This window comes from Spermophilus citellus, assembly GCF_964194105.1.
Source record: "Spermophilus citellus genome assembly, chromosome: 7".
In the NCBI taxonomy this organism is placed as follows: Eukaryota; Metazoa; Chordata; class Mammalia; order Rodentia; family Sciuridae; genus Spermophilus; species Spermophilus citellus.
The window spans coordinates 151,379,837-151,956,552 of NC_138188.1; the positions used below are offsets into that span (position 1 = coordinate 151,379,837).

The following is a 576,716-nucleotide window of genomic DNA, read 5'->3' on the forward strand; positions in this document are numbered from 1 at the left end:
GCAGATGGTGGCTTCTGGGAGATTTGAAGATGATTTTCTTTGGAGCTTCAAACAGAAGAGTTAGGTGTAGTGTGTTTATTTGTGCACTTACCAGCTGGTGGCCTCAGGGGTCCTTCCTGGAAGCTGTGGGAGGAGCCGCCAATTTTGAGGGGTAGGTGCTCTGATTACCTAGTCCATACACTCACTCCAGTCTTTGATGCAGCTAATGTTCACGGTGCCACCCCTTTGTCCTCAGAGGAAGTGAAGATTTTCCTTAAGTGGATTGCTTCCTGGCTTGCTCTGTGCTCCTATCCCCATGCCAGGGCTCCCTCTCCATTTCTTCCTCTTTCAGATGCTCTTAATCTATTCACTGTTAGCTGCCATTGTTTTGTGAGACTCCAGGAAAAGACCCTATGTAGATTGCAATGTCTGGTCCTAAGGTGTTTCCAAAACCTCATTAGCATCCCAGTAAAAGTTAAAAAAAAAAAAAAACCAGCAACCAAACAAAATAAATCCAAACACATCTGTCCACAATCCTTTTAACCTGTCCAGTTATCTGTTTAATACCCCTTTATAAATAAGTGAGTCAACAGATGTCCACAGATAAAAGAAGCCTGCCTACTTTTCAGGCAGGAGTTTGGTAGATTGTAAAATAAATAAAATCAAATAGTCTTAATAATCTTCTGGAACAAATTGATTTTCTTTCCCCTTGGCAAGCGGCTACGTGTACAGCTGACTACATACGGAACAGCATCACGGCGGGTCACTGGCTGCAGGGCCCAGTGTCATTGTCTCTGCCAACCTCTTTCTTGAACTGACATATAAGAAGGAAAATGTAATAGAAGCTTCAAAGCTAGTTTAATGAAGGTGACCTAGTTGGGAAAAGAACTAAAGTATCTCCAGTGTAAAACCTTTTTAATTCTCACCAACGATAAGACGAGTCATTTGGAGTTCTGAATACTTCCAATTAGCTAGTGAGACACTCTGATTAAAAAATCAGGCCCACTGCATAGCAGAGTGTGCTTTGGCTTTTTATTTTGATAAGTGGTTTTAAGTATTTATTATAATAATCCACAGTCTATGGCTTAATGGGCCGCAGTATGTCTTTAACTGTGATAAAGTCTTGAGAAAATGAGACCTGTTGTCAGCACTTGCAGTTAACTGTTGCCTGGGAAGGAAAATGAGGCCACTATTTTTGAGCACAGTGATCGTGTTTTCTGATTAATGGAGTGAAAAATAGATCATTTTACTATGTAGAAATTACAATACCCTGTACATAATACTATGCATAAAAGACATTAATTGCTATTAATGGCCTTGATGTCTATCCTGAAGCAACACATTAATTGCTTTCTTCAGTTGCCTTATTCCATTATTTGGATATTTCTTTCATTATGGGAGAACAGCTCTCTGGATTTTATGGCTTGGTTTTGTAACGTCAGAACTGGAGTTCAGTTTCCAGTGCTGTGGCTTCTGCTGTCTGGTTGTGTGATGCTGCAAACTCATCTGCTATTTACTTCTTTTAGTTTTTTTTTTCTATTTTTGCATAACTCATCACTGGCTGAATACTGAGGGTATTGGAACAACCTGCTGGTGTGTTCATGGTTTTGCCCCATCATGATGGTTTCAGCCAGATTGATTTAATCCATCATCTTGACATTGATTCAGCACAGCTTCTGAATGAAGATGCTCCTGCGACAGGGGTTGAAGAACTCCTCAGTGAATGGCAACCATCTGCTATTGACCTTCCTAATATGTAGACCAAACAGAACAACCACAAAGGCAAATCTCTTGGCCTTGATATGTCTGCTTGAACTGTACAAGAGCCTTTGCAATTGAGATTATTAGTTCCTTGAAATTTCTCTGCCTCTCGGAAGCTCATCTTCAACTGTATGAGGCCCTTCTGGATCCAACAGTTTTTTCAATGACATTCTGCTATTTTTCTTAGCTATCAAAATCCTTACCAGAATATTCTGAGTTCTGGTAAATTCTTATGGGCTCTGCAAGCTCTGGAGGGCTGGTTTTATTAATGGACTTCTGTGGAGCATTGCTGGGAATAGCGATGTAGTCTTTAGGCAAAGCTGAGGCTTTGAATATAGTCAGCCTCGTTGCCTTTTGGTCCCCAATATTCTGCATGTTTTTCTTGATTTGGGGGGGCCTTCTTTGATCTGCCATGCTCAACTTTCAGGTTTTTATAGTCCTTTAATCTTTGAAGACCCCACCAAAGATAATGCAGTCCCCTGTGATTTCCTAAGAGATGAGCAGTATCTTTGTGATAGTGTTAATGGCAAGAAATAAACTTAAACCACTTGCCTTTGCTTGTCCTCTGCATCTTATACTGCAGCTATTCTGGGGTTCTAGAGAAATCTGATGGGAGAGATGGTATTTGTTGCTGGCTAAGACTTCTCCCCCCAAATCCTTCTCATGTTATCCCTGGAACTAAGGACTTTCTAATCTGAAAATCCAGCCCACCTACATTCTAAAGCCCCAGGGAAAGACCTAAGAATGCCTTTTGTTCTTTAAGCCCTGCATCTGTGCATTTTCCTCTGGTTATTTTATTCTTTAGTGACCAAAGGTGCAGTTTCATGATTTAAGTTATATTTGGTATAGGCATGAAAATGTTTCACATAAATGTCCAAATAGACTTTCTAACTTCCCTTTAGTGGGTCTTATGATTTGATGTGTTCTTTTTCCTGTCACGTACACGGTGCACTTTTGGAAGCTTCCACCTGCTTGTGGAATTCGCTGTCTGCCTTTAGAACTTGGCTAAGCAGAAATCAGAGTGCCACTCCTGATCAGGGGACAATCCTACCTTGGCTTCATCAGAATGGGACTCTAGCCAGTTAAGCCCACCAGTCACAGAACATATACAAATACAATATACACAAATATCTATATAAAGTTTTGGTTTTTAAATATATGATTCTAATGTGTGTGCAGGTGGTAGAATTTGCAAAGAACTCAAAGAGAAAAGGGAACACACGTGATGATTAGCAAAACCAACATTTTAACGTTTTTTTTTTCATTATGTATTTGCCGATGACATATAATTTTCCTATCTGGAATAGAATTGTAAACCTCTGGGTAGGAAAGAACTGTCAATTTTCATTTTCCTTCTACTCTACATAAATAAGGGAATCTAAAACTGTGCTTTTCTCAGTTCACATGCCAGTGGTCAGCAAGGATAGAACCCTTATGGGTCTGGAGTTTGCATTCACAGTAGCTGTTGCAGGACATGAGGGTTTTTTTTTTTTTTTTTTTTTTAAGTTCAGTGGGCCAGAATCTCCTCACCATTACCAACCCTTCTCTTCCAAGGCTCATGTCTTGAGAGTAATATATCATCTGCCTTGAAATATTGCAAAAGGATTTATTTCAATAATAAGACACTTCAGATCTCTTTCCTGTTCCTTTCAGGAGCTCCGGAGAAAGCTTAAAACATTCCATCTGGACTTGTGAGAATAAGTTCAAATTTATGCATTATAATCTGGATGTTTTTCCATTGGTTTTCATGGTAATATTAACATTGGTGGTCTAAAGTTCCCTTTTTACTTTTTAAATTTCTGGTAAAATTGTAATTAGCAGGTGCTTGACTTGTTTTTGGTAGAGTTTTAACTCTATTATCATGGGACTCTGTTTTTCAAATAAAGGCACAAACAAAAATGCTATAATAGTGTTCCTTAGCTCTAGATCCTGTCCCCCTCCCACCAATAACGAATAGCTGGAAACCACCCCCACATCTCGTTCAATGATAATCTTTTCTTATTTTAATTTTCTGTTACAAGACAAGCTAATAAGCAATTTACTTTTGTTTACAAAAATAATTCAGTTGCCCAACATGAGATTCTTCTATAGTTTTGGTGATTAACAGGCAGGATGGATACAGCTTAGAACATTATTCAACGCCTAAACGAAGGTCACATTCCCAGTGCTAGTTTAAGTGTGCATACAAATTACTGCAGTCGCCTTGGTCTTTCACTTTCACACAGAAAAAGGCTTTGTTAAATATGATAATTAGTCAGCTGTAAGTTTTTTTTTTTAAATAATACCAGAATATTTTAAGTACATACCATTAAGGAAAGAGTACATTATCACTTGTTCCATCAAATGGTATTTACAGACAAAATAAAAAGGATCATAAAATGGATATAAATGGAATCCAGCTTGAAATTCTTGATTATTAATAGTAACAATGAAGGACCCACTCACAGAATTCCCTAATTTACCCGCCCCCCCAAAAAAATTTTGAGGTTTCAACAACAAAATAAAAAGAGTTAAACCATTAGATTTAGGACATCGTGTTTGTCTCTGTGAAAGAATGTTTTAACCACAGTGAACCATGAGGTGGGGGAGAAGTGGCTGGAATTTTGACAATCTGCATGTCTGCTTTATTCAATCACAGTGATGAATTTCTCCCTTTGTCAACATACGGCTAGTCATCCTCAAGTTATCTGAATGGAATTGAGCAGAGTGTGCAATTGTTCTGTGCTTGAAAAGTAAAAACAGTTTAACAATCAGACTGATTTGGTCTTCAATGCCAATAGTGACAGTTGGAATAATTCTGTAGCAGAAAACTGAATAGTTTTGCATTGTGTAAAAGGCTGAAAAAATATATTGTGCTATGGCCCCTATGAGTTATATTTAAGACATTGAACAAAGTGAGTTGTATTTAAGTTAATCCTCTGAGGTGCATTCCTATTAGTTGTCTATTAAAATATGGAAACTTCTGGAAGAGGGTTATTTGTTTTCTATTTATGCACTAACAAGAGTGATGTAAAATTTTAACAATACCTTAGACCTTCCCTGACAAGCCAGTACATAAACATCTCAGGACAACTAACCAGAGGCCAACAAACCAAAATGAAGTCCCAAATATCTCACAGACCCATTGCTTTTTAAAATTATTTTTAAGGAGTCAAACAGCTGAATTTACGTGTTAAATCCCCACATGAAATTGGCATCAGGCCGTTGGCAAATTGTGGGCAGAATGGTTTACCTGTCTCACAGTTGCAGAGCTAAGTAGAGTTGAATTGAAGGAATATACAAGAATGATTTCATGATTGCACAAGTGCAGTCATTCTGGTAGGGGGCAGAAAGATGGGAGTGGTGGGAACGTGAGGTTAAAGAAATAATACTATAAAATGGCCCCACATTTATGACCCCTAGTGTTCTCTTTTCCAAGAAGCAATTTACCTGCAGCCCTGCCCGGCTTAAGAGGACAGGATATGTTATGTTCTTTAGCAATCCACCTGTTATCTGCAGGAGAAATTCGGGCCTGAAATAATGTCATTAAGAAGAACACAAGTTACTCTGGAGGGGGTGACTTTTTGACCCTTCCACAGACCAGATCCTATATTCAGGGAGATAAGGATAATCCCGCCTAACCATAAAATCTGTAAGAACAGGTTCTAATTAGAACTAGTGAGCATGGGCCCAGGTGACCTAGAGTTATCATGGCAGTGGGGACTTGAAAGTCTGATGCCATCCTGCTGTCGGTCAGAAGTCAAAAAGTGGACCTGGTAGGGACTCTCTGGAAACTTCCCTGGGACCCCCAACTTTTACCAACCTTTACTGATTGAATTCCCTGAGGATTCTTTTTTGAGCTTTATTCTCCTCTTACTTCATAGGCTTCCCTCAAGGTCTCGTTCACTCCCTCGCTAATGACACCTATAACCTGTCTCAGCCCAGATTTCTCTCTGAACTCCCATGTGAGAATATCTCATTGTCTACTTAACGTCTCTATTTGCAATGTTTCTAGGCAGCTCAGATTTAACCTGTTCTAAACTTGATTCATTATCTTCCTTTCTTCTTACCATCTTCAAAAAATGTTCTTTTTCTTTAGTTATTCTTGTCTCAGTGAATGGTAGTCACTGTTCTTCACCTTGTCAGAGTCAAGGGTCAGCTCTGACCCTTCCCTCTTCTTCGTTCCACAGGCAAACACTACTGGCTGGTTGACTGTTTTCTAGTTGCCTTTTCCACCACAATACTTGCCTTTGTCCCCACTGCCACAATTCTAAGCCACACTACTATGGCCTCTCCCTAGATAATTTGCAATGACCTCATAATTAGACTTACGTGGTAAACTTTTCTTTTCTTTCTTTCTTCTTCTTCTTCTTTTTTTTTTTTTAAATCTCTTTCCTTTGTAAAGAAGGCTATGCAGAAGTAGAGTTTTTTTTTTCTTTTCCAAAAACAAAATCTGATCATACCACCTATTGATTACACAACTCTGTTCCTTGGGCCTGCACTGAATATTCTCCATGGTAGTCAATGGTGAGGGACACCAAGAAGCTCTGAGCCTGCCATATTTTCCACCTTCAGTAAATGCTTTTCTTTTCTTTATTTCTCTGTGCTAAAGGCATCAAGTCTTTGTTGAGTTTCCTGAACATGCTATATTGTTCTGCTGGAACATAGCTGTCCACATTTATCACCTAGTTTCTAGTCATCCTTCACATTTTAAAGTTGATTTTTCTTGTGGGACTTGTCTAAACCCCCTTTGTTTACTCCTTGTAGTGCCCTATATTTCCCTACTTGATAATCATTATTGCAATTATTGGTTTAACATAGTCTCCATCAAGGAAAGACAAGACCATTGATATCCTTAGAACTTAAAATCAGGTCACACACACAGAAACACCTCAGTAAATTTGTGAAATAAATGAAAGAGTAAATGAATATATAAATGGAAAAGAGTTGGGGGTTTGGAGGAAAGGCAGTGGAATATTCTGCCTAACATAAGGCCACCTCTATAACAATATATTTCTTCTTTTATGGATGTCAAAACAGTGACTTCCATTCTAGGGCCCCAAATTATTGAAAGTCAGTAAAGCTCTAGTGGAATGAATGTTTGTCTAATTGTCAGAAAACCTAGATCCCATTGCAACTAACTAGCTGTCTTCTAGTTCAAGCCACAAAAGTGTGTTTTTTTTTTCCCCCCTGCACTTTGATGTCCCAAGTCCAGAATGGAAATAAAATAGGTACCACCTTACTATGAAATAAATATCATCTTTGTTTGAAATAAAATTATTATTATGACAGTATCTTAAAAATGTAAATGTATTACATTAATAAATGTCTTAGAGCAGGCCTGTCTCAATCCGCAGTGTCTCAACTTGCTTTTAAGCCAGTGCTTTTCAAAACTGGCTTGAGGACTTGCCTCTTTGTTTCTATGTGTGATAAATAACTTGTTGGACATTCTCCTGAAAATGTTTTGAAATTAAAATCCCATCCGTGTGTCCAAATGAAATCTCTATCATCTTTCTCTTCATCTATCACCTTCGGTATACAAGCTTCTAAGTAATTCTTAGGCATATACTCGATTTTGAGAATCCTTATTTGCCTCTCTGCACACTTACCTCCTTGGGAAGTCCTCTTTGACCCCTAAACATCCAAAATGTCCTCATCTTTCTAGGTTCATCTTATCACTCACTTCTCAAAGCTTTTGCTGATTACTCCAGGAGACTCACTGAACTTCCTCTAGATGATATTTTAAGGCACCGAAAGTTCACCAAATTTAGCACTTAACTATACGTACTGGTATATTTTGAGAGCTAATTGTTCCTGTGCTAGTCTTACTTCTTCAAATAGATTTCGAGTTCCCTGAAGTGCAGAAATCTGGCTTATTTTATTTCCATATGCCCCCAGTATCTAGCAAATGTCGAACTCAGAGTAGATGCACAAAAATTGAAAAGTCTGGAAGGGATCAACCTTTCAGGAGATGAATAATCTCTAAAACTCTTGTCCATTCTCCTCCTGGAAGTTGTCCATTGGTATTTATTTCATTAGACATTAATAATACATTTAAAACTCTCCACTTAGCTCTTTTAAATCTAACAAAACAATTAACAGCACACAAACAGTTCCTAGTGGAGGGTTTGTAAATGCAGATTTACAGCACGTAGGAAGTTTTCCAGGAGCTTTAGCAGAAGGTAACCACATGTCGGGCATTAGTTTTGGAGACTGATTACAAAAGGCATTTTCTAGTTGTGTTCTATTTTCTTACTTTGTGGAGAACTTTGCAAAGTCATTTCTAACAGGCTGGTCAAAGTGTAATAGTCACACCGTGATGTCATTCTTCCTCAGGGAGGATTTATGTTTTGTTGGCTTTGATTTTTTTTTCTAAAAATCATAAAGAAAGGAAAAGTAAAATGAGATTTGTTCTAGCTAGAGAAACAGATAAAAGAATATCTTCAAAAATCTATTCAGAAGGAATCATAAGAAGTCAAAAGTCGTCCCTTTTCTTGTTGCACAGATACTAAAATCTACCCAAGAATTCTGTTTAGTTCTGCTTGGTGAAACAGATGAGGACACAGTGACGCTTGTCAAGTGTGCAGATGTCTGTGTCTGCCTGTTGACCATGTTTTAAGGGAACAGAGACAGGGATGGGGAAGATTGAGAATCACCAGAATCCAGCTATCAGAGACATTTGTTTTTTGACTGTTGAGAAACCTCCAAGCTGTTATAAGCTGGTTATTAAAATTTTAATTAGAAATTTTCTGTGCACCTGAGGGCCAGGTCACAGAGTTTGGCACCCAACTATGTAGTTCCCATATAAATTACTTGAATTAAAAGTAATAATGATTATCTTTATTTCTGAGACTTTGATTGTGTTTTTCCTTTCCTGATTTCACTTTGATTTTGGTCCTCATAACCAGCCCATGAAGCAAGGAAGCAAGACTTGCTATCTTAGGAACCATCATCTAGTCTACCTTTCTAATTTTTTTTCCCAAGGCTGATTCATTTCATCGTGTATCTTATCACCATCTCCTCTTTTCTATGCCTTTCTAGAAATATCAAGAACATGCATAATGTTATACATCTTTGTTACAATGCTGGATTATATGTAAGAGTCTACTTAATATTAACATATATTTTACACACATAAGTGCAGCTTGAGATCTCTCTTACTAGTCTGGGCAGCAAATGAAGTGCTCCAGTGTGACCTGACACCCCTAGAAGACTCAGAAGATCCCCTTCAGATTGACTCTAGGTGACTTTGACCCTGTCCATGAAAGAGCTGTCAGAACTGCTTTTGCTAAGGAAAGAAAGAAGAAGAACCTTACATAGGGTACACGATTATATCAATAGGGTGAATGTGGACCTTATTTCAACAATGAGAATTCCTAGGGAACCCTTCATTGCTTCCTCACTCACTCCTACCCAGAAATGTCAGGGTGTGGATGCTTTACAGAGCAGTCTTCCTGTTACCATAGGGTACTGTGAATGTCACCTTAGGTTGTCCTCCAGTTACACTTGGAACATCTGCTCATGGATACATTTCCCCTGCTCTTGGATGCTATGTACTCCACTTTCTGGATGCAGGAGCAAACCATCTCTAAGGACCTGCTGTGCTGCTGGCACTGCCCACCAGGGTTCTGGGTGTTTGTGCTGTGAGATGAGAGAGCTGTAGAAGCCACAGGCAGAGACTACATCAGTGGCTGAATTCCCTTTCACTCCAAATTCTCCTCTCCTTACTCTTTCCCTGGGCTGTGCAGAGGCTCATATCTAGACTCTTTTCTCCTCTCAAACCCTTTCTGCCCACTTAGACTTCCACTGACCTCATATCATCGTATTCCTGTATCCTGACTCTCACCTCACGGTTGGAGAAGAAACCAGACTTAGAGGGAGTAACATGCTAAATTATGGAAATGGACTTTGCTTAGTTCTATCTAAAGCTAAAACGTGTGATTTTTATATCATAGGCACGAAAGACTATTTATCTTTTAAGAAGATTATCTTATGGGAAAGGGAGTGATAGCCAGGGGATGAACTCAGCAGAAGGAGAGGATGCTGTTGTTTGGCTTTTCGAGATTAGAAGGATGTTTTTGCTCCAGAGTAGCCTGAGAAGGGAGGCTTGATATCAATTAGAATGCTGAGCGAAAGGGTCTGGAAAGACCTGTAATCCTGACCTGGGGCATTCAGACTAAGCTAGAAGGACTGTGGATATTGCACTTCTCAACTTATGGATAGATTATTTTGCTTGATGGACAGAGTGGAGTGAATTAGGTTACAAAGTGAGTGGTAAAGTAAAAATCAAATAATTTTAAGCATAATCATATGTTGTCTAATTAGTCCTGATGAGAGTAGCAGGAAGAACCCTAAGAAATACAATATTTAATTTTAAGCTCCATAAACAGAATAGGTTCCAAGACAAAGACACGAGGTGAATTCTGAGGTTGGGAATTCTGGAGGGGGATGAAGACTGTATTCATTTCCTAAAACTCCAACAAATTGCCAAACTTGAAGGCTTAAAACAACGAAGATGTGTTATTTCATGGTTCTTGAGGCCTTTATCACTCCAATCTCTCTCCCTCCTGTGCCTTAAACCTGTCTCTCCTTTATCTTATAAAGACATCCATTCATTGGATTTAAAATTCACTCTAAATCCAGGATGGTTTTATTCTAAACTCTATACTATGCAAAGATCTGTGAAAGACCTATTTCCAAATAAGGTCACATTCATTGGTACTAAAGGTTAGGACTTGGGTACATCTTTTTAGGGGATACTATACATCCCTTTTTAAAGGCAAAGATATTTGGGAACAAAAGGAAGAAGGAAATAGGACCGTGCAAGGGATGGATGACATATGCACCCACCCTTTCCAGAGTGTGGTAGAGCCAATTATCAAACCTAAGAAGACAAGAGGTGCAGCCAGAAGCTTAAGGACTTTTTGTGAATCTGAACATTAGCAGAGCAACCTCCTTGGCTCAAGCAGAAAACATGACTGACATATCATCTTCCATACATTTGATTCAAGTGGGTTATGAACTCCCTTTTTTTTTTACCCCAAATACAAGTTGCAGAATCACATGAGCTTTGTAATGTTTTGAACAACCAATAAAAAAAAAAAAACAATTACAAAAAAAAAAAAAAAAAAAGCCTAATGGGGAAGGGGTAGGCTACTGCCTGCGTTCCTGCATGGGATCATGCAGACTTGAACGAAGTCTTGAAGGAGACCACTAAGAACCTATTTCTTAAGGCTCTTCTGGAATCTTCTAGACTGTTGGTGAAAGGACTTAGAATCAGATTCAATATGGTACAGAAGAAATAAAATTGAACTTTAAAAAAAAAAAAGAAAACATGACTGAGCCTATCACCCTAGTATCAGAGAGGTAGTCTGGGATTTTAGGTGAGACATGGGCCTCAAGTTGTAGTGGGAAGACCCACCACCCATGTTCTCTCAGAAGACCTAAAAGTCATGGAACAAGAGCTCACTAAGGTGCCTTGTTCAGTACAGGCAGTGGATGGCATGCAACAAGGCTGAAATAGAAGTTCAAGAGTAGATTTCTTCTCTGCTGCTATGTGAGCCAATCCTACTAAGGGGGCTTTGAGGGGTTCCCTTTGATGCTGCCATTAAGCAAGTGTGAGCTAAGAACTTTAGCTTAATAAAGCCACATCTGTCCTCTCCCACTGCAAAAGGCTGGGAAGAATGCATTGACTTGCAGCTTGCCACTAGTGAGAAGCTTCCCTTTGCCTCATTTGCAAAACCAGGAGGAAACAGCCTCTGGAGACGGTGTGGAGAGATGGCTCAAGCATAAATGTCAGGAGCTCGGGAAGAATTTGGTTGGTAGGAAAATTTGAGGGATTGATTATGGAAAGAAAAAAGAAAACAGTGAAAAAAAGAAAAATAGAAAATAATTTTTAGAAATAACATCCTGTGGTCTAAAAGAAGCACAGTTCCTGCCAATCAATATGCTAACGAATTACCAGGGGACCTGGGAAGGAAACACTGGGGGCAGTCTGTGCTTCTTGGACTGGTCCTCAGGGGGAAAAGGGGATAGAGTCAGAGAGGCAGTCTGTGGTTAACCTGGAAGCTTGATGTCTGTAAGGCTTTTGCCTGTGATGGGGGAGGGGGCAATGACAGAGGGAAAACCTTTTGCCTTGGGGACTCATTCCCCTGTGGACTGCTAGTGCTGAGTTTAGTGTCTCACTCCTCCAACCCTGCAGACAAACCTGTGCTCTTGTTGTATTTCTGAATTCTTTCTTCAAACCAAAAAGAGACAAAAGAAGTAATTGGCTTGTTCAGTTGAAAAACTAGAAAACACTAGCACAGCATTCTTTTATTTTTATCCTGCTGTCACTTTTTAGAAGAGATGAACAAAAGGTCAGTGGGCCCTAAGAGAGAGTGCTACTGGCGTTCAGAAAAATGTTTTCCTGTGGGGACTCCTGAAATGGGCTTGTGGCTTGTCAAAAACCCCTTGCTCATACCGGAGGCAAAGAGGTCAGCAAGCAGCGTGTAGCCATGGTTGGCTCCTCGAGCCACATGGGGCCCCTGCAGATACAGTCTCTGCTTCCCTCCTGTGGCAGTTGGTTGGGTTCAGAAATTGCTTTTTAAATGGTGGAGGAAGAGGACTTACTAGGTCCCAGAATGCATTCCTGGGAATAAATGAGACCCATGGGCCCTGCAGGGGGCAGCAGAGAGCAAGCAGCAGGCAGTACTCCCTGGGTGGGTCTGGGCCATTACATTCCCTTTCCTGCTCCAGATGGAGGGAGACTGCCCACCCTCCCAAGCAGTGGAGCAGAAAGAGCAGAAGGGTCATTATAGCCAAGGAAGTGTGCATAGACCTGTAACGCCTCTGTCTATCATTGTAGCTGCTTCTGCTGCCTTCGGGAGGCTCTGGAGTGGAGGTGCCTGGAATGCATCCTCAAAATTATCCCACAAATTGTTTTCTTGGTGATTTATAGCAGGAAGTTGGCTTCACCTGAGGATGAGCCAAACAAGGGCAGGACTGTATTCTTTAGCTTTGTGTCTCCAGCCCCACACACGATTCCAGGCACATTGTACTAAAAAAACTATTTGTAAAATGAAAAATGGGTGGATGAATTGGCAGCCCATTTTAGTCTCCAAGATATTTCATTCATAATCAAAAATTCTTTTAAATATCCATGGGTAAGTTAATAAAAATGACCACATCCCAATGTCCTGAGAAAGGGGTGTGTTGCATTTGAATCTTCCAGTGCCTTGTCACAGCTGGACAGCTGGGCAATGATCTTGATAACACTGCAGAGCGGGGTCGGTTTTAGTAAATGGGGAGAAAAGGGGAGAAAAGTACAAACATGATATACGCCATAAAGGGTCATCTGTGAAGCTGCCCATCCCATTTTCCTATGGAGAGTAGAAGATGCAGTCATGGTGGAAGGGATGAGATTGACCCATTATTGATTTTAACATATGATGAAAGATTACAGGCAAAGATGATGAAAGATTCTTTTGCAAGAAGGCTGGAAGATTAATATAGGGAAGGGTTTTTTAAAAGGATAAAATTAAAAGAAAAAAATCCCATTTTGCAGATCTTAATTGGCTTTAATTGGAATTCTAGACTTGGGCTGGTAGTTTAGACCAAAAATAGTCCAGAAGGCTCCACCCACCAACAAGGGCTAGTTAGATTTATGGTTAGAGGAAAGGAAGTGACATAATAAAAGTAAAGTGAGGTAGAGATGGCCCAATTGGTTACAACTTGTGTCTGTCTTATTTGAAGGTGGTTTGAACAATTGATTGCTTTTGATTGGCTGAGACTTGGCTACTTGTCACAAGAATCTGTTGCAGTCTATTTACACCTGAGGCTAGGTTATAGTTCACTGTGTTCAGAGAAAGCTTTAGGCCATACAGAATATGTATGAGGGCAGCTTTAAGCCAGGCTTAACTCTGGGGAAGGGCAATGAGAAATCAGCTGTGCCCTGGGCTGAAATTCATGTTTCTTTCAGCAGTTGCAAAACAACTGGATTTACTTTTGGTTCAATCCTATGCAGGACCAACACTGGCTGTGCATGCTGAGAAGAGAAATGGGAGCAGGTGGCTTCAAGTACTCTGTGTGTCCAGAATAACATGAACTTGGCATCCTATCATTTCCACACAATCCACTTTTTATTTTCATTTTGCCATTAATATTTTCCCTTTCAAAATAAGTTCTTTAGTTCTGTACTGTGCATAAAAATGTGTCTCATTGTTTTAAATTTTTCTTATGTTTTTACTATAGTTTCCTACACTGAAAAGATTTTGTTGGCACAAAAATATTTTCTGTTACACTTGTCATCTCCAGTCACCCTCCTGCATGTATGTGCCTCATTAACTCCACATTTCTTTTGAGGACTCATCCTGAGAGTATCTTTTTCCTTTTTCTCTAATACTAGTTCATTTTTCTCTGATCACTATTATTATTTTTTTAACCTACAGTCATATTTTTAGTCATATTTTGTAGGGGAGATGCTACAGCAGATAAAGCATGCAATACCACCAGATAATTAACTCTTTAGGTGATTGGGTTAAAATAGAGATTCCCTTGACTGAATGTGCACGGTGTGGAAAAATAATGGGTATGTTACACAATGCAGCCATTTTTATTAAGTAATGGGTGAAAGTAAAATTAGACATAATGTTCTTGGGCATTCCCCAAGATGTTGACGCGTCTTGCTTTTGGGCTTTCTTCATTAGTCATGTACAATGTCTATTTATATAGAGCCTTTTTTTTGCTCTGTAGTCCAACAAGCAGAACCACTAAAGAGTTTGCTCGTCAGGACACCAGCTGGGTCTCTTTTCTACTATAAATGGGCATAGTGTTCTGGGAGATAAGGCATCTAGCATGGGAATGTGCCCTCTCTGTTTGTGGAAACTGTCTAAATCTGAAAATAACTTTTTTTTTTTCAAGTAGCAATTTGTCATAGCAGGGGCCAAGGCTCAACATCACTGATGAAGGGTAGGGAGTAGGGAAAAGTTTGGGGTGTTATTTTCTGAAGAGATCAGAAGATGGAAAAACCTTTCCAAAGATTGGCCGAGCTCTTTCTTTCCTTTTCAAAAGAAAAAGGCAATTTCATTAAGTGGTTAAAAGATTGTAATGGTGTCACTCTTAAGCCCTGGGTATGTTCCACACCACCTCCATGGGACTTTTCAGCAGTCACTTCTCACATTTTGCACCTTCAGAGGACTACTTTTCTCTGTCATTGGTAGGGTTGTCCACTTCAATAGCAAATCCAAACCGATAACATTTCACTTGTGAAACAGAATGATAGAACAAGAGAATCATAAAATTCACAGACAGCTCAAAGGCCACATAAGTCTTCAGCTATCCCCTGCAGAAACAGTAGCTAATGATTATAGCTAATGATTAAGGAAAAGCCAATGCCATAGTGGAGTGCACAAGGAAGAAGGGGTATCATTTAAAAATGGTTTAGACAGAGAATTACCCTTTTAGGGTTGCAGTTGCTAGTAATTCTAGATTTTAGAGATTAAAACCTACAACCCAGGGGTTCTAATGCCTTCCATGAAGGAACACGTTAGATGGGAGACTACCGACCAGTACCTATGATGTTTGGAGAAAACCTGGAGATTTCTCCTTGTCACCACCCAAATTCTGCTGTTTGCTCTTGTAAACAGAGTATTTTTATATGGTCTATGTTGTAAGGGAGACTTTTAATATTGTCATTAACTTATTTAGTTGTTGCTTCCCACATGGGAATATGGATGATTCAACAACCTACATTTTCTTTTGTGGGAACTCAAAAACTAAGTTGTGGTACTAAAAATAAAGAAGCATATTTCATGAGTGGTTGGATGAAGGGGCCAAGACTGAACTATTCTCTGTTAAGGGGGTGATACACAGGGGATTTCTGAGACTGACTTTCTGACCCTTTCCTGTTCTGAAGAGCTAAGAGAGAGAAGTATGTCTGAGCATGGAGAAAAATCAGTGGGGAGGATTTGGTTCTGGGCTCAATATGTGGTGATGCTTGAACTTGATGTGACCTACCCCAGAGTGAAAAGGTATTGACTATGGAAGAAACTAGGTGACTCAGGGTATGTGTGACATATGTGTGTGTATGTGTGTGTGTGTGTGTGTGTGTATGTGTGTATGTGCATGAGTGTGTGTATATATGCATGTGTATATGCATGTATGTATGTAAATATATGCATGTGTATATACATATGCATGTATGCATTTGTATGTATATGCATGCATGTATATAAGTGTATGTGTATATGCAAGTAAATTTATGTGTGTGGTATGTATGTATGTATGCATGCACATATGTAACTGGGTGTGTGCAGGTGTGTGTGTGTTTGGAGGGGGATTTATGGGTCAACCTGGGAAAGTGATCACACTTTCTGACAATATTAACTCAAATGGTTTGTTGGATTAGGCCAGCCAACATGAGTGTTTTTTGGAAATGTCTGGAAAGGAGCAACTTTCCAAATTTCACAGAAAGGTAATTTGGGATCAGAATTCACTGATGTCTGGGGCTGAGGGTATAAGCAGTTTGCATGATTGTGTTTCATGTAAGAGTAGGAATTAAAAAAAAAAAATTGTAGATGGTTTTGGCTCCAAAAGCAAACTGGAATGAGATTGGAATGGCAGACTCTCACAACCGGTGGGCTCTAATCCCTGGCAGGTAGAGTGCACTTGGCAAAATTTGAGGGATGTCATACAAGTTCTATTTGTTTATTTTTCACCTCTTATTTCATTTTTTATTTTCCACCGCCCATAATTCAGTCAGATCTTTGGCTCTGGGCTTACTGGCTAAAGGGAGAGGAGAAGTAAGTATTTTAAAAGTCTAATACCTTGGGGGAAATTCAGAGGATTTGAGGCAAAGATAAAGTGTTATTTAAAACATTACCAGTTAGTTGCGTGACAAACTGCTCCAAAATTTCAAGGTAGTACAAATGCATTTACTGTTTCCATAATTCTGCTGATCCGAACAGCCTCAGCTGATTGTGGCTGGGCCTGCTTTTTAGTCTGCAATCAACTTATATGGGGAATGCACAGCCTCCCTCCCCATCTAGTAATTTGCTGGTCAGCAGGGAAGACAGGGGATCTCCACTGTCGTGCAGGCTGACCTTGGCTGCTTCCTGTGGTAGCAGCAGGGTTTCTTCCTACTGCCTCCTCAGGCCTGCTTCATGACATGACGTTACCTGCATAACATCAATTCCACCACATCCTGTTGACTAAAGAAAGTCACTATGACAGCCCAGATTTAAGGAGTGGAAAGAAGGCTTCTGATGGGAGGATCCATGGGGACACATTGCAGAGGTGCTGCCCACAGACAAGGAAGGAGAATTTCAGCCATCTGTTCAGTCTGGGAAAAAATCATGAAGGACTAGGGTGCTCTGAAATTGAGAGTAGGACCAAACCCTCCTCTGCAGCTGCCCACACGGGTGAAATACTGGTCTCACTTTCCTCATTCTGGGAAAAGAAGCCAAAGGTTAAGTGACAATGAGAGTATTTGGAGCAATGCTTTTGGAGCAAAGTTCAAAAACTCTGCAAAATTCCGTATGAGTTTGTTGGTCCAGAAAGAGAGAGAGGTGCCTTCAGGAAAAGAATATCCTTTAGAAGGGTGGGCTGAAATGTGCGGCTAGGCAGGTGGGCCACAGATAGCCTGGTGGCAGAGATCCTTAGTTCCCAGCCAGTCACAGAAAACAGTGAAGAGTCTGTGTCACTGAAACTGAACAAGGGCACATGGACAGGCAGGAAAGCCACATGGCCTTATTTGAATGACTAATAGGAGCAGGGACCTCCTCTACCCTTGTTACCCGGACACTTGAGCACCAAGTACGCCATACGAACATAAGCATATCCACAGGTGTGGGAGGGAAAGGAGAAAAGATATTCTGAGATTACATTTTTTGCCACCTCAACAAAGAAGTTCCAAAAAAGATTACATAAGAAATTTTCAAAAGCATGTGTTTTTTTTTGTTTTTTTTTTTGTCATTGAATTTGGTGTTTGAGAGTCAACTCATCTCCTATAGAGGTGGCAGGAGAATATATATGCAAATTCCTAAGAGTTTCTATGACTCTAGTATTCCCATTAAAATATTAGGAAAGGTAAGACATGGAAAGCCTCTTAGTGTTACCGCTGTTGACCGGTGACGAGTCCTTGCTTCCCCGATGTTGAAGAATAACACCAAAGAAGCACGCCGAGGCAAGGTCAGAGTAGAAATTAGAAGTTTATTAAAGGACAGCAGAAAAGACTTCTCCCGGAGGAAGAAGGGGACCCAATAGGTGGAATCCGTGGAAGTGCGGTTGTTTCCCCTTCTTATACTTTTGGTGATGAAATGTAGGTGGGAGGGGTTGGGACACAGGTGGGCCAAAGAAGTAATCTGGGCAGGAAGGACTTCATTATCATTTCTTTGGGATGGACTTTGGCCTAGGGCCTTTTCGGGACTTCATTAACATTCCATTGTCCTGTGTTTTCCCTGAGTCATTCTCAGCTTGGCCTCCATTTTAGATTTCACTCGGTATTAGACCTGATTTACCTAACTACACTGACTACCTAACTTTAAATCTGGCTTCATTAGCAGGAGTTCTAAGGCAAGTAGGAGTGGACATTCTGAGGTGACCAGCTTTCTTGGACCTGAAGTCTGATCATTCTTTCGTATGTCAATATATTGTGAATAACTCCACGGAAGGATGCTCATCCTATAGTAGAAATAATGAGATAGCCAACACTGCGAGTGTTATTCCAGCCTTAGAAAGAGGTCTTTGAACCCTGGCTGAGGCTGACTGGCCCTAGAGTAGGAGTAACAGGTACTAAAATAAGAAGTGGAGGAGGCTGTGATAAAGAGTCTCAGAAGTGTCCTGCTGAAGTGATTTGTACTCTCAAGATGAACAGCGCTTCTAACATTGAGGCCAAGTATTTACAGAACGTGGAACTGCCATTGGGAGTGTCAGGAATTCCTTGCTATATTTCATTAGGTAGGAGCCAAAGTGTCTGTGTTTGTGATAAGGCTAAAGACATTGTTACAAAAAATGGGAGAAAATGGAACTGTAAGAATCATTGACCAGATGCTCCTAGAACAGGTGAAAGGTGGAGGAAAAATGCTTTGGATAGAGCCCAAGAATTTGTAGATTCTTCCAGTTATTAGACCGGTGGCTTGAATCAAAGAGAAGGAGCCATGGGCTGAAAGCAAATTTTTTCATCCTTAGTAAAAATTAAGAGCATGGAGAACGATGGAAGTACTTAACACAGCCCCACAGGAATTGACAAGAGCCAGATGCGGGGACAGAGGGGCTGAGTGAGAAAAGGGCAAAAGAAGCATTCTTACAGATGTGGGGCAAACGAGCACACAGGTAGGAGATGTAGACATAACTGAAACTCAGCTTAATGTTCTGTGGCTGTCAATTCCTTTACCTCTTTTGTTCTAATTTCCATTATCCATAAACTGGAGATAATAATACTCAACTTCCCAGCATCTTGGGTTTACATCAGGCTCTTGACATGGCACTAAGATATCTATTGACAGATATCTCTTGTTATTATTGATAGCCATACTGAATGATGTCAGAATGATATCAGAAAATAATCACTGCCTCAGTTGAAAAATCTCTTACTAGAGTCAGTCCCCAGTCCCCAGGACTAATAAGTCTTGGTGGAAGGAAAGCAGTGGAAAGGATCTGGCAATCCGTGGTGCTAGACAGAGGACTCTGCTCCCCATCTTCAAAATGGCAGAGATTGGAGCAGGCTCCTTTGTCTGGAAAGTCGGTTCTTATTCTGTGATTGGGAGGCTGGGCTCTTGCAAGGCCCATGAGGTCCTGAGAGAAGGAGGCAACAGTAAAAGCTCAACTTGTTAAAGTAAGTGATGTGTGGCATGCATTGTTTTGATTTGCACTTAGAGTGGCCACAGGGAGGTGAGCAAGGCACTTGCTTCATATCCAAGATGAAAGGAGGTGCCAAACTCAGTGTTCAAGGAAAATGCTTTTTTTGATGCAATAGTTTAAAAACAAAAATTAATCCCCCTCCTCCAAAAAAATCTTATAATAAACAAAATACCAAAATTTTAAGTATAGGGTCTTTAAAAGATAGGGTCTTTAAAAGTGCCATACTGAGCTGTGTTGGAGCCTGATGTAAAAGGAAAAAAAATCAGTACCACTGATTCTGTCTTCATTTAAAATCTTGATTATTTGATCACTGTTTTTCTTTCTTTCTTCTTTTTTTTTTTTTTGCAGTAATTGTGACTTTAAAAAAAACAGTGTGCTCAAATATTATTTATTTTGGTTCCTGAGTTTTTGGCATCTACATTAGTCAGCCTAGCCAAAATACTTGACAAGAACAACTTGGTGGAGGAAGAATTTATTTTGGGCTCAGAGTTTCAGAACTTCTATTCATGGTCAGCCAGTTCTATTGCTGTGGGCCTGAGGTGAGGGAGAATATCATGTCAGGAGGGCATAGTTGAGAAAAGCTGTTCAGCTCACAGCAGCCAGGAAGCAGAGAACAGGTACCAAGACAAAATACAACCCCCAGAAGCAAGCTCCCAGTGACCCATTTCCTCCAGCCACATCCTACCTGCCCACAGTTACCACCCCATAATCCATTCAAATTATTAAACCATCAAGCAGATGAATTCACTAATTAAGTTATCACTCTTATAATAATCATCTCTGAAAAGTCCTGAATTCACACAGGAGCTTTTGGGGAGCATCTCATATCCAAACCATAATAGCATCTGCTTAAATTTTATGTCTCAGGGAGCACCTCACTTGCCTCTCCCTTCTTCTTACGTAAACACCTTGATTTCACCCCTCTCAAACCCACCCACCGTTATAGGTCCTTTTTTGTATGAAAAAACTGAGACATAGGGAAAGTATGTATCAGTTTCTTATGGCCACTATCACAGATTAACATAAACAGTGGCTGAGAACAACACACACTTTTCCTCTTACAGTTCTGAAGGTTGGAAACCCCAAATCAGTTTTATTGAGCTGAAATCAGGGAGCTGACCAGGTCATGTTCTCTGCAGAGCTTCCTAGGGGAGAATCCTTCTTTTTGCTTCTTTGGCTTCTAGAGTGGAATTCTTTGCATTCCTTGGCTTGTGGTTCCTTCATTCAACTTCACAGAAAGGGGCCAAGCTTCTTGTCTTAATTGCCATATTGTCTTCTTCTGCCTTTCTTTTATAAGGACATTTGTGATTACATTTACAATTCAACCAGCTAATCCAGGATTATGTCCCAATCTCAAAATTTGGTAATTCCCCTTATTTTTTTTACATTTATTCTAATTTGTTATATATGGCAGCAGAATGCATTTCAATTCATATTACACATATAGAGTACAATTTTTCATATCTCTGGTTGTACACAGTGTAGAGTCGCACCATTCGTGTCTTCATACATTTACTTAGAGTAATGATGTCCATCTCACTCCACATGTCCCCTTAATTTTATCTGTAAAATTCCTTTTACCCTGGAGTATAACACTCACAGATTTTGGGTGATTAGGACATGGATCTCTTTGAGGCCATTAATGAGCCTGGATAGTTAAGTTGCAATGTTCAGGTCAGATAAAGGCAGCTTGGCTTCTGCACCTGCTGCTGTGAGAAAGACTGATTTATTTGCTGTTGGATCTAAGATGTATAGTGAGGATGACTTTTCTGTTCTGTCTTTATAAGTTATGCAAGGACATTTGAGGACCGTGCAATTTAAGGGAAGATACAGTCTATAAAGGGTGAGGTGTTTCATGCTTGGCAGGCCATACAGTCTCTGTTGAAGATAATCAGCATTGTTGTTGTCTTACACAAGAGCTGTAAACAATTTGTCAAGATATACGGATGGCTATGTTCCAATAAAACTTTATATATGGACTCTGAACTTTGCATTGCATATATTTTTATATCTGTCATGAAATATTCTTTTGATATTTTCAACCATTTATAAAGCGTAAACTATAAAATGTATCAACCATTCTTTTTCCCTAGGCAATGCATAAACAAATGGTGGGCTGTAGTTTACTGGTCCTTGACCTGGTAATCCTCAAATTTGGTAGCTTATTCCTATATCGTATCTTAAAGACAAAGTGCCATAGTGGGCATGACATTATCCTACTTGGAGGCCCCAACTTTGTCTAGCCTTCTATCCTAAAACATTTCCAGGAGTCTAGCATAAATAACTGAGACTAGATGTTCAACAGTTCTTCTGCCATCTACTTGATTCTTCTGCCTCCAGATCCTGGGTACAGTCTCTGACATCCCCTGATCTCAGACTCCTCCCTCCTCCTTTTCCTTTTATTTTCATGTACCTTAATTATTTGCATACATTTCTGCCTCTTCTATCTTCTCCATCAGAATGTAAGTTCCTTATAGGGTGAAAACAGGGATGTATTCATCTAGGCCACTCTGGGGCAGATCTCACAGTGGTAGTTGGAGCTTTGTAAATATTTATTACACATGAATTCTCTTCCAAAATGCCATGTTGAAATTGAATTCTATCCTAAAAGAAAACAACAAAAAACTAGGAGTATGTCCTCTGTTGTATTTCCTTGTGTCACACACTTGGCACAATTAATAACAGCAAGCGGCAGTGGAAGATCCTGCTTTTGGAAATGGGTCTTCTCTCCTCCATCATGCTGGTCTGTTTTCCTAATCAGAGAGTAGAAAGCAAAACAAAACTCCTCAGTCTGGAGACAAACCAGGGAATGAAAGAACATGGTGAGATGGCCAAGGAGGGCTGAAATTGCTCAGGCTGATTCATGTGCTACTAAATTAATAACACTACATACAACCTTTGATTGCACAGCTCCACTTCCAAAGAAGCTGCTCTTGATGAAATATCCCCAGTCCACTGAGGGAAAAAAAAAGTCTCAGACTATTTAAAATGACCTCTCCATTATGTGAAAATATTTTCCTGGGATGCTGAGTCCTAGCATCAGCAAATAAAGAATTCACTCAGAGGTTATGAAAGGATTTAGATTTTCTCCAACATTCCCTTTTATTCTCTTTAAGACGTGGGCCATATCTTTGAAGAATTGCTGTCTACTGGTTGTCATGGGGAGGTTAACAGAATGTAAGAGCAGTTGCTACAGTATTAAGGGACTCAGATGTCATCGAAATTTGGTTTGGATGGATGTGGCAGTGGAACATGTACACAAAATATTGCATTGATGTTAGGCCAGAGATATCAATGAACAATTTAAAAATTCGGCTTCTGTGTTAAGGGCAGTCACCCTGCCGTGTGAGCAGTAGTGCATGAGGACCAGGAAATTAAAAGGCTTAACCACATGTCCAAAGCCATCCAAGCTACTTTGTTGTTCAAGCAAAGTGAAATACAAACACAAATAGCCAGGAGGGTGAAATTTAAATTAAACTTCAAAATCATTTTGTGTTTTAACCATCTATAGTGTTCAGAGTCCTGCAAATAAGGCTAGTTTCTTTGGAAGTCTAGAAAAATAACCCAATACTAACAACTCCCTTGGCTCTCCAGTCTTCCTTTACATGCTCTGCACATGTTCACTTTGCAACAAAAGTTTGACCAAGATCACCGGGCACGTGATGAGACAATCTATGAGTTTCTAAGTCCTGAGAATTGCTAATGGCCTTTCCAAGATGATTATCTGTTTTGCAGCAGGATTTCAGGCCAGGATTTCTCTGCCTCTCTTTGTTAGGTGGCTGCATTTAGAAATGTCTTGCAAAAGAGTCATTTGCAAGGGATTCCTAATGGTTCATTAGGAGTCCTCTTCCCTGCTCTCTGGCTTTGTGTGTTGAATAAACATTTCTATAGACTATTTCTTCCTTGGCACAGTTGTGCTACTGCTCTCTTGTCAAGAGATGGATGTGACCTAGTAGGACATTTCTCTGAACAGTGGGGATTTTATTCTTTGAATCACCGACCTCCTGCAGAAATTCTTTAGGGAGGGATGTTGGAACCCACACTGGAGCCATGCGAGAGGCACACTGGATTCGTAATTAAGTGCTTGCTCTGAGGCCAAGAATCCTCCCCTCTTTTGAAAGGTTTAGGTCATTATGAAAAAAAAAAGCCAATTTCTAAGAGCCTGAAATTATGGTGGTAAGTTAAATGTAAAATCTTGGGTAGAATACATTAAAAATCAAAATTCTGCATGGGGGAAATAACAAGGTCACTCACTAAGTTCATAGGCTGTGAAGTAAAGGTCTCAAGTTGTCTGTCCCCTTTAATTCACGTAGAAATAGAACTTTTTTTTTCTTTTTTTGCAAAGACATCTATTAGGTTTGATACATAGATATTGTTTCTTTGGGAGGATTTAAGAAATATGTTTATACAAATTCTGTACACAGAGTTCGAAGTAGGAGAAAAAACAGGAAAAAGGAGAAAAGGAAGTCTAGATAGTTGTTGTTAAGGACAGATATACCTTTGGGCAAATCTGGAGAAAGAGCCCTCTTGGGGCGGGCTGGGGCCTCCAGGTTGCCAGAACCCCATCAGGCAGCAGTGCTGTCACTCAAATAAAGCTTCTCCTCAGGCCAAGAGGAGTTTTTGTGCTTGAGCCTAGACTTTGCATATTTGCCTTGAAAGAAGAATTCTTCCTGCTTATTTGTCTTGACTTAAAAGTGCTTTCTCCTTAGGCTGAGGTAAAAAAATAAAATTCTTATCAGTAGTCAGGAAAGACAGGAAGAACTTTCCCTGTGACTCGGTGGCTGAATGTTAGTCACCATCTGTGATGGTTTTAAAATCTACCTATAATTGCTTTGATATTCATTCCATTATGGGATGGAGTTTATGTCCCAACCCCCAGAGCAGGAGTAGCCTTTGTGGTTGGCTGAATGGATAGAACGAAACCTATTTAAGCTGTGTGACTTCCAAGCCTTGGGTAGATAATTCCATAAGGCTGCAGAGCTCAGGGAGTCTTTGGCCACCATATTTGAACTCTGGCTATTCTTAGACCATGTGCAGAAGCATTGTGCTAGACATTGGGTCTAGGTTGTTAAAATTTTGTTCATGCAAAAGAAAAACTTGGATTTTGTTTAGCTCCTGGTAAGCAACCTCGAAGCCCTTGAAACCTCTCATTGAGTATGTCTTCAATTTACCTAAAGCCTAGGGCCATGCCAGATAGCTAATGCTAATAACATGGATTATAATAGCTGTCCTTGGGCTGTGGTATCAGTGTGATCTCTGGAGGGCCTGGAGAACTGATCTCAGACACAAGGGTGGTCAGCCATAAGGTTTTACTGGTCAGCCAGTAAAACCACCAGACATCAAAGTTTGGGTGAGCTTCGCTCATTGGCAATACTTTGTGCATATTGCCAAACGTTGTTGCTGGGAGAATTAAATGCTATGCGACTCCATTGGGGGAGAACAACTGGAAGACTATGCTTGTTGCATCCTGGCCTCTTTGCTATACACCTTTCTCCATTGCTGATTAAAATCTGTATCCTGTTGCTGTCATATGCCATTCCCGTGAGTATAATAGCTTTGCTCACTTCTGTGAGAACTTCTAGCTGATCATTGAACCTCAGAACTGGAGAGAGTGTGAGATGATCTCCAGTTCCTCTGGCCCCCTGCTGTCTGATGTCCCCAGTACTAACCCAGACATACTAGGAAGAAGCCCCCCAGATGAGCCCAGCCTCTGCCACTGTCTGATTTCAACCACATGAGGAATTCTGAGAAAGAGAGCTGCCTCACTGAGCCCATTCAATCTCCACTTGAAGAAGTAAATGATTGTTATTAGTTTTGATGATGTTTTGGCCTAATTTGTAACTTGACAAGGGATAGTCAGAAAAGGTTTTAAAGCCAGGAATGGAATGCTGTAACCACATCCATGAAGAGACTCTGAGCAGAAGTGTGGTAAAACTGGAAGAAACTTTTGGTGATGGCTTAAAACACATGGAGAAAAATGTTGGTGGAAACTGGAAGAAAGGAGATACCTACTGTATAGTGGTGGGAAGTTTATAAATTCATTTTCCTAATGTGTCCAACGAACCAATGGATTTAACTAAGTGGGTTTCCAGGTGGGATATTGAAAGTGCCAACTTGTTCCTTTTGACTGAGTGATGATGATGCTAAAATGGAATGATTTATAAGTGGAGATGTTAAAATTTCAGCAAAATTTGGAAGACAAATAAAAGGGCCAGGATTTTCAGATTTGAAAATCAAACTCACCAAGTGGCTAAGGATTCTAAAATTAAGACACAATCACAGAACAGAGATTATTTTCAGGATGGGACTTTTAATTTCTTCTAAGATAGTGTATCAGAGAATCTTTCAGGCTGACAAAAGGCTCCTAAAGATCTTAAGACTGTGCTTATTAGATCTTCCTTTATCAAAAAACAGGGCTTCAAGGAATCTTAATGGCATTGTTTCACTATAGGGTCTTTGGAAACTCAAAATGGAAGGGCAAGTCTCAAGATGTGTGTTGGTTTTATCTAATGAAACGAATGGTAGAAAGATCACTGGAAATCCATAGGATTTTAAAAGAGAATTTTAACATTAAACCGAAGAGGACAGAAACGGTACAAAATATAAAGAGGACTTGGCACTTCCAAATTGCTCCTGGAAGTTTCTCAATTGGAAATGTCAAAAATTTCTTTTGGGAAAGGAAAGATGATGCAGCCCAAAGGAACAAGAGTAAAGATGGGCAGAGGATCATTCCAGGGCAAGAAGACCAAATTCTGGCTAAGAATTGGCGATGGGTCCCCAGCCTAATTTCAGAATTGCTGTGGGGCAGCGTTCACTGAGTACATCCCACTTTCCCTATTTGAATGTGCCTGTTGGCATCCCAGGCAGGCAGCATCACTGCTATTTAAGATGGGGTGAGGAAGTTAGGAATTGTCTCTGAAGTTCCCAGATGTTCATAGTGGGGAAAAAAAGCATTCAGTGTGCTGATCCTGAGGACAGAGACTTGAGGTAACTCACCTGCAGCTGGACTTGACTAGGATAATGGGATCCTGGACCTTGCTAGAACCTGATGCCATCACAGGGGAGACTTCTGAGATTTCCTTAGAGATCTTAGGAGGAGGTGAGTGTATTTAATTATGTATGATGAGGATAAAGACAAATGAGTTACAATTGGAGATGTTTGATGTTTGATTTTTTCAATCATAATTTAGAGGATATTTAAGACTCTAAATTCGGGACTCATGAATTTGAGAGTAAAACTTTTTTTTTTTTTTTTTTAATCTTGATTGAAAAAAAAATCAAACTAAGACAACTTCAGGTCAAAGATTTTTCTCTATACCCCCTGCGTGGTGCTCATTATTTTCAAATTGGAAGTGTAGGGGAGTTACTGTCCTAGAAGGGAGACTTTTGGCCATCAAGGGGTCATTGGATAAATTATTCCTTTCTTGACCATAACCAAGGACAGTCCTGAGAGACAAATGCTTTTTTTGTCTTCCCAGGTACAATTCCAGCAAAGTTTGCAGCCAGCACTGTTACACTTAGTGACAGCCAGCTCAGTCACACAACTCCTATTGACATTTCTATTTTTTAAGTTGACAAATAAAAATTGCATATATTTCTGGTGTGGAACAAGATGCTTTGATTTTGTGTACATTGTATGATGGCTTGATTGAGCTCACTAACACGTGAATTGCCTCACATACTTGTACTTTGTACATTGTTGTTGGCAACACTCAGCATTTTGTACAAGAGATCTCTGAGCTTATTCCTCTTACCTAGCTAACTTTGTGGCCTTTGGCCAGCACCTCATCACCCTGGCATTCCTTTTGCCCCCCCTCTCCTCACTCCCATTCTCTGAGACTGGATACCACTGTAGCACCTAGGCTTTGTGCTTCAAACTTTGTTTCCTGATGACCCTGACTAAAAAAGAGAGCATTTATACATATCTGGAAGTGAAGGTGAAGTTTGTTTCACTCTACAATGCCCCCACCACTCCTCATGCTCGGATCTACAAATACCTGTGGGTCTGCTCCAAGGTACTAACTAGACAGTTGGTCAAAGGCTACAAAGTTAGGTAAGAGGAATAAGCTCAGAGATCTCTTGTACAAAATGGTGAGTTTAGCCAACAATGTATTGCAATTTTCAAAACATTGTTTCATACCAGAAATATATACAATTACTTGAATGTAAGTTGGAGCAGAGCCTGAAGCCATCCTCTTTAGCAGAGTTCCAAATCAGGGTATGGAAGAGTACAGGAGCTTCCTGTAGAGGGAGCTTTAAAGAGTGCATGAAAATTTCTTGCTGGAAAAGTCAGTCTTTGGGTTCTGAATGTAGCTCAGTAGTAGAGTGCTTGCCTAATGTGCAAGGGACTCTGGGTTTGATTCCCAGCACTTGGAAAAAAAATAGGAAAATTGTCAATGTTTGACATATGCTTACAAGTGGACATTTCACCTGATGAGAACAGCTCAGCCCCTGTCAAAAAAGACCTTTATCCCCTTAGCTGTGTTCTGCCTGCCTCTCCCTTCTGCATCCTACTCAGCCTCCAGGAGCAGCATGGTGAACAGGGAAAGAACAGGAGACAAAGCTATGTCCCTGGAAAGTGCTTTGCAGAATGTGAAGCCTGATCGGGGGAAAGGAACCACTAACTGGGTGAGAGAGAAGTGGTGCTTAGGTTGAACTGGGTGTAGACATGAGTTGTTCTAATACCCAGAAATCACCCTGACCACTTGGGGACCTGCCTATGTTATCATCATGGAGCAGAAATAGGTGGCTCATAGCACTTTTCCATTTAGGAGCAAGAAAGAATAGAGTTAGCTACTGTTTCTGCTGTATTGAATTTAGTACAAATCAAAACAAGGTTATGTTTATATTAGTGAACTAAATCCTCGCACAACTCTTTGGGCTCATGGCAATTATTCTCCTCTCCTAGATGAACGAGCTGCCTTTGGGAGCCTTTGAAATGGCCACTTTTGATGTGTTTCTTCACATGGCCAACCAAGATGTAGGAGCTGGATTGCAGATGAGAGAACTGAACCTCAGAGCTCAAGAGACTTGTTCAGGTCCCATAGTTAGTAAATGTGAGAGGAAGAATTTCACTTCCAAACATTGTCCTTTCCTTCATGGTTGGCTTCTTTCTACAGGTTGTGAAGTTTGGCTTTAGACTCTGAAATTATTCAGTCCAATCATCTCCCCGAGTACTGAAGCAAGGCCAGTAATCCATTTGGCAGGTGAGGGAAGTGAGACTTGAAGAGATTAGGTGACGCTTTCAAATGTGTATGACTCACTGTCCTCTCAGAGGATCAAATTGAAACCTTTCCAGAAAATTCAGCACCACACTGTACTGAGAGAGCCTTCATGAAGTTTGTAATTGCATCTGACACTGCTGAAGTGGTGAACATTGAAGTCAAATATGTTCTCATATTTCAAGTTTTCAGTACTGCTTGAGTCCATATTCCCCCTATTTTGTGGTTCTGTGATGTCAGCGAGTATAACAGCAAAACATTTTCATATTTGTCCTTCCCTGATGGTCAGGCATGAGATCTTACTCGTTCATTCATTTGTTTATTTATTCATTTCATTTTGTTCCAAAATACATTGCAAATATTTCTTAAAAGCTACAAAGGACTCTGTGTGTCCCATTCTGGTCACTGCGGCCACTCTTTCTGTTTATGCTTCTCTCTCTGCTGCTGACCCATCAAAGGTATTGTCCCTCAAGGGGATGACAGATGTATTTGATAGTTCTTGGAGAGCCGTTTTGTCTCCATAAGGAGCAATTCATATTTTATGTTAGAGGTTTAGAACTACCTTGGTAGGAAGGGTCTCTGTCGGGATTGGGAAGGGCTTGCTGTTGGAGGGATAAATGCACAATGAGACTTCATGAGCAGACAATTCTCCTCCACTTCTCTTTTCCTTTTCTAAAAAATACAAAGCCTCCCACATAAATTAGGAATATAATCAGAATGGCATGCTCAACTCAACTGGGACAGGTTTAATTGGGAAATCCGCTTAATCAGGACATCTCCCAGGGAACTGATTTAAGCCCGATGATACATAATGGTGATGATTGCTGCTTTAAAGGGGGTGGTAATTCTCCATAATTGAGCATTTTCAGGTAATTTGATGCTGCTTGAGACTAGGTGTGTATACGTGTGTATGTGCTTGTGCCTCTAGGATTTGGTTTGTTTTCTTCTACAGTATGGTGTGCAGGACAGTTAGCACAACAGCCTGGATCAACTCAGTGCTGCTCCTGGCACCCATCTGCTTTCACAAGACAAAGGGGCTTAGGCTCCTTGGCAAAGAATTGCCATCTTCCTTTCAGTAGCTTGGGTACTTCAACTGATTTCAAGGTGCAACTGGGGCTCCTTGGTATTTCCTTTGTAACATGTTTCAAGGGACTTCGTGCAGGCAGCAGAAGAGATCTCCCGTCCACGTTTTAATTCTTGCTTCTCCTTGAGTCCTGAGTGGTCTTCCTGCAGGGACTTTTACAAAATTCTGTAGGTTGACCTGTGGGACTGAGCAGTGTGTGAGAAGAACCAATTGTAGGACAATGGTAAATGTACCAAATTCTGATTTCGAAGGATACATTTGGATAAGAGATGGAGAATCAAAGTGAGGAAGCAGGATGGTTGTTTTTAACGATGATCATATTTTTCTTTAGTCTCTCTCATTATTTTAGGAGTTGGGCATGCAATCTATCATAGTCGTGTCTCATGTCATACTGCACTAAGGTCTATATATGCTATTCTCTAGATTCATAGATTTACTCCTCCAGTCAGTCACATATTAGTGCCTTTTTTTCCCATACTGACTCTCCTTCTCCTCTTCTTTCTCCTTCTGCAAGTCAACATTATCACATGTTTATTGCATAATCTTTCATTGTGTGTCTTCCTAAAAATTGTAAATTGTTTCTGTCCAAGTAATTTGAAAAACAAGATAGTTTATAGTTTATTTTTCTTTCATATAAAAGAAGTTCAAATGTGGCCCAATGACACCATAATGTCATTAAGAGCTCACCATCAGGACGTGCCTGCTGTCTATCAGCTCCTGTCCTGCATTTCTATTCTCAAAGTCCAAGAGCTCAAAATCCAAGTTTCACATTTAAATTCTAAGCAACATGAAAGGGAAATGAGAGAACAAGGTAATATAAATATATTATTTTATATATTTTATTATTTTATATTATTTTACATATAAATATATATATTAGATATAAATATTTAAACTAACACAAATAGCATTTTTTTTCTCACTAAGCACTAGTTATTTAAGACCCATTCATGTTGCCATATACAGTCATGTATTACTTGACAGTGGAGATATATTCTGAAAAATGCATCACTGGGACATTTCATATCTATGCAAACATGAAATGTCCTTACAGAAACTGAAACAGCTAAAACATCACTAGGTGATATGATATTATGGGACCACCTTTGTAGATGCAGTCTGTCATTGACTGAAATATGATATGGTGCATGACTGCATATATTTAATTCATTACTTTCAATTGCTTCATAATACTCCATGGTGTATCTACTGCATTTTACCTATTATATTAGTTGAAATAACACTGCACATGTAATTAGCAGATTGAAATTGCAATCTTATATTTCGGGGGTTAACAAAACATCAGATGGTTTAATTAAGTTGAAACTAAATCTATAGTTCAGTCAAGTAATTCTCTTCCAAGGGGTAACTCAGAGACCCGGGATCTTTCCACCTCGTGGCTCCTCAGTCTTCAACATATGGAACCCAAGCCTGCTCTAGCATTATCTCTCTTTAAGACAGCTGGCAGAGGGAAGAAACAGGGAGGTTTGCACCAGAGAAGATTTTACCACCAATCCTGTGAGCCATCTCCTCTATAACAGCCAAGCATTCCTTTTTCTTGAATTCAGCCATGGATTTATACCTAACCTCAAAGGAATGTTGAGAAATGTCCTGTTTATGTAGCCTGGAGGAAAAGGAAGACAGATTGATGATAAGCTAGCAGTTTCTTTTTCTCTTTTAAAAAAATTGAGTTGATTTTTTTTAAAAAATAAATGACACCAGAGAGCATTACAATTCTTATTACACATATAGCACACTTTTTCATATCTCTGGTTGTATATAAAGTATTTGACACCAATTCGTGTCTTCATACATGTACTTTGGATAATGATGTCCATCACATTCCACCATCCTTGCTAACCCCCTGCCCCCTCTCTTTCCCCTCCCACCTCTCTGCCCTATCTAGAGTTCCTCTATTCCTCCTATGCTCCCTGTCCTCCACTATGAATCAGCCTCCTTATATCACAGAAAAACATTCAGCATTTACAACAATAAGTGTTGGTGAGGATGTGGAGGAAAAGGCACACTCATACACTGCTGGTGGGACTGCAAATTGGTGCAGCCAATATAGAAAGCAGTATGGAGATTCCTTGTAAAATTGGGAATGGAACCACCATTTGACCCAGCTATCCCTCTCCTCAGTCTATACCCAAAGGACTTAAAAACAGCATACGACAGGGACACAGCCATCAATGTTTATAGCAGCACATACTACAGGGACACAGTCACATCAGTGTTTATAACAGCACAATTCACAATAGCTAAACCATAAAACCAACCTAGATGCCCTTCAATAGATGAATGGATAAAAAAATGTGGCACATACACAATGGAATATTACTCAGCAATAAAAGAGAATAAAATCATGGCATTTGCAGGTAAGCTAGCAGTTTCTTCCATAAGTAGGTCCTGCCTTAGGGACTGACAGCTAAGCTGCCTTTACTTGCCTCCACCAACAACAGTGGTTGACAAATAATGATGTCTTTAGCTTGCAAACCCAGACATAGATTTTCTTAGTTACAGACTGGCACAGACTCATTTTGGGCAATAGTGTTAGATTTTCACCAGGGACCAGAACCATCAGTCTTCTCTTACCACATCTCTGTCAGTAATACATGTTTCAGCTTTATTTTTTTTGATAGACTAATATGTATAAAGAAATATAACATTGTTTTAATTTACATTTTCCAATGTCTATTGATTTTGAAAATATCTTTATATCCCTGGTAGCCTTTGGGTTTTCACTTCTATAAATTTCTTATTCACTTTTCTTTTCTCAAAAATTTTTTTTGTATGTGTGCATGTATATGAAACTAAGTATTGAACCTAGGGGTGCTCTACAAATGAGCACCATCTCCAGACTTCTTTATGTTTTTTTTGAAACGAAATTTCACTAAGTTGTTGAGCCCAGCCTTGAACTTGTGATCTTCCTGACTTACTCTCCCAAGTAGCTAGCTAGGATGACAGCATGTACCACCATTCCCAGCTTTTCTATTACAATGGTTTTTCTTATCCTTTCTTTGATTTGAATAATATTGCTGAAATTGAATATGTCTATTTATATTCTTTTTTAATGATTATTAAGAAGTCCTTCCTGCTCCTAGATCTGACCTTTTTACCAAGTCCACTCTTGAAGTATTGGATAGGGATTCACTTTCATTTTCTTCATACAATGAATCATTTTTTACAGCATCATCTATTTAGTTTTGTGGGTTTTGTTTTCAATTTTAATTGACAGATAAAATTACATGTATTTATTGTGTACAAATTAATGTTTTGAAATAATTATATGTAGTTATCTTACTCTGGTTTTATGTTGCTGTAACAAAATATCAGAGGCTAGATAATTTATAAAGAGGTCTATTTAAATCATGGTTCTGGAAGCTCCAACATATGCTTGGCTTCTGGGTACAGCTTCATGTAGTATTGGTTCATGGTGGAAAGCAGAAGGCAAGTGGATATGTGTAAAGACAGAGCATGTGTATAAGACATGAAACAAATGACATTTAACAATCCCCTCTTGTTGTAACTAATCCTCTCTCTTGAGACCAAGCTTCAACATGAGTTTTGACAAAAGCAAACTACACTCAGACAAATGTGGAATGGCTAAATCTAGATAATCAACATATGCATTGCCTCACAAAGTTATCATTTTTGTGGTAAGAACACTTATGACCATATTGAGTATCGAGCAATCTGCCCTTTATCCATATATTAACTTCCCATATTTGTGCATCTGAGTGCTATTCTACCTTTTCGTGCAATTTGTCTTTTTTTATATCAATACCATCCTGATTTTTCTTACTGTGGTTCTGAAGTACGTCTGTGTCAGGTGTATTAGGTTTCTTCTTTCCTCCTCTTTTTGAAGTCTGTCTTAGCTATATGTGGTCTTTTATTCTTCTACATAGACATTGTAGTAGGTTGATCCAGTACTTCAAAGAAATCCCACTATAATTTTGATTGGGTTGCTATTAGATTTGTAGAGTAATGTGAAGACTATGATATCTTTATACTAGTTATTGCTAGTGTAGAACAATGCTGCTGATTTCTATAGTTGGCAGCACATGGGGCCGCCATGATGAACCCTCATTAATTTTAATGGTCTGTTGAGGTTGTTGGTTTTGTAGGTACATGTTCACAGTATCCACATATAATAGAATTTTCTCTCTGTAATCCTTAAGCACACACTCTTGTTTGTTTTCTAATAATTTCTGCTCTCTTTGAATAGTTGGTCTATTAATGAATATTCTTCTCTTTCTTTCAGGAAATACACCTAAAGTACCTCATTATGCATAATGTTTGGTTCCTTTAGACTTCAGTGTTCAATCTTAATTATGCTAGGAGCATTTCCTTCTATTTTTCTCATATAAGAGGCTTTAAAAATATCCTATAGAAATGGAATTTTATTCAGTGCTTTAACTTTTCTTGAGATAGCAACACCCCCACAGGTGCATGTGCATGTGTGAACGTGGCTGTACACTGGTCTAGTTTACATCTGAAGATTCCTCCCATTCCCGAGATATATTATGACCCTCACAGATGATACAAGCTTTGTGTTTTATCTTACTTTCTCCATTCAAAGTTATACTTTTCTTTTTAAACTGTTGTCCTTTGAAACTCCATGACTCTATTTTTAAAAATTACTTTTCCATTCTCTTTCACTCTGTCTTTTGTTGTGGTACTGGGAATTGAAACCAGGAAATCTCTATCTCTCCACTATATTCCAAAACAGATCTTTTTTTGTTGTTGTTGTTGTTTTCTTGAGATAGGGTATTGCTGAGTTGCCGAGACTGTCCTCAAACTTGCCATCCTCCAGACTTGGCTTCTAAAAATGCTGGAATTATAGGCATGCGCCACCGTGTCTGGCTTCCATTCTTGAACATTGGAAATTTTGGAAGACTAAATGAAGGAGAAAGAGAAAAATTAAGTTGCACTAGTGTTATAGACAATTCTTGCTCACATTTTAACTCAAGTAGTAAGAGCCATGAGATGCTTTTTCAGAGGAACTACACTCAGATCACAGGTGGACTGAAGAGAGGAAACCATTGGGGTCCAGTATTGGGTTGCACCAATGGACTCTCTACCATCAGCACTGCTGGGAAGGGACTGCCTGCTGAAGCCCTGCAAATATCATGGCTGTTACTTTGGTGTCTGTGGCATGATGTAAGCAGTGAGCAGCCCTGCCAGTTGTGGTGCCCAGTGTCCAGCAGGGGTTTGGTCTCAGCTTCAAGTCATATGTCTCTCAATATTTCAGTAGGAAGTAAAAGAGACATGGAGTAGCTGGTGAGGCCTGGAGGAGTTCCTGCTCTGGAAGGACCACTGAAGCCAGGCCCAGAGTTTTTGAAATGTCTACTAAAGAGGGAGAGGGTTATGAAGTCCTTTCTTCTATTTGTCCCAGTGGTTTAACCAGCTCTATTAAAACACGTTGGGCATCTTTCACTCCTTGATATTTTCTGAAGAATGGGCAGTGACTCTCTGGGTCTGAATGTGGTCTAATATCTTTTTCTTTCAAACAATTTTGCAATGTACTTAGTTTTATTTATTATTATTATTAAAGATTACTTATTGGTTACTTAATTTTACAGAGTAGTGGGTCTCACTGTGGCATATTTGTACACACATATAGTGTAATTTGGTCAATGTTACTCCCTCTCCATTTCCCTTCCCTGCCTCCCTTCCTTAACTCTAGTAGTTATCTTTTTACTGTTACAACATCACTTCTTTTCTCTCTAGCTTCCACCTATGAGAGAAAATAGACAATATTCATCTTTCCATGTCTTGCTTTTCACTTAACGTGATGCTCTCCAGTTCTATGCATGTTCCTAGAAATGATATTTTAATTCTTCTTTATGGTTGAATAAAATTCCATTGTGTATATATATCACAATTTCTTTACCTGATCCTTTGTTGATGAACATCGAGGCTGATTCTATAAGTTGGCCATTGTGACCTGTGCTTCGATAAACATGGGTATGCATGTGTCCCTATAGTACGCTAATTTTCTTTTGAATAAATACTGAGAAGTGATAGAGCTGGATCATATGCTAATTCAATTTTTAGTTAGTTTTTTTTGAAAACCCCATATTTATTTCCATAGTGGTTTTACTAATTTACATTTCTATCAATAGTGTATAAGAGTTTTTTTTTCCCCCTACATTCTTACCAGCATTTATTGTTTGTATTTTTGATGAGGGCCATTCTGACTGGAGTGAGATGGAATCTCTGTAGTTTTGATTTGATTTTGCACACAGGTATTTTTCTTGTTATTTCTCACAATCCCTGCAGTTCTATTCTATGCACCTTCCTGCTCAGCTGTGCATGAAAGAAGGAGGCCGACTTCTCAGATGAACCACTCACTCAGGCTCTCTGGCCCCGAGGCTTCTATTTGGGTTTGTCCAATGTGAGAATTTGTTGCATAATATTCCACAGTGCCTCCACTTCCTCACTTATGATGACATCTGTAGAGGCTACAACCACAGCTCCCATTGGGTGCTTTCTCTTCTATGGTTAAAACTCTCACTAGCTTCTGGAATCATCACTAATTCCTACTGCTCCTTCTGGCTAGTGGGTGATAATCCAGTCCTGATTGGTTTTCCTTAGTCTTGCCCTCATTGGTTTTCCTCAGTAACCCCTCAATAAATACTCTTTAATTCTCTGGATGTGCCATCTGTTTCATGCCAGACCCTAGCTGAGAAATTTGCTTAGAGGACTGTGGGGGATACTAGAACTTAGAATAAGTCCCATCTGCTTTTGGAGCCAGATTACAGTTTCTTTGGCTTTGGCTTGTCCCAGAAAGGAGTGTTGCAATTTACAGATGGCCATGATGATAATGACCATGAAGGGTCCCTATGAGCATTTGGCTCTGGAGGTGCAAAGGTTGTTTGGCCACTGAATACTTAAGCTGAACTTTGAACCACACTTGGGAATCTTATGGATACCCATTGTGTTTCTCTAGGGTTTTGTTCTGAAATTAGGTGCAGACTCCCTAGAAGGGTTTCTTGCTCTCCATCTTAACTTCAGACTTAAAAATGGCAACAGTAATATAACAATAAAATGAGAAGACTTTGTTTCAGGCATGGCATGTAGACTGTTAATAGTCTCACTGATGATATTAAGCAGAGATTCACTCCTAGTTCTATCTCACTGCAGCTCTTGAGCCATGAACATAGATAGTTCTTTCTCTTTCAATTCTAGATTTCCCTGTATTGATTTTACTTCACTCTTTTTCTCGCTCCCAGAAGCAACTTATAACATCAGGGACGCTGCATGAGTTAAAGTAGTTTTCAGAAGATATATTGGATTTTACTTTCATAATATTCTAGCTTTGAATGATACTTATTACATATTGATCCACATAAATCCTAATATAGAAGGAAATATTACGTGAGATATTTTGTTTGCAACTCCACATATATTTTCTACTTTGTACTAAGAGAGTGACCTTTAGAGTAAGGATCTCTGGACTCCCTGACTAGTGGCCCAAATATGAGCTGTGGTTAGGTTGAGCCAATGCGAGGCATGAGCAGAGATGGGAAAAGGGTGAAAGCCACGGTTCCACTGATTCCATCTCACCTGGGCCTCATGATTGCAGTGAGTGCATTTCCCACTTAAAGCTGCAGCTCCCCTGGAGCTCTCCTTTTCAGAGAGTCTGCAGATTCTGGTAGCTGTCCTTTCCCTGTTCCTTCAAGTTTAGGAATGAGAACAGCTCATGAGAACTGCCTTTCTTATTTAATTTAACCATGATAACAGGCTCCTGTCATCATCCTCAGGTGAGAAAATTTTATTTTTTGCTTAAAGCAGAAAAAATGATTAAATGCAAGAATAAAATCCAGATTGAAGAATCACCTGACTTCTGAAAGATTGAAGAGGTCAAGCCAAACTTAAAGCATTCTTTTGGGAGGAAAAAAGGCAAAAACCCTAGCTTGGGACCAGTGGCCTTTCTGTGGTGCCCCCGCAGGCTTCTGAGCATCTGCTGTCCAGTTTCTCTAAAAGACTCAGGCAACTGCCAAGTGAGCTCAGCTGATGATCTTGGACTTCTGTTAGATAGTCAGCTGTAAAGGTGACACTAAACCATACCCAGAGAAAAACACAGTCTTAAAACAATTTTGATGATAAATCAATTCTCCTTGTTTCTCACTGAAACTCTCCTATGTTCTAATGATACTGTCAGTAAAAGAAAGGATCTATTTATCTTTGACTCGGCAAAATTACCACCATTTTATGATTCACAGCTGCATAAATAATTTTTAACTACAAAAGCAATGTGATTTGGGTTGAAGATTCTAGGGCAGAGTGGCAAAATCTGTTGTTTTAAGGCCACACAGACCCTGGAACAAATGCAAAGTTGAAAATGCTAATGTGACTTCTATTGATGCTTGATTAAAGGTGATAATGAGTCTTTTGAAAGATCTGAAGTGGAGAATAATGTTGTTGTAAAAAAAAAAAAAAACGGTAGTTGGAAGAATATACTCATGATGAGCTCCTCTAGCTCTTCCTTCTGATTAAGCTGTTCATCCTGCACAGATAACAAAACTTCTCGGCTACATTCCATATTAAAGAGTGGCAGATTCAAGTCCATTCCCCTGTAGTGTTACCCTTCTCCTGATTAGGTGGGCATGGGATCATCTCAGCTAGTCTCATGCAGAAGTATCTGACAGGAGAGTGGAAGGCCAGTCAATCTTGCTTGAAGACTTCCTACTGTCTCAGATGGTTTTGGGTAGGGGCTTCATCATAGCATTCATGAAGGTGGTGGAGAGAACATCTTTCCCTTCTGCATTTAGGAGAGGTGACACTCTTCAACCTGTGGCCACCCTAAAGAACCTACCATGCTTTGTCCTTGGTAGACCTCTGCTTTCTTGGGTAGTGGCAGGAGAGGGCAACAAGCAGACCTGTACCAATCAATGGAAAACCTGAAAAGTGTATATGGCCATGTGTTTTGTGGCATTTTGAAAGAAATTTGGGTCCCTGAGACTTCCTCATTCTCAGTTTTCGACAGAGTTCCAAATTCAGACGCAGAAGGAGCAATTGCATTTGATACAATTTTAAATGGCTTTGTATGCCAATTAGAGCAATGAAACTAGGTGGTGTTTGGTAGATCTCACAGATTATCTTTCTAGTTTAAAGAAGCACAATACATAAATCACCTCAGACAAGTTGGAACCCTGGCAATATTTTCAAAGGGCCAGTTTAATGTCCTTTGATAGTTGATGTCATCATTGTGGTTCTCATCAGTTCCCTGCTCAGTGAGAGCTACCTCCTTTAGGTGACAGCAGATTCCCTTTTCAATGGAAGAATAAACCACCTATCTCTATATCTCCAGCTATCACTCTTACAGATGTGAAGGTGGCTGCTTTGCAAAGGATCCCAGGAACCCACTTTTCTTCCTTCCTTTCCTGTCTCCTTCTCTCCATCTCTTCCTCCTTCCCTCCCTCCTTCCTTTTATTTTATTGAAGATTTATAACTCTTGAATCTTTGAGCAAATGCATTTTAGGAATCTAAGTTTTGTCCAGGAGAGTTATGGAATGGAAGAGATGAGTGATGTTTTATACTTTAGGGGACAACTTAATGGTCTGGGTTGGATTAATTTGAACATTCAACAGGTATAATATCCTGCAGTGTGTGAGTCAGTCCTTGGGAGTAATGGTGGAGAGGCAGATTTAGCATTTGCCAAAATGCTCACACAGGTTACCAATAAGAACCAAGAAAACTCCAAGAAACTGTTTAAGGGCAGACAAAGAGAGATGGGGAGAAATCAAGGAAAGCTCTGTATCAGCAGTGGCATTTGACTTTAAGTCTTTATGTCAGGTTCAGATCTGCAGAGAGGGAAGTGGAGACAGAGAGAAGGAAAGAAATAGCTTCTCCCTAAGTGAGAAAATCTGAGCATAAGCCAAATACATTTGTAGATGTTGGTTGGTTTGGGCTTGATGAGATTAACCTGGTGCATGGCCCCTAATAGTGTTATTTTTAGGAAGAAGTCAGAAAGGAAATCATCCAGGAAATCTGTATGATGAGATCATTAAACATTTCAGCGAAAGATATCCTTGCAATTAATTTCGTTTGCAACATGCATGCTTATGAATCGCTATATTTGTTGGGAAGTTGTGGAAAGGTCAAAACTAATTATATATTTGTTATGATGAGCTTAAAATTCTTGCTGTCATTTGTTATTTTGGTTCCCTGGAGACAATGTAGACTAAATTCTATCCCTACACTGGAGTTTTGAGTGTCATTTTTAAAAGCTTTAATGAAAATGTTTCTTTCATTGCTGTAATTTGGTTTATTATGCTTAATGTCACAAAATTGCTTTGAAATCTTGGTATGGCTTTATTAAAAATGGTCTCATTTCAATTTTGCTGCTCTAGGTACAGAATTCATCATGAAAACAAGGAAAAGCAGCCTTGCTCTACAGAGATGATCTGGAAATGGCTTCATGCCAGAGAGATAAGTCCTAAAGATATTATGCACACATTTAAAATTTTCTCTGATGTTGGTTACTTGAAAATATTTATCTTGTATATATCCGTGTTTGCTTTTCCTGCATTGCTATGCTCTTCTGGTCTCTTACTGAAGAATTTACCAGTATGTGTTTATCGTGGGCATGTGGAGATGCAGATTTGAGAAAATCTCGATGGAACTTATGATTATGGTCTCTAAAAGCCGAGTGTCTCCATTAGAATGGACTAGGCCAAATTTCGAAAACTTCACCTTTGAAACTTCACCTATTCAATTCCAATATTCCCCAAGGCAAGGACTCTCATCTTCTTCAAAACTGGTGGCAGGTGTCTGTGTGGCATCTGCTCCAGAGATGGTCCATTCATCATCCTGTCTTTGTTTATTATCCACTGTATGCAAATAGATGAGCAACTTACAGAGAGTGATGAAAATTAAAAAAAAAAAAAAAGTGTTCAGATTCCTCCAGCTAAGCATTTATAACCAGCTCCCAGTGAGTTCATGATAGCATGTTGTCTTGTGAGATTGCTGGGGGCAGGATGAGGCTCGAGACACAGGAATGGTCACAGAATGCCGTTCACATGTCTCAAGTAGGAACTGATGGACTTGCCTTAGGAAGGAGACGTGTTCAGGCTAATTTGAGATCAGTACTATAAGTAGTCTGAAGGTAGAGTCATTGTATTAAATACTAAGGGTTAGAAATGACCTTTTACTGTTTAAGTGCCTTGGCAATGCATTGGTATGTTTAAATATTGCTTCCAGGCAACATTCATAGCTATCAGTCCATATATTCTAGTAAGAGGTAGTGAGAGAGTGCTACTTATAGTTCTTTAAAAATCGAATCTGTTTGCATTGAAACAAAAGGATCAGATTTTTGTAGTGCCTTGTTGAAAGCCCAGGCTATAGTTTGGTAACCAATGGTCTGGCCTTGAAAGCTACTTCACCTCTTTTCCTGTGGTTTGCTTTTCTGGAATGCAGATGATAATGTGAAGTGCTGACCTTGTGGGTTAAAACTAAGTGGGCACTTGAGATCCTGCACGCCTGGAGCTGAGCCAAGGTTCAGTGGATGGTGCTTGGTATCCAAGGGTTAGGAGGGAGCAGGATGGGGTTCTGATGATCTGGGTGGGGTTTTTGCACCATTTGTCACTTCATAGTTAAATGGCCCTGGGTGAGCTATCTAGCCCCTCTGAACTGCAGTCTTTACATGTAAATAGCAATACTTACCTTAGGATTGCTGTATTCTATGAATAAATGTGAATGACACAAAAGCACCTGGATTTAGCACATACTTGTTATGTGATAGCTGACATGACAATTGTTAATATTATCTGATGATGTGACCTTTTTAAGATACGGGGAACATAGCCGAGATGTGTCTAAGGCAATGAGATATACACACATATATGTGTGTGTATATATTTATATTTACACCATATGTATTTTTTTGTCATACGTTCAAATGAAATGTCAAAGTCCAGTTCTTCCTGGGTCATTCCAGATACTTTCATGGAGTGTGTGTGTGTGTGTGTGTGTGTGTGGTGTGTGGAATCCTTTGCCTTCCACTGGAATTCAGGTAAGCTTCCTATTTTATTTATCATCAATAGAGGTTTCAACTTCCTTAGTAGAACTCTATGGTTGCCAAGAAGATGAAGTGGAAGGTTCCATGAGAAAAATATCCCGATTTATTGTCCATATCAGAACACTGGTAAGGACAAGGGGACACTTAATCATGATTTCCGGTTGAGTTCAGAACTGTTCTTGGCCAACTAGACTCCCTGGTCACTCTGCCAATGCAGAAAGAAAGGATGGGAAATGAGCAGGAAAAGGAAGGAGGGAGGATTGGGTGGAAAACCAACTGGCAAACCAGGCGATACCCGCTCACAGATCCATTTTGGAGTCTCAGTTGACGGAGCAGCCTGTCTAAAAATGAAGAACATCCTCTGATTGGACATTCTGTAGGAAAATCTTCAAAGCAAGTCCCTCTGATGCCCCTGTGGCATGATGGTGAGGGCACTCACCTGCAAAGCCAGTTGGAGTGTCTGTGGATTTATAGATGTTTACCTGTCAGGATGGTTTAATGTTGGTCATTTCATGCCTAAGGCTTATGGGACTTTGAGTTACTGCTTGTAAATATAGGATGTATGTCTCCACTCTGCTGATTTACTGTTCCTATTTTGTCCCGCTTCTTTCCTCCACACTACCATTTTATATATATATCTGAAAAGAGTTTCCCTTCATATGCGGGACTAGGCCTGGGACTTGAGTGTGCCTCTTTGAAGTCCCAGGCTCTCCGTTTGTTACCTCTTCTCTGTCCCAACAAGTCCCTATTCCAAGTGCTCTGTTACCTTGTTGATGGAAGGGCTTGTTCTCTCTAGCCTGGGACAGTTTTGATATTCCTTACCTTTGGTTGTCTTTGACCACTTAATTTCTGTTCCCCTCTCACTGCTGTAGGCTGGAGGAATCAGTTACTAGGTGATTTGCTTAAGTAGATTATAACCTGAACTTATTTTTGTCAATGTTCCATTTCGGTATCCCATCTTTGACCCCTGTGATGTTGGGGAGAATCTGATGGACCCTATGTTTTGGCACTAGTAGATTTCCCATTTATTTAAAAATCACACTATATGGACAGCAGCCGGGCATACCTTCTCTGAACATTATTTTGACTTTGAAACAGAAGCATAGGTATCTCTTGACCAAGAATTCATTTAGTCTTTTGGGTGAGACAAAGAGTTCAATTAAAGCTATAGTTGCTGAGGTAAAGAAAAAAGAAAAAAAAATGTTGGTCAGATCCACTTTGCCTCCCTCTAACTTCTTTAACTGCTTCTTCCTTCTTTCTGTCCCCCTTCAGCTTTTTTTCAGGCTAAGAGTGAAAAATTCTGGGCCCTAGATATATCTCTAACCTCATGGGGTCAAGGTAAGTTGTGAATCATCTCTCTTTCCTCCTCTTCTACAATAAACACAAGGCCAAGATCTGAGACTTAAAAGGAAAATAAATCTTAACTGTGAATATCACCTTTCAATCAACACTGACCTCCTTTTCTCATCCCACATATCTTACCTGAGCAATCTTTTTCTTTTAGCCTCAAGAACTTGCTGAAGAAAGAAACGCTGAATCTAGTTTCCAATTAACTTTGCCATTGATTTCTACATAACTCTGTGTGAGTCACTGTTCTTCAGTGAATGGGATGAAAATCTCAGAGATCAATGCTTGTTCCCAGAGATTCCATTGGCTCAGTTTCCAGATTTTCTCTCACTTCTTCTTCTCTCCTCTGAACTCATGAGCTTACCCTGATTTTCACCCCCAAATAGACAGACACATAGGTACATGCATATGCACCAAATGAAAATATCAGGGAGAAAGGGGACTGTGCACTAAATTTAATAGTTGACATAAAAAGGTCCTCTTCTGCAATTTTGCCTCCTTCAATATATTTTCTAATGAAGTTGCTCATAGCAAGCATTATATACCTGCAAAGAAAACTCAGTTATGGAGCACAGAAGAAGAGGGTTATTGGGCTTTAAAATGCTATAAACCAGATTGACCCACAATATATTTTAGATATTAGAAGTTGATATACTTATTTTCTCACAAATAACTCTAATAATATGTGAAAAGTTAGGGTAATTTTTTTTCAAAAATAAGAGGGAAAATTTAAAAATCAGAAGAAAATATGACAAAGTACAAAACAGAATGCCTTAGGTATACTTTTTAGTGAAGCGAATAAACTTTGCATTTCCCACTCTCCCATGATATATTATCATTCTAGACCACATTTAGTTAATTGGATTCATGGTTTTTATCCATGAATTTTTAATGCTAGCATCCTAAGGTGTTCTTTAGGAGCCATTTTCTTCTACTTGTTGTCAGTATAAATTCTTATTGATTTAAAAACTAAGTGTTGATTATCATTAAGTGAAATATCTGTCTCGTATCTTTTATTTCCAATTTTTGTTGTTTTTTCATTCCTGCAAGTATTTTCATACTTAAATTTTAAATATAGTGCACAGTCCCCTTTGTCCCTGATATTTGCATTTGGTGCATATTCCAAGATTAAAAATTCTTGCAATCAGTAGAGTATCTTAAAGAAACCATTGGGATTTGATTTTATGAAATATTGAATCAATTCCTATCCTTTCCCATTGTTTCCTGGTACAAAGTCACCCCCAAATGCTTCACTAAGCCCTCGCTCGTCCCCTGCATCTTGCAGTTTTCCTTGGTCTTATTCTTCCTTCCTTCGTGGCCACTTTCTGAATCCCTGACTGTCTGCATTGTGCTTCAAAATCACCTCCATCATCCTGTGGTCTCTTTGCCACTGCTCTGGCTCAAGGGGTGTCTGAAGGAGATTTCTGATGGATCTGCATCTTCCTTCCAGTCTTCTTTCCTTCTTTCTTTTCCCTCTATCCTCAGCCAGAGTAATTGCTACCTGTCTAGCCCATTGCACCTCCGTGTATTTTAGCTGCACCAAACTCCTTTCCCCTTTAACATTGTGGCCCTATTCTCTCTTATTTCAATGCCTTGAAGTTGCTGTTTGCTTAGATTGTGACACTTGCCTTCCCTATTTTATGTTCCTACTTTACCCATTTATGCCCAATCATCCCACAGACCTTAACCTTGCTGTTCCCTTCTGCAGGAATCCTTTCTAGCTAACGTCCATCCCATGAGCATTCTCCCGCATGTTCTTGCAACTTCTGTCTTCCACCAAGGAATTTCCAATGTTGTTTTGAGTAATAAGCCTTTACTTCTCTGTTTTAGAAATAAACTTTGTGAAGCCAGGGACCATGTCAGTCTTTGCTCACCATCGTGTGCCCAGAACACAGACTAGTTCCCTGGAATGTGGCAGATGCTTTTACTTTTGGAATGTATTTTTATTTTAAATATCCTTTTACAGTATACTCACTAATGTTCTGAATGCCATTGAAACCATATTAATGCAGATTTTAGAACACAAGGATAATGGTTTCTCTTTACTAAATGTAATAACTATGGACTTTGTAGAAACCAAAAGTGATTATCTTTAAACTCAGCCGAGAATGACTGTGCATCTTAACAGGGAACAAATTCTTCAAAATTCAACAACCAACCACACAATCAAACACTGTGAATGGAGCAAGTAATTGGGAAGGAATCATGGCTCAAACTTGTTCTGAAAAAAAAGAAAGAAAACTTGTTTTATTATTGTTTAGAAAGCACACACAGCAATTTATTGGAGCAAAAGAGAAAATGCAAAATAAGTGCGCATACAAATTCATTTCAAAAGAACTGGTGTTACTTCCAGAGTACCTATGGGAGTTTTTAAAATTATGCATTTCTTATATCTATATCCATAATCAGTTATGGATTATGTCTGTCTCATTTTATCCATTGTCAGAATTATGGATATAGATATAGGGAAACACATCTCACACTCAGCAGAAATCCTCGAAAATCTGCAGCAAGCATATCCTTTTCCTCCCAGGAAAGTCCTTAAAGTATTTTCTTGGATCACGCCACAGTCTCTTTTCTCTGAGTTCGTCTCTGATGACAAGTAAGGATACTTGTGAAAGAGGATTTCCCCTTAGTTCTTGACTTTTTCTTTAGTTTTTTCTGATTCTTGAGTGAGATTCCCAGTTCTTCCATGATGGCATTGAAAGAGAGACACTAGAGAACATGAAATAAAATAAAGTATCAGTTGAATGGCGCTCTCTTCCATGCTGTGTCCACCTGTCTCTTGCCTATGGTTTCATGAACACAAGATACTGGTCTTAAGGCAACCCAGTCACAACTGGCCCATCCCCTCACCTCCTCCTCCACCCACCGGCCACCCACCTTTTCTACTTAAGGAAACTGAGGCAGCAAGTTAGCTGGGCAAACTTTACAGCTCCTTTCACAAATGCAGCAGAACTACCCAGTTAGAGAAAACTCAAGGCTCTCAACTTACCTTTGCTGAGACACCAAAATAGAGTTAAATTAAGGCATTTCCCCCATTGAGATGATCCAAACATGATAGGTTTATCAAGGCATACGGACACTTCAGTAATGCTATAGAAAATGAACAAACCTTCTCTACACCAAGGCTTTGTTTTTTTCTCCCATGAAACCTTACTTTGTTCCTAAAATAAAATCTAAGTCTTGATGACTTTCCTTTCTGATAAAAAAAAGAAAAAAAACAATTTTAAATTGTATATTTTCTCCAAAAAAATATAAAAAAACAGAGATTCTGGCAGTAGCAATGATGCAGCTGTGGTTGAAATGGAAAATAATGTGGTTTGAACTGCACAGCAAAAATGATGACATAATACAAAAGATAATGGGATTATGATTATAAAATGTTGTACATATGCAGATGATATATATCTACATCAAGATATGTATCTCCATTGCAATTACATTATATATATGCACATGCACAGTACATAAGTGGCCCAATAAAGCATAATTTGCTGTCATTTCTTCTAGCCAAGATAAGATTTTTGACTGATAAATTCCTGCTTATAGAGATTTCTATAAAGCAGTTTTCTTTTTGATGAGGTTGCTCTTAAAACATCCTCTAGCAAGATAAGTCTGCACAGAAGGACAACGACGGCATGGTTCCACTTATACAATGTTTTTAAAATAGTTGAACTCAAGGAAACAGAAAGTAGAATCATGGTGGCCAGGGGTTGGATGAGAGGGAAATGGAGCCAGTCACTATTCAATGGGGATATAGTTTCAGCTATGCAAAATGAGGAAGTTCCAGATATCTGCTGAACAACTTGTGCCTGTAGATAACAACACTCTGTTGTACACTCAGAATTTGTTAAGAGGGTATAGCTCAAGTTATAAAAAGAGAATCTAAAAATCAAAGCTTTTGACAGAGAAGATGGTGGAAGGGCAAACATCACTCCTTTGCTACTAGCTTGCAACATGAAATTTGGTGACAGTCAGATGACAATATGCTAGTGGATAATTTCTCTAGCCTGCAAGTGCCTTATTGGAAGAAACTGGTGTCCCATTTGCAAAGTTCTGAATGTCTAATGTGGTCCTCGAATATCAACATGCAACATGAGTTTTGAACATTTATACTCAATTTTGTCTTAAAAAGAACTTTCTGGAGCTAAGTAGTAGTTTTTACATTTTTCGACTCTATTTAAAAATGAGATTATAAATATAGGTTTTAGGCATATACTTCCTAAAAACTAGCTGTTTGTATAAGTCTTTTTTGTCTCTTTTAAGCATGTGTGCATAGGATTTGAACTTCATTTTCATTTTCCTATGAGAAATGAAAATTCAGGTTGTGCATGCTAATTTTCTTTCAAATGGTAAATTATGACTTTAGGAAATTGAGAGATGTGTCACCTCACACAAGGAAAAAAATCAGCAGAATGTTTTCTATTAATTATACTTTAGGAATGGTATAGCAGACATATAAAAAATGAAATATATTGACTTTTTAATATTATGCCATGTAAAATTTTGTGTTTAAGATCAAATGTGTATTTTAAAGTGTCCTTGTGATAGTGTTATATTAGGGTTTTGCAAACTTTGCTAAGAAATTTATTTTAATGAAAGGATTTTTTTCTGGGTGAGGTGTAGGATATTTCTGTTTTTAGAAAGATCATCACAATGAGAGAAAGGATGAAGAAAAGAAAAATTACCAGGGAATTTATAAACATTATTATACTTATACCACACAATGACCTTATAAAGGAGTTATAAGGGGACAGATATATATATATATATATATATATATATATATATATATATATATATATATATACACACACACACACACACACATTTTATAAGTTAGAGATATTTAGCATCTTACCAAAGATAAAAAGTCTGCATTTGAACTCAGTCCATTTGGACTGCCCCAAACCAATGACTTTCACTGCTAATCATCTACAGATTGATTCTTAAATCTTCTTATTCTTATTATTAAATCGCCCTAGATAACTTTTGTAAATTCTTTTCCCATAAAACATATATTAAGAAATTGCAATCTTTCTGTTTTATTTCATCTCTCAGGTGTTTGAATTTAGACATTTCATTTTATTTGACATCAAAACAACCAAAATGAACCTCTATATGTGGCTTGCTCTTCAGGCATGATGAGGAAAGGATTGATTGAGAACTCTCCTCCCTATTTTAGGAGAGAGATGATCATAGACCTTATTCTAATCATATGTTTCAGTTAAGTTAAAAAGAAAATCTTCCCCCATATTTGAGATTGTCTTAAAACACAATAAACATCTTTATTCTTTTGATTAGAGTATTTATTTCTTTCTTCTATTGTGAGAATGGATAGAATTATAGTTTTATAGGTGGTCTGGTTTCTCTGACTTAGGTCAAAAACAATGATTTCTCTTTGATTCTTACTTTGTCTCAAACTGTCAAAAAGAAAATGGCATGATGTTGGGGCTGACCTTTCTGCTTCCAAGCTTTTGCTGTAGTCACAAGGAAAGATGACCTTTAAGGTCCCTGCCAGCCTGAGCTCAAATAAACCACTCATTCTGGTATCTAAGGAAATGAAATGGTGAAGGTCATCTCTCAGCCCAGAGTGGCATCTCTCAAGGTGACATGGAAGGGGCTCATGTTCATTAATTACTCTGCCTTTTATAATCTCAGAATTAGAGATATGTATAGCATATAAAGATTGAGTTTCTGCATCAGAATCAAAATTACTGTAGCTTTCTAGAGCTTCTATTTTGGGGCTTGGGTTTTTATAAACTTCCTCATACTCACAGAGTCATAGAAACATTATTTTTAAATATGATGGCTTAAATTTCTAGAATCTAATTTTATCAGAAATCATCAAACATAAGGACATTCAGTTAGCTGCCTTACTCTAGAATTAGCGTGATTGGATGTCGAATATCCTAGTAGTATCCTTTGAGGCTTTGTAGCCTGGAAATGTCCCCAGTTTCCTGGTCCTCGGTCCCTTCTATTTGTCTCTTGAGGATGGTACACACATTTTTAATGGATCTATATGTGGACATTAATAAAAGCTTGTAATTGGTCCTTGGCATCAGAATGCCAGAGTTTAAAGTTTAGCTATACTAATACTAGCTGGGTTTTACTAGATAAGGTGTTTATTTTCTCTTTGACTCAGTTTCCTTATATATAAAACGGGACAATAGTAGAATCCTTTTCATAGAGCTATTATGAAAATTCAACACATTGATGTATGTGAAATGTTGTCCAATACCTGGCACATCAGAAGTTTTTAAAATAAAATTTTTGCTTTAAAATAAAAATTTTGTTACCACATTGAAAATATTTTAACTCTAGGGCACTCACAGATGTTTTTTTGGTGGTGGGGAAACAATAAACAGGTTGATGCTTCTTTAATTGGAGCCATTTTATGCCTTTCTATTCAACTGTTCCTTTGAGTTGTTTGTATCAGGGTTTTAGTTAAAACAGATCCTATACACACTTAGAATATAACTTTTCAATGTTTATTCTTACCTTCCCCTCCAATTCATAGCATGTTTCAGTAGTTATGTAGGAAATGTCATTATGACATGAGACGGGGGTGAAAACCAACTACAGTCCCTTGCCATTTAAAACACTCACATGCATATGTGTGAACACAGTCATAGAAAATGTCTAGGATGAGAAATCTGAAAGGAGAATCCATTTGCAAATTAATTTATAGTAATGTAATATGACACTGCCATTTTTGTTGCTCCCGACAGTATTCAAAGATAAATTATGTGTGTGTGTGTGTGTGGGGGGGGTGTTGTGAGAAAGAGAAAGGGGGAGAGGTGAAGAAACTTCTCTCTTAGAGGAAAGGAAACCAAGAAACAGAAATTAGTCTAGCTGAGACTGCCACAGAAACTTCCTCTAGAACAGCAACTTTCCTGGTTTTGAAAGAAGAAAGATTTGCTTGTGTTTTCTGGTTTTGTGGATGTCATTCCTTTTCTCTGCTTCCTGGGTGCCTGGATTGTCCCTCATGAGTCCCTTTCCTTCTCTTCTCCTGTCTTTTGATTTCCTTACCTTCCCTGTTTCATAACTGCTGACTTCATCAAAGCTCCTTTGGATTAACCCACAGTATTTGGTTTCTTGGTGCTAGTGTGAGCCTGAAAATAAACTATACAATTTCCTTCTTTTTTCAAATGTTTCCTGGAAGGGGTAGGAGGTACCAACAAAGCTGTTTTTATTATTTTGCTCCTAAAATACACTGCCTCAGAAGGAAACGGTCCAGGTTAAGGGAACTTTTTTTTTTTTTTAAGTGATAGGAATTGTTCTGTATTAGAATTGATTCGCGTTTTGCTGCATTCAAGGAATTAGACCATTTGAGTTTGGCTTTATACTGGTTGAACTGGCATTAGATTGTGTATGTCAGGCTGATTTTTTATTGTAAACTTAGTATCTGTACATTTATTGGTACATATTCATGAACACTTAGAAGAACCAACATTTTGTTCCAGCAATTTTTTTTGAGTTCTGTCTTAGCCAATATTGTATAGTTTTTCACTTAAATTATTAGGCTCCTTATATTCAAAGACATGTGAAATACTCTGTGACTTATTTAAAAAGTTTTACACTATACATGGAAGAAAAGGATGTTGGTGTTATTGTCATTTTATAGATATAAAATCTGTCATTGTATGTGTAGACTTGCTACAGCTTAAAAGCAAACTGAGACTTAAAGTCATTTTGTAAAGACAATTTTCAGTAAAATATGAAATATCAAGGTGATGGATTTCTGAGAAATAATGGAACTATTATTATTATTACTTTGGCTTGGTTAAACTACTGTCAAAGTTCTGTGGAGGCAATGTTGATAATTTTTTTTAATAAGAAGGACTATGCGTTTACATTCATATATATATATATATATATATATATATATATATATATATATATATATATATATATATTATCCTCAGGCAGAAAACATTTTAAGGAACAGGGTCAGAAGAATCCTAGTTATGTGTTTGTTGCCTTGAGGCTTTGGAAAGTTGGTTACCTATCTGTACAATTTCTATTCTTTGCAGGATGCTTGATGATCTGAAAGCAGGGTCCACTCTTCTGTCACCATTAATAATTATGTGAATGTGGTAGAGGAAGATTTCTTGGAATTATTGTATATGCACTATCTGTGAGTGATGTTTTTGCATTCTAGAACTGAGGATTTGGGCTGCTTTTGTTCTGGTTTTGTCCATTTTCTGAGTTCATTTGAATGCACAGACCATCTTTCATGTAGCCATCCTTGGAATTTTTGAAAAGCAGATCAGAAAGGTTGAATGTTGATCACTGTATTAGTTTCTAGAATAGTGGTTGTTGATCTGTGCCTGAAAATGAGGAAAACTATTCTCATCTCCTGGGTCTACACTGAGAATTTTAGCTTGGAACAAATCTAGATACTGTAATGTAACTGCATAATGTGATCACCAATGCTTATGCTGACTTGTGGCCCTGAGTCCCTCTTTGTCCAGCCAAGTTCCCTGCACTGTTGATGCTTTAAATTGGCTTCTGAAAGCCCTAGTCTTCCCATTCTTTGACTGTATCCCATAGACTCCACTAGCTCAGTTTTTCTCCTTAGCCCCTTTAACATCATATTTCACCACCTATATGTCCTTTCTTCTCCCTTATTTCATCTTTGTTCACAGCCATGGAAACTAATGCCAATACCCTAACCTTCTCAGATCCTTCAATAAAGTCTCTCTCTCTGCAGGAATGCATTGCCTAAAATTTCTGTTCTTCTATCTGAGCTCTCAAACCACAAAAATTTACCTCTGGGATCTAGAGGTAACCTGATGACATGGGATTCACAAAGATCTTCTTTCTGGCTTATCTTTACTTAAAGGTTGCATTTAGAAAACTTATACTCCTATTAAAATAGATTTTGTGGAATGGCATGCATAATTCACATTAATTTTATTTTTATTTTTTAAAAGAATTTTAAATAAATTTTGTACATAAGATGAATGCCCAGGGCTCTGAACTGATCTTTCTTTTGGATAAGGCTATGTAAGTTCATTCTCTTCTAACACTGGGAATAATTTCATGGAAGCCTTTGAGAAGAGGGATTAACACTGAGGCAATGTAACATTTTGATATTAATTAATGTGCTTATGAATCTTAATCTTTTTTTCCCACTTTTAAAATTATAGCAAGAGCTTTTATATACATTGTCCTTAGGGTAATGATGCTATAGAAAGAAAAGAGTCAAACTGGCAGCTTTGAGCTCTTAAGTAGACTTCTATGGATCTACAGAAGACAGTGAAGTCTTTGAACCTATTAATTACAATAGCCAGGTGTGTGAAGATGCTTTGAATTATAAAAAAAATGATATTAAATATTCAATTTAAGGCCTTTAGGGTTGAAGATGGTGTGTGAAGATAAAAATTGTTTTGTGTCTGCTCTCAAGGAGAAAAGTGCGACCAACTGATGGAAGAATTTTGCCCTAGCTGCTGGGAATACCAGAGAAGAGCCCCTCACCTGCCATTTGGAGCCTGCAGGGTCAAACTTCCATAGAACAGAAGGTGTGGGCACCTGAGAACACAGAAAAATTGTGCCCCCTTTATGTCATATGCTTTGAACACAGGCAGTCACTCAAGCGGGAATGTCATTAGGATCTGTCACCAGGCAGGCCAAAGTCTCCCATGGCTTCTGAAGGGCACTCAAGAGCAGCTGAAACTTTTCCTAGGATCTTGCTAATTAGAGATAAGCTTTTTGAATCAGAACAAATGATTTATTCCATGAAATATCTGGATCCTGCCATTGAAAGCTATGTTTTTCAAGTTTTTTGTTTGTGCTACAAATTTGCAAAGATAACTGAACTCAAGAGCTAAAAGCTTGACTCATCTCTAAGTTGAAAGCAGTTTATATAAAAACTCTGGTGTCTGATCATGGGGAGAAAGTGGTGGTGGTGGGGGCGGGGGGCAAAACAATGGAAATAAATGCAGGCTGCTATTTTCCTTGGGTCTATAGTAGAAACTCAGATTTATTTTTCAGAATACAGACTTACTGTGTGCCTAGTTCCACGTATTTCTCCTTCATGGATTGTATATAATGAGTTCTACAGCTTAAGATAGTTCCCTATGAACATGTCTCATTTTTGGTGTTGTGTTTTAGACTAATCTATAGGTTTATTGAGATACAAAACAGATCCACTTCTGCAGCCATCACTGTTTGTAATGATTTGCTCATGACAGATGGGATAGGAACCCATCATCCCTCAATGCTGTGTTGGCCAGTTGGGACAGTTTTCTATCTAACATGTTGTCCTCCTACCTTGAAGAGCAGGCAATGCAAAGTAATTCTGCTCATCACAATAAGAATTTAGTGAACAAGGGTAATACACAATCATATCAAAATATACAAACAAAAAAACTTTTTTATTTTTTGCTGCTTCTGTAATTTTATTTCCTTCCCATTTTCTACTAGATTTCAAAAATGTTATGATTGGAAGACAACTTCACGTGTAACCTCTTCATTCTGTCCCTGAGGAAACCAAGATTGAAGGGAGTAAAATGATTTGTTCAAAGACATAAAGCCCAGCAGCAGTGTAGGGAGCTGAATTTTCTTGGCTTTTAATTTCCAAGTCACCTATCTATTGGACTACACACATTTTCAAGAGTCTGTTTTATCAAAACACTGTCAATTTAAATGTTGGAAAAGTTATTTCTAAATGGATGGCAAGTGCTTCTTGGCTTGTCTGATAATTAATAAATGTTTGGGTTTGTAGGCAAAGGAAAATCCTTTTTGCACAATTACAAAAATAACCTAGACTTCTGCTCATCACTAAAGAAGTTGATCGGACTACAGAAGAAACGCAGCTGAAGACATAAATAGCTGAAAATGTGCCAAATTTGGGTTGGTTACTTCTGAACAGCCCTCTCTTAGTTCTTGTGGCTGGTAAAGACAGAGTGATCAGAGAAGCCTCTTTTTAGAAGCTGAAAATCTGACTATTTGAATATTTTAAATCTGAGAATGATATTCAGTTGAAAAATTGGGCAGAAAGACAATTCTAGTTAAGTTACATTAAGATTTTTTTAATCATTAGGGGGAAACAGTAACTTCGTTCTATCACTCAGGTCTTATTATTTTTGTGTTTAGCTATAGGTACACATTGTGACAAGGATGTACATTGCTGTGTAGTTTGGTCCATTTAACCGTGTTTGGGCTGACAACATCAAAATCTGCATTTTGTGGGGTGGTGGAAACCATCCAGTGAATTACTTATTTTTGCAAATAGAAATTCTTTGAAAATTTAAGAATCTCATTCTCTGTAATATCAGTCTCCGTGGAGAGAATTTTGAAAGTAAAAAAAAAATATTTTAATATGCTTGTGCATCTGGACATAAAATTCCATAACTGTAAGAAGCATAATGAGATGGCTCCTAAAGGCAAGTTAAAATTGCAGCATTGAGCCAGAATTTCTCATTATCTATAACAGTTAATTAATAATGCCATTTGGCACAGTTAGATATGCAGATTATAGTACAGAAAGAATGCTTTGCATTGCTTTTGCTTTTAAAGGTTGTTCATGCTCCCCAGAAAACAGACCTTGTACTATAAGGATCACGTGCTTGGACATTAATTGGGATTCATTGTAGTACTGCTTAGCCACAGATGGCTCATATGGATATGATATAATGCTAGCCAAATACAATGAGGTATTTGGAAATCAGCTTCCTTGGATAGTTGCATAATCATACGATCCAGCTAATTTTCTTAAAGGCAAGATCCCTAGCCACTGAAATGTTTCTTAGGTAGTTCCAATTTTGCTAGAAAAACTTTAAAATAATTCAGTTTATAATGCTAATGTAAAACAAATAACACATAAAGCTGTATTTTCCCCTTTTACCAGATTAGGTTAGAGACAGATTATTAGGAAATGAATTAAGCAAGATCATGTGATTCATTGTTATAGATGCATTTGTTCAATCTTATAATACCTCTCTGCTCTCTTCCTGACCTCAAACAATAAACTTCTATTTAACAAAACCTTACCATGACCAGCTAATTTGAAGTAAAATTGCCATATTCAAGATAGCTTTAAAGAAAACTAATGTCTGGTAGTATTTTTAAAAATTTTATTTTAATACAGAAGATTGAAGCTGGGATGCTTTATCACAATAAAATAAATGCTTTTATTTTTTGATACAGGGTCTTGTTACATTGTTGAGGCTGGCCTGAAACTTGTGATCCTCTTGCCTCAGTTTCCCAAGTTGCTGGGATTATAGGCATGGGCCACTGCACTGGGATTACTGTTGCATTTAGGTAAAGCAACTCTACTTAGAATTCTTGGGAAAAAACTCAGGTTTGAAAAGCTACTTTAAAACTCCTAGTATTAAAATACTTGTTTTTTCTTTTTTTCTTTCTTTTTTTTTTTTTTTTTTTGTATAGGAAATTGAACCCAGGGGCTCTTCACCACTGACCCACACCCCCAGAACTTTTCCATATTTTGTTTAGAGACAGGATCTTGCTGAGTTGTTTAGAGCCTTGCTAAGTTGCTGAGGCTGGCTTTGAACTAGAGATCCTCCTGACCCAGCCTCCCAAGCTCCTGGTAGTACAGGCATGCGCCACTGAGCCCGGCTAAAAATAATTTTAAGAAAGACTTAATATATATAAAGACCTAATTTTGGAAGAAATTGCTATACTTAAGCCAGTTTTCATGAAAATAATGTATACAATTGATTTTACTAATTACTAATTTTATGCCTTTCGGGCTTTATTTAAAGATTGTAGACACCTGGCCTACACATATTGAAGAGAAACGTCTGGAGCTAGAACCTATAAACTCTAAATTGTTTCCCTGAATGTTTCTGATTTATGCTTAAACATGAGAATTAATGATGCAACACAGAGTTTGAAAGTTTTTGTTCTAAATTTCACTTGAAATACAATGAATCCTGCAGGGGTCATTGTGGTCTGACTAGTCATTCACATGATAGTATAAACTAGTTGTCTGAGAGGAATGATAAAAGGAGAAAGAAGAAAGTGTAAAGAACCTAAGAAAATATAGAGAGAGCAATTATTGATCTACTTGATAATGTTGAGTAGAGCCAGCTCTATGTTTAATAACTAAATGTGGAGATTATCAAATTGAATATTATGAAATTTTTATCTCAAAAATATGCAATTTCTTCCTGAATTATGCATGTAAAGGATCCATTGAATTTTGAATGCTAAATATGTGTTAAATATATTAGTTGGAGTTAGTGCTTCTACCTTTGGAATCAATACATTAATAAAGGGATGGGGATGTGGCTCAAGCCGTAGCACGCTGGGTTCGATCCTCAGCACCACATACAAATAAAATAAAGATGTTGTGTCCACAAAAACTGAAAAATAAATATTAAAAAATATTCTCTCTCTCTCTTTTTTAAAAAATACATTAATAAACAGCAGTGATTTATTGAGTTTATTAATCAATTTATTTATTGATTATTGAGCATGCACAAGTTTGTACTCAAATGATTTGTCTGCAACCCTCCTGCATGTTAAAATCAACTGGACATCTAAAAAACTACTATTATCCTGCCTCAACTCCCAGACTAATTAAATCAGTTTCTAGAAATGAGGTCAAGTGCTTCCACTACAGATTCTCATGTCCATCAATTTGGGTCCCTTTCTTGTGTGTAATGGCCTTACCATTGATTTTTAATACCTACATAGGGAAATTCATCTTTTTTGGTAGTGGGGATTGAATCTAGGGGCGCTTTACCATTGATCTGCATCTCAAGAACTTTTTACTTTTTATTTTGAGACAGAGTTTTGCTAAGTTGATGAGGGCTTCACTAAGTCGCTGAGGCTGGCCTTGAATTTGAAATTCTCCTGCCTCAGTCTCCCATGTTGCTGGGATCACAGGTGTGTGCCATGTACCCATCAGGGAAAGTAGGCTTAGAGAGCTTGGATCTGTACATTAGTAAATATGTTTTCTAAATCTGGCTCTGTTTTAAGATTCTTGATACATTTCCCTTCTTGCTCATGTGACCAAAGATAAATACCTAATATTTTAAGTAGGAACCCACATTTATTAACCAATATTTATTAGCAGTACTTTTATAAGCGGTTGCGTTTTCTCTGTCATGATATCATTTCATTTAATTCTCATGGTAAATGTGTAAAGCCAATAACATTGCCTTAAGTTTAGGAATTTGAGAAGTTAAACCCTTACTCCAAATAATTGTTATATTGAGTGATTATGATGTGCTACATGCCATGCAAGAGGTTTTACATATAACCACAGAGTGAGATCCATATTATCATACCCAAGTTCCCTAGTGGATCATCTCTAAAACACTGGTCTATCAAGATGCTCTGGGGAAAGATATTCTATGATCTAATAGAAAAGATATTCTGTGATCTATTAGGCTAAGTCAATGCTGAATAGTTTTCTACCTTTCTGGAAATTCATGATCCATGACGGCATATTAAACTTGCTGAGATATGCAGTAAAGAAATGTTTAGTGGGATGCTCTATGGGTCACTTAACCATGAACATCTCATTTGAGAAACACTTGACATTGAAAAAAAAAACCCTTTAAAACAACCTTATGTTCTAGAAATGATGTTTCAGTGTTGCATATTAGGAAAATAAGATTCTAAGAAGTTCAGTAACTTACCTACGGTCAATCCACATGTGATCATACTTGAACCTAAGTATGAATAGTTTAAAACATTCTCTCCTGATTCTAATATCTATGGCTCTAGGTCAAGGACTCCAATATCTTTTTTTTTTTCATTTTCATTTAAACTTTGGCTTATAGAGAAATATTTCCTTCTTTTTTTTTTTAAATATTTATTTATTTATTTATTTTGGTTTTTTTTGGCGGACACAACATCTTTGTTGGTATATGGTGCTGAGGATCGAACCCGGGCCGCACGCATGCCAGGCGAGCGCGCTACCACTTGAGCCACATCCCCAGCCCCTCCAATATCTTTTAATAAAGCTGAATTAAAATTGTTGAAAGGATCAAATGTAATGCTCAATTTAAAAACATTTGAAAACCATAGAAGAGTATTATATATCAGAATCAGGCAGTAAACAGTTAAAACTATTATGCAAATATTAATTTTTGAAAGAGATTATTTCGTTATCCAAATCTCTGAATCAAACTTTTAAATGGGGTCTCTGTAGAAAGGCAAGCACTGTTACTCATCATTATCTGTTTCATCAATCACTTATAAACTTTTTGGCAGTGTTTTTGGTACATTAAATAGTTCTTGGAGAAATACTTCAGTGGTTAGAACAGTGTTATGTTTATCCCCACATTTGATTCTGTTGATTATGAAAATGTGAATTTTGACCTGAGACAAATGGTTAAGTTACTTGTATTTCAATAGTGGCAAGTAAACTGTAGTGGGCTGTATAGACACTTTCTTAAAAGTACATTTATTTCAAGGAAGAGGAAATGCTGAGGAACAATCAGGGCAAGAATCAACTTTTCTGAACGTGCTTTGCTGGAGAAATATAGGATTGATTGGAGAGAGATGTGATTCAAAAATTGGAGCCACTTGAACAGAGCAGGAAAAAGACAATGCAATGATACGGCACAGGTGGTGTCTCTGCCTCTGAGGAATATATTTTAGAGGATCACTGGATGTGTCAAGAGGTAACTCCCCTAAGGACAACAAAGACCAACCGATCCCATATTGAGGGAAGATGAAAGGCATCTTCAATTCCCCTCCTCACTGTGAAGGAGAAACAAGCCCAGAGGGACCAGCAGACATTCTCTGTCACAACAAATTAAGTATGCAATTGGCTTTCTGTGTCACCAACGTGAGTTAGTGTGGGAATTATTTACAGCACTTTGAATACAGGTGGAAAATAAATCTACGGAGATCTGTAACTAATGTGTATGGAAATTCTTTCCTCTATTTATTTTCACCTCTTTGCCCTTCTCTCCAATATGCTTTGAATGAATTAATAATGGTGATGGATCCAAAACAATGAGTGTGAAGTGGCAATGCTCAGAAAAGATTGCTCCAGGTACAACTGTTCTGTCCTGGGTGAATGTGGAGAACGTGTACAGCATCTCATGCAAAGATGTTCATCAGTGAGGGTGAGTGAGCAGCAGATACGAGAGGTATGAATTAGTTTCCAGCTCAGGACTTGATTTAGATCTTCAAAGAAATGATATATGGGTCTTAAAGACTCTAAAGCTACAGAAGATTGCTAAACATTACAAGAAAATGCTAAGAGCATGGTGTTACTGCATTTCTGCCAAGGGATTGTTCTTGACCATCTGCTAGTGATCAACATAGGCAATGCTCTTCCGCATTGACACCAGAGGTTCATGTTCAACCATGATTCTCTGGGTCAAGGATTTTTTTAAGAAAATGTTTTCATTAGTACATTATAGTTACACATCATAGTGGGGTTTGTTTTGACGCATTCATACATGCTAGAAATGTAATCTGCTCCATTTCAATCCCCAGTACTTCCACTTTCCTTCCCCTCCACTCTCCCCCTGCTTCTCTTCCTCCACTCTATTTATTTATTATTTTTTTTTCCTGATTGGTGCTTTATAGATATACATAAGGGTGAGACTCACTGTGGCATAGTCATATATGTGCATAGTATAATTTGGTCAATTTCATTCTGCAGTTCCTTCTCTTTTCTATCCCTCCTCCCTCCCACTCAATCTTCCTCCTCTCCTCTACCAAGGTCCCTTCTATTTTCCTGGGATATCCGTCCCCCCCCCCCCATCCATTTTTAATTCTTTGGTTCTCTCTAGCTTCCACATATGAGAGAAAACATTTGACCTTTGCCTTTCCCATATAGTCATCTGCTGCTCGACAAAGGTGCCAAAAACATACATTGAAGAAAAGATAAATTTTCAAACAACTGGTCCTGGGAAAACTACCCATATGTAGAAGAATGAAACTAGAACCCAATCTCTTACCCTGCACAAAAGTCAACTCAGAGTGGATCAAAGACCAGAAAATAGGTCAGAAAATTTACAACTGCTAGAAGAAAACAGATTCAACACGCTAACCTATTGGTATGTGTACCATCTTGCTTAACGAGACCCCTAAAGCTCAAGACATAAAACCAAAAATCAATAACTGGGATGGCATCAAATTAAAACCCTTCTGTACTGCAAAGGAAGTAATTAAGAGTGTGAAGAGAGAACCTACAAAATTGGAGAAGATCTTTGTCGGCTACTCTTCTGACAGGGCATTAATATTCAGAATCTGGAAAGAACCCCCAAACACACAAAACCCCCAAATAACGCAGTCAATAGATTATTATAATTTTTGAATCTTTAAAATCTAAGATTCATATAAGTCTCTTGTAAATAACACATTTTAAATAGTGGAATCGATTTGAATAAAAAATTAACATTGTTATGGAATTACATGTGTACTTATTGAAAAGACAAGGGTTTCTAGAAATGTGAAATATGTGATTCTAAAGAACATGGGGGACAGGGAGAGGGAAAGAGGAGGGAAAAAGAGTTCACCAAGATGAAAAGGAGTCTGCAGAATCAGCATTTAGTGTTCATGCTTTTCCCTGTTGAAAGTCTGAATCTTCTTTTTCATGAGAAAAGAGTCATTTATTTTTGATGCATGAGATAGAGCAAAGATGATTGTTTTGCATGAAGTAGATTCCTGTATATGCACTTATGTAGGAGTCTGTACAGTCCTGATGTGGCCCCGCCTCTACATACAGTGCACATATGCATTGAAATCAACAGAGTCCTGTCCACATGTATGCTGCTAACATGGGGATAGGGAGTTAGGGTTATTCATGCTTGGTTAGACACAGACAAAAATCAACAACAATTAGGAGTCATGGTTTCTACTGGGCACACCTTTTTTTTTTTTTTTTTTAAACCGATTACACAGTATGAATTGAGGACTGTGTCCGAATCCCTTTTTCCTCTCGAATTAATTTGCCACATTCTAAATCCGTAGATAAAGTAGTTCCAGAAGTGGAGTTGGTAGGATGGGTTTGCTTACACTGCAGTCCATAAAAGAAACAAAAAGCCTTGCATGAAAAGAAATGAGAAAAAAAAATATAAAAAATGAATAAATCAAAAGCAAAAATGAATGTTTAAATGAAAATTAAAATCAAATGAAGCTGGCAATTATGAGAAGCACATTAAAGCATAATATATACAAGCTTTTGTTTTTTAAATTAGTTGCATAAAACAAGACACCTCAAGAGCAAATTGAAAGTTAAAACAAAGCAGATCAGTCCATTTTCCCTTTTTAATTAAAGACAGTTTTCCATAATGTGGTCCAGGAAAGGGGTACTCAATATTTTCATCATTTCTTTGCAATTCTGGGGAAGATTTTCTCGACCAGACCTGTTATAATGAATCATCTCCAGTTCCTGGTGCTTAAGGAGAGCTTCCACTTAAGGAAGTGGGTCTAGTATCAGATTATTCATCAGAACCAGCTATATAATTTTCAGGGCCAGTGAAAATGAAAATGTGTGACTCCTTGTTAAAAAAATGATTAAGAATTTCAAGATAGATATGGCGGAGCATTAAACTGGCTCTCTTATTAAAAGTTCATACTCTTGAAATTCGAACAACATCTTTAAATTAATTAGGTGGCCTAATACACTATAGTGGCTGTGAGTTTTGCATTTCATTTTTTTTTCTAATATGCTTATGAAGGAATAATGAAACCACAAGCATCTTTTCTGTAGGGTCTAAGTTTATGATTTGAGTTCCTTTAAAAAATAAAATAGGCAAAAATAGTTCATCATTGAAATCATCCTGTAATCCTAAATGCAATTTGGAAAAATAAAGCTTCAAATATACTTAACTGTCATTTTGTGTTGTTGATCATATTACTGGCAAAAAATTGAATTATCCTGTTATAAATCATACCTTGATGGAAGTAAAAGCTCAGTTTCAAAATACTACCTTTATGTTGTCACGTAAATTGTTTTGCATGAGTACAAGTGCTCAGAATCTCCACTGAAGGGCTGGTAACACTTCTCTCAAGTATCTTTTCCCATTTTAGATTTACTCTTTCCTTACCCTACCTGTAGTTTCTATCTTAAGAGCACAAAACTATTCAAGAAATTAACTGACTTTGGAATTTCTGCACTGTCATTGGCAATAGTGCTAATTTGAGTTAGTGTAGAGGCCCTTCCTTACTTCCTTTCTTCTTCTTCTTTTTTTTTTTTTTTGTTAATAAATGATGAAGTTAAGGTGCCAGCAGCACCTGGCAGGTATTCAACATCTCTCTGCTCTAACTCAAAAATGGCTCTTCTGGGCATCTAATGCAATAGACTGTTACAAAAAGGGCAAGCCTCCTTGAAACTTCAAACTTCAGACAGATAATTCCAACTAAAAACCATCCGGTTTTAGAAAGAGATGACTCACCTGTTCAATATCATTGTTCTTGCGTGATTTGTATATAAATTCTCCAATGGCTACAAATACAGAAAGGACCAGACCAGCAGCCAGGACAATGAAGATGCCCCCAATATTTTCTACTCCCAGAGCACTGGCCTCTTTGCTGTCTTCTTCAGGGCACCCATTTCCCCGCCACCATTTCTCTTTCATCATATGCAGCTTGCCCTCTTCTTGTAGTTGAAGAATAGCTATCGTGATTTTATCCCGGTAAGGAGACCCTGAAAGTGAAATCATTGGGATACTGGTCACCAAAAGGCTGAAGAAGAGGTTTTTACGAACTTAGTGGTAAATAGATCATGGCTGTTGTAAAAGCCGAATCCACAAATCAGCTAGGCAAGGCAGGAAAGTGCAATCCCCTATTTTGGAGGTCCTAAAGAATGGGAAAGGGGAAAGCTGACATGTTGAGATTGACTCTGACCTGGACTGTTTGCTCCTTCTAAGTAAAGAAAAGCTAAGCTAGGACTTCTGACAGACTTCTGCTTCTGGGGAGTTCTTCCTGAGTCTTATCATGTGTCAAGGGCTTTCATTGCCTAGATTCTTTCTACCTTTTCTAGGTTCTTGGTTCTCCTATATTGTGACTGAATCTGTTCATTTCCTCTTCTTCCTAGCTAGATATGTTATTTTTTTTTTTAAAGAGAGAGCAAGAGAGATAGAGCGATAGAGAGAGAGAGAGAGAGAGAGAGAGAAGAGAGAGAGATAATTTTTTTTTAATATTTATTTTTTAGTTCTCGGCGGACACAACATCTTTGTTGGTATGTGGTGCTGAGGATCGAACCTGGGCCGCACACATGCCAGGCGAGCGCGCTACCGCTTGAGCCACATCCCCAGCCCTCTAGATATGTTATATAGCTAGATATTTCCCAGCCTCCTTCAAGGTCATTGTGGCCATGTGACTGATTTTTAGCCAATGGGAGCTAACCTGATTTATGGATATTTCTAATCCAACATCATATGTCTTCCCAACATTCTCTTCTGTGCTCTCTCTCTCCCGCCCCAAATACACGGCAGGAAGCAAAAGATTTCAAGTCACCCACCCGGCATGGTGTAACTGCCAAATAGAAGGAACTTGGGTCCTAGGATGCCTGCATAAAGCAAAGCCTCTTTCTCAATTTGCATTAAATAGCCACAAAGGTCAAGGAATATCCACTCACTGTGTAATACAGTCACAGAATATTGGTTATATTGGTTATAGCTGTTCATCCATACTGACTAATTTTTCTAGTAAGATAAACTTAAGAATAAATTTTAAATACTTTAAAGGTCCTACTAAATTCAATTAACTTTCAAAAATTTGCACAGACTTTTTTCATAATATTTATGCTCTGTCTTTGAGTAATAATATTCTTAATGTTTAATTATGTAAGGGTTAGAAAGTACCAACATCTTCATCTTCCCAATACTGGATTCATATGTTAATGCAAAGAAAGAGACACACAGCAAGAGTCTTTTACTCAATTTTTCCTTGGATGGTAAGAATTTTTGTTTGCATTTCTCTTACTCAGTAGGAAAGTAGTACACACTGGCTTTCTCTGCTTACAGATTTTAAAGTCACTCTTGGTAGAAATCTTGAATCTGGAAGTATGAGTGAAACTAATAGTTACTGGCAGAGCCAAGAATCAAATTCAATTCTCCTTACTTCTTACTTCTTGGTGCTGTTTTCATCAAAGTGCTCCCACATCACTCCCCCACCCCCAAATATGCTTTTCCTCCTGTGGCATGGTTAAGTTTGAAAAGTGCTAACATTTGTAGCATTTGTCATTTCTTTTCTCCTAAGATTTTTAAAAGTAATGGTTAGCACTCAAAATTGAGTTTAAAAGAAGAGCAAAATGCTTCAGAGGGAGATTATGTCTTGTCAATTAAGAGTATGGATTTTTGGTGAGAAAATGGGTCTTGAAAGCCACATTAAAATATGTTGGCTGTTTGCTTAAACACCCCCAGAATAATGACCGATGTCAAAATTAGCACCATTAACATACCCACAGCATGTGAGCAATTAGGTGAACCAGGAGCACTTTGCTTCAAGGTACAGGAAAGTGCTTTGAAGGGTTCAAGAGTGATTCGTACAGTGGTAGCTGCCACAGTGATCATAGCAGTATACACAGTGGGCACTCAATAAATGCTGACTGTCGCTCTCCTCTGCCTCCAGGCTGCACAGTACCCAAAACATTTCAGACAGATGGAGATACAGTTTCTGTTTAAAGTTGGTCTCTAAGGAAGGCAATTTCCAGGCTCCTGGTAACCTGTTCAAACCTTAACTGTTCTCATTCTCCTGAAGTTTTATTTTAAATCCTTCAGGAGGCACATTTCCAGAGCTTCTGTCCTGAGAATCTTTAAGAAGTAAAGTTTTCAATTCTGTGTTGCAACTGGTACATCTTTGCCAGTCTCTCATTATTGGAGAGAGTGGAGCCTCAAGGGCTCAGTCAGGATTAGGCCACAGGGTTTGGAGAGGTTTTGATATCTGTATGTGTTTTAGTGTCAGTCTTTGATATCATTGCTTATATGGATTGAGTGACATTAGAAGTGACTTATTACAAGTCACTAAAAAAATGTATATGTATACACACAGATCTTTCTGAATAGCAACTGATCTTTCTTAAAGAGTCAATTCATCATAGAAGGAACGTCTCAAAAATTTATCCAACAGCTGCATTCCCAATGGATGTATTCTCTCTGAGGTCTGCCATCTGTTCCAATTATTCCTTCATTGTTCTTGGTTTAAAAGCATGACAGGTTTATAGCCGCTATGAAAAATTCCTGAAGTATATTTCTTTTCATCTTGGGAGGGAGGAAGCCTCTTTTAACTTTGGAATTTGTTATGGGTGAGGTTGGCAAAAAAGAGACTGATAGGTACCTTCAAATCTCTCCATAATTTATAAATGTATATGTTATATATAAATATTATATCTCTATCTATCTATCTATCTATCTATCTATCTATCTATCTATGAGTCAACCTCATTCATATGAAGGCACCCAGAGGTTTTCAATAGCATCTATTTAACTTTCCCTAAAATTAGGTAGCAAAGCTTGATTAGGGAGATAGGATATTGTTTTTAAAATAAAAAAGGTGCACAGAATCCTTTTAGTTTGTGGTTTACCATCCCCCCCAGAGTCCCATGAAAAACAGGTTGCTAAATTATAGCAGTTTTCCTCTTGGGGGAAAAAAAGCTACACTTCACTAGCAATACTGGTATTTTATCAAGAAAAGTTACTGGAAATTAAAGGCTAAAAAGGTAATGACAGATCCCCTAACCCAATTTGTTCTGCAGATTTTTTTGTAGAAGACATACATAAAGTTATTTCCCCCATACCATATATTTCTAACACCAGGTAGATATAAGGGAGTCAAATTGACTGTATATTCATAGTAAATGTTGAAGACAGCTGACCTTTACTTAGTTAATTCAACTAGTATTAATATAGTCTATACAGTTGAATAATAAGTTAAATGTAGGATACACCAAGCCTTTTAAAAAATTAATTAGGTGCCAAATTAAAACTTTAAAAAGATTTCACTGAAAATCTGGATTTGTTTTGTGTGGATAAATGAATTACATCTGACAAACTTTCTCTCAAATTCCCACATGTCTATGGCTGGCTGTCCAGAAGCCTCCTTCAGATAAGTTCTTTGTCTGTAATAGACTAGGGCTGCCAGGATTCCCTCCTATTTCTGCAAGCAAACAAGCTTTCCTCATTTAGGGAGCGACTTGGACTCAATAAGCATTTTAGTTGTGATCCCTGTCTAATGTTGAGGGTCCAACTGGATGATACCTTTCAAACAATAACAAAATAATACAAACTAGCAAATCAAATCTACCTTAGGCTCTCAATTATCTGGCTTGACTGCAATTAGGATTTCTTCTCATTGGATGAGCCCTGACTCCTTTCCATTAGAATGCTTATGAACAAAGTAACAGGACTCACTTGAGAGCAGTAGATTACCTACCTATTCTACCACACCAGAATCTTTTACAATGCAGTTTTTCTATAGAGAGGGAAACAGTAGAAAAATATTCTGTTCATGTCTATGACTGTCACCCAGGAAGATGTTATATGGGTACATATTCTTACCAACTTATACTTTCCCTAGGGAAAATGGCGCTACAGAGTCAAACAACTGGAACATTTGGAGATTTTAGATAGTTATCATTGAATCTAGTTTATGCCTGAGCAAATTATAATTATAATGTAATATTTATACTTTTTATTTTGGTAGATATAGCATTGATTTTTCATCTATTGACATGAAATACTAGTCCTCTATGTGCAGTATAAATCTTCATCTATATGCAGAATTAATTTTCTCAGATTCCAATATAATTTAAAGCAGAGAAACTATATAGAATATGTTAACATCAAAGGAAATATTGTGAAGAGGAGTAATTGGGAAAATATCCTCTTAAGATAATAAGACCTATATACTTTTAAATGCTTATACTATGGTAGAACTTGAAAGAAATTGTAGTAGAAGGTTTATTAGGTTGACTCTCTGGGAATCTTAAATTCAGACCATGTGTCTGATTGATATGGATCTTTCTCTTAATTATAGTCTGCTAAGGTCTGGCAGGCTTTCCCATGGAGCACTTGCAATCCAGATGGCCCATCTCCATCCTGGTTAATGCCTAGCCCAGCTTACCAATAGGCGTTCCCACGCCGTAACCTTTGGAGTCAATGAGGCCCCCAATCTGAGTGAGGTTGCAGTTTCTCTGAGTCACATACTCAATGCTGGTGGACTCCATCAGCAGGGCATAGTCGGTGGTGAGCACTCTTTGGATCCCCTCATCACTGTTTTTAACCAGGGCAGTCTGCTGCCTGCTGCTCATGAAAGCCCACATCTTCTCATAGGTGGATATCCTTGATTTCTGCAGGGAGAAAAAACACACCCACCAGCAGAAGAGTGCTGGAAAAAATAGGGTTGGAAGCTACTCAACATCCCAGAGGTTCAAATAATATGGGAGAAACTTTTTTTTCCCTCAGGTAGGGAATGGAGATGGATGGTCCTGGGACTTTGGTTTGGTAGCTGAAATGAACCCAATTCACTACAAAAAAGCACTTGGAGGCACTGAGACTGCTGTGGAGAAAAAGAAGATTCGACAGAGTGATGGACTCCAGGTCGTCTGGTTGGTTTTGGTTAAGGAAGAATGAACATTGGCGTCAATGACAGTGCTTGACAGATGAACAGTGTGAACAAAACATCATGTCCCATCAGGTCCAGGGCTTTGTCTTACATTTTTCAAGTATGCAACTCTCAATCCCTCATCAGTATTCCTTTGAGAGAATAGCCCTGGAATAATGCATTTGCCTTCTTTACTTTGTTTGTGAAAGAACTGCCATTCATTCTTATCTTTTCTACAAAATCTAGAATGTAAAGGCTCTTTCCAATTTAATATTCAGATCAGAAAACTCTTCATACTTTTTGTATACAATTTTTCACTGCAATCGTATTATAGATAATGAGGACTGCATATCTCATTTCAAAGTGTTCTATGATTTTGTCTTTTATTCTTCAGCTTTTTTGATAGATGCAACAATCTACTATATATGATATAAAATATATGCATCTATAAATACCCACCATTATCTCATTATCTTCTTTTTTCTTTGATAAAATATACTGCCTAAATTTCCACATTGCTTACATATGAATTTTGCATTCTCTTGAATAGCTATCTGTGATTAGGCATTTTGCATTTCACTCTGTAATTTTCATATTGTTCCAAGTTTTCCCCCTGAATTTGTCTTCATTTGCATCAGTACTGCCCTCCATTTATTTCAAAGATGAAAGTCATCATGGGAGTTACTGACATTTTCAAGTTAACCCCGTCATGAGCATTCACTCTCTCTCTCCTCTCTCTCTCTCTCTCTCTCTCTCTCTCTCTCTCTCTCTCTCTCTCTCTCTCTCTCTCTCTCTCTCTCTCTAATACACACACACACACACTTGAAGCATTAGGAAGACTCCTTGGAAAGCATAGGCTGTACCATTCTAGGAGTGCAAAGAGACTTAAAACATGATTTAGGGCTGTAGGCAATAAATGGAACACTTGTGGAATCAATTCTGTGCTTATTCCTGCTCAAGCATTTCTAGGAGCTCACTCAATTCCTAACTCTATATAAGACCTGGGTTAAACTGTAGGCTTCATGAGTTAGGGGAGGACAGATGGCTTTTTTTTTTTTTGGTATTGTTAGGCATTTAAAGAGCCCCTTGAAAAAGATCTTGTAAGACAAATAACAATTCAATAAACAGCACCTTATAGATATTGGTATTTTATAGAACTCATTTTGTCAGAATTAGGCCCCTGAGAGTTATTTCTCAACCCTAGAGACACCTGCAAATTGGAGCTCATGTTTCCACAACAAAGTCATGTTTGGAGGTTGGGGGTCAATGCTTCATTTGCTGTGTGAATCCAGCCTCGAAGAGACTGTAAAATGCTGAACGTATCATAAAGCACTACTTGTACAACTGCAGGGAGGTCAGTCTGTCTTAGGGCAGTGGATGTGCAGCTAGGAAAATGATTGCTTCATAAGGAAATTACCTTAAGGGAAAATAATTTTCTTTGAAGTATGAAATTTTAAAGTTGTTAGAGACTTTAGATAGAGATTGGCTCATTCAAACTGCTACTTTTATAGGTGAGGAATTTTGGTACAGAAGGTTTGGAGACTTCAAAAAGTCACAAGGCAAGTTAATATCAGAGCAAATTTGGGACCTCAGGACCCCCAATATATAGTTCAATGCTCTTCCACTCTTTCATGCTGATCTGGGGAGGTGGATGTCTACATTGCCACAATTCTTTTGAGAAAAATCTTATTTGATCTACAGGTGAAAATTATCTTTAATTCATGGACTGATATTATTTATCAAGGCACCTCACTAGTTGTTTCATGTTAATACAAAATAAGAATCAGCCTCAGGGGCTGGGGTTGGGGCTCAGCGGTAGAGCGCTTGCCTAGCATGTGCGAGGCCCTGGGTTCGATCTCAGCATCACATAAGCATACATAAATAAAATAAAGGTATTGTGTCCAACTACAAATAAAAAAAAGTTAGAGAAAAGAATCAGCCTCCATATAAAACGTTCCATGAAACATTTTCCATCATATTAAAATAAATGCCGAGGCTGAGGTTGTGGCTCAGGGGTAGAGCGTTCACCTCGCACGTGAGAAGCCCTGGGTTCAATCCTCAGCACCACATAAATAAATAAAATAGAGATATTGTGTTCAAATACAACTTAAAAAATAAATTTAAAAAATGAATGTCATAAATGGTTAGAAAACTGGATTTTTGATCTGTGGAAGTTGGGGACAAAAGATCAGACAAAAGCAAATGGTTATTTTTAGATATGGTAAGTGGATAAAGTGTGGAGAGTTTGATAAGGCATCCAAGGAATTGAAGGACATGTAAAAGGGACGCACAAACCCTATATAGTTGTTATTGGGTCCCTGTCAGGTGCGAGTCTCAAATTTCCTGTGGCAAAAGACTTCATTACTTTCTAAATTCACAGAGGACTTAGCTAGCCGTGGTCTTATGGCACTTGCTTAGTATGTGGTTCATTCTGCTTTAAGTGCTCCCTAGAGCTCAAAATGATCTAAGCTCAAGAAGAAGAGAGATCATGCACTGCTGCCCCAATATTCAATAGTTGCAAGATTTCTAAATTACTTTTTTCCCTCTTATCATGATTTGGACAGAAAATGCATCCTGAGCCAGTGTATTCTTCACCCTGTAGTTGGAGTTATACAGTATATTTAAACAATGAAAGCCATGATTGTCTTTCATTTCAACAGATATGTCAAAAGTTAATTAGAATATTTGTAATGCCCTCCAAGCTTCTTAATAAGATGCTATAACTGAAAATGCCTCATTTGTTAAATCTGAAATCATTTAGGATTTTTTTTAAAGACATGAGGTTTAGATCAGTTCATTTTTGTCTGTTTTAACCTGATTATGTGGCTATCCTGATGCTGTTGAAACATTGTTGGCAAAGAATAAGCACTTTCATGGAGAATCTGCTAAAAGAGAGTGCTACTGAATCAATGTTGATGACCATTATTTATTTCTCTCTTTTTTACTTCTGGAATGCATGCAAGTTAAACATTTCCTGTAAAGTGATTTACAATATATATATAACTGAAAATTAAAGACAGTAATAAAAGCTCAGTGTTCACTGGGTACCAAGCACTATTTTGAGCATTTTGTATACATTAAGTCACTAAATCTTCACAACAATCATATGAGAGAGACCATTATAATATCTGTTTTACAGATTTGGAAGTAGAATACTATATGAAGAAATGATAAAACCAAACTTTGATCTCAGCAGTCTTGTTCCCGAGTTGTGTTTTTAACCAATGGAGAATCAACTACCTGTTTTAATACACAGAGCATCCAACTCATGGCTTGTTGAATGTTTCAGCAGAACCAACAAATTTTCCAAGGAGATAATTACGAGTAAGTAGTTGCGGCATCTTTCTATTATAGCAAGAGCTATTGCAACACTTGTACTTTTAGCACATAATGTATGGGAACTATTTGCATGACTTTTAACAGCTTACATTTATTTAAGACAAAATTTAGACAATGTTTCAGGATGTGTGACAGTTGGAATCTGGAAGAAAATGTGGTTACATTTTCTCTTCCTTTAACAATATTTTGACTTCCATATAATTTCACTGTTTCCAGTTGCAAGGTTTCTGCAATATGATGTAAAATAAGTGCATTTTCTGGGGTGTGGTTTACTTTTAAGATGGACAAAACCTCCATTTTATAGAAATCTCTTTCTATTTTTTCATTTTTACTAAGATAAGTGTATCTTATCACACTGTTTCTCCAGCCGGGTTACTGGCCTTCTACAGTGATGATGTATAATCCCATTATGCAGTAAATCGATAACTAGGCATTTCTCCTTCAGACCAGGGTGTCTAAAGATTTCATACTTTCATCTATTTTTACATATGTTTACTTTTACCTGTGTCCATAAATCTATACTCATATGTATACACTGGGAATAAACAATTGCTATTTGATTCTTGTTTTCTTAGTAAAAATGAATGTGATATATATATATATATATATATATATATATATATATATATATATATATATATATATATCAAACAAATGAAATATCAACACAATTACATTTTAAAATCTCCAATTTACTTTTACTTTAGGTAAGTTCTGATATAAGAAAAACCTTAAAAATCAGCCAAAGGCATAGCAAACCAAACTTGTAAAACATTTACATTGGAGGTAAATAGTTGCCTTAGAGACCACTATTTTATCTAACAGAATATTAAATATAGTTTTCATTAAATAATAAATATTCATGTATCTATATATATGATTCAATGCATAACAATTACTTTGAAGAAAGCATTTATGATCTAGAGGGGTCTCTGTCTTTTAAATGTATATGTGATCATTGCAGCTAATTATGCTTTTATCTGGAATTGATAGAAAGTTGTGACATTGGAAAACTCTCCAAGATTTCAAAAATTTATGGGTTCCCTTTAGAAAATTCTCTCAGTGGGATTTAAGCATCTTTGCTAAAATATTTTTCATGTTTTTCTCCTGTCCAGATTGGTTTATTACTGGCAATATACCAGTCATTAGAAAAGGTTAACTTAAATTGACCCCAAATTTCCTCCCAAACAAATACATTTTAAATCAATGGAGACCAAATGTTTTTGACACTCATGATAAAATTAGTTGGATTTTTCTAGTCTGGGCTAATAGCATTTATATGAAGAGTACCTTCCTATGCAGAGACGTTGGAGTAATTTCTTTCATCTTTTGCTTCCCTAAATGATTATTTCTGTCTGAAATCTGTTGCTCATAATAGCTCATTGCTTCAGTCCCACTGGTGCAGAACTCAGGACTTCCTTGAAATGTCTTTTGGGCTGCTGACAGAACCTAACCACTCACTGGAAGGAGATTAGAAAGGTTAGAGAGTCCCTTATTCCCACAGCTGGTCCAAAGTCCCTAGACCATGAAAGCCAGAAATGACAAGTCTGTTATGATTTCTTTAAACCTATTTTATCCAAGTCATTTTAGACTGAATCACGATCTAATCTATGTAATCCTCTGGCTTGAGTCTGGGAGGATAGTGATTTGTTACAAGGCAAGACTCCCCCCAGAAGTATTTCTGACAGGAGTAATTCATAGCCAATTTGGCTCACAAGGAATTCTTCAGGTGTCCACCCTGCTTCCTGTCCATACAATCCATCCTTAGCCACAGGTTGTACAGTATTGAACAGGTCTGCATGCATCTTGCTTCTTATTGCTATTCAGATCCTCAAGCCTCCTGGAAGATTTTATCCCTTTCCCCTCCCATCCCATCCATGTAGTGCCAATTGCAGTCATGCCATGTTGGAGATCCTGGAAAATATATAAATTGCACTGAATTAAATTGAACTGCCTTACTCTACTCCTCAGCTCAATGTTAAGGGCAACCTCACCATCTGTTGCCTACCTGCCATCTGGAAAGTGTTCTTCTGCAAAAGCCACAGAAAGGCTTAGGAAAGGCTCCCAAGGATTAGAGTCCCTGTTGATCAGGCCTCTGGATACCTTTGAAATCTTGGGCCCTGGAACTCTCTCTGGATTTTTCTGTCCATTAGCAGAAGTCACACATTCCAGAGATTATTGACAGTAAATAAGCTGGGTGAAGGTCAAACTAGAGTATATTTAAATCCAGAAGAATGGAAAAACTAGGACTTATAGCAAAGATGAGGGTTTGATAATGATGGTGATGATATTATTGGTGGTAGTTATATAACTTTAAAAATTGCTTATAGTTTGCCAAGCACCAAGCATATCACTTCTATCAATTTTTTTTAGTCTTTAAAATAATCTTATGAGCTATGATAATAGTCTCAATTTACAGATAGGAAACCCATAGTTCAGAGTTGAAGTAACTTGCTACAGCCACTGAGCAGTAGACTGAGATACTGAGATTTGATCCCAGGCTCTCTGGCTCCAGACTCTGCAATGGGAAACATTCACTTATATCCCAGCACTGGATGTTAGTCATATGTCCTGAGAAGACTGTCTGGTATTCCTAATCTCCAAACCACAGGCCAGAACCGTCATCCTCCCTGGATGATTATTCACAAAGGGCACTGAGAAATTTTTTGTTTCAGGTTATTAGACTTTTTTTTAAAGTTATAATAATCATTCTTTTAACATGGGGAAAATATGACTTGTTATATTGCCACTGTGAAACCAAAATTTGGACAATTTCATTATTCCATAAGGGTATTAATAGAATTACAACAGAGAGAAAATGGAATTTTTGTATATTTCCTATTTTCTATGAGAAAGGGAGAGAGAGAGGGAGAGAAAACCAGGAACGTCTCAGTGCCGCATTTATAAAGGGAAGTTGTAGCCAGATGTCATTGCTTTCAGTTTTCTTGGGTACAAAATGAGAAATGGGTCATGGAGACCTTAGGGAACTTTATCCACCTAAGGTTCACAGAGCTCGACCACAGATGGACTGTTCTTTGTCTCTACCTCTTAAGATTCTTGTGCTGGTCCCAGGGATTCAGGAGGGCTGGAAAAACCTTTACTTTTTGAACAAAAGGGCAAAACAATTCACCAGCAAACAAATAATCCACTGAATATTATATCATTAATTAGTTTTATGCCAGTAGTAATACAAGAGTTTGTTTCAAAATTTTCTTAAAGTCTATTGAAGTTCTGAATTATGAATATTTTTGACTTTTAAGCATGGTCTATTAACGAACTGAAGTCTTGATAAAGGGGAAAAAAGATCCCCTGATACCAATGCCCTGAGCACAGTTTCCTGAAACATCTCCAACAGTCTCTGGATGGTTGAGGAAGTGCTCTGCCTTCTCTCGTCTTGTCTTGCTGCTTGTCCTCATGGTGACTGACACCCTTTGATCAAAGAGGCTATTATATTATTCACAGTGCTTAAGACTTAAGATCTGAGCACTGGTGAACTTCGGAAAATGTAGTGCTTCATAAGTAGCATTAGCTAAGTGACCTTGGCCACAGAACATAGGGTTGTGTTCTTTTCTTAATGTGCAATGTGGTTAGAATTTTAGGAGGTCCATTTAAAACTTTGGGAAACTTTGTGGTGTTTAATTTATGGTTCAGTCCTTGTTTTTAAATCATCTTTGATGATCAATTTCGTTGTTCTACATACAAATGACTCAATGAAGGAAAACTGCAACTGCCTCCCCCTTCTCAGACATGCATAACTTGACTGAGTACTTACTTAAAAACTGTCCGCCTATCTCCTCTGCCTTACCTGATTCAGAGGGTACAGAGTGGAACCTCACTTGAGCTGTTTATAAAAGACTAAATTTGGTGGGGGTTTCCATGTTAAAAATTGAACACCAGTATTCTAAAATCTATGGTGTTGTGCTATTTATAAAAAAATAATAGCCTAGGGGAAAATGTCAGTGGATTTTAATTGAAACTTTAGTGAGAGACTTCTGGCCACTCCTTTCAAGGAGATACTTCACTGAAAACATCCCTTGTTTGTGACCTGGAGATAAAATGTGAGGGATTAGTGTATTTTGTTTGGTCATAGAGTTTGTGATTATAGCCCCCCATACAGCAGCCTATTCTTTAGTTGCAAGATGATTTAAAAATCAACGCAAAAGCAAAGGGACAGTTTTCTACATCGGGGCGCTGCCAGAGGGATGTTTTTGTTCTGGGAACAAAAACACTCATTACGCTGTGTGTGATGAGAAAATATTTCTTATTAGAAATTTCTTTATGATTGAATCCAGATAGAAACCATCCGAACAAATGGCTTTTGCTCCAACAACTGAACAGAAGATGCTAACTTGGACAAGGCACTTGCTTTCCTAATTTAGTCGATAGCCCAAGAGACGTTATTGTTTTTACTTAAGAGAGGGAGGGTGGGAGGAGGCCAGGATGGACCAGCAAAGATTGAAATGGGAGAGTGCAGCCAGGTCAGGATTGTGTCCTTGTGCCTGAAACTGCTGTCACTCAGTGACTTAATTCTCAGGGTGAAACGACCCTAGGAACTAAAAGGCTGGAACATTTCTTTCCCTTCTGGAATAATCCAGCTTAAGAACCCTGAGTGTGTAACCCTGTGAAGCTTTCTGACAGTTTGCCTCCCTCAAGGGGAAAACCAAATCGGATTTAGTCCTTGTTCTCTTTTTGCAAATAAATTTCTTCTTGGTAAATAGAGTTGCAGGACCACAAGCTAACTTGTAAAAGGAGGAACCTGGCAGCAGTGTCTCTTCCTGTGTGGGTCTCTGTGTATCCATATACCTCTCTCTGCTTCTCTCTCTCTCTCTCTCCTTCTCTGATAGAACTTTTTTTTTCTCTAAGAGAACTTATGTGAGCATTTATATACATATTATGTGCCAGGTACTGTTTTAAGCTCTGGTGATATAATAGCAAATAAAGCAGATCAGGACACTATCCTGAAGAGTGAGCTTTCTAGAACTCTCTAACGTTCGAACCTTGACTCTTCTCCATTGCTAACTTTGTAACTTCGGGGCAAGCTACTCGGTCTCTCTGTGCCTTATCAAATATCAGTACTTACCTCAGTTACCCTTTAAAGGAATCAAATGAGAGAACCCATGTAAAGCATTTAGAAACAGCATGTGAGACTCAGGTGAGCACACCGTGCCTGCAGCTATTTCCACTAATGCTGTTTGCAATTTCAGCACTTTCTTTCTCCCTAAGGTGCTCATTGCCTCATCATTTGCCTGGTGCCCTGAGAGACCACTTTCCTTTGTTCCTCATTTTCAGGAACAGGGATCAGCCCAGGGAGCAGCAGTTAAGAGCAGCACATGCCTGTGTTCTAGAAGTGCATTATTAAAGCACACCTTCATGCTGTCAACCCAGGGTTCTGCCAGGAAAAAGGGGATCCAGCACCCTGCACATTCACAGAAGCACATGAGAAAAAAAAACAAATCAAAATGAACGCAAAGGATGCTTTGTAAAGACATAGATCTTTGCACAGTGGAAAAGTCAGGTCTATCGCTTTGCAAAGGGCAGACCAGCCTCTTCCTAATGTCAAATTGAAGGACGTAGAATCTCTTCTGTGTTAGTAGTTCATTTCCTGGAACTTTAAAACTCTTTGATATTAATGGATGAGGTAAAACATTTCAGATATTTTTTCAGACATACCATGTTCTACTTTGGTACCATCCATTTGTACTGTGTACCTATAAAGTGACTTTCCTAGTTTCTGACAAGACCCACAATTAATCACTAGCTTGGGGTAACTTGTGTCTCTTTATGCCATTGATTCTAGGAAAATACTTTCAGAAGCCTGGAAAGCCATATATTTATTATAATTTGTCCTTAAGATACTAGTGTTCAGGGATGAAACAATCACCAAGATTTATACATTTATTAAATCAATGACATCATTTTAAAATGAAAAAGTGTTTAAAATATTTTTCTTAACATACAGGAAAAATAAAAATAATCCTACCTTTTACATTACTCTACTTTTTGATAAAACCTTAGGTATAGTTTATTCTTTTTTTTTGGCAACGGGAATTGAACTCGGGGACACTCAGCCACTGAGCCACATCCCGAGCCCTATTTTGTATTTCATTTAGAGGCAGGGTCTCTCTAAGTTGCTTAGCACTTTGCTTTTGCTGAAGTTAGCTTTGAACTCATAATTCTCCTGCCTTAGCCTCCCAAGCTTCTGGGATTACAGGTGTGTGCCACTGTGCTTGCTAGTTTATTCTTAATACAAACCTGCCTTCTGATTTATTACTCTTGTAAGAGTTTATTTTAGCTCTGATAGTTGTTTTCCTTTTTCTCACAAGCACATCCATCTCTGCCAGTGTTTCTTAAAAGAAAATCCCAACCCCTTCTCTGATATGAACCATGTATGTGATTGTAAGCGGATCACTGAGGTTCCAAAGGTCTTGTTCTCTTCACACATAAAATGAAGGGCTAAACTTCATGATCTTCATAAACCTGGCAGATCTATTCAAATTCATACTTTCCATGTGGGAATTATAGTATCTGAGATTTGATAATAAAATTAGTAAGGCTTACTCCATAAGCAAGTGCAAAAAACCAATTTCGTTATTCTGCGTAAGTAATTTAAAATACCTGAATGAGGAAATGTACTTGACTTTAAAACTAAACCCTCTGTAATTTAACTCTGCTTTGGTACCTCATAAGCGGGCTGCTGGAAAACATCAGGCATGGCTGGGGACATTGTATTGTAGATGCAGTATTATACCACAGTCCCTTGGCATTTTTGCTGTTGTTGTTATGGTTTTAAATTCTCCATCTAAATGCCAACATCGACACCTATTTTTGTCATCTGCTTCTATCTCATTAAGTATAGAACAAAAAGAACAAAACAATGATATTCAAGGAGTCTTGTTCTGAGAATTTCAGATTAAGGAGTCTTTCTTTTGTAGGTTCAATAAATGAGTGATTATTTAACAGGTGGCTAGATTGTATTCAGAAAGCATCTTTTGTTTTTTATGGTGTAAATACCAGAAGGACATTGAAGACAGATCTGTGGATCTGAGAGTACCAAGTTGATGACTAAAGAAATCACTCTATGCTGACTGCTAAAGGTGCAGGGACTCCTGGTAGTGGGGCTGTGTCACTATATATTTTATTTTATTAAGAAATTTCCCATTTTGAATTGAATGGACTCTTATTTTTCCCTCCTTCTCTCCAGGATGAGAACGTAGTCAGCTTCTTACCTTGAAGAAGGTCATTGTTGATCCATCTCTGACCGCCCCATATTCTATCTTGGTTTGCTTTGCCAGATCGTCTGCTGAATCTATGGGGGATTCCATTCTCTCTACTGTCAAAAAGGCAGCCAGGTTGGCAGTGTAGGACGAAATGATGATTAGGGTGAAAAACCACCAAATTCCTCCAACTATTCTGGTCGATAGAGCTTTGGGCATCAGCTCTGATCCTGTGGTGTTATCATCAGAGTAAAAGTGTTAAATAGAGGGAGAAGAAAAGGGAAGACTAACAGTTGGACTCTATTCTAGGGTGATAAGCCATTCAAGGACTCTCTATCATGTATGTAGACAAAATAAATGCTTTTTTAAAGAAATGGAGCAAAATATAAATGATCTTTTTAAAAAATCAGTAGTCATCACTTTTGCTGAAAATATCATTTATCAACAGCTGATGGTATTAATATGGCTCTAATCCTGAGATGGTCCTTGTCTAAAATTTAGTTTAGCTGCTTAAAATTTAAACATTAATCCTAAGACTTCTGTCCCTTTATTCTTGTCTAAAATACATCCTATAGTGTGAATTAAAATGTTCTAGGACTTTTTATAACTATGAAAAAAAATTAAAAGGCTAACATGATTATTTAAGGTTAAAGAATATAAAAAACTTTCAAAAATTAACATATTATGTCATTTATCACATGTCATTTACAATGAAATTTTTCAATAAAATGAATTAAGATGCAGTCACATGATGGTGAATGAATTATTTTACTAGTTTTATGTTATTTTTAAAGTCACAATTATGTTTTTCTAATATAGAGTCATATGTTTGGTAAAAAAGAATATATTCCTTGAAAAATCTAATTCTGTCCTTTAAAAAGTGCTATTTCTTAAGGGCAATTTAAAAACTGGCTGTTTCTCAGTTGGAGAGAGGCCCTTCTTAGAAAGAATATACATTTTGGGTATCATTCAGATGATTATTTATTTTTGAGGGGTACCAGGGATTGAACTCAGGGGCACTCAACCACTGAGCTACATCTCCAGCCCTAGTTTTTATTTTATTTAGAGACAGGGTCTCGGTGAGTTGCTTAGCACCTTGCTATTGTTGAGGCTGGGTTTGAACTCGAGATTCTCCAGTCTCAGCCTCCAGAGCCACTGGGATTACAGACATGTGCCACAGAGCTTGGCTCAGATGATTACATTTTAAAGATAGCATAGAAGAACTTATTATGTTTACCAAGAAAACTTTCTTTTCTGAAAGAAAAGATATCGGCTAAGTTTACATAAAAGGCAGACATGTTAGACATGGTCTGGTTCAATTTTGACCTAACTGAATGGTGGATGTCTACAAACGCAGCAGCAGAATCAGAAGGGCCCAGAGGTACAATTTGAGTTCAAGTTGTACTGATTCATGAATGCATTTTGTCTAGTCCATTTGCCTGGAATTGACCCTTGGTCCTGTACTTAGCATTTCCTCTGGGAATCTGAGAACACGAGAGTTTGTGTCAACAGTCAAAAACCCTCTGAGTGGGAAACCCTAGAGGACAAAGTAGAGTAGGTCCAATATCTTGTTTAAAGGATCCTTTCTCTATCTATACCGATTTGGTGTCTTGAAATTTTGTTGTTAATAATGGCTTAAAATAGAAGCGGAAATTGGAGTCTTCCAATCTACAAATAAATGATTTTATGCTCAGGTTTAATCTATAAACAGACACACACATTGCTCATGAAGTCAAAGCCAGCTCAAGGCTGGCGATAAGCAGATGAAGGTTGGCAGAGATTCTGGGCTTTGAATAAACAGATCTATTCTCCTAATGCTATTAGGGATCTTTGTGCTTTACTCCCTCTTAATGAGAAAAGTGGTTGGACTGCAGTTTGCATTTCCTTCTCTTGTTTGTTTAAATTTGGGTGCATAATATTACATAAATTTATAATAGTTTCCATTAAATTGCCTCCAAGGATTTAGTGAAATAATTTGTTGTTGTTGTTTTAATCTTGTGGTTAAATGGGATTTATATGCCTATGGGTGTATGGGTTTAAAGCCCAAGGTTATTTCATATCTTTGTACTTAATTAATCTAGCAGCCTTTTAGCAATGTGATATTATTTTAGATCTTTAGTTGGTTATCATTAAAGTACCATTTACTTCATAAAATAGCCACAGGAAATAAATAACACAGCTAATATATGTATTTTTCTTAGTGTATAGGTGCAGATTTTCTGCTGTTAATTTATCTGTATGTTATTTGGTTACATTCATGAAAAGATTAGCTTTTAACACATTTGCACGTTTGTATATTGTACGACAGTAAAACTGGACAGATTAATAACCAACTGTTAACATGTAAAATATAAATTCACATTACACACTTTAAAATAAATATATGTTTTTGGATGGAATTCTTTTAAAATTTAAAAAAAATACATATTATAGAATTCTACTGAAATTACATTTTAAACTCTCAGTAGATGGTATCAACTCAATTCCTCAATATTTTTTGGGTTTTTTAAAAAATTCACATATTTTGTGAATTTCGTGACTCTCAGTGTTAACTGGCATATTTAGAAATGGCTTCCCTGAAGAAGAGATGATTTATGTGAATTCAGAACTCTACAGGATGAAGTTATGAAAACAATAAAAGTAGAGCAAAACACCATTGGCAAACATTCGGGATGAGAGACAATACTTGCTGAGGTCTCTTTAGTGCCATTTACGGCAGACATGACAGCCAATCCTGATCCAGACTTTGCTCACGCTCTGTAGAAAAGAGAAAGTCTGATCATCACATTCAGAAAGAAATTAAACAAAATGGTTTCCAATCGAGTACAGTGACAAAGCTTCTGCGAACAAGAGAGAGCACCACAGAGCAGAGCTACCTGGTCCAACGCCACATGCCAAGGACAGATACACTAACAGTCACGAGTACCCCGAGTTTGAGCATGGAAACAGTTTGTTGCACCTGAGAAAGGTTGGTAAACTTCTGAAAGACAAGCAGAGTCTGGTTGGGGCTGACTGTCATGTACCCAAGGTAGTGGTAACTAGCAGACACTGCATCCCACAGTTTGCTGTGGATGATGGTAAACTCCAAACAGGTAGAATGTGAAAGAGAAGTTCTGGGGGTGGGCACACTCACAGGAAAGAACGCGGTCACTGCCATATGTCTGCACAGCCTGCTGCATGCTCTGTGAAACCTAAGTGCATTTTTTTTTCTATTCTAATGGCTGAAGAAGGTAAACTTTAGGGGAGGGGAGGAGGTCTCCTTCACTTTGAAAGTAATTGCTTACAAGATAAATACCCTAAAAAATTAAATGCACTGGTAAAACAAGATATAGCTTCTAATGGGGTTTTTTGCAGGATTTATAGCTCTGTGCTGTGCTCTAAATTCATGCCAGTGGTTTCTAGTAAATCAGGTAGTGTCGGTACCTATTTAGCAGTGCCCACGTAAACTATGCATAATTGCATAAAGAGAGGATCTACCTGTTTTTTTTTTCAGTTATTTTGTATTTCTGAATAATTACCATTGGCTCTTAAGCTCTGTCTCTGTCTCATTTGGAGATACAGAATATAAGCATTTCAGGTGGTAAGATAACAACTCCCTAATGAGAAACCTTAGGTTCACTTTCAAATAACAAACACAATTTAATGGTATATCCCAGTTGGATTTTCCTTTGCCAATTTATTTTGTAGCTTATTGTCAAATGAACAGATATTCCAAACACAATAATATCTGTGACTTATGATTTTCTTAAATTGATGTATTTAATCTTTGAAGTATTTTCTAGACCCGATGCATGGAATCAAAGTTGAAGAAAACCCACAAGAGATGGATTTCTTCCAAAGGTTAATACAACTCACCCCTCCCCCTGCAACAAAGCCAAAAAATCCTAAATCATAGAAAATGGATAAAATGCACTACATTTCTCTAGTTTGATTTTTATTTCTTCAACCCCTACAGTTTACTGTTGCTAAGGTTACCAGTGAGGGAGATTGTGACAAGTTCCTGGGAGGCTAAGATGAATCTCAGTAGGGTTTGTCAGAGTGGTAATTAGGTGAAAGTTCTAGATATGGAGAGCAATTGGAGGAATCTAAGTGAACTTAATCTTCAAACCATTTAAATTTCATTCCTTTCAAACCTCTGACTTGTGGAGTTATGGCTGAAAAGGAAAAGATTGACACCTCCATCTATGCAAATTTGTATACAATTTCTAAGGTACTTTATCCTTTGCTACCCACAGGAAAATGAGTATTCATCACCTGATAGAAGTCTTATTTTAGATATATAGCAAGGGAGTTCCATTAAGGTCATATTTTTGCCGTTTTCTTTGCCTTCAGAACTAGTTAGAATGTCAGTGGCTATTATTTGAAATTCCTGAGATGACGCTTCAGCCTACCCTCTAGCTTCATGGTGGAGTTTACCAGCACGAAAGCCTGTCAGCAGACTGTGGGATGCGAGTGACAGAGAAGGGCAACCGGTGTACCTTGCTGCATGAGAGCTCCAACTCCAAACCAGAAACTATTTAGTAAAGTAAAATTGTTTTCCACCACGTCTGAGTCGGGGTTGCAGGGGTGGGGGTTGTACCACTCGTAGGGTGTAAACCTGTGGTGTCAACAGAAACAGTCTGTCAATATCAGATAGATACATGGGGTACCCGCACAACCTGCTGAGCAATGCAGAAAACCCAACAGTTAATGATAAAAGAACAAGCCAGAAGACCAAAGGCCACGTTCAAAAACTTACTGCTTTGATGAGCAAAGTGCGAGAGCCTTGGGTTAGTGTTTACCAGCCTTCTTATTCCTAAGTAAATCCCACCGGTCAGCGGGAATCACACTCTTCAGATCTAGGTCTACTGAATTCTTCTGAGTTTTCATTAAATTTCCATTTTACTGAAAGACTAGGTCAACTGTAAAGAAAACTTCCCTCATCCCAAGTATTTACCCCACCAAGGAGTGATGACTGTGACACACACTTGTGGCATAGCAACTACACTGTCAAGATCCTGTGTTGCTAGGTCCTATGGGAGACAAAAAAGAAGGGTGACATGCCTTTGAGGGACTTCTATGGACAGGTGCTTAGAAGGAGTCTGAGTTGTCTAGTGATTTTGCAAAGCATCAAAGAGGTAACATGTCTGAAAAAAAAATTCCTGAATAAAAATGGGGGATTGGATTTGGGACCTATTAGATATTTTTAGTATAATATATGGAAAACATTAGGATCCTTCAATGAATAGGCAAGGTTAACTTTGAAAGTTATCAAAGTCCAGGCATAGAGGTACATTAGTATTAACTCCATAGTGTGGGTTGTTGGAGAATTTTAAGTTCATAATTTCCTCTTGGTTCATTTTTAATTTGATTGTTTTTAAAACTATGTCCTACGGTCAGTTAATCACCAACCCTAGTTAGGTAAGAAGTTTCTATAGCATAGTCATAGCTGTGCCTGCAGAGCCACAAGCAACACAGGTTCCTGGAAAAACAACTATAGTGTAGGGAGTCAACCCGAGCAAATTAACTCAAGCAGTTTGACTCTAGTCTCTTTATTAGTAAAGAGGAGGGAATCCAGATATCTCTGAGGATGTATTTCAAGTAAAAAATTGGAGATATGTCAGTTGCAGGAAAATGGATGGAATTTGAAACCATTATGTTAAGCACAATTGGCCAAATTCAGGAGGTCAAGGATTGTATTTTCTCTCATGGGAAACTAGAGATGACAAAGGAAAAGTATGTAAGTGTTGGAGGGATCTCATGCAAATTGAAGGGAAGTCTGTAGAATAGAGGAAAGGGATTTGGGGGAGGGCGGAGTGGAAGGAAAGGGAGAAACCTGGGAATGATATTGGCCAAATTACATATATTGGTATATTGTGTGCATGTATGAATATGTAATGACAAATCTCACCACTATGTGCAACTATAATGCATGGATTAAAAAATGTGGGAAAACTCTGGGGAATTGCATCCATTTTGTTTCCTTTTCTACATGTCTATCTGACCTCTATAACTCAGAAGAGGTGTTCCCTCTGTGGTTATTTTTCAGGGCTACTTTGCTAAAAGGTGCTTATTTTTCCAAAGAGATATCACCAGATGCTCAGCAAAGTGATCTGGGAATGATTTAAAAATGCAATAATTCTTAGCACTGGAAGCTTTGCCATTTGCCATTGGGTTTTTTAATGCAAGCAAGAGTATCAGAGTAATGTTAAAGCACCATAAAGCCGATGAGAACATACGGAATTCTCTCCAGCCATAAGGTTTCAGCAGTAAACAGTATCAGGCTGCTGACACATTGGGGAGAACAGGGCGTAAGGTGAATATATAATCTACAGTGCAAAGCAGAGCACACTGTGAATCATGCACAAGGAACTGGGTGGATAGTTTCTCTTAATGAAAAACCATTATCTAACCCCCTGGAACCTTCTAGAAGGTATACAGTGACTCTTCATCAAGTCTTGGGGGACAGGGATAGCAGCCTGGTAGTTTATCCCACCATAATGGTATCCAACTCATCCTGCAGCTTTTCCACAGCTGCAGGGTGCACCGTGCAGATTCCCATGAAGCTTATGAATATTGCTGTAATTGACAATGCCATGCCAATACATTTTAATTACTGTTTCAACAATATAATTAAGTTTCGAATTTATACACTCTTATAACCATAGTAGTTTGCTGAGCTGAAGGAATGAATACCAATATTAATGAACCTCCTAATTGAAACAGCATGCAGAATAAAGATGCTGTTACTTAAACAATATCATTGTCACTTGTACAATAATTTAAAAATATTAATTGAAATGAATTAGGAGGCTTATACTTTCAAGAGAAGGGGTTTTTCAAATAGACCATAGAATGTGGCAACTGCCAGCCCCCTGATATTCTAGCATTTTTCCTCCCAGAACTGCTATGATCCATGAGCTTATCTCTTGGAATGCTGCTCCGAATTTGCTCTTATTTCAGTATTTCATACTTTGCACTTATAAGTGAGGAACTAATTAAGTTTTTTTTTTTTTGGCCAAAAGGAGAGACCATCTAAATAGCAATGTGATTCTACCTGCACTGCAGAGATATTGTAGGTTCTTTCTGGGATTCTGAGTGACTTGGGGAGTATGTGGACTGAGGATTGTTAAATGATAACATGAAGCTCTGCTGTAAGACAGCATTGTTTTGTTTTTTGTTTTTTTTTAATAATGCAGTACATCTACCTATGTCTGGATGTAGATATCTCAGTTTGGAATTCCTAATGCCTGCTTAACTATAGCTAGTGTGACATCATGCCAGTGGCAGAAGCTCTGGGGTAAGAACTAATATATGACCTGCACCAATGATAATCTGAAACTGCTATTCCCAAATGACTTTCAAAAAATCAGCAATGATGTTCTCTAAAAGGACAGAGAAAGGGATAAATATGCTTAGAATCAGTGTGAAAACTGGCATGTAGAAAAGAAGTCTGATGTTGAAATGTGAAAGTACACTTCAGGTTTATGTTTATATATGTAAAGCTTATATTTGAATGGAAGACATAAAATAACCCTCATCATGAAGTTTTCTAACTAAACGACTATCTCTTTATGGCTGAGAATGGACTTTGGGCTGCATTGAAAAGAGGGAGATCCATTCATCATTTAAAGAAAAAAGCTCTATTTGAAGTTGTAACATAAATGTTAGGGATATAGTGTAACCTTAGAATTTACTTTCAAGGGTTTCCCTTTCTTCAATTATCTTTAATTTTTTACCAAATGTAAACTTTAAAGAAGTTAATTTTTATGAAGGCAATCATAAGTCATAAAATAAAAGCAGACATTTTATCTGGACTTGGGTCTATTTAAATTGTGTTTTCACTAGAGGTTTAATTGCTTGGGGTTAAATATTTTTTGAAAAGTAAAAAGAAAAAAAATGTCAACCACAAAACAAAAACATGAGATTTGCTTTTGTTATAAATGATAGTAATTGAAATTGTTACATTTACCCCCTTAGTTTTTTCCATTGATGTCTGCAATTATATTAACTCAGCTCAGCAAATGAATTTTAAGCATCTATCCAATGAAGGATTGGTTTAAATGCAGTGATGGGCTTTCTGTGTCCCCTTTAAAAGAATATAAAAGGATATACTTCACAACAAAAATTCAAAAAGCTCTCAAGGGCTGAAGATGATTATGAGATGAACTCCTTTTCATTTCCACTTCACTGACATTGAATGCAAACCATTAAAATGCTGACCAAAATCATTTTACTTCTTAGCTTTTCAGAGCAGAGTGACTGAGTTCATGGTCTTGTACTATAAGGCTGGCAGGTAATGGTAAATTGGCACACCTCCTATTCAACTGGATTCTGTTTGGAGAATCTCCTGTGAAATGTATTTAGTGGTTGTATAAAGTAGGAGCAGGGATAGACTTAAAAGTTTAGGGCAGATGGAGTTGAAAGGATAGTTTCCATGACAATTCACTTGTGCACAGCAGGGAATTATTTTCTTTATTTTTATATCTCACCACTGTTCTATTTGAAGTTTGCATGTGATACATAAGAGCTTCACTTCCTCAAGAACCAGAGCAAGAGAAAGGGGAGACCAGGAAAATAAGCGAAAAGAGAAAGGGCTGGTGTAGACATGGTACTGTCAACAAGTAGGAATATTTTTTTTTTTTTTTTTTTAGCGAGAGAGAGAGAGAGAGAGAGAGAGAGAGAGAGAGAGAGAGAGAGAGAGAGAGAATTTTTTAATATTTATTATTTTTTAGTTTTTGGCGGACACAACATCTTTGTTGGTATGTGGTGCTGAGGATCGAACCCGGGCCGCACGCATGCCAGGCGAGCGCGCTACCGCTTGAGCCACATCCCCAGCCCCACAAGTAGGAATATTAAGTGGATGGCACTGATAGGATCTGGAGGCTGCTATCATAATAGAAATAGGATGTTTGGGGGCTGGGCTTGTGGCTCAGTGGTAGAGTGCTTGCCTAGCATGTGTGAGGCACTGGGTCCAATTCTCAGAACCCTAGATAAATAAATAAAATAAAAGATCCATTGACAACTATAAAACCTTTCCCAGTTGAGAACCCCAGATGTAGAGTACTAAAGTATCAAAGGATACTATCCCTATAAATAGTGTTTACTATGTTATTAGAGGCAAGGTGTATGGTGAAAGAGCTTTGGTTCTTTTAAAAGTACAACATCTGAGATTTGCTAATGGTACACACATTTTAAGGTATAGAAAGCTTCGAATCTTTTCATTTCATGTCGAATGCATAAATGTCTACGTGAAACACACATTTATTCAGTGTCACTATGTCGGCCTTGTAGATCTTTCAGACTTTTCCAGGCTGGGTTATTTTTCCAAGCTTTCTCTATAATTGCACCAGGAAAAGAATTACCTGGCATTAATCAAAACCAGACAGTGAACAATGACAAAGGGCTAGTATGAAGAAATATTTCTCTTAGAAATTCCTGGAGGGAAAACAAAAATTGATTAGGGACAAAGTTCACTGCATTTTGTTGAAAGGTGAAGAAGATTGAAAACAAGCAGATGATCCACAAGAGCAACTTTTTTTTTAAACCTGACTTATCCAGGAATATCCAATATTGAAGCCAACCGAAAGATAAAATAGATGTTTCAAATTGAACATCAAAGGTATGTATAAAATATGTGATATACTGAGAGGTAAAAAATCCTTTGAAGAATTGTGTAGAGCAGAATGGTTAAAGATAGAGTTAAATATCAAAAATAAAACCCAACCAAAGCATCCTAGGGTAACAAAAATTCCATGCCTCCTAACCTTACCTGGAAGTGATATTTCTTGTGGTGTAATTTCTAGAATTCTCTTCTTCTCTCTTGAATGTTTTAAAAATTAATTTCCACAGAATGTTCAAAACATTTTTTCTTTATTCCGAAGGATTTTGCAATCTTTCATTCTAGAGCTTCTTAGTTTCTATAATTCTAGCTTTTTCCGTTTTCCTTATTTATGTATTCTAAACGTCTTGATATTACTTTTTATTATTCTTATTGAAACGTTTTAGATATTTTAGTTGAGATTTTGCTCTTATTACACTAAGGCTCAGGGAAAATGGATAAATAATCATTTTATATGGCTTCAAATACTAAAAAAATATTAAGTATATGAAATGTCTTTTTACTATCTTTTGAAAATATCTTTATGAATAATTATACATTATTCATTTAAGCATGGCTTTTATCCTGAGACCTTGAGAGAATAGAACACTAAGCAAAACTAAAAGTACTCATAAAGAATTTAAAATTTTTGTCTACCTCTAAAGCATACAGGTAAATCTGAGACTGACCTAATCCTGTTATTGTGAATTCAGTCTTCTCAAACCTACCTTGCAATTACAAAGAGTACACAACTGACTCCCAAGCAGGCTAAGAGCACATACATCCAAATATCTGGAGACAGAGGATTGAGAAAGGAGAAGACGCCCGGATTGGTCCCATTGGGCTTCCGGTACAGAATGCTGATGCCCAGGGTCATGAAGGGCTTAGAGAAGTCAATGACTTTCTCTCGCACATAAGTGATGGTCAGAGGAGCCACTGCCAGGTCAGCCTTCTGCAAAAAGCAAGTGCAAAACTTGTCAGCTTAATTGTCTCACTTCTCTGCAAATGTCTATTCTTTTTTTCTGGGTATTCCTGATCCCTATTCTCAATTCCAAATGCTTCTCATGCAAGAAATTTCTGTGATGGGACAACTGGCTTCAATATAAAAGCAGACAATTTATGCAGTTATATTTATGAAATATGATTTATGAGCAAAGAGAAACCAGAAGGAATAAAGCACCCACACAAACAAATGGACATTGTTCTTGAACTAAATGGAGGAAAACATGTGAGAACAGGAAGAAATGGGCAGCTTGCTCATAATATTAGTTGACAAGATGAAATTTTGCTCTGAGCCTAAATCTTCGAATTCTTTATCTAGCTTAAGAATCACTCAAGCTTATTTGGTATGAAGGATGGACTCATAAGTTTTGATCTTCAATTTTTATCCTTACTTGCCCTTCCAAGTAAGCAAGGCTTGCTATCAAGATTGTTTCTCCTACCTTTTAAAAAATCATTTTCATAATTTAAACAAAGAAAACATTTCTTCTGACTCAACCATTTTTTTCTTGTACTTTCTCCTAGAGTGTGTTTTCTGAAACATGTGAGATATATTTTTGCTTACGTGATCTATGAGTTCTTTAACCATCCCATTCCACTCTCCTTTGTCATTTTGGGCTCCGTATTTGCCATCGGCAACTAGTTTAACATCGTAAAGGAAACCCAGGATGTTTGACAATTCTTTCAACAGATCCAGGCAATATCCTTCAAATCTGTCATTTCCATACAGGGGTTTGTCAGATTTCTTGTACATCACATAGGGCTCTTCCTAAAGGAAACAAACCAAATATAAAACCTCCATTATCACAAAAGGAAGAATTGCTTCATAAGCATCCTGAAGATATGCAATGTTTGAAGATGATTTTTTCCCTTGTTTTAGAAAAACTTTATTGAGATATAAGATATACCATAAAATATATCCCTTTGAAGTATAGAGATTGGCAGTTTTGGGTACATTTGTATAGTCATACAAATATCATCATTATCTAATTTCAGAACATTTCATTAGCACCCCGACAAATCCATATCCATTAACAATTGCCACCATTCTCATTCCTTCCTCTCTGCAGTCCTTGGAGACCACTATGAAGATGATTTTTAAGAGTTAAACGCACTGACATCAGTCACTTACTTTCCTGTATTTGCTAAATTTGTTCTCCCTATGCCCTCTGCAAATATAGAACACTTCGTAATTTTCTTTTTCTCCTGCCTCTTTGGATAGGAACTTTTTCTTCCAGTGGTGAGGCAGTTATTGTGAGTTGGTGTGACAGAGACACAGTTGTACTTAAATTTGGACTCTGGAAAATGGAAAAGCTCAGAGGGGATGGGGAGCCCAGATGCCTCTGATGTGTCACATCCAGGCTTTTTGGCATGACCTCCTCCCCTTGACTTTGACCCAAGAGGCTCATCTACTTATGATCGAGAAATCAAAATCACCAAATACATCCTCTCATTTTTTAAATTTCTTGTCTGTTAAATATTCTTGTTTTCTCTTCTAGATATCATCTCAACTTCACTATTACTTACTTTTTACATATTTTGGTTGGCTCTTTCCGTGTCTTCTTTTATCATCAGTTCCATAGTCTTGTTTGAAAGCAACTCAGATCTCAGATTTGGTAATTCTTTGCTCATATGCTCACTTAGAACTCCCCTGTCCTATGAATAATGGACATTTCCTTCCTACTATGCATCTACAAACTTATTAATTCTTCTTTGACTAAATGACAGTTCATTTTGTTCTAAAAATTATACTATCAATAAACCTGTAGGTCATGCAAATATAACAGAAAGCCTTATGTTTCTACAGGCCCGTTGCAAGGACATTAGTGATCAGAAGAGTAAAACCTTGGATGAACTTTGGATGAATCTTTATTACAAGTTACCTATTACAAAAATAAATAGCTCCAATCTCATGGGCTAAATGAAATAAGGCAGGCATACCAGTAAGTGATGAGTTCAGAGAGGGCTACTCATGCCCAACCCCTTGAAAAGGAAAAGGAGGTGAAGAAATAACCAGCAGGGGCATGGTGGACTGAATGGGGGTACTGGCAGTGTTCCAACAGACTGCAGGACATGGAAGAACACTGACGAAGGGGCTGTTTACAGAGGTGTTAACAGAGAAAGGGAACCAAGGCAGGTAGGGGTCAGACTGGGGGCATTCTCCACTGTACCAGGAAACCAGTAAGGGACAGAACTGAGACAAGGAGAAGGGGAAGAGTGCTCCTGGAGCCTACAGCCAGGAGAGCTGGAGTCTGGATGCAGGGTCATTGACAGACTGTACAGGAGCTATGGCTATGGAAGGAAAGACTTTGACAAAACCACTGGTTGACTGTAGGAAGGGATCAGGGGAGGAAATTCCTCCACCTTTCTCCTCCCACTTCCTTGGTCTCTTAGTAGAGTCTCCTCTTGTTTGAAACCAGTGAACCAATCAGTAGCCAGAGAGCAAAAAGGACCAGTTAGGTGGCATTGACAGGGAGGCAGAGCAGGGCTCAGAACAAATTGAGGTGAAGGCTCTTCAGATAGATGTTGGAGCTTCTAGTTCAGTCTAACTACATACAAGCACGTGCTTTTAGTGCCCCAGATGGAAAACAGACAGGTGCACACAGAATTTCTGGCGTGAAAATGATAGCTGAGGGCTGGGGCAGTAGCTCAGTGGCAGAACACTTGTGAGGCACACTGGGTTTGATCTTTAGCACCACATAAAAATGAAACAAATAAAACAAAGACATTCTGTCCTACTACTACTACAAACAAACAAATAAACAAATAAACAAATAAATCAAAAAATGATAGCTGAAAACTCTGTCAAGATCTAGGGTAGGAGTTGAGATTAGATGTCCCAAATTTCACAGAGATGACTTACCAGAATGGTGGTGACAATGAGGGTTCGGTTGGCCAGTGAATCCGTGATATTGTTGGACCTGTCTTTGTTGCCATCTGTCATGTTGAGCCCACTGTTGGAGTTCCAAATCCCAATCTACACAAGACACAGCACATCAGAGGCTGCCAGCTCTCCAAGTCAGCATTTACACTGAGAGGCCCCTTCTATACCAGGAATGGGCACAAAAACTTACAGTCGGGGACACCAGGCATCACAGTGGAAGCTACTCAAGGTGGGAAAACGAAACAATGGAAGAGTGAGGGTGTAGACAGAATGGGAGGGATCTGTGCTATTAGGGACAGAATTGGGAGAGGTCTTCTTGTTGTGGTTGTTTGTTTTTAATTTATTAAGCTGATTGTTCTTTAAAAAAATCTAATAATTCTTCAATAACTCTCAGATTTTTCTTTCAACATACATTTGTTGAGCACCTACCTCTGTGTCAACTAGCCATTGGAAGATAGAGATATAAGAACCGACAACAAGTTCTGCCCTTCTGGAGATGATGTTCTATTGATAAAACCATTATGCTGCCAAAATTGTATCATCAATTCCTTTAAAATTCATAAAGAATGGGGTAGAGGGAGCAGGGTGAATTGTGGGGAGACAGGGCACCAGAATAGAAAAGATAAATGGGAGAAAACATGTGGGTGAGAAGTCAACCAAGTTTTGGGCCTATCACTAAGGAGCCAGTGCTAGGCAGGAGGCATTTTGTGTACACCCCAGTAGGACTCTGCTCACACCTGTAATAACATCTAAGTCTTCTCTTATTATCCATTTGCTTATCTTCTATGCTTACTTGTCCATGAACTCCTGAAGTGAGGATATGCACTTTTATTGCTCATTGATCTTTCAATCATAGAACCAACCACAGCCACTAGCATTCTGTGAAGCCCATTGCTTTTAAAATATAATGATTTCTGATTTTCTCCAGTGGCCTAGTCACTCCTGAGTTATTATGTCCTATAGAAACACAGGTTGAGCACCCCTAGTCCAAAATCTAAAATGTTCTTAAAAGACAAACTCATGGAGCTCTGACATGATAAAATTTCCACCCAGTGGAGAATTCCATACCTGACCTCATGTGATGTGGCTCACTTAGTCCAAGCATGTGCACTAAAACTATTGCAGATGCTTACCTTCAGGCCATGTATAAGGTGTATGTCAAACAAACACGTTTTGTTTTTAGTCTTGGGTCTCATTCCAAGATACTCATTATATGTATGTAAATGTTTCAAAATAAAAATCCATAACCCCAAAACATTTTTTTTGTCCCAAGCATTGCAGATGAGGGATACTAAACCTGTATACTGATTTGCTTAGCTTTTGAGGAAACCTAGAATATGAGCCTTAGGGAATTGAGCTACTTGTCTTGAGTTCTGTAGGCATTTACTGGGAGACTTTTGAGATGAAATACAAGGGTGTTTGAGTGTCAGGCAGAAACAGGCAGTTGCTATGTGACCTTGGACCTGATGCTAACCCTTCTGAGCTTTGTATTTTTTATTATAAATAGCAAGAAGATCAAATGAGATGATATATGAGGAAGTGTTGGTGTGTGCATAGAGCTGCACAAATATTAATAATAAAGGACATTGAAATGACTGTCCCAGGAATTTCTTTAAGCTTGCCTTATAAAAGAATAGGGAATTTATAGTGATTTTTTTAAAATTTAGAATATGATAAAGTAAAGAAGCTATGACAAATAGAGCCAGTTATAGGAAAACTAACATTTGAACATACTCTGGTAGGGTGGGTCTATGCTTGAATTCCACAATAAAAAGACACTGGGCTAGCTTAATAGAGTGAGCTTTGCAAACAGACTTTTGTCCCAATCCTAGCTTTGAAACTAACCCCATGTGACCTTGGAGAAAGTTACTTAACCCTTCTGTGCCTCAATTTCCTTACCAGCAGAATATTGATAATAGGGACTTTCTGATGATTAAACAACATATCACATGTGAAAATGTTAGGCACCTTCCATCTTTGCTTTTTTCTAACTTTACTTTGATTCACTGGCCAAATTTTATTACTGCCTAAATTCATTTGCTTGGCAAGTATCCTTTTTAGAGACAGAAATGTTTTAGGAAAGCTTCAAATCTATCAAACATTCACATTTTCGTGTACACTATTTCAAATTCACTGTTTTCCCTCCTTCTGTATTTAACTAGGATTATTTCATTGGAGAAATAAATAAATAGGTAGAAGTAAATGCAGACTTGGAAGCAGATTTTGCATGAAAATATTGTGACACTATCTAAAGAGGATGTGTTAGAGGTAGAATTGGATGTAGGCCAGCATCATTAGTAACCATTCAGTATTCCTGGGGCCTCTGGTGATGCTTGGTGTGGATTAATTCAACATTGCATAAGTGCCTGGAGTCTCCAGGAATGTGCACATGCCTCTGTTGATTAAAAAGTTTTCAGTTTTCCATAGCTAGCCTTAAACCCAGGAAATAGGACATTTTCTTCTCACCCTTTTCCCTTTCTCCTACTTTTTTTGAAGCAGAGACACTTGCTTCTAGGAAGCAACTCAGGCTAAATACATTTGTCTGTTGGCTTTTGTTCAAAGCTTTGTTCTAGGTTGTTAGCAATGAACTTGTAACTCCATGAAGACTGTATGCAAATTGTGTCCTAGGTAGAATTTTGATTAAACCTTGACTTGGGCCCTGATTTTTAATTAAGTAACCATTGAAGGATAGAAACCATGTTTTTAAACACTTAGCTAAGTGTTAGAGTATGTTCTCTTTAACTCTTATTTTCATTAATGTTGCATGTGTGTGTGTTTAAAGGAAGTATTTTTGAAATATTTAAAAATGGTGACTTTAGGGGTTTTTTGGTCTCATTCCATTCTAAAATAAAACTTGAAATTGTAGACAAATATATGTCACAGCTTAACATCTGGCTTTTTCTGTTTTTACCATCTCCAGTAAAAGTGTAGAAGGTAAGAGATTATTGCTGCTGCCTTTTCAATCAACTAAGTCCCAGAGTCCCAATAGTGCAAATTTTCCATAAAATGAGAGAAAGGAGAAACTATTTTTTTTTTCCTAGTAGCTGTATAACAGAAGAGCTTTTAAATGTAAATGAAAAGAGTTGCAAAATATAGTAAAGGTCAGGCTATTCTGGGGAAGTAAACAATATTCATATGCAATTTGCATTACCTCAGCCTTCTGTTTTAAAATCCTTCAATCAGCAAAACCCGAGAGCATGGGTGTGTTTGTCTCTGTGTGTGCACACGTGTATGCAGGCATGCTTGTGTCATTTAAACTTAAGTTGTCAACTGACTTTGCCTGCTAATTGAAATGAACAGGTGGTCAGTGAGTGAATGTCTCTGAAGATGTGAGATCCCGTGATGCGCGGGTGTGGGGAGTATGGTTACCCAGATGCCTAGATACTGGCATCTAGGTCTTGTGCTATGACCTTGGAGGAGGGCCTCCAGGAAGCGGAATCTCAATTTTCAAACTGTATAACCAAAGCAAACAGCAGTAATGTACCAGTGAGAATCAGTGGAGGGTGGATCAATTATGGCTAAATTGTGGGGAGGCACATTCAAAGGCTAAATTGTCTGGCTTGCCTTCTCTCTGCCTTCTCTCTGTACAAGCTCGCAAGAGGCCCCAGCCATTTGTTATCCTGGAAGCTTTGAAAAGGAATGCTCTGAGGACACTTAGCAAACTCTAAAAAAAAGTGGCATGACCAAAGGGCATTCAGAATCACTAGTATCTATATTTTCTACACCTAGGAGGGATTTGCATAAATGACAAATCCAAAATTTCTGAGTGAAATGATCAAGTATTTACCAATGACAAACATGAAATGCATCTGCTTTTTTTTTTTTTTTTGGTGCAATACTGAGGTGGGGGCTCTACCAATGAGATGGGGCTCTACCATCTACCACTGAGCTACACCTAAGTTTCCCTTATTTTCGTTTTTGAGATAGGGTCTCCTCAAGTTGCCCAAGCTGGTCTTGAACTTGTGATCCTTTCTCTTCTGCCTCTTGAGTGGCTAGGATCATAGGCTTGTGCCACTGTGCCCAGCTATTCCACATTCCTCCTTTGGAAAGAATTTCAGGTGAACTATTCCAAGATGGGAGTGCCAGAATAGCTTTTGGAATTTAAATATGATGGCGGCAAATCCTTGTCTTTTCAGATAGAGTCTTCTTGGCAGAATGCAGAATGTCTGAAAGAGTCCCTCTGCTAGAGTCCTGGATATTGTGAATTGCTGAAAAACAGTCGTAACACAAAACAGCACACCACAGCATAGACAGCTGATGGGGTGGGCAATGAGGGGGCATTGGGAAGGATGAAGACTACTATGGGTGTGGATGAGCAAGGTCAAGAGGTTACATCCCTGGGATGTGGCATGGATATTGCAGTTTAGTGGCAAAAAGAGGACATTCCCCATCCCCAGTGTACAATTGCAGAGCTTGGATTCCATTCCCTAGGGTACTTGGTGTGGATTAATTCAACACTGCATAAGTGCCTGGAGTCTCCAGCTGGATTAGTGTAATCAGTTGCTTTCTGGGTGTAAGTTAGGGTCATCTGTTCACTAGCAAGGAGGAAACTAGTTCAACTTCTCTATGCCTTTAGTAGTCTGGTTCATTGAAGATTAGAGCAAGGTCATTAAATGCATGCTTTTTAAAACTTAAAAGGGGGAAACTTTCAAGCTGAATACTATCTGCTGAATACTAACAGGAGAGAGAAAAGTTTTTGGCTACAGGGAGAAACTGCTTATGCTTTCTGTGACTCAGCTGATAATTTGAAAGATGAAAGTGAACCTGACAAACTGTTTAAGTTGAATAACTTGAAGTCATTTAAGATCCATCTATCAGTCAACATATTAGTTTTCAGCAAGTAGTTTTAAGGAAACAGGTGGAAGGGAGGAGAAAGAAGAAAAGACAGTGCAGTGCTTGCATAGCCCCGGGATGTTTTTCCATTCTGAATGTTTTTAATGGCTAACATTTGCTTATATAAATCTAAGCACATTCACTGGCAGCATGATACTGTACCATAAACTATGAAGTAGTAGGTATTATTATTTATAAGATAATCTCATTTCCTTTCCAAAGTTTATAATGCTTTTGTCCTCTGGAAACTAGTTCTAAAATAAATTGCAAGACAATATGCCATGACATAGATATCTTGCAAAACAAAGCTCGTTCTATGAATGAGGAATTTCTGAAAATGGCTCATATTTTGTGGTGGTGACATTCAAGGTGATGTCCCAGCCTTCTGAGGATGGAGCCTATCTAACCAGTCAGATGGATCTAATCTATTGTTGTTTTTATTCCCTTTAGGGGAAATATTTAGTGATATGAGAAGGAGAATATAAATGGGCCAATGTTTGCTTCAGTTGAAGCTACCTGTTTTCTATCCTAACAGCTGCAAATCCTGCCTGGGAGGAACAGAAATAATCTAGGGAAAGTTATTTAGCCCTTCATTATTTAATCCATCACAAGTCAGTCTTAACTTATGAATAATGTTGGACAAGAATATATTCCATCACCCCCTTCTCCCTTTATATAGAATATCACCTCTAAACTGCAATGGAAAGCTACTAGTCTGGCACAAGTGGAAGGGTGCAGGTTTTTCCATGGGTGTTCCCCACCCCACCCCAGGTTTCCTGCAGTTTTTATCAGAGTACAAACCTTCTTCCACACTTTAAACAAGTGCTTAGACACTTCGCCAGCAGCCTTGGTTTATAGAGGAAAAAAATAAAAATAGCACTGAATTAAAATGGAGCATAGAACCCAAAAGGAACTTGGCGTACAAATGTTAAGTGTTCACATTCTCCACCTGTCGTTTGGAATTTTGCATCTTAATTCAATATTAAGCCTGATAATGGGTACAGTAATGAGAGGAATCAAAACTTGGGTTTTCCAGAAGTTACTGTGTGATAAGACTCAATTTTTACTTTTCCTTTCACATGCAAAAAAAAAAAAAGACAACTTAAAGCACTTTTAAAAATATACACAGTTATCTATGCTGCAGCATTAAAGTATCTCCCTTGTTTAAAAAAGATTTGCTGAAGGTATTTGTAATTAAATTAGTGGGTCACACATGTATACACACACACACACACACACACACACACACACACTATTCCTAAGCTACACAAGAGAGCATACTTTGAGATTTATTCTTTGGCTATGGGTTTCCAGACAGCAGAAACTTGAGTATAAGTGAGAAATGGGCTTTTTCTAATAATTTTCCTTGTGGACCCTGAGAGAGGCTGACATGGAAAGATTGGGCATGTCCTCCCCCAGCTCCTGAGAGAGATGTGTTGGCTTCCCCCATTGCTTTAAAGCCCAATCAGACTTTGCAGGAATTGAGCCCATGTCACCTGAAGAAAGAAAAGTTATTGCAAACAATGATGAGATAAGAAACAAACAGAAACACTTTCATCTAATTCCATTTTGCCTGTGATGGAAAAACACCAATAAAATGTGCATAATATTGCAGAGTCTAGATAGCTGCGAAGGCATAACAATAGCTCCATCTACTTCATCACCCAGCTGAGCCCAAAAGATGTTTCCTGAACAGCTTTTCTTCCTCCCTTAGTGCTGAACATTTAGAAGAAAGAAGGGGAAAAAGGGGACATGCCTAGAGAAGCAGACATTTTCTTTAAAAAAAAATTATAGGTTTTTAGATCAAAGTGAGTATTCCTTTCTTTTGCTTCCTCCAGCCTAAATCCCACACGTAGTCGTGGAGGCTGGGTGGATGCCCCATGCTATTAAACCAGCAGAGAAGCAGATTAGCATGAAGCAGAAGCCAGAAAGAGGGAGATGGCAGCATTTTTGACATGGGAAATGTGCATGTAGATGAGTACACTCAAAACTGGAAACTAATTATTTTCCTCAAATACTTCAACATCAGTGGTAAGCTTCTACTGCATTTAACTGAATTAATGCTAGTTGTAGTAGGGAAGGGTTGTTAGGACCTGCAAAAAATAAAGTTAAAAAAAGTATCTCAGTTAACAACAGCAATAAAGTAGAAATGAAAACACCTCAATAAAAAAAATTAACCCAACTATTTAAAACTAAGTAAGCAATCTTTTGCTTTCAAGGACATTCTTATACTAAGCACACCATCTTGTTCATGACCATAAAAATGTTATAGAATTTTGATGCTCAGATGATTTTTGTGGGGTTCAAAATTTTTTTCCTTATGATCCTAAAGGGAAAAATCTTCAAAATTTACATGTTAATTTCAATTTGTAGTCATTGATACATGCAATATGAATAAGTTGATATAATAAAATATACTGTGTAGCCAAATTATTCCCCCCCCCCCAAGATATAAGATCTCACTTGATTAGGCTGATCTAAAACTTGAGGTCCTCCTGCCTAACATTCTGAGTAGCTGGGATTACAGGTGTGTGTGTGTGTGTGTGTGTGTGTGTGTGTGTGTGTGTGTGTGTTGTGGGGTGGTGGGGGGGAAGGGGGCAATGATTACTAGCTGGAATTCTTTTATCATTATAAACTAAATAGTTTACATTTTTGTTACTCTACATACTAAATACAATAAAGCTTTAAACTTTGGGATTTAGAGTTACAACTAAAATAACCTTAAGGTAAGACTGCAACATTAAAATTAATTTTTTTTAGCATTTGTCCTAAAATTAAGAATGCAAAGTTAATTTTCATCAGTAAGTATCTTCTATTTTATTCCAACCCTCTGTCACCAATCTTAAAATAGAATGCAGTTAAAATAAATGTCTGAGAAACCCTTGGATGCCATTCCATAGATAAGTCATTGACAGCTTCTGACTTCTAAGTCTAGAAACAATCTCTTAAAACCTTTAAGAAATGGGCCAAGTCACTCCTACCCATAGAGTTATATAGATAGTAAGTATGCATACTTGCTATATAAACCAAGCACTGATAAGCATTAACTAGCATTGCTATTAATAGCACATGTATGATGCATAAGTATATCAATGTCTATCTGCAGATCAGGGAGAATGATCTAGAATACCGGCTGTGAATGAACATATTCAGAGAAGCACCTTTCATTCCCCCTCTAATCTGCACAATGTAGCAAAAATGCTTGTGCAGTGCTCGTTAGTCATTAATTTATTTAATTCATCAATTTATTTATTTGTTAATGGAGAAGATTACCTTTTCAGTTCCTTCCTCTTTTAGACTAATGATGTCCAGATCAAAATCCTTCCGTAGGCCATCGGTCTTATTGAAAGTGATTCGTCCAGTCAATCCATCCCACCGAGCCTGTAGACAAAAGGCAAGTGGCATTACCACTTAACATAGTGTGCTCTTAGGACCATCCAAACTGCAAAGCCTCAAGTTCACTGCAGCATCCAGTCATTCATCTTCGTCACATTGTTGCAAGTTACGGCATTGGCCCAGTGACAAAAACCAGAAAGTGTCACCATTTTATTGGCATCCACTTATTTTGTCAGTCCTAACACCCTAACAGCAGTCAAACCTGTAAGGGTGGCAACTTAAATGAGCAGCATGAAAAAAAAAATTACTGCATCACAGTCTGCAGGTGGAATAAGAAACGACTTGGAAAGTCATGATATTTTATTTTCCAAGGTCAATTCAAACCCCCTTCCAGCTACTGCCAAGAGAAAGTGCCTCCTCCTGTTTCTCTGTGAAAAAGATATAGACCAACATGCATTATTGTACGTGCAGGGTGTTTGTGATCTAAATGGCTGTCTAATGTGATTTGGGCATTGTAGTTTCCTGTGCGACAGATTTTCACAGACTTGGTGGATTAAAACCACAGAAATTTATTCTCCCGCAGTTCTTGGTGAAATCTGTGTCATCAGAGCCCTCCGTGGCCTCTCTGGAGTCTCTATGGGATACTGGTCCTTGTCTTTTCCTGCCTTTGGTGGCTGCCAGCCCTGCCTTGTAGTCACATTACTCCAAGTTCCGTCTCTGTGAATTCATGGCCTCCCACTCTTCTGTTTGTATGAAACCCCCCTCTGCTTCTCTAAGGACACCTGTGATTGCATTTAGAGCCCGCGGAAATAATCCAAGATAATCCACTCATCTCAAATCCTTAATTTAATCATATATGCAAAATCTTTTTGTGGGTAAGGGAACACAGGGATCAAGACTTGGGTATCTTTTAAGGGAGACCAACTGCATGCATCGACATCATGTTAGGGATTAAAAATCACAGTTGTCTACCCTTCATAGAACTCACGTTGTAAATTTTTGGTGGTTTCATTCAATAAAAAATAGTGGTTCTTTGAGCTCATTTGGTCATTTTTGGGATCCTAGTTATTTGAGTTTTGCTTATAAATGGGGATAAAGTAAATATACATTTGTTTTTCTCCCTTTTAACTTTATGAAATTCATCAGACAGTTGTAAAATGTAGAGGTCCTAAAGAATTATACTTATATTTTCAGTTGTTTACATCATATGCACTTACTGAATGTATTTACTCATTCGGCCAAGAGAGGTAGGTGGTATGTGGAAAGAACACAAGAACTATGAGTTTGAATCTAGGGAACATGACTCCAGTTAAGTCACTTAACCTGAATCCAATTTATCTTGGACTTCAATGTTCAATCCAGGCAAAGATTTTGTGAGAATTAAATGGAACTTAATACAACAAACAATACAATTAAAACATTTAAAATTTTAAGAATTATTATTTTTTACCACTAACTTGCTTCTCTATACTTTCTTAAACTCTAGAGTTTGGATATTACCTACGTGTGAAGACTCATATATCTGCTCTATATTGGTCTCTACTGTATTTTATTATGCAAATCACTGTCAGATTCATTGTCCCAGAATACAATTTTCTTATTCATGCCAACTTCCCCAGCATATAAACTATATTATGGATTCATGACACCTGCAAGTGAACCTTGACTTTCCATTGGAGGTTGTGATGATTAATTTTATGGGAACTTAACAGGGTCACAGGATCCCTAGATATTTAGTTAAATATTATTTCGTGGTGTGTCTGTGAGGGTATTTGTAGAAGAGATTAGTGTTTGAATTGGTAGACTGAATAAAGCATATTTCCCCCAATGTGGGTGGGCACCACCCAATGCAGTGAGGTCCTAGGTAGAACAAGACAACAGAAGAATCATCCTCTGCCTGGCTGTTGGAGCTAGAACATCAGTCTGCTTTCAAACTGGAATTCATCTTACTGGGTTCCTGGTTCTCCAGCTTTCAGCCTTGAACTGAAACTACATCACCAGTTCTCCTGTGTCTCCAGCTTGCCCATGGCCGATTCTCGGACTTCTCAGCCTCCATGATTGTATGAGCCAAATTCTTTTAACAGATCTTTTTATATGTATTTATATATTCTAGTGATTTGTTTCTCTGAAGAATTTCATATAAGATAGAGGTCTTTCAAAACTTGCCTAACTTACCTCTCCAGCATTTTCCACCACTGCCCCCTGTGCACAGTTCTAACTGTAGATGGGTTGGTCTCTCCAGCCCTTGTACATTTGCTCATCATGTCACACACCCTCCCTCAGTGTGCCCAACCCCTAGCCATCCTTGTATTATTGTACAATCTTGGTTCAGAGTCACAATTCTCCCTTCAAAGCACAGCGCCGCAGTTTACACCACACTGACCAGTATTATTTTGTGATTTCACTTATAGTTTTGTACTTAGTACTACTTGCTCTTACATGTCTGAGTTTGGAATTCCTTGTTTCTTCAAATGGTTTGGAACCTTGAAACAAAACACAGTTTTCTTACTAAATTATATTCTCCCTAGCATCTAGCAAAATGACATAGCTCTTAGGTGATTATTTTTTTTGCTCTAATTTGTTTCAAAAAAAATTATACCAATTAGCAAATTTTATTTTTCTGTTTTCTTTGATCGCACTCTCTCTCTCTCTCTCTCTCTCTCTCTCAACTTACAATTTCTTGATTTATAATTCCATCTAAAAATGGTGCAAATGCCCGTGACTTGGAATCACGAAACCAAGTTTAGTCTTAAAGCCATGATGAGGTTGTGTCACCTTGACTGAGCTGTTTTTCTCTTCTTCAGGCCACAGAGGAATGTTATATTAAGTGAATAAGATGGTAATTCCAAAAAAGCAAAGCAATTCCCACAAAGATATTTAATGTAAAATTGGCAATCCTTTGTTGAGCACCTATGATCTGCATTGCCATCCTCATATTCTCAGGTAAAACATACCGCTCTCTGGTTGGGGAAAAAAGAGTTAGATTGATTTTTCTCTCCCATCACTATTAATTCATTTGGAAGACATTTATGTATTAAGCATCTTCTCTGTGTGAGGGGCTTTGCTGAGAATACAGCAACTAGCAGTTTACCAGTTAGTAAGAACAAGAACATTAACAAATTACAACAGAAGGCCAAGAGTGTGAGGAAGAAGACTTGCAAAGAGTATTGAAGAAAGGAACAAGAAGAAAAAGCATTTATTCCAGCTATAGGAAAAGAAAAAAAAAACCAGCAAAAGATTTCTGAGGTCAAGGATACCTGGGCTCTCAAAGGATGTGATGTTGGCCAAACAAAGATTCCTAGCCTGGGTAAAAGTATAAAATGAAGACTAAATTTTAAGTTTGCCTGGGTCTACAATGTAGGGTAAGGTATGTTGAGAAATGAGCCTGGGAGGGATTCATAACATAAAGGTGTGATGAATCATTCTCGTTTGCTTGGACATTGCTCTATAGACATGTGGGAATCACTGGAGTGTTTTAAGCATAGAAGTGTCATGCTCAGATGTGCATTATAGGGAGAACACTTTAGCAGAATTAGGGAGGATACATTGGAGATGGTCAAGAGGATAATCAGGGTGTTAGCAGGTGGTTCTCATAGAATAAAATTTATAGAACCAAATTCATACGCCCACATATGAACAGAGGAACAGGCACAGCTCTTCATCTCCCTGTTCCACTATCTTGCAGTAGAATCATTCTGCAGCGGAATGGGCAGAGTTTAGAATTGAAGAAGTCAACCTGAATGTCAAGAACCAACAATATTTACTAGTACATTTTCTGGTTATCATTTGGATACAGTGTATATCACAACATAAATACAATCCTGGAAGTTAAATTAATGTCAGGAAATGAGACATAGACAAGAAAATGCTATAATATTCTCATCCAAGCAGTCTAGATAGTGAATTTAATAGGAGCTGTTCAAGTGCCATAGCACACAGAGAGATTTGCCTTTTTGGATCTTAGGACTTAGTCCCTAGAGTTCATTTCCAAGGGGAGCCTATCACATTGAACACTAGCATTAGCTTTAGAAATGAGATAACGTGTTTTTATGGTCAGCGGTAGCACCTGTGATTACACTGGCTGAGAAAAGGGAAGCAAATCTCTGTGGTAGGATAAAAACCATCAGAGGCACACATGGAAGCAGGGAGTGTCCTCTTGTGCATATTTAGGAGCCTCCCTGTATCTTTTCCCACCCCATCAAATCCCAATTTTTGTCTTTGGACTCTGGTTACCCCCTTCTTATTTTTGTAAGCCAAAGCCGCTTTGTGGATTGATGGGTTAAATCAAAGCTGCACAAATAAGCTGCTATATTAGGATTATAGCAAGTGCCTGATTGCCAAGAGAAATTTGTCTGTCTTTGGATCAGTAGAAATCTCTACCACATTAGGGGTCTTGATGAAATCATTTTCTGGCACTTTCTTCACACTTGTGAGCAATGTGCAGCTTTAACACTCATCCTGATCTGTTTGGAAAGAGACAGTTAGCTTCATTAAGTTCTACAAGATTTTTAGAAAGCTTTTTCCTAAAAGCAACTTCTCTTTTACGGAGGTCAATTTTGTACATTGTCCAGAATTTATGAGGCTCTCTGAAAATGTACAGAATTGGAAGCTTTTTTGTCTTGATGTAGCAGATAGCTCATAGCAGGGTTTTTAAACACAGTTCTGAAATCCAATTTCATTTCCATGAAGTGTATCTATTGTGCTCCTTTGTTTGGATTTTGTTGTATTGGTTTTATTCTCGAACTTGGTGCTCTAATCCCCGGTGCAGAATAATTCCTACTTCTCGCTTTCCTTCCTGCTCATCCAAGTGGCAAAAATATTCCCTTTTCATGCTCTGACAATACTTTCTTCCCTGCCTCAAATATCTACAAAGACACCCTGCCTGATTCTTTGTTGAACTGTACTGTTTGATCTTCAAAGTCAAGTTTCCTTATTGCTACAACTACCCGTATTTTCTTGCCACCACCTGTCCCTAAACAAGTTCCATTTCTATATACATTCTTTGTTTATTTGCAAAGTAATTGTTGATAACTATTTCCCAATTACCATCCAAACTATTGATTACAATGACTAATTCCTAGACATGATAAATAAGATCCATAAGGATTCCATTTTCTGGGACAAGGCTGAAACATATACAATTTATATAATGATATATAATTATATTATTCATAATTACAATTTGTTTGCCTCGTGTAGAAACATTTGCAGAGCGGACAATTATAGTACACTGAACTCAAAACAATACTTAAACAGTTGTCCCTATTTTAGGAAATAGCTTTACTATCTACCCTGTTTGGCTTCTTGACAGTAATTGCTTAATAGCAACTAAATTAAATGGTATGACTTTTTTCTTTTCTCTTATCGGATACACTGTTTAATGGACAAAAAACTGGAATCAAGAGGTGGAAGAAGACACATGCTTTCTTCATATTTCTCTTTGAGTCACATCTATAACTGCTTCAAATTTGTACTTTGTTTTAGAGATTGTCCTACCAAAGTTTCCAAATACACTCACACACTGAGCCAACTTTGTGCATCATTTAAACTTAGAAACGTTTTTCTTCCCTCTGGTGCTGCAGTAAACCTGGGTGATGGAATTCATTTGTTCTGAATCTCTGTTTCTTTTCTCTTTTCCCTTCTCTCTCTCTTTTCCTTTTCCTCCCCTTCTCTACTTTTTTCTTTTCTTCTGATTATGTTTCAGTTATGATTTTTGGTCTGCCAGTTCAACAGTGACTTGCCAAACTCATGGCTTTAGTCACTTCTGCTCCATGCCTGGGTGCAGGAGTCTGTGCCTGCTCCCAGATCACTGGCCATCTCCACTGCCTGGTCTGGAGAGCTCTGTGTGTCTCTGAAGCCCTGGTTTGGGCCACAACCAAGTGTACAGACAAGTGGGTATTTGAATGCTAGGCCAGTCTCAAGAGCATGGTCCGAAGGCCCCTCTGTATGAAAGTCTGGCCTGTACACGGCTCATAAGTCTTTTTCCGCTGGGGGCTGTGATGATGGGCTGAGGTTGAAGAACTAAGCTGCAATACTCAGTGACTCTGCCACATCTGGAAATGGAAAACAGCCTTTTCACCCCATTGTGTGAGCATGCAATATACTCCTACCTCAGAAGCTATTAATACAGCAGACAGTAAAACCTAACAAATTAAAGATCTACTGTTTTTACAGTTGACATATTTGATTGCTTATATCAATATTTCCAGGATTCACATGATATAGAGAAATTGAAGTTTTAATACATTATTTGTTATACTTGAAAGAAAAATTGCTATCTCAGAAGAAATTGTTATCTGAGAAGCATTTTTGGGTGAAAACACAAGTTCATGCAACCCAAGTACATTTTTTTACCTACATTTAATTGATTTTTAAACATTACCTTAAAAACCCATTATCTGCCTTTCCCCTAATTTTATCAGTGTGAATTGTTTCAAGTACACATTTGTTTACATATTTGCTTTTTGTTTCCTGATTAAAGAGGCCAGTGAATCTAAATTTCCTAAATTTATTGTGCTGATTTGCTGATTAGATAAGCTAGCATTGCCACATAAGGTTTAAAATGAAGATATAAAATTTTGTATGTAATTATATTAAATTAGAATCCTAATTTTTTACATCAAAAGAAATTATGCTTTGTGATATATCAATTTAAACTTAGTTTCCAATTAAGTTTAAGGAAACTATCACTAAATCAAGTTATTTTATAGATAATCTTTGGATATTTAGAAAGTTTCTTCATAAGAGATAATGTTGATATATTGCTTATCATATGTGTGTTTATCTTTATATATGCATTCAATAATCAAATATATCATTACTTTTTCAGATAAACTATAGTCTTGGGTCATGGTAATGAACATGTTTATTTTTGTTGCTAGGAAAAGTGTTCAAAAGAATATGTTCTTGGATGGAGTTCTATCGTGTGCTATGTGTTAAAGGTAATGAGCTATACTTATGTTTACAAGGTGAAAAAATGTTCTTAATTATGAAAAAGTATAGGTAATGGAAAAACACTAGTGTGCCTAATATATAACATTTGGGGAAACTGAATTTCATTTGCCTTAGAGTGTGAGATCAGTACATGAGCAAAGACTGTATTGAAATTTTGGGAAAGAGTACTTAGATTTGATGGAATTACTAATAAGATACATATTTTGTGAATCCTTTCAAAGTACCAATTAATGCAAAACTAGAGTTTTGTTTTTTTCTCTTTTAAAATGATAACTTCTAGAGTACTTAGTCTACTCTTAACAAGAACACTTAGAATTTTATAGTTTACCTTCTATGTAACCTGCTCAGACAGACTTTCCATTCCCGTGTACATTTGTCTGAGGATTTTTAGCCTGATATTTGTCTGAGGATTTTTCTATAAGCTACAGTCTGGAAACTGAACCTTTGTCAAAGTGTGGCAGTCTCACCGCCTCATAGAAAGATGGTACCATGTGCCCTTACCAGTTGGTACTTTAGGAGTCATTGGCATAGACTTTGGAGCTTAAGGTAACATCATTCAGACAACTGATACTACAAAATCTATAGTATATATGCTATGTACTCTACTGACTATTCTGACTGATATACCAGTATTGTTATATTTGAGAACAAATTTCATTTTTTGAGTACAGCAGACATACCATTAAAAAAACATTCAAATGTGGAATTAAGGTACAGAAGTCTCAGGAAACAGCTTTTTAAAAAATTTGTTCTATGGTTTATAAGATAGAGATATTTACAGGTGATAAGCATAGTTCTTTCCTGAAAAGTCAGGAAATCTACCAGATATTGGCACTTCTGCAAGAGTTAAACTCACCAAAATATAGATACTGTAAAATACCAGGCAGATGAATTTCTCTTCCCTTTCCTTCCCTTCTCTTCTCTCTTCTCCTCTCCTCTCCTTTCTGTCTTTCTTTTCCTGGGTACTAGGGACTGAACCCAAAGACCCCTGAGCTACTTCCCCAGCCCTTTTTATTTTATTTTGTGGCAGGGTTTTGATAAGTTGCCCAGGCTGGCCTTGAACTAGCTATCCTCTTGCCTCAGTCTCCTGACTTCAGGATTATAGGCGTGCACCACTGCGCCTAGCTTGTATTTCCTGAACATAGTTTCTTAGCTATTGTGTTAGGGTGAATGACACCTTTCCCACTCCCAATGTCCATGTGTTCATCACTGAACCTAGGATGTGGCAAAAAGGACTATGCAGGTGTGATCAGGTTCAGGAATTATGGGGGAGGCAATGTCATCACAGGGGCCCAGGAGGCATGAGATAGAGAGAAGGTGAGATGAGGACAGAAGCAGAGGACAGAGGGGAGAACTGGAAGATGCTACCTGGCTGCTTTGGAGAGAGAGGAAAGGGTCTATGGGCAAGGATCACGGAAGGCCTCCAAGATCTGAGAATAGCAGAGGAAGTGACTTTTCCTTAGAACCTCCAGAAGGAATTGGCTCTGCCAGCACCTTGTCTTCATCCCCATGATGTCTGTATTAGAGTTCTGACCTCCAGAACTGTCAGAGATTTGTGTTGTATTACACTTGTGTAGTATTGCACCACAGAGTTTGTGGTATTTTATTTAAGTAGTAATAGGAAATTAATACAACTTGGAATAAAAAACCACTAAGAACATCCAAAACACATCTGGAAAAAAAGAGGCTTTTAAGAATACAACCCAGAAAGTCTTTTCAAAATTTCCAGTAAGTTAATTTTCTGGCCTTAGTAGTGGCTTAAAACAGTACCTCTGATTTGCCTTCCAAAGAGGCTTATGTAGTTAATTAACATCTTTTACTGCCCCCATGTAAATTAATCACGTCCAAACACACAGACAATAGGCTCCTTATAATATGAATAATCTTTCCAGAATATTTATGATACAACAGGGGACTGCAGAAAAAATTATATAAAACTTGGAAATAAAATAAAAGAATGACTGTATGTTCTTTAAAGTCATATGGGATCATAGTCTAAGAGGCCCATCTGGGAATGATTTAATTCTCTAGGGGATTGTGCTTTTATTTGTTTCACTATTTTCTACTGTTTAGGGTCAAGACTCTGAAATTGCATATTAACTTATAGACTTTTGTCCAACAGAGATTCAAGTAATTCATTTCTACTACAAAAGATGACCTCAGAGGTTATGGCTTTATTGCCCTGTAGGGCTATAATCAGTTTTGTCTCTAATTCAGCATCTGTATTTTAGCTACTATATAACTATTGTTCCTTTAATTCTTTGAACCAGTTTTAGTGTCCAGAAGTTTCAGTCATTATGGCGTTAAGGGCATTTTGGGGACATTCTTACTTTTAATTTGCATGATAGTCATGTTGACAACTTCATGAAATTATATATTGGCAAATGCAAAGCAAAGGCATGTATTATTGCGTTGATCCTTAGAACAACCAGATAAGGTGAGAATGGAGACTCTACAGTTAGTAAAATACCCCAGAGGGAATCAGATCCAGATGCTCCTCACAATCTTCCTCCTTCACCATGTTCCATTCCCATGGATGGATAAGGTCACACCAAAGAAACAAGTGTGGGTTAATGTTTCCTATTTTACATCTTAACTGTGGATTGCACATGGATCTTGAGAACATTTTCAAGCCAAAAATAAAAGAGAAAATCAATGAAAAAATTTGAATCATTACTGAGATCCAGACAGTTCATCAGCCTGACTTGCTCAAATTGACCTGTCTTAGATCTGCAGGGTTTCATCAGAGAGACAGAACTCCTTCACTCTGGCTTCCACATTCCATTTATCAATTTCCTTGCTTTATCTGGCACAGAGCAGCCTGTCCTGAAAATCAAAGTCACCCTGGATTATCTGGGTGGTCCCAGGGTATCACAGGGCTGGAGAATGCTGATAGCAGGAGTAGAGACAAAGGAAGCTCTTCTGGGCAGCCCCCTCCATTAGGAGAACTGGAATTAAGGCACAATATCCTAGCTGTCATGAGAATTCTGGGTAAAGGACTTTCTGGTGAAAGTGTCTAAGTGCTTGACTTCATGCTAGTTTGGTTGAAATATCTCTAATTTTCTTTCTAGAAAACTGCCTTTCAAAGCCCTTCATAACCTCATTCTGTTTGCCATCCACTGGATTAAATGGGTCCTAGGATGGTCATACTTTCTGCGATTTCTGTTTTGAATTACCTGTGTATTCCTGCTCTAAAACTTTTTACCATGAACATTGGTGACTTATGCTAACTTAAAATTTAATTGTAAGACTACAAATCGTGTGTTAAAGTCCTTTATCTCCAGTCACACAAGTCTCCTTCCATTGAAACTTCTTTATTTCCCCAATTCTCTATTTTCCTTTCATTTTAACAAACCAGTTCAAAATAACTTATTTTCTGTTCTGAGATATTAATAATGCCTTTTTCTAAGGCAGGTTGCATAGCAATATATGACAGAATCATTGTGTGGTTTAAAAAACTATATGGAAAATATAAAACTTTCAGTTAAAACAGGAAGATTTAGTAAAATAGTAAATTGATGTGTTTCTATTGATCCAACTAAAAAAAATTACATTGCCTTCAAAAGTTAAAAAAATACTAATAGGTAATCCTTTGATTTTCATACACTGTTTACAAATAAATTTTAGTCATAAGCCAGACATTGTAAATGAGATATATATAATTCAATATAATGATAGCTAATTCTAATCATTATCAAGTTTTCAATGCCGAACATGGTGTCTCAGGAGAATTGGCTTTGAGATCAAGTGATGTGAGTTCAAATTTTGTCTCTACCTTTGATTATCTTGGCGTGGAAAGAAGTCTGGGCCCTATTCTGTGTTACTCCATGATATAAACAACAACCGTCTGATTGGTGCAACCATAAGGCAGAAACCAATAAGTAACTTACATGTGCCAACTTACCAAACTAAATCAAGGAGTACTTGGATACTTTGATATCCCAAATCATACCAGACATGGGAGCTTATTAAACTTACCAGCTGCAACCTCCTCATTGGAAACCCATTAAAGAAAGAGACCCTCAATAATGGACTTGGGGTAACCTGCCCCCATTACCCAGTCACATGTGATGAGCCTTGCCCAGAAAAATTGCCACAGTAATGAATCTCCTAATCTCTGTCCTTGGGCTTGGGCAAAGTGTGATTTCTCCTACCATAGATGACCACACAAGGCCTTCTCCAAGATGATACTGTGAAACTGCCCTCTGTCCAGCCCCTGGCCTGAAATGAGTTCCTTCTTATGCTTTGAGAGCTCTGGGCCCTGAATAAGTTCTTTGGCTGGTTCCTGATCTTAGCTGACCTTCTACTGTGACTCTTTGCATTCACATCTACTCTCTACCTTTGCTCTCAGTTCAGCCACCTGAACCCCAGTGGCTGCTTTGACCCTTACTTAGGCTTTCCACAACACACACACAGACACACACACACACACTTGTGTGAAATTATAATGTGTGACTTGAGACTTGAGTGTTATTTATACTAGACATTAAGTTTGGAATAAAAGAACTTATGCCTACCAGGTAATGCACAAATATTCAGTGAACTGCCACCAAAGTGGTGCGGCCTGTGAATTTGTTACACAATTAATTCTGACATTGCAGATAGACACAAATATGTTTGGTCTATGTTAATGACAGCTCATTTAGGACACTTGGTGACTCTGGGCAAGTTACTCAACTTCTTCAATCTCTACTTGCAAAATGAATATTGCTTTGCCTAGATGTTATAAAGGTAAAAAGATTTAATTCATCACAGCATCTAATAGAGTATTTCTAGAGTGGAAGCTCAGAAAAATCCAGTTCCCTTATTTTCATGCCCTACTGAAGATTTCCTTAACTCTCCACACAGATGCATGGTTACTCATAGACCAGGTTGCAATGAACTTTGCTCTGTCTCAGTGCCTTTTCTCATGCTGCTTGCTGGTGAAAAACCAGTGGCCCTTCTACATCATCAATTATATTAATGAAGGGACCCTCATGTTTTAAAGGAACATAAAACCTTTGAGATATTTGAGGTGGAAGCTAAGGATTTCCAGTTTTTACAAGCTCTTTTGTTCACTTTGGTGAAGAAAGTCCTTATACCATGCTAAGGGTCATTGAATTAGTGCTCAAAACTTTCCAACTCCACAGAGCTTATATTTATTGCCTGGGTTTGCAGGATAACCCCAAGATAGGAATTTGGGGATACAAAAAAAGAAAGATATACTGAGTTCAGAAGAGAAACTCCTATCAGCCCTTGGAATTTAGGAAATGTCCATGTACCTTTGAAATGCAAAATAAACACTGTGAGGAACCTAGTTCATGTCCTTACCTAAAAAAAGTAACAGGTTGGGGACCGTAGGCAAACACAGGGAAAATTATATAACTCTACCCTGAGTCAACCTCTAATCCAGCCCCTAGCTTCTGTTCTATAAACATTAACCCCTGAGACTAAGGGATTGCTGTTTCTCACTCTTGAGGGGGCCTACATTTTCCCTTGAATGTGTATCTGCTTTCCTTATGTAAGCCTGTCTGTATCTCTGACTGTCACATGTTGCAATTCTTTTCTGTTACATACGCCAAGAACCCCACTTGAACTGAGTCAAGGTCACTTTCTCCCGAGACTCCTTAGGAAAAAAAATCCCACCAAACACTTACCTAGCAACCATTACATCTGATTTCAGCTACGAATGAGTTCACATTCTGATAATTCTGGAATTCTTTATTAATCCATCTTTATTTATCTATCATCTACCTATTAAATCTATCATTATCAATCTAATCCATCATTTTTCCATTATTACATCTGTAATTATTGATCATCTCTTTAATCTATCACCTATGAAATCATCATCTCTACCTAATCTATCATTCACCTATTAAATCTATCATTATCTGTCTAATCTTTCATCTGTCCATCTATTAAGTCTATTGTTATCTATCTGTTTGCAGGGAACATTCAGTTGAGCAGTCAATGGTAGCACTGATAAAGGTTTTACAGAACTGCAAATGTAGCTGTGGCTGGGATGGCTAGACATTTTTAGAAGAAGAGATTGAACTACCTAGTAAAGATAAGCAGGATTTGAAAAACTTTAAGATTCTTGCTGTGTTACTGAAGCAGTGAACTATTGTCATCATGTTGTTGGGCATTGGATGGATCCCTCACTCCTATAATCTAAGAGAGTCTTAGAAGTAATATAAAACCACTCTGGGACAATAGTTTTTATAGGCAAGGGGTATATATTGCCTCATTTTACAGACTCTGGGTGCCCTGAAAACATAGGTTTGCCTACAGATCCTTGTGTCATAATTATTCCTGTGATCACTATGTTCTCACAGGTTCTCCTCTGGGCATCTGGGTACCAGTCACGTGTATGGTCTCAAACCAATATTTTTCCCAGTATTATCTCAATGGAGCACTAGCCAAGGACCCCACTTGTCCTGATAGTCTAGTTTCTATGACCTGGCCATAACAGTCCAAAGCTTATAAATTAGTGTGGAGACTTAGAAACATCAAGGTTCATGCCCATTGTCCAAGGACCCCAGTTTCAGCAGTCCTGGGCACATTTTCATTAATCTCAGGAATTTTGTAGCACTGATCATAAGCCCCTATGTTTCAGACTCTTCATGAGAATACTTCCAGTAAATCATATTTTCGGTTGCCTAGAGAATCAAAACTTGCCTCTAGGGCTGGGGATGTGGCTCAAGGGGTAACACACTCGCCTGGCGTGCACGGGGCGCTGGGTTCAATACTCAGCACCACATAAAAATGAAATAAAAAGATGTTGTGTCCACCGAAAACAGAAAAATAAATATTAAAAAATCCCCTCTCTCTCTTTCTTAAAAAAAAAAACACCTTGCCTCTATAATATTATTTTATATGGTAATCCCCTGTTCTCCTTTCCTTTCCCATCTATTGCCATGTTCTATCCCAATGGCTACTGTTTTAGTTAGCTTTTGTGTTGTCGTGACCAAAATACCTGACAAGAATAACATGAAAGAGGAAAAATTTATTTTGGCTTATGGTTTCAGAGTTTCAGCCCATGGTGAGCTGAATCCATATTTCTGGGGGTGAGGTGAGGCAGAACATCATGGCAGAGGGTGTGGTGGAGGAAAGATGCTCACTTCATGTCAGCCAGGAAACAAAGATAGCTCTGTTCACCAGGGACAAAATATAAATCCCAAAGGCATATCCCCAGTGACCTATTTCCTTCAACCAACCCCTATCTTTAGAGTTTTCACCCAGTTAATCCATATCAGTGGATTAATCCATTTATTAGATTACAGAACTCATAATCTAATCCTTTTACCTCTGAGCATTCTTGCATTATCTCACACACGTGCTTTTGGAGGAAATCTCATATCTCAAAGATAACAGCTACTATTCATGAACTTTGTGTTACAACCTTGTGACACCTCGCAAGATGCTCTTCATTTTCATAATTCATGAATTTGCTCCTTTCCCTGAAATTTCTTCTAACACCTATTGAGAATTCTTACTTATTAATAAACTACAACCTTTACAAGGGCAGGGGTGGGTATCTGTTTTGCACACTGATATATCTCAACCAACAAGGATAGAGCTTGGTGCCTAGAAGATACTCACTAAATACCTGTTGAATTAACATATGAATCAAACAAGGTCAATTTGTAGGTCACCTCTTCTCTAAAACTGTTCTGAATCATTCCATTCAGAAAGTATAGTTTTTCATTCTAGGTTTTAATAGTATTTTACTAATATCTGATTATAGAGCACATCATAGCAGTCTTGTATTACAAATAATTGTGCATATTTTCTTCTGCATTGTGGTTTCCTTAAAAGATAGGTTGTGTGCATTCATCATTTCTCTTTATGGCTTACCACTTCTCTTGCAAAGTTGCTGCATTCATGGACTATAGTAGCTGTGCTTAGTAATGCTAATTAAATTGAATTTTTGAGTAAGATATTCCAATAAAAGACATTTAATTCTAAAAATTTGAAAGATGCAAAAATGATGCACTTTCATCAGAAGTTATTCTAAAACAAAATGAGCCTTTGTCTGCTAAACCTTCCGATGTCAGAGGCTTTTGTGATTCTACTTGGACCATAGTATGACAGCTTTATGCCCAGCCCTGGTCCCTTGTAACTTTGGATTTCCTGCAACTATCAAGACATCTATATGTAGTGGATAGTCACTTTGCCCACAGGGCTTCCATGTCTTCTATCACATGAAGAGGTTGAACAGGAGAACCTTTGAGAGTTCACCATGCTATTCCTTGCTCTATTTAGTTTGGGAATTTGTTTCAATTCCCAGATTCACGTAAGCATCTGCTGATTCAGAGCCCAACAATCTTAGGACTATATCTTCAACCTCATTGAAAGTTAGCCTTGAGCCTTTGAAAAATGGCTCATCTGGGGAGGAATGCCCGTTTCTCTAATGAATCAATAACACATGACACTTGGAACCCTTAAAACATGGAACAAAGTTTCCCCTTCTTGCCTCTGTAGTAGCTCTGCTACTTTCAAGTTCAGAAAGATCCTCTGAACCCATTTCTTGAGAGACATAGCATATAAATTCAGTTTCTTAAAATATTATATATATATACATATTTATGTGTGTGTATATATATGTGTGTATACACACACACACACATATGTATTTAGCTCTAGGGATCTTTTGCCAAATTGTGACAGGTTCTTATGGTTTGAATCTCAAGAGCATATGCCCATGAAACTTCTTAATTAACCCTTTGCCACTGTGCCTATCCAAGCAAAGAGGAGGGAATGGGACTTGTTTAAAGCAATCTCGTGATATTTTGGCAGAACTGCTGAGCAGGCCCTTCAATTATGTTCTTCAAACATTACATTAAGCAATAATTTCAACCCAAATACTTTTCAGCATTTATTTCCCCAAGATGAGGATTCTGAAATTCACTTGGTATCTGAAAAACTCTCGGTCAACTGAATAAAAGAGTCAAATGCCATGGCATTTCACAAAACACCACAAATACTAGATTAGACTATGGTTATTTGACTTAATGATGTTTTAAAACAATATTCACATATTGTGGGCAAGGAAAAAAAATCACTCGATGCTATACATACTTCAAAGACATTGCTTTCAAAATTGCTTTAAGCAGGAAAGCAGCATACATTCCTCTGTCTGCTGTAGAATAATTAAGCTGGAATGCCAAAAGCCAATTATTTCCATACCATTATAGTTCAATTGGATAGTGTTGTGTTTTGGATGTGAGGCGTCCCCCTAAAGCCCATCTGACGATGCAAGAAGGTTCAGAGGAGAAATGATTGGGATGTGAGAGTCTTAACCTAATCAGTGAATTGATTCCTGATGGGATTAACTGAAGGTTAACTGGAGGCAGGTGGGGTATGGCTGGAGGAGGTGGTTAATTGGGAGCATGGCTATGGGGTATATATTTTGTATCTGGAGAGTGAAGTCTCTCTCTCTCTCTGCTTCTGGATCACCATGATATGAGCTGCTTCCTTCTGCCATCCTCTCCTGCCAGGATGTTCAGCTTCACCTGGAGCCCTGAGGAATGGAGCTGGCCTTCTATGGACTAAGACCTCTGAAACTGTGAGCCCTCAAATAAACAAACTTGTCCTCCTTACAATTGTTCTGGTCAGATCCTTTCGTCACAGCATCGAAAAAGTTGACTAAAACAGAATGTTCCTTAGAAAGGGTTGGGCTTTTCCTCATTTACGTCTAACTATGTTTCATTCTCTTCCATTTGGTATAGAGCAAAATTTACTGTTGGCTATCATTGAATGAAAGTATTCAAAATTAGCAAAAAAAAGTATAAAAGATAGGCTTCTCAGATCTCTTATTAGCAAACTACTTTGACAGTGTATTAATGAAAGTATTTTTTCTAAGTGGCAGCTCCATTTTTAGTGTTAAGCCCCATCTGTCAATGACAATACAATTAGGGAAAGTCAGTTTCTTGGTCCTGTCCCATGGCCATCCCAGTATTGGTCCCTTTTAAGTTCTTGCAAAGATGGTTGCCTTCAGGCAAGTTTACAAATGTAACATTGAATCTGAATGATTTTGAAAGTGGTATATAGTAGGAACTATGCAAAAAAAAATAATTAAAGATACTCTTGAAAGATGCACGTACTACTGTTCTCTCTTCTGATCTGACAAGACTTCCATTCATCCATCCTTTGCCCATCTCATAGGTAACTGGGACCACAGCCTCACAAGTGCTCCTAGACAAGGCTGTTGAACGCCTAAGACAGGCAGCATAGTTTCATTGAATGGAAAATTCACTGGATGTAGGGAATAAAAGATTATCTGATGTCTGCCATCAATATTTTGCTTAGTATTAAAGAAATTCCATATTGACAAAGGCCTGAAGCATGGCATGGGCTTCAAATACTTTCCCCAGCATCTTTAATGTGTTTCAGGTCAATGTGCACAAAGAGGAGCCTTTGGGGCTGGAATTGTATACCCTAGTGTCTGAGAATTTACAGCAGCTTATTTGTTTTAGAATATGTTTATTCAAAGTCTGTTTATTCTTTATTGCTTCATGCTCATTTGCATTTTCTTTTCATTGTACTCTGGCATTTGGTTTGATTCCACGTATAATCATTAACCTCTCAGTTCGTTTATTATCACATCTGGAAGGCTTGGGGTAAACTAGTGTCACTTCACTAATCTCTAATTGCCCTTCAGATTTCATCTCTGATGTTTCTGCAAGAAGCCTTAGCTAACCTCAGAGACGGAAGGGGTTAGGTACTCTTTCTAGAGTTCCTATACTGCACTACAATTATCCCTATTAATGTCTCTAGGACTCTGTATGGGATTGATTATTTGCCTGCCTCTCCTATTTAACTGATTCACTGAGGGCAGGATATTAGTGCCTCACAAAACTCACTGTTCTTACTGTGCTACTGGCTGGGTTTTCAGTTCAACAAAATGAACAGAAATTTCTTTAATGAAGGCAGGATGGTAAGACGAAAGCAGCATGGATTTTTATTTCTCACATCTCGGATTTAAATCCTTCCTGCACCTTTAGCAGGAAAAATGGATATAATCAAATCATTACCACTTTTTGAGTGGAAATACCAAGAGTTACCTTGTGGAATGTTGTGAGGATGAGAGCTATACTATTCTTCAAATCTAGGCATCAATGAATGACCAAAGATAGTTGTGGTTCTCCTTACTCTTCAGAGGTTTCCATTAAACGCAGTGATTGGACTCAGTGTCTATCCTTAGAGATGCTGTGTTATGTGGAGACCTTCTTAGATAGATAAGCATGTAGAAAGCTGTGTGAGGCATTTGATGTTAAGAAGTTACTTGCCAATTAATTAGGATGGGTCCATCTGGGTGTGTTCCAGTTGGGACGTTGATATGGCATTTGTAGTCCAGCAGGTAAAACAAGCATGAGCTCTGTCATTTTGAAATGTTGGTAGAAATGGAGACATATCAGGTATTCTGTTCAGAGTGAGCTTTCTCTTGCAGCAAATCATGAGGTGATTTCATGCAAGGTTTACAGCACTTTTAATGGGACCAGGTCAACACATGTGAAAGTGTTACAAGACAGGAGTGAAATAATAATTGGAACCCAATCAAGCAATTTGTTGAAAGGAATGTCTTGTTTCCACCATGGCCCTCTTTAAAAGCCCTTAAAATAGAGGACATGCTTTGCCCTTGAGGTCAAGCATTCATTAGACTTGCTTCCAGAGAGATCACCACCCGTTTTCCTTCTCTCAGGGATCACTTGCCTTTTCTGAACCTAAATCTCAATTGTGCTTTCCTCTGAGGCTGAAGGACAGAGACTGGCCTTTGATTTAAAAAAAAAAAAAAAAAGAAGAAGAAGAATATGTGAAATAAGAACCTCATGGCATAGTCTGGCACTAGGTTTGTCCAGAATTTGGCAGTGTTCTGAGGAAAGACACTGAGGCTGATATAAAATGGGTGCATGTTATATCCCCCCTTCCAGCATTTCTCTAGCAAATCATTTAAAATCCCAAGTATTCTTTCTTGGCACCATAGGACTTTAAGCTTCAGGGTACATTGACTAAATCCAATTTTAAATTAATTTAGCTAACAAAGTGCCTTCTCAAAGTTTGAGAAGTAGAATGCCAGCTTTCAAATTAAGGGAAAGTGGAATCCTAGTCTTCCAGGCCACAGAAACAGGAACTAACAACACAAAATTAGAAAATCACTTTCAAAACAAGATAAAGCTTACTCAGATACCTGTGGAGAGGAGCCAGGGATGACTCATAGAAACTGGCAGTGATTTTCAATTTCTTCTCAAGAACAATTCAGTGTGACACCTGATGGAAATCCTGCCCTGCAACTAGGAACTTTATATAAAAACAGCTTTCCAAGAATTGGGCATGGAAAGGGGAGGGATTGGCAAAAAAGGATCTGAAACGTATTAGTCTTTGTTTCATTCTCAATTCAAAATGCAGAGGGACAGATTTTGTATCTGTATAATCTAAAACTGAAGAACTAAGTCCATGAATTTCTTAACTAATAGGTACAGGGAACTTTCGATAAATTCTGCCAAGGGTGATCAACTAGTCCTGATTTGCCCTTGATTTTAACCCTGAAAATTCCATGCCCAAGAAAAATCTTCAGTCTCAGGCAAACTAGGAGAGTTATCCACTCAAATACCAGGGTAATTCCAGTATTAAGTGGTCCTTTTTATCAGTAAGGAGCCTTTAATCAAGGTATCCTAATTTCTGAATCAACAAAACAGAACAACACGTATTATATAGTTGTAACATTCTCTCTGTGCTCTGTGGGTTTCCAGGATCATAGTGCTGGAAAAGATTTCAGAGATGATCTAAATTCTAAAATTTGCTGGAAAATGAATTATTTGTAAATCAAATTCAATGTGAGATGTTCTAAGAATACTTTGGGTCCTAAGAATCATATAGTAAACCTTTCTTAAAAGTGAATAATGGTTCTTGCACTTAGTTTTGAAAAAACTAAATTCTTACATTGGTCTGGTTTAAATTGGGAGCATGCTACATTGGAGTATTTACATTAGAGTAAAATCTGTGTGGTCAAAATTAGTTTTCCCCTTCTACCTGAAGCAGCTACTGCTGTTGCCTTCCCAATATTCCTTCCCTGGCCTGGTACACTCATGCCCCAGCTACAGGAGTGTTAGTGTTGGCTGCCAGCTCTGTAATGCTAGAGACAGTGTGTCTCTAACTCCTGGGGGTCACTGGTATAGCCAATAAATAACACATGGATGTGTTAGCCTCCCAAGGTGGTCATGAGTGTTTGGATGAAAGTTCATGTTCTCCTGGTTCCTCTAGTGGGATAAGAATGAGGTTAGATCTCTCCAAGTTTCCTCCTCTGCCCTACCCAATTGTTGGTTTCTTCTGAGATCACACATTTATCAATCACTTGCACAGATTTTTTTTTCCTTAGGCTCCTTTTCTAGTGTATTATACACAAATCTTAAATTTATTAAGTTTTTCCAAGACCAGTATATTTGCTACTATTTACTTGGCCATTCTTGTTAATAATTATGGTATCTTCAAAACAACATCAAAACTTTCCATGAGGTCATAGAGGAGAAAGAATGTGGGATCTGACATATTGATTGCCTATTGGGGTATATGTCCTCTCATCTAGTCTGGATACACAGCCTACAAGGTGGATACACAGCCTACAAGGAAGGTAACTTTTATCTCCTTTTTCTGTTTTATTGATCAGAAACTGAGTCTCAGGCGAAGAGAGCATCATTAGCTACTGGGGAATAAAGATTAACTTTGTTTTTCTCATTCTAAAGACTTTTTTAAATTTGTGTTTACTTGTTTTTATTTTGAACATCTGTTTTTCTTCACTCCCCCTTCCTTTCATTTTCTATTCTTCAAGGTATGATCTCAGTCCAAAATTATGAAAATACCCTTGTTTTACCAATAACCAATAACATCAAAAGAAAAATTGTTGAACTTGTTTCATAAATTCTTAAGCTGTAATTCATTTTGAAAGCTCACACCTGAAGTAATTAAAATAGAATGAATAACAAGCACTTGTATAATTTAGTTGGTAACTTTGACCCTATAAGAGTAAACACGCTGTGTACTAAAGTAAGTGTATGAATTCTTTCAAGCTAAACATATGCAGAATAATTGTCTAATGCTGAGGCAAACATTCCCAGGGAGAATTTTATTTATTGACTTTATTTCTGAGATGTTTTGTTGGCAAATCGTGTTGATAAAGTGCGAGGGCTGTGTGGGTAATTGCATTCTTTTATTGGATATGGTTTGTTTGTGTAATGATGCTCTGACTCCATTTTTAATAATAGTAAGAGGAAAAGAAAATGTGTAACTTGTTGGAACAAACTTAGTAAAGGTTCAAAATCAGGTCAACAGTTTGTCATATATACAAATCTTTATTATTTCTTTAAAACTAACTACTTTGTAATTACTGGCACTGCCTTTTAAAATATTTACTAACAACTATACTCATCATGTATATTCACTCAGAAGAGTGTTTTTCAGTTCCTCACACAGAATTTTAACCACAAATACTGTCATTCCTTGATTAGATCATTTTGGGGGGGTGTTAAAAATAATGACTAGATTATTTAAATGTGAATTATTTGGGTAGTTAGATAATGTTAGTACCAATCTGTTTTCCTTTGATTTGGAATATTTGTGAGTGAAAAAGAGGTTCCCTTCAAAGGCACTGCCTTATTCTTTTTATCATGCCACATCAACTTAAGCTGTAATTACCAGGAAATGAATGAAAGAATGAGTAGAAAATCTCTAATATTTATACCCAGAAGTTCAGCTCAATTCATGTGAAGCTTGCATTTCCAAGGCAAACATTAGGATCATCTATCTACATAAAAGCCAACAATAGATATTTTCATTTATTTCTCTGAGTGATCCTTCTTATGCTGCACATAAGAGGAGTCAGTATTTAAATATTATTTTGAGTGGTAATTAGCTTAAAGTTCATATCTCTGGTTTGTAATTTCTTCAACACAGACAGCTAAAATCCAGGCTTTGGGCTGAATTTGGCCCATGCAGAACCAAGAAGGAAAGGTGGAAGAAAGGTGAAGAGGTCTTGCCCTCCTTTTCAAAGAATAGTTTGGTGTAAGCCTTTCTTCTTCCCTCCCTGCTACTTCCTGTTTCTCAGTATGAGTTCAGCCTCTTTGTGCTGCTGTTAGATCTTCCTTGAGCTGGGCATTTTGAGGGGAAGAGACCATGCTTACTTTGTTTAAGTCTATTGACAACCTGAGTATCTTCTATATTGTGGATCCTTGTGAAACTTTGCTTGTGAATTATAAGACATTCCAATGCGACAGTCTACTTGACATCATTGGTGAGTGATAAATTACACAGGGAATAGAGCCTGGGCAACTTCATATTGATTCCTAAAATGTGACTTTCTCAAACTTGGCATAAGAATTATCTAAGTCTTGGGGTTGAACATGAGAGGTCATGGATTTTTGCCGGATGGTTTTCATGTACGCTAAATTGTGAGAATATCTGGCCTATAGAATTGCGCCAGATCCTTACCTCAGCATGACAGGCCCTTGGTAATCTGATTTTTCTGTCACTTGCCATTTTGTATTCTACTATAATTCATTTAGCCAACAAGCATCTTTCAAGAATGGAGTGCCCTTCCCCACTTACTGCCTGCTACTCTTCATCCTGCTCTTCAAGGCGTACACCAATCTTCCTGTCCTTTGAGAAGGTTTTTAATGCAAGCTGGGTGGAAAAACACTATTATCCAGTTGACCACCCACTCCCCAACAGATACCTTTAAGATACTTGTTTGTTGTTGTGCCTCTCTACATGTTGGACTTGGCACTTCTTGAAGCCAAGGATTGTGTCTAACTATCTTAGAGAACAATTTCTGTAAAAATTTTGGGTGCATAGTATATCTTGCTCCCTGTTGATTGTAGAGTTGATGTTTCGGAGCCATTTTGATAAATGGTATGTAGATATATTTGTCACTTCATTAAATGGTACCACACTGGAAGAGTTTTTGAATAGAGGTGATGTTATGAGGTAATTAAGGTTAAATTTGGTCCTAAAGTGGGGCCCCCATCCAATAGGACTGAGTTCTTTGGAAGAAGAAGAGATACCAGAGATGCTTGCACTGAATCCAGGCCATGTGAGAACACAGCAAGAAGATGGCCAAGGAGAGAGGCCTCAGGAAAAGCTAACCCTGCTGGTCCTATGATTCTGGACTTCTGGCCTCTACAACTGTGAGAAACAAATGTCTTTTTAGGCTTCTCATTCTGTGATATTTTGCTTTTTCAACCCAAGCCAACTAACACAGGTGATGTGGTTGATACTCATTCTCCCAGTTTTGCTTGCTATACTGTCTCCTGTCTCTGTTCATCTTCACTGCCAGCTGATGATCTTGGGCTCTATCTTACAGAGAAAGCAGGAACCAGTTTCCACCAGCACATCCATGAACTAATTACCATCCCTCTTGCATTCTCTAGCTTCTCTCCTGTTGGGTGGAATGAACTATGCATGTACCCATCAAAAATTGGATCAGGCTCCCATCCTCCCATAAACAGTGCTCCAGCAATTTCTTTCTCTTTCATTATCAGCTTGTCCTTCTCTGACAGGATCATTCCAAGCAGCATACAGATTTGATCAATATAACTCATTGTTGGAAAACGCTCTCTCAATCCCTGTCAAATATACTGGACAGTTTCATCAAATCTATTTCTTTTCCATCTCATAACTGTATGAAGCGGAATCATTTGCCTTGTCCTGTGAGGTGAGAGGGTGAGGTACTTAAACTCTATGGAGAACAAGGCATGCATTACTATTCATGTTCTCTGACTTCAAAGACAGTGCTCAGTGGAGGTGACTAGGTACACTAGAATAACATCCAAAGAACATGATCCATGCATGAGAATCCAGAAAGTTCTCTCTCATCTATTTAAAGATTCCCAGAGACTGCTTTGTCTACTTCTTGATCTGACTGCAACATTTGGGAATTGAAAAATTTGCCACATTCCTATTTAACTTAATTTGCCACATTTCTATTAAAGTTTAACCCTCTATCATTCTGTGATGCTATTTAAGGAGAAAAAAGGAACACTGTCCAACCAGTGAAGCAGTTGAGCAACTGAATATCAGAAAAGTCATGGGTTGCTATATTTTCAGTGTAAAGCTCTTAAATTCTTCTAATATTCTGTAACTGAAAATGAGAATGATAGGGCGTTTAGTGGACAGAGTTATATTTTGCATCCAAGAAGTCTGAAAACTCACTTGTGGGAAGACCCCCAGATACAGGAAAATCCTTGGCCACATCATTCTTTAGTGCAGAGCAAACTCTGGGCCATAGGCTTCTGTGCCCCTTCAGACTATCATGGGTACCAGAGAGGACTTTGAATAAATATTCTGAATATTTTCGATGACACCAAGGTACTTTTATTTATTTTAAAATAAAAACATATGTAAGTAATAAGTGTAGATGTTGTGGGGCATGATAATTACCACTGGGAAGATATTAAAGTTCCATTTAATCATCCCAAAATTTTGGAAGCTAAGATTAGAGAGACAATCATGGAAAGATGCTGAAAGCGCTAGCTTCCTGGCATGAGAGTTGCAGCTGGAACATGTCTTATCTTATTTCGTGTCTGTTACTCAAACTGTCTAAGCCTCAGTTTCCTCATGTAAAATGGAGATGAGATTCATAGGGCTACAGAAAGGTTAAGTAAGCCAATGTACATAAAGCTTTTGTTATAGAGGCTCAAATGCATGTGTTGAAGCCTTAACCCTTAGGATATGATTACATATGAAGGGAGAGTCTTCATGGAGGTCATTAAGACAAGGTCATTATGGTGTGGACTAATTTAATATGACTGGTGTCCTTATAAACAAGGAGACATTTGAAGACAAAATGCACAAACACAATGCCCTGTGAAGAGGAAGGCAGAGATTGGGGCTGAGCTTCTACAAACCAAGGAATGCCAAAGACTACCAGAAAACAACCATTTGTTTGTCAGCTTTCCACTACTATAACAAACACATGAGATAATCAACCTAAAAGAAGAAAAGGTTTATATAGTTATCAGTTTGGGAGTTTCTGTCCATGTCTAGGTCTCTGATCATGGACATTTCGTCAAGGTGGGAGTGCCAGATATAGCAAAAAGCATATATAGATTTGTTGGGAAATGAAAGAGAGAAAGAGAGCCAGGTATAGTGGTCTATGCCTGTAATTCCAGAGGCTTGGGAGGCTGAGGCAGGAGGATACCAAGTTCAAAGCCAGCCTCAGCAACTGCAAGGTGCTAAGCAACTCAGTGAGACCCTGTCTCTAAATAAAATACAAAACAGGACCAGGAATGTGGATCAATGGTTGAGTGCCCCTGAGTTCAATCCCTGGAACCTCCTACCCCCTCCCTGCAACAAAAGAGAGGAAGGGGCTAGTGTTCTAATATCCCTTCCAAGAGCACACCCCTAAATGACCTGAAGATCTCCCAGTAGGCTCCACCTCTTAAAAGTTTCACAACCTCCCCCAAATGCCAAGCTGGGGACTAAGCTTTAACACATTGACATTTGGAAGAACATTCCTGTCCCAAACTTATAGCATACCAGCAGCTAGGAAAGAGGACTGGAAAAGATTCTTCCTCACAGGCCTCAGGAAAAAAAAAATAGTCTTGCTAACATTTTAATCTCATATTTCCAGTCTCTAAATCATGACACTAAAAATCAGTGTAAGCATCCATTTTATGGAATGTGGTTACGGCAGCTCTAGGAAACAAATATAGCCCTTAAAAATATTGTAAGCTCCTAATTATTCTTGACCAATAATCATTATTTCTCTGTTAATCTTCTTAATGCTCTCAAACACTTGTCTTCACAGTAACTCAAAAAGCTGAGCTCCTTTACTCAGCCCTGAGCTTGGGCACAGGGCTCCATTTGTGACCAGTACATAGAGAAGTCAGACTTGGGTACCTGAAGGCTGTTCTTTTTTTTTTTTTTTAAATTGGTTGTTCAAAACATTACATAGTTCTTGATGAAGGCTGTTCTTATATCCTACCTGCCCTTTAGGCAGGCTGTTAAGTGACAAGGATTCTTTGCTGGTGGATATCACAAAGACTCCTGTCATGTCTACATCCATCTTCCAGTCACCACTGATGTAAGGTAGGACGGGGATCTTGGATCCTGCCTCTTCTTCCTCCTCATATTTCCTTTCAACTGCATGTCTGTGGTGTTTGTTGCTCCTGATAGCTTCAATTTAAAAGGCTGGGAGCTAACAAAGCCTCCCAATGGGATTACCTTCACTTGCTCAAAGATATCATAGACCATGCTGAACTTTTCCAGGTAGTAGTCCTTCTGGTCTGTGATCCTTGCAGGAGCCACAAGTATCCTCTCATCCCCCACAAGTCAAGCTCATGAAACTACTCTCTTAATAGAGAAAATTTGTATATTTTTGTAATGCAAACTGAGGAATTAGGGACGTTCTTATAACTGTGCAGGTGAGTAAGTGAGGCATGAGCTTATTTCTCTATATGATGTTCCTGGGGTATCAAGTGGGAGGCACAAAGAAAGGAACCTAGGTATTCAGTGAATTTTTATGGTGGAAGAATATAGATCAGTCTTCCTTTCACTTTTTAGAACATTTCCTATAATAAGATCACAGAGTCATAGATCCCACTGAGAGCTGATATGAAAAAGAACTTATGTGACTTGCCCACCATAGTGGTGGCACCAAGATGAGATTGGGTGATTGTTTTCATCCTTAAGACTCAATTGGAGGACTGTGTATGTAAATATGCGTGTGTACATGTACATGTGTGAGAGGCACAATTCCTCAACAAATATAAGTCATTTATGAGAAACTGTTATACATCTGCACTAGCACACTATTGAGCTTTCCTTGAAATGGGCTTGTCTGTCCCTGCATCCTGCAAGACACAATTGACTTGCTGTCTGAACACGTAAATCTAACAAAATGAAATAGTGCTCCTGGTTTCTGGTTATGTGTTAAAAAAAAAATCTGGATTAAAGTTTAATTGTCAGAACCTTCTAACATTGAACCATGGTAGCTTTCAACTAATTGCTAAGTAGTAGGTATCAATACTCAGCAGGTCTGAATACAGTTGGAAAGCATCACCTCTTCTCCTATCTGTATTTCAAATAGGAGTTTTATTGGTAGGATAGTGCTTGACAATTCTCTCTCTTGTTTTTTCTAATTGATTCATATACTCTGGTCATAATTTTATTGACTGATGCAAGTGTTTAGCACCATCAATTTCGTTGTGCATTTGTAAGCACACTACTTCTAGTCTGGAAATTCAGTAGAAAAATCAGTTATAGTAAATGAATCACCCAGCACCTTTTCAATGTGTTCCTGTAACAAGAGTCTTTGTTTTTAAGCCCTGAGTGATTGAAGAATGGGTTCCTTCAACAATGAGGTATTTAAAAACAAATGCTGCATATTGAAATGGCCATTAAATCACATTTTTAGAAGTTTCACAGCCATTAAAGGGTTTTAAAGGAGAAATTAAAAGGAAGGAAAAAAAAGCTAGAGTTAGGTGATACAAATATGTTAAGAGAAGAAAATATAGTTTAAAAAGATCCCCTATGTCCTTGCAAGGTGCTACTTTCTATAATACTTCTTACTTATTATGTTAAACATATTAACTGCTTTCCTAACAATTGATATTCTACTTATTTTGTGTTCAGGTATAATAAATATGTATTAAGTTAGCTGTTCCTGTTAGCAGTTTCTCCCCCAATTGTTAGCTAATTCCTAGATGACAAAGAATGTTTTCTTTATCTTAGAATTCTATTACCTGCATTTGATGGGCATCCAGAATACTTGTGTAAGGTATGATTGGATATAGTAGTGTTTGGAAAGTTGTGTCCTTTTAGGTAGTGAGAAGAAAGTAGAGGGAAAGTACCCAGACCTAGGATTTAGGAACTGCTTCCTAGTGGCCAACAAACCCCAAAGGCCATAAGATTACAAGGAAGGAGAAGAATGTGTCTACATCCTACCTTGTTCACACAGCCCCTTTCCTCCTGGGAAGATTCAAATAAGCACACTACAACCAGCTGTTGAAAGAGGTGAAATTCTGTGTTTCCTTGCCCCCCACCCCCCCAAGGCCACAGTGCCATGGCGATAGGATTGGAGAAGCTGTCAAACTTGGTTCAACTGCATCCCCAAATCAACTCTCAGATCTCAGTTCAGCTCCAAAGGAAATTTAAAAGATTTTCCAAGTTTAGGAATGCTCTATTGGACCATGAAAGTACATTACAGGAGTGATTCCTTTAATCACTTATTTATTCACTTAACAAATTTTTATTTTGCTAACATTTTAATATAGGATTACTGGGAATAAGATCGAGAGACCAAGGAACATATACAGAGAACCGAAAATATGTAACACATTTTATGGATTTCAGAAATTTGTCTACACTTGGCCTGGACTCCTGAATAGAAGACTTAACAGGTGCAATTCATCATGGTGTTATTTAATTTGTTTTTAATTAAAGGAAATGCATACTGCATCTATTATATAAACATAGCCCTGATGGACTAACTGAACAATTAGTGTCTTTCTCAGATCCCTAGAGTAAAATACCACGACATGTATCTGAAATTCACCCTCTGTGTGAGCAATGCAATCTATGTCCAGTCACCTACAATTTTATGTTAGTTCTCAGAAAAGCCATTTAAAAACAAATCTGAAGTATACATAATAATGGCAATGAAAATAAACATTAAGCAAAGGAAGAAATGATAAACATAACCTTTAGACCACATAACTTCCTAGGATGTCAGCTATTTCCGGAACTGAAATGATGCATTTATCATATTCTCATCTGTTCAATATATAATTATTTTAACTATTATGTGTGTTGTTTATAACCCATTATCTTGCAATAACAGCTTGCATGGATCACTGCATAATTTAAAAATATAATGGCTTTTCTTGCCAATATTTGATTTCCAACTCTAAATCTGCTGACTTTAACTATATCTATGCCATACACTCTGAGTAAATTAGTTTTATTTCCTAAGGACTTATCTTAGAATATGCACCTGTTTTTTTTTTTTTTTTAACATAAACTAGTTTCCTTCAGTTCTGGCTCATGTGGTCACTTACCTTCTAAAATGGAATAAACTGACTTTTGTATAGGAAAATCAATTAACTCAGCAGGGGCACAAATCTGAGACAGTACATGGGTGGTGTGGGTAGGAATAAGACACTGTCTCGTTATCTAGATATGATCGAAACCCAGAAATCAGGTCATCCTATCTTGAATTACTAAAATAGTTTGACCATATCTATCAGATAACTGCCTTTGTGGTATAGATGATTATCATTCCAGCTAATCAATGTCATTTATATATGAAGATAAACATGGATCTCACATGGGTTGAATTTACATCTTGCCCTGGTTAACCTGAGTGAGATATCATGTTCAAAGAAACATTCATATTTATTTAGATACTAAGATTTTTTGAGCACGTACTGTATGTAGAAAGAGAGCTAGACACTTTGTTAATATGTATGATAAATCTTCTTTCCCAAAAAGGAGATAGATGTATGTATTCATAATATAATGATATAAAAGCAATGGTACATAAAAAGAAATGAAATTATGGCATTTCCCAGTAAATGAATGGAACTGGAGACTATCATGCAAAGTGAAATAAGCCAATTCCCAAACACTAAAGGCCAAATGTTCTCTCTGATATGCAGATGCTAACTCACAGAAAGTGGGCAGGACAGGGAAGAATAGATGATCTTTGGATTAGCCAAAGGGGAATGAAAGGAAGGGAAGAGGACTAGGGAGAGGTAAGATAGTAGAATGAATTGGTCATTACTTTCTTATCTTCCTCTTATCTTCATATATGAACACGTGACCAATGTAATTCATTCACATCATATACAACCAGAATGATGGGAAGTTGTTCTCCACATATGTATAACATGTCAAAATACATTCTCCTGCCGTGTATAACTAAAAAGAACAAATAAAAAAAACAAAGGCAATGTACAGGTTTAGGCAGAGTATTTGTGGAGAAATGAGAAAAAGAGAAATGTGTGTGTATGGGTAGGCAGGGGTATTGCTTTAAAAGATCTTCTGGAAAATGTGTTACCTGTACTGAGCTGTTTGTTCCAATGTAGTCAGAAGGCAAGTGAGTGACAGAAAAGACATTCTGGGTAGAGAGTACAAGAGGGAGAGCAACCCAGGTAAACACTGAGGAGAAGGCCTAGTACTTCACCCTCTGATTTTGGAGAAAGGGAATGAATGTGACAAGAGTTTGTCAATAGTTTTTTTTTTTTTGAAATTAAAGTTATTCACACTCGCTGCATTCAGTTTTCTTAAATAAGTTGGAGATAAACTGATAATAAGGGTAGCAGATGCCGAATTGTGGCTTTGTGGACTTAACAATGATGTGAGATAATTGTGAAGGAGGATGGAAGAAATAAATGGACATTGACAAGTGAAAGAATTGAGAGGTGTCCCCGAGAGACTCCCTATGGCTGGACACCATGGGTTTGCCCTGGGGCCAAGCTGCAAGGATATATGATTTTCTTTTTTTTAGCTTCAACCTTGCCACCTGGCCTAGGGGGAGGGGAGGTAGATTATAGTATTGGTCTAGCATTGGGATTTTCTTAGGTAGGTGTAGCACAAAAGTGGGTGAAAGAAATAAAGATATTGATAAAAGATTAATTAGGATGGATCAACAATGTGGTCTAAATGGTTTTGGAAAGTAAAAGAATCTGAAAGGAGGTGGATAGAATAGGCTGGCTATAAACAGGGGGACTATGAAGTTGGGTCTTTATACAGCAAAGGCATAGAATGGATAGGGAGGTGAGCAAGCTGGAGGGCTTGCAAGGCTGTAGAGCTACTTTGTTGAGTAAGTTGGCAATATCTGGTTGTGGCTGACAGAGTTTTAAAATGAGCCCTAGTGAAGCATGTCCTGATGATACTGTTCCCTCAAGCTTGAGTGAGACCTGAGGCTATGATGCATGTCTTTCTATATTGATTAGGTCATGTTAAATGGCAAAGGTGATGCAATTAGTGTAGCTGTCAATGGGACTTTTTAATCAGTCGAATTTTCTTAATAAAAAGTGTGTGACCCTAACTTGTGATCAAGAGAACCCTTAAATGGAGGTTGAGAAGACAGAGACTTGGTCTCTTCTGATCATAAAGAAGCTAGCTGCCATGAGGCCAGAGCTGCCAGAAGTCAATTCTTCTAACAACCATGTGGGCCTAGAAGAGGACCTTGGGTCTTAGCTGAGACGGCAACAATCCAAAGCAGCAACTTTTTCAGCCTTCTGAGATCCTGAGAAGAGGACCCAGGTAAGGCTTGCCAGACTTCTGATCTATAGGAAGTGTGAAACAATAAGTGGATGTTGTTTTAAGCCTCTTAGTTTGTGGGTATTCTGTGTAGTGATAATAAACTATTCTAATGGTAAAGCAGAAAATGAATCTAGGCGTATAGTCCAGAACTGAGCTGTTGTTATGGATTAAACATTTGTGTCTCCCCCAAATTCATGCCTTGCAGTGCTAATTATCAATGTATTAGCAAATGAGGCTTTGGGGTGGTAGTTAGGTTTAGATGAGATCATGAAGATGAAGCCCCTATGATGGGATTGGCACTGTATAAAAAGAAAAAGAGACACCAGACCCACCTCTCTCAATGAAGTGAGGATGCAGTGAGAACACAATCAGAGGCAAGTCAGATTTAAGATGTCATCAGAACTTGACCCTGATGGCAACTTGATCTTGGACTTCTTAGCCTCCAGAACTGTGAGCAATATGTATCAGTTGTTTAATCCACCTCTTCTACAGTATTTTGTCATATCAACCCAAGTTGATTACGATAATTACCCAATATTGTGGCTAGGGGTGACATGTGGCTGTTGAGTACTTGAGCTGTGGTTAGACAAAGCTGAGAGATGGTTTAAGTTTAAAATAAATCCTATAAATAAATTGAAGGAAGACCAAGAGAATAGAAGAAGGAGAACAAAGGGAGGGATGAGGGGAGGAAAAGAGGAAATATGGAGACTAAAATAGAGCAAATTATATTCTACACACACACATGATTATTTCAGAATGAACCCCAATATTATGTACCTATAATGCTCTAAAAAACATAAAAAAGATACTCAATTTAAAGACTTAACTACAGTAAAATAACTCATAATGATTTTTACATTAATTTCATGACAAAATGATAATATTTTTGGATTACTAGTTTGAGTAAAATATATACTTTAAATTATCTTCATCTATTTTTTACTTTTTAAAAGTGAGTACTTGCTTTGGCCCAGGGCTGGGGAACCTGCGGGGACTGCATGCTGAAGCCAGCTCCAAGTGGAACATGCGCTGAGGGGCGGCTGGGCTCTGACTCCCGGAACAGTTTTGGCCCGGGGCTGGGGAGCCCACGGGGACTGTGTCTTTAACCCTGCTCCTAGCGGAGCATGCACCGAGCTGGGAGAGCTGGGAGAGTTTGGAACGGCCAGGCTCGGGCTCCCGGGGCTGCTTTGGCCTGGGGCTGGGGAACCCGCAGCGGTTGCTCTGTGGAGCCTGCTCCTAGCAGAGCATGGCTGGGATCGGAGAGGCCGGGTTCTGGCTCCCGAAGCTGCTTTGGCCCAGGGCTGGGGAACCTGCGGGGACTACTTCTCGGTCCGGTTCCTGCTGGGTGCTGTGGGGGCCTGGGGGGCAGAGTGGAGCTGCCACCTGCGCCCAGAGCAGGCCAAGTGACCTGCCGGCGTGGTATCACGACACCCCAACTGCAGCTGGGGCCGAGGAGAGTAGCCGCCCACGCCTGGAACAGGACCAGCGACCCGACAGCGCGGTAACCAAGTCACCCCATTTGGAGTGGGGGCTGTGAAGAGCCGCCGTCTGAGCCTGCAAGGTAGGCAGACCTGCGACCCATTGGCAGGACAGGCTCGGCAGCCTGCCAGTCTGGTGGACAAGTAGCATCAAGGCAGTCACGTCACACTGGTTGGAGTGGGGGTTGAGCAGAGCCGCCGCCAGTGTCCGGAAAAGGCCCAGCGACTCGTTGGAGAGGCAGTTAGGTACCCCCACTGGGAGTGGGGGCTGAGCAGAACTGCCGCCCAAGCCCGCAAGCTAGGCAGATCTGAGACCCACCGGCGGAACAGGCTTAGAGGCAGACCAGCGTGGTAGACACGTCACACCAAGTGGAGTAGGGGCGGAGCAGAGCTGCCGCCCACATCCGGATCAGGACCAATGACCCGAGGGCGGGGTAGTTACGTCACCACAATTGGAGTGGGGGCAGAGCAGAGCTGCCACCCGCGCCCGCAGGGTGGGCAGACCTGCGACCGACCAGCGTGGTAGACAGATCACCCTAATTAGAGGAGGAGCACAGCCACTACCCGCCCTGCAAGAGAGATCTCCCAACTATACAAGAGCAATATAAATAAATAGGGGGAAAATTTCAAAAACACAACAGTTTCACCAAGCAGAAAGAAATGCGAGCAGTATTAAAAGACAAGGAAAGAAAGGACCACAAGCAATGCAGGTCAACTCAACTTTAGAAGAGGTAATAGCTGCAACAGATGGAATGTCAGATAAAGAGTTCAGGATATACATGCTTCAGATGATCTGGAGTCTCAAGGAAGACATGAGACAGCAAAATCAGACAATGAAAGATCACTTTGACAAGGAACTACATAAACAAATCCAGGAAGTAAAAGATCAATTTCACAGGGAGATAGAGGTAATAAAAAACAAATAGAAATCCTAGAAATGCATGAAGCAATAAACCAACTTAAAACCTCAATTGACAATACTACCAGCAGAGTAGATCACTTAGAAGATAGAACATCAGACAATGAAGACAAAGTATTTCAACTTGAAAAGAACATAGACAGCTCAGCAACTCTGCTAAGAATCCATGAACAGAACATCCAAGAAATATGGGATAACATTAAAAGACCAAACTTAAGAGTCATTGGGATACAGGAAGGCACAGAGTTCCAAACCAAAGGAATAAACAATCTATTCAATGAAATAATACGAGAAAACTTCCCAGACTTGAAGAATGAAACAGAATCCCATATCCTAGAAGCCTACAGGACGCCTAAAGTGCAAAATCATAAGAGATCCACACCTAGACACATTATAATGAAGATGCCCAACATACAGAATAAGGAGAGAATTTTAAAAGCTACAAGAGAAAGAAAGCAGATTACATTTAGGGGTAAACCAATCAGGATAACAGCTGATCTCTCAACACAGACTCTGAAAGCTAGAAGATTCTGGAATAACATATTTCAAACACTGAAAGAAAATGGGTTCCAACCAAGAATCGTGTATCCGGCGAAATTAAGCTTCAGGATGGAAGATGAAATTAAAACCTTCCACGATAAACAAAAGTTAAAAGAATTCGCAGCTAGGAAACCATCTCTTCAAAAAATCCTTGGCAAAACATTACAGGAAGAGGAAATGGAAAATAACATTGAAAACCAACAGTGGGAGGTAGGACAGTAAAGGGGGGAAAGTAATCAAAGAGGAAAACAAATCAGGTTTAGTAACATTAATAAACAAATATGGCTGGAAGAACAAACCATATCTCAATAATAACCCTAAATGTTAATGGCTTAAACTCACCAATTAAGAGACACAGGCTAGTTGAATGGATCACAAAACAAGACCCAACAATATGCTGCCTACAGGAGACGCATTTGATAGGAAAAGATATACATAGACTGAAGGTGAAAGGCTGGGAAAAATCATTCCACTCATATGGACTGCGGAAACAAGCAGGAGTGTCCATACTCATATCAAATAAAATAGATTTCAAGTCAAAGTTAATCAAAAGGGATAAAGAGGGACACAGCATACTGCTCAAGGGAACCATACACCAACAAGACATAACAATCATAAATATATATGCGCCAAACAATGGTGCAGCTATGTTCATCAAGCAAACTCTTCTCAAGTTCAAGAGTCTAATAGACCACCATACAATAATCATGGGAGACTTCAACACACCTCTCTCAGCACTGGACAGATCTTCCAAACAAAAGTTAAATAAGGAAACTATAGAACTCAATAACACAATTAACAACCTAGACTTAATTGACATATATAGAATATACCACCCAACATCAAGTAGTTACACTTTTTTCTCAACAGCACATGGATCCTTCTCAAAAATAGATCATATATTATGTCACAGGGCAACTCTTAGACAATATAAAGGAGTAGAGATAATACCATGCATCTTATCTGATCATAATGGATTGAAACTGAAAATCAACGATAAAAGAAGGAAGGAAAAATCATGCATCACTTGGAGAATGAACAATAGGTTACTGAATGATCAATGGGTTATAGAAGACATTAAGGAGGAAATTAAAAACTTCTTAGAGTTAAATGAAAACACAGACACAACATATCGGAATCTATGGGACACATTGAAAGCAGTTCTAAGAGGAAAATTCATTGCTTGGAGCTCATTCCTTAAAAAAAGAAAAAACCAACAAATAAATGATCTCATACTTCATCTCAAAATCCTAGAAAAAGAAGAGCAAAAGAACGGCAAAAGAAGTAGAAGGCAAGAAATAATTAAAATCAGAGCTGAAATTAATGAAATCAAAACAAAAGAAACAATTGAAAAAATTGATAAAACTAAAAGTTGGTTCTTTGAAAACATAAATAAAATCGACAGACCCTTAGCCATGCTAACGAAGAGAAGAGAGAGAACCCAAATTACTAGCATACGGGATGAAAAAGGCAATATCACAACAGACACTTCAGAAATACAGAAGATAATCAGAAATTATTTTAAATCCTTATACTCCAATAAAATAGAAGATAGTGAAGGCATCGATAAATTTCTTAAGTCATATGATCTGCCCAGATTGAGTCAGGAAGATATAGACAACCTAAACAGACCAATAACAATAGAGGAAACAGAAGAAACCATCAAAAGACTACCAACTAAGAAAAGCCCAGGACCGGATGGGTATACAGCAGAGTTTTACAAAACCTTTAAAGAGGAACTAACACCAATACTTTTCAAGCTATTTCAGGAAACAGAAAAAGAGGGAGAACTTCCAAATACATTCTACGAGGCCAACATCACCCTGATGCCTAAACCAGACAGAGACACTTCAAAGAAAGAAAACTACAGACCAATATCTCTAATGAACCTAGATGCAAAAATCCTCAATAAAATCCTGGCGAATCGGATTCAAAAACATATCAAAAAAATTATACACCATGATCAAGTAGGATTCATCCCTGGGATGCAAGGCTGGTTCAATATACGGAAATCAATAAATGTTATTCACCACATCAATAGACTTAAAAATAAGAACCATATGATCATCTCGATAGATGCAGAAAAAGCATTCGACAAAGTACAGCATCCCTTTATGTTCAAAACTCTAGAAAAATTAGGGATAACAGGATCATACCTCAACATTGTAAAAGCAATCTATGATAAGCCACAGGCCACCATCATTCTGAATGGAGAAAAATTGAAGGCATTCCCTCTAAGATCTGGTACAAGACAGGGATGCCCTCTCTCACCACTTCTGTTCAACATAGTCCTGGAAACACTGGCCAGAGCAATTAGACAGTTGAAAGAAATTAAAGGCATAAAAATAGGAAAAGAAGAACTTAAATTATCACTATTTGCAGATGATATGATTCTATACCTAACAGACCCAAAAGGGTCTACAAAGAAACTATTAGAGCTAATAAATGAATTCAGCAAAGTGGCGGGATATAAAATCAACACGCATAAATCAAATGCATTCCGGTATATCAGCGACAAATCCTCTGAAACGGAAATGAGGACTACTACTCCATTCACAATATCCCCCCAAAAAATAAAATACTTGGGAATCAACCTAACAAAAGAGGTGAAAGACCTATACAATGAAAACTACAGAACCCTAAAGAGAGATATAGAAGAAGACCTCAGAAGATGGAAAAATATACCCTGTTCTTGGATAGGCAGAACTAACATCATCAAAATGGTGATATTACCAAAAGTTCTCTATAAGTTCAATGCTATGCCAATCAAAATCCCAACAGCATTTCTTGTAGAAATAGATAAAACAATCATGAAATTCATATGGAATAATAAAAGACCCAGAATAGCAAAAACAATGCTAAGCAGGAAATGTGAATCAGGCGGTATAGCGATACCAGACTTCAAACTATACTACAGAGCAATAGTAACAAAAACAGCATTGTACTGGTACCAAAACAGGCGGGTGGACCAATGGTACAGAATAGAGGACACAGTAACCAACCCACAAAACTACAACTATCTTATATTTGATAAAGGGGCTAAAAGCATGCAATGGAGGAAGGATAGCATCTTCAACAAATGGTGCTGGGAAAACTGGAAATCCATTTGCATCAAAATGAAACTGAATCCCTTTCTCTTGCCATGCACAAAAGTTAACTCAAAATGGATCAAGGAGCTTGATATTAAATCAGAGACACGGCGTCTGATAGAAGAAAAAGTTGGCTATGATCTACATACTGTGGGGTCGGGCTCCAAATTCCTCAATAGGACACCCATAGCTCAAGAGTTAACAACTAGAATCAACAAATGGGACTTACTCAAACTAAAAAGTTTTTTCTCAGCAAAAGAAACAATAAGAGAGATAAACAGGGAGCCTACATCCTGGGAACAAATCTTTACTCCACACACTTCAGATAGAGCCCTAATATCCAGAGTATACAAAGAACTCAAAAAATTAGACAATAAGATAACAAATAACCCAATCAACAAATGGGCCAAGGACCTGAACAGACACTTCTCAGAGGAGGACATACAATCAATCAACAAGTACATGAAAAAATGCTCACCATCGCTAGCAGTCAGAGAAATGCAAATCAAAACCACCCTAAGATACCATCTCACTCCAGTAAGATTGGCAGCCATTATGAAGTCCAACAACAACAAGTGCTGGCGAGGATGCGGGGAAAAGGGTACACTTGTTCATTGTTGGTGGGACTGCAAATTGGTGCAGCCAATTTGGAAAGCAGTATGGAGATTTCTTGGAAAGCTGGGAATGGAACCACCATTTGACCCAGCTATTCCCCTTCTCGGTCTATTCCCTAAAGACCTAATAAAAGCATGCTACAGGGACCCTGCTACATCAATGTTCATAGCAGCACAATTCACGATAGCAAGATTATGGAACCAACCTAGATGCCCTTCAATAGATGAATGGATAAAAAAAATGTGGCATCTATACACAATGGAGTATTATGCAGCACTAAGAAATGACAAAATCATAGAATTTGGAGGGAAATGGATGGCATTAGAGCAGATTATGCTAAGCGAAGCTAGCCAATCCTTAAAAAACAAATGCCAAATGACTTCTTTGATATAAGGGGAGTAACCAAGGACAGGGTAGGAACAAAGAGCTTGAGAAGAAGATTAACATTAAACAGGGATGATAGGTGGGAGGGAAAGGGAGAGAGAAGGGAAATTGCATGGAAATGGAAGGTGATCCTCAGGGTTATACATAATTACATATAAGAGGAAAGGAGGGGTAAGAGAAAAATAATACAAGTGGAAGAAATGATTTACACTAGAGAGGGTAGAGAGAGAAAAGGGGAGGGGAGGGGAGGGTAGGGGAAGGGGGATAGTAGAGAATAGGATAGACAGCAGAATACATCAGTCACTAGAATGGCAATATGTAAATCAATGGAAGTGTAACTGATGTGATACAGCAATCGGTATACGGGGTAAAAATGGGAGTTCATAACTCACTTGAATCAAACTGTGAAATATGATATATTAAGAACTATGTAATGTTTTGAATGACCAATAGTAAAAAAAAAAAAGAAAAAAAGAGTGAGTACTAGAAAATATAGTATATATGTAACCCATGTTACATTTTTAATGGACAGTGCTGGCCTAGAGCTGATCTAGCTTTTGAGCATAAATTTAGATGTTCACCACAGCATTGTTCGGATGTGAAAAAAAAAATGGGTAGCCAAAATATCCACTCATAGGGCAATGGACAAGTACTTTGGAACATGTTCAATGCCCAATATTCTCACTCTGTGACTCTTTTACCCTCCTATTGTGCAAGCCTAGCTCTTTCTTTTCCTTCAGGGATTTATGTACTTAAATTTAACTCTTCTGGAAGCTGTTTTCTAACCACATTGTATAATATAGAAATTCCCACTTCTTTCTTGAAGAAGTTCTACCTTCTTCTGAGCCTTTTTTAAAAAAATGATTTTTATCATCACCTGAAGTACTATATTCCCTTTTATGTATGTCTGATTCCCTTAGGTAGAGTATAAGTTCCATGAGAGTGAGGACTTTGCTCATTATTCAGTTCTCTTGTCTAGAATGGTGTCTGATATCTATGGTATTCAATAAGTACTTATAGAATCCTGTATTTCAATGGAAATGAATAAGATAAATAAGTGTGCATCAATGCAGGTATATCTCAAATTGTTGGTTAGAATACTGCTCAGCGAAAAATCTATAGACACAAGTACATGTACATATATACATTCAACACAGGTATATACATATATATCCCCATACAAAATATACATTCACATTCCTCCATTAATATGATGCATATGTGCATATATATGTATATGTACATGTACTAATTTAGTTAATTAAACATGTTTACATGTGGACATACCCATACATGAAGGAAATTATTTAAAAATGTGGTACAGAATGAGACATTAGTAGCTGAATAGAAGAAGGAAGCTAATTTACACAAAACCCTGATGTTATCTTATAAATACAAATGATATTTAGAATCATATAAATTAGGAAGTATTTGGTCAAATCTTCTGCCTTGTTAATACCTCCTTTTGACATTTCTGGCAGGTGATCATTCACTTGGCCACTGATGGGCTATTTCGGGTTCAAGTGTCTTAGTGCCTTATTATTGCTATGGTTTGACTATTTATGGCCCTTCCAAAACTCATGTTAAAATTTCATTCCCATTGCAACAGTATTAAGAGGCTTTGGCTTTCAAGAGATAATGAGCGTCCTTAAGAAAGGACTGGAGGGAATTAGCTAGGCCCCTTTTGCCCTTCTAACTTCTGCCATGTGCAGATGCAGCAAGAATGTCGTTATCAGATGCCAAATGCAAAGGCCTTGATTTTGGACTTCTTGGCCTCCAGAACTGTAAGAAATAAATTTCTTTTCTTTATAAATTACTCAGTCTCAGATATTTTTATAGTATTACCTATGAACTAAGAGTTATATGTAAGACAATGTATGTAACTGTTAAGAACTATAAACTCCCAAAGTTTAGAAACTCATCTCTTTTCTTGGTCCAGAGTTGAATAGGGAATTTAGGAAAAGACCTAAAAAGTCCTTTGGGTCTAAGTGTCCTAAAAGTGGGAGGGTGCTGGGGAAATGTTTTCCTTTAACCCAGGGCAGACTAGGTAGATAGGTTGAAAAATAAGGAGCCAGAGTGCAGGAAATTTTTAAGACGTACAGAACGAGAAAAAAAAAATGGAAATTTTCCAAAGAGAAAAAATTTATCTGAGTTTTCTGGCCACATCCAATGTCATCTAAGCAATCATGGGACAACTTGTCCTAGCAAACAAAATAAAATAGCATGCAATAATGAGAAGTATTCCTCAGTGGAGTCACAGTAGGATTAAAATATGTCAGAGCTTATGTTTCTCCAGGATTTAACCTTTTTTTTTTCAACAGTGCCATTTTTTTATCTAGTTTGTTAAACCACTCAATACAGACCTGCTAAAGAAAATTCCAGATAAATATTAAGGTATATATTGGTGCCTCAGTAAAGAATTTGATCTTTTACTATTTGAATTTTAAAGCTAGAATTTAAATATTCAGTTTATATATTCAAGTTTATTATCTTAATCCCATCAAAATTGAACCAATAAATTATATTTTCATAGCAAAACAGTGGCAGAAAGCTGCCCATATTTTTTTACAGCTCTCAGTGACCTTCCATACACATTGACATTTGGAAACAATTCTTCATTCCTATGCAGTAAATTTATTTTAGAATAGATCAATGAGGAACTATTGATATAGTTTAAAAATAAGTATTAGTTCAGCAAAAATTTTTTACGTGCTAGATTTTAACTTCCTGGGTTCAGTTCAACAAGCATCTTTTAAATGCCTGCTGTTTTTAGGCATGGTGCTATGAGGACACAAAAATTAATTGACTTTTTCCCTGCCTCAGAGAACGATTTTATAGTACCTGAATGAAGCATGTTAAGTGCTAACAGGGAGATGTGTAGGAGCTATGGGATCTAATGGACGACTATCCTTAAATAGAAGTTGAGGAGACACTTGCTAGAGAAAATGAGTTCTGAGTAAGAGTTAGCTTGAGAGAAAATGGAAGGCAGACTTTCTGGTCTGAAAAGAATATGATAATAGGAATGTTATTTGGTGAGTTTTAGTCAGGAAAAGAAAAGTCATCAGCATCTGCTGTATGTGGAACAGGATGGTAGACATAGAAAACCACAAACAGATTTGTATTTCTAGGAGACTATCCACAGTGTACTTATATTTATGTGCATGTCTTTGTATATATGTGGGCAATAGTTATAAAAGGGTCAAGACTCAAAATGGAGAGCCAAGTTAGAGGCTATTTTAATATTCAGGGAAAGAAAGAACAAGGGAGTCAGCAGGGAATGGTGTTAAAGAATATTTAGGGCAGAAAGTTGGCAAGACTTAAACTACAATATGATTAGAGGCACTCCCAAAATTGTCAGGGAGTGGGTGCATGAGTGTCCAGATTTGTATCCATAGCACCTCAGTGGGAATGTCCTGGGTTAGAATAAATAGGACTGTCTGGAGGGGTTAGGAGACTTTAGCTGAAAGATCCCAGGGTATGCCACTGGATGTTAAAGGGCTGAGGAAGGCATGCAAGCTTCCAGTGAATAAGGATCCATTGGTTTGTGTCAAAGAAAGATCAAGAGAGATGGCCCAACAGGAACTCATGGAGTCAAAGGAAGTAATTCAAGAAAGAGTTAGCTTCAAAACTCTCCCAGTCCATAGAGACATGAATTTAAACTAGTCACCAAGCTCCATGGCAGAAGTCAACCTATCCAAATACTAACTGTCCTATGTCTTTTGGGGGCTAGTGGGAGGTACAGTAGCCAAAGAAGTAAGAGAAAGAAGAAGAAAGAGAAGATAGTCTACCTACTCTCACTATTTTGATAGAGTCATCCAGCAAGCTTAAGCACAGAGGGGGGAGAAATTTGATGTTAAATCAAGTTGGACTACTGTTTCATATCTTTGACTTGGATTTTGTAGTCACTAAGCTGAGGCTATGCTTCAATACTAAGGGACTCTAAGACTGTCATTGCCTTAAGGATATTAAAAAGTCATGAAATGTCCCCAGATTTTCACTGAATAATTTTAAATGTGAGGTGGGATCTCTATTCACCTCACAGATTGATTCTTTTGCTGAGAAGAAATTTTTTAGTTTGAGTCCATCCCATTTATTGATTCTTGATTTTAAGTCTTGCACCACAGGAGTCTTGTTAAGGAAGTTGGGGCCTAATTTTGCATGATGGAGATTAGGGCCTACTTTTTCTTTCATTAGACTCTGGGTCTCTGGTTGTATTCCTAAGTCCTTGATCCATTTTGAGTTGAGTTTTGTGCATGGTGAGAGATAGGGGTTTAATCTCATTTTGTTGCATAAGGATTTCCAGTTTTCCCAGCACCATGTGTTGAAGAGGTTATCTTTTCTCCAATTCATGTTCTTGGACATTTGTCTAATATAGGATAATTGTAATTTTTTCGGTTAGTCTCTGTATCCTCTATTCTGTACCATTAGTATTGGGAGTAAATCTTTACCCCTCACACATCAGATAGAGCACTAATCTCTAGGGTACGTAAAGAACTCAAAAAGCTAAACACCAAAAAACCCCAAATAACCCAATTAATAAATAGGCCAATGACCTGAAGAGACACTTCTCAGAAGATGATGTACAATCAGTCAACAAATACATGAAAAAATGTTAATAATCACTAGCAATTAGAAAAATGCAAATAAAAACCACTCTAAGATTTGATCTTACTCCAGTCAGAATGGCAGCTATTATGGAGACAAAAAACAGTAAGTGTTGGCAAGGATGTGGGGAAAAATGTAGACTCATACATTGCTGTTGGGACTGCAAATTTGTGCAGCCAATATGGAAAGCAGTATGGAGATTCCTTAGGAAACTGGGAATGGAACCAACATTTGACCCAGCTACCCCTTTCTTCGGTCTATACTCAAGGACTTAAAAACAGCATACTACAGGGACACAGCCATATCAATGTTTATAGCTGCACAATTCACAATAGCTAAACTGTGGAACCAACCTAGATGTCCTTCAATAGATGAATGGATTTTTAAAAATGTGGCATATATACACAATGGAATATTACACAGCAGTAAAAGAGAATAAGATCATGGCATTTGCAGGTAAATGGATGGAGTTAGAGAAGATAATGCTAATTGAAATTAGCCAATCCCCAAAAACCAAATGCTGAATGTTTTCTTTTATATAAGGAGGCTTATTTATAGTGGGGTAGGGAGAGAGAGAATGGGAGGAATAGATGAATTCCAGATAGGGTAGAGGGGTTGGAGGGGAAGGGAGGAGGCATGAGGTTATTAATGATGGTGGAATATGATGATCATTATTATCCAAAGTTCATATATAAAGACACAAATTGGTGTGAATATACTACGTATACAACCAGAGATATGAAAAATTGTGCTCATATATGTCATAAGAATTATAATGTGTTCCACTGTCATATAGAAATAAAAAATTAAAAAATAAAATAAAAGGAGAAAATTTTTTCAAAATGTGAGATTGGAGCAAAAAATAAGTAAGTGGTTTTTGCTGTCTTGGTAGTTATGTTTGATGTGCCAGTTGCATGGTTCCTAATTGGGGGAGAGTACATTTCAATAATAATAAATTTAATAGGAAATGTACTTTGTTGGGTCATTTTGTTTTTGTGTGGGAGTGTCAAGAGGACATCCAAGGAGAAATTTCCAGAAAGGAAGGGACTGGGTGAATTTAAACCTAAGGGAGAAGTTAGGGTTATATCAAAGAAATATCTCTTGAATGAATCAATTTTCCTTCTAGCTTTTGTGAATGATGATAACTTCTGAACCAAGATGTCTACAATACCTTTCTCAATAATCTTTGTGAGTTTATCTTTTTCAATTAAGCCTACCCACAGCTGCCAAAATAAACTATCTGAAACATCATTATTGTGTCTGCCTCAAGAACAGTAGCTTCCTGTCAATCATCAATCAAATTTGAGTTTCTCAGATCAGAAAGCAATTTCCAATTGTTTTTCCATATTTACTTCAATTTATTTCTCACCACTTCTTCATGGATCACTCCATCCAGGCCCAACAGAACTCCTATGCTTCATTTATACTTCTGCTTTCCTGGAATCCAACTGAAGTCTATTTAAAAACTTCACACAAGCATGTTTAATGTGGGATTCAGGGAACTCCTGAGATTGCAGAGGAATTTGTGTGCATTTTATGGGGACAATGGATTGGTGCATCCATCAATTTTGATGGAGGTTCTGAGACCCAGAAAATAATTAAGAACCACTGATTTAACCTAAAATCTCTGGTTGTCTGTTTTGGGCCTCATTCATTGCTATTGTCGGCACCCATGATGAGAGAGCTTTCGAGAATCCTCCAGTGTTCGCCTCCACCAAAACTGCTTCATGGGTTACCCAACAGCCAGCTTATATGGCACTCGCTTATGGTATTTTGTTACAGCAGCCTGAAAAGACTTAGGCACTCAACCTGGCTGATTGTTGCCTGGTGTCCTTTCACCCACCCCTGAAAAATCATGTGTGTAGTCTATGATCCAAAGTTCCCTCATTCCCTGATATGATTGCCATTCACCTCCTGTATGCTGCATGCCCGTCTTCAGGGAACCCCTGATTTCCTACTGTCCTTCTTTTTGCAAAACACTAGTATATCATCCTAAACTCCAGTCAAAATAACAATGACATGACACCAGAAATACTAACTGCAAACATGCAGTGCTTACAATATGCTTGGCGATATACTTAATGTTTTCCATTCACTGCTTCATTTCTCCTGTAGAATTTATATTAGTGAATGGCAGAGTTCATATCTGCCATTTTTGGGAAGGACTAGCCCGTGTGATGACAAGTTACCACCTTCCATGGTACACACTTTTAACAGAACCTTCTATTTGATGGTAGCTACTCTTTTCTGAGCAACAACTGCATGAGAGACATTTTGCTAGGTTTTACATAGTATCCACACAAGCATGTGCAGTGTATTACATGTAATCCACACAAGCATGTGCAGTGGATATTTTTATTCCCATGTTATAGAAGCAGGAATTGAGTAACAAAGAAGGTAAATAACTTAAGTTCACACTGATATACACTGCCATTGAATCTCAGGTCCTGGGTTGCCAGTGCTAAGCTAAATGGGTTGATGTATTCCTAAGACCCCTGCCTCACTGTCCCATTGGAATTCATGCCTGGGACAGGACTGGTCCAACCCTTTTCTCTGCCTTCTTGAATTGTTTCTGGATGTGATATTCATGCACTGAGTATGTCCTAGAGCAATTACATTCACATACAGGCTATAAGCACGTGTTCTTAAGTTTCTTTGTTCAATCATTAATTTGATAATAAATTCATATGTTATTGGGCACTTACTCTTCATCCATTATTATGAAAATCTAGGAAATTGAGACTGGAATAGCATAGCTTGAAAACAGCCATTCCCCTCAAAAAAAATGACAGTGTAATAACAGCTGGAGTGGAGGTAAGGAACCCACATTTGTCAGTCAGGGCCAGCAGATAGGAACTAGTGCTTGCATTGAGACATAAAGTATTATGTAGTGGAAGATGGAATTTTCAATCAGAGGGAAGAAAATTTAACAGGATTATATGGCAAGTTCAGGGAGCCCATCAGGTTTAGCAAGTGTTGGAGACTGGGAAGGAGATGAGAGAGATGGCATGGGGGATCAGAGGCAAGATCTCTAGAGACCTCACATAACCTGATCAAGGGTATAGGATTTACCCAGTAGTATAGGAAAGCTTCAATAAAATCTATCATTTCTTAACAATGTAGAATTTATATTAGTGAATGGCAGAGTTCACATCTGCTATTTTTGGAGAAGGACTAGCCTGTGTGATGACAAGTTACAAGAACATACATAGAGGGTTGAGAGTATAAGCATTTGCTTAGCATGTGTGAGGCTCTAGATTCAATCCTCAGCACCACAGCGTGTGTGTGTGTGTGTGTGTGTGTGTGTGTGTGTGTTTGTGTGTGTGTGTGTGTGTTTCAGAGTGTAAGTTATACATATAATTTACATAATGGACTCCCAGTAATTCTTGTTAAATGGGAATTTATCATTTCTTAAAACATGCTTGTTTTGCAAATGCCCAGCAACCTAATCTAACACTATATCATACTCACTCGTGCTTCAAATGTTCTTTTTCTCTCCCCTGTCTCCACTCAGCTTCAAACACTGAATGATAGGCAACTTGAGATACACATCTGAAAGGCTTCCTGATTCTGAACAATGTGCATTTTTCAGGGATCAGTACATGTGCAACCACCTCTGCTCGGGAAGTTTACCTCCTGTGACAAATTTGATCTTCACCCCATAAATTCAATCCGCCAACTTGCTCTTTTACATTCTTTCTAATTGTAGTTTTGGAAAGTGAAACTCCTAAAAGAAAGGACTAGGGGAAGTTTTAGGACTAAGTGCCTTATTTCATGTTTCCTAATAAAACTCTGCACTTGCAAAGTTTTGTTGAGTCGTGTGTTCATCTAAAGAAACACCTGCGTTTTCTCTTCTGCATGTTTTAGTTCGTCTCAGAATTTCCTCTGTGCCAGTCTTCCAACAGGCTGGGGCATTGCTCCTGGTTACCTACTCCCATAACCCATCTTCTCGGCAGGTACCTATATCCCTCCAAAGGTAGCAGATGGCTCTGTATCTCACGAGACAAAAGAGAGGATGTGAACAAAGGTGATGAGGATTGCTGATGCATTCTCCCCCACATCCTTCCTTTCACCTCCAACTGTGGAGCCCGAGAATGGGGAATTTGCTCTTTGGAGTGAATGAATATAAAATGCTTTCTTGCTTTCAATATGGTCTCTCATGCTGGAGCTCATTATTTCTTTAAACATGCCTAAATGGAGCTTGGTAATTTCACCTTCTTATGCAACTTAAGTACAAGCAAAAAGGTGCTTGGGGTGCTCTGAGTGTTTGATCTCAAGCTTTTATGTAGCTTTTGCCTCTCCTTGCACTGGTACGAGATAAAAGGGAACCAGCTGTTCTCGTGTTAAAGATCAAGGTAATCAGGATGGCAATTGAGGACATAACCATGATCACTGTGGGGAGAAGAGGAGGCCATGTGATGTTTTTCTATTAGGCACAGTGTGTCAGATTTATGTAGCTGTCAGAAAGGGAATTTCATTTCATGCCTATTTGTTATTTCTTTGCTGTTGTTGTTGTTGTTTGCCAGTTTTAAATTCCTAAAACCATTCTCTCAGTCAACTGAATGAGGCTGTTGCTAGTGGTTTGTTCCCATGCCAAGGGAATAGCTAATACCTCAAATTCTTATTGGGCTTCTACACTGTTCTTCATGAGCAGTAGTCTTCCTCTTTAAGGATACAATAATGCTGAGAGGTAGATAGTTGTGTTCCCACATAGGTTAAATAACCTGCCCAGACTCTATTGCTCATGAGAGTTGGTGGAGCTGGGATATAAATGGAGGTAGTCACTGTTGGGACTAGGATGAAGAGAGGCACAGTGTTTAAAGAAGTCCTTCTCAGTCTTGTGCAAGTGCAGGGGTTACTCCTAAAAGTGAGGGCTTCCTTCATTCATACCCCAGTCCCAGTCTTGAAAGCAACCTTGTTTTGGAGGCTGGGGACTTACTCCTTACACATCCTGCCAGTTTGGTCCTCCCCTTTATGAATTTGAGTCAGCCTTTAATGGGAAGTAGATTGAACAGCTTGAAAGAGGGTCTGGAGGTGCTGAAGAGACCAGAAGAGATTGAGCCCAAAGCAGGCATCTTTCCTTAGGATAATGCATTGGTTTTTCTCTTGTACTATCTCCCCACCCAATTCTTCTCACCTAGGGGTTTGACTTACTCCATCTTCCTCTAGTATGGAGATCAAAGATGGTCTTTACTTGAGAGGCAAATCTCTGTATCCCACAGAGAAAAGACCAAAGCCTGTCATGAAATATGGTGCATGGTTAGTCAGGCCTGGCTGTTCCCAAGAGTCTTATTTTATGTTGCAAAGCCCATAAAGACCCTAAGGTGCAAGTTGGAGACAAATTTAATCCAAGACACTGTACATATAGAGTCTTGTGTTCACAGAAGAGTGTCTTTGGAAGCAAAGTTACACTGCTATAAAGAATAGGACATTGTGGGGAATGGTATGGGATCCCAGGACACTAGCCAAGAACTCCCCTTGCCCTGTTGTGCTGAATAAGCTCAGTTAGGACTAAAGTCTTCTCATTGGTTAAGAAATTATAAAATAATCACAGTACTATTAAGATAAAGAGGTAGCTTTATGGGACCTGATAGCCCAAGTTTTAGGAGCCACAGGAATCATGCCTGATAATGTAGAACCTTTCTTTTTCTGTTACCCTTCAGCAATGAACAAACCCTCCTCTTGACTTACTACACTGGGAACAAGCTCCCATGAGGGCTGCAGTAGCTGGCATCATGGCTGAAATGCAAGAGAGGAAATTATGACTTGAAAGCTTCTTTGAACTTCTCAGCATCACATTAGAAAATTCGTAGCAGTTTTCTAGGCAAATCTTTGACACTGAGACCTGAGAGGACTGGCTGACAATGGCTTCCCCTCTCCTGTAAGCATCATGCCAACAGAAGCATCTGGGAAAGAGCAGTGCTGAGCTGAGGGGCTGTCTGGGCTGCAAGAGACCACCACTTGCCTCTTTGATCAGGTTCATAAATCTGGGTCCAAGGCGCCATGGCTTGTGTCGGTGGCACTGTAGGGAGCTGACAGTCAGCTGCGAGGCCCGGTGGGAGGCAATGGCCACCATGTACACGGCATCATACATCAGAGCTGCCTCAGTCTGTGGAGGAAAACACACATGAGATTTTCAGTTCCACCTCTCTTACCTTCCTTTACCTCTGTGTCCTGCTTCTTCAATTTTATGTATCTGCTCTCAAAAACAGCTTATTATTCAGCTGTACAGTTTTCCTTCTCTGATAGCTCTTTTTGTCTCCAAAATAATACTTTGCACTCCAGAACAAATTGGAGTCACATCTGTTTTGTTTGGAGTTCTTTTTTTTTTTTTTTTTTTAAAGAGAGCAACTCAGATTAGCCACAAAAGACTTGATTCAGGAAACAAATATTTTTAAGCATCTTCCATGTTAAGCATGGTGTTAAGATCAACTTCCCTGAGCTAGAAGTTACAGAAGCTCACAATTTCACAACTATATTTTGTCTCTCAGAATTTATCTACACTTATTTATGTATTTACTTGTTTATATTTGGTAGAAAGAAACTCCTGTAAGTAAAACTAATAGGTGATTTCTAGATAAGGATGCCTATGTCACTTCTGTTTACCAGGGTTGAGAAAGCTGAAGTCAGAGAATTGAGTTCAAGAGCAAGTTTGGGAAGACCTTCTGAGGAATAGCCATGTGAATTAGAATATGCTGGCTCAGGCCAGCAGGTATTTCCCTGACAGAGATTGAAAGTAGTCATTCTTCCTTGGAGCTGGGCATTTTCTTCCATTCCTCATGAAATTCTTCTCATTTGCAAAGTTTTATATGATGCTTACAGAATTTTATAAGATATACTGCTCTGTGGTTTTCTTTGGGGATAAAATATTAAAATACCTTCAAATTTTACTGGAGGGGTTTCATTGCAACTTTAAATACATTATTAACTCATTTGAAATTCTCAACTCTCCAAAATAAGCAGTACAGATAGATAAAGCTATTTATTATGTGAAAAAAATGACCTCTAGGCAGGATATTGATTTGTGGAGGGCCATAAGTATATAGTGAATAATTGTCAGAGTTAAGCCTAGAATCCATTTTTTTGCAATTAGTTGATTCATTCACCACTTGCTATGCATTGATTATGTCTTTATGGAGGTGAAAGAGAGAATAGGGATTAATATATATTTTGTCTTGTCAATCTTTGAAGCCTGATACCCCTATTTTTAATACTTATTTTTCTGTGCATCCTCAGTCCATTTTGTTTTTATTCTGATACAGGATCTTGCTAAGTTGTTTAGGGTCTTGCTGAGCTCCTAAGGGGGCCCTTGAACTTGCCTCCTGCCTCCGCCTCCTGAGTCACTGGGATTAAAAGCATGCACCACTGCATACAACTCCTAGAACAGTTCTTGGTACATAAAACCAATTTAATAAATTTTCACTGAAGGCATTAATGTTACTTAATACTATCAGATAAAATAAGGTGCATAATCCCCAAATAATAAAATAAGGTGGAAAATTCTAAAGTTTTAAGATTAATCATTTCATTCATACCTATATAACATGCAAATATCATATAGAGGTGGTGGCGATTGCTAAAGCTTAAAAATGCTTTATAATTTCAATTCAAGATTGACATAATTCATCTTGTAGATGAGAAAACTGAGGCTCATAGAAATTAAGTGGAAAAGTCTACTCTGCTAATCAGTTGCATGGCCAGGCTTTAAATTCATGGCTACTTCATTCTAGCACCCATCGTTTTTCACCACTCTGCCATTTCAAATTGGGTTTGTTGGGAGAAAGCAAGCTACTGGCAGATTGAGATCTTTAAAAATGCAATCAAGAGCATTTATTGAGAACTTATTGTATTTCAAGTCCTGTTATGAGTCCTTTAAAAACACTAAATATTCACCATCACTTTTACTCCATTATAGAAAAGAAATGAAGAGGTTAAGTGGTGGGAAAACTAAACTAGTGGAGGGAAAACCAATACTGAAGCCCCAGAATTTGGTAACAGAGTGTGTGCTCTTATTCATGAAGGTGTGTTACTTTTTAACCAAGTTACTTGTCCAATGATTTAATCATTACAGTAAAAGCACAATAATAGCTAATATTCATTGACATTTTTCTACATTCCAGGTACCATAAGCATTTTAAGTATGTTAGAACCTTTAATTGCTAAAAATCAAACTTTTGAAATGGGCATTGTTTCCATTTACAGACAGTGAAATTGAATCTTTGCTTCAAGTTGTATAGCTGGTAAGAAAAGGAGTAAGAATTCCAACTCAGAATGCAAACTCAGATTTTAGAACTCACACTCATAGCTGCTACACTGTGGCAATCTGGACTTTTTATCAGCAGAATACACTCTTTTACAAATTTGAATGTGAAAACTCTTCCCTTAGTATCCATGGGTCATTCCTTTCAGGACCCTTCTTGGATAGCAAAAATCTGAAGATACCCAAGTCCCTCACATAATGGTGCAGTATTGGCTTGTAACTTACACACATTCTCCTTATATACTTTGAATAATCTCTAGATTATTATAACACTTAGTACAATGTAAATGCTATGTAAATAACTGTTACACTGTGTTGTTTAAAGAATAGTAAGTAAAATTCTCAGACGCTCAGATACATATCTCTCCCTTTCTTTCTTTGTGTGTGTGTGTGAGAGAGAGTGTGTGTGTGCACGCGCACAATACTAGAGATTGGACCCAGATGGGCTTAATCACTGAGCTACATCTCTAGCTCTTTAATTTTTATTTTGAAACATTGTCTTGCTAAGTTTCTCAGGCTGACCTCTAACTTATGATCCTTCTGCCTCAGCCTCCCGAGTAGCTGCGGTTATAGGGGTGTGCCACTGTGCCCAATTCTCTTGGATGTTTTTTGATTCACTGTTGGCAGAATCACCAGAGGTGGAACCTATGGATATGGGGAGCCAACTGTATTCATTAAATGACTGAGCGACTGATTTGATAGAGAAATGTAAACAGTGAAGTTCTAATGGTCTGAATTTTCCATAAACTTAGTTTAGAATGAAATTTGACTTTCCTTTTCAAGCTGCCTCCAGACTGGTATGGACAATAAAATGATTCAAAATTATAGATCTGATCAGTGCTTTTCAAATCCAAAGAAAACCATTAATTCTAAAAGCATGCTACTCCTTGACATAAAATGTGTTTTAGATGGGGGAATATTTATACTATAGAGCACTAATAAACCACTGTGGCATGTCCTCCTCTTTTCTGTTTAGTGCTGGAGGGATGCATACTGAACAGAAACTTTCAAGTCATTTTTGGTAATAGGTAATGTAATAGACATTGGCTAGGTTTAAAATTTTCTTCTTCCAAATGTGTTTATGCTCACATTTTATATATGTGAAATATATAAAATATATAAAATGTGGGTGAAATCACATTGCTCAGTGCTCCTAAGAAAACCTTTTTACCACTACCTGGATCATGAAATAAGAATACACAATGTTTAGTTATTGCAATTTGTAGGAAAGCATTAGCTCAGCAGGCTTGGGGGTACCCAAGGCCTGCACGATCCAAAGAAAGGACAGCCCTTGACTGGCTCCTGGGAGATGACTTTTAAGCCTTTGGAAAATCTTATCTGATAAGAGAGTTTCTGGATTGCTGGGGTCTTGGGTCATCCAGACAATGTACACTAACGTGATTATGGTATGTGCCTAGGACTCTGAACCATGCTATATCAATTTTATCTCTTGAAGTTTTGGAGACTGAGGTTATCTATGTGGGTGCTCTATGCTTATGTGAATGGCCTCCAATTATGACACTGGACACCAAAGTTTGGGTGAGTGTCCCTGGTTAGTAGTACACCATGCACATTGTCACACATCATTGCTGAGAACTGAATGCTTTCTAAGTGAGTTCACTAGGAAAAACCACATGGAAGCTTATGCCTGGTTTCTCTTGAACTCAACCATTTGTGACTTTTTCCTGTGGTGATTTTACTCTGTAACTTTTTATTGTATAAATTGTGAGTATAAGTTCTATGAATCTTTTGAGCAAACCATCAAACCAAGGATGGCTGTGGGGACTCCTAACACAAACCAATGAATGTCATCTCACCTTTGGGACAGGATTATATGGCCTTATAGTATCCCCATGCTTTGCTGCCTACCTGGGATATAAGTGCTAGTGGGAAAAGCTGGAAGAGATTGGAATTCTGGAGAGAGATCTACTCTTTGGAGAGCAAATGGGCAAGAAGCTAGGTTTCCCATTTTCTGTCCCAATTTGGAAACATTTGCAAACCTGATATGAATGGACAAGGCAATTTTCTAGTAGAGAAGTGCTTCCAAATAACATCCTTTCTTTCTAATTTCCTGACTTGTCTCTTTGGCTTGATGTTAATAAGTTCCTCTATTAAAATCCAAATTATCTAACCCATGGTAGCTTTAACAGGAATTTCCCACTTAACACAGTTGGCTAGATTTCCTCTTTTCTGAGACTTGTCTCATTGAAGTGATGAGGATCTGGATACTGGTGGAGGACTAGTACTTTGCAGGAGCCCTGCTGTGGAGCACATGCCTGTGAAGTGGATGCTGCTGAGGAAGCCAAAATGGCAGAGGAGGAGGCATTGCTCATCCTGAACCCCAGGAGGTAGGGACGAGTCATCCACAAGTAAGCAGGATTTGGAAATGGGTTTGAGAAGGTGGTGAAGAGATCAACACATATTCACAATCAAGATATTCAGTAATTAGGACAGCAACTCCAGCAGGTTTAGTGAGGTTTGGCAAGAGAGGTTGGCATAATTTAAATCTCAGTGAACATTTACTGACTTTTGAGAGAGACTAAGCAATAGGTGAAAGAGGACTGTATGTAGAGGTGGAGAAAATAGCTGAGTCATTGCACAGGCATACAAGGTCATGTAGGTCTCAGGTAAGGGTCCATCATGGGTTACTGGTACAACACAAGGGGTGGGTCTCCTACAAGTAAATAGACTCTTTCTTGAATAAGGCAGAATAGGATTCCGCCTTGGCATTTCAGAATGTCTTGTTCTTTTGTTGACTACTGGCAAAACAGCTAGTATTATAAAATAAATTCTATGTTCTAGAAGGTTTGTGTATGTTCTCTGATTTAAGTGGTGGAATGATACGAGAAAGTATTATTATACAGATTTATAAGCCTACAGACAGACTCAGAGAGGCTAAATAACTTGCTCAGATCACCTAGTTGTATTCAGGAGATACAGCCAAGTCCTAAACCTAAGCTTTCCTCACCTGAAAGATCTTCATTTTTCTACTAATCCAGCCTCCTATTGTCTTTCATTACAGGAGTAGCAGTGGGGACTCAAGGTGTTTTTTCTGAAGATATCTTCCCTGTGGACCACAATATGGGAAATGGTACATGGCAGAGATCAGGGTAAAGCTGCTGACTCAACTTCACCCTGTGAGTGCATTTGAGCAACTGAGAAGGCAGATGGCAAATCAGTGTTTTGTGGCTTCTGTGCAGAATTGAGTTATTCACAGCTTTGGTCCCCCATCAGAAGAGAATCCATGTGAGTGGAATGGGCCACTCCATTATGCTACCTATACCCAAAGCCAACAGGTAGGAACAAATTAAACATAGTGAAAGGAATGAAGTAGATTTAAAAAAGAAAAGTACACCAAACTTCCCAAATGTTAGCACTTTAATTGATAAAACGTCCTTTTTAAATCTCAAGATGTTTTTTAATAGTGAGTTCTACTGTTTTCTAACTCTATTCACTCAGTAACAGTTTTCTTAATTAACTAATTTTAACTGTATTTTTAAAGTCAATATGTTTCTCTTTAATTAAATCTATTTTTAGGTCTATAGTCAAGAGTTTTTGAACTTGGGTATGACTGACATCTCTATTTTCAGACTTGAATGTGTTTTGACATATGTGAGAATATTCTTTGAGTTTTTTTTTTAGTGTGTGAATTTCTAAGACTTTTTAAATAAAGGGCTTAAGGGAAAATAGGAAAGTCTTAGGATAGAAGTCAAAACATATGGGCTTTTCTAATATTATTTCCTAATTTCTATATTATATATTTATATAAACATCTCTAAATGTATGTGACACCTGGAAAAGTATGACTATAAAAGGCTACCAGGAAATTTACCTTGCATAATAATAGGAAAATAAGTAGGATTTTAGAGAATATAGTTCTCTTATAGTAATGGCAGTACTCACAATTACTTATGGTAATGACATTAAGGCTGGTTAGTTTATGAGAAGTTTTAAAAATAATCATATTAATTTAAAGTAACCTCTATCTATGTTACTCATGCATATTTCTTTCTTCCTCCTCCTCCTCCCCTCCTCCTCCTCCTCCTCCTCCTCCTCCTCCTCCTCCTCCTCCTTCTTCTTCTTCTTTACTGGGGATTGAACTCAGAGGCACTTGATCATGGAGCCACATGCCCAGCCCTATTTTGTATTTTATTTAGAGACAAGGTCTCACTGAGTTGCTTAGCACCTTGCTTTTTGCTGAGGCTGGCTTTGAACTTGGGATTCTCCTGCCTCAGCCTCCTGGGCCGCTGGGATTACAGGCATATGCCAACATGCCTGGCTATATTTCTTATTTTAGGGACTTTCTTTAGACTTTTGTAGAAATATTTCACAGGTACTTGACTATTTTTTATTAACATAGTATATCTTAATGGAAGGTTAATTCATATTCATTTAGTTCAGTAATGCCTTTGTTAATTTTACATTTACTTTGTGATAGACCTTTCTAGAGCTGGGGACAGAGTGGAGTACCAAAAGAACAATGTATCTGTCCTCGTGAAATTTATAGTCCTGTAGGGGAAGGCGCGGAACCAACAAACCAAAACATAAGGTATGAAGCCATAAGGGTTATGAAGAAAAGGCAAGGTGGACAGAACAACAGAGAAGAGCTACCACTACATGCAGCTATGTTCATAAGTCTCCCTTGGAGAGGCAGCATTTGAGCAGCCTGGATAGTGGGGGGCTCTGGGCAGGGGGAGCAACAAGCACTTGACATGCAAGAATGGACGAGTGCAGGGTCTCATATGGAGACCTAATGAAACTGCAACCCAAGGGCTTGACATTTTTAAGCTAGAAAAGAAAAGAGTTTTAGTAGAGGCAACTGAAGATTTGTTAGCCTTGGGCCTGAACTTGGGGACATGAGGTGTGCCCCCTTGGCCCAGTTCAGTGATTGGTCCATTGCATGTCCCCAGATGTGTGCCTTTCATGCTCCATGACTCAGTTTCCATTTCTCTAAAGTAGCCACATTCAGGAAAAACAGGAGAAGAAGGTACAGGGCAAGGCAAAAAAAAAAAAAAAAAGGATAAATAATGAGCAATACTCTGTGTCACATTGTCAGTTTCAAAGTTATACCTGCACAACTGTGGGTTCAGATTGTTAGTGGATGCTACATCCTATTACCTCCTTTTGTTATTCTTTGACTAGTATTACTCTGATCTGGTATTGTTATTCTACCCATTTTGCAGCACTGTGGTGAACCTCCTTCTTCTGGTCTAGTAAGTCCCTACTTTCCTTTTTATAGTTCCTAATATTAACAAAAAGAACTCAGCCTTGAAACGCCTCTCTAGGTGGGATGACAGCAATAAACCCTAAGTAGATTAGGGTGTCTCCTGTCCTTTGGGAATCAGCTCTGCTATGCTTGCTGCGTGTAAGCTTGCCATTAACCCAGGCCCCTGGAAGCATCACCTTAGCGATTCCATATAAATTGCAAAGCTCTGTCTCCCTCGTTCTCTGATCTTCCTCATCTCGACAGATATGTATGAACTAGTCTGTCAGCTCAGTATAATTGAACACACAGCTACTTTTTTTGGGTAAATTAAGCCATACTTGTGATGAATATTTAATGTTTGGCATGAATCCATAATCTCTGTTAAAACAGCTTCAAACGTTAACTCCTTAGTTATATATACCAAGCACAGGTAAAAATGATTGGAAAGCTCACCCTATGATAGAAATCTTGTTGGAAGGCCTGGAGGTGGGTAGAGGATTTTGAATCATATTTGAATTCACTAGAATTACAAATACAAGAGAAACAACAGAAAAGCTGACAGTTCCTCTCTCTACTGTTTTCTCCCTCTCTGATATTCTCTACTTATTCTTATTCAAAGCAAGGTTTTAAATCTCCTCAAGGCTAATTTGTACCAAAATGCTTCCCATCATTATATCTCAGATTGCTGTGTGTTTTATGAGTTATTTCAGGTTTGAAAAACAGTCAGGAACTCTGAACATGGAATTATCCAGAACCACTAAATTCATTCATTTATTTCTTCTTTTCATTTGTTCCTCATAGGAAAAAAAAAATCCCAAGTTTATTTCTCTGTGAGATGGTACCTTTTAGTTATCAGTAAATTGCATCTTAAAAGCAAGAGTGCTTCTCTCTATGATTGGGAACAGAGAATGAAATACTATGCCAATTTAAAATGCTATTACCTGCTCACATTCACAATATCTTTCCCCTTAGATGCCACTGCTCCTACATGGAAAGTATTTTTTTAAAAAAATTATTTTTTTCATCACCCAGGGAGCTTCGTTAGAGAAATGAAGTGAGGGTAGGTACATTTGACAACAAGAGACAAATGATGTTAGTGAGGGTCTCTCTTGATGAGGCAGTTTGCAGTTTTCCTGTTCAGTAGAGTACCTCTGACTTCTAAGGAGACAGGCTTGGCATCTGCTTCAAGAGCAACATATGGCTGGTGTTAAGCACTGTCAGTGTCTGCAGAGATGTGCCTATATGTATCCAGGGCAGGGAGAAAGTGAACGCACAGTCTGTATGCAAATCTGGCATTTTTCCACATCTGCTTCCACGTGCTGAGATGTGGCAGAAATAAGGAAGGCGAACCCCTTCTGCCTAACTTTCATAGACAGGTTGTTCCTCCCCCCCACTTCCCATGGCCACATTCCCAAGGGCAAATCTCTCTTCAAGCGCCCTTGATTTGGTTCCTGCTTTCTCTTCATTTGGTTGATGGCCGTGGCTACTCTTGTCAACTCTTTTATCTGAGGCCAGTTGAATTGAGAAGCTTTAAATAGCAGATTTTTTTGATACTAGCCAGGCATAGCCTTTCAAAATACACAAAAAGCCTACTTCTTTTTCTCTCATACATGTGAGAACATACACTATAATATCATTTTCTCACAGTCTAGAAGGAATACAAGATTCTTAGCCTGGTCCCTTGAGGAATTCAAACATTGTCTCAAATGATTTTATTTTAAAACTACTTACTGTCATCATTCCATCCAAAAGACCAGTCTCTGGCCTTGGGGGAGCCTGCAAGCGCTCCATGGACCACTTCTCGATGATGGATGACACATGAGGATTGTCAATGTTGAGTAACCGGAACCCAGTCATATTGACGCCACTGTACCTATAGAGCTCCAGATCTAAAGCAAATAAGTCCTGTGCAGTATTAAAAATGATAAAAATGAAATGAATTAACATCATCTTCTTCTTAAGTTATTGCCGAAGCAACAAATAGATTAAAACAAATTGGCAGCCATTATCACACATTTCTCATTGTTTCTCATTCACATGCTGCCTGAGAAACTCTAAGACAGTAAGCAGTTTTCATTTTTATTCATTTTTCTGCATTACCGTTAGCACTTAGATACAGCAAGAAGAGGAATTTGGCTGTCATTATAGGTATACCCTTGGGCATAGAATGTGACATTCTGCGAATCTTAGAATTATCTTCCTAAGATGTAGTGTTTGGGGATCTGGAAGGGGTCTTTGTGTCCATTTGGTTCAATGTGTTTATTTGATAAGTGAAGAGACTGAGGTTCTTTGTGGTGACATGACAAAGTTAAGAATGATCCACTGGTCAGTTGTAGTATCACCTTTCTCCATCATTTGCTGTTTCAGGCTGTTCCAGGACTTCCCATGGAGGTGAAATTTGGAAATTACATATTTATTTGATAAGAAGATCGCTCCTGGCCGGAAGAAATACCTTATCTCTAGCTCGCTGAAGATCCCTCATATTCCATACAATGAGGACATAAAGAGTGCTACTGAATATGTGCTTAGAATAGAATCAAAGGGTTCTATATACTAGAGTACATGGGCATGTGGTCAGAAGAATATCTTTGACACTGGAACTCATTCCCTTTTGTACAATGCTTCATGGAAAGGATTTAACCCACCAGCTGGGTATAAACCAGAACTGTGTAGACTGACTCACATTTATAACAGACTAACATAATCATTTCAAACCGTTTTCTTATATCCTGTACCCCACTTCTCCACCCCAGCCTCAGTAGCACCAATGATTTTACAACTATCCGAAAGCATTATTTTCATGAGATCCTTTGCACCCCTGGATACTCTCAGGGTTACTTGAATCAGCAAGTACTACTTCCAAGAAGAAGGTTGAGTAGGAAAGTTCCTTGGTCTTTGTTCCAATTTTTTTTTTTGATTCCCCTACTCAACAGCTTAACTTCTCAATTTTATTTGCAAAAACAGTACTTTTACTGAATGCCCCAGGATACAAATAGATTTTGTTTAATATACCCTTACGTATTAGAAAAAGACCCTGATTCTATGTTTCCTTTCATGTAAGAAAGTATAGAGTGTGCCATGAGGGGTCTTGTGGGAAGTAGTTGGTGTTCATGTGATTGATTTCAGAAATTGATTGAATTAAAGTCATCACATCATTTTGTTATATTAAATGCCCTAAATTATTTTCTGAGAACTGACAATGTCTCAAAATTTAAGGCAACTCATTTCTTTTTTTTTAACTTCTAAAGTTTAGAGCCATAATTTTTCTTAATGATGCAAAATGTTCAATGTGCAGAGAATTTCCCAAATTCCTCTTCTTGATGGTTTTCCAAGTACTTGGCAGGTGACTCTGGTTAAGCCTGCTGTCTCCTGGACACAGGCTGGGAAGCTACATCAGGTCAAAAAATGCCAAGACACACTTCAGTGCACTTTCTAATGTTTATAGAAATTGCAAATAATGCTTCTGTATGAAGAGTTTGCACTTTGTTAGTTTCTGTGTAGTGGAATTCATCCCTTTCCAAATGCACAATGGATTGATTCTAGTTAAAAGAGAGGTGGAAAGGATTCAGGATTCATTCCTGAATTTAGAAGATTCTTAGGAAAGTAAAGCAAATCTACTTGACAACATCCTGCCTTTGACACCAGAGGGGTTGACTTTAAAGTACTGTGTGGAGGGCTTTCCTATCATGTAGAATATACTTCTACCAGATGTGCTTACCAGGGTTGTGAAAAAGTAGTGATAGTACTCGGTCATCATGCCCATGAACAAAATCTGCAAGAGAGAAATAGGGAAGGAATCAGAAACACAATTATAACGAGAAATAGATCATTAGTAAGGTAGCTGTGAAAGCCTTGGAACATAGAACTGGAAGGGGCTTTAGAATGCCACAGATACTGCAGATCATAAACCCAAGGCCAATTAGTGACTAGCGTGGAGCAAGGCCACTGACCTCCATCCCACTTACGTCCATTATGCTAGCATCGAAGTAATAGGTCTGGTGATGGAATTTAAAACTAGCTCGTGCTCAACAAGTTTTATATTCGGAGTTGTCCAGAGTGGCACAGGGTTTTGTCTTTCCTATTGACTAAGTTTCTGAGTAATTCTCTGCTTAGAAATATAATTTATTGTTTCTTAGTCTTGGTGCTAGCATGACGTGTGCTTTGGAGTAGGACGCAACAAATGTTGAAATGGTACTGCTGGCATGTAGATGTACCTAAATCAGGATTTGTAGATGAGTCCACCTGTGAAAGCTCTCTTGACCCCTCTCCCATATTGTCCCAGAAAAATGAGATGGGAAGAGAGGATGCGTTTGCAGATTGGAGGATAGGAATTGTCCTGAAATCATTTTCACACTGTCTTTAAATTCCGAACCTTAGTAGCCTACTTGGAATATTGACGGTTTCAGAAAATCTGTGAAAGTGCAGATTATTTTTTTACTTGGAAAAGGAGAAAAAGGAAGTGACTAGAAAGCACAAGGGTACCAGTCTGGTAGGCTGTGATCTTATTTTTGGATGCCTGAAAATAGTGTTAATGCAGAAGAAAAAAATTGAAAATGTTTTCCACATCTTTTAATTAAGGAGCAGGTTATCCAAAGGACTATATGGGCACTATATTTTAGCCTTTCTAGAGGGATGAATGAAGAAGATGTACACATCAAATTTCTATTACCAATTTTCCCACAACTCTGGTCAATTCTGGATATAAGTGAGAATCTGTTCTGGAAGCTTTGAAATTAGAAATTCTTAGGCTCCACCCTGAGACTTCCTGAACTGGAATTTCGGAGAGTGGAGCCTGTAGTGCTTGAGAATAACTGCTTTATAGTAAGCATGTACCTTTCCATTAAAGAACAAAGATTTTTGGAAATTTGATTGATGAGATGGATTGAAAATGGCTTGAGAAAGGCAACACAAGTTATCAGAATTCGTGGAAAATACCCAGAATGTTTAAACTGGAATGATTTTTCATGAAAGGGAATGAGGAACGAAGAAGATATTCAGTGACAGTACATAACATAGCATGAACACTAATCAGATACTTAACATCATCTCTGCTAACATGTGAACCTGAGGCGTATTTCGGGAAATTGTAATGTCCCGAAGGTAAGACAAACGGTAGGAAACTCTTGCTGTGAATCAGAAGCCAACGGCATGTAAGTCACTCCGATGGTGATAACAAGACCAGGCGCACAGAGGGATTTTTAAAAGGTGGACTTGCTTTAGGGCCATCAATAACATTTAGAGCCATGCATGGTGAGGTCTTGTTAGCTGGTCTCTTATATCATTCCAGCATAAAGAGCTGGCCTGCCAGGGTCAGTCAGGAATCCAATTTTTCTCTTTGGTCATTAGACAGTGTAATTGCAGCCAAGACCACCTTCTGAAAGGAATTTGGAGAAGTTTTATGTTGAGTGTAGAACTGGATGCTAAAGTTGAAATATTGTTTCTGGAATTAAAAATGAAATACAAGGGTACCTGGGTTTACTGCTTTCACTTGGGCAGAATTTTCTTTTTAAACTTCATTATAGAGGCTTTTGATCCCCTATTGAGGGCATAAGTACTTTTCTTTTTCTTTTTTTTAAAGCAGTCATTTAACTCATTATTTTTATTATTGTTTTTATCATTCCTAGAGGCAAATACTCATTTGATATGCCACTAATTCAGCATTAGAAATGAGACGTGAAATTCGGTGAATAAGCAGCCTATAGGCCTGCTTTTATTGCAAAAAGAACCCTTGGGTCCTCTAGGTACACTTTTTATTTGCTGTATCAGAAAAATCCCTGTTGTCTTTCTGGGTAATTGCTGGGGTCAGTACTTGCTGGTTCTTCCCTTGAATTTCTAGAAATAGAAATTAGAGAACAAGTGCATGAACTTCATTGGCCACAACTTTGTGGACTATTTAGAACTAAATGAATGAAAACTTTTGAGAAAGAACCACAAGTATAGTGGCACGGAAAATGATGTTTTTAAAACAATTGTCCTCAATTGTTTGAGTGGTCTGTAGACCGTTTGGAACCAGCAGCCCATTCTTCTAATAGTAGCATATTTCATAAATAAGAGCATTGCCTTCACATTATGAATTTCTCTTTGTGTGTTGGTATTTCAACTAAAAGTCATTAAGGGATTAAGAAAATGTCACATCAGGATAAATGTCAGTTTTAAAAATAAAAGGTACAATCATAATATGGAGAATTTCCTAATAGCTCTTTGTAAAAATGACTTTTTCTTCACACGATTAGTTTTGAATTCTGATACTGTGTTTTTCTGCCGAACTGATGAGGAAGCATGTATACTTCACCAAGGTAGTGTTGTTATAAACTCATTCTGGCACTCTTTTGATTATTTTAATATGCATGTCACATATACTGCAACATAATAAATGTGGCTATCAATACAGTTCATATTGACAGCATAACCCATAAAAAGCTTCCATTAATATGTTCTATAATGCTTGCTTACTAAATGAATCATTATTATTAAATATTTTTATATTACATCATTGAATTAGACTGATAAATAGTAAAAACCTAGCCCTTTTGATAACATTAAGCATCGAGGATGGGGTGGTATTGAGTATCTACTATTGATTCTAGAAGATACCCAGTGTGCACATCATTGGTATTGTTTGTCACTTTTCAAACTCAAGGGCACATGACAGGATTGTATTTCCTGGATCCTTGTGCTTATGTGTTCTGGTCCTAGCCTATAAGGTGGGAAAGTTATTGCTATTTGCTACCTCATGGTCCCTGGCATCTGAATGGCAGGGTTATTAGCACCAGAACAACGTGTTCTTTCAAATAGGTACATTTTTTTTTTCTGTTAAATAAATACCATGAGTCATGTAAGTGATTTTGTTTATAACTCTTTATTGCTAGAAAGGTTAGGGTCCAAATTATGGGTCTTCATTAGCAACTATTCAGGGATAATATTGTGGGTTAACATTCTCCAGCTTTTTGCTTTTTACTCAGCTTTCCCTTTGGTGCCAATGCTTTACTCGTCTCACAAATACTTATCACTATTTTTTGGCATATGTCTTCCTAGGGTGCTCCAATTCTTTATCCTATACTGTTGGGATTTTATACTATTCTCTACTATGAGTAAATAATCAAGGTTGGAACAAGTTGAAAAATTTTTTTTCCTATAAAAAGAAGTGAACTGTGTAGCTGGGTTGGGTTAGTGTAACAACAACAACAACAACAACAAAAGGCTTCCAATCCAATAGTTCTCCCCTCCACTCCAGTGATCACCATTCATAATTCATCAAACTCTATATTATTATGGAATCAATTTAAGATCTCAGAAGAAACCAATACCAAAAGATGAGAAGTCCTGTGCATTATGACATTCCATTCTACCTATGTAGCATAACCCTTCAACTAACAAGGGAAGGATAGCCTGTGCCTATTTTAAGTTTTTCTCTGTTTTCTGCTAGTGAGCTGGGACATGTCACACAAATTTATTTCAGTGGCAAGACAATAATTATTGCTTTTTAAAAAATTTTGTAGTTAGAATGGATCTGCAGGAGGCAAAATTAAAACTCAAGTTTACTTGGTCCTTGAAAAGGCAATCTAATGACTCTATTGATATCAGTATACCTGGAACACACTTACTGATTACTAACAGTGGTGATCTCACATTGGTACCACTGCTTACTGAAGTTTTTGCAACCCTAATGAACCCTGTTTCTTAGCAGTATTGGCCCTCCTTGGTCTAGCCCTGAACCCTCATGACCTTGTTCACAGGAGCATTGACTCTCCTTGGTCTAGCCCTGAACTCTCATGACCTCATTCATGGGAGCATTGGCTCTCCTTGGTCTAGCCCTGTTTTTCCTGAGAAAGACACCTCTTGGATTTTAATAGATGGTTATCAAACACAGCCTGAGCAACACAAAGGTCATATTTTAGTTTGTTTCACAATTCATCACTGAAGTTTAGGTAAAGATGAACAGGATGGAGTTTATACAGTATAAATGGTGACTACAGGTCATCCTATGAGATAGCCAGAAAGTTGTTGGAATAGTCTTTCAATAACATATCCAAGTCTCTTAAGAAGCCTGTAGCATATTTCAAGTTGATCATTTCCCAGAAGGCAATGCAATGCTTTGGAGTCACGAACAAAAATTATCATGAAAAAAATTATTCTCCACAGATTCCCAGTATTCATCATCAAGGGCAAACCACATGTCAGAAATAATTGGCATTGTGCTGCTATCATAGCAGCAAAATCTTAAAATGGAACCTGGAGTTTCCCTAGGCAATTTAGGGTACTCTTGTGATATTTATAGGGTTTTTATTACTGCTTCTTTCCATTGAAAAATAGGTGTCTTGAAAGTTTCTATTGACTAAACTGAAGTATATGGTTCCTTTTATAGCCTTCTCAATATGAGGATAAATTCTAGCCCATCAGACATGGTTTCTAGTCAATAATTTCAGGTGAATAACTTCCAAATGTGTAACATGCAATGTAGCTAAAATAATGGTTTTACCTCAAGATAGAAATAAGTTCTTTCAGCATAAGAAACTTCAGGAAACCAGTTGAATAATATCAAATCTCAGAGCAGCAATTTTAAGATGAAATTTTGAGCTTTTTATCATTTGCTCACTGTGATACTTCCTTCGGCTGCACACTCACTGTCCTCTGAATAGGATGCTCCTTTAGCCACACATGTGTAAGGTTAATCATCAGCAAAAACAAGCTAGGTATAAATCGGTATTGTTGTTTAACACTTATTCCACATTGGATGAACTTACGTCTCCAAAGGAACAGGGGATTGAATAGAAAATGCATTGGACCTCAGAAAACCCCTGAGATATAGAAAAATATTCATTTCCTTATGAAGTATACTGAGCAGAGGTTTCCTGAAGATATCCATACCCTAATTTCAGTACATATTAATATTACTTTACATGGCAAAGGAGAATTTGTGTTTGTGAGTGAATGATGGATTCTGAGATGGGGAGATTGCCCTGAATTTTCTGACGGTGGTCCAATGTGATCACAAGGGTCGTATAAGATGGAAGCTGACGGGTCAAAATTGAGAGAACCTGGTGAGCGAATGGAAGTAGAGGGAAAGTGGCCATGGGGTGTGGCATCCAAGCCAAGAAGTAAGCACAGCCTCAAGAAACTCAGCAAGGCAAGGAACTGGACACCATCCAACTCCAGGAGTCTTCAGAAGGAGAGGAGCCCACAGACATCTTCATTTTAGGTTTCTGACCTCCAAAACTGTACGAGAATAAGTCGATTTTGTTTTAGGCCACTAAATTTGTGAACATTTCTTTTCAGTAGCAGTTGAAAACCAGAATACCTCATTTTCACATCTGTCCATGATTATGGTACATGAAGATGCACAACTTTGCCATATCAACACCTAATGCATGCATCAGGAGGAAAAATAACTTCTTTTTGTTTGAGGTTAGCAAATTTCTAATTTCCTCTGCCTACTCTTTCACACACACACACACACACACACACACACACACACACATATATATTAATTGCACATGTGTACAAAGGTATAAACTAACTACAAAATGAGTCTAGGGTTTTCTCTTCCATTTGAAGACAGCGTTCTATCACAAGCCAGCCACGTTTTCTACTGCCTCCCTGTTAAACCACCAAACAGCACAGGGTATTCCAACAGAGCTGATGAATGGAATCACTGTCCTGTTCGGGAGTCTCCCAGTCGTAACTTCTTCATAAGCTTCTCTCTCTAGAGGTATGGTCAGAGGAGAGAGGAAGCAAATACTAATCGATATTAACAAATGGAGAGGAAACCCGCAGAGTTATTTTAGCTTCAGAAAATGATCCCACTAGAGGAGGCAGATTGCACCATCCAGGTGCATAACAGATGAGGTGCTATTTAAGGAGTGCAGACTGTTGAGAACAGAGCAGGAAAAAGATTTCCTGTGCAGAATGAAATAGGTAATCTGGCAATAGGAGAGATTGGAGTTTGGGGAGGATTACAAGAACCAAAGAAATTAGCACTCTACAACATCCAGCAGAAGTTGGTGGACAGGTGATGGATAAAGAAGGACACAGGGAAAATTTTAGCAGCAAAGTATTGAACAAAGTTCCAAAACCTGGAACATCAGTAGTGAATATGTTGCATATAGTCTAATCTTTTCTCAATAGGCTTCTTTCATAATGGCAGCAATAAAAAATATACCTCAAAATTACTGGAAGGTAATTTTTCTAAGAAGGGAGAGGGGCACTGCCATTAAAATGGTGGTCTTGCTGGTTTATCTTCATATCTACAGTCCAGTAAAATACTCATGAGTCTGGAACTTGATTTTTGCTTGAACTTGAACTTTGCTTTCTGGGTGACCTACTTTGTTAATGTTCTGAAATCTATGAGGCTTAGAAGATAACTATTTATATCAATGTTTCTCTGTGTATGAGAGTCAATAAGGAACTTTAAAACATTACCAATGTCTGAGTCCGATCTCTAAATATTCTGAGTTATGGGCAGCTTATGGGTGTTTGTTGAGAGTGTAACTAGAACAACAGGAGTTGGATATGACTATCAAACCAAGTGAGCTTGATATGTTGCCCATCTTCTTTGGAGAAATTCTTGGGTGCAGATAGCTGGACACAGCTAAGAAAGGTTCTCCTTGTACTGTGAGGTCTCTTACTCTCTGTCCTCCTTTGGTAGGAATTCAGACCTACATTGATTTCTGTTAAGACACCTCTTTAAATGTTAGAATTAATTTGATCTGGCTTCTCTTGTGATTTTGAATTCCTTCAATGATATTTGGGAAGAATTTTAATCTCCTTAATGGGTTAACCTTTTAAAAAGATAGTTAGGGGCTGGGAATGTAGCTTAGTGGTTTTAAAGTGCTTGGTTAGCATGCACAAGGTCCTGGGTTTGACTCCAAGCACCGCATACACACACACACACACACACACACACACACACACACACACCAGTTTGTAAAAATGTATAACAGATTTTCTTCTTCAGGTAAAATTATATAATAGACTAGATTAGTGGCTATTTTTGTGCACTATGTGTAATTATGGTGGTGGTACAAGGTAATGAGGGCTTTGCATAGAAAACTAAACAGTGTGTCCTTTATTCTTTTTCTTGTTAGTCTGTTCTTATTAATTATACATGGCAGTAGAATGTATTTTGAGATATTATACCTATATGGCGTATAACTTCCCATTCTTCTGGTTGTACCTGATGCAGAATTACATTGGTTGTGTATTAATATATGCACATAGGAAAGTAATGTCCAATTTATTCTACTATCTTTCCTATTCCCATTCCCTTTCCCTTTCCTTCATTCTCCTTTGTCTAATCTAAAGTACTTCTATTCTTCCCTACCCAATAAGGAGTCCTCTTATTGTGAGTTAGCATCCACATATCAGAGAGAACATTCAGCCTTTGGTATTTCTGGTGGGACTGCAAACTGGTGCAGCCACTTTGGAAAGCAGTAAGGAGATTGCTCAGAAAACTTGGAGTGGAACTACCATTTGACCCAGTTATCCCACTCCTGGGTTTATACCCAAAAGGCTTAAAAAGAGCCTACTACAGTTACATGGCCACACTGATATTTATAGTAGCTCAATTCATAATAGCTAAACTATGAAACCAGCCTATGTGTCCTTCAACAGATGAATGGATAAATAAAATGTGGTGTGCACAATGGAATTTACTTAGCCATAAAGAGAAATGAAATTATGGCATTTCCCAGTAAGTGGATGGAACTGTAGACTATCATGCTAAAAATCCTTTATTCTTAATACATTGCATGGGGTGTGAAAAGCAGCACTCAGAAATTTCAAACATAGGGAGGATAAAGTCAGATATTTTACTTAGAATGAGCAGTTTTCCAGACACGGAAGCTGGGTGGGGAAGGGAGAAGGAGGGGACTTGTGGCAGCAAGATCAATTGACTGTGATGAAAGGAAGATGGTAGGAGTTGGAGATACAGGGATTGAGTATGAAGTGTATTTGGAGGATAGAAGCTCCAACAGTGGGTAACTAATAAATGGGAAAGGTAAGAGAGAGCCAAGTGGGTTTCTTGGCTTTTGTCTTGAGTAATTGGATGATCTTTCCAGTTGCCATAAAAGAGGAAAGTGGAGAAGAAACTGGGCAATTGTGGATAGGTGAAGAAGATCCATGCCTGATATGGAGATTTAACCTTAGCCAGAATGACTGTCATTAGACATGAAGATTTGGCACATCAGGCTGAGAAGAGGTGTGGGAACCACTGTTGTGACAGTGAGAGAGGGGCTGCATTGGTGCAGAGCTAGGATCAGGAAACACTGGCCCAGTCTGGTAGCTTTGCTGGACCTGTCACCCTCAGCATGAGGATTAGCCTATTACACATGCAATGTTTGTGCATCAGAACTGGGCCGGGTGCTGCATACACAGTGTCACATTTTCCATTTTTCAAAATGATGTGAGGTGTGTACCATCTCATTGGTTCCACTCCAAGTTTTCTGAGGAATCTCCCTACTGCTTTCCAAAGTGGCTGCACCAGTTTGCAGTCCCACCAGCAATACCAAAGGCTGAATGTTCTCTCTGATATGTGGATGCTAACTCACAATAAGAGGACCCCTTATTGGGTAGGGAAATATCAAACTGCTTGGTCTTATACTTAAGGATGACCTCATCCAAAACACTGGAGTTTTTTTATGGCATCATATTCTCCTTTTACCTCAACCAAGTCTTGGGCACGTAGAAAACACCCAAAAAGTTCAGTTGAATAAATGGTGGAATTTACATGTTGCAGGATAACCCTTAGGACGGACAGCATTTGACTAACAGTCAAAGGGCCAACTGAGGAGGAAGGATCCTTTTGGTAAAGTCTTATGTCTATGAAAATTGAAGAAGCAGATGTGGTTAACCTAGGAAAATGATATTTTACCTTCTTTCATCTGGAGGATTCTTTAGAAGTCTGATAGATGCTATGGACTCTTTAAAAATGGCGTTCTCAGGGGTGTGCACACTTACACAATTTTAAATCAAGCTAGAGTTCACTGTCAATCCTACAGGCACATGATGGGCCCAATATACACAACTCCAAATGCTTTTCATGATACTTTCTGGAGAATTATACTTCTGTTGTCAGGATAAATTTTGATTATCTTCTATTAAAGCTAAATTTTGATGAGGCAGGAATTAAACATTAGAGCATTTCTGAGGCATAATATATACATATGTTTTTTATTGCTTCCCAATTCAAATTGAGACATATTTTAGTCCTTTTCTAAATTTGCTTTTTGGAGATTTTTGAGAATCCTCAAATGGGTGTTAAGTACACTAAGAATATGGACAAATTGCACACATTTTCAGTAAATTGTTGGTTGTCTAATACATAATTCTTATACATGTTTAAATAACACATTCATATATATGAGCAGCTCCTTGTAACTTTGACTACATGCTCAGGGACTGTAAATAGATTTTAATATCAGCCTAAGAGAAACATAATTAGGATGAGAATGTGCTGCCAAAATAATTGTATAATATACTACAAATTTTCATCTAGTTAGTACAAATTGAGATGCATCATTATAACTTTGTCAGGATTTATACAAAGTAATGAACTTATCAATTAGCTCACTCAAAGACTATCAAAGGAGTTGAAGAACTTTAAAAAAGATTGTACTGCTTAATTAATTTCCTATTTCATTGGCAGCCTACTAAGTACAAGGCAATATGCAAATTCTTTATGTCTACATACTAGTAAAAGGATTCCTGATTATGTGAATGCATGGACGTTCAGAAATGAAGGAATTCTTACCAAGGCTTGAATTCAATAATTCTATCTATAGAAGAGGAAGCTGAGTTGAAGAGGAATCAACAGACCTGCTTGAAGAAGCATATTTACAGAATATGAGCATCCTGTGTGCTAAGAGTGTCCAGCACTGCCATTGAGTCTGTGACTTGGAGTCTCATTTTTCTCACATGTGATGTGGGATATTTCAAGAGGATAAAATGAAATCATTTCAGTTAAATGCATAGCATATTCCGGCATACAGTAAGTATGAAATAAATGGCAGTTATTTTATTCTATTAGTGAAAGAGCAGAATTTGCAACTGCATCTCTCAACTTGCAGTCTGAGATTCTGCTCACACTCCCTTAATATCTTTGAAAGTCACTCCATAATTGCAGGACAGTTTGTAGTCATGGGATAGCTATATTCTTGTGACATTCATTTGCAGAGTTTCTCTCTCTCTGCCTTAAGGGGGAAGAGATTTAGGATTTTGTTATTTTCACCATTTTCTCTCTATTACCTTCAGTTGATGCTCAGCAAATAAGCTGAATGAAGAATAAATTCTCTACTGTTTCCCCACCACAATCCCTACTCAGCCATGGGACTTTTGACATAAACAGCATTTCTTCAGGCCTTATATACAACCAGAAACAGTTGAGTGATTGAGAATAAAATGAAATGACTGCACACAAGGAGTACAAAGCTTAAATGAAATGTGTTCTAGATTCCGATACTATGAGAACCAGTTGGTATGTTATTGCACCTAACAGTGGCAGAACAAGATATTTACTTTTCCTATTAAATTATGAATCAGACATAACGTACCTGTGTTTACATTTGAATACATGACCAATGTAACTCCACATCATATTCAACCACATGAATGGGATTCTAATTAGAATAAGTTATACTCCATGCATGCATATGTCAAAATGTACTCCACTGTCATGTATAACTAAAAAGAACAATTTTTAAAAATTCTGAGATGAATTTAAAAATACCATCCCTGATATATATTGGCTGTGATCTTGGGCAAGTTATAAGATCTTTCTGAGCTTTGTGGGTTTCTTGTGTAGAGGGTTTCCCCATAATAATTAAATGAGTAATGCATAACCTGTTTAGCACAGAGTCTGCCATACTATACATATTGGTGAAAGTAGCCCTTATGTACTTGGCATACTTTACGTGTTTATCATCAGAACTGATGGATTTAAACATCCGATTTAGTGGACACAGCTTTGCAACCTCTTAGCATAGTGTGACTGTGTTTCACTTGATAATGTTTCCATCCCGAGAGATGAAGACTGATGTTTTTCTCTGTCTTGTGAAAACATGGAGTGAAACTTATCTAATTACCTCTGTTTGTCCTCATCACAGCCAGTGGGCACAACATATATAAGGAGAGAATCGATGCACACAATTATTTGATTAATCAGCATTACATCGTACTTCCTAGCTGAAGGAAACCAACCATTAAAAACTACATTTTCTCCCTGGCCCTGTATTTATGTTAATTGAAAGAGAACAAATGGAAAGAAAAAAAAAGCAAAATTTAAAAATGTGGGTAGGAGAAAATGCAATATAATTTTACAAAATGTTTTCATACAAAATGTTTTATGGTAACTAATGATTCGTTTCTAGCTTAATGCTGTTTGTCACAAATGTTGTGGGGGAAAAGAACCTCCTCAGGTACATTTGTTCTTGTAAATGATGAATCAGATTCCCTGAGTTGGAAACTGTGTCCATGTTCACCCACTGGCCACCTTCCAGCTCAGGAAATTGGCGGAGGCCCAAAGCAGCCTCCTGCTGGACAGAACACCATGGTGGCCCCTAGCTCTGCACCAGAGAACTATTAGCATGCCACTGTGCCCAAAATAGTTACTTGTTTGCTCAATACTACTATAGGACTTAAAAGCAACTATGTGGTTTTCCAAAGAGCTCAATTTATTTTTAGGTTTGGAGTCCTAAGCTCAAATTCATTAGAGTTTCTTGATACTCTAGAATTTTAGGGGTGGATGAAGCCTTTCTTTAGGGGAAACTGAGGTGCTTGGCAGAGTTGAGGAGTGGTGTGGAGGGAAGGCAGGAGATTTTGTAAATGACTTATTGAAAGCCTCCAGGACAGTTCTTGGCTCATTTCATTTATTCATTCAACAGAGTTACACTGAACAATCATTATGTGCCACATACTGCAATAGGTGCTGGGACTTGGGGTGGGAGTGGACAAAGAAGGCTCTGTCCTCTTGGAGATTACTGTCTAGTAAGGACTAAGGACAACATGTCTTAATTAATTATATATTTTTATTGTACTTACAGAGCAGACTCGGCAAAGTGTAGGGACCTAGGGAATGCAAAAATCCTTTTATCATTTAAGAAATATTCATGAAGATTTAGATAAGGCCAACTTTGAGGTAGAATGAATATCCTAGTCTTTGGCAACCGTAAATGCAGAAGCTGTGATGTGTTAAAAGGAGGGTATATGACAAGATGAAGCAGGACACCCCTGAGGTGGAGCACAGGAAGCTGGAGGCTGGCCAGAAGGCTAGAGAGTGGTAGGATCAGGTCTTGAGGTGTTCTGTGTTATGAGCATGCTCAGTACATAGTAGATAAAATTATTATGATTTCTGAACTTCAAGTTGTACTTGCCAAAGAGAAAACAACATCAGCTATGTCAATGGTTATTGCATTGGTTCAATGAGACAGTTGCTTGGCACTCAACCCCAAGCTAGACATGAGTTCTGAGTTTCTTGTGTAGAACCTTCCTATTTTTCCTCCATTCTTTAAGCTCATTTCCAATCCGCCAGTGGATTTGGACTCACTGTAAAAGAGTGTATATATAATGAGCAGTGAAGTGTCCATAGGAAGAAAGTGGGGCCTGGGGAAATTAGAAGTGAGGCGTTTTCATGTGGACGCTGGTTCAGGATAGCTCAGGACCCTGCTTGGAGGTGATGAGGGAAGAAGAAGGAAAGAGGAGACCAGATGACCTACTGCTACGATTGCATACCATCATAGCGTAAGATGCCAGGTTGTGTACCCTCTGACTCCAGAAATTTACATGACATACAAAAGCTCTGCTCCTCTGGCACCTAATCAAGTCTTGACATTTGAATTTCGAATGAATTTTGGGGAAATAACTTTTCAGATTCTCATCATATAGTACTTGTTCAATATGAATAGAAATAATTGCTTTGCCAGAGTGATTAGCATGCACAAGAATAACTATAGACTTTTCTCTATTTTTTTACTTTTAGATAAATGTCAAATATCTTCTCTAAAGTGCATTTAATCTATTATTTTTTTTTCCTTAAGGATCATTAAAAAGTGGAAAAATGTGATGAAGGTGCAGGGAGTGCAGGGCAGTGATGGGAGACTCACAGGAGGAGAAAGCCAAGTTGAGCCGGCAAAGAAAATGCTCTCAGCAGTGAGAGCTCAAGGACAATAGAAGCTATTAATACCAACCTCTTCTAAAGGATGCCTCATATAAAGTTTGTGGTCCCCCCGCCCCAGATATTTCTGGCAGCTTACTTCAGAACGGTTGTCCATTCTGATCAAGAGCCCTTTGTGTCGAAGAGAACGTACAGGCTCTGAGATCAGGCTGCCTGGAGACGGTACGGCAGCCCGGCTCCTCCGAGATTGATCTTGGATGAACCACTGAGTTCATCAGTTTTTTGTTGCAGTGACCAAAACACCTGACAGGAACAACTTAAAGAAAGAAAACTTTTTTTTTTTTTTTTTTTTTTGGCTCAGGGTTTCAGAGGTCTCAGTCCATGGTTGGCCAACTCCATTACATTCTGGCCAATGTAATCGCTGCAGGCTGCCAGCTCATGGCATCTGGGAAGCAAAGGATAAGAGAGAAACCAGGGACAAGATAAAGTCCCCAAGGCCACCCTACAGTGACCCACCTCTTCAACCACACAGTGCTATCACACAGTTGTCACTCACTAGTTCAGTCAAATTATTAATCCATCAAATGGCTTAATCCACTGTTGAGGTTACAGCTCTATTAATCTGATCTCTTTACCTCTGCCTATGGCTGAGTTACATGTGAGCTTTATGGGAAAAGAAATCACATCCAAACCTTAACAACCACTTAACATATTTGAGCTGGTCCCCTTAGTGCTGCAGTGGGCATACGGAACATTCTCAGTGGGTCATTTAAGATTGCATGGTGTACGATGCCAGACACCGTTATTGCCAGAGCCTGGGAAGTTACTCAGTAAAAGAGTAACTTTACTTCCTTCCTCTTCTTTCCTTAGGTAGAAAGATTGATAGAGCAGTGCCAGAATCAGGACCCAGAACTCCTGAGGCTTCAGGCTCCTGAGAGAATCAATTAGATGTCAGCTACAGAAAGGTCTCTGACTTTATTTCTACAGGTTATTGCCCTGGGCTAATGGAGCAAGTTAAATTGCATCACACAGAGTGCTTGGGGCTCATTTTTACCAGAATAGAAAGTCTGGAGGTGTTCAATATTATTTTGCAAGCACAACAGCTTCTGGAGTTTCAAATGAAGCTCTGTTAAGCCAACCTAGGTCTTCTCAGTTATTTATTTCAAAAGTAGCAATTGCATTTTCACATGCAATACAGAGGAACAATACATAATGGAACATTTTGCAAAGTCTCTTCCATCAAAATTATTTGCAGGTCACTAATCTAAAACAAAAACTGGATGAGCAGTCTGTTTTATCCCATCCATGAAACCTCATGGACAGTCTTGCTGCTAATATAATTAGGGAAAGTAAAAACAGGATAAAACACAAGACATTGGATGGACACAAAAGTGTTCCTGTCAATGGCTCCTGCAAAGCTGAACTGATCCTAATACCTCCACAAGACAGTTCTTGAGGGTACTTCTGTTAGAGGTTTTGCTTTTGTTTTTATTTTAATTGTCCTTTGAACAATACAATTCATAGAGCTACTTCTATCAGAGGGACTTCATGTTCCTGCTTATGAAAAACACAGGGGAAAGGCAAGCCGCCCTTCTCCAAGCCCACCCTGCACTTCGCTGTCCTATTCCAGGCCTCCTTTTGGGAAAGATGTGGTCTCTTATGTGAGCCAAATGGGTGCCTAACAGAAAGAATTGTCATTAGTAAACCATTCTCTCTAATGCAACAGAAGTCCCCAGTTTCTGTTAAAAAGGGCTCCTGGGAAGGAATGTTTGTTTGCATTTTGAGGGCTACATGTAAAATCTGGGTGTTTTTCTCATTCTGATCCACACACCATTACACACTTTAATGATTTATATTAAAATTTCAAAATGAAGCTGTAAGATAAAGGATTGTTGATTGTATTTATTTACCTTCAAAGTTTTTTTAGTTATTGACATCTTTGCAACATAGTTGATTCCTTTTCTGAGAGATAATTATAATATTAAAGATTTGTTAATGCAATTATAATCTAGAAGTAAGTAACAGGTATTCTTTTGCCTTATTGGAGGGATAAGAGTTTATGGGGGGGGGGAGTTACTGGATGTGTGACTCTGGAGAAGTCTTTTTGCTTCTTGCAAAGTATGAGGACTAGCTACAGCAACGTTTGTCATGGGATGGTATTCAAGTATAATTTAAAATATGTTCTATGACCCTGGATTAGTCTACTTTCTGTTGCTATTAAAATACCTGAGGCTATCTTAAAAGAGAAGAGATTTATTCAGCACATAGTTTTGGAGGCTGAAAGTGTGACATTAGTTAGCCTCATTCGTTTTGGCCTCAGAGGAGGATCTAATGGCAGGTGGCATCACAATGCTGGGTGTGCATGGGCAGATCACTGGGTGAGACAGGAAACCAGGGAGACTCAGGAGCCAGAGTGCTCTCATGAGAACTAGCCAGGGTGCCATGAAAAGTACATTAATCCCTCTGAGGGGGGAAGCCCAATGGCCTACCCACCTTCCACTAGAACCTACATCTTAAAGTTTCCACCACCTCAACATCACTGTACTGAGCACTAAACTTACACACTTGGAACTTTGACACTGCAAACATTATCCAAACTATAGCAGATTCTTAGTGGAATTTTTTTGTGTAATCATCCAGTGGATACTAGAAACATCTGGTTGACTTTCTTGATTGTGTATTTTCAGTGGAATAAAAACCTTGATTCTGAACTCAATGGTTACAGAAACGTGCTCTGCAAGTATGAGATAGAGCACTACAGAGTCAGAACAGATGACCATCCAAAGAGGGCTCTTCCTAGTGATTCAGGAATCCACAGTTCTGTATTTGCATGAAGGAGCCGGTCTACCTATGAAATCACTGTTCTTTACCAATTGACCTTATAGCAACCTCAGACCTTTCAAACCGAGAAACATAATAACTTGTATTATTTTAGATGACTGCTTTGGATTATGTGACCATAACCATTTAAATATAAATAGATACCTAGGAGACCACATGAATAGTATCTAGTTATTTTTTCTGACTTTCTCCAAGTTTTATCCCCTGATTTTTTTATTGCTGCTTCTATTTTAAAATTTGACTAACCTTTTCAGATGTACAAGTTGTTTAGCAGTATCCCCAGCCACTACCAACTAGTTGTCAGTACAGTGCCCCAATCCCAAATATGATAATCACAAATGTCTCCAGACATTGCTGCTTGCCCTTGAGGAACAAAATCACTTTGGAGTGAGACTTGGTAGAAGTCTATGCTTTACCTTTTTCTAGTTCTGAATTTTTATTCTTGACTTTATGACTAAGTGCTTAGAAATTATTACTCTTATTGTCATTATTATGCTACTGAACATCACTACTATCTTTCATCTATACAGGATAGCACAATGTACTAAACATTTCCACCCACATTATCTGTGGAAATTAAGGGATAGCAATTATTGTCTATAACAAATTAGAAAAGAGAAGTATCTTTTCTGTGATTGTCCCTGCCCCCTTTCTTATTGTGTTTGTAATCCAGCACATTGAACACAGAGATCTTGCCATAAGGAATACATGTAGGATGAGTTGGACATCATGTAAATGATAGCTGGCCCAGTCTTTTCAAGACACATAAAGAAAAGAGATGTTTCTTGAAATGCCACCCTCTCTTCCCCTCCTTGACTGGCAGGATTCACATACCACGTAATATACACAGGGGAATACACATCTACAATGAAAACCTACAGGTGGCTTTGTTGAACTTCCGGAGCCCCTTGGCTCTTTAAAGCCTTCTTAAAATTGCAATCTTTAGCCTCTACTGGACAGTCACAGGGTTATCACGCGAAAACCAGATGGCACTCTTTTTTTTTTTTTTAAAGAGAGAGAGTGAGAGAGGGGAGAGAGAGAGAGAGAGAGAGAGAGAGAGAGAGAGAGAGAGAGAGAGAGAACTTTCAGTATTCACTTTTTAGTTCTCGGCGGACACAACATCTTTGTTGGCATGTGGTGCTGAGGATCGAACCCGGGCCGCACGCATGCCAGGCGAGCGCGCTACCGCCTGAGCCACATCCCCAGCCCCCAGATGGCACTCTTGAGAAAGAGAAAATAACATTTCTCCCACACTTCCCACCTCCTCCCTAGTGTTCTTACCTGCTTAAGAATTTCAGCAGCTGTTTCATGTGAACAATCAAATATTACATAGAACTCCTTGCCCTTCTTCATCTCCTTGAGTAAAGGCTTGGCATCCTTATTCCCAGAGGGCAGCTGGCGGATTTTGATTTTAATGTTGTATCTGGAGGGAGCTTTGATGAGCTCTTGCAGACGAATTAGACCTGGAAAATGACATCCAATCATGCAACTGAGACTGCTCCGTATTGTTTATTGCCATTTACAGTCAAATGCATATCATTCCCAAAATGCATCAAGCGGCCACCTACCTAAAGGTTACACTATTGACTTTCTATTTGTCATTCCTCTTTCAGTGGTAGATTATACTGATATTTTCCCTTTGTGGGTATGTGTGGCTCGGAAGCATAATTTTCCCAAGTGCACTTTGAATTTATTTAGAATGCAATTGTCCTTTCCAGTTTTAAGCCAATACTGCAGGTCTTTAACAAATCAAGTCTGTGAAACTTTTGCAAACAAAAAAGTTGCTTGAAGTTTCCAAAGGTGCTCAGTGAAATAGATAACACCTGCTTTCTTAAAAAGCCAAAATAATTCACCAGGCACAGTGGCACATGCCTGTATTCCCAGCGGCCCAGGAGGCTGAGGCAGGAGGATCACAAGTTCAAAGCCAGCCTTAGTTAGCAAAAGTGAGGCGCTAAGCAACTCAGTGAGACCCCTGTCTCTAAATAAAAGACAAAATAGCACTGGGGATGAGGCTTAGTGGTTGTGTGCCCCTGAGTTCATTCCCCGGTATCGGCACCCGCCCCCCGCCCCCCAAAAAAATAATCCAAAATAATTCAAGGGTTTCTTTGGGGTTGCTAACTTTTTTAAGTTTGTCATCAAGTATTTACATACAATGTATTGTTTACCAGCTACTTTGGCTGTTGCAAACAATCTGTCAGTGATGACTATATAACCTAAATGACTCTATTTCTTGCTAAAACATTTGAATGTTGAATTGGATAATTTTTACTTGATTAAAAATACTACAGAATATTCTTAGATATTATAAGAATAAAAGCAGAAAAAAATTTAAATTGACCATTGGGAGTTGTATACAGCTAATTTGAAAGAGAATGTTCTCTTCATCCAGGTGTGGATCTACTGAGCTGCACCATTCCCTAGGAGATGTCCACCATGAGGTCAAGACAGGCAGCCTTATGAAACCTGCATCTTGTTTCCCGTAATGTTAGCTGGTGTTTGCTACACTGCATGATGTTGTCTCTCACTCAAGGACTCCCATCACATAGGAAAATTGACTTTCTTTTAAATAAGTAGTTCAGTGCCTTCAGTATTTGTCAGCATCAAGTAATCAATAGGGAATATTAAGCTTTACAGGTATTCAGATGGAAATTGTCAAATGCACTGTGCAAGATAGCACATGGATTCCAGCTACTTCCAGACTTGATGCACATATTTCTTCTTATTATTTTATTTATCTTATTATTTTTTTTTCCTCAGAAGTCACATTTATTGAAGCTTGAATGGGAAAGGTTTCTCTAGTACTGGAGTTAGGTCTAGTTCTGAAAAACAGTAAATGACAATGATCTGCTTTTCAGAGTCAGATGGAGCAATGGAGGTGGGGAAGGTTGTTGTAGAGCCATATCAAGATTTAGTGTACTATGTTTTTCTTCACAAAAAATAAAATTTAAAGAATAACAGCCTTATTGGGCTTTGCTCCTTTTCAAATCAATTATGTGGTTGAAGATTCTCAAATACCCAAAATGAGCCACTCATCTTCTTATTTCTGGATTCTTTTGTCCAGAACCACTGACGAGTACTTATAAAGGGGAAAAATCAAGCACATGGACCTATATATTTTTTTATTTGTTACATTCTTTAATCCTTCAAGTAATCCTATGAAGCAACCCTTATTATCTTTATTATTCAAATGCAGAAACTAAGGCCCAGAGTAACTACTCAGGGTTGCAAAGATAGTTAGGAGGAACAAATAGATTAAAATTGTTATTTGTGAGTTTAATGCTTAATCTTTCCACTTCACTGTCCTGCCTCATATATACAAGCTATTGGTGCTGTGGGAACAGAAACAGTTTAGGATTATTTGATGAGATGGGAAATAAACAGAATCAGGGACCCATTTTCCTTTCTTCTTTTCCCCAGGCTTCCTGCTTTGCAATCATGTTTTTTTTTTTCTTTTTTCTTTTTTTCTTTTTTTTAACTTGAGCATGACCATAAAGGAAAGCTCAATGTGGCCTTTAAATAAAATGGGGAAACATTTTAAAAGTGCATTTCATATGCTGCAAGGAACTGCTCTTTTGTTCTTTGTTGAATGGAATGTCAATCCTGAAGTGTGTCTTCCCATCCTTGTGATTTACATACTCTCTCCTGGCATTTAAGTTGACACACACATTTCACTTTATTCATTCATTTTTCAGGGGAAAATGTTTTCTGGATACTCAGTGGATCTTGATTCCTATGTTAAATCCTGCAAGGCAAACAACATCCTGCTTCAAGGTCCTAGAGTCCATTGAACTTTTTTATACCATGAACTCTCACAATGTGGATAAGGCATCAAGTACCACCTAAATTTGTAGGTCATAAGCCTAGATGGCTATAGGCTGGAATAACTTGCTCAAGGTCACATAGATAATAATGGCAGATTAAGTTTTGAAGCCATATCTACCTTCTGAGAGCAAACTAGGGCTCTTTATAATAAATCAATAGATCTGCCTGACTTTTGAATTTCATATCAACTTGATTGACTATGTAAATAAATACCTGGAAAAAAAAACAGAAAGAAAACTTAGAAACAGCATAAAACATTAAACTTCTATTTGGCACATGAGGGCATTCAGAAACATAATCTCTCACACCAACAAATGGAATCATCTATTTTCACAACTGTTTCATAAAATAAAGCATATTTTGATACCAAGATAGGGGGAAAAAAGGTAACACCTCAACAAAGACGATCAGTTTCTAAATGGAAGTGATATGTTCTACAGGAAAACACCTCTGTTCTCCAACTTTTCTCATTTTGTCAGTATGCATGCAAATGGACCATAGGAATGGGGAGGATCCACACATTTAAAGATTACAGACCCAAGTTGTGAGCAGAACAATGAGCCAGGAACACTGATTTTACATTTCTCTTCCTGAAGCCATTGTTTGCTTAAGAAAACCCTTTCTGGGCTGGAGATGTGGCTCAAGCGGTAGCACGCTCCCCCTGGCATGCTTGCAGCCCAGGTTCGATCCTCAGAACCACATACAAACAAAGATGTTGTGTCCGCCGAATACTAAAAAATAAATATTAAAAAAAAATTCTCTCTCTCTCTCTCTTTAAAAAAAAACAACCCTTTTTGCCTTCATTAACAAGTGATGTAGAATTTACAATTCAAAGGCCTTTTGCATTCACAGAAGACAAAATTTAGAGAAAGCTTTCTCTTGTATTTGCATTTTTTTTGCAGCAGTCCTTCAATCCTGTACATTTAACTGTAATGAATAGCTAAAAATCATTTGCTAAACAAATAATTACCTCAGGGAGGGGAAATCAATGTAGGGACAACACCTGGCTTTGCTAATCATCCTCCTGGGTCTGAATGCCACCCTGATGAAGTCACCCAGCCCTGCCAAGTCTCCAGTTGTAGAGAATAGTAATGGTGCATGCAAAACTGGTACTGGGGTGTTTTTCTAGCCCACTGAGGTGAAGGGACTTTAAAATGAAATGCAGATAAGGGGAAAACCAGACAGACCCAAGCGAGTGACATTATACAATAAAACTGATCACATCTTGACTCTTCAAAAATGTCAGTGTCATGAAAGGAAGGCTGAACTGTTCTGGACCAAAGGAGACTGAAGAAAACTGACAAGTAAATGCATGAGTGATCCTGGGACAATTAAAGAAAATGAATTTATGACATGTATAATTTGATATATACTTAGATGATAGTATTGTGTCATTATTAAGTTTCCTGTACTTAGAAATTATAGGGTAGTTATAACAAAGAAGATCCTTGTTCTTAGGAAATATACTCTATGGTATGTATGGGTAAAAAGGTCTCAATACCCACAATTTACTTTCAAATGACTCAAGGGTACTACTACTTACTATTATTGTCATTGCTGTTTAGTTGTTTTGATATGAGAAAATATTAGAGCATTAAAGCAGATGTGATCAAATAATAGCAACTCCTGAATCTAGAAGAAGGTGCACAGAAGTTTACATTATCACACACTTTTCTCTAAGTCCTAATCTTTCTAAATAAAAAGACAAAATGTGCAAATATAAAAAGAATAACATTAGCTCCTCCTTCTACCACCCCTCCCCTCAGGAGGGAAACTGGAAATGTACCTTTGGTTTGAAAGTGCTTTGGAAAAAACATTAATTATTTCACTTGAGTTTGAGCTGGGCTCTGTGTATAGAGATAACTTTAAAAAATGTCCAAACTTCCAATTCTTAAACACTTGCTTTGGCCGCCTGTCTTTGTGTGCTCACATAAGACAGAAAATGGTAATTTGTATGCATGTTGACTGATTTGGGCAACAAGTGGAGCATATGGAAGAGGCGTTTAAAATTTCCTGTGCCTTCTCCTGAAATAATAATAAACCTTGCTATTTACATTGCTTCTTTCTATGAATTATGCTACATGCCCTATAAATAGCTCAATAAGCCTGGAATATACCACAGAGATGGATGTGTGTCAGTGTTGTTTTAAAGGGAGGAAAGTGAGGCATGGTGAGGTTAATTGTTTGGATCGGCCTGAAAATGAGTCATAGATGCCAGGAATTGAAAGCAACCTCAAAGGTCAGACCCCTACTTGATGCACAAATCCCCTCCACACAGCTGCTGCTAAACACCTCTTGGTTTGAGAAATTCTCAACTGTACGTTGCAGTCCAATTCATTTCTGGATTGCTTTAGATGTATTTAATGAGTCTCAGTTTAAAAGAAAAGTACCTATGTTTTCTTGATTCTTAATTCAATTTCCTGTTCATTAAACCACACAAGTGGGTTTGATGCTGTAAAAATATAATTAACCATGGGGACCCAAAGATCAGATCCTGTTTTAAATGTGAATTTCTTTTTCATTTGTACTTAGAAACATGCAAAATGGCATTTCACCAATTTGTTGGTATACTAATACATCCAAACCTAATAAGATTCTTAGGGGGATCTCTACATAAAGTGTGAATCCTTCAGAGGAGAGGAAAAAAACCAGAACTGAGAAATAGAAATGGGTGAGGGAATGAATATCTGGGAGGACAGCACTTTTAAATGCAGATCTTCATAGCTGTGATTTTTCAAAAGTGCAAAAAAAGGCTAGTTGGAGACATCCAAAAGGAAAGTTGTGTCCCTTGATCACACTGAATAGTATAGCCCAAATATTTGAGATTAACTGTACTGCAGTTAGTTTCACCAGTATATTTTGGTCCTGAATTCTTGATAATATCAATGGTAGCTAAAATAATACACCTGGAACACAATATCTAAAGACTCTTGCACAAAATTCTGAAAATTTGAATATGGTTCTGGTCAAAGGACAGGGTTAGGGGACATGAAAGGTAGAAAAGAGGGAGAAGAAAAAAAGGAACTATAATTCTTTACAAAAATGCTAGATGTATCAAGATACCTGATTTCAAATTCTACTATAGGGCTACAGTAGCAAAAACAGCATGTTATGGACATAAAAACAGACACATAGACCAATGGAATAAAATAGAAGACAGAAGACACAGAGACAAACACAGTTGCAGTCATCTGATTTTTTTTTTTCTTTTTGGTAGTAAGGATTGAACCCAGGTGCACTTCTTCACTGAGCCACATCCCCAGCCCTTTTTATATTTTAACTAAGTTGGTCAGAGCCTCACTAAGTTGCTGGTGCTAGTCTTGAACTTGTGATCTTCCTGCCTCAGTCTCCTGGTGTGTACCACCATGTCCAGCCAGTTATCTGATTTTTGAAAAAAGAGCCCAAAAAGGTATGTTGGAGAAAAGATCGCTTCTTTAACAAATGGTGCTGAGAAAACTAGGTAAGCATAAATAGAAGAATAAAATTAGATCCCTATGTCTCACCTTCACAAAAAAGTCAACTTGAATTGGATCAAAGGTCTAGGAAAAGTACTAGAGACTTGACAAGTGCTAAAAGAAAACACTCCAATGTATAGTCCCCAATAGGACTCCTTTCACTCAAAATTTAAAACCAAGAATGAAAAAAAAAAAGGGATGGAATCAAATTAAAAAGCTTCTTCATATCAAAGGAAATAACAGTGTGAAGAGAGAGCCTATAGAACAAGAATAGTCTTTGCCAGTTACTCTTCCAACAGAAGATTAGTATCCAGAATATATAAAGAATGGCCCCCTCAAAAAAAAAAAAAACTCATCACAAACAAAACAAATCCATTCATAAATTGACAAATTAACTAAACGGACATTTTTAAAAAGAAAAATACAAATGGCTAATGATTACATGAAAAAAACGTTCAACATTTTTAGCCATCAGAGTAATGCAAATCCATGCTACACTGAGATTCCTTCTCAAGTGAAAATGGTAATCATCCAAAACACAAATAGCAAATGCTGGCAAGAATTTGGTGGAAAAGGAAGGTTTATCCACCACTGGCAAAAAAAGTAAATTAGTATACACACTATGGAGATCAGCATGTGATTTTCTCAAAAATACTAAAATCAAAACTGTAATATGATCCTGCTATACCACTCCTTGATATTTATCCCAAATAATTAAAGTCAGCATACTTGAAAGATACATGCATTCTTGTGGTTATTACAGTACACTTCACATTAGTCAAGTTATGAAACTAGCCTCGGTGTCCACCAACAGATGAATAAATAAAGAAAATGCAGTATATGTACACAATGGAGTTTCACTCAGTCATAAAGAAAAATGAAATTATGTCATTTGAAGGAAAATGGGTGAAACTGGAGATCATCATGTTAAGCAAAATAAGCCATATTCAGAAAGGCAAATGTCAACTGTACTATGTGGAAGCTAGGCAGAAAAAAGGAAGGAAAGGGGATCTCATGAAAACAGAAGGTAGACCATTTAGGTAGAGGAATGGATCAGGAGGAGGGTGAAGGGGAGAACAAAGGGAGGTAGTGTGGTGTGAAATCAATTAAATCACGTTATGCACATCTATGAATATGCCATAACGAAACCTGCTATTCTGAATAATTAATGTGTATCAATAAAAATAATAGACAAAATGAATAAATTAATTAAAAATCCCCCAAAGGACTATAATTTATTGCCTTATTAGTATTGAGTAACAACTTTTTCATGCTTAGCTGTTTCAGGGGGAATCATGGGAAGGCACACAGCAGACAAGTTTTAGCTCATGCAAGTGGTTATCATAGCAGAATGGAGCAAGCTGTGATTGCTGAAAGTGAAAAAATCACTTATTCTTTTATTCAGCGTTGGTCATATAAATCATATCTTTCATTTTGGCCAGGTCACCCATGTCAAAGTGCTACTTTTCTTTAATTACAAATTTTATACCTCTGTCAAGATTCTTGTTTAATAATGTATTTCTTTTTTCTTTGGGAAGATAGAAGGAAATATATTAGACCTAAAAAAATCCAGACTAACTCACTGTTTAATAGTGCCGTAAGTGCAGCTCTTTTATTTATTCATAGAATGATTGAGCACATTATCTTTAGGATTTAGAACAGTCCATCACACATAAGCAGCACTTAAGAAAAAGTTATCGCTACTTCCAAGGTTGTCATTTCTCTCATGGTTTCTCCCAGAATTTCTTTCTTTCAAACAGTGACATTTTGGGGGTTGGGATGTGGGGCGCACTAGCCTATCAGGCATGAAATGCCAGGTTTGATCCCCAGCGTTTCAAAAGTAAATAAATAAGTAAATAATAAAATGAATTTTAAAGAGAGGAAGTATGGGAGTCAATCACAGACATTCTTTCATATGTTAATTTCATTTCAAATTAATCCACATTGTAAAGCATTTATAGAGGTTTGGTATAGATAAGAAAATAAAATATGAACCTTTCAAGGGTCACATGTCATGAATCCAGGACTAGAGACATCTTTCTGGAACTCATTTACCTTTTGGACTTACTTAGTCCCATCTGAGGACTCTCACATTGGCATCTATAGCCCAGAATACTCTCCCTGAATTTCAGACTCATGTATTAAATGCCTACTGTGACTCCATTTGGGTGTCCATCGGTGTTTGAAACTCAAATTTAGCCTATTCATGACTGAATTTCTGAGATCATCCTTATTCCCTCAAATTAGTTTCAGCTAATATCTTCTGCATCTCAAGTGATGGCTACTCCATTCTTTGGCTGAAGCCAAAATGTCTAGAGTCTTCTGAGACTCCACCCTGCCTCTTAAAACCTTCAACCTTATTATTGGTTATGTTTTCATTTTTAAACTCACAGGCATGAAATAAGTCATAAGTCTCACTGCCACATTAATATTTTCTAAGACTGAATCCAAGTCTCCCTGCTCTTACTGACCACTTAAAAATAAACATAACATATGGGATTTGTCTCATGGCAAAGGAACGCAATGCTTTTTCTTGACATATGACTCAATTGGAACACTGAGCAAAACTTCACTATTTCAGAGGAGTTGGAGGGAATGTGCTCCCTGTCTTCCCTGTTAAGCAGGTTAATCACTTGAGGCAAATTTCTGCAATGTGAGATGTCCCAAGTTTCTCAGATAATTGAGTTCCTTAATTCAAAATCTATGTCATACACACCCTAAAGAAGAGATGGGTACTAAAAAAGACATCTTAAAATGTAGTCAAACAAAAAGAGAAAGTGCGTGCATGTTGAGAACATCCATGATGCTATTTATGCAGTTTTGCACAGACCCTACATGGCTTCACTCGTTTTTCAGACTCATGCCAATGTCAAATGGAAGCAAAAGAAAGAGAATGATGGATGGACACACAGTAAAACCTTGCAAGTGGGGAACATGTTCAACACCGTTCAGGTATTAGGCCAGCCCTTCGTTCCAGGTGTTTCCAGTCCTTGAGAGTTTCCCTCTCCTCTATCACCTCCACTAGCTGCCTTAGATTTTGTAGGAATTGCCAAGAGATTGCCATATTTCAACCTTTGCCTCCCTAAATTGTCTATCAGTACAACAACCAGAGTGATCCACTGCAAATAAGAATCTGATCCCGCTCAAAGCTCTCTCCAGTGGCTTTCTATTTCAGGCAGAGGAGAAGTTTTTCAGGTGATCTACAAAGCCCTTTGGACTCACAACACCCTCCCTCAGACCTCCTCTCCTAAATCCCTTCCCTTGTTACTCTGTTCCAAACACACTGGCCTACCTGCTGTCTCTCTGATGTACCAGGTACACTCTAATCTTAAACATTAGCTGTCATCTTTGCCTGGAACCTTCTTACAGGTACCACATGGCTTACCTCCTCAGGCTGCTTTAAGTCTTTACTCAAACGTCATCTTTACAATGTGACATGATCTCAAATTCTGGGGACTCCATGTCTAGCTTTCAGATTCTCCTCACCAACATTCTACTTTTTCTTTCTTCCATATATTATTGTTGTGTTTAAAAAGTATAATTCACTTTACATAAGGTGAACAAATTGTTTATTCTTTAGGTTCCCATAGAACCTAAGCTCTTTGAGGTTAGGATTTTCTGTTTTCTTCACTACTGTACTCCAAGTTCCTAGGACAATGGCTGGCACATGGTAAATGCTCAATAAGTGTTTGCAGGATGACAAATGTGGCAGCATTACTGAGAATAAATAAATATATGCTCTAAGAGGATAGCATCAAGATGGCCAAGTGCAATGGGAGTTGATCTTATAAACAGCAATTTATTTAGAGTTGGAAAAAAAATTGAGGTTTCATCCAGTGAACCTCTAAGGTGTTGCAGGAATCCCAGTCAGGATCAAACTGTGTCAGAGGGTCCCACTGTATGTTCAGACTTTTCCAAGGCCAGGAAACTAAGTACTTTGGAAAGAAATATGCGCTATCCCCTGAGACCCCCACAGCTTAGAACTTCATCCTTTTGGTGATGCCAAAATTGCTTCTCTGAATCCTCCACCCACTATTGTCCAGTTTAGTTAAGATCAAGTTCAACACAGGAGGGAGGAGGAACAGGGGAAGTTTTACTGTGGGTTGAGCCATAGCTTCTTTAATTCCATGGCCCTGCAGATATTTTTTGACTGTATCCAGTTCCCTTCTAAATTTTTATTTTTTTTTCTTTGCAGCTTGAACATTTTGGTTATTTCATCCTTATATATATCCCCTATATAGGAACATGCTTAGTGTCCGCACATGTATAATAAATTAAGAAGTGGGTGGTTGTGAATTTGAGGAGGTAGGCCTAGTCACAAGGTAAGTTGTGAAATAGGAAAATTCTCTATTTGAAACTTCCTTAATTTGTGTGTGTATGTATGTATGTATATATATTGCCTACATAGTTAGCTTAAAGTGGTCTACAATAATGATTCAAGGGCTGGGGATATAGCTCAGTTGGTAGAGTGCTTGCCTTGCATGCACAAGGCCCTAGGTTCAATCCCCAGCACCACCACCAACCCCCCCCCCAAAAAAAAAAATTTCAATAAACTTGGAATTGGAGGGAATTTTCTCAAGATAATGAAAGGGATTTACAAAAAGAAAATAAATATTCAAGACATTTTATTTATATTATATGTATATTTTATGTTTGTGTCTTAAGATATGGAGGATTTTCAATGATGGAGGTGGGTTCAGTGCAGGGATAGTTTGTCTCAGGGGTTTGCACTGGCTGTTCATACTGTGCAAAATCTTGAATGTTCTCTTCCAACGCATCACATAGCGTTTTCCTCTTTAATGTTTTACTCAAAAATATAATTTTCTCTTGAGGACTTTCCTGTTAGGGTCTGTAAACAAGTCAGGATGATGCCTGGCATTTTGCAGAGGGAGTGGTTTGTGAAGTAACACCAGCGAGCCATTAAGTGTGGAGATTCCTTATTGGTTGACTGCTGTATCTAGTTTATGTTAATTAAGATAAGCTGTGTGGAATGTATATATACCCCTCTGGTCCTACAATAAACGGCTCCCACTCCTGCTGTATCAATGTATACAAGTTGCTCGTCACCCCCTGGTTATTTTGCTGCAGCTGGACTGCAGCACTTTCCTGGTATCCTTACTTAAAATTGCAAACTTCATCCTCATTCCCCAATCTCCCAAAAGCCATTTGCTGCCTTATTTTTCTTCATAACACTTACTACCATTTATCATACTAACATTTACTTACATATTTTATCGATTAAATATATTTTATTCCTTAGAATGTGAGATCCCTGAGGTCAGAGATATTTCTGTGTGTTTTTTAGAATAGTGGTTAAAACGTGTCTGGTAGTAAATGTTTACTAAACCAGGGAATCTGTTTATCTGTTTGCCTGCCTATTGAATGTGGAAGAGCATACACCGAAACTCTAATAGGTTTTCCTGGATATATTAGGTCTTTAGCTATTTCTTTAATTTTAGCATTATCCAAAGGAAGCAGTCTTATTTTTATAAATGTTGAAAAATAAACTTTAAAAATAAACTGGGAAGGAAGCCATTTATTTAGATCTTAGGAAAGGGCAACCATGGCAAACAGTGCCATGCATGTTTGAGCCATCGTGGTTGTTCTCCCCAGTGTCTCACAAATTACCACCTGACCCAACTGTGTGTGAACACGAGTACTGGGACAAGTCAAGAAAATACGGAAAAGGAACCAGCAAAACTTGACCATGGGTTTTCTTAGTTCACAAAATAAAAGCTAGGCAGAAGTGCATTTATTTTTTCATGTTTTGCCAATGCAATTGGGATGAGCATTTGCTATGTGGACCTAGGTCTCTCTGCTGGTTGTGCAGGTAGTTGCCTAGCCTAGTGTAAGATAATACTTTGAAATCCCAAAGGAAGAGACATGCTAAATCATTCTTCCCCATTAACAGCACTGGGGCTCAGAGCACGAGACCTCAAAGTATTTTGAACTGAAGGAGCCTGGAAGGGTCTAGAAGCAAGGTCCTTCTGACCTTCTCCTGCTCTCCTGTCTCCTATTTCTTTCCGTCTCCCCACTAGAAGTCATGGAAACTTGGTCTTCTTTCCCCCAAAGGATGCCACACCACCTTGGAAGGTCACTGTCACTTCTCCCTTGAAAATCCTCATTCCAGAGGCTCTGCTCAGTACCCCCATCAGACTGTTTTCATTAACTCATTCCTTTTCGTCCATTACATTTCTACTCAGCTATACATTTTTTTTTCATAAAATTTAAGCATAAAAATATGCAGTTTCAGTGGTAGAGCATTGCCTAGCATGTGCAAGCCCCGAGTTCCATTCCCAGCACTGCAAAAAGCAAACAAAAAAAAGTTTTACCTCCGTCTTTGGGTCTTCATTTTGGGAGGCTCCTGATTAAACTCAGATTAAATTAATTTGTTGTGCTTTTCTATTGGTAACCTGCCTCTTGTTATAGGGTTATTAATCATGACCCTTAATGATGAATAAAGAAAGTTTTACACCCTTCCACCCCTCCAATACCTCTCTGAAAATTTGCCAGTCAATGAACCAGAATGTCACCTGGGACAATGAGGCAAAAGACTACCAAGGTTGATGGAGAAGTCAGGAAGAGCAATTGATGGGGAGGGGAAGAGTGTGGGGACTCAGCAAAATGAAGGAAAACCCGTGAACGGAAACTGAACCTACTCACTAGTGTGCTGAAGCCCTGGCTTTTACAAAATTACGAATCTGAGCTTTTAGCTGTTTTCTTTTTCCTTTTTTTTTTTTTTTTTTTTTTTTTGAGGGGTAAACTAGAGCCCTGGGGCTAAGTGTAGCCCAGCACACATTTTTGTAAATGAAGTTTTATTGCCACACTGTGTCCATCATTTGCATATTCTCTATGGCTGTTTTCTGGCTACCTTGTCAGAGCTGCAGTAGTTGTGAACAAGACCATGTGACCTCAGAGCTTAAGCTGTATACTATTTGGTTCTTGATAGAGAAAAGTTTGCTGGCCTGGGTCCTACACCAATGTCTGTGGCTCATTTTGCTGAGATTGGCCCTGAGAATGCAGAAACTGCTGAATGGGCTCTGAACTCATTTGATGCTCTGCTTCTCAGCTCGTTTGGATGCGTGTGAGGGGATAGTAGCCAGGCTTCCACCAGGGGTCTAATGAAGCCAGAAGGGATGTCCAGTGGGCAGCAATTTCTCATTGCGTAGGGTCACCTCTGATGATGACAATCAGAAACATGTCGGTGAGTTAAGGGACGAACACCCAGGGAAGGGAGAGAGAAGCGATGAGATGAGACAGGACTTTACTCCTCCCAAGAGTTCTCTAGAGCCTTTCTGCATTTAACTTCTAGAGAACAGAATGCTGCCTGCCTGAATTTAGTGAACTGAATTTTGTCCTTAGAGACAAGCACACTGCTCCTGATAACTCCCACCACATCTGTGCTGGCTTCAGGCTATTTAACAAACTCCTAAGCAAATCCCAATAAAGTGCTCTTTAATGGATTCTTAATTCTGCTGTGGGGGTGGGTGCTGAGCACACCTAAGTCCTAACTTTTCCTTCAGGTTTACTTAGTCTCCTCCTTTTTTATGACTTGCTAATTACTGCAACCAAGAGCCCTGAGTCAAGAAGTATTAAATCCACTCAAAGTCATAAGATGTCTGCTTTTATTGATCTCAGTTGATCTGTTTACGTACTCTCTGGGTTCCAAATTAATAGCTCAATTGATTATTCATTTACATTTTTAATGTTGTTATGGGCAAAATCACTTTAACATAAATCATCTCTAACTTCATGGGTGACATACAAAATCGTTCTGGATTTTTAATTTCAACAAGTATTTATTGAGCATCTGAGCTCAGGTGAACTTAACCCATATGAAAAAGGTCATTTCAGACTCTAGTGAAAGATGATAGAAATGATTTTTTTTTTTATTTTTCTGCTGCACAAGGTGGCCATTACTTATGAGTAGTTAATCTGAAGTCAGGACATTAACTTTTGTGTCATTCTCTTGCTAACTATATTTTGCCTAAATACAATTTAAAAATCTATCATGATTACACATTTGTTTGAACTCTTTCTTAAATTAAACACAGAAATTTCAATTATTTGTTTTCCTTTTGAATGGTTTTTGCTTTTCTGGAGACGGAGAAATAGTGAGAGATTACACTACGGAGAGCTCACCATAATGAGATTAATATGGTTGTATTAGTTCACAAAATACTCTTTTAACAACAGTAGGTAACACGGAAGATCTAACTACACGTGTGTTTACAATAAAATATTCTACCTGAAGGCTCTTTAAATATGTTGTGGAGTTTATTTGATAATATGTTTTCTTTCTTCACAGGAAGCAGGTAAAGCTCTAAAAAAAATGACTGCCTGTGGCATATCCCTCCCAATAAGACTGCTTTGAATATAATATTTATGAATTATATATCCAATCACCTACCACCTTCACTTCTTCCTAAAATGAGATGAGTCATAAGAAAATACATAAACGCATATCTCCAACCATAATAGTCACTTTTATCTGACAGCATAAAATGGAAGCAGAGTTTAACGCCAAATGGAGGAGGCTCACTATTCATCCTCTGGGGGAGAATAAGTGCTAATGCTTTTTGCAAAGGGTATTGAAAAATGAAATAGTATTAAAGTCTAAAAGTGCTTCCCTTTACTAATTTTCACTGCTAATTTTATTAGTCTTTTTGCCCAATGTGTAGATTACAGAAAGGAGCTAATTTCAATTCTTGGAGGAAAAAAAAAAATTCAGACAGTTAATAGTGTTATTTTTCTGAACATAATTACTAAACTCTTTTCTTCAAGTATGTGATAGGAAGCAGATAATAAATATAGATAAGATACAATTTTTATTTCAGGATCTTCTAGTCCCATAGATATGTAATAGATCATTGAAATAGAATGTGAGAGACAATGATTCTATTTCCAAAACACTGCTGAACTCTCGGGTGTTCCCAGAGAGCCTCGTGGAAGAGGGAATATTTATATGTGGTCATGGAGAAAGAAGGTGTTCACCAGCATTCGAGTCGCTCACAGTGGCTCCATAGTGAGGGGCCAGCCTTGGAAAGCAGAAGTTGGGGAGAAATGAAAGACTTCTCATCACAGCTGGTGTGAGAATATAGGCCACGGAGGGAAGCTAGTGCCTTGATTTATAAAAACTAACTTGGCTTAATGTGAAATTGGCCAAATTATTATATGCCACAATAAACTCCACCATTCTGTTTAATTAATATGCACCAATAAAAAAATAAGCACAATAGTCCAATGGTGAAAAACTTTGAGTTAGAGGGGCTTAGATTTTATTATGTGGACAAAGGAGGGTCCTTGGCTGACTGTAAACGAAACAAGTGGGAGTCTTATCTCTGACAGACCCTGAACTGTAAGCAGAAGACAGGGAGAAAAACACAGAACACTACAGATGGAGTTAGAGAAAATCTAATGAGGGCCAGAATGAAAGCTTAGTTCTAAGACTCATCACCTGGGCTCAGAGGCTCTTTCCCAGGAAATAGTACACTTGAATAGTATAATCTGTACCTGAATTCTTGTTTGCTAACCTACTTTGGGAACTTTTCCAGACATTTGCATAGCCACTTATCAAGTTCAAATCTTATTATCTGGTCACTTTCATTGTGGTCATAGTTGCATAAATGAAATTACATCTTTGATATGTAATTATAATATAACATATCAATAGGGTGATAGTTCTTTTAAAAAATCCAGTAAATTTGATGAAAAAAAATATCAGAAAGAATCAAAAAACAAGAGACATTCAAGCTAGCTACACTTGATGTTCCTAAATTATTTTGGAATACACAGTCGGCTTTATTTAAAGACATTTTCATGCACTCCACCTGAAAAGTTTATGCCTGTAGGAAACTTTAATTCCCTTTGCTCAGGCCAAACATGGCCAGGTGTGGTCTCGTGGGAGTCCCATACCTGTGCTGTCTTCATACACCACAGTCACTGTTTTCCAGTTGTAATAGAGGACCAGATCCAGGACTGCTCTGCTGATAGCTGCATAATCTGGATAGAGGTTGATGTAAAACAAATCTTTGTTGTCCACTGAGGGGTGTTTCCAGCGGGTCTGTATGTGTGGAACTTCGAGAGCGTTGCAAATAGACTGCACAGCACTGACGGAGGAACTATGGGAAGGGCCAAAGAGGGCAGCCACACCAAGAGCCAACTGGTCACATGCTGAGGATGTCCAAAGACAAGTAGGGGTGGGAAAAGAGATGGAGAATAGGGAAAGGGGGAGAGAAAGAGAGTCCTGTGAGTTTTATATTTCCTTCTGAGGATTCTTATTTTTAACTTAACTATTGGAAAATCTCCCCATCTGTATGTAGAGGAAATGTGCTCCTTTCAACTTCCAATTTTCTTGAGATGATAAGATACTGATAGATGTAAATGTAGAACCGATTAGCAATACATCACAGGACCAACTCCCTGCAAATAAAAATGAGTTACGGGTCTCACTTCATTACCTTTAATCAGATGGAGTCTAAATCCCTCACTTAATGTGGCTGTTACTGGGGAGCCCTCCAGGAGCCAACCAGCAAGTCATTTGTCAAATGAATGTTGTATGAATTAAGTCCTGTCATATGGCAGGATGGCAATGAAGGTATTAGCGTGGTCACAGAATTCAGAGGAAAAACCTGTGAGTGACTACAAATTGCTTTAGCTTCTGTCTTTCCCAAATTCAGTTCCAGTTTATTGAGATTCTGCAAAGGATTGTTCCTTTTGCAGAATACTGATTCTCGATACCTAATTAATTACAGAACAATGGAATAGCATAGCTTAAAGGGAATCTTAGGAGTCTCACTTCAAGACTATGGGCTGAGTTTTGACCACTAACAGTGGCGGAGCTAAATCAGAGCTCAGGACCCCAGCTCAAGGTCAGGTCCTTTTCTGTCTCAGTATCAGCCAACATATACCTTAACAGAATGAAGTCATATTTAAAAATGTATTTATAACATAAATTAATTTTCTCACTATAGATGCTAATTAAGAGAATTTAGAATATTTAAAATGTATGGAAAACCAGCAGGCTGTACTTAATCCATCATCTTGGGAGAATATCTACTTATATTTCAGACAGTTGGGATCATTATACAAATGCAGTTTGATCCATTGAATATAATAGCACACTTCTTTGTCAAGTAATTATAAATTCTTCAAAAGGACACTTTCAGTATCTGTAGAATATACCGTTCCACGGAAATTTAATCACTTATTTTAACCATTTTTATAATTTTAAACATTGAAGCTCCTCCCACTTCTTGACCATAAGAAATTTTATACAACTTCTATTTTTCTCTGTATCTTAGGATACTTCCTTAGAGTAGATTTCCAAGGGTTGAGTTTCCAAGGGTTAACTAAATTAAAGGGTTTTGACATTTTTGTTATTTGATACATATTATCCAAATTTCCCTCCAGAAAGGTTAGAGCAGTTTAACCTCTACAACCATGTAAATAGAGCCTATTAATCTTATGCTGGCAGGTGTTAAATATAAATTTAGCTGCATTTTCAAATTTATATTGTAATTCTATTTTGAAGTAATTTAGAACTACCAAGATATAGTAATTGAATATAAGACTTAAATAATAGCTCAATTTGTAAGTGCAATAGTGTTGACTTTTATAATAATATCATTTGGCAAATAAAAATAAGTGGAACATTTGTATGACTCTAAAATTACCTGACTCGATTTAGAGAGAATAATATGATAACTATTGTAGATATCTAAGGGGCTGTGTATGTTGACAGTCATTTACAAGGAAAACTTTATGATACTGTGCTGTTCAGTACTGAATTACTACGTCAGCTATAGATATGTATACTTTTCAGCATTAAGTGCTGTAGGTATAAATTGTCGTTGTCCTTAGAATCTTATTTCTGGATGTATTTTCATTAGTTAACCAGAAAAAAAAATAAGAGCACAAGAGTTTGTGAACTGCCATGTGATCCAGCCTGTGCAATGGATTGAGATTTTTGCTAATATGTAGCTCTAGGATTCTAATAGTACTTGACAGAAAATCAATCCTTTTGAATTTTGTTTGCCATCAAATTACCAGTTTTAAGAAGCTTTGGGGTGTTTAATTTACAAGTATGGCAGGTACTTCAGATCATAAGAAATCTCAGTTCTTATGTGGGTTGAAGTACCGATGCTAAATGTAGTTGGCTGGCTTTCTATGGAGTGTGTGTGTGTGTGTGTGTGTGTGTGTGTGTGTGTGTGTGTGAGAGAGAGAGAGAGAGAGAGAGAGAGAGAGAGAGAGAGAGAGAGAGATCCAACCCAAACAGATAATGCATATGGAGATGACTTGTAAATTTCAAAGTGCTGTATAAGCAAAGCTTTACTATATGTTCATAGACAATCCTGACCTATATGACATTTTTAACTCCATCCATCTTGAAAAAGAAAGAATTCTTATACTAAGTGGCATGCCATAGGTAGACAGAGATCATTGCACTATATTGTTTTCACCTGTACTCCTAAGAAAAGTTTCATATTTTATTTGGAAAGAGTACTAAAAGTCTTGCAAAAGTTCACTAAGTGAACACATCCTATGATCTAACTAGGTTAATTCAGTTAACAACCAGTATTCAGCAACTTGGAAACCAGCGGGACTGTGGAGTTCACTGTGTTTTATTTGTTTGTCTGTAATGGTGAGGCATTCTCTGTGAGGCAAAGAGACCCTTCTGTTCTGGGGTGCTCAACAGCCTTTGTTGCCACACAAACTCCTTTATCTGTTGACTAGACTGTGCCCTCATTAGAGGCCAAGCTTCAAGTGTATCAAATGTGATCTTACTTCAAAGAATCATCCTAGAAGTGCCAGCAGGATGTCTAAACCACCCTTCAGTTCCACATGAATCATTCCATGGGAGAAAGCTTGTAGTCTATAAATTGGATTACATTTTAGGCACTTGTCTTCTGTTCAGAAGCAAAAGAAAATTAAATGCTGACATTGTTCTCTCACAGATTTAATCTTTGTATTTCTATGATTTTGTTGAAAGGAGAAAAAAAAATTGTTGTGAAGATGCTAGGTAAACCCCATAGTTTACAACCTGTTAAAATTCAGGGTGTGAGTTATGTATGTCCTGGGCATTTCCACAGCTCCATGGATGTGACCTTCTGCAAAGTTTTATTTGACTGCACTGTACAATTTCATGGTGGTATCTCAGCTTCAGGAAGGAAAAACAGATCAAGCTTGACATTTTCCATTCACAGCTGAACCAGTTAATCATAGAGTGGAGGGCACTGAAGGGTAAGCTAATCAGAAAGGCCCAGAAAACAGGGTGAGGCAGCATCCATTAGGTTAGCACAGATTGCATTGATCAGTGACACCCAGGCCTGAGATTTCCTACGACCCATGTGCACTAAGATGTCTGTTTTGAAAAAGGGCAGATTGCAAAAAGGTGACCCATGGAGCAGACGGATCACCCAAAGAAGCTTTTAAAAGTGGGAAAAGAGTTACCTCTCCGCGAGGCTTCGAAACTATCAAAAAGATTAATTCTCTGGATGTCATAGGTTAATGTGGTGTTCGGCATCAGGGTTCGGTTTCTGTTAATGCTGGTGACTGCAAACTTGAAAGCTAGTTCTTCCACATTAACAGGTTCGTTTTCCACAGTTTCAAAAATCCCTCCTGCAAAAGCAAAAGAGATGGACGAGAAGCATTAGTCACATGATTCATCCATAACTTTTTTTTTTAAGAAGACAAATGGTAACCACAAGTGAAAGACCTAATGTGATAAATGGTCTAAGCAGACCCCAAATCCAGGGCTAAAATAAGTTTATGAGCATGTATCATAGGCAGACAAATAGGTCTAATGGCATATGATCCTGAAGGTTTAAATTCAATGGTGGCATGTATAGTACCTCTCAGACAGTGAATATATTCCAGATATTTTGTAGCATGAAAATGTAACTGATAATAAAGCAGAGAGCAATTTTCCACTGTTTGGACAAGAATGGCATTGGTCCTTGACCTGAAGATAATTTGAGCTCTATCCTGTTAGGACCACCCTTCCTTACAATGAAGCTCTTTCTGTTCAGAAGCAGACATTCTAGATTCCAAAGAGATCACACAGAGAGATGAGTGGGCTCAAAAAGGGACACACATACTCTTTCAAATGAAAGCATCATTTCTACACTTCATGGGTCAGAATTCTGAGCCATGTATTCTAGCAATGTATTCTAGTACTTTCTGAAGTGCATGGGCAGATTCAAAGAACTCTTTTTTTCTTTTCATTTTCTTTCTTTCTTTCTTTTTGAAATTTTGTTTGGTTGTTCTCAAAAGCAAACCTGTATACCATCTCTGAAGAAATATGTGCCTTTGCTGAGCTCGGATATCTTAAACATGAAGATTTCACTAGAAGAAATAATATGAAATATTAGTGCTTTAAGCCTCATCAGAGAATTCAGCTCTGGCTTTTTTTGAGGCTTTGATGTTGGATAGAGACATGTAAGTACTGGTAACTATGCATTCTTATTGTATTTTAAGTGCTGTTCTGGGATTATTGAAAGACACGGAGTGTTGACATTCAGTAGAAGTCCTCTTAAATGACCTCCACTTAACTTACTCCTTGATTGACCCAAACTCATTTCCTTTAAGAATGCATATGAACTGATGTCCCTGGAATTCTGAATACTTGAGACTCTCAAGCTGCTGTTTATCTGCTCTTGCCATTCTGTAATTCCTTACCAAAGTTAGTTGTAGGTTTTCCCTAAACTTGCCTGTGCTAGATCTATTTGTAAATGCTTTAATAATGCTTTGTACTCAAGGAAAAAAATGTACCAAAAAATCTGAAATTAATATCATGAATTGGGAGTTTGATAAATGAGCATTTTTTTTTTGAGAACGCCAAATGATAGATGCTAATTGAAAGTGATTACTTTCATCCTACTTTGAAAGAATAGTAAATAAATGCACATCTATAATTTTCTGATAAACTGACATTCTCTATTAAATAGCTACTACAGTGTCAGATTGAAAGCTAAGAAGATTTATACAGAACAAATTTGGCTCCTTTTGGACATATTTCTGGCATTTACAGACCAATGTTCACATATTGATCATTTCCCTGTTCTTAGAGAAACCATAACTGAAAACTATGTGATGATATTGGGTGATCATTTTAAACTTCATCTAAAGACCTGCATGGAACATTCACTCAGAAATGAGTGTTGGGAATAAATTTACTTTTCCAGTGAATTTTTGGTTTTCTTTTGCTGGGTAATTACAAACAGGGATTTGGAGCTGGATTTCCAGTTCCTCAGAATTTTTGATGAATGTTTGAGAGGAAAGTGATAAAATTTGGAAAATAGACACTTGGTCACCAAAAGAAGATGGCTGTGAGGTAAGTTCACCCTCACTGTCAAGCTGTCGCACACAGCAGATCCAGTCATTATTAGCAATTATTTGTTTACTCATTATTCCCTCCCATACCCACTGAGCCCTCACACAGTGTGTTTAACTCAGAACCACTATTCCTATGGAAATCAAGTCATCTAAAGATTTTCAGGCTGCAACTATTTAGGAAAAAAGTTAATCACAGGCTGAGGTGTGAGCACCATTAATCTGTGTATGGTAGGTAGGTAGGTAGGTAGGTAGGAACAAACACTGTAACAGGAAACAGAAGTTCTGAATCCTGGACATTGGTTTACCTGATTCCCCTTCTAGGAGGAAGGGGATGAAAGTCACCGTGAAATAGCTCTTTTATGTATATTTCATTTAAACTTTATAACATTCAGGGAAGCAGATACTTTCCTGTCTTTCTAAATAGTGAACAGGGAAATTATTTTACCCAGCTTATTTGAGGTTGCAAATCTGTGACAAACTCAGATGTCTGACTGTCCAACCAGTGAGTGCCATCAACTTCATCAAGCTCTTTCTATTGCTCGTCTCCAGCCTGGGCTGAAGCTGCTGCCTTGTGTCCCTTGTCTGTGAAGCAGTTGATATAAGACAAAATCCTTGGAAAGCTCAGCTGCTCCCCAGGGAAAGGCTGGTATTGTTCGCCTCCTGCTCACCTCAGAGCTATTCCTTTGGGATACGGTTTCCTTTTCCACACATCTGAGTGTTCCTGGGTTTAAGAAAATTATGTGTTTTGATACGTGTTTAGGTGGTGTGTAGGTGAATTCTGTTTTGTCATTTTGAGAACAATTTCTTTTATTCCTTTGCCAAATGAGAATTACACATTGTGTCATTAGCTCAGCACCCTATCGCTTTCTCCTTTTCTCTGAGAAAAGGGCATCTGATAAATACCAAAAACCTACAGTGATGTGAGGTATACAGAGTGCTGGAAAAGTACCAAGAAAGTGAAATATGATAAAAACAGGAGAAAGTTATTAATAGGAGCCAGACTAATACTTCACAGGGGGGCAGACTGTTTAAGGATCCACTGCTTCCTCCCTCCTCTGCCTCCCCCTAGCTTCAGGTTTAAGATGCAGAGTGTTTGATAAGAGGAATGGAGAGGGACACACACCTAGGAATATTTGCATGGCCCTCCCTCCCTCCCTTCCTTTCTTTCTTCTAGATGGGTGTGGGCTACTAATAAGATTTTTAAAGCCTTTTGTGGGGTCTGTGCATAGTGAACTTCGGGGCTCCAGCCATTTGGAAGCCAGGAGTACCATGGGCTAGGAGAGGAATCCCTACCTCGTTCATTCTACACTTCCTCTTCCTCCTCTGCTCTTGTACCTGCCTGATTCCCTCATCCATCATTCTCTCTTTTAAGGTCACTGTCTCTTTTGCTTTCCCTTATTTGGACTGAACCGAGTATGACTTTTACACCTAAACATTTATTAGGCCAAGGAAGGATTAGGAAATGTGAAACTAAGAGACTAGCTCAGGCTCACGGGAGAGAGGGAAAGCAGCCCGCCTGGTTTATTTTTTCTCCACTTCCCAAACCAGGTCAGTGGGTGAGGAAAGGAGGGCAAACTCTGAGAGTTCAGGATGAAGAGGAAGCCTTTCCTTTCTGCTGCACGTCTTGAGAAGTGGAGCGAGGCAGTGCTGGCTGGGAGAAGCAGAACCTGCAGGTTGGATTTCCCACACTCTCTTCCATTACCTGCACCTCCTGTGAACCTGAGCCATGCAAAGTATGTTTGTGACTACAAAGACAAAAGTCTTCAGGATGGCATGGACCAGGTTGAGTGAGTGCAGATCACACACCAGTCCTTGGGGAATCGAGGTCTTCTCTGCCTCATCACCAATAAGTACGACCAGGGTCTAAGGGCATCATTAACGTGCACCCCAGCCTCTTTCTCAACCTTCCCCCAGAACCATTTGTGGCTTGATGTCTCAGGATAATTTGGATACACTGTCCAACCTAAGGGTTACAAATTAGAAGAGACTGACTTTTTGAGCTTTCATGTGAATATTTGTGCTATTTGAAATGGCAGGGAAGGGTAAAAATTGTATTTCTTGTAAGTTCCAAAATAAATATGAATTCTGAAAACTGAACATTTTTATGTTCTTAATAAATATGTATATTTAGGCTTTATTGTAGAAAGCCGGTGGTTTTCTTATCTTGATTTTCCCTGTTGTCCTTGCTGGGAAGAATAGACATTGGAACAAATAAGGCTAATGCTAAAAGGTTCTGTCCTTTGTTCTCTATGTTCCTTTACTTCAGCCAAAGGTACCACATGGTCACTCAACAAAGGAATGAAAAATAAGGAGTGTTCCCATATTTTGGAGTAGTTTTGATGCTGTAAAACTTTTTTGAATGTCATTATCATGGGCTGACTTATGCTTCCCGAAACTCATTTGTTGAAGCCCCTAATGCTAAAACTAGTCCTTCAGAATGTGGCTACATGGGAAATGCGTTTTCAAAAAGGTGATTAGATTAAAATGAGCCAGGTAAGATGAGACCTGATCCATTCTGTCCTTACAAGAAAAGGAAATTTGGATGCACAGACATACATTCAACGTGAGCAGAGGAAGTCCACGTGAGGACGGGAGGAAGAAAGGAGACCTCAGGAGAAACCAGGCCTCTGAACCCTGGTCTTGCACTCCCAGCCTCCAGAACTACGAGAAAACAAACTGTCATTTAAGTCACCCACTTTCTGAAATTTTGTTGTGATAGCTAATATATTCATTTTCTTATATATTCATTTTCTCTTTTTACCCTGAGGACTTTACAATTGAAACATGGACAATTTTAATGGAAATCACATCTGTGTAAGTCACATTTTCTTCTAACAAGATTCAGAATTTATCACAAAAATAATTTAAGATGAACAGAGAGGAACTCACTAGAAATCATTTAGGCAACAGAGTTCTATTATCATGGCAGTGGTTCTGTCTCTGTTGGGTAGACTCCTACACCAAGGAAGCTAGATCATGGGCAGTTGTGTTTTGAGACCACCCAGATAAGGACAGAGGCTAGGGTGACATCCTGCGTGTGGAATAGGTTGCCTTCAAGAGACCATGGTGGGTGGGATGAAGGGTGGTCAGGGAGGGCTTGTTGTTTGTACCACATCCCTCCATCTAGACTTAAAAAGAGAATCGTGCACAATCATACATTGGACTCTTGGGTTAATGACTTGATCATTGTAGGCAAAGGGCAGCACTGAGAGAAGATGAGGACAGGAAGCTGTGCTTTTTATGAATACTCTTAAGTTGAGCCCAAAGCAATGGCAGATTTGTTGGCTTTCTCTATCACTATAATGAAGTACCTGAAATAATTTATAATTAGAAAAGATTTATCTTGGCTCTTTGGGAGATTTCTGTCCATGATGGATTGACCCTAAAGCTTTGGATCTGTGGTGAGGAGAAAATTGCTCATCTCATGAGCAGAAACAAAGGTGAAGGGAAGAAGATCAGGGTCAAGGGCATAATGAGATGACCTAAGGAGCTCCCATGCGGCCCTACCTCTTAAGATCCATAGTGCCTTCCAATAGGTCATCCTGGAAACCACATGGACCTTGAGTGGAACACAGTTTCCAGCAAATGGTTTCCAAACTTTCCTAACTCTTATGCCTAACTACAGAGTCATACTGCCCAGGGATGTGGCCCAGCCAGCTCTAGGTAAAAGAGACCCAGACTGGCTCAAGATTTTATTAATTAAATTTTCTAGGTTCCAAGAGTAGTTGATAGCCTGTTTCTTAACCTGCTTCCCAGTCACTGTTTCCACGAAGCAGGAAAACTATAACATGGTAGAAATTGAGGCCCTTCCTATGGTACATAACTTCAAAAGAAGCAATTCTACTCTTATCAGCTCCCTGTAGATGGCACCTCTGCTGGAAGATAAGTGGGAAATATAAAAATTACTTCCCTCCTCCCCAATATTAAAAAAACAAAAAAGAAAAAAAAAAAAAAAGAAACCAATGTTCCATTGTGCCAAGGAATTTGCCTCATTTCCTGATGAGCAAAAACAGAAAAGTAATGATATCCAACCTTGTTCCTGTAAAAGAAATATTGTTCTGACTCAATTTATCATGTCATGGTGAACATATTCCAATAATAACCATTGTAGAAGTATAAGATTACATGCCACGTTCTATTTTTTTTTACTTTGATTCATGTTTAGGTATATGATGTCCATGATTCTATTGATGATCTCATACATTTATTCACTCAATGACTCATTCATTCATTTATATATAAAATCTTGCCTACTACAAACCAGATACTGTTCGAGGCATTGAGAATACACCAGGAAAGAAAACAGACAAAAATCTGACGTTCGGAGCTTTCACTCTAGAAAAGGAACTGATCAAAGACAGGAACAATAACAGGCTGTGGGTTTTATTCTGAGTGACATGGAAGCCAGTGGTGTGCTTTCAGCAGAGCAGTAAAATGATGTATTTCAAAAGAATGACCCTGGCTTCTGTATTAAATCTGGAAGTTGCACATTTTTGTGTACATCTGGTAATCCCAGCTACTTGGAAGGCTGAGACAGGAGGATTGCAAGATCAAGGTCGACCTAGGCAACTTAGCAAGACCCCTTCTCAAAATAAAATAAAAAGGACTGAGAATATAGAACTGCCATAAAGCACCTGAGGTTTCATACTGGTACTGGGGAGAAAAAAGTAAGAAAAAAATAAAAGAAAAAGAATGAACTGAAGGGAGGAGAGGAGCAAAAACAAGAAAGACATAGGGAGATCTGCTCTTGAACCTGTTGCAATATCACATTATTACAATATTGTAACAATATCACATTATTGAGACATTGTTATAATATTACATTATTATAATATTGTAACAATGGATTATTACAATAAGAGGCTAGTAACGTAACACAGGTGAAAGATGATGGATTGATTCAGATTTGTGATGTTGGGGTGAGGCAAAACTTGGCTGGATTCTGGGTAAAATCTAAAGGCAAACCATACAGGATTTGCTGACAAACCATGCATGAGAAGAGTGTCGAGGAAGACTTGAGTTTTGGGGCCTGAAGTTGCTATGGACCATGATGAGGAACAGTGCAACAGGCACTCGACTGAAGACATGATTATTCCATGCTGTCTATTAAAAATCCAGCAATGGGAGGAAGTGGGATGCTGCCAGTGTCCTGATTTTGGACTTGTGACCCTTGGAAACACAAGAGAATAAATTTCTGTTGTTTTAAGCAACCAAGTTTGTGGTAATTTGTTATGGCAGCAGAAACTAATACATAATCAGATAAACTTAAGAAAGATTTAATATTGACTGCTTTTAAAACCTCTCATTCTATTTTTATTTGAAACATAAGAAATGTACATATTTCTGGAGAACAGTGATAATATACATACATACATATATAGTCTGTAGGGATCAAATCCATAATTAGTGTGCTATTTATCATTTCTTTATGATGAGAACGTTCAAAATTTTCTCCTCTATTTTGAAATATACAATCAATTATTAACTGTAGTCACCACAGTAGGCCTTTAATGTCAGAACTTGTATATATAACCCTTCCTTTCTACCTATCAACCATTCTCTGCCAGTATTTGCTGTTTTTAATTATTCTATTTCTTTTCTCATTGCAACGTATTATTTTATCCAGTACTTCTAATAAGCAATATCTAGCTCTCTAACTTGATTTTGCAAATATAGCTGTTAACTATCACACAACACATCAGTGGTTTTTGCTTATTATATTTTTATACCTTATTTTGAGTCTGACAGGGTCAGTCAGAATATGTAAATATAAAGAGGTTTATTGAAATATATATATGTATATATAAATTCCAATAAACCTCTTTCGCTCCTATAACTAGCTGCTTGTGCCCATTGTGACAAATTGTGAGTTCCCTCGGGAAGAAAGGGTGAACCATTAGCTAACAATCCAGAAATGGAAAGCTTAAGTAGTGTTGACTCCTGATTTGCATTCATGTAGAATAATAGCCTTTCCAGAAGCTATCAACAAAAACAAGATGGCAATTTGATCTATTCCTTCGCTGATAGCTGCTCCTTAAATATACAATATTATATTGCCTCCCTTTATTGCCATGTCCATAATTCTAGTTTATTACATCATAAGCAATTTACTCTAGGCTTGTATTTACTGCACCTTTAATTTCAAGGTTACACATTTAATTCCTAAGATTCCCTTAGATCAATCTTTCTTCCTCAATCAGCTTCCCTCTTCCTGCTTTGCTTTTGGAAACCAGCAGTCTTGTTAAAGATCTCATGCTAGATGAATTTGGATGTGAAGAAGGTGTTCCCTGACCTAATGGAGAACAAATAAGAGATTTCTACCTTTCAGGAAGTCCTGAGTAAGGACAGATGTGTGGGTAAGGACAAAGATAGCTTCACTGATCTGGTAGCTTAGGACCAAACCTGTTACAAGGGTCTTCATGTATTATTGTCCTTTGAAGAAGTAGAATTAGATTGATGTCACGTCTAGAAGGTAACAACATTTGAACCATCTCTTTGTTTTGTTTTTTTTTTAAAGAGAGAGTGAGAGAGAGAGAGAGAGAGAGAGAGAGAGAGAGAGAGAGAGAGAGAGAGAGAGAGAATTTTCAATATTTATTTCTAGTTCTCGGCAGACACAACATCTTTGTTGGTATGTGGTGCTGAGGATCGAACCCGGGCCGCACGCATGCCAGGCGAGCACGCTACCGCTTGAGCCACATCCCCAGCCCTGAACCATCTCTTTGATACCTTCAAAAAGATCTGTATGAATACAGGAGGAATGGCCTTCTAGGAGGAGGAAAATATATCTACAGAGCAAGAATCACTGAGAAGCCTCAGAGGGTAGCCAGTAAAGTAAAGGTTATGGGTTATGGATCATTCTGCAGATAGCACCAGAAATTTTTCTCAATAAATTTTTTAATGAAAATTTGAAAACAAAAACACCTCTTCAAAGCCAAGATTACTCTTATTTCAGTATTATCCATATTCACTTTAATTCATGGAACACTGAGCATGTGTTCATGTTTAGGTCTATGTTAGCAGCAGTAGAAGATCCAAATATGAAAGGCCCTTGGTTCTTATTCCCAGGAGAGTTTCCAGCTCGTTGGAATAGATCACATTACTGGTGGGAGATTGTTGAAAAGGAAGCTCTGGACGACAGTCAGATCTTTCATCAACAAAGCAAGAAGTTCATTCTTCATAACCTGTTATGTGGAATTCTTTCTGATTCCTCTAGTCAGAGATAAACTCTTGTCTTTGGATAAAATAAAATATACTGAATATTAGGGGGAAATAGGCATTACGGAAAACAGTGTTGATGCTCCTCAAGAAACTAAATACCAACTACCATATGATCCAGCTATCCCACTGGTAGGGAATGAATTGAACATGTGGAACAGACACTTCTACTCCCATGTTTATTGCAACATTATTCACAATAGCCAGGATAAGGAATTAGCTTAAATGTCTCTCCTTAGATGAATGCATAAAAATGTGGTATTATATACACAATAGAATACTATTTAGACAAAGAGAACATAAAACCCTATTATTTTTGGCTATATGGATGGACCTGGAGGATATCAAGTTAAATGAAATAGGTCAGGCATAAAAAGACAACATCACATGGTCTCATTTATAAATGGAATATTGAAAGTTGATCTCACAGAGAAGTTGAGAGTACAGTAATGGTTATCATAGACTAGGGACAGTAGTGGGGTGGAAGGTGAGGGAAAAGCAGGCCAATGGGTATGATGTTATGGTTAGACAGGAGGAGCAATAAGCTCTGGTGTTCTGGGGCCCAGCATGGGGATCTAATCAACAATAATGCATTATATATCTCAAATCAGCAGAGAATCTTGAATGTACTTACCAAAAAGAAATGGTACTAGTTTAAGCTGATGGTCATGAGGACTATTTTGAGCATGCCACTACCCAATAGATACATGAATCAAAAATCCCATTGTATGTTGTTAATATGTACAAATATTATGTGTCAATTAAAAATTATCTTCAGCCCAGAGCCTGCTTTTTTCTTGATGTTAGGGACAATGCTAATTGAAATCTGTCCTCTGCCAGGGCTTAATGCAGTGATTTGGACACAGCATATTTTGGTCCCAGTAAATGATCATGCAGTCAAATTGATTCTCTTCCATGTGCCTTAGTACTGTGCCTTCTAAAGCAATTTGTTCTGCCAAGATAAGGAAGCCTGCTCGAGAAGTGGGTGAGAAGGAGGTTGGCTGTTGAGGTATGTAGCGAGACTGCCTGGCCTTCGCCTTCCGCCTTCCTTCCTGTTAGCAATGATTGCTTTCTCCCTCCCAACCATTATGTCCCATTGTCCCCAGGCACTTTTAAGGCTGTGATCCTCTCTAAATGCTCACTTTTCATCAGGCTGCCAGTGCCTTCATATCATGGAGGAATGGCTCATCTCCGATTGCAGCAGATTTCTGGCAAGAACCAGGAATATTGCCAAGGAATTCATGCCAAACTCTTATTCTTATGAAACTCTGAGATTGCTTTAATGTCTCTTGAGAGCAGTAACATTTTCAGCTGTTAACATCTCATTTAAATGACACATATTTACGCTCACGATTCCATTTATCTGCTTATTAATGAAATGAATGAGGTATGCCAAGTTCACAGCCTGTCGTAGTCCAAGGAAACGAGGTTTATGTGTTTCATCCCAATTTTCTAGTTTACTTCCCCTCTGCTTCTGCTATTCCTCAAGCTGAATTTTCTTCTTGCTGAGAAGGAAATATTGCTGTTAAAGATAGGGACTGACATCTGAATCCGGAACAAATGGAAACTCATAGCTCCAGCAGAGCAGCATTCACCCCTGCATGTACACAGCAAGGGAGTCTAGTGGCCAAACATGTTCAGGAAGCACTGTTGAGGTTCACTCTCCTTAGAAATTCACACTAGAAAATAATATACAAGTCGCTGAGAAGTCATGCAATTAAAAAAAGACAAAAATTCAACTATTTAGCTCCTTATGTTCCTCGAATTCATTTGATTAGAGGACAGCTTTCCTTGTAACTGTGGCATGCTGTGGAACTGATTGATAATCACCTTTTGAAAAGTTTAATCCAGAGATCTGTTTTCAATGGGACCGGCTCAAATAATTTGTAATGTTAAGTATTATTTTCATACCATTTTAATGAGAAGTTAGGTGCTTGATCAGAAACAAACCCTTGAATTATGATATTGCTTCTTAAGAAATTAATATTAGATATATGCAATCAATTTTTACCTCCTTGTTCCACAAAAATAACCTACACATTTAGATGGTCTGTCTGTCTATGAAAGAAAGCATCTTTTTGTCAATCATATCTCAAAGATATGCTGCAGGCAGGACGCAAGTCCTTGACATTTAATGTAAACATTTGAAATTGCAAAGTCCTTCACTGTAGTCTCTTCTTATTTTCCTTGGTCAATATTTTCTATTTGACTTTAAAAAATATCTCTGCATATTTCTAAGTGTTCCAGTTTATAAATTAACAAAGAACATTTTAATAAAACATTTTATTCACTGATATTAAAAACTGTACAAAATGGTATTCTAGGCAACAGTAGTGTTTTGGAACATCTAAGAAGATCACAGAATCTTGGATGCATACACATATTTACCACAAGCACTTTCCTTTGACGTCTCCAATTGAAACTATTTATGATTGTTCATCATGTTTTCCAGACTCTGGTAGGTGTGCCTACTGAACATGATTTTCCTAGATTGCTCAGTTACACCCTAAGATCCAATGCCATAAACTGAAATGAGAGTTTGCATTGACATGAATAATGAAGAAGCTGAGAGAGGTTGTTTCTCAGAGAAAAATCTCTTTGTGAAATAGTGAGGTCCCAGAGGAAGATATGCCAGACTAATACAGCCATCCAGGAAAGCTACAAGTTGATTAACAATAAAGCAGTTACATGGCGTGTCACAAAAGGATCTGTGTTTGGATTACAGCAAATAGGTACTTCTGGAAAAACAAACCATTATTTTTAAAGTACTAAAATCTGAAAGGCCACTTAATGCTTCTTACCTATGTGAAAATGTGTTGCGCTGTGAACTCCTACAATGGACACTGATGTCCAATGTGAGCACAGACACTTTCTATTTGAAATAAGTTTATTTTAAAAACATCTAAATTGAGTAAACAATTGAAAGAAAAAATTAATAACAAGATACAACTATATCACTATAAAACTATCACTATAGAAAAGTTTGGTGTATTTCTTTCCTTCTTTTCCCATGCATACCTGAATTTTCTTTGAACTGAAATAGTGAAGAAGATACTCTCCTATTTTTACCTGTCATTTCCACAAAACACTTTACCACAATCATCTCTCCTTGAAAACAACCCAGCTTTATAATGAATGTCTAATATTACATTGCCTGGTTATGTCAGGCTTTATTCAAAGCACCCCATATTTTTTTTTTTTGAGTAAGTTGCTAACTTTTTCAATGTTGTAAATCATATTGTGATGGACATAGGATACTTTCCTAGATTTCATTAGGAGAAAGAAAGGAGCTTGAAATGTAATTATTAGATCATGAGGCATAAACAGTGCTGGTTTATGTTATATAATTAATGCTAAACAGGCTTATAGAAGCAAAAGCTGAACAACCTACACTGTCTCCATAGTGTAGAAATGCCCAGGTGAATTGCACACCCTGGCTCAGAATCTGTATGGTTTTAAGTGAGTTAGTGTCAGAGAATATTTAGTATTACTTTAATCTGCATGCCTTTGAACACCGGTGAATTTAATTTTAAAGTTTTATTTACTACCTATTTCCATGTCTGTAACTTTAAATTATTTATACCTGTACTTTGCCTGTTTTAATATCTTGAGCTAACATTGTTTATTATTGGTAGGTGACTTTCTTACCCAGAAGGACATAAAATCTTTGCTATCTTATTATTGCCAATGTTCTCTCAGTATATTATTTAGCTCTTCGTGCTGATTAGATTTTTTTAGGCAGATCAATGTTTACATTTTTATAATGTCAAATATATTGATTTTCTTCCTATGAACATGAAGTATGTGTAAGAGTTACCAATATTCCTGGTTCTTTTCCTTTTGGATGTAAGGGTGGCTGTGCCTAACTTGGTGCCAGATGAGCTGAGTAACTAGCTCTGTTCAATGACTTGTGAGGAGAAGTCACCTTTGTCACTTACTGGAAAGAAGACCTAATGCCAGTGAGAGAATCCACAGAGCTGATTTCTGTTTCCCTCTGTCCAGTGGCTGGTCCAGTGCACAAGTAACAGCTGCTCCATCAGCTCGGGGGCCCCAAGAGACAACTTGTGTGGCAGAGTCTGCAACAGACTTCCCACAGCCATTTCAGCAAGAGCACTGTTTTGGATTTTAAGCCTTTTTGGGGGGCTATGACTCATCAGAGTAACTGAATCTAGCCTATGTGGGAATGTTGGAATATTTACAAAATTAAAAATCTCTCCTTTATCAGTGTAACTGATGAATATTCATTTATGTAATTGCTATTAGGAGTTTTATGACTTATTGGTAGTTTAGTAATCCATTTGAAATTTCTCCTGAAGAATGGTTTAAGGATATAATCTTTTATGCTGTATATAATTATAAACATAGATACTATTTGTAATTCTATATATGTGCATATATGTATGTAATTTCCTAATGATATGTTATAACCCTTTTCCCATAATTGTTATATAATTTAATTTCTGGACTCTTTTGTCTTGACTATTCTGCCTATGTGTATGGAGCATCATGTCATATTAATTCTGGCTTTCCTATCTCATGGGTAAATGACTCTCCCTATAGGTTTCACTTATTCTTTATATGTAATATTTTTTGAAAACATTTGCCTGTTTATTAATTGCAATTATCAGTTGAGAATACTTTAAACTAATATTTTTTTTTAAAACATTGAAAAGTATTCTAAGATTGTGGGACATTTATATCAAGACATTTATATTTATTGATCTTTATAGTTTTCAGAAACAAATCACACATTAATATTTTAGAAGGGTTTTCATAGTTGAGTTTGGTCTTTTATAATATTTCCCTTCTGTCAATATTGATTTTAATTGTCTCTCTGTGTATATATTTATATGTACTTGCCTTTATACACTATTAATAAATATATTAATTCCTTTGACTCATAATGTAATCATTTTCAAATATCCGTCATTTCTGTTTTGCTCAATACATTGACTAGAAATTTTAGAGGAAGAAAATCAGGGTGAATCTTATTTTGTTCATAATTGAAATTGAAATGTTTCTACTATTAAACCATTACCTATGGTTTGGAAGTTGGATTGAAATAGATATTATATTATTAATTTAATATAGAACATGAAATGCAAGTTAAAATAAATATAATTTATATTCATAACTCAAACAAAATGTCTTGGATTTTATTAAACGTTTTCCAGAGTTCAATTTGCCCTTCTAATGAGATATTTTGTATGAATACATTTCTTTATATTAATTCTTTCTTGCAATTCTGGAATAAATTATACTTGATCACCAAGAGTTTTTCTTTCAATATGCTGCTAAATTTGATTTGTTGACTTTTTTATAGTGTTTTGCATCTTTATTAATAAATGAGAGTGACATACATGTTTTCTTTCTTTGTGTGTATTAACTGTCAATTTTGTAATTAGAGTTTTCTAAAGTTAATAAAATGTAAAGAATGGCTTTCTAATGATTTCTATTTCTTGGAAAAATATAGAAATTTCTTTAAGCATAAAATAACTCATTAATAAAATTATATAGCTTTGAATATGTCTATAAATTGTCTTTTGATGAATTTTTAAACTTTTTCTTTATGTATTGGTATTCTTGAATATATCTCAATAATTTATTTTAGGCTGTTTCAATAAGAAATATTTAATCTCTTCAATATCTCATCTATTTCAATAAGATTTTAATAATCATTCTTATAACCATTTATTATTATTATTTAATCATTGTTATTGAGGTTGAAATTGTTATGTTGCCATTTTTATATTTCTCTCGTTTAAACTCTTGTATTTTTTATTTTTTTTTTATTATTATTATTGTTGTTTTTTATTATTATTGGGTACTGGGGATTGATTCCAGGGCCCCTTTACCACTGAGTTTCATCCTGCAACCTTTAAATTTTTTTTATTTTGAAACAAGCCTGAGATAAATTGCTGAGGCTGGACTTAGATCCTCCTGCTTTAGCCTCTCAATTGCTGGGATTACAGGTGTATAACACCACTCCTGGCAACTTTAATTTGGGGGTGGGGTCCCGGGGATTGTGTGCAGGGGTACTCAACCACTAAGTCACATCCCTACCCCTATTTTGTATTTTATTTAGAGACAAGGTCTCACTGAGTTACTTAATGCCTCACTGTTGCTGAGGCTGGCTTTGAACTCGAGCTCCTTCAGCCTCAGTCTCTCGAGCCACTGGGATTACAGGTATGCACTACCGCGCCCAGCTACATTAATACTTTTTAATCAAAATAATCGTTGCACATATTTCTGAGGTGTGGTGTGATAATTTGATACACATATACAATGTTTAATGAGATAACTATCCTTTTCATCTTCATAAAGAGTTATCATTTCCTTGTGCTGGGAAGCTTCAAATTCCTGTATTCCTGTTCTTAATCAAATGTATAATAAATTGTTGTGAACTATAGTAATCCTACTGTGCTGTAGAGCATAAGAACATGTTTCTATGTTCCTGTATTTTTGTACCCATTTTCCATCATCCCTTTTTCCCTCCTCCTTCTATTTTTCCTAGATTATAGTAACCTTTTTTCTACTCTCTTCTTCTATGAAATCAACTTTTTAGCATCCACATATGAGTGAGACATGTGGTCTTTATTTTTCTGTGCCTGACTTATTTTAATTTCACACAAAATGCCTTTCATCTCCATCCATGTTTCTGCAAATGATGAGATTTCATTCTTTTTATAACAGTAGAGTAATCCATTGTGTGTACATATCACATTTTCTTTATCCATTCACTCATCAATCGACACTTGGGTGGTTCCATATCTTGCCTATTATGAATAGTGCTGCAATAAACATGAGAGCGCAGATGTCAATTCAACATATTGATATCATTTCCTTTGGCTATATACATAATAGTGGGATAATATGTTAGTTTTATTTTTAGCTACTTAAATTTTTTTAATTGGTGTATGGTAATTATATAAAGTAGTGGGATCCATTATGACATATTTGTATGAAAACTGATCAGTCTCAACACCCATTCCTTCCAGTTCCTTTCCTTCCTCCCTCTCTTTGATTCTCTTGCTCTACTCCAATTATTGATCTCCCTTCTATTATTATTTTTTAAATTAATGCATAATAGTTATATAGGTGGGATTCATTGTTGTATATTTGTATATGGACATAACATAATTTGGTAGATTTTGTTCCCCAATACTTCCCCATGGCCTGCCCTTCGCCCTCCCTCTCCATTTCCTTCCTCCAAGCTATTAGTCTCCCTTCTATTTTCATTAGATTCCCCCCATCCTCTTTTTAAATTTCTATATTTTTAGGAACTTCCAAACTGTTTTCCAAAAGTTCGTACTAATTTACATTCTCAACAATAGAGTATATGAATTATGAATTCCCTTTCTCCTTATCCTTGCTAGTTTTTTTCCTTTTTTTTTTTTTTTGGTTATAGCCATTCTAACTGGGGTGAGATGATATCTCATTGTAGTTTTGACTTTTTGATATTTGCTTTTATGAAATCAACTTTTTTGGAATCCACATATGAGTGAGACATTTGGTTTCACTCATGATTTCTTTCCTGATGATTAGTGAAGTTAAACATTTTTTTTGGGGGGGTTCATTTTTGTGTGTGTATGTTGTTTTTTTTTTTTTTTAGTAATCTCTATTCAGATTATTTGCCTATTTTTAAAGCAAATTATTTGTTGGTTGCTGTTTAGTATTTTGTATATTGTCAATATTAACCTCATGTTGAATGAATAGTCTGCAAATGTTTTCTCCCATTCTCTTCACTATGTTGATTGTTTCCTTAGTTGTAAGGAAGCGTCTTGGTCTCATGTAATCTCATTTGGTTATTTTCAGGTATTTTTTGCCTGCACATTCGGAGTCCTGTCCAAAATTCATTACCTATACTAATGTCTTGAAGGGTTTCTCATATGATTTTTTTTTTTTCCGGAGCTTTATAGTTTTAGGTCATATGTTTAGTTCTTGGATCCATTTTTTTTTTTTTTTTTTGCTACCAGGGATTGAACCGGGTGTACTTAACTCCCCAGCCCTTTATATTTTTTATTTAAGACAAAATCTTACTGAATTGCTTAGGGCCTCACTAAATTACTGAGACTGGCTTTGAACTTGTGATCCTCTTGCCTCAGCCTCCCAAGGCCCTGAGATTACAGATGTGTACCACCGCACCCAGCTTGAGTTGATTTATTTTCATTTGTTTTTTTTTTTTAGATATACATGACAGTAGAATGTATTTTGACATGCTGTACATACATGGAATATCAGTTATTTTAATTAGGATACTATTCTTGTGATTGTACATGATGTGGAGTTTTACTGGTTACATATTTATATATGAAGTCATGTTTGATTCATTCTACTGTCTTTCTGATCTGATTCCCCTTCTCTTTCCTTCATTACCCTTTGTCTAATCCAATGAACTTCTATTCTCTTATTTGACTCTTATTTGAGTCCATTGGTTCTGTGTCAGTGTGGTCCTCCTTCTTGCCTTTTCTCCTTCCCTCCATTCTTCTTTCTTCCTTCCTGCTAGCAATGTTTTTTACTTTAAAGAAAAATCCATTCTTGGATTGATACTTACTAAACCTTCTTTTTAATTAAGTTATTTTGTTTCATCCTTGTTATGGGCTTCTCCTTATCTGCATTTAATACTTCTTGGAATAATTCTAACTGTGAACTGGATGCTTAAGCTATGATAGGATTTCTTCAGTGTTCATTTGAGCTCAGAAATCCTTTAAACATGAGGTGGGATATCAAGCATATTAATTTTCATATTATTTTGTCAGGCAAAAACAACACATCTCTAGTGTAAGGAATCAGGAGCCCTTTTCCTCTCAATAAATGCTCAGGAATCAGTTTGTCTTTTTGAGAAATTGTCAGAAAATATTATCAGAGTGCTTTTAGCGGATCTCTCCTTAACACCTATTCTGTTCTTTCTGCCATTTTAGCTGTTGAAATTTATAAATGTGTCTGTATTTTTAAAATATATTTTTTATTTGTTGTTGATGAAATTTATTTTATTTTATTTATTTGTATGTGGTGCTGAGAATTGAACCCAGTGCCCTGCATATGCTAGGCAACTACTCTACCACTGAGTCACTATCCTGGTTCTGTATTTTTTAAATTTATTGAAGCACTTGGTTTGCATATTTGCTTCTTTTTATAGCTTTGGCTGTATTTCAGATATTTAGACATGTGTATTTGCATTTTTATTATTTTATATAGATTTCATTTGCATACATTATTTTATCAATGTCTTAGAAAGTTAGAAATATTTTTAAATTTCAAAAGTTTGAAAAGCCACTAAATAGATCTTTATCTTAATTTTAAAAAGTCACTCGAGTACACTATTGAAAGTTTTAAAAATAAAGAAAAAGGAAGAAAAATATCATTTAAATTACTACACATATGCTTAAAACATCAAGATTTAGATATTTTTCATAGTCTTTTTTCATCTATAGATATATTTTGGATTCATATTGCATATAAAATGTATTTTTGTACTTTTTCTTAATGGAATTTTCAGTGTTACTTAATTGTTACTAAAATACATTTTAGTTATATATAATATTCCATTTCAAAAAACAGAAAATTTGTTTAGATATCTCTATTGTTAGGGCACTAAATTTCTAATTCATGGCTATAGAAATAATGCTGCAATAAATATAACTATGTGAATAAAATAGTATTAGTATGTCTCTCCTTTTCCTCCTCTATATGAAATTTGAAGTCAGAGAATACATTCGATTTTAAAGAGCTTGATGCATATTACCTAATTGTCTTCAAGAAAAATTGTATCATAAGTATACAAAAGTGTCCATCTCTAAATTTCAAAGTATTGTAAATAAAATAATCAATTCCCTAGGCAAACCTCACAATTAATGGCTACTCAAATACACATTTTGTTGCTTATTAATGAACCTAATCATTTCCCTACAATGATCTATTGTATTTCATTGTGTTTCTTCTTTTGCTAGTTTTGTTTCTTGTTATTTTGAGCTGGATGTTTGTAGTTGTGTTATGCACTTACACATTAAGCAAAGAAAGCATTTTCCTACTATAGTTTCAGATACTCTTCTAGTTCTTTTAAACCTTTTAATTTCACTTGACCTTTTAATTCTGACCACAGAGGTTTTATACTTTTATATAATTCAGTCTGTTTTTGTATAGGAATATATCCACTCTACGTTAGAAAACTGTTTCCCACTCATTCTTTTTTTTATAGATTTTTTTCATTTGTTTTAATTAGTTATACATGACAGTAGAATGCATTTATTCACTTTGCTATATCACACATAGATGGGATATAATTTCTCATTTTCTGAGTGTATATGTTGCAGAATCATATTTATCATGTAGTCACATATATACATACCACAATACAATAATACTGGGTGACTTTAACACACCTCTATCACTACTAGACAGATTTTCCAAACAAAAACTAAATAAGGAAACTATAGAACTAAATAATACAATCAATAATTTATACTTAACAGATATATAGAACATTTCATCTATCAACAAGCAAATATAATTCCTTCTCAGCAGCACATGGCTCCTTCTCTAAAATAGACCATATCTTATGCCACAAAGTATCTCTTAGTAAATACAAAACAAACAAACAAAAAAACAAAACAAAAAAAAAACAAAAAACAAACAGAGGTAATACCCTGAGTTCTATCAGACCACAATGGAAGGAAATTAGAAATCAAGGATAAAATAAAAAATAGAAGCTACTGTAACAAATGGAGACTAAATAATACACAATTGAATGATGAATGGATAGTAGAAGAAATCAAGGATGAAATTAAAAAAATTCTTAGAGGTAAATGTGAACACTGATACAATGTATCAAAATTTCTGGCCCACTCATTCTTTAAAACATTGCTGTGGTTGAGGCACTGTGGCTGTGTTATGCTATTGTGACAGCTGAGGGTTTCAACATGTGCTGCTGTCTTTTACTGGGCTTTTGAACCAGGACCAAAAAACTCTAGCCATCTCTCTTCAGGTACCCGAGACACAGTGGAAAGCCCTGCTGCTTATAGTTAACTGCCTTTTGCCACAGTCCTGAGGGAGTCAGAGAGAGCTGTGTTCAACCGTGAGAATGAAGGTAAAACAGAAAGAAGAGCTGAAGTCTGAAAAAAAAATCTTCAGGGGGTTCAGATATACTTCTGGCTGTTTTGTAGTGCAGCCACACTCTTGTCTTTGCATCTCAATGTCCATGCAATAAATTCCTTGTTTAGCTTAAACTAGTTTGATTTGAATTTCTGGTGAATGGAACCATAGTTCTAAGTACCATTTTATTTCTGGGATTTTCTTCATTGCTTTAATGCTTATAAAATTATTCTTCATTCTAAGATTAGACAAATAAAGCCTAGTTTGTTTTCCCAAGATTTTAAGTGCTTAGTGCTGCAATTTATTTAGAATTTATTTTGACATATAACATAAAGTAAACATATATTTAGAAATAAGTGGCTAACCATAAATGGTTAATAAATATGCTATAATAAAATAAATTGCAATTGTGGAAGTTTTGACAAATGAATAGTAAATCTTGGTTGGAGGTTAAGATGAACTTCCAAAAGTTTTTAAGCTTGATTTTGAAGGATGTGTGTGGAATTCTGAGATGTGCAAAAATGATGTATGTTTTAGCAGAGTATAAGAAAAGAGCTTAAGATTTGAAACATACTGGCGAATTCAGGACAAATATTCCTGGAAGTACAGTTAAAATTCTCCCCCCCCCCTTCTTTTTTTTCTGGCTCCAGATGTATAGCCCGCATAGCACCTCTTAATCTGTATTACACCAATTTATTTTTATTAGTCTCCCATCTTGAACTAGAAGCCTGAACTATCTTTGTCTTCATAATCTTGACAACTGCTCAATGCATTGCACATAAGAAATGGTCAATCAGTATTCATGAAATGGATCAATAAATTAGTATAAGTTTTAACTGGCAAGAGGCACTGGGGACATAGCATAAACACTCAGTATTAACATGATCTAATGTGTTTAAAGCAGATTGTTCTATAGCTACCTCTCCATAAGATATATTTAGAGTAGCCTCTTGCTCTATTGTTTTCTGTGATGGTTTTCAGATAAGTGAAGCACAATTTCTGTTTACACGCTTATTCCCATGGTTATCATTGGTACATCAAAGGCCCATCTGTTATAAATTCAAAGTATTAACTAAGAGCAATGATGGCCTTAATACCAAATGCTTCAACAAGTATAATTTCTCTGAATAGCTAAAAGAATAAGTTAACCACGAAGAATGATAAAGAAAGAAAATCAGTACACATCTGTAATGAGGAGGACATTGCTTATTAGCAAGTCAGGCAACCAACTCAATTTGACTATGGGGCTTCTTGAGATGTGGGACTTTCAGTACTAAAACCAAGAGAGTTGGTTCCCCTGAAATGTGATCAATATACAGAACTTTGGCTTTAGAGCAAGTAGGTGAATATCTGTGGTCAGGACTGGCTAGTGACAATCAAGCAATTGGAAAGAACTATGGTAATTTTATTCTTCTTAAAATAAGAATAAAGACCTTGCACTTTAAGCAAGGTCATTCTCAGTCCTGGGAAAAGGACTAAAAATCTCATCGGTAAAAGTTACCTGTAGATGCAAACTCATTCTGTAGCCTTGATTCTGATTTTCCCTGGGATTCTGTATAAATAAATTGATCTCTTTGTCCCTCAATTTTTTTGACTTATCAAATGTGGAGAACGCTAAATAACGGCAATCAGAGTTATGATAACAGTAAATGACAAAGCATTTTGTAAGCCTTGTGCCAGTTTGCTTCCAATGCCTAATCTTGGGGGATGACATTTAGTTTGATGGTTCATTATTTTCATTAGAATGGAGAATCCAGTGCCTCATATATAAGGGGCAGCAAATTGTAACTTGATGTGGCATGAATTCCTAAATATTCTGGGGCACTGAGGGACACTTGCCACCTTTGCTCTCATAAATGTCCCACAGGGCTGAGTAGGGATGCTATGTAAATCAATTCAGGGATGTTTAGGAACGTGTGCAGGTAGATACATTGGATTACACCAAATGCCATAGTTGCTCTCAATTTCAAAACGCAGACTTGCTAATGACTGCTGCCAGTGGTCTGAGACTCTCATCATCACCAACGAAAGCCATCTCGAGGTGGAAAGGGACTCACACCATTCTAAATAGGCAGACATGAAAATGAGGGCATAGAACTCAGAAGCTAGGGCTGAGATCAACATGAGGCAAGAGAGGCATTCACCTTGGATGGACAATTTTGGGTTATGCCTCAAACATCAACAATCAAGTAATATTTTAAAGTAATGTCAAAGGTCAAACACACAATGAACAAAATATCGAAATGATGAATGAAGTCAAGATCCAACACTTCACTTGCATGACTCATCTCACCTGCATCTCCTGTACCAGACCCTGCGCAGGACTTGACATAGGGAACTATAAACCAGCCATATCAGAGTAGCCTTCTAAACAATGTATGAAATGGATTTAATCATCTGGAATGCAGGGTTTCTACACTGAAGGAGAAGTTAACAGAATTTCCCAATACACCTCTTTCTACTGAAGAGTAGCTCAGGCACTAAGAATATATATATATTTAAATATAAATTGGAGTACTTGCCAAGTCTTAAGAACAATGCTAACTAAGGCCTTTACATATGTTATTCTCTTATAATAATCTCTTCAGTTTTTAAATTATGAGATAGATGCTATCATCCCTATTTTCTAGAAGAGCAAACTAAGACGTGGAGACACTTTTCTGTTTTTAAATATTAAAATATTAAAATTTGGATTGGAATTGGGCCAGTAGGGTTACAAAACCCTGACTTCCATCTCTTTCAGACAGTGACACCCTTTCTTCAAAAGGGCTAAATTAAATGAAGTAAACTAAAAGCCTTCAAACAAGTGCCCACAGGTGTCTAAAACACAAGTAGAAAATAACCTCACAAACACACACAAACATGGATTCCTGGGAACATGTGTTCCCACAAAGGCAGGACCCTGGATTGCTATTGCCTATTACCATTGTTAGTAAGCAAGAGTAAGGAACAGTGACAGGGGCTCCAAGTCAACTCTAGGTTTAAGCACTGATTCAAAGTGATGCCAGAGACATTGCATTCTACAAAATATTTCTATAAAAACACACTTTTATAGAGCACGAACCACAGATTGTAAAGTGGCAGGTGCTCAGCAGCACTTGACAATGGCAAAGCACAACTACCTGTGTTTATTGCTGCTCCATGGAATGAGTGGGGATGACCTGTCAGTCTGTTTTGAGTCTAAGTAACAGTCAACGCGTGTGATCAGAGATATCTGTTACTGAGCATTCTACCACTTGGCACTCCTGTACCCCTTAACTCTACTCCTGTCTCTCAAAGACAACCTTGAAATTTTTCGAAGCAGAAAGTTGTGAAGCCCATTTTCCTACAAGTTGTAACATACAAAACCACAGTGACCCCTCTGCCCTATCTAGAATTCATCTATTCCTCCTATGTTTTTACCCTAAGTACATGTATGAAGACATGAATTGGTGTGAATATACTTTGTATACAACCAGAGACATGAAAATTGTGCTCCATATGTGTAATAAGAATTGGAATGCATTCCGCTGTTATATATCTATATATCTATACATAGAGGTATATAGATCTCTCTCTATATCTATCTATATATCTATATCTCACAGTGAGTGTTTTTCCATTGCATTTGCACTAACTTCTGAATTCAGTTAACTTTGGAAATGAAGACATGGATGCCCCTGGTAAGTAGTCCAAACAGCAGGGCACACAAACGCTCTTATTTTATCTGGATGAAATGCTTTTTCACTAAGGACAGGGTATTTTGCAGAGCCTTTAAACATGAATCAACATACACTCACGACTGGAGGAATTGGTCCTATTGTCCATTGTCTGAGTCAACTGATAAAACAAGATCCTGAAACTTCTAGGATTTTCCATCAGTTTGGTAAGTAAGTTTTCAGCTTTAGAATGCAGAGTTTGTATCTTTGCCCGCCTTGGTTTTTATTTTATCAGTTTTATTTATTTGTTAGAAATGTAGCTATAAAATTAGGAGGGTGTTCCTTCAGCAGAACCTAAAATATATAGGTTTCAAATATGCAACTCAGCCTCAAAAAGAAAGGAATGTAGGTCCATCGAGGAATTTTCTCCTCTAGCCAGTACAGCCCTCATTCCCTGTCTGAATTCTTAGGTTTAAAAGCTCAGCCATGCTTTGACAACAACTCCTGTATAATACAAAAATTCCATTATGTGTATTAAAGAGCGAGATTCACTACTTCCCAAGGGAATCAACTTGAATTACACTTTCTAATCGGGAGAGATTTCCCAAAGGACCAATTGGCATAATTCATATTGTAAGACTTCTAAGCAATTTGCCCCCCCTCCCCTTTATTAAAAAAAGATTATTTATCTTGATTCACTTACATAAGATATTACACAGAGCAGAACCTACTTCAGAAATACAGGTTAAAAGATAATAATCAAAAGTCATCTCCAAATTTTCTCCTCTTCAATTTTTAAAATACTAATTTTATATTTTTCCTTTTTTATTTATGTATGATAGCAGAATGTGTTACAATTCTTATTACACATATACAACACAATTTTTCATATCTCTGGTTGTATACAAAGTATAGTCACATCAATTCGTGTCTTCATACATGTATTTTGGATAATAATGTCCATCACATCCCACCATCATTTCTAACCCCATGCCCCCTCCTTTATCCTCCCACCTTCTGCCCTATCTAGAGTTTGACTATTCCTCCCACACTCCCCCTCCCTACCCGACTATGAATCAGCCTTCTTATATCAGAGAAAACATTCGGCGTTTGGGTTTTTGGGATTGGCTAACTTCACTTAACATTATCTTCTCTAACTCCATTCATTTACCTGCAAATGCCATGATTTTATTCTCTTTTATTGCTGAGTAATATTCCATTGTGTATATATGCCACATTTTTTTTTATCCATTCATCGATTGAAGGGCATCTAGTTTGGTTCCGCAGTTTAGCTATTGTGAATTATGCTGCTATAAATATTGATGTGGCTGTGTCCCTGTAGTATGTTGTTTTTAAGTCTTTTGAGTATAGATCGAGGAAAGGGATAGCTCAGTCAAGTGGTGGTTCCATTCCAGTTTTCCAAGAAATCTCCATACTACTTTTCATATTGGCTGCACCAATTTGCAGCCCACCAGCAATATATGAGTGTACCTTTTCCCCCACATCCTCACCAGCACTTATTGTTGTTTGTCTTCATGATAATGCCATTCTAAATGGAATAAGATGAAATCTTAGTTTTGGTTTGCATTTCTCTAATTGCTAGCGATGATGAAAATTTTTTTATATATTGATTGATTGATTGTATATCATCTTCTGAGAAGTGTCTGTTCAGTTCCTTGACCCATTTGTTGATTGGGTTATTATTATTATTATTATTATTATTATTATTATTATTGGTGCTTAGCTTTTTGAGTTCTTTATATACACCAAAGATTAGTGCTCTATCTGATGTGTGAGGGTTGAAGATTTGATCCCAAGATGTAAGCTCTCTATTTACCTCACAATTATTTCTTTTGCTGAGAAGAAATGTTTTAGTTTGAGTCCATCCCATTTATTGATTTTTGATTTTAATTCTTGTGCCAAAGGAGTCTTATTAAGGAAGTTGGGGCCTAATCCCACATGATGGAGATTAGGGCCTACTTTTTCTTCTATTAGATGCAGGGTCTCTGGTTGTATTCCTAAGTCCTTGATCCTTTGAGTTGAGTTTTTTACATGGTGAGAGATAGAGGTTTAATCTCATTTTGTTGCATATGGATTTCCAGTTTTCCCAGCACTATTTGTTGAAGAGGTTATCTTTTCTCCAATACATGTTTTTGGCATCTTTGTCTAATATAGGATAATTTTAATTTTAAATAGGAAAGAGACCCACGGGGCTCAAGACTTCATGAAAATGATGCTTTGATTTCTAGTTAGTTTTCTTGTGATCATGTCCCTACATCATAAGAGAAGAAAAATTACTTATCCAGAAAACAAATATAGCTTGCTCTCTAATCCACAAGCTATATTAGACACTATTGTTGTACCAGAAATGCAAATATAGTTTGTATTTTCAAAAGTGTGTGTATATTTCTCAGGTTATTATTTTGCTTCCACATAAAACATGACTGATTTTACTCTGAGCTGTTTGGATTCTTTGGATATATTTTCTTATTTACAAAATAAAGTCGGCTTTAGCATATCAGCCTATCTCTGATTCAGAGAAATCCTGCTACTGCTTAGTGCCTATGCTAGCTTCTATATCCTGGCATACTCTTCTCACCAGGCACTAGATTTGACCTGTTCATTTGAAGTTGAAAAAGCAGAACTTAAAATATAGAGGTTCCCCAGAGGCAAAGTGGGTAAAGAATGGCATGTGGAGCTCAACCTACTGAGAATAGAGTTAAATTCCCAAGAGACCATGGGGATAGCAGCAGGTTCTTGCAACTGAATTCAGTTTAGCTCATCTGCAAGTGGAACCCCAGACAGTAGATGCATCTACTCCTTCTTCTGGAATATTCTTATTTGGCTCAGAAGCACATGAACAAATGATCCCCGAATGCTTCCTAAACATACTCACAAGCCTCTCAGAACTACTGTTAGAAGAAGGCTAACAAGTTCCCATCATGGTACCTAAGCTACTTGCCTTTATAAGTCAATATGACTGATAGATTTGAGAAAATGTAATTTGGAAATATGTGCATTGACAGATCTGCCAAAAGGAAGGCTGTTGTCATGAATCCCCCCCCTAGGAATCTTATCAACTGGGGAAGATCAAATTCACATTACAAGAGAGGAGACTTAGAGGTTGACGGTGCATCCAAACAAACTGGGTCACAAGCTATCACCTGTCCTTCTGAGGGCCCATTCATCTTTCCCCCCAATCATTTACTCTCCCCTAAGTTGCCTACATCCCTACTCCCCTAGGACAGAGGTACATGAGCTTCTAGGTTTCACCAGGTTGTTGAGTATTCACTTTTTATTCCTGCAATGCCTCAGAGCCTGTAACAAAATTGCTTGCCTTTTCTCCTGTTAATCTGCCTGTTGCCAGTGTAGTTCATAGACTTGATTATGAAACTCTCAGAGGGCAGGGAAAACTCTTTCCTTCCCTACACGACAAAGACATTTGCTAGACAGCTTACTTGATGAAAGTCAAGACTTTGTCCCCAAAGTCTTATTGATGTAAAAGGTGGAGAAAGCAGAGAGGGACCTACCATTATTTCTTAAGATGTTCACAGTAGGCTTCATAGAAAGCAGAAAAGTGGCAGGTATTATGCTTCTCCAATGACAACATGCAAACTTGTAAAATCTCTGACTGTAATAAGAAAGAACTCTACTTTTTCAGCTCAAGAAAACGGAGATATTCAAGTCTTCCATCTACCTCGCACAGTCTCTCCTACACCTCGTTCCCTCCAAGTGCCCATGTGTTCTTCCTATTTGCTCGATTTCAAGGAATGCAACATACAAACTTGGTCAGGCCACATACCATTCGTGGGTAGAAGGTATTTAAAGGGAGACTTTTTTCCATGATAAATTTTAGAGATATCTTTTTTGCATGAATGATACTAGAAAGTTCTGAACAACGGGGGGTTCTCAACTGTTGATAATTAGATTTTATAAAAATAAATATCTAACCATAGAAGAACTTGGGGGTACTTTAATCTCTTATGCAAGAATAGGCTCTGGGAGCTTCTCTTCCTATAGTTTTCATGGATAATAAATGTTCAAAATAGGAGAAAAACATTGCTCAAGGAAGAGATGACTACTAACAACTTTGAGGCTGTTCTCATGCAAATGACAGACTTGTGGCTGAGTATTATAAGAAAAAACTAAGTAAAATAAAGAAACCTAAAAGCATAATTGAGACAGATCCATTTAAATTCTTTTTAAACCATTGTTAACTGAGGTTTGATGGTAGTTGAACAAAGATTTAAATAATGAAAATGCATGCTTTTACACATAGTATAAAGCTTTTATGAAGGAGAGCTATACAACAAAAATAGTACTATTTGCCTTTAATTTCCTACCAACCTATTTGACCATTTGGCAACATATGTTTTTATATTCTCTAATCACATGAGAAGAAAAAAAAACAGGTTGAATTTAGATCAATTAAGAAATAAGTTAAAAATCAAGATTCTATGACTAAAATTTTCTAGAAATATATTCAATGAATAGTTAGTAGTTCATTTTGGAAAATTGGATTATGGATGATTTCAATAGACTCTTGTTATATATCTGAATTTTAAATTTTCTTCATGTAACAACAATTGCTTGATAATACATATTTTAAAATATTTACCTGCTAAAATGTACAATTTGAAAATCTTCTCCTTTTAAAGAAATCAGTACATTCTACTCATTTCTTTAACTAATTTTGAAATTCAAGAATACAAAGATTTTCTTCATCAAATTAATTGAAATATTAGCTAATGGAATTTTATCTTCATTAAAAAGCAATCTAGCATTGAATCTTGGATGTTAAATTTGGTCAAACTATCTTTAAAAACAAATTTTTATCATTCAATTTTTCATTACATTTTATATTTGGTAAGCTATTGGAATATATTTACCTTCACAATAGTTTTAGAATACATATTCTCAAAATTCTCTAATGACAAGAATCATGAGGTGTGAGGAAATAGGAGGTATTTCAAAAGAAACAGACAAAGAGTTTCCAGGATCTCCCAATAAAGGACCCCGAAATTTGCTTTTTCCTGGTTTGTTTTCATATACTCTCCAATTAATTTTTATCAGAGAAGTTAAAAAACCCACTTAAGAGTGCAAATTTCCTAACACTAGATAATTCTGGAAGTATATTCCATACCAAATGCATATGAAACAATGGGATTGCCTTTATAAATATTTCTGGTGTTACGTAGAGGAAATATTGTATTTCTGATATTTTTGTTCTTTTCTTTTTTCCTAACCCCAATATTGTTTTTAGTGTCTACATTTTCTAAAACTGATGCACAGAATTCTAAGCAAAGAATTAGCTCTTTTATTTATTTATTTTTATTTTTTTAGCATTACAAAACTAATTTCACCAGTATGTAAATTCAAGTAGACATCAGAAATACACAGTTTGATTCATTGGTCTTAATCCTTCCCTTTCCACTCATGACCAACATAATCAATAATAATAACTGCCCAGAAATATTATGCCTAATTGGTTTGAAATGCTGTGTCCTCTTTTAGATATGTACATAAGTAATTTCCATGCAATTCATTTGGGCTATATAAATGGCAGAAGATAACTTTAATAGGAAAATAACCTTAACTACAAAATCCATGGTTATGGTCAAGCAATTAACTGAATAATTCTTTTAGCATGAAGTCAGTCAAAATTATTATTTAAATATTCAAAATTTTGGTATTGATTCATTTTTATGATGTGGTGATTATAATGCAAACATTTCCATTAGGGAAAAAAAGCCTATGTCACCTTTGCTTCTTATGTTTCAGAAGAAGGTAGGTCAGGTATCAGATTTTATTCTTGTTGAGCAATTATCAAACTGGCAGACATTCATTTCTTCATCCACAGAGGGCGGTTAATACAGTTGGAACTCCACATTCTTGTCTTCATTAGTGAATTCTAAAGCATTACATGAAAACAGCCTGCAAAACCCCCATTTACAGCTTTATGGAAGTGTTAAAATATGCAAGAACTGGGAGTCCTAAAGAAGGAAGCCAAATAGATTCTACAACCAAATGTGGGAGAGATTTTTTATGATACTGTTGACTTCATTTTAAAGAATGCATTATATTTTTAAGAATGCTGTATTTTCACAGTACTGATTTAAAAATACTTAGCTCACATTGATGAAATAAATACTTTCCCAGTGGTGTGGAACAATTTGATAGAAGACCATATGGGCTCTAATTCCTATGCATAATAGGGACTGAATTAAGGGGCTACAGGAGCACTATGTAAATGCTGCTTCTCACATTCTTGCTTTGTGGGAACACATAGTGTTCTCTTAATGTATTCCCCCTCCTCTTGATTGGAGTTTCTTCCTTTTTCTTGAAAGTATTTATTTAAAGTGGAAATTTGATACTCACTACTTAATTCCATTTTTGTATTTTATGTGACCTTTATTTACTTCAGTGGTTTACAAAGCTATTGAAGCCTTGGCCACTGTGTCACCTATAAAAGCCTCTACTACCTTGTGGGATGTTTAAAATTATTAATTATACCTTATCTGAGAGTCTGCCAGCTAACACTCTAGCTGGTAAAATGTGTTCTCATTGAAAGCTCAACCGCAGGAAGTTGCCAATAAGGTCACCATCTCCAAAAACCTTTGAGTAAGAAATAAGAAACTAAAAACATAGTAAATATCAAAAGTATTCTGGAAAGGGTTGCTTGGCATGTGCTGATGGCTCATCCTAATATGTAAACATCAAAGAAAAAGCAACAACATGTCAACCTGTTCTTCCAGAGAAAAGGACAAATGACTCCTTGTCTTCTATGTTTTGAAAATTTCAGGGGTCTTCCTTGGTGAAATCACCAGGGTGATTTTTCTCTTTGATGGTTTTGTGGCTCGGTGAGGCAAAAAGCATATAAGTTATTTAAATACAAATGGATTGATAAATCTACATGTCCTGCTGGCGCTCAGTGTGAGGCAAGCAGCTGAGGTTTTAAATCCCACCTTCCTCTTCTCTGTAGTTCATAATAGAAAAACGGAGAGATTACACTCCACCAGGTGTAGCCATAATGTAGCGCTATTACAGCCATAGCTTCATTGTCGGAAACTTCATTTAAATGTCCATAAAACCATTCTGATACAAAGAATGAACTGTAATAGCTTATAATTACGATAGTGCATAAAGTATGCTTCACAACCTATTACAAAGCCATAATTTTAGCATAAAAACCATAAACCAAGAGAACAAAACTTGAGAACTTCAAAATAAAATTACAGCTTTTGTAACAGCCCAACAGAGCATACCTTTTTTTTCTCCACAATAAATGATTGTCTCGTCTGCCTCCCACATGCAAAACAAGAGTGGATTTCTGATTTTTCAGACTTTACGCTATAGTGCTTCTGCGAAGGCATCTTACAACTGGAGCATTAATACGTTTTCAAAAGGGATTTAAATACCCATTAGAATGAGATCTGGTTCGGGGTGAAAGGATGCTTATTATTCACTCATGTCAAAATGGGGAAATTAGAAGGAAAGGCTTTTGTGCGTGGTGTGCTTAAAAAGCCCCCTCCTGGAGGAGGAAGAGGAAATGCCTGTTTTGATCATCAAACCAGAGCAGTTATGACTGAATGAGATTTATCATTCTTCCTGAGAACAGAAGAAAGTGAACATTTAAGAATTGTGTTTTATGAAAATAAGCTTAGACTCTGTGCCAGAAGATTTAACTGCTTTCCAGCTTTCTTGATCCATTTTTATGGTTTCTTCAATACACCTTGTTTTTTTCTCAGAGATGATATACAATCTACTTCACATTAATAATCTAGGGACCCAGTGACCTTTGTACCTAATTATAACACACACACACACACACACACACACACACACACCACCTTGACTATAATAGAAACTCAAATGATCTGTGCTTCAAAATGCATATGTAAATTTTGCCATTTGTTTTGATTATTGAAATAATACTCTACATAAAGAATAAAATTAAAACCACCTATAGTACCATCACCAAGAGATTACTCTGCTGAATTTCAAAATATTGTTAAATTCTAAGTATGATTTTAAATAATTTACTTTTTGGAACAATGAATAATCATTTTTCTTATCATTAAAAATCTTCTAACCACTCAATAGCTGAATAAAATCCCAGTGTATGAGTCAATTACAATTTGTTTATTCCTTCATATAGGTAAATTTAGATGGTTTACAATGATCTGATATTAGAAGTCATGCTTTACCTACATACACATGTATACACATATCTACATAACTATGTGCACAGAAACTTGAATTTGTCTATTCAAGTTTGGGATCAATTTTCAGAAATGGTGTAAAAGATAAGAATATACTTTTAGGTATTCATATAAAGAGATCAATTAAAATAAAAAATGGACACATTTTATTTATGGCATTGGTCTTTTGAAGACATTGCTTCAAACACTAGGAAAGTCAGAATTTTCACCAAATATACAACTAGGTATAATAGTACTATAAGTTGACAATTACTTGAATATTGTCTTCATTCTGTGTTGTATGGTGTGGAACTTCTGTCCTTGATCTGGTCTTGTGAAACCCAATCATAGAGGAGAGTCAGTTAGCCAGTCTCTGGGGGGACAGACAGACCGTGGTGGGAATGTAGAAAAGGCCTAAGAATATGGATGTGGGGAGAACATTAGTTTGTCTGTGGGGGCCAGTGAAACTTAAGGAAATTCATCTCAATGTTTTCTATTTCCTCTTAGGCATGTGAGATTAGGAGGACAGAGATACATCAGTGACACACTGTAATAGTCAGAAACTAATCAATATAAATAGCTAATATCAATCAGATATAAATAGATATATAGAAAGAGGTTTATTAAGAGGGATTGGCTCATATGTTTATGGAGGCTGAGGAGTTCCATGATTTACTTTCTATAAGCTGGAGTCCCAGAAAAGCTGGTGTTATAGTTCTAGTCTGAACCTGAAAGCCCAAGAATCAGTGGTACCAGTGCCCAAGGGCAGGAGAAGATGGATGTCTCAACTCAAGCACAGAGCAAATTTGGGATGACACCCCCCTACACTGGTGAAGTCAATCTTCATAACTCAGCCCACTGATTCAAATATTAATCCATAACTGATACTCTCACAGACATGCCCAGAAAAAAAGACTTGGATTAATCATTATATAAACCCTGCCATGCAGTATTGAGGTTCAAGCTGCAGTTCAAAATCCTAGCAATGTCATAGCATCCATGTAATCATATTTTCTCTTGTGATTGGCTACTCCTGAATAGAATGGATTCTGTGAGGCAGGTTTGGAAAACTGCAGGGAATTGTGATAGAAGGTCAAGATCATAAGCGTTAGTATACTGCTGTGAGGAAATTTGCCATGAATGAAGGTAGGGGCTATATTGAATAAGAAGTATGCAATGGACTGTTAGCCTGGAGATGGAAAAGAGATATGGGATGTGTTCTGCTGGATGAGATCCATGAGTAAGTACTGTGACAGTGAGGAAGAGTTAATCTTGTCGATAATAGATCATCACAGCACAGTGTGGATGCAGAATTGTATCACAAAAACTTATAAGTGGAGAATGCCTGGTGTCAATTAGATTATTCACTCCTTACGTCAAGAAGAAATTACTGAACATTCATCATTGCCAGGTTCTTTTCTAGGTTCTGGGTATGTAGGGGTGAACAAAACAGATAAATTCCCTGCTTTAATGGAGCTATCACCTAGTGGAACAAGGACAGAAAAACAATAAAGAGTACAAGGGCATGAAGTATGCATCTGACATAAAGCATGGCAGATGGTGATAAGGAGGTAGGGGTGGAGACTGGGGAGTATGATACAAGTCAATTTGCAATTTTAAATAGAATGGTCAGGAAACAATAGGAAAACTTGATCAGAAGGATTCAAAGTTAAAGGCAGACTCCACCTTACAAATGGGGTGAATAAGTGGCTTTCCAATGTGTTATGTGGGTTTGGATTAGTTTGAACTTGGAATTGCCTTTCCCAAGGAAATAACTTTAATTGTGATTGGGGATTAAGGTGATCCTCATTGTCCCTCACCTCTTCTTTCTTTCCATAGCTCACTGCCACCCAAGGGATTTTCAGTTAGGAAGAATATAAGGCAGATAACCAATCATGCTCTCTTTTATTTTATTTTTTATCCAGTATAGTCTATACAATAAATAATTGCTGAGAACGTATGGGCATCTCTTTAGATTATCAGTAAACAACAGATAAGATCCCTTCCTTGTGAGCTTATATGCAAATAAGGTAGATAGGGAGGTAATAATCAATGAAATTATGGGTAAATTACATAGCACTTCGAGAATTGGGGACTAGGTATGGATAAGACAGTACAAGCCCAAAGCCTCATTTATGGAAGAGGAGACCTGGGCTTCTTCAGTTCTAACTATGCGGAAACTGGAAACATTTTTGTTTGTTTTTTTGCTTAATTATCTATTACTGTAGTAAAAAGATGCAATTATTGGAAGCATTACTAGTATGTAACACATTGATTCTCTGTAACTTGGGTTGTGTTTTTCATTATGGGCTTAAAAAGTGGTCTTGAGCCTAAGAATTTTGGAGAGCAATTTTGGCTGTCTCTAAGTGCTTGTGGATGTCAATGAAAATAATTAGGATATTTTACTAACCCATTTTCAATCCTTAATCACCTCCTGAGATAAGAGGCAAAGGTAAATGCCAAGATGTATAGCATTGAAATGATTATTATGAACACATATGATAATAGCTCCATTTTGTCAATGGCTTTATTACTTTAAATATGGTCTTTTTTTCCAAGAAAGCAAAATTTGTAAGAATTATGGCAGTACACTCAGTAATTCATAAACATTATCTGAATCCCTAGTTAGCCAGTCTGTATACGAAGGAGCTGTTCAATTCTACAAGTACATGATTGGAGTATAAATATATTTTCCCACTTTCCATCATCCACATAAACCACTTATGATAATTATTGTATTTTTTTTCACAACTACTTCAAATGAAACTTTATCACATTTGATTCTTTCAGAGATGTGGAGATTTTAAAATATGTCTATCTCAAGAGTCACCTAAAAGTATCACAGGAATGACTAAGGGTTTTTTTTTTTCTTTAAAACAAATGTATTTCTGAGAATCAATACTCTAAAAAATATTTTCCAATGCAAATTGAATTTTTTCAAATTAAAATTTCTTATTAACTGTTTATAAGATTTTTAACAGCTAATTATATCAACCCAAGAGGCATTTCATCAGCTCATGGTTTCACCTTTGAATTGCTATTTGCAAGAAAGAACTTATCTGAACTCATGCACATGCCTTCCCTGGCTGCCTTCTTACCTTTCTAACTTCTAGTTCATTTTATTAGCTTCTTGTCTTCAGGAGTATTGGGATTTTCTAGGTTTGTTTATTTTCTTATTTATTCATTTATACTATTCTTTCCAGTTCACAATTCTTGGGTGTTGTCATTTACTTTCTTTTTTTTAATTGATTTTTTAAAAATGACAGTGGAATGCATTACCATTCTTATTAGACATATACAGCACAATTTTTCATATCTCTGGTTGTATATAAAGTATGTTGACACCAATTCATGTTTTCATACCTGTACTTTTGATAATGACGTCCATCACATTCCACCATCATTGCTAACCCCCTGCCCCCTCCCTTCCCCTCCCACCTCTCTGTCCTATCTAGAGTTTGTCCATTCCTCCTGTGCTCTTCCTCCCTACCTCACTATGAATCAGCCTCCTTATTTCAGAGAAAACACTCATACTTGTTTTTTGGGGATTGGCTAACTTCACTCAGCATTATCTTCTCCAGTGCCATGCATTTACCTGCAAATGCCATGATTTTAATCTCTTTTATTGCTGAGTAAAATTCCATTGTGAATATATGCCACATTTTTTTATCCATTCATCTACTGAAGGGCATCTAGGTTGGCTCCACAGTTTAGCTATTATGAATTGTGCTGCTATAAACATTGGTGTGGCTGTGTCCCTGTGATTTTAAATCCTTTGGATATTGACCAAGGAGAGGGATAGCTGTGCCAAATGGTAGTTTCATTCCCAGATTTTCAAGGAATCTCCATACTGCTAGTCACTGTCTCTCACCTTTCTCCTGTGTGATCTGTACCTCAAAAGTGCATTTGTGGTGTGGTGGAGTAACCAACTGCCCCAGTTGACCCGAAATTGTCATAGTTTTAACTCCTAAAGTTCTCAGATATGAAGAATACAGGTTTTGGGGGTTGGGCATGGACCTTTGGGGAAAAGGTATAAAATCTGTACAGCAATTCTCAGAGACTGAAAACAACACTGTTTTTTGGATTGAATGGACATGACATAGATTATTAGCTTTCCATTGCTCCTGATGCCATTTTCCCCCAAACACTGGAGTTGGTAACTGCAATCTTTGGTTCATAATAATAATAATAATAATATAATGGGTCATTAACTGGTGCTTCTCTTCAAGTGATAAATTCTAGGTGGACAACTTAAATGGGCTGCAACCATGAATATTAACAATTTGTCTTTGACTTTAGACAGTGGATTAGCTGTGGTGTCTATATTAAGGCAGAAAAGCTTTCATTTGGTAAATGTTAAATATCTGAAACATCACCTTTAGAAGGATATACCATTGGCTGGGTGTGGCACATGCCTGTAATCCTAGTGGTTTGGGAAACTGAGACAGGAGGATCCCGAGTTCAAAGTCAACCTCAGCAAAAGCGAGGCACTAAGTAACTCAGTGAGCCCCTGTCTCTAAATAAAATACAAAATAGGGCTGGGAATGTGGCTCTGTGATTGAGTGCCCCAGAGTTTAATCCCTGGTAACCACCTCTCCCCCCCAAAAAAAAGAAGGATATACCACTGATTTTATTTCATGAAATCAAGAGTACATTTAAATAAGAAGAAAGTTATCTGGGGATTGGTAGGTATGACTTTACATTTGGAAAAGACTGTGGGAGTGTCCACAGTGCAACAAGGCTAATGCAACATAAAATGTGTTCTGGTCTGCTACGGGTTAATAAATTAATAAATTCTCTTAAGTATGTCCTGGGTCTGTGTGACTGAAGACGAAAAGGACAATTTAATAGGCAATATCTGTGGTTGATTTTCTTAGTGGATAAGACAAGTGTGAAAATATGCCATAGATGATGGTGTGATATTTAATGGTTTAGGTTGAGGAGCATCCCAATTTAAACAGTATGTGGTACTGATCCTGATTTATGCAGATGAATGAAGTTGTGTTCTTTTCCCATAGCAAGTGACTTTTCACAGAGGACCATGTTTCCTCAGTGCTGTTTCTTGAGTGGTTGCTTCTACTAAGTGAACATTTGCCCCACATTTTGAGATTTTTCTGAATTTTGACTTACCATGTATAGTCAGCACATAAAATTTTCAAACTCTACATACTAACGGAGGTGGATATTATGAAGAGATGTGCTAGTAAATATTTAATAATCAACTCTCAAAAATGTATGCATGCATCTATTTTAAAAGTTATACCTTTTTCTGATATTAGAATGTGTAGCAAACATTTTCATGTAATGATGAAATATATACTATTTATTATAAATTCCTTATAGATGAGTAATTTTTGCTAAACTCTTGTATCTTTGCATAATCTATTATTGAAATTTAAGCTCAGTTTTACCAATGGAGTTGCATCCTAATCTATTATTTTTTCCCTCAAAAAATTGTAATAAAATTTGTGATCTCTTCAAAGTATTTCTCACTCTTATGAAATTAAATTCATTGTACTGAAATTCCTTCAGCATTAGCACTGAACATGGCACACTTTTAGATTAAATATGAATTACCAATGTTTTCACCCTCACTTTCCTAAGTTTAAACAACCAACAAAACAACACATCAACCTCAGTGTTTACAGTTGCAGATTACTTTAGATGTAGAAGACTCCCACCATGGCCAATTTTAATGTATCAACATGACTTGACTCAAAACAGATTTAATAAATACAAAATAGCATACTGTTATATGGTATTTGCACCAAATGGAAACCATTATAATATGATATTCATTTCATAGGAAGGCATGTAAAAAAATCTCAAGGAACAGGTGATAGTAAATTATAATGAAATAACTAGAGTTTTACCATTTACTATGCATTTTATTGCCTTTGTTTTTAGTATAGTATATTTTAACATAAGTTTATTTTATTTATAATAGGCTTGCAATATTCCAGAAGGTTTAACAACTGGTTTTTGTGGGCCAGGGCAGAACAGCCCCAGGACACCATCAGCCTAATCTGAAGAGTCTTAATTAGATGGAAAGAAGGTGAAATATTCCACTTCTGAGCACCTCCCTCACCGTCACTCCCTCCAGGTTTCTGACATTCCTTCCCAGGACCACCACTATCTGTCCTTCTAGCATCCCTTTGCCTTACCAGTTCATTGCTCACAACACAGTCAGAGCGATCCTTTCAGTGGCCATGTTAGATCACAACTCTCCAGTTTTTAAAGTTTTTCGATGGCTTTGCCACTTAGAATTGAACTCAATTTTCTTATCACCATTGTTTGTGATATAACCCCATGTTTCTGACATTCTGTTTCCTACCCACTCCTGTCTCATTGGTTTTCCTGCAGTTCTTTCTACATGGCAGAGCTCCTGCCTTATTGCCCTTGCACACTGAATACTTGGTGTGGAATGCAGGGACCTCCAACAGGCACTATTCCAGTTTGGAGATATGGCAACCTCCCAAAGCTCATTTATGAGACAATGCAAGAACATTCAGAGGTGCAAGGATTAGATTATGAGAGTTATAACCTGGTTAGTGGATTAATCAATTTTTTTGGATTAACTTGATGGTGTCTGTAGGCAGGTAGAGTGTGACTGAAGGAGGTAGGTCACTGGGGGCATGCCTTTAGTGTTTACATTTTGTCCCTGGTGAACAGGGATTTCTGCTTTTTTTTGCCATGTCCTGAGCTGCTTTTCTCTGCCATTCCCTTCTGACATCATGTTCTGCCTGATCTTGGGAGGCAAGCTATGGAGTTCACCATCTATGGACTGAGACCACTGAAATTGTAAGGCAAAATAAACCTTTCCTCCTCTATGGTTCTTGTCAAATGTTTTGGTCACAATGATGAAAAAGCTGACGAAAATAGGCACACTTCCGAAATTGCCTGGTCTCCAACACCATGTTAGTTTCTAAGAGACTTCCCTGACTGGGTAATAACATACTCCAGTGTCTTAGACATTGGAGACCATTGTCTTCTCTCCCTTCTACCTCATTGCTCTTCATACCATCATCTGAACCTTCCATATTATACTCATGTGTTTATTTTTTCATCTCCCCAGCAAGAACATGCATTTCATGAAAGAAAGGGCTTCACTTTACATACTATTGTATCCCCCAAACTTTAAAAACTATCTGAAACATGGTAAACCCTGATAAATATTCATAGAATGCATACATGTATGGTAGTTGTAATTTACTTTGTAATTTGCTCATTTGTGGGAAAGTCCATTACTGTTTTTCTGAACATTAGGTTGTTCCCTGGGCTCATGGCACAAGAAATTACCGAGTTCCACTGAGAGAGGTATGTCCACTCAGAGAGAGACCTGTTTTATAATTCTCACAAAAATAACTTATGCTCTGGTGAAGCCTGATTTCATCTCATTGACAAATTATAATTATCTGTCCTCAATACATTTTAAAAATTATTTTATGATTGGAAATGGGTTCTTTCCTCATTGCACTCAAAATCTTCTAATGGCATGGGGAATATATCTTCCTCTTCTCTGTTGGAGCAAAGGATACATGGATATGACCAAGCAACTAAAATATTACACATTTATTGAGAGTGAATCTGTGGATAATTAAAAATTGGAAACATCACAAAAAAATTAGAAACATCAAGGAGTTTGATACTTTGCCAGTACTTAAGAAATGGAAAAAAAAAAGAAAGGAGTTAAAGAAGATCATAATTACTTACAATATTTTATTAATGTAATGAAAAGAAATCAAACCAGTTTTTTCTTTACTATGACCCGGAAGTGAAATTAAGTCTAAGAACATAGAAATTAATCAAAATTCATTGTGGCAATTCCACTCATAATATTTGTAAACTGCCCAAACCAATATTTATAGTTTATGATACAAATTATATCACAAGGTAAGATTATTGTCAACAGGCTCTCAATTTTTTAATATGACCTTCCTTTACCTATGTCCAGGACATAAAATGGAAAGATAAGAGGAAGAAAAGAGCAATTTCATTCCAATTTACTTATATACTAGCACAATTCAAAGTTTACCTGAAGTTCTTTTACTGATTATAAATGTTTTCTTCATACTTTGGTATCTTTATCTGTGAATTGGGCATTATGGTATTTATCTTCTCAGAAAAAGTTAAAAAAAAATCAGATACTATCTCAAAACTGGTATTATTAGCCTTAGAATATGTATAATAAATTGGTTGAAATATTTATTAAATTGGCACTTTTATGGAGGGTAAAGTTTTCTTAAAGTTTTAAGGATGCTCGCTTAGGTCTCAAAATATTCATTATCATTCACTTAAGAAACATGAGATCTTTAAAAAATGTGTATTCCTACATTCAGATGTATTTGCATATGAATAATGTTTTATCCAAAATTATATAAAAGTCATCTGTGTTTAACAGTTTCAAAGATCATTTGGATCTTTCCAAGAAGTCTTACATGTGATCTGTAAGACCCAGCCCAGGTGGCTTATGTGACAGTCTTGGCAAGTCCCCGTCTTGGTCAGTAATTCTGGCTCCAACATTTCTGCCCGAAGCACAAAGAAACTGAAGGCTCATTTCCCAGAGGATGAGGAACGTTGCAGCTCTAACTGTTTAAAATTGGATTTTATTGGGCGATGCTTCAAAGTGCTCACTTTGCATTTCTGCTCACAAAGCTGAACACTAGGCCAAAATATTGGAAAGGAAATAGTCAGGCGGAGTGAAACGGCAGAGGAGACTCAGAAAGTGGGGGAGTTAAGCCAAGAAAGGCAAAATAAAAGGGGCTTATTAAGAAGGAGAAGGGAAAGAGAAAAGAGTTCTTAGCCTATCAGTTAGAGCCTTCTTGTCCCACAGCCATATCCTACTCTTGAAAATAACGATCGCTTTAGTGGTTTTGATTTTTTTCTCTCATATAATCACTTAAAATTGTATGTTAATACATTAAAGAAGACTTTGCTAGTCTTTCTGAGGTGTGCTCAGTCTTTCATACAAATGGGCTCTTATGTTTCATGGCAGTGCTGAGGACAGGAGTCATCACATGAAGGTTTTTGCCCCCAACTCTGGAAACCTGATATAAAATTACTTTAGTGTTCAAACAATGAACAAAGTAAATATTTTGAACAAATATTCCTGTTGGATGCAATCATGATGTGAAACACAAGTCTGGGAAGTATTTTAAGTTCCACAACATGACTTTGAGGGTGAACATATTTATCTATCTCCTACTGGGTTTATCTCCTACTAGGACAACTTTATTTATACTATATTGATTTTGTGGAAAACTCTTAGGCTCCTTGAAAAACTCAGTTTATTTGATTATGGGAGGCCAGTCGTCCCAAGCTGCTTGAGGGGATTATATGGAAAGGCTGAGGGTGATCCTAGAGACAGCCTGGGGAAGTCAGGCCACAAAGGCAGATCAGAAGGTGGGTCAGAACTGAGCAGATGTTGGTTGCCCTAGGCTTGGCTGAACTGATTTCAGAGGGGTTCCCCACACTGCTAATTCTGTGAAAAATGATTTATTTGTGTTTCTAATTCCACCCACCCCAAGTATTTGTGTGTATGTGTGATTGTGTGTTTGTGGCGTGTGTGTAAGTGTGCTCAGTATCACTGATGTACGGATATAGAAGTGTTTCTCTTGTGCCAATTCAAGCCACCTTTCCACCTTTGATAAATTTGCAAACTACACATTTGAGAGTTAGGGACCCCCATGAAAAACAAGATACTTAAGGTTAAGGAAGTGAAAACTGTGAGAAGGGAGAGAATGTTACCACCTACCACCCGCAGTAAAAAATAGGGCAAATGTGGCTCTGGGAACTTAACTCAGCCTGTCATCAACTAAAAGTATGGTATGTGCTATTTCTTGCTCATGAACCTATAACTCATAGCCCGTTACTGGTTAAAAAGTGTACAGGTGTTCTTATTACGCCCTCACTCTCAAAAAATCTTATTCATCTCAAAAACCAGGTGCAACAAGTCACAACGGCCAAATTATGGAATCAACCTAGGTGTCCATCAACAGATAAGTGGAGAAAGAAAATGTGATATACACACACACAAGGGAATTTTGTTCAGCCATAAAGAAAAATGAAATTTTGACATTTGCAGGAACCTGGATGGAACTGAAGTGAAATAAACCAAACCTAGAAGGTCAAGGGTCGTTTGTCTTATAGGTAGAAGCTAAAGAGGAAAAAGGAAAAGAAAGGTGGCTGGGGAGATCTCATGAAAATCAAAGGGAGATCAGTTGAGGAAAGGAACCAGAGAGTGGGAGAAGGGGACATGGGGAAAATGCTGGGGAGTTATATTTTCCAAATCATATTATTATATTGTGTGCATGTATAAATATGTAGTAATAAATCTCATCATTCCGTACAATAACACACCAATCAAAAATGTGAAAAGAGAAAAAAAGTAAAATTACGTGAAAAATTAATATGCTAAATGTAAAATTTGTTTAAATTTAAGGTATATCAATGTTTTTTAAATCCTTAGTTCTTTATAAGAAAGATGCTATCTGGATATTAGGAATAAATCAATATAATTGAATATTAAACAAACACCAAAACAAACAAACAAAAAATCACATGTGGGGGGGCCGAGATTGTGGCTTAATGATAGAGCGTTTGTCTAGCATGCATGAGGCACTGGGTTTGATCCTTGGCACCATGTAAACAAATAAAATAAAGATACTGTGTCCATCTACAACTTAATATATATATGTGTGTGTATGTGTGTGTGTGTATATACATATATATCTCATATATATCACATGTTGGTCATTAAAGCTCAGGTGGCTTCATTTTAATGTTCCCAAGGATAAAATAAAGAAGAAAATGCTGGGGGATTGATGCAAAATGCTAAAGACACACTCCTGGGCCCCTAAACCTGCTGTGCTCATGATTCATGTTTTCTTCCATCTCTTCCCCCACCTATATATTCTACTAATAGCTGCAACCTGTCCTGATGATTATATAGGATTAGGCATCAATAGGAGAGAGGTGTTGAAGGTGTTGAAGTCTCACAGCTAATTAAAATTCCTAAACTCTGCCCCCCCACACCTTCCTATACATGAATAAAAACTGGTTCTTTCCTTCCATTAGAGACCTGATTTCTATCAATTAAAGCCTGGCCTCAGTACAGGGATTCTTTTTCCTGATTTCACTTCTGTCATTGGGTCAAAAGTACCTGTCTACAGAATCACATTCAGAATATGCAGATACTTTTCTTAGGTGTTACTGCCTTCATACTGAAAGGATGAGCTTCAAATTTTCTTGTAACCAGCTGGAGATAGTTAACTGCATTTGCAGCAAACTTGCATTGCTAAATGAGCCACAGAAATGAAATGTGAGTTGAGGAAAAGCAGATAGTGATACTTTGTGCTTATGAGTTGAAAGAACACAAGTTGTATGGAAACAAGAAATGATAAATTTAAAAATAATTTGCGATGGCCTATTTTAAAATTTGAGCTATGAGAACATCTCTAAGTGAAAAATTGTATTTTAGAAGATATGAATTCATAAGAGTATGCAAGTGATTTTTATACACACATTTATCATGTAATTGAGAGGAAACCTAAAATCTAGTATTGTTCTTGGTTTTTTGCTTCTTTTAGAAACAAAAATCACCTATTATTTAAAAAAATATCTTCAGTGAAGAAGGTAAGATGTAGCTATTATTTCTAACAACAAGCATTTTGTAATATCTTCACGTTAACACACATGTATTGAAAATTGTGTGCAGCATACAAAATTAAATGACACTTTTTTGTTCATGCACACATCGTTTGAAATCTTCATTGTCTATCTACAATGGGTCAGGACTATTTTGAAGCAATGAGGGTACAAGATAGAAAAAGTTAGATTAAATTTCTGTCTTCATGAAAATGATAGCTCATTGTAAATAAAATGTATGTTTGAAAAACATTGTTAATATTTATGTCAGGCAGTGAAAATCACTGTGATTACAAATAAATCCAGATAAGAGTGACAGGTGTTAGAGCCAAGGGTGCAATTTTACATATGAAGGTCCTGCTAGATCTCTTTGGCAAGGTGTTGTTTAAACAGAGACCTGAGTATCCTAAAAAGGAGAAGGAAGTCATCGCAAGGACAGTAAGAAAAGGGTATATTGAGGGTTGATCTTGTTTCCAGTGGTTCTGTCTGGATGGAGTGTGGAGCTGTGGAAAACACAGAGGTGGATATATGGGGTAATATTTGAAGGAATTATATATTGTGTCTAAGAATTTGAATTTTCCCTGAAGGTACTATGGGATTCAAGAAGTTTAAGAAGAGGTTAGGAAAGGCAAGACTTTCTAACTAGTTATTCTGGCAGTGGTGTAGAGATTAGAAGGAATGGAGGAAGATCATGCATTCATTTTAGATAGTGTGAATTAGATGTCTTCAAAAATTTTTGTTATCTCTCTCCACAAAAAGGTAATTTTAAAAAATGTTTTTGAAAAAGAGTTTAAAATGCTAGCTAAGGATATAGTTTCTAGCATCTAAAAAATATCAGCAGTTAAAGTAATTATTTTAATTCATTAAAACTATTCAATAAAAAAAAATAAGCACCAAGGTGGTTTGATTCCTGACATTACCATTTAAAAATGCATGGTTTGCTTTTTACAGATTTTACATTGTAATCTCTACTCTATGAAGTTCCTCCAAAAAATTTACTTTAAGATAATATATTTTCATGATTTGAATATTTTTATAGAAAATCCTGACATATTTTCTGCAACAAACACACAAGTATATATGAAATATTTCTGTATTAATTTTAGATTTTTGCAACCAAAATGGTTTGTGTTCAAAATTTCCCTTGAATTACACAGCTGTTACATTTTTATTAGTACATAGTTCATGAAGACCACATAAATAAATTACAATAAAACAATAATAATAGTTGTAATCACTCATATAGAACTTATTTTGTGTCTGCCACTGTTCCTAGTGCTCTCAGTTTCCTAATTAACCTTTATAATCGTCATGCAAGTGATCTCAGGAATCTTGTTCCCATGAACAAGAATTTAGAAATGGAAAGAATTTTATGAGAGCAATATCATTTAATCTTTGAACACCTTCAGTATTATAAGCCAAAATAAAATAGTCAACTTGCACTTCCAGCTGTTGGGCAGGAACTTGTGCTTGCAGAGAAAGAAACTGCTGTCTCTCAGGATGACTTTAACATCCTCAACTTGTTTCTTTGTTCCACATGAGGTACTCCAGAAAAAAAAGCATAAGCAACCAGTTTAAAACAGTCAAAGCTACCCAGCACCTTGTCCAGGTAACCCAGAGGAAACTTTGCTCATTATAATCTCATTATAATGCTAAATTCTCCACCTGTAATTTTTCCTGTCTGACATTTTAAGACATGGTAGTGTATGAAGAATCATGATTTCAAATCATGCCAGTGCAGGAATGTCCCTGACTGCATGCAATGACAAGTCTCTCTATTATAAACATGCATGTCTCCCCAATAAAATTCCCTTGCTTCCTTTGTTCAGAGACACTACTGTTGAGAGTCATCTTCAGTGCTATCTTTACTTGCTGCAGGTAATAAAACGTTCTTTATTTTTCTGTCCCTTGGTGGTGCATAGTGGCTTTGCACCCACCAGGGGGTGAACCCACTGTGTTCAATTACATACATCATCAAAGGTATCTTAAACTCTCTATTAGTCAACTCAATGAGGTTCTCCTTTAAATTTTGGTAGTAAAATGGTCCCTGATTTATGATGGTAGTAAAATGGTCCCTGATTTATGATGGTTCCAGTTTAGGATTTTTCAGCTTTATAGTGGTGCCAAAGCAATGTGTGTTCCTAGAAATTTCACTGTGAATTTGGATTTGGATTCTTTCTCAAGCTGGCAACTGTGATGCTGGGCTGTGGCAGCCAGCACAGCCCCAGGTCAGCCAGGTGACCATGTGGAGGAACAACCAACACTTTAGTGTACTATGCTGCCTAGCAAGACTTAGATTAGGACTTTTGATGCCTTTTTTACTTAGTATATTTCAGTTTATGATGAGTTTATCAGAAAGCAACCCCATTGTAAGTTGGGGAGCATCTGTATTTGCAAGCACCTGACCTGGTAATGGGTTTGTTAGTCAGTCCTGGGGGTAATAGTTATCTAATTGTGGGTTGGTGCCATTTTACCTGTAGCAAGTCACTCTGTGGAGGCTCTGGGTGGTTGAGAGTTCAGCTTTCATTTTGCTAGTGGAGTGAAGGTAATCCAACAAGAAGATTCCTGGATTGGATTACTTTCTCAGGAAGATCAATTTAAGGAAAGATTGTTATGAAAGTTGAAGATCTAGAAACCAAGTCACTTAAAACCTTGCTGTTTTGTATCCCTTGGAATGCCATTCTGAACTACCAGGGTCAGGTGCACACCAGTCCTCAGACACCTGGCTGATCCAGTCCCTCCCATTACCCTTGGAAGGCATGCTCAACATCCCTCTAAACTATTCTTTCAGGTGGTTTTGTTGACTTTCATAAAAATTTCCTTGTCTTTTAAAACATTTCAAAATTTAGAAGAATAATCTTGAAGTATTAAATGACTATCTCTGGCCATGACTTGAAATTGGAAATTAGATTTTAAATATGTTGATTGACTTTTTTATGGTGTTCAGCCTTTGACAGGTTAATAGATGTTTTATTAGAGTATTGATCCATTTTCATTGCTGTTAAATAACCACAGTAACATTTTGAGACGTTGTGAACTATGAGTAAAAGTGGATGATGTTGAGTGGGGGGTGGGGGTGGCTCTGAAATCATTATGGATATAAATGGCGTTAAGTGTGAAGACATGTATATTTTCAAAATTATAATAAGGGTAAACATTCTTTCTTATTTCTACCCTTGGAATTTGAGAACCATTTTAAAATCTAATTGGCACAATAACATTATTTAAGTATACATAGGCTAAAGGCACATTCTTGAAGGATACAAATGCCATCTTGATATATCAATTTTATGTCTAGATGGATTCAGAACTTGTTGTTTGAATTGATCTGTTTTAACATAATTGTTTTTATTAAACTGTCATACTTTAACTTATCCAACAGGGTTTTTTTTTTTTTTTCGGTATAAAAGCTCATCAGGGACCTTACATGTTTCCACAGGTAGAGATGGAGTACTGACTGCTGTTGTTTCATTTGACAACTACTTGGGTTTTGTGTATTTTCTACAATCGTCTATCACTAGGAATAAGACTGTTGCCACTTAATAGACCTCTGCTGTGGGAAGGGAACAAAGTGCTTTTGAAAGCTGTGGGTGATGTTTGTGAATATGTAATCATGGAGGTAGTACAATGGCCTCATTTACAGTGATACATCAAAATTAATTTCATGGTGCTCTGTCAAGGAAAGAATCTTAACCATATGCTCTCAAATAAAAATAAATGAGTTAGGAAAACTCTGACAAGGAATTTACCTAATTCTGCAAAATCTTTGGATACAAGATCCCCTTGAATGAAAATAGAATCACTCATGCAAACATGATTGAATTTAATTTATTTCTGTTGTTCGCAAGGAATTAGAAATATAAAAGGGTTTTCATCATCTGAAGCTTCAAATTCACATCGACTGTCTTTGGTAGGGAGTCTCAAGTTTTTATTAGAAACGCATTAAACATAAAAGTATGAAGACAGAGGAGGAGGAAGAACCAGAAAGTTATGCTTAGGAGGATGGAAAGTACTTGAATTAGAGATACAGAACAGATTCTCCAAATACAGTGACATACTTTTCCTGGAACAAGGAAAATATTTTATCAGTGAGTTACCAATACACGTTTGATGATAGTCTTGAAGAAGAGCCGAGCTCCTTCTGCACATATCACTATTGAATAATAAGCTTCACTGCTTGGTTTAGTAAACACAGGACTCTACAATAGTCCTGTGGATGAATTTTTAAAATAAATTTTCCTTCTTGCCATATGGCATTTAAAAATAAATTTAAATAGTCAGATACATTACATTGGAATTGTAGCCAGATTTGCTTATGCTTAAATTCTAAGAAAATTACTCATGTTTTCTTTTATGCTTGTATGGTCTCTTGTTTTGCACATTTGGAGTTTATTTTTACATGTGCAGAGAATCTGAGTTTACATTTCACCCGTACCATTTATTAAAAAGTGTATTTTTTCCAGAGAGGCAGAACAGGATGGCTGTTGAGTACGATCCCCCAGCAAACATCTCCCCACAGATACACAAATGTAGGAGAACAGCTATCCATGAACCAACTACCTTAATAAGAGCTAAGGAATCCAGCAGTATTTTACTATTAGTAGAGGAAAAGATGCCTTGAAAAGAAAGGCTGACAGGGTCACCTCTTCCCCAACTCCAATATTCATGGAGGGATGCCTCCTGCTTTGGGTAGGGAGACAGGATGAAGCCCAGGCCTTAGACCTGAGAGCTGCTACCAGACCTGCAAAAGTGAAAGGTTACCAGGCATCATCCCATGACCCCTTCCTCAAGGTCAATACCCTTGGGCTGAGCCTCTGGAACTGTGCTAACTAGACTGCTGGCTGGCTCCATCACCCCTCCCTCAATCTCAACCTGCAGAAAAAGGAGCAAGACTTCAGCTGCTAGGGAGCTAGTATAGGACTTTATCTTGGTGATTAGAGGTGTTATGGTGAGACTGAGTAATAGGCAGAAACCAAAGATATATATATACCCAGGCCAGAGCCGTTAGAGCCTCTGTCCTGCCCCAGTATCAAATGGAGACCTGCACACTAGTGGGCAGACTTGAGTTTTGGTCTATATCACTGCCAGCCTTGGAGTAGGCCTGGGCCATCCTCCTCAGACTGCACAGGCCCATGGTGCTATGAGACTCAGGTATGACATAGCTCAGCATTGGCTTTGAAATCCAAGGAACTGTCTCCACTCCAACCTCAGCATGGAACAAGACTTTATTTGCGGCAGATAGGACCTTATTATAGTTTAGATTTGGAACAGCCCCCCAAAGCTCACTTGTTGAAGACATGGTCCTGAATGCAGCATGCCCAGAGATAGTACTTTTAGGGACTTAATGGATCATAAGGACTCTAACTTAAACAGTGCATTCACACATTTGATGAATTAATAATTTGAATGGACTACTGGGTGGTAACTGTAGGCAGGTAGGGCATGGAGGAAGTAAGTCACCAGCAGCATACCATTAGGGATATATCTTGTCCCTGGATCCTTTCACGATGTGTCTTTCTTTCTCTATTTCCAAGATGCCATGATCTGAGAAGCTCTCCTCTGCTGTACCTTTCCACCATGGTGTTCTACCTTACTTCAGGCCCAGAGTAATGGAGCCAGTCATAAAGACTGACTGTTGAAGACTGAAACTGTTGAAATTGTGAACCAAAATAAATATTTTGATCACATGATGAGAAGCTGAGTAATACAGACATGCTAGTAAGTACAGGCCTTTGCCTTGTAACTCAGTGCTGGTTTGGTGATATATAACATTGGTAGGATACTAATAAACCTCATCCCTAGGCCAGTGCATCCTGGATGAGCCTTTGGAACAGCCTAATGCCAGGAAGAGACAGATGGTCTCAGACACTATGGATGTGCATAGGAGCCTGAGGGTGGTCTCTGTATGGTGATTGTGCCAGAGCTAGGCAGATTCCATAGTATCCGACCTCAGGCCAATGACCAGGAGCGAAGTATCTGGACCTATGAAAGTAGGCCTTCCCCGGCTCCAGGATGCGGCTTGCAGGGACAGACTTCCTTAGTAAGATACTATCCCAGTTCATACTGCACTATATCTACTTGTACAGCAGATGTGAAAAAACCTGGGCTTGAGAATCTTCTCTTTGTCTTTAACCTTTTGATCTTGATTGTATTTCTGAAGGTAGACTTAGTTGAATTAAATATGACTGGTAACCTTTGACCTTCCTGTACCTGGACAGGAAGTGCTGAAATGGTGGTAACACTTCAAAAATAGACTCATGGAAAACCTGGATTTGGGAGTTTTCTACTGTGGACATAACCGAAAAGTCTAAAGACTCAGAAAAAATAAACAACCCATTTACAACTTCTGGAAACACAGATATTAAACAAAGCCAGATTACAAAGATTGGAATAAATCCCTAATTATTCAATGCCCTGATAATGTTGCATTCCAACAAGGATCAAGAGCTTTTAAGAAACTATGACCTCACTTAGTGGTCAAGGCAACAGGAACCAACCATGTAGTTACCAGTGTGGATAAAGTCTTGGATGGAGAATTTAAAACAGCTGTTTTAAGGAAACTCAATGAACTTCAAGAAAAGAAGTTATTCAATACTGTAAAACAGAAATTTCACAAAGGGCTGGAAGCAATTAAAAAAAACATTAAACAAAAATATCTGAGCTGAAATATACACTATCTAAAATTTAAGATGTGATAGAAATCATCAGTGGCAAAATCAATCAGATAGAAGAAAGAATTAGTGAACTCAAAAATATGTCTTTTGAAAATACACAGTTGGAGAAGTAAAAAGAAAAAAAATGAAGAGGAATGATGAAAACTTATGGGAACTTTGAGACAATATTAAGACAGCAAATATTCAAGGTATTTGCGTTCAAGAAAGTCTTGAGAATGACAAAGGAAGAGAAAATTTATTCAAAGATTTAATAATAGACATCTTCCCCAAATCTACAGATGGATGCAAATGTCCAGGTACAGGAAGGTCAAGGGTCGAAGTCATATTTAATTCAACTAAGTCTACCTTCAGAAATACAATCAAGATCGAAAGGTTAACCATTTGACCCAGCTATTCCCCTTCTCGGACTATACCCAAAAGACCTAAAAAGAGCATACTACAGGGACACAGCCACATCAATGTTTATAGCAGCACAATTCACAATAGCTAGACTGTGGAACCAACCTAGATGCCCTTCAATAGATGAATGGATTAAAAAATGTGGCATTTATACACAATGGAATATTACTCAGCAATAAAAAAATAACAAGATCATGGCATTTGCAGGGAAATGGATGGCATTAGAGAAGATTATGCTAAGTGAAGTTATCCAATCCCTAAAAAACAAATGCCAAATGTCTTCTCTGATGTAAGGGGGTGTCTCAAAATGGGATAGGGAGGAAGAGCATGAGAAGAAGATTACCACTAAATAGGGAAGAGAGATGGAGGGAAAAAGAGGGAGAAGGGGAGTTGCACAGAAGATGGAAGGAGACCCTCATCGTTATACAGAATACATGTATGATGATGTGATGAGAAAAAGAAAAAAAAGTGTGTCACATTAGATTGGATAGAGAGAAGTGATGGGAGGGGAGGGGAGAGGAGGGGAAGGGGAGATAGGAAGGGCAGCAGAATAGAATAGAAATTATGATTGCTGTATGTATATACATGACTCTATGACCAGTGTGATTCTGCAAACTATACAATCAGAAAAATGAGAAACTAGACCCCAATTGATTCAAATGTATGAATTGTCAAGACCATTGTAATGTCATGTGTAGCTAGAAAAAAAAAAAAGATCGAAAGGTTAAAGACAAAGACAAGATTCTCAAGGCAGCAAGAGAAACAAATAACATATTAGGATGTCCCAGTCTCCTGACAGAATATATTTCAGCAGAAACATTACAGGCCAAGAGAGAATGGCATGAGTTTCATAGAACTGAAGGAAAAAATGACAGCCAAGAATATTTTACCCAGAATTGAAATATTCTTTAGAAATTAAGGAGCGATTAAGACATTCCTAAATGAAAGCTGAGAGACCTCATGTTCGGCAGACATTTCCTTCAAGAAATGCTAAAGGGAGTTCTTCAACTCGTTAGAAACACCAATGAGTACTTAAAAAACACAGAAGGTGTAAGACTCACAATTAAGTATACAAATTCAGAACGTTCTAATGTTATGGTTTAAAGTATTCATATTTTAGCATAAAGACTAAAAATAAAAAATTAAGAACTATAATAACTATATTATTGTGAATAGGCAATAAAGAAAGAAGTAAAATAGGATATCAGAAATTCAAACTGTGGGAGAAATGGAGTTTATGTGTTGAGTTTTTATTAGTATATTTTCTTTCTTATTTGTTGTTTTTCTTTTCTTCATGATAATGTTATATTGCTATTTTTTTCAACATAGATTGTTATACTCAAAAGATGTTTTATGGCACAAGATAACTACAAAGAAAAAATTTAGAATAGATGAATCAAAAATAATAAGCAAGGGGAAAAAAACACACTTCACTTCACTGCAAAGGAAGACTGCAAGAGGAAGAACAAGAGAAGGAAAGGAACTACAATAAAACTAGAAAGGAAGTTATAAAATGGCTGTTGGGAGAACTTTTCTATTGATAATTACCTTCCATGTAAAGGGATTAAGTTCTTCAATCAAAAGACATAGTGTGACAGAATAAATAAATTTAAAAAAAAAAGATCCATTATAAGTTGCTGTAAGTGAATAAGTGAAGGAATTCACTTCACTTTTAAGGACACAGATAATTAAGGGATGGAATAGATATTCCATGCAAATAAAAGCCAAAAGAAAGCAGGAGTAGCCATTCTTACATCACATAAAATAGACCTAAATCAAAAGCAGTAAATATAGACAAGGAAGTCCATCATGTAATGCTAACAGGACCAATTCAGCAAGAAGAAATAACAATTATAAATACGTAGGCACACAACATGAAAGGTATGCAGACATATAAAGCAAATATTAAGAGACCCAAATAGGGAGAGAGACTCCAGTACAAAAGCAAACAAACAAATCAACAAAACAGAAGATTTACCAATATAGAATAGAGAAAGTGGTGGAAACATGAGGATAATCGAATAATTCTACAAACCGGACCCACTTTCCTGACTCTGTTATGCTTTTCTTTTTAAAAAGCAATTTGCCTGAGACCCTGCCTGAGTTAAGTTGACAGGATATGTTATGTTGCTCAGCAAACCACCTGTTAACAGCAGGAGACATGCAGTTCTTAAATGCCAATGAGAAGAACACAAGTGACCATAAAGGTTGAGGACTTTTGTGACTCTCACACAGACCAAATCCCAGAACTTAGGGAGATAATGATAATTTTTCCTGGTGATAAAATTTGTAAGAAAAGGTTTCAATTAGTCAGCATGGGCCAAAGTAACCTACAGTTGTCACAACAATGGGAACTTGAAAGTCTAATGTCATCCTACTGTCTGTCTAAAGTTAAGAGGTGGATCTGGGTAGAGCTCTTTGGAAACTTCCTTGGGATTCTTCCCCAAAAACTGGAAGGCAGGAGGCTTATGCCATCTTCTCCTCTCTGAGAGGACTCACTATCTTCCTTGAAAGTGTCCCTATTTCCCTTTCCTATAATTATGATAAACTCATTTCTGTTACTCTAAGGGACATGTCTGAACATTTTCTGCATGATTTTAAGAATTAAGGTTTTTAAGGGGCCCTCTTTTCTGCCTCAGTTTTATGGTAGGTTTCTGCCCTGTAACAATTACAACCCCATTTTGAGCAGTGGACAGATCATCCAAGCAGAAAACCAACAAAGAAATGACAGAGCTAAATTGCACACTAGACCAAATGGACCTAATGGACACTTACAGAACATTCCACCCTACTATTGCAAAATACACATTCTTGATCAGATGCCAGGACACAAAACAAGTCTCAATTTTTTTTTTTAAATTTAAGTCTTATTGAGTACCTCTTCTAATAACAATGTAGTGAAACTAGAAATCATTAACAAAAATGTTGGGAAGCAGTGCAAATACATGGAAATTAAACAACTTGCTTTTGAACAACCAATGGATCAAGGAAAGAAGGAAATTAAAAGACTTCTTGAAACAAATGAAAATAGAAATGCAATATTCCAAAAGATATAGGTACAGAAAAAGGTACACTCAGAGAGAAGTTTTTACCAAGCAATGCCTATAATTTTAAAATTTGTTTTAGTTGTAGGTGGACACCTTTGTTTTATTTTTGTGTGGTGCTGAGAATCAAACCCAGTGCCTCACGCATGCTAGGCAAGCACTCTACTGCCAAGCCACAACCCCAGCCCGAGCAATGCCTATTTTTAAAAATCAGAAATATCTCAGATAGACAGGTATCTCTAGGGACTAGGGGAAAAAAAGAACAAATAAAAATCCAAAGTTAATAGAAGGAAAGAAATAATAAAGATGAAAACAGAAATAAATGTTTCTAGACCTAAAACAAATAGAAAAGATCAACAAAAAGATATTATAAAAAATATAAGCAAAATTATTGATCTTTTTCTAGAAAAAGAAAAAAGGGATACTTAAACAAAATGCAAGCCCAAAAGGGAGATACTGCAAATGACAATACAGAAAAACAAATACAAATACAAATCATTACAGGTTATAGATTATTATAACAACTATATGACAAAAAAAATTAGATGGCCTAAAAGTAATATAAAAATTCCTGGATAAATACAACTCATCCAGATTGAATTATAAAGAACATGAACAGAACAAAAACAAGTAACAAAATCACATTAGTAATAAAAAAAAATCTCCCATCAAAGAAAAGCCCTGGATCAGACATCTTCACTGCTGAGTTCTGTAAAACACTTAAAGAAGAACTAATTCCAATTCTTAAATAGAAGTGAGAAGTACAAGGCATAACACTTTCTTTTCATGAGTGCAAATTTTATCTAGTACATACATGAAATATTTTACTGAATTTGACATTGAAATATATTCTTTTTAAATTGTTGTTTGCTTTAAATAAAAGGATAAATCAAGGAAATAAATTGTTACAACAATGGTAAAAAAAAAAAAAGAGTATGGAACTCTCCCAAACCAAGTCTATAAGGTCAGCATTATCCTGAAACCAAAACAACAAAAAGGAATATCCTTGATTAACACAGATGGAAAAAATCTTCAGCAAATCTAAGAGCATGTTCAAAAGAGTCAAAAGATTTCTTACCATGATCCAGTGGGAATCATCCCAATGATGCAAGGATGGCTCAACATATGTCAATCAGCAAATGTGATACAATACTTCAACAGAATGAAAGACAAAAATCACATGATAATCTCAATAGATGCAGAAAAGTCATTTGATAGAATTTGACATCCCTTCATGATAAAAGCTCTGAAAAAATTAGGTCTAGAAGAAAGGTACGTAGACATAATGAAGGCCATATAATAAACCAACAACTAACATCACACTGAGTGGGGTAAAACTGAACACTTGCTCTCAAAGATCTGGAATAGGATAAGGATGCCCACATTTATCACTTTTATTCAACATGGTGTTGGAAGCCCTAACCAGAGCAGTCAGTCATGAAAAAGAAATAAAGTGTATTCAAATTGGAAAAGAAGAAGTCAAATTGTCATTCTTTGCAGATGGTATGATCTTATATAGAGAAACTATGAGTTTCTACCAAACAAAACAAAACAAAATAATTAGAACTGATTTTTAAAAATTCAGAAAAGTTGTAGGATACAAAATCAACAACAAATGTCAATAGCATTGCTATACACAGAGAACTATCAGGAAAATAAATCAAGAAAGTGATCTCATTTATAATAGCTAAAAAAAGAAAAGCCTAGGGATAAATGTAACAAAAGAGGTAAAACATCTTGTATTGATGAATTGGAATAATCAATGTCATTAAGACATTCCTAGTACTCAAAGTGGTCTACAGATTCAATGTAATTTCTGCCACAATACCAATGACATTCTTCACAGAACTAGAAAACACAATCAGAAAATTCATATGGAATAAATTTTTTTGAAAACCCTGAATAGCCAAAATCATCTTGAGGAACATGAATAGAGCAAGAGTCACTATACTATTAGACTTCAAAATATACTACAAAACTTCAGTCATCGAAACAGCATGATACTGTCATAAAAACAAACACATGAGCCAATGGAACAGAAAAGAAAGCCTAGAAGTAAAGCCACACATATATGGTCAAAGGAATTTTGATAAAGATGTTAAGAACATGCAGAGGAGGAAGGATGGTGTTTTTAGTAAATGATCCTGGAAAAGTTGGGTATCACTACACAGAGGAATGAAACTAGGTCTCTATCTTGCCAGTTACAAAAATCAATTCAAAATGAATTGAAGACTTGTTTCATGTAAAATCTGAAACTATGAATCTACTCAAAGAAAACAGGGGAAATGGTTCAGGACATAAGAGTAAGAAAGCACTTTTTGTACAAGACCCCCAAATCACAGGAAATAAAAACAAAAATAGCTAACTGGGATTTCATAAAACTAAAAAAAAAAAACCTTCTGCAGAGCAAATAAAATAATCAATAGAGGGAAGAGATACCCTAAAGAATTGGAAACCATATTGTCAAACTATACATCTGAAAAAAGGGTTAATATCCAGAGTATCTGAGAAACTAAAAACTCAGTAGTTAAAAACCATAAATAATCCAATTAAAAGAATTGGCAACAGACCCAAATAGACATTTCTCAGAAGAAGATGTACAAATAGCAAACAGGTATATGAAAAAAAAATTCAATATCACTAATCATTAAAGAAATGCAAATCAAAATCATAATGAGATATCATTTCACTCTGGGAATAATGGCTATTATCAAAAAGATAAATGTTAGCAAATGATAGTAAAAATGTGGAGAAAAGGGAACTCTTGAACACAATTGGTTACAGCACAATTTAGTATAGCTGTTGTGGAGAACATTATGGAGTTTTCTCGAAACATCAAAAATAGAAGTGACATATAATCCAGCAGTCCCACTACTGAGTAGATATTAAAAGGAAACAAAATCATCATGTGGAAGACACACTGCACTCCATGTTCATTATGGCACTATTCACAGTGGCCAGAAAGTGGCCACAGCATAAGTGTGAACCCACTGATAAATGGATAAAGAAAATGTGGCAGGTGTACAAAATGGAATGCTATTCAGCCATAAAAAAACTGAAAACCTCTCCTTTGCAATGACATGGGTAAAACCAGAGATCATTATATTAAGTAAAACAAGCCAGGCACATAAAGACCAGTGCCCTGTGATGTCACTCATATATTCAATCTAAAAATGTTGTTCTCATAGAAGTTGAGAGTAGAATCACAGGTATCAGAGGATGGAAGAATAGGGGTGGGGCCTGGTGGAGAAAAGGTAGGTATTACTTTACAGTTAGATCAGAAAAAAAAAGTTCTCATGTGCTTTAGTGTAACAGGATGATGTGCTGTATTTTTCAAACGCTAGAGGAGAGGATCTTGAATGTTTTCACAAGAAATGACAAATGTTTGAGGAGAGAGAGAGATACTTAACCTCATTTAAACATTAGAGAATGTGCTCATGCATTGAAGCATTGCATGGAGCCCCATGCATATGTATAATTTTTATGTTTTTATGTATCAGTTAAAATTAATTTGAATTTAAAACATATGTCTTTTCTCCATTTCTTTGAGATGTCAACTTAATTGCTTTTAAATTTCCATTGACAGACACTTGAGTTTCTTTCTGTGTTTTCTACTCTGTTTCACTACGTGTCTCTCCAGTCATGTTCTAGTGCCAAAGTTCAATGATCAACATTTCATTATTTGGTTTAATACTGGGGAGGGCGAGGTCCCTCGAACCCTCAGTGTTTCTCTTTTTTCAAGGTGTTTCTAGATACTTCAGCACATCTCTTCAGGAGAACTTACAGGTAAAGTGTCAGATTATTTTCTAACTAGTTCTAAAATGAATGTATGCACACACACACACACACACACACACACTGGAAGAGAAAAGCAAATGTGGTAAATTGTACTCAAGAAATGAATCTCAGAGAGAGGTTTGTGAGTGTTTGTTATGGGATTTTTGCAACATTTCTCATGGTTAGAAAGATTTCAGCATAAAATGTTGGGAGAAATAAAAGAAATAAGTTGGGGGAAAATCAAAGCAATTGCTATAAAGACTTTGGGGGAAGGTGGACAGACATGAGGGTGGGAGAGTCTCCTCAGAGTGGACTTTGAAGGAGTGTTTTATCTTAAAAACCTGAAATACATTAGTGATTCAAAACAAACCATGAGTAAAATATGTTTAAAATAATTTCCCTTAAATATGAAAGCTAGAAAATGGATTTCAGGCTGTTGCTGAGATTTTAGCATTCGAAACTTAAACAGTACGGTAACATTCTTGGTCAGCCAGGAGCGTTGCCCAGAGGTTTGGTTTGTCCTGGTCAGTGGATGGCCGCATGAGGGATGCTGGGAGTAGAATGGCATCCCACCTTTAGTCACCCTTTTCAGTGCTGTGACTAACAGACCTGACAACAACAATCTTAGAGGAAGAGAAGTTTAATTAGGGGCTCACTGTTTCAGAGGTTTCAGTCCATAGGAGGCTGACTCCATTCCTCAGGGGTCGAGGTGAGGCAGGGGTCGAGGAAGAGAGTGGTGAAGGGAAGCTGCTCACATGATAATCAGGAAGCAGAGGTGGGGGGTGTCTTTAGGGTATATACAAATATATACCCTAAAGCTACGCCCCCAGTGCTCACTTCCTCTAGCCACACACTACCCACCTTCACTGACCATTCGGTTACTTCCATCAGGGATTAATTCATTGACTAGGTTAAGTCTTAACCTATCATTTCTCCTCCAAACCTTCTTGCATTGTATCACACATGAGCTTTTGTGGGACATCCCACATTAAACTCTAACAAGGCATTTCTGGAAACTCAAGACCTTTTGACCCTAGAGATGGAAATTCTAAATAATTGTTCTACTCCTTCTCTTTCCTGAGATATCAGCATTTTTTTTCTTTTTTTTTCTTTTTTTTTTTTAAAGAGAGAGTGAGAGAGGAGAGAGAGAGAGAGAGAGAGAGAGAGAGAGAGAGAGAGAGAGAGAGAGAGAGAGAGAGAAGAATTTTTTTTAATATTTATTTTTTAGTTCTCGGCGGACACATCTTTGTTGGTATGTGGTGCTGAGGATCGAACCCGGGCCGCACGCATGCCAGGCGAGCGCGCTACCACTTGAGCCACATCCCCAGCCCCAGATATCAGCATTTTTAAAAGACCACTCAATCTCCACTGGCTGGGCTCATGTGCAGGGATTATCCCTATGTTGGAGTTGGATAGTACATGTACACATATCCTTGCCTACTGCTGACATCACTTTTTTCTCTGCTGCATCCCACCTTTCGCACAGGAGCACTAAAGAGAAGGAGCAATAAATCCTGCATAGTTCTCAGCTGGATGTCACCAATGCTCTCTCTGGATGCAGGCCTTTTCTTTCTCTCTGGAATCCCCCTGTCTTTTTCTTATTCTTCATCTGCTTTGAGCTGTTCTCAGGCCTCAGTGTAGATGCCTCTTATTCTGAAAAGTTTGTCTATGATTTCCCAGATCTTGTTGGATGTTCCTTTGACATTATCCCATAGTTTTTTGAATAATCAGATGTAATGTGGTTACCTAAGCATGGCCAACATTTAGGAACACTTACCACATGATCATGGCTTAAATGCACTATTTGACTTTCACATTAACATCTTCATGTGAATACTTCTATTTTACAGAAAAGATAAGTAGGCTTAGAGAAATTTAGTCATTTGCTATGACCAGAGGACCTTAAGATAGTCCCCACCGATCTCTACCTACTGGCATTCACAGTCTTACATAATCCACTCCCTTTGAATGTAGGCTGGATGTAATAATGTGCTTCTGAAAAACATAATGCAGAACAAGTGATTAAATGTCACTTCCATGATTTGGTTATAAGACTGTGATGTCTACCGTGCTAGCAAATTCATACCAAGATAGTATGTTGGAGAGGCCCACATGGCAAGGAACTAATGGTAGACTGCAATGGAGGACCTCAGTCCAACAACCTTCAAGTTCAACCTGTCAATGACTGCATGAGTAAACTGAGAAGCAGATTCCTCCCCGGCTGAATATCTGCTTCTGAATTTGCTTGACCCATTTTTCTGTAGATGAGACCAGCACCTATGTGTGACCTTCTAAGAAACTGTCTCACAGAGGGCTCAGTTAAACTATGCCCAGGTTCCTGACATAGAAATCATGAGATAATATATTTGTGGTTTATTAAGTTGCTGAGTTCTGTAGTAAACAGAGATAAATTTAGGTAGTTAGCTAAAATATAACTTATCAAGAGGTAGCAATAAACAACTAAGGCTCTGACTTTAAGTTCCTTTGGTAAAAATAATAGTGTTTAAGTACAGTGTTAAAGTCATTAGATTCTCACTTTCTAAAAACTTCTTATGCCATGTTGCCTGGTTATTTACAGACTATTAATTCTTCCATTAACCATATTATGACTTTTATACCTGGCCTTTAATTCTAAGTCTAATATTTTGTGTCTTTTATAATTATGGAATGAAAAATGGATCTGTGACAAACAACTTTCTATGTTAAATTAACCAATAAAGATGAATTTTTTCTTCAGTGTTTACTTAAAGTACTTCTTAAAGAGAGACACAAAGCATAATGTTTGTGACTGTTTTGCATATTTGCAGACTTACTATTAAATTTTTTTAAATTTTAATTTTTAATCAATGTCTGATATCTATATAAATTTATGGGGAGGAGTGAGATGGTCCGATGTGTATATACATGTGCAATGGTCAAATCAGTATAATTGGCATTTCCATATCCTCAAAATGCTTATCATTTTTTTTGGGGGGTAACTTTGTTCCATTATAGCTATTTTAAAATATAGAATAAATTGTTGTAGATTGTGGTCACTTTACTGTGCAATAGAAATTGAGAACTTATTCCTCCTATTCAACTCTATTTTGGTACCTGTTACCCAACTTCTCACTATCCTACTTCTCCTGCCATTTCAAGCCTGTAGTGAACACTATTCTACTCAATGCAATTACTTCAAAGCAATCAACTTCTTTAGCAGATGAGTGAAAGTATCCAGAATTTGTCTTTCTGTGCCTGATTTTATTTCACTTAATCAAAGTGCCTTTACCTATGTGAATGCATAAAAATATGTTCTTTATATGCACAACAGAATATTCAGCCAATACAAAGAATGAAATCCTATCATTTGTGGCAATGTGGCTGGACCTTGAGAAGACATTATGTTAAACACAATCAGTTCCAATTCTAGAACATGAATTAGGTAGCAGGCACATGTCTTCATTTGAGGATAACTCCTTTATCAGACATTTTTTAAAGCTCTTTTAAATTTCTCTCTCAGAATCAAGCTTATAAAACACAAAGTTGGGTAAAAGAGTGTAAACAACCAGATCAAATGCAAGTAGTGAATTATTGTATAAATTAACAAGTGATTGATTCAAGATTTAAACAAAGAATCATGAGAATAGAGTTCACCCAACAATGAAATGGCTGACCTTCCTCTGGTGGTCTCCCTCATTGTTTTACACACACACACACACACACACACACACACGTAAAGTTTTGGCCAATACAGAAAATTATAAACATGCTTGTCAAAGAGTTAAGATTTTGCTAAATGAGTTTATTATCAAGTGATTATGAGACAAAATACAAATGAAAAACACTTGACTGATCTGAAGAAGGGTGTTATTTTAGAAATTATTGAGCAACAGAAGTTAGAGACTAGACATTAGAAAAGACAACACACACAAAAAAGCCATAAAATTGCCAACTGAAAGTGAACAACCATAGAAGCAATTTAGAGCGTCATTCTTTCAATGCTCAGAGTAACTTTCAGTAGTTTTTTTTTTTTTATTATTTGCCACATCAAGATACTACTATACAAATCAATCAAAAAGAAAAACTATCATTTGCCATTAGCCATTTTCTACACTCCAATCAGATTAAAAATCAATTTTTTATAGGTTTACTTAGAGGGAATTTGCAAGGCTGCACTTCAATAAACTATTTTATAATGGTACATTTTGTCAGTCTATGTGGGACATCATAAGGCATCTCCCAAGAACTTAAAAATAATTGGAACACAATTGCTCTCTTAGAGTTAAACTGTGAGCCAAACAAATAATAAATAAAAGTGGAGAATCACAGTTGCCTTAAATCAACAAAAGAGCTCCAAAGACTGCAAAACTTGATTACAACCTGCCTAAATATGTCAGGAACTAAGAAAGTATTATTCTCAACAAATGCCTGCACAACCATAGGAGGATTCAGGAAAAGAGTTCCAGAAGTAATGTGGCCCATGCCATTGGGCATTGTCCTTGCCAGTAAGAAAGCACATCCTTCTGAGTAGGATGCATCCCACTTTTACACATTGGATTAATCTCCCAAAATCTTGGTATGTTCTCTTTTCATAGGTTGTAAGGAAATCCCTACTTATGATCTGGTTTCCGGTGTGGGTGAAGGTTAGTGAGGTTTCCAACCCTCCTAAGTTAAGAGAACATACAACTCAAAGTTCCCAAAGGATAGAAAGAAGTTAAATCAATGGCTATTTTCATTTCCATAATGAAAGAAGAGGCGAAGGAAGAAAGATAGTTGAAGAGAGAGTGGAAAACTTGAAAAATGATCACAGACATCAATTTCAGAAGCTCACGGAAGGAATCATCTATTACATATTACACACCGTGGATCAACCCTTCTCTCTGTTTAAAACAATACAACAAAATAAACATACAGCCTTCACTTTTCTAACACTTTGTCCTGAGTCCTAGCTAATACTGTAGAAATGAGCCTTTTGTTTCTTAATTCTATTCATTTACTTTCTTGGGTTTGGTGACTTGTTGTGTTTTCTCCTAGCAAAAAGAGACAAATCTTGTTTGAATTCTCAGCAAGATATCATCTGCTACTATTTCAAGAGAATGGCTGTTTGTCCAAGATTACCCAAGTTAATTTTAAGAGGACCAGCCCCCAAAGAGCACATCAAGGAGACCAAAGTCATTAGTGAGGGAGAGAGAATCACAGGGGCTTAAGCAGCACCATGGGGATCTACTGTCCTTGTCACCAGGAAATTCTCCTTTCTCAGCCCCCTCTGGTCATCTGCACCATTCCTCTAAAATTTTATAGCTTCTAACCTTCCTGAGCTAAGAGAACATACAACTCAAGGTTCCCAAACTGTAGAAATAAACTAATCAACGACGATTTTCAGTTCCATAAATCTGGCCAGAGACAAGACAACTTGGGTGACTCCATACAGTGTTTTACATTAACAATTATAATGACGTAGCCAGATTAGATTATAAGAACTTGTGATGGTCATCAAAATAATCCACCTGGCATGAAACCCAAATTTCGAAAATTAGAAGGGGACTATGTGTTTGGAGCCCACCAAATTTCTAACATATGTAAGAATCCAAAGTGCTAAAGTGCGGGGTGGAGACAACTGATGTTTTCCTTGCTGTGAACATGAAAGTGAGCAATGCCAAAGAACAATCCGCAGGTGAACACCTTTCTGAAATGGGAAGGAAAGAAAAATGCAGTTAAGAAAATTAAAACCACACTCAGCTGGAGGCCAACAGCAGCCTTCTGATCCTCATTTGATTTGGAGTTAAGGATGCAGGGAAGTTCTGTAATGGTTTATTCTGAATGGCAGAGCTCTGACTTTTCCGGCAACAAAGTCTCCCTGGAAGCTACACAAAGTCCCCTTTGATTGCCTGTGATCAAAGCCGCCAAGGCCCTCCTGCAACATCTTAGCTTCAGAAAGCTGGGAGAATCAGAATGTGAGAGCATATTAATAATTCCTAAGCACATTTTTAAGGTGAGTTGTATTTCTGACAGAGCTTCATAATTACTAAAAATGACTTGTTTCTGTGTTCCTTCTTGGCGGAGAGAGTTAATTTTAACTCTTCTGATTAATAAGTTGCATGTCATAGTATGTATTGAACAATGTGTTCGGTTGCTTTATGAATAATTTATGCAATTGATCACATAGAGATAGGATGGGGGTTGGGAGACATTCTGGAGGAAAGTTAGAAAACTCAGCTTTGCCACTGATTGGATACAGCTGGGGGACAGTTTAACAGCTGTGACCTCAGCATTCTCATCTGTGAAATGAGCTGAGAAGCTTGAGCTTTGTCACTTCTTTGTGATATATCAGCTAACAGGGCTCCTACTGGAACACACATACTCTTGTTTATAATCAAGCCTGACCCTTTGCAAGACTGCCAAGTTCAGAGCTGTCTATTTGGTATTTTTCCCCCTTTTATGCATATTCTATCACATTAGAGTCTTCATCAGCAGGATAAGCACAGGAATTCTAATATAAATCAGTAACCTGATCAGGGCATATTTGTATTTTTCAAAAGGTGGCAAGTAAAAGAAAGAACATTGATATATATGGGCAAAGGTGCAAAGAGCAAAGTTTAAAACATCATAAAACCTGCTGATGTGTTTCAATTGTGAAATTTATTATCGGTGTGAATTTCATTAACTTTTTAACTTTTCTGAGTCTCAAGACCTTCTATGCACAATGAAACCTAGACTGTAAAGTTCTAAGAAGTAAAAAAGAGAGTGTTTGTGAAAAGTGAAAATTTGTATTAACTATCTAAAGTACATGAATTATGAAGCCTTTATAATTTTTAATATTTACATTTAAATATTAATAGTATTTGTAGCAGAGGAGTATTAATAGTAACAGTTGTAGTAATAAGAACTACCAAATTATTATTCATTTTTACTTATTTGTTTATTTTTGTGGTGCTGGGGATTGAACCCACGGCCTTGTGCATGCAAGGCAAGCACTCTACCAACTGAGCTGTATCCCCAGCCTCCAAATTATTTTTAATGATGACTTTTTATATAAAATAAGATGGATTAATGGGGAATAAGATGGTGTTTTCGGTGCTGTTAAACTGTGTATGACCATTTTCAGATGTGTTTAGACTAGTCACCATGAGTAATCTTTCTTGCTCCTTCTTCTCCTTTCCTTTGCTCTTTCCTTCCTTCCTTCTAAGCCAACAACAGGGTAGAAATGTCACCTGGATCCAGAGCTCTGTTCAACAGTGACTACAGGAGGAGGATGGGGAAGAAACGAGTTGCTATTTCACCTGGATGTAGGAAATTTGATACTCAGGGATTGGGCTCTATCACTCAGTAATAGAACACTTGCCTAGCATGCACAAGCGCTTGGGTTTAATCCCCAGTACTGCAAAACAAAACAAAACAAAAGAACGATAAATACTACTTGAGACTCAGAACCAAAGCTGGAAAGCTAGTATTTGTGGATCTAGGAGTACAGACAAAATGGCCCTATGGTTGTCCTGAGCTAATAACTGATGAAGCTGATTTCCATCTTAACTATAGGATCCCAAAGAACATGGTCCAAACCCTCCCTAACTATTTCCGATGTGAGTCAGTAGTGAGAGCCCAAGAAGAGAGAAGGAGAGAACCCCAAATTGGGGATGATTGGAGAGCTAGGCTTTCTTGTAAGTTCTCAGAAGGAAAAGAAATCCTGTGACACTGACAGCAATTCCAGAGAAAATCAGTTGGCAAGAAAGCTGCCACCTACCAGTTCATTGCAACCTCAGCCTTTTGCATGTTCCCAGTCCTTAGTCAGCCTCTCTGTCATCTGGTAGAAGTGACAAGGATGGTGGGACCAGGCCTTCTACCAGCTTGCTTCCATGTAACTGCCTTTTGGCGCCATCTCTCCCACTCAGAGTTGCTCTCTAGGCTAAATGTTTACCTGCCTTACCTCTGTCGACTTGAGAAGGGAGCAGGCGTGTTACTACGCAGCCACTTCCAGTGATAGTTCCGGGTCCAGGGATTCCTCTCTACTACCTTCTCTATAACCCCCTTCCATTCTTTCCAGTCACACAGCAGCTCTGCTCATGCCTCTCAGCCTATGGCACCCAGTCAATCTCTTATTTTAGGGGAGTTCTTACTCCAGTGGGAAGGAATTTGAATACATCTGGGTGGCTACTGGTACGTCTCAGTTGTATATAGATTGTGCTCACTTTGATCATTTTGTTGAATGACCTTTTAATGAGCATTGGGGCATGATTGTCCCCATCATGTCCCTTTCCATAATGTTTTTTTTTTTTTTTTCTCTCAAGGAGGTATCTGATTTCCCTGCCTGCCTGTAACATATTCAAAGAGTTAATGAGGACATGAGTATGTGGCAGTGGATGTCACCATTTTATTTACTTCCAAATTTGGCTGGCATATGTTGTCTCAGTATAGAAAATCTGAATTAAAATGGTAAATCTTTTGGTACTGGAAAGAGATCAATAGTTACCGGAGCTAGTGCTCTTCTGAGAAATCTGTAACGTTCCCAAGGTCTCTTTAGAGTTCACGAAGAGTCAGGATGTTCTCCGCCACAGCATCTTGATATATAGTTCATATCTGTCCCAACCCAAACTGAATCCTATTTGTGTATTTCTTTCTATTTAAACACTAATTGTCATTGCTTTATTTAAAAAAAAAAGCCTTTACTGGGCTTATTTTCAGAAAAATTCTTTTTTAAAATTTCTCTCTCCATCACTTGATATTCTAATTAAACTTCAATGATAAGAAGCTAGGGTGAGAAATGCTCAATAATTTCCTAATAAATTAAATAATCATATTGTGCAGGACATTTGTTTCTATTATCCTCTTGATGTCCTCGGACTCTCGCTGTTCCAGTAAAAGGTGGTCTGCTAATTTCCATCGGTGCAGTGAGGTGAGAATGGGCTATGACTTTGCTCTCCCTAGCTTGAGTCTAAACACTTGACCCTAGAGTGATCACCTTACCATTGGCTTTTCCTGCTTAGTCATTTCCCCTGATTTAACTCTTTATAAGAATGAAGAACTTGATATTGAGGTGAATTAACAGGAAATTATCCTTATTCTTTGATTCTATGTTGTAAGCATGAAGAAAGTCTGAAAATTTTTAAGAAAGCCTATTCCTTGTCTTTGAGTAGTTTAATATTTCTTGGAGAAAATCATCAAATAATCAGAAAAAAAGGGCTTTACTCTTCAAAGGAAATTCAAGGAAAAGTATGTGAATGTAATACTATCAATGGAAGTTACTTAAATGAAAGTGGGACCAGAGGACTCTGAACAGAAATACCAGAGCAGTTCAGATTAGATGTGACTGGCTGACCTAATTCCTGCTTGGAGAACCTGAAATATAATGGGCATAACATACACAAACCTTCTATCAGATGCAAACATGCCAGAGGCATAAAATCATTTTCTGGTGAGAGAATTTATGTGTGTGTGTGTGTGTGTGTGTGTGTGTGTGTGTGTGTATGCACATGAGTACCTGTGTGTTTAATGAGTTTGCAAGCTATTTACTTCATCTGTTCTTAGAGGAAGAGAATATTGGCCTTCTATGTGAGCTAATAACAAATTTTTAAAAATAAATTGTCTAGTTCAATGTAAAAAATAGACACCCTTTCTTCCACAAAGGATAAAACATACTTTGATTAGAAAACAAATAAATCCTTCATCTGTGTTACACAGATAGAGGTGATAAATGGGAAGAATTTTTTCCTCTCCTGAGAAAACAAATAGTTGTCTTTGACTGCCTGGCTGCCTGTCAAGAAAACATCTTAACAGCCGATGCTCTGAAATATCTTAGAGGCAAATGATGTACTCATGAGAAGAAGCCTGCTATGGAACCAACATTGGGCTCTGGTAGACAGTAGGCCAGAATAGTGAAGTCCTCTAACATAGACAGGTTTCTTATTACTGTCAATTACTATAAAATCATCCCAGCAAAATCAGAACTTTTTACCAACTCCCGAATAGCTTTGGGGTAAGAAAGAGAAGTGCAAATAAAAAACAAACAAACAAAAAAAAATCACTCACTGTTCCAGAATATAAAACTATATATTAAAAAGCTGTTTTTGAAGCAAGTGATTTTAAAAATAGCTCCTCTTTTAGTAAACAAAAGAGCATATTTGATTTCATATATAGGTGTATGGAATTTTTTTTAGGTAAACAATATAAAGACCTAGGGGGAAATTGTACATGGCTCAGAAGGATTGACGATGTGTGTGACTGGATTATCAGATGGTCTATGCACTTGTGTAGATATGTAGTTATAGTATCTTATGTAGCCACCCAGATCAGAACATAAAAAAAAAAAAAATCTCTGTGACGCAGTGAGAGGTGTTGGGATTCTTCTTCATGAGAGAAAAATCCTTCAAAGTCAGGTTCATTTTGCTGCATAGGCTGACTCATTACCACAGCTGTAGTAAGCAGACAGAACTTGGGTGTTTGGAGCCCATTGTGTGGATAGGTGACATCTCCATGTGTGAATTAGTCAGCACAGTCACATATTCTGATCTTTCCCGCATAGTAGAATGCCAAAAAGCAGCACAGACATATTACAGCTTGAATGAATGGACTTTGTTCACTTAAATTGTTCTATACTAATAAACATAACCAGAGAAATATATGTGCAAAACAATGGCCAAGCCCTAAATAAACAGTGTGTGGTTTTGTCATGTACCTGGAGAGAGATGCTAATACATAATGTATCATGCCTACTGATTAAGAACCTAAAGTCCAAGGCAGGGACCAAGAACGTGGAAGGAAAAGCTATACTTCACATATAAATCAGGTTTGGGAGCCAATCACACAAGGTTCAAATCCTGGTATCTGTCACTCAATCTGACGACACAGTCTTTCAAATCATAAAATCATAGTTTTCTAATTTATAAGATAAGACAATTCCCACCCTGAGGGATTTCTATGAAAAATAAATACAAAAGCACATGTTCCATTCAGAGTAGTTTGATGGTCAGTGTGATATGTCAATTTAGCTAGTCTCTAGAACCCAGTTATTCAATTAAACACTAACTTAGGTATTGCCCTTCAGCAGCTATAGTTAGGTGACATTCAGTAAAGCAGGTTATCCTATAACATGTGGGTGGCCTGGTCCAACTAGCTGAAAAAATTTAACCAAAACTGATATAGGTAGGAATCTCAAAATGTTTCTCTTTTTATAATCTAAATAGAAGTTCCCAATTTCAAAACAAAATTCTGTAATTCAATTATACTGTAATGGCTGATAAAACACTTTTTCTCTGTTTACCTCCCTAGATTAAACTAAAGAAAATTGGAAGTAGGCCTGGGATACTTCAAAATCTTTTTTCTGCTAGTGAATTAGTATAGATTCATTGATTTAAAGAGTAATCATTGTATACTCAGAGAACCTAACCGTGAGTGGATACAGCACAAAATGTGTTGATTTTCCTGGAGGAGAAGGGGAAGGGAGAATATAAAGGGTAAGAATGTCATTATTGGCATCAATATGGAGCACCATTTCCATGTGCCAGGAATGTCCTTAGTAGTTAACTACCAGATATGCTCTCATTTAATCTTAGTAGTAAACTTAAGAAGGATGGGCCACTGTCATTCCCACATTCCAGGTGAAGGAGTTGAGATGTAGTGTTTAAATTCCTTGTCTTGAATTGTGGAAGGGCTCTGATAGCTATGGTGTGGATAGGGCTCGGTAGAGCAATTGGTTATACAGTGGAAGCCCTGCTTTGGATGTGTCTTTACTTGAAAGATGGAGGACAGGAGGTCACTCAGGCAGACCAGTGTAGACACTCAGTGCATGGAGCATCCACAGTGGGCTTCTGTTTTGTGCCTAATCTTGAAAACAGACCAATGGTCAGTGTAAGGATAGTGTCTAGGTTTTCTGTCTCTAGAATCAAGCTTAGTTCCTGGAAAGTAACAAATACTCAACACACCTGCCAAGAACTGAATTAAAAGGTCAGGAAACATGTTACCAACAACTGGTCTAGATAGTGTCATCAGAAGAGAATTAGAAAGTGACTCTTCACCTCTGTCTGTGGCTGAGGCCACCATCATCGAGGTTGTTTGTATGAAAACCACATAAAAACCTGAAAGGACAGTTTTGAATGCTTTAAGGAGTTGTCTCAGAGAATGTTTCAGGAAACTGTAGACAAGAGGATTTGATTATATTTGTGCCTTTCAGTTTGCCACCTGAAATCCAATTCAATCACTTAAATGCATGCATCCCATCCATAGGTAGTACCCATGTCATATTTGAAAGGGGTTGATGGCCTCAGTCCAATTCCAGTGATATAAATGGTTTAACTGGTAAACCTCTGCAGAAAAAACAGGCACTAAGAATCCAGGGTGGAAGCACCCTTTAACTTCCCAGATGCACTGTTTTCGTAAATGGCATGCGCTTTTACACAGTGCTAATATTGAGATGGCTAAATTTAGGATTTAATTGTAGTATGCCAATTAACCAAACTGCCCTCCTTCTATGAATAAAAGATACTTGTTTTTCTGTAACCAACAATTTAATTTTCTTTAATACAGAAGCTTTCAAATTTAAACAGTGAGTATTTCCAAGACATTGAATTTTCCCCTAATGATTAGATTCTTATTTTAAATGTTGTTGGCATGAGGACAGCATTATTATTTTTTCTTAAGTTCTTACTCAAAGGAGTCAGTCAATCCATAAGAGTCTATTGAGCATCTACAGGTTATCATCTTTCTTTCAGAAGACTTAACTTGAATCAGTGCTTCTCAGCTTCAGCATCAGCAATACTTTGGACAGGGTAATTCTTTGTTGTGTAGAATGGTCTTACATTTTTTTTTTTTTGATGTTTAAAAGTATTCCTGACCAACACTAATGCCAATATTATCCCTCTCCCATTTGTGACCATAAAAAATATATTGTTTCTATATATCCCTAAATGGACAAAAATCACTCCAATTTAAGAAACACGGTTTAATTTTGTGAAATAGATGGTATTAGAGAATGTAGGATATCTGTGAAAAGCATTTCTCAAATGTTAGTGGCTTGAGTCAATAGAAATCTGTGTTTTGCTCATATCAGAGAATATGAGGGCATTATGATGGGAGGGGGAGCTTGTTCCCTGTAGGACCCTTCTGTCTTTTATCTGTTGATGCCACCACATTCCATTGGTCAGAATTCAATCACATAGTCCCACATAAATGCCAGAAAAGCTGGAGATAGTCTAGTTTCATACCAAGGAAGAAAAGGCAAAAATTTAACGAATAATAGTGAGTTTCTAATGATATGAGCTCAAATCATGACCAACAGATTAATTTGGTGACTTTGGAAGGGATTCACAAAATACCATTAGAATGATTGATTTCCAATCAAGGAAGTCAGTATTCACTTGTGTGATCCTCAAACATGGAAAACAAGTGTGAATTGGCAATCCCAAAGCTTCTTCGTAGGTCATTAGTGTACCTTTGGTAGGACATTGGAGTTGCTTTTGGTCCAACACTCTCTTTATGTTTGTCAAGACAGATTTATCAGGGTTACATCAAAAGGGGTGCTATTTTTGGATTCTCCTATCTCTGGATTCACAGGCAGTTCAAACAAAAACACAAACAATTAAACAGGAAATGGAGCAAAACCAAACCTGTATCAGTCAGCTTTGTGTTGCTGGAAAAATACCTGAGATAAACAACTTAAAAAAAGGAAAAAATTATTTTGGCTCATGATTTTAGTCCACAGACACTTGGCCACAATACCTTAGACCTGTGGCAGCACATGGCAGAGAAAAAATTGCTCAGGTTGTAACAACCAGGAAGCAGAAAGAGAGATGGGAAGAGGCCAGCATCCCAATATACCCCTCAAGGGCATACCCCCAAAGACCTGGCTTCATCCAACTAGGTCCCACTTCCTGAAGGCTTGGTCACCTCCCAATAGCACCATTAGCTGGGGACCCAGCTTTCAACACAAGAGTCTTTGGGGGATATTTATGATTCAAACTATCATAGGCTGTCATTTAGGGATGTCTAGGAGCAGAGCCATCAACAAGAGCATTTGGAAGGAGGTAGGTGCACCCCTTGATTCAGTTTTGAGCTTTGTAAATTCCTTACTATGGGACTTTCAGGAATCTTCTTGAATGAAAAGCAGCTTCAGTTTCCTTATTTAAAAGCTGAATGCTATGTCTTCAAGGTTGTTGCTAAGACTAGGGAAACTAATGTATGTAAAACACCTAGCAAATATGGTGCTTGGCACTTGAGTATTTACTTCTTATATCCTTGGAATCACAGATTGTATTATCTTTTGTCTGACTGAGTTACAAACACACAATCAGAAGGATAATAAAAAGAGTGGAAAGAGAGCCCAGAAGTCATAAACCAAACCAAAGGAAGAGAATTGAGACACATATATAGAGTTCAGAGCTACTTTAGTAGAGTGTTAAAGAATTATCAGGCATAATTGCAAGGCAACACTCATTCTTTTTTTTTTTTTTTTAAAGAGAGAGTGAGAGAGGAGAGAGAGAGAGAGAATTTTTAATATTTATTTTTTTTAGTTCTCGGTGGACACAACATCTTTGTTGGTATGTGGTGCTGAGGATCGAACCCGGGTGGCACGCACGCCTGGCGAGTGCGCTACCGCTTGAGCCACATCCCCAGCCCGCAACACTCATTCTTAAAGCCAGAGAAAGAATAAGTTCATTATCTCCATCAGTTTTGCCTTTGGCTTGTTCACTGTTGGTGCCAGCTTCTTTTCCTCTGCTGTCTATTGCCGTCCTCCCTAGAAGACAGGCAGTGACATAGGCTGAGATTGGTTTGGCCTAGACAATTTTAATAAGCATATTTTCACTATGGAATTGAGTAGCCTGAAACCATAATTTTAGTACTGTTCAAATCTTCTCATAATGACAGTATAGTGGTACCATTTATAGGGTGTCCATAATAATTTTTATTATGTATCTGTTCTAGTTCTTATCACTCCCTCATGAGATAAATTTTGTCTTCCTGTTTACAGGTGAGAAATCTGAGACCTGAGAGATTAAGTGATTGACCTGCAGCTAAGGTCCTTAAAATCAAATCCAGGCTTTCTGCCTCCCAAGTCTGCCCTCTTCCCTATCTAACATGTTATCTTCCTATTCCAGAAGTTGCTCAGGTCTGCCCTTGTGTTAGTGCTTCATCCTCTTTTTACTTCCAACATTCTTCTGTTCATGGCCTCATTGTCAGATTATATGCCCTGGAGAACCCTCACTGATGAAGACAAGGTAGCAGTTGGTAAAGGTGTTGATTTCCTGGGTGGCTTAATTGCACATTAGCCACAAAGTATAATCTTAGAATGCTCCCCAAAGTATAAACCAAGTAGAGTGTCAGTCTTTTAAATAAGAAACACTGGGTGTTTTCTGCAACTTAAATACAAGCAGGCTTAGAAGATAGGGAGGGGAATTGTTTTATTTGAGTCTGACAGTGTTTTGAAACTTTCTCATTTCACCATTAATGGTGGCACATAATCACATTAGCCTTTAAGAGCAATCAGTACTCCATGGGGTGGCACCATAGTGTACCATGATGCTTAAGAGGTTTAATTCTCTCTAACAGCTTCCCACAATAAAACAGTTACTGAATCTGAAAGTCATTGGGAGCAATTCTAGTAGGTCTTGTTTATACACCATCTTGATGCAAAGGCTTCTCCAGGACTAGTGGCTACAGGTTGAGTCATGATCTACATTTAAAGCTGTGGCCCCAAGCACATGGAACACTGTACATTTATAGATATCTGTGAATGGTTCAACGTTCATACAACTTCAAGACTCAAATTCCTCTTGAAAGACCTTTGAGTAAATCAGATGGAGAAGCATCCAGGTAGATTCCAAGTAATGTGTTTACAAATAGCTAGCACAGCTGGCATCTCAATTTTGTGGTCTTGTTCTTTTAGTTTAATAATTTAATATAGAGCCCATGTGATTCTTGGTGATTACAAGGGCAATAACATGTTTTGGGGAACCTGTGTAGTGTAGGCTAGGTGCTGATGATGAGCAGTTCCACAGTGAGCCCCATGACTTGCTCAAGTTGTCAGAAACTCCCTGTTCCCTGATAAGCACTTTGTCTAGCTGGTACATGTCCCTTGGAGCTGCAATTCCCTTTTGCCTGAACAAAAGGGTCTTCTTCACCAGCTTGTTCCATCTCACTTGCACTTAATTCATGCTTTTATGTGGGCTTCTAGCCCAGAACATGGGTTCTTGGACTTGTGAGACCATCCGACATCCCTTGCTATTACAACCAGCTCCATAGGATGTGCAGCAGAGATCCAGAAAGTAGAAATGATTGTAGTAAAATGTTCTTTAGCTTTTGCCTTCTAAATTTATTAGAAATCTAACCAATATGTTGAAGAAATACATAAAATATTTCATTGCATAACATTAAACAAGAAGATATCAATCTTGAAGTTATAAAAAACAAATCATACTATAGATTAGTATAAATATTAATTCCAAAATTCTTTATGATTTTCTAGAAGATTTACTACAGGAAATTTTCAACTAAGTCTTCAAAGTTAGGGTCCATTTATACCTTTACAATGACAGTTAAAACTTTTAAAACATGTTTCTATTGCATAAAATAAAGTAAAACTATTCAGTCCAACGTTTTTCTATGAGGTGATTTTGGAACATGGAGATTTTCAACTATTCACAGCTTTCTCCATGTAATACTCTGTCACCCTCCAGGGGACATGATTTCTCTAGTTAACACATTATCTGTTTTTGGAAATGACTAGTCTAAATGCTAGTCTTTTTAAAAAATTTGTTCTTATTAGTTATACATGATAGTAGAATGTCATTTTGACATACATATATATGGGTACAGCTTCCCCTTCTTCGGGTTACACATGATGTGGGGTTACATTGGTCATGTATTCTTATATGAACATAGGAAATTAATGTCTGATTCAATTTAGTCTACTATCTTTCCTATTCACATTCCCCTTCCTTTCTCTTCCCTTCATTCCCCTTTGCCTATGCAGAGTACTTCTATTCTTCCCAACCTCATCCCTTATTGTGAGTTAGCATCTGCATTTCAAAGAGAACATTTGGCCTTTGGATTTTTGGAACTGGCTTATTTCACTTAGCTTGAAATGAAGCCTTCACTTCATTTCAAGGGACTATCATCATTTAAAGGTGCCACCATGAATAATATTCTGAGATCATCTCCAAGGCTAATTTAAAATAAAAATCTGAGTTAATTTTTAAAACTATAGCTTTTCCTTCATTTTTCAAGTATTAATTTACAAAAGAAACAATGGGTCTGCTGTTTAATTCTTCAAATTGTCGGGGAATTACTTTTGAAGGTAAGTAGGTCACATAAGTTATCTATCCTAGTTTTCAATTATTACCACTATTTAAGTGATAATTGGAGTTCTAATTCCACTAGAATTCTAACTATGATAGGAAAAGAAGTAAATAACTTTTCAAGGGCACTGAGTTGCATTGTTTGATTATATAAGAGAAAAGGAGACAATATATGCATGTCCTTTTTCTGACTTTTTTTTTTACTTCTGTCTGAGCATTAAGAATGCCATAGCAGTAGCATCAAGCAAACAGGACCAGGACCGGTGGCATTTAAATTAGGTACCTCTACAAAGTCACCTTAGACTGCAGAGTCATGCTTTTCTCATTAAACCAGCCAGCACCAATTTTCTTTCTGTGTCATTTTAATTCATTTCTAGATGAATAAATCCCTGTCAAAGTGGTCAGTATAGTACTTGAGGTATAAGTACTTGGTATTTCACACAGATAGCAGGGGTGATCTGAAGTTTTAATGTTCTGATTATCAAGGGAAACACAGAAGGCCATATTATTTTCCTATTCTCCAAAGTCTCTAGCTTGAAATTTCACTTCTGAAGATATGCCCCTTAGGTTGTTATCTGCTAAGGGGACTAAGCATTAAGTCCTGGAAAGCATCATCAGGATACTGGAACTCTCTGGTCCAAAGGTGGCCACATTTTGAATAGTGGGTGGGATCGAGTTATTATTAGAGCACACTTCTTGGTCCTGTCATTGTCCTTTTGTCCCCCTCTTCCCCTGTCCAGTGTCAGAGTGAGAGGAACAGGCTACATCTGATGATAGAACCAGAACCGAATATGCACCTGCTAATTCAAAAAAGAATGGCCTTTGCATGTTTGGGATTCTAGGCCCCCAAACAAGACATGAAGAAGGAAACTGGAACCACAGGCCATGTTGAGACCAAGCGACCCATGGCAGTGAAGCACTACCTTAGAGTGACTGTGGCTAATGCAGTTAAATAAATAGAACACATCATCTTGTGATTGAGTTATGCACAATTTGATTTCAATTGAGTTTTTGGCAGTTGTTAGGTTTCACTCTGGAACAGTATCTCATTGTGGAAGCTGTAAATTCAGAAAGAGATTCCAAAGCTTCTGTATTCCCTAGACACATGGTGGGTATCCAACAAAACACTGGCTTCCAAGACAGATGCCAACAACCCTCAGGCCCTTCTGCTCTACTAAACATATGTGCTCACACTCAGGGGTATAGTTTGGAGAGATACAGGATGGGGAGGTCTGGAACTAGTGGGGACTCAGCCAAGGACAGAAGAGAATGCAGGGAGTTGGGAGGACTGCATTCGTTGTTTGCAAAGTGGAAGAACAAGGCACTTGGACTTTCTGTCTTTTCACCAGTTGGCAGAATGAGGAAGGAAACATGGATGATGAAAACCTCACCTTGGATTATAAAGGTCCTGCTTTCCCACTAAAATTCAGGAATCTTTATTTCCTCCCTTTCCTGACCAGTGCCGTGTGAATGCTGAGGTTTTGTGGAATTCAACTATACTACATTCTTATGGCTGCTGGGATTTTCTCCAGGCAGTGTTAATTAATGATAGCTAACAGTATTAGTGTATCGATATCCATAAAAAAGTAATTTCCCTATTGCAAACTCATCTAAAATTTTGTGTCAGCTCAGACTCTCCTATTTTCTGAATGTCATTCAAAGGGAAAAGCACCAAAGAACTAATTAACTTCCATAGAAATGATTTTCAAATCCAAAAATTCAATGCTCAAATCTCTCTAAGCAAGATCAATAGGGAAGCCCCCCTAAAGGTGATAGCTATATCCTCATGAGCAAAACACCATATCAAAATAGTATATAAGATTATTATAAGTGTCCAGATTTCTACACAGTAACACAAATTAGGAAAATACCTACCCTCCACAAAAAGCATCAGGATTGAAGACATTGTGAACTTGCTTTCGATAATTTAAATTTTAAATTATTGGAACAAATGAATAAACTTTATTTTATCTATCTTCAATGCCTTACATAGTAAAACTCAGAGATATTAAAACTGTGGCTTCAGAAATTTAGGATTTTCAGTCTTCAATTCCCAGACTATTTATAAAAAGTGTTCCAAGTCTTTTCAGATATTTTATAGTTTATTACCAGCTTTAAAATATAAGGCTAATACATTAAAATAAAACATTATTTTCAAGTGGGGAAGGAAGTACTAAAAATATACTCCCCTTAGAAGAGCATGACCTCTTTTTCTCCTTTGTAATGACCCTTGCCTCTGGCAAAGATGCAGGCTCTTAGAAGAACAGAAGAATATGCTGATGTTGCACCAAGAAGTCAAAGACCTCTATTTATTTTTAAGTCATTTGAGTACCTGGTATGCACTGCGCTGGAGTCCGTAGCATTTTTCTTTCTCACTTTTATTTTATAAGAAAATATCATGTGTATCTTTTTTACTTGCTTTTGGGAATAGAGATTACACTTTCAGGTAATAGTAAAAAAAAAATTTTCACTTCTTCTCTGTGCAATTTCCTTCCAATATTTCTTTTCTTATTTTTTCCCCCTTGAGAGGTCTTTTTGTGATCTTATACCCTAATAGATTATTCTGTGTTCCACAGACATGGCCACAGATTTATTTAAGCTATTACATTCCTTTTCCCAACTCTAAAGCTCTCCTCTTTTTAGCTTTAATTGGCTGCTTAAGATTGCTTTACCTATAATCACCAATAGGTCCTTCAGGGAAAGAGACAGTCTTGGGCTGAGTTGTGGCCCACCATCCACCTGGGGACTGATAATATTGCCTGGAATGGGAACTCAAAAGGAGAGTGGAGGGTAGGTAAGAGTCTCATCAGCTCAGGAAGCCAATTTCCCTCTACCGGACAGGTGCATGTGGCAGGGACAGAGATTCCCATTCCCTTTGATGTTCCTTTACTACTATTTGTGTTGGCCTTAAATTTTATCTAAGAAAATTACTCTTTATAGAACTCCATGTGCTTACATTATATTCCACACTTAGGCACAGGCCTTAACAATGAATCCTTCTGAGAAGATGGTAACATAAAGCAGTAATTGTGAGTCAGAGCAATTTTGTCACACACCTGCAGACATTTTGGCAGTGTCGGGAGACATCATTGCCTGTCACATTGGGCACATATGGGGTCTAGTGCATGTAGTGGCGAAGGACATTAGTGTACATCCTGAAATGCAAAGGACAGCCCCCCAACACAGAATGATCTGGTCCTCATGTTTGGAGAGCTTCTGATGCAGAGACCTGACTCCCCATATCTCAAAGCCAGAAATACCAAAAGACCTGGTAGAGAGGCAGGCAGTTTTGATAACACCAAGTTTTGGATTTGGAGCCACTGCAAAATCAAACCTAGCAGTTCATCACAGACTCACTACTATATACTAGCATCACAAATATCTACCTGTTTCTAAATATTCTTTCTCATACACAGAGGCAGCTGCCCATAAACATGATACAGTATGCTTCATCACAGGGCCTCCTCTGAAAAGCTGTCTGTATATAAAAGGAAGTTCCCTTTCTCCCAATGGGAAGCATGTTCTCGGAAAATAGGCTCTTTGAAAACAACCTTCCCACCCTTTTCTAAACCTTCTTGAGGTTACTGCATGGAGTCCTTGCTTAGGAGCTGCTCCATCTGTCTCTATGAAATAAGCTCTCCCAATGCAAGAGAGGCTCCTGTATACATTGCTTCACACAGTCTGAGCATCATGAGTTCTCAATTGGTTTGACATTAAAATAGGAGTACACTTTGCAGAATCTACCTTCTCCAAGCACTTTCTTGGCTCTGACTAATTCTAGAAATCCCCAAGGTAGGTGAGCAGCAGCTTTCTTAATGGGATTGTGAGACTCTATCCATGGGAAGAATAGGAGGCAGCCCGTGGAAAAGGGAGAAAGAAAATTAGAGAATGATTAGGTGAGCCACAAGACCATTGAATATTAATGCATCATAAAATCAAGGGAAATCAAAGAATGAAACCCTATGTGTTTTTAAAAATATTCTATAATGCTAAATCTTTTTCTAGGTATATCCACCATATATATGAGTATCAAGTATGGTAAAGCAGGATTATTATTTATACATTATGGCATCTTAATGAAATATGGAATGATAATAGAGTGCATTTGAACATCCACTGTAATTAACCTAGATAGCAATTTACTCATTTGTGTGTGGCTTTTAGTGCCATTAATAGAATACAGTCTCCCTGCACTATGGAATTTGTGGTGACCTTTACAGAACAAAAAGTTTATTCAGGACAAAGATGTGAAAAACAAAAGAATTACAAGATAAAAGTTTTTAACATATAATCTTTTTAAATACATGGCTCTGGATACTGTGGGAGGAAGCACCACATCTATATATTTATTTCTCTAAAGAAGAAAAGTCTACATCTAAAAGCAGGGAACAATTTTAGCCCCCATGATTCCACTTTTAATTGGGTGGTGACAAAGGCAATTACCTCGAACTCATATGTCTCTACTCTTCTTCCCTTTCATTTTAATTCCAGTTCATTTCTTTCTGTTGCAATTCTTTATTTATTTATTCATTATCATTATTTTTTAAACAATGAGAAGACCCTGCAAGACAGAAGAATTTGCATTTATTTACATTACTTGCTTTTTAAGTTTTAACTCCAGATAAAATTATTTTTAAGCTTTCCTTAGAGAAAATTGTCCTGTGGTATTGGCAGGGCAGTATAGTGACACCTCTTCTGTATCAGCCATGACAATGCAGAAAGGGGCAGGAAATGCTGTTCCTCATGCAAGGACTTTAAAGGTGCTTATCCAGGAAAATGATAAATGGGAGTTTTTAGACTGAATGACCTCTTTTATGGGGAAGATATTCCTCAGGACGCTAAAGAACATAGGTGCTAATTCTGGGCATGCTTTACGTTCATGGCTTTGAAAAGGTCACTTGTTTCCATGTCTGAAACTGGAATAATAAAATCTGATACCAGTTATCTTGGTTTTTTTAAAAGTAGAACCCGAGGCCAAGGATTTTGTATAAGAATTTCATTTAGGATTGTGATGCGAGGGAGCAGGGCAGAGGACAGAAGAGTAAACTAGAGAAGGAAAGAAAGACTCAAGAATGTGACACCGAGTTGGCCACCACCATGGGAAACTGGCACTCGATTATTCAGGGACCTTCTAAGAGCCTTATGGATCATGTCTCAGAACTGTGCTCTAGGATGCCAAAGAGGGAAATATGACTTATCAGTCTCCCCCTTTATCACTTAAGAATGACACACGTGGGTGCTATCAACTCTCCACTCTTGGGTTGCATGGTGGGAGTGCATGGGTGGCCACCAGAATCCCGTGCTGCAAATCATAGAAACTCAGGCAGGCCTGAGAGGGCCTGTGGCATAGATCAAGCTGAAGAACTGTGTGGTTGTCTATCTTATCTCTGAAAACCAGATTAGATTTCTTTCCATTTCTATACACGTTCTTTGCGTCCTTACCTCTGTGAATTTTCTGAGAAGTTTTCTCCTTGGACTAAAAGATTACAAATATTTTCTTTTAGACCAATTTAAATATATTCTATGAAGCTCCTTCTAAAAGCAGTAAAAATCCTAATGCTGGCATCCTAATGTTTCTGTGAGGATTGATTGAAAAACTGTTTGTAAGACATTTAGCATAATCTCAGGCATAGAGGTAGAAATCCATCAATCAGAGTTGATTTTTAAAAAATTATTGCTTATCTTAATGATTATTTTGTCCACCAGACTATTAAACACAATCAGGGAAGACACCGTGCCTTAATGATTCGTAAATGGTTCACATGGTACCTGTCAACCTGCACACTGACAAGTTGAATTATGTCACCCACGAAAATACATGCTGAAGTTCTAACTATCAATACCTGAGAACATGAGCTAAGAGGAAGATAAGGTTTTCATATTATAAAATTAAAATGAGGTCATTAAGGTGGACCTAATCTTGTATGATGGAATCCTTATAGAAAGGAGAAATTTTGTCAAAGACAGATACATACAGCAGAAAGACCATTTAAAGATATGGTGTCACAGAATGCCTGAAGCTATCCCAAGCTAGGAGAGGGACCTAAAATAGAGGAGGAACCAACACTGTCAATATCTTGACTTCAGACTTCCAGGCTTCAGAACTTCAACATAATAAACTTCTGTTATGTTAAGCCACCCAGTTTGTGGTACTTGTTATGGCAACCCTAGGAAACTTATAGAGTGCTCAGTGAATATTTGGATTCATTTGAATAAAGAGGCAAATGAAAACAAAAGTGACTATAATTCTGTCTTTAGAATGGTACATCTTACATATCTTTCTAGAACCAGAAAAATGCCCCCAAGTTCATTGGTCATCCTTGGCATTTTGATGTGGGTAGATCTCTTCTACCAGTAAGGACATAGAGTTTCTTCTTTCACCCGATAGAAACACTGCTTTGTGACTTTATGGAAATGGATAGATAACTCCCTTTTAAGTCTGGGGTCCCTGTACCTATTAAGTCTTCATCTTGACCTGGAAACATGTCACCCATGGTGCTCAGCTTTATCTAAGTTACTTACCAAGTACCCTGAATGTTAGTAAATGCCCTGATCTGCTTCTCTAGTAGTGCCCACTTCTGGGTCAGAGGATCTGTGCTTTCACATGTACTATTTCTAACACTAGTGTAATAAAGAAATGAGTCTCTATGAGTGCCATTGATTCTAACAATGATCCTCAGTCAGCACTTGTGATACTGGGACAAATGACTACTGATGTTCATATGTATTTACACAAAAGGTACAGGGTAGGCACTCTCACTCCAGGCAGGAGCTGATCACAGGGGTCATTGGACAGCAGGTGGACACCACTTTTTTGACACTCAAACCACTCTACTCACAACAGTACATTTAGTAACACATGTCTCAAATAAGCCTAACTCACCAGGTGTGGTGGAGCATGCCTGTAATCCCAGTTGCCTGGGAGGCTGAGCCAAGAAGATCCCAAGTTCAAAGACAGACTTGGCAAAAAGCGAGGCGCTAAGCAACTCAGTGAGACCCTGCCTCTAAATAAAATACAAACTAGGGCTGGGCATACTGCTCAGTGGTCAAGTGCCCCTGAGTTCAATTCCCAGTACCAAAATGCATAAATAAATAAGCCTAGCTCATTGTTGTTTTACACACAGATAAGTCTCTTCATTATTACCTCTTATCCCAAAATGACTTACTAAGGACAATGTACTAAAGAGCACTTACTTCAGTATTTATTCATGTTTTCTTTCAAAGTGAATTCATGAGAAATTTACAGAGGCAACATTTAGGCAACATTTAGGTCCTGAGTAATGGTTGTTGCAAAACTGAACAATTAGTACCACTTTATTCCAATATGAAACAGAAAACAGCTGTTTTCTCTTTCATGTACCTTCTAAATTAGTAAGTACGATGGATCAGGAGGGAATTACAGACACCAAAGGGTAAAAATAATTTAATGAATATGGATGTGTTAGAAAATTTTAATTAAATGTGGTTTCATATTATAATTTGTTCTGATATTTTATTAACATGCTTCCACATGTAACTCTATCAAAATATGCATATGATCATGCCAACTGTTTTTAATTATTTGAAACTGTAACTGCAGTAAAATGTTAAAATTAAAAGCAATGCCAATATATCTTTTGTGGATTGTTATAACTCCTGTATGTTATTTTAAAAATCTGCAACTCATACTGTATTATTCTCTAAAATGAGATATTCCTTCAACTTTATTCCAGAGATCTTCATACATCTATTTGGTGGAACAAGGATTTTTTCTTTTATTAATAAACATAAGAACCTCAAGTTCTAGCAGAATGAAAGAAACAACATATAATTTTTTTGAGATAAAAGTCTATTATAGTACTAATTATATTTACTTCCATTTTTATGTGATGGTAATTGACTTTTCTTCCAAGATTAGCAAAGTTAATGATCACCATCCTCTTGTTTTTAGGACCAGTTGGATGCAACAGAGGGCAAACTGACCAGTGAAATGTTATTCATGGGTATTGATTTTTTCTTCTGCAACAAATAAATACAAGTAATGGTCGGTAGCTGGTTGCTAGAGAAGGAGTTCACACATTTGAAGTCACACTGATAGGAGAATGCTGATCTGCTTGTTAACACAAATCCAAGCCACTCTTGGCTGAGCATCACTGATGAGTAAATGACATCTCCTTGGTAAGAATCACACCAGGTTGACATCAACCAGTAGCACCTTTTAGCTCTAGGAGTAGCTTAAATATCAGAAATCCTTCTGTACTAGTAGCCAAGCAGATATTGCCTTAAGATTCTGGGAGCTTCCCAGACTCCAAACCCCCTCCAGCCCCAGTTCCTCCTGGGGGCCACCAGTCTTCCTCTACTACCAAGGCAAGCACCTCTGCGATAGCATTCTTATTAGTTGACACAAATCTTCCCACTTTGTTAAATATTTTGAATCTTACTCCTGGAGCCATGATATCAGCCTGATGGTTTGCTCATTGGAACTCAACTTTTCTCAAAAGATCAATTGTGTGGTTTAAAAGCAATAATAATTTTGGGGAAGATCTGATTTTTTTCACAGGCATATTTCTTTTTCTTTTGGTACATTTATTCTTTCTAAGTGGGGATATTTAACACTAGATATCTTTTATTGAGACATAGGTGTTGGTTCATAAAGTAAAGGAATAATTTGAATGTAGTTTTTGTTCATTATTGAAAGAGGCCTTAAGTCATATTTGAGAAGTATTTGCTGTTCTTTTCCATTTATATTATGAAGAAAACAAAATATTTTAGTTACAACCAGTTCTCCTCCTCCTCTTTCCTCCTCCTCCTCCCCCTCCCTCTCCCCCTCCTCCTCCTCCTCCTTCTTTTTTTTTTATTGTTGGTCGTTCAAAACATTACATAGTTCTTAATATATCATATTTCACATTTTGATTCAAGTGGGTTATGAACTCCCATTTTTACTCCGTATACAGATTGCTGTATCACATCAGTTACACTTCCATTGATTTACATATTGCCATTCTAGTGTCTGATGTATTCTGCTGTCTATCCTATTCTCTACTATCCCCCCTCCCCTCCTCTCCCCTCCCCTCCCCTCTTCTCTCTCTACCCCCTCTACTGTAAATCATTTCTTCCACTTGAATTATTCTTCTCTTACCCCTCATTTCCTCTTATATGTAATTTTGTATAACCCTGAGAATCACCTTCCATTTCCATGCAATTTCCCTTCTCTCTCCATTTCCCTCCCACCTCTCATCCCTGTTTAATGTTGATCTTTTTCTCAAGCTCTTCGTCCCTACCCTGTCCTTGGTTACTCCCCTTATATCAAAGCAGTCATTTGGCATTTGTTTTTTAAGGATTGTCTAGCTTCACTTAGCATAATCTGCTCTAATGCCATCCATTTCCCTCCAAATTCTATGATTTTGTCATTTTTTAATGCAGAGTAATACTCCATTGTGTATAAATGCCACATTTTTTTATCCATTCATCTATTGAAGGGCATCTAGGTTGGTTCCACAATCTTGCTATCGTGAATTGTGCTGCTATGAACATCGAAGTAGCAGTGGCCCTGTAGCATGCTCTTATTAGGTCTTTAGGGAATAGACCGAGAAGGGGAATAGCTGGGTCAAATGGTGGTTCCATTCCCAGCTTTCCTAGGAATCTCCATACTGCTTTCCAAATTGGCTGCACCAATTTGCAGTCCCACCAACAATGAACAAGTGTACCCTTTTCCCCGCATCCTCTCCAGCACTTGTTGTTGTTGGACTTCATAATGGCTGCCAATCTTACTGGAGTGAGATGGTATCTTAGGGTGGTTTTGATTTGCATTTCTCTGACTGCTAGCGGTGGTGAGCATTTTTTCATGTACTTATTGATTGATTTATGTCCTCCTCTGAGAAGTGTCTGTTCAGGTCCTTGGCCCATTTGTTGATTGGGTTATTTGTTATCTTATTGTCTAATTTTTTTGAGTTCTTTGTATACTCTGGATATTAGGGCTCTATCTGAAGTGTGTGGAGTAAAGAGTTGTTCCCAGGATGTAGGCTCCCTGTTTACCTCTCTTATTGTTTCTTTTGCTGAGAAAAAACTTTTTAGTTTGAGTAAGTCCCAATCGTTGATTCTTGTTGTTAACTCTTGCGCTATGGGTGTCCTATTGAGGAATTTGGAGCCCGACCCCACAGTATGTAGATCATAGCCAACTTTTTCTTCTATCAGATGCCGTGTCTCTGATTTAATATCAAGCTCCTTGATCCATTTTGAGTTAACTTTTGTGCATGGCGAGAGAAAGGGATTCAGTTTCATTTTGATGCAAATGGATTTCCAATTTTCCCAGCACCATTTATTGAAGATGCTATCCTTCCTCCATTGCATGCTTTTAGCCCCTTTATCAAATATAAGATAGTTGTAGTTTTGTGGATTGGTTACTGTGTCCTCTATTCTGTACCATTGGTCCACCCGCCTGTTTTGGTACCAGTACCATGCTGTTTTTGTTACTATTGCTCTGTAGTATAGTTTGAAGTCTGGTATTGTTATACCGCCTGATTCACACTTCCTGCTTAGCATTGTTTTTGCTATTCTGGGTCTTTTATTATTCCATATAAATTTCATGATTGTTTTATCTATTTCTACAAGAAATGCTGTTGAGATTTTGATTGGCATTGCATTGAACTTATAGAGAACTTTTGGTAATATCGCCATTTTGATGATGTTAGTTCTGCCTATCCATGAACAGGGTATATTTTTCCATCTTCTGAGGTCTTCTTCTATATCTCTCTTTAGGGTTCTGTAGTTTTCATTGTATAAGTCTTTAACTCTTTTGTTAGGTTGATTCCCAAGTATTTTATTTTTTGGGGGGATATTGTGAATGGATTGGTTGTCATTTCCGTTTCAGAGGATTTGTCGCTGATATACAGGAATGCATTTGATTTATGCGTGTTGATTTTATATCCTGCCACTTTGCTGAATTCATTTATTAGCTCTAATAGTTTCTTTGTAGACCCTTTTGGGTCTGTTAGGTATAGAATCATGTCATCTGCAAATAGTGATTATTTAAGTTCTTCTTTTCCTATTTTTATGCCTTTAATTTCTTTCGCCTGTCTAATTGCTCTGGCCAGTGTTTCGAAGACTATGTTGAAGAGAAGTGGTGAGAGAGGGCATCCCTGTCTTGTTCCAGATTTTAGAGGGAATGCCTTCAATTTTTCTCCATTCAGAATGATGCTGGCCTGTGGCTTATCATAGATTGCTTTTACAATGTTGAGGTATGATCCTGTTATCCCTAATTTTTCTAGAGTTTTGAACATAAAGGGATGCTGTACTTTGTCGAATGCTTTTTCTGCATCTATCGAGATGATCATATGGTTCTTCTTTTTAAGTCTATTGATGTGGTGAATAACATTTATTGATTTCCGTATATTAAACCAGCCTTGCATCCCAGGGATGAATCCTACTTGATCATGGTGTATAATTTTTTTGATATGTTTTTGAATCCGATTCACCAGGATTTTATTGAGGATTTTTGCATCTAGGTTCATTAGAGATATTGGTCTGTAGTTTTCTTTCTTTGAAGTGTCTTTGTCTGGTTTAGGTATCAGGGTGATGTTGGCCTCATAGAATGTATTTGGAAGTTCTCCCTCTTTTTCTATTTCCTGAAATAGCTTGAAAAGTATTGGTGTTAGTTCCTCTTTAAAGGTTTTGTAAAACTCTGCTGTATACCCATCCGGTCCTGGGCTTTTCTTAGTTGGTAGTCTTTTGATGGTTTCTTCTATTTCCTCTATTGTTATTGGTCTGTTTAGATAGTCTATATCCTCCTGACTCAATCTGGGCAGATCATATGACTTACGAAATTTATCGATGCCTTCACTATCTTCTATTTTATTGGAGTATAAGGATTCAAAATAATTTCTGATTATCTTCTGTATTTCTGAAGTGTCTGTTGTGATATTGCCTTTTTCATCCCGTATGCTAGTAATTTGAGTTCTCTCTCTTCTTCTCTTCATTAGCATGGCTAAGGGTCTGTCGATTTTATTTATTTTTTCAAAGAACCAACTCTTAGTTTTGTCAATTTTTTCAATTGTTTCTTTTGTTTCGATTTCATTAATTTCAGCTCTGATTTTAATTATTTCTTGCCTTCTACTTCTTTTGCTGTTGTTTTGCTCTTCTTTTTCTAGGATTTTGAGATGAAGTATGAGATCATTTATTTGTTGGTTTTTTTCTTTTTTTAAGGAATGAACTCCAAGCAATGAATTTTCCTCTTAGAACTGCTTTCAATGTGTCCCATAGATTCCGATATGTTGTGTCTGTGTTTTCATTTAACTCTAAGAAGTTTTTAATTTCCTCCTTGATGTCTTCTAAAACCCATTGATCATTCAGTAACCTATTGTTCATTCTCCAAGTGATGCCTGATTTTTCCTTCCTTCTTTTGTCCTTGATTTTCAGTTTCATTCCATTATGATCAGATAAGATGCATGGTATTATCTCTACTCCTTTATATTGTCTAAGAGTTGCCCTGTGACATAATATATGATCTATTTTTGAGAAGGATCCATGTGCTGCTGAGAAAAAAGTGTAACTGCTTGATGTTGGGTGGTATATTCGATATATGTCAATTAAGTCTAGGTTGTTAATTGTGTTATTGAGTTCTATAGTTTCCTCATTTAACTTTTGTTTGGAAGATCTGTCCAGTGCTGAGAGAGGTGTGTTGAAGTCTCCCATGATTATTGTATGGTGGTCTGTTAGACTCTTGAACTTGAGAAGAGTTTGCTTGACGAACATAGCTGCACCATTGTTTGGGGCATATATATTTATGATTGTTATGTCTTGTTGGTATATGGTTCCCTTGAGCAGTATGTAGTGTCCCTCTTTATCCCTTTTGATTAACTTTGGCTTGAAATCTATTTTATTAGATATGAGTATGAACATTCCTGCTTGTTTCCACAGTCCATATGAGTGATATGATTTTTCCCAACCTTTCACCTTCAGTCTATGTATATCTTTTCCTATCAAATGTGTCTCCTGTAGGCAGCATATTGTTGGGTCTTGTTTTGTGATCCATTCAACTAGCCTGTGTCTCTTAATTGGTGAGTTTAAGCCATTAACATTTAGGGTTATTATTGAGATATGGTTTGTTCTTCCAGCCATATTTGTTTATTAATGTTACTAAACCTGATTTGTTTTCCTCTTTGATTACTTTCCCCCCTTTACTGTCCTACCTCCCACTGTTGGTTTTCATTGTTATTTTCAGTTTCCTCTTCCTGTAATGTTTTGCCAAGGATTTTTTGAAGAGATGGTTTTCTAGCTGCAAATTCTTTTAACTTTTGTTTATCGTGGAAGGTTTTAATTTCATCTTCCATCCTGAAGCTTAATTTCACCGGATACACGATTCTTGGTTGGAACCCATTTTCTTTCAGTGTTTGAAATATGTTATTCCAGGATCTTCTAGCTTTCAGAGTCTGTGTTGAGAGATCAGCTGTTATCCTGATTGGTTTACCCCTAAATGTAATCTGCTTCCTTTCTCTTGTAGCTTTTAAAATTCTCTCCTTATTCTGTATGTTGGGCATCTTCATTATAATGTGTCTAGGTGTGGATCTCTTATGATTTTGCACATTTGGCATCCTGTAGGCTTCTAGGATTTGGGATTCTGTCTCATTCTTCAAGTCTGGGAAGTTTTCTCATATTATTTCATTGAATAGATTGTTTATTCCTTTGGTTTGGAGCTCTGTGCCTTCCTGTATCCCAGTGACTCTTAAGTTTGGTCTTTTAATGTTATCCCATATTTCTTGGATGTTCTGCTCATGGTTTCTTAGCAGTCTTGCTGAGTTGTCTATGTTCTTTTCAAGTTGAAATACTTTGTCTTCATTGTCTGATGTTCTATCTTCTAAGTGATCTACTGTGCTGGTAGTATTGTCAATTGAGTTTTTAAGTTGGTTTATTGCTTCCTGCATTTCTAGGATTTCTATTTGTTTGTTTTTTATTACCTCTATCTCCCTGTGTAATTGATCTTTTGCTTCCTGGATTTGTTTATGTAGTTCCTTGTCAAAGTGATCCATCATTGTCTGATTTTGCTGTCTCATGTCTTCCTTGAGACTCCAGATCATCTGAAGCATGTATATCCTGAACTCTTTATCTGACATTCCATCTCTTGCAGCTATTACCTCTTCTAAAGTTGAGTTGACCTGCATTGCTTGTGGTCCTTTCTTTCCTTGTCTTTTCATACTGCTTGCGTTTCTTTCTGCTTGGTGAAACTGTTGTGTTTTTGAAATTTTCCCCCTATTTATTTATATTGCTCTTGTATAGTTGGAAAATCTCCCTTGCAGGGCAGGTAGTTGCTGTGCTCCTCCTCTAATTAGGGTGATGTGTCTACCATGCTGGTCGGTCGCAGGTCTGCCCACCCTGCGGGCGCGGGTGGCAGCTCTGCTCTGCCCCCACTCCAATTGTGGTGACGTAACTACCACGCCCTCGGGTCATTGGTCCTGATCTGGATGTGGGCGGCGGCTCTGCTCGGCCCCTACTCCAATTGGTGTGATGTGTCTACCACGCTGGCAAGCCTCTAGGCCTGTTCCGCCGGTGGGTCGCAGGTCTACCTACCTTGCGGGCTCGGGCGGCAGTTCTGCTCAGCCCCCACTCCAAATGGGGCTACCTGACTGCCTCTCCAACGGGTTGCTGGGCCTTTTCCGGACACGGGCGGCGGCTCTGCTCCACCCCCACTCCAACCAGTGTGACGTGACTGCCTCGGTGCTACGTGTCCACCATGCTGGCAGGCTACCGGGCCTGTCCTGCCAATGGGTCGCAGGTCTGCCTACCTTGCAGGCTCAGACGGCGGTTCTGTACAGCCCCTTCTCCAAATGGGGTCACTTGGCTACCGCGCCGTCGGGTCGCTGGTCCTGTTCCAGGCGTAGGCGGCTACTCTCTTCGCCCCAGCTGCAGTTGGGCTGTCGTGATACCACGCCGTTGGGTCACTTGGCCTGTTCTGGGCGCAGGCGGCAGCTCCCCTCTGCCCCTCTGGCCCCCACTGCACCCAGCAGGACCCGGACCGAGAAGCAGTTACCGCGGGGTCCCCGTCCCTGGGCCACAGCCACTCCAGGAGCCAGAACCCGGCCTCTCCGAGCCCGGTGGACGCTCCGCTAGGAGCAGGCTCCAAGGAGTGATCTCCGCGGGTTCCCCAGCCCTAGGCCAAAGCAACTCCGGGAGCCAGAGCCCGGCTGCTACAAGCTCTCCGAGCTCGGTGCACGCTCTGCTGGGAGCAGGCTCAAAGACACAGACCCCGCGTGTTCCCCAGCCCTGGGCCAAAACTGTTCCGGGGGTCAGAACCCAGCCGCTTCGAGCTCGATGCACGCTCCATTAGGAGCTGGCTTCAATACGCAGTCTCCGCGGGTTCCCCAGCCCTGGTCCAAAGCAGCTGCGGGAACCAGAACCCAGCCGCTCAGAGCTCAGTGCACGCTTTGCTAGGAGCGAGCCCCAAGGAGTATTCTCCACAGGTTCTCTAGCCCTGAGCCTGAGCGATCTGTCTGCGAGACGCAGGCAAATGCCAGCCTGAAATCACCTGTTCCGTAGCTGAATGAGCTGAGATCAGTAGAAAACAGGGATGATTCCATCAGCTCTCCAAGATGGCGGCCGCTGTCCTCCTCTGTGGTCCGACCGGTGTCGAGAACCGAACTGGACCGCTTCTCTCCTCCGTCTCAAAGCCAGAACTCAGCACTAAGCACGGCCATTACGCCGCTGGCAGGAGCCCCCAGAATCCGCATCGCTGCACCCCCGCTCTGGCACCTCGCTGCTTCCCAGCGCGCGCCGCAGTCTCCAGCCGCGGGGCGATCCGCCCATCAGGCAATGCGACCCTCCGTGCGGAGAAATCGCCCGCGTCCCAGCCCCCACAGCCGAACCTTGCGCGATGGAAATCCCTCTACTAGATTCTGGAGCACCTCTATTTCACTGGAATTTCCCAACAAGACAGCCTTCAGCTGTTTTACCTCGTCTTTTCCTGCACAGTGACGCGGCGCACGGGGGTGATGCACTCCCTTCGCCGCCATCTTCCTGTTCCTCTTTTTTTTTTTTTTGATACTAGGGATTGAACTCAGGGGTCCTGTACCACTGAGCTACATCCTCATCCCCTTTTGTTATTTTGAGACAGGATCTCCCTATGTTGCTAAGGCTGGACTTGGACTTTTGATTCTCCTGCCCCAGCCTCTTGAGTTGCTGGGATGAAGGATGTGTGCTACCATGCTTGGCTGATGTCAATAAATTCTTACATACTATTTTGACAAAGCTGAAAGTTAATGGTGAAATGTTACCAAGGGCAAAACTTTATCTTTCACATCCTTTGGAGAGGAACATGTGTATCAGTTATTTTTCCTTTCCCTTTTGTTTTTATTAATAAAAACTAACAGGCATAAACTTTTTCCCATTGCAAAATGGCACTGGTTGTAGGCAAGTTATAGATTTGCATATTTAAAACCCAAAGAAGAGATTCTTAAATGGTTCAAGTGCTAAACGTGTGCAAAGAGCCATAAACAAATTAGGTTGAAGCAGCTCACACAGTAGGTGGGCCCATTTGCTCTTCTACTGTAAGTTTACACTGACACTGTTAATTACCCATTATAAATATTATGTTCCAGAATTTTTGAGTTCACATTGATTTGCCTCTTTATATTTTACATATTGTTCTGTGTCAAAGTTTATGTCCTAGATTTAAATTTCCAGTGATGGGTTTTCTTGCTGTTTTATTAACCTGCATTTCTCCATATAGGAATACAGGGGCAATTGCCAACCACTGTTACCCATGAAGATGGAGATGATTTGGAGGAGAAGGAGGCTGATTAAAAACTTCACATAAATATAGATGGGTGTGAAAATCCAATTCCTCATCAGGAGATCTGGGGAACAAATGCTGTATAATTTTTCACAAAAGTCTTTTTGCATCAGTTATGTTAAAACAGAGGAGTGAGGGACAGGGCTCCTGTCTGCTCTGCATCAGCGTTAGCTTTGCTTTTGGATATTACTCATGCAAGTGAACCGGCAAAAGATAAATGCAGAGGCCACGGAAGGCCTTGCTTCCTCTAGGTTTTAGCTCATTTTGAGCCATGGCAGTGTACTCTGGAAATATTTCAAAATGATCACTGATGAATGTTCAGTGGCAGAACTGCTGGCCTCACTTCTTTACCTGGGTAAGCAGTCAGCATCCTCCTTTGCTTTTCCAAAGTTTCCTCCTCATCCAATGGCACTATGCAATTCCTTTTGACGTATGGCTACCGGTGGCCAAGGTAGAAGCATGAAATGTTTGGTTCCACTTTCTTTATCACTCTGCAAAGAGTACACACTACTTCATCCACATAAGCAGTAACTAGAAAATCCCACTTGGGTTTCTATATATCTCCACAATCAGAGACACTGCTTTCAAACCTCTTATATACTATAACTCATCTAGAAAGTGATAAAAATGTGAACAGCACACAGAGGAAAAGGGATGAGGGTGTCAGGAGTTTCAATATCAGCACATTTGTAACATAGTCAGTGGGGCATGCATGCACCTGGTGGGGGCGGGGGGTTCTGTGATGAACTAGGATGCTTTGGACCACATTCATTTCAACTTGAAACAATAACAGAGAAATAATTCACCTATTCACTCAGTCTAACTTTTATGTTAGGCTACACCTGCCTATACCCCTATGCTAGATTAAACATGCAAAGAGATAAAAATGTAAGATTTTCTGCTTCTCAGTGGATTTATGTATTTGTAACTATAAGCCCTACCAGCAGGACATTCATTTTTCTCCTCTCCATTCCCCTCCAACTCTTCTTCTGTGTTGAATTATCCTAATTTTATATCCACTGGTTTCTTGGTTTAACAAAATAAAGCATTTTTTTTTGTCCCCTTGGTTTAATATACCAGCAGTCTGCTACTCTTTTGCTAAGTATATCAATACAATTTTAAAATATTATCCAACAACTCAAACTATTGGGAAAATAAAACTTTATAAGTTCTAGATACAGATTTATTATGATCCTATGTCACAGCTGAAACAGAAATTAAGACCATTAGATACTTACTGCATGTCAACGTGGAGAACTATGTGCTACTGACCTCCCTGTCATTCGAATTTGGTTCTGACTCAGGGTGTTTGTGGACGTGAGACTTGTGCTGTCATACAGACCTCACGCATGGAAGGATCTTGTGCTTCATTCAGTTCATGCTTTTCTGTTGCCTCCTTGAATTTCTCAATGATTTTTTGCACAAAAGGTACATATTTTCCCTTTGCATGGGGCCTGAAGACAGTACAAGAGCTGAATTGGTTCATTCTTTTCCTTAATTGCTTAATAAGACCCTAAAACCCATAACTGCTTTGACAACAGAGAGCCTTGAACCATTGAGGGACTGAGGAATTTGGAATACTGCACAGATAAGGGGGCCCTACTGTACTGAGAGACCGCTGTCCCTGCCTCTTCTCTCTAGCCATAAGCAAGCAGGGTCAATTCAGGCGATAATGACAATGGCCGAACTGCTTACTGAGGAATGCTTTTCTTTTAGTTCTGGCATGGTCTGGGGAAACTCACCTTATAGGTGCTTTTCCCCTGCCATTCTCTTACAAATCAGAAGAGAAAGGGGAAAAAAAAATAAAAGCACAGAAAAGGCCAGATTTCCTGCCTCCCTGCTCTGTGGTCAGCCCTGTCTCACTGTGTGGTATTTCACTCCCAATAGGCTCCAAGTTTACTCTTGCTACCATGGTGATCAGTTGCTCTCTGCTAAGTCGTTTTTTTTTTTTTTTTTTTCACCTTTCTCTTTCTTCAGCAGAAAATTTGAATTTTGTAACTCTCCCTCAAGTGGTTCTTCTCAGTATCCTACCTTTTTAGAGTTAAAGGAGCTAGGTAAGCCTTCTGTTAATTGTGTCACACTGAATTTGTATATGACTTTATTTTCCTTTCTTCATCATGTAGCTTTATAAGAAACTACTGCAAACCTTATTTGACTGTAGTCAAATATTTGGATTGCATAAGGTGAATATTAACATAGTTCTTATCAACAAAGACTACTCATACAGCCTGCATGTAATTTGAGTTGTTACAAAGTTAAGATGTACAATCAAGGGATTTATAGGGACTAGTGACCAAGAGAGGAAATTTTTCTTAATTTCTTATGGGGTTGAAATTTGAGGCTACACTATGTAACATTCTAATTAAAACAAAAGATAGAGATAGAAACCACATTTATTTTCTAATGTTGAACAGGTGGATAGTGTTGTGTAAATGATGATGAAAAGTGGGCTATTTTAAATCTTTTGACTCCTAGTTGATAAAAATAGAAGAGTCTGAAGCTTAGGAGAGGTCTTCAGAGATGGCTGAAATAAGCAAATGTGGACTTTTTCAGCAAAATTCCATTTTGTGAGAGAGGCTGCTGTTGCTTTCACCAGGAATCGTAGGACGGACTTATTAGTTAAACAGCAGTCAGAATTCATTCTTTCCTATGCCTTTTAATTGAATGATTACTATGTCTAAGTCACTGTTCTGGGACTCTGCTAAACTGGTCAGATCCAGTTCCTACCACCAGACACTTTTTCTACAGAGGATGTCAGGCAATACAAGAAGAAAATATAGAGGTTAGTTGCCCAGACCAGGGAAGAATCAGATGACCTAAATTAACGTAAGGAAGATATCATCCTGATTGCACTAGAATCATGTTGGGAAACACAAAACAAAACAACAAATAGGAACAGCAACAACCACCAAAGGATCCAGTTCTCAGTCACACCCTATTTCAAGTAAATCAAAGCCCCCGGGGATGAGCTTGAGGTCTCAGTACTTTTCCAGGTCTCCCCTGTTATTTTCAAGCCAATCTGGGCTCGCCTTTAGAGAAGGGGTGTCCACCTTCACCTCGCATCAGAATCTCGTGGGCACCACTGCTAGAGATGCTGATCAGGAGATTTGGGGCAGGATCCTAAAATTCCCATCATTAATAAGTTTCCAGGCATTGCTGAGGTTATTAGTAAAGGAATCATATTTTGGGATGACTGCTTATGAACACCACGAAGCCTTCCTAAGCAACTAACATTTTTATCCAGGACCAGCCATTGACAAATCATTGCAAGACTATAGGTAGATGGATAACAGTGTCTGATTCTCATTTTGGAAAGTTAATAAAGGAGATGGTCAGACTGGAGGCTGTTGCAAATACTCCTGTTGACACAATGAATGGAATAGCAAAGACAGTAGAATGAATCAGTCATAACTTTCCTATGTTCATATATGAATACATGATCAGTGAAAATCCACATCATGTATAGCCACAGAATTGAATCCTAATTGGAATAAGTTGTACCCCATGTATGTATAATGTCAAAATATAATTTACTGTAATATATATCTAAAAAGAACAACTTTTTTAAAAATTTGAAAAAAAAAGACTTAGGAATTAGAGAAGAAACTTTGCAACTGCTAGATAAAAATAGTGAATACTCCAACATATAAGTGCAAGAAGTGACCTCCTCAATAGGACTCCTAACGCTCAGGAAAAAAATACCGAGAATTAATAAGTGGGATGATACCAAATTAAAAACTGTTGCACAGCAAAGGAAGCAATTAAAAGTGTAAAGACAGAAACTATAGGAGAAAATCTTTAGCAGCTATTCTTCCAACATAGGATTAAAATTCAGAACATATAAAGAACTCAAAAAACTCAACAAAAATACAAATAACCCAACCACTAAGTAGGCAAATGAACTAAACATAGACATTTCTCAAAAAAAAGAAATTCAAAGTTCCAAAAATTATATTTAAAAAGGCTCAAAATCTCTAGCAATCAGAGAAATACAAATCACAAACACATTGAGATTTCATTTCGCTTTTAAGTCAGAATAGCAAGCACCAATGCAAGCTGGCAAAGATACATGGGAAAAGGGATGCTTACATACTCCTGGTGTACATACTTCCGGAGTATAACTACTATAGAAATCGGTATGGCAGTCCCTGAAAAGAATAGAAATCGAACTACCGTATGATCCAGTTACACCACTCCTAGATACTTTTCCAAAACAAATAAAGTCATTGTATTATAGTGATACATGCAAACTCATGTATTATAACAGTTCAATTCACAATGATCATCATGAAATCAGCTTAGGTGTCTGTCATCAGATGCATGGATCAAGAAAATATGGTATATATACACAATGTAATTTTATGTATCAATAAAGAATGGAATTATGTCATTTGCAGGAGAATAGATGGAACTGGAAACTATTGTATTGAGTGAAATAAGCCAGGCTCAGGAATTTGGGGGTTGTAAGCTCATGAAAATACAAGGGAGAATTAAAAAGTTGTGGATGGGGAATGAGGGAGGGAAGTAGGAGGGAAGAGGAAGGAGAGATGACAGAGAATAAAATTGATTGAGTTGTGCATGTAGACATATATCACAATGAATCTCATTATTATTTAATTATAATGCACCAATTAAAACAAATCCACAGAACTCTAGGATTCAGTGGTGGTGTCTGAAAGCAAGTGAGGAGTCAAGTATGGCTCCTACAATTTGGGCTTGGAGAAGTAAGTACAGGGTGGATTTGGAACAAAAAATTGCGTCAGTGATATAAAAGCTGCTTGATCTTCACATATTGTTTAATTGTCTTGAAATTCAGGTTCCTGGTGAGTAAAAGAAGAATAAACACATATAAATCATAGGGTCACTGTGAGCATTAAAGGAAGCCATGCGTGAAATGCTTAGCCTAGAAACTAGTCAGTAGTTCTCCGTTCTCTTACTGCCTGATTTCCCAATTTTGTGCCATTCTTTGTCCCAGGAAAAGAAAAGCACAAATCTCCTAGCCCAGAGGTTTGGTTTTAATGATAAACCTCAGTAGTGATATTTTCCCTTCTTCAACCCCCAAATATATATATATATATATTCTCTTAATTTCCAAAAGGTGATAGAGAAAATAAAGATGGTACCCCTACCATACTGGAACACAGAGTAAAACCAATTCCTTGTTTTCTATTTTGCCAACTTTTTAATAAAAATTTTAAAGGTATTTTCTGGAAAATAGTAAAGGTAGCATTCAAGTCCAGTTCCTTAAAGTGACTCATTCCTTTATAAGAGCAGGTTATTGTTTTGTATGTATACTGGGACCTCTTTAAGAAAGATGTTTGATAGACAGAACTAGTGTCTGCTTCATGCACTGCCTCTTACCAAAACTTTCTTGTGTTTACTTAAGTTACAGAGGAAATTATTTGACCTAGAATAACCAAATCCAATCAAGAATCAGCAATGTTGTAGTGGAGGTTTACTCTACATGTGCCCTATCAAAACTGCAATCTGGGCATGTTTCTAATCCCAGCTACTGGGCAGACTGAAGCAAGAGTATCATGTGTTCCAGGGAAGCATTGGCCACTTAGTGAGACCCCGTTTAAATAAAACATGCAATCTCTTGACCATGTTTCTGTTTTGTCTCCCCCTCAAGCATGTACCCACTAAAATGTGACAAAAGTTAAAAATTGAGCCCAGTTTTCCACATCAGTTACTGGTGGGTAAATATGCTGTTCTACAACAGAAAAGGGCATCTCAGCTTCCACGGGGCATGTCCTAGCTTGGCCATGTCTGGAGAATTTCGGCCCCTGGCATTTGAGACTTCTGCTTTTAACGCTCTTTTTTATATTATCCAACCAGGAAGCATTCCAAAGAAAAGAAAATTGTGTCAAATTAAAATGATTTTGGAAAATGTATTAAAATCCTCTCCTCTGAAATGTTTCATTTTGAATTATAAGATAATGTGCCCCAGAAAATAAGTCTTTCCATGTGGTCTCAGTGCATGGTAATCTCACAGATACACCACTCATCTGAGCGCAGGGCAGGGTAGGCTTAAGGTTGGGTGCCTAAAAAGGAGTAGAAATGTTCTGTTTCCTAATTCATGGAAAATTACTTTTACAAAGGGGGCTTATGCGCTTTGAATCTCCAAAGCAGCAACTATTTGTATATTTTATTTATCCTTAGAAAAATATGCCATATATCCTTGACTCTGCATGAAATGCATGTGATAAATCATACCAAAAAAAATTCTCCTTTGCAGTGAATAAAATATTATTAGGGCCTGTGTTGTCCATGCATGTGTGTGTGTGTGTGTGTGTGTGTGTGTGTGTGTGTGTGTGTTGGGGACTTATCTATGCCAGGGTCTTATGATTTTTCAGTGTCAGTTCATTTCTATTATTACAATTAAGACAATACAATAGGATAATAGTTCTATGCTTTATCCTCACATGGTGAGTGTTTGTGTTTGTCATTCCAATCATACTAAGTGTGTGCCTTTTGACGAATTTATATCTATCACTCACAAAAAAATGGACTCTAATCTGATCCAAGTTTTATGCAAGAAACCATATGAGGTAATACTTGATGGTGATAAATATACAATGTGCATCCCAGTGAGTATTCTTACTTCATCTCTTTTCTCCCAAATGACTTATGGGCTCAAGGGCTGTGCCAAATTAACTGGACTTGGAAAGTTCCACTAATTTGCTATGGTAATATCTTTTTAAAGACATGACCTTATAAACAGCCATATCTTCATCGAATAATTTTTGAGGCAGTATCTAGCTGACAATGCATAGGTACTATGACTGTGGAAGGTTAATTGCTCACATAGCTGTGACCTGAAGGACTCAAGTGCATGGAAAAAGCAAAGTCCATGCCTGGATTTCCTCCTTGAAACACTAAACACCACGAAATAACTGATTTTGAATTTTAGCTGAGGAGCTCATTAGCTTTGTGGCCTTGGTCAAGTTATCTAATATCTATGGCCTCAAATTAACTCAACTGTAAAACCAGGCTAATTATACTGATCTCATAGTAGGTATTACCTCTTTGGAGGATTCTAAGAGAATATATAAATAGTTCATTAGGTGCTAGGTGGATATATATACTTGGATATTAGTAAATGTTAGTAGGAATTTCCTGAAACTTAACTTGTGGGTCCTACTATTCTGCCCAATATTCTTCTCAACTGTGTCCCTGTGTGTACAAAGGACCTTCAAGATTTGCATAAATTATATTTAAGGCAAACTTACCCAGCTTGCACGTGTTTGTCTGCTCTTTTCTGATAATATTTTTAGCCTATTTGCAAATATGGTGACATAGATTTGGGGCAATAGACAATTCAAAAATGCAAGGATTCTGGAAAAAAAGTGGGTGCTGTCAGTTGAATTATTCATACTGTCAAACACCCCAAAGGTCACTTCAGGCTTCATTTCACTTTGCTAAGACAAACCTGCCTGAAATGGTAGAGACTTGGCCAGGGCTTCCCTGCCTGCACTGGTAGAAACAGAAGTGACTCAAAGCAGGCAGGAGAACAAGCAGCTTTTGAGGAATTTGGGCAAGAGTCCCTGTGGGCTTGGTTTCAAGCCAGGAGACTTGTATCTGATACTTAGATATTGTTTTTAATTACAGAAGAAGCATCATATAAATTTTCTATCCATCTTAATAATGCATTTCAATATTTCATAACCAAATCATTATTGCTTCTGCCACACTTGCCTTACATTTGACATATGGGAGGGTAATGGAAAATGACTAGAGACACTGTTTAAATGAAAGTAACATCAGGGAAGCAGGAGACAGAATCTGCTATGCCTGGAGTATCATTTCTTCCCACACCCCAAATTATGGCATTCCCTCCTCGCAGAACAGCCATATAACACATCTCACTTGAAATAGCCAAGTGATACTAATGAAGTATTAAAGTAAAAAGCATCTAAAAAGCAAAAGCATCTAAATGCTCACTCCCAGGGATGACTCTGAGGAACACTGTTGATGATTGGCTGTTCTTTCTGATATCTCTTGAGATACACACACACACACACACACACACTATATATATACATATATATGTATGTGTATATATATAAAATCATATTATATGTCCTTTATAGCAACATGTCTCTTCCTTTTTCCCCTCTTTTCTCCTTTTCTGCCCCCTGCACATTTCTTTCTCCCATCCTACCTTCCTCTTTTCTATCTTATAAAATATCTTCTCTCTAGGAACAGGAAGTGGAATTCATTGTAAGCCCCTGTATGTGGCTTATTATCATCATTACTCCACACAGTGTCCCTCTCTGTGACATGTATATGTATGCCATCTTACCCCTGTTCCCCTCTCCCATTACTCTCTTCTCACCCTGATCTAGTGGCCATTCAACAGGTTTAGTGAAGATCTTTTGTTTGTATCTTGAAAATGTCTACAGCATTTGCAGGTATTTTGAAACTTACATTTCTTTATTTATAGATATTCTGTTTCTTTTTTTCACTCAGTGCTATTCTTACTCTTATTCTTATCTTAATCTATTGCTTTTAGAAGTTGCCTTTCTCCGTGGTGTGGTTACTGCCAATTATTGCCTCAAATTATTTTCTTAGATGTCCACTTATGGATTTGTGAGAAAATTTCATTGCTTTTATGTTTTGTCTATTTTGGCTATGAATGTGTAATCAATCTGTCAGACTTTTTCCTTATGATTTTTAGTCTTCTTTACTCCCTAATTCATAAGCATGCTTATATCTTCTGTATTTTGGTACTTTAATGGTTTTACTTTTTTTTTTAAAGAGAAAGAGAGAGAGATTTTTTTTAATATTTATTTTTTAGTTTTCGGTAGACACAACATCTTTAAATTATTTTTATGTGGTGCTGAGGATAGAACCCAGCGCCCTGTGCATGCCAGGTGAGCGCGTTACCACTTGAGCCACATCCCCAGCCCCATGGTGTTACTTTTTAACATTAATTTTTTTTCACTCATTGTAGAATGAACTAGGTGAAATTAGTTAGTGAAATAAGGTATTTGTTCACATTTTTTCTAGGCACTTTGATTAGTTTGTCTTACACATAATACTAATTTATCGTATACTAAATTCCTATGTATACTTGGACTCATTAAAAAGAATTCTCTATTTATGTTCACTAATTTACTACTTAAGTTAGCTTTCTTATTATATTTACTTTGAATGCATAATACAATAGTCAGGTGGTTCAAAATTCAGAAGGTACATTGGAAAATATTTTTCTTCTGTTACCCTACCTATCAGCACTCTGAGCCAACAACTAGGTCCATGAATTCTGTTTTAAAAATAGCATATTAGAGTTATTGTTATACATCTTAACTTTTTAAAGCTCAACAATAAATCATACTAGCTCAATACAAAAGGAGTGTCTTCCATTGTTTCATTGTAGGAATGAAACATAATACTGATAGATATTCAGGTTCTTCAAACTTTTGCTGTGACAATATACTGGAATCAATAACCTTGTACAAACTTCTTTCTGCACGTATGAGTATATGTGCAGAATATTTCCTAGAAATGTGATCATTGGGTCAAAAGGTAAATGCATGTGTGTTTCCATCTGATATTGACAAACTGCCCTCTATCACAGTTGTATCGATTTTTATTTCTACCAAAAGTGAACCTTTTATATATATGCAATGTAAGATATTTGGTAGAATTTATTCTCTCCCTCCTTTTAACTGTCTTTTGGTATTTTTTTTATCTTTTACTAATTTTATTATTATTTTCTTTTAAATATATGACAGTAGTGGAATGCATTACAATTCTAGTGTTCAGTCTTAGGCTATTTTTTTTTGAAGCTCATTAAAAGCAATTTCCTTTTTCTCTCCATTTTTCTTTTTTTCCTTAGATTTATCAGTTTTGAGATACACTTATGTAATGAAACATGATGCATATAGAAAACTTCTTTTTTATTTTAACTTAAATATGATTCATTCTGGTATCTATAGTCTTTTTTATTTCTGCTTTTAACACAAGATTCATCGACAGAAATAATGATTTTCCCTATAGACTGACTATTTTATAATTAACTGTATTCCGAACAATTAAGACATTATTTCTGGTAAGGCTTTAAGTGTTTGGAATTTTGTGAGTTTCAATTCTGAGATCATACAAGTTTAGATATAGTTTAGCAAATTAAAGTGTAATGAAAATAAATAAATAAATAAATAGATGGATTTACATTTCAAGGAACTATTTAAGCTCTCTGAGATTTTTGTCTTTGAGATTTTATTTCCAAGTATACTGGATTGCTGATAAGCAGAAAATGAGATATTCCATGTAGAACACAAGAAATAGACAACTATTAAAATAAATCCCATTCAGGGTAAATCATAAAATTACTTAAGATTTTAAGAATTGTTATCAACATTGCAACAAAATGAATAAAGGGTTTTTCAGATGAGTCTTAAAAATAAGAAATGCATTATCTATGATACCCAGTTTTTCTGTCGCAGTTTAAAATATGTGTTTCCATTTTAACAAGTCCTTTTAAACCAATTTGGGTAGCATTTTAACAGTGGTCCACTTTATGCTTTGAATATAGTCCTTGCTACTCAGCCACTGCATCTTATTTTTAAGATGTTCATTTCTCTCCTCTCTCCCTGTTCCTACCTAATTTCTCCCCATCCCTAATCTCAGGGGAAACAAGATTACCTTTCTTCCCCATGCAAGGCAGAATTATCTAACCTTGAGGACATACCCACCATAGGAAGGCAATGATCAGACTTTGGGGATGGTACCAGAAGATCTCAGAAATGATTATCTCCCAAATTAACAAGTAAATTACAATTCCTTCAACAGAGAATGTGTGGCCTTTGAATCACCTGTTTAAAAGGCCCCTGTTCCTGCCGCTGATGAACAGCCTCTAGGACAAGAGTCCCCTAGGTTTCTCCTTTGCTAGCAAAACAATAAACCTTCTTTTTGCTTTTTCCTTAAAACCTTGTACTTGTTATTGAATTGGCATTGGGGACAAGGACCAAGATTTAGGTAACAGCATAATCATTTTATAAAGAGAAACTTATCTAATACTGTTATAAGAAGATATTTGTCTATTAAAAACCTTAGGATGAATTTCGAGTCTTTGTTTTTACTTCTAAAATTATCTTCTTACGTCATCATATGGTCATGCTTCTCAGAATGAAGAGGAATCTGTCTGAGAAAATCATCCATAGGTGATTTTATTGTTGCTTGAACAGAGAGTGTACTTACACAAACCTAAGAAGCCACACGGTCTGTATGGAGGTGTTGCCTATTGCTCTTAGGGCCATGATCAACAAAACAACACAGATTTAAATCCAGCCAAAGAGAGAATGACGCAGTTAAAAGATGTAGTAAACACAAGATGTATGAGGCTGTCTCCAGCATAACACAGCATTCTGTTTTACAGGAGTTTTCTTGTAAATAAGTGGGAATAGACTTTCAAATTACAGAAAGTATAGCACAGTAAATACCTAAATCAGTAACATAGTTGCACATTATCAAGGATTATGTATAGTACATAAAGGCAGCATAGAAGATTTATACCTGCATCACCATAAACATCAGAGCACTGCATTGTGCTGTGACTTACAATGGCTACAGAGTCACCTGGTGATAGGAATTCTTCAGCCCTGTTGCAATCTTGTGGGACCACATCAAATATGCAGCCTGCTGTTGACTGAGAGGTTGTTATGCAGATCATAACTGTGCCTTGGTACCCAGGGCTGTCAGACACACAACAAGGTAAGTAAAGTGTACTTAGCTGAAGCTAACCATAAATTCATTCACCTATGATAATTACAATGTGCATTGCTAATTAGCCCACCAATAAATAGGCTGAGCAAAGAGAGAGACAATATATTCAAGAAATCTATAATATAGGGGACTTTCCATCATTTTTGTTAATCAGGTAATGGGGACCATGAAGATCACCTAAGGATTCTGAAAATGACCAGATCACCATAAACCAGAAATTGTCTTGTGATTATGTGCCTTTTTTTCCCTTCTCTTTTTGTACCTTAGTGCGTACTGTTGTTAAAATACATATATACACACATTGTTAGAATTTAAATGGAGTCACTAGTCAATGCTAACATCAGCAGCAACGACAAAATAAAAATAAAGCCAGGAGGTTATGAAGGAAGGATTCTCATGCTTGACTTCCTGATAGTGAGTATCACAAAAGATTGCTGGAAATACAGGCTTACACAGAGACCACCATAACCTTATGCAGAAAGTGCTTCTAGAAGTAAATCTGTCCAGCAATGTCTGTTCAGCCTCAAACTGTGGCTTCCCTGGTTAATCAATGTGGAGAAGGATTATTGTTTCAAGAGATCTGATGTAATCGCCTTCAGTTTTGTCTTTAAAGATTTCCCAACGCTTCAACCTCCTTGAATATACCCTCAGTTTGCCATGATGTGCAGATTTCCATTTCAGTGCTCTGCTATTCCCAAATACACATCATCATTCTTTGGAGAATCTCTCTCTGATTGCTTTTCAATCTGAAACCCTTGGTAGCTGCCTCTGAGCCAAGATTAGAACATTTCCTTCTCTTCTTTGAGCTCTCTTGTGTGCCTTTCCAGTTTATCATATAACTCCCCATAGAAAGAAGATAATGACTTCTATAGTTTTTTATGGCTGCTCTGATATATCAGCACAGATTTGGTAACTTAAAATAAGAGAAAATCATTCTTTCATGGTTCTGGAGGCCACAAGTTCAAAGCCTTCATCTACAGATCTGTGCTCTCTCCACTGGCTCTAGGGGAGAATCTATCCTCTAATATTCAGGGAGGGTGAAGATCTGGTGAGTCCAGACCTTTCTTGGCTTGGGGCTCCTTCACCCCAGCCTCTACCTCCTTCTTCACGTGCCTCCCTTTCCCTTCTCTGTTTGCCCCTTAGTGGGTACTCATCATTAGATGTAAAGCACATTTGAATAATGCAGGATGAAGCTCCTCTCAAGATGTCCAACTTAATCATACTGCAAAGACCCTATTCCCAAGTAATGTCACATTTACTGGCTCTGGGAATTAGGGTATGCACGTGTCTTTGAAGGGGCCACCTTCAACCCACTATGCCATTATATACCTCTATATTGAATGTTATCACCCTAATTACATTTTGCCTGTTCTTGATCTTAATATAAATGGAATTATACTCAGGTTAGATAGAAGAAATAGAAGATATAGGTATAGAAAGGAGACACAAAGGAAGAACAAGAAAATATAATTAATTTAAAGTTCATCATACTTTTATAGGTTTGTTTCTCTCTCCTGGCTCTGTCATTCCTAAATTCCTAGGAAATCTGTAAATCTTAAAGCTAAGCATAAATTCATTCACCTATGATAATTGCAATGTGCATTGCTAAATAGCTCACCAATAAATAGACTAAGCAAAGAGAGAGACAATATTCAAGGAACCTATAATTTAGGGGACTTTCCATCATTTTTATTAATCAAATAATGGGCACCACGAAGATCACCTAAGGATTCTGAGAATGACCAGACCACCATAAACCAGAAATTGTCTTATGATCACCAGATTGATATCATCCCCACATATCTTCCCATATACACTCCTCACCAAGTTTCCTTATTTTTAATTTTTTTGGTACCAAGGATTGAAATCAGGAGAATTTAACCCCTGAGCTACATCCCCAGCCTCCCCCCCCTTTTTTTCATAGATTTCATTTAGAGACAGGATCTTGCTAAGTTGCTTAGGGCCTCACTAAGTTGCTGAGGCTGGCTTTGAACTTGCAATCCTCCTGCCTCAGCCTGCCAAGTCTCTGGGATTATAAACCTACACCATCATGCCTGCTCCAAGTTTCCTCAAAAGAGGGGCCAGAAACCCCCTAAGTTACAACTCTTACACCTGATATGGCCTGCATTCTTCCTTGGATGTGTATCTGCTTTCCTAAATAAATCTCTGTCTGGGTCTCTACTGACCTGTGCCAATACTCCCTGACATAGGTCAGGCTCCCACTGGTCCTGAGTTCAGTTTTCCCCTTCTTTCTGGGAGCTCCATGGGACTTCTTCCAATAGCATCTCTATTATTGTGATAATATCTATGTCTTTTTTGATGTCTGATTTCTTCCACTGTTTTTTTTTTTTTTAAATTTGCACAGAAAAGTCTCTGGAACACCTCCACAGTTAATCAAGTTTCCTGTAAGATTAGAAAGGCCCAAGCTGGACAAAGATGACTCTGTTGTAAGTGGGTGACCAAATCAGGCAGCTCGCTCAGCAAGCATACCAGCTCAGACTTCCTAAATGGAGATCCTACATTCAATCCAGGATGCAGGATGTTTAATTGAGATTCCTCAATTTTAAGAGACCCAAGATATAGGCATTGAACCCACACCCACAAAGCCATCAGAGAAGAATGTTTCTGAAGTAATCGATTGATGTGGAGCCATGATCTGAATAACAACATCCTCACACACATACAAGACTCTTTCTTAGTTCTAGATTCAGGCCTTTTCATTTACCGGAGATTCATTGTAATGCATTTGTTTCTTCCTCTTTAATGAATGGATATTGCTTCCCTAAAATTTAAATTTGGTTTAAAATACATATTTATGATATCATTGTCTGTGCTCCAGCAGGTGATTTTAAGATGATCTATAAGTATAACCAGGCAAATTCACTACTCAAATGAATCCTGCCAAGATATTTCCCATTAATCTTGGGAATACTGCAGGTGCATTTATTAATACAGAGGACTTTGTATTAGAATGCCATGATCCTTTCTGACATATTAAGCCCTTTTTAATTTGTTCTTATCATTAAAAGCTTCTCCTTTTCAAAAATATTAGATAACTCTAGGGGTTAAGCAACACGGTGATTTGGGGGCTCAGGAGAGAGCAGGAAGCGTTATTAATCTTATGCAAATGCCTACTTAATTTTCAAAACATCTAGGCACCACTGAAAATGGTAAGATGCATGGGCTATCTACAAGAGGGGAAGAAGAAGATAATTTCCTGTTTATTTAATTGATATTCTGTAACTTTTCTCTTGGCAGGTATAGCTCACTAATGGGATTTTCACAGTGCAATCATTATTAGAAATGTCACTGTGACATTTTATTAATCCAGTCTACTTAGATTTGGAACACAAATCATGTATTTATTCTAACAACATAATTAATTGCTATTTTCTCAATATATTTATAGATTCCCTTAATATTTTCATCTTTAGCCTATGGATGCATTATACTTCTCTGTAGGTTGGGTCAGTTTCAGTGTGATGCTACAGACAGACAGATTATCTGGTAGAGCACCAGGAATTCTTGGTAGTAGTTTCATATGCATTTTAGTAAATTATTTACTTAACTACTGACTTAGAGTGCTAGAAATTGAGCACAAGGTTTTATGTGTCTCTTTTTTTTAGTATCCCTCACTGTGGTCCTTGTTTCCCCAGGACTCCTAAGAGAAATCACTCCATAGACACTACGGATGAATTTGCATACAAAATTTTTCTAAAACAATATAATAGTTTTTTTTTTTTGTTTTTGTTTTGTTTTTTTTTTTTTTTAAAGAGAGAGTGAGAGAGGAGAGAGAGTGAGAGAGAGAATTTTTAATATTTATTCTTTAGTTCTCGGCGGACACAACATCCTTGTTGGTATGTGGTGCTGAGGATCGAACCCGGGCCGCACGCATGCGAGGCGAGCGCGCTACCGCTTGAGCCACATCCCCAGCCCCCAATATAATAGTTTTATCCACTCAGTTGTTCATTCTTTTAATCATTTGTTGGCTTGTTCAATCATCTAACACTTATAAGAAATAAAGACACAGCAATAAATGAAGGAGACAGTCTGTGCCCTTCTAGAGTTTACTTTTTTTTTTTTTTGGTGGGAAAGGAACCAAACTTGTCCAGGTCTACACAATGTATCGGATGATGCCAGGTGCCAGGAAGAGAAATGAAGCAGGATGAGGAGCTTGGATGGGTATGTTGTTATGAGGAGTTATTATCTTATTAAATAAGGTGGATGGGGTAGGCTCTGTGTAAAGATGACATTTGGACAAACACCAAAGGCCATGAGGGAGAACATCATGTGGATGTGTAGAGAACATGCCAAGCATGGACTCTGAGGAGGCCAGTGAGCCCAGGTGAGATGGAATGGAGGTGAGTCTGAGAGTTGGTGGAAGCCAGATCATGGGAAAATAATGGGTTTTACTTGAGTAAACTGCAAAACTACGGGAATCAACCATTTTGAAATTTACCTGAACCCTGTGCTCTTAGAAATCAGCAATGGCCAGGCCATGGAAACCCCTTACCCTCTGTATTTCTGGAAAAGCTTGACTGCCATGAGCCATCCTGGTCCATATGACCTAGCTAAGACTTGGCAATGACCTCCTTGTTTACCTAGGGTCAAGCCAGATGCAGATACTTAAAATTCCCATCTTTTTCTCATAAGTGATTAGCTAAACTGTTGATCCCCACAACGGGACCAGAATGCCTATAAATTTGACTTACCTGAACAGTGGCTAAGTGTCTCTCTTCACCTCAGGACCTCAAACTTGACTCATATCTAAGGATAAGCAAGCTTTGGAATCATAGCCATGCTTCCTGAGAATCACCCACCAGGAAAGACATCTCTTGCTCAACTGTCCAGCCAAGGCATGGGCTCATCATACTCCACCCTTGGTTCTTTCCAATCTGGGTAACTTCTCTCTGCAAAAGGAAAGTTGGTTCTTCTGGATCTTTGGTTTTCTTGAAGATCTCATGGCCTGAGCTTTCTCCCTTTTGTGGTTGTCCCTCTTCCCGTTTGCCACCACTGTTTTATTGCAATCGCCATTATTTGAATAAAGTCTCTCTTCACTTATATCCCTATGTGTTTTTTACTTGATAGACATTTTGAACAGAGGAGTAACAAGAACAATAGAAGTTCGTGAATTGAGACTGGGTGGTGAGTGGTAAAAAGCAGGCAAAAATGTGTAGGGGAACAGGGGGGTGATGGGGAGATAATTGTTTATTTGCATGCTGGAAAATTTTAAAGGTTGTTGATTAAATAACTACATAGTTTGATAAGAACTCTTCCTACCCATAGGCTGTGTTTGGTCTTCACAAATAAAATCGTATGACGCTCATGGATAAATGAAGACTACTGAATGGGAAATGCACTCAGGAGATCTGGGAGACTTGCTGATTTCAGTCGATTTTACCATATTTGAGATAGATATTACCAGTGAGAAAGCCCAAGAATTTATGTAAATCATAATCAATACCCGGTTCAGAGATTTCTTTCTTTCCCCTCCCTCCCTCCCTCCCTCCCTCCCTCCCTCCATCCCTTCCTTCCTTCCTTCCTTCCCAGGGAATGGGGCCCTTAACCACTGAGCCATATTCCCAGCCCTTTTATATTTTATTTAGAGATAGTGTCTCACTAAGTTGCTAAGACAGCTTTGAACTGGCAATCCTCCTGCCTCAGCCTCCTGAGTTACTGGGATTACAGGCATGATCCACCATGACTGGCAGGAGATTCATCTTATTCACCAATTTGTTTTATCAGTGAATATTAAGAGGTCCCTCTTCTACAAATACTACTTTAGGTTCTAAGGTATTCCAGCAAATGAAGGCCCATAAATTTGCTTTTGGGTGATTTATATTCTGATTAGGCAATATAAATAACTCAACAACTTAAAAGAAGGGAAGGCTGTGTGGAGGAGGAAGTTATTAGGGTGATACAACAATGCTTGGGGAGGATAGAGAACAACTTTGAATTGGATGATCTGAGGAAGTGACACTGATGCTCAGAAGCAGTCACAATACTGCAAAAATCCTTCACAAACCAAGAGCTGGGCATGATCTAGGAACAGAAGTAGACTATTGTGGCTGGACCTGGAGGGGCATGTGGTTTGGGTTCTGATTAAGGTTCAGACTTGAATGAGAGTCCACAAGACCTTATAGGAAATGATAAGGAATTGGAATTTTATCCATGATGCAATGAAAATCTGGAAAAATCTGTGAGACACTGTTGCTGGAAACCTCTCTCCACTAGAGTTTTCCATGCCTTTGTCTATTCTCAGGAGGAGAGAGAAAAAAAGGAGGGTGTCTTTCTTGCTACCAAGCCTGGAAAAAAACTGCCTTAGATGAATAGGTAGTTACTATGTCATAGTAATCTAGCTCCATGGGAATTAGGGGGTAGTGGGAGACTATGATTTATTATAGGCCAGGCCACGAACATGGAAAGGTTATTTGCAAAATAACCACAGAGAAGAGAGAAAGGAAAAGGGAAATGAAAGGGAACATCTAAAAATATAGCTCAGATCATTTAATCAGCCTAAACCAGTTACTGTACAGTGTTGGACTGTGTGAAAAGAAAGCTTGTAGAATTTTAATGAATTCTCAACCTTAGTGAAGAAGGGTCACTTATTCTTTAGGAGGAAAGATGATTGGTTAGTGAGGCTTTGTAACAATGTAGTAAAAACAGCTGAAAAATCCAGATACATTACTAATGAAGAGTTGGAGGACTTGGAGTAACAGTCTGGCAGAGGATGAAGGGAATTGTGAACAGGAGGAACTGACAACCTGGAATTTTGTTGAAATATTTTAAGCATGGAACTCTTAAATAATTTTATTCCTGAATAAGCTCTTTCCATGGAAATATTTATTTATACTATAAATATAATTCATTTGTATATATATTAATAAAGTGGACTATAAACACAGAATAGGTAAGTGTTCTGGATCTTTTAGGTCATTTGCAGGAAATTCAATTGACTATACAATCTTAGTTTCATATTCTGGTTTAAGAATATAATCTTTGCAAGTGGAACTGTGATTTATGTAACATTGCTGTTAGGAAAAGCTGAATTTCAGATTTTAATCAAATATTTATATAAAAATTTTGGAATTTTATCTATTTGTAAATTCAAAACTATTATATATAAAATAGTATACATGTAGGTACATATTTATGTATGTGCACATATAAAGCATGTAGTTGTATGTATGTACCTATGTACATATGTATATGTACACATGTATGTATATATTTCTATGGGTTAGATAGACACCACCTTTGAGTTTATTGAAGTAAGAGGCTTTTTCCCTTTGTCCAATCTTTAAAAGAAGAAAAGGATCCCTATGGTTGCCTTAATTATATGAAACGTGGTGGAATGTTGAATTCGGTATTAGAAAAGCACTTGCAATCACCATTATTTGAAATTTCTTCTGGGTCAGCTGAGAAAATTACTTTCTGAAGGTACAATTTACTCTTAGGACACTGGGTTGTTATTCCCCATCATTATCAAGTAATTTCCTAAAAGGCAAAGCCCTTTCAACATATGAAACCCCAGAGTATCACTAAAAGCAAGTTTCGTCCTGTGCACACAGTAGGCACTCTATAAGTGTATGCTGAATGAACACAATTTGAGTAGTGGTGGTGATGATTGTGATTTAACTACAACCAAGGCATTCATTATGGTTAATTCCATGAGTCTGTTCCCTTCACTTGCTCACTGCAACAGGACCTGTGGGCTCGCAGAGGGATGTGCAGGCTGGCTGCTGGGTTATGCTGCTTGCTGTGTACCACACCCATCCTTATTCCTGACATGTCTTGTTATGGAAAGGACAGTCCAAATATAAACAACCTCATTAGTAGCACTTACTAAACTTAAATTTATAGCACAAGGAATAATTGTTTCACTGGAGAAAGAGCATATACTTTATTTTTTATAAGTTTCCTCAGGATATGGGCAACACAATTGCCTCTTTGTCTCAGTAGCATTTAGTGTAATCAAACCTGTTTGATGTCACCATTTCCTACTACCCTGAGTAAATTAACCACCTTGGCATGTTACCAAATCTGATTCTCTCCCTCACTGTCAGGTTTAAATGAAAGCTGGTGCATGTAAATGGCCCAGAAAGGAGACACGTAGAAGCAGGGGGACATTGTCTTTTAACCTACACACATGCTACATTATTGAATTTGAACCTAGCATTAAATCAGTGAATTAGATGATGTGAACACAAGGCTGTTGCTTGCAGGTATCCCTGGTAGGGATGCTTGTGCTATAATGTTTAGGGCTACAATTGGACTCTCCCCAGAGGGTGATCCTGATCCCACAGCAGAGGCCATATGAACTGTGCCTTACTGGCCTACAGTACACAGCTGCAGCCACACATGACAGCCCTACTGAGGGTTGCACCTCTGAGTTTCTTCCGTAGGGATTTTATTTGCTTCCCCTCCATGATGATTCTGTAGGTCTCCTTCTGGCTCTCTCTCCCTCTCCTTCCTCTCTTCCTCTTCTTTATCCTCCTCCTTCTTCTTCAGTGACTTAATCCTCCTTGTTTTTCCTCTCACTGCTAATTAAAGAGGGTGGCAGAGGGAGACAAACAGAAATGGAAAGCAGCCGTCCCCTACCAGAAGGGAAATTCCTTAATAATGTAGCCATCACTGGGCAGATAAATAATTCAGATTAAAACTAGAAAGGGATATAAGAATGCCAGAAAATGAGCTGAATTATAAAATAAGCTTTTAAACTGTAGCATTCAAGTAAGTACATTAAATAGAGGCTCAGAAAATTTTGCCTGTAGCTGTCCTTGCCAGACTTGTTGTAAAGATTTATAGTTCACATGAAATTGTCTGTCAAATGGGCACATTTTCACACACAAACTTTGCCCTTAGGAAAAACTTGGAAGTCTGTTTTAGCATGCCTCTGTCCAAACTATGACAATTGTTTGTTATAATAATGACATTAAACTTTAAATGCAAGTTATGTACAACACATAAAAGAAAGACCTAATGAGAATATAAAGACGGGTTTGCATAAGGAAGAAGACTTGCTTTTCAACAGTGACCTTGATTAGTTATTGAATCTCTCTAAACACTAAGCTTTTTTTGACAAAAATAGAGATAATTACACCTGCATTTTATTTTAATATTCCAGATAGTTCATAATTCTCAACTGAAATGAGGTACACAAAAGTGATTTAAAAAAAAAGCCTGTGAATGCCTAACAGAATTTAGTTCATAGAAATCATTATTAATTAATGAACAGCACCTGTATATTTTTAACTATCGATTTAATACACCTGACTCAATAAAACATTCATTAAAATTCAGGTCTGTAGATGTTACAATGTTAGGTAAACATTACCCAATGTTAAAAGCCAGCAAACATTTTCATGGACTTAAAATACCAGTGAAGTTGTTTTGGGTTCAGTCTCTTCTATTATTTTTCCTTATTTGTCAAGCTATGAAATGTCATCATCACAGACAGAAATATTGGAAGCAAAATGTACCTGATTTTTTTTATGAGTCCATAAAGTGATCGATACATGAGACCTGATTTCCTAATAGCACCTGAACAGTTGGGAAAAATATATTACACATTAGGAACTCATACTTTTGATTTTGTGATTATTTTTCCCACATAGGGGAAAATGTAGTGGGCTTAGTGGGTTCATTACACAATTTGTTTTTCATGGCAAGTAGAAAATTGGAATAAAAAGAAATACGTCTCTGAGTAACTAACTGGTTGTTGAAAATAATTCCATCTGAGATGTCCAGAGACAACTGGACATTAGTTGTCCAGAGACAACTAGTAAAAGAAGATTTCCTCTATGTTTGCTCTCTTGGAAGGATGGTCATATAATTTATCATTCCAACCAGAGAGCTTTTGAGTGCTGGCAAAACAGACATTGATTGGTGTTGTGCTAGGCAAAAAAAAAAAAAAAAAAAAAAAAAAAAGTAAGGTAACCCTGTCACTTAGGAAACTTTTGAGATTCCTGATGCTTTGCTCCTAGACCTTGTTGATGATCTGTGATTTCTCTTCTTCTGGGGTCTCTTACCATCAACTCGCATCAGAGTGAAATAACTCCCTGCCATCCTTGCTTTCTGCTTCCTTAATGACTGCAGTTTTTATTGGCCCAGGTCTCCAAGTCTCCATCTCTGTGTAACCTTTGATGCATTTGTCATGTTTTGTTACTTTCTGCACACATTGGACCAGTAGTATTAATTCTTTCTTATCATCTTACCCTAATCCTGAATTAATGCAAACCCATTTGATAATAGTTACCTAGATGTGAATAATTTAAGGTCTTATAACTATTAAAGTTTCCAAAGAACTTCAACATAATGTTTGACACTTCCTATGTAGTAATAATTCTTACCACCCTGATATGCAAATGCATAGCTTTTAAATTTTGCACTAATTTATTTTCTTTTATTTAAAGATATTTCAGCAGTATTTTTTTGTATATCATGAGTCTTCTCAGCTGAGAGTGAATATGTCAATTTTTGTCTTCTCTCACCTGCCAGTCTTTCCCTAAATTTCCTCATATTTTGTGAATAAGCTTCTAATACTATATCCAAAGTCTCCAAAGTCTCCAAAGTCGTTCTGATAATTTCTTGATAATGGCCAAATTTGTACATTAAGTCACCCTTAAGATGAATGTAATTTGTCCATTTATGTATTATCTAATTCTTAGGTATGTCTCTTAAAGGACAGGGCTTAGTTTTAAACTATCCTAAATTTTGTGTGGATTTTAAAATTTCCGTTCTACTTATCAGTTTGATTAGTTTTATGTGAATACATCTGCAGGTTTTAGATTGGGAATTACATCTGATTCTTAGGGGGCTAAATCGTGTGAATGAATCATCATCTCTTCCTCTTCCTTAATTCCAAGATTCAGTTTAGTTCTGGGATCTTTGAAGCTCCTGATTAATGTCTGTTTAATTAATTAAAATCAAAGTAAAATTTGGAAAAAGACTTAGTCTGCTTCAATTAATTTAGTGATAATAGATACAGATCAACATTATAAATAAATTGTTAAGGATCATCATTGGGGATATAAAAATATCATGTTATGTATTATACAAAACATATTAAATATTTATTCTGTCATATATTATGTAAAATTATTTAAGCTATTTTAGATTTTCAGGTACTCAGCAGTTGATCTAATGTCTATGATAATGAGCGTGGCTTATCTATGTTTTTTTTTTCAATCATTTTATCACATGCAGTTAACAAAACTACATCTAAATGAATATTACAAACAAATTTAATTAGTTCATTATATACTAGTGCAAAAGTAGACATTTCAAATAACTAGGGTAGAAAGTGAAGATTTCTCATTAGGAAGAAGTCAGGTAGCCTACTATCAAGTTGCCAGGGTCTAAGAAAAGAGATGATGGACTGAAGCCTCAAAACGCATTACCCCTTTGTGCTATGCAGGGAAAGGCAGCAATCATTTTCTTAAGCCTGTGGGCAAAGTATTTTAGGTCCATGACATCATTGTCCAAGGGAGGGAGACTGAGGATGCCACATGGCAGAAGCCACACAGAAAGCATCACTGGCCAGAAAGTAATTGCTGCCAATCAGTATGTTCCCACCCAGGGCTCTGAGATGAAGGACTTGTCATGTGTATAAATTAATTTCTGATGTGACAGACTGCCACGAGCAGTGATATCTGGCTTCTGTCTACAGTTGATTACATTACAAATCTATTCCTGGAGTGCAGAGATGGAGTGACATTGGAGCCATGTACACAAGAGAGCTGTGCATTATATATGCACACCTTCATTTTTCAATCATTGATGAATTCTTGCCCTGGCAAAGTAACTCTTTCATGCAGCTACAGAAATTATTTTTTAGCTAATTGATGCTGTATAAGAAATTAGCTGCATTTGTCAATATAGTAGTAATGTAGATGGTTGAAATTACAAGACTAGTAGGTTAAATCACTGACTTTTTGATCAGTTTGAAAAGGGTAGCTCCATTCAAAGGTTGGGGAATTCTAAATGAAGTGGAGCACCATGAGTGCTCTTCTTTTTTTTCTTTTACAATGTTCTCTCTAGATGTTGTTTAGCAAAAATGTAAGGGTTTTCTCCCATTAACTGACATTTCTCAAGCAATGCCCAACTGTCTCTTAATTACTGGCTCCTCTGAGTAGATAATATATCCTATATGCTTCATGAAATCCAGCTCTTTCCTTGGAGATAGCACCAATAATGTCTATATTTCATATTGTTGCTTTTTTAGTTCCAACTAGTGAAATGTTATCTTCTTTTATTCTGTACTCAATGTCTCCTTTAGAACACAAATTACATTGGCCAAATTATATTGTTATATTGTGTTCATGTATGACTATGTAACAACAAAACCCACCATTACCCACAACAATGCACTGATGATGATGATGATAATAATAATAATAATAATAAATTAAAAACAAAAACTGCAGAGGGTAGATGGCATCTATTCACCATGATGAGTCCTGAATACAGACTCTAAGAAATTGAATGAATTTATTAAATATCCTTTCATTCCACTCTTTTAAATAATATACTTAGCTCTCCATCTTATATTAATCCAGCCTGATAATAAGCTTTAATAGGTCTCCTCTCTGAACCTCAGGGATACTATTGCTAAAAGTCCTAAAAAGAGCCAGAAGAAATGGCTTGCTAGGTTCTTGGTTTAATTTTTCCTGGGGACAGCATTGAAAATGCTGATACAATTTAACTCTAATAAGTATACTGAGGTTACCCTCTCTTCCTTCAATACAAGTGACATTAAGTAGTTTAGCTTAACTTTATGCTCATTCTTTTTCCTACAACTGAAGAGCTTAGAGACATAAAGTGATTTCCATGTCTGATTTTTTTTTTTGTACCAGGGAATGAATACTGGACCACTGAGACACATCCCCAGCCCTTTTTGTATTATTTTATTTAGAGACAGGGTCTCACTGAGTTGCTTAGCACCTCACAATTGCTGAGGCTGGCTTTGAACTCTTGATCCTCCTGTCTCAGCCTCCTGAACTGCTGGGATTACAGGTACACCTGGCTCATGTTTGGATTTTTGTTCCCTAAAATTCTGAATCTTGAACAAAAAATGAAAATGCCAAGTGAACTGTTGTCTAACTGGTGTATCACATTAAACTGAAAAAAGGAAAGCAGGATGATAACTATAATACATGATTGCTTCATTCCTGCAAGAACTTCACAGTGACTTTGTTAATACTTGACCAAAATACTCTCTCAAGTCCACTTTCTTCTCTGCTCCACAGTTCCCTCATGCCCCACAGCAAGTTTAAAGCCTCTTTGGGTTGCTCAAAACAATATTAAGGTTCTCACCAATTCTAAAGAGTCTGAATTCATTTGTTTTAAACATTGATAAGTTAAAAGTGCCATTGTGTAGTCTGAAGCCATTGCCAGGCAGGTTTGTCTGATATGGTGGTCGGTTAAGTTGAATATTGTGTTTGGTGGAGGAGGCAATGAGAAAAGGAGAGAGACTAGGGCTACACCCATTCTTTTTTTTTTTTTTTTTTTAACTGACAATCATCAGAAGATCCCCTCCAGAGCATATCAGAGGACATCCAGGAACTGAGATCATGGCCTGAATTGTCACATTCAAGAGTGGGGCAGACCTATTCAACTCCACATAGTTTACTAGGAACAAACAGTTTACTAGGAACTTCAACACTCTACATCCACAACAGCCTGGTCTTCTAAGCGGTACTTATTTCTTTTTAAATTTAGATTATCTAGTCTAAAGCATTATTGACCATGTATTTGAATTAAATTTTCAAATAGAATCCAGATTCACTAATTTGCTGAAGACTGAAATGGAAAACAAAAAGCAAAAACAACTCCCACCCCTTGTATTTGGTGACCATGAGCTGTCACTTTGGTTGACCACTGTGTGTACTAGTCGACAGACAGTATTTTCAGTAACATTGAGATTAGGCACTTTTTATAGGAAGACATCATGAAGATACAGGAATGTGAATTTCTGCAACGTTGGGGACATAATTTCAATTGATTTTCATACATGAAGGTATTCTCAACTATCTATGGACACGGACACCAATAACTTTGAAAGAAATTCTGAATTAAAAAATTATTGGTGGAAGGAAATGATTGTTGCTGCTCTACAGTTACCACCTGGTGATAGTTAGAATGAGGATTCTGTTGAACTTTACTTCATGAAGCAATTCTACAAGGCAAACTTGTCCTTTGTTATTTTTAGAGACAAGTGTCCACCAGGTCCCACTTTATCTGTCTTTGTGGTGCAAAGCAAACAGCAATAAAAAGAGGCAGGGGAGAGGGAAACTCAAGATTCAAGGCATATCTCACTAGGAATACCTTGCCATTCATTCTTTCCTGATGGAAAAATATACGAAGCCGTTTCAGAATCTGAGCTTCTCCTACTCATGCCAAAATGAGAGGGAACAGCTTCCTTCCCCTGGAGACAAGTGGAAAGAAATAGCAGGTGTCCCTGCGAGACCCAAAATACCTGAATTTCCAATTGTCTTCCAGCCCAACAGTTGTGCAGTTGGAATGCTTCCCTTTCCTCACATCTAAATGTCATCAAGCCCTGCTGTTAACCTTTTTTAAAAAAATATCTTCATGACCTTCCTTACTCATTATTTCTCCGTCACTCCTTAACCTAAGGTTTTATTACCACATGCTGTCAGTCAGCACAGGGCTACTTACCTTTGCTTCTTGACAATTGACTTGACTTCTTCTCTCTTTCTCTCTCTCTCCCTTCCCTACCCCTAACACACACGAACGCACACACAGTACAACAACATTTCAAAAGAAGGTATTGCTTTCATTACTTTTTCTGCTCATCCAACTACTGTACCAAGTGAAAACCTTTTTATGTAGCTTTCATCATCCTCCACTCTACCCTCCAATGTGATTTACTGGGCGTCATGGTCTCTACACTGCACATGGGCTTCTAAGATCACCTTTGTGGTTTGGTTCAGGCTATTCACAATGCCCGAAATGCAATTTCATTCCTCTCTGTCTATACCAATCAAAGAAACAGAGACTTGATAGAATCCCTGTTAGCCTATCCATCATCTCATACCCTTTTCAAGCTCTGTGTCCTCAAAGAAATATATCTTGATCAATGCAGCCCACATAAAGTATTACAGATTTATATTCTCAATTACAACTTAAAATTTAATCCCTAATCTCCCCTTAATATCTTTATATGACTCAAAATAAGTTGCATGCTCCTGAGGGAGGAACAGTAGCATTTACAGCATCCAGCACAGTAATATAGATATGAAGGTTTTTTATAGATAGATGGTTATCAAAGACCTCGACCAAACAGCACAATTTCATTACCTACTACTGCTGTGGTTTCATTCATATCTAAAGCTGGATAAGATGTAGGTATTTGTGATGTGGAGCTACCAATGGATACTACTCTTTAGTAGACAATCTTGTGGTCAAATGCAACATGAGGCTAGTGCAGGAATGTAGGTACCCTCCCTGAGAAGGAACCATACTTATCCTCCAGTTGCCTCACGGTCTTCTAGGTGAGATCTGGTTCAGAACTCAAACCTCATTTATTTATTTATTTTTAAAAATGATTTTGTGAAATGCAAAAAAGAGCATTTTGACAAGTAAGAAAATGCCACAGTTATAGTTCTGGCAAAGCTAGTTCATTTATCTTTCATAAGCTAAATGTTAAGACATGCATCTAAGTGCCAAACTAATTGGCAATTAAATGCACCTCATAAGCAAGAGAACATCTCAGGCTGCAGTCTGTACATTCCTTGGCTCCTGTCCTCAGGGCAGAATTCAGGAAAGTGTCAATTAAGTGTAAGAAAATGCTTTCCATTGGGTTTAGCCTGCTCTCTGCATCTCAAAGGCCATGTTGGATGTGAGCTGATGACAGTGATACCAAAGGACCTGCTCCTTAGGGCAGGTCCTTTGGTAAGGTCTCTGGCCCTCTTCGGGTAGAGTTGCACTCCCCAGAGCTGTGGAGGCTGGGTTTACACCATTTTGTCTTTATGAAAAGGTGACTCGGCTCTGCTTAAATCTATAATTGGCTTACTACTTCAGGAAATGGGCAAATTAAGGAAAAGTCTCTTTTGTCTTCCCACCAGCAAGTTTCCAGGTCTCCTGACTGTTTTCTGAAGCTCAACATCCATTTTCCATGTAGGCAAACTGACTCTACTTCCCAGCCATAAGGTGTTGCATGTGGTCAAGTCTGGTCCTATAGAATCATTCCCTGGAGTTTTCCCACCTGGAATTGCTAAGGAAGGAGATCTTTTATCTTGGAATGTGAGGACCAGGAAAAGAGGTGATTGCAGCCACATGTCTAGCATCCTGTGCATATAGCTAGAATGGGAAAACAAAGGTGGTATTCACAGGCAAAGGGTTGGAAGGAGCATAAGTTTCTGACTCATGAGAGTCCCTGACCCCATTTCTTCAGTCTTTCTAAAGCCTCCCCAGCTCTTCTTTTGAATGTGGATCTACCTATTCCTATAGATAGATAACAACTCTCCCCCACACCCATTTCCCTCCAACCAACATCTCATTTGTAATCAAAGAAAATTATGTAAAAACATCAGCAAAACCAGAGAGAAATGTCTTCAGCAAAACTTTCATTAAAACAAATGAGATTCTAAAACTTGACTGCTATCCTTCTCCATCATTATGTCTGTTTTTCATACCTGGCCTGGAAATGCTTGTACCAAAGTGTTTTATGAGAACAAAATGTGGGTTTAAGGGAATTACATTGGACAATAGAGATTAGCCTGTTTTCCATTCCGATTTAAAAAATAAGATAAGCAGAAAACACAAAATTTTGCAATATTGTTTGAATGGAATAAATATAGAAGCTCAATCTAATTATAAAGTCAGCAAATGATAATATCAGGATATTGAAGCTAATGTGTTTAGCACTGCATGATAGGGCAAATTACTTTCTGTTTAACTGTGAGGCTTTCTCTAAAGGAAGAAATGACACGTTCTACATTTTCAATTGCTAGTAATAAGTTATAAGAATGCAAACTGCTAGTAGTTTGGGAACTCCTCTCTGCTATCATCCTAGCATTAAAATCCAAGTTTGAGTGTGTAAAAAAATAAAGGCATCTAGGGACGTTAATTATGCATTGAGGTCATCAAAGATAATATTAGCTAAGGGTTGTATAGTGTTTATAATATAACAGGTACTATTCTGAATTTTCCACATAGATCTTTAAATTTTGTTTTCATGTTAGTTTTATGAATTATTATTATGCCTATTCTGTTGATTAGAAGGCTGAGGTACTGAGACAGAGCAGGTTTAACTTGGCCAAAATTATGCTGCTAGTAAGAGGAGGAAGTGGTGTTTAGACACAGGGAGGCTATTGAAATACTAGGCTGGACACTGACTCTCTCACTCCACAAGTAGTGCAGAATATGACTACGAGGAATAGAACTACTGCAGCCACTTTGCAATCATGAAGAAACAAGATTAGTTAGAAACTGACAACGTGAAGGGCTGAACAGAGTGATAAGCCACCAAGTCCTTTGTGACATCATTGAGGCCACTGATAAAACTGACCCTGAAATCTGACCAGTGTTGTGAACTAATGATTGGCACTTTACCTGGTAAGTTGGCTTATCAGATCAAATACATTCTAATTCACCTGACTTTTACATTGTGAGGACCAAGAAGACATTGATGATTTTCTTATAGTGAATTAACAACTCCACTAGAGTGAGTGGAATGAGAACGAGGGATTTAATCATACTACATGAATTCTAGTTAATGAAGCAGTCACTAACATACACATATTTCTTGTTTTTCAAATGTGTTTTAATGTAGGCCATAGATGGCAATTGTGCAGGAGGTCTGCCTCCCCTCTCTGACACCCCAGCAAGTGTCACCCATCAGCATGGTGCTGCTTCTAATGAAGTGGCATTCCTACTCATCATAGCATGAGAGGTGACTGCAGTCAGGAGATGACAGTTTGCCAACAAAACTCACAATCACTGATTTATTCGACATACACTTGGAATTTTTATGAAAGTTCATTGAAAATCAGTGTATCTCTATAGAACACTATGGTAAGCTGGAGATGCCGTGCCATATGAGAATGGAACATGCCATAAATCACAGGAAAATGAAACAGGAAACATGAAAATACATCAGCTATAAACTTCTACAATAATGTAAAATAAATAATAAATCTGTATTTCAAAGGGTATCAAAAGCCCTGAGTTTACCATAGACACTTATCTAATAAGGCATTCTGCTCTGCTACCAAAGTATTTGTAGCTTACAAAATTATAATTCTGTTGTATCATACATTTTGCATAAAATCTACAGGCTGATATACACATTAATTGAATTTTTAATTGACATTGATGTTTTAATTTAGATAGACCTTTCTGCTATGATTAGGTGACCTGCCCAGGTCATTGAAAAAAATCAACTAATCAGTCAGCCAATGACAAACCAATTATCCAATTAAATGTGAAAGCTTCATTTTGTTAACCTTAATAATATTTTTTTAAAAACCTATGGAAAGTAGAGAAATCCAGAGTCATTCTTTTAATATTCCAACAATACTAAAACTTGCAGGTTTACGACAAAGATCATGGCATTCATCTTTAGCATTGAAAGTGATTTTAAAACAAATTTTATCAGACCCTCTCTTGTCCCATCAACCCTGGAAGAGCAATTCCATATCATTCAAATATCAATTCATATTTTAACTCACTAGTTAGGGGCTTTTAAACAACATATACAGGCAGCCATCCCATGGTCTCCATTGGGTTGTTACAGGAGTCAAGCTTTGATCACTTTATATGCTCAGTATGCATCTTGATGTCAGCACTGGTTCAGATACTGGAGGTGTGTGATAATACACAAAACACACATGCCCCCTGCCCATAGTGGACTTGTCCTGCTATTTCTTCAGTTAAACCAAACTGAACAACAACAATAATCTTTTATAATTGTTTTAGTCATGCTTTTGCTCTTGTGACCAAAAGAACTGACAAGTACAATTATAAGGAAAAAAGTTTATCTGGGGGGCTCAAATTTTTAAGTCTTAACTCATGAACAGCCTGCTCCACTTCTCAGGGCTCTAGTTGAGGCAGAACATTATGTTGGAGGAGTGTGGTGGAGGAAAGCATGTCAAGACATGACCACCAAGAAGCACAGAGAAAGCTCTGCTCAGCAAGGACAAAATAGAAATTCCCAAGGCATGTCACCAGTGACCCATCTCCTGCAGCCACACCGTGCCTGCCTACAGTGACCATCCAGTTAATCCCTATCAGGGGATCATCAATGCATGGATTAGGTTAAACTCTCATAACCCACTATTTTAACCCCTAAACTTTCTTGCATTGTCTCATACATGAGCTTTTGACATCTTAACCCTAAGAATAAGTATGTTTATACCTCTAAATGTTTTTAAAGGTTGTATGAAAACATACTTGTTATTATTATTACTGGATACGATCAATAGAAACAAATGCACTTTATAAAGTATAATATAGGTAGTTCCTGACTTTGCTCAGTGAGCAAAAGCCATCCACTTTTTCAGACTTCATGATTAAGATGCAGAGCGCAGCCCTCGAACCTTCCCGTTCTGAAGGGCATTTTAGCAGAGCTTCCTGGCAAATCAACAGCATGCTCAAGGTCATTATGATGTCACACATAAACCAACTTATCTTGAGATTTGTTGGTTGCAGCAGCTGGTATTAACTAAACCAATACAACTAGCATATAATTATTTTCAAATCAAAATAAAAAAATTAGAAGCAAAAGAGATTGGATTTCAAGTTGAAATATTCCCTTTTAACATTGTTTATTTAAAAATGGTTTTCTTTCTTTGAAAATGTGATAAATATCCAATAATGGAGTTTTTACCCAGAGGTGGGGAGAAAGAGATTATATCATTTGTGGATAAAATGGATGGAACTTGAAATCATCATGCTAAATGAAATAAGTTAGACTCAGAGAGTCAACAGTGAAATGTTGTCTTTCATATGCAGAAACTAGAGATAAATAGGAATTTTTAAGAAAGGGGACCTCATGAAAATAGAAGGGAGAACAGTGACTTGTAAAATAAGAAGATGTGGGGAGGGAGGAGAGACAGGAAAGGGGAGGAGCTGCAGAATGATACTGACCAAATTATGCTAGGTACCTGTTTGAATATCACAATGAATTCCACTTTCATGTTTAACTATACTGCACCAATTAAATAATTAATCAATAGAAAGAAGACCAGTGGAGGAAAGGAATCAGGGTGAGTGAGGAGTGGAGGGAAGAGGGTAGAACTGGGGATGAAAATGGAGTAAGTCATATGCATTTATGAATATGTCAAATTGAACCCTATAATTATGTAAATGCACTAATAATAATGGAAAAAAAAGAAATGGTACAAAATCTCCCCCCAATGCAAACAAAAAGTCATTTTCAAAATCTATAATTATGTATAAAAAATAGCAGCAAAGCAAGGAATTCAATTATAAATTTGCTGACACATTTATACATAGAAAATCAAGCAATTCTTTATTATCTAAGTCTTTCAGATACTTTCTGAAATGAGGCCCATCCACTATTTTTCTCTCACGAGTATGGTGTAGGTGAGGACATTTATTTTATTAATTTCTCAAGAAGAGTCCAGGGCATTAACACCAGCAGTGAAAAACCAGGTTGTGCTATGGATTCCTGATGTCCCCATCTATGACAGGGGGCTTCTTCCATCTGGAGCTCTGTTCACCTGGGGACATGCATGTGTTCTCTTCCTAGGGGACTTGGTGTGGTGTAGGGTGATCTTACAAAGATAATGTATTACATTTCTAGCATGGGCCTCATTCCTGTTGGATTTGAGTTTTTCCCACTGGGAATAAGTGAAAACAGGAAAGCAGAAGTGCATGGACTCCCTTTCTCATCGAAATCTCAGAAACAAGGAATTTTTATTTTCAAATCAGAATTGAAGCAATTGTCAAGAATCTATGAGGCTCTGGGAAAAAGAAAAATCCACAGATGGATTAATTTCAGTCCTCAACCCTTGCGGTTTTGGCACCCAGGCACAAGAGCAGAACCCATTGTTGAGTTCCAAGGATCTGCTTCCACATTGAATAGCTGGAAACAAATCAAAAGCTGGCAAGAGCTGAAGAGCGAGTGGGCTTGCCTCTGGCTCACATTGCTAATATACAATGTCTGAATATATGCTGACTGGCGGCATCAAGAACAGGACTTGCCACTGAGGGCCAGCCTGGGGGGAGATTATGCTACCCCCAATCTGATATCTATATGTATATGACTAATTAAGGAGACATTCAAAGGAAGTACCTGTTAACAGAGAGGTGCTGTTTTTATATTAGCAGATGAATAGAGTCACATAAAGCCAAGGCCAATTTCTTTTTGAAGTCCTGGTAACATTCAGTGCCAGCATTCCTCATTCATGCTCTGGATCCTTCCGGAAACACTAAAGGGAATTGTGTGCATGTAATACATGCCACTTATCCATAATTCCTTTTGAAAATGTGTCTTTCTGATTTTCAGCTTGTGGAGGTAGCCAGACCCTCCCACTACCCCCTGCCATTTGAGGTACAGTTTATCATTTTCCTTAATCCCATTCTCCTGCCTCTGCAACACGTTGGGGAAATTGGAACAAAATGTGGGCAAGCAATGTATTCAAAACAGACAGAGCAAGCCAAAGCTACTTCAAGCTCAAGGAGGCTGATGCACCTTTTAGCTCTCAGAAGATTAGCTTAGGGTTGCATTCTCCATTATGTTCCTATTTAGCAATTGGCTTGTCTCCCCTCTTAGAACATTTTTCCCCCTAAACCCAAACTTTTTTTTTACTTATTCTAATTTATCTAATGTGTTTTTTTCTCATTAAGAATTTCCCTTTCTATGCACTTTATAAAAGTATAACGGAACACGGGAAGCAACACGTCGGATAGCATTGCAATTTCATCTGGAATTTACAAGCAATGATTCTGTTGTAGGTAAGATTGGAATCAGACATAATTAGCTAACACGTTTCCCATTTTCCTTCTTTAAAGTAATTTTATCTCACTTTAGTGGGCACGTCAGTCTTTGAGAACACAATTGCATTACTCCCTTTCAATAATTGCTTTCCTCTTCAGTGTATTTCATCCAAGAGAGAGAAGCACATGAAGTTCATAATCTCAGGGACTAATCTCCATATTGCAATATCAGGACAACTTAGAGACAATAACAAAGACAGAGAAGTAGCAACAGGTGACTCAAAATTCTGCCACAATGCTTTGGTTCAGCCACACCTCAAAAGGTTCATCCAGTTCTTATTATCATTCCTGTGCGTGAGGACACCCTGTATCTCCAGAATTAAAGGCTCAGATAATAACAAAGGTGATGTGGCAGCTGGCTGACTCTAGGACTGGGAACACAACATACCCCCAAAGTAATAAAATTTCTTATTAAAAGGGAAGATATCTTTAACCAACTCTTCATGTCCCTCCTGAGACTGACAGGCAATTTCGACTGTTTATTTTTACGTCGCTCCGATGGATGACTCTGTTTCATTCAACTTCATAATGATTGGGTGGCTCATGCTGCTGCTGGCATTGAACAGAAGTGAAAGTGAAGGGCGTCATTAGAGGCATTCCAGAGTAATCTTGGTGAAATTAGAATCTTTGGAAAAAGAAATCAAGCCTCAGTTTCATGGAGGGGAAGTTGAACAAGAGAAAAGTAATGTGAAATTGGTCGAATTATCCCTGGTTCTCAAGGCATTAGACAAGGTCAGACAACCAAAGTTTAAATTATATTTTCACTCATGTGTGTACCCTGTCCATCTTCATGAGTTAATGAGCTTATTGATATTTACGCTGTGTCTATTTCCTTTTAGAAATCCCATTTTCATTAAGTTGTGCAATTGTGGGTATACAAATGTAGTGCTATTTGGTGAATTGCTTTATTCTTTTTTACTTGGACTATAAGTAGATTTTAAACACAGCTTCACAGATACTAAATGGGGCCAAAGGAAAAAAGTCTTTCTATTATATTCTCTCTTCTCTTTCGAATATACTCAATGAAGCTTCCTAAAGTGGGGCTGCTCCACCTCCCCACTCCTTTAGTGCACATATGGTAACAGTCATTCATAAGTGTGATGCTCTTATTATCCAACACTAAAACAATTCATGAAATCACACACATAGGTCTTATTTATCCTCACTCAAAATCCTCCAACAACTACCCATTCTCAAAGAGAATGAAATTGCTTTCTTCCTACCCCCATATTCTAGATGCTTCTTCCCACTGTCTCTGCTGAATTCATGTTGGCCTTTGTTTCACTGGGCTGTTGATAAGTTCTACCTCTTGGATTTTCTATTTGCATGTCTCCCACCCATCTCCCAGCCTGGAAATCTCTTTTACTGTATCCTTGGGTGTGTTGCACTCTTTACTACATCAGATGTGTGGAAGTGTCATCTCTGTGGGAAATTATCCCAAACTGACCCATTTTAAATAGCTCCTCAACCCTAAGTTATTCATCTCCTCTTACCTGATTTATTTTCCACAAATCAGTTATCTTCATGATTAGATTATATAGTGGAAATTAAATACATATAATTTTAATTACTTTATTTTATATATCTCTCACCAGAAAATAAAACCCATGGAACTGATCTCATTCACTATTGTTAAACCCAGTCTTCATTATCCTGGGACCTAGTAGGGTTCTTTAAGTATTCTGCAAAGCAATGAATGAATAAGGGAAAGAAACAAATGGCGCTGTGATAGAAGTTAAAACCACACTCATCAGATTCCCAGTTAAATACCTCTAACTCTATCCTTTACATATCAGAACATAAATGAATGGTAGTGATAGCAATAGAAGACTATCCTTGAATCTACTGCTATTTATTTAAGGGAAAAATAAAACAACCTTGATCTCAAACTTTATCTTCTAAGTTTCACTATTAATTATTTGCTTCCAATAAGTGATAACAGAATGTTCCAACATCTGTCTTAAAAGCCCCATAGTGTGAATGCAATTGTGATGGAATCAGGGTGACAAACATGTATTCTCTTCCTCTGTGAACACTTTAATTACCTTTGGATTTTCACAGATGAAATAACCAGTGTCTAGCATCCAGCACCAGCTCATTTGTGAAGCCACAAGGAAATACACAGATGAATGAATCTGCTATTCTGATTCCAGACATGCCAAGAGGGCTGGGTCAGCTCCAAGGGATGCTGTCAGTCATCTGTGTGTCTCATTAAAGGGCCTGCTCTGATCTCTGTGCAAAAGTTTCCAAAGGCAAGAAACCTGCAGCAATGTTTCGGTTGATGCATTTGACATCTCCTTTAAGCATTTCATTCTTTGTAACTGAGTGTAGGGATATAACGGATTGGGTTTTTAAATTTTTAGAGAAAAAAAAAAACTGTATATAGGAAGATAAGATATTCTGGATACAGAAGACATCACAGCCCTTTCTAAGCATTTGTTTAAAAGCAGTAACTATAGTGCTGTGGTCATCTGGGACAACCTGGGGTGCAATTTCTCTGGACAGATCTCTCAAAGCTATGTAATTTCTCTTTCCACCTTTAGAATAGATGTGAAAGTTCACATTATTGAAGGATGTGTTACCAAGGTGCAGTGACAGAGGGAGTTGTGGAGTTGCTGACATCACACACCTGAAGCATTGTAAGTATTGACTTAAGCATTGTAAGTATTGCTACTGGTTTGAAATTCTAGCCCCCAGGAACAAGTTCTTGCCACAAGAATGGCAATTTTGCACTTTACTCAAACTAATATTAGCTCAGTCATATTTCTGCACCATCAAAATGTAAATAAAATTATTGTTTAAATGGAGAAGTCCTAATAGCTGAGGAGCACAATAGAAAACAGGGCCTGAGAAATCTTTGGGAAAATCCAGTCATTATAACAGAGGGTGTGGCACTCCACTTGCATGCTTTGTTGAGGAACCCGGTTTCACACATCGGCATAGGAAACTCAGTTTCTGAATCTAGTATTGTTGAGAATTATAGCCACTGGGATAAACATGAGTATGTGACATGAAATTATATGGAATGGGGCTATCTTTAGTATTCCTGTCTCAAGAATGGGACATTCAGTGTAGCCTGTGTAGAGCAAGTTACAATTCTTTCCTGGAGCACAATACACATGATTTATATGTAGGGTTTCCTATATTATTTGCTTTGACCTCCTCACATAATACTGCCACATAGGCCAGATTTATGATCACTGCCAATACCAGATGAAGAAACAGAAAAGAAACTAGAGAAGTGAAGGGGCTTGTCTGTCCATCACATAGGAAGCACTGAGCTGTAGGTTAGACCCTAACCAGCATACCATTTCCTCTTTTTATTTGCAGCAATTTGTGGTTCCTTTGTGCTAGAAGAGAGGGACACGTTTCTTCCAATTTACTCTACATAATTTTTAAGTGTAACTTAGATGCTCTTCCTCTTTTGACTTTAGGATGCTGGGGGTTGGGAGAGCATGCATATGGATGCAAGAATTCCTACTGGGCTCCCAGGAGCCAGGAGTACACAGAGACAGCTGCACAGTTTACAGCCTAATTGGCAGAGTCCTAGATCACAGGATGCCCAAAGTTCACCAGGAGGAGATAAACATGTCAGAGAGGACCCCTGAAGAGATACATCTAAAGCTTCTCCCTTCTGCCACTCTCGATAAGGATTCCAACTGTGTATTGCAGGTTGTGGGTTGTTATGGTGACTGGAGGGAAAGATCTTGGGAGGCAAAGGAAGAAAATAATTTGGACAGGAGCTCATGTTTAAAACCTTTGTGTGTGAGGTAGGTTTGAAATTATGGTCAGTTTGGAGAATGTCAGAAATAGGATGAGAGTGAGCATTTTCAGATTAAGATTTCCTTCCTTCCTTCCTTCCTATCTATATCCATCCATCTATCATTTTTCTATTTTACAGAGTCAAGAGCACATAGAACCCAAGACTACCAACTTCAACAACAGAAAACCATGTTTCAAAGCTAGCTTATCCACCTGTGCAGTCTTTATTGAGTTACTTACCCTCTCTGGACCTCCACAATGGACACTATGATTCCATCTATTTAATAAGCTCAATGATTAAAGGAGTTATTGTGTAGAATAATTGCTTGTAGTGTGCAGCTGAAGCATTTTTACCATCAGGATTATTCTATATTTTTGCAGGAGGTAGCTGGTTGTATGCACAGCTTGAAGGCCCTGAAGTCAAGTGCTTTATCCAGTCCTTTCCTCATTGTGTGACTTTAGGTAAGTTACTTAGCCTTCCCAAGCCTCAATTTTCTGATTTGTAAATTGGTGATATTTGTAGTCAATGTTTCATAAAGCATATTTCGAGTAAGGGGGTAAAACTCCTGTAAAATGCTTGACATGGTATCTGTTACATTACAATTGCTCAACTTTTATGAGCTGTTGTCATTAATTAAGAAAATTGACTGATGAGGTGGCACCTTGCTGGGAGGGAAGGTGGATGGCCAAATAATATAGTTCACTTATTTAAATGCAGAACCATTTTTTCAAGAATAAGAATTCCCACGGACTCAAGAAAGGTAATCTGATTTTTTTCTCTTCTCCACTCTTAAGTACCATTTTAAAAAGAGTGCATATCAAATGAGCATATTTATAAAAAGAATAGCCTTTTCACTCTACCATAAGGAATGTTTCATTATTATGATAATTATTATTATGGGCACAATTAAATAGGCCCCACAACTATCATTGGTCAATAATTATAGAGTGAAAATTATAGATATTGAAATGGATTGAAGTGCAAAGAGTCTTAATTCCTAATTACCACCCAAGTGAAAACAAGTTGAAATTTTATAACTCCCTGGCTATCACTTAATAATAGTAAATTATTAGGATGTATATTGGATGATCTTTCCTGTTTACTGCAGCCCACAAGGCACACATTTGTCCTGTTTCCTTGACACTGGGATTGTCCACATGTCTTTCTGATCATTGGGAGGTAGGAATTGGAAACACCCCAGTTCTAAGCAGACATGTGGATCATCTGAGGTTTTGCCCCCACCTCGAGTTTCTGCTCTCCACTATGGCAGCTGCATGCCCCAAACAAGAGCTGCTCATTCAAGGAAGTCACATGGAACCAGCTGAGCCAAGCAGAACCTGGCAAGATCACAGTGGAACGGCAGTCATCATGAAATATGAATAATAACATAGATATTTTGCTTTTGTAAGCCCCTGGGATTTAAGGGTTGTTTGTTGTTGCAGCAAAAGCTGAATAATGAATATAGAGCCATTTATTGAGGACTTGCCCTGTACCTAGTGCTCGAACAAGCATTAAACCTATTCTCTCATTTTGTCTTTGCCTTATCCCTATGGGTTAGGTATTATTATTCCTGTTTGGCAGATGAGGAACGGAATCCAAATGATTGAATAATATTCTATATAACCTATTAGGTAGCAGGTTGAAATTCAGTTCCAGATTGCTAACTTCAAAGTCTAGAGTCTTACATCCCATGGTACCCTGCATTCTAAGGATGGGAGCTGTTAGGAAAAACCCTGTAATTTCTTGGTTTAAATTTAATACATGTCAGAATTCCAGCCATTTTAAATAGTTCAATGTAAGTATTCCTTCTGTGGTTGCCCTGGGGATTGGACATTGGGCCTTGTGTAGGCTAAGCAAGTGCTCTACCCTGAGCTACATCTCCAGTTATTTTTATTTAACTTTAACAAAGGGTCCTGCTAAGTTGCCTAGGCTGGCTTCAAACTTGTGATCCTCCTGCCTTAGCCTCTGAAGCAATTGGGATTATTTGTTTGTGCTACCAAACAATTTTTGGGTTAAGAATTCTTAATATGAAAAAAACTATGCAAAATAACGCATGCAATATTTTCTAGCCAACTCCAAAAGCAAATTATAAATATTAGAAAAACTAAAAAATGTCTAGGTCCAAAACTTTTGTGAAACTGAATTTACATAGGAGACACAGATAAAAAAAAAAAAGCTAACACTGTGTCCTACACAAATGATTTAAATTCTCATGGAGAAAAGAAGCCAAACTTTTTGTCTAATTCTTCTAGATTCTTAGTAAGGTCTCCACAGTCCTTTCCATATAAACTCTGGCCTTAAGTAAGGCCCCTGGGCCTCTTTGACTTTCTCTCCCTAGCCTGGCTTGAGGATTTCTCTCCATCTGAGAAATGAATAATTCAGAATTACAAACTGCAATTCGAGCCCCACCACTCCCCAGCTTCTCAGCTTGGTCAGATCCTCATTATGGGAAAAACCATTCCAAAAGGCAAACAGCTTCTCATAATTGTTATTTAATGGACATTGCCTGCTCCTGGGACTTCCTTCTCAGTATCTATTTGTAATTCAAAGGTCATCACAACACTATTGGCATACACAAGGATTCTGAGAGATTTGCTCCTCCTGATTTAAATTCAGATACTGTGACATAGTAGATGAGCCTACCAGCCTCGTATGTGGTGCGGGTCGTAGTTGGGAGAAATCTGACCTCATCTTAATTCTGGGTATTCACCTGCCACCAAGAAAACTCGCCTATGAAGGTGAAATATGGCTGGGAGCATTTGTTTACAAGCCTGACACAGGGGACCCAACTCACCAAGTGGCTTATGCTCTGCTAGGGTCATTATCCCTCCACTAACCAGCCCTAATGTCACCTGAATAGGTTTCTCCTTAAAGTAATTGAAGTAGGAAAAGGCAGCCCCAGAGAGTAATTTAGGCCTCATGTATGTACATATTTGCAGGATTTATATGGCAAGCCACACTTAAATTAGTAATGGCAGTCTCATTTCAAGATATTATGTATTGAAATATTATTCAACAAGAAAGCTATTTTCCAAGTCAGCACGGATGATGATTATTTATTAGTTTAAAATGCATCCCTTCTTCCCATCTCACCAAACACTACTTCCATTTCCAATGAGCTTGAAGCTTTCACAAACTTCAGTTTATGCATAAAGACTGGCTGCTCAGAGGCACTTGTGGCTTAAGATACAGAAGAGAAAAATAGTACCATAAAGTTCTCAGTATTTATGGTAGATGCTTGTTTACTTCAAATCAGAGCCAAATACAAATCAGAAAAGACAAATTTAGCATGGGTTGTATGTTTTCTTGGTACGTGTGTGTGAGAGATAGAGAGGGAGAGAGAGAGGCATAGACAGAGAGAGGGACAGAGAAACAGAGAGATACAGTTTTCATTTTCTTCTCTCTGTTCTATTTTATAGCATGATATTTGGAGTTCACTGCTGAGGTTATTTCCAATCAAATTGCATTCAACCCTGGAACTATGTATAGGTTGTCAGCATGAACGCCAGTGGGTTATGGGCTACACATCTTTTAGGTTGAAATGGAGGATATAAAATTAACTTCTATAAGGTCAATATAATTCTTCCTCCCCCATAGAAAATCCAACAGCAATTTTGAGGATAAAGTTTTGAGGGGGGTAGCCAACAAAATGTGAAATAAAAGTTAAGAGAAGAATTCAATTTTTTTGAACAGAGCAAATGAGGTCAAGGAATAGCATTTCTGTCTGAGACCCTCACCCCAATGACAAGGACCACCCTCCAACACCTGTCCTGCCCCCATACTTTTGCTGCATCAAACTGTCCAGTAGAATTGACCCAAACACTAGTAGCTTGCACATCAAGGTTAAGATGAGTCTGAAGCAGAGGTAAGGCATTTAGGCTTTGAATATTAAGTAAGCAAAACTCTTAAAGATGATATGAGGTAAGTTGTGAATGTATGGAAAATTTTATGTGACTGAATGTTCATAAAACTGCTGTTAAAGCAGACACTCATAAACCTGTGTCTGATGTAAAGTTCTCTTTTTCTAGAAATTTCTTTAAGATTTACAGCAACTGAAAACTCAATACAGAGTGTTCACCACATGACAGATGCTGGATGTGGGGCTTTACAAATGTCATCTCAGGTACAGAGAAGCTCACTGGCCACATAGCAATGAACCTGTGAACATACATGGGTCACTGAGGGACACTGAACATTTATTAACCAGTTAATCCTCTAAAGAATGTCCAAATTCACTGTTCCCAGTTTTTTTTCCCTTTCTGCTTCTGCTTTCAACCTAATAAGCTTCTCATAAATGTCCTAAGGGTTTCATCAAGGCCACCAATGGCATCTGGTGTCATCCTCAAGATCACTAAGGACTCCCCTTATAGCAAATCCAATAGACATTTCTCAGTGTGTGTCTTTCTTAACTTAGTAGCATTTGGTGCACTGTTTTTTTTTTTTTTCTGTGATAACAATGAAGGATGGAATAGGGAGTATGAGAAGAGAATGTTCCTGAGGAATTACCAGTAGAACTCTCCTTCTAAGGAAGATTGAAAAGATTTGCTGGCAAAATAGATGGTAGGATAGAGAAGGCATGATCAGACACCATGGACATGAGAACCATATGGCTATGTCAGAACTGTAGGAAAATCACTGCAGGACCCTGTGAGCAGTGTTATTACATTAGTGCGCCTCTCATTCATTTAAGAAATTTTGGACTCCATGAGCTATGGTTCTCCCTTAATTCCAGGTAAGGTAAAACTGACATTTTTGAGTAAGGGAGAACAATAATAGGTAAGATTATGTGGCAAGGCATAGATTTAAGCAAATTACTTGAGTTAATTAATTTAGTCTTAAGCAATCAGCATTCTTATCCAAGTTTTACAATGATAAAATGAGGCTTAGAAAAGTCAAAATCTTCCCCAAGGTCAACTCCCTAGTGAGTGAATGTACTAGGATTTGAATTCCAGGGGAATGTTGGGCACTATCAATTCAACCACTTACTGAGAAAATTCTGGGCCATGTCCTGTGGAGTTGGGACCCATCGAAAATGTTCAGAAACGTGGTTCCTTTGCTGTACCAGATGGTGTTTACATTGGAAACATACCAGGCCTTTCATAACTGCTTCAAATGTGCTAACTTAATCCTACAACAATTGTATAAAGTATATATACTATTGGATTCCTCATTTTACAAACAAGAGAACTGGGACATAAATAATTTACCCCAGCTCACATACCTAGTTACTGCAGGGCTGAATTGAAATCCAGGAACATGCCTTTTATTAATGCTTTACATGTATATAATTTTAAATTTATATACATATATACATACATATATACATATGTATTTGTAATCATATAGATAAATAATTTGTAAATCACATTTTCCGCGCGCGCACACACACACACACACACACACATATAGATAGACTCACACATGTCTCAGAGCTAGCTCTCTTTACTTGGGAAGTAATTGCATCTGGGAGCAAAGCGCAGATGAGTGAGATCCTCCAGTGATTGTCTCCCCACAGAAACTCCAATTTGAACAGCTATTCAAATAGCAAACTACCTTCCCAAGAGCTAAGGTAATCAGGCCAGAGACCATAGTGCCTGCTTTTACTATAATGATAAGAAAATAAGCACCAAAGAAGGCAGGAGGGAAAGATCTGCCTGTGTCATTCCTTCTCCAACTCAAAGCAGCCTGGAAAGAGAACTCCTGCTTGCGGGAGGGAGAAGGAATTAAGCTCAGGCCTTAGACTTGAAAGCTGGGACGATGACATAGAAAAACCTGGTGCTAGGCAGAGCCCATGAACCCTGCTTCAGATTGGTGGTACCTGGATTAAACTGCCACACCTGCTTTAGCAGGGCAGCTGGCTGCCCCTATACACCCTCTACCCACATCTGGCAGTACAAGGTAGAACTATACTCCAACCATTCCCCAGAGCAGGGTGCAAGAGCTAGCACAGTACTATTCCTGGGAGCTCAGAGTGGGGCCCTCCCTAGTAAAACCTAATAACCAGCCAGAAACCAAAGTTGCTACACCCAAGTCAGAGGTCTGGGGCAGAGGTCTGGACCTACCCTGACACTAAGCAGAGATCTGCACACTGGGCCAGACTGGAATTTTGGCCTGTGTCAGCACCAGCCTTGGAGTAGGCCTGGGCCAACTTTCTAACAGACTGTGCAGGTTCCTGCTGTTGTGACTCAGGTGCAACCAAGCTTATCATTATCTTTGGTGGTCAAGGGACTGTCTTTACCAACAGCACCCATCCTCAGGCAGCAGAGCCTGGAGCAAGACTCCAGTCACTGGGGTTGGGCAGGGTAGTAAGGGCAGGGCTTTGTCTGAGACAACTAATGCTGGGCAGATCCTAAGGGCCTTCGCCCCAGGCCAGTCATTATTTCTAAAGGACCTTAAGCATTCTGAACTATAGGAGGAATCAGGAAGATATTTTGTCAGCGTTCATATAATTAATATTGTAAGATTAGTGGGCCATATAATCTCTGATGATTGATCTCTGTTACCTGTTAGGTCAGCCATAGACAATAGGTAAATAAATGGGTGTGGTGTCTCAATAAAACCTAATTGAAAAAACTCGTGGCAAAACAGATGGACTATAGTTTCCTGACATCTGAATATTGTAATGGAATAGATGCTATTGTGTTAAGAATTATTTTGTTCAATATAAGTGAAAACAGTAATATTGACCATGGGAATATATGGAAGGACAAGAACAAGCACTCATAGAAATCACACATTACTTAATGATGGAGATACATTCTGGGAAATAAATCATTAGGTAACTATGGCATTGTGTGGACATGCAATTACTTACACAAGCCTAGATGGTACAGCCCACCATACAGCTGGCTACCTACACATGAGTACAGTCAATTGCTTCTAGACTACAAACATTTATAGCACATCACTGAAGGTAATATCTGTAAGCAATTATAGCACAATGATGTTTGTATCTAAGTATATCTAAATGTAGAAAAAGTACAGTGCAGAATACAACAGTTACTAATAGGGCATTATGTAAAAATGTGGATGTGTAACTGATGTGATTCTGCAATCTGTATTTGGGGTAAAAATGGGAGTTCATAACCCACTTGAATCTAATGTTTGAAATATGATATGTCAAGAGCTATGTAATGTCTTGAACAACCAATAAAAAATAAAAAAATAAAGAATATATCAAACATCAGCTTGCTCAATATCTTCTAAACTTATAGGACTCTCTTTCTCTATAAATTCTTTTGTATTGAGCAAGCTCTGCCATATGATTAAGAGACCTTTCATATACCTTACACTAGCAAGTTTTTCTTGACTATGAATATTTGATGAGTAATAGTTCCTGAGCACTGAAGGAAGACTTTCCCACATTTTTCATCTTGGTAAATTTCCTTTAGAAAATGACTGGGAGTTTCTCTATATTCGTAATTTTTATCACCAATGTAAATATACTGGTAATTACTCAGGGTACAGACATGGCTAATGGTGTTACTTATAGCATTATTTATGTAGTGCAATTTCCATAAATCTGTATCAGAATTGTCATTGAGCAATAGTGGGGAAGTAAGAACCTTTCTACAATGTTTACTGTTTTCCATTTGGGAAAAAGGAGAAATTACTGTTTTCTTACAGAAAAATGGACATTTTTAAAAGAAATTCTCAAAAGTATCACTTTTAGAAATTTGTCTTAAACTTCCAGTCAAACATTTGCAAAGATATTTAACTCAGTGATACATTTATAATTGGCCAAGTTAAAAACTGATGCATGGACCATATTTCTATTCAATTTTCCACATTTACTTTCAGAGGAAATATATTTTTAAAAATGGCTGTGGATATATTCTTAAAAAAAAGAAAAAGTACAGTGAAAATATGGTACAAAAATGTTACAAAAGGTACTCCTTGATAAGATGCTTACCATGCAAAGCTGGCAGAAGTGAAGGTAGCTCTGCTGAGTGTGTGAGTGACTGGTGAGTGAATAGGACATCTGAGGACAGTACTGTACAGTACTATAGGATCAATAAAAACCATATGAACATGGGCCACACTAAGATTATAAAAATATTTTTCATTAATAAGTTAAACTAATCTTACATTACCTTTTTAATTTCATTTAAATTTTTAAATATTTTGACTATTTATAATAACATTTAGCTTAAAACAAAAACTCATTGTAAGCTGTATTTGAATATCTATTGTCTTTATGTCCTTATTGCATAAACTTTGTCTACTTTTTAAAATTTTTTATTCTTTTTAAACATTTTTGTCAAAAAACATAAACTCATATATTATCCCAGGCCTACACAGGGTTAAGATGGTCAATATCAACTCCACATCTTGATCTATTGGAAGGTCTTCAGGGGTAATAGCAAGTATGGAGCTCTCCTCTCCTGTGATAACAATCCCTTCTCCCAGGAACACCTTCTGTAGGTGTGGCCTAAGGCTAATGTACAGTTACCTGCTGCTACTTCTTTATTTTTGTAAGTAGAAGAAGTATACTCAAAAACAATGGTCAAAAGTAATAGTAAGTATATAGTCATTTATTATCATTATCAAGTCTTAGGGAGTATGCATAATTGTATGTGTTATACATTTATACAACAGGAAGGACACTAGATTTGTTTCCATTGCATCATCACAAACACATGAGGAATGCATTGGGCTATGATGTTAGAATGGCTACAACATCACTAGGCAACAGAACTTTTCAGTTCCAATTTAAGCTTATGGGCATATGTGGTCTCCATTGACCAAAATATCATGTGACACATGACTTAGCCTGATAAGATTAAAGACAGTGTGAGCCAAAATTTTAATTTGATCATTTATATCTGTTTATTATAGTACAGGAATGCATTTATATATTAAAATAATAGATGGAAGTAAAAAATATATACAATTGTTATAAACACACACACATATATAGGCTAGCATAACATGTGACAAATATGGGGTCCATGTTTCCTGAATGGGTATATGATAAGCTATAAGAAAACTAAATTGTGCAAATATTTTTTCCATTGATTCATAAGTAGAAGAAATGAATTCTATTTTTAACAGCACAACAGCCTGAAACAAATTTCAGCCATGCTGTTATGACTCATAATTTTGAGAAGGTGCTTGATATCTTCTAGGTCTCTACATTGACCCATGCTGTTCTCTTTAGTATGCATAGCATTCCCTGATGAGTAAATTTTTGTTTATCTTTAAAAACAAATGTATTTTTCTTTGTGAAAATTTGTCTAACCCTTGCAAGCAGAATAAATTTATTTTTGCAATTCTTCCATACAGTCTAAAAATACTTATACTATTTCGTAGTTATTTACATGCTCTTATGCCAGAGCAGAAGAGGGCTTTGAATATATGATCACTCATTCATTTATTCAAAATATTTTTGAGTGCTTCCCATCTATCAGTCTCTGTTTTACATTCAGAGGTTATCATAGTATCGACACACTAACATCTTCCCTTCATAAAGCTTACATTTCACTGGAAGAGATCCAAAAAGCAGGCAAAAATATTGAAAATATACAACATCAGATGGTTATAAGAATAATAAGCAGCATCAGTTGATGGCAATGAGCAGAAGTTACTTTTTAGAAAGAATACTCAGAAGCAGGGGCTCTGATCAGGTGTCACTTGCCTAGACAACTCACTGAAGAAAGGGGATATGCTTCATGGTTGAGCCAAGACCCTGAGGCTGGAGCATGATGGTCATGCAAAAATAAATGCAAGTAAATCAATGAAATGAGAATAGAGGGAATGTCAACAGAGTTCCCCGAATATAAAATCAGAGGAAGAGGGATAAGACCATGTATGGGGTCCTATATCATAGTACGGATTGGGCTTTACTTTTTAGTTCAAGGGCAAGACTATAGCTGTCATAAGAAGAGAAATGACAGGTATTCTGTTTTAACAAGATCCCATTGACTTTTCTGTGAAGAGTAGATAGAATAGGATCAAGGTCATAGGCATAGAATCAGGAGATTGCAGTTTCTTGGGTTGGGATTGGTGTTACTCAGGTGAGGGGTGTTAGTGGCTTAGGAAGTAGTGATGGTGAGAAGTTTGATGCCACATGTATTTTGAAGACAAGTGGAAATGAGTATCTCCAGTTATAGAATAAATATTTAATACATGCTTGTGGCAAGAATGGATAATTTTAATAAATGATTAAAGGTTAGAGCTTGAGAGTTGTAAAATTCAAATGACTATTAAGAAATAATTCAGTTCCTAAATGGAGAGTAATCAGAGAAGCAGCAAAGGATGTTTTGTGTTTCTTAGATCCTGGTTAAAACCAATTATAAATCTCTTGGAAAACCCCCAAGTTTGCAGTTGCAAGAGGAAAGTCTTTAAAAAGCAAGGAAGGAAGACTTTCTGTTGTATTTCTAAGACTTAAAAACTATACAGAGTTATGTGATCGAGTGCATCACCAGGGCAATTTAGAAGCCAGCAAAGATGTTAAGAAAGCAAGAGTATTTTTAGTTCACACAACCCCAAATATAGCTTAGATTAACAAAACCACAGACATCAAAAATGTTTATAAAATCATGATATCTGTGGTTTGGGGGAGGAAAAATATTCTGGTGTTTGCATAATTTTTAGATGATATAATACTATATCTTTGGGTAGCATATGGATATGTTAATATTGTGTAAAAGGATGACGAATGATGTTTTATTGGCTTTCTGGTTAAAAAGGATAATGTAACTAAATTTAATCATGATGGGCAATTTTGCTAGTGGGACTTTTACATTTCTGTGAATCATTTTTAAGAGTTCACATAAAAGAAAAATATGAAAGCTGTAAGCATGATCAAACTTTCACATTATTCTTACAAAAAGGAGCATTGGTCTAAATAGAAAATTTTAGGAACTGTGTTTGGCTTTGTTAAATTACTTCCAATTTCATCTTTTATATCATTTTTAAGTCTGTAATGCTCATGCAGTCAGATCCTGTCTTGCAATTGTTTAAAGTTGAAACCAGAATTGTTCTGAAACATCTTATTTGAATGCTATTTCAGCTTAGAATGTTCTCCTGCCCCATGCGAACCTACTTGATGTTACTCTGTAAGAATTTCCACTTTTTTTTTTGAATAATGCCAACAAGTAATTTAAAACTTTTATTCCTTCACAAGTATTTGTCTCCAAGGAAAGACAAGACTCAAAGGAGTGTAATGCACCTGGCCTGGGCTTTCTCCCCAGACTCTCTCAGACAAGATTCCTGGGTGAAGGTCTATACCTTGGTCACTAGTGTGGGGAGTAGGAAATCAATCTTGTCACTTTTCTAAGCCCTGGTTTCTGTTCAAATGCCACTATTATTCATCTCCATCTATTTGACACATGAGACTATCCCTCACTTGGCTCAGTTCTCAAGGCACGTGGGACATTAAATCTTATGTGTCAACTTGCCTGGACAAACACTAAGCTGATATTTTTGTGAGGGCGATTTTGGATGAAATTAACCTTTAAGTCAGTGGACTATGAGTAAAGTACATTGCCCTCCACGATGTGGGTGGACCCCATCCAATCTGTTTAAGGACTGAACCGGAAAAAAAAAAATTAAAAAGACTGATCTTACTTGGGTAAGAAGAAATTCTGCAGCAAATGGCCTTCAGGCTTAAAGCCTAGGTACCCAGGATTTCCTGGTCTGTGACCTGCCAGTCCACTCTACTACAGAGTGTAGACTAGCCAGCCTCCATAACTGCTGGGCCAATTAATTAAAGTCTTTCTCCCTATTCTATATATTTATTGCTTAATTAATATGTCATAAATGTCATATGTCATGAACACCATATATATACATGGCGCGTGTGTGTGTGTGTGTGTGTGTGTGTGTGTGTGTATGTGAGAGAAAGAGAGAGTGAGAGAGAGAGATACATATGGAAGTAAGGATAGTCTCATGGAAGTTCTTGACTTAATTTCAAGGGAAAATTTGAGAAACCTTTGCCTAAAACCATGATGTGCTAAAAGAGATTCAGGTAGATATGAGGGCTAAATGGTCAATCCCTTTGATAATCTTTTGGATTTGTTCAAATGTACTTTCAATAAAAATTTTGACTATTTTTTAGGATTGCTTGAATAGTATAATTTAATTTAAAAACCTGATTTAATAAAGAAATGCAGAAAAGAGTGTAATTGAAAGAATATGCTAAAACCCAACATTTGAAATTCTTACATCTAGAACTTGAAGTTGTTACTTTAATTCTAAATACAGCACACATTTTAAGCATATTTTGCATGAAACTCAAACTCTTAAGTAAAAATTATTCTTGCAACTTTGAAGAATATCAGAACCAAACAGAGGAAGAGGTTAATGGACAATAAGAGTTTTATGAGTGCAACTACATATCACACTATTTTATAAGGCCAAACCATGATAAGTCAATAAGTTATGGTAAGTTGTGAATGTATGGAAAATTTTATGTGACTGAATGTTCATAAAACTGCCATTAAAGCAGACACTCATAAACCTGTGTCTGATGTATAGTTCAACTCCAACAGCCAAGTGGGTTGGTTATCTCAGGTTTTCCAGAATTAGTTGTCTTTTAATTGACGTCTGTCATAAATGTTGTAAATGAATCAAGAGTTATATTTTAGATCTGTTTACAAAGGCTTTATGGATCTATCAAGTGGCATCGGTGAAAAGGAAGAAATCTAAAAGTGTATGGGAAGGGGACTGTTTTGGTTATTCATTATTTCTCAAATAAACATCCCCAAAGTTAGTGTCTTAAACCAAAATTATTTTGTTTGTTCACTATTCCCACATTGGGTTGGGCTCAGCAGGATGGTTCTGTGGTCTTATCTGTGGTTACCTTTGAGGCTCTATTCAGCTGGTGGGACAGCTGGTGCACTGAGATGTCTGGGCCTGTTTCTATGTATAATGCCGTCCTAGGACCTCTTGTTCTCTCTACTTGGTATTTCCAGTTGGGTGACAGAATTTCTTAGGTGACAGTTTGAGGTTTGCCTGTGTGTGAAAGTAGAAGCTACTAGACCTTCTTAAAGCCCAGTTCTGAGGTTGACACTGATTTTTCTGCTGCCCTGTATTGATTAGGAGCCTACTCAGATTCAAGAGAGGACACTGCACTAAGACAGGACAGAGGGTATGGGTCACCCACGTAAAAGACTGCCACAAGCCAGAGCTATTTATGCCTGAGGAACTTGGCAAGGGATTTGGGTATAGGTGGGCCTATGCTTTAAGTGAATTTAATTATTGCTAAATTAAATTCAATATTACAATTAAGTTGATTCTTTCCTAAGAGCCCTTCATAAAAGTTAGGATGGTGCAAGGCATTTTTTTTTTTAATTTAAGTTTTTAAATTTAGTTTAAAAATCTGAGTTCCAAACTTACAGGGGGCCATCGCCATGCAGTCAATCAATTTTCTTTTCTAAGGCTGATTTGAACTCATTTCTAATAGACATGGACACAAGGAAGATGAAGAGTCTAAATTAAACTCCACAGCTGTGTTTAAGCTTCCTAAAAAGTTGTCTTCTGGATAAAAAGAAAGGCACAGTTTAATAAACATCTTACTACATGTTGCTGTGAACTCTTTGAGATAGATAAGTGATAAGCTTGGATGTCCTACTTATCAATTTTAAGAATTAGGAATAATTGTGTGGTCGTATGTTCTCTTTATTTCCTCAATTCCTTTTTGAAGGGAAGGCAAGGCATCTCAGCCAACCTGGGTCCTCTTTATAACATGCACCATTGGGAAACGAAATTATTTCATGTATCTCCACCAATGGTGCTATGTTCCATGGAGTCGGAGACTGAGTTTTCCCCTTTTATCTTTGGAAACTCCAACATTGAACACCCTGCAGGAATGAAGCAGGAGCTCAATACACAGTTGTTGAATGAATGTTTGGTAATGACAACTACCTACATATTTTTCTATCTGTGTTAGCAAGCAGTGCCACTGAATGTCATTTCGCTCACTCTAAATGATCGATTCTGCCACCAAAGCAGAAACACAATGAACGAATGCAGACGAATTTAAGAAGCCTTTGAGGCCCTCTCTGCCATGCAACGTTGCCTGATAGAACTCTGCTTGCTGTCGGATATGAATTATTCATGGGCACTTCACTCCTACATCATTATACCTTTCATTCTGCTGTGTCTGCACAGATAGGATTGATTCACACATCACACCCGGTAACATTTATAATCAGAAAGACTGGAAACATTTTCACAGTGAAGAAAAACATGTAAGAATATACTTAGGATAAACACACTAGTAATTGGTTCTCCACTATCTAACTAAGCAAGAGATGTGGGGAAGAAAGAAAAAAAAATGTGTTGCTTTTGCTCAAAATAATCATTGTTGAGGCAGTAATTCCCAAATAGAAACACCTCCTTTCACACAAGGCCTAGGAAATATGAATCAGTTTGTGAAATATGACATCACATGTACCAAAATAGGGTACTTTGCTGGTGATGATTGCAAAGCACTAGTTTGGAAAATCTTCACAGAATTATTCTAACCATGGAAATTCATGAATCAAGAGTTCTGTTCTGAATTGATGATAATTGTGTGTGTGTGTGTGTGTGTGTGTGTGTGTGTGTGTGTGTGTTTTAGTCTTTCCAGTAAGAAACAGACCTGTGACTGGAACACCAGACACACACATACACACACAAACTTACAGAAGGAAAGTGGGAAAGCAAAACAAATCAGAAATGTACCTGGATTTAAGTGAGATGTGGTGGATCCATCCATCCATCTTTTTAAATTTCCTTCCCGCTTATTCAAATAAATTACTATTTATTGAAGAACTACTAAGTGCCTATATATGGGGAGCTACAAAAGATGAAGGTAAATAAGAGAGATAAATCTCCTGCTCTGCACATGAAGCTTAGAGAGTCCCAGGTCACAGTTGCCCTTGAACGAGTCCACTTTCTTAGAGTTATCTTTTTATAGAGTTTTAGAAAATGATACAATACTTCACATAAGAACAAAGTAAATTTGTATTAATGAATAAAAGAACACTTTAAAAACCTCAGGCTTAGAAATAATTTCAGTTGGCATACTTTGACAAGATTATAAAGATGATATATGATAGATAGTGTGTGATGTGTCTGATGATCATAAAGAGTAAGAAGGATAAAAATGTAAGATTTCAAGGTGTTGACACAAGCCAACAAAGAGGCAAAGATAGTTTTCATATTAATATGAGTAGATTTCACAAACAATGCCATCTTTTTCCTTTGGTTAGTGGGAAGTAAGTTAAAACATAAGCAGAATAGCAACTTCCCATGAGTCTGTACATATGGGCTTTTTATAAAATGCATCTAATGGAAACACTTCCTTTAGAGTTTGCACTATAATAATCTATCACCATGGTTAATCATAGAAGATAAGTATATTGGCTTATAAGTGCTTCTACACTCCCCTGAAATACACAGCATTTGCAAGAATCCAATGCTCAAGCTATGTAAATGAGAAATGAGGTTGAGGCAGAAATGCTTTATCCATCTACCTGCTTGGTATGGTGTCTCCTGAAAGTTTATGTGTGAGACAATGCAAGAAGGTTCAGAGAAGATATGATTGGGTTACGAGATAACTTAACCCAATCGGTGAATTAATCACTGATGAGATTAATTGAGTGGTACCTGAAGGCAGGTTGGGTGTGGCTGGAGGAGGTAGGGCATTGGGGGCGTGGCTTTGGGGTATATATCTTGTATCTGGTAGTGGAGCCTCTCTCCCTCTGCCTTCTGATCATCCTGTGAGCTGCTTCCCTCTACCACACTCCTTCATCATGATGTTCAGCCTCACCTTGAGCCCCCCAAGGAATGGAGTGTACCGTCTATGGATTCAGACCTCTGAAACTGTGAGCCCCAAATCAACTTCTGTTGCTCTGCAGTTGTTCTGGTTGCGTTCCTTTAGTCAGAGTAGCAAAATAGCTGACTAAAACCCTGATGTCGTCTGGTCTGGCTCTTCTTTGCTTCTGGACCTTCATCTCCACCATCTTTGCCCTTCAGCCCCATTGGTATTCTTTCAATCTTCTGAATGTTCCATGATCCTGTGGGCTGAAAGGATTCTGCAAATTCTCTGCCTCCTCATAGAAGTGTTCCTTTCCCCCTTTCACTCTCTTGCAACCAGGTGGCTCCCAGCCATCCTTCAGCTCTTGCATCAAATATGACATGCACTGGAACCCACTTTGTGTGTGTGTGTGTGTGTGTGTTTTCATAGATGTACTTACGGTAATGATGTCTATCTCAGTCCACCGTCTTTCCTACCCCCATGCGGAACCCACATTTTTACTGTCATAATTAGGAAGAATATCTTCATCACACATCCTCAAAGTACCACAAGCTTCTCTAGGACATGGATGGCAGCCCTAATTTTATATGCACAAATACAATGATGGTATCTTTAAAATTAATTTTATGTAAGAATTATGTTTCAATAGTCTCTAATTCCCACAATCAGGGGAGAGAAGGAGAACAATGCATACCTTCAAACAACTGATTGTTTGATGAGAACATTCAGGGATACAGAAAAAACAGAAAACAAAAAACCAGACAGTACAGAGAGGAATTTGGGAGTTCAGGGCCTCTCGGAATCTTTGAAACCATAGTGTACATTCCATAAACATATCTGATCTTTGGTTCTAAAACAAATAAAATTCCTTTGCACCGGTGTTTGCTTAGTGAGTCATGTTTAAGAACTGTAAAATGTTCAGGAATGATTATTTCCACTTTTTTACTTCCTGCTTTGTCATTGTTTTTAAAAAGCCAGTCAAGGGGTAGCAATTTTCTGTTGATTTTGTTCCACTCTGGTTAGATAGTTCTGGCTGAAAGTCACCTGTTCCTCAATAGCTGATCTGTGCGTCCCCCATGGACGGTTCATCCCATCCCACCTCCTGCAGCAGGTATGCTTTGGTGACAGAGCTAGGGGAGAGACTGTGCCCATTGAAAACAATGGGCTGTGGCGCCCTTTTCCAGCCCTGGCGGGCTCTGCCTGCTGCTCTTGCTACCATGCACATTCATTTTACACCTTCAGTGAGCTGCCCTTTGTGAAGTAGTGAGTATAATTTCTTAGAAATAAACGTAGGAAGCAGAAATCGACCAGCAGGAAATTGAACTGAAGCACTGGAAAATTTAAAAGAAAATTGTATTATTTCTTCATTTTTTAACACAATGAAACAAATGACAAAAAAAAATTAAGTCTCTTTTGGGGCCAAGAAGGAAACAGATAGCTATTATAAAAACACTAAGATTAACAATCTCTAGAAATGCTTATGGCACATGGAGACGGACACATGTCCCCTGGTTTATTTTTAGACCTTTATTTTAGTTTGTCTTTGTGCTCTATGGCTTCTTTTTCTGCTGACCAATTTACTTGACTTCATGAAAAATCCTTAGGTATACAGTGTAAAAAATTATTCTGATAATCATAGTAAGACATAAATAAAGTCTCTATTAGACTTGGATTAGACAAGAGATGTACTCTGACTTGCCACAGTTGCAAATGAATCCTAAGTTTATGAATATGAAAAAATAAGCCCTCTGAAAAACTTGGGTTAGTGCATTAAAGATGAGCATTATACACAAATAAGATCCCCCCAAGAATCATTTAGTTTCCTTTTGTTTTTACTGAAAAACAGAATAAAAAAGTCAAAAGGTAAAACAGTTATTTGTAGGTGAGAAGTAAAATCCAAGAATCCAAGATAGGTGGAAAAATCCAAGTGTTCCCACTCCGCACACTCCTCTGTTGATCTCTGAGGGGAACTGCCTACCCCTGCAAGAATTCGAAATGGCAGAATGGTTAGATTTTAGAGAAATCACAGGAAATACTAGGCACTAGGAAAGGGCAAGTCACTATCAAGATTTCAGCAAAAATAGTGTGGATTTTACAAACTAAAGTTCTGAGTTTGGTGCTGATTACAGCAAAGACTCTAAAATTATTAAAGTAATTTCTGTGATCATTAAATATAAAATAATAATAATTGAAAAATCTTAACAAGGCTCATCTTCTTTATCACAAATAGGGACCTCCAGGTCACAGAAATGCCATTGAGAGAATTTAGGTCTTATTAAAGAATCTGACACCATTTTCCTCTATTTTGTAAACAAGATGGAAAATAGATAAATTATGCTAAACAAATTAAGCCACCGTAGTTTAAGAATACAAACTCATAGGTCGGTATCATGCACATAATGTTTTTAGTTCCAGTTTGATCCATGACTTTGTCCTTGAAGTTATTAAAAATATATCTAAAACTTGCAGAAAACGTGGGATGTAATAATCCATATCTAAAAAATGTTGGTAGACTCTGTTGATGGTCTACATTGGCATGTAATTTCAATGGCAATTGTGAAGGCCTACTCAGAGATTAAAAACTCAAGCAGAAAGTTACAGAAGGCAAAGATGAGACTTGTTGCCAGGGTGTGAAATCCTTAGGGATTTGAGCTGTTTATTTGTATCATGGCTGCAATGTTACGAGGACAAATGAAAAGATCCTAGTCCGGTGTGTGGAAATCAATGACCCCACTAAACGTTATTTGCCCTTACCAGATCTGGAGGGAGGTAGCACCTTTGGCCTTGCTTTTCAAGAATTCAGATTACACTTATGAGAAAGATAACCAGTATAAAACTCATCATTATATCTTATGGGAAACAGTTGTTTAATATGAAGAAAACTAGTTCCTTTGTTTTGGACAGATTATAGTTAGCCTCACTTATCTGAAAGGTTTTTATCTGGGCAGAAGTAGATGATTCCATATGGTCTCAAGTGCTCCAACTAAGACAAATTGGTAGAATCTTAAAGGAGACAGTCTGACATTATTGAGGAGTTTTTAAGTGGTCAGCAGATGCACAAAGATGGATGCGCTTTCCTTTGAACTATGAGGTGGATTTCCAGAAGGTGTTGAGTGGGAATTGGGGAATAGGAATACAGTGCTGTACCTCATGCATCAATGTCTTTTTTCAACCTTGAGATTAAATGATTCTGTAATTTGGAAGAAAATGTTTTCTTCCCTCTCCTATCTTTTACTTTAACTCACAGTTTGAAGGAAAAAAAAAGAAAAGAAAAGAAAAATATGAGACTGGAAGACATGTTTCGCCAACAATTAAAAACAATAAAATAATTTTTTATAAGGATTTGAAGTCTCAAAATGTCCAGGAATATTAAAACTCAGTCAGATCCCTTTACAAAGAATCACTTCTTGCCATTCTACATTTCAGCAATACATCAGAGGTAAAATTTGCGTTTCAGAGTCTATAAAGAGATGTGGGTCTCTCTCTCTTTTTTTTTCACATTATATCATCACTGAAAATCTTTGAAATAAGAAGAGAAGACAAGATATAACCATAGTTATTTATTCACCTGGGTTTCCTGAAACTCATTTTATAAGAAGATTCTCACTGTTGACTTGAGGAATTAGTACCTAACCCATGTGAACTATCATTGCAAAACTGCTACTTAGAGGACCGATCAGATTTGATGAGGGGATAGTGTGGGGAAATGATGATTTTTTTGGAAAATAAATTCAGTGATTGTTATGGCTCAACATAATTTTTTTGCACTATCTGAACACTCAATGACATTTTTTAGTACTCTTTTGCTGAAATATCAAGATATCAAGATAACTCTCAATATAGAACAAGAAAGCTTAAGGCTGAATCCAAAAATAATGCACTATAGAAAACATCTCCCAAACACAGCCACCCTGATAACCACAATACACATAACGGCCAAAAAAAAAAAAAAAATTACAGACAGGAGATTTAGCTCAGCAAGTGAATAGGATTAGGATGTGACTTGGCAAGTGGCTGATTATATTGGCTGACTAAACTTAACTTTACATCTGAATGGCTTGACATTGCTTTGCTATCAAGCAGAAGCTTCTATAATATTTATTTTATTTCCTTATATATGCAAATAAATAAGCTATATTAACTAAGTTTTAATTGGTAGGATATTGCACAGTGTGCACAATACCAAAAATTGAACAGTGAGTTACATTTAACTTGCTTTTGAAAGCGGTAATAACTTTCCACTGTCAATTGAAAATCAATATGTCTTTATTGAATTCAGCAAAAATAAGCCATGTAAACCAATTGAATGCTTCCAAACTTGTTAAATGTGCATCAGAACTGTACATGCCTGTGTATTGCTTCCTTCTGTTTGTGACACACAGAGTAAATCTAGATTCCATGGAAGGGATTTTTGAACATTTCATAATTATTTCAATCTTTGAGGATAGCATATTCCTTCTGATTTGAGGACAGCACTTGTACACAGGCTAAGAAGTAGAATGCTTATTCTTCCAGTCCTGATAATAAGGGTGAAACTGCCCTGTTCACTCTTGGGTTTAATTTACTCTGAAATTAGAATAATGAATCTATCAACAGTCACAACAGAGTTAAGAGATCCACATATAGTAAAGACCCACAAATTAAACTCATATCAGTTATTATTGGGTATTTCTACCCCTGACACACCAGGGCTCCTCTGGAAAGCCACTCTATACCAGGATCCTACCCTCATTATTACAAGAGGGAGGACCATGGTGTGTACTGATTTCTACTCAGTTATAATAAACTGGCTATTTCTTCTATGCTTCCTCCCCCTCCCCTGTTCTCTTGGAATCTACTTCTTCTGAAAGTTAACATCAATTGTCTATTTGGGTGGGTGGTCTCATCTCAAATGCACATCTTTACCCAGCTACAAAATGATCAGTGCTTGATTCTAGAAATTCACCTGACTGCTTCCCAGCCTCATCTTTTCCTTGACATAAGTGTTGACTCTATCTCTTAGGATCAAATTTTTATTATTTCTGGTTGAATTATTGTAGGATGTTCTAAACCTCATTTGATCTCTTGTCCTATGTGTTTTGTTTCAGCAAGCTTCCCAGTCTGATCTGCCAAAAAACATTAATGCACCACCAAGCCAATCACAAATAATCTTGATAAGTCCAGTTTTGAACCATGCAGTTCATTGTTTGCTTTCCAAAGAAAATATTCAAAAAGTTATATATCTTTGGCTTTTAGTTGTGTGTCCAAAGAGAACATGATCAGAAACCTGATACCATTTACCTCCCTTTTCCTGTTTATTTTCATGGTGATGTGAAAGTGTGTTGAGAATGGAAAATGGAATATCCATTACAAAAGGAAAATTAATAGTCCTTTTTAGGAACAGTGCATAAGGTAGACATGAGAAGATAAAAGGAGGAAAGGATTATGATATTAGTTATAGGACAGCACACTTCAAATTCCAATAGCTTTACTAGAAAGTTTCAAATGTTTCCACTTTCTGGTATGGGGGGGCTGTCAATTTAAGATTATTAATTTCAGAAGAAAGTTATTACACTCAGTACTTCACCAAACAATTTGTATTTTGAATTTTGAATTAAAAGATTTATTCTTTTGATCATGATAGAGGAATCAATACTAATTTCAATGCAGAAAATTGGTTACTTATCATTCTAATCAAGAGAAGAAGGGCAATGATCAAGGAGTGATATCTTAAAATATCTGGTGGGCAACTCAACATTAACATTTTATAAAATTTTTCTATAAAAGGTTTATCTTTGCAGTTTACTGTACTACCTGGTATGAATGTTAATAATTTTATATTCAATGCAGCAGGAATTGAAACGAGTTTTCACTCTTCTCTATGAACATTCTCCCAAATTCACTCACAATTTAAGACCTATTCAGTCCACCTGGTGACCCATCCAGAGATCATGTATTTTATTTCATTTAATGGATGATTTTAGAATAATAGAGTAGGGATAGGCATATATGGCAAAAGTTATCTAAGAGTCCATTCATATTATATGTTTCTGGACCTGCATCCCAACTCTTTGTTTACCACTTTTTTGTCTGCATTATCAATTTTCATCGGTCTAGTTTACTAACAACGGCATATACATAGTAGGGCTAACAAACTTTCATAAAATATAAGAATAAATATATGAACAGTTTCTTTTCAATACACTCATGCTGTCCAAGTATCATATTTAAAGGACTAGTTGAATTGGTCCAGAAGTAAATTACAAATGCTAAAGCCTTCTAGGGACCCCGGGTAAAGATGGTTGCCACTCAGGGCAGTGATACAGACATGGAATTTGAATCAGGTCCTCTGAGTTCAATCCAGTTCTGTAATATTGCAAATTGACATTTATTTGGGTGGTGGTGGTTGCTTTTAGTTTCATTTTCTTAAAAAAAAAAAGCAAAGCTCTTAGCATCTGATCCCAGTGAAGAACAAGTGGCTATTTAAAAAATATGAAACATCATACAAATATGACCCTGCTCTTTAATGCATACCTAAACAATGTGTCAGTAGTTTGAAATTTGTTGGATATAAGATTTTTTTCCCATATGAAAGGCATTAGATATCTTTTATACATGCAAGAGATCTAGAGCTGATGTTTAAATAAATTTCTTATTTTAGATCTCTGGTTCCTATTGAAAGCTTCAGTGGATACCTGGTAAAGAGAAACATCCATTTCTATAGAAGAAAATCCCAAGAGAAGATAGATGGATTTTAATTTAGCAGGAATAGACCTACAAATTAATTCATTTGTCAGGGTTGGGGAGGATGACCAACTAAGGGAGATAATTGGGAACCAACTCTCCTTGCTGTACAGCTGGAGCTCTGCTTTGTTGCTGATGTGAATGTACATGCTCACTCCTTCTCATGAAGATCTTCCTTCTGACTGGTTCAGTCCCCACAGGGTCCTAGTTGCAGGGCAGGAAGTTGGTTCTGTCATGTCCAAGTATTCACTCTATTTTAGTCAGTGCACTGGGAGCAAAACCTGAGCAGGCAACTGTCACTTCCTGACAGGAGAGTGGCGATGGGAATTGGCGCCCACATTCTCATTATGCCGTTTAGAAAGGCACTGTATCCTGGGAGTACACACTCCGTTGTTTATTGGTCTTAATTTGATGCTTGCTCTAATAGACATCTCTGTCATTCTGTTTCTTCCCTTTGGCTTAATTTCATTTTATTTCCCATAAATATGGATTTTTAAAAAATTGAAAAGATCTGGAGTTCTGATTTTTCTTACCATCAAATGTAATATATTCCTGTAGTTCTCATGCCATTAGGTCAATGTTACCGTATATCTGACATTGGCTAATACCCAGTAGCATTAAACCTAAAGGTGGAAATTAACCTTTAGCTGGACTCTGCACACACTAGTGAGGAAATACCTGGGCTCCAACTTTGACTAGTAATTTTCCCCATAATTCTCTTCTTCTTTAACACATCTATTAAAGTTAGGTGAATTTAGGAAAAAAAGAAACTGAAGTGGAACTAAAGAAATGGTTAGACTTGAGCTAAATGTTTCTTCAAGGCAAGTTAATTCACTCTTGAAATATTCTTCCCTCTACATTCAAGGAAAAGAAAACAATCATGCATGGTGGAATCACGGATTTTTATCTGATTTTTATAGAGAATCTCATATTCAGTGATCTTACACATTTCCACTTCATTTATTCACAACCTCCCCACTTTGGTGAAAGGTGGGTTTGTGCATCCCTAATCTAAAATTCTCAAATCTGAAGTGTTCCAAAGTCTGAAACTTTGTGAGTGTTGACATGATACCACAACTGTAAAATTTCACATCTGACTTCAGGTGACAGATCACAATCAAAACACAGCCACATTAGTAAGGTCATATAAAATTACCTCCGGAATATGAGGATAATAAGATGCATAAAAGACATAAATGAATTTCAAGTTTAGACTTGCGTCCCATCCCTAAGATTTAACAATCTGTATATGCTATATGCAAATGATTCAAAATCTGCAGGGGGATGGGGAGCCTCAAAACTAACAACAGTCCTGATCCCAATCATTTCAGGTTAGGGATACTCAAACTGCACATCATTATTTTGAAATCATTTACTCTTATGTTGTTTACACACTGTTCTGTCAAAATACTCTTCACAGCTGATTCATCTTTGCTCTATTATGGAAAGATTTGACACTCATAACAATTTTTTACAACTTCTGCATTCCATTTCTCAGTTCTGTATTTTGATTAATCTGTTCTTTAGATGAAAATTCTTATCAGGTAATTTTTTCCAGGAAGTGCTGTTCTTCTGTCTGTACCTGAAGGGCAATTCAGAAGGATATAGCATTCTTCTCTTGCTTCCTAGATTTCCAGGACTGACCACTATTTTCAAAGATAAGGAGTTAATAAATAGTGGGGTAGGGAAGGGGAGCACGGGAGGAATAAATGAATTCTAGATAGGGCAGAGGAGTGGGAGGGGAAAGAAGGGGGCAGGGGATTAGCAAGGATGGTGGAATGTGATAGACATCATTATCCAAAGTACATGTATGAAGACACAAATTGGTGTCAACATACTTTATATACAACCAGAGATATGAAAAATTGTGCTGTATACATGTAATAAGAATTGTAATGCATTCTGCTATCATTTATTTTTTTAAATAAATAAAAAAGAAATAGAAACAAAAAAAAGAGAAGTCAAAGCACACTTATATTATCCTTCCTGTATGCTCAAGTGAAATTTTTGTTTGTTCACATTTGAATAACTTTGTTTGAATATTTTTATTCTGATTGCAATATTAAAGATTCTCTAGGGACATGAGGTGTCTCTCTAGAATTGTTTATGTATTTTTTAATTTTAGTAACTAATTTTGCTTCTTATGTTCTTGATTTTTTTCTCATTTGTTTGTCCAGATATTTCTTAGGAATACTAATCAAGCAAATGATATGTTGAGTAACTTTTTCTGTCTTATGTATCTAGAATAATTTTAAGGATCATTTAAAAACCCTCATTCTTTCTGATTCTGTTTGAGCTGTTTTTCAAACCAGTCCCCCATGTTTCCCTATTTTTCATCTTTATTAATTCCTCTTTGGTGACTCTAAGACTGACTCTTTCTCTAAAATATTTATGCAATTTTGTATTTTCTTTGTTAATCATGTAAGTTCCTTTGCCTTCATTTTTCTTCTCTCTTATTCATTTCTTTATGTCACTCTATACTTTCCTTTTGAAAATCTGCAATTTATTTGAGAAAATGAAGAGTTTTTTTCTCTCCATCTAAAATATTTTCTTGGTTTCCTGTTGCATATTTGTTCTCATTTAATTCATCCTTATTTCCACTTTCCTTTTTTACTTCTTGAGACTTTCTACACTATGTGCCCTGTCCACAACCATGTTCCATGTCTATATCCATCCATGTTCCATGTTGGGTCTTTTCCTATTATATGTCATTTTTCTATGGATGAATAGTTCATTGAAAAATTGGGTAACTAGGGCAGCTAGGTAGGAAGAATGGGGCTGAGCACAGTCTTGATTCAGACTGTGGCTGAAATGCTTCTCTCTGACCCTGTTCCGTACTTTGTCTCAGATGGACATCTTGTTTCTTCTACTGCAGGGGGTGGGGAGCCTCAAAACTAACAATAGTCCCCTGATTAGTCCCCTGATTCCCAGGCCCTTCTGGTTAATTCTACTGTCACTCCTTCCTTTCCCTCTTCAGTCTCCTTTGACCCTGGATCCCTTCCCCAATGGCTGAGAAGCAAAATGGCAGTCTTGCTTCCTCCCCATGATTCTGGCCTTTGCCATTCTGCAGAGTGTGCTGAGATTCCTTGAGGAGATCACTATTTGGGTTTTCTGTGACTTATATACTATTTCAGTAATAAAAAAAATTCAGAGTAAAATTTTTGTTATCCTTGTCCTTTTTGATTCATGTATGTAAGAGTAGCAGATACTCTTATAGCTTATGGTTATGGGTTGTAATAATAAAGTATATATATATATATATATATATGATCTTTTTCATCTTGTCTTTCTGATACTTTGTCATTTTTATTTCTCTCCTTTAACAATTTTCTTCTTCTGATTACAGAGTTTTAAAGGTCACCATCTTAGCCCTCTGCTCCTCTGTACACTCCTATTATAGTCCTCATTCTCCTTCCCATAAATTTTTCTTCCCTTCCTTTCCTTCTTTTGTCATCTTCTATTTCTTCTCTACAAGTCCTCTCTCAGCAGTTCCTTCATCTGTACAATTTCAACCACTGCTTCTGTGCATAATACTCTGAGGCTTTGTGTCTGCAACGGCTGGTCCACTCTCTGTTTCCCAGCATTGAACCTCTTCAGACGCGACTTCTCCTCCACATGCACCCTTGGGATGGACTTCCCTTTTCCATCAGTGTGCTGGGATACTGGACAACGTATTCAAGAGCACATATTACCATCCTCAAGAGCATTGCCATGGTCCTTCCCAATTACTTGGTTTTGCTTATGTTTTCATAAAATTTTCAATATAAATACATTCTATCTATTTAACTGGCTGCCGGTACCAATGCGCCACACATATTGCCAGTGTGACGCCCTGAACTGGACTTCAGTCACATCACTGCCCCTGTGCCATGTCTGTGCAGCCCCTTGTGCCCCTAATGAACCATTAATTTCTCCACCTCCTCCACAGTGTCTTCCAACTTGTGCTCCCAGCACCATCCCGTACAATGTTATTGCTAGTCTGCTACTCACACCCTGACACTTGTCAGGGTCCAGATCATACACAAACTGTCACTTCTGTGTCTAATCTCCTAACACTGCTTTGATCCCAAGTCCTGTTTTTCTATTATCATGCTTGTCAAAATGTTATTCATCCTTCTCAAATGGAAACCTTCTTTACAGGTGTCTTAGCTCCCTGTGGCTAGATGTGCTGTTTCATTCAGTCCCTCGCATTATCTACAGGGATCTACAGGACCTTGCCTCTGCATACCATTTAATGGATACACTCCAGCCTTCTAAATTTCTGTGTATTCCTTAAATTTGCCAAGCTGTTTTCTCTTCCTGGAGTGTCATATTAGCTGTTTTGCTATACCTAGAATATTCTTTTCCTTAATCTCAGCAAGCATTGTTCCTTCTTAAATGTCAGCTCCGGCAAAGTTCATTTTCCCCACCCTATCTAAATAGGTTTCCAGAGCTCCCTCCCATGCCAAAGGGTTCTTTATCATAACACTCTTTTACCAAATTGACTCTATAAAGGTCAGAGCAGAACTCAAATCATTTTATTAGCCAATGTATAGCCCAAACGCAGAGTATAGTTCCTGGCATATAGCAGGTCTAAATTATTTATTGATAAGTGAATGAATAAATGATAAAGTGCTTCCGTCACACCTTTTTCTTATGTCCCCTTCTGTATTTCATTTTCTAACATATCATCTTACTATTTTTATATGTTTTTAGTCCTTTGAAATAAGAAACTTTTGTGTTGTTCATCTTGGCATCCCCTACCCCCTAAAATAGTGCCAAACATTCACGAGACTAATAAATGTTTGCTGAATTAAATTGATTTGCATTAAACCTTCAGAACAATATTAAGTTATTGCCAGGACATCACAGATGGTGAATGGCAATCTTCTTTCCTAATAGCTTCCAAGGTTGATGATGAGATAAAAATCAGTCAAGCATTCGTCAATATGGGAAAAGCTCCTAAATACTAAATCCTCTGTTTTAAAATCATGATAGTGTTGTTGACTTTGTGGTATTAAGGTACTTTGTTTCATGGGCCCGTTTTTCTTTAGAGCATCAAATACTTCTTATGTGCCACTTTGGAAAAGATAGGGGTAGAGAAATGGAAGGAAGGAGGCAAGGCCATTAAAAGATAGGTCATTTGTTTTTGGCAATCTTCTTATAACTACCATAGACAATGTGTCTCTGTGTAAGTAGGGAACACTTACCTCTTTGGATCTAATTTCTCAACCTACTTCTAATGAGAGAAAGTGCACCAAATTTAAAGGGTCCTTAGAACCTTGTGCATCTCAAGTGTGTGCTGAGAAAATGACCCTGGGTTCCTGCAGGTGTAAATTGTAGCAGAAGCATCCTAAGGGTGGCAAGTGTAGAGGGGCTTGCTGCATTGGTCTCTGTGCCTTCTGGTGCCCTCTGGTGTCTCTAAGGGAGCACTGCAGAGCCAAACAGCAATGGACCCCTGTAATTGGAAGGGCTCTTTCCATTCATTTGGATGGAATGATAACAACTGGCCTCCCAATAGAAACTCACATTATTTTAGTGTGCAACAGTCTTTGTAAATCCTAAAATAGCATGTGGCCATGAAGTTTGTGGCTTCCCCTTTTGGTTCCCTTTCAATCTCTGACTTCCAAAAGGATCACAATATTTTCCCCATTTTATTAGCTTTTGCCAAGAAAGCATGCTCAAAATATATCTCAAATATTTAAATAATCTCTCTTTCATAATCAAAATAATCTCTCTGTCACAAAACTGAATATTCATGTGGATCTTGATGAAAGTTTCTTAAGTCCCAAAGTTATGAGCATAATTCAATAGATGTAAGTCTTTTTCTTTAGGGATACAAATTAAGCAGCTTGTAGTTTTTTTTAAATTCTCTCTCTCTCTCTTTCTCTCTCTCTCTCTCTCTCTCTCTCTCTCTCTTTCTCTCTCTCTCTCTCTCTCTCTCTCTCTCTCTCTCTCTCTGATGTGTGCTTATGTGTGTTACTCATTTCTAAATCATTCAAAGTTAAAGATTATATTGCCCTTGAACTGTTGTTTTAATCATACACATACTCTACCTTCCTTCTATTTAAAACAACAATAATCACACAATCAACAATTTACAGACAAACAAAACCTAGGAATAGATAAGATGGTTAAAGACACCAGAAAGTTACTAATGGGAAGTCATTTCTAAGTCCCTACTTTGTGCTCCTAGGTCTTGTGTCCTTGACTTTCATCTTCTGGACTCTTCCAAATTCTTTGATCATACCAATGTCCCAAGAACATCAGTTCCTTCATTAATAATCAGAACTACTGCTCTCATTTTATGCAAACCGATGTGTGTCATCAATAGCTCATTCTGAAGTGGGACTCATCAGTATAAGAGGCCAAGATGTATCTATTATAGAATCACTGAAAAGTAACAGTAGCCACAGAGTATCCCCAAATAAAATTTAATATTATTTAATATTTTAATAGTGTATGCTTTTAGAGCAAATTTCAACTTGTGGTATCCACAGGAGCTAATTCAGAAGATGCCAATTATACTATTCCTACCCTATAACTCTCAGTCCATACAAATCCTTTGCTTACTTTAGGATCAATAAAAAGCTCAGTCTATAAAAATGACCCAACTGCAAATGATGTTTTGAGTCAGAAAAGTAGCATCCTTTGTACTGTGCAGCTTGGTCACAAAGGGAATAACAAACAAAAGGAAAACAAATAAATAAATGTGAACAGCATCCTCTTCCCATAAATTGGCACCTTCCAGGGTCCTACCTTCAGTCTGCTCTTCACCTTTGCTTCATCCTTTAAACACATACTGGGGTGGGAACATCAAACTCTCACTAACTTTAGCCAAGTCCTGGCTCTGCCTCTGCACAGATGTGTGATGATGGACATAAAATAATTTCCTGGCACATATTGCCTTTCCTGCAAAACATGACCTAATAACTTTGCAAAACTAAATGTACAGCCCCTAATCCAGAGCCAGGACTACTGGTCCATGCTATGGCTTCAACTCTGAACTCCTTGCCAAAAGAGCACTGAGTTTGCTTCTGAACAGGAGATCAATAATTGCAACATCAATCTCAATATCTTCACTGGGAAGAAGTATTATGTTTTCAATGTGCATTAAAAATCCAACACACTATCTGTTTCTCCAAATCTGCACTGATTCCTGATATTCCCCTTTCTCTTAATGGCTCCACCACCCCCTTCCCTTACATAGATTTGACAAATTAGAGCCATTTTGGACTCCTCTCACTGATTCCACGCCTGTGTGGCACTTTCAAGTTCAGCTGTTTCTCCTTCCAGAACGTTTCTCACATCTGTTCCCTCCTCCCCTGCCCATGGTCAGTATCCAAGTTCAGCCTGGGTCCTGAGCTTTTTGGAAGGGCTCCTGTTGAGGTTTCTGACTCCAGCCTCTACTCATTTATCTCATCTGCACATTTCTCCTTGAAGGATTTCCCTGAACACCTTTTATGTCACTACCTTTTCTCCCTTCTACCCAGACACAACAACTTGACATTCCAATTCTCCAGAGTCTGACCCTACTTAACTTCAATAACCAATGCTGCCCTGAAGAGCACTTTTTAAATTTGCACTTCATTCAAAAGAAGTGTAAATAGTCACTATTACTGAATCAGTCTCATTATGTGGACTCTCCATTCCTGAGGCTTTGTTTGGTCTGTCTTCTGCCTATGGAAAGTCTGAGCATTCCTAGCTAAAGTTCACTAGCTCCCTCTCACTACCATTTGAATCTTAGTCCTCTGCACAGTGTTACCGCTCCTACTCGCTCACAGGACACTAGAGAGCACAGTCAGTGTTTTCTTCACAGTAGGCCCACGACGGACACTAAACAAGCATACTCTGAATGTTGACATGAACGAAAGAAAAGTCAGATAAATGTGCAAGTCACTTAGGAAACTTTGCATATGTCAAGATGTTTCTCTGCTGATGAATGTGGAGTATAAAGTATTATGTCATTTCATTGTGATATAGGAGAATATTTTCTGATATCACTTTGAGAACGTTTTTTACCCCCAATCTTGGACCTGGTGTCAAATTACTATATTTCAATCTTAGATTCAAGATTGCAGTAGGGTTATTTTTTTTTTATTTTAGTGCTTCTTTAATTTATAAAGTGTCTCTGATAAATATGCCATATTTATCAATAAACTATGTAGTGTCTAATAAAAACCTTCTGGTGACATAACTCATACTGATCATATATCCTAAAGCTTCAAGATTTGCATAAAATGAACATAACTTCTCACTCTTAAAATACTATTTTGTGTTATTCTAGAAGTAGTAAAAAGATTTTTTTTAACATAAAAGGAGTTTTAGACTCACTGAAGCATTTAAATAAATAAATTTTATTCATCCTCTACTGGTAAAGTATCTTATTTAATCTTTAAAACTTTCAGAATTAGAAAAAAAATGACTATGACATTTGTACCCTAATGAATCTCCATTTTAATTAAGTAAAAGCTCAATATGTACAATAATAAAAGCCTTAATACTTATAGAGTAATAGAGTTTCTCAGCCTCACAGTATTAATGATTTGGTCTGCACAGTTTTGTATGTGGAAGACTGTTCTGTACATTGTGGGATGGTCAGCAGCACCCTTCAGACCTGTCCTAGCTAGTGGATGCTAGCACCACCCACTCTGTTGCAACCAAAATGTTCCCTGTTGTTGCCAAACATCTCTTGAGGACAAACTGCCTCCAATTGAGAACTATTACAGTGGATTTTTTAAAAATAAATTAATCTGCCCAACTCTTCATTTTTTGACGGGAAAAGTAACCCTACATGCTTTTCCCGTAGCTAACTGTATGTGGCCCATGGACGTGTTTGATTTCCCCATCCTAGCATGCCAGTCATAAATGGGCAGTGCGTGTTCACTGGGTGAGTGTGTACTGAGCCTCTTGCTGCTGTTCTAGGCACTGGGGCAACAGACATGAGAAAGTTCATCAACAGTAGTTGCTTTCCCAAAGCCTGATCATGGTGGAAGAGAAGCAAGACAATATGGAAACCAAATACAAAGCACAGCAGGTGGAGATGGTGCTAAGGGAGTGAAAGGAGGAGATGATGCTGTGGAAGCCATGGTCTGTGGGTGGGAGCTCAGGTCATATATAAAAAACGTGGGGGAAAATGTTCTCCTTATTTTCAATTGCATTCAAGACTCTGTGGAATCCAGGAATGATATCATTCTGGTCAGTCTCCCCAGCAGGGCCCACTCATTCTCCCAATCATTCTCTTCCCTTGTCTTTGATCAAAATTAAATAGTCCAAGTCTGAGGAGTCACACCCTTAAGATTTTGCTAAGGAGCTCACTTCTGCACTGATGTAGAAATACATACTAAGCTTTTAATGATTTAGTGAAGTTTCCCCCAGAGGGAGACCTCCTAAAAAGTGAGTGTTTTGAATTGATTTTAGAATTTAAAAAGTAAACCACCTTAGCTGGAGAACTGAAGTCACTTTGACAGACCAGGGAATGAGCTTCCTGGGCACTGGGGGCCTTTTTAAAACTTGAACTTGGGTGGTGGATCTGATTCCACAGTCATCTTGCATTATCAATGAAAGTAATATGTATCGGAATTCCATGATGTTCTGCATGCTTAGGGCTAGGGAGCCAGTGGCAAGGAAGCTCAGTCACAGCTCTCAACAAGTCATTTTCTTATAGATTGAAAGAATCACAAAACAAAGTTGCAACGTGTGAAAGAATAACATCAGTTACTGATAAGCACTAGGGGAAAAAAATTAAAAGACAGAATGTACTAGACTGCCTGCCTACACAGCTTAAGATGGCCAGCCGAGAAAGCTGTGTCTTAAGAAGTGATGTTTAAGCTGAGGTCTGAATGCCAAGAAGGAGCACGAGGAAGAGACTCCCAGAAGGGGAAATAGCAGGACCAAAAGAAAAAGGTTGGCATAAGACGAGGGCTGAGGTCTTGGGCCAGGTTACATCACCAGTGAAGGAAGCAGAGGCCAGGGGTCCTTGCAACTATCTATGATAAGGCTTTGGGGTTTTATTGTTATTCTGTAATGAGAAGCCAAAGCAGAGTTTTAAGCAGGTAAATGAGATGTTCTAATTTGTGTTCTTCAAAGATTAGGAGTAGGTGTGGAGGGTAGATCACTTCAGGAAAAAGGCATAGAGAAAATTCAAACCATAAGACCAGGAAAGAAGAAATCAAAGCAACCAACAAGATAGATGAGAGCTGGTGATGGTAGTGAAAGTGCAGAAAAGTAACTGGATTGCCTTGGGGGATAGGATCCATGGAATTTTCTGATGGGTAACTTGTGGAAGGTGAAGATTAGAGAAGAACCAAGAGTGGCTCCTAACACTTTAGCTGAAGCAACTGAGTTGTTTAAGGTGTGTTTATTGAAAGTGAAAGACTGGAACTAGGGAGATAAGCAAAAGTTCAAACCTGGAGATGTTAAGTGTCAGATTCATATGCAAACCACTGAGTGGATACGTCAAGCTGGTCATTGTCTGGATACCAGATCTGAATTTCTTGGGAGAGGTAGTGCCTGCTTATAGACTGACACTCAGCAGTCATTGCTGGTCTGTAGTATCATGGGACTTCAAGGGTCACTCAAAGAGACTGTGTAGCTGGAGATGAGAAGAAGTTCCCATGTCCATCTGCTCTGTACCATGATTTTGCCTGGAGTCAGCAAAGGCAACTGAGCACTACCAGGGGTCCTTCTCAGCACAGTGTCAGGGAAGTCAAGAGGACAGAGTATTCACTTATGGTGAAAACTTTGAGGAGTCAAGGAAAGAAAAATAGAGAAGTGCCATTTGATATGATGACGTGACAGTGATGTAGCCTCTCAAGGGCATGCACTGCCCTTGCGTGTTGTAGATGACAAATGAATGCTGGCAAAATAATTTAAAAAGCCACACATGACATCAGAACTGATCATAGTGATGCACTTTGCTGGCTTAAAAATCATTCATACATCTATTCTGAAATATTTACTTCATCCACTGTAAGTGTCAGATATTGTCAAGCACTGGTGATCTAGTGGTGGAAAACATGCATACAATTCTTGCTCTCCTGGAGCTCCCATTCTAGTGAACAATGGTCAAGTGACTAACAAATGATTGATTTTCAACAATAATAAACGCTATCATTAAAATATAGTGAGACAATGGGAAGTACAGTGACCGAAGAGAAGCACGTAGCTGACATAAATTTCTGAACAAAGATCTGAGAGATGACAATGAGGCAGGCATGTAAATATTGAGAAAAGCATACTTTAACCCCATGAGGACAGTCTAAGGACTGTGAGGTTGAAATGAATTTCCTACAGCTGAGGAGCTGCCAGGAGCTTGGTATTGATGGGATGGAATAATCCAGGGGACAGCATCATGAAATGCAGTAGTAGGGCCAGGTGGAGACAGACGATGTAATTTCATGGGGCAAGACTTCAGATGTAATTACTCAAAAGTAAAATTGGAAGTCACTGGAGAAGTGTAAGCCTGTGGGTTGTGTGCATGAATTCTTTAAATACAGCACTAGTGTTATAGAGGTAATGGGTGAGCATAAATATGGAAGCAGAGAAATCAATTAGAAAGCTTCAGTGGTGGTCCCTGCAAGAAAAGACAGTGGCAAGAAGCAGGGTGACAGAAGTGAGCGAGGTGGTAAATGGCAGAGGCGGGACTCCCACAATGGACGTGTCTCACTTTAGATCTCTGTTCTGTTACATTATTTCACACTGTCTCACAAGCCCAGTGATCCATCACAATTTGGCAATAACTCAAGAGTCAGTTCTGTAGGTGTGTGCCAAGTCACTGAGATATTTTTTCTTATAACAATGCATAAAATTGACAAAGTTGACATTTGTTTAAGGATTTTACATCAGATATATCTGGGAAATAGCCATGAAAACAGTGAATTAAAATACAAATTGGAGCCACCTAAAGGCAGGTAGACATTTACGAGACTTTTTGTTAGATGTCGGCTACTTTAAGAAGTTTTCTATCCCAACAATAAATTATTTTTTGCTGTTAGTAAAAGGACAAATTTTACATTGAAAAATTCAAATAACTAATATTCATATTAAATGAAAACAAACTTGCATTTAAATATTAATCACTAAATATTAACCCTATAGTTATATATTGCAACATATTTCTTTGGATCTAGGCTGACCACTTGTGATTTTAAAATTTGAATGATTGGGTCAAAACTTTGACCAGCTTCAGCCCTGCTATAGTTCAGATCTTGAATTTCCCCTGGTGGCCCATGCTTGGATCCCAGGATGGTGCTATTGGCAGGAGGGAGAAACTATAATAGGTGGGGCCTTCAGGGAGAACTTGGACACGTGTGACCTGAAAGGAAATTGTGGGATCCTGGCTCTGTCCTCTCTCTTTGCTACATGGTTCATGGTATGAGAGGTTTTGTTCCACAGCACATTCCCACCATTATGCATTGTCTGTCCACAGGCCCAAAGCAATGGGACTGATTGATCATAGATTGGCACCTCCAAAGCTAGGTGTCTCATTAGAGTGTTAAAAATCTGGCTAAAACAAGCCCCTAATGCAAACTATGGAATGCCCATCACCCATAGTAGCCTATGGGAAAAAAAAAAAAAAAAAGCTTTTCCATTTTTAGAGAAGAAAAGTGACAGTTATCGTGCCTCTGCTCTCACTCAGAGGCAAACAGTGGAGACTGATTCCGTTCCCCGCCCAGAGAAGGCTATATCTCTAGCAATGGCATCATTTGGACGTGGTACACCACTCTTGCTCCCCGTCAACCAGATGCCTTCTGCAGCATCCCGTCTTCCTGGAACCTCTTAATGGTGGAATTCAACAGTTGTGCCTGTCAGCTCTCATTCCTATAGGAAGTGATTTCCAGGGAGCTTTTCCTGTGAGGACTTTAAGTTTCTTATTTCCCCTCACTGATAGAAAAATACCAAGGTCTCCCTGGATTTTTCCATTCTGAAATGTCAAAGCAGATCCTAGCATTGCCTTCAGAACAATTTCATGAAGGGTCTTTAAAGGACTTTGTTTCAGGAGCTATGAAGCTGCATGAGAGAAGCATGAGACACTTCACCACACCAAGGCTTAGCTGTGGATCTGCTCAGAAGTAGGAAGAATCTGTCCTGTCATTAGTGCAAAGCCTCATTCTCGTTGAGGGAGATTTACTTCTGTAGAAAAGCCCTTTACTCCACATTGGCACGTGTCAGAACCCAAACTCTTGTGTCCAAGAGACCAAATCCACAACTTCTTTGCATGTTTCTCCATAGGATCAAAGGATCTTAGCCATGGCTTTGGCAATTCCCATGTTCCTCAAGAGACTGATGCAAAATAAATTTGAAGAAGTCAAGAATCATTATTGGTTGGAGAAAAGCATTTCAAATCACTGATGGTCCCAATGTTCTTTTGTAGCTTCAAGGGATAATAGTAAATAGACAAGAGACCGACATGGAAGTGCCTGAATTAAGGGACAACTTCTGTGTCCTCACACTGGGAAGGTGGGCTGGAAGCCTGCCTTCACCAACAGTAATGATTTTGCCTCGCTTACATCAAATGCAGGACCTGCAACTGTAAGTAGTGATTTTAATTTGAGATCAATGTGGGGGAGCACCACCCAAGTTGCAGATTCTGCTGTGATAAACACTACAGTATTTTCTTGTGGGAACTTAAGAGTGTTATTTCCTGATGTTTTGGAATTTGTAGTCAGGCAGATCAGAGTTTGAATTTTGCCTTTGCTGTTTTCTAACTGGGAGAGTTCAGGTCACTTCTTGGTAGGTCAGTATCACCATACATGGTGTGAAGTAATGACATCTTTTATAGTTTGAATCTGGAATGCCCCCTGCAGAGCTCATGTTTTGATGACATGGTCCCCAATGCAGCAAGATTCAGAGGTAGACTTTTAGGAAATTATTGGATCGTGAGGGTGCTGACCTCATCAGTGGATTAGTCAGTTTGACGTACTAATAATTTGTATAGACCATTGGATGAAAACTGTAGGCATTTGGGAATGGTTGGAAGAAATAGGTCATTGGGAGTATGGTCTCGGGACTCTTTATTTCCCTGGGTCCTTCCTGATGTTTGTCCTCTCTCTCCTATGCCCTTCCTTATGATGCATGGTGTTTCTGCTTTGGAGTCAGTCAACCCTGGATTAAAATTGTGAAACTGTGAGCCCGGATAAATCTTTCCTCTTGTAAGTTGTTCTTGTCAGGTATTTTGATCATAGCATTGAAAAGCTGACTAGCACAACACCTAACCCAGAAGTAAATAAGAAACCATTTACAAAGCCCTCAGTCCTCATCTCAGCACACAGTGGTCGGTTGATCAATAACAGTGATTATTATATTCCTCTTCAATCACAAAGGAAGAGAGTGAAGGGTTATAAAGGGACTCCACACCATGTCTTATGAAGGGATGATGTGGATTGAAGCATAAAAATCAAGGACTTTTGACATTTGTTTCTGACCAGGATTTGTTAAGAGACCAACAGCGTACAAGTGAGATATGTTAGTGTCTGAATGAATTCCCAGGGACTCCTGAGACAGTAAGAGGCTGTTTGCTCTAAGTTCTTTGCTGCTGGAAGCATCCCAGCCACAGCTTGAGAGCCCTGGGCTGAGTTACAGGGTACTGCTGTCACTGCCAACCTGGGGAAGCAGCAGCCCAATTGGATCCTTCTCTGGCGGTTTTTATGGCTGAAGACAAAGGTCGGGGGAACACCCAGAGAGGGAAGACACAGAAACAAGGAGGTGGAGAATCTGGCTCAGGGGATATTTATCTTCCCTGCTCCAGCTCTGTTCTCTTCTTTTATCCATGACCCTTTCAACTGAATAACTCTCCTCCTGAATGACTCAACCCACTAGGAGCAAATTTATGTACACAACTGGGTCAAAGACACTGTGTCCGAAGCTAAGAGGGTACATACTACTTGCGGCCTTTGGATTGCAATTATTTCTTGACAAAGCCTTTGATAATTTAATTGCTTTAAATTCAATGCTTGTAACTGAGTGTGATTTGGAGGGAAAGTGAGCAATTGTTATGTCTCTCTCTTTTTAAAAATATTTTAAGTGGACACAATATCTTTATTTTATTTTTATGTGGTGCTGAGAATGGAACCTAGTGCCTCACACATGCTAGGCAAGCGCACTACCACTTGAGCCACATCCCCAGCCCTGTTATGTCTCTTAAATATTTATATAACTTAGAATTTTATGATCTTAGTGTGAGAAGAAGAGTCTTAGAGACCGCTTAGATCTGCACTCTCCAAGATGGTGTAGCTGCTGTATGTGGCTCTTGAGAATTTGAAAAAAAAAGAAAAAACAGTGGCAAGTCCAGTCTGAGTGTGGTATAAGTGGAATATTTATTTTGAACATAGTCCAAACATAGGAAAATATAAATTTTTAACTTTATCACCTGTTGGAAATGATAATATTTTGGATGTATGGAGTTAATAAAATACATTATGGAATTTATTTTGTTTTTCTTACAGCTTTCAAAGTAGCCTCTAGGATGTTGAAAATTATGTATGTGTCTCACTTTTGTGGTAAAGTCCTTGGAATTTTCTGACAATCATGTCAGCTGCAAATAGAGATAGTTTCATTTTCTCCTTTCTGATCTCAACATCTTCAATTTGTTTCATTATTTTTATTTTTGATTACTTTTTGCCGTATTGCAGTGACAAGAACATGCAGCCACAGGTTAAACAATAGGATGACGGCATCTTTCCCTTGTTCCTAAACCTAGAAGAAGAGCATTCAGACTTCATTATAAGGCCAGGGAAAGGCTATAGGTTTTCTGTACTTTTTTTTTTTTTTTTTAAATCAAGTTAGGGTTATTCTTCACTTTTGTGCTAGGTTTTTATCATAAATGAGGGATAGATTTTGACAAATACCTGTTTTTTTCATAAATTTCATTATATTATTTTATCTATTTATCAACAGGTAGTGGGTTGCATTGATTTCTTTGTGAGTATTGAACCAATCTTGAATATTTAAAAAAAAAATCCCACTGAGTCACATTGTTATTCCTTGCACACATTATTAGATTCAGCTTGCTTATAGTTGAGGGTCTTTTGCATCAACGTCTTTGATAAATACAGTTCTTGTTACTGTTTTTAATTTTTAATTTTGTATTGCCTTTCTCTAGCTTTGCTCTTTGGGTAATACAAACCTATTCTTATGAAAAAAATCATCTACGAATACAAACACATTTCTTTCAGCATTTCTTCCCCTACCAAATCCTTGTTTTAGGGTATTCTGTACATCTCAAAGTATAAGAAAATCTTTTTATTTTTAATGTAGGTTTTTAAAAGAGATTAAATTTAGATTTTTAAAAGCATCTTGGTAGTGTTTAATTTACTATCTAGTTTATTTTTTACCATTGAATAGGAAGATAGGATTTACTAACTCCCCATGACTAAGACTGGTTTAAAGACCCAAATCCAGGTCTCGGGGGGTTTTCCCCTCCCCAAAGACTTCAGTTGTGGCCCACAGTGGCACAGCCATCCTCTAATCATCCTCATTTACTTGGACGTCCCTGGACCTCATGTCACCTGCTTTGGGCAGAAGCTGTTTTGTTTACTATTAGAAACAAAACACTACAGGAGAGGAAGCCATAAGCAAGCAGTCAGTGAATCTGTCTTTCGATTTTAGTGAGCCCCTTGTTTGTAAAGACAGATCAGTCAAGTGCCCCCTAGGCAAGGTATTTATATTTATGATACAACTAGCCAGAGTCTAGAATGGAAGATTTATGTGTGATACCAAGCACAGAACAAAACTAAGTACTCAGCAGGTGAATTTTTTATGACAACGTAGATCTTAACATTTGGTCTCCTGGCAATATTCCAGTGATGACGGACAACTATATAAAGAGCTATAAAAATTCTGCTTTCTCTGAATTTAATGGTTGTGCTATTGACAGTGCCTGGATGTGTGTGTGTGTGTGTGTGTGTGTGTGTGTGTGTGTGTGTGTGAATCCATGCACTGAAATATTGCACAAATACTGAGCCATCATATTATTTTGAGGTTGTTTTTATAAATAATTTACAGACTTCAATCATATTATGTATTTATAGGTAGTGATTTCCCCTCATAAATTTGATAAGCATTAATTAGGGAGCTTTTATAAATATGCTGATTCTTGGGCAGTATTGCAGAAAATTCTGATACAGTAAGCCTGTAATGGATGTTCAAAAATCACATATCACATGTCACACCAGCACCCTGAGACTTTTTGTGCATTGCTGCCCAGAATTGGTTTATTTTGTAATTGAATTTGTGCTCTACAGAGTTAAAAAAGTAAATACTATAAGCTTATTGTCCAAAAAATTTCTGGTTCTATCTTCCAGACTACAGGTCCTGATTCCCAGTTCACCTTCTTTTAATTTGTTCAGCTATTTCACCAGGAATTTACACACAATTGTAAACACTATGCTTGCACAAACATATCTTGATTTTTTCTTTTGACATTATCTATTATGGAAAAAGATTGCACTTAGAAACCACTGCACTATTTTTTTTTCTTATAGCTCTGCAATTCTTCTAATTTTGTTTTATCACAATTTAAAAACATCAGCAATTACTGATTTCATTATTACAACAATGTAAATATTGTTCACAAGTGAGGCATGTAGTTAATTATTTTATCTTGCATGGTTCTTTATTTTTAATGCATTGTAATGCAGGTAAAAATTACTTTGTTTCCTTCTGTACAGTTAGCTGTTATATATTTTTTCTCCTCATACTCTTTCTCAATGAGGTCCAGCATGTGAAATAGCTGCTGCTCCATTATTCTATTGGAAATGCCATACTTATACCCCATCATCCCTTGTTCCAATAGGAATTCATTGTTCTCTAGATTGGCTATATTGTGGAGGCTCCTTTCACATTGTTTTGGAGATGCTCTTGTAACTTTTTTTTTAATTTATTTTAATTAGTGCATTACAATTGTACAGAATAATGGATTTCATTGTGGCATATTCATACATGTGTATAACATATTTTGATAATACCCAGTCCTCGTTACCTTCTTTTGCCCTCCTCCACTGTCCCCTAAGCCTCTTCCTATTTCCGGAGGGCTTCCTTCAACTTTCATGTAGTATTTTTTCTCTTAGATTTCACGTATGCAAGAAAGGATGTGTTATTTGTCTTTCTGAATATGGCTTATTTCTCTTATCATGATGATCTCCAGTTCCATTCATTTTTTCTGAAAGTGATATTTTTGGTTCTTCCTTATGACTGAATAAAATTCCATTGTGTATATATACCACGTTTTCTTAATTCATTCATCTGTGGACTGGCATTGAGGTTGATTCTATAACTTGGCCAATGTGAATTGGGCTGTGATAAGATTAAATACCTGCATGCAAGTATCTCTAAGCATGCTGACTTTAATTCCTTATGTACATACCAAGGAATGGTATAGCTGGATCATATAATTCTAATTTTAATATTTTGAGGAACTTCCATTCTGATTTCTATATTGGCTGTGCTAATAGAAATTACAATTATTTTAATAATAATAATTCCTATCAATAGGATGTAACTTTCCTTTTGCCCCAGCACATCCTCACCATCATTTATTGTGCTTTATATTCTTTTTTTTTCTTTTGATACTGGGAATTGAACACTTATGAACACTTAACACGTAACCACTAAGGCATATCAACTCCACAGCTCAGTTTTTGTTTTTTTATTTTGAGATAGGGTCTTACTAAGTTGCTTAGGGCCTCATCAAATTGCTGAGGCTGGCTTTGAACTCATGATTCTCCTGCCTTAACCTCCCAAGTTATGAAGATTACAGACCTGTACCACCATGCCCAGTGTGCTTTGTATTCTTGATGTTAGCCATTGTGACTGATAGTTAAAATGTTGATAATTTTTTCATGTAATTATTGGTCATTGATACTTCTTTTGAAAACTGTCTATTCAGGTAATTTGTTCTTTTATTGACTGTGTGTGTGTGCATGTGTGTGAATACATTTATGTGTGTTTGGTACTGGGGATTAAACCTGAGGTCTCCTGTGTGTTAAGCAAGTACTCTACTACTATGTTACAAAATCTTAGCCCCAAGCCCAACAGCATGTGTATTTGTGATAAGAACTTTATATTTATACTTGATTGATAACTAGAAATATTAGAAATGTATTGAAAATATACTCTTCTAGCAACATTTTAAGGATTGGATTCCTATTTTTCTTTGTCATGAAAAATCTGACATTATTCTGATTCCTAAGCATTACATGTAGGACATTTCTCTTACATTATTATTTTTATGATTTCCTCTAATTTATTTTCCCTAAATTTTGACTTCTTAAATCAACCTCAGTCTTACCCTTCTAAATTTTATTTTCTTTATTATTTCCCCCCACCTCTTTTTTTTTTTTTTTTTTTTTTGCTTCCTGGGAAAATTCTCAATTTTACCTTTTAGCCCTTCTATTAAGCTTTACTTCAAGCCTCATTATTTAATCATAACGTGGTCTTTCTTATTCTTTTTAAATTAAAGCCTGCTATTATTTTATGGGTGATAAATCTTATCTCTCTGAAGGTATTAATAATATTGTAGTTTGAACTTTATTTGTTATCTTTTTATGGCTTTGGTTTTCCTCTTTGCTCATGTTGCCTTTTGTCTCGTGTGGACTTTCCCTCCATGTCTGGGTTTCATTTGCAGTTTACTAGTTGCTTAGCATGTGGAACTATTGAGTTCAGGCTCTATGGGCAGAGGTGGGGCTTGGTGAAATTTACTGCAGGGCAGAGGCTCTCAACCATAGAGGGATTTTTTCTCAGCAGGTACCTGAAGATAATTTTTTATTGTTATGGTTGGGTTGAGGATGCTACTAGCGTGTAGTGGGCAGAGGCTAGGGACTGTCACTAAGTATCCTACAATGCACAGGACAGTTCCCTTAGGAGATATGCAGGTCAAAGTGTTGCTTTGATAAATCCTAATTTACAATGATAGAGAGCCAAGGTCTCTGCTGAATTCACCATATACGAGTGTATACAGGACATTCCCAGTCCCTCTTTGCAAGTCAATTTTTGAAAAATATTTTTTAAATTGTCAATGGATCTTTTCTTTTATTTATTTATTTATATGTGATCTTGTATTTATTTATTTATTTATTGAATATGAGGATTGAACTCAGGGCCTCACACATGCCAGGCAAGCACTCTACCACTGAGTCACAACTCCAGCCCTTGCAAGTCGATTTAAACAAAGAATTCTCCAAATTCCTGTCTACTTCTGATGAGTCAAATGATACTTTAAACATGCTGTTATGGTAGTGCAGCACTTAAAAAGCATATTTGTTTAAGCTTTATTTCAAATATAACTGTGATTATTGTAAATTTCCTGCCTCCCTGCCTTCTGTCCCTTTGCTCCAAATAAAAACAACATCTCTGTTCTTTATTCACCACAATTATACATTTTCTAAAAATATGCATAAGCTTATTAAATCCAAACTTTTAAAAATAAAAGGAATTTCAAGTTGCTTTCTGAAAGAAACACGTGTTTCTGAACTTCAACTTGAGAGGTAATAATCAACCTTGCTCATTCTATCAGAGTAAATACAACAAAATATGTAAACATAAGAAAGAAAGGACATATCAACAAGGACACTTATTTTACAAACATAAGGAAACTCAAAAAGCATGCAAGTTAAGGACATGGTTAATCATTAATAATGGAAATTTTTAATTAATGACATCAGAAATACATTACCCAATGTTAAGTGAAATGATAACTCATTTTGAAACAAATCTGGGTAATAATTTTCAAAGTAAATTATGTTTATATGCTTTGATTCAACTATACTATTTTTCAAAAATGTGCAGTGTGTATAAAGATGTTCACCATTGTTTGTGATGAATAGCAGGAGCTGGAAACAGCCTTAATGTGCATTGGGATGTGACTGGTTAGATAAAGCACACAAATCATGTGTGCAATGTGCTATTTAGAGAAACAGGATATATTGGCACGTGCTAATTAGAGGGCATATGCCATGTTTATCATAGGTACCAGGAAATATTTTCATTTTTAATTGATTTTAATTTTATAGATATTTTTTGAAGGGAAGCACATGAAACTGTATCTGCTCTTATCTCTGATATGTAGGAATGGGTGTTGGATGGAAAAAAAACATTTCCACTTTTCAATTTATTGGTTTAGCTACTATTGTACATTTTCACAGTGAACGTTCATTTCCATTATCAAAAAAAAAAAGTTGTAGTCCAGAAACTGAGCCATGCTGGTATTGGAAAAAAGAGGGGGCACTTCTGGATCTAAAATTTGGAAGTAGAAGCAGAAGTAGTAGGGAAGACACTTTTGATGGGCAGAACACATGCAAAGAATGAGGACATTAAAGATCAGGGCATGTCATTAAAAGGAATATTCGGTATGAGGCTAGCCTATATAACAAAAAGGGCATTTTCAAGGACTAATCTTGAAAAAAGGAAAGAAATTTGCACTCAGAATTCCAAATCAGTTCTGACGTTTCTTATCGCCAAAGTCAAGGTGTACATAAAGTGAAGGAAAACAAAGTACACTTGAATATCTACATGTCCTTTCAAGTTCTATATTCTGTGGCTCTTTCAAATGTCTAATTCATTCAACTCATAAGCCTCGTGCAGTTGTTTGAACTCAGCAGATACTCAATAGATTTGTATTTTGTCTTTTATGCCATCATCAATTACGAGGAAGGAATTAAAGAACATAAAGTATAACAGCGTTTTTAACACATGTTCAATAATCTTTTATAAAACACTCCTGGTCTATTGCTTCTGGGTGCAGGAAGTAACTTTTAAATCTGTTAGAATTTAGAAGCATTGAGGGCCACTTAGCTTGTTTCTTAGTGCAGAGGTGCCTTAGTGGATTAAAATAAAAGGCCCTTGGGGACAAGACCTATAAAGCTGCTCCTCACAATGCAAGAAGCAGAGGCAATGCATTAAAGATGAATAAGTGAAACATACACTGAACATAAAATACAACTAAATGAGGAAAAACACAGAAAGAAGAGGGAAGAGGAGAATCAGGCAGGAGAGAGGTGAGGGAACTGGAAAGAAGAGAAAAGAACAGACCCAACTAATGTGTACCTAATTCACCTCCCACCCCTTTAAAACTGGTCCTGCAGCCTCAGCGCTCAATCACAAGAACTTCAAGCTGAAGAATGGATGAGGAAGGGGAGAGAGATAAAAGTCTTACAAGTGCAGATCTGGGCATGCCCCAGGGGCCAATTATTTCCATTTGCTTTAGCCTCTCACAAAATTGGACTGAAAATGAACCACAAAGAACATTTTTTTTTTTAAATTTTGGTTTTGTTTTTATGGTTTATTTTTTAATGTTGATTTGTATGGTAGGTTCATGGAAAATAAATTGAAACTATAGTGGAATTAAAAATCAATTTGTTTCAAACAACCTAGTCTGGTTTATAGTTGTCATCATCTGTGTGGGACAGAAATCACCTTCAGAGGATAAAGCAGTGAAATCCACTCAGGAAGGAATTCTGGAAGCTATGAGATGCTTTGAATCTTTTCCCCCAGTTTTGTTGTTGCAGACTCCTGAGTCCACTAACATTTCTCTACAAACATCTTTTTACCGATCTTTTATTTTGCTTTGTATCTATTTTTATGGAGCATGTATTTCTACCGTGGTATTTGCCAACCCGGTTCAGGGAAGCCATTAAGTTATGTAACTGAGACCTAAATATATACCAGGTTATGTTTAATGAAAAATGTCATCTAATACTCTCAATCTTATTTTTCTCTTTTATTCATTTACCCTTTCAACAAATATATGCTTAGCGCTGCCAAGTGGCATGGAAGAAATTGTTTGCTCTGGAATATAAAATGAGAAGGCACTGGTATTGATGGCAGTGGTGGGAAGAATTAAGATAGAGGGATGGAGAAGTTCTTCCTAACAGATGGCATTTAACCTAAGAACTGATGGTCTTGGTTTTATTCCATAAGAGCTTGAGTTGGCTGAGAAAGTTTGTGTCTCATAGAAAATTGGGAAGCATGCATATTCTAGCTTATACACTCATAAACATGAACTGCTACCAATGGGAAAAGTGAAATGGAATTATACATAGGCATGTAAATACACAAATACACATTTTTCAGTTTATAAAAATAACTCACACTTATTGTAGAAAAACACACTAAAACTAAAAAAAAAAAAAAAAAAGCCCGTAACTCAACCCCTTCACAAGTATTCACTCATCTAATTTCACTGATTTCCTTAGAGTCTTTTTTCAGTATATCTTTTTCTATACAGAGTATACATACTTTTTATTTTTACTTTTTAATTTTACATTTCTAAATTGTGTACAATGTGCTTTTGCAACTCCTGTAAATAGAGTTGCCAGATTTAGCAACTCATTTTTGTAATATAGAACACCCAGATCCATTTGAATTTCCATGGGGACATACTTACTAAAAAGTTATTCATTGTTTATCTGAAATTCAACTGAGCATACTGTGTTTTACCTGGCAATTCTATTTAAAATACATAATCATGTGTTAATGAATATGTTAAATGTCTCCATAATGTTAGGCTACACTGATAAATCACATTTGATTCCCTCTCTGTTGAAAATTCATATCCCCTATTTTTTCCAATATGTATTGCTATATTTGACACTAATTTCCAAAGAGAAATACCTGGAAATAAAATTGTTAAGCCCAAGGTCAAGAACAAGTTTTTTAAATCATCACATTAATTGTCAAATTATACTGTTTTCATCTTTCCTTTGTCAACATTATAATTACTTTATATAATCCTAGCCAATTTAGAATTAGCATGCTTATTTTACACTAAGTAGGACATATTTTACATAACTGTATATTAAAATATACTGGGTAATTATTTATATTTTTAAAATAACCAGTAAACTTATTTAGCCACTTGGATTGTTGCTTCTTAATGCAATACAATCTATAACTCTATATGTAAATACTGTCATTTGCCAGTTCAGAAGCTCTTCATACTGTCTTTGACTTTCTCCTCAGTCTAAGTACATATCTTGTGGATCTTTATATTACAATCAGAATTGTTTTTATAGTATAAATCTGATCATATTTATCCACTCTTCAAATGTTTCATCACCTACTTTCTTCTACCCATTATCAATGGGATCATCTGAAAGTGCCTTTGAGGCACCTAACATTTTTGGTTTTGGTTTCTGGCTCAACGAATTGCCCAGCTCACTTATTACCTCTAACTGACTTGGTTTCAGTCTCATGAACTAACATGAATTTCCTCAAGAGCCTCAAGCCAGAAGGAAGGTCCAAGTGTCCAGCAAATGCTTCTCCCTCTGCCTGCAAGGTCTTTGTACCTCCAGACCCTCCTGCAGGGCTTGGTGGGTTCATTGCCCTCCACGATCACTCCCTTGCTCTCCCTGGATAAAGCTGACCACTTAAGTCCACCTGATGGGCATGTTCTTTTTTGTGTAACTAGACTTCATAAGACATAAGCTTCCTGAGGGCAGGGACTATGTCCAAGTCACTTGGTTTCATGGTCTATTAAAATGTCTGAAACACGGGAAAAAACCAATTTGCAACACCAAAAATAAATCTTCCATTAATAGAGCATTTAAACTGTGAAGCTTTCTGCTAAGTGCCTTTTATCTCTATGAAATCATTTCATCTTTACAAATGCAATGGATTATAAAATTTTATCTCCATTCACTTTACAGGTGATGAAACTGTATCAGAGAGATGCTGAACAACTTGTTTAAGAAGTTGCTTATTTACAGCTCTTAAGTGGAAGAGTCAGAATCCAACTGGGTTTTGAACAAAAATTTTTCACCATATAAATGAATCAAAAAACTGAAGGAAGTCTGACCTCTGCCATGAAGGGGCTTTCAGAGGTGCTCGGGAAATAGACATGCATGTGGGGTTATAGCTGGTGGTCCAGGAAAATGCAATGTGTACTGTGATGGAAAAATAAAACAAAAGACCCCAGACTCAGAAGTTTGAATTGTGGTTTTTGGTGTTTACTTAAAAATATGCACTTTACAGGAAGAAAGGAGGGCACATGACTAGTAAAGGCAATTTTTCATGACAAATAAAAATTGCAGGCATTTATGGTATATAACATGATTTTTCATACAAATTGTATGTGAAATGGCTAAATCAAGCTAATTGACATACACATTCCCTCACTTTTTAACATACCATTATACAGCATCTGTTTTGAGTTATATCTGTAGATATCTCTCAGCCCAGTTCCACTGAAAAACTAAGAATCAGCCACTGTGTTTGTGGACAGCCAGAAATAGCTTCAAAGAGGAGATGAATATAAAGTATATGGATGACACCAATAAGATTAAGATAAGGGTACAGTGGAAGACATTCTAAGGACAAGTAGTGAGGTTAGGGCTAAAGCATCTTTAAAGACTTGTAATTTAAAGACTTTTAAATGAACCAAGTTCATTGAGCAAAGAATTGGCAGGTCCAGTCCTCAAAAAAATTTCAGCTAGAAATGGCCTCAGGAATCATATAGTTCAAAATTTCCTAAGAGGTCTATTTGGAAATGGAATTTTGTGGAGATGTAAGAAGGCATTTCATGAAATGTGTGTCCCATACTGCAATAAATTAACTAGTACAATGAAACTACGTCGTGTTTTGCCTGTTAGGATTTTAATATTCTATGGTCTTCTGTGACCTCACAGGAAAGGGACAGAACATCCTTGCATTTAAGAGCTCAGGGTCCAGTGTGTGACATACCTACTCTGACACTTACTGGGAGTATCAACTTGAACATAGTCCTTATCTTTGTAAAGTTTTCACTAATATCTTTGTCTATAAATCAACTATGGAAAGCTGTGAGGATTAAATGTGTGTTGCTCTTAATTTCTGGCACAAAGAAAATCTCTGACTAATGTTAGCTGTTTTCTGATCCTTTTATTTTTCATTTTTTAATTTAGTTGATGATAAGGATATTTTTATTGCTAAGCATGAAGTATGATAATAATCAGAATAATCATTGTAAAATATTATCTTGTATATGAGAAATGCTGTGTACAATTTGGAAGAGACTTGAATGCGTAATCAAGGAGTTTAGACTTAAACACATAAAAAGCCAAGTTTTTGACTGACCAGGGCAAGGCACAGTGAAAGCTATGTTTTAGGAGAGGTTATAGCATGGATCAGGTGAGGAAGCATGGTTCGTAGGTCAACAACTGTGCAAGAAGTGCAATAGGAGAGGATAAGACCCAGACATAGTGAGCAGGAAGAGGGGTGAGGTTGAATGTGTGTGAGAGAAAGAGCTACAAACGATGAGAATTTGGTGGCCAATCATCCACAGGTCACCTGACTTCTACCCTTTATAAATCAAAGCAGTTATACTAATTTGTGATTACATTTTAAAAGCTTGTTATGTCAAAGTTTTAGATAAGATTTTCAAAAGTACTTCTTATTAGGAACATTTATGGTATTGATTTTGGTATTTTTCCTGTCAGAGTTCATTCCAGTATTTGAAAGAAAAGTGTCTATGTGTGCATGTGTTTGCATAAACATTATTTGTTTTGTCAATTTATTCTTCTCATTTCCTTCAAAATAATTAAACTTTGAAGGACCAGATCTATTTGTACCTCGGCATCACTTTATCAATATTCCTTTCTAATTGTAGCCTGTTTTCCCTGGATAGTCAAGGTCCCTATGACTGTTTATTGCCTCTGTAATTGCCTCAAGGAAACACTGCAAGTTTCTGGCCCATTATTTCTACCAGGTTTCCAAGTAGAAATTATTATTCTCTTCCCTCCCTCAATGGTGCATTGGAATCAATAATCACCACACATTTCCTAAATGTCAAAAGAGTCTCATCCTATGATAAGGAGAGCTGGGTTTTGCTACAAAGTGGGTTTAATTTAAATTCCTGTCTGTTGCTCTCAGTGGCATGGTTTTCTATTAGCTGCCTCTCCTATTGACAGAATTTAATTTTTTTTTTTTTGCATTTAGAACAATGGTATCTCTTGTGGGCTCCAGTAACCCCAAGGTTTCACCTTAGATCTCCTAGATGCTTGCATTTAAGGCAGCTCCTGGAAACAATGACTCTCAGCAGCTGTCCTCCTCTTCTTTTTTGTCCTCTTCTTTCATCAGTCAAGTATTTAAAGTCTATCATGACCCACATATAGTACTGGACCTTTCAGACAATTGTCTTGGATAACTTTTTGAGGTAGGGATATCGCTTTTGCCGATAAGAAAATCAAATCTCAGAAATAAATATCCACTCAAATTTGGAGGCTGGCAGCTCTAAAGCTCAGACACTGACTCCTGTAAGCAGTGGTGGTAGCTGCTCCCTAGCCCAGGCTGCTAATGCCTTTCCTTCTGAGTACATTTGAGAGTTCCTGCTGGGGAGCTGGAATGTGTCCTCTGTCTCTCAGTCCTGTGGAATGTGCAGGGTGGTCTCTGCTGGCCACCGAACTTCCACTGTTCTGTGAAAGCATGATAGATTTCAAGGGCACTTCTGTCAACTGGGCACAGTTACCCTTGGGGTCCTTTTTGCTACTACACAGTTCCAAAGGGAGATATATTTCTGGGCAGCTGTTAACTACTATGTACATGAACTTTGAACAAACACTTGGACCAAGTTTGTTTGTTTGTTTGTTTTAACATATAAATTAATAATACTCACCTAATGGGATGATGGGAATTTTTAATAGTGTATCTTATTGAAAGGGCTTAGTTTGATACCTGCTCTGTGCTGAGTAAATCAGTTGGTATAAAATTTCTCTTTCCTTTCCATTTTTCTTTACAGTGAATACATTTTTCCCATGAATTTTAGCAATTTTGTGCCTCATTGTCCCCTGTTCTGAATGTTGTAATTATCTTGATTTCACAGATGCTTTGACGATATCAGAATCTGCCCCCTACGAGTGTACATTTTTCATCCATCTATTCTTTTATTGTTACAAATTATATTCAGAATGCATGTTTTTTTTATGCTGTTTTTCCTATATATTGTACTAGTTGGTATTCACACCTGACTATGCTTGCATTGACTAGGGAAGGGTTATCTCTTGGGCTTGTATCAATATTATCCCAGGGCTATTCAATCACATAGTTGTGCTTTTCTTCCATTTCGTCTAAAATCTTCTCCAGAATTCATTTTGGAATCAAGATTAGATGCTCATGTAAGCGTGCTTTATTTTTTAAACCATCTAGAATATTTTGGACATTTTTTCCTTTTACCGCATGCATGAACTGAATAACTAAAGGTTGATCTCTCCTTTAGCTTTTGGAAAATAATTGTGGCTCATTACCTATGCTTCCTAGAGAATCACTGAACCAAGAATATGCTCTACATGATAAATTACAATCTATTTAATAATAGGTAGATTTTTTAAAGTTAGCTCAAAGGAACATAAATAAAACAGGCTTCAAAAATAAAGCTTTAACACAAATAAGATATTCTCAAAAGATACATGGTAAAAGGTATACTTTCAATTACATTTAGAATAAAAATTTTCTAAAGTAGTCCTACAGTTTATCATTTAGAGATCTTTATCTCCATATCCCATGACCAAGATCAATATTTATTTATTCTTTTACAGTAAAAGCAATGTTGTCTTTGTCCTCTGGAACCTGTAGTAATAAAATATTTTATAGCTCCTTTATATTTTATAACTTTAAAATTTCATTGAGGCTACCTGAGGAATAGTGCAGAGATGTGATTTCTTTGTAAAGGGATTTTAATCCTTAATTAATCTTTCTACAAATCTATCACAGAGATGTATTTTGAGGATTAATGAGAAAATGTTTTAGAACATTCTCAAAATCTTGAATAACAGGCATTAGGTAAAATGAGAAGGATTATATTACTACTGTTCACAACAAGAATACTGTTGTATCAAATAATTCCTTAACAAAATTTTGATAAGATAAAATATAGACTGAGATCATTAACTGACACTCAGTCCACAGATATCTCACACTATATTGAGAATTGTGAATCAATCTTTTCATAACTTCACAATGAATTGTATGGGAAATAATTGATGGCAGACACATCTCCTATTATTATTTCATGCGATCAATATCTTTATTTGTCGCTATTTTAACCTCAACATGATTATGAAGATAAACATCCAATACAACCTAAACCTTGTAATTTTGTGGCTATGTCTAAGTTAGTTGAGAATCATTAAACCAAACTTAAAAGTAGTTTAACTGAGTACATCCCACTCTGTACCCTGTACCAGTATGGGAGAAACTGAGATAGGAAGGTCATCTTTTGTATCCTTGACAATCAAAAAAAACCTAGCCTGGAAAAACAACTTGAATACGAGACTACAGAAGATACATTAAAATAAGTAGGAAAGAATGATTTTTAACACATTTAGAATATTGGGACACTAATTCCTCCAATGGTGTGCACTGGGAGGACTTTTGGGAGAAAGCCTGTGAATTAAATTCTTATGCCCACATAGCAATTCCTCTGGGAGAAATAAGGACATTTCTACTTGTAATAGATAGAAGCAAGGAGGTTGGTAGGTATAATGTAGAGAATGAAATTGGTAAGCGAATAGAAAGTTGTCTGATTAGGAAATGATTTTCTTTTTTAAAATATTTGGACCATACCTGAGAGATGACAGCAAGACAGTATCCTATAGCCTCAGCAAGACCCAATGAGCAAGTGTCTGCAAATGTTAGAGCATCAAACATTTTACTGAGCACTTTTTTATGCTCAAAGAAGGGAACCAGGGGAGCAAAGGAGGTTATATTGGAGGGTGAATGGTCTATGATAGAAGAAAACAGGGTCTAGGGTCCCACAGAGACATTCAGGTACAGCACTTCACCTGGAATGGGGATAAAAAGTGAATGGAGAAAACTAGAGAAGAGAATGGAGTTGAGAGACTTCAAGATGAAGCAGTAGGATCAAGCCACTGTTGTTGACTGAATGCTTGGCTCACCCCCCAAGTGCATATGCTGAAATTTTAACCCCCAAGGTGAAGTAATTAGGTGGAGCCTCTGGGTTGAGAGAGTGCAGTCATGATTGAGATTAGGGCTCTAATGCAATGATCCTAGGGAGCTCTCTTGCCCCTTCTATCATGTGAGGACACCAGAGGAAGATGGGCTTCTATAAACCAGGAAACAGATCTACTAGGCTTCCGTCTTAAATTTCCCTCAAAGATCTATGAGTTTAAGGCTTGGTTCCTATTGGTGGTGCTATTGGTGTGTGTTGGGGGGGGGGATAGAACTTTGAGAAATAGGGCTTCGTTGAAGAAAGTTAGGTCATTGAGGGTCTGCCCGTGAGGGGGATAGTGGGACCCCAGTTTCTCCCTCTGTATTTCTTTTTTCTCACTAATCTTGTGCTGTTAGAGGTTTTGCTCTGCCCGGCACTCTTGATGGTTAGGCCCAAAGCAACCACTGGCAACCACACCAGGATTGGAACCTCCAAAACTGAGCCAAAATAAACCTCTGTCTTTGTAAGTTAATCATCTCAAATACTTGTTATAGTGATGGATAGCTGACTAACATGGGGCTCTTACCAGACACTGAATCGGCTAGCTCTTTCATCTTTGAATTTCCAGGCTTCCAATCTGTGAGAAATAAATTTCTGTTATTTACAAAGCACCTGGTATGGTACTCTGTTAGAGCAGCTCCAATTCACTGAGACAACAAGTAAATGGCTGAAAAGAAGTAGGAAAGAGAAGATTTTAAGATGATTCTGAACTTCCTGACTGGAGACAGGAGGGTCTAAGATTGCTAATTTCATTAGTAGAATTAGGCAGTTTAGGAAAAGGGACAATTTTATGTAGATGAAGAAGAAGAAAAAACTTTGAGTAAAAGATAATTCTCAGTTAAGTTTGAAACAATCAAGAGGAACCTGTTTGGAAGTTATGAAAATGCAATAGGACTTGGTTGTCTGGTATAAACCTATGTCCAAGTCAGCATCACAGAGAACTGTGAGCCAATGTTGTATACGAGAAACAGAAGGGTATAAAAACAGCCGCCACAGAGAAAGAAGGGTTAGTGGAAGGAATTTAGAGGGCTGTTGTATTACACTACCCACCACATTGTTTGGATCCAGAAATTACATTTTGGCAAACATGCCACATAGTTGGCCGTTTATTTAGCTATATGCACCTAATTGTATTTGACAGCTTTACAAGAAAATAATATCTTCTCTGTTTTCATTTTAATTGGGCATATTTAGAATTGGCTCCAGATTTTGGTTCATCTGATTCATCTTCCTAAAAACTCAAGATTAAGAGTATTGATTCGGGGTCCTTAGTTGTTGCTGTTTTTCTTTTCTTTTTTTCTTTTTCTCTCTCTCAAAGTTAAGCTAGTAGAACAATTAGGAGTTCCAGTCTTCCATCTAGAGACATTTTAGGAAAAAACAGTAGCTCATTAAAGAGTTATGTTATTCCAAAGGCAGGAGTAATAAGGCCAGGAAATATTGTAACTGTCTTTTCCTTGTTTCCCTAAGATGAAAGGTGATAATGACCTCTTCACACAGCCCCAGATCTTTGAAAAACATGTTTAAACACATGCTTGAAATCAAACAGAAGATGAAGAAAACCTCGGGCAAACCATCTCAAAGGCCTATTAGCATTTAACCTCCTAATATTTTGTGGTTAAAAGAGTTTACATGTACATTTGTTATGAAAATGATCCCCTGAAGCTATTTGAGGCTTTCGTAGTATAATGGGGCTACAGAATTTCAAAAATACGATTGTTATAATAACCTCAATCAGGAAACAAAATCTCTTATGCTTTAGTGTATTTTACACATAACACTAACTCACCTTTAATGTCACCAAATATTCAGGTTTTAAACACACAAAAAAGTTGAGTCTATATTATTGAATGTACCATTTATATTCTTTAAGCATTGACAAGAAGGTGCTATTTGCTTTTTATTTGTCAGCAAAAAAAAAAAAAAGAAGAAGAAGAAGAAGATCCCACAACATTATTAGAAAAGTCTTTACCAAGTCATTCCTTGTTACTTTGAATCAGGACAATTTTATTTTTCTGCCAAGGAGATGCAGCCAACTTCAAATGTGCATTAAGAATAATGGTCTAGCAAGATAGTAAATTCCAATTTCCTATGATCAGAGAATCTTATTACCTTTATCCTCTCTCTTGCTTCCTGTTCACATAGGAAGTTAAAAGATGTACTTGGATTGAATTTGCTTAGCTCTACATTCTCCTAAATGGAAGGTGAAGTTCTGGGGACTGGCCAAGCACTAACTACATCTAAAAAATGCAATTCTAAAGCCCCAGCTTATTTCTGGTTGCTGTTGAATTTCCCCATTTGTTGTTAAATGTGCAGATTGCAAAGTAGCATATTGTTCCTGACAACTTCACATGATGGTGGAGATCCACAGATGGTGTGTCTTTTCAGATATGATAAGTGTCTAATTTAATGCTGGTTTGTGGCAATCAGGACAATGCTTCAGGATCTTTGGGCTCAGGCATATCTTGATAGTACGTCCACAAGGCAACAAATGAGTTCAGGCCCAAGTAGAGGCTTTTGACACAGCAGCAATGTCACTTAATGCATTTTTTAAAGCATGTGTCTTAGTCCATTTGGTGTTGATATAACAAAATACCTGAGGATAGGCACTCTATAAAGAAAAGAAGCTTAGGTTGGCTCACAGTGGTGGAGGTTAGCTCAGGCAACCTCATGGGATGAACAACTCTGCTGTGTGACAGCATGGGAACACACATGAGAGGGATGTTACATGATGAGATAGGAAGCAAGTGACCAGGGGAGGGCAGGTTTATTCTTATGAGACAATTTATTCTGGAGGGAACTAAGCTGGTCCTATCAGCATGCATCACTTCTGAAGGTGGCACCCTTATGGTCTAAGCATTTATTAAAGGACCTACCATCTCAGTGCCATTACGTTGGGTACTAAGCTTCCAACACATTAAGCTTTGGGGAATAAACTGTGTCCAAATCATAGCAGCGCTACAGCTCTAAGAGCACATCATCATATAAGCAAGAAGATGGGAATTCTGACAGATTAGATGACACAGTTAAAGCCTTTTGAGCTCATGAAGCCCCAATATGGACTCCCCTATGCCATACCAGCTTGATTTGTTTGGAAAAACACCAGGAATACAAAAATACCCAGACTGACTTTCTGGTCCTTATTCCTCCTCTAATCAATGTCCAATTTGTTTGCCTTCTCTGATTGCTGGGTTCCTTTGAACTGTTTCTAAAAAGTTGCTAGGTATATATTTCATAATGATTAACGAGGATTAACTTAATGAAATTAAAAATAGCATGTGTTATGGTCTGGATTTGAGGTGGCCCCTCAAACCCCTGTTTTTCATGCTGTATAGAGGTGACATGATTGGGTTTGTGAGAGTTGTCACCTTATCAGGCCATCTAGTTTGATTGGACCAACTGGGTGGTAACTCTGGGCAGCTGTGGCATGGCTGGAGGAGGGGGTCATTAGAGGAATGTCCTGGAAGGTTCCATCTTCCCTGCAGGCCCCTCCCCTTGTTCTGTCTGCTTCCTGGCTGCCAGGGGTGATCTTCTTTCTTCTACCATGTCCCTCTTCCATTGTGTTTTACCTCAAACCAGGATAAATGGAATCAGCTGGTCATGAACTGAAACTGTGAAACCATGAGACAAAATAACTATTTCTCCACTAAGCTCTTCTTTTCAGGTCTTTTGGTCACAACAACAAAGACCTAATACATTCTATTATTCTCATAGGGATTCATCCACAAAGTAGTATTGATAAAAGAAAGTGGGTTCCAGGGTTTGGAGATACTCAGTTTTCATCAGAATCAAGGATCAGAGATGCTGAGTGGCTCCCTCTGGACCATTTAGTCCCTGAGTCTCTTCTTCCACAAGAAGGTTGGATTCATCTTACACATGCATCTGGAACTTTATTGAAAATGTTTACATACAAATATCTTGCTTAACACTTACTAGTTCCCTTATATCATTGGTTAAGAAACCAAAGTCCATAATGATTAAGATGCAAATTGAAGTCTCTTGGTTATCAGGAAGTGAAACTGGAATATAGAATCAACACTTCCTGATTTTCCATCCTTTTCTCTTACTTAATGTACACGTATCCTTTGGCTAGAGTTGGAACTCAGCCCTCTTGCATTGGAATTACCCCTTGATAGAATAGATTATATACATTTAGAGTTTGTTATTTAAGTGTTTTCCTACATGGTATTCAAAATATTGTGTAATTTTTATTTCAGGAAAAAAATACATTTTTTAAAACGTGATATATTTTCTAATTCTTTTGACTGTAATCCTTGCATCTACTTCTCCCATTCATTTTCTGAGTTCCTATTATAAAGCCAAATCCACCATGCCAGTGAAATACTCATCAATTAAAAAAAATAAACAAGCATGTTTGTTATCATGGGATTCATAGAACTGAAAGAACAGTTGGTTCAGGCAAAGATGTTTTTGGAAAATGCCTAAATGATAAGAACAGATTAATTAATCAAACAGTAGAAATAAATAAGGAAATGAAGAAGGACATATAATAATCATTTGTTGTTAGTTTGGGCATTGAGAAATCACCTAAAAGTCATTTAGGCGATTTTACTATTTGGAAAAGGACAAAATCATCTTATATATTACAAATCCATGGAAGATATTTTGTAAAATATATTTAAGAGGGTAGATTGGCTGTCTTATATACCAGGGATGAGTTTCAGTTTCTTGGTTTCATACCTGTCCTCTACACTAAGTTAATTTCATGATTCCTGGATGCCTACCATATCTTGGCTAACTACCTGTTTGCTTATTTGTTTGTTTGTTTTTTGTAGTCTTGCTCATTCCTAATATATTTCCCAACATTCATAAACATAAAACCTTTCATTTCCTATTTTTTTTATTTCTCTTCCACTTTTCACTGAAAAAAATGTTTCTAGCAGTAGAAATATTTCATAATTCAAAAGGATGATGACATCAAAGAGAAGAATTGTTCACTATGTCCATCTGCCAATTCTACATTCTCACAATGACATTCTAACCTTGTTTTGGCTCCTGAGAGGAGAAGCTTGTGAGGATAAATTCAACGCAGGAAGCTAGGTCTCTATTATCCCACCCTTCAGGTCTCCTTGAAAGTTAAATCCTAGGCATCTTGTTTATCCACCACAAGAATCAATTTTCTATGGGCCTCCTTCTCCCTTGCCGAAGTTGCTGGCACATCTGACACATCTGCTAACCCTCAACTTCTTGCACACTGATAGAGGCCCAGGTGAAGTGCCACTTCCACTAGGAAAGCTCACTCTTATTGCCTGACCCGAGTCAATTGACCTTTCATTTTTATCCACAGGACATGACAAAGATGTATAATTTGTATTCATGATGATATTTTTGCAAACTGGAAGGAAGCTTAAAGTTTCACTAAAAGTATGAATTGGATTATTCATGTTATATAAATATGGAAAAAGAATCAGCCTTGTTCTTATCATTATATCTCAATATGTTCATTGAACAAACATTTAACAAATACCTACTGTGTACTAAAGTTAGTATTCGAAAGGGTGATCAATGATATAGAGCAAATTCTCACTATGCACAACTTAAGAAAATTCAGGCAAGCACAAACACCATAATAGCATATTACAATGTGTAATGAGCAATAAGCAAAATAAATATGGTGATAGAATACATTAAGTGATGTTAGGGAGAGGGTCCCATGATCCGCTTTGACCAACGGTATGGTTGATGATGACATCTAACTTCTGAGCTTGGGCTAGGAGAGATCTTCACCTTCCTCTTTCCTATGCTTGCAAACTTTCTCTTAAAACTTGACCCTTACATTGCGAGAAGTTCAAGTTACATGGAGTGACCCTGTGAGGAGAACTGAAACATTCTAGTTACAGTCTCAGGTGAGCCCAGTTGAGAACCAGGATTGGCCACCAGCCTATTTGAGGGATTTCAGCCTATTTGAGCTGTCAGATGACTGCTGTCCCAACCAACATCACATGACCCAGAAAAATGATCTACCAAGTCCAGTGTGTCCATAGAATCAAGAGAGGGGATACAAGTCTATTGTTCATTTTCAGCCACTGTGTGGGGGCAGGGGTTTTTGTATGGGATAAAACAGGTCATTGGAACAGTGTGTGTAAAAGAACTTATAAAAGCAAATAACTGTGTCCACAGAACAAAAGTGAACCTCCTTGAGGACAGAGAATTATGGTGGCTGCAAATTCCCTGGCTTAGGTAAGCAGTTGCTGGGTAAACGTGCATGAATAACAGCATGAACTTGGAGAGTTTAGTTCCATTCCTTCACCCAGGAAATTTTTATCACCTCTTTTGCTTAACTAAAAGTTGGCCTCTCTCCTATAAGTATTCTTTATCTCTTGCAACTTTTATGTAACTCTCTTTTTCTTATCTATCTTAGTAGCAATAAACAGTGACAAAATAGCTACACTTTCTTTAATTAAAGAGGTTTATTTTTATATTTTTTTTTAGTCATACATGACAGTAGAATGTACTTTGGCATATTATACATACACAAAATATAACTTTTTCTAATTAAGATCCCATTCTTGTGGTTGTACATGTTGTGGAGTTACCCTAGTCATTGCATTCAAATACAGACTACACTGAAATTCCATCTTACCTCATTTCAGTCAGAATGGCAATTATCAAGAATACAAGCAACAATACATGTTGGCGAGGATGTGGGAAGAAAGGTACTCTCATACATTGCTAGTGGGACTGCAAATTGGTGAAACCATTGTGGAAAGCAGTATGGAGGTTCCTTAGAAAACTTGGAATGGAACCACCATTTGACCCAGTTATCCCAAGCCTCCATCTATACCAAAGGACTTAAAATCAGAATACTATAATAATGCAGTCATATCAATGTTTATAGCAGTTCAATTTCCAATAGCCAAGTTATGGAAACAACCCAGGTGTCCTTCAATGGATGAATGGATAAAATAATGTGGTATATATACACCATCCATAAAGAAGAATAAAATTATGACCTTTGCTGGTAAATGGATGGAACTGGAGAAATATCATGCTAAGTGAAATCAGCCAGTCCCCAAAAAAACAAAAGCCAAATGTTCTCTCTGATATGTGGATGCAAACCCACAACAAGGGAGGGTGGGGAAGGGAAGAATGGAAGTACATTGGATTAGACAAAGGGGAAGGAAGGGAAGGGAGGGGGGAGGAGAATAGGAAGGACAATAGTATTAACTGGACATAAATTTCCTAACCTTGTATTTTAATGCTACACTTTCCTGATGTTTAGTTACTTTGTCATCTCAACCAACTCCCAAGGTCCTTGAAAGTGTAAGTTTTATTCTTAGTCTTTTGGCTCTAACACACTGCTGGCCTCATGGGTCACCTGTTCCTAATACCTAAGGGACTCAATTAATACAAGGTTAACCACTTTATGTTCACATGGAAGCAATATTCAATATACTTGGGGGTACTTTATCCATTTAGTGGTTTTCACATATAGAGGAGGGTAGAGAAATGTGTTTGCATATTCTGGTAATATTTCCAAGTTTTCTAACTTTCAGCAACCATTTAAATATTCCTTATAACTTCTCAAGGTTCTATGAAACAGAATGAGAACCTTAATCAGTGAAATAAAGGCCTGTGAGTCAAATAAAAATAATGTTTTCCCATTTGACCTTTAGCAAGTAAAGAATTCTCAAGTATATAAACTTGCAATGGTTCTACTTCATTACGTTACTCAGCAGTGCATTGACTAATGGCTGTTTCAGGAAAGAAAGTCATAGCTAATGAGCAGGGAGCTTTTAATAATGGCCTGTGAGGTCCCACACTTACCACCAAGACAATCAGTGCACATTATTCTTCCAAGCAGAAAATATAAAAACAGTACAAGAAATTTCCTTTGACCATCCAAATCAGGATCTTGTTCAGACACACTCAGGACATCCAAGGGTATTGGCATGGAGTGGGTATCAGATTTAAAAGAAATAAGGATATAATCTGGTAGGATTCTAAATGGAACTAGAATTGTTGGTTCCAGTGTTTTGAGACTTTTTAAAAATATTTGTGTTTCTTCTAAAAGCCCATTCTCCTCCCTCATTGCAAGGACATTAGAAGGGACACAATTCAAAGGCTCTTGGCTTAGGACAGCTGTTCCTTGCAACAAATACCAGGGAAAACAGAATAATTAGAAAGAAAATACCTAAATCAAAGCCAATAAAGAAAATGATTTAAAAGGTTTCAGTGGCCTGAGATACAAAGTGACATTGAATAAGGATATAATTTAGCCCTTGATTAAAGGTATCACTCATTCTTCCACTTAGAATTTCAGTGACTGCGTATTCTGTCTTGGGAAATAGGTATCCAAGAAAGTATGAATGAAAAGATAGGGTGCATGATGACTATTGCACCATTTCTTCCTGGGTCTCAATGACCACAGGAACATGTGTACCGAGGGTCGTCTGCCCTCAGTGCCTCTTGCTGTCAGCATCTTCTCTCTGACAGAGAGGACCACTGTGCCTTCTCATATTAAGCAATGAAACATAGGGGGGGATGACTGCCATACCCATCAAGAGCACTCAAAGCTGTCGTTGGTTTGAATAGCACCAATTATCTAAATTTATAACTGATATAAACAGGAAAACCTGAATTAGACCTTTAAATTGCTGCCTCTCCACCATTTGGTCTTCTTTATCTTTCCCATTAGAACCATTGTTAGTCTAGCAGTCTTAACTAATTCAGAGGAAACGTCAGGAGAAGATCAATGTATGAATCCCTGAAGGCCTATTTGATGTTAATCTGCTCCTTTTATGAAGCACTCTTCCTATAGATTCAGAATGTGTTATTGCCACTGTTTCAGATTGACCTGCAAAATGCTCAATAAACAATGCAGTTTGCTCCCAAATGACACAAAAGTCCAATGCAAGCCGGATACTATTTTTAACTTTAATTACAATGTAAGATGAGCTGAATGGAATTTGATCTCAGGAAATGCTTGTGTTCCAAGGGGTCAAAATTAATATAAAAATATTTTGCTTTCATCCAGAGATTTAAAAAAATACGAGATCTCTGCTCTTTTTTATATCACCCCATTTACCTCTTCCCGAGGTTGACTTTGTTCTGCACCTTTGCACATATTTGCCATGGATACCAGTGCTGGGACAGTTTGGAGGACATAGAACTGGGCAGAGACCCTCGTGTGCTCATTGCAAAGGCTGGCAGAGGAAGGCCAATCTGTATGCTTCAATTAGGAGAGAAGTCCTCTAACATAGTGACTGTAAAGATGGTGGAGTGGGGCAGGCCACTGTTCTCTACTGAATGCCTACTATGTTTAAGGTACCTGGGAAATTTAGCACTAAAAATATATCTTTTTGTGTGGGTACATTGACTTTAAGGATGAGTTCAAAAGACCTGCAACACCTGCTCTTTTTGCTCTCCCTTCCCTGCAGACAATGGATCCTTTCAGCCCTTTGCCTGGCTTATCACAGCTTCCCCTGTCATCAGGTTCACAGAGCTCTAGGCAAAGTTGCAGTCAGGTAGGAATGGATTCATAAACATAAATTCCTGTATGGGCACATTCTTAGGAATAAAAGGAAAGAACTGTGAATTATGAGACAGACGATAGCAAAGCCTAGTTTGAAGCTAAGTGTGTGTAACCACACGTCCGTGTACTGCAGGAGTCTGAGGAAGGAAAAGAGGCATGGTATGAAAGTTAAAGAGAGAAACTTTATTAGATTAATTTGGGGGGACGATTAAGGCAGAGCTCATTAAAATTACTTTAGTCTGTCCTCTCATTTATTTTTTTTCACCAAAGGCATATGAACTTATGCTAATTGTGTGGTGGTTTTGTAAGTACTGAGCAAGATTTTCTGGCTAAATTTCAGAAACTACTTTGACTCTAAATTGGACAACTTTGAAGGCTACATTAACTCTTTCATGTTACTAAAGAGCCAGAGGATTAGTAGTTTTCAAATCCCAGAGCCATTATTTCCACTATATGTTTTATTTTTATTTTTTTAACAAAAACCTTCAGGCATTTTTCAATTTACTTCTTAGGAAGCAAGTTTTACTAATTTACTTCTGGGGAATGCTTCAGGCATTTGGAATACCTGCGTCAATGACCGAGGTCAATTCACATAATTGGGACCCCATAAATCACTTCATTTTGTGTTTTTCTAGAATGGACATTAAGCTGCCTAAGTAGGTCAGCCTCAATAGGTTAGGGTAGCACAACCATGAACACTTTACTCCTTGTCCTCTTTCCATTTTAAGGTTTAATTACAGCCTAGTCTTCTGAAAAGCTGTGACTTGATAGCTAACAAATGTCACAAATATTCCTGAATCCACTAGTGGAACTGTTCAGGAATTGACAACTGATAGGCAGCATCAGCACCAGAGCAGTCTGGAGCCCTTTTACGTACACGTGCCAGCACAATGAGGCAGGTCTCCAAGGCCAGAAATCTGTACTCACCCGAGAACTCCACCATCTGGTCACCACTGTGGTGGCACTTTAGGTTAAAGGATTCTTTTCCCATCTATATTCTTTGCAGAGCAGGTGGTCATCCTGATCTTTCACCTTCAAGAGCATGTCCTTTTTGCAAATGGCAAACCAAATTATTCCATCCTATTTTTTGTAACTTTCTCTTAAAACCCTCACGAAAATGCATCCATGATGTTGAAGTTTCTGCCTCTCAGAATAGCTATGATGAAGTCTACTTTTCAAGGACAAAAATCTTTGCAAGAACCTCTTAAAATGCAGAACACAGGCTTCTAAAATCTTCTCATTTGAGTTGAAAGTAGATCAACTCTTTAAAAAAGTGTATTAGAAATGTAAAGGAAACTTTTAAGAAAATGAAAACGTTAACTGTACTGATTTGATTATTACACCTTGTATACATGTCTTGCATTATCACATGACACTCTATAAATTCAAACAATGAAAATAATAATTAAGAAATGAAAATAAATTAAAAAGAAATTGTTGGCTACAGAATACAAAGCAAATTTTAGGTAATGATTGAGTCGTATAAGAACTGTGGAAAAGGTAATACAAATGGAAATATTAGGTTACAATGAGAGTCATATTTTTCTTTTAAATATCTTTTTGTTAAATGATGTGTTTATACATTTTTAACTTCAGAGGTAGAAGAGATACTTACTTTTATTCATTCTTAAAATTACCTCCAAGGATGGAGGGAACCTTTAGCTCTAAGTTAAGGGTCAGCCATTACTATTCCTGTGGTCCCCTCCTCATTCCAACTAGGAGAAATCCAGAATCATAAGCAAAGTCTCTTCCTTTCTCTAAAATTTTCCTGATTTCTGAACTCTTTGACTTTACTTTTCTTATTATCTTTCTCCCCTTTCTCTTCCTCCTCTCCCTTTTTCTTCCATTCCAGTAATTATTCTGCTACATAGCAGACATTTCACAGTGGAATATCAAAAAAAAAAAAAAAGAATTGCACTCTAGAATTTTTTATTCATTAAACACAGTTTTTTTTTTACATTCGTGATCTAAATATTACCCAATAAGCAAAATTGTTCCCCATTTTAGAAACTTTCTCCTCTAATTTTTCATGAGTTATGTCATCTCCCTTTTCCCAGTTCAAAATAGTTTAGTTTCATCAAAGAGCAAATAAATGATTTAAATATTGATTTTTCTTTGTAGTTTGTTATCTTGTATTTTAGGTCATTTCTAAATGTCATTACATCGGAATATCACCAAAGAAATAAGATAAAAAGCTCCATGTATGTCTATAACACACACTCTAGACTTTTTTATTCATTCCACAAATATTTTTACATCCAAATATTACCCAATAAGCAAAATTTATCTTTATCTCTCCAATTAGACTGCAAAAAAAACTCACACAAAATATACTTCTTTTCTTACTGTTTTATGCACAGCAGGCTCTACGTTGACTACAAAGTGCTTTTCTCTAATCTGAAATATGTATTTCTTTAAAAACCACAATCCTATTTAAGTGCATGCGGATATTACCTAATACAGGATATTGACATGTAAAGTAAATCAATTTTTGACTCACTTTGAATTTTCTTAAAGGATTTTCACCATAAGTTCCTTTCAGGCTCTTGAGGTTTACTTTCTGCTGAGATTTCAAGTTTTTGGATTTTCAGCCTAAATCTCATCGTACATTCTCATCCCAGTACTCCAGGAATGAAGGAGCAAACCAATAATTACTATATCCACCAGCAGAAATCAGGCCCACATTTCCTGAGGTCTGAGTAATTGTAAGTACAGCTGTAGATTTGTGTTTCATCCTGAAAATATGATAATACATATTGTACGATACTGGTGTAGCTGAAATAGTGGAGTGTATCTGAAACGCACGAGTTAGGATTTCAGTATTTTTAACAGGAAATAGCCCTGGTTTTTCCAATTTATTCTTATTCAGCAGGTCCAGCAGATACCTACAGCTAAGACCAACTGAAAAGTACACAGTATCACATGCACACACATGCGCACACACATGCACACACACACTCATGCTCACATAAACACAACACTATGAAAAGATGCATGAAATGCATTAAAGAAATTACATTACAGAAATGCATAAAAGAGTTGGAGATAATTAGCTCAAGTGTCAGAGGAAGAAAAAAATAGCATAAAAGGGAACCATTGGTCTGTCCCTTTCGGTCACATACCAACATTATCTGTAAAGTGTTTCTGTATCAAGAAGCTATTCATTAATATGGGGAGAGTAGAATATCTTAAACGAATCCACACAAAGGTTCTGCTATAACATCTCTTTTGACATTTAATTCAAAAATTAACTAAAAGTTCATGCCTCAGTGGACTGTGTGATACATTAATAACTTCTGTCAGAATGAAACCAATCATTTTTAGATCATTTTGATAAGAATGGCCCTTCTTTTATTATCTTCCATCATCCCTTTCATGAAAAAGCCAAAGAAAATGCCAAGCACTTAAATCAGTCATAAAAAGTGAAATATCTCTAGTATGAATCCAATCATTCACTATCAAGTATTTCACACAAATATCATACAGAAAATATTTTCATTTTATGAGTTGAGTGTGGAGAGAAGAATGAGTCTCTACTCTGCAGGAAGGCAGCCCTGTGCTTTATCTACAGGCTTTTAAACTGAAATTTCATTCTGTTACACCCACAGTGATAGCCCATGTGTTGAGCACAATGCAGTCTACATAGAGAAAATGATTATATCTGAAAATTCCATCCCCCTTCCTTTCTGTGATAAATATTTATTTTCAACATCATCAATAGCTGAAGTGCTGCTCATCTGTGACCATCTGTTCTTATTATAAAACAGCAGATTTTGGCAGAATTTTCCTGCACTGAGCTCCTCAAAACGTTAGAACACCTGTTTGATCCTTGCCAATCAGGCCCTTGGAATGGTTGATGTGGGCGGAAGATGGTTGGGCATAGGTAAAGGTTTTCATGATTTTTTTTTTTTAAATGGGAAATACCTAAAACCTGGATGATCTTTTTTTTTTCCAGTTAATGATGATTCATCCTCTACCATTAGAAAAAGTTACTGTACTCTTAAAAACTATGATTAATATTAAAACATCTACAGCTAAATGGGGAAATACACAAATGTACTTTTGATTATTAACACATAAATAAATTGCTATTATCTACTAAAAAAAAGTATATATCTTATTGCTGGAGCAGTGCCTGCACATAGTAGGTACTTAACATATTGCATACTTAACAAATGAATTAATTACAGTGTATTTAATTCCCATAATGAATGGAATTTGCATTTATAGATGAGCAATAATGAGGCTAAAATAATTTGCAAAGCTGCAACTCATTACACTTCTTTCTGATTCTTATTCACATGGTTTTCCATCAGGTGATGCAACTTTGATCGGCCTCTCAGTAGATACTACAAAGACTAGAAATACCAAAGCCACGGGTATTATTTTTGGAGAGCTAGCCAAAGGGAGTGACTTTTGGACAGTTTTGAAAGCAGGAAGCAACATGTTTGAGAAACCTGGGGTAAGAAAGGAAGTAGAGTGGATTCCTGGAACAAGCACATTGACTAGAGTAGCATGAGAAGCAGGCATTCGGAAGGCCTGTTGCTATTTATATGGTGGAGAGATAATTGTAGAGAGATCTGAAACCTATAATTAGGAGCTTGGGTTTGATACAAAGCAGAATTGAGAAAGTGATTGATGTGATTAAAACAACGGCATGATGAGTACTGCCGCTGGGTGAAGAATGGGTTGATTGGCAAGCCGGCTGCCGGGAGGGCTGGCAGAGGGTACCAAGTCCAGATCAGTTGCCATGGTAGTGGACTGAGCCAAGAGAAAGCAATGCTATTCAGGTAGCATCCTCAGACTCGAGAGATGCACTCCTGCCTCCTCTTTGCCCTTCAGTGATGCCCTGGAATCCCCTCCCTTTGTCTTTTTTCTTGAAACATAATCTTTTTGTGTGTCATTTTATATAAAGCATTTGGACATGAACTAAAACTATTTTTGTTTTGTTTTGGTCACTGAAGCACCTCCAAAGCAAACAAAAAATTCTTAGGCAATTTATAAACTAACCAATTACTTTTGTCATAATATTCATAAGTAAATTATGTTAAAATGTTAGAATTGTTGGAATTGCATGGAAATGCAAATATTATCTTGTCTGTCTCATTTTTCAAAGAAGGAACTTGGGACTGGGTAGAGGAAGTGATTTAATTCATTCATTCATTCATTCTTTTAGCACAAGCTATGGAGTCAGATTCATTTTAAATTTGAAACCTGGCTTCCTATTTCTTGTCTGGGTAACTGTAAAAAGTCTTTTTTTTCCCCCCGTTTCTTCATGGAAAAAATAGATGTAAGTATAGAACAATAGTCATTATAATACAAATAAAACATTTTTTCTTCAGTCACTATGGGGTGTGGTAAATGGTATATGCTCAGAAGCCATAAAGCTTGGGCTTAATTATCAATTCCACTATTCAAAAGAAATGTGAGCTTGGACAAGCTTCCTAATCTCTCTTTGCCTCAGACACTTCATTAGTGAAATAGGGTATGTGTTCTAGATTTATATAGCATTAAATGAGAAATATATGTGCAAGTTTCACCAGACTCTGCCTTATGCAAATAGTGGAGGGTAAATGCTAGCTGTAGTTTGGGTTGTTATAATTATTGTTGTCCTTGCTTCTTGGTAGCAACCCTGATGTGTTGAGTAATGCATTCGACTTAGAATATACAAACAGAAAGGACATGGCTCCTCCTCTCGAGAGCTCAGAGTCCAGGTAGATGGCAGTAAGTAAATAACAAACACAATCCAATGTAACATGTACTACCATGGAAGTTCTCTCCCTGCTTTCCTGCAATGCCAAGAGGTCTGGGTAAATCTGGAACAAGCCATTGCAAGTGAGTCATTTAAGGTGAGACTTGAGAGGTGAGTGAGGAGTTCTCATCAGACCACAGGGAAAGGCAGGAGTCAGTTGTGTGTTCTGGAAGCAGAAAATAAATCAGCAGGACAGAAAGCACACACTTGGAGTTAGGAGAGAATCTGAGCTGTTGGTGGTTTCGTGTGGATGGTGATAGATTACACGAGGAACAGCGAGAGGCAGAGCTGAATAGTTAAACAGTGGTTTGATGAAAAAGGCTCCTGTTACATGCACTGCCAAGCTACGTGTACTCTGTCCTGAAGCCCATACCACACGAGTCAAGAATTTAAATCAGAGGGATGGCCTGATTGGGTTCTCCTTGTCAAAAATTGATAGGTGCCCCACGTCCCACTTCAGCCCGAGGAGGGGGTTACTGCAACTTCTTCCCCTGTTGGGGTGGCTGATTTGCTTCCTCCTACCAGATGGCAAATTCCTCCAGGACAGCCATCTGTCTTTTCCTTCTCTTCTCAAGATGCCTAGAGGCAGATACAGTAGTATCTTTTATCCATGGGGATATAGTCTGACCCCCAGTGGATACCTGAAACCACATAGAGTACCAAACTCACTACCATCTTTGTTCCTTCATGGCCTGTAGCACTGCTACATTAGTACCAGAGTTAATCTGTCCCTAATTCATGTGAATTGCTAAAGATCAAATAGTGATAGTGGAAGGCAGTACAGGAAAGGGATGGTTTCAAGTGATATTTTAAAAAATCTGTAGGGGGTGGGGACGCTGATGGACTTGGAGGTAAAAAGAATAATCTGGAATCATCTTGAGATTTTGAGAATAGCCAACTTCACTGAATGAATGTTGAAGGGTAATTCACAGGTGAAACTTATGAGTGTACTTCTGGACATTCAGAGGACTTGTGTCTCATTCAGAGGGCTTGTGGATCAAATGAAGGGCTCTATGAGAACCAGGGAGATACAGAGATCCTGGCCAAATTCTTGAGCTTCATGTCTTTTAACCCACCATCCATTGCACTTTCCTCTAAGTGTTGAAAAAAGAAAAAGAAAAAATGTAAACAACTTCTAGAATATTAAAGCCATCCTACATAATGATTTGATGATTTAATTTGTCAATGGCTGCAAAATCAAAGGAATATTTTCCTTGTCTATCTGTCAGGAATCTCTTAAAAAACACATCTGTCTCTGGAAAAATCCAAGTTGAAGGATGACTCCTTCAAAGAATTGCCATATCCTTCCAAACATGCTGAGCACTCATATAGCATTCGATTTTACGCTACCTATAGCATTTGTTCCAGGGTATTCAGGTCATGGTGTTCATCTTCCTTTAATAGATTCAATACAGTGTCATGATTAATTTTATTTTTTTATATATACCGGGGATTGAACCCAGGGTTGCTAAACCACTGAGCTCTGTCTCCAGCCCCTTTTTAATATTTTATTTAGAGACAAGGTCTCACTGAGTTTCTTAGGGTCTTTCTAAGTTGCTGAGGCTGGCTTTGAACTCACAATCCTCCTGCCTCAGCCTCCTGAGCCACTGGGATTACAGGTGTGTGCCACCGCACCTGGCCACTGATTAATGCCATGGATTTTGGAATAAAGCAGAAGGTTCTTAAATCTCAGTCTTGCCACTTAGCTGAGTGACCCAGAGGAAATAGATTGCCTGCCTCAGGCTACTTTTCTCATATGTGAAGTTCAAAGGCCAGTACTTCCCACAAAGGCACGAGGCACTCTACTGGCTTTCCATCTTGCTCTGCCAAGAGCTGTCAAGGCTACTTGTTTTCTTTGCTTCAGCCACACTGGTCTCTATGCCATCCCTGAAATAATGAGTCATGCTCTTTCCATCTAGAATGCTCTTCCCCTAGATGTTTGCATGGCTAGTTCTCTCACTTTCTTTAAATATTTCACAAAAGTAATCTTCCATCATCTAGCTGTAACAGAGAAGAACATACTGCTGAGTGTAACATGGAACACCTGCGTGCATCTTGACAAAGGCTGAAAGGAAAGTTGCATTCTAGAGGAGAATTATGTGTGAAATGTTCCCCTTCTACAGTATTGCTTTTGATGTAGTTTTGACATTTGAAATGCAATTAAAAATTCAATTTCTCAGTAAGATCTTCCCTGGGTACCCTAGGTAAAATTTCAGTTTCACACTGTAATACTTCATATCTCCCTTGTCTGCTTTATTTTTCCCCTTAGCATTTATTACAATCTAATATGCCATATATTTTACTTATTTATGTTTGTGAAACAAACAGGAAAGCAATCTCCTTATAGATGGAGACTTTTGTTTCATTCATTTGCTGCTCTATCTTCCATGCCTGGAATAATACCCAGTATATAGTTGACTCTCAAAAAATGTAATTTGACTGAATGAATTGCATTTGTAAATTGCTTAGGGTGGTATTTGGCATGTACCAACTACCCATCAAATAGTGTTAATGTTGTGACTTTTGCTAATTTTTTATGGAGTCTTTAGAAGCCGTAAAATATACTCTACTCATGATTTTATTACTTCTTCTGCAATAGTTGTTTAGGATGAATGAGTGACCCAACTAATTAAATGTGTGGGTTAACTACTTGTAAAGTTATTTGTGGTGTGGTTAGTGGTGTGGTTGTTGCCTCCAATGAGTACTACAGAGCTGGAGAGAGACTGGGAAGCAAATGGATTTGGTGGAGCAGTTTCTAATCTTAAGCAACAGTGATGGTTTGGATGTGAAATGCTTCCCCAAAGCTCCTGTGTGAATGCAGGAATGTTCAGAGGTAAAATGATTGGAATATGAGATTTGTAACCTGATCATTTATCCTAGTTGGAATGGCTGAATGGTAACTGTAGGCAGGTGGGGTGTGGCTGGGGAGGTGGGTCACTGTAAGGGTGTATTTTCCCTGCAGCCTCTTCCTCCGTGGTCTCTACTTTCTGACACCCTCATAAGCTGAACAGCTTTCCTCCATGATGTGCTGCTTCACCTTGGGCCCAGAGCATTAGAGTCAGCCATTTTCAGTCCATTTGTGGACTAAAATCATTGAAACTGTGATCCTAATACACTTTTCCTCTCGGAATTGAATTGTTCTTATCTGGAATTTTGGCCACTGTAACACAAGAGCTTACAGAAATACTAACTCTACACCTAAATATCCCTCATTTCCAATGAGGAGGTTACCATTAAGGCGACTTTCCAGCTCCAGTCTCTGAGTCCATGATTCCCAAAAATTGAGGTGAAAGGCAAAAATCTTCCATTTTTTTCAGATTTCCTTACAGTGAATAAGGAATGGATTTTAAACAATCAAATGGTACAACAGTTCTTTCCTTCACATATATGTGTACACACTCATGTGCACACGCACACATATACACACAACCTTGACCTGATCATTTCTAATTTTCTTCCATGTGTTTGTCTCAGTGATTCATGGCAAGTGTGAAGATATTTCCAAAGTGTTATTAATGGCTTAGAAAGTGGGAAATGTGTCTGTCAAAACCAAGCTTAGCAAGTCTGGTGGCAGGCAGTACCAAGAGGCACAGTGAACTCCAAGTTTAAATTACAAGGAACTATTGATCTTGACAGTAAAGCAAGCCTGAAGATGAAATTGACATGGAATGGACCTGACGTTGAAATATTATCTTAAAATCTTGAAAAGCATGATAAAGAATTCAATTATATAACTGAAGGGAATTAGAGAAAGTGAAAAAATCGGTAGTGATCTTTGCTTCAAATATGTATTTTCCTGTATGGATCAGACTCACTTTGAATGTAATTAGTTACCCTTGCTTCTCACTTCATCACTTAATCAATTTCAATAATTATTTAGCTCAATTATTAGAAAGTTTTGCATTTATGTCATAATCAAAACAAATCAAACAAACTGCAGAAGTAATTTGTGTCCAAGTTCCAAAAATGAACTTTAGTCTAGGACTTAAAATGAATTAATATGACATTTTAATAGCCCTGGGTTTAATCTGGGCTGTACAACCTGCACTGTGAACAAGTTATTTAATCTCTGCTTTTTAAGGTTCTGTAGCAATAAAACAGCAGCATAATAATCCCTATCCTACTATAATTGTCCTCAACCATACATACATCATGTGACTGGGTCACATACAGAAAAAAAGAGAGATAAAATTCATTTTGACATATATTTAGATGACACTATCATATATCTTATCCTCTAGAATCAAGTAATTGTGTCCAGCCAAAGAAGAAATGCTTGTAGTTAGTTTTTCATATTTTATACAGGAAACATGTTCAGAAGGGTTAAATAACTTTCCCTATTCAATAAGCTTGACATCTTCTGATCTGCAGCTTACTAACTGCTTCTCATAACTTTCCTCCTCATAGTTAATCTGAGAGTCTACACTTGGGTGAATATCATATGAATCCTGATAGGATTTTTTAACCCTTTCTTTCCAGAAGACCTAATTACACCTTTAGTTATCTATTTATTTGTCAGATACTTTAGGAGCAGGTCTCCAGAGCTAGGGACTATTCTGCCAGCATTAAATGACAAAACAAATCTCTGCCCATGAAGCTAATGTTGTGGTGGAATTGATGAGTTCATTCAGCCAACATTCTTGAGCTCCCTTATGACCTAGACACAGTCTAGGAGCTGAAGCTCTAACAAGCCCTTCTCTGACACTGTTGGGGAGGAAATACAGCAGGGAAACTGAAATAAAACATGGGATGCTACGCACTCTGCAGGTGAAGGCTTGGTAGAGAGCAAGGGTTGATTCAGCCCTGAAATGCCTAACAAGTCTTCCCAGAGATGCTGACCACTGACCTTGAACTTGGAGTATGAGAGGAAAACCTAGTTTACTTTCAGTAACCTATGCAGAGGGTTCACCTAATTCTTTAAAAATTAGTGTTTGTTTTATTTTATTTTTTATTTTTTTAACTGAAAAATGTCATACCTGCTGAGTTAAAACAAGAAAGGTTTTATGTGTGTGTGTGTGTGTGTGTGTGTTTGTGTGTTTTGCAACAATTCTGCTTCTCAATGAGAAGTAAATTAATTCTTATTTAACATGTTATGCTTTATAGTATATGCAGAAATCATGTTTATAGTATATGCATGAAATATTTTTTAAGGGATTTTGTAATAAAACAATGGCATTTGAAATTGAACAATTTCTGGCAAAGTTGATAGGGACACAAAAAGGGATTAAAAATGAATTTTATATATTTTAATCAGCATAATAGTTCACAATGAGAAAAATGTTTTTTAATAAATAGTGAAATCATTTATTCATATAACCTATTTTTTTGCATATTCTTCCGATAATATAACACATTTGGGTTCTCTGTAAGTCAATTTCTAGCTGATCTTTCAAAACGATTTACTAAATTGAAATAAGAATTAAAATTTAAAATCAGCTAAACACAGGCAATGTTGCTCAAAATGTCCTGATATTATTTCACGGGACTAAGCATCAACAATAACAAAGTTTGTGATTAGATCTGAGGTAAATCATAGCATTTGTGTTACTTCTGATTTTTTTTTTCTCTTAAGTCCCACTAAAGTTCAGCTGCTATTATGTAGTCCTAGAGCACCAGGATTTTCTGATACATTGTGCACAATAATCCTTTCTAAGTCTGGCTATTACTGCTGCTTTCCATGCTTATGCAGGTTTGTCTGACTGGCCTAATTTATTTTTTAAATCCAGTCCTCAAAGCTCATCTTTTCATTCTTGCCCTTTCATCCTAATACATAGTTTTGTGAAGCAGTCATTTGGGGAAGTATGGTATCTATCAGAGTGATGAGGCACATTTCTGTATCTTTTTTTTTTTTTTGGTACATTGTGCTTTTACTGAATCAGCATATTTATATACATTCTGTGCACAGGTAAGCTCTGTCCAGCTTTTAATTTCTTAGGACAATATTTGGGGGACAACTTCAAGAGGACTGATGACAGATATCATATTCAGGAAGCAAGGTGCCATATGTAGGGATATCTTGGTGACATTTATGATATGCTTTTTGTTCCAGGGTTACCCCAGGTTGAAGTAGGTAGGGATGACATAACAGCCTTACTCAGGAGGACTAAGACTACAAGAGAAACTGGCAGAGATGTTAAAGAAGAATTTCTGCCCTTCATGTCTCAGAAACATGTCTATCGTGTCCAAAGTACAATAATACACTGATTCTTTTATCTAGAAAATATGTCCTAAGTGCATACTTCATATGAGGCATTCTGCTGGTGGCAGGGATCATAGTGATAAATAGGACATAGCCTAAGTAAAAGAGCCCAAACTATTGTGATAGTCCTTGTTCCAGAAAATCTAAGTTTTTTCTTGAGGTGAAATTGGAATTATTTTGAGGGTATGGCATATGAGTGAATACTGTTCACAAAATTGGCAAGAGCAGGGTCTCTTACTCACTTTTGTGTTCTTGGTTTAATACACTCCAGCAAAGAGTAATGGATGAGGAGCTCCATTTATAGAACACATTGATGGACTGATTGGCCCAGGATGCTCCCTGACTGCTCAGCCCTCGATAGTGCCACTCCTCAGAACTTCCACCATGCTTACATGGTGTTGATGTTGTTTCACAAGTACTTCCCCCTACACCGCCCCCAACCCCCCATCTATTAGCAACACCAATTAATTGAATCACATCTTTCTTGTGTAGGGAACTGGATAGTCCCCTCTGAACTTCCAGAAGCATCTAGATGGTCGGGAAAGATCCTTTGCTGAGTGCCTGAGCCAGGAAATACTGATGTGGGCCAGAGTATTGTTGGTGTACCTCACTCAGTTGTAAACAGATCATCTCTCCTAACTCGAGTCCTCCTGCTGAAGACTCCTGTACTTCAATACTCATCCCTGAAGACAGCATCTAGAGATTCCTCCTTTTTCTCTCCATTCATGAGGCCACATCCTGGGTTAACAAGCAATGACCTGAGAGCTCTGAAGGTCACTCTGGAGCAATGGCGGCTGCTTTTCCTGGGCGGTGGTGAGGGCCTCTCCTGGCATCCCAGCAGCTCCTGATCCAGTTAAGTGTGAAATGGATTGGAAACTCAGAATAAAAGGATCAGAGGGTATTATTTACAACAACTCCTTTTTAATGAGGACCATTGGTAAGAGTGCAGGGCAATACAGAAACTTGGCCATTTACAAAGTGGGGGAAGAACTTGACTTTTTCCTCACCCCCTCATGACAAAATACATAGGAATTTAAGCCTGAAATTATCTGTTACCCCACACCCAGCATTCCCATTCATGGATTAAACAACAAGTTAAGTGACATTCTCTCCCAGATTCACCAGTGATGGGAAACACTAGGTTCTTGAAGTTCTATAAAATAGACAGCTGGCAAGATGGATGGAGAATAAGGGCTTTTCAAAATTAAAACTAATGTTTTAGAAACATACCTATTTTTGTATGGTAGAGTATATATAATATATATCACATATATATGCACTTTGGGAGATTTTTTTAAAGCAAATTATCTCAGAGACAAAACAATCTATTTAATGACTCTCTTTTGCATTGATATTATGGAGTATCATTGGAAAGATGGTACAAATGGAAATAATTTTAACTCACTTTGTATGTTCAGTTTTTTGGTGTGCTACAATTTGTTGTTGAACATTATGAAATCAAGCTTTGTTCTAGTGAAACAGAATCCTCAAATGGCTATAAGAAACAGCTAAGAAAGCTATGTATTTCTTACATGTGCAGATCCAATTAAATGTAAAGAAACAACTTTGCAAATTATTGTTAAGGAACAATCTATAAAACTTAAGGTTTCAGATCATGCTATTATGCCATTATGATTAGTATTTGATTATTATCATGTTTTTGGTAGATTCACACTTACTTTTTTCTCTGCTAAGTTATATTTATTTATTAATGGTTTTTATTCCATTTTGGTTTAGAATATTAAATCTATTCACAGAGGCTGCAGTCTATAGGCTCAAGTTTTGAAAAATGATTATAAGTAACAGATGAAAAAGACAAAGATAATTTAATTTGGGAAACAAACTTGAGAGAAAATGGCTAAATTAATATTTATAGGAAATTATCTTTCACAAATTAAGTTGTTTCTGGATGATATATTTGGTAAGATTATATTCTTGAATTATTTCGAGGACACACATATCCCCTAATTACTCCATTTAGTCAGTGAGACACTTCTTTCTGATGTAAAGTTATTTTGGACCATCTAACCACATGAAGGGTTAAAGTTTCATTACAGCATATTCAGTATTGGATTATAAGGCATTTGCAGCATCTTAAACTGAACAAAGAACAAGATTCCTGGAAAGTAATTTAGTGCAGTCCTAAAAATATTTCATTTCTTCTTTAGAGATGATTCAAAGATGAAAAGAGTAAAACAAACCAAACAAACTAACAGAATCTTAAACTGCTGTAGAACACAAAGTCTGCGAGTTCCAGTATCTATTCCCTGTCAGTTTGCATTAATAGAACATAATAACTTCTGGAATTTTTTTTTACTACTTTACATTAAAAATTATTAAAATTGATCTCAATGGAGGAATAAGGGTCAAAAGTAAAATTCAGAGTCCCATAGTTTACCTATGGTTTCTGTTTTCCTTCTTTCATTAACTATGTATATTTGAAAACTTGAGTGTGTGCCACCCTGAGAAAAGACCAGGGAACATTTCTAGATTTTATACCACAACCTATGCTCAAGATTATTCAATAGTATTTGATTCATTGCATAATAATTACATGTTTCACATATTTAAGGAGGTAAAAGACAGATTCCATGAAGCATTGTATAAAACTGACACTTTTACTGTATTTTAGAATTGTTATTTTTACTAGGTCTGAAAATATATTAAATATATTGCAAAGAGAAACCCTTGAGGACAATCTAAACACAGCTAACATGTTTAAAAAGGGTTCTACTGCTATTATAATTTTTTTAAGTTTCAAAATTCATTATGTTTCAAAAGAAAGAATCAAAATGCAATCTATATAAATGAAAATGATACTAAAGCTAAAAAGACAGGAAGTTGAAGGACAAGATGCACCCTTAGGGATACTACAGTGTACTTAAAGGTTCCCACTCAGTCCATAACCTGCATCTGAATTAGAGGACACAGGTACAAAAAGAACAATTTGGTGTATAGTAGTGGTAACTTTTAAATTCTTACTTAAGCCTTAGGAACTGTGACATTTCATTTTGTGTTTAAAATCAATAAGATATAGTTAAAACAAAAATGGATCTGCAATTAAATTAGAATTTTATCATTGTTTTGGTTAAAAATGACTTACACACATTTTAAAAATCTCAAGGATATAGAATCTTCTTGTGTAAATTAAACAAGCTGAAGCAAATGATCCCCTTGGCCTTATTAAATATAATAATACTTAACATTTATTGGACACTTACTATACACCAGACACTGTTCTAAGGGTTTTACATATATTATAAAAGCACTAACATTTGTTAATCAAATTTACAAAGCTCAAGCAAATTCTAAAATGGAAGAAAAATGTAACTGCTTCTGTTCCATGTATTTATGTAAATTTTGATCTCTCATAATTTTTTAAAAATAGAAACATGTAATGAAAAGAACCAGTTTTATTATTTCCCTAATTCTCAAACAGCTACAATTTCTAGACAACAGCCTGCCTTTCCACCAACTTCCATTTTTATTGGAGCTTGTTTTTCTTCCTATTCTTCCTCCTTTTTCATTGATTTTTTTCCCTACCAGTTCTGGTTTGATGAGTGGGTCTATCCTGGTCCAGTTTCCTTCTGGTGCTCTCCTGAGGGATGGTCACATCTGCAGAATTGTGGGAAGGAGGCTGACCAGCTAAGTGAAGTTTCTGGAATGTGAGATGTTTTCTGTAATATGGCCCCACAAACTGCATTTTAAAAATTATGTTATTTCTCTAGTTGGGTAAAGTCACATCTCAGATGTCTGTATATGATAATGCATGGACAATATAAGTTATTTTCATACAAAACTGAAGTATCTTCTAGGGTATTACAAGTAAGCATGTAACTCATATTATTTACCCATTCATTTAACTGGGATAAATGATCACAGTTTGATTTTTCTATTACTCACATGAATGTAGAAACTTCAACAATGAATAAGATTTCTCTGTTAACAGTGACACTTTATTCCATTTAAACTAATGCAGATGCAGTCTCTGCTCATAAATTATTCAATAAAATGCTAAACCTTCTGCTCAAGAATTTTCTCTACAAAATGATTTTGGGAGGTGAATATGTTTTCCTGTATGAGCATACTAGATGAACTTTCAAATTTGGGCACAGAAAAATCTTTATAAGCATATTTGAAACACATTGATTTTTAAGAATCAATTTAAATTTTATTTTAAAAATCCTCACCTGAGTTTGTTATGTACTACATACCTATTTGCAAAGAAATCATTTTTTAACAAACTGGTTTAAAAAAAAAGAACAAAACTATATCTATTCTATTGAACAAACCAAGCTACCAAACTTTTAAATCAAACTTTTTTCAAAATGGCAAACATAATACTTAGTAGCGATCTCTAAGGATCCTAAGAATAAATATATAAAGACCTTAAGATGAAAAGAATTTTACTGGCTGCTTCTCTTGTTTTTCTTTATGGCTCAATAAAATATTTGATCAAATTATTGGCTCCTTTGTGAGGTTGCATAATGGTTATTACAATATGAAACTTCTGAGCGATCCCTGTTGTCATTAATACGTGATTATGATACTAAAATCTGGCTTCCAATAAGGCAAAACTACACTCATGAGATTGACATCTTTTTATGTAGTTACAGAAAGTCAATACATTTTAACCCATTCAAACTACAATAGCTTTCATTTAGTTTTTTGAAACCTAAGCTAAGCAATAATAATGAGGAAAAATAAACTACAGATCACTTTGTTAAATCAGACGTGATTTAGCTCTTTAAGCTTTAAATTCCTCAGCAGTTGGCAATGTATTCAAGAAATTGCTTCCTGAAAAAATCACATAGGCTCTCATTATTCTATGAAGGGAGCCCATATAGATGTGGAGGGATCCCAAGGGAGTGGGAATCAGCAATCTTTATTGAAATAATTGGGGATTGTAGACCTAGCATAAGTTTTATCCCACAAATGATCCAGAGCTGAGTCATCATTAATAAAAAAAAAACATTTAATTTGCAGGTACTTGGAGGAAATAATACTATAAAGTAACTGGCTGAACACCTGTCTGAAGACATCCCAAAGAACCATGCTGGCCTTGAAGAGATCTTTTTAAATAAAAGATGACTTTTCAAAACCACTGACTAAAAAAATTCCCACATGGATTATAGAAATTAAAATAAACTTCTAGGATATGTAACAAGCTTGGCTTTTTTTGCTAGTTCTGGCAAAACATGGGTCTCCTTTCTAACTTCTGGGTCATGATGTAACAAGCTGGGCTTTTCTTGCTAGTTTTGGAAAAACACATGGGCGTTCTTTCTAGCTAACCCTACTGGCACTTCCTTCTAGGGAGGTCAGTTTCCCTAATGGGAACATAATCTTAAATTGACTTCCATTATTTTAGAAGGTCTGAAGAGGGCAGATATTACCAATGTGCAATAATTTCTTAGCCCAAGGCAGGCATAGTGGTGCACTCCTGTAATCCCAACCACTCCAGAGGTTAAAGTATCAGGGTGGGAAGTTGAAGACCAGCCTCAACAACTTGGCAAGACCCTGTCTCAAAATAAAAAATGAAGATTACTGGTGATGTAGTTCACTTTAATCCCCAGAACCAAAAATAAAAAAAGGATTTCTTAACCTGAGAAAGAGCAATGGTTGATATTCTCCTTTCTTCACAGTCATGGTAGATTTTCCTTGACCTTGTGATACTATGTAACACAGCAAATTAATTGGAATGATAGGAAATTTATGTCTAAACAGCTACAGGAACCATGGATTTGATACAGGGAAACAATTCAGTCTAGTGGGAATTAACCCTTCTTTGAGAGTCACTATGATGTATCAATGCCTGGTAACTTTTCAACTAATTATTTTTTAAAAATTTGTAGCTTAGACTTATTTTCACATGATATTTTTCATCTGATTTTTGCAATTTCACATGTATTTTTTCCCCAAAATGTATAGAACACTTTTTTTCTTACCTACTTAAAAAATAGTAAAGAAGTTAAGTGGTGTTCTAATCTGTACATGCCAAAATTTAAGTAGGGTAAAAGATAAAGATGGAAGTATTTCAAGATGAAGAAGAAAAGGGGCATGGTGACTGCTGCAGTTTGGATCTTCAATGCTCCCCCAAGGCACATGTGTGGAAGGCTTTGTTGCCAACCTGTGGCACCATTGGGAGGGATGGAACTATTAGGAAGCTGGGACTAGTAAAAGGAAATCAGGCTATTAGGGGCATGCTCTTGAAGGGGATATTGGGACCCCGGAGTTTTCTTGTTTTTCTCTTTGTATCCCAATCCAGGACTCTTCCTGCACATTCCTCCTGCCTAATATACAGGATCACCACAAATTAAAAGCAACTGGGCCAGGCAACTATGGACTCGATTCTTTGATACCATAAGCCAAAATAAACTTTTCCCCCTTTTAAATTGATGGCCTCGGGTATTTTGTCACAGCCATGGAAAGTTGACTAACACAGTGGCTGTTGGCAGTGAGGGATGCCCAGTAGGATCTTAACCCAAGAAAATTTTGCTATAAAGTATACAATTGGTTTAATTGGTGAAACTTATGTAAAGTCTGTAAGTTTGATATACCATTGTTCAATATTAAATCATTAGCTACAGACTGAATGTTTATGTCTCGTCAAAATTTATGTTTAAACCATGATCTCCAAAGTGATGTGGCAATAGGTTGTGAAGCTTCTGGGAAGTAATAAGGTTTAGAGGAGGTCATGAGGGAGGCAGTCCTGCGGTGAGGATTAGAGCCTTCATAAAACGTACCCCAGAGAACTTCCTGGCCCTTCTGCTATCCAAAAAAAAAAAAAAAAAAAAAAAAATGGCTATGTGCCTTCACCAGACACTAGTTCTGCCTGCACACTGACCTAAAACTTACACAACCTCCAGAATATGATAAATAAAATTCTCTTTACCAGAGTAATTTGTTAGAGAAACCTGAATGAATGAAGACACTGACTTTTTATAATTTTATTGTAATTACCTAGCTGTCCTTAATCTTTAATAAGTGAAGAATTTAGGATAAAGAGACATGACTGTCTTGGCTAAGATACACATACACAGGAGAGACAGAGTGAGAGAGAGTGAGAGGGAGAGCAGAAGAGAGAGAGAGAGCGAGAGACAAAGAGAACCTAAATCATAGGTAACAAAATGTTGACCCTGAGTAAGAGGTATGTGGGAGTTTCTAATGTTCTTCTTATGATTTTTTTGGTAAATTAAGTTATATAATATTTATTCTAAAGCCCTAGGTATGGAGAGGGTGATAAAGATGATTTTTTCCACAATTTTAATATTTCAACATGTTTTCATTTTGTAAACTCACAAGGTAAGTTGCCCTGTGGGTTGGTCCTGGCTGCAAATCGTTAACAAAAAGGAGGAAAGTCAATGACAACTCGTGACCCTTAAGAGAGTGTACAGAGAGGGCCTCCCCCAGGATTTTATTTCAGCAATATCAAGCTTCATCCTCTCATCTACCTATTTGAAGTAGAAAATTCAAGTACGTTTTCTTGTTCAGGATATATGATGTAGGTTCACTCAGGCGGTGATGGAGTATCAAGAAACAGTGTTCTTCATTTGTATATAATTACTGACATAGTGTTCTATGTTTTTTCTCACTTTATGAAAGGAATTTTGCTTGACATTTCAACTTTGAATTCCAGCTGAAAACATCTGTGCTGCCCTGGCACAGATTAAAACATGGGGATGATTTCTATGTTTTTATCTTACAATTAAAATAAATTGAAAAAGAAAAACATTTTTGCATATGATTCAATTTTTATCTGATAAAGTTTAAATGAACTCTTAATGTTGAAAGTGATATGTGTGCACGAGGTATAAATGCATTCATATGGTTTTGGTAGAAACTTATACATGATAAGAATATGAGTTCCTTATTCCAAAAGATCTCTGGGTACACTTTGTCTTTTTTATGTATGAATATATGTATAAGTAGCTCATGTACTAAATTCCATTAAGCTACAAAGAAAAAAGACAAAAGGAAAATTTTTAGTGAAGGTTGGAAGGAAGAAGAGTTTATACCAAGAGTGTATTGTATAAAAATATTCACTACATAATTATGCAAAATCTAGTTTGTAAGTGGTCCAAAAATTTGTTAATAGTATTTGAATTAAAATGCATTCTTCACACTTAAGCATGATTTAAGACTTTTTTTTTGAAGACCTGGAATGAGATATGAATATCCTTATGACAATGTTTAAAGAAAGATATAAGTCAAATGTGTACTGCCATAACAATAGTAAGTTTAAAGTAATAAAAATTGTAATGCATTTCTTAAGACATTTGTAGGCATAATTGCTCCGACTTTGAATTAAAGCAATATTTGCCACATTTAATTCTTTTGGTAGTCTGAATACCAAAATGGTTTTTACAATCATTTTCTTCTTTATTATCCTTTTATCTTTTCCAAGATATTCTTATACATAGAACTTACAGGTGATAGCAATCATTCAAATGAAAATACATATTCAGTACTTAGTTCAGACACTACTGATTGTATCCCTAATAGACATTTCTAATTTTAATTTTTCAACAAGAGCTCAGATTTTGCTTTGGTACAGTGTTCCTAGGCTTGAGGAATGATTATTACTTGGTTTCAGGCAGAATTTTGCCAGGGTCAGGTAACTTTATTTGGGGAGTTCAACCGTGTAGTATAGAACATTTAACAGCATCCCTGGCCTTTTTTCTGGGGGCAACTACGTAACTAGAGTTTACCTGTAAGATACAAGCAAGGAGAGATCTTCTGGGCTCTGTCTAAGCTCTTAACACTAGATAAAGGAAGGAAACTCTTTCTTCCTCCTTCATAAGACACTGTAATGTGAGAACATGGAGCAGTTCCGGGCTTCATGAAGATCCAAAGAAAAGATCTAGATAAACTCAGCAATGCCAACATCAAGCTTTGACTTCACTGAACTGCTGCTCCAACTCTGGACCACCAACCACAATACTTGTCCCTGTTTGCAAACACTTCAGACTGCTTCCTTATGAGAACGGATAGCATTGCATTTTCCTGCCCCAGCTCCCTGGAAGTTAGGTGTGCTCATATAATTTGCTTTGCCCACTGCAATGTGTGTCACTTTGGGGCAGATGCTCTGCTCCACTTTCCCTGCCATATTGAGACGAGTCTGCACCTATATCTACTTGGATCTGTAAGTCCCCATGATAAGCATCCCAACAATCTGCATTGAGTATGTTGCACGTGCAAAAAACCCCCAAACCTTTTGGTTGTAAGCTACTGAGATCTAAGAGTAACAACAGCAGCATTAGTGAACATAAAAAGAGTGATACATCTACCTTTATATTACTTGTTAAATAAACAAATATCTGCATTTCTCAGAAACTTCTGTTTGTGTGTTATTTATCTTTCAAGATTAATAAGGGAACCCTAAATGATTAAATGTGTTTGTTGACTTTTTCTTAATTTCTAAAAGATATACATGATGCACCCAAAAGTGATATCAGAAGATGACTGTCAATTTAAAATAATAAAGACTTTAGAGAGCAATATGAAATTCTACCTGCAACTCTTCCATGAGTTTTTCTATGCTATACATACATTCAGAAGCATACACCCAATCTCACACACACACATACACACACACACACACACACACACACACACACACACACCTCTTCCTCCCTGTTGGGAGAATTTGTTTCAGTCTAGTGCACAGGTATTTGACAGAATAAACAAGGGCTGGTTTTGTCATATCCAACCAGAGCTCTCATCTCTCTTTTTAAATTGGTGCTTCAGCTTATGTAATTTACTTGAAAATGATATTTCCAGTCATTATAAATGTATAGGCTAAACCCTCTAGGGGGTTATTTTAGCTTGATTTATCTAAATCATTAATTCATCATTCATTCAGTCTTTCACCAAGTATGTACTGAAGGTCTCATGTGTAGTGGGCATTGTGCTGTAGGATATTTTCACATACATTGTCTAGTTAGTCCAGTTTCCAACGTCAGCTCCTCCTCCCACTGGAGAAAGTCAAGATGGCTGGTTCAATATCTCAAGACTGCCATCCTATGAAGTGCTTACTGCTAGAAAATTTTGTGGCACAAAGTTAAAAACGATAGGAATAAAAATAAATGCCACCACCATAGGCTCTGCCTGAATTTAAATCATTGTGCTGTGCCTTATAAGCTCACAAGCAAGTTACTTGACCTTTCTGAACCGCCAGTCCCCATCTCTGTATATCTGTGACAGTTAAATGTGTCATGTACATAAAGTGCCCAGACTGAAAACCCAGCACAAAATCGGGGCTTAATCAAGATCCCTGACCCTTTCTCTGTGGATCTGGAAAACCATTTTTTAACTTTCTAGCAACTTTCTGGGAGAAAAAAACATTAAAACTTCATGCTATATTCCAAACACACACACACTGACACACTGATAGTTTAAACTAAAAATTATATATATATATATATATATATATATATATATATATATATATATATATATACACACACACACACACACACACACACGTATGTGTGTGTGTGTGAAGTGAAGGACTACTCCAAAGACCAAGGACCTACGAGCCAAGGAGCTGTTTTCCTTTCATTAATAGGAAGGCAATGCATGCAAAATTATACAGAACTAGAAAAGCCCTAATGTGACATTTACATAGAAAACTAACATACAGGATAGAAAAAGTAAGTATCCATATCACAGTCCTGGCACAGAACATGCATGAAAAGAAATGGCAGGTTATCATTGCAATTTTTGCCAGTAAGAACTCAAAGTAAGATCCAGGTAAAATCATGCTTCTGTTTGAAAAAGGTGAGGGGATATAAATAGAAAAGTTAATCTAAATGAATACATCAGCTAAAATATGTGGCAAGTCTATTAATATCCTCACATTAAGAAGATAACACCACTACCAAAGAGGCTAACACTGCTTGAACTTCTGCCCCTAAACATGGAGCTGGGAAAGACAGAGAGAAAAGATAGGGATGGGAGGAGAGGGGCTAGATGAAGGGACTCTATAAGAAGAGAGGCTATTTAATAAAACAATGAAATAGCAGTAGTGACAACATCGAGACAAGGCAACAAATAATTCTCCTGATAGTCATTCATCTTATTGTGACTAAATCTCTTATAAGAGTCCTATGTGCAATTGACAGTAAGAAAGCCAAACTGGATTAAGATCTCAAGCCTTAAATATCACTGAGTTTAATATACGTAAACCAATGTTCCTGGTTTGCTGTTGTAAAAGAGCTACACATAATTTCAAGCAGTGGCATAACAGGAAGGTAACATTTTCACTAGCACAGAAATTGGCTTATTGATAACACTATATATATCACTATATATAGAGAGAGTACACCACAGATACACACACATCTGTTATATATAACATCTCATGCATACGTACATACACACACAAATTCTGCAAAACCAACGGAATTATACATCACAATCTCAATTCTTTCCAGAAAAACTGATGTTTGTGTGTATTCCTGTAACCGATATGAATCTGATGTTTTCTCACTTTGTTCAGCCTGATTAAAACTTAAGACACTTGCTTTCAGTGCATCATTTAGTGTGCTTTTATTTGCACACCTAAACATTCAAAAAATGAGATCCAATTTTAACATAGGATAAGAAAGGATGTTCTGTTTGATAATTTTGCCATTTTCCACAGACATCAGGCACCCAAAATAGACCGACTTTAAAACTTGTCTTCATTCCAATTTGATGAGGTACTAAGCCCTGTGACTGAAACTGAGGAAAATGAATGATTAAACAAGTTTCACTTATTGGTCAAGTGTGCAGGTTGATATTTACTGTTTCAGCTGCTATTTGGTTAAATTTTCTGAATCACTGACATTTTAAGAATAATAATTTATGCTATGTTTTTATTGTTATGCAGATGTTAGAGAGCTTAAGAAATTACATAATCCAATTCCACAGTGACATGCTATAGGCCTACTATGTGCAAAGCCTTTACACTGAAACTGTTTATTCTTCTACATAAAACTCTTCAACTGTTTCCCACTCAGCTGACTTTCAAGACCTCAGACAGGACCCCTTGCCATTACTGAGGACAATGGTTTTTAAGCTTTTTTTTTCTGACTTATCCCTAAAATCAGTTTTGAAAAACTAGGTCTTGCCATATATATTAAGGTGGTATTTAAATCTAGTATTAAAATTTTTCACTGGGAGAAAATTTCTTTCAAAACATGTAATTGCAAATGCATTTTATCTTGTTTTAGTGCTGTAGATATTTTCACGGAATCATTGGAATTGACAACTTATGTTTTTCACTTTTTGGAACATATCAGTAATGCTGTTGATTTTTAGCACTAGTCTTCTTTGTCAAGCCAATCAGCCAAAACAAACTTAATTTCTGTTAAAAAACAGAGTATTATTTATTTAAAACCTACACACACACTCACGCAAGTGTGCACATGTGAACACACACTTTAATGTGTCTCCCTAAGAGATTTTGAAATCTAACTCTGTAATTGGTAAGGAAAGATGAACTAGTGGATGGATGGATGGATGGATGGATGGATGGATGGGCAGAGATGTTGTCATGACTGTTTCACTAGATAAAAGAAAGAGAAACTGTCATTGGTGCTTCTTGCTTTGCTCCTCCAGGGTTATTCTTCAGGGGCACCACATCCACTGAGCCCAGGGGCACTGTGCCAAGGCGTGGTTCCAAATGTATGACAGGTGTGCTTTCTTTCACTAAATTGGAAGAAGACGATTATGGAAGAGGGGGGATAGGAGAGCCCACAGAGCACAGGTGCATTCTCAGTGGGATTGATTTTAGAAGAGAGTAAATATAGAAATGAAGAATCTGGAAACAGATCCCCTTAGATCTATTGATGCTGAATTACAGTCTGGAACCCCTCAGATTTGCAGAGCTGTCTGAGGCCATTGCTCCAGGAGGTCTAGCATGAGCTGTCCCTGTGACCTCACACCTTTCTGCCACACTGGCTTTCCTTCAGGTGTTAAACACACCAAGAGCTCGCCTCTGTTTGGGCTGTATACAGAATACGCTCTCCTTATTGTTCTCTCGTTCACTGTCCTCCCTGGCTACCACACATAGCCACTTCCTTGGCTATGTTCTATCAAGTCCGTTCCCTACTCTCCCTTCATAATTCACTTACCCAGTCTCTATGAATTTCAGCTGTTTCTTTCATAACGTTTAACACTATTTGAATGTATGCTTTTTGTTCACTTGTGTTTGGTCTCATCCACCTGTGCCCTGGCAGGTTGGAATTGAGTCTGCTTTTCTATTGGGATAGCCTTCAGTCCTTGGCTCAGTTCTCGACACTGTCCCCTAAAGTCATCAATAAAAAGCCCTCAAACCACAAAGAAAAAAACAAGCAAAAAACAGCAGGATGAGCTCTTTACTGGTTTAAAATAAAAAGCCACCCTGGTCCTGATGTCTTATTGTATTGGGCAATTCAATTTTATAGTATGCTGGGTTTGAAACATCTAAGACCAGAAACTTTTCAGATTAATGTAAATATATGACAAATCTCATAGGAGGATACCAAAGGAGCCTTCGCTGATACCTAGTTTGCTATGCATAAATATTCAGATTTCATCTATTCAAAATACTAAGAACAAGAGGATATTGAGAGACTGAGAATATGGTTACCAGAAGATCAAACATAAAAGTAAAAGCAGAAAGGACTGAAGTGATGAGACAGATAAAACAAAATGCAAACCAATGAAACAAAAATAAATAAATAAATAAATAAAATAAAACCCTGGCAGGATGAACTACACATGGCTGGAAGATGTTTAAAATACACATTAGGGCTAGGTGCAGTGGCGCACACCTATAATTCCAGCCGCTGGGGAGGATCGCGAGTTCAAAGCCAGCCTCAGCAACTTAGTGAGGCCCTAAGCATCCATATATTAAAAAGGACTGGAGATGTGGCTCAGTGGTAAGCTCCCCTGGGTTCAACCCTGGAACTCCAAAATATTCAAATAAATTAAATGAAATCCCATTAGGGATATTAAAATATCTTAGTGTTTTTAATGTTTTACATGGAAATATAAGTAGTATACAACTGAGCTAAAACAATTATCAAAAATGGACAATTGGGAGAAAAGTGAAAATATAAATAAAAATTTATGAATATGCTTATGCTTACACAATTTTAAATAAACCCTTACAAACACAATGAAATAAATGAAAAGTATTTGGTTACAAAAACTTATTAAAATGATAAACTTTTAGATAATGGAGACAATTTTATATAAACTAATGTGCGCAAGTTATAGTAAATTTATGGTGTGGGGAGTTTTACTATTTTTCATCAATATAGAAAATGAGACAAAGCATTTAATAATTTGAACTCAGATCTTGTATCTATATCAGGTTTCTTATGATGATCTACAAATAAAACTGTTTGGTGTTTTTAATTTATTAAAAAAATACATGACTATTTATTTTGAAATAGTTCCAAGTTCTGACTAGTGTTTCCCAAATTCCCGTGCCTGATATCAGTCCTCCTCCCTCCCTGAGAATCTATAGCAGTGTGTACGTTCCACAGAGCAGATGTAAATAAGTTCCTTTAACATATGGATGGTGAGGGAGCAAAATAAGAAAATAATTCACAATGCAAAAGTTTCTTGACTGACTAAATAAGCAGCATCTGTCCCTCAGTTGATATTTATTATCCTAATGCACCATGTCAGAACTTCCAAATAGCTGGGATTAAACATTCTTATTCAAAGTTATGTTATTTCCGAATGGCTTCACAACCACTTTCCCCTTAAATTAGCTTTTATGAAAATGAAATAATTTCTAAAGTAGAGTTCTCATTTCTGAACTCTACAGAACCTCTTTAGGTTTAGAAAGCAAAAAGAATGGACTTATAGTATAGAACTGAATAAATGAAAACTCTCTGGCCTGAATTTAGTACCTATTTCAAATGTACCTTATCTTTCTTAATGAACCCTTATCTTTTTAGGAAAGATTTTATTGTGTATAGCAAGGATTTTCTATACACTTGTTGCCACAGGTTGATTTAGTAGAGTCAAGTAAATGTATTATATGTTTCCCTTGAGCAACAAAAATTCAGATACTTCAACCTTATAAATGAAACTCTCTGAGAATTTACAGAATTTAAAATACGTATTTTGTGACTTTTTGAGGACTGTAGAGTCTTATAGGATAAAAATTGCCCCAAATCCATGAGCCTAGCTTATCACTAATGTGTTTTCTGTGATTCTGCATGAATCATTTGTTTTAATATTCTCTCATCCCCAAAATGGACATAATGTTGACAGTAGCTACTATGTAGGATTGCTAAGATAACAATATATAAATTTCTTTATAAACCACAAATCATCATGTGAAAATAAAGTAATGATATAGATAATCATGACAGTGAACTTTTCTTAAGTGTCAATGATGTCCCAGGGCTGTGCTAGTCTCTTTTCCCATGGGAGATCAGCTAATCTTCTCAAAATCCCAGTGAATAGACACAACCAATTCCATTTCCGAGACAGTAAAATGGAAGCCAAGAGAAACTAGGCAACTTTTCTACTCCTCCACATATAATGAGATATGCAGCTGAGATTTTAATGCATAAAATTCATAATTGGGCCCTTGAATCATTTAATATTCACCAATACATGTTATATATCTTCTCTCTAAATTGAAAACCACTGAATTCAAGATCAATGTGTCATATTTTTCTGGCATGTGCTAGTTGGGAGAGAATATTTAACAAATATAGTCATCATAGTTCACCTTCTCTGGTAAATAACCGAACAATGAACAAATAAACATCAAGAAACAACATGCATATTGCGTTATTAAAGTGGTATATTAAGTAAAACCTAGCTGAAATGATTGTGTGAACATGGAAAAGCATCTGATGTACATATTAAATTGCACACTTACATCATCTTTACAATCTCATTGTTTTGAGATATTTCAGCCCTGTTGCATCAAACCTCTGTCTAGGTCAATGTTTCAGTAGAAAGCAAATGGCACTTCCATTGGAGGTGATTCAAGAGTGTTTGATAAAGTTGTTCTTTATAAGTATGTGATAGGTTAAGAAGAGGGCAAAGGATAGTGAGGTAACTCTTGGGTTAGCAAGACTTGAAAACTAACATTAAATTATCCATCCAGGGGCTGAAGGAACAAGGACATCAAACACTCAGACACACAAAGTAAGTTAAGACAGTAGAGGAGGGCCTTAGCCACAGCAACTCATGGGGAATCATGAGGTTGGGAGCGAAAGAAAGAAAAAATATTAAACCACATTCCACTCCTGTCTTCCAGTCTGATGGTGTTCTTCATTGGCCAAAAGCAATGTGAAATCAGAAGGCAATAATAATATTGGTTGCAACTCCAATGGGTCAAAGGAGGTTCAAGGATAGTGGAGGGAATCAGAAGTGGCAAATAGAGAAAAATGACCATCATGGCTACCGGAGAAACCATCTCCTATTAGAGGAAGTGTGGCCACAGCCACCACAGAAGATTAGTATCTATGCACCCAGAGGATACATTCTAGACTCTTCACAAGAAATATTACAGCAATCTGTGAAGTAGAGGCAAATCTCAATGTGGTTCACAAGTACACACCTAGGCAACGTGTTCCAGGTGAGTTTTATCTTCTTGAGCTTGGGAAGACTGGAGACATGCAGCACAACCTATTCATCTTAATTCTTCACAGAGCAAAGGCAGCATTCCTCTAACCACTAATAGTTGGCAATAATACTCTGCTTGCCATGTAATTAGCTACAGAGGTTTAATATTAGATATTCTCATTTGACTCATTCTTAAACCATATTAAAAAATGAGGTCAATTAAACGTGCATAACTTTTTGAAAAGTTTCTGTCATCTATTAGCAGGACCAACACATTGCAGGACAGAATCTATTGTCACACTAGATGTTAAAGAGGACTTTTCTATGCCTCAGTTTCCATAACTTGTAAAAAATAAAAATACATTTGGGAATCTTTCCTGGCTCTGACATACTTTGATTCCATGGGTTCTTTGATCAGGGAAGGGAACAGGAGAGGAACATTACAGAGACTAGATCAGAGGCAGAATAGAATGAGAGATCAACAAAGATTTAGGCAAAAAGAAATATTTTTCTTTGATTTTTTCCCCCAAGGACTTCTCTTTTTTGGTCCCTTTGTTCATCATCACTCAGGGGATGATAAGAACATTCTATCTCATTTCTCTATTTCTTCAAAGAGAAGAATTAAACTTTGTCCCTGGGGAAAACAGCTATTGGTTAAATAAAATTTCAATTTTAACCAAAGAACTAGCTTTATTTTCCCCATTACCTGGAAAGGGTCACTAGAAAGAGACATTACACTCAAGTGTGCTCAGACAGTCAATCAAACAGCACTGATGAAAGAGCTGAATTGTCAATGAAGACACACTTCCCATCTTTGAGTTTCTATGTTCTGGTCTTCTATTTGGAATTTTCTCCCTTGTCTCTTAGTCAATTTGTACTTCTCTTATAGAAGACTCAATAATTTCTTACATTGGGAGAGTACTTTTGATTGTTTGAAACCTTGTCAGTTATTCCTATAATGACCCTCTTACTTATAATACTGTTCACAGTTTTCAATGAAATATTTATCTGTGTGCTCATCTAATTCATATCTATGTGACTTTTCTACATTGTAAGCTCCAAGAGGACAGACAGCTCACTATGTTCATGAGTATTTACCCATCACAGACATTCAAAAAGACAGGAGAGTTGAAGGTCATGAGGATTCAATAGCTCACTGCAGGATCCGTTCCATATTTCAGATGAACATGTTATGAGAAGAAGTAACACAATGCTGGTCAAGAAGACCATTACAAAAAGCTACGTCCCTGAACCAAGGCAAAACATTCCCATGATGTGTTGTTCCTGTCCATTCTATAGGATAACATGTGATTGGTTGTTATATTTATCTATATATCTCTGGAGCAAGGTTTCCAAAAACATCTACACTAAATCTACCTTAGGTTTGTTTTCATAATTCCTATCCTAAAGTTTGACCTCAGTACATTTGACATTCTGTCCTGGTTGACCCTTTGTCATCAGGACTGTCCTGTATGTTGTAAGATGTTTAGCAGCCTGCCCGCCCTGCCCTCCACCCCAGAGATGGCAGTAGTGGTACTCCCCACCTATACAAGTAGAAACAAACATAAATGTCTCAAACCATTGCCAAATGTCCCCCAAGGGAGAAAAGTCACTCCTGGTTGAATATCACTGTTCTAGAGGAAAAATGTGACAGATTCAAACTAATATGGAAGTGTAATGGAATGATGCTATGGAAACGTGAGCACAAAGTTTTTCCCATATACTTCACAATGAAAAGGAATGGTTGGGCATGTAGACCTCCTTGCATGGCCCACAAAGAACACGATTAATTCAAATTGCTGCCATTCTTAATAGTTTGATTTGACCGTTTTAAAAAATATCTTCATCTGTAATCATTCCCCAGGGTATTTCAAGTAAAAATTGAGTCTTTATAAATCAGATAAATTAAGAAATAATAGGTCAGCATAGGTCAGACTTTTGATATCTAAAATTACATTCGGGTTTCCTACTCTTTTAATTAAGTCTTTTGAGTTTGGTTTTGTTTCCCGGCACATAGCTCACTTGAATACAACTTTGCAAATTAACATATATTGCAAGCATGAAAAATAAAATTAGGCAAGGTTCTAAAAGAATCTAGCTGTAGTAAATTGAGAATTTAATTTAAAACTGATACTCATAACACACTTCTTGCATTCCTTCAGGTACCAGATACTCAATAACTAAAGGTAGGCTGGGAATGATTTTGTAGGTAAGTGGATTACCTTTTCTTTTGAAGGCACACTAAAATATTCCTTCTGAGTGGTACTATTATTCTGTAAGGAACAGAACATCAAAGAAAGGAATGGCAATTATCCGAATATATACTATGAGATAATTGAAATGTACAAGGTATTCACAAAGTGGATTTTTCTGCTCCCTAGTTAAATACAAAATCACTTCCCTATGCTTTGACTTTGTGTGTGAAATCTAACCTAAGTTTTAATATCAACTGAATCCTTACATGAGGAATAACTAGCTGCAACCTTGGAGTACTAATGAAGATATGGCAAATCAAAATGTAGAGCAAATGTTCTATCTCCATCAGTAATATTTGAATTTGAAAGTAAATCAATAAGGGGCTGGGGATGTGGCTCAAGCGGTAGCGCGCTCGCCTGGCATGTGTGCAGCCAGGGTTCGATCCTCAGCACCACATACAAACAAAGATGTTGTGTCTGCCGAAAACTAAAAAAATAAATATTAAAAAATTCTCTCTCTCTCTCTCTCTCTCTCTCTCTCTCTCTCTCTCTCTCTCTTTCTCTCTCTCTCACTCTTTCTAAATAAATAAATAAAAATAAAGTGAATCAATAAAACCACTTTTTATTTCCAAATTGGCTGCACCAATTTACAGTCCCACCAACAATGAACAAGTGTACCCTTTTCTCCACATCCTCGCCAGCACTTGTTGTTTGACTTCCTAATGGCTGCCAATCTTACTGGAGTGAGATGGTATCTTAGGGTGGTTTAGATTTGCATTTCTCTGACTGCTAGCGATGTTGAGCATTTTTTCATTTGTTACATTTTTAACAATGTTGGATACTAAAAATCTCAAGAAAAGCAACCCTAAAAGAAAAATATCTCTACTTATTAGGAGTGACCCTAAAGCATTTTTTTCTTATTCTTTTCCTTTTAACCAATTTCCTTCATTTTTACATATTAAAAATTACATGTATTTAAATTATTCTTTAAAGAAATAAAGGAAAACATCAAGTTGGTTTCAAAACGACTAAAGTTTAAACTCATTAGCTATACTATTGCGTTTCTTAGTCTTTCAAAATTTCATTTTCTTCTTTGGGTCCTACAGTTTTAGACCCCTAAACAAATCACTCTCTTGAGAAGCTTTCTGAGGTAATATGTAGAAAATTATGCAACTTTTCTTTTTTTTTTCTAGTTGTTCTTCAAATATTAGCATTTGGCCCAGAAGACCAAACTACAGAACAAAACATGGTTTGCATGGGTATCTATGTGAGGCAGAAAACTATCATCATTTGAAGACCCAGAAAGATTTGTGGGTTGATTTACCTGATTCTGTGCCACCTGGCGATGTGTAAGTATATGTATAAATGTGCCTTTCCCAAGGAATTTTGCCACATTTCCTTTTGACTGAATATAAATTATGCTGTCAGTAGACTTATGAAATATAATGCTGATTTTGTTGGTAAGTAATTGATTTACAATGTCACATTTCCTTCTTTCAAAGACCCTGGAGAAGTTTGTTTGTTTCCCAATCCTGCCCATTACTTCTCAGTGAAAATATTGGTTTTAAGGGGTCTCAGAAGGCTATAATAGAGAAGTCCTATTTCTGCATAATTTTTGTGTACTGCATTCATAATAATGATTGAAAGAGAGAAAGCTAGATAAAGATTGGGGAAAAATTGCAATGATAACCTATGGAATAGAAGAAAGCTATCATTAACTGGATTTGTAGCTTGCCAAGGCGTTTTACGGCTGCAACAGTGATTCTTAGATTTATCAAATTATTTTTCAACTCAATGTAACAGAGGTGTGGCTCTGGAAATAAAATACATCATGAAGTTTTAATGAGAATTTTCTTGCTTCCAAGAAAAAAAATCAGGAAATCCTATAAACTTTAAGTTTTCTTTTTAGTATCCACAGAAGAACAAAACCTTAAACCAAAGCACTACATTTCAGATTTTGTTTTACTGGCTTTTGAATCCTAAACGCATTGCGATTCTCTAGAATTAGGAGTCTGAAGAAATGTGGACAAATTTGGCATTCAGGAGGCAGATCAACGAACAATATTTAAAGTTATTCCCTTTCAACCTTATACAATCAATAGTCCTGCTAGATAAAATAGGCTTTTCTAGGAGGAAATGATTAGAATTATAGAGAAGTATCTAAAGGTTCAAAGGGGATAGGAGAGATTTAGCTTTATTGCTAACCATATGCAAAGTAGAGCCTAATGAAAAGAAGAAGAAGAAGAAGAAGAAAAGAAACTGCACACAGTTAAGCAAGTAAAAGCTACAAAATAAAACCAAAACAAAAGAATTTAAAAATACGAATTGTTATCTAAGCAGTAGGCATACATATACATGTAAATTCTGACCTTCAGCCTCTCAGCATGTTTTGTTCTATGTTTACCATTAGAAATAAAGGCTAAGATCAGTTGCTCTGAAACCCAATCACTGTGACAGGTAGACTGTACCAAACATATTACTGGGTTATAGATGATTCTACAGGAAGTCAATTTACTGTCCTCAACTTACCTATCATAGAATTTACTTGAATTTGATTTCTCAAGAGCTTTATTTTTTCCTCTTTTCCCCAACTATTTTACCTTTTGACCAGTCCGGTTAGTGCTAATATTTGCAAACTTGATCTCCAGCTAACAACTGACAGTCGCTCATTTGTTCATTGACCATGATGAACTCACAGATATTTTCTGTATAAAACCTTGGCCCTGCCTCCAGGTACCTGATATTTCCATAGACATGAGGGAATCTCTTCAACAGAGCATCTCTTTGGGGATTCTCAGTTTCACAGAAGGGCTTCATCCCTGTTTTTAACATTCATGCATCTCCCTTTACCCAGAAAGGGATACTTCACCGCACTGCCCATCCCTTGACTTTCTGGTGTTTCCCTTCCAATAAGGTTCAGATTCAAGTAGCAACAGTTAGGAATGGTTGGCATGAAGTTCATTCATTGCCCTGGATATTAAGCATTTTAATCCTAGATTAAAACAAACACTTGAGAAATCTACACCAGATGTTTTGGAGAAGTGTTCTTATTATCATTTGGAGTCTTAAAGTTGTATCTGGCACTTTGTAAGAAAAAAATGTGTGAAATGCATTGCTGATCTTATCATAGGGTTGTTATCTACAATATCACATGGTTTCCCTTTAATCAGACCACAGGATGAGTTTCTTACATGGTTTTTAGCCTGAAAGCCCTATGATTTATCTATATAGCTAGACCCTCTGAACTCTGAGATTTTTGTCTTATTTTCCATATTCCTTCATCCACTAGAAAGTATAGGTAAAAGTTTTTTGGTCAACTTTTGGCATATTTTTAGGAAACACATGCCAGACTTTATCTTATTTTACATATACCTTTCTTTTCATTCATATATGTTACCAGGTGATAAACCTGTCTGTGACTTCTGTTAGCCTTTTATAATATTTTTCAATAAGATACACTATAAATAGAAGAATAAACAAATAAGTAAATAATGGAGAGTGTGCAGAAACATAAATTAAAACTTCATCCTCTGAAGGGAACAGAAAATATCAAATGTTACTTGCAAAACTTGAAGTCCATTTGAAAGATTACTTCACATGCACCAGAAGGCAATGTAGACTTCAGGACTTCAGCAGAGAAAACTTATTTTAGCATGCTCTCCAGGAATTAGTCACTGATTTTGTCATCTAAGCATCACAAAAACCATGAACTCCTCCTTCCCCTCCATACATATGATGTGGGGTGGGCTCATGAATCTCAGTATTCCATACCACGGGCTGCTGCTTTGACTCTGTGTAAAATGTCTCACAAAGTGAGTGATAGATGTTATTCTTTAGATTTCTTTCCTTGTAGACACACATACTTAGCCTGAGTAAAGGATAATATTCACTTGAATTGTTCCAATTATATTACAGTAATAAAAATATTATGGCAGTACAACTAATTGCTCAAAATTGCTATATGATATCCCACTCATTTGTAATTGCTAGTTAAATTTTTTTCTGGATCCTCTTGAATATGAAGACATTATTTCACACTCAAATGATTGTAAAATAAATTGATCAGAAGTGCCTAGATAATATGAAATTTAAAAAATATAGAGATATGTATAGTTTAACACGTTTCTGTTAAAATTTCTTATTGACATTTTCCCTGAGTATTAGAATTTCCTTGGGTTCAACTCATTGCAACATTGAACAACACATCCACTTTCTTCTTTATAAAACTCTTAAAACTAACATTTCTGCAAAGACTATTCTGATTTATAGAAAGTATACTGATTAGCCCTGTGCTACAAGCACTCTAAAACTTTTTTATGCATTTTATTTGCTGGTTGCTATTCTCATTCATTTTGAATTTCAACTCTTCTCAAGTGAGTTGTATGAGAAATATGTAGTTGCAAGAAAATACCTTTGAGAAGAGAGTTAAGAACTGTGGCTTGTTTACTAAGTGTAGATACAAAGTTTAGTTTCTAGGGACTGTTCTCTTACTGTTCAAATGAGAAAGCTGGGTCTTAAAAACTGCAAAGCCTCTTCCAATCTTAAATACTATTGTTTCTCATTTATTTATACATTTTAAATGGTTTATTTGCACATATATTATATAAAATATTTTTTTTAAATGGGTATGTTTTCTATAGCTTGTTCAAAAGGATTTCTGGGTCTGATTTCACTCTCTTTATATTTAATTATAATTTTGAGAAGAGTACACTGCCTGTGTTAAGCTGATAATGAATGATTGTTTATAATAATTTTGTTGTATTTTCTATTAAGTCATTATTTTGCCTTAAGGTCTTTTCTTTGTAGCTTAATACTATCCATTTTATTACAGGTGTTCCACAGATGCAGCAAGATATCATTACTCTCTTCATGTTAATTGGGCCCTAGATGATGTCAAGTCTTCCCTGTTGTTCAATTTCACCAACAGGGATATTCTCTTGAGCCACAGAACAAATATTTTAAATGTAATTGTTGCCTGAGAACGTTTTGGAGACAACCAAGTACCAAGTTGTTACAGGCCATGTGCCTGTGCCTCCACGCTCTACTTTCCTTAGGCCCTGGCCATCAGCAGTCACAGACTGCTTACTTGTGGCCCTGCCCTTTCCTAGTTATGCAAAAAGCATTGATAGCTTCAAATATGATTTCCTCCCAGGTGGAATATTTAAGTACAGAGAAAAATGCAAACTGAAACCTTAATATCCATCATATGTATTTATATATGAATATGCATGGTACCATATATTGTAATCATATTTAATAAATATATGTCAGGTATATGTAACACATTTGTATGCTAATGGAAAGATATAATAACACACATCCATCTATATATGTACATGTATGCTTTTGTATGTGAATGTATGCATATTATATATATTTTATGTGTAGCATTGTTATAATACATGTAATAATATATAATAAATATATGTAATAATATGTACATTCAATTCATTATTATATACACTAATGGAAATAATATATAATAAATACACATATACACATTTGTTCATTGTTTAATATATGATATATCCATTAGAATTTTTTATTTACATATACTTATATTCATATATATGAATGAAAGGCAGTCAGATAGAAAAAGAATATTTGTCCTGATTCTTACAGCCTTTTCTTTCTGTTATACAAGTAGGAAAACTAAAAGTTAAAGTTCATTGTTATTACCACTACTTTCCTTGCTTCAATTTAAAAATCTTTGCCTTAAATACCACCACAATGCTTGTAGTCTGAACTTCAGAGTTCAAATAAATATGTAATAACATACTAATTCAGCTTGCTGTTTCCCTTCTTACAGCTGGGACACCTGAAGTCAAGACAGGAGGACTAGAGATCATCATGCTCAGGAAGGTCCCTGTCCATGGTGCTTGGGTCTCCCAAGAGGGAAGGAGAACCATGGGGTACACTTCTCCAATGAAGAGTGTCCAGGAGAATTGAGATAGAGGCTGAATGGGCTTGGACAGGAAGGACCTGAGATAACCAGTGGCCTTAAACTTACGGGAGCTGGATGCTGCAGCGTGTTTCGTGAATTCCCCCTGGTGAGTTGTTGAATCAACACCCACATGAGAGACCAGCAGAAGAATGTACTGTATCTTCAAGTGTCAACAGCAGCAAGGTGAGGCTGTGGAGCTTCCTAGGAGGGATGTGGGCTGGGGATACAATGGAGTTAGAGGTCAACAAACGGCATCAGAATGGGACAAGCTATACCATGGATGCTCTGAAGGAATGGCAGGTGCCTGTTCCTTAAAGTCAGGGAACTTTAATCTCTGTCGGGGGAAAGGAAAAAAGAGATTCATAAAAATGTGCATTTTATATCCAAAGTGAGGACCTCAAGGTGAACCCAGTGAAATTATGGACTCGTGTGCCTAGTTAAATTTAATTACAGGGAAATGAACCGAGATCCACACATTTAACACTGCGATTATTAAGATAGTTGCACATCTTCATGGAGCATCTCAATGCAACCTAATGACAACAAAGTAGAGCAGACACTGTAGTGAGGATTGCAGATCTGGATGAGATCTGCTGATGCACCCATGCACCTGTTCACCACCAGCTACTCTCTGACAGACAAAGGAGTATATTTACCCACAGGTTATGCCATCCGGGCAAACTAAGAAACACCAAGGCTGGACATACACTCATTCCAGAGTACTTTTCACTTTGCCAATAAGCATGCTAACGATGGCTTCATTAATCTAGAATCTACAGGACAGCAACTTCAACCAATCACTTTTAAATTGAATAAAAAACAATAGGAAAGAAATTGAAAAAAATGTATATATTGGCTTTCAATCCACTATGTTAACAAAACAAGTGGACTTCCTCTTTCCACATTCACTAAAAGTTCTTATCAATAAGCAAGAACAACCATATAAAGTCCCAATCCAAAGAATGTAACATCTTACACCATGCTCATATAGTTTTGTAAATATTTTCCATCTTAATGCATGAATTTCATTGTAAGGATCATATTTAATGGATCCTTCATTTCATAAGTCTTTATGATTCTTTTCTTATCCATTCCTTGCTCTTGAACATTCACAATGGTTTATAAAAGGTTCTTGCCAATTCAGTGAGCATATATAGAAAGAGCCTTAGGGTTCAAATATATCCTGAGAACAAAAGGAACACACACTGCCTAGAATTCAAAAGGCAAATATTGTCTTTAGACTTAAAGGCGGCTCTATCTCACTAATCCATTTTTAGAAGATGAAGTACAGTAACATCTTCTACAATACACATGTGGCCAGGTCATCAGACTGTAACTTCTGTTTATGGATTGCCAAAATATCTAATCCAACATTTTAAAGTTTAACATTAGAAAAATATAAAAAGAAAGAAAATCCTTAAAAGTTGTGATTGAGTTCTCAATTAAAAATAAACAAAAAAGGAAAAAACACATGCTTTTCACCATCCTTTCCCCATTTTGAATTATGAAGTACTAAAGTGCTTCATCGGCTCTGAGAATTAAATATTGATTTTTAAAGGCATATTTAGACAATTTTGCTAAGAAAGGAATTCTTGCAAATAGTTTGCTGTGAATTTCCATTCAAGGACATTGGTATGTAATGCCTTTAACAGAGTATGTTACAATGCTTGGATAAATATACAAAGTTAAATTGTATTTAATTAAGTAAAAAAGAATATAATAGTGGAAAACCAATATGCTAATGGATAGAAACAGCCAGTGTGTGCTTTTTTATAAACTCACTGCAGAATTCTAAGGAAGACATATAGTGATAGCATTTTCTTCAACAGCAACTTTTATATAAAGTTTATTTGTTTAATGGTTTTTCCAATATCAAATTATTTTTCTTTATTTTAATGATAATATTCTTAGAAAGCTCTTTAGGTAGCATACTGTATGCGATAGACAATAGTTTTTCTTTTTCTTTTTTGTTGCTGTAATTACAGAGCAGGTAAGAACAGTCACCCTAGAAATAAGTATCTGGGTTGAGTCTTTATTTTTTAATAGATTTTACTTCTTAAAACATTTTTATATTTACAGAAAATAGAACAGTGCAGAGAGTTCCTATATAGTCCAGCCTCAGTTTCCCTGTTATTAGCATCTTAAATTAATATGATGTTTGTTGGAATTAATGCACCAATATTGATACATTCTTATTAAGGAATTTTGATCTTTGTTCAAAGTGCTTAGCTTCTACCTGAAGACTCTTTCTGTGCCAGTTTCTTATCCAGGACCCCACATTGCATTTCTCATGGTGTATCCTTAGGTTTCTTGTGGTTGTGAGAATTTCCAGACTTTCCTTTTTATGACCATGACTTCTCTGATGAGTATTGGTCAGTTATTTACTAGAATGCCCCTCTATTAGGGGTTTTCTGCTGTTTTCTTATGATTAGAGGAGGTTCTATGTTGGGGGTTAGGAAACCAGATAAACAAAGTTCCATCCAAATGACATCTCATCAAGTGCAAGTACAATCAACCTGGCTCAGCACTGGTGAGGCAGACCTTGATCACCTGCCTCTTCTGCCTGGGAGAGTTGCCTCTTCTTCCCCATCATTGTATTTAATCATTTATCTATATCAGCATGGACTCATGTGAAACGAGCCAGTCAGTTAGTGTGTCCTCTTAATATAACCATAATTCTAAGGATTACCTCCTAACTTTCTGGCATTACAAGATCTCAGTCATCTTGTACATTTCCTCACTCATTCATAGAATTATCATTTTTCCAAGGAGCCCTTTTGCCAGAACTGCTCCTTGTTGCTCCTGGAGTGTTTTAAGCCATTTCAATTGACAGCACTAGGAAATAAGTGTATGTAATGACCCGACAACCCACGCATGGATTCAGTTTTAATCAATCATGAAATAATATAGATGTTTTCCCCTTAACATTGTCTTTACTCGTGGTCTTGTTCAATATAATAAATGATGCATATTAAATACAAATAGTAAATTTAATGAACTTTGAGTCTTCCAATTGATAGCTGAGGACAATAATAAAATTAATCATCAGATTTCTATGATCTAAAAACAAATATATGCAATTCTGGTGGAAAACTCAGCATGGTCAAATTATTTTGAAATGTGACTCAGTAGTTTTAAAGAGTACCGATGGGCTCTTGCATGGTATTTCATTTTGTATTTTCGCTTCGCCCAATCCGATGGTAATAAACTAGTTCAATAAACTAATTCAACAAAAGTTCTAATATTTGCTAGTCTTACAAATTTAGTCAATCAATGCACACACAAAATACACAAGAATTTAAAGACTTAAAAGAAATGTTTTCAAACTGTTGGATGGTGTTTTCTATGAGAGTGATTTGTGATGAATAAGAGTTTATTTTGTATTTAGTCAATATCATTGCTTTTAAATCCTGCTTTGTAATTAATTTTAACAGATAAATATACTACTATACTATTAGGCAAATCACTTTAAAAAATCTTAAATTTTTAATAAGAACAAAAAGTAAGAAATAAAATGTTACCAAACGATTTGGAAAACGTATTATTTTTTAAATTAAAAGTTATTCGTTTAGTTTTTCAGTTTTTAATACATGAAATTACAAAATCAAATATTTTTACCTCTTAACTTTTTACTCCAAATTAACTGTTTCCAATTGACTTAGTATTTATGAATATGACAATGCTGATGCCAATGTTGACGATAGGATGTAACTACCTGATTGTAGTAGGAAATCAAGACCAAAACTTCATGAAGTTAATGTAGCTGCAATGGATTTCTTTTAATTTGAATGTTTATTCATGAAAATACATAATTATAAAAAAATCATATATATTTAAAAATAAATACATTAATAAGTTGACTATAAATATAGACAGACTTTTAATTTATCACAAATTATATTCCTGGAAAAGTCATTGTTAATATAATATAATGTTTCAACTTAACACACTGTCAATAAGCAAGTCCAGTAGGAAAAAAAAAAAAATACCAGGAAAATGACTCAGTCACATTTGAAGTGAAACAAATCATAGAGTTTCAGAATAAATGGTTTTAAAGGTTTTTTTTTTTTTTTTACAAAACTAGTTTTTTTAAATAATGAGAATAATAAGCATTAAACTCCAAATCTTAAAGATTTTTAAAAATACGTTCTGTAAGTAAGAGATGACAGCCCCTGGGTTGGATTTAAGAAGCCAGGGAAGCGTGACCCTGTGAGTTTCAATGCATGTGTTGAGATGTCAATGGTTTTGCCAGTCACTGTTCCCTCTGCTGTGTTCTGGAGAATGAGCTCAGTGGACACTGATAGCTGTGATTCCATTAGGAACTTTCTTAGGTTTAATATGGAGTTGATATTGGATTAGATAAAAGAAACAGTATTTTTTTTCCTGCAGAATTTCAAATAGCCTTCAATACATGAACATACTTCATAAAATTCCAAACAAGGGTATTTCCCCAGATTTACTTGATCAGACTATTCCAGAATATAGACTGGCTACCTTGTTTGTTAATGAAGAGAGAGAAGTAGGTATCTTCATAAAGGTCTACTGTATGACATGCATTTTATAGATGATATCACATTCCATTTTTACAACCAATCCATGCACTTATTATCATTTTCCATAGATAAAACTGAAGACAAAAAATAATTTAATGATCTTCTCAAGTTTGGTCAATTTTAAAAAGGCAGTTAGAAATGTGAATGTCCTTCTACCCAGAGTTCTTCATCACTTTTTCTTCTAGTCCAAATAACAGTTGGAAATTTTAGGACATAGATAAAATACAGATAATTATCAGGGAAATAACCCAAAAAGAGGGGAAGAATATGGGGACTCAACACACCTATCTCCTTCAGTCTTTCTTAAAACCATTCCAACTACTTGTCCAATCTAACTGAATATAGTATGTTTTCTAGGCACAGGTAGCAAGGCTTCCTCTCCTACTTGATTGTTTTTCTTGAATCCTTCTAAAGAGAAATTCTAGATAGTCTGCTGGTGGTAGCAACTTTTATTTGATACTAATGGTCTCAAATATAAACTGTACTCACTTGCAGTTATTTCGTTATCCCTGCATAACTAAAAGCAACACCTAATTTCTTATATTTGATTCCAGGTTATAGTGTACACAGCTATCTAAGTGCATACACAAACCCATAAACCACACATCACCATTCAATGAAGGAGCTTAAAACTTGAGATCAGAATAGCTAGCTTCAAGTTCCTGCATTTCAACAAGTGTTTGAACTTGGGAAAAGATAGCAAATTATGTTCTTTTCAATGGAAACAATAAATCACAAATCATACAAGAAAGGTAGCTGAAGGTAAGATCTATGTAGTGTTAACATCAGGCCTGCAAAACCAATATTAACTCAAAGATGAATGACACAGATAAAATAGCAAGGAAAATGACCTGCCCATTTATAGAAATGCATTAATGCTGGCCAAGCACTATACATTATCACATACCTTTGCATGTCCTTCATGGGACAGTTGAGGTTTTTAAGTCAATATTAGAACCACCCTGCTTCCTAAGGCATAAACATGTCTCTCCCACGGAGGATGGCCTTCAACCCAGACAGATTTTCCTAAATGAAAGCAATTCTCCTCTGAATTCCTGCTCATGATTTGGCAGTGTGACCTCATACTGTCTGTACTCTATACATGGGAGGGCCTGAACTTACTATTTGTTGATGATGCAATTGACATGAGGAATTGGTAGCAGATAATTAACTCAACACTCTTCAAAAATTATATTTGGAAAAAAAATTAAAGTGTCTGCATCTAAGGTCTGATGAAAAACTTCAGTGGTAACATAAATTGTAAATCACCAGAACACAGGCTTCAAGGGAACAGACGTTTAAGGTCCTTCTGCTCTTGGTTGTATATCTTACACCTAGAACCGTGTCTGGCTCATGATGGAGGAGTAAGAACTCTATGGATATTTGTTGAATGAAGAATAGGTATTAAAATTATGAAATAATCAAGAGCTTAGAGAATAAAGTCACAGGTTTTTGTATACTCATGAAAAATATGAGCAAATATAAACATTACTTAGGAATTTGGGCATCTTTGGGTTAAAAACTGAAATATAATGTCATAACCAAAATAATGATGGACTCAAATAAATTTGGGCCTCTCCAAAGGAAATGAAATCATTTGAACAGTTACATTGACAGTGTGCATATACATTTCCACAACAAATCTCTTTATATGGAGAATTTAGTTACTATTTATTTAATGGTTTCTTTTTTTTTAATTACAAAAGTAAGGTCTTTGACCCTATTCTTTGAAACAGAAAAGCAGGCAGCAATACTGATAGTTCAAAGATGAAGAGATTAAGGCTCAGAAATATTTAAGTGTCTTACAAAGACATACCACACCAGCTTGTAAATCCCTGTTCAGAAAGAAAATGACAGTAACAAATAGTAACAGTAAAAATTAACAACTACAGTTCAACTAATGTATGTGGATACCCTTCAAAGACCCTTCACATTCTACTTCATGTACCATTTCTATTAATTTTCACTAATCATAACAATTTTATAATTAATAAAAAATAGTTTGAGTTGAGTTCTTGGAGGTAAAAACAAAAGGCCTACTGATATTGAATAAGTCTGAGACATACCAGTAAATCATAGCAATGAGACCCAAGCCTACTTGTCTTATACCAATCATGTGTCAAAAACCTGGCTACCCTTCAGTTAACTCAATTCTATGCTCATTTTTTTATTGGTTGTTCAAAACATTACAAAGCTCTTATTATTTATTTTGCTGAGATGATGCATAAAACATACTATTGAACATATTTTTCTGCTATTATTATAAATACGACATGTCTGCACTAGAAGTTGCATATGTACACAGAGCGACTTCTTTCTACCTCTATTTTTTGTAATGGGCTACCATTTCTACTAATATTATCCATATTCTGCTCTTTTAGTGACAAATTGATTGGTTATTTAGGGGGATCTCTGTGATAGTGGACCTCACAGTACAATTAAACATGTGTGACAGTTAACTGGTTGTTGACACAAACTGGTGTATACAGGGAGGCAGGAATAACCCAGCAGCCCCCCAAATTTCCAGCTGTGGCTCTATTTCTATACCATGCAACCTGCTTGGAAAATTCTCCAGTGCAGTACTGTTGTTTAGGCACTACAGCTCTTCAGGACCCTCTATGGCTCTTAACTGTTGCACAAGACCACAACGGTAATATCTTATTCCATGTATGTTCACAATAGTGCTAAACTTAAGCATATGCATTCCCAACCAACTTTAACATATTTGGCATACATAAATTCTATCTTAAAATTTGCATATTGCCTTACTGGATGAAGTTTAAGCAGACTCTTTTGCAAGAACAGTAGACCAGTGATCCATTCAAGAATTTGAGTGCCTTCTCCATGTAAGGATAATACTTAGCAGCTACTGTTTATGCTTTCCTTGATTTCTGGATATTTTAAGTTACTGAAAAAATATGCAAGTTAATAATCAAGAGTCCCTTTTTTGGTTAGTTGGATAATTGGTGGTTTGTTGGGAAGGGAAAGAATAAGAAATGTAAAAGAAGTGCAATTTAATTCTCTACATGCACACACACACACACACACACACACACACACTTTTGCTTGTCCCTAACTCCTTTGATATTTTGTTTTCACTGTTGGAATTGACTGATACAAGAAACTCACTGTAGAAGGCAGGTTTTCTCTGAGCTAAAGCTGGTTTCCATGACACTGAATTATCCATTTAAAAAGTGTGTGCTGGTCCTTAGGTACATACAGGATGGCGGTGCCCATGCCAACCACAGGTCACACAGGGTCAATACAGTGAGGCATTTGTACTGCATATAAACAACACTAGAGCATGCAATTTTACTTTGTACATTTTAGATCTCATTTAGAAAAGGAAATCTCATTATCTTGTGGCATATAGTTTAAGTTCAGTGAAAATTATTGGTTGTTTTCACTTTGAAAACTACTTTTCAAAGGTTGATTGTGATTGCTTGGAGCTTGGATAAATATTCAGATCTGAGAACAAATAGGTCTTAAAACATTCTCTTCTATTCCCCTTTATTGATCTAATTTAGGTTTGGGGGATATAAGAAAGGGAAATCCTACCTTAAGGTTGTTGTTCAGGAGGGATATTGACTAGTACAGCCATTCCTAACATCCCTAGATTTATCTCTTTCAAAAATGAATAATACACAAGCAAAGTACCAATTAAGTTAATAAACATTGGAAATTTTAACACATATTCATTACTTATTTTGCATAGTTTACAAATTTTTTTACTAGTCCAATCACTATTCATTCCATCCAAAAGCCAGACTATAAAGCCTATTGCATATTTCAGGTAAATGATATTTTAGTTATAAGGAGTGATGATTTGTTGTAAAAAAAAAAAAATACTCGCGAAACTCTATTAGTAGAGTTTTGCTACACTACTGTCCAGTCTAGAACAGGTAAGTCTGTAGCAAAAGTTAGTATTTGGGACCTCTTTTTTCCTTGAAAATTAGACCCTATATACCTGGAGAAAATGCAGTTCAAATCACTAAACTGTTTTTTTTTTTTTTTAAGAGACAGCTAGTTGAATGAAGGTCAGGACAAGTAGAATTATTGAGAAATTCCAGTTTCTCAAGGGGTCACTATGGGAGTGAATTCCTCTCCCTTCATACTCTTTCAGTTTCTTGAAAGAGGTATAAGATAGAAGCCCTCAAATATTAGGGATTTGGTCTTTTCTGCCTGAGTAGGAGAACTGAGTGATCTACATGGTATCAGTCAGCGCTTCACCTGTGGCTGCCCCTGCGACTGTCTCTCTTATAAAGATTAGCAGGGGAATGAGGAGGACACGGAGACTGAAAATAGTGAAACTGGGTAAGTTTGAAAGGAAAGAAAGATGAAGAGCTTTGCCAACCCCAGGAGCCCATAGACTAAATCGTGGTGGTGGGTGCTGTGTCCTTTGATACCTGAGTCCATGCCCTGTGTGGGTCTTCCTTGTCTTTTGCACTCTTTGGGATGCCCCAGGATTCCCGCATTCAGCATCTCTCTACATTTTTTCACCTATTGAGATTAAAGCTCAGAATCTTGCAGGGCATTACCTGGACTGGGGATTGAATCATCTCCGGTGGCTGGTAGGCAGAGTAGATTGGGAGCAAGGGGAAACTTAAGTGCAATGGGGGACCCTTCTCTCCACTTCTTGGAGTCAGAAGTCAGACTGGTACTCGGACCTACTTCACTGCAACCCTCTGGACTTTGCAGGCTCCACGTAGAAGAACCCTACTCATACTGGAAAACTTGGAGGCTCTGGGCTAGCTGTCTCCGGGATATTCCCACGTCCCTAGGGTCTGAGTATTCTACTCCTGAAAACCTGGCATGCATGGGAGCCGCAGAAGCCAGACTGCTAGGGACCAGGGATGTGGATTTGGACTGGTGGACGTCCACTCAGGCGGTTGGAAGATCTCATCCTGACATATAACTCAAGCAGCAGCAGCTGGGCACAACCTCTCGCCCCGAGTAGAGTGCCAGCCCTGAAGAGCCTGGATCCCCGCACTATTGCCCGCGTTCTTGGAGCCTGGATTGAAAAACCCGCCAACCGTACCTCTCTGGGAAGCCTGGCACCCGCCAGAAGGGAAGTAGTGACGCGACTCCCCCTTTTTCGTGAAAGCCTTCCGCGCAGACTGACCGCCACTACCCCCAGCACCTGCCCCTGCGCCGGCGCGCGCCGCCTCGCCCGGGACCGCTGTGCCCCCACTGGCCGAGCGGAGCGACCACATCCCCAAAGCCCGCATCCTGGAGCGCTTTTCCGGGCTCACTCACCGATCCTGAGTACTTGCGGGGCGGTCTGGGGGAGGATGTAACACAGGAAATAGAGGAGTGCCCAGCTGGTGTCTCTGGTCCAGAGCCCGGGCTGGGCGATGAGTGTGCGGCGCTCCATCTTCCTAGCTTCTTAATTCATGCCCAAACACAGCCGTTGCCGCACGCCCGCGAGATGCACCCCACTCGGGCCAGGTTCCCCCCTCATCCTCCCTGGATGCTCCGGGTCTGCACCCTGACCACTCTCCCACGGAGCGGGATGGAGGGAACCGGCGTGGGAACGCGGAGCTGGATGGCAAGGCTGAGCTCACTCGGGGCTCCTGGCTCCTGTCGCTAGCCCATCACTGCTGCTCCTCCTCCTCCCTGGGCCGCAGACCGCGGAGGATCAGCGCGCTCCTGCTGCCTGAGCCCAGAGACCAGCTGAGTAAAGTTGCTGCCCCAATTTGCGGGAACGTCTCCCTCATTCGTCCTCTGGTCAGATGCAAAAGTGGGAGGGGGTGGATTGGTGGAGGGTGCAATCAGTGAAGGAGAGGAAGGGGGGAACGGCGAACCAAGAAGGAGGGAACTGGGTGAGTTGGTGCAGGGTCTCTGAGCAAGCCTGATGAGCTCCAGCAGGTTAACTGGGATCCGAGCCACGCTCTGGCTTCTTTCAATCCTTGCTTTTCTCCTCCCCTCGTTGGCCCCACCCTTTATTTACTGCCCGCCCCAACCCCACGGATCCAGACACACTCACACACTCACACACGCACGCTTATTCTTTCTCTCCCTCAACTTTGTGATGTGCTGCCGGGAAAGTCGATTGAGTGTTAAATCCTCAAGACAGATCAAATCCAACCTCTCGGTCTGAACAGAGGCAGCCTCCTCCGTTCTCTGTGAGTGGCGGTGCTGTCCCTGTGCGCCTGTTGGGGGGTCCTAGAAATGGCCAGCTATGTTTCGTTCCATCACTTGATGGAAAATTGCGGTCTTGGAGGGCAGTATTTCAGAAAATTATCCGAGATGCCGTTTTAACTCTTATAAGAATGAAGACTAAGAGGAGGAGAAGGAGGAGGACAGAGATGGGAACCCTTTAGTACTCTAAGATTGTAGTGGCTCCTTTCCTGTTTGGACCCGAGATAATGTCTCCTAAATTGCTTCCATTTATAAGTGCAGAACTGGGAAAGAGGCAGCTTCCAGCGCCACTGCTTTTCTTAATTTTTTTTTGACTGTCACATTTGAACACTGGAAATAAGCTATTTTAACAATGTAGGTTTGGAGACTATTTCTCTGTGGAAGGACAAGGACACCTCCCTGGGGAAATCAGCATTTGATCATTTTGCCTTAATTTCCTTTGAGCTTTGTGGGGAATATGTTCTATATAAATGTTTGCTAGTTCTGTATTAACATCTCATAGAGATCTATTTCTTTTTCTACTTAAGAATTTTGGAGAAGTGATCTAAACTGAGTTGATTCACAAGAACGTCCACAGTTACATGATCCTAAATGAGAAATAATTATGAAAGAGATCTATCTTAAAACCTGTTCATTCCTCTGGTCGCGGTGGCTCACGGCTGTAATCCGGGGGACTCTAGAGGCTGAGGCAGGAGGATTGCAAATTCAAAGCCAGCCTCAGCAATGTAGGGAGGCCCTCCACAACGTATTGAGACACTGTCTCAAAATTTAAAAATAAATAATTTTTTAAAAATGGCCCCAATAAGCCCCAGGTTCAATCCCTGATTAAAAAAATAGAGAAGAAAAAAGAAAAAGAAAGAAAGAAAGTATTCATTCTTTCATTCATTCCTTTTTGTATGTGGTGTCAGACATTCTGCTTTTTCCCAAAGGCCTTGTAATGGGATTAATGCACCTCTATGTTCTAAGGGAGGTTAGAATCTTTTTGCAGGAAGCTAGTTAATTGGTTAGTTCACACCTCAAGTAGCATACCTAGTTCTGGACACCTCAGGATGAGAGTTGACAACAAATAATATTACCTTAGATAAGAAGAGTGATTTTTGTGGGTTTAGGGGTGCATCTTATGCATGGAAAGAGGAAATCAGGAATTAAGAGCATGTGCTAGCTAACTTCAGAAATTGGAAAAGCTCCTGTGCTAAAAGAAAGCAGCTTTACTCAATGTTAGTTAAATGAGAAGAAATAACAGGGCTGATGTGTAGCTTGTTAAAGTACTTGCATTCATGAGGCTCTGGGTTGGATCCCCAGCACCAAAGGGGAAAAAAAAAGAAAAAGAAAAAGAAAAAAGAAAATCAGAATGTTGTATGGAATTGAAGAAGAATAAATTTCATTTATTTGGGGATCAATTCTAAGGATATCAAAAATGGGATGATCTGCTTCAGAAAACACCAAACTCCCCATTTATTTATTCACTCATTCATTTATTGAATGCATATTTATTGGGGGGCTTCCTTCCTGTGAGGCATTGTGCCAAGAACGAAAGACACAGCAGGGATAGAGCTGGTGCTATCCTGATACTTATGGGCATTAAAGAAGTGTGATGTGTTTTCAAAATGATATTAAGGGGCATGAAGTAAAGGAAAAAATCCTCATTCAGGAGTTTGAGATGCTCTTGTACAAAAATCAGTATTTCAAAACTCAACAAATGGGTAGTTTACAAGTGATTGGTATTTCTTAAATCAAGAATAAATGTAGAAATTATTAGAAGGTTTATTTTTAAGCCTAAAGATTTGTGCACATTAAGCACATGTAGTCATCTATTTTTTCTTGGTACGTTCAAGGTTAATAAATAGCAGATATTGCAAAACTAGACCTTAAGAATCCAAGGTCTACAGTAAAATCATCTTCTAAACAAATTGTATTTTTAATCCTGTTTTGAGCCACTTCTAATTTTTCACCCTTGTTTAAAGTGTTCTATCTTATTGTAGTAGATTGCTGGTGCTTACCCCATCCAGTTCTCCCCTTCCCTGGCATATGAAAACCTATACCATTCATTTAGGTAAAATCATATGGCTATTTTTAGCCAATAAAATATGTGTGTGAAAGTGGTATATATAACTTGCATGTGAAAAGAAGGCAATGAAAAGATCCTGTACAGACTTTCAGACTCTCTTCTCCCGCTAGAGGAACTCTGAAAACTTTGAGTTCTAGAGATTCAGGTGGAAACAACCTGGATCTTTGATTTACTTTTTGCAGGGAAGTTCCTCTGAGTAGTTGTCAGATCAACAGAAAACTATTGATAAATCAGTGGTAGCTCAATTTTATGTTTTCATCCATTATAATTTTGAAATATTTATTACTACAGATTAACCTAATGTATACTGACTATAAACTCTCCAGGATTTAATATATTCATTGGTAAAATGAGAATAATAATAATACAGTAAGTCTATTGTAGGAACATTTTAACTACTCCATATGTAATACTTTCAGAGGTCCTTATTTCTCAGTATATATCAATTTGTTTTAATTATATTTTTGGTTAAATATATCTATGCTTACCTTCTATTTTATTTTATTTTTTTGTTTTAATTAGTCACATATAACAAACAGTACAATGATCTTATCGTATCATACATTTGAATCAGATGGGGTTTAATTTCTCATTTTTCTGAGTGTACAGGTTGCAGAATCACATTGGTCATGCAGTCACGTATATACATACAGCAATAATAATGACTACTCTATTTTGCTGTGCTTCCTTACCTTCTATTTTAAATAGGCCCCAAATGGTATAGACTAAATTATTCTGTTTAGTTGGAAATGAGTCTACCATACTAGTCAAATTAATGGTATGGTAACAGTAAGTTGGTTCAATTGATTCACTACTTTTTAAGAAAATTTTACCGCTTTTTGGCTGTACAACTTCAGGCTAAGAGTAAACAGTTCTTTTCAGTTATTAGAGATGGAGAGATTGTATTTCCTAAACAAAGTTTCTTAAAGAATAAGTGGCATGCTTAAGTTACTTTTCTCTACCATCTATAGAATTCCATAAAGCTTAAAACTAAAAATTTATTTCCTTGTTCAAATGACTCTGTTTACTGCTCATGTACACAGGCTCAGGGTGTTGAGTTACTGTTGAGTGATCATCAGCTGCTGCTAATTTGTTTTGTGCTCTTCACCAGAACTGTATTTTGTGGATATATGAATCCTGTTATTTTTTATCAGAAACAACGATGGTAATCATTCTTGATTCACAATATTTCATAGTACTGTCTTAAGAATAAAAATGTCCAATTGAATGCACACTAGGGTTTCCCCATTCCATACATTTCAAGCTTAAATTCATATACCCTGGTTAATAATAAAGCAACACAGTAGCATGTAGCTTTGTGCTCCCATGAGAGCTGTTGGCATTACTTAGATACTAATCCATTTAAAATTACTTAATTTCTAGAAAATAACTAGATACAAAGAAAAATAGCTTACAGTAAGTTAAGGAACTCCAGTGTTACAACTGTGTTTTCAAAATGTGAGAATACTTGAGTACACTTTTAATGTTACTCAGAACACTGAAAGCAAAAGATCAAGTGGCTTTTAGAGCCTACTGGGAATGTGTCATTGATTTAAGATTAAAATCCTGATTTCTTGGCTGCATCTTTATACATTTTTTTTTTTTGGCTAGGTGATGTCATGTATTGGATCCCCAAATCCTTTGCTCAAATCTTGCCTCTAAACTCCAAATTCATGCAGCTGACTCTAATTACCATTTCTAACTGACACAGCATCTCAAACTCATTTCAGTATGAACACCACCTTCTATCCAGCTATTAAAACTGGAGATCGGCTTTGATTTCTCCTTTGCTTTCCTCCTTCCATATATATATATACATATATATATTATTTTCAGACACTATTTTTAACATCAACAATATGTCTTTAATCTATTTTCTTTTCTGTAGCTCTACCGATGTCATTGCAACCTGGTGCTTCTTAACCTCAAAACTTTTGACATTTTGTACAAGAAATTCTTTGTTGTGGAGGCTGTCCTGTGCATTGTTGGATATTTAGCAACTTCCCTGTCCTTGATCCACTAGATGTCAGTAGTCCCTCCTCCCTCCTTGTGATAACCAAAAATGTCTGTAGACATTGTCCAGTGTGTTCTGAAGTACAAAGTCAGAATCACCGCACAGCCCAAGTCATAGTGGCCTTCCATCTGCCCTATTATCATAAACTTTCAACTGTCTCCCCTCCCTGCTGGGGCTATTGCTATTCATTCTGTCCATCTAATCTAAGTCACCACTTCATAATACCCTGCAGAGTTCCCTCTGGCCACTGTCTCATTGATCAACTCTCCAGTTGCTTTATTTATTTTGTTATAAGATCTTTGCTCTGTTTACCTGCAACCTCAATATCTAGCACTGTGCCTGGCACTGAGGGGAGCTGGATGCATGCTCATGGAATGAGTGAATGGATCAATGAATGATGCTCTCTTATAAGCCATCCAATCTGCAATTCATAGCTTCAGACTATAGGACTGAGCTGAATAATGAGCCCATCTTCTCTTAATTTCATTCAAAGCATCTACAATGATCAGCTTAGTATTTAGTGTTGTCCTCAGCACATGGATACAGTACACTGTCTAACAAAACTAGAGTGCAATCTTAAACGAATTTCTTCAAATTTCAGCAAAATACCATTTGGAGTAGGAATTGCCCTTATCATTCCTTTTTTCAGCACCACAGTTATGATTGCACACACCTTTATATTTTTTACTGTAATTTCCATACACTGGCTCATTTGCTAAAGCACTGTATCTCTGATGAAATCTTTGAAAGAAAAAAAGTGTCTCATTTATTCATCCTTTACATCCTATGATAACAACATAAGAGTGTAAAGAAATTCAGTTATGTGCCATATCTGAGCCATGTTGGTATTTGACTACTTCCATATACAGGAGGGCCTCCTTTAAAAGTAAGGAAGAAGAGGATCACCCAGGCACTGGGGATATTGGAGCCAGGGCTGACCAGTAACTACAGCTCACTGCTTTAGACAAATCTGGAGGCTTTAACTATCTATGGCTTGAAGCAGTTGAGTTAGTATTGTCCATTTTCCCTCCCCAAAGGAGTTTCCCCTTTAAGAATTAATATAAATTATAGTTATTTTATAAAAGAAGGGCTCAGATCTCTGTCCTGTTTATAAATAAAATAAGCTTTTACTTAAGATAATGTTTCTTTTGTGCTTATTTTATATATGCTTTGTATTTTTACATGTACTTACTGAATACAGCAATCTCAGGTGGTAAGTACTACTGTTACACAAATATTATGCCTGAGGAAACTGAGGCACCAAGAGGTGAAGCAATACGTCAGAAATTTCACAGCTAAACAACAAGAGCCAGGATTGAAACTGAGTCAGTTTGGCTCTAGTATTTCCACTTTAAAAAAAAATGAAATGAAATTCACATAACATAAAATTGATCATTTAAAATGAAAATCATTTGACCAGGCATGGTAGTGCACATTTGTAATCCCAGCCACTCAGAGGCTGAGGCAGGAGGATCCCATGTTCAAGGTCAGCCTCAGCAACTTAGTGAGGTCCTAAGCAACTTAGTGAGACCCTGTCTCAAAATAAAAAATAAAAAGGGCTGGAGAATTGGCTCAGTGGTTACATGTCCCTAAGTTCAATTCCTGATACTAAAAAAAGAAAAGAAAAAAAGAAACAAGAAGAAAAAAGAAAATTTAAAAGAATTTATTACATTAACAGTGTAGTCCAACCACTAACTCTGAGTCTAGTGTGGCTAGAAAGTAGTAAATGAAATAGAAGTATTAAAGGTTAAATCAGAGAGGCACTTGGTGTCAAGACCAGCTAAGGACTGGTAAGATCGATTGATCTATCGATCAATCGATTTATCTATCTATCCATCTATCTATCTATCTTCCTGGTGCTAATTATCAAAGATCAAACCCAGGGTCTCTTGCTTAGTAAGCAAGTGTTCTACCACTGAGATACATACCCAGTCCCAGGACAGACTTTTAATCTGGAAGAAATGGGAAGTGACTGATAGTTTTGATTAGAAAGAAGAGTGGGAGATTTAGGCTTGTGTTCTGATTTGTTTCACAAATTATATGAGGTATAGGCTGTGCAGGGAATAGCTATAGTTCTTGTCCTCATGGAACCTGTAGTCAAGTATATAATTCTGCAAATAAATACATAATCACAAATTATGTCCATGACAATACTAGCCAATTTCAAAGCTTTTTAACTTACCAGTACCATGGTACACATCCCAAGTGTAGAACTCAAGGATAAATTAGCACAAAGTGAACATCCCGCTATAGGCAACCAGCAGAAAGGAAGCAGGACACCTTCAAAACCCCAGAGATGTCATCCAGTCACTCCCCACCTTCTCGAAGACCATCACCATGATATTGACTTTCAACAGCAGAGAAAGTTTTGCATGTTTTGAAACTTTGTATAAAAACAACACACAGATGATGCTCAATTTATAATCTGGTTACATCCTGATAAGCCCATTGTATGTTGAAAAGATAAGCTTAAAATCATCTCAGTTTTGAAATGATTAAATAAATGCACGGAGAAGTTGAAAGTGTATTTAACATCCCTAACCTACTGACCACCATAGAATACTTCCATTAGCCTAAGTTAGGCAAAATCATCTAACACAGAGCCTATTTTATAACAAAGTGTTGAATATTTCATGTCATTTATCTAACACTGTATTTGAAGTGAATAATAGCACAGTGGTTCTATGGGTGTGTTGCAACATCACAGAGTGGAAAAGTGGTTTAAATGGAACCTTCTTGCATAGCACAGCATCTGTTTATTCTTTGGGGGCTTCTTTCAAATGCAAACTAATTTACCAAACCCTAACTGTACATCAGGTTTATTGGTTCACATTTAAGAGTCATCCTGACCCTTTAGATGCCACTAATAATTGTTTTTCCATTTAGCAGAAGCGTATAAATGGGGCACAGAGACAGGTTCCATGAGGAAAATCTGAAGGATGGGATAAAGCAGAACTTGGTTTGGATTAAGACCTGAGGAAAAACTACTCTGAGGAAGGAGACTTTATACCTTGCCTTAAAAAAAATATTTGGGATCTACAGAAAGGGGAAAGAGAAGAACTTTCCAGGCAGAGGGAAGGCTCCTATATGGGAAGCTCCCAACTCTATGCTCCCAACCACCTAAAATAAGGCAATGGTGGCTTCTAGGAGCTGGAGACATTATGGCACCAGATGAGAAGGGAAATGTGTGGAGAGGCCTGATTTCAAGGAGTTGAGAGTTTTCCGAAGATGAGGCCAAACCCTGTTTGGGCTCCTTCTTTCCTTCCTGTTCTCACTTAGCACTATTCAGCCCCCAGTTCTGGACTTCATGATGCAGAGCTCTCATGAAGCAACAAGGCTGTCCTTCTGTTTGCTCCTGGTACCTCCCATTCTAGCTTTCCAGCTGCTCAGGTGGAACTCTGCCTTCTCACTTGGGCCCAGCCCTTCTGTCTCATTCCTAATCATGTTCAAATCTTCATGTCTTAGGACATTTCTGAAAAGTTGATCTCTGAACTATTATTTTTCCCCCACATTTTACCTAGTTCAGGATTATTCATACCTCATATCTCATTACTCAGGAAGGCTTTTCCTTGGGTCCACAGTGAAAAATTTGTCCATATATTCTACTGCTCCTCTTAGCACCCTGTAATTTTCCTCCTCAGTACTCAACACCAATTTCAATTGTTTATTCCTTTATTTAGTATTTATCTCCCTCCTAGATTGCAAGCACCTATCACAATTAATTTGCAAAAAAAAAAAAAAAAAAAATGATCTCTGCTTACAAAGTTGTGCAACAGTGTAGCCACAGAGCCATCCCAGCTCCTGACTCATAATCAGAACACTATCCATATTTACAGACTCGCTGGATTTGAATTTTCAGAATATGAAGAGGTTAATATGACATATGACAAAGAAATCCAAGTTCAGAAAGGAAGTTGTAAGTTGGTATGCTTCATGCTTCATACACTTAACTAATGCATTCAAGTTTGATTTAATTTTGTTTTGCATATTGTTTTGATAACCATTACCTTTAGCAATTTTAAACGCTTAGATTATTTTAGTTTTGGAATGGTTAAATAAGTGCACAGAAAACTTAAAGAAACTATGTTAGAAATCTAGTAATTGTGTTTAAAAAGCTAAAATTAAAGCTTAAAACCATTATAATGTTCTAATTTTAATTCAGTCAACTCTTCCTTACAGATTTCCAATTTAAGTCTCTGAACTACAAAAAACATTAAGCTTCTTCATATTTAAATCATATAATTTAAACAAGATTTATAATTATTACCTCTTGGTTTAATTTCTTTCCTCAAAGCCATCCAATTTTTAAATTAGTAATTTTATGTCAAAATAATACATGCATGTATTTTTAAAAGTTAGATAGTACCAAATGAAAACATAGAAGTCAACACTACATCTCTATTTCCTCCATCCCTTCTGTGCAACTCTTTCAACTACTAGATCCAGAATTTTATATATCTCATATTTCTCACCTTTCTCTGTAATATATACAAATAATTCTTCTTGACTTTATCAGTTTGAGGTGTTATCTTTTGACTTCTGTCACCGAATATGAGATTTTCACTCTTTAATATCTTCCTATGGGCTTCTCTTTCCCTTCTTATCCATACAGGATGATTTTAGGTTCAATTGCTATTCAAGTTTTATACCTTGTTTGATGTACACCTCAGCACTGTGGTGTGGGGTGCTGTGATTACATTTTCCTCTTCTTACTCTCCGTTTTTCCTTAAAGTTGGCATTTGCCTTTTTTCTTTCTTGTTGTTTATTTATTTGAATCTACTATTAATATTTTGCATAGTTTCTGAGATAGTCTCTACCCAATTTTAACAAATATAATCTCATCCTCTCCCTTCCCATTTGAAGACATCCTCCAAGGACACCTCCATTGTCCTATTTTCAGTATTGAAAACTCTTGGCCTTCAGTGAAGGTGTCACTTGAGCATGTTGATTCTCTGTGAATCTAGGATACTCCTAACTTTATCTTAGGATAAATTCCCTGTTCCTAGGATTTCATGTGCCCAGAGTTAGCCAAATTGTAATTCTGAGGACATGATCCCATAGACTTACTTCCAATTCAACAAAAACCACCCACAGACTCAATTATCTGTGAAACAGACTTACAGAACTCACTAAATTTTTTTATCCCCATGGTTACTGCTTATTACTGAAAACAAAAGGATACAGATTAGGGAAGAGACACATAGAATCTGTGAAGTTTCCAAATATGAAGCTTCTGTTGTCTTCTCCCCATGGAGTCAGGGCATGCCACTCTCTGGCATCAACATGTGACAATATGCATGAAGTATAACTAACCATGAGTGCTTCTGTTAGCTTGTGTGTCAGAAATTTTATTGGGGCCTCATTCTGTGGGCAAGATTGATTGAAAGATGGATTGACCATATTGGAACTCAGTCTCTAAGTCAGCTGATGCTGTGGGACCCGATCTGCTCACCCTAAATCAGAAGGATAGTCTTGGTCAAAGGTACAGCCTCTACCCTAGAACTATAGAGTGTGGCCAGCTACCACCCAAAATAAAGACACTCCTAAAGGGATGGATGGTATAGACTACCTCCAAAGATCATAGGACAAAAGCAGGACCGGGTTCCTATTCTTTACTCTGCACCTGTGTTTATTTTTAAAAGTACTTCCCTGGTCTTGCTGAAGCAAATGCTCAAGAAACTCGGAAGAAGATGAAGGAGAAGAAGGAGGAAAGCAAAGGAGAAAGTGAAGGAGAAGGAAGAAGAAGAAGAGGAGGAGGAAGAGGAGGAGGAGGAGGAGGAACTGAAACAAATGCTCAAACACAGAAGAAGAGGAGGAGGAGGAGAAGGGGGAGGAGAAGGGGAGCAAGAGGAAGAGGAAACAGAAGGAGGAGGAGAGGAGAAAGACAGATTAGAACATTATAGCAGCAGAAGTGATCATGGCGACAGTCCTCCACATGGCCTCCTGTTGAATGACACAGTTTTAGTTGGGACACGTGGTCTTCTACACACAGGTCAGAATTTTCCTCCAGGAATCTTCTTTCATCATCACCTAAGGAAATCTATTTTCCTATATTTCATCTCTGGTGTTCTAGGCTTTTGTCTGTGTCTTCATCTGCTTCCCTTCTTTCTCTTGGGTTTGCTCTCCTCCTCCTCCTCCTCCTCCTCCTCCTCTTCCTCCCACTTATCGGTCTTGCACTTTCATGGTAGGAACTAAAATGTTCTTTAACCTCTCATCATCCTCACCTGGTTGAGATGGGGCCTAGAATGTGAATTGCCAGCTGTGGGTAGAACAGGTGGGGCTTGGGTTAACTGAAGAGTGACCTCGACGGACATCGAGGAAACTCTGCTGTGGATCTTTAAGAGTTGACAGCCTGGTTTACCAGTTTCTCTTGGGCTGATTAGCTCTCGCTGGAGCCCTTCCTTAACACTAAAGTTCTAACTGCCAGTGAATAGGGAGGCTAACCCAAAACGGAAACTGGTAAACTTCAACTTCTGGAGAATTTAGCTCCAGTTTTTTTTTTTTTTTTTTTTTTTTTTCCGAAGGAGATAAGAAGAGGAAGATATTCAGGGGTGTGGGTTTGTTTCTTCATGAGCTTTGCAGCAATTGTTTTTCACCCCAGGCCTCGATTTCTCCAGTTCCTGAGGTGATCCAGGATAGAAGCTCCCAGCCACCTGAGTTCTGTGCTCTGAAGATCGGGTCGATTCCTCCTTTGGGACAGAACCACTTTACAAGGTACCATTTTCTGGTTGGTCAAGTAAGTCTCAGTGTCCACTCTGTCTTTCCTCCAGGCCCTGTGTTCTGATTGTAGGGTTAGTCAGAGTTTCTTGGGAAAGAGTCCACTCCTCCACCTTTACCAGAATCACTTCCTCCACAATGTCTTGTCTATATCATGGAGAAGCTCTTAAAGCCCCATTCTTTGCCGTCAGCAGTCACCCCTATGTGAGCACAAGACTTCCTGAAAACACCCGGGCCTCCCTGACTTCCCAATTTGTTTTTCTTTTCTTTTCTTTTTCTTCCAATGTGGAAATTTGATCTGTATTCCTTGCTGCACAGTCAATGCCCCTGCAAGCAGCAGCTCAGCTGGGCCTACTCCAAGGAGTGCTCTTTGCTTTTTCTTGGAATTTCCAAAAGGGATTCTGCTCCAGTAGCTGGCAGAGATCTCACCCGGTAGTGCCTACGTGCCAATGTCCTCTCCTCCCTGTCTTGTGTCCTCATTCCTCTGCCAATCTCTCCTGGAATCATATCACAGATTAACTAATTACACTCGGATCCTGTTCTCCAGGTCTGCTCAGAAGCTATCTCTCAACATTTTTTCCTATTTCTTTATTATCTTGTGTTTATTAGCTGGATCATAACTATTTGGTAATTACAATTTTTGAGGGCAGGTTATTAATCTTTTTTCTTCGGGTCCTGTTAATAGAAAGTTTAGGTCAATTATAAAGATCATATTTGATAGTCTGCTTCTTTGTGGTAAACACTTTCTTATTTTGGGAAGGTCATGGATCTTGTTATTCAGACAGTGAGTCACATTATAAGATAGAGTTGTCCATCCCAAATCCAAAACCTAAAATCCAAAATGCTTCCATTCTGAAAGTTTTTGAGGATGTACATTGCCCCATAAGTCTGATGCTTTGACATATATAAACTTTGGTTCATTTATGATATTATTTAAAAAATATTGTATAAATTCACCTTCAGGCTATTGTGTCTATGAAACATAAATTAATTTTGTGTTTAGATGTGGGTTTCATTCCCAAAGTATCTTGTTACATATAACAATATTCCAAAATCTGAAATATTTCTGGACCCATGTATTTTAAATGAAGGATACTCAACTCTGTCACTTGATTAAAGTATCCCGAGTTTGCCAATGGCCAGTCAATTTTGGAAGCATCTCAAAGACTGTGTAGTAATTGCCTTTAAATCATCTGTAGTGTAATATCAAAGTGAGAACAAGTAACCTCAGTCATAAAAATAAAACCACTAAATCTCAAGGGGGTGAAACACAAGTGCATTACTTCTGTGTAGCTCAGTTATTTGGGCATAGGAAATGATCTCTAAAAGCTTGCTACATAATGAGAGAAGAACAGATGAGAGCCCAGCGAGATGGATATTTATCTCAGGGAAAGAGAAACAGATTTCTCTTTCACACCAGTACAAATTATTAAGCTGAAAATTCGCACAGGAAGCCACTCCAGTGTTTCAAGCAATTCTGTTTATTTTTTAAATCCTCAAAAAAAAATGGCCCTTTGTAAAATCCTGTTGCAAAGGGCTTGTATTCCATCAAAGTATGTGGACAAGCAACTGAAAACCTTAGAGTCAAATTGACTTTTGGATACTCCAGCAATAATCAATGAGAACTGTTCTTCCCTCACAGCTGTTGATATTATCCGTGTTTGGACTCTCTTTTTCCTTGCCTGACAACCATAATAGGCAGATTGGAGTTTTAAAGGTGTCTCCTCTTCAGGGCCCAGTTTGATGACTTTCTCCTTCCTATTTTTTATCTTCTCAATGCTGGGACCTCTCTCTGTCCTGTCTTCTACACAACCACCACAGACACTGGCAACCATATGTTCATCTCTGGTACCCACCTTGAAAAAGTGAAGGATGTCAGAATGTGCCTCATACGGCCTTCAACAGTACCACAGAAAATTTTCCATGATGAGTTGCTCGACCTCAGACAGCAGTAAAGAAGGCAGTCTATCTGGGATGTTGAGGAAGAAGGATCCCAGGTGTACACTCTGGCTCACCTTCCTCTGTGGGAGTCACCTTGAAAATGCTGTTTATCTCCATGCCTGTGGGTGTAGAGTCACGGCAGTTCCTCTCCCCCACCTTAGATAGCGACTTCAGTGCCAAGAACAACAAAATCAAAATGAGATGTAGAACCAGATACTCCAGTTTACATTCCTACCCAGCCCTATGAATGATGTAAAATCTAAGACATAAATCCGTGCTATATCACCACAAGCTTAAGCTGCTAAAACCATTTTCAAAACAGATTATGCTCTTGCTAGGTGGTATGATAGGAGCCTGAGTCACTGAGTGACTTCAATATTTTCATTCCAAATTCCAAGATGTATTGACTCTACACGTTTGACTTTGCCTACCCTGTTACATCCCAACTTAGAGCTTCACTCATCATTTCATTCCATGACCAATCTTGCTTTCATTCTGGTAAGATAGAAGGACTCTTCCCTTCTAGGGAATTGCATATGATTTTTAAAATGAGACAAAAGGTCAAGTTCATAATTTACTTCTTTAAACATATTATCTTAGACCAAGTAGGATTTGAAATAACAATTAATTTAACCTCTGCGTTTGTTTGTGGCAGTACCATCTTGCTTCCCCACTTTTCTCCACATTTCAATCCTAAAATGACATTCTACCCTGCAATTTCAGAGATTTCTGCTGGTCTTATTTATGTTTGATTTCCAAATCATACTCATTCTATCCATACAGCTTTAAGTAGATGTAACTTGAACATCTCTAAAAATAAATTGCTGTTAATAACTTACTATTATCCTTCAGTTTCCTTCAATGAAAGAAAGGAGATAAAAAATACAGAGAGAAAGAAAAAGAGAAGGAAGGAAAAGGGGAGAGCAATAAGAGAGCCTCCTATGTTACAGTGAAAAAAATGTATATATCAATGTGTTGAATTTAGCCCATACATATATAAAGTGGAAGTTTCTTATTTAGTAGCAGCAATTTGTGGGCACAGAAGTTGGCAATGATAAAAATGTCCAAAGTCACAAATACAGTATATAGTTAGTCATGGGTGGTGTTATTTGGCCCCAAAATAGACTTTTATTTTGCCTTTCTTTTCTCCTAACCACATTCAGAAATAGAGAGAAGAGAGACAAGAACCAGCAGGAAGGTAGAACAAAAAGCTAACAGAATCAAAGGAGTGTTCAAACAGAAGGATGGATTCATTGCACATCTCAACCACAGAAATATTTTCAGGTGATTCTGTTTTTTGACAAAATGTGGAAACCACAGGACCTACAACACTTACAAGCAAAACTCAGCAACTCTAATAATAGTTGTAGGAGTGAAAGCCAATTTGGATAAAATAAGACATTGACTCAAGTCCTCTGCGAGAAGACTTTTGAAAACAAAGTTTCCCGAAACCTAGTTTCTTCCTTTGGAAAATCGCATTCCACTTTGCACCTTGACTCCTTTTCTGGATTTCTTCATGACTTGGAGAATTTTCCTGCAGTGTTTCGTTTCCATCTGATATCATTAAATGTGGGAGTTTTTCTTTTCTTTTCTTTGTTATCATACAGTGGTTCAAAGGCCTGCTCTAGCTTTTGGCTGAGCATATGCTTTGAGGTCCACCCTCCCTGGGAAGGATGTGAGTGACATCAGCCATGAGCGCAAGTGAGATCTCTTTCATGGGGTTTAGTATTCAGTGCTCTCACATTTCCAACGATGTGCCCCAAAGGTAGCAGGTGAAAACATCACTTTAGTGTCCGTTAGCCCACTGTCTAGGCAAAGTGTTCGTGGCGTGGTCAGTAAGGAGTTAATATGAATGCTTTTGTATCCCTGCCACATTGATCAAAAATTCAGTGGAATACTTCTGTATTGACATTATTTTCAGAACAAAAAGACATTTCCCTTCCCTGCATGCTGATGGCCCATTTTGGAACCTAATGTTTGAATAATGTTTAAGTATGCTATTTTTCCCTAGACAATTTAATATATCCTTTGTTAATTTGAAAATAATAAAGAAAGGGAACATTTTTTTTTAGTGGTATACAGTAGGAAGAACAAAAGTACATTTTTAGGCATAAAGTGGTGTGGAGTGGAGAAACAAAACCTGAACATGGATCTGAATTTTTTGTTTTGAGTCTTTGTATTTCCTTGGGGAAATCAGTTTTGTTGACCTGTTACTGAGGCCTCTAGCTCCATCTCTGAAATCAATGTTCAGATCCTCTGTTTCCAACTTCCTATCCATAGTCTATGTTGCCAACTCATTCATTATTTCCCTTGCCTCTTCACAATCTGACATAGGGTCACTATGGTACAATACGGAAAACAGGTTGGAGGGGAGGATGGAGTTGGTCTATACAGATAAGAGGATAACACAGGGATTCTTGGTAAATCAGAGCTGTTATGATCTCACACTGTGGGGATAGATAGAAGGGAACAGAATCAGAGGAATGATATGGTGTCCAGCTGCCTGGAAGCCGCTTTACTGACTTAGAGAATAAGGAGAAAGGAGATGTCAAGGATGATGCTCAGGCTTCTGGCTTGAGACATCTGCTCACCATCAGTACCCTTCACTGGGACACAGCAGGACCATTAGCTTTAGGGAACGGAGACAGAAGTTGCATTTGGGGCTCAGTAATTTGAAATTTCCTTAGGACATTGTCACCTGAATGTTTTTGGACCCTTGAGGGCTATGACTTTCACATATCGAAAGCCTTTCCCAGCACATGTTATGACATCTGGAGCAAAACCTTAAGTCCAAAAATAGTTTTGATAAGCATGATAGATTTTTTTTCTGGAGGGTTCATTGGAAAGACAGTTTTTTTACACTATATATCAAAATTAAAAAAAAATTAGAATAATCTTTTCTGATAATTCTTTCCCTGAATCTCAAATCTCCATAATAATTACTGATCATTTTCTCTATTTCTTTTAATAAATGATTTTTCTCTAACTACCATCCTTCAAAATGTCCAAATATGCATCTTTTATTCACTTAGACATAAGATGGGAATCATTTTTGGTCTGGGGTATGAATTACGCCACAATATATTGCAATTTTATTGCTAAGCACACCCTTTCTTATTAACTATATATGTCCTTTCCTCCTGTATTTGATACAGAACCCCCTAGGGCCATAGCTGTTTTGTCATTTTTTTGCTACTATTGTTCATTTTAATACCAAAACTTAGATTAGGCTTATTGGACTTACATTAGATAGGACACAAGTATATTGAGTGAAATAAATCTTCAGCATAAGTTTATTATTTTTCATGTGATATTTATTTTCATGAAACTTGACTGGACTTTCCAGGTTGAAATTCCCTCTTTCTTATAGAGTTCTACAACAAATTAATTTTATCTCTGGTTTATGGCTTCCATATATCTCATGTTTCATTCTATTAAGGTCATTCCATATGTAGTATTGTCTACTATGCTGGTCAAAGTTTGTTAGTCTTTGTATTGGCGATATCCATTTAATGACTTGCTAATGCTGATTGTTTAAAATGTTAATTGAATGAAGTCATGCAGTCAGAGTCAAACAGGATATCCAGTTTGTTATTCTTAGGATATCATCCTCGAGTTTGAATAATGGGCTTTCTTGAGTAATTGTATAGAACTTTCAACATCTTAGCAAGAAAGGAGGAAAAGCTACTAGAAAGACCACAATGGTGTCTATCTCCATTTGATGTCTTCTCAAGAACATGTCTGACTCAATTTCACCACTTCTATTCAACATACACTGGAAGTTCCAGCCAGAGCATTAGGTAAGAGAAAGAGACAAAAGGCATCCAAATTGGAAACACACACACACACACACACACACACACACACATAATTGTCCCTATTTGCAGATTGCAAGGTCTTATATACTAAAATCCTGAATGCTCTATTGAAAACCCATTAGGATTAGAATAAAAATCAATATGCAAAAATTAGAAGTATCCAAAATAGAAATAAAATGATGTTTAAAATAACTACAATTTGAATAGATTTAATAAAAAAGATGAAGGATCTCTAGAATTGAAACTATAAAACACTGATCAGAGAAATTGAAGAAGACACAAATAAATGGAAACATTGCTCATATTCATGTTTTGAAAATTAATATCTGATAAGGGATTGAATTGCATAACATAAAAAGAATTCAAATAACACAATATTGAAATAGAAAATAGATTTAAAATGGGCAAAAATTTGTGCTAAATATTTCTCATAACATCAAAATGTCCAACATTTTTATCTAAAAATGCTCAACATCACTGATATCAGACAAATGCATGTCAAAATCTCAGTGAGATATTACTCTAGCTAGAATGACTATTGTCCAAAACCCCAAAGATAACAAGTGTTGGCAATGATGTGGATAAAAGGGATCTCTTATACACTGTCAGTGGGAAGATAAATTTGTACAGCCATTATGAAAAATAGTATGGAGTTTTCTCACAAATTCTTTAAAAATCAGCTACCATATGATTCAACAATACTACTATGGGTCCTATCCAAAGGAAATGAAAATCATATGTTAAAGAAACATTTATACTGTGGGTTTATTACTAATAAATTCCCAATAGCCAGGGTATGGGATCAACCTAAGTGTCTCTAAGTGGGTAAAATCATGAATAAAATCTGGTATATATAGACCAGGAAATACTACTCAGCAATAAAAAATGAAATCCTGTAATTTTCAACAACATGGATGAAGCAGGAGGATAGTAAGGGCAATAAGCCAGGCAGGGAAAGATGATGATCTCACACATATGTTAACTCTGAAGGCAAAATCTCGAAGAGAGATGTTTGTTCTATATCATAAGAGGATGACTACAGATCGTGATAATATGGTGTAGATTTCCAAACGATGAGAAGAGAAACTTTTTAAAGAGGATTTATTGCTATAAAGAAATAATGAATGCTAAAATTGATGAATATGCTACTTACCGAATTTGATCATTACACAAAATTTACATGCATCAAAACATCATATGAAGAGATACAAGTGATCAACAAACATTAAAAAAGTTTAACATCTTTAGTAATTAGAGAAATGCAAATCAAAATTACTTTAAGATTTCATCTCACTCTAGTCAGAATGGCAGTTATCAAGAATACAAGCAACAATAAGTGTTGGAGAGGATGAGGGGGGAAAGGTACACTCATACATTGCTGGTGGGATTGCAAATTGGTGCAACAACTTTGGAAAGCTGAATAGAGATTCCTCAGAAAACTTGGAATGGAACCACCATTTGACCCACTGTCCCACTCCTTGGTCTACACACACAGAACTTAAAAATCAGCATATATAGTGACACAGCCACACCAATTTTTATAGTAGCTGAATTCACAATAGCTAAACTGTGGAAATAACCTAGATGCCCATCGGTGGGTGAATGGATAAAGAAACTGTGCTATATATACACAATGGAATATTACTCAGCATTAAAGGAGAATAAAATTATGGCATTTGCAGGTAAATGGAGGGAGTTGGAGATTATTATGCTAAGCAAAGTAAGCCAATACCCAAAAAAACTAAAGGCCAAATGTTTTCTTTGATTAGTGGATTCGGATCTATGATGCCAGAAGTATGGAGGAACTTTGGATTGGGCAAAGGGAAGGGTAGTGAGGGACTGTGGGGATAGGAAAGATGGTAGAATGAGATGGACATCATTACCCTAGGTACATGTTTGATTGCATGAATGATGCGTCTCTACATTGTCTACAACCAGAAAATTAAAATGTTGCACTCTATTTGTGTATGATGAATTGAAATGCATTCTTCTGTAATATACAACTAGGTAAAACAAATAAACAAACAAAAACATCACATGAGACCTTATATATGTACAGTAATTAGGTGTCAATAAAAAACAAAATAAGGACATATCTAAGATTTTGTACCTATACCTAAGAAATTTTTTAAAGTATTAATGCATGGTTGCACCAGCTTAATTAGGAATATATATATATATATATATATATATATATATATATATATATATGATTTTTTTTAATCAGGTCAAGTGATGAAGCAAGTATATCTGTGTCTTACATACCACCTTCAGGGCATTTTAAGCACTTTATTTATCTTTCAATAAAGAATAATGTCACCTACTTTAAAGTGCAAAACACCTCTGGTAGACTGTGTGGAGGTTTTTAAACTGTATCAAAATAGGCCTGCTGTACCAAAAATGAGAAATTTTCCTTTAATTAGAATGACAGCAGGAACTTAGGAAGGCAGAATTTAATGTAATTAAAATGGGAAAATCATTATTTAACAAGAGTCATGCTGCATTTCTTGAAGAAAACACAATGAGGATATTTAATTTCAGATGAGTCAATAATTTTATTTTTATGTCTCTCCTGAGCCTGTTCTAATTAAAAGAGTATGGAGGATGGATTCTGGAAAGCATTCTAAACAGTCCTTGTTTCTATTTCAATCTTTTGCTTGAGAAGTACATTCCTAAAGTTCACTAAAATGTATATATACATATATATATATATATATATATATATACACACACACACACACACACACACACACACATATATATATATTAAGTATATATGTATAAAGTATATTTAATGCATATATAAAGTATGTATACATACACACACATATATACATATATATATATATATATATATGTATATATAGTGTACACTTTAAGGACTAGTGTAATCACAGAGAAACAAATACTAAATAATAGCACTCAGCAATAAGGGATGGTACTTGAATAGTTCCAGCTATACTATTTATTCTATGTTCATTACTGTCTGCCCAATTATTGACATTTTTAAATATTTAAGTGTTTTAATAATTACAAAAATGAAGGTATACACCATATGCAAAATTTGAAAGTATATGAAAAAGAGAGGGAAATTCCTCAAAAGCTTGTCATCCAAAAGTAACTACTATTGACACTGGTTTCTAAACTATATCAGACCAGAATTTTCACAGGGACATAGTCACCTTGTTCACGATATTTTGTAGCATATTCTTACCCCTTGGCAATTTAGCCAGAGCATCTTTCATGTCAGTAGGTGTTAATCCACTGAGATTTATATGGCCACAGAACCTCATATGGATGTGTTAACATTGGTTATCTCTTACCACTGGATTAGTTCTGTTTGATTTTTAATTGTTTAATTATTAACATGATTAACAAATCATAATTGTATACATTTATAGGTTACAATGTTGTATTTTGAGATATACATATTCAAAATATATAATAATTAAATCAGTCAATTAGCATATCTGTCACTTCATATACATGTCAGTTTTATGGTAAGACTTTTGAAATTTACTCTAATTTTTTTGGAAATATACAATAAATTATTATCGACTGTGATCATTCTGCTCTTCTGTAGATCTTAAAATTCATTCCTCTTATCTACCTATAACAATTTTTATTAAAGAAGAAGATCATTAATTATGATAATTTTCTAATCTACATGGTAGTTTAAAACTGCAAATTGAGCATTCCAATTGGATTTGAATTTCCCAGCCTTGATTCTCCTTCTTAAGCTTCAACTTAAGATTAATGTTAGTTTATTAAGCAGACATAACACACATAAAACAGTTGTTCTACACTGTCTCAGAATAACATAAAACTGTTATGGAATAAATTGTATTGTCTTATGTATTAAATGAAAAAAACATGCTTGAGGAACTAATTTGTTAGTGTACCATTTGAATGAAAAGTTTTTAATTTATCATAGTAATTGTATATTAGATATGAAATTGAATGTTGGTCACCTCCACCTCTGATTGGGTGTGGTGAAGCTCTTCTCTTAGGAGGGAGAATTAGGGAGAATGGGAGAGTGGGGGACTTGCACTTTATTGCTTCTTCTTTGCCAATAATAGTGTCGGGAGCTGATGTTCATTAAGCTTCATGTGGACCCTTTGCTTTATATACATGATCTGTTTTAATTTGCATAACAATACTTTGCTGGGTACTCTTACTATCTTTTTCATTTTTTTCAGAAAAAAAGTTGGAGGCGCAGAAGAGTTAAACTGCCCAAAGTCACTAGGCAATAAGAGAGTTAAGTTTCAAATCAAGTAATGCAGCTTGTGACCTGTGCTCTTAAGAATTTCAAGTTCTAGTGCTTAGGTTTGCTTTTGTGCACTATCATCAATGATATATATGTATATATTTCTTGTCTCTATCTAAAATACTTCTCTTTCTGTGATTGTTTTGTGATGATCCAGTTCTATTTTACTTGTGTTCAGGGGCCATTTCCATTCTTTTTCTTATTCTTTGCACTCTACCTCTTCTACTTCCACATTCACCAAATGCTAATTAGATATGCTCATAAATGCTCAGAAGTAGGGGGAACCAGGAGTTCAAATAAGTAATCTAACTCACTTGAGCTTATGTTCTTCACCCCTGGGCCCCTCAACCCTGAGAGAAACAGGTTACCCTCTGCCTCAGTTTCCTCATCCATAAAATATAGTGCAGGGGCAAGTAGATGGCTTTGAAGGACCCTCTTTCTCTCGATATTTAATCTCTGCATAAGGCTGATATTCTTGTCCAGTGAAGAGCTAAGGACTCTCTGTATGGAACAGGTCAATGAACATTGAATTACTGAAACATTCAATGTTTGGGACTGGTCTTGGTTTGCATTCTCATAGGCCTCTAACCTGAACCAAAGATTAGATGATAAGAAATTTGGGAGGTGATCCTAGAAGATTTTCTAGGAAAATGGAACACCAAGAAGGCGATGTGGCGTGGTGATATGATGTGTTATGAAACAAGTCACCTCAGTGGATTGAATAAACTTCATCTCTCTGGAGAAGTCTGTAGAAAGGTCAGAACACAGTGGGGGAGTCATAGAACCTGAGAGGAAGCCTTCAGTTCTTTATTAATGAGTGTGGCTTCCAGAGGCTCCTTTGGCCCTTCCATCCTGTTGTGCCTCCAAAAAGGATGGGCTCAAGGCTCCGAGGAAATAGCTAGGCAGTGATGCAAGTGCTGGCCATTGAAATCAGACCTGCCCACTCTACACCAGAGGAGTCAGGGCAGGTGGACATGCCCAGAGAATTTTCCACAAGGTGTGCTGAAATACTTCTTGGTTAAAATTTATCCTGAAGCATGTGTTTGTTTGCCCTTGTAGAGTTTCTCTGGAATAGGGCTGTCTTCTTTCTTGTTATTGACAGATTGAAGGTAAGGAATAATTAATTTTCTTTGATGATTAAGTTTCCTGCAGTCACTCAATGCCACTTATCATGGCCAGAGTTTGGGTGGTTTCCTTTTACCTGAGAAAGTGATTCACACACCAGGATGCCTCAGAGAATACCTCCTGTAAGATCTTTGCAAATATAATGGAGGAATTTACAAGTGCAAATAATGGCTGTTATCTTTTTTCTGTCTGGCCTGAGAGAACTGCATTTACTATAACTGCAATTCTAATCCTTTTAGAGCAACAATTTCCACCTTTTTTTTTTTTGTGATCTCCCAGAGGACCCTTAGGAGTATCATAAAATGCTCAAAGAAAAAAAATACATAAAAATAACAGCTAATGAAATCCTGAATCAATACAAATTTAATTTGATTTTCAAAAAATGTACATATGGCATGAAACACTTTTTAAAGAAGTAGTTCATTTATTGAAATAAAATCAAAATAAAAGATGGTACAATCTCCAAAATTTACTAGTAAATTGCTTTATCAACCTAAGACAGAATGAAATAACATAGGCAGTGGAAAAAGAATAAAAAAAAAAGCCAAAACTACATATGTTGACCAAGAGTGGTTCAATTTCTAGAGCTAAAAAGGGATTCACTGAGAGAAGGGAGGGAATAGGGAAATGATCATACCAGGAAGTGGACTTTCATTCAGCCTCCAAATGTATTCCTTTAGCAAAGCAATTTCTTGTACCCCTTGCACATTTCTACTTAGTAAATTAATTTTGTTATGTGAGGTTGTGTCTCTTCTGTCTCATTCTCTCCCCACTTTTCTCTGTACCCTTTCGCTGTCTGGACCAGCAATGAACAGCTGTTATATATTACAGAATATTCTGTCTCCTGCAATCTTAAATATCTCTTTTGCTTTCAGAGGAGATATCCGGGAAAATTGACAGGCGTTGCTTTGTATTTCCTGCTTCAACAAATTTATGAAATGATATCTAATGTGTTTCCCATGCTATTTTCCAGCATCTGTTCCAATAGAAATCAATTTTATCTTAAAGTTGGGTATAAAATACTGTTTTGTAAATGCTAAAACAATGCCCAAATTTATCGAGAAGGGGACAGCGCGATCTCTCATGCAAATGTTCAGAACTGGAAATGGTTTAAACAACTTTGTAAATTCTACATCTAACATAAATCATTTTAAGCTTCCAAGAGTAAATACTCTAGATTGCATTAATACGAAGTCTTTGGAAGAGATTGATACCATCTGCTGACATCTTTTCTCATCATCCTCCATGTAAGAATTATACTGGGAAATATAGCTGCTGCCTTAGAGAAAACTACATTTTTTAGTTTCTCTTGCAACTCTCTTTGGCCATGTAATGGAACTATTGCCAGTGGACTCTGAACAAGTGATGAGTTCTAATTCTGGACCTGAGTTGTAAGAAATTGAACATATCTTCCTCCATATTGTTTCTTCTTCTCCTTGTACGAAACAGCTTTGAACATTCAGACAAGAACAATGCTTGGAAGGTGGAAAAGCAAAACTATAGGATGAAACTGAGCCCTAAATATCTTCGTAGACTGGACTCTCCTGCCAATCTACACTGCCTACTGCAGAAAGTATTTGAGTCAGAAATAAATTTTTGCTTTCTTTAAACCCTGTGCTTTGGAGTCTCTTTGTTTATAGCATCTTAGTCTTCACGCTAACTAATGCATCCCTCAATAGGCAGGGATGTTTTATCTTCTGGAACCACAGCAATTATCTGAAAGAAACTCTATTCTCCTCACCAGGCAGAGGAGGTTAGGAAGCACAGCGTTGATTAATGCATGCTTCCAGTTTAGGCATAATGGAGCAGCTCATTAAATACAATGTTGAACTGTGGGTAGGAGACATTTAAGAAAACAGCATAAAGGTACTTTTTTTTTCACTTCATACTAAATGGAAAATTTTATTGATTTGGAAGCAGCTTAAGACAAGCTTTAAATCCCAAAAGTGAAATGATAATAGTGGTGAATGAATCCATAAGCAAACATTGCATGCTTATGGTTCATATACAAATACTCTGGTGCTCGTTGTAGGGAATTAGCATCCTATCAGCTGTCACAAATCTCATTTAATGTCATAATAACCACATGATTTTGGAATTTTGAAACTAATGTAGGGCTGGCAAAGATAGTTTTGTGATGATGGAGATGATAACAATAATGGTAGAAAAAGCAGAAACATGTATAGAGATAAACAAAGAAAAAATAGGATAATATGCATAATTGCCTTTAAAGCAAAAGAAAACCAGAGAGAGTGAAGACAGACAAGTGCTTACTTGGTATGTGAAGATCCCATATCAAATAAGTGTATGATATTTCAGGAACTGGTGGCTGTGTGCTCTTGAGCTGTTAAGTCAAGTCTCCAAGGAATACCATCTTCTAATATAGTAATACCATTTTGAAGTTTGTCACACCCTTTGTATTAATTCCTGGGGTTTCTGGAATAATTTGTCTCAAGCTGCATGGCTTAAATAAAAAAAAATATATTTCCTCACAGTTCTGGAAACTTGAAGTTCAAACTCAAGATGTCAGTAGGATTATACTCCCTACAAACTCTCTAGGGGAATATCCTTCCCTGTCTCTTCCAGCCTCAGTTAGCCCCATATCTCTTCACTGTGGCAGAACAATTCCCATTCTCTGTCACCTTGCTTACCTGGCTGTCTTCTTGTGTCAATGTGCTTTTAAATCTGTATCTATATCATTCCTCTTCTTATAAGAACTTCAGTCATGTTGGACTCAAGGCCCACCCTACTTCACTATGACCTAATTTTAGTGTAACTAATTACATCTTTAATGACCCAATTAAAAAAAAAAACTCAAAGTGAGGTACTGGGGTTTAGGAATTCAACATATCTATTTAAACACAATTAAATCTGTAACTTTCACTTTAGGGACTTAATTTTCTAAAATGAAAAATAACACTTAACTAAGGTTGGTCTATTTTTAGTTCATTTTTTCATATAACTAAAGAGACTTGAAAAAAATCAGACTTCAAAACATATTGAAAATAATTATTAAAATATGTTGAAGAATTAAGCTAGTCTTGTTTAAAATAAAGGTAAAATGTGTTATATTATTTTCATTGTCTATTCCATTAACTCTGTATCTGCAAGCTGTCTTCCTGTTCTAGAAATGGCACTTAAGACTGAATGGGTCCAAAAAAGAAATGCCTTGGACACTTTACAGTCAAATTCTACCTGGGAATTTAAAGACCTTCATTGTGCTTTTAAAGAAGATTGTACATGGGGTTGGGGTTGTAGCTCAGTGGTAGAGCACTTGTCTGGCATGTGTAAGGCACTGGGTTCGATCCTCAGCACCATATAAAAATAAGCAAAAATAAAACAAAAGTATTTTAAAAAGAAGATTGTGCATGCAGAATCATACAAATGAACTTCCCGTGTTGATTTTGCCATGCTCTCAAATAAAAACCCAATTGCAATAAATGAAAGAGCATCTTTTTCTTAAAGATTTCCTGAATTAATTTCTAAATAAAGAAATCCAAAATATAGCATCAAAATTTTTTTAACATTTATAGATATTAGAGATGAATACAGCAGAATATTTAATCTTTATCATCTTCAAGTATTATATTTAGGTCTTTTTTATTGTTGGTTGTTCAAAACATTACATAGTTCTTGACATATCATATTTCACATTTTGATTCAAGTGGGTTATGAACTCCCATTTTTACTCCGTATACAGATTGCAGAATCACATCAGTTACACTTCCATTGATTTACATATTGCCATACTAGTGTCTGTTGTATTCTGCTGCCTTTCCTATCCTCTACTATCCCCCCTCCCCTCCCGTCCCCTCCCCTCTTCTCTCTCTACAACCTCTACTATAATTCATTTCTCCCCCTTGTATTATTTTTCCCTTTCCCCTCACTTCCTCTTGTATGTAATTTTGTATAACCATGAGAGTTTCCTTCCATTTCCATGCAATTTCCCTTCCCTCTCGCTTTCCCTCCCACTTCTCATCCCTGTTTAATGTTAATCTTCTTCTCATGCTCTTCATCCTTACTCTGTTCTTAGTTACTCTCCTTATATCAAAGAAGACATTTGGCATTTGTTTTTTAGGGATTGGCTGGCTTCACTTAGCATAATCTGCTCTAATGCCATCCATTTCCCTCCAAATTCTATGATTTTGTCATTTTTTAATGCAGAGTAATACTCCATTGTGTATAGATGCCACACTTTTTTATCCATTCATCTATTGAAGGGCATCTAGGTTGGTTCCACAGTATTGCTATTGTGAATTGTGCTGCTATGAACATCCATGTAGCAGTGTCCCTGTAGCATGCTCTTTTTAGGTCTTTAGGGAATAGACCAAGAAGGGGAATAGCTGGGTCAAATGGTGGTTCCATTCCCAGCTTTCCAATAAATCTCCATACTGCTTTCCAAATTGGCTGCACCAATTTGCAGTCCCACCAACAATGAACAAGTGTACCCTTTTCTCCACATCCTCGCCAACACTTGTTGTTTGACTTCCTAATGGCTGCCAATCTTACTGGAGTGAGATGGTATCTTAGGGTGGTTTTGATTTGCATTTCTCTGACTGCTAGCGATGCTGAGCATTTTTTCATGTGCTTGTTGATTGATAGTATGTCCTCCTCTGAGAATTGTCTGTTCAGGTCCTTGGCCCATCTGTTGATTGGGTTATTTGTTATCTTATTGTCTAATTTTTTGAGTTCTTTGTATACTCTGAATATTAGGGCTCTATCTGAAGTGTGAGGAGTAAAGATTTGTTCCCAGGACATAGGCTCCCTATTTATTTCTCTTATTGTTTCTTTTGCTGAGAAAAAACTTTTTAGTTTGAGTAATTCCCATTTGTTGATTCTGGTTATTAACTCTTGTGCTATGGGTGTCCTATTGAGGAATTTGGGGCCCGACCCCACAGTATGTAGATCGTAGCCAACTTTTTCTTCTATCAGATGCAGAGTCTCTGATTTGATATCAAGCTCCTTGATCCATTTTGAGTTAACTTTTGTGCATGGCGAGAGAAAGGGATTCAGTTTCATTTTGATGCATATGGATTTCCAGTTTTCCCAGCACCATCTGTTGACGATGCTATCCTTCCTCCAGTGCATGCTTTTAGCTCGTTTATCAAATATAAGATAGTTGTAGTTTTGTGGATTGGTTTCTGTGTCCTCTATTCTGTACCATTGGTCCACCCGCCTGTTTTGGTACCAGTACCATGCTGTTTTTGTTACTATTGCTCTGTAATAGTTTGAAGTCTGGTATTGCTATACCGCCTGATTCACACTTCCTGCTTAACATTGTTTTTGCTATTCTGGGTCATTTGTTTTTCCATATGAATTTCATGATTGCTTTATCTATTTCTACAAGAAATGCCGTTGGGATTTTGATTGGCATTGCATTAAACCTATAGAGAACTTTTGGTAATATCGCCATTTTGATGATGTTAGTTCTGCCTATCCATGAACAGGGTATATTTTTCCATCTTCTAAGATCATCTTCTATTTCTCTCTTTAGGGTTCTGTAGTTTTCACTGTATAAGTCTTTCACCTCTTTTGTTAGGTTGATTGCCAAGTATTTTATTTTTTTTTTGAGGATATTGTGAATGGAGTGTTTTTCCTCATTTCCATTTCAGAGGATTTCTTGCTGATATACAGGAATGCCTTTGATTTATGCGTGTTGATTTTATATTCTGCCACTTTGCTAAATTCATTTGTTAGCTCTAATAGTTTCTTTGTAGACCCTTTTGGGTCTGCTAGGTATAGAATTATGTCATCTGCAAATAGTGATAATTTAAGTTCTTCTTTTCCTATTTTTATGCCTTTAATTTCTTTCATCTGTCTAATTGCTCTGGACAGTGTTTCGAGAACTATGTTGAACAGAAGAGGTGAGAGAGGGCATCCCTGTCTTGTTCCAGATTTTAGAGGGAATGCCTTCGATTTTTCTCCATTCAGAATGATGCTAGCCTGAGGCTTAGCATAGATTGCTTTTACAATGTTGAGGGTATGTTCCTGTTATCCCTAGTTTTTCTAGAGTTTTGAACATAAAGGGATGCTGTACTTTGTCAAATGCTTTTTCTGCATCTATCGAGATGATCATATGGTTCTTAATTTTAAGTCTATTGATGTGGTGAATAACATTTATTGATTTCCATATATTGAACCAGCCTTGCATCCCAGGGATGAATCCTACTTGATCAGGATGCACAATTTTTTTGATATGTTTTTGAATCCAATTCGCCAGAATTTTATTGAGGATTTTTGCATCTAGGTTCATTAGAGATATTGGTCTGTAGTTTTCTTTCTTTGAAGTGTCTTTGTCTGGTTTAGGAATCAGGGTGATGTTGGCCTCGTAGAATGAATTTGGAAGTTCTCCCTCTTTTTCTATTTCCTGAAATAGCTTGAAAAGTATTGGTATTAGTTCCTCTTTAAAGGTTTTGTAAAACTCTGCTGTATACCCATCCGGTCCTGGGCTTTTCTTAGTTGGTAGTCTTTTGATGGTTTCTTCTATTTCTTCAATTGATATTGGTCTGTTTAGGTTGTCTATATCCTCCTGACTCAATCTGGGCAGATCATATGACTTAAAAAATTTATGGATGCCTTCACTATCTTCTATTTTATTGGAGTACAAGGATTCAAAATAATTTTTGATTATCTTATGTATTTCTGAAGTGTCTGTTGTGATGTTGCCTTTTTCATCCCGTATGCTAGTAATTTGAGTTCTCTCTCTTCTTCTCTTCGTTAGCATGGCTAAGGGTCTGTCGGTTTTATTTATTTTTTCAAAGAACCACCTTTTAGTTTTGTCAATTTTTTCAATTGTTTCTTTTGTTTCAATTTCATTAATTTCAGCTCTGATTTTAATTATTTCTTGCCTTCTACTTCTTTTGCTGTTGTTTTGCTCTTCTTTTTCTAGGATTTTGAGATGAAGTATGAGATCATTTATTTGTTGGTTTTTTTTCTTTTTTTAAGGAATGAACTCCAAGCAATGATTTTTCCTCTTAGAACTGCTTTCAATGTGTCCCATAGATTCCAATATGTTGTGTCTGTGTTTTCATTTATCTCTAAGAATTTTTTAATTTCCTCCTTAATGTCTGCTAAAACCCATTGATCATTCAGTAACCTATTGTTCATTCTCCAAGTGATGCATGATTTTTCCTTCCTTCTTTTATCGTTGATTTTCAGTTTCATTCCATTATGCTCAGATAAGATGCATGGTATTTTCTCTACTCCTTTATATTGTCTAAGAGTTGCCCTGTGACATAATATATGGTCTATTTTTGAGAAGGATCCATGTGCTGCTGAGAAAAAAGTATAACTGCTTGATGTTGGGTGGTATATTCTATATATGTCAATTAAGTCTAGGTTATTAATTGTGTTATTGAGTTCTATAGTTTCCTTATTCAACTTTTGTTTGGAAGATCTGTCCAGTGGTGAGAGAGGTGTGTTGAAGTCTCCCATGATTATTGTATGGTGGTCTATTAGACTCTTGAACTTGAGAAGAGTTTGCTTGATGAACATAGCTGCACCATTGTTTGGCGCATATATATTTATGATTGTTATGTCTTGTTGGTGTATGGTTCCCTTGAGCAGTATGTAGTGTCCCTCTTTATCCCTTTTGATTAACTTTGGCTTGAAATCTATTTTATTTGATATGAGTATGGACACTCCTGCTTGTTTCCGAAGTCCATATGAGTGATATGATTTTTCCCAACCTTTCACCTTCAGTCTATGTATGTCTTTTCCTATCAAATGCGTCTCCTGTAGGCAGCATATTGTTGGGTCTTGTTTTGTGATCCATTCAACTAGCCTGTGTCTCTTAATTGGTGAGTTTAAGCCATTAACATTTAGGGTTATTATTGAGATATGGTTTGTTCTTCCAGCCATATTTGTTTATTTATGTTACTAAACCTGATTTTTTTTCCTCTTTGATTATTTCCCCCCCTTTACTGTCCTACCTCCCACTGTTGGTTTTCATTGTTGTTTTCCATTTACTCTTCCTGAAATGTTTTGCCAAGGATGTTTTGAAGAGATTAGTTTTCTAGCTGCAAATTCTTTTAACTTTTGTTTATCGTGGAAGGTTTTAAATTCATCTTCCATCCTGAAGCTTAATTTCGCTGGATACACGATTCTTGGTTGGAACCCATTTTCTTTCAGAGTTTGAAATATGTTATTCCAGGATCTTTTAGCTTTCAGATTCTGTGTTGAGAGATTAGCTGTTATCCTGATTGGTTTACCCCTAAATGTGATCTGCTTCCTTTCTCTTGTAGCTTTTAAAATTCTCTCCTTATTCTGTATGCTGGGCATCTGCATTATAATGTGTCTAGGTTTGGATCTCTTATGATTTTGCATATTCGGCGTCCTGTAGGCTTCTAGGATTTGGGATTCTGTCTCATTCTTCAAGTCTGGGAAGTTTTCTCATATTATTTCATTGAATAGATTGCTCATTCCTTTGGTTTGGACCTCTATACCTTCCTGTATCCCAATGACTCTTAAGTTTGGTCTCTTTATGTTGTCCCATATTTCCTGAATGTTCTGCTCATGGTTCCTTAACAGTCTTGCTGAGCTGTCTATGTTCTTTTCAAGTTGAAATACTTTGTCTTCATTGTCTGATGTTCTATCTTCTAAGTGTTCTACTCTGCTGGTAGTATTCTCAATTGAGTTTTTAATTTGGTTTATTGCTTCCTGCATTTCTAGGATTTCTGTTTGTTTGTTTATTATTACCTCTATCTCTCTGTATAGTTGATCTTTTGCTTCTTGGGTTTGTTTATGTAATTCATTGTCGAAGTGATCTTTCATTGACTGATTTTGCTGTCTAATGTCTTCCTTGAGACTCCAGATCATCTGAAGCATGTATATCCTGAATTCTTTATCTGACATTCCATCTGCTGCAGCTATTACCTCTTCTAAAGTTGAGTTGACCTGCATTGCTTGTGGTCCTTTCTTTCCTTGTCGTTTCATAGTGCTCGCATTTCTTTTTGCTTGGTGAAACTGTTGTGTTTTTGAAATTTTCCCCCTATATAGCTATATTACTCTTGTATAGTTGAAAAGTCTCCCTTGCAGGGCGGGCAGTGGCTGTGCTCCTCCTCCAGTAGGTGTGATGTGTCTACCACGCCCGCGGACCCCTGGGGCTGTTCTGCTGGTCGGTCGCAGGTCTGCCTACCTTCAGGCATGGGCAGCGGCTCTGCTCTGCCCTTACACCAATTGGGGTGACGTGTCTACCACGCCGGGGTTCGCAGGGCCTGTTCCGGGCGCGGGAGGCGGCTCTGCTCTGCCCCTACTCCAATTGGTGTGACGTGTCTACCACTCCGGCGGGTCGCTGGGCCTGTTTCGGGCGTGGGCGGCGGCTCTGCTCTACCCCTACTCCAATTGGTGTGACGTAACTACCACGCCGGTGGGCTACTGGGCCTGTTCAGGGTGCGGGCAGCGGCTCTGCTCTGCCCCTACTCCAATTGGGGTGACGTGACTACCATGCCGGCGGGCCTCTGGGCCTGACCTGGGCGCGGGCGGCGGCTCTCCTTTGCCCCTCCTCCAATTGGTGTCATGTGTCTACAACGCCTGCGGATCGCTGGGCCTGTTGTGCCAGTCGGTCGCAGGTCTGCCTACCTTGCGGGCGCCGGTGGCGGCTCTGCTCTGCCCCTTCTCCAATTGGGGTAATGTGACTACCACGCCGGCAGGCCACTGGGCCTGTCCCGCCGGTCGGTCGCAGGTCTGCCTACCTTCCAGGCTCGGGCGGCGGCTCTGCTTGGCCCCTACTGCAGTTGGGGTGAAGTGATACCATGCCGGCAGGTCGCTAGGCCTGTTCTGGGCGCGGGCAGCGGCTCTGCTCTGCCCCTACTCCAATTGGTGTGACGTGTCTACCACACCGGCAGGCCGCTGGGCCTGTTCCGCTGGTCGGTCACAGGTCTGCCTACCTTGCGGGCTTGGGCGGCGGCTCTGCTCGGTCCCTACTGCAGTTGGGGTGAAGTGATACCACGCCGGCGGGTCGCTAGGCCTGTTCCAGGCGTGGGCGGCAGCTCTGCTCTGCCCCTACTCCAATTGGTGTGACGTGTCTACCATGCCGGCAGGCCGCTGGGCCTGTCCTGCTGGTCGGTTTCAGGTCTGCCTACCTTGCTGGCTCAGGCACTGGCTCTGCTCGGTCCCTACTGCAGTTGGGGTGAAGCAATACCACGCCGGCGGGTCACTAGGCCCACTCTGGGCGCGGGCAGCGGCCCTGCTCTGCCCCTACTCCTATTGGTGTGACGTGTCTACCACGCTGGCAGGCTGCTGGGCCTGTTCCGCCGATCAGCTGGTGGTCTGCCTACCTTGCGGGCTTGGGCGGCAGCTCTGCTCAGCCCCCTCCGCAGTTGGGGTGAAGTGATACCACGCCGGCGGGTCACTGGGGCTGTTCTGGACGCGGGCTGCAGCTCTGCTCTGCCCCTCTGGCCCCCACAGCACTCAGCAGGATCCAGACCGAGAAGCAGTCTCCGCGGGTTCCTCAGCCCTGGGTCAGAGCAGCTCCGGGAGCCAGAACTCGGCCGCTCTGGGCTCCGTTCATGCTCTGATAGGAGCAGGCTCCAAGAAGCAGCCTCCGCGGGCTCCTTAGCCCTGGGCCAGAGCAGTTCCGGGAGCCAGAATTTGGCCGCCCCGGGCTCCGTGTATGTTCTGATAGGAGCAGGCCCCAAGAAGCAGTTTCCACGGGTTCTTCAGCCCTGGGCCAGAGCAGTTCCGGGAGCCAGAACCCGGCTGCTCTGGGCTCCATGCATGCTCTGATAGGAGCAGGCTCTAAGAAGCAGCCTCCGCGGGCTCCTTAGCCCTGGGCCAGAGCAGTTTCGGGAGCCAGAATTCGGCTGCCCCGGGCTCCGTGAATGTTCTGATAGGAGCAGGCCCCAAGAAGCAGTTTCCGCGGGTTCTTTAGCACTGCGCCTGAGTAATTTGTCTGCGAGATGCAGGCGAATGGCAGCCTGAAATTACCTGTTCTATGGTTGAATGAGCTGCGATCAGTCGAAAACAGGGATGATGACGTCAACTCTCTAAGATCTAGGTCATTTTTTAAAAAAAAAAAAAAGAACTTGATTTCTTTACATGGGTTTTGAAATAAAAGATCTTCCATCAATTTTATTGCTTTCCAAATCAGTATTAGTTGTATATAAACCAGTAAAAAAAAATATACAAACCTTCCTTTTCATGAAACTAGTGAGAGTTTTGACAGTCTGGCTGCTAGCTTGAATTTTGTGGCACATCTGTAGTTATAAATATAAAATTTCAATTATGTAAATCACCTTGACAAAGTCTTTATAAAATTTGAAAAAGAGCAGTTTATCCCCATACACTTTAATAATGTTTTATCAACTAAATCTATGCTACCAAAACCACTCAAAGTCTAAACTGCATGCCTTTTTTATAAAGTCAGCTATTTAAATGCTTTGTTTCTTCAGATGAAATAACATGCTACCTTACTTCTTGTGTTGAAGTTCTAGAAAACAAAGAAAAATAACCCATCTTCGTGCTTATCTTGCTGCTATACTTAAATGTCTCCTGAAGGCCCAGTGGGTAAAAGCTTAGCCCCAGTGTGGAGCCTTTGAGAGGTGGTTGAGTCTTTAGAGGTGGGGCCTAGTGGGAGTTCTTTGGGGGCCTGCCCTCAATGGGAATAGTGGGGCCCCAGGCCCCTTCTTCTTTTTCTCCTTTTGCTTTCTGGATATGACATGAGCTGTTTTGTTTCACCACACAATTCCTGCCATGATATTCAGTCTAGTTATAGACCCCAAAATAGTAGGCCAATTGATCATGGACTGGAACATCTGAAACCATGAGCCAGAGTTTACCTTCTCTCTAATAAGTTGATCACTTCAGGTATCAACTGAAATTGACTCACATGCTCACTCATTTTTCTTACATTATATTTGAAGATCAGGATAGTAAATAATCACCTAAAGTATAAGTGATAGGATCAAGGGTTGAACTTCAATTTCACTATAAGCACATACTGCATTTTTAATTTTTTTCTCTTCATCTCTTATGTCAGCAATTACCAATGCATTATCTACTTGAGAATAGCTTTATGAATTCATTTCCTTCCAATTAATCTTGAAATGTTCTTTGAGAAGAAGCATCTTCAAATCCAAATCCCCAGCAAAATCTTGGCATATCTAAGATACCTAATAAACTTTTGGAGTTTATTATAGACTGAATGTTTGTATACATCTCAGATTCACATGTTAAAGTCATAGTAAGTTATGTGATAGTATTTGGATTTCGGCTTTTGGGAATGATTAAATCATGAAGGCAGTTCTGACCAGAATTGGATTATTTCACTTCTGAAAAAAAAAAAAAAGACAGATGCAAGAAAGATAATCAGTCTCTCTAGCATATGAGACTACAGGAAGAAAATGGCTGTTTTCAAACCAGAAAAAGACCCGTCCCTAGACACTGAATCTCCCAGTACTTTGATCTTGAACTTTCCAGATTTCAAACTACAGGAACTGCAGTCACCTTCCATATAACAAAGTTTTGGTCAGTGGTGGGTTTTATATATGATAGGTAAGATTATAATGGGATTGAAATAATACAATTAACTAGTGTCATTGCCACTGTTATAAAGTCATAGCACAATGTAAAATCATGAAGTCGTGTGGCTGGGTGATGCAGTATATGTGAGCCTACTGTGCTTCCTGTCATACAAAACTATATCAATATGATTATATATAATATAATACTTGTATAGATAATAAGTGACATGTTACCAGTTTATGTATTTACTATACATTCCATTATTAAGTACTTTCCATTATTATGTTGTTTTAGAATGTGCTTCTACTTATAAAATTTTAGTGCAAAACATTATACTGTGTAGGACTGGCAGCAGCCTGGTACATCTAGGGTTGCTGCATTTCTTGATTACATGGAGAGGCTACATCAAGGGACTGACCCATACCTCCTTGTAAGTTTGTGTAAGTACATACTCTATAATGTTTTTACAAAGACAAAAATCACCTAATGGTGCATTTTTCAAAACATATCACCATTGTTAAGCAATTCATGACTGTAAATTGTTATTTATCATCATTAAAAAAACTACCTATGTGTTCACTATGGTATGGTAACTTGTTATGGCTAGGGTAATTTGTTAAAGTAGCACAAACTAAATAAAACATGCTATAAATGAGAAACCATGGAAAATAAAAGAAAAAATATATAAGGAAGAAGTTTTCACTCAGAGACAAAGCAGATGCTAGGACCTGCACAGGTCAGATTTCCCAATGACACCCTGGCCTGCTAGTCCTTGCTCTATACCAGAGGTATTGATAAGCATTGTCTATCTCTAAAATGATCTTGCCTTTCAATACTATAGATTTTTGCAAGCATTGAAGACAATCCCAAAGGACATTTGTCTCGTTTTCAAAATCCATTCAGAAATAATCAGGTCCTCTTTAAGGAAAGCAAATTAAACAAGGTGTTACAGCCTCCTCCAGCTCAGTCTTTGTGTTTCTGTACTTGCTGGATGGTACTAAAACCATCATTGCTGGTAATATCTTCTTTTTTAGCATGGACCATGCACTTGGGGCCATAGACCTTCCATTTTTTGAACTGTTGCTTTTTTCTTTTGTAATCCTTGACTTCAGCCTAATTCACATTCTGTCCACTCTTGGATGTTGCTGCTGCATGAATGCCTTCGCTGCCACTTTCTGATGACTTCTCTGCTACTTGACCCTGCAGAAACACTTTACTGCCTTTTTTTTTTTTTTTGCTACGAAGTGGGACAGGATAATATATCTCAGTCAAAATATCTCATTTCTCTCTGCTGAATGTATTGAAAATTCATGTTTCCTTCAACTGCTGCTGAAACACCCACTTGGAGAAATAGTAAAAATGTCCTCGCAGAGAAGGGTGGCTGAGGTTGTGCCCTTCTGTCCCATGTAGTTCCTTGTGGAGACCATCAAGGCCAAGGAATCCAGCCCTCCCAAGGTACTCAATTAGGTCATATTTGACTGCCTTTCAAGAAACTCCCATGGACTGCCTCTGACTCATTGCAATACTGAGTCTCTGAGCAGCTTTCGTAATGCAAGGTAGACAGGTGGGTAGTGCTTTTAATGATGATAAAGTACCTTTAAAGCTAAGAAATTTGATAGCTTAGATTTAATTGATCTTATACAGAAATGCACTATATAATTTCCCCCAAACCTCAATATCTAGAATCTTTCATTCACATTGTAAAGCAAAATGGGAAGTGTTATTTTATTACATTTCATGTTTATGTCAGTGCCTTTAATTATGCTTTAGGACTTTTTGATGTGGTAAGTTTACTTGTGATCATATGTCATCAAGAAATATGACAGTTTTGACATTTTAACAAAGTATTCAGATCATTTTCTTAATTGTTATTCTGGTTTTGTTTTGTTTGTTTTGTTGTTTTGTTTTGCCTTAATGTCTAGAATTATCTAAAATCAATTGAATTTCCTCCTTATTACTTGAAATGAAAAACTGTGATGCTTGGAACTATTCTTGAGATGCAACACAAAATTTTGTTTTTGGAAGTTTCCGGCAGGACAATATTTGAGTTCTACCATATTAAAAAAAAATCACTTTCGATCACAATTCAGTTAAATCCATTTTTAGTTTAAATGATGCTCTTTGCACAAAACAGAGCTACCTTGTAATTACTCTAGTGGTAGTCTTTGACAAAGATGCAAAATATTTTGAAAGGGTATAATTATGTACATTCCACATCAAAAATAATGAAATCTTGGCACTCAGCGCCAACTGTTCAATACCCACTATATGAATAAACTCTCTTGGTAAGTAAGAGATTTCTTTCCAACATCTACAAATACCTCAAAATCTTGGGTTCAAATGAACCCAGGGAGATAAAATTCTATGTCAGATTATTTTAATAAATAGTCTTAATCTCTGAATCTTTAAATATATCATTTCTTCAACTACCACAGAGATCAAAAATTGAAGAATGAAATAGTTATAATGTGTGGGTTCACACCCTAAACTTGACCTTCTTTCCAGAATGCATGAAGTCCTCAGCCAAAATCAGTTCTGGAAGTGACTCTGTCCCAAGGGAGGGTTAATAATCATAACAGCAACGTTCATGTAGGTGTCATCAAGCAGCCTAAATGTACCCAGCCTAAATCCTTAACCATAGATTACCTTCAATTTTCCAATAACCTGATGAAGCAGGTGTCCCACATTTTTTGGCAGGAAGTGTACAGGTATTGAACTCAGGGGCACTCAACCACTGTGCCACATCCCCAGCTCTTCTTTTGTATTTTATTTAGAGATAGGGCCTCATGAGTTGCTTAGTGTCTCACTTTTGCTGAGGCTGTCTTTGAACTCACCATCCTCCTGCCTCAGCCTCCAGAGCCATTGGGATTACAGGTATGTGTCATAGTGCCCGACTATCCCTGCATTTGAAGAGTGAGGAACCCACAGTTTATAACACTACAGTAATGTCTCAAAGTTAGTCAATTAGTAATGTCCAAGCCATCATTTGATCCTAGAGCTCATATGCATAAAATATTGCATGCTATTAATAGTTTAATACTGGGACAATTGGCTACTGTGGGTTTGAAACTTACTGGGAAATAGTTGGTTCCGGTCTAAGAAATATCCTGTCCTATTCCTTAATCCTCCAGCACCTTGCCTTGTCTTGTCCCTCTCCTGAATTCTGCATAGGATTAAAGGAGCTGCCGAGAAACTTCCTCAGTGCTTCCATGCTTCCTACCTCTCAGAACAGGTCCATGTCACTCCATAAATGTCGCGACCCCCCTTGCCCGCAAGGAAGACGCAACACCGGGAATCTTCTTACAGCTGTTTATTCAAGCTCTCGAGAGTTCTTCTAATCTCCCAGAAGCCCCTCCCAGCCTTAATAAAGTATCCAAACACCCAATGCGAAGCTGCCACGTGGAGCTTTCTCATAGGGTGTCAAAGAACCATGTGCCAACTCTCCCAAAGAAGGAGTTGTTTATCACAGACCACCACAAGGCCAGCGCCATCTTGTAATGGCGACCACAGTCCGCAGAAGCGGCTCGCCACACATAAAGGCTTTCATTGTTCTTCATTTGGGCCCTACGGCTTCATATATATATAATATTTAATATACAAAGCACCTTAAGATCTGTGCTTTGTATATTAAAACGTATTTTCTGAATATACATCACCCAAACGCTGATTTCCAATGGCCCAAATGGACTTCTAAGACCCACCTCAGTGCTCTGTACTCAGTTATCCCCAACTATAAAGTTAAATGTCATGGTAATGTGTGAGAGCCACAGGAGTTGGTTGTCATGATTCATATCCATGTGCAATCACAAAGTGATGACTGAAAATGTTCTAGAAATGTGGTGATGAGCATATGGAACACAGCACTGGATCTCACTGTTCAGGTCCTCTTCACATATAGACCAGGAAATGAAAATCACCTCCTCTGCTGTCACCCTGGAGAAAATCTTTTTTTTTTTTTTTTTTAAGAGAGAGAGAGAGAGAGAGAGAGAGAGAGAGAGAGAGAGAGAGAGAGAGAATTTTTTAATATTTATTTTTTAGTTTTTGGTGGGCAAAACATCTTTATTTTATTTTTATGTGGTGCTGAGGATCGAACCCAGCACTCTGCACATGCCAGGCGAGTGTGCTACCACTTGAGCCACATCCCCAGCCCTGGAGAAAATCTTTTATTCATTTCATAGTTAAACAAGTAGTTCTTTCAGTGAACACCTTGGATGCCAGGGATACATAAGGAACAGGAGAGCAAAATTCTGCCCTGGAGGATTTCATATTTCATTTTGACATGGGAGGGGACTGAGGAATGGCAGTCAAGTAAGTAAACAAACAAAAAAATCTATTCTGTGCAGAAGTTAACAGTGTGTCAGTTGAAAGAAGCTTTTTTTTTGGTGATTAATTTAAGATTATTTCTGAATTATAGGAAAAGAGTAAATTGGCAAATGTTTCCTGCATACTAGAATGTTTTTAAGAACATTAGCAGAGGTATGAGCAGGCATCCTAAAATTTGTGTAAAATACCTGTGAATATGAAACTTTTCACAGGAACTCCACAGATGACATCATCAAATCTACCACCTCCTTTGCTATGACGAATCAATATTGTTGTCAGACTGGGTGATATTATTATTTTATATACTTTACATGGCTAATACAGATTATCCATGTAAAACTTCAAATATGTATATGTGGGTACTGGGGGTAACAGGAGGTAGCTATTAAAACATAATGTGATAATTAAAAACATTATAAAAATGTATGCCAATGTATAACACCTTTTAAAACATTTAGTTTTAGACTGAATTTATAGAAATTATTATGTTTTATTTCATGGGAATAATCACTTACAGATTTTAGTACCCCAATTTTCTTAGTCTTGCTGCTTTTAGGTCATATCTGACCTATTCAGAGATAGACAGTGACTATGAATACTCAGATGTAGACAGTAAAATAATTTTATAAAATCAAACTCTAATTATTTTAGACTTCATTTAATTAAAATAGTGTTTTTTATTTAAAAATATGTCTTTTCTTTTTAAGTTTGTTAACAATAGTCTACCATTTCTGTGGCAATAAAATCAGTAAAAAATTTCAAAAATGTCTTGGACACTTTAAAATTAAAGAATCATAGCACTGGTAAGCTGCTGTCTTTCTAGGTAAATGAGTATTCAACACATTTGATGTAGATTTTCTTCTTAAGAGCCCCAAAGTAAAGCAGACCCCAGAGTTTGTGTGGGAGGAACCATTAATATTTTCTCACCTGAAAAAAAAACAAAATAGAAATCATTTATTATTTGAGCTTTAAATCTTTTGAGTTAATTTTCCTGTTAAGTTCTTTAAGGAATTGAAACACCAGTAATTACCAAATAATTTCTAAAAGTCCAGAAATAACTAAAAGGCACATTACCTATTTGAATAAAAATTATGCTCTCTGCATCAAATATGCTTTTCCATTTCATCAGAATTTTGGGGGAGGTGAATACAGAATACATGTACTTGTATTCTAAAAGAAATATTACATTATTAAACATAGTGTAACTAAAGAAAGTAAAATGAAAAACTGACTGCTGATTTTCACTTTTACCATAACAGAGGGATTGGTAGTTGACTTGCCCTTTTGCTGATCAACAACTGGAAAACTGGATGAAATACATAAAACAACTCCCTTTGGGTACTCACCAGCAAACATCCAGGATTATGATCTCCAGGGAAAGAGAAACAAAGTAGGACGGGCACAGAGTCACTGTCTCCACACCAAGGCATGGAGGGGAACCCAAAGAAAAGATGCATTTTGAATGAGAAATGAAAAGAGAAATCTGAGTGTGTTTGGGATTGGGGAGTGGGCTGATGCAGCTTCAGTTTCTCTGCAGAGTATTAGAGGACTACTCAATAAGCTACTCACAGCACTTTAGAAATCTGCAAAGGGGTGTCTTTGAGACTACTGCTGGGTATTACTGTGTATACATAGAATGAGCAGCAAAAACCACCAGGGATCTTTAAGTTGGACAACCTCCAGAGTTTATGATGTATAAGTTCTGACCAACCAGAGTGGAATGATTTCATTGAACACTAAGATTATGTAGGAGAGGTCCCAGAAATGAAACCCCTTTGTTACAACACTAGCCTTAGAGTAAAGGATTTTTTAGTCCTGACAAAACTTAAAGTACATTTTACAAATGAACAGCATGAACATCAAGTAATTTAGCTGAGCCAAAATAAAATCCAACGTTCTTTGAAGGAAAAAACAAAATCCAGACATTCAACAATTGAGCATGTACAATGTTCAAAAGTGAATAAAAATTGCTAGGTATACCAAGAAACAAAAAACATAACTCATAACTAGGAGAAAAACTCATCAATTGAAGTACACCAAGATGAGAGATGATGACTACCATATAAGAATAGGCAAAATGCCAAAACTTTAGAAAAACCTGGGCATAATGAGTGAAAAGATTAAAAAAAAATAGGAGGAACAAATGAAATATCAAATGGGGAAAGTTAAAATATCTAAAAAAAAAAAAAAAAGATTTCTTACTGGATGAAATTAATAGCAGCCTAGAGACTTTGGAAGAGATCGGTAAACTTTTGACCCAGCAATGAACTAGCCAAACTGAATTACAGGAAGAGAAAAAACATAGGTTTAAGAGAACCTTAGTAATATGACCTGTGGGACAAAACACACAGAAAATTGTAGTCTTATGATATGCAGTCAGGAAAAAAAAATAGTTGAATAATAACAGCCAAGATGTGAATGAAGAGAAAAAAAGAAAGAAAGAAAGAAAAAAAGAAAAAAATCTAGTAACACACAAAATGAAGATTAAAGAAGCCAGGCAAACTAAAAACAAAGAAATCCACACTAAAGCATATCATATGAAATTTCTGAAAAGCAGTAATAAAGAAAAGGTAACCATAACAACAACAAAAATCAGCCAAAGAAACAGACTTGGGCTGGGGATGTGGCTCAAGCGGTAGCACGTGCACCAGGCACGCTGGGTTCAAGCCTCAAGCACCACATACAAATAAATATGTTGTGTCCACTGAAAACTAAAAAATAAATATTAAATTCTCTCTCTCTCTCTCTCTCTCTCTCTCTCTCTCTCTCTCTCAAAAAAAAAAAAAGAAACAAAGACATATTACATACAGGGGAACACTTTCAAAAACTCATAGATATTTAACATGAAAAATATCAACAACCACATCAACAAAGTAACAAAAGAAACCAGACCCAAATAAAGAATCATACCATATATTTCCAAGTATATGAAATTCTAGAATGGGAGAAAATAAATTATAATGACAGGGAAAAGTGGAATGGTTGAAAATAAAATTATATAGAGCAAATTTCTGAGATAATCAATGCTTTATATTTTGGTTGTAATCACATAATTTATGTATTTGTCAAAATATCAAAGTATACTTTTAAAGGGGTACATTTTTTTTCTATGCACATTATTTCTGAATAAAGTTGATTTCAAACACAGTGAACAGAGGTCAGGTTGAAAGGTACAGATGTAGATGCAGTTATGTGCCTGATCTAAGGAGAATGTCACAAATGGGCACTGAATTTGCTTGGAATTATTTTGGAAATTTGTGTAAAAGAGAAGAAATACATTGGTTTCTATTGCTTTTTTTCATCTAACAGAAGAAACCATGGAAATTTATTTACTGAGGCATAGTTTTCCCCCAAAAAATTTAATCTTGGCAAAGAAGTTGGTGATTATATAAAATAGTCATTTGATAACACAATGGCTAATGTTCTGAACCCTGGTTTTAGCAAAGACATTACTTCTGATCAAACAAATAATGCACATATAAAACATCTTTATATAAAGTCGAAGCATTTTTTGCAGAACAGTTGAGACAACTGTTCAGGTACACTTTGACTGCTATACTACTTTAATTCATTAATAGAGTTTTAGGATCTAGGAGATTGCATAGTTAATATGCCCATTAGCCTAAGTCTTAAATATCTGATTTCTTAAATGAACCATTGAGAAAAATCTAGATCATAATTTATTAATAACTGAATATTCTGAGAAGAGCTTTTAGTAAAGACATTCTAAATTGTTGGCTGAAGAGAAAGCCATTCACATTAAATGCCAGACATATGGGAGGCAAAGTTTCTAAAAAGGGAACTTGTATTTTCATGCAATCAACTAGCCATCACCCGTTGATGCAAATGTAGAAGGAATAAGTGATTAGCTATTGAATAATTTTCTTCCTTGAAAAAAAGAAAAAGAAACTTAGAATCATCTCAATGGTTTAAAACATAATTGGTTAGTATCCCAGTGTTCTGTATGTGTCATTGGAATAGAAAACTATATCTATTTTTTAGTTTCTTGACTTTATTGTGTGTTCCCAGACCATTTTGCAATGTATGATAACTTTTTAAAATTAATATTTTTATCACCTAGAACTTGGAAAGTTATTCTTAACATTATTTTTTTTTAAAGAGAGAGTGAGAGAGGAGAGAGAGAGAGAGAGAGAGAGAGAATTTTAATATTTATTTTTTAGTTCTCGGCGGACACAACATCTTTGTTGGTATGTGGTGCTGAGGATCGAACCCGGGCCGCACGCATGCCAGGCGAGCGCGCTACCGCTTGAGCCACATCCCCAGCCCTTAACATTATTTTTGATTGACAAGTCACATCTGTATACATTTGTAAGGCATAATGTGGTGTTTTGGTATATGTCTAAAATATGAAATGATTAAATCACACTAATATTCATTACCTATATTTTTTAATGGGAAGAGAATTAAAATTCATCAGTTATTTTTTAATGCAAAATACATTATTGTTGAATATATATGGGATTTATTGTGTCTTTTTAAAATATCTTTTTTAGTTGTAGGTGGACACAATATATTTATTTTGTTTATTTGTATGTGGTTCCGGGATCGAACCCAGTGCCTCACACATGCTTGGCAGGTGTTCTACACTGAGCCACAACCCTGGCCCTTATCATGTCTTTTTAAGCAGGAGTTGAGGTTTTAGGTACTGGGCAAGATGGAGTAATTTCACTATAGACAGTCTCTCCAATGGTACTGAAAACTTGGAACAATATACAAAAAAAAAAAAAAAATGATACCCGAACACTAAAAGACTAGCAGAAAAGAGCAGATGGGGGGGGGGGAGTACAATCTTGAGGAACATTTTATTGGGGGTAATTTTCCATTTCTTTTTTCCTATTTTATCTCCCAGCTTGTAAAGCACAGAACTATGCAACAGTTGCACATAGCAAAACCCCCAAGAGAAACTCAGTCTTCCTGGACAGAGAACCAGAAAAAAAGGAATCCCTGTGAGCTCTGAGATGTAGGAGAAAAATCCATTTAAACTTCTTTCTTCTTATTCCTCTCTCCTCCTGTTCTCAGGTCAACCTTATTTTATATCATTCTCAGAGAAATCTATGTTTCTGGACAGAAAAGGGGTCTCACATGGTCCTTACAGGGTGGGGGGAGCCCCATTATTTTCTGTCTATTTTCTTTCATTACTTTAACCTGACAATGGTGCTGCTCATAAGGAACTGTACAGCAGAATCTTAGGTGGTGATAAACCAAAAGTACTACTGTTTTTATGGCAGGAGACCAGAGAAAAGGAGTTCATAGAAGCCAGAGTGCGTGTGTTAAGTTTCCTAGAGAGAAAGATCCAGATAAGTGAATTTCTGTTTCTACATATGAAAAAGAACAAATTTTGAGTTCAGTCCTGAGCTTCATATATGTGGTACAAACCCAAACTCACATAGAAAAGTCTTTGTAAAATAAATTATAGCATATAGCAACATCCAATGTCCCAACCAACTGCTGAGTGGCACCTTGACTGTCAGATATAAAAACAGAATGCCATTGGTCTTGATAATTGAATGAACATTAGAACAACCAACCAGAAGGCAGGACAGACATGTGGTCTGAATCTAAGTGGGTTGGTTTTCTCCTAAAACAAAGAAAAAAAAAGAAGTTGACATACTTGGAAGAATTTGAGTAGTACACATTGTCTCACAAAGTAATATTTCAAAACTTCAGATACGGTGTAAAATACTAAATTAAAAAAATGCAAAAATGCCTGATAATTCTCAAGTGAAATGCTAATCAAGAGATGCCTGTACCAAGATATAGCAGAAACATTGGGATTATCAGGTGATGACTTTAAGGCAACTCTTATAATAATGCTCCATGATGGAACTGGAGAACATCATGCTAAGTGAAATAAGCCAGATTCCGAAAATCAGGAGCTAGAGCAAAATAAGGGAAAGATATAGGGAAGATCAGTGGAGTAGAAGGAGGAGATGGAAAGGGAAGGAGAAGGGATGGAAAAGGGGAGGAGAAGAGGAATGAATTTGACAAAATCATATTGTGTGCACATTTAAATATAGCACAGGGAATTTCACCTTTACGTATATGCAAAAGTAAGATCAGCAAAGTAAAGGAAGGCTAGTAGGGCAAGGGAGGAGGAGAGGAAAAAGGGGGAAACTGGTAATTAAATGGAGTAAATCAGATTCCATGCATGCATGATTTTGTCAAAATGAACCCAGCTACTATGTATAACTATACTGCTCTAATTCAAAACATAATGACTTTAAGATAAACATCCTTAAACTGAACAGAAAGACAGAAGTTCTTAGTACAAAAATATATGTATTTTTTTAAAAAAACAAATGAAAGATTTGGAACTAAAAAATAAAACATTTGAGTGATCACTGTGTATACTCAACAGCAAATAGAGACACCATGGGGCAGAGTCTTTGAACAAAAGAACAAATCAATAATAATTATTTAGTTTGAAGAACAGAAAGACAAAAGCCTGGAAAAGATGAACAGTCTTAGGGAACTCTAGAACAATATGAAATGAGTCTTAGTTTCATGTCATTTGGTTCTAAATAAAAGACTGTTGAAAAAATTGAAAAAAATATCTTTTAAAGCTTTCCAAATTTGTTGAAGGATATTTGTAAACATTATAAATTCAAGAATCTTAGGAAACTCACACAGGATAAACTTACATAAAACCATAACAGAGCTGGGCATGGTGATGCACACCTGTAATCCCAGCAGATCAGGAGGCTGAGGCAGGAGGATTGTGAGTTTAAAGCTAGCCTCAACAACTTAGTGAAGTCCTAAGCAACTCAGAGAGACCTTGTCTCTAAGTAAAATATTAAAAAAGGGGCTGAGCATGTGGCTCAGTGGTTAAGGGCCGCTGGGTTCAATTCCTGATAGCATAAACAAACAAACAAACCCCATAACAGACACATACCATAATTAAACATCTGAAAACCAGAGAAAAAGAAGAGCTGGAACTCCCTTTCATTATTGGTGGGACTGCAAAAATATTCAGCCAACAGAAAAGACAGTTTGGCAGTTTCTAGTTATGTTGACTATACACTTTCTGTATCACACAGCTATTTCACTCCCAATGTAAAGTGGAAACTTGAATTCGCATTTAAAAAACTGTATATGAATATTTATAGCAGCTTTAGTTGTAATTTCTCAAAACTGCAAACTGGAATCTCCTTCAACTGTTGGGTGATCCATAAACTGTTCCCCATGTATGTAAGGGTCTACACCTGAGCACAAATAGGAACAGTCTATTTATTGGTCCCCAGAACATCATGGGTGAGTCTCAAGTGACTATGCTTAGTGAGAGGCGAGACTCACTGTCACTGAGTTGAAAAATACTCTGGGAGAAATGACTGGGATGCTGGAGAACTGAGCAAAGATTGCCAGAAGCTGAGAGGACAGGGGGTGACTACAAAGAGGTAGCATGAGGAGGTTCTAGTGACGACAGGTTTGCTCTGTATCTCAATTTTAGTGATGGTTACAACTCAACACATTGTTTAAAACTCACAAAACTGTACACCAAAACTAGTGAAGGTGGTTCCATATCAATTAAAAACTGAACAAATTGAAAAACAGAATGGGAAAAATAAATGCTGAACAAAATATTCAAGTGGAATCTTTCCAGTGAAAATATATTATTAATTTGTTCAAAGTTCAATTGGCATTCTTCTTTTCTCAGTATTTTTAACTTAAGATACATATTATTTACTAAAATGCATTATGAGTATATCCTCAAATCTATAAAAACAAATTAGAAAAAAATAATGGAAATTGTATTTGCTTCTTACAACAGTAAAACAATATAAAAGTACTTAAGAATAACAATATCAAGAAGTGTTAAAAAGCCAGGCACGATGGCACACTTCTGTAATCCCAGCAACTCAGGAGGCTGAGGCAGGAAGATCTTGAGTTCAAAGCCAGCCTCAGCAATTTAGCAAGACCCCGTCTCTAAATAAAATATTTTTTTAAAAGGGGTGTGGGTGTGGCTCAGTGGTTAAACACCTCTGAGTTAAATCCCTGGTACTGAGAGAGAGAGAGAGAGAGAGAGAGAGAGAGAGAGAGAGAGAGAGAGAATATGAGAGAGGGAGAGAGATAAATGTTAACAAGTGCTAGATAATAACACAATTTAAAATGCTACAGAGATTCACACAAAGAATAAATTAAAACTCATTATGTTCTTTGATAGAATAATCAATTTTATTTTAAGAAATCATGATTCTAATAAGATATCAACATAATGTTCTGAAAGCTATTAAAGTTGAATCTGAGGGATTTTTTTGAAAACCAATATATTAAAAAAGCAGGAACATTTTGATACAAAATAGAAATTGATGTGGGGCATTGGCTGAAGCAGTGTAAGCATCTTACAGTGATTTGGTAATTAATACTGCTCTTTTCACAAATATGCAGACTGGTCATTGGAAGCAGAATATAGAAACAGGCACAAATTAATTTGGGTGTTACTGTGTAATAAAGCAATATTATTTATCAGCAGGGAAAACTACTTTTTCCATGTAATGGGGTTGGAACTATTACTCCTGATAAGCCATATGGAATATGAACTTGCTTTCCTGTCTTACTCTTATAACACAAACTACACTTAAGGTCATTCAAATGGAAATCAAATTTTAAAGTATTCAAAAAAAGAAAGTAGATAATTTTTCTTCTGTGCTCTCAGGATAAGAATGACTTATATGTTTCAGTATTTTGGGCAGGACGGAAATTTTTTCACAAGATCCACTCACATGTTTAGATGAAGTAACTTCCAAAAGGATAGAAACAGAACTTTCCATGTGTCCTGAGTAATGGATACCTAGAGATAAGCCTGGTTAATACAGTCTCCTTAGAGATGATGAACTTTTCCAGTTTGAGCCATTTGGGAAATAAGAATTGTGGCCAAAGGGGTTATATGGGTTCCATGTAGTTTACACATCTGGCTGCAATGGAGTTTTTGCAGGCTAATCTTACTCAGGAATACACAAAAACACACAGAGTGCACAATTTTTTTAAAAAGGCACTACACTCTAGCTCAGTCTCAAAAGTGAATAAGACATCATGAAAATTCTTCTCTGATTCAAGCAATAGCTAGTAAGTGTCTCTCCAGTGTTAGATACAACTAAAGGTATTTATTTACCTGGATTTCTTTCTTATTTTATAATTCCATTTCTGTATGTTTTCCTTGCTCCTAATAATTCAGGACTTCTTTCTCATTGCATAGTTCCCTATTTGACCTCTAAGATAAATTAGGTAAGGTCTATATAGTTGATTACCATAATTCTTACTATATGTGCCCATTAAATGTTTACTATGCTGCCCCTGCTACTAATAATTATAATGATCTTATAAAATCTTATCTCCTCTCCAGAAGGTACCTAGTTTCCTATACTCAGCAGATGAAGGTGTGAACTCAGGATTGAATCTACAAAGGAATTAGACCCTTTCTTGCATTATAATTAGCAGTCCCTGTTCCATAGTAACCTAAAGGTTATGACTAAAAGACAGTTTTGCTATTTACTAGTTGCTTGAACTTGGAAAAGTTGCCTTAACTTTGCTTCAGTTTCCCCATCTATAAATGTCTAATGATAATAACTATTTTTGTGGTATTATTGTGAGGATTAATTAAAATAATACATGCAATGCTCTTGGCACAGTGCCTGATAGCAAGTGATCAAGATATGATTGTTTTTAAAAAAGAGAAACAGCATAGTCTAGGTACACAAGAAAGTGTGTGCTGTTCCAGGACTCCTGGGTAAAGACCTCAGCTTCACCATTCACAAGTTTTGAGTCTTTGGTGACTTAAACTTTTTTGCTCATATGTAAAAGAAAGAAAAATAAATATGTATTAAATAAGAATTATCATCATTGTTTTAATACCCTTGCACCTTTGTATATTACTGTAACTTCCATATAACCTGCCCTTTAAATATACAATATATTTCATGGTTTCCTACGTAGATATTAGCTTTCAATTTCTCCTTATCCTTTACAAGGTATTCATTTCAGATGCCAAAGTACTTTTCTTTATCCTCTCTATTGTGAGAACTTATATCTTATTCCTCAGAATCCAGTTCAAATATTCCCTATTTTTTAAAGTTCCTCCTGATTTCCCTCGGTGGAATTGTATATTCTCAAGTTTGTGTTGCACCCGTTAACTGTGTGCGCTGTGTCTTTGCCTACACACACCTGAGCATCTGGAGGCCTGCGGCCATGTTTGATTCGTATGTGTCTCCAGCGACAAGCTCACAAACACCATAGTCCGCTTACTGAATTCACGATTCTCTTAGGAAAAGTGCAGTAAGCAAAATGCTCTATAAATTTCCTTTTGGTCCTCTATTGCACATTTTATTTTAAGTAGTGGAAACTATTTATTATTCTCATTGAGTTCATGATGACACATTTTTCAATCATTCATTATTAAGACATGATAGAACACAGAAGAATACAGCTAATAAATGTAGAAGAGATGATTTGGTTTTTAAAACACATTATTTTACAATCCTAACTATTTGATTCAGGCATGGATCAACAATGAACAATAACAGTTTTGTGGAAGATTTGGGGGCATTGGAATAAGTCACATAAATTGAGAAAGCCACTGTAGAGATTACTCGCCAATTACAAAAGGCCAAATATGCCTTTACCATGAAGAAATCCATGAACAAAATTTATTATTACAACAGCAAATTGATATCTATTTTACAATACATACAATGTGTTCAAAACACTATGTATTATATGATACAAGAAGTACACACTGCCTATGAAACATCCTTATAGAAATGTCATATGAATCTAATCATGAGGGAAACATCAGACAAACCCAGGAAAATACTGGCCTGGACTTTAAAATGATTCAGTTTCATGGACAACAGCAACAAGAAGGCAAGGAAATGTCCCAGATTAAAAGTGACTGGAGAAGCCCAGTCACTAATGTGATGTGTCAGTGTTGATTGATGGATCCAAAGAAAATTAGGGCAGACAATTAGGAATATTTGAAATTTTCAACATTTTTATGATATAATTCTTAAAAATCAATCATCTTAATTTTATTGCATTAGAAATTTTATTATGATATTCTAAATATTCTTCTATATGATAAGGTTTTTGCTTCTGTAGGAAACTATATATTTCAAGAAGGAAATTATGCACCTATATGCATATGTACATGTATACGCATGTGGAGAGAGAGAGAGAGAGAGAGAGAGAGAGAGAGAGAGAGAGAGAGAGAGAAGGACAGAAAGAGACAGAAACAAAGTAAGAGAGAGAGGGAAAATAAAGCAAATATGTCAGATAATTAGCAATTGTGAAACTTCAAGGAGTGGGTATAGGAGTTCCTGCTAAAATTGAGGGGAGAAAGATGGATGTGAGCTGCCTAACGCAAAACACACAATTTCATACTTTGGACAGGTTTTACAGAAAAAAAAAAAATCTAGACCAGCCTAGATTGTTAACTTGATTTTTTATCACGTCTTTCCTTCTGAACGAGAGGTTAAGTCCCTGAAAACATTCATGTACTGTGCTCTCATGCCATGTTAGTATCCACTAATACTAATATTAGTATTAGTATATACTAATATTAGTATTAGTATATACTCAAAAAATGCTAACTGCCAGGCAAGGCAGCACGTGTCTGTAATCCCATCACATCAGAAGATGAGGCAGGAGGATTGCAGTTTCAAGGCCCTGTCTCAAAAATTTTTTAAAAAGGGATAGGGATATTGCTCAGTGGTAAACTGCCCCTGGGTTCAAAGCGCAGTTACTCCCCCCACCAAAAAAAAAATGCTAAGTAAACTAGATAGAAAATTAACATTTAAACATTAGAATATCTTGGAAAGGGCTCTGCTAAGAAAAATAATTACTTAATATATTTCATATCTCAATGTTAATTATTGTGTTTTTATTCTGCAATGTTCTATTTCCCAAATCATCATCAATCTCTAGTAAAACATCAAGCTAAAAATTGACTCATTTTTTTATGATTTTCTTTTTAAAAATGGAAATAACTCTTTTGTTTCATAAATAACTTATCAAAATAATTGAATTAACTCAGGGCATTTCTTTAATACAACAGACAATGCCCAGAACTCATTTTTTCACCTCCCACACAATGCCTTAATGTTTGTCTCGTAAGGCTGATATTATTTTTGACACAACCCTATAATTAATCATATGTTTAGTAGAATAGGTCACATTCCTGTGCATTTTATTAACTGCCTGTTAATATGTCTTAACATGATGAAGTCAAGATAATGTTCTTGGCTTCTTCATAGGAGTCATCAAGTTGTGACTTTAACTCCTTGGTCTGTTTTGATAGATTAAACCAAGGAAGGCTCAAAGGAGGGTCTACCATCTAGGCATGATTTCAGTTAGTTCCTTTCAACTCCAGAGTTCAAGGGACATCTCACACACACACACACACACACACACACACACACACACACCCTGAGAAGTTCTTCAAAGCAACTTATTGGGCTGGGGATATGGCTCAAGCAGTAGCGCACTCGCCTGGCATGCGTGCGGCCCGGGTTCGATCCTCAGCACCACATACAAACAAAGATGTTGTGTCTGCTGAGAACTAAAAAATAAATATTAAAAAAAACTCTCTCTCTTTTAAAAAAAAAGCAATTTGTAATGTCACAACAACTTTAAAACACCAACCAAAAAAGTGGTCCATGGAAACTGGATGTTAGCTAAGCTCTGCATGTGGCTCTAACCTTCTTTGATTTTAATACAAGTAACAGTGCATTAGAGTGACTGTCTTTACAGAGACATAAGGCACTTCTTTCACACAAAGAACCTATTCTCAGGCCCATTATTTTTCTTGACATTTTCAAAGGGGAAAAGCACTGTAGCTTGCTTCTTCCTCAAGAAGGGGTGACTTGCTTACTTAAGGGGAATTGGAGATGAGTGGAGACTTTTACTTTGTCAGCTAAAATTAATTCACACTGCAAGGGGAAAGCATTTGAATGGTATTCAGCTCTGCTTTAAACAAACATGCAGACACTGAAGTGCTTGTAACAAACTTTTGTCAGGGAGCATTTGGTAATTTTATACAGATTCTCTTCTCCACTATTTTTTTAACCATCTTGGAATTTCATGTGTTTACTTTGCTTTGGTAAGACTGTGTGGCTGAAATAATATTAGTTTTCTTCCTATGTATCTTTCTGGGGAAGGGAAGAAGGAAAAGGAGGCAAGAGAGTGGAAGTGAAATACATAGGATTATTATACTGCAATTCTACACAATAAAATACTTTAATCAAATGAAGAAAGCTCTCTTTCTTTAAATATACAGGGACATAACTATTTAATAAGGCTTTTCAGATGCAGAGGCTGTGGTAATTTAAGCAAAGTAGCACTGGTTGCATAATCAATGTGACTCTTCTGGCCTCGAAAACAGTATTTTTATTATAAAGCTCATTTTCTTTCCCTGGTTTGGGGGATTTTTTTTCCACATACAGTGCAGTATTTCACATTGAATTTGGGGTGAATGAATTCATCAGGATTGGGGTATTTTTATCTATAAGGATTTTTTTTTATATTATATCACATAGGAATACCTAATGAACATTACAATGGACATGGAGATAAAGTGTATGAATCCCAGTTTAGCCTTGTACTTTTATTGGGGTCTGTAACCATATGGGCCATCAAGGGAAGAATGAATGCTTTTGTAGCAGACAGATTGCTATGTATATGGTACAACAAAATTTTAAACAACAATCGTAAGATTTGCCCTTCAGCCAAGTAAGAATGAAAGTGATGTATTCTTCTCTCACTGTGGTTTTCTGTAATTCCTTTGACTGAGGTAATAACAAAACCGTTTTCCTTCAGATGCAGAAGCAGCAATGGAAACTGTAATGAACTTGACTTCTGTCTTGTTCTTATTGAGCCAGAGTGAGCTAGGATGGAGAAAACAAGGACCAGACTTCTTTGCAACTTTGGTGGCAAAAGCCATGAGAGGGAATGTGAGGTCAAAGTGACTTGGAGTGACAATTTACATACCCTTTCCTCTTTCCCTAACAAAGACATGAAGGCGATCACGACAGTGTGAATGTGTCCCCTTCAAATTTCACGTTCTGAAATTTTACTGGCCAATGTAATAGAAGGAATCAGGGGGCCTTTTAGAAGTGACCATAAAGGTGGCCACCTTTGTGGACAGTGGTGAGACCTTTATAAAGTGGCTTCAAACAGTGTTTGGTTTTTCTGTCTTTCTGCCTTCTGCCACCTGAGGATACAACTTCCTCCTTCTAGAAGGTGCAGCCACAGGTGCCATAATAGAAGCAGAGAGTCCTCCACCAGACAATCAAACCTGTCAGCATCTGATCTAGGGCTTCCCACCCTGAGGGCCATGAGGAATGAACTTCTGCTCTTTATGAATCTTTTTATGAATTTTTTTGTCTGTTTCCTTAATGGAAGCACAAATGAACTAAGACAGTGATGCTAAGTCCCTTTCCAGAGTCCCGAGTCATGTCCCAGTCAGGGGTCTTGAAATAACCTGGTCAGTCAGCTAATTTGCAAAGGCTGCATTGAAAGCCACATGACTGCTTTGTGTCCCTTTCATTAAATAGGACTGTTGTGTTGCTAGAGGATCAGTCAATCTGGATCCCAGATCTTCTCTGTAGAGGAATCTTAGGTGAGATATCTGATTTGAAAAGTGACTCTTAGAGGCATTTCTTTGAGATTGCAAATAATTTTTATTGAGAGATTTTGTTAATTTGTGGTTGCTTTTGGTGAACGCAATAAGACATGATAAGAATTATACCATGAAACCAAATTTACAGAGTAAGCACAGGTATTTTTTTAGAATTAGAAAATGGGCTGGGATATGTATTGCTTCTATACTGATGGTGAGGTGAGCAAAATTTTTCTGTTAACCGCATGAGCAGTAATTAACAATGAATTAGCTCAGCACTCATCCGTATCACCAAATAATATCCTTTCACCAAATAATAAGCTCTACAGTGATCTGTGTCATTAAAATGTTAAAGTGTGTTCTTGTGAAATATCTTTGGAGGATATTTGATTGCCATTACTACATCCAGCCAATAAGGAAGCCAAGGCACAGTGAAACTAAGTGGTTTATTCTAAATAACTAATACTCTCAGTATTATGACTAAATCCACTGAATTACATGAATGCATTCTTGAGAGAAAAATATGTCTTCAAAGGAAAATTTAAGAGAAGTAAATATTGATCCCTTTCTCTGTATATTAAAATTATTTTATCAAAATGGTGCATCTGTATTATTCTCCCTGATATAAACTGCATTTCATATGCTCATAAATGGCTATAAAAAGAACTATATAAAGTCTAGAATATCTAAATGTTATTCAACAAGGTAACAAATTCATGAATGTGCAAGGGAGATCATTTATTTTTATTATGAGGACTTGTATATTGGAAACCAACCTTAGAGTTAGGAAATTCACATTATGATTTCTTCAAGGAGAGGGTTCTTTTATTTGAGGAGCACTTTCATTTTTTTAAAGACTACATGACTTATTTTTCCCTATGTTTAAGGGAAAGGTCTATGAGATGTCTGGTTACTACTGAACCATGGCATCAGAGTATTTCCGTAGGCTTTGTGCACTTCATTTACTGTAAAGTTAGATGGCAGAAGGCCCAAAGTTGCTCTTACTGAGACAGTAGTACACCACTATCTAAACGGTGCCATTCACTAAAAGCAAACATCAGTGAACTCCCATTCATGAAATGCACTTAACAACCTTCCTATTGTCTTAGTTTCATTTCAGCGATAGCCTTCTCAACATAATATGAGAGCAACTGTACACTCTAGGACTCTTGTGAATGTTGATTGTAGTTAAAATGACACTTGTAAGACCTCCATGAAGGAGGATTTGTTTCCTTTCAATTGTGACCAAGTTGGCATTACCTACCTTGTCCCAATAGCAGGATCTCATAGAGGCTTGCTATTGTTCCAAATAGAACTTCCACAGTGAATAGTGGATTACAGGGATTACAAAGATGCTATTGGCAGGTTGGGGCAGATAACTTTGCTGTTTGGGGTAGTCCTGTGAATCACAGGGTGTTTAGAACTATCCTTATTTGTCTAGTTTGACAACTAAAAATATCTCCAAATATTACCAAATGCTACCTAGGACCCCAAATCAATCTTGATTGAGGAATTGTGTTTGAGAAGAATTAAATCACAGAAGGAGATTAAAATGTGCAACATACAAATGAAAAGTCTTTTCCACAAGATCACCCAGTTCTTGTTAAAATGAGGATCTTCAATCATTTAGTAATTAATCAGGTGCTTTGGCTATTCAGACTTTGGATCATTCAACCTTAAATATACCCCAATCTGGAGCAGAAAGTACCTAATCATACCAGGTCTCAAACCCTCATCATTTTAATTAATTCAATCTCCAGAAATTCACGTCCGTTGAAAGCTAGTCAAGAATTTCAGTTCAGAAACTCACTTTTACTGATCTTTTCCTTTAAACAGAACAGATACCCTGGAAATTATTCAAAATAAAACAATAAAAGGATACTGAGTACTGAGGAGAAGACAAGGTGGTAAGTTCCCTGGGTTTTGGTTGAATCTTCTATGTGTCTCTAGACTGGGTGTTGAGAGCCACAGCCAAAGGGGCCCCAGCAAACTTCCAGCTGCCAGCAAACTGTCAGACTGCCAGCTGATGACTGGCTCACAGCCCCAGCAACATCTAGCTGATTGGCTCCTCTGCGGTGATGCTCATTGGGGGACTTCTTTGGCTCCACCCACACAACCCAGCCAATCGGCCTCAAGAGCAGGAGGATTGTGGGAGGTGGAGAGGCTTGTGGGAAGCCTGTGGTGGCAGTTGGGCTCTGAGGGTTTTTCCTGAGGAGCTGTTTTGTTTGACCTGTGTGGTTCTAAAAATAAAGTTTGTTTCTTTTGACAAGTGGCTCCTGAATTGTGCCCAGCCAGACTGTGGCAACTGGGTACTGAACAGTCCTGCAAAATGGGACCTTCAGCACACACAAGCAAAAAATGTGAGAAAATAGTGATGTCTTTGGCCAAAGGACTTGATGATGGGAAATTCAACAGAGACCTGGTGGGGACTCTTAATTCCTGCTCCACAGCCCATAATGAAGGATTTTTTTTCTTTCTGTTGTTAATACAACTACCCAAATGTCTTTCAGTGGGTGGCTGGATAAAGAAGCTCTGGAACATTGCACCATGGAATATAACTTAGAAATGCAAAAGAAGAAAGCTCTTCATCCACATAACTTGGATGAACCTCAATGAAATTTATACAGAAAGAAATAATCTCAAAAGGATACATCTGTACCATTTCACTTATGCAGTATTTGTGAAATAACAGTTACAGTGATGAAACACAAATTAATCAGTGTCAATGTTTGGGGATGGGAGTGACTATGGCTATGAAATGATAGTATGAACGAATCTTATGTTTATAATACCATTAAATATCTTGTTTGTGGTATTCGTCACTTGAAGTTGAGCATGATTAAATTGCATAGTTAAATACACATTCACACAGCTAAGGATATATATATATATATATAACTTAAGAATTACAAATTATCTTTATGGTTTATACCAACATCTATTTCCTTATTTCAGTATTATATAATAGTCAATTGAAGATTTAACTTTCTGTGAGTTTATATTTATTTCAAAATAAAAATCTTTAATAATATAGGAAGAGCAATCAGGCAGATGATGTAACTATATAGTCACTTGAGAATACAGAGCTGGTCCTGGTTGCCCTTTGGCAAGATGCCCAGATTGGATGCCACCTGCTGCTCTTCCTGGCCACAGAATGGCCACCCTGGTTACTTGTTCTGGCACAACTTCTTTAGCACATCCCTCAATTATCTTCCCTTAAGTTTGCTTGACTGAAATAACATTTTGAAATATTAACTGAGGTGTTTCATTTTAAAGACCTTTTTCTTACTTTTTAGAACGTTTCTTCTTTCTGCTAACTAAGGCATTGGGATACTGAAGAATTAGCAAACAGAGGTTCATTTCTGACCTTGGAAAAACAAAAACTAAGCTGCTTCAATAATAGAGATTCCAAGATACAGTAGTTTAAATAATTTTTTTTTCTTCAGTGGTAGTTCAGCTGATCAGGAAGGAGAGGCAGTTCTGTGAAATGAGGAAGCAAGGACCCAGTTTATGGTATGATGGAGCTGGATTACTTTACTGTGTTCAATCCTCATAAAATCACAAATGAAGAGTTTCTTTTTCAGCATAATGAATGAATTACACGCGCTTCTTATGTGCATACAATTGTAATGTTATTCGGCCTTCAAAAAGAGGGAAATCCTGCCATTTCCAAAAAACATAGATAAACTTGAAAGATGTTATGCAAGGGGAGATAAGCCAGGCCCAGAAAGACAAATAGTACAAAGTCTCACTTATATGTGGGATCTAGAATAGGCAAACTCACAAGCCGAAAGTAGAATGGCTGATGCCAGAACCTGAAAGATGGGAATAGGGAAATGTTGGTCAAGATGCATAAGTCTTGAAATCTAATGTACAGCACTGTAAACAGAGCTTATATGATTGTATTGTGTATTTGAACATTGCTCAGGCAGTAAATCTTACAACTTAAACCACATATACACACAGAAGATAGCAACTATGCAGGGTGATGTTCATTAGCTCAACTGTAGTGATTATTTTACTATGAACTTGTGTATCTCACATTTTCTAGTTGTACACTTCAAACATATTCAACTTTTAATGGTTTATTACCCTTCAGTAAAACTGGAAGGGAAAAAGAGAGAGAGAGAGAGGATTGTATTTTAACAGAAAAACTAACTTCTAAGTGCAATTGGTGCTTTTATGCTAAGAACTCCAGAAATGAACGGAAGTTGGTTGAGATGCTTAAATCCAATCAGGAGAAGTGGAATTGTCTCTATGCATCTGGGAGAGGAAGTGGGTAGATAATTGCAGAGAAGAGCTTGGGAAGAGGCGCCGCCCTTCTGCCCTTCCCCCAGGACTTGCAGTGAAGGAGTCAGGCTAGAGGGTCTCCAAACAGGAAGAAAAGCAGGGGTAAGCAGTGTGGGCGAGAAAAGTAAAGTCCTGAGAGCAGTAGAAGAACATCTATGCATCAGTGCCCTTGGCTGTCCCTTGATAGCATTCATAGGAAGGAATGCAAGTCCTCCAAGCATATGTAGGTTGAAATATGACTAAATGGCAATTGATGGCCCGGATAGAAAGTGACATAAGAATTAAAAAGAGAAATAATAAATATTACAGTCCCTATTTACATGAGGTTAATCAGTACTACATTTCTCCAATTAATGCTTGAGGACCTTCTTTATATAGGCAAAAGAAAAGTCCTGCAATATCTTAGTCTCACTCCTATGCTCAACCTACTCTTTCTGTTTGGACTTGCTCTCTTCTATATGCCATTGGTTATCTATTTTCACTCACTCGATGTATATCTTTATGCATTTTGACTTTTCGCTGAGTTCAAACATATGGAAATAGTTCAAAGAAAAAATCTCTTTTTACTTCAATTAAAAAAAATAAACTGTTATTAAAAGCCATCTTTCCTTGCTCTGTGTTAGCTAGAATCCTGGCATCTGGGTTTGAGAGAGATACAAACATTTTTAATATAGAAGTAACAAAAGTGCACAGAAAGAAAATAGAAATACTGGTCCTTTCTCTCAAAGGCTACTTCTTAGAGCTTCGATTTGTTAGGAAGTCCAGTCTCACCTCAACAGGATCATGATTCCATTGTCACCATTTGTGATAATGTTATATATTCTTCTTTACAAACTTTAAATAATCAAAAATTCAGGTGGGTAAAAGATATTGGAAGAAATTAAGTTAAAAAAAAATCAGAAGTCCATTTCTTAAGTGACATAGAAGATGGCAGATTGGCAGAGAGCATTTGATAGTCCGACCCCCATGGGCACTCCTCTGAACCAATGCCAAAATAAAGACAGCACTTTAAGGGCTCTTCACAGTGTCAAATCTCTCTGAAGTACGGCAAATTGTTTACTTTGCACTTATGTCAGAAACGGAGATCAAATTTTTAAAACAATGCATTAAGGGGAACGGTTGTATTCTCTGGTAGAACACGATATTTCAAGTTTAATTGGAAGGTCAGAGAGAAAGAAAGAAACAAATAAGCTCAAAATGTATACTTCCTGAGCTCCACTGACTATTTTAAAAACACTATCAATTCATCTCAAGCTTTCATTATGGTAATAGAAAACATATTGATTAAATTAATGGCAAAGAGCGAGCAGTTCTTTCTATGAAAGACCAAACCATAAAAGATACAAAGCTGAAATTCTTGTAACTTGAATGCACAAGTTTCTCCAGTACCCACAAAGGAGTGTGTGGAACAAGCTGTTAGGGGAACTGGTTCAAGTAAATAGAAATTCAATTAAGGAAAAAAAAAGAATGAACAGTTCTCAGAGAAGCAGAAAATCAAGACTCAACGCAGAAGTGCTCAGTGAAGCCTTCCTTCTCATTAAGGCAACTGGTTTGCTGTCACCGCCAAGCTGAGCACTCTGGCCTTCCCCAGAATGCCTTGCTCACGTCCTGGTGACCATGCCCCAGGACTCCTCCAAAGCTTTACATCTGTTAGCTCTTTTATTTTACCAAGGCTAGTGGTGTCTGGCACAATTGTCCTTGCCTGCCACACACCACCACAAACTAGGATTGTAAATTAACCCATTGCCAGAATTTTGGAGACTTTCATTTAACTCCAGGGTAATGAATTGCACAATTAATTAAAGTTAATGAATGGGAATGAAAAAACACAAAAGTGAACCAGGTCCATTCTAATCTCCACCCTCCCACGCTCTGGCGTCTCCTTAGGATTAGTAAATTGGACAGTTCATGACGCCTACGGAGCTGGTGTTTTGTGGGAGAGCCAGCACGTTTCCCTGTCTTCTTACCCTGGCACCTTTCTTCCTGTTAGTTGGAGAGAGTAGTCCAACTGGTAATCATCTTTGCCAGAAATAAGAACGTGATGTTAAGAGGGAAAGCATTACTATTACAGGGTAGAACGTGTCTCGGAAAAGCAAAGCTCTTCGGTGGGCTAGGTTAGAAAAAGATAGCACCAAGGCATCCTGAAGGTCATAGTGTTACAAATGCTTATTTCAGAGATCATTTCAGCTGAGTATCTTCACATTAGATAAAATCTTGATGGACAGTAGAAATTATGAATATGGATTCACATTCAGAGTGAGAAAATATCATCAATGGAAACCACACATTCTGCTTATTGGCAAACATTGACATCCATAAATTTCCTCTTGGCTTGATAATAAATGATCATACAAAAAAATCTAAGCAAAATATAAGTGCATATCAGTTGAAGCTTAAGAAATGGTATAGCAGAATAAAAGATGATCCTGGATATTCAGAAAAAGGACATGTTATTGAAAGTGTTACTTCCCAGGAAACCAAAAAATATTTTAGAAAACAACTTGGAATCTTTAATAAGATGCACAGAAATAGAACAAACTAAATCTATAGTTGCACGGTGCTTCAAAATTGGAGGCAGTTAGTAGTGGTTGAGTATAATTAGTATTCCTCACAAGTATTTCACGCAAGATACAGACCAGAGACAAAACCACAGTCTGAGGTCAGATAATAAAAAAGAGTTCCGCTCCTGAAAGGAGACTGAAGGAAATGGAGGCACCTTGTTGGTGGGATACACAGTTTACAGGATGATTTGGGCTCAGACAAATGTGAGGAAAGAAAGAACCTTCCATAATGGATTACCTTGATGTGTGGTATCACCAATGTCAATACAGAGCTGGGGGCAATACAGGAAGGAAGGCAGGGAGGGCCTTAGGAAATAAACCCTAAAATCTTTCACAAAATGATCCTGAATGCCAAAGCAAATCTATTGCTAAGAATGGAAGCTAACAAAATGTAATAAATAAATAAATAAATATACAGAACTATAATTTCGTTGCAGATGAAATTCATTTTCTGGAACAGTTTGACAAACTTTAAAGCTAGTGCATTTAGGATACTCAATGAAGGAAAATGCTACATAATAAGTGAGCAAGAAATTATAAAAAAAAGATATGAAACAAAGACATAGCAACATAAAAGAATCAAATAAAAAGATATTGAAATATAATGAAAAAAAATGGAAAATAAATTTAAAGTTTCTAAAATATATTAAGAGAACTTTCAGGAGAAGAAAAAGTAGGGAATGGCCAGGATAATAAACTTGAAAATTTTATAAAAACGAGTTTTGGGGCTGGGATTATGGCTCAGTGGTAGAGCACTTGCCTAGCGTGTGTGAGGCACTGGGTTCGATCCTCAGCACCACATAAAAATAAAGAAAGAAAGAAAGAAAGAAAGAAAGAAAGAAAGAAAGAAAGAAAGAAAGAAAGAAAGAAAGAAAGGCATGTGTTCATCTACAACTAAAAATATTTAAAAAAACAAGTTTTTGCTTTTTTTTCTTAATTTGGAAATGAAGAAACACTAGAATTCTCAGATGGAATTACCATTCTAAATATTTAACAGAAAGAAAAGCATATTACCACATTCATGGATAAGAAAAGTTAAAATAATAAAATTAGCAGATTTTCCCAAATATATCTTTAGATTTTATAAAATTTGACCCAGGTCCAAGAATGTTTTTTATTGTTTTGTTTTTTTTTTTCCTGGTAAGCTCTGAAGAGATGATTCTAAAGTTTGTCTGAATCATGCGGTTCTTACCCTCTTTGCCTTGAGCACAGAGTTTCCGAGATGCCCCTCTCCCTGTGTGGTTCCTGCTCTAGTTGGCCAGAGAGGACCATGAGCAGAATGAGAGATAAAGAGGCAAAGCAGCTGCCATGGCTTTTCCAAGGTCACCATGGTGATATGCAGAAACCTACAGACACAGAAGTACTGTCCTGATTTTCCTGTGTGCTTTGTGTCCAGCTCTTTATCCTATCTAGGCCGTGGTCAGGTGGAACTCTGGGTTCACCATCAGATATTTAACATGGGATTCTCAACATGCTTCGCCTTTAAGTTCCAGCTCTGAAACTTAGATTTGCAGACTCTGGACAGATGTACAGGAAGCTTCTGTCATTCTTCATCTTCTGTTTCTCCTATTTCTGTTATGTATTACTATTTAATTTGCTATCCCAAAAAGAAAACTTAATTTTGCTAACAATTGTGTGGGCATGGAATTTTTAAAAAAGGCTAAATTTGATAGCTTTCTTCCATTTGAAGAGGAGTCCAAGAAGAGAGAAGTCACTTTCCAGTGCTGTAATTCAGTCACATGTCTGATGTCTGGGGGGTCCTTGGTATCTTCCTACAATTGAATGCTCTCTAATTTCCCAGCAACCCTCCACCTAGCTTGGGCTTCCATGGTAGTCATTCTCTTTGTAATAGCTGGATTCCAAGAGGCAGGTAGAAAGAGCTGCCGACTCTCCTTGATTCCCCCATGTTTTCTGTCACAGATTTTTCCCCTGTTACTGTTTTGTGTGTCTCATTTTCTCTTAGAGTCTTCAAAAAAGTCCTAGACTACTATAGATTCTATGCAAATGTATTTGACAACATAGATAAAATGAACATATTCCTTGAAAACACAAAAAAAAACAAATCATAACTAGAACCTCAAAGTGGTAGTTAGAAACTTCCAAAGAAAAGAAAGATAAAGGTGGATTCACTGGTGAATTCTAACAACCTCTTAAATCATGAAGAATCCTGATCTCACACATAAGATAAGGTAATTCGCAGGCCATTTTAAGACCAGCATTATTCTGTTACCAAAACCATTACAAGTAAAGGAACCAGTTGGATTCCCAATGAACACAGAAGTTTGTAAGAAAAATTTAGCAAATTGAATCACACAATTTTTTTAAGGTTAAAAAAACCCCACAATACTCGTTAAAATTATTTCTTGGTGTTACCTGACTGAGCCAGAGTATGCCCAGATATTTGGTCTAATAGTATTCTCTGTGTTTCTGTGAGTGGGTTTTGGATGAGATTATCATTTATATATTTATTTACTTATTAGTACTAGGAACTGAATCCAGGGGCACTGGATCTACATCCCCAGTCCTTTTTAATTTTTATTTGAGTCAAGGTCTTACTAAAGTGTTGAGAGTTACTGAGACTGGCCTTGAACATGTGATCCTCAGGTATCAGAGTTGCTGGAATTATAGGCCTATACCATTATACCCAGCATAAGATTAACATTTAAATTGTTAGACCAAATAAAGAAGATTGTTCTGCCTGATGTAGCTAAGCCATATACAATTAGTAGAGAGCCTTAAAAAAATAGCAACAACAACAAAATGTTGAACCTCCCCAAAGCCTGATTGACTTTGAACTGGAGCATTTACTTTTTTATCTTTTAGCTTAGAACTGAAATATTAGCTTCCGAGGTCACAATTCTGCCAGCCTTTGGATGAATCTATTTCATGATCTCTCCTTGGTTGCTGGCTTACAAACTGATCTGGAAGATATCTGTAATTGGGACAATGCCTTATACATTTTTTTTCTATTTGTGTGTCTATCATTTATGAAAATGTGGCATAAACACAAAAAAAGAAAAAAAACTTTCACTTAAAAATGACATCATCTTCTATGTAGAAATTCCTAAATCTACAAAAAGTAATTTTTTAACAATGTTGATAAACTTTCCTATACTAAAATGATTCCTCTGTTCAATGTAAAAATGATAAACAGGGTAATACAGCAGTTCTTGCCTTTGCAAAGATTTATGTAATGCTAACAACAAACAAAGTTATTATTTAGGTTGGTCATAGTTCAACCATCGTGAATTGAACTGCAATTAACATTGATGTGGCTGTGTCAATGTAGTATGCTGATTTTAAGTCCTTTGGGTAAAGACTGAGGAGTGGGATAGAGTATCATGCTAAGCGAAGTAAGCTAATCCCCCCAAAAACCAAAGGCAAAATGTTCTCTCTGATTAGTGGATGCTGATCCGTAAGAGGCCTGAGAAGAATAGATTGGGCAAAGGGGAGGAAGGGGAGGGGCATGGGGACAGAAAAGATGGTGGAATGAAATGAACATCATTACGGTAGGTACATGTATGACTACACATATGGTGTGACTCTACACCATGTACAACCAGAGCAATGAAAAGTTGTGCTCCATTTGTGTACAATGAATCAAAATGCATTCTGCTGTCCTATATGCCTAATTAGAAGAAATAAATAAGTTAATATTTAGAACTCAGCAATATATCATATAATTTAACAGGAAAATACTAAAAATGCAGATAAGTGGGAAATATTTTACCATGAATATTTTGTTACTTTGTGATGACATAATATGCTTTTGAGCAATATTCTTAGGGAAGTATATGAAGCTCATATATTCAGGTCAGAGGTTTACTATTGTGTGGTTAATTTTTGTGTCAAGTTTACTGGGCTTAATGATGCCCAGATAGCTCGTAAGATATTACATCTATTTGTGTTTGTGAAGGTGTGTTGGGGAAAGATTAGCATTTGAATTAGCAGATTAAATAAAGACCACCTTCACCAAGGGGGATGGGCAGCATCCATCTATAGAAAACCCAAATTGAACAAAAAGGTAGAGGAAGGGTGATTTCCTTTTCTCCTAGAGCTGGGCCATCCTTCTAGATTCCTCTGCACTGGGCCCTGAGACAGGGACAGCGGTGCTCGCTTTTTAGGTTTTGAGCTGAGGCTTGACACCATTTGCTGACCTCATTCTCAGGCCTTCCACTTGAGCTCTAACAACACCACTGCTTTCCTTGGCCTCTGGGTTCCAGATGGCAGATCATGGAGCTACCCAGCCACAATCAATTATCGCAGGAGTCCATCTGTCATGATGAATCTTTTTATAAATCTATCTCTATCTGATTGGTTCTGTTTCTCTAGAAAACTCTGACTAATATGACTATGGCCAATGCCACCTATCCACAAGAAGACAACAGTCACAGTGTGAGGCTGGTCCAAGATGTAAGGCTGTCGAGGCTTAAGTGACTCTGGAGGTAAAAGTCAGAGAAGGAGTTTGCACAGATCAGAGGCTGATGACAGAAGATTCTGTGTACTTTTCCAATAAAGAAAGGAAAAGTTAAGCATAATACTCAAGCTTTGAAAAATTATTATAAGGTCCAATAATTCACCCCTCTCTGTTCCTGTAACTTGCGTCCACAGATTGCTGATTAAGGTTAAAATCTATTCATTCATTTTGATTCAACTCCTTATTTTGTTGTTAGCCAAATTCATTGGTTTGGATTTCTTTTCCCTTTTCAATTAAGAACACAGCAAACTATCAACAATAGGAAATAATTCATAATAATAAGCTTCAAACACCTTTTCAGTGAATCTAAGTAACGTAAAAGATGAAATAGCCTCACTTACAATAATTTTAACCTTGATGAAATCAGTGTTCATTTTATCAGTTGAGGTATTTAATCTGAAAGAAAGAATGGATTTCCTCTTTGAGGTATTGTTTCTTTGATTCTTTTTTTAGAATATGGTGCTTTGGACATGAGAATTTAATTATACGGCTCTACAGTCCTTCCAATTTAGTTTATGAATTTAAGCCTCTTGATTTTAAAACAATTTTTGAAGTATTACCTCCTTTTTATTTGTGATGTGTCTCCAATTTGACTCTTTGTGGAGATTACAGCTTTTGTAATATATAGCAATTAATGTCATTATATCAGCACCAAGATTTATATTAATGGCAATTCTGTAATCATTGACGTTGATGGGACTATTTGTACATTAAAGGGAGTTTATGAATCACAAAGTCACTTCAACTAATTGTTCTGTACTCACCAGGTGCCCTCCTGTAGATAATCCAACTTCTATTGGTTGCTAGAATCATTCATGCCTAATGCATACTCAGATAATCACTGGACATTTTTTTTTTTCCTACATCATGATGGTAGCATACAGGAGGGAATGACTGGGGTTCAACCTTGCAGTGGGCATTAGCCCGGTTTGTATTCTTTTTAATATTCTTTAGTTCACTGTTTACTTTGAAGCACTAGAGCTTATCTTCAGAAATCATCAATATGCAGTGTTTCCTTGTACTTTTGTCATTCCATGTACCAAATAATCCATATTAAATGTACCTTTCATCACTATACAGAAGCTATATCTTCAATTTCTACCATTGGACATAAAAGTTTATGATGTGTACAATAACGAACTTTATATTTTACTAAAATAATCTGGAATTAATCTTATACATGTACCATCTAAGGCTTCAATATTTTTATTAACAATTTATTTATATATAGACATTTTATAATATTACATGAACTCTATGCAAGAAATCATGTATCCAAAACTGAAAGAACAACCTTTTCAGATGTCTTAAGGGTTCTTCTCTTTTTTTTTCTCTTTTCATTTTGAATTCTGAAAAGTTACCTGACATGTATATCAGTGTCTTTGTTACTCTGATTTTTTTTTTGTTGTTGTTGTTTTTAGTTGAACATAAGCAATTCAAAGGCTTAAACTTTGGTCACATCTGTAAAACAGTGGCTGTAATCTGTTTTTATGTTTTAAGAAAATATAAAAAACTTACTGCAACCTTCCGTCCCTCTGAAGGTGTTCTCTTACTACATGTGAAATTGAGTCTAAGCATTGTGAAGTATGCAATTTAATATTGAATATTTATGAAACACACAAAATCCATATTTATGATGAGCATATTCATTTAGATCAAAGAGAAGCTTTATAAGAATTGATAACTAGGTGCAATGATCACATTTGTCAGGGTCTAAAAGACCAGTGGTGTGCTTGATATTTTTGTTTGAAGTTCAACTCCCAATCTAATATCTCAGAAAACTGAAATTTCTTATGAAAACTATCCTATATTTTGACCTTTTTCCCTGTAATGTAGCTAGCCTCAAGCCTGTTCTGCTAAAAAAACAAGACCAGGTTGCTACTTTCTAAGAGCAGGCTTAGATTTTCAAAATAAATACTTAAAAATCCCTACACCAGTTCTTTGCTGTCCTGTTCCTATTGGCTCACAAGAATAATCCAGAACCTCATCTCTACTCTGTATTCAGTGATGCTATGTTGATAGCTTGAAATTGTTGATGGTGGGAATATTTCCATTCCTGACCTTGGCAAATCTTACACATCAGAGCTTTTCAAAACTTCCCTTAAAACAAAAATTTGGGAAAAGTTTTCAAAGTTGGGTTATTCACGATAAATACAGAGAATTTACCACTGAATGAATATATAAAGAAAGTGGAGTTGATCTTTGAACTGTGGTAGAAGGGGGTCTACTTGTAGAGCTCCAGCAGATGAGAGTGATGCATAAGTTTTGACTCTCCCCAAACCTAACTACCAACAGCCTGCTGTTGCCTTCAAGTCTTATTAATATGATAAACTGTCAATCAACATATAATTTGTGTGTGTATGTGGTGAAAACTATTGAGAGAGCACTTGCATTTAATACACAATTTATTGGAAAGAAGAACTGCTCAGGGGGAGATGATTAGCTCAAGTGGTATTTTAAGTGGACACTCAACACTTGAACTCATGTCAGTAGCAGCAGAGGTGACTAGGATATTGTTACAATAGTCCAGTGTTACTGTAACAGAATTTTATGCAGTTATGATTCAATATCCTATCTTCATATTTCTCTGCACTAGATTGGTGTGATGTATGGTCTGTGAGTATTTGTGTGCCTAAATGTTGATACATGTTAATGTTTTATCATAAATTTGTGTATATTTTATGATAGTAAGTGATAAAATGGACTGTCATCCACATATATTTTGTGCATTTGTGATATGCCTTTTTTTCTTGATTTTTTCTAGCTATGTGTTTTGTCTACAAGTTTTTTCAAATTTATTGTGATTCTTCAAAAAAGAAGAAAAAAACAATCTGTGAATAAGGGGACCTACACGGTTCAAAACCATGCTGCTCAAGGGTCAAATGCACCATCGACTTTATAAAAGGGAAATGATGTATGAGAACAAGAGAATTAGCTCTTAGCTTCTAGGGACTGTATTACACACTGATGAATTTTGGGAATTTGAAGTGTTGATTTTACATATAGATTTGTAGATTTGGGGAAAATGAAATGCCTATTACAGGGCATGATGAAGTACAGTGCCTTTATAGGGGGATGAGCTAGATAATAGATGTCTGTAAAAATTTAAAAACTCAAGGAAGAAATAATAGCCAGAGAAACTTACCAGTGCCCAGAGAATGATGGAGTGAAGGAGGAATGGTAATTTTAATTAGGATTTACTGATTCTATTAAAAAGGTTATTTCCACAAATGTGTGTTTCTCTAATTGAAGTTTTAGACCACAGTCTTGTTCACAAGCGTACAATTTTGCCTTCTCCTAGCTGTAGTATGCAGAGTCATTTTCTTTTGCTATTGAGAAAGGCTAAAGTAAGTGTAAAGTCTTCCTAATAAGATAAAAATGATTGCAAACACAGAGATGCAATGCATAGCTGATTACTCATTGACTACAATGCTGTGGTGAAATCAGTTTTTTTTTTTTCTAATTTGCTGTTAATACTATTTCCTTTACCTGCTAGTCTAAGGGTGGATGAACATTTTCTGTGAAGAGCCAGATAATAAATAATTTAGGCTGTGCAAGCCACATAAGCTCTGTATGTCATATTTTCTGTTCTTTCTTCTCTTGTCTTTTTTTTTAATAAACATTAAAAATATAACCTTCAGTCTTCATTGCTGGTAGCATCCACCCGGTGGGCTACCTATTTGTTCCCCTGTCTAATCTCCCTCCACATCATTTCCTCTCACAACATTCAGCCACCTTTCTGCCAGTTTGTTCCCTGTTCCTGCTCTTTGTTCTAGGTGACCTGTTCTCATCACACTCTACTTTTCTTCTGCCACTTGTCATTTTTTTTAAGTTTTCCAATTTCATTTTTCTTTTTCAAAATTGTTTTGAATACTTTAAGTTTTTTGATATTCCACATAAACTTTAGGATTGACTTGTCAAGTTCTAGAAGGAAGCCCGATGACATTTCCATTGGAATCAAATTGGATTTACACATCAATTCGGAGAGAACTAACTTACCAATATTGAGTCTTACAACCCATGAGCCCGTGAAGGTGATATATCTCTCCAATTGTTTAGGTCTACTTTAATTTACCTAGCTATGATATATATTTGCATTATCTAGTTTGTTCAAATTTTCCCTAAGTATTTCATGATTTTAATGCTATTGCTAATGATCTTTCCAAACATCCACTTTTTTCATTGATTTCCTTCTTTTTAAAATCCAGCATCACTGGATTTTAAAATTTCTTTTAAAATTCAGTGTCACTGATTTCTGTTTCTTCCTATATTTTTTGTACTTAATATGGGTTTAACATGTTCTTTTCTCTAGCTTTCTTTTGTTCATTAACTTTTAAAATTTGGTTTAATTAGTTACACATGACAGTAGAATGCATTTATGCACTTTGATATAAATAGATGAGATAATAATTTCTCATTTTTCTGAGTATACATGTTGTAGAATCATATTGATCATGCAGTCACATATATATATATATAAAGATTAATGTCTGTTTCATTCTATTATCTTTCCTATTCCCACATCCCCTCCCCTCCCCTCTCATCACTTCCCTCTACTTAATCTAAGGTAACATTATTCTTCTCTAATGCCCCCTGACTCATTGTGAATTAGCATCCTCATATTATAGAATACATTCAGTCTTTGGTTTTGGGGGATTGGCTTTTTCACTTAGCATGATATTCTCCATCTATTTACTGGCAAATGCCATAATTTCTCTATTTTTTAAAGCTGAGTAATATTCTAGTGAGTATATATACCACATTTTCTTTATCCATTCATCTATTGAGGGACATGTAGGTTGGGTCCATAGTTTAGCTATTGTAAATTGAGCTGCTATCAACATGATGTGGTTGCATTACTGTAGTATGCTGATTTTAATTTAAGTCCTTTGTCTTTGGTCAAATCACATCACTTTTTCCCCCCTCCTCTCTTTCAATATCTTCTCATCTTCTGCACCATCTCTTTTTAGATATTGGAATCTTGAGTATTAGAAAGTTTACTAATCCATTTTTTAATCACTCTTTTTATTACTAATTTGTTTCAAGTGTATTTTTGTTTCCCTTCTTCCTTTTATAATTCTTTGTTTTATTGGGTTACATTTTTTTTCCTCTTCTTGTAAAAACTTACCTTGCTTCTCATCTGGCTAGTCTCTCCTTCAGTAGATTCTGACATTGTTTCCCCCTTTACATCCCTTACAATGCATTTCCCAATAGCTACACAACGATACACAACAATTTGTGTAAAGCAAGAGGCACTTCTAATAAAAACTTCTTTACTTATTCTCAGTTCTCTGTAATAATTTTTATTATTTTATATATATTGCCATTTATAGAAAGAAGACACATAAACAATCCCAACTAAATTCTTCCTTTTTCTTTTATAAATTGCATTATATATTTATTATTTATTTTGTGCACTCATGAGGCATTTGATAAATGTGTGCAATATATTTTTCGGTTCTGGGTTTTGAACCCAGGGCATAGCCCATGCTAGGCAAACGCTCTACCACTGAGCTTCACCTGAAGACCAGAAATTTACAATTGTGTGAAGAAAAGCTGGGGATAGAAATCTGCTGTTCAAACCTCTCTTAGAATTTTCCTTTGGAAATGTTTTCCTGCTAGGCCTTTGTTGTTTATTTTAAGTAGGAAAATTTTGACAAAAGAAATAAAGGCCATTTAAGCAAAAATAGCAAATAAAAACCATTATCCTTTTATATAAACTTCAAAGAGCAGAAAGAACAACTGTGAGTTTGAAACCCTGAGTAGCCAGTAAACTTTTTAACTTTTCTACATTATTCTGTAGACATTGATATAGATTCATATAATATTATAAAACAAGTTCACATTTTTTTCAAAACATGTATAAAGAGATCAGAAACATTGTTTTTTAAATATATTTGCTTTCTTCATTTGCCCTTTGACACTTAATTATTTTTTCATAAACACCTTCAAGATATTTTCTTTAGCAAATGCTTTTATTTGAATGGATTTTTATTGAATAAATCAAATTGTCTTTGTTTTACTGACGTTACTATAAGCTAATTCCAGTAAATCCAAGGCCATTTTTTTCAAAGCCATTCAAATAGGAATCAATTAGGTTATCAAAATACCCTTTCAACTTATTTTAAAGTTTGTCAGAAAGATTTGTGTTACCATTTCTTCAATACAAGTCTTTGAAAATGCATTTGATTTAATCAATTTTAAGAAATAATGAGAACATGAAAAATACTAAAGAATTGCCTACTTTTAACACAACAGTTTATTGCTCTAGATAAGAACTGGAATTCCGCCCCCCCCCCCAATTCTGGGGATCTAACCCAGAGCCTTACCACTGAGCTACACTCCCAGACAAAGAATTGGAATTTTAACCCTGGGCCTTGTGCATGCAAGGCAAGTACTCTACCAACTGAGCTATATTCCCAGCCATTAACTTGATATGATTTTAAAACTTAGATTATTAATATATAACTCTTCTAATAGACTACTCCATCAGAATGGTTGATGTGAAACCTTTGTTAAATACACTTACATGATGAATTCCCAAGTGTCATGTAGCTTCCAAAATAAATTACGGCACAGAAAATTCACATTCTCTTTCTGCTAAAAACTAGAAAAAGAGAGCATATTTCAAGTGACCTCAGTTAGTTTTAGGTAGAGATTTTTTTCTGTATATTATTAAGACCATATGTTTAAAATGACTGCTTCTAATTAGATTAATAGATTATGTAATGCATAGACTTAAATCACATTTATTTTAATTATTTCAACAAAATAAATATTTCCTGGTTTACTAGTTTTCTATTAAAATTTAGATACTGAAAAATTTATATTACTTGCTTTCTCTTAAGATGCTTTAAAATAAGCAGTATGGAATAATTTTCTCAAATAATTTAATTTGTTTCATTCTTTTCTTTTAAGCAACTTTATCCAAAGCAATTGCCTAAGTCTTTTCTGAAAAAAAAATTCTCTACTTAGGCTTATTTTGGAATTATAGAAAATTGCAGATGGAAGCAAATTAAAAAAAGAAGATTAAAAGATTAAAGTGAGAACAGATCTAGAGAGAGGGGATGAATATATGAAGACTGTAATACTGTGTGATATTAACATTATGATTCAGGGATAGGAGTTTTAAAGTTTACAGACACTACCACAGGGCATTATGTTTCTATCTCAACAGAAAGAAACAAAACTATAGACTATTATAATGTGCTATTTAATGAGATGTGAATCAAGCAGTTTACCATAATGATACCTCTGAGATATAGATGCACCTCTGCTTTTCCCCTTTTAATGAAACACAACTTTGCTATTACCGAAGATTGATGCTTACCCTGCAAGAAGAATAGACCTGCATATTAGAAATACTTTCAAGGTAAACAACATTTAGTGTTATCTGACCACATACTCTTCACCCAGCATAACCGTAACTGTGAGCAATGGAACATAATATTAAATATTTCATACCTAGCACTTAAAGGGGAGTGCCGTTGATAGGAGTGTCATCAGTTTTTAAATGTAGAAGATCAAATAGGTAGAAAGAGACAAATGCAGTTATCATTTTATCCTGCATATAAGTTAAAGAACTAACATTAGTTTATGTCGGGCTCCTTCACTACTCCTTAAAGAATGGGTGAAGAATAAATCTCAAAGTTGACACTAGCTTGTGAGATTTTCACTAACTCTAAATACTGATCATACATATGTAGATAAAAAAAGTATTATACATTTATTTTTCCTTCATTTTGTTATTATTTAAACTGAAAGCATAATACTCTTCTCAGGACAAATTATTAAGTCTTCCAGGATGTTTTCTAATGATAAGAATGCATAAATGTCTATTATGTTAATTACTAATTAATGATGAGAACAAAATTACAACTCAATTGTTCAACCTCTTCTTTTGAGTATTCATCATATTTTTTTTTCCTTTTCTATTACCAAACATCTGTGAGAGCAATTTGCACCTATACCTGAATTTTAAAAATCAACTTATTTTGAATACATCCTTTTAAAATGCCCTCTTTCATTTGTGAATTTGTATATCTCATCCAGTGCCTGAGGTCTTCCATCCCCATTCCCAAAATGACTGTTGTAGGCTTCTCAGTTTGACTGCAGGCAAGTATTTTTCCACATCTCAAAGTGCACATGTATCCCTAATGTTTACTGAATAACTTTTTACAAATGCTATGCCTTTGCTTATGTCATTTCCTGTGTCTGGAAATGCTTCTGTACAGAATTGTGTGCTAACCATACCTAATGTAAAGGGTCTGTACAAGTCATGCTGGACTCCATCAAAGTCGTTGTCCACTCTTTGTCTATAATGTCTGAGATTAATGCATATCTTCAAATTATCTATTAAATTCTTTAGCCTATGTTGTGTGGTGGAGTCAATTAACGACTATGCTGCCTGTTGTCTTCTTGTATGTATTTATTCAAGGGGTTGCAAACCCCAATGTCTGTGACTGTTAGGTGGGTACAGTGACAGAGTCAACCAAGTGCAGTGCAGTGTGTTCACACTGTCACAGTGGGCACAGCCTTTGTGCATCTGAATGCACTGCTCCAACCTCAAGATCTGCCCTTTCTCAGCTCCAGCCAGTTGTGCAACAGAAATGCAGGGCTGGGTGTTGTCAGATATTTCTATTAAAAGTAATGAATAAATAAACAAATTGGAAAGTTGACTTTTTGGGTAATAAGCTTTAGAAGTTGATTCAGTTTTTACAATAGGATTAACCACATTCAACCCTCATCCATAAGGGTCTTTGTGAACTCTTTTTTATATTCTGATTGAATCTATTCATCCACTCATTTAACTAATGCGTAAGGCATACTTCTTATGTGACAAGCATTGTGAAAATCATTAGGAATAGTGGTGAAGGAAATAAACCTGTCTTCTGCAATGCAGCCAATAGAACATATGTCACAACATTTTTGAGGCACACTTACCCTGACATGTATTGATTATTTTGATTTAACAGTAGAACAATGGATAATATTAACTATTTGCTACACTGCAATAAAAATAGCAAAATAGGGGTTGGGATTATGGCTCAGCAGTTGAGTGCTTTCCTAGTACATGCAAGGCCCTGGGTTCTATACTCAGCATCACATGTAAAATAAATAAATAGAATAAAGCTATTGTGTCCAACTACAACTAAAAAATACTAAAAAATAGCAAAATAGCAAGATTAAAATCCCATAGAAGTCTATAAAGATAATTAGAATAATAAACAACTGTCTTTTCACACACATATATATGTGCACACAGGTGGCCATGGGTGATAAGCCAGACAGTACCACATCCTGATATCATTGTATCTTCTGCCCTGCTCACCTATAACTGCAAGATAGGTTGACTTGTAATTATTGGGCTAGAAAGCAATATTCTGTAGGAATATTGTTGTATTACTTTAGTTGAACTATGATTTCAACCAATAGTATTTATGGCATTCATGAAGAGTCTGTGATCTCCTTCAAAATTCTCAGGTAACATAGGTAGCATGGAAACACTGGGAAGCTTTTCCAAAGACATAGCATGTGTGCAAGAAGAAAAAAAAAAGTTGTAAATTCTGTTTAAAACACATAAATATATCTAGTCATCTAGAGTATGATAGTGACCATATTCTGCAGAGCAATTTTAGTCTGGTCTATTCTTTTCTGAAAATAAAAGACTTATTTGTGATTCGTTTAAAAATCTACACAATCCTATTAGACACAGCATTTTTGATTTTTTATTTATTTATTTTGCCTAGCCTCATTTCAAATGTGTTACAAGTTCATCATGTGAAATAACCAAGGAAAATGAACAATAGAAGTAAGGAATGGAAAGAGGTGGGGATGGGGAAGAAGGAAATTTAGTATCCACTGGGAAAAGTCTTCCTTGTTCTCTGCTCCATTTCCACTTCCAATTTTTGTTCTTATTGCTTTTTTTTCTTCCATCCATATCTGATATAATAGACAAAGAGAAGATGACTTAGAAAATTATTTTGTCTCTTACATTTAAATACTGGGAAATGTTTAATCTTTATCAAGTTGATTGATAAAGATCATTTAAGAAAGTAACCAATGATCAACCCTGCATACTAACAACCATTTCTTTCATACTTTGTTATAAACTCAAACTTAAGTTGCAACAGAATACAAAGACTATGTTGTTACACAACAGAGGGGACTGCCTCCCTCTCCTCCAGGGAAGCCACAGGCAATTGGAAAGCAGTTGAAGGTCAGCTTCTCCTCCCCATAGCCCAAATCAGCTCTGATACCAAGAGCTGGAAACAGGCAAGATTAAACTCTGATTACTTCTTTGAGGATGAAATGTTTTTAAATCAGAGTTGGCAAATCCTGCCGCAGATGCATCTGTCAGGGATCAGACTCCATTGGCATTAGGGGTTCTTTCTAAAACCCAAAATGTACTTCATTAAGTATTTCTCTTTAAAGCAATCATATCAACTGTTTTCATAGCCAGTGCATACGGTTTTGAAGGGTTTTAATGATCGGATTTTTAAAAAGTTCTTTGATGTCTAGAAGTTTCTTAAAATAAAATCATTTAAAATTAATTGGAAGTGAAATTTACTAAAGGCAAATGTTCACATGAATCAATTAGTTCAGGTTTGATCTCAAAAGCCAAATCCACAATTTCTAAATGGAGTCTAAACTTTGAAAATGATTTCTCTTTTCCCTCTGTAGAATGATAGTTTGGGATAGCAATATAAAAATGAAGAGATGTAATTGGACTTAAAATCCCAAGTCATAAGATTCATGGGGTATTCCTATTTGTTTAATGCTAACATGTAACTTATCAATGCTCTTCCAAATGAGATTGGTATGCACGATTTTCAACCTGAAGTGAAAAAGGTCAATAAACCAGTAAAAGCTGAAATCAAATAGAGACTAAGAAGAAAATGTGACAAAGGCCTGAACAAAGAGCATTTATAAAAACCTGCATTGTGTCCACAGTTGGGATTGCTGGAATTTGTAGAAAGACTCACAGATTGAGTCTATTTACCTACTGGGAGAGGAGACTGAAACAAGGGGTAATAAGAAGTATGGGGAAAATCCGAATCATAATTCAGGGCATAAGAGTCATTCATCAAAAATTTCTAACACTGGATAGAGTTTTTAGCCACCATCTATGATTGTAGAAATTCTAAGCACAACAATAGATTTTACACACACACACACACACACACACACACACACACACACATAAATGTACACAGATGTATATATATATACATACATACACATATGGTATCTATTATTGTGCTTAATGTTAGAACATAATGCTCAATGGAAAGCTCTTGAAGCAGAGTCTCATACTCAGAAAGCGAAGTTTATTGACCGGAAAGTCCTGCCAGGCTGCCCAATCGGGTGGTGCAACAGCCAGAGTCATTTGAATAAAGGTTTATATGTCTTTTTTTAAACAAGGAATACGATCAAGCTGGAAATGACCTTGGGTGCAACAAGGTAGTATTGACCTTGAGTGCAGGTAGTTGGGTAACAACAGATTTTTATATTTGGGGACCTTGGGGGTAGGGGTATGGGAACAGGTTGTCTTAAGTTTCTTTTTTTTTTTAAATTTTTTTTATTGATTATTTAAAGCATTACATAGTTCATGATATATCATCTTTCATACATTTGACTCAAATTGTGTTTTGAACTCCCATTTTCACCCCAAATACAGATTGCAGAATCACATCTGTTACATATTCACATTTTTACATAATGCCATATTAGTGACTGTTGTATTCTGCTACCTTTCCTATCCCCTACTATCCCCCCTCCCCTCCCCTCCCCTCCCATCTTCCCTCTCTACCTCCCCTGCTGTTGTTCAATTCTCTCCCTCTTTTTCCTTCCCCCTTGCCCCTCATAACCTCTTATAATTTTATGTATCATTGAAGGTCTCCTACCATTTCCATGTGCTTTCCCTTCTCTCCCCGTTTCTCTCCCCCCATTCGTCTTTGTTTACTGTAGTCTTTTCCTCATGCTCTTCCTTCCTGTTCTGTTCTTAGTTGTTCTCATTATATCAAAGCAGACATTTGGCATTTGTTTTTTAGGGCTTGGCTAGCTTCACTTAGCATAATCTGTTCTAATGCCATCCATTTCCCTGCAAATTCTATGATTTTGTCATTTCTTAGTGCTGCATAATACTCCATTGTGTATATATGCCACATTTTTTTTATCCATTCATCTATTGAGGGGCATCTAGATTGGTTCCACAGTCTAGCTATTGTGAATTGTGCCGCTATAATCATTGATGCAGCCGTATCCCTATAGAGCGCTCTTTTAAGGTCCTCAGGGAATAGTCCGAGAAGGGCAATAGCTGGGTCAAATGGTGGATCCATTCCCAGCTTTCCCAGGAATCTCCATACTGCTTTCCAAATTGGCCTCACCATTTTGCAGCCCCACCAGCAGTGTACAAGTGTGCCCTTTTCCCCACATCCCCGCCAACACTTATTGTTGTTTGACTTCATAATGGCTGCCAATCTTACTGGAGTGAGATGGTATCTTAGGGTGGTTTTGATTTGCATTTCTCTGATTGCTAGAGATGGTGAGCATTTTTTCATGTACTTGTTGATTGATTGTATGTCCTCCTCTGAGAAGTGTCTGTTCAGGTCCTTGGCCCATTTGTTAATTGGGTTATTTGTTATCTTATTGTTTAATTTTTTGAGTTCTTTGTACATTCTGGATATTAGGGCTCTATCGGAGGTATGGGGGGTAAAAATTTGTTCCCAGGATGTAGGCTCTTTATTTACCTCTTTTATTGTTTCTCTTGCTGAGAAAAAACTTTTTAGTTTAAGTAAGTCCCATTTGTTTATTCTTGTTGTTAACTCTTGGGCTATGGGTGTCCTATTAAGGAATTTGGAGCCCGACCCCACAATATGTAAATCGTATCCAACTTTTTCTTCTATCAGACGCAGTGTCTCTGATTTGATATCTAGCTCCCTGATCCATTTTGAGTTAATTTTTGTGGATGGCGAGAGAAAGGGATTCAATTTCATTTTGTTGCATATGGATTTCCAATTTTCCCAGCACCATTTGTTGAAGATGCTATCCTTCCTCCATTGCATGCTTTTAGCCCCTTTATCAAATATAAGATAGTTGTAACTTTGTGGATTAGTCTCTGTGTCTTCTATTCTGTACCATTGGTCCACCTGCCTGTTTTGGTACCAGTACCATGCTGTTTTTGTTACTATTGCTTTGTAGTACAGTTTGACCTCCGGTATTGCTATACCTCCAGATTCACACTTCCTGCTTAGAATTGCTTTTGCTATTCTGGGTCTTTTGTTTTTCCATATGAATTTCATGATTGCTTTGTCTATGTCTTCAAGATATGCCATTGGAATTTTGATTGGCATCGCATTAAACCTGTAGAGAACTTTGGGTAATATCGCCATTTTGATGATGTTAGTTCTGCCTATCCATGAACAGGGTACATTTTTAAATCTTCTGAGATCTTCTTCTATCTCTCTCTTTAGGGTTCTGTAGTTTTCATTGTATAAATCTTTCACCTCTTTTGTTAGGTTGATTCCCAAGTATCTTATTTTCTTTGAGGATATTGTGAATGGAGTGGTTTTCCTTATTTCCATTTCAGAGGATTTGTCGCTGATATACAGGAATGCCTTTGATTTATGCGTGTTGATTTTATAACCTGCCACTTTGCTGAATTTATTTATTAACTCTAGCAGCTTCTTTGTAGACTCTTTTGGGTCTGTTAAGTATATTATCATGTCATCCGCAAATAGTGATAGTTTAATTTCTTCTTTTCCTATTTTTATGCCTTTAATTTCTTTCGTCTGTCTAATTGCTCTGGCTAGTACTTCGAGAACTAAATTGAATAGAAGTGGTGATAGAGGGCATCCCTGTCTTGTTCCAGATTTTAGAGGAAATGCCTTCAGTTTTTCTCCGTTCAGGATGATGCTAGCCTGAGGTTTAGCATAAATAGCTTTTACAATGTTGAGGTAAGTTCCTGTTATCCCTAGTTTTTCTAATGTTTTAAACATAAAGGGATGCTGTACTTTGTCAAATGCTTTTTCTGCATCCATCGAGATGATCATGTGGTTCTTGTCTTTAAGTCTATTGATGTGGTGAATAGCATTTATTGATTTCCGTATATTGAACCAGCCTTGCATCCCAGGAATGAATCCTACTTGATCATGGTGCACAAGTTTTCTAATATGTTTTTGTATTCGATTCGCCAGAATTTTATTGAGAATTTTTGCATCCAAGTTCATTAGAGATATTGGTCTGTAGTTTTCTTTCTTTGAAGTATCTTTGTCTGGTTTTGGGATCAAAGTGATGTTGGCCTCATAGAATGAATTTGGAAGAGCTCCTTCTTTTTCTATTTCTTCAAATAGCTTGAAAAGTATTGGTATTAATTCTTCTTTGAAGGTTTTGTAGAACTCCGCTGTATACCCATCCAGTCCAGGGCTTTTCTTGGTTGGTAGTCTTTTGATGGCTTCTTCTATTTCTTCTTTTGTTATTGGTCTGTTTAAATTGTGTGTGTCTTCCTGTCTCAATCTGGGCAAATCATATGCCTTAAGAAATTTATCGATATCTTCATTATCTTCTATTTTATTGGAATATAGGGTTTCAAAATACTTTCTAATTATCTTCTGTATTTCTGTAGTGTCTGTTGTGATATTGCCTTTTTCATCCCGTATGTTAGTAATTTGAGTTCCCTCTCTTCTTCTTTTTGTTAGCATGGCTAAAGGCTTGTCTATCTTATTTATTTTTTCAAAGAACCAACTTTTAGTTTTATCAATTTTTTCAATGGTTTCTTTTGTTTCAATTTCGTTGATTTCTGCTCTAATTTTAATTATTTCTTGTCTTCTACTACATTTGCTGTTGTTTTGCTCTTCCTTTTCTAGGTTTTTGAGGTGTTGCGTGAGCTCATTTATTTGTTGGTTTTTTCTTTTTTTGAGGTAAGAACTCCAAGAAATGAATTTCCCTCTTAAAACTGCTTTCATTGTGTCCCATAGATTCCGGTATGTTGTGTCTGTGTTATCATTTGATTCTAAGAATTTTTTCATCTCCTCCTTTATGTCTTCTATAACCCATTGATCATTCAATAACTTATTGTTCATTTTCCATGTTATGTAGGATTTTTCCTTCCTTCTTTTATCATTGATTTCCAATTTCATTCCATTATGATCAGATATGGTGCATGGTATTATCTCCACACCTTTATATTTACTAAGAGTTGCCTTATGGCATAATACATGGTCTATCTTTGAGTAGGATCCATGTGCTGCTGAGAAGAACGTATACCCACTTGATGATCGTTGATATATTCTATATATGTCGGTTAAGTCTAGGTTATTGATTGTGCTGTTGAGTTCTATAGTTTCTTTATTCAGCTTTTGTCTAGAGGATCTGTCTAATGGTGAGAGCGGTGTGTTGAAGTCACCCATAATTATTGTGTTGTGGTCTATTTGACTCTTGAACTTGAGGAGAGTTTGTTTTATGAACGTTGCAGCTCCATTGTTTGGTGCATACAAATTGATGATTGTTATGTCTTGTTGGTGGATGGTTCCTTTTAACAGTATATAGTGACCTTCTTTATCCTTCTTGATTAACTTAGGTTTGAAGTTGATTTTATTCGATATGAGTATGGCCACTCCTGCTTGCTTCCGAGGGCCATGTGAGTGGTATGATTTTTCCCAACCTTTTACTTTCAGCCTGTGTATGTCTTTTCCTATCATATGAGTCTCCTGAAGGCAGCATATTGTTGGATTTGTTTTCTTGATCCAGGTTACTATCCTATGTCTCTTAATTGGTGAGTTTAGGCCATTAACATTTAAGGTTACAATTGAGATATGATTTGTACTTCCAGTCATGCTTCTTTATTTATTTATTTTAGTTTGGCTAGTTTTGCTTTTTGGTTATTCTTCTCCCCCTTTACTGAGATACCTCCTGCTGTTAGTTTTGGGCACTATTTTTCCATTCCTCTTCTTGTAGTGTTTTGTTCAAAATGCTTTGCAGAGCTGGTTTTCTTGCTGCAAATTCTTTTAGCTTTTGTTTATCGTGAAAGATTTTAATTTCATTGTCAAATTTGAAGCTCAATTTTGCTGGATATAGTATTCTTGGTTGGAATCCATTATTTTTCAGCGTTTGAAATACATTATTCCAGGATCTTCTCGCTTTCAAAGTTTGTGAGTCTTAAGTTTCTTTTTCTTGGCAGTTTATAAGTTTCAATTTGGGGTTTAAGATGTAGTTACAAAATTAAAATGGAGTTACTAATGTCCAGGATACCTTATTACTTAACACTTGAGCAATACTGAATGGTGTATATTACATATGTATGATATGTATTATACTTATATTATCATAACAAATATTATTTTAAATGCTTGCTATGTGCCAGGCCCTCTTCTAAGGGTTTGCACAAATTGACATATTTATTCTGACAGCAGCCCTTGGAAAAGTGCTAGGTATCTCTCATTTATGAGGCCTCTACCCTTATGACCTAATTACCTCCCACAGGTCCTCCTTCTTAATTCCATCATTTTGTGGATTAGGATTTCATCATGTGAATTTTTGAGTCACATAAGCATTCTGACCATCACAGTCACTCATTGAAAACCTGCAACCCTGGACTGAGCTCTGATCCACGCGTACTATAGTATTTTAAGAAACACTCCTCTACAAAGTGGCTTGCTAAACCTAGAAATAAGATGGGGAGAACAGGAAGCTCTGACTTACTTCAGTCAACATCACTGATCCATCTTGTAATTAGAACATTTTGTGACTTATATTCATATATGCACTGTACTTTTCATATTTGGGTGGTAGAGGATGGGTTTTCATCCTCTAAGTTTCTTCTTCAAAAATAAACCTCTTCTCTTCTCTGACCTCTCTTTTATCCCATATTTTAGAGTCATCTATTTTCCACATAGCAGAAAGATACTTTCATCAGAAGATGCCCTGCCAAAGTTCATGGAGCAGATATTGGGATCCTTCACTTTGAAATGCTTTATCCAGAGTAATGGAGGCCTTTGGAAATAAGTCTACTTACTCCTTTCTTCCTTCCTTCCTTCCTTCCTTCCTTCCTTCCTTCCTTCCTTCCTTCCCTCCCTTTGCCAGGGATTGAACTCAGGGGCACTTAACCACTGAGCCACATCCCCAGCCTTATTTTGTATTTTACTTAGAGACAGGATCTCACTGAGTTGCTTAGCACCTTTGCTTTTCCTGAAGCTGACTTTGAACCTGTGATCCTCCTGCCTCAGCCTCTGAAGCTGCTAGGATTACAGGTGTTTGAAATAATCCTTATTTCTATGAGTACTCTAAAAGGAACCCAGTGGTCCAAAGCCAACAAAGGGAGATGGTCACTGCCCACCTGGTGCAGAGGGAATCTCCTCATCTTCACTGCACTGTCTGTGGACCAAAGTGCTTCTCTGCAAATTTCTGCATGAGGCCTGTCATGAAGCTGCCAATAGGGTACATGTTTCTCTTCAATAAATTTTAGCAGCATTCTCTGTGGCTTCTACTGAGACCAGAATTTACTATAATTTTAATTTTTAATGTCAGAAAGAAAAGGATGAGTGGGGTTGGAAATGACAGTTTAGCAGTTCACATATAGACTTAAAAGGGAGCTCTGGTTCACGTTAGACTTTCCTACCAATTACATATGTTTCTGTTGGGAGAGTCCAGAGAAATATGAGCATTAGTATCCACTAAATATAAGAATAAAAAATAGAACTCTCCCTTTTTAATTTTGGCTACCAGATAAGATTTCAGTTTTCCCTTCAGTGAGTCAATAGGAACAGAAGCCGGTGTGAACCTCCACTTTGCTATAATGTCCTGAGTGTTAACTATAGGAAAAAGATGACTCTCAAAATGACATGACCATTGCACAGTAGCAAGAAATATTCATTTGAATATTCATACCATTGTTACCATTTAACTCACCAAAGGTAAAATTAACTGAAAACTTATATGTGCAATTAAAAGATAAAAAAATAACACATTCCATTTATTTTTCTGATGTTTGAAAGCATAGCCTGCTGTTTCTTAATGTTTTATGGTGTTTTGGAAAATACAGACTCAAAATGAGTTTGTTGTTTACTAAAACCCGATTTTAGGAAGCAACTTCACGTTCTTCTGTTCTCTGGCCTGTTCTAATTAGAGTTTTCCTTTTATACAGTAATGCAATCCAAATCTCTTCCAAGAATTTATGGTCCCTGGGTATAAAGGATGTGTGACACTCAGGGGTTGGGAGATTTTATGATATTCAGAGAAGGCAACACTTGAAGTACTTGCAAAGGGTCTGAGGAGGAGAGGGTAAGCTTTGTAGTCAGAGCTTAGCAAAATTCAAGGGTTTTGTTATAAATGAGAGGACTGAGTTTCTATTTGCCAGAGGAGTTGTAACATTTGTTGGTGGGAGCACAGTGGAAAAGTAAAGTATTAGTTCACTGAAATTTTAACTCTTGTTCTAACAGCATACCACGTGGGACGGAACTGTTTCTGATCACTTCTCCTTCCCAGGCACTGGTAATTTCCAAGTGGAAGCAGTTTATATACCTTGTTCCCACCCAGGGGGAAGGAAACAAGGACCACCAGGACACCCTCTCCTGTAGATGTCCTCATGATCTGTCTTTCAGCCCTGCTGCTCCCAGACAGTATCATGGATGGACTCAAAAGGACCTAGACAGGCTGACTTACTGTAAGTTATTTACGCTAATCAGGAAAAAAAAAAAAGCCAGTGTCAGTGTTTATTGAATTCCACTGTGCAATCTCCACTTCCATTTCATGGTTTGCATTGAAACATTTGGTTGTTTATTTTTTTTCCATATATGAGAAATGAGATTTCTGTGTCTTCTCAGACTGTGTACTGTGTTTTCTGTTCTCTAAAGTGATGTAGGCTTGGTTCCGCCCATCCTAAACCCGTCTACCAGTTAAAACTGAAACGCAGAAAGAAGGTTCAGAGCAGGTAGAGATGATGTGCTTCATAAAATTCCAAGTAAAGGAGCATCAACAGTCTGTTTTTCTATATGAATTATATTGAGTTTTAAGACTCCATGTAATATGGGGTATTGTGTAATAGAAATAATGAGAGAACACATCATATTTTAAACTGATTCAGTTGTTCAGTGAATAGATTACTAGGAATGGCTTTCTTATAGTTTGCTTTAAAGAAAAATAATGCTATTAATTGATAACATTGCCACAATTTGCCTTCATATCAATGAGACCTGGCTTAGAGGGCATGAGAATGAGGGTGGGCAGTGTACTGGGATAACTTATAAATTAGAGACCAAGTTGGATTTTGGTAACAGAAAAAATGTCAATTTTGTTTGAAGTCAGGGAGGGGAGAAGAAGACAGCTTAAATGGCTTCAGAAGAGTATGTTTTCTGATCAAAGGTCATTAATCTTGCAAAAAGAAAAAAAATCTTAAAATTATATAGCCTCAGTAATCTACTTAGAAAGATATAAAAATTCAGAGCAAAGAAAGTTTGTCACTGGTGACTTCTTTAATTACTAATAGATAAGGTTCATGAAACTTTTTCACTGAACCCTAGAGTAAAAGTAAATTTAGAATCTTAATTCCTAAGAGAATCCATAATACTTATCCAAATTTTCCTAAGAAAGCGCATAATGTTTACCCATATTTTAACAAAATCACACTAATCAAAGATTTTGGTTTTTTCTGGGTCCCTGATTAGACTAAACATCAAAATTCCATTTTCCATTGGAGAAATTTTACAACTTGCCAAAAATATAAGCCATGGAACTCCTTTATATTTTTCTTACATCCAGAACAGAAATACATGGTATAACAATAGTAAAAATAATCATTAAGAACTGCGTACAGTGCTTCAAGCACTATTTCAAATATTGAACATAAAATACATGAACTTATTTAAAATACACTATAAATCTGTGGGATTGATCTTCATTTCAGAGATAAGGGAATGAAGCATAGATAGGAAAAGTAACATGCCTAAGATCACAGATTGCAAGCTGTGTCTGGATCTGAATCTGAGCCATCTACCTCGGGGTCTGGGCATTGACCACAACATTGGGGGTGCTCTCTGTGTGTTTATGAATCTCATCAGAGTATTATCCTGGACATAAAGTGACCCCGCAGACTCGTGCTCATATGTCATTGTTCTAAAGGGCTTCTACATTCAGTTTCCTCCAGTATCAAAATCCATTTTTAAAAAGCTAAGTATTTTTTTTTTAGTTTACTGTTAAATTTTATGTTAATGTTTGATATTGGTTTATTGTATTTATAAACAGTATCTTCTCAATTATGTCAGATCTGAAAAATGCTATCAGTAGTATAACATCCTGAGCTTCCATTGTTGTCCTCTGATTCTGGTGATTTCAAACAAAATAAAGACAACCATCACTTAGTTGACCTTAGTTTTGAATCATGGCAAATATGTAAACCTCTATAGCAAGCAGCTTGAGATTGGATTTGGTCCTCTAAATGACTGAGTCCTCGATGATGAGTGGACCTTTGTGCAAAATATAGGCCTCGTTTCTCTTCTTCATGTCTTGAAATTCTCTCTAAACCTTAATGATTTATAAAAGTGTCAGGGTGAGTTTGTTTGTTCTCTCTTTTTTCTCTCTTCCTTCTCTCATTCATTTAACTGAATTTTGGGGGGAGTGTTTGTTATCAAAATAATTTGCAGCAAATCTTTCTGCATATCTGTACTATTGAATCTGTTGTTCCTGTTAAGACTTTCTAAAAACATGAGTAATTTTCTGTTTATTTGAGAATTGAACCCAAGGGTATTTACCCCAAAGTTAGATCCCCAGACCCCCCCCCTTTATTTTTAGAAAGGGTGTCACTAAGTTTCTGAGACTGACCTTGACCTTGAGATCCTCCTGCCTCAGCCTCCCTAGTGGGATTACAAGGATGCACCATTGCATCCAGCTACAATATGACATTGTTTTTTTTTTTTTTTTTTTTAATGTACTTGTTTTCTTTTTCTTCTTGTTGTGTGAGTATCTTGGTTCATTTTAGGAAAAAAATTTTCTCCCTTCTCTTGACCTAAGACTATTTTATATGAATCTAGTTATCATGTTGATTAGCACATGGTTTTACATGATGAACTTTCTAGCAGATTTGCTTGTCTCTTGGAATATTTTGCTAATTTCTCTTTCTTTCTTTCTTTCTTTCTTTCTTTCTCTCTCTCTCTTTCTTTCTTTCTTTCTTTCTTTCTTTCCTTCCTTCCTTCTTTCCTTCTTTCTTTCTTTCTTTCTTTCTTTCTTTCTTTCTTTCTTTCTTTCTTTCTTTCTTTCTTTCTTTCTTTCTTTCTTTCTTTCTTATAGGCTTTCCTCATGCTAGGCAAGAGCTCTACCACTGACCCCCAGCCTGAAATATGATTTTAATAAAGAATAAACGTATATCTAGAAGTTCTAGTTTCTGTTTGACAGTTTGACCCACATGTATGCTTAAAGATATAAATTTTATGAAAACATACATAGTATCAAACAGCAACACTTAAAGAAGAAAGTGTTCAGAAAAAAAAATTATTGCAGACTTTAGAAGGTTCTGGCTTCATATTTAATAACAGAATTATATGTGAAGTAAAGGAAAGCATAAGATTACCAAGATTACTGAATTTATAACTCCTGTCAGGATTTTCAAGTTCTTAAAAGGGTTGATTAAAAAAACTGAAACCCAAATCACTTTAACTGGTTGCCCAAATCTCCTTAAACCTAAACTATCTTAACTAATGCTCCAGACTGCATCAGACAAAAAATAAAAACAAGTTCTCTCTCTCTCTCAACCTCTCTCTCTCTCTCTCTCTCTCTCTCTCTCTCTCTCTCTCACACACACACACACACACACACACACACACTCAGTGTTAAAGACTTCAGTCCCTCAGCAGCAGCCATGAGAAGAATTCAAACTATGAGAAAAGGAAAATGAATATATTCAAAACTGCAGTTGAGCACATCTTTACACATACCTTGGAAAAGTCTGAAGGGCCATCCCCACCTCACTCAATGTAGAGAGGTAAGTATTGGATCCACGAATAAAACAATAAAACAAAGCAAAAGAAAAGAAAAAATACTTTCACCTACTCATTTATAAACAAAGCCCGGAGTGTAATAAAACTTGGACACATGAAGAAGCAGAATAAAGCCATTCATAGTCAGGACTTCAGTGTGTTTAATAGAAGTAAATCGACCTGTAACCCATTTATTAGAAATGTTTGACCCCCCCAGTCCCGCCCTGGAAATCTAAAACAACCATCACAAAGAAGTTAAAGAAGTAACAGGAAAATGTTCACATAGCAAGAGAAGAAATGAGTGCTGCAGAAAGGAAGGTTAAGTTCTAGAAATAACAAATGGAAATTTTGATATTAAAAAATATGCAAAAGCCAGGCATGATGGCACACGCCTGTAATCCCAGAGGCTCCGCAGGCTAAGGCAGGAGGACCTCGAGTTCAAAGCCAGCCTCAGCAAAGGTGAGGCACTTAGCAACTCAGTGAGACCTGTTTCTAATAAAATACAAAATAGGACTGGAGATGTGGCTCAGTGGTTGAGTGCCCCTGAGTTCAATCCCCAGTACCAAAACACACACACACACACACACACACACACACACACACACACACACATATATATATATATATAAAGTATTCAATAGCTTCACAAAAATTAAATACTATAAAATAATAAATCAGTGAATTTGAAGACTGAACAACAGAACCCTTCTCACAGAAGCACAGAAAGAAAAATAAATTAATTAACAAAAATTTAAAGACTGAAAGGAAAAAAGAATCAGGATGCCAATGACCTTCAGTGCACTATTTAAAAAAAATTATTTTTAATTTACTTGATACCAGGAATGGAATCCAGGGATGCTTAACCTCTGAGCCACATCTCCAGCCCTTTTTTATATTTTATTTAGAGACAGGGTCTCTTTGAGTTGCTTAGGGCCTTGCTAAGTTGCTGAGGCTGGCTTTGAACTCACAATCCTCCTGCATCAGCCTCCTGAGTAGCTGAGATTGCAGGAATGCACCACTGTGCCTGTGCCCAGCTCAGTACCATATTAATATGTGTAATGGGAGTCACAGAAAAAGAAATGAAAGAATGGTTAGGACATATATAAAAACTGTGACCATAATTTTTCTATATTTGGTAAACATTGATCAATCTATAGATCTAATAAAGATATCAACCATCAATCAGTTGCAAAGAAAAGTGCAACTGAGAATATCATAGTTGATATACTGAGATTAAAGGTAGAGACATTATCACAAAAACAAAAACAAAAATGCAGTAAAATAACTGTAAGAATGGAATTGGAGGTATAGTTCAGTGGTAGATATGGGCTTACTACACATGATATTCTGGGTTCAATCTCCTGCACCACAAAATACAATAAGTACAGTACTTTTTGTTGATATCTCATTAGAAATTAGGGAAATTTGTAGGCAATAGAATAACTTTTTTCTTTTTAAAAAAAATTTTTCAAGTGGAGGAAGGGGGGAAAAAGAAAAAAGGGAGAAAAAATATATTAAAAATTTCTGGTGTATATCCAAGAAAAGTATTCCAAAAGAGCAACTTGCGCTATAAAAAATAACGAATAAAATTCAAGCTGAACCTAGATTAGTTTGAACTCCAGTCTAAAAAGATGAATTAAGATCCCAGTCAGTGAAAATGTTGCAATGAGACAGAAGTCTTGAGTACAGTGACTCCATTTTGTTCAGTAACTCCATTTTGTGAAACATGCCAACTAGAAAGTGACTGGGGCAAGTTGTTTTTCCTTTTGTTGTGGAAACCCTCAAGAACAGGGAACTATCTGACTGGGCTCTGTTTGTAACTGGGGTAACTGGGTTGTTTTGATTGGCTAAGCCTCCCGCCACCTGACTGCACTCTCCTGCTTCTGTAATTTGGCTTGCTTGCATTGGCTAAACCCCCTAACATCCTTTTTATGGTTTTTTGGCTTAAATATAAGTCCAAACTGGCGGGGGGTGCACCACTCTGACCATCTCACTTTTAGAGAGTAGAGTGTCCCCCACTGGCCAGCAATAAAGGCTTAATTGGAATGATATGTGTGGTCTGAGAGTTATTTAAGGGTCTCCTATTGGTATAACAATGTCAATTATAAGAGCAGGCAACTGATTACATTCTTTTTGTAATTTCCTTAAAAGAGAATTGGCATTTAAAAATATAATATAGTATGTTATTACATCATAAGAGAGGGAAAGTATGTGAAAAAATTACAGTTGGGGAGATGAAATTACACTCTTATAATATTCTAATATATGTGAAGTGGTACAATAATAACTCAGGATAGACTAGGGTAAGGTAATGTTGTCTATTGAAATCTGTAGAACAGTAATTGTTTAAAATGTGTAAATAAAAATCCAAGGAAGAAAGGATCACTGGGATAAATAGAAAAGAAATAGAAATCTGGAAAACTGAAACCAACCATATCAGCAATTATATTCGGTGCAAATGGACTAAAGATTACAATTACAAGTCAGAGATCATTAAACTGGTTTTAAAAAGCAAGACTCAAGTTCAGGGTCAACTCTCTGCACTAGAAAAAGGGCAGAGACAAGGGCAAAAGCCAATCTGTCTCACAGTAAATGGGAGGGTGATTGGCAGATTAATAGACATTCAATAACCTTGTTGAATGGATATAGGGCCCTGTCACAATTAATAAGAGAGTTAAAAAAATATTATGTATGCAAAAATTATAGTCAAATTTTTGGTGAACTCATTTTTTCTTACTTTTTTTGTTTATCATAGGACAGTTTTTTGTTTTTTTTGTTTTTTTATTACCAAGGGATGTAATGAGGGGGATACTTAAAGTGACAGATTGAAAAAAACAACAACAAAATAGCTTTTCTGTAATGGCAGCAAGTCCTAATGCTGGATTTACTGAAGAAGAGATTATTTTCCCAGCAAGAACCAAGAGGACAATACAAATCTCCCACGGTGGCATTCACAGGCACAGGCATATGTGGAGTTGTGCTCCATTCAAGGGAATCAGCACTTCCAGCAGTGCAGGTATTTGTTATGTAGAAGGGAGGAAAAAAGAAAAAAGAAGAAGAAGAGTAGGCACAATGAACTTGACCTCCTTCAGGATTCATTATTGCAGAAAACTGTCCTTATTAGACAGCCAATTCTCCTAGCCAGAAGACAAAGAGTCAATCTGAAATCCTGGAATGTTTTAAATAGAATTTTTGAAGAGTAACTTTTTTTTCCCAGAAAGAACATTATACCTATAATTATTATCTTAGGAAAATGTAAAATAATAGTCTTCCTTTTTTAGTTATTGAGTTGTTGGCTATTGAAAGCAATAATTTTGGCAAGCTCTTTGTTTAAAAACTTGGCCTCCATAAACTCAATGGTAAGGATTTATCTCTACAAAGTGTTTTTATGAAATCTGAAATTTGAAGTTGGACCAGGGAGAATAAAATGTATTTTTGGTATCTCGATTATTTTCTCACACGTGTTCTCCTTTTCACCTTCTTCGTGGTCTTAATAATTTTTGCATAAAGCTAGGCCTGGTGACTCCTGTTTGTAATACCAGGGATCTGGAGGATGAGGCAGGAGGACTGCAAGTTTGAAACACCCTCAGCAATTTAGTTAGACTCAATCTCAAATTTTAAAAAGGCTGGGGATGTGGCTCAGTGGTAAGGAGCTCTTGGGTTCAATTCTCAGTATCAAGAAAGAAAAAAAGAAAGAAAGAAAGAAGAACAGAAAGAAATTTTACGTAAATTATGATTTGTCATGGTCATGTTTGGGTATCGTTTTGGAGGATTTTTCTTCTTCTTTTTTTTTTTTTTTTTAAAGAGAGAGTGAGAGAGAGAGGGGGACAGAGAGAGAGAGAGAGAATTTTTTAATATTTATTTATTTTTTCTTAGTTCTTCGGCGGACACAACATCTTCGTTTGTATGTGGTGCTGAGGATCCAACCCGGGCCGCACGCACGCTAGGCAAGCGCGCTACCGCTTGAGCCATATCCCCAGCCCGGATTTTTCTTCTTAAACATTTTCAGATGGAAAAGTTGATACTCTGCTTCTGAAGTTTCTTCTTCATAGAATATGAAAATTTTCCCATAGGTCTTTAAAGACTCATGACTCAAGTAGCACAAAATAATTTTTAAAATAAAGACTCTTTATAGTATAGGACATTAAATGTGAATACTAGTAAAAGATACACTTTATAAAATTAGAATATGATTGCACATAATCTTTATCATTATTTAGACTTTATATACTTGCCAGCTCAGAAATAGTTAATACATTTTACCTTATGTTTGTAATACCTATCATTTTCTTTCCATATTTAACTATTTGAATCTTCTTCATTCATTCCGTGTTATTCATTCCAACAGCTATACACCATGTCTGATGTCCATACCAACTGGTTCATTTATTATAACTTTGGCAGCAGTTTGTTTTCATTGGGAGTGTCCTCGTGCCCCTAATCTTCCTTATTTCTTCTTGCCAGTAACTGTATTTTCCTCACTACTATAATTCTATCTCTTGTCTGTCATAATTTAATTTGATTTATTATAAATATTTGATCTGAAATTTGAAAAAAAAAAACACTGTTGAATAAAATTATATTTCATTATAGTAGGCCATAATAAAATCCTTATGGTCCTGATTGACGTTAATGGATTTGTTAAAATGAAAGAACTGGATGGAACTGAAGTTCATCATGTTAAGAGAAACAAGCGAGGCACAAAAAGACCAGTGATCTCACTCACACGTGGAATGTACGAAAGTGGATCTCAGATGTGGAAAATCCAAGGTGGTTACCAAGGCAGGGAGTGGGGATGAGGGAGGGATGGGAAGGGCTGATCAATGAAGACTGTATTAGTCAGGGTTCTCTAGAGGGGATTTATTAGGTTGGCTTACTCAACCAGAAGCTGGATAGTCCACAATGGCCGTCTGCAGGCTGGAATGCTGAAAGCTGCTCAGTCCAAGAGGCTGAAGCCTCAGAGCAAGAGGGATCAACAATGCTAATTGAGTCCAAGCCTGAAGGCTTCTGGAAACTCTCAGGAGAATCACTGGCAGAGTCCACTTTGGAAGAGTAAAGGAGCTGCAGTCTGATGTCCTCATGTGATTGAAGCAGCAGATTGGCAGCCATTAGGAAGTCCAACAACAACAAGTGCTGGTGAGGATGTGGGGAAAAGGGTACACTTGTTCATTGTTGGTGGGACTGCAAATTGGTGCAGCCAATTTGGAAAGCAGTATGGAGATTTCTTGGAAAGCTGGGAATGGAACCACCATTTGATCCAGCTATTCCCCTTCTGGGTCTATTCCCTAAAGACCTAAAAACAGCATGCTACAGGGACACTGCTACATCGATGTTCATAGCAGTACAATTCACAATAGCAAGACTGTGGAAGCAACCTAGATGCCCTTCAATAGACAAATGGATAAAAAAAATGTGGCATTTATACACAATGGAGTATTACTCTGCATTAAAAAATGACAAAATTATAGAATTTGGAGGGAAATGGATGGCATTAGAGCAGATTATGCTAAGTGAAGCTAGCCAATCCCTAAAAAACAAATGCCAAATGTCTTCTTTGATATAAGGAAAGTAACTAAGAACAGAGTAGGGAAGAAGAGCATGAGAAGATGACTAACATTAAACAGGGATGAGAGGTGGGAGGGATAGGGAGAGAGAAGGGAAATTGCTTGGAAATGGAAGGAGACCCTTAGGGTTATACAAAATTACATACAAGAGGAAGTGAGGGGAAAGGGAAAAATAATACAAGGGGGAGAAATGAATTACAGTAGAGGGGGTAGAGAGAGAAGAGGGGAGGGGAGGGGAGGGGAGGGGGGATAGTAGAGGATAGGAAAGGCAGCAGAATACAACAGACATGAGTATGTCAATATGTAAATCAGTGGAAGTGTAACTGATGTGACTCTGCAATCTGTATACGGGGTAAAAATGGGAGTTCATAACCCACTTGAATCAAAGTGTGAAATATGATATATCAAGAACTATGTAATGTTTTGAAAAACCAATAAAAAAAAACACTCAAAAAAAAAAAAAGAACTCTAGTTTCAAGAAGAATTGAGCTTGCTTCTGCTGCTGCTTCTTGTTCTTCTAACTTTTATTCCACCCTATTGGATGGTGCTACTCAGGCTTAGGGAGGATCTCCACTTCAGTTCACTATCCCACTTGGCAATCATTGACAGACACACCTTCATTGACACCCAGGAGCCCTTCTTTGGCATCTCTTAATCAAGTTGACAATTCAAATTAACCATCACAGGGACTAAGTAAGAGAGAAGCAGAAAGCTCTGGTGAACTCTCGATAACAGTCAGGCACTGTGTGTTTCAAAAAGGTAGAAAGATTTTAAAAATTTTCACCATAAAAAGGTGATAAATGTTTGAGGAGACCCGATATGTTTAACCTGATTTAAAATTAAACAATATGCGCAAGTTCCAAAACATTGGTACCCCATTAATAAGAACATTTTTTTGTTGCTATGTGTTTGTTACAAAATTAACTTTAAATTTAAAAAGAAACACAATTAAAGAGCTGCTGACTTCATAGCACTCTAATGTCTGATGTCCATACAAACTGGTTCAACTGCAATTTGTTTTCACTGGGAATGTCCTTGTCCTCATGCCCTTAATCTTCCTTATTTTTTCTTGCCAGAAACTGTATTTTCCCTACTATTGCAATTCTAACCCTTGTCACTCATAATTTTGATCTGAGTTCCTACTTTCAATAGTTTTGTATTAAGGGTCATTGATCTGTAGGAGTTTTACCCCATTTTTCTTTCAAGTTTTGGTTTTGGCTCCCATTAAGGATATTTTTCTTCTTGTCATATTTGAATCTTGATATAAACACCAATAATTATTTAAAAAAATTAATTTGAACTTAAAGCATACCCAGAGCAATTTAAGTGATTTTTAAATTGCCACTATAATATTGGGATAGAGAGTTGTGTTCTCAGATGATATTTATACAGTTCACACTGCTGAGTCGGAGCTTTGCCACTTTCACACTTGTTTCCAATTTTATTGTATCAGGGGCAGATTTGTATGCCACTTTGTCAAGATGAGATGCATCAGATATTCTAAAGTACAGATCAAAATGTTTTGATTGCATAAAAAATATGATTTCACTTAAATATATTTGCTTTCTTTTAGTGTCCCTTAGATTTGTGACTTCCAGAGATTCTGACAAATATTGTTTTGTGCTCTTCTGTTCAACAAAGAAAAACAAAATATGGTGCAGCTATAATTGTGCGTGCTTGCCATGTTCATTGGGAATATTCCTGATGAGAACTTCCATTGTGATGACATGCAATGAGAAACAGATCCCCAAATTAGTGATTTTATACATTTTATGTGGAAGAATTGACCACAGACTACCTTCTGGCTCTGAAGACTTTAAAATATTATTTCTTCTCTGCTGTCCACATCATCCCACTGGTATGATATCTCAATACACCCTGGTGTTCATGAAGAGATGCTGGGAGAACTGACACAGTGGGTAGACTTTGGGAGACCTTCAAGCCTGCTCATTCTATGTTCCCATTGCCTGGCTGGGGCAGCATAAGCCGAGGGCCCTGCAACTTCAGCTTCACTGGTAAATCCACCTTTGCTCAAAATTCTTTTGTCTCTGTTTTCAACTTCCATCTGGGTAGTACCACTAGGTGACAGGTGATGTGGACCAGTTCTGATTAGAGAGAACGCATCACTGTAGTAATGGTTGTGAGAAATCCTGGACAAGCCCTTGCCCTTCAGCCCCAAGGCTTAGCCAGAGCAGGTTTTGCATCAGGAGGCCATTCCTGCATCCTCTCTACCACCTTCTTTTTACCACCATGTTAGAGTGGGTCCTGGGCCCCTCTTGCATTTAAGAAGACCATGTTTTAAAAGTACAGATTTAACCCCTTTTTACACCTAAGGCCAAGAAAGTGGAGGAGGGTGGGCGGATGGGGAACAAAATCACAGAACAAATGAAGGACGCTGTGAAAAGGACAAATACTTCTATTTTTCCCTACCAACATTTAACCTATTGTGCTTATTTATTTTCTCTCTCTCTCTCTCTCTCTCTCTCTCTCTCTCTCTCTCTCTCTCTCCTCTCTCTCTCTTTCCCTCTGCCTGTTTGTCTTGTATGCCTGACCCCTTTGGGCTAAGGCATGATTCTAAATACCAACTTGCAGAGGCACAGTCACTAGTACCTAGATCAGGTAGTGAATCAAAGCCACTTGCTGCAATTTTACAGGGTGACACAGCCTTGTTGACCCAGCTGGAAATTTCTACCAGAAATGTCATTCCTTTGCATTAAGATTTAATTCTTCTAAAATGTTCTAAATGCATTTTTTAAAAGCAGAAGAAAGGGCTGGTGGAACAAGCCTCTCTCCACACACCCCCTGCCAATCATAAGTACACTCCCTTCAAAGAAGATTCTTTTTTAAATCTACACCTGTGGTTTTCTTAAATATAAATTTTACATTCTACTGGATTTCCTTTTTTCCACCAGATGTATCTTTGTGAAGATCTCTATTTAGTATTTGCTGTCTTCTCTCCCAACCCCCACATGAACATGAACTCCACAGGGCCAGGGGCTGCCTCAGTGATGGCTGGTATCTGAACCAGCACATGTTTACAGCAGACCCTGCTGTGGAAGGAAGGGACCATTCACACCCGGGGGGAGATGCTCCAGGGACATGTGTTATGCTTGCTCTGTGTTGTCAGACCAGCACTTCTAACACTCTATGCCTGTGTAAACGTGGGACAGTCTCTAAAAGGCACCAATTAAATATTTTTCTGTTACTTGTGAGATAAGATTTTAATACAGATTAATCTAACCTAGCTGTCAGCCGGCAGAGAATGGGACCTTGAAGGCATATGACACTGAGAAGCTATTCATACGGAGGTGGGGAATAGGAAAAGGGAATATCTCCACACCTGAGACCACAGGTAGGTATTGAGGTGTAAAAAATAAATCATGCTAACACCCAATTGTTGGTTTGTTTAAACATCTCAGGCAATGGTTCTGTATTGGTAGGTTTGTGGCATTTCCCTCAATTCATAATTTTATTTTTGAAGCCTGGAAGCTTATCTTCTGGCATCTGTCCATATCTTTGAAGCTGAAATTGGAAATTCTAACTGCGATCTGAGCAAACTTCCACAGTTGATTTGCTTTTTTTTTTCCCTTGAAGCAAAGCCTGTTGAGAAATCCCATGCTGCAGACCTTGTCTTTTCTCCGTGATTTATTAACTATTTCAAGTCCCTTTGCAGAGATTACAAATGATTTGTCCCCAACATTTTAAATGCTTATTAGTCAAACAAAACATTAAGCATCTTCTTCAAAGAACAGCCAAGTCACCTGACCTGGAAATTCTAAACATTGGTCACAAAAAATTCTCTATTACTGTAGCTGATTTCTCGCTTTAGGGATGAAAGTCACAAAGAATCTTTCCCTGTAACTGAAGACTAAATATCATTGTGTTCTGGCCTCCACACACTTAAGAACTGGCAAAATGGTGAGCAGGGATGGCCCTGGTATTTCCTACAGTAAGTAGTTTAATTCTATCTGAAATAAACATTGCATTTGAAGTTTCATGTGTGTTTGATACGTGACTATATTGTTTCATTATGTTCCAACTTGATTATCAGCATGCTAGTTTTAAGGTTAAAAATATGGTTAGTAAAAGAAAGGACTAATTGGTCCAACTTGGAGAAATGCTGATAATCAGATTGGTGTACCTTCTTGTATTACAGATGACATTTTGAAACAATTTTCAGCTTGTAATCATGGTGAGCTTGCATTTTGAAAAACTAATTAAGTTTTCTTATTGTTTCTTTTGTAACTAAAAATTTTACCTCAAGGCTATCAAGGAAGAAAAGACAAAAGCAGAGATCAGCTGTTTTGTGTTTATGTATTAAGTATTTTAATTTCTCTTTATTTACCAAAATGGATGTGTTTGGGGGATGGTTGAGGGTGGTGGTGGGGTGACATAGGTTCACCTCTTGGGTTCTTGGAAACTCAGTCATGTTCTGGGTACCAGAATAGTGGTAATGAATGAATGCAGTCTTTGCTCCCCTGGGACTTACAAAACAAGGAGATAGAAAATACATAGGTAGAAAAAGCCTACAGAATCTAACACATTTTTAAAAAATACAGATGTAGGTAAATGTGTAGAGAAAATCATTCTTAAATTGTTCATTATTGCATGATTGCAAGATAAAGAGGTGAATATTATGATGCAGTGACTTCTGCCTTCTATTAGAAGATATCTGAAGTAAGAGAAATCGAGATCCTCAATGCACAATAAAAAATGAATCCTCAACTTGAGACACAGGTAATATTGATTTTTTTTTAGTAGCCACATTAAAAGAATAAGAGGAAGCCAGTGGAATTAATTTTAACACTGTGTTTAATTTAACCCAGTATATCCAAAGTATCATTGTAACATATTGTAAAGTTAAAAAGATACATATGTGTACAGCTGCTGAATTTGGCAGTTTGGATCCCATAGATAATAGAGACACTCTCTTTATACAAGATAACGTTTGTTTTAGTAATACCACATGGAAGCAAGAGCAAAAGCAAAAACAAAAAGCGAGAGAAGGAGAAGACAATGCATCACCAGATTGGGGGACACCAACACCTGTAGTTAAGTAGCCGGGGAGTCCAGGGGCAGCTTTTCAGAGTCCCTCCTGGAAGCCCCAGGAAGAGCATCTTCTCTCCATGGTTAGACTCCAGAATCTTATTTCAATTGGGGCTCTCTAAATACAAGTTAGAACAACAACAAAAACAACAAAAATCTCTGTTCTAACAACCCATGTGACTTAGTGATCACCTCAAGGACTGGCCAGATCCCTGAAGACCTGGAGCAATGGCCTTGGGATAGTGAATGACTCAGTTCCCCTGAGTGAGCCAAACCCACCTAGCAGTCTGCATTCTTTAGATGTCCTATCAAGGATGTGCAGAGGTCACAACAGGCACAGGGACAGAGAATATCTTTAATATTTTTCTTAACCCTTCACATATCAATATAAAAAAATCTTATGTATTCTATATTGTAATTTTGTACCGTCTTCCAAATCCAGCATATCCTGGTACTTTGCCAAATTCATTCATGAATTTGAAAAGTTTTCTGGTGGAGTTTTATGGGTGTTCTGAATATAGGATTGTGTCATCAGCAAATAGGAATAGCTTGAGCTCTTCTTTTCCTATTTGTAACCCCTTAATTTCTTTCTTTTGCCTAATTGCTCTGGACAGAGTTTCAAGGTCTATATTGAATGGAAATGGTGAGAGAGGGCATTCCTGTCTGGTTCCAGTTTTAGAAGGAATGCTTCTGATTTTTCTCTGTGATGTTGGCCTTAGTTTTAACATATATAACTTTTACAATCTTGAGGTATGTCCCTACTATCTCTAGTTTTTCTAGGAGTTTGAACATGAATGAATGCTATATTTTGTCAAACTTTTTTTGCATCTATTGAGATAATCATGTGATTCTTTTCTATAAGTCTGTTGATGTGGTGAATTACATTTATTGATTTCTGTATATTGAATCAACCTTGTATCCCTGAATTCAGCAAAGCAGCAGGATATAAAATTGATGCCCTTAAAGCAAGTGTGTTCCTATACACCAATGATAAATCAGCTGAAAGAGAAATTAGGAGGAGTATCTCAAAAAAGAAAGAAAGAAAAGAAAAAAGAAAAAGCAAACTTGAGAATCAATCTAACAAAAGAGGTGAAAGTCCTCTACAACAAAAACTACAGAGCTCTACCAAAAGAAATTAAAGAAGACCTTAGAAGGTGGAAAGATCTCCCATGTTCTTGGATAGGAAGAATTAATATTGTCAGAAAGGCCATACTACCAGAAGTGCTCTATAGATATAATGCAATCCCTATTAAAATTCCAATGATGTTCTTCATAGGAACAGAAAAAAGCAGTCATTAAATTCATTTTGAAATATAAGAGGCACAGAATAGCAAAAAATAATCCTTAGCAAGAAAAGTAAAGCAGGAGGCATCACAACACCAAACCTTAATTATAAATCAATTATACTACAGAGCTATAGTAACAAAAACAACATGGTATTGGCACCAAAACAGACATGAAGACAAATGGAACAGAACAGAAAACATGGAGACAAACCCACAAATATAAGAGTTATCTCATCCTAGACAAAGGTGCCATAAACCTACACTGGAGAAAAGATAGCATCTTCAACAAATGGTGTTGGGTAAACTGGAAATCCATATGAGGAGAATGAAACTTAACCTGTTTCTCTCATCCTACACAAAACTCAAGTCAAGTGGATCAAAGACGTAGGCATTAGACCAGAAGCCCTGCACCTACTAGAAGAAAATACAGGTCAAACTCTCCATCATTTTGGCTTAGGAACCATCTTCCTCAACAAGACTCCTAACATGCAAGAAATAAAATCAAGAATCAATAAATGGGATGGTATCAAACTAAAAATTTTCACAGCAAAGGAAAAAATCAAGAATATGAAGAAAGAGCCTATATAATGGAAGAAAATCTTTGCCACCTGCAGATCAAAATGTTCATCTCCAGGATATATAAGAACTTCAAAAACTTCACACCAAAAAACAAAACAAAACAAAAAACAATAATCCAATCAGTACATGAGCAAGTGAACTGAACAGACACTTCCCCAAAGAAGAAATACAAATGGCCAACAAATATATGAAAAATGTTCAATAGCTCTAGCAATTAGAGAAATGCAAATTAAAATTACACTGTGAGTTCATCTCACTCCAGTCAGAATGGTAACAATCAAGAATACAAATAACAATAAATTTGGGTGAGGAAGTGAGAAAAGGGTACACTCATATACTGAAGTAGAACTACAAATTGGTGTAACCACTCTGGAAACCAGTATGAAGATTCCTCAGAAAAAATGGGGATAGAGTCACCATTGACCCAGTTATACTACTCCTATGTATATAGCCAAAGGAGTTAAAATCAGCATAGTACAGTGACATATCAACATCAGTCTTTATAGCAGTTCGATTCACAGTAGCTAAGATATGTAACCAACCAGGGTACCCTCCAACAGATGAATGGATAAAGAAAACATGGTATGGAATATTACTCAGCCATAAAAAGAATAACTTTATGACTTTTTCCAGTAAATAAATGGGCATTCTGGAGACTTTCAAGCTAAATCAAATCCCAAAGCACCAAAGGTCAAATGTTCTTTCTGTTATGTGGATGCTAACACACAACAAGGCCTGGAGTGGATTAGAAAAAGGAAAATGAAGAGAAGGGAGGAGGGGTAGGAAGAGGAAAGCATGAAAACATCTAACATAACTTTCCTATGTGCATATATGAATATACCACGGTGAATCTCCACATCATGTACATCCTAATTAGAATAAGACATACTCCATGTTTGTATAAGTATGTTAAACTAAACTCTATAGTCATGTGTAACTAAAAAAAATCTTAAATAAACAAATAATCCAGTATATATTTGACATTTACTATATATCTCAGTTCAGATTAGTTACATTTTAAGGACTCAATAGCCATATGTGCCTCACAGTTGCTACGTTCCACAGTGCAGGTCCCTTGGTGTCAATTCTGGTTGTCAGACCTGTTTTATGTCTCTCTCTATATTTTCTCTGAACTGTGAGCTGTTGTCTTGACAGATGTTTCCTGCGTATTATTCATTTATTCCATAGTTAATAAATACTTGTTTGTTGCTAGGCATGATTCTAGGTGCTGGGGATTTTGCTGGGAGTAAAACAATCTCTCCCTTGATGAAGCTTCTCTTCTAGCCGGTATCACAATCTCAGATGGTAACTTAGAGTGGAGTGTTAACTTTTTCTTGCAATTTTATTAGGTGGTTTTCACAGGTGAACATATGCTACATACTCTGACCATAACCAGAGCTTCTTTTTACTCTGAATACTTTTCCATAGATAAAAACTCCATGATCAGAACGGAGCTGTTATAAGTGGCGGTTAGTGGAGAAGAGTGGAGAAGGGTACACCTCTTGCCCCACACCTTTGCCAATCCTAGGCTAATCAGTATTCTCAACAGAGTGCATTTTCTCTGCTCTTTATTAGAAAGTTGATGGAGTAAACCCTGGGAAGAGTTCTCACTCTGGGGAACTGATATTTATTTCCATCCTTAGTCACAACCAGCTTTTTAAAAAACTTAAATACCCAAATAATTATACAGCCAAAAAATAACATGGAGAAGAAGCCCTCCTGAACCAGGAACTTAACAGTGACTTTCATGAAGGACATAAACAGATATTTGGTTGTATTTTTCCCCCTTTGCTTTGCTTTATCTGAAAGTGGTTTATTCTTCTCTAATGAAAAACTTGCTAATGTATCTTGGAGTCAGGGAGTGAGTCTGGTTGTTTCTGTCCCCAGCTGTGATTCTCAAGTGATCTAAGGTATACTAATTCTGACACCCAGGCTCAACTCCAGGCCAATTAAATCTTCATGGGGGTGGGGCATGGCATCAATAATTTTAAAGTTACCCAAGTTGTTCCAAAGTCCAAAAAGGCCAAGCTTTGGGTGCTGGCTGCTCTGGCCCTTTATGCTGAACCTAAGACATCTCCTCTATTGATGTGAGTGCCAACATGCATTGACTTGCTTAAATCATTTGAGGGCCATCTCTCCAGTTCCTGAAAACCCCTTTAGTGATAAAGAGACGTCACTTCAAAATAAGATGTGCGTCATTCCCATGAGTTTGGATGACAGTGATATGTTCATTCTGATGTGGCATTTGGTTATGAGTCAAAACTCTTTTCGGGAAATTGGGAGATGGCCTTGAAATCAGCTACAAGATCCACTGACCTTTTAAAGGCATTTCGATCTCACCATTCAAGTGTAACCAGGGGACTAGCAGCTCTTTAGAAATGCAGATTCGAAGGCCCCTTTTCAGATCTGCCAAATTATGTTCTGCATTTCAGTAAGATCCCCAGGTAATTAATGTGTCCACTGAAGTTTTAGAAGGTTTGGCTTAGTGTCAGTTACAGAATGCATGTCACAAATTTAATTGTGACATATTCAGTGTTCACACAACTTCCAAGGTACCCTGATTTTCAGGAATTTCTGCTTGTGTGTGCTCAAGCCTGTGGCAGACTTCTTGCAGACCTCCAACAGTTTTTCTGCTGAAGAATCTGTGTTGTGAAGCAACCAATAAAAGGGATATTTTTTTCCTTAAAGAGCAACTGAGGTCAACACAGCCCAGCATGAGCTTGCCTGTGAGTAACAGTTCTTTGCATTTGTCTCTGGGTCTGTTCTAATTCATTCCTGCAGCCTTCTTTGATGAGTTTTTTTTTTTTTTTTTATCACCTTGTTTCTTTCTTTCATCTAGATTTCTCAACCAAATATGCTTCTCACCAAGGGGTTGGCAATTATATCTTTCTTCACTTCAACATGAGTCTGAACTTAAGCATGGCTCACCTTGACCCTGCTTCCAGGCAGAGCTTCTTCCATTTATTAGTCCCTCCAGTTGACAGCCAAGAGCTCTCTTTTATTTTCCTTGGTTTCATTTACCTGGATTTGTGAAACAGAGAAAGGCATTAGAAACAGATTTGCAATGGTATGTCCCAAATAATCAAATGAAAGGTCATTTCTAACAGCATTTTCCCCTTCCTTATTCTGCTCTAGTTCCTATGAAGATATTTAGCCTGTTTCTGCCTTACCACTTCTCTTTGCCTCTAAAATGATCCAGTGAAGAATGATCAATCAGCCTTAAAATATCTTGGTTGCAAGTGTTATGGGAAAAATAAGACTCCATAATTTGCTTTTGCTAAATCTCTCTTGATAAATAGAGATAGAGATAGTCATACACACACACACACACACACACACACACACACACACACACACAGAGATATAAAGATAGATGATAGGTATAGAGATTAGGTAGATAGATAAATTATATACCTACACAAGACAACCTAACAACCCTCTGTTCCATCCCCAGACCAAAAGGTGATATGGTGGTATCTTGTGGAAGTAACTGATTATTTTTTATGACCAGTGTGCTAACTCATTCCAAGTTCACTAGATCCTAAACACTCATTGTAGATAGAGGAAGGAAATGACTCAGGCTTTATCATTTTTCATAAAGTATATCACTCCCCTAGCAACAATGTTTGGGCTAGTCAGTGACCATATGACTTGACCAGAGCCAATCAGAAAACCCTGGAGCTAATATTCCTTTTTCCACTGGACATTCCAAGATGGAGCTTCTAGTAGGGGTTTTCCTTACCCTGTGGAAAGGACCTAATATAAGAGAAGAAACAAATAATCAGGAGCAGAGTCAAGCAGAAATATAAGAGTCCTGAAGATTCTCTGAGACATGAATTCATAATTTACTTTTCCTTGAGTCCTTCCCCAAATTATTGGTGTGGGCCAATTAGTCTTCTGTTTACACTGATTTGGGTGGGATTTTACTACCTGTATTAGAAGAAATTAACAACATCTGTTAATATGTTTTCACATTGATAATTATTTACCTTCCTTTTTCTGTTGATCTTCATATTGCCAAAAGCCCAATATTTGTGTAGCAGATTACACTTAAAGTCTTAGATGAGTAATCAGGGCATAACTACTTCAGGCAGATAATGGAAACTGTCATTGGACCAGGTCAGGAAGCTGTTTTGGTGTTGAATTTATTGATTTAAGTCTAGACTCCAAATAAGCTGCCAGCTACCTTAACTGACGATGAGATTAGCATGCTAAAATCCTGCAGGGGGTCTAGTGGTCCTATGAAGACAATGCTAACTCTAGGGTCAGACTGCCTGGCTCCACTACTAACCAGCTTCATGACTTTTACCTAATTCTCCACATCTTTGTTTATCTACCTGTAAAGTGGGGATGATAAGGATATTAGGAGTATCAAATGAATTAACATTGTCAATTTGTCAACCAGCAAGGAGAGTACCTGGCACAACATTATCCAGTATTTGATAAAAGGTGTTTTTTTTTTTTTTCTTTCTCATTGCAAGTATCACATTCTTCTGAAGAAGGTCTAAACATTCAGTTTGTGAATCCTTGGCTATTCCAAACGCTATTCCTCTTGAAAGATTTTGATGAGATTAAGCGTGAAAATGGCAAATTAGAAAAAAAATGGCAGTCTCTGGAGAATTCAGGGAACTCTCAAAGGGAAGGTCATAGATACTTTCAGTTATCCTTGGAGCAGAAATAATACTTCAGAATTGGAGGAAAAGGAAAGAAGCGGAAAGAAGGGGAAATACAATCTGAGAAATGAAAGAAAAATGGTTTGTTTTCTTTTGTGAAAATAAACATAGATACTCCATTCTGCATTCATTTAATACCTCATCTAGAAAATTTAAATATTGCTAAAACATATACTTCAGGAGTAGTAGCTGACCATAAAGAATCCTGACACCGATTTATCATTCTCTTCCAATGATCGACTCTGCCAGTATCCATGCTCCTTATCAGATAGCTAGAGTTTAACCTCCTCTAGAAGATTCACCCCAAATTCTAACTAGGGCAAGTGGAAGATAAGAAATAGGCTGAAGCAGGAGGGATGAAAATTCCAACCAGACTGGGCAACTTAGACTGTCTCAAAATAAAAAGGATTGAGATTGTAGCACAGTGATAAAATGTTTCTGAGCTTAATCTTTCAAACAAATGAAATAAATAAATAAATAATAGAAATTACCTATTGAATAGAGAAGAACTGTTTTCTCTTGGTACTACCTTGGATGCCTGGGACTCTTGCTGGCTTTATATCATTGCTACTCAAAGTGTATGCTACCAGGCAATGTGAATTTATGGTCCTTAGTCCCAGGATGAAACATTGTCCTGGTTTGCCCAGGAGAATTCTGGTTTTAAAACTCAAAGTCCTCCATTACAGCAAACTGACAACCAGAGTATTTTTCATTTTACCACAGACCTGGTGAATCTGAGCATCTGGGAATAAACCTAGGAATCTGGGATTTAACACATTCTCTGGGTGATTTGAGTGTGCACTAAAGGGTGAGGAACACTGCTTGAGACAATCTGTTGAATGCATAGAAGGCTGAGCTTCTGTGGAAATGGTAGTCACCTAATTTCTTTCAGAAGTTTATCCATTTTGTGGCTGAGATATCCTCTTCATATGATAAGACAAATTAAATTCATTCACCAGCATCATGGCAGAGAATTCCCAAAATACTAATCTCCTGAGCCTCTATCATAACACAGACACCCACCCCAGCACTAAATTTTAGATCTAGTACTATTATTTTTTTTTGCTTTAAGAATGAGTATACTATAGTCTTCCCTTATTTGCAATTTCATTTTCAACAGTTTGTTACCCACAGTTAACCAAAAATCCCAGACTATTAAATTGAAATTCCAGAAATAAGTAATTTGTAAGTTTTAAATTTACAATGCTCTGGATAGTGCAATGAAACCATATGTTGTCATGTTTCAGCCCTGGACATAAATCATCCCTTTGTCCAATGTATCCACCTTGTTTATACTACCCACTCATTAGCACATAATCACCATCTCAGATCAGATTGATTGTCAAGGAATCACAGTGGCTGTGTTTAAGTAACACTTATTTTACTTAATAATGGGCCCAAAGCACAAGACTAGTGATGCAGGAAGTTCTGTTAGAAGTAATAAAGTGCTTCCTTTCAGTAAAAATATAGAAAAGATGAAGGTTTTGGACTTTATAAGGATGAATGGAAAATAAAAATGCACTATAGACAGAGGTACTAAGATCTATGATAAGAACACTTCTACACATGAAATTCTGAAGAAAAAGAAAAAAAATGCCATTGTGTTGTTGCAACTCAAACTGCAAAAGTCACAGTGTGTGTAGGTGCTTAGTTGAGATGGCATTAATTTTTTGTCCATATGCATAGGGAAAATGATAGCATAGATAGGTTTGGTTCTATCCATGATTTTAGGTATCCACTGTTCTATTCCTTATTCATGTCTCTCAGAATCACATAGAAGAAAGGGTCCACTGGTGGGACCTCCATTTGACTTTGTCCCTCCTCTGTTCATTTTTAATCACAAACATTGTGTGTGTCATCTGGGGCAATAATTTCTCACATGGTTTTACATTTATTCTCTTTGGCTTGAACATGTGACTTCAGTGCTATTGGACTATTAAACAATGTATCACTGTAGGTGTGTCAACATGGAGTGGTAAGGGTGGGAATGGGCTAGGGGGAGGTACATGGGAACTCTCTGTACTTTTTGCTCAGTTTTGCTATGAACCTAAAACTGCCCTAAAAAATAAAGTCTACTATTAAAAAAAAAATCAATACCTACCTAATGTATCTACAAACCTCCCAAACAGCAGAAATGAATTTCAACACAGTCTCTCTAATGAGAAAAGAAGTAAATAGCAATTGAAGGGAAGGTTGACTTCTACTTTTTTCCTGCACAAATAATTATTCCTTCAAAATTTCTTAGAATATTGCTGAGGGCCATTGCCAAGTAGAAATGATGCATCGAAATTTCCTTGCTAGCATACCCCATGTTAAATGGATTTCGCTGTTGACATTGCATGTAAGGTGACCTTGCTCAAGGAAGGCGGATCCGGGTTTAGAGCTGATCAGGTTTGAGGAAGTATCCCGGTCCTTGGGTTTAGGGCGTTCCCGGTTTAAGACAATAGGGGTTTTAGGGAAGTTGGAGGTTGAAGATTATTGCTGCCGGGATTAGGGTGTTCCTGCTGCTTGTTCCCGTTGAGTTCTCGTGAGATTCAGAAAGGATATTGGAAAAAAAGCCTCGTGGAGTAGGTGAATTGGGCGGCAGCAGAACTGGGATTTACCCAGAACGTGTGTAGAGGCCGGTGTGAGTTCGGGAATAAAGAATTGCTGTTTGAATCTACAAGGTGTGTGGTGGCTCGTGATCTTGTGCCCAGCCAAGACTGCGGCAGAATATTTTGTATTACAATTTTTAATTAAAACCATGGGCATAAAACCCCTAATCAGAATTCACATAAAGAAGAACTTATGACTAGGATAGCTTCTCAGCTGTCTATTTTGCTTTGCCATTTACCTGAAATATTTGTTCCACCCTAGATTATAAATTCTGTTTAAATAGTATGTTAATTGTTCTCTTCTTAAAATAATTCATCTTCTTAATACTTGATCACAAGTACAGAGAATTATGTAAAAAATAAATGGAAAGAATTTTATTTGCTCTACTAAGTGGAAAATCTCTAAAGACGGGCTTTTAATATACTGAATTTTGGGACACCTCTATCACCTTCACTTAAATCGGACAGTTGTTCTGTGAAGGGCTCTCACTAAAGATTTTAGGTTTAGTAAACCATACTTCCTCTGTCATCACTACTGAACTCTACTGTTTTGGCACACACACAAAAAAAACAGATAATACATGAATACTTGAGGGTTTGGGTATGTGTGGGTCAGCTTTTTGTTGTTGTGACAAAATACCTGAGAAAACAGCTTATAGGAGGAAAGGTTTATTTTGACTCATGGTTTCAGAGGTTTTGGTACATGATCGGTTGACTCTGTCGCTGTGGGGATGTGGGGAGGCACAGCATCATGGTAAAAGGGTGTGTTGAAGTCAAGCTGCTCATCACATGGAGGTCAGGAAGCAGAAAAAAGGGGAGGGGCCAGAGACAAGATATAGTTCCCAAAGATGTTCTCCCAAGGACCAACTTCCTCCAAGGAGGTTCTGCCTCCTAGAGTTTCCACCACTTCCCAATAATCCATTCAATTATGAAGTCATTAATGGATCACTATGGATGAGATCAGAACCCTCATGATTCAATCATTTCCCCAATCTTCACCTCTGAATGTGGCTGCACTGGGGACCAAGCCTTCAACACTCAAGTCTTTGGCGAGGAAATACTTTATGTTCAAGTCATAATAGTGTCTTACAATGAAATTTTGCACATAAAAAAAGGTCTGTGGACTAGATTTAACCCAAAGGCCATAGTTCCTGTACATTAGATTAAAATCCTTGTCTTACTCATTACTAGGTAAAACACCTTGCATCCTCTTTATCAACACAAACAAATAAATATATAAGAAAACACCTCCTAAAACAGACATTATTGTTCTTGAACTTGCATATCCAGTATTTTGGAAAACATTATTGATTCCACCTGTTCTTGGAACTGTGTCAAATTTCTGTATATTCTCTGCTTTCATTCAGTATTTGCTGTTGCCAGCACTAATCCTGCATTTCTCTCCCTTGGTCTCCTTTAGAGTTTCCAGAAGCCTCTGTGTTGCCCCAATTGTGGGTTTTTGTTATATGTGTATAACAAAACACACACACACACACACACACACACACACATATATATATATATATATATATATATGGATTTATTTTTGGTGGTGCTGGGGATTGAACCCAGGGCTTTGTGCATGCTAGGCAAGCACTCTACCAACTGAGCTATGTCCCCAGACCATTATATATACAGAATTAAAAAAAGTTCAAAAAATACAGAAATAAGTAATGAAGACAGGAAATACCATCTGCAATTCTACCACCCTACTGAGCCTAGAGTTTTGAACTTTAATTAGTGGAGAACAGTAGTGAGAATATTGCTAACTGGTACCAAAAGATAGGCAGTAGGAACTAGTTCTAGTGTTAATAGCCCACAAAGATACTTATAGTCTGCAGCAAGGTATGACATATTTCAAAATAGGGGTCCAAAGGTTCCCAACACATAGAAACAATGGATGTTTGAGGAAATAGAAATACTAATCACTCTGCCTTGATCATTACACATGTGTCACACTACCATGATGTATCCCACAAATATGTATAAATATGTTATGTCAATTTAAAAATAATAAATAAATAAATAAATAAGAGCCCAGCATAGTAACACATACTTATAATCCCAGAAGCCCAGGAGGCTGAAACAGGAGAATCCGGACTTCAAAGCCAGCCTCAGCAATTTTGTGAAGCCTAAGCAACTTAGCAATACCTTGTAACAAAATTTTTTTAAAAATTTAAAAAGGGGAGTTGGGGGGTGGGCTGAGAATGTGGCTCAGTGGTTAAACACTCTTGGAATCCCTAGTGCTAAAAAAAAAGAAAGAAAAGAAAAATAATACAAGAGTTGATCTTGAATCTCAACCACTAGAAAATTAATTTGTGTGATTATTTGAGAATTTTTTTTGAAACATGACCACTTTTCTGTTTATCCTCAGAGTAGGTAGCAGATCATTTTAGTGAAACCAGGTAGTTGGGTGTGGGCCAAGTGTGGCTTGGAGCTGCTGTAAAGCCAAGTGAGGTGGGCTGTCATCCTTGCTCCTCCTTTCTTACCAGCCACCACTTAGATCTTTTCATTCATTGCAGGGAGTCCCTGTAATCCCACTGACATCCTTAGCCTGTGCTTTTAAGTTCATTTCCAGACCCAAAGCCACATGATGAATTTGTCAGACAAGTTAGACTAGAAAATCTGAGCCATGTCAAAACAATTTATTTCATTTGGAAAAACAACACTTTAAAATGAACAAATTCAAAATCTATTATGTCCAGAAAAGTCTTGGTGACTTTCCAAGACTTTTGGTGAATATAGAATAATTGGACAATGGAGCCTGTTTGTTCATGGAACACAGCAGAATTGCCAATTTAGTAAATTGCAGGCTGAAATGGATTTTCATGAACAACTTCCTAATTCAATTCAGCATTTTAATGACTTGTTGCTTACTTTGATTTGAATTCTGAAATACCTAAATGTTTTTTTTAAGCATTTCACAAAAATAACCTTCCCAAGTGTAAGTCACCCTGTGCTTCATTAATTAACTCTCCTGTGGTCAACAGCAAATAGAAATGACTTCTGGCCATTCTTCCACATGGACTAAAAGACACCAATTATCTCCTGTTAACCAGTGGCAAGATCAAAGATAAGAGCACCCAGAGATGAGAGATGCAAAGAGGGAAGTGAGATGAAAAACACCACTTACTGAACTGTTGTTCAGGTTGATGGATTTTCTTCCTCTTCTTCTGATAGGAGATAACATAATACAGAATCTTCTGTTCCCATCTGCCCACTCCCAAATAGAATTTGGAAACAAGATGAAGTTAGTTGATCTCTTGTCTGCTTGCCAGGTGTCTATAACACATGTACTCCTGTCATCTCCTCATCCTTCCTTAGAAAATCCAAGGAATTGAGTAGAGATGGAGAATAGGATTCCACCCAGAAGCAAAAATTGAGAGAGAGACAAAAGCAACCTAGGCCATCTAAACAGAAATTACAGTACAAAGCCAGGAAAGGCCAAATTCATTTTTTTTCCAAGTAGTTAATGTCTTCTTTTAGGACAAGCATAACATGGTTTAACTTTAAGTTAGTATGATTTTTTAATCCCCAATAACTGCAGACAGTCTTCTATTATTTATGTTCCTTCCCGTCATCATGTTCAGAGACATTTTTCTTGACTTATAAAAAGTTAGCCTTTATTCTTTAGATAAAAATCTTAATTTAAAGGAGAGAACCCATTGCAGAGACAGAGCTGTTTGCTGCTGGATGGGAGTAGCTTGGAACTCCTAGCAGCAGGATTTACATGTAAAACCAAAAAGGGAATGTCTTACATGTGCATTTAAAAGATCCAAAAGTCCCTGTGCTACAGAATACCACCACTATTGTCCAAGAGCTGTAGTAAAATTCTCCTATTTCATTCTTAATTTATTTTAAAAAATTTGAATAGCTAAATATGAGTAGCTAAAGGGAACCTCTACTATCTCATTGGATTTGCTAATTTTCCACCTAGATAACACCAACAAAGATGGGTCATAGGATGAGCTCTTGTGAATGGAATACCAGAGGAAAAGGGAAAGAGGAAGGCCCTGTAGAATCTTGCTGTAAATGTTTATTGACTTACAATTTTCTCCATTTTATCTCTTCCTCCTTCCCTTCCTCCCTTTCACCCTCTCCTTCTCAAACCCTTACTCTTTTTCATTCTCCTTTTCTCCCTCTCCTCCCCTTTATCTTCTTCTGTTTCTCTGTCTCCCTTTCATTTCTTCTTTGATATTTTAGTGCAGAACTCCTTGCATGGGAATGAGCAAAACAGGCAGCTGCATGCATTGAGGAGGAGGCCGTAGCATTCTGTGGAAATGCCAAGATGTGGCAAGATGTGGAAATCCCAAGAGGGCATATTTGGAATGCTGAGGTGCAGGGTGTGGTAACGTGGTGGCCAAAGAGGGGAGAAGGAGTCTGTGTGGAGGGAGGGGAGCATTTCTGAAAAGGTAAGGGAAAAGTGGCTTTGGCTCAGGGTTGGGTGAGCAGCCAAAGAAGTTTCAGGAAGGCTTATGCACAGGGAGGTGCTGGCCACCTGGCCAGGGGCTCAGCTGTGGTCAGGGGCCTTCTGAGCAGGGGGTATCATGACAGGCTGGCACAAGCTGTGTGGAGTGGGGAGTGTATTGATGTGGGGAGAAGCAGTTCCCACCCAGCGTACTGAAACTCGAGCAGGGTAAGGAAGATGCTCACTTAGGGATCCAGGGTAGGTCCCTAGTGAGATGTGGAAGCTCTAAGCAAGGAGCAAAGGACTTCTGATGGAAGGGCCCCAGCAGAGTGTGGTAAGTTGATTACATGCAAAGGCAATTCATGCAATGCATTGGTACTCAAAGTTTAGTAAGACCCTGTTTCTCATTGTTGGGGGAACAGATTACAAGTATGGAAAGAAGGATTGTTAAAATGAATACTTTGTAGATGATTTAAAATTGAAGTTATAACTGTAATCTCATGACTTTCAATATATTGATTAATAATGAAGTAAAATGTTGTCTTTTTATTGCTAATTATAAGAGTTATTTGTGTATTCTGGATACGAGTCCCTATCAAATATGTCATTTACAAATGTTTTCTCCCAATTCAGTGGGTTTTATTTTCTTTTTCTTGATAAATGTCCCTAGATACACAAACTTTTAATTTTGTTGAATTTCAATTAGTCAACATTTTTCATTTGTCACTTGTGATTTTGGTGCCATATTTGAGGAAACATTACTTAATACAAGGTTGTAGACATTTACTATTACATTTTCTTACAAAACTTTTGCAGTCCTAGCTCTTATAGTTAGTGGGATGATCCTTTTTTAATTAATTTTTACATGTGGTATGAAGTAGGGATTCAATTCCATTCTTATGCCAAATTTTTGGCACCCTACTAGGAATTATTAATTAACAATTAATAATTATTAATTATTAATTAACAATTAATAAATGATTGTAGAAAGGATAAAGGGAAGAGATAAGACCCAGACCTCAGTCCCACCATCAATGACATATGTTAATAAGTAAATAAATATTTTAATCAATAAATAGTCAGCAGTGGGCTTGAGGAAGAGGTGGTCTAGAAAGCACTGACAGAGCAGGATGAGAAACAACTTCTCTCTTAAGTTATATGTACTTGGGTTCCTTTTTTTCAACAAATTCTGTTAACGTCTGCCATATGATAGAATATTTAACCATTAATATTTAACATTAATACTGATAAGGTAGGATTTACCACTGTAATATTTCCATTTGATTTCTATATGTTATAAGTCATTTATTGTTATTGTTTGTTTGTTTATCCTCCCAATATTCTGGTAAGGAAATATTTCCTGGTGTTCTTTTTCAATTTATTTATTTCCTTGTTACTATATTTTTTTGGATATTTTCTTAGTAATTTCCCTAGGGATTGCAAAGATACATTCTTGTATGTACATATTTTTTTAATTTACTCAGATAGTTGCTTTTACCAGTGTTATTTATTTCTTTTTGTGGTGTTGAGTTACTAATATCCTTTTATTTCATCCTGAGAGATTCCTTGTAACACTCCTCATAGCATATGTCTAATTGCAAGGAATTCTCAGTTTTTGTTTTGTTTCCACTTTATTTTCTAAGGATTGTTTGCTTGTTTGTTTGTTGGATAAGGTTGAAAGGATTTTTCTTTCATTGCTTTCAGTATTTTATTCCACTGTGCTCTGGTCTCTATAGTTTCTGAGGAGAAGTCAGCTGTTAACTTCATCAAACATTCATTTTATGTGACGAGTCACTTTTGTTAAATTATCCATCTTTTTTCTATATGATATGACTGCATGAATTTGATTTTATCTTACACAGAGTTTGTTAAGTTTCTTAAATGTGTAGATTAGTGTTTTTTTTTTTTTTAATAGGAAGTGTTTGGCCATTATTACTTCAAATAGTCTTTCTTCTCCCTTTTGATCTCTTTTCTTCTGAGAGTTTCATTGTTGATATTTTGATACATGGATGGAGTCTCACAGGTCTCTAAGAACCTTTTAATTTTTCTTCATGTTTTTCTTTTTCTCTTTTTTATTTCTATGCCTTTCACTGGACAATTTTATTTAAGCTGCATGTTCACTGATGCTTTCTTTTGTTAGCTCAAATATATTGCTAAATCCCTGCAATGAATTTTTTATTTTATTTATTATATTTTGGAAATCAAGAGTTTCTATTGTTTCTGTTTATACTTTTTTCTCTTTCTTTATATATTTTTTCTATGAGACATATGCTCATATTTTAAAAAATAATACCTTTTAGACATTGTTTTCTTGAATTTCTTAAACCTATTTATTTTATGATATCTGATTTAAAGACTTTGTTTATTAATTTCAAAATAAGAACAGTTTCTATTGTCTGAAACTTTTACTCATGTGGATCACACTTTCGTATTTATTTGCAGGCCTCATAATAGTTTTTTATACTAAAAACTGGATGTGTTTAATAAGATGATGGTAGCTTTAGCAATCAGACTCTTCTTTCCACCAATGTTTTTGTTGTTGCTCCTTGTTTGTTTAATTGCTTCTCTGTACCAATGTATTCTATGTCAGGTGTGGTGCCTATAGATTCTGCTCAACATGGATGTCAGATAATGATTGAATGGAGACTCCCTAAAAGCCAGAATGGCTGTTTTGCATTCATTCATGAAACATCTATAAGCAGATAATATGTTTGAGTGTACCTAAAAGTCTTTATCAGTTTTCAATTTCACCTTGGCCTTCATTTCCTAATTATGCAGAGCAACAAGGTCAGAGATGAGACATTAAGGCTGGCTCAGGTTTTATTCTGAACATATGCACAACCCAGCACATGTACAAAACCTTCTGGATTGCCAGGAATGTGTAGGATTTTTTTTCTTTTGTGCAGTCTCTTATTTGTCCAAATGGCATTACTAATTGACATTACTGCATCAAGCAGCTGCAATGTTAAGCAATTGATGGTGGAATTTTTTAAAATGTCCTCTAATGAAAATTTTCTCACTGAATAAGCTGAGTCAGATCAAGTAAATAAAAACTGTAATTGGAACTTTTGCAGGAAGTTTCAAATAGTGTTCATTCTCTGGGGTGGGGATTTGGGAGACATTCAAGTCTGCTGTATCTCTGTTCCCATTGCCACCACTTTTCATACTTAGCATGATTGTTAGTCTTCTGGTTTTCAAGACTATCCATGGAACATGGGAAAGGTTAATACAGTAGATAAAAACTCCAGAAAATTAACATTATTTATGGCATTTTGGTGGTTTCCTTTTGGATGAAGCTTTGATTTCCAAAGTCCCAAAGGAGTTGGTTTTGATCCTTTTTAGTAGTGGCCATGTTGCTTTTATGCAATGAACCATGGCTCATCTTTCCTCTACCATTCTGAAAATCCCATCTCTATATTTTCTCCTGTGACTTTTATGTTAATTTTAAATAATTTCAGAATAAAGAGAAAATATTTTTTATTTAGCCTTTATCTCACTTTTAGTTCCTTGTAGCTCCCTTATTTCTTTAGCTATATTTAGCCCACTCAGTGGCACAAGCATAGTGGGTTCAAGGTTCAGTGGTGCCTAGAACCTATAGCTGTTGCATTGTGACAGATGGAAGTGCTCTATACATCCTATCTTACCTTTTCCTGTATTATAATGGTATGGTTTATTGAAAACAAGACAAACTCCTCATAGTCCTTAAATCCACACTTTTCCATTCTGCATTAGCAGCTATATTGTGCTATGTAGGCCACATTAGTTACTTGTGCTTTACAATTCACACTGCAGGGAGAGCTTCATTATTTTTTCCATCTCAATAGAAATGGCCACCACCTCTGATTTACAGAGGAAAATATTCCCCATGCTTATATATTATAGAATCAAGTTAATCAGAGGTAAACTAATTTTGGAAAAAAATAGCTGAATTCTTATGTAATATTGGAATCTTGAAACAAAGCACAAATAAGGTGGTTTATAATGTTTATTTTGAACTCCAAAGCTTTTAGGTACTTTATTCCTTAAGCTTCCAATTATATACATATATATAGGAAACATTTTTGTTATTTTTCAAGACTGGACTAAGATGAATGTTCCCCATTTTCCTTATTCTTTGTCTCTATTCGGCCTTAGCATTCTTTAAAAAAATTTTTTTTTTCCTAACTATTAATTATTTCTACCTAGGGATACTAAAAGTTACTATCAATTTCAATAGCTGCAGTGCTGCCTAATTCCACAAGAGGGCACTCAAATGGCTTTCTTTTTGTGATTTTTTTCTACTTCAACTTTTTCAGATTGTTCACCTAGTTGGACCGTAGGACAGATTTATCACAAAGTACTCCTCTAAAACCTGGAAGACACAATTATAACCAAAACTTTAAGATCACATAGTATTTTTATGTTCTAGAAAGAGAAAAATTAAAAGGAAGAAACTGAATTATCACCATATTTCATCCACAATTCCACAGGTTTCTTGGGGAAAGCTTTAGCTACTTAGCAGGTAGAATTTCTGGAAACAAGGCAAAGTAAGCAATACCTTATAAGTTGTGCTTATTTGACTATTTCCAAACTAAACGAAATAAGCAAAGCCCTCCTCCCCACAATAAAGCTCAGGAAAAAAATTCAAATAGGTAATTTTCCAAAAGATTATAAAAAGATGATAAAATTTTTGCCAGAGTAACTGGTAGAGAGAATGTTAAAGAAATATTTGCTTTGGTGAAATTAGGATTGCAAAACAGATAAATGGATACATTATTTTTATTATTTAAATCGAAGCATTCTCTATAATTGCAAAGAAGATGAGTAAAGCTTAATCCATTCAAAGAAGATTAAATTTGTCTTTTTTTCTACAAACTCAGTCATAAGTCAAGGGAAAGGAAGAGGTAAGTGAAGTAAACAGGGCAGGAATGTGACACATACTATTTGGTCACCCTGGACCAAATATTTTGGAATTTGAAACTTCTATGTGGTTTTCGTGGGAATTTTTCTGGCCTGCCTGGTAAGAGATCAAACAACACTAGAAATGACAAATTGGGCAACGTCACATAATTAAAAAAAAAACACATAATTCAGCATTAGAAGAAAGGTTCCTCTTTTGAGAAATTTTGCAGAAGAGAAGGGGACAGTGGGTGTCAGAACTCAGAATTGCCTTCACAGCTTGGGGACAATAGTTACCAAGGGACCTATGATGTAAAGGCAGTCACTGTTCTTAGATTTTGAATGGATTCTGATAGCTCCAGAAACAATGGTTGTTTGATGACTTTATAACCATCAGGGGGCAAAGGACAGGTGGCATATCCCTGCATATCAGCCATACAAAAAACTGCATTTTAAAGATTTATTAGATATTATTTTGAGCTTGTGCAATTTTTATTTCATGATGTCACTTTGACCTACAGTCATTGGATGGTGGATTTCCAAAAGAATTGTTTTAATCACTGCCATTGGCATTTCTCAAATAATCAGCTATTATTTTAGTAAAGAGTATTCTTTTCTCAAATAGAGACAAATAATGAAAGTTGAAAATTATCCATGCCTGAGTGAGTTAGAAATCACTATAATTTGATAAATTGCCTTTGAAAATTTTACCTCCTCAAATCTCTTTAAAAACTCAATTTCTTCTTTGGGGCAATAGAAATGATATTTTTATTAACTTAAAAGTCTTTTGGAAAATCAATTTCTAAACAGGAAAAAAAAAAGAAACACACGATTGTTTTAGGAACCACATTGACATATACTTTCTTCAATATATAGGAGAAGTGGTGAACATTTGTTTTGCCACGTATTTTATTTCTTAGAATCTGAAAAACCAGTTCCATGTCTGCTGATTTTCAGTCATTTGTGCTTCTCATCTGTTTCCCCAGCAGCATCTGGAGAAGAAAGGGAACCAAAGCTCTTCCTTTGAGCTGGTCACCCTGCTCTTGCAGATGGGCGATTCTGTGCCCCTAGAGGAAACAGGAAAATCAATCAAGAAGTCTGCAGGGGTTTATCTACAGCTCTTTGAAATGCACCCGGCATCCTCCCCAATCTGGGGTCAGCATTACTTCATGGAGTATCCTGCAGTTTGACAAATGTCTATACCTAGATGCCACTCAGAAGCATGTTTTCAAATCTCATGTATTCAGAGGCAACTTTTAATACATTAATTTCTGATTAATAAGAGAGCAAAACATCCCTAAGGAAATCTGTGCCAGTTTGTGTGTGAGGGGGTGTGGGGGTGGCATAGTGTGCATGTGTATGTGTGTGTTTGACATGAGAATTTAGTAAATGCAATGCTATGCCATGATTCCTTTTTCTTTCTTTCTAATTTCCTATATCTGTGTCTTTCCCTCAAAAAATTTATGGATGCCACTCAAGGATAAGTGGGCTTTTAATACTATATCTATGCCTGCAAGGTCTAGAATATCTCAAGAGGCAGAAAATTAATCTTTGAGGTTAAGTTTACTTACCATTTGATGTCAGTGTTGCACTATAAGAACAAAATTAATGGGGGCCCGTGAGGGCTATGGGAATCAGCTGGTGGGGAACAAGGTTAATTCAAATGTTAAAGGTCATCAGTTTTACAGAACTAATCACAATCTGATATGATAGATTATATGGTTCAACTCTTCTTTCTTGCAGAATCAACTATTATATGCAATTACCTCTCATTCATATGCAAACCTTGACACCTGTCAAACACAAACTGACTTTATTATTTTTTTTCCTTTTCAAACACAAGACTTTATGTTAAGGTGCTGGCTTATTTTAGAGAGCTAGCATGTCCTCCTTCATTTTGAATGAAAACATGCACATATTCTATTTCCAGATGAACCAAATGCAATTTAGCCATGCATAATCAACCAAATCCTGTCCGTCCGTTTAATTTCTCAGTTGTTTATGTTTACAGGAAGCCATTCTCTTCAAGGACAGATTTAATAAGAACAGTTTAGGAGGTCATAGGAAAGTGGTGTGCAAAGTGGAAAATGTGAGGCAATTCCAATTTAGATGTGTACACTTAGTTGGATCTGCCCCTCTTTCAAAACACATATGCTCCAGACATGACTCCTCATTAAAAATGCATAGCACAGATTTGCCCAGATTTGCTCCCAGTGTGATTAAGTGGCTACTTTGTCCTTCAACAACACAGCACTCACCACTGGGGAAAAAGTTATTGCCATGTGCTTGAAAAAATACATGCCTCTATTGACATACTCATGTCTGTTGTATTCTGCTGCCTTTCCTATGGCAATATGTAAATCAATGGAAGTGTAACTGATGTGATGCTGCAATCTGTATATGGGGTAAAAATGGGAGTTCATAACCCACTTGAATCAAAGTGTGAAATATGATATATCAAGAACTATGTAATGTTTTGAACAACCAACAATAAAAAAAAATACATGCCTCTAGATTGGTTGGAGAGTGCAGAGTGTAAAACTGCTTCAGTTTACTCAAGATAGAGGCATAGGTTAGAACTAGAAGAACTTTTTCAAATAATCCAGATGGCTCAGCTCTGTTGTGTACATTTACATGAGAGCTTCAGAACATCTTGGGAAACTACAGAAACCAAATCACAGATGACAGCAAAATCCCTTCACTACTTAGGACTCAAATACAGTCAATATCAATGTACTGGCAATAACTGAAAACTGTAGGAAAACACTCTTTCCATAATATTTCATTCCGTACTTGCCACAAATTAAATTATAGGCAAATGCATCTGATATTGAGTCACTTTTGTAAATTTGTGTTGCTTTCCTCCTTGACACACCATTTACAGTTTCCTTAGGTGACAGTTTAATTGTATTGAAATATCATTTCTTTTTTTACTGCCTCGTTCAGCTCACCAAACTATCAAAATACACCCTTCTTACCCACCTCTGCTCTGCTATACTAGAATATTAACCCCAAAAGAAAGATCAATAAATTCCTCCTACAGAATAACTCTCATTCAAAGTTTCAACCATGAAGGAGAGAAAAAGCTCATGTAGAAAAATCCATAACAGCAAGACTCACAGGTGAAGAATGACTCAGTTTTATCAGGGTAAATACCTGCAAGTAAATGTATATTTAAATATAAAAGGCTGTATATTTAAATACAAAATGTATATTTAAATACAAAAGCTTTTTGTCAGGATTTGGCAACTTTTTCGAGGTAACTGGCTGAGTACTTCCGAGACTCAGGAGAATTGCAAACAGTGAGAGTAGGTGAAAAGTTGATGGGTTGGAAACTCAATCTCCAGTACAACACGTTGTGCTGGGAGGTGGAACTTGTAAGAGGTGATCAGGTCAAGTGGGCTCTGTCTGCATGAATGGATTAATGTATTATCAAGGGAGTAGGTTAGTGATTGTAAAAATTGATTCCCAATTGCAGGATGAATATGGTCTTCTTCCCTATCCTCCCATGCATGTTTACCCTCCTGCCCTCCACAGTGTGGTGATAGAGCAATAAGGCCCTCACCAGATGCAGCCCTCTCAACCAGCACTTCCCAGACTCCAGGACTGTAAAACAGAAACCTCTGTTCTTTATAAATTTCCAAGTCTCAAGTATTCTGTTGTAGCAACACAGAGCAGACTGACCATAGAGCATCAAAAGTGAGGGTATGACCACATGCTCTCAGAACTTAATGTGCACACAAAACCCTGGAATTTTGTTGAAATGCAGGTTCTTATTGAATTGTCTGGGGATTGTCTGGCCTAGCATCCTTCATTTCTAATAAGAATGCTGGGTACTGCCTGTCTGTGGGCAACTCTGAGTTAGCAAAGAGCTAAGGTAATATGTTGTAAAAGGGAGTCAGGACTAGAGAAGACCCAGTTGTTATCATAATCAACTGGGAAATAAATAAACACACAATTCGGGGGCCCTCTTCTTATAATCCAGTTTATTATATCTCAATGAATCTGGATTTTTAAAAACAATTCCCAGGAGATACAGAGAACCAGTTTTGCACACTGAATAAGGTGAGATTTTCTATAGGGAGCAGCTGGCAAATGAGCTAGTAGCTAACCTGTCTAGGGAATGAGGGAAGAGAAGGATTAATTTAATTCACATCTATCATCTTTCATTCCTTTGAGATTAAGCATTGTAGGACATGCTCGAAGTGGAGAAAAGATCCTGTGAATTCCAAGTGAAACTCTCTTTGACAAGCTCAAACTCTTCATTCAGAAATGAAATAACAGGCGTAGAATCCAGTGGATTCCATGCATACCTTATGTTATGTTTTCATTAAAATCTTCATATTATCTCAGAGAGGTAGGTGATATTATCTTTTTATAGTTAAGGAATATTAAGACAGCTGAACAAGATAATACAGTTAAAGAGTGGGAAAATTGGGAGAGGCACACAGGCCTCAATGACAGCAACCTCACATTTGTGACCTGTGTTCTATTCAAACTCAAGATATTGGAGGGCTGCAATGGTATGAAATCTAATTTAATGTGTTTTTGAAACTTTGTCAGTTATCCCTGTGTGTTACTTTGGACACTCTGTGGTTTAGAAATTGTTCACATACTGGCATACATGCATAAAATTATATATTAACTGATTTAAGATAAATATAATTTCTTATGGTTTAGATATTAAGTATCCCCCAACAGCTCATGTGTGTGAAACAATGCAAGAAGGTTTAGGAGTGAAAATACTGGGTTATAAAAGCCTTAACATAATCAGTGTATTAATCCCCTGGTAGAGATTAACTGGGTAGTGACTGTGGGAAGAAAGGGTGTGGCTAGAGGAGATGGGTCACTGGGGGGTGTGCCTTTGGGTTCTATAGTTTGTCCCTGGTGAGTGGAATGTCTCTCGGTTTCCTGGTACCATATCCTGACCTACTTTTCTGCCATGATGTTCTGCTGCATCTCAGGCCCAGAGCAATTGAATCAGCCATCCACCGACTGAGTGCATAAGTGATATTTAAAAACTTATGTACCTATTAGTTAATATTTTTTCTATAATCTCAATTTATATATTAATTACTTTTTAATTAAAAAATTAACAAATGTGTTAGGACACAAAGATGTGTCCTGTGGGCTAGATGTTCCTCCAATGGATGTGTTCATGGTGCTTTGGTCTGAAGTGAGAGGAGAATAACAGCCTCCATTCATTAATGGGAGTTACACAGAACAATTACCAACCAAAAATCAAAGTTACTTCTTGTGTCCCAGATCATGCTTCTCATTTTAAACTGGATGGAAGGCAGTAGAAGCAAGTGGTGAGATCTGACGGCTGTGGAGCCAGCATGCCCTGCTTTGTGTCCCTACTCTGCCCCTTTCCTAGCAATGTGACCTGGAATAATGGAGTCTCAACTTCCTCATTCATAAAATGCAAATAAGTACAGTACATTGGAGTAAGCTGTTGTGAGAATCAATTGAATTAACATCTGTAAAGCATTCAGGATGGTGTCTGGCCCATAGTAAGTGGTATCTGCAAGTTAGAATTCGTGAGTATAAATTATGTAAAGATGTTAGACACTGTGGAGTATAGGAAGATGATTCTTCCCCTGAGGGATAGTTATAATTTTGTAAAATAACTGATATTCTCTCCACAGCATCCATACCATGAATTGCCAACTTGCATAAATGCCCTTTATCTTTTGAAAATGAGTGTTTATAATCATAGGAATTTTAATTTTAATAATCATAGGAATTTTAATGAGTATTTAATCATAGGAACATGTATATTTTATAGCAAAAAAGTTAGATATCCTGTTGCCCAGATACACAGTGCAGAAATGACGTGGTGACAAAGATTGGGTGCTGACTTGTGATTATGTTTTGGAAAAGTGTGAAGTCATAATAAGTCACCAGGAGAATTACTAAACACTGCAACAAACTAATGTGCTGAACTAATGCAATATTCCTACCCCATTTGTTTAGCAGAGATAAGTTTTCTTTTTACCGTATTACATGCTGCCCAGGAGGAGAGTGTTAGAGTGATCTTCCCCCCAAGAATATCCTATGAAGAATTTAAGTCATTTTGATGTTGACCCTTTTTAGTAGTCTTTGGGAAGTCTCAATACCTTGGAAAATAGAAATACAGCTAACTTCCAACTCTAAAAGTTGTGCCGTGGAGATCAATTGTCTATCTCCTTTGCAAATGTCTTTGAAGATTAATGTTTTCTCAAATCAAATATTAATATGAGGTATCCTAGAAATATTCCACAAAACACTGTAATTCACAACCATTTGATTATAAAACGCATGACTCTCAGACACAAGGACCCAAGAGCAATTTTTCCTATACCCAAGACACAATTATATCCAAAGCATAATTCTTTGATTCGTGGTGTGTGACCTATAAAGACAAGGTAAAGTGTCACCTAAAAAAACTTATTTTAAATTAACCCAGCATTGCAGTCATTAAGTGTGAAGTGCTGTTCTGATATTTTGCATAAAATAGTGAATAATCCTAATAATCCTATTATCTGAGTTTCATGAAGTTTTAAAAGTGAGTTTGTGAAGTTAGATGATGTCAAAAATTTAGATTTCCTACAATAAAAATGTTAACTAGATGACATTAAAATATTTTTTAAAATAAAAGTTTAGGAAAAATCTCCACGTGTAAAAGAGAGTAATTTAGAGTGGCTCTGATTAGAACAGTGGGGGCTAAAGTTCTGATTTCTACCTGCCAACATGTATTTTTTTTTTAACTCCCCAAATCACAGTTTGAAAATCACTGATTTCATTAACAATTCAGGATGCCACAGAACAAAGCTCCTTTGAGCTCCTTTACAGGATTTTGGCAAACACAGTTCATTACCTTCCCAACATCTTTTCTCCCATCTCCCACCTTTTCAATAGGAAGAGGCTCCTTCTTCTCCAGGTCACAATGAGCCTTAGGGAGCTGCTCTCTCCAGACTCAAAGGCTGAGTCCTGACTGATGGAAGGCATAGGTTCACAAACTCTTTGTCCTAGGAACACTTTGCTGCTCCAAAAATGGAGGATCCTCAAAGAGCTTTTAGATACTATCTATCTATCAATAGTCCACACCTGCGAAATTGAAACTGGGAAAGGTTGAAAATATTCATAAAATGAATTCATTATTTATTAAAAAATAACCCATAGAAGTCCATTATTATTATTTGGTCAACATAAATGCCACAATTTATAGAAAGCAAATATATTTTCCAAAGCAAAAACAATTACTAGAAAAACTAGCGTGGTTTCACACTCTTGTAAATCTCTTTAATGTCTGCCTCAATAGAGATTGGTCATATTCTCGGACCTGCTTTGCATTCAATCTGTTGTGTTACGCTGTTTGTTATGAAGAATATGAAAAACAATGACCTTTACATTTATGAAATTGGAAAAAGGGGCAAACTTTCAATAGGCATTCAAGTAATGGCACATATTCTTTTCTCACGGAGCACCAAATTTAACAGGTGGTCATTTCCTAATAGAATTGTTGTGGAATTGGAAAGCATATTGAAGAACTTTTTGGTCTCAGTTAAATTAAAATCCCTTGAACTATACTGCAATAGCAACAGACCCTTCACTCATGCATAGATTTATGATGATGACATTGGTCATTTGGAAAATATTGGTTCAGTGAGTTATACAGCTCTTCCAAATGCTGACACATTTCATTTTACAACATAAAAAATGACAATTAATGCCACCATCAGCTTTTATCAGAAAACTCCTTAAGTTTTGGGAAGCTGTCCAGTTCATGGTAGCAGAAGTAAAGTTTCCTCAACTCCAATTTTTGTTGAAAAGGTCATGTTTTATCAATGTCAAAAAATAGTATCAGTTGTTTTCCTTGAAGCCACAGACTCACTTTGTTCAGTTCTGAGAAAACATCTACCAAGTATGAATAACCATGATTTGTCCACCAATTATTCATTTAAAGAATAATAGTAGCTTATGCAAGTGGTGGATGATTCAACCCATTAGTGAAATAGTTGCACAAGAGCTTTCCTGGTGTGTAATCACCATGCTTTGGTCTGCAGTAGAAGTGTTTTGCATGTAAATTTCATTTTATCAAACAAATTAATAAAAAGATATGTTCAAGGGGCAAGAATTAATACATTAATAATTTTTAATGTCTCATCAAAGGTTTTTTTTAAGTGAAGTAATCTTTTAACTTACTTACTTAACTTCTTACGGGTGTTCAGTGATAAATTGGTTGCTCTCACAATTTGAAGCCAGGGATGATGGTGTTAAGGCTCCAGCTATTTACATATCATTGCCTTTGCACTCCTAGAAAGAAGCTAAACAAAGAAAAACAAAACTAAACAAAAACAAAAGAGGCAAATTGCATGACTGAATTATTAGTAGTATTATTTTATTTTATTTTATTTTGGTAACAAGTATTGAACTCAGGGGCACCCGACCACGGAGCTACATCCCCAGCCCTATTTTGTGATTTATTTAGAGACAGGGTCTCACTGAGTTGCTAAGTGCCTCGCTCTTGCTCAGGCTGGCGTTGACCTCATGATCCTCCTAACTCGGCCTCCAGAACCACTGGGATTACAGGCTTGTGCCCTGCCTGGCCTATTATTATTAGTAGCATTCGTTTTGACATTGAAATTACCCTTGAAGAGTTTTGAGGATGTCCAGGAACCCTTAGAAACCACACCATGTGAACTGCTGGCCTAAGCTAATTGTGAACATCTGGTTCACAGGCTGGTGATTGGTATAGGATTCAACTATTCCAATAGTTCAACTATAGTAACAGTACAGAAGTCGCTGAGATAAGAAGGGCTGAAGCTATAGGTTTCCTGGGAAAACATTCCTTGCTCATAGGAAGACACACTGGCAGTGGCTGCCCTACTGTTCCTCTGGGTGTGGTCAAGATATATATATATATATATATATATATATATATATATATATATATATATATATATATATATATATCATTTTGAACTGGGAGAGCCACCTTCTAACTATGGATAGGCTCAGCTACAATGCCTAAAAAGTAGGAAGAATTTTGTTCCTGGATAGTAAGTGAAGTCTTTGAAATAAATTACCCCAGGACCATTCCACCTCAGAACTTCCTGCTTTGTAATTAAATAAATTCCCTTTTTGGTTTCTGTCATTACTTGCAATCAAAGCCATCTGAATAGTTACTAAAATATATTTTCTTATTTTCCATTCTGCTTGAGCCAAATAAAGGAGGAAGGAAAGCCAATCTACTGAATAGCAAGGGGAGAATGTCAGTATTTATTGTTCTACAAATATTACGTAAGAAATGAAATAAGTGATAGTTTTAACATTTCAAAATTTAAAAACAGAGCTTTTGAGCAGATGGTCCCACTACAACACCCAGCTGGCTAGAGCTACTGAGAGGGGACCATGTTCTCTCCAGTGAACACATTTATTATGTCATAAGATTATAAGGTCAAAGAAAAAGTTCCACTGACGTAACTTATAGCTGTCAAGGTCCTTCCTCTCCTTCGTAGACACATTAAAGATTCATTTTCTCTGAAGGAAGTGTCTTACAAAGTAAGTGCAGTCACATCACATGGTACTTTTTTTTTTTTGCCACAGATAAAAATTGGAAAGGACCCAGTGAATCTGTGAAAGAAAGCAAGTATGTGCATGCTGAAATGTGCTTTTGGTAAAAATGCTATTTGAGCAAAAATATTGTAGGTCACCACTTCCAATTTGTCTGTCTTTATTTAGTAATTTGCTTTAAATATTTAGCTAAAATATCCAGGAAATAATATTATAACCCAAACTGATAAAACAAGCACTTAGAATCATCATTTTTATGTTGATCTCAAAATTAATTAGTGAAATAGAGAATGTTCAACTTCATTATTAAAACTTTGGCCAATGAATGTCACTGGTACTGACTGAAAGACATAGTATTTGAATCACCCTTGAGCATACTTGTAGCTACAGGGTTGTAAAAACATTGTCTTTTCTCTTTATTGACTATATATCTCTTTAAACTATAGAGAATAGTTATTTTCCATAAGAATTAATCTGAAAGTTAAGCAAATGCATTTGACAGTAAAAACTAAGACTATATTTTAAATTTAACATAGTCAAAAAAGTCAATAGTATATTTAATATAAATGCTGTTAAGATTCCCAAGCTTAATTTCATATTTTCTTTATCTTTTTACCTTCCTAGAATCATATATTCTTTTTTCTGGTTCCTTTCTTTCCTTTTCTTTTTCTTTTTTTGAAACTATAAATTGAGAAAATTGGCCAAGTTCAATAATCTTTTAAGCTAGTTGAAAGCCAATTTTCATCTTGAGATTCAGTTTCTTTCACAAGAATCTGACAATCCTGAATTAAGATAAATTAGGAGAGAAAGCATGAGGGTGTTTATCTGCACTGGGCATCTGATAAACAGGGCCACTGATAATTCCTCATATTAGCCTTCATCCATTTTAGTGAGATGAACCACAGTGTCAATCAAGGTGCTTAGGTACATGTTAAACTGCAACTCACCTCTCAGTGCTCTGGAAAGCCACAGGAGAAAGCTACATTTTCACAGAACTTACCATGTGTAAAGAGATCTACATGGACTAACTGATTCCCTGAAGAACACAAGGAGGCCAGCATTGTGTCTGACAAAGAAAAATTCTTCCATGCAGGCAGCCATGAAGGACCCAGGAGGAAGGTTCTGATGCTTTAAGTATCCAAGAGCAAGAGAACTTTGAAAATGGCCAGGATGGGGGGGAATTCAAGGCTGAGGAAGCTTCAAAGAAACTGTTTAGCATCTAGACCCTGAAATTATCCTGTTTTCTTCTATTTTATATGACAGAATGTTGGTTTTCTACAATAAAATAATACTTCTATAATGTGATCAATGTTAACACAAAACATCTCCCATTAACACCCCCAAACATCCTCACTCATATATCAACCACAACAAGACTCAGGAATAATTATTCAAAGATGTTTTGAACAAAATGTAAACCCATTGCATACACTGAGAGGCCTTTTTGCTCTTGCATATGACATGAAAATAAATCAAAAACTGCTCAAGAATGGTCAGGCTGAATTATTTTAGTGCTTTTGTACCCTTCCATGTCGCGACCCCCTTGCCCGCAAGGAAGACGCAACACCGGGAATCTTCTTACAGCTGTTTATTCAAGCTCTCGAGAGTTCTTCTAATCTCCCAGAAGCCCCTCCCAGCCTTAATAAAGTATCCAAACACCCAATGCGAAGCTGCCACGTGGAGCTTTCTCGTAGGGTGTCAAAGAACCATGTGCCAACTCTCCCAAAGAAGGAGTTGTTTATCACAGACCACCACAAGGCCAGCGCCATCTTGTAATGGCGACCACAGTCCGCAGAAGCGGCTCGCCACAGTTCCCCCTTTCGTTTACTAAAAACAAAACAGGCAAGAGTAGAGGTGAATCGCCATTACTCATACGAAGCCTTCAACCAGGAACCTCATCAGACCCAAGCAGGTCAGGACGTTCCCACATGACCGTTATTGGCTGAATATGAAAACAGACACCACAAAGCTGTTAAGGCCCTGTGAGCTGGCCTCCTTGACGTGCATACAAATCAGGGCTGGATCCAAGCCCTGGGGGCCGGGGGGAATCCACTGCCAGCAGTTTTTTCCTTCTGTTTATAGCACGTCAAAGGGAATCAAGTAGCCCCTGTCTTAGGTCGTTCACTGCCCTTACATTGCTTACCCGTCTTTGGGGAGGCCCCATTCCCCTGTCTTAGGTTGCAGTGCAAGCGTGAAAGTTGCCCGTCTCTGGGTACTACAAGATCAGCTCGTTGTTGCCAAGGCGTTTAATGGTATCTACTCAGCCAGTCATGATTAGGTCTCTGAGGCTGAACTGTGGCTGTATAGAAATACAACGACAAACAAGTTGGCAACACCCTAAAAGAAAGGCACGGGTCATAGAGCGATAGAAGAGTACTAGCGTGGAAACCCATCTGTGTGCAATGGCAGTAAAGCCGGCAGAGTGCAAGGGCTTTCCAACACTAGGAGAATAACAAGGAAGGACATGTCGTTCCCAGTGCAATGTCCGTAAAACTTGGGGTGCAACGACCATGTCAAAGGTTTACTGTTTAATTTGTGCAAGCCAAACTTGAGGTGAGTTGCCAGTTTCCAAAGCTGCAAGTGCTTGTATAATCATAGCTTTATCGCGAGCATTGCGGGCCTTAAGGCGGCAGAGAAACCACAAGCAGAGAACCATACCGAAGCAACACATTGCGCCAAAAATGCCTACCCCCACCCACTCTTTAAAAAAGGAAAAGGCAGAAGATATCCAATCAGTGAATTGACCCAACGTTATGGGATCAACGTGGGTACTATTCAAGACAGCTATCTGGGTTAGTTGAGACTGGATCATGTCTTCCGCTGCCATGGACCAATTTCCGGCCAAGTATTCTCCGATGATACGGGAGGCATTCCTGGAATCATTAAATCTGACAGAGGTTATGCATAAATGTGCACGTTGATCAACACAGCCCAAAAGCACCAAATCAGCCAATTCTTCTACCTGAGCTTGGAGTAAATCTATTCTTTGGTTGGCAGCTAAGATCCCTGACAAAATATGTTGATTAATTGCATTTTGGGACTCAAGTATCATAGAAGTTTGTTGAACAACTTGATTAACGGAGGCAGCAGTCTGCACTTGATTGGCCATGGCCACTCCGGCCGCGACCGCTGCAGCAGCAGATACCGCCACGGCTGTCACTATAGCAGCTGTGATTCCAAAATCCCTGCGGACTCTAAGTAGCTCAACAATGGGGAATTTATCAGGGTCCGCAATAACTGGGATTGGAACAAAGGTTGGAATTTTCATAACCACTGCTACAGCCGAAGAACCATCCCAACATTCAGATAAGAAACAATTAACATTAAAACAATCCAGCATTTCTGACGAGGTGTCATTAGCCAAAAGGAGTAAGAACGGAGATTGAACACAAACCGCTGCAGGGGGCAATGTGGCATTATCCAACAGAGAGTTGAACGAAACAGATGTGAGTCTACTACCTCGCTCACTCTCGTAAACAGTGCCAGAAACATTAGCCAACCAACTTTTGGCTCCCAGCAATTGAGCCAGTGCAGAAATATCAGCTGAAGCCCCCTTTGTGTTGGAAATCAGCCATTGAAACCAGGACCAACCCACTCCTGTAGAGGAGTTGGCACTGTTGCTAAAGTCATAAACATACCTCTTAAGAGAGGGGGAAAGGGAGAAACCTTTAGCAACTTGACGTTTCTCCCAAGAATAATCCTGACAAGGCGTGAATGTTGGGGGGAAACCAAGATTAGGGGTACAGTAAGGAGAAGCCTTAAAATGAGTGGCATAAGGAAGTCCACTAGAATATGGGGGCATTGGAATTAGTACCTCGGAGATACTAGCCAAGGTAGTTGTGGTTAAAGCAGAGCTATTTACGGAGGTTCCTGAGCCTGATTGTTCCCCTGAGACTACTTGGCCCAATACAGTACTGAGAATGCTCCCTGAGACTTGACTGGACTGCAATGGATTGTCCCAGTTAGTCAAATTCTTGGTCTTAAGACGGATACAATGAGCGTTCCCAAGGCTAAAACAAAACACTCCTGTGAGATTAACTTGAGATTGATTGTAAATGCGTTCCACGTCCCCTCTAGGAGAGGCACAGGGCGCAGACATCTCACACGAGGTAGAGAAAAGAGTGGGAAGGACACTGGAATTACCGTGAACCGGCATCGGCATTGGCCAAGCCCGTGCCACCGCCCACCATTGCATTGGTGTCGTCTGTGTCATCGGCATCAGCACCAGAGCCAGAGCACTCAGCAGAATGAAGATCCTCATCACGGGATTGCTGTGGTAATTCTTGTTGCTGAGTAGCTGGCGTCAGGACTCTTCTTGTCAGGCGTTCAGGGACCCACAATGGTTCCGTGCGATCCTGGGGAAAAACACATACGGATCCTCGTGCCCATGTCAGCACGGGGTCGGGGCCGTTCCATTGGCCCGTAAGAACATCTTTCCACTTAACATAGCCAATCACAGAGGGCTGAGGGAACACATGTCTATCGGCCGCAGAGCGACCATGAATATCCAAATTCAAAAAATTAATAGTAAAGAGAGCTAAGGACAAGCATTCTTTAGGAGTATGTCCAGCTCCTATTCCCCCTTTTTGTTTTTGTAAAGTTTCCTTTAAGGTGCGATGAGCACGCTCAACAATGCCTTGTCCTTGAGGATTGTAAGGCAGACCATGAGTAAGTTGCACTCCCATAGTAGAACAAAAGGACGTGAATTGTCTGCCAGTATAAGCAGGTCCATTGTCAGTCTTAAGGGACGTGGGCGCACCCCACGCCGCCCAGGCGTCCAGGCAATGAGTGATGACATTACGTGCCTTTTCTCCTGATAACGCAGAAGCATGAATAACTCCAGAGTACGTATCAACAGAAACATGGACATACTTGAGGTTACCAAAGTCAGGTATATGTGTCACATCCATTTGCCAGACAACCAGTGGCTTCAACCCCCGTGGGTTCACTCCATAAGTAGGGGGATGAAGAAATGTGACACAATGGGGACAGTGCAATACTATCTGCCGAGCATCTGCTCTAGAAATGGAAAAACGCCTGCGCAGTGTTAAAGCATTAACATGGAAATTTTGGTGAAACAATTTAGCCTCTTCTAAGGAGGAAGCCAAACAGATCAACTGACCTCGAGTGGCTGAGTCCGCACAGGCATTACCCTGTGATAATGGACCAGGGAGAGAGGTGTGAGCCCGGATGTGCATTGGATAAAAGGGAGCAGTGCGGCTACAGATAAGCCGTCGAAGCTGATTAAAGTAAGCAGATACATTACGGGCATCACTAATAGCTCCCACAGCCTCTAGGATTTTTAGTGCTTGCACCACATAGATGGAGTCCGAAATGAGATTAAAAGGAAAAGAACACTGTTTAAACACCTCAATAACAATTTGCAGTTCTACCCATTGTGGATTTCCAGGAGCAAATTGATGCTGGACAGGGGGAGAATCATTAATGACATAAGCTCCCATTCCAGACTTGGAACCATCAGTAAAAATATTAACAGCCCCCGGAATTGGACTGGATGAAGTTACTTTAGGGAAAATAATAGGATGTTCCTTAACAAAATGGAGTAACGGATGAGAAGGGTAATGATTATCAATATCCCCTTGAAACGAACAACATAGAATAGCCCAGTTATCTAGAGTAGCACACAAAACATTAAGTTGAGCTTTAGTATAGGGTATAATAAGAGAAGAAGGTGATTGTCCGAAAAATTGAATGCTTTGTTGAATCCCTTTAAGTGCTAATGCTGCAACAGCATCAGGATAATATTCTAAGGATTTTCCTGGGGATACATGTGGGTGTATCCATAGCAAAGGTCCATCTTGCCATAGTACTCCAGTAGGCTGCCGCATAGTGGCAAGCACACATAATTGAAAAGGTTTATCACTCTGGAGCCTGCATAAAGTGGCATGTTGTATAGCTTCTTCTACTGTCATAAGGGCCGCTCTAGCCTCTTTGGTGAGGCTACGAGGGGAAGTAAGATCTGGATCACCTTTAAGAGTAGCATACAAAGGCTGTAGTACAACATTAGAAATATGTAAATATCCTCGTATCCAATTAATATCTCCCAGCAGTTTCTGAAAATCATTTAGAGTTTGAAGATCCTGAGTTCGTATGGTGATTTTTTGTGGTTGTAATTTGTCATACCCAATTGTTGCTCCCAAATACTTAATAAAATCTCCTGTTTGAACCTTTTCAGGTGCTATATGCAGCCCACATTGTGCTAACAACTTCACGAGGTCGTCATAGGCCTCATGAACTGTTTGTTCTGATTTAGCAGCCAATAATACATCATCCATATAATGAATGATCTTGATGGAGGAGTACTTTTGTCTGAGGGGCACAAGTGTCTTCCCTACATACATCTGACACATTGTGGGACTATTAGCCATTCCCTGCGGCAACACTATCCACTCAAACCTTTGATCTGGTTCCTCGTGGTTACACGAGGGAAGGGTAAAGGCAAAACGCTGCGAGTCTTTAGGATGTAAAGGAATAGAAAAGAAACAGTCTTTAATGTCAATAACAATAATGTGCCAGCCTTGAGGAACAGAAGAGAGCAGAGGCAGCCCTCTCTGAATGGGCCCCATAGGTTGCATTTGAGCATTAACCGCTCGTAGATTATGCAGTAGGCGCCACTTCCCTGATTTTTTCCTAATGACAAATATGGGAGTATTCCATGGAGAAGTAGAGGGTTGGATGTGACCCAAGTCAAGTTGTTCTTTAACTAGAGCATGGGCTGCTGCCAGTTTAACCGAGGGAAGAGGCCACTGAGGCACCCAAACAGGCTCCTCGGTGAGCCATGTTATGGGTATTTGAGCCTCAGCGGCCCCTAGGAAAAACCCAGACCAAATCTGTCAAGCTTTTGATGACCTTGTACAGGATGCTTACGTCCCTGTAAACGTTTTCCTAGTCCTAAACCTGGCCTATACCCCATATTGTGCATAATTTGTTGGGACACTGGGGAATAGTCATTACTAAGAGTGAACCCCATGTCTTTCATCAGGTCACGGCCCCATAAAGAGATAGGTAAATTAAGTACATAAGGCTGAAAAGTACCATGATGTCCTTCCGGGTCCTTCCAGGAAAGATGTCTACAGCTAACCTGAGGAGCCTGGGCATATCTAAGTCCTCTCAGAGATTGATCAGAAGTCTGCACTGGCCATCCCTTAGACCAGTCCTTAAGTGCAATGATGCTACGATCTGCACCTGTATCAAGTAAGCCCACAATTGATTTACCTTCTATGCTTAATTCCAAAGTAGGGCGATTACTCATATCTAGTGACAAATAAGCACAATTCCCTCCGGTGGTACCAATCTCATTCCCTGTCCGTGACTTTGAGTCTGCAGGGAAATGATCATGTAAACTAGGCAAAACCAGTAATTGAGCAATCCGATCTCCTGGGGAGATGGACACAATGCCTTTTGGAGCTTCCACCATAACCTTTACTATCCCTACAGTATCAGGACTTATGACTCCAGGGAAAACATGAAGACCTTGCAAAATGGAAGATGCACGTCCAATTAGCAAACCTACAGTGCCAGGTGGTAGAGGCCCTTTGAACTCAGTTTCCACCAATTGGACTCCCATCTTAGGTGTTAACACGAGTCTGGAGGTGGAACAGAGGTCCAATCCCGCGGCACCTGTAGTGGCTCTCCGCGTTTCATGGGATGGCGTAGAGATGGCCATGTCTCGGGTTCGGGTGTGACATTCTCCACTGCCCCATATATTTGCGGGCCCTGGGGTCGGGGGCCCCGTCGGCCGTTTTTTGGCCCAGCTGAAATAAGCTGTCCATGGATGTCCCTCACTGATGTACACTCTTTTGCCCAATGCTTCCCCCTTTTGCACCTTGGACACAATCCCGGTGATCGAAGGCCAGTGGAAGGGCCACCATGAGGAGGTCCAGTAAAATTGACATTTTTGGGACACTCACGTCTGATATGACCGGGTTGACCACAATGGAAGCATGTTCTGGCGGCAGGATTGCCCCCTTTTGCAATCCGAAGGACAGCAGCTGCAAGACCTGCATTAGTTAAAGGCCCTCCAATCTCTCTACACACTTTCATCCATACTTCTATGCCTTTGTTCTTATAAGGAGCGATTGCTGCTTTACATTCCTTGGTGCATTGCTCAAAGACCAATTGCTTAACAAGGGGCATGGCTCTATCAGGATCCCCAAAAATCTTTCCAGCAGCATCCACCATCCTTGCTACGAAATCTGAAAAGGGTTCTGTAGGGCCTTGTAAAATCTTGGTCAAATTACCAGACACTTCTCCTCTATTTGGAAGTGACTTCCATGCCCGAATGCAAATGTTATTAATTTGATCATATACCTCAGGAGGGAATCCTGTCTGTTGATTAGCAAATCTACCTTGCCCCAAAAGCATGTCCTTATCCCAATGAGGATGTCCTGCTGCATGGTTTTGGGCGGCCTGCTCTATTGCGCCCTCTAGCATAAATGCTCTCCAGTCCAAATACTTGCCCGGAGAAACACAAGCCCGAACAAGGCTAGCCCAATCAGAGGGAGTCATACAGAATCTAGACAGACTCTCCACCTGAGTTAATGTGAAGGCGGCATCCACCCCATAAGTGCGTACAGACTCTGCCAGGGTCTTCACAATTTTGAAATCTAAAGGCTCCGAAAATCTTCCCCTATTCTCATCCTGAAAAACTGGATAAGCAAGACCCATCTCAGCGTTAACAGCCTTCCATGTTTGAGCATGGAAAGCTCTCCCCGAAACACCCCCACCATACGGCGGTGGGTCCGGAGGATCACATTTCTTGAGCCCCGGTCTATCTTCGTTCCCTTCTCCAGCAGCTAAACTCCCTAGCTGGCGAGACAGCCTCCCAAGCTCCTCCTCCTCATCCTCCTCTTCTTCTGACCCGCTTCCACATGGGGGTGTGCGCAGCGCACTGAGATCTGGATACAAGCGTCTCCTCCCCTGCTTCTCGCTCCGCACGCTCCCATCCTCCCGAGATACCTCACCTTTTGTCAGAGATAATCGTCTCCTCCCCTGTTTCACGCTCCGCACACTCCCATCCTCCTGAGATATCGCACTGCCTGCTGTCTCCGATTTCTCCTCATGTAACTTTTCTAAAACCTCCTGTCCTTTAGCAAGTGCGTCATGACATCTGCCATCTGTGAGGCAACTACGGACTATCTTCCAAAGGGGAATCACCCCACCCTCCAATATGCCCTGCTCACAAGCAAAGTCAAGATCCTTGCCCAATTTATCCCAACAAGGCATAGTAAGGCTGCCCGAATATGCAAACCACGGTGCAGCAACATCTACTTTCTGCAAAAATCTCTGTAAGATACTATGTTTCACTTTCAGGCCTTTGGAACGTAACAGGCCGTCTAGTGCCAGAAGAAGCGGGCTTGAAGATGTGACACCCATGACACAGCAACAGAACAGATACAGAGGACAAAACGAAAGTACACAGAAACAAAAGAAAAGTACACAGTGCAGCTGCAATAAAATATGAGGCTCTCTCTGTCTTAGTAGAGGAGCTGACTCCGCTTTGATTGCGGGTCCCACTAACCGGGACTATCAGGTCCCGCCCACCGGGACTATCGTGTCCCACTCACCGGGACTGTCGGGTCCCACCCACGGGGACTGTCGGGTCCCACCCACGGGGACTGTGGGGTCCCACTTACCGGGACTGTTCAGTGCACCACCTCTGACGACTTGCAAGTTTTGATTTTCCCGGGTTTCGGCACCACTTGTCGCGACCCCCTTGCCCGCAAGGAAGACGCAACACCGGGAATCTTCTTACAGCTGTTTATTCAAGCTCTCGAGAGTTCTTCTAATCTCCCAGAAGCCCCTCCCAGCCTTAATAAAGTATCCAAACACCCAATGCGAAGCTGCCACGTGGAGCTTTCTCGTAGGGTGTCAAAGAACCATGTGCCAACTCTCCCAAAGAAGGAGTTGTTTATCACAGACCACCACAAGGCCAGCGCCATCTTGTAATGGCGACCACAGTCCGCAGAAGCGGCTCGCCACACTTCCAACCCTTCCAGACTGAAAAAAAAAAAAGATTGTAGTAGAAGGAAGGAAAACCCTCAAGGCTTGTGCCCTGGTCTCTGCAGGTTACAACATGCTTAGGGATAGTCTTCATTTCTGGGAGAGTAACTGCAGTGTGCTAGACCCTGAAAATGAAGGTGTATAATGAGCTAACTACACTGTTATTTGACAACTCATTTTTTCTTACATATAATTTCTGATACTTTGTTAATGTTTTGTTAATATTTATATATATATATATATTTCTTTTCTCCCCCCCCACCCTAGCTTTTTTTATTTTTTATTTTGAGACAGGGTCTCACTAAGTTGCTTAGGGCCTTGCTAAATTGTTGAAACTGGCTTTTGTGATCCTCCAGCCTGAGCTGCTGGTGTTATATCTATTTTCACTTTTCCATGGCAAGTGTCCAAGTGACCCCTGTCTCTAAACACTCTCTTCTCATCTGAGGCCTTCCTTTTCACCTTTCCGTCTTCCTCCCTTCCCATGCCAAATGTGGTTTTCTAATCAATTCTACCAATCACTAACCTGGATTCTTCCAGTACTTTCTGCAATGTTGACACAGTTATCTTTCCATCATGCCAATGCACACTGGTTTTATTCTTTAGGAAAATGCTGACTTTCTCAATCTTGCAACTCATCCAAGCACCACGCGTGGTCCTCCTTAACCCCTTCCTTGTCTACTAGTTCAATCCATTTGCCACCCACCTTTATTAGAGACTTTGTCTTCATCTACTCTTCCCTGAGTAAATTCTGCATTCTCTATTTCTAAGTCATTTCTGTAGAAGGCCATTTTTTTTTGCATTCTTCCCTTTCCTTCAAAGATCAATTCATATTCCAATTCTTTCAAAAAACTTCATCCCAAGGGAGGCATGAATCTCTTTCCCCCATAATGACATGGTACTTTGTATGGTACCATTCTATTTAGTATTTATCATAGTCTTTCTTGAGACTGAGCTATTTTTCTGAGGATTTTTTTTTTTATGAGTGCCCTCTCTGCAAAAAATGTAAGAGGTCAAGGAGCACATGTAATTTATTCAGGTAAACTCTCCAATGCTCAGTGTAACCTTTCAAATATAGAATCCACAAAGGAGCCTTTCTTGGGATGGACTAAATTGAATTTAGAGTGCTTTTAAATTTGAACTAAGTTCACATTCAATTTCAAGACTAAGGAGAATAGTTTAAAAAGATAAACATATTTTTGATTCCTGTCACAATAATGCTGCATGATAGATTCTCAAAATCACTTGTCAAAAGGGTTAAAATAAGCAGTGAACTCTCTTCCATTTCCACCTAGTTTCCATCCTCACTCTAATAAAAACAGGTGGAATTAAATTTTCTCCAATTTTTGTCTGACTGCACACTCATTAATCTGTTGATATTGTAAGTGGGCCTTCAAGCCAGCAGTCATGACTTTACCTGGGGTTTTGTCAGAGATGCAGAATTTCAGGCCAAATCAAGACCTAGTGAATTAGAATTTACCTTTCACCAAGGTTCCCAGGTGACTATTATCCCCACTAAGCCTGAGAAGTGCTGCTGGCACATTTTCTAAGACACCCCCTCCCACCACCTCTTTCAGCACAGACACACAAATCCTGGTTTATACACACACACAAGAGCTTCAGGCAAATTCACCTTTCTAGAAGTTCACAAGAGTTAGTATCCAAGTTTTATCTTATTTTTTTAATTAGAGAGATTTACTTGGAAGTGGGCTGCAGGGTTCCTTCAAGCTATTGATCTCTATTGCTTTCAATGTTTTGACTACTTATTTCAATTTCAAGGCTCAGTACAGGTCAAGTAAAACATCATGTTATACCAGTAAAACAAGAATGATTAAAATTTTTAAGGTATTACTTGAGCGTTTTTTCATCCTCCAAGGGGTATTTATTTTTTCTAGTCTTCATGTCCATGATTTTATAACTTTGATGAAGGTAAAGGTGATGTTGTCTTGCATTTCAGTGGTAATAATCAACAGGATAAACTCCTTACACTTCATAATAAAGAAAATCAAATATTCACTGATGAATATTCAGTTGACATTTTCATCATAATTATGTAGAATTTATTATTTTCACTTTGCAGGTGGAGAACAGGAGGTCCTGATGGATTGGGAGACCTACTCAAGAGCATGTTTGAACCCATCTCTCTGACTTTCACAATTTATGATCTTTCTCACACATTCATCCACCTAATTAATAACCATGTATTCAGTAACTAGTATTTTCCAAGCACTGCGAATAGAGATTAAGACTAAGTAGATGTAGATGACCTTCATAGAGCCTACATTATACTAGGAAGGATAGGGAATTAAACAATTAATAAATACATAAAACTCAAAGCATTCAATGAATTATCTATTGACATTTATGATTGTGAATGTTTTGAAGGAGAGTGTTGGGATGCAGAGGAAGTTGACAGCAGAGGACCCTGACTTGGTTTGAGAAGCTGAGAGGACTTTCCTGAAAAGTCTTCTGCATTGAAACCTGGTCATGAGTAGGCCAGAGGGTCAGATGCTTGAGAGATTAATGGAGAGGGCTGAGTACATGACTGCATGAGGCCTTGCAGCAGAGGTTGCACGAGCCTGGAGAAAGGCAGGTTTAAACTATGGGGTTTTATCCAAAGTGTGTGGAATAAAATTTCCGGTTTCTTACCTGTATGCATTGAGATATTTGACTCCTACTTCCCTTTATATGTGGAGATGAAAATATAACAACCGTCAAAGAAACAAATCAGCAATAGTGTTAAGTGTAAATTGCCTGACAAGTATTCACAGATCACTGAGTTCTAACTCTCACATGCTTTTTAAAAAGCAGGCCAGAATTTAGATCAAAACTTTTTTGAAGACATTTTGAAGTACACAGCCTTGATATTTCCTTACAATTGGGCTGCTGTTATCAGCAACCCAATTCCTTTTAGCCCTGGACATGACACCCTCAGCCATGTGGCTTTATCACCAAGGTTAGAGCAAATAGGAAGAGAGATGGATAACAACTCATTTCAGCCAATGATCTATGAGGTGGACGGAGGTGAAAACATTGTAGGGTACTTGGCACAATGTGTGTATGGCTTGTCCCCTTCAAATTCCATGTTGAAGTTCAATCTTCAAGTGAGGTATTGTGGGAGGCAACCAAATCCAACTGTAGTGTTTCAAAATGGGAGGGGATTAGAATTAGATAAGGTCACTAGGGTGGAGCCTCATGATTGAATACCAGTGGATCTGTTAGAGGGTGAGAAACCAGAATACACATATGCACACACATACATATGTACTCTGCCTTTCACCACCATGTGATATTAGCAGCCCTTGACCGGGTACTCCCAGAATTGTGAGCTACAATAAACTTCTTCTCTTTAAAGCTTATCTCAGTCTGTAGTATTATATAATTAGCAACAGAAAATGGACTAATACAGAAAACTGATACTGAGAAGTGGAGTTATTGCTAGTAACAAATATCTGGAAATCTGGAACTGGCTTTGGAATGAGTGACAACAGAGGTTGGAAGAATCTGAGAATCAGGCTAGAAAAATACCTAGAAAATTGTGAGTGAAGCATTATGGTCATTTCTAATGAGCACTCAGAAGATGAGGAGACAAGGACACTAATATCAGAAATGAAGAACCTATTGAAATTTGGAGAAAGCACACCCTTGTTAACTGTTGCAAAGCACTTGGCTAAACCCTGTCCATATACTAGAGCATTATGGAAGACTCAGTTTAAGAATCTTGAGAAATTGGTGGAAGAAATTTCCAAACAAAACATAGATGAACCTATGGGGCTGTTTTAGGAGATTTTCAGTGAGACTTGACAGCAAAAGGAAACTGAGTAAAAAGATTTGAAAATTTTATATCCCACCCAGGGAGCAAGCTTGAAAAGAAAATTATTTAACAGTGTGGCTGAGCCACTGCTTGCAAAAGCGTAGCACAGCTTGAAGAGAGCTGTTTGCTTCACATCAGGACAATGAGAAAGAGGTCCTGAGTTGATAACAGAAATCTTCAAAGACACACCTCTCAACAGAGGCTGAGGGCAGAATTATGTGCTTATCATTGTCTGTTAAAGAGCCATGCAAAATTTATGCAAAAATTATAAACCACAGAAAACTATTCTCCTGCAGTTCCATGTTTTAGCTTCCTTTTGTTTGTTTCTATAACTTGTTTTTTAAGGAATTTATCCATTTATTAAAGGCATCAAATTTGTTGGTGTAATGTTGATCAAAATATGCTCTTCTAATCTCTTTAATGTTTATAGATTCTATAGTAACTACTACTCTTCTATGAACAATATTGAAATTTTCTATTTGTTTTTCACTTTAAAAATCAATATAATCATGTGTGGTGACACATACTTGTAATCCCAGCAACTTGAGAGGCCAAGTGAGGGGGACTGAAAGTTCAAGGACAGCCTCAGCAATTTAGTGAGACTCTGTCTCTAAATTAAAAATTTAAAAAGGGCTGGAGTTGTGACTCAGTGGTAGAGCACTGAGGTTCAATAGTCAATACTAAAACAAAACAAAAAAATACAAACCAAAAACAAAACATTTATAACTAGAGGGTAATTAGTTTTATTAACTTTGTAAAGAATACATTTTAGTACTGTTCGATTTTTCTAATAATTATTTCCAATTTTATTGATTTTTTCTCTTTTTTGTTTCCTACCTTATTCTTAACGTTGAATTTACTTTTGTCCTCAGTCTTCTTAAAATGTAATCTTAGTTTATTAAGTTTAGACTTCTGTTGACTTTCAAAATAAGCAAGTTCAGTATTTTTATTCAGATGCTAACTATTCTATTTCCAAAGTTTTCATTTTTTTCTGGTTTACGTTTTGATAATTTCTGATTCCCTGTTGAGATTTAATATCCCTTCATTTGTTACCAAACCATTTCCTTTATCTCATTGAACCATTTATACTGTTACCATTTTTCATTTGTTTATGTGGCATCTAGGGTACACTGGAGTTTTTTTTTTTTTCTGTAATTATTGTCTTTTATCCATTTATTTGGTTTTCAGGAAGTTCACATGTACTGGTTCTGGATATATTGCATACTTATTGATGATACCCTGAATTTGTGATAAAAGTTGTGGTGAGGCTCTGGATCTTATCATACTACTCCAGAAAATGTATTGTTATGTATTTATTTATTTTTTGAATTGTTATTGTTGTTTTTCAGTTTGTTTACTTGTTAGGACTCGAAACTACAGACTGTCTTTTAGGCAACAGGCCAAGTTTTAGTTCAATTATTTTATTCTTAGCTAGGCTGCTCAAAACATAAGCTGCCCAAACATTGTTTAAACATGAGCCAGAGAGATTCAGGCAGTTTTTCTACTCAGAATTTGGACCTACCCCTCTTTTTTGCTGCTCACTTTCTAGAAACAGAAGTTGACTTGAAGTCTCCTCTGTCTCCTATGAAAAGAAAGAGTTTTCTGTCAGAGTTGCAGCCATCTCAGGCAGTACTAACTGCTTGCCTGCAGCCTGCTAAAATTAGCAGTTCAATCTTGTTTTCTTCTACTCTGTTTCCCTCCAGATTCCGCCGGCTCTATTTACACTCCAGTGCCTTCAGGTAGTTGCTTTTGGTATTTTGTTTGGAACTAATAGTGTTTTTGAAGAGGCAGTGGAGTAGGAGTTTAATTGGCAATGCCATAAATGGAACTGGTGCCTATTTTTAATAGAGTAGAAAGCTCTGGTAAACTCTTTTTTTTACCTTAATTTGACCAGAATTCCAGAACACATTTTTTTAACTACTTTTGGTTCATCCTTGGTATTGGAGGAAGATCATGACTTTCTTAAGCACCCTTTTTATTATTTTTTTTTAATTGGTGTTGCCTTAAAAAATATTAAGGGGAAAGCTGCTGTTAAAGAAATAACCAATGTCCACTGGAATTTTACTTCCTCAGAGAGGAAAGAGTTTGTTTTCCTGTACCTCTCCTGAATTAGGGGGAAAATCATATTTTGGAGCAGTTCATAGACGGATGACTTCAGAAAACCATTAAAAACAAGTGAATAAGTATTAAATTAAATTCTCATGTTAGGTTCTATTTATAATAGATTCCCATGGCATGCCTTGGATAGGCAGAAAATCAGGCAATTGATTTTTGATGCTGAATTTAAATATTTATGATGTTCAACAAAGCAGCTGGCATGATATTTCCACCTCACAGAGGAATTTATCACTTGTGCTTTGTACACATGAATAGGGATTCTTATAGAGAACCACCTAAATTTAAAAAAAAAATTGTCTATAGATTTTATGGTGCACATTATTTGAAAATACCCCAAAACATATAAGATACAAATTGT

General features: G+C 37.3%; 1 protein-coding gene across 12 annotated transcripts; it reads right to left on the bottom strand.

Annotated features, from left to right (window-relative positions):
- Positions 1 to 45,796: 45,796 nt before the first annotated feature.
- GRIK1 (glutamate ionotropic receptor kainate type subunit 1) lies at positions 45,797 to 434,862 on the bottom strand (the record flags this gene model as incomplete). 12 transcript variants are annotated; one of them, XM_081302741.1, is made up of 18 exons in its annotated part: positions 434,279 to 434,862; positions 196,885 to 197,052; positions 193,348 to 193,605; positions 177,437 to 177,618; positions 159,929 to 159,982; positions 157,942 to 158,115; positions 148,710 to 148,853; positions 99,855 to 99,962; positions 97,383 to 97,427; positions 91,728 to 91,841; positions 89,430 to 89,633; positions 88,594 to 88,817; positions 82,764 to 82,882; positions 78,298 to 78,515; positions 67,253 to 67,478; positions 62,584 to 62,834; positions 46,353 to 46,439; positions 45,797 to 45,952 (listed from the first exon to the last, which is right to left on the bottom strand). In XM_081302741.1, the coding sequence occupies exons 1-18, from the start codon at positions 434,394 to 434,396 to the stop codon at positions 45,797 to 45,799; spliced, it is 2,850 nt and encodes a 949-aa protein (XP_081158867.1). In that variant the 5' UTR covers positions 434,397 to 434,862. The 12 variants fall into 12 exon arrangements, with proteins under 12 accessions (XP_081158867.1, XP_081158871.1, XP_081158872.1 ...); XM_081302745.1 differs by lacking the exon at positions 97,383 to 97,427; XM_081302746.1 differs by lacking the exon at positions 46,353 to 46,439.
- Between the last annotated feature and the right edge of the window lie 141,854 nt (positions 434,863 to 576,716).